Here is a 576,716-nt window from a genome sequence, read left to right as displayed (position 1 = left end):
GACTGATGTGCTACTGAACAAAGTATCAGTGGAGTTTAAGATCTTTCCATGCCTACAGCTTTAAGGCTGCCTCAGAGCAGAACAACTTACATGTCTATACACATTCTAATCCCCTTTTACCAGAGAGGAAGGCTACCATTAGAATTCCACCCTTTCTCTGAAAAGTTGTGTGTGTGTGTGTGTGTGTGTGTGTGTGTTTTTACAACGTTTCTGTGCGCTGGAGAGTTAATTATCTAACCAGGGGGACTGTCCAGGACAGTGTTTGATTTAAAAGGCTCGAGGCTTTAGGTGCTCAATTAAGTAGCTATCGGTCTCAGACTGGACTATAATGGGCTCTTTTCTCTTTAACTCAAGCAACGGGGAGATATACCCCAGGTCAGGCTAATTAAAGCCAGGGGAGTCTTTAATTGTGATGACAGAATCGGTTTCAGTTTCCTTTCTTTGGGTCCTCAGTCCAAGAAGGTCGTTAATATTTCAGCATTTGGGCAATGCAATCAATCACAAACATCAAGAGGTTCCTTATATAGGGAAAATGGAAAAGATGGTAAGAAATCCCACCAAACCAACTGCCTTTAAAGGTGCTTTGCTCCTATTTGAACAACACCCTGTAGTTTTATTCCTGTTTGCCCGCTCAGCTCCAGCTCTCCTTGCTGGCATTAAGAGATGGAGGGCAAATCGTATTTTTAGTTTACTATCAATGCTTAGCATCTTTCAGTAACTTCAATGACCAATAGGTGGGCTTATTTTCAACTCCATTATTACTTCAAGCAAAATACGCGCAATATGAAACGCTACCTGGCTGTGTTTTTCTAAACTGCTTTTGGGCAAGGAGAGGTACGTTTCTAAGAGTGTGGCTGAAAGGTATACATTTGTACCTGCAAGTAAATATCAGCAACCTATCTGAGGAAAAAAAAGCACATCCACAGCTACTGATCCAGAAGCAATTGGTTTTCCAGCAGGTTCCTATATTTAATCTAAATTCTGCACTAGCTATATTAAATGTAACAAAGAAATGCAACCCAGAAATTACGCCTGGAGCCAAGTCCATTAAAGGTACTTCGGAATAACTAGAGACCAGGCACCTTAAAAGCACCAGAAGCTATTGATACTTAAGAGGGGGGCTGTGCATAATCGCAACTGCTGCATTAGAGAGGGGAGGGAGGAAAAAAAAAAATCAGCCAAATTACGCTTGGTTAATTCAGAGTAACAGATCTGCCCCCAAGTGAATTGGAGGCCTTGAATTAATTCTGTTATGACAAATCAAGATAAACGTTCCCCCTAAATTGCATGCGATTTAATTAATTTTTGAGATCCTGGGTTTTTTTTTTTTTTTTCCTAGCTAATAGTTCACATGCTCCTGTGCTGTCATTGTGCTTGAGTGGGCAGACTTCAAAGTGATATTAAATAACCAACTATTAGATTTACCTAGCACGTCCTATTGGAAAAGTGCCATTTAATTACCTAGCCTGTTCAATTAAAGGGACAGCATTCTCTGAATATAGCAGCTTGCTGTTGATTACCAGGGAAATGAACTCGCTGTCTGGCGGCGCCTCCATTCCTAACACCACCCCCTCCCCAAACACACCCTCCACCACCAACTACCAATTCTCCCCACCCTAGCCCCAGGCCACCGCCCCCGACCGCTCCGGGCTCACTGCGGCTGCGGGCGCCACGTGAACCGCCCGAGCCCAGCCCGGGGAAAGAAAGCGCGACCCGCTCGCCGGGCTCCCGCCCTGCGCTCGCCCCCTCGCGGGCCCGAGACCGCCCGCCGGCTGGGCGCTCTGGGTGCGGCCTCGGGCGGCGCCGGCCCGGGTGCGGGCCGCTGACCGAGCAAGGGCCCGCCGACGACCGCCACCCGGGCTTCCGGCTTGTTTCCTCGCCCTCCCAGGACCTGGAGCCCCACCCGGCGGTCTCCGAACTTCCTCCTCTTGCTGCACTTTCCGCGCCCGTCTTGGGGCCCGAGGTTGGGGGTGGAGGAAAGAGGGTTCGAGGAAGAGAAACGGAGTTTCCGAAGCTACTTGGGGCGCTTGGGTGGAGCTGAGGGGTCGGGAGCCGGGGATGGGGGAGGGGGCAGTCCCAAGGTTCCCCCACTTTTGTAAGATGGGGGGCCAGGCAGGCGTTGGTCCCTTTAAGATTCACCCTCCCCCTCCGCTCTACAACCCCCCCTTCATTCTTTCCCTCCCTCTCTTAGAGGCCAATTTTGTTAATTAAATGTTTTGTTTGCGACGCAGCTCTCATTCATTGCGGACACGTCATTCGGAGCAGATCTAAGCCAGAGACCAGATCTCATTAGATAAAGCCCATCAGAACTAAGAAAATGGAGGAGCCACTAATTAAAGCTTTTAATTGTGCGGATTCGCTGCAGCAAGGCAGCCGCTTTATCTGAAATCTTGGAGGGTGAGGAGGCAGAAGCCCAGCTCTGCCCACCGACACTTGGCCGCGGAGGGGGAGGGGACTGGTGAAAGCGCCCCCTCCTCTTGCAGCCCCCTCCTCCGCGCTCAGGCCGGCCTTTCCCGCAGGCCTTTCCCAGCTCTCCCGCAGCTTTTCAGCAAGACCTTGGTTGTTTTCAAAAAACCACAACCTCAAAGTCAAGACAGTTTAAAAGCCCCTCAGTAAATCGCTACGTGGTCTCAGTCGGACCAAGGGGTCCCCTGCACCTGGCGGCGGGCGAGCAGATTACTCCACTCTTCTGCAGCGGTCCCTGCGGCATTGAAAGCTCCTCCAACAAGTGGACTTGAGGGACACTGGGGAGCGGGTAGCTGAGAAGAACAGGAACGTCGGCATCTCCCCACCTTCCCACCCTCTGGGCATCTTGATGGGCTGAGGGGGAACACTGAAGGAAGACTTCAGTAATCTCTTAAATTGGAGGGGAAGTGGGGCTCACAGCTGCTGGTGAACCCTGAGCAAACTATGAGGCCATCAATTTGGTACTGAGCTAGAACTCATCTCTCCTAGAAAGATCTAAGGTTCTCGGGGTAGCATGTAGTTCAAGGGCGAGCCTGGCTCCAGTTTCCAGATTCAGAGGGAAAAAAGGAAGTGAGAACATAGATCCGATTAATTAAGGCTCAGGGCTGGGCACAACATCCTCCATTGCTCCATTAGGGCACAGGAAAACACCAAAAGGCCATTTACATTTGGCCCCAAGAATAGAGAAAAGAATGGACACAATTCCCAGGAAGCCACTTGCCTAAACTTGTCCTGGGGGAATACAAGTGGACCCATCTTCTTTTTAATTAGTTGTAATCAGAAGCGAGGGGTTTTTTGGGTTTTGTTTTGTTTTGTTTTTTTTTTTTTTTTTTTTTTTTGAAGGCACTTGGAGAAGAGATGATTCTGTACCATTCACGGAATCTTAACAGCACTGTCAATTTTTCCACTTCAAGCCACACTCCTTTCTTACCACAGTTTTGCTTTCTATTTAATTACAATACTGTCAAAGCTCATGGCATTACTTGGAAGGAGGACCAGAAAGCATTACACCCATGTTCCCGCTGATTTTCCAACATTTACCTCTAAAAGAACACTTAGTGAAATTAATGCTGCCATCTTAATTTAAAAATAAAAGCCCTCTCCCTTCCTGTATTTCTTTTACTTGACTGATCGAGGATGCCAGCAGAGTGGACACAGGTTGCATTATCAAAATAACTAAATGTCATTTTACTCCATCATCTTACAACTAATGATATCACTGGGGTAAACGTATCCACACTCAGCTCTGAACTGCACTGGGATCTTCTGCAATGTTAGGCACAGAATAAGGCGAATCACTATGGAGCTAAACTTTGAACAAAGTATCTCATCCACTGATTTACCCACGCTGAAGAAAGAAGAAAATTTTCTACTAATCACTTCAAAGACAAAGGTTTAGGACAAATTTACAAAGGATGAAATTCTTCTTAAAAGTGTGCGGTTTTCTAGTATCAACTGTGTGCGTGTGGGTTTTTTTTTTTTTTTAATTACTGGATGTTGAAACAGAACACCTCCTAGAAGCATTCATGTGCATCAGTCTATCAAACCATTTACTCAAATTAAATGTGTAATCCTTCAAATGCCTCCTTTCAAATTAATGAGTTTAAGTAGCTTGAGTTCACCTGAAAAGATCCTATAGGCACCTGACCTCCTGAATTCTTTCCATTAATTGCACTGCAACTTGTTGGAAAAGACTGCTTACATGGACATATGAATGTTCCTATACATTGCTTTAAAATGCAAGATTAGTATAATTCTATAGCCTCTTTTTCTAAATCTCTTTTGGGGATCAAGGGCAGTGATACAAACGACAACAAAAAACCCAAAACCTGAACATACTTCAACTGAAAAAAACTGCAAACTCTACATCGCAAACCACACACTAACTGAATTATTGCAAGCCTCCGAGTAACAGTATGAAGAGAAACATTATCACTAGGTTTTATTTCTTGGGGCTTTTTTTCTCTATGAGAAGAATTACAAGTCTTTAAACTGATGGATAATTAGTATTTTTCTCAAGGAGCACAAAGAATGAATCACAGCTTTCCACTCAAAAAAGTTTAAAAATGCTCATGTAAATATCGTAATAAGCCATCACTACAGACAAATCATTTCTCACTAACTACACTTGTATTTTTAAGTCAACCTTTGTCTCCGAGTTCCTCTGTGAGTTCCCACCTTGTTTTAAGAACGCACCTTAACTCCCACTTGAGATGTTTGCTCTTAGCCTGTAGTCCAGTAGAGGCTGGCCACTTAAACTCTGGGACCGGAGGGTGCTCAACCTTTGCGCATCTAATGACCCAGTCCCACCAGATGGTCTTTACTTAGTATGGCATTTGCCATTAATTTGCCATCAGATATTGGAAGACTAACAACATGCTTCCTGAATCCTTTAAATTCCGCCAACTAAAAGATTTTTGAGGTGAAGGCTGCAATGTATTGCCATAGGTGCCTGCTCCTTTCCTCACAACCCTGTTAACCTTTGGCCTTGCCATTGCTCTGCTCGCCCATCTCCAGGAAAGGCAGCGAAGTCTTACCTAATGTAGTCATTTCTGCAAAGGATCATGCCGCTTTTGGTGTAACAGGACGTGCCGATGTCGCCCAGCTGCGCCTGGCAGCAGGAGCACTTGAGGCACCGGCTGTGCCAGTAGCTGTCCATGGCATAGAGCAGAAAGCGGTCCGCAATCTTGCCCCCGCAGCCTGCGCACCGCTTCCAGGAGAGGGAGCCGGCCGTCACCGGGGGCGGCTGCGAGCTGCTGCCCGGATTCACCATGGTCTGCAGAGGGCGGGAAGGGGACAGGGAGAGAAAGACAAAACAGGGGCGATGCAAAAGTTAGTAATCGCCGGAGAGAGAGCAAGCCCATTCCCCTCCTCCCCCCGGAGCTGCTGGAAGGAAACAGCAGGGCAAGGGCGGGAAGGAGGCTGAGGGGGAGAGGGAAGGAGGGAGGTTCGCCGGCAGCAGCCGCCTGTTTACTTTTCTCAAGCTTTGTTCTGAGGCCACGAGCTCCTCTCAACTTTCCTGCGCTTGCCGCCGCTGACAATTTCAGCTCCGGTACTGTCAAAACTCCGAGAGCAGGCTCCGCGGCGCGCTCCACCCCTCGCGGCGCCTCCTCCCAGCCCCCGCCTCCGCCCACTGCCCCCCTCCTCCGCCGCCCGCCTGCAGCAAATGAGGGTCAAACCCACCCACCGCCTGGCCCGGCCCCTCCCCAGCCCTCGCCGGGCCCCGGGACAGACTCGAGGGGAGTGGGGAGGCGACGGCCCCGCCGGAGCCTCGTTCCCTCCCGGGCTCTGCCCTGGGAAGTGCAGCAGCAGTTCACAAGTTGGAAATAGTTCGGTTTTCCGAAAGGGAAGGAGGGAGGGACCGGCAGACAGAAGATGGAGAGCGTGGTGGTGGGAGGGAAGGCAAGGTGACGGCAGGGGGGGTGCAGTATGTAAAGTTGCGAAACTGGTTTTTCGTATTTTAAGCAGCACCTTTCACATGCCATTGTGGTGACCGCCATCTCCCATTATTGTTCCAAATCTCATTTCATTTTGAAGATCAATGAGTGTTTTCTCTGGGTTTTCAGGACACAGGCAAGAATAATAGATCATTGAACTTTAGGATGCCTGTTAACTTCCTATACAAACACTCTCCACTTTGGTCTCACTAATCTGCCCTTGATCAGCAATTTAAATGCTAAAGCTTTGTTCCTCCAAAGCGGGGGGGGGGGGGGGGGGGGCGTTACAGATAACGTGCGAGAAGGCAGCATTAAGGGATGCACAAGTTAAATTCGAGCCCGTTCTGCTGTCACCAAAAACTGCTTTAAAAAAGAATTCCCCACTCTAATGAATGCCACAAGAGATGCAACTGGGATATAATATAGGAATCAATTTATAAAGCTTAGCCTAAACCGATTATAATTTGTTGCCTTCAATTCCGAGTCCAATAAAGTCCTAGTGTTCCTCTAGTCACTTATTCTATAAAAAGATCAAGTTATTTACTGCCAATTAAGCAGCCTGTTTTGTCTTTGTCCTCTGTAAGCTGAGAGTGTGGGCTCCCCCTGAGGCTCCCGGCTATCTGCTCAAGACATTCAGCTGATACCTCAGAAGAAGGCGAACTTTGCCTGTCCCCGGCCCAACTTGGCTGCTGTAAAAAAAACGAGGAAGAAACGAACGAAACAGGGACTCGGGTTCCTTAAATAGGCCGATTTTAAACACATTTCCTCCGAAAGAGTCCCGGAACGTGTGTCCAGTGACCGCACAATAAACCAGAATAAGAACTGCACCAATTAAGCTGTAACAAAACCCTGAGACTTTGGAAACAGGACCACTCTAAAACCCATTAGCATTGCATTTATCCGAATGCATCATACCTTTATGTAAATTGATTTATCTGATGCATTTACTCGAGGAATTGCTTTTTGTTACAATTTCAGCCCTAACCCAAATGAATCTGCATTTCCTGCCCTAGGTCTTTAAACTGTTCCCCCAACGTTTTAATCGCTCCGAATTCCTTTTTAAAAGGAGACAGGGAGGAGATTCCAAGCTCTTCCCCGCCCCCATCTTTAGTGAGAGGTAAATATATATGTATTTTTTTTTTTGAAAAGGAAACATTACACTGAGAAAAGCATCCAGTAACCCCATTAGCTAAAGCTCTTAAGGACAAGCAATACCTTAATGCTGATTAAATCTAAAAGAGATGAATCAAGAGGACTGACCAGAAACTGACTCCCCTGATAACTAAGGACGGGCCCTCATCAAGTTTCATTTAGAGTTGGAGAAAAAAAAAAAAAAGAAAGCTTTTAAGTTAAATAGGCTTATACTCTAGTAATTACACAGCCAAGCAATTTAGGTCCTGGGATAGTCAGTGAAATAGAAAGCAGAACTGGCAGCTAGAGGCAAAATCTGCCCCCCTTTAACAACGTCTCTGGTGTTTTTTAATGGAGACCAAGGGAGGGACAAACGTAACGCTGGCAATTTGTAGCACAAAAATGGATGTTAATTCATGTCTTGATTTTAATTAGGTGATTCACCGTACTTCTCCTGGATTGTAACAAAAGGCTTATAAACCAAGAGGAATTTTTTTAAAAGAACCAGCAATACCGAATCCTGCTCACTTAGACCCTTCCTGCCACTGTTTCAAAAATAGTGTTTACTAGAAGGGGGGTATCGTGACTATCCCCACCCCCACCCCCCCAAACACACTACTTCTCATACTTAAAACCTCATCTAAGCACCCCTTGCCTTTCCCTTATGAACTAGAGATATCCCCACCCCCTCTACGGTCCCCACCAGCCCCGTTTCCAAGAAAAGCCCTTTTGTAAGCAGGAACCGCTACAAAGCTGGCGGCCCGGGGCTGCCCTCCGCGCTAGCTCGCAGGCCGGCCTCGGTAGTTTCAGACTCGCGCTTTATCTAAGGCGACGTATTGTTTACTTGCAATTTGGGACGGTAACGGGAAGGAAGCCAAAGAAAACAGCCCTAGCCCGAATCGGCCCCCTCCCTCTCTCTCCCACCTCCCGGCCCGCGGCTCCCCAGCCGCCCCCTTACCTGCTTTTCCCCTATATTGCAATATTGCAAGAGGCGGCGGCGGTGAAATGCGAGCGAAGCCGCTCGGCTTCCAGGGAAGGGGCGCCTGGGCTGGCGGAGCTGGAGGGAGGGAGGGAGTTCTCGCAGAAGCAGGAAAGGGGAGGAGGGGGCTAAGGGCGGCTTTTTTTTTTTCTAAATCGCGTTGCTCTGGGGCGGGTTGGGGGGCCCCCGCGTAAGTGGCAGGCGGCCGGGAGCAGAAGTGTCAGTCTCAGTCTTCGTCCTTCTCCTCCGCCTCCGGCTGCGCGCGAGCAGCTGCAGGAGCCCTCGGCCCGCGCGACGCGGCTTCAGGCGCGGTGCAGCGGCAGCAACTGCTGCAATCGCTGCTGCAAGTTTGGCAATGTGGCTTCACTTTGTATATTCCCCCGCCCCCGCCCGCGCTCCTCGCGCTCCTCCCGCTCCTCCTCCTCCGACGCCGCCTTCCTCCCTCCCGCGCGCTCGCTAGCTCGCTCGCTCGCTCGGGGCTGGCAGCGGCGGCTCGACTGAGCTCCCTGCACCTCCGCCCGGGAGCAGCCGCAGACACAGAAGCCCCGGGAGCGGCGGCGGACGGTGCGGAGGCCGGCAGACAGGCGCGCCCAGGAGTCGGGAGCTGCGGCCGGCCGGGCCCGGCGCGCTGGAGCCTACGTCGCTGCCGGGGCTGTTGCCTGGGCTGCTGCTGCCCGGCGCGGAGGCGGAGGCGGAGGCGGCGGCGGCGGCGGCGGCGGCGGCGCTGGCCTCTAGCCGGCTCGCTCGCTCCCTCCGCGGCTCTTACACATGTGTTACTGACAGAGCAAAATCCCAACTACTCCCCGGCTCTGCCTCCGACGTCAGCGACCCTCAGCCACTGGGCGGCCGGATTGTTCAGGCGGAATAATAAAACCTGCCAATCCGGGGAAGGACAAAGGGATGACTGAAACTAGACTCGGGGGGCGGGGGAGAGAGCGAGGCGGCGGAGCGGGCCGACAGAGGAGAAGGGAAGGGCCCGAATCAGGGGGGGAGAAGTGACCCAGGCGCCTGGCGCCGGGGACCCGCTTGGGCTGACCTTCGCGACCCGGGATCCGGAGCCGAGACCCGGTGGGGCGGGGGGGCCTCACCTACCTTCTCTGCGCACGGGGACCCTGAGGACCCGCGCCCGCTCGCTCCTCGGGGACTGCCATCCCCTCAATCTGAGAGGAGACCCTTAGGAAACTTATCATCTTTCTCAGAAATGGGTCTCTTCCTGTTTGGGAAGATAAGTCCTGCATCTTAGGGCAGTGAACTTCTATCCCCTCACGCGCACAGAAGAGGATTTTTGTTGTTGTTTCTTTAATTCACGATATTGGAGATTTATGAACCGTAGTGGAAGCTTAGTTAACAAGGTAGAAACATAAAGGAAATAATAGTTGCTAGCTAAATACTGCCTCCTTAGCCTCCCTCATCCCCCATTTACCCGAGTATGAAAGTGCCTAGCAGGCATTTCTTGGATCCTTGTCAATTGCTGGTGATGTAGGGAGCACAGTCCTTATTTTCAAAGTTGACGAAAACTTCAGGGAGAAAACCTTGCCCGACTACCCTCCTCACTGTGGAGGATGAGAGGCGGAAATTCTCACAGCCCCCAAAAGCAATGGAAGTAATTGCGAGATTTGCAATCTCACAGCCTCTAGAGAGTAAGAAATGTCACTTCTAGTATAAATCAAGTTTTGAGGAATGCTTTTGGGGTGCTGGCCTGAGAGTTTTTCCAAGGCCGAAGCACAGCCTAGATGCTTGCATACCTAGGCATTCGACTTTATCTACTCTGCCAAATAAGTTTAATAAATCTCCAAACTGAGGCTAATATTAGGCCTGATTATTGTTAGTAAGTTCCAGAGAGATTTTTCTGGTGGAAATTATCATGAAAGTGCAAAGCCCTTCTGCTAAGTATCATTAAGTAAAACCAGCCTTGTGGGGCAAGTTTTCATATTACTGCTAGATTGAGGAAAGGAACCTGAAGGAGAATCTGGCTAGACAATGCAGATGTTGAACATCTATAGTGTCTATTTGGGGGATTTCTGTCTTTCAAACCATCAAAATTAATAAGGCTACATAAGAAAGAATAATTATTGACCATACAATCAGGTAGAGGGCATTTTAAATACCAATTCAAATAGTCATTTTTTAATTCTAGCGTCTTAAAACTAAATGAATTCATTTTATTGATTTGTATTTAAAATTGCACTGTTAAAATCAATTCACCTTGTGCACATATAAAAAACTTTTTTAAAAAAAGTCATTAAAACTATAATAGTAATTAACATGTCCTACACAGAAAACAGCTGCAGGTGGGCATGATTAAAGAGGACCAACTTAGAAAAGATGTAATGCTGCTTGAAGGTTAGTCAAGAAAACTCAGTTAAACCAGATAAGGAGAGGAACCCCATAAACAAATAATACATTTGAATCCCCTTGTTCATTTTCACTTTTTGAATAATTTATAATAAAGCGAGATGACACAAGATCTTAGTGGACTACAGTTAAGTTATGATTTGTCATGTGCAAGTAAATTTCCTTCTCTGAGCCTTAATTTTCTCATCCACGAATGAGAGAATTAAGCCAAATGGTCTTTATTTTTTCTTTTTTAAAGTGATTTTCTTAGATAGGACACATATGCATAGATGTATAATGAATTGTGGTACTTTTCAGTGTTTTTCCTGAAGAATATGCACTAAAACAAAATCTTAATTCCTGAAGGGAATGTTAGAAATTTAACCAGACACATGTTCAGCTATCACTGAGTGATTATCCAAAGGATCCCGGTAGTATTTGTGGAAGGAAGGAGAGTGAGATGGATAAAACTTTGAATAACAGAGCTCTAGGCTACAAGGCCTACGTTTTAGAAGGTGGTTTTAGTGCTTCAGCTCTAATTCTGTGCGGAGTGAGGTCTTTAAACATGTCCTGGTAGATTGGAGTGGATGGGAGTGTATTACCAGAGAGCTTTATTTGCTGATGTGTGTTTATAGAAATACAAAAGCGATAATGGCTAACAGTCTCTTCTGAGAGGTAGGGAGTAAATACAGTCACTGTAATCAAAATTCAGGTGTACTTTAACCACAGCGCCACCTATGGGTAGTCTCTATTTCTGCATTCTTTGCGTTTAGCAGTCCTTTCTCATCCTTATCTGTGGTCTGAAAGTGCCTGGTTGAGTGGGTAGCAATGTCAATCTTTTATTTCCACTGATGCGAAACACAAAAACCGTGTAAACACACACAAATTCATTATGGGTAAAGAAATTCTGTATTCGAGTATTCTTCAAACAAATATTTAAAACAGTGCATGAAGTAATATTCCTGGTATAAAGTAAAATTGCCTAACTCAAAATAATGTTATATTGTGCCCCACAGTTGAAGAAACCTCTGCTGATATCACACATTCATCATTCATCCTACTCATCTGCAATGAGATATAAGAGTAGGGGGCTTTGGAAAAGAAAGATAAACGTAAATTGTTTCTTTCTTGAATCCTAATTAAATGTGGGAACCATACTGCTCCTAGATCAAGCCGTCATTTTCTCCACTTGCCCCAGGATTATTTGTTCATAGCTTCCTTTCTCGTTTATGTCCTCCAATCATAATCATTCTTTTCTCCAAGTGACAGTTCTCTAAGAATCTCCCATGGACAGCCAGAGGTTCTACACAGACCTATGCAGCCTTTAATGTCTGGAGAAAGTCTAGACTATTTGATGCTAATATGACCTCTAAGACAACATGCCCCAGCTCTTTCTCAGGAAAAAATATTCTGTCCTTTTAAAATCAATGCAAAACCGTTTTTGAAGAATGTCTTTTTAGGAAGGAAATTTTTTAAAAATCTGCTCAACTTTATTGCTGTCATCACAGAGATCCCTTGATACTGAAAGTTTCCTCCAATGTGAATACAAAAAGCTTGAGTCTAGGACAGCAATTCCAGAGTGTAAAAGGTGTGGAGAGAAAAGGGAACAGTAGTTACCAACAGACAAAACCCAAGGAAGAGCAGGTTAGGTCCTGGGCCAGTTTTCTGTGGTAGCGTTGTCAGCTGAGCAGTGGGGTGTATGGTACAGTAAGTAGAGTCAGGGACCTGCTGCTTCATTTAAGAATAGGAGTTTACAGGCTCAGTGGCCCATGCCTGTAATCCCTGCACTTTGGGGTCCGAGGCAGGTGAATCCCTTGAGTTCAAGACCATCCTGGGCACCATGGCAAAACTCCACCTCTACTAAAAATACAAAAATTTAGCTGGGTGTGGTGACAGGTACCTGTAGTCCCAGCTGCTGGGGATGCTGAGGTGGGAGGATCACCTGAGCCCTGGAAGTTGAGGCTGCAGTGAGCCATGACTGTGCCACAGCACTCTAACCTGGGCAATGGGAGTAAGGCTCTGTTGCAAGATAATGATAAGAAGAAGAGTTTACGTAGAATTCAACATTTTGAAAAGCCTATATTTCACAGAGCCATATCTTGGCTTTAAAATGTTGATAATATTTAATAATACTTTGAATTTACTGACTGCCTTTTTCATCTTTCTCAAAATTATTTATAAATATCTCACTAAATGTTTCATGTGATAAGTGTTTCTAATAGTTGCCTTATTAGAATACTGTTGTTTGTTTTTTGTTAAAGCAATCCAGATAACTACGTTTGGTAAGTATCCTACCAAATTATGTTAATCAGTACTTAGGAAGTTCTACCCTAACTACTCTTTTTAAGGTAATAAACAAGCATAGTAAAGAAGTTGATTTTGGCCGGGCGCGGTGGCTCAAGCCTGTAATCCCAGCACTTTGGGAGGCCGAGACGGGCGGATCACGAGGTCAGGAGTTCGAGACCATCCTGGCTAACACGGGGAAACCCTGTCTCTACTAAAAAATACAAAAAGCTAGCCCGGCGAGGTGGCTGGTGCCTGTAGTCCCAGCTACTCCGGAGGCTGAGGCAGGAGAATGGCGTAAACCCGGAGGCGGAGCTTGCAGTGAGCTGAGATCCGGCCACTGCACTCCAGCCCGGGTGACAGAGCGAGACTCCGTCTCAAAAAAAAAAAAAAGAAGCTGATTTTATGGCAAGAAAATAACAGATCACTGAGGAAAAGGAAACAGCATTGACATTGTTGTGATTGGAAATATAATTTAAGATGTATATTTTGATTTTAATTATTCTATTTGATTAAGGTATTTGAAACTCCTAGAGTTGATGGAAAGGTGAAAACGATAATAAGAAAGAAGAAAACACCTCTGTGACCCAGCATTTTGCCTGATGTAGCAAGGCTACTTTAAAATGATGTCATGAAATTACTCATTGTCTTCATAAAAGTTTATTAGCGTAGCAACAGAATATTACAAGTCCCCCAAATTTGCCTCAGAACTATCAGCAATTTTTTTTTCTTTGAGATAAGGTCTTGGATGGGTCACCCAGGCTAAAGGCTCACTGCAGCTTCAAACTTTGAGCTCAAGCTATCCTCCTACCTCCTCACCCCCCCCACCCCTACCCCGGTAGCTGGAGCTACAGGTGCATGCCACCACGCCCAGCTAATTTTTTTTGTAGAGACAGGGGTCTCACTGGTTGCCCAGGCCAGTCTTGAACTCCTGGCCGCTAGGGATCCTCCCGCCTCAGCCTCTCACAGTGCTGGAATGACAGGTGTGAGCCATCATGCTCAGCCCAGCAAATCTTGATATATGAATCTGTTTCATGGCAATGATACTATAGAAAAAATTGTTTGGCTTACTCATACTACCTATTTCTAAGCCTAAATTCTGTCAACAATATTCAAGCATAGTGATATTCTGCATCTATCATTACAGATAAATTATCAGACTATATGTGTGAGTGTATTATATGTTCATTAAGGTCTTTTAAACGGTCTAGTGGGTCAATAGGCACTGCTTATTAAAGTCAAGTTAAGTCTTTGCATGGATAGATTTAATTTAGTAATAGTTACAAAAGAGGGTGTATAGATGACTGGGCCACTTGTATATATGTGAGGTGGTTATTACTAAGAATATATATTAAAATTATAAATCCAGTGGAAGACAGCAATTCTGTTTAAAATTAATTACTGTTTCTCTCCAAGATGATGGAAATGAGCACTTAGTGATAGAGAAACTAAGGCATTAAGATGTAATTCATTCTCCCTTATGTTCCCACTAACTCTTCTTGGTCAAAGAAAGGCTACTAATTCAGAAATTTCAAGGGCCCGAAACCATAACTTCCTTTGTTAGTGTCAGTTCTAATTCTAGTATTGATGTAATTAAGCTTTTTCTCTGTATGGATTTGTATTAAGATATATTTTAAAGTACAACATTGGTTTCTATTTGTTCACCAAAAAAAAGTTGATGAAAATATGAAAATATTTATTCATCCAACTGTAATGAATGACTGTTGGAATTAGGGAAGTACAATCCATAGCTGTCTTTGGACTTGGAAAGCACACATTTCTTCTCTGTACAGCACCATAAATTTTTTAGAATAAAAAGAACAACCAGATATGGATTTTTTTAAATAATAAAATTGAATAACTCAATTGACTAAAATGTGTTCCCTCCACACAGAGGTACGCATTATAACGTCATCATTTATATTTCTCAACATAAATCAAATTTCATAATAAAATTGTTTTTGATGAATCACCACTTCTTTTCTAGCTTCAAAACATTCTGACAGAGAAAGCAAATTTGTCAATTTCTCTGTGATAAGAAATCACTGAAAATATATTTAAGACCTTTAGTCTAAGATAATAATTTTTTTGGAAGTTTCGTTTAAAAGGAAAACATTCAAGAGAAGGCATTTTCAAATTTGGAGAAATAACTGAAGAATAAAATAGACTTTCTTCTCAGCATTTTTTTTCAATGCCATCTGCTATACTCTCTGACAATAAGGCCAGGAGAAGTCATTACAGAACAATACTCTGGAAACAATTTGCCTCAAAAAAGAATGAAAACTTAAACAACACTACCTTCATACATGTTTGTTCTAATTACAGCATTAAAACACCCAAGCATTGTCCCCAGATGCCTGTCTCTGTCCTCTTTTTATTGCTTTTCTCCACTGAGATAACATTTAACATTTCATTGAAATTCCTACTTACTGCTTGTGTCCAGTAGTAAATCCTAGCACATTATTAGAATATCTGCCTGTTATCAGCTCAGTCAGGGAATGAATTATTGACTATAACTCATTGCTGGGAAGACTACGCATGACACTCCAGTGAAGTTTTGATAATTTCTAGAAGTCATGGTAATTTATGGAAGGGGGTTTTGATTGATCTCCCACCACCTATTTTGCACCTATCAGTAAATAGGACACATATTGATGGCCTACTTGAACTCCATTAACAATATGGGGGAATCCACAATTTAAGCATTTCTCTTTTTTCTAGTATGATTTCTATTAAGACAGTCACTCAGTTTCTATTAATTTTCATCTGTGTGGTTTACTCCTGAGAGGGAGGAATCACAGATCTCAACTATTGAATGCATAACATCACTATTCTAATAATGATTTAGACATAGTCTTCATTTGTAGTTATACCAGCGTCTGCCTTTTGGAAAGAAAGTCTTAAGATCATTGGAACAGATGGAGGTGGAGCAGAACAAATACTGAAAGATTTTAAAAAGTCTCTTCAAGTGTTGTAATACAGCTGATAGAATAAAAGAAATTTTTTTGAATTAATGAATAGTAGGCAAGTTCGTTATTATTTGGGAAAAAGTTTATAATATATTTGATATAAAAGGTACAGATATCATTTAATGTGATATAACTGTCACTTTAAAGTTCATTTGCCAGAACATTAAATAACAATCACCACCAATCACAACTCTCTTTTAGTTTTAGGTTTATTTTCCTCCTGTCTCATTTTTGCTGGGTTTCTCCAAATTCAATTATTTCTCAGGGTAAACTCTACTAGACAAATGTTCCTTTTATTTCCTTACTGAGTTTTCATCATTGTGATTTCATTATTGTTTTATTTACTACAACAATTGCTTTCTAGAAAAACAACCAGTATTTTCAACTCTTAATATATACTATGTAATATAGCAAGCAATATAAATAATAATTTAAAATGTAATGGTTATTTCCTAGATGACATTTAAAACATATCTAGATTTCTAGAAATGTTTTCTTATACCCAATAGTATTTAGTAATCCGATGAAAATAATGGTGTCTCTTTTGCCAGAGCAGTCAAGATTGGAGGCGGGTAACTTGACTGAACACTTGGCTTAAAGAAAATAATTCGTTTTTCATTTTATCTTAATTTAGTAGCTTCTAGCAGTCATCTAAACAATCTTAAAATTAAAAGATAATGTTAATGGGAGAGACTGTTGTCATAGGATAATGGTTTCCTGCTGCTAGATTAATGCAGTGGCAATAATACTGGAGCATTTATTGAAAATAAAGGGAAAGACAAAGCCAGGAGATTTATTTTTAAAGCAGGTGTCATGAATCCTATGACACTGTTGTGTTATAATAACTATGTTTTAATTTTACCAAATGGCTGATGGAGAATGACCCCTTTCCCTGATGGGTGTGGGATGGCAATGACCCTGGCTATATCCCCATTACTGGAGAGCGATACTTTGTGTCTAGAGGAGACTGTTGTGTGATTCTTCCAATCAGAAGACAGCTTCTAAAGGCTGTGTAATTTAAAGAAAAAAATACCAAAAACGCACAAATAAATTTGTCCTTGACCGAACAAACGAAAGGCAAGAGTCTACTTAGCAGTGTCATCAGTTGTTCTAGAAACACTAATAAACCCCCACATTGGCACCCAAATACATTGCTCTCCAGCAAGCCCCAGGAATGGCCTATATGACAAAAGCTCTGTCCATGGATGTTAGCCACTGTAGCCAACTGTCCTGGATTTACTTTCTTTGAATACATAATGATAATCTGGGGCTAAGTAATAGACTTCTCCAAATGGCATTCTCACAGGAATGCTGTGGTAGTCAAAATTCTAAGATATACCCCCAAGATTCCCCTCCTCGGGTGTGTGTGCCCTTCATAACACCTTCTCCTTGAGTGTGGGTGGGCCTGCCTTAATCAGGTGAGCCCTTGTGCTAGAGGGTCTAGAGATAGAAGGCATGGGCCAGGCACGGTGGCTCACGCCTGTAATCCCAGCACTTTGGGAGGCCAAGGAGGGCGGATCACGAAGTCAGGAGATCGAGACCATCCTGGCTAACACGGTGAAACCCCATCTCTACTAAAAACACAAAAAAGCCGGGCAAGGTGGCGGGCGCCTGTAGTCCCAGCTACTTGGGAGGCTGAGGCAAGAGAATGGCCTGAACCCTGAAGGCGGAGCTTGCAGTGAGCCGAGATGGCGCCACTGCACTCCAGACTGGGCGATACAGCGAGACTCCATCTCAAAAAATAAAGTAAAAAATAAAATGAAAAATAAGAGATAGAAGGCAAGAAGGAGATTCAGAGCTGCAGAAGATGCTCTCCTGTTGTCCTGCAAGGGGCAGACTGCCATATGTGAGAGGCTCTATGGGGAGGCCACACAGCAAGCAAGGACCCGCATGCAGCCTCTAGGAACTGAGAGCAGTCCCTGTCCAAAAGCTGGCAAGGAATTGGAGACCTCAGTCCTACTGCCGTAAGGACATGCATCCTGCCAACAACCGGTGATCCTGGAATGAGAACAAGCCTCAGATGAGATGGCAATCCAAGCTGACTCCTAGATTTCAGCCTGGTGAGACCCTGAACAGAGAACCCATCTGCACCATACATGAACAGCAGCCTACAGAGGCTCTGAGATAACAAATGGGTGTTGTTTTAAACCACTACATTTATGATCATTTGTTATGCAGCAGTAGAAAGCTAAGAAATGCTGTGAGAAAAAGCCAAATGAGATATTTTGTTGACACCAATTTCTCTCTACTATGAATTCTTCCATTTGCTCACTTTTGTCCAATCTCCCTCTCTAGCAGAGCCTAGGACAAAAAGCTGGAGTGTCCTCACTATCATCAGGGTATGTAACAGTTAGGATCTCGGTTATAAGCAAGAAATACCAATAGCTAACTCATACATGAGGGAATATATTAAAAGATATCAGGGGTTCTTAGAATTAACACGAGGCCTGAGGATCAGTCTGAGAAAAAGCAAGAACCAGAGGTGCAATAAAAAGTTATGAAGTAGGAATTTCAACAGTGGTCTCCTAGCAGAAATGGGGTGGTTAGTATGGTGTTGCCTAGACAAATGACCTTCAACTGTTACTGTTCTTCCCTGGGCCACCTAGTCAAGTTGCAGAATCCCTAAAAAGAGCCTCCTATTGGACGCTCTGTCATGTACCTGACCCTCAAGAAGAAGAGCAACCCTCTTAGAGCGTCTACAGTTGGAACAAAGCCTGGAAGTCTCCTCCCTCCCAGAATCTATAGAGGGAAAGAGGTCGTTCTCTACAGGAAAATAGATAGTGGACTTTTTTTTTAAAGTTATGAATATCAGCCAAATTGTATGTGGTCAGAGGGTGAATGCTAGAGTCAGGTATGAGGAGGAGCAGAGAGCCCATCAGACAATCACATCCAAAGCAGGTCATCAAAAAAATAGGAGTTTTAGGCCACATCAGACTCCATAATAAGTATGAGAAACAGATATCTGCAGCACATGGGGCCATCTGAGCAAATTCTAGACCCAAGAATCCAACTGGCTCCCTACATGCCCCATACCTGGGTGGTTTAGACCTATATAGACCAGCCAGAATAAGACTCATTAATTTCTTACTTGTCACCTTATCATAAGCACCATATTTCCTATCTCTTAAGATTATAAGTGTCCATAACTATTTGCAGGGGCAAAGGAGGTGGGGGAATATGTTACACATTTCAGAGTTGTTATACACATGTTCAGGAGGGCAGTGGGAAAACCAGTCTGGCAGGTTCAGGGTATTGTAGGATTTGTGTTAGTTGACATGCACAAATGGACTCCTGGTTTTCTTTGTTATTTTTACCTCAATTAAAATTGTGCTATCCTCAGTTCATTCATCCATTCAAAAAACATTTATTGAACACCCACTATGTGCCAACCAATGTTCAAGGTGGTAGAGATACAGCAGCGAAGAAAACAAAGTCCCTTCCCTTATGGCATTTATAAATTCTTGTATGTTAGAAGGTGGAACATGCTAGGAAGAAAAGGAAGCGGGGTAAGAATGATAGGGAGTGGTGGGGCCAAGTGGAAAGGCTCTTGATGGTGGAGCACAATTTTGTGTAGGTGAGTCAGGAGAGGCTTCAATGACAAGACAATATTTGCCCAGAGACATAAGGAAGTAAAGGAGCCATGCTCCTAAGGGAAAGAGAATTCCAGATAGAAGCACCAACGTTGCAAATGCCCTAAGGAAGATGTGTTTGGTATGTTTCAGAAGCAGGTAGGAGACCAGATTGCCCAGGGTGTAGTAGATGAGATCAGAGTTTAGATTGGGACAGATGTGGGGCTTGGGCTTTTACCTGGATGTTATTGGAGGATTTTGAGCAGAAAAGAGATATGGTCTGATTTACACTTCATCCTGGCTGCTGGGTGAGAACAAACAACAAAGCAGTCAGGAAGAAGCAGAAAGACCACCATTAGGAGGTTCTTGCAGAAATTGAGCAAGAGATGATGGTGACTGGAACCACAGTGATAGCAGAAGGGAAAGTAAGAAATGATCAGATTCTGGATATATTTTGAATATCTGGGGCAGATAGAACCATGGTTTCTATTTCACAATTTACAATTGAGTTCATGCGCCTTTGACAATCTTTGGTGTGTCCGTGTTTCATGGCAGCTATACCTTCCCTTCTGTTTCTGAGAAGCTGGGCAGGCACCTCCCCCCATCTCTCACCCCACAGAATTCCTCTTCTCACATTCTGAGTTTATGTCAGAAATAGCCACAATATTGTTTTTCACTCAGATATTTCTATTTTAACTCAGAAGGGAGAAATAACAAATATTGAACCTTCCAAGGAATACCAGACACTAAGCTAGGTTTTTTCCATAGAGCAATTCATTTAATCACAATAACTACCTAATACAATAGGCATCATTGCCATTGCCTCCATTTTAACACTGAGGAAACTCAAATCACAAACGTTAATGATTGTCCAAGAATAGTGTCAAAGCTGAGGTGCAAAACTTGGAATTTGGCAAAGCTTACTAGATTGAAGAAACCTTCCACGGTCCACTCCTACATGCTAATAAATTAGTCTGTGCAACTTTAGCTTCTAAACCTGTGGTTCTCAACTGGGGATGGTTTTTGCCCCCCAATGGACATTTGGCAATGTATGGAGACACTTTTGGTTGTCACACTGGTGAAACAGGGAGTTGCTGCTATCATCAGTGGGTAGAGGCCGGGGATGCTGCTAAACATCCTGCAAGGCACAAGAAAGCCCCCCACGACAAAGAATTATTCTGCCCCAATTTTTTTGTTTTTTGAGATGGAGTCTCACTCTGTTCAGGCTAGAGTGCAGTGATGATCTCGCCTCACTGCAGCCTTCAATTCCCAGGTTCAAGCAATTCTCCTGCCTCGGCCTCCTGAGTAGCTGGAATTACAGGTGCCTGCCACCACGCCCAGCTAATTACTTTATATTTTTAGTTGAGACAAGATTTCACCATGTGGGCCAGGCTGGTCTCGAACTCCTAACCTCAGGTGATCCACCCGCCTCAGCCTCCCAAAGTGCTGGGATTCAGGTGGGAGCCACTGCACCCAACCTTCTCTGCCCAAACGTTAAAAGTGCCAAGATTGAGACCACTGCTCTAAAACCATTGTTCCATCATTGGACTGTCATAGTAGAAGTAACATAAGCTATGAGACACTTATTAATAATCTTTCATTAAGATCTAAAACCAAGGAAGTTTCTATAGCCAGAACAATTTCAGTGCGTTAGTTGGGGTTAAATTTATAGTCAAGGGAAGTTGTACTCAGTATGCCCCATGGCACAATGCTGTGTGCTTATATAAGCTCAAGAATACAAAAGCAAAACTCTGAAATGGAAGTTAGTAAATATCCAACTAAATGTCTACAAATGGTAGTGGATTAACTTGACAATTGCAATATATTTTGCTTCTTATATAGGCACTGTCAAATTATATTATTGTGGAATATGTTTGATATGATTTGGGCAGATACTCCATAAGTAAGATTTTTCTAGGCTCCACAGAATTGTGATAATAGCTCTACAATCATTGTTTTAAAAAGTGAAATCAGGAACAGGGCAAGGCTGTACCTGAATGAAGTGAGATGCCAAATTGTGCCAAGATTTGACAGAAATGCATTCAGGCAACAAAAACAGCAAATGCAAAGGCTCTCGGGTGGAAATCAGTATGGCGTGCTTAGTGTTAGCTCATGCTGCTAGAATGGAGTGAGAGGGACACAGTGTAACAGAAGATACTGAAGAGAGAAACAGAGCCTTTAGATTTTAATCTGAGCATATTGGGAAGCCATTGGAGGGTGTTAAGTGGGGTTGTGCCATAATCTGATTTAATTTTTTAAAAAGTTAACTGGCCCTTGGGGAAGAATTGATTAGATGAATATGTGGCAGAAATTACTACAAGCTTACCACAGGATTCGTCTTTCCTTAGAAATAGAACCCCAATTTAAACTGTGTATATTGGCACCCGGAATAAAGGACTGCATTTCCTAAACTTCCCTTGCAGCTCAATAGATCATGTGACTACATTTCAGCCAATAAAGTCTATGTAAGAGAAAGTGTGGATAGGACTTCTAGGAATGTGTTTAAAGAGAGCTCATTCAATTCTCCTCTTCTGTCACTTCCTTCTTTGGGCCTGAAATGTGGACCTAATCACTAAAGCTTCACCATGAGATGGCCTTGAGGATGGAAGTTTGTACTAGGATGAAACCTTGTACTAAGATGATGGAGCAGACAGATGAAAGATGGAAGCACTGGTGAAAGGCAAGTCCCCGGCAATACTATGAAGTTGTCAAACCAACACTGCAATAGTTGCTTCCAAACATATGAGGGAGAAATAAACATATCTTGCTTAAAACTTTTTAAATTTTTTGCAGAGAGTTGAAATTAATTCTGACACAGGAAGCAAAAGTGGAAGTGAAAAGCTAATAAAGAGATGACTACAGTATTCCACATGAGAGATGAAGTTGATGTGGACCAGGACAAATGGTGGAAGTGGTGGGAGGTGTAAGATACCAAATGTACTTTGAAGGTAATGTTAAGAGCACATGTCAGTGCCCTTTGTGGAGAACTAAAGGGAAAGAACAAAATCAAGGATGACTTCATTTTCTGGGATAAGCAGATGAATGAGAGCTGTCCTTTTCTGAATGGGAGGCCCGAGAAAGGATTATGGGCTAAATCAAGATTCTGTTTTGGTCCTAAGCATAATAAGATTGAGATCCCCATTTAACATCCATGTAGTGAAGTTGAGAAGCCAATTAGATATGTAGGTCTGGAACTCATGGGAGAGGTCTGTGCTATAGAAATAAATCTGGAAATTGTTAATATATAAAAGGTATAACAACCATGAATAAGACTATAAAAGGCCAATGATTGAGCCCTGGGCTACCCAACTTTAAAGGTCATGAAGAGGAGGAAGAGCAAGTCCAGTATTTGAAAAAGAGGAGGTAACAAAGTTGGAGGAAAACCAGAGGACACATGAAGAAAATGTTGTAAGAACACTGGTCAAATCTGCAAATGCTGCTAAGAGGCTAAGGTGACGATTGAAAATAGGTCATTGATTTGGGAGAGGAGCTTTATTTGGAAGGGAAGTACCCATTGGACTTCCTTTCCCCTTTATGTCTCATTGGCTAGAACAAGATCATATGCTCAGCCCTACGCCAATCCTGATTGAATCCCTGGGCCAGCTAAGGAGAAAAACACCTTTTCTTGAATGAACTGATCTCTGCCTTGAAAAAATCAGGTATTGATTAGCAGAGAAGTGGGGGCAGGGATGATGGTTAGATAATAAACAGCCTAACCACAGTTACAAAAGTATTGTCTGCCACAATACTTTTTATTGTGACATAAAAATTCCAGACCTCATCACACTTAGGGCTGGTACTACATTGGGCACATGTAGTAAAGTGATCTGGTGCTCTTTTCTCTGTTGCCATTGATCTGGTGATGAACTGCTTGTCAGGCATTTGTATACTATTAATTGCAAAATAATCACTCCCATCTTCAAGAAATTCAACACACCGAATACTTCTAAAACTATAATAAAGATGCTGTCAAGTGAAAAAAAAAAAAAAAGAAAGAAAGGAATCAACGGCATGGATTTTTTTTTTCCCTCTAAAATTCTAGAGCCACCTGCTTGTCAGCTTGGAAGAGTAAAAATATGTTTACTTTTTGGTCACATGCATGAAAGCTACAAAGTTATTACTGACCAAGTGTTTAAAAAATGATGCTAGAGATTATTTTTTAAAAGGCATCCAAGAGAATTCTCCATGTTTACCTTAAAATTTGGATCTCTTAGTGTCTACTTCTCCGTTCTCTGGTAAAATCACCCTTACTTGCCTTGACAAGTTCCTTAAAGTTAGCATTACATTGTCATTTGTCTCAAAGACTAAGACAGGTTATGGGAACTAGTCTCTCTTACTTCCTCTAACTCTGCTGCCAGATATGGAAACTGTGCGGATGAAATGAGTGGGTGGCGCTGGGAAGCAGGGAGTACTGCCTTATTCACAGCAAATGTGATCCTGTGAGACTGGGCCTCGCCTCATCCTCATAATAATAATAAGCTACACATGTATTACCTGCACCTTAGGAATGCTACGTTGCCTCTTGTATGAAAATCTGAAGACACCAAAAGCTGCTGGAGCAAAATGAATAAGAAAATAATGACAGACGGCCCACTTTGTCTGAGCAAAGCCCTTCACACAGTGTACAGCACCGAGTAGGCCCTCAATCAATGATAGTTCAATGAACATAAGATACTGCAAAACACAGAGGGGTCATGTCCTCTGGGCTTTTAAAATCCAGTCTAAGAAGAAAGAGTTAAAGGATAAAGAAACAGCTAAAGGCAAGAAGAGAATTTTGGCATGCTGTTTGTATCAGCTGCAAAGTAAGGAGACAAAGGAGACTACCAGACGGCAGTGAGAAAAGTGGAAAATCTATCAGATTCCAAGGTGAGAAGAGACATTAAGGTTTCTCTGACCCAACCCCTTCATTTCACAATGAAGTCAGGGAAGTGCAGAGGTCCAGGACTCAGTAGCAATCACCTAGCAAGCTAGGGGCAGAGCCTACCCTGGGCCCCAGGTTGCACTCTTCCCACCTCATCAATTGCTGGCTACAACTCCTTCCAATTTCAGGACATGATTCCCTTTATTGACGGGTGATTGGTCAAGAGAACAGGTATGAGAGCCACAAAAGACTGAACCTCCTGCTCAACTTTGTCTTCTGACTTCATACTTAACATTGACCCTTCACTTTTGACTGGAGGTCACCGAGATAGGTTACTTGGAACAGCAATCTCAAGTGTGACAGGCGTTGTTGTTTATCTTTCCAGCAAATCATTCACAACCATCCCCTTTCTCCTTTCTAGTGGAAGCTTGGTTTTGTTCAGTTACCAAGGTGCCAAGTGGTTTACCAGAACCTAAAACGCTTCACAGACTACAGAGGTGAATCATGATTGGTCGAAGACTGGAGCACTCCTTGCCAGTGATTGGTTTAGGAGTAGGCATGTGACTTCCTTTTGACCAGTAAGATGTGAAAGGTCAGCTGCCGGTATTTCCAGGAAAGGTGTCCTTGCTCGTTATCGAAACAAACCAGAAAAGTGGGGAAAGAAATGATCCCACCTCTTATGCCTTTTGATGGTGTTATGTGAGGACCACATGCCTGGACCTCCTGTTATCTGGTGACCATGAAGGGAGTCACCAAGGCCTTGAGACAAAGGGAGTAAAAAGATAGTAAGAACCTGTGTCTTTAATAATGTTGGTGGGGGCCTGAATTAATCCAACTGGAAACTTGGGATTTCTAACTTCTCGTTACTGAGGAAATAAACACCCCTATTATTCTAGCCACTTTTATTTTTTATTTTAATTTATTTTTGAAGACTAAGTCTCACTCTGTCGCCCAGGCTGGAGTGCAGGGGCGCAATCTCGGCTCGCTGCAACTTCCGCCTCCCAAGTTCAAGGGATTCTCCTGCCTCAGAGTCCCGATTAGCTAGGATTACAGGCACGTGTCACCACGTCTGCTTAATTTTTGTATTTTTAGTAGAGATGGTGGTTTCACCATGTTGGCCAGGCTGGTCTCGAGCTCCTAATCTAAGGTGATCCGTCCACCTCGGCTTCCGAAAGTGCTGGGATTACAGTCTAGACACTTTTAACTGAGTTTTCTGATCATTGCAGCCAAAAGCATCCTAATTATTATAAAGAACCAATCTTCAGAATTTCTGATAATACTGAAGAGGTTTATTTTGTTTTCTGAAAACAACAACGACAGCAAAGAGGGCTGTCCTCAGGATGATGTTTCTGCAATTAGGCTCTCCCAGTAGCAAGGCCTCCCTGGCGACATGATTCCACCACATGCTATCTCTTAACACTCTTGTTTCCAGAATGCCTATTATTTTTAATGTGGGATTTTGGCCTTGGCCAAGTCTTGTTTATACCATTAGGATTTAACATGCCTCATGCCTCTATTGGGTTTCTCTTGTTCCTTACCGCCTGTTTCAGAAGGCTACGGAGACCTTGAAAGAAACATAGACATTGAGAGAGGAAACAAATTCTCCGTATCAGTCTTATGGGTACTAATATCTATTTCCCGCCAGATGGATAAGATTTCAGAGTCTGCTAAATTCATGATGTGTACATTTGAAATGTATAAAACGTTCCCTTTGTTTCATCTGTTTGAATGGGGGCAGTAATGATATTCCTTCACTGTATATAGTTATTAAGAGTCCTTTGCTTATGTTAAGGGGGCTTATGGAAGGTTTCAGCCAAACACAAAACCACTTATTAGGACAAACAGAGCTTTTAAAAGAATACTATACTCTCATGAATAAACTAGTTTCTGATTGGCTAGAGTTGCAATTTAGCTTTTATCAGTAATTAAGGGCAAGCCATGGAGCAAACTCGTTAGTTGACACCAATTACAATTGGTAGACGAACTAATGAGTCCAAGAAAAAAGTTATTTATTTCTAAACTTTTGAAGCATAATTGTTGTGTAAATCGGATAGCGAGCAAATCTTTTCCATACGTTTAGGTTGGTAATTGAGAAATAAAATGGTTACCAAATGTACTCTTTGTCCAGTTTTGTTCTGCAGCCGGTCTCTCTCGGGACTCTTTAAAGTGTAAGGAAAAGGTGATGTCAACAGCAACGTACTCTGGGCAAACGGAGCCAGGATTAATTAATAGAGATGAAAGGGAAACACTAGACCTTTCTAAACCATCGCCTTACAGTCCCCACAGTTAGATGCTTGCTGTTCTGCAGATGACCAAACACAGTGCCGAGGATGAGGGCCAGGGCCCAGAGACTGCCTTGTATTTAAAAACAAAACAAAACAAGAGAATGGAGAATGAGCCTTGTCTCCATCTCATTTCCAGCATGTAGTCTTAAAAATGAGGAACTCTCAAGAGCTTTTCCCTTTGAAGTTTAATATGTGGGACTTTACATCAGTATAACATTTTAAAGTGTTAAACAAATTAGTCTCTGGTTACAAAAGTTTTGAGACATTTGCAAGTTGCTGTTTAACTAAATTTAATATGTGCCAGCAAAGTTGATCGTGCAGTTGTTCATTTAGAAGAATGCACATTTGGAATGATTAATAAATAAACCAGCCTCCCATTGCTTCAACCTCTGTGTTTATTTGAAGGCAATCTACTTTAAAAAGACATTAATATTCTTAGAATTATTATTAGAATAATTGCTTTTACTCTGCTCGGAACACACATTTTTTCTCATTTCCCTTCAGCACAGACAGCTTTTCACTCAGATATAAACGTCCCATTATTATTCCCCACCCCCCAAAAATGAAGAATAGGAATTATATACTTTTCACTAAGGAATAATTAATTTGTCTCAAGTATTAGAACAGAGAATTGTAGAGTGACTTTGAATGGTAGTCTCTGAGGAGTAGCATTGTTTGTTCTCTCCAGTCTTTAATGAGCTTTAGTAAATGGCCAGGAAAAATTACCTTCTTTCTGTAATATGAGAGAGGTGAAGAATGAAGGAAGCTATAGAATCCCTAGGAGAAAAAGGAACACACACACACGCGCGCGCGCGTATGCACACACATATACACCTCCTTCACAATAGCACTCTGGTTGGTTAGGAGAATACAGTTCTCCTTTAGACTTATTTGAGGACAAGAGATCTGGTTACTAAGTGCATTAAAACAGAAGCATGTCCCTAATTTGTATTGATTATTGTTATCGTTACCACTGTTGAATCCGCTGGGGAAACCATCCATTCTACAATTCCATGGGGCTGGATATTTGTTACACCCGCCATGTTAAATTTCTTTCCTTTTTAATGACTGAAAGAGAATTAGAACTAGAGCTTTAACATAAATTAGCTGAAAAGAAGCCACCCCTCCCCCACAGGTCATTGAACTCCATAAAAAGATCCCCCACATTGTAAAGGTCCTACCCTAAAGGAGACTCACTACAGCCAAAAGACATTTACAAAGAGCCAGATCATTTTTCCCAGGTTGCCATAGACTCCTGGGCTTGTACTTAAGAAATGGAAACATTTTTAGTTCGAAAATTCCTCAAATAAAGGGGAAATTTTACACTCATTTAAAGATGGCCTGAAAAGTGGACTACGCAGGAGACCCTGAAGTTCATCCCCTCAAGCTCGTGCTGGGATCTAAGGGGACCATGAGACAGCACCTCTCTTCTTGCCTGAGTGCCGATCCAACTAAGATATAACCCGAAGGGATAAGACAGAAGGGACCCAAGGATCACCCCCAGACTGAAGAAGCAAGTATATGCAAAAATGACTTTTATCTGGGGCCCAGTAAGCTTTTTTTTTGGTTGGGGGAAACAGGGTCTTGCTCTGTCACCCAGGCTGGAGTGCAGTGGCACAATCTTGGTTCACTGAAACCTCCTCCTCCCAAGTTCGAGTGATTCTCCTGCCTCAGTCTCCTGAGTAGCTGGGATTACAGGCCCGCACCACCACACCTGGCTCATTGTATTTTTAGTAGAGATGGGGTTCTGCCATGTTGCCTAGACTGGTCTAAAACTCCAGAGCTCAGGCAATCCGCCCTCCTCGGCCTTCCAAAGTGCTGGGATAATAGGTGTGAGCCACCATGCCCAGCCCCAAGTAATCTTTATAGTAGCAAATGGCACAATTGGACTGACTTCCCAATGTGGTCTCAGCATCACAGGCCTCTCCAGAGCAGCTGAATGCACAGCAGCAGGCAGGACACAGCTTGGCCGCCCCACTGCCAGGTGACTTGCTCTTGAGAGGAAAGGGAGGGGAATGCCGGGACTCTCTCCTTTCTCTTTTTAGGCATCTAACATCCCCAAGCCCGGCATGAAGGAACGTCCACACCAGTCCAGCTCTGTGCTTGCCTCTGTTCCCTGGATTGTGTGCGTCTTCCTTTCCTGGTCCCTAGTTACCGACCTCAAGCTTTATTCTAGCAGGATCCTAAGCTGATCCTTTGACAAGTCTTATAAACTGGTTCCCACTAAAATTGTAATGACTGATAGAAGCTTAATATATTAGGTACTGTCAAGAAGTTGGGGTAGAGAGACCCATGGGTTTTGGAATTAAACAAACCTCTGTGAATTTCAGCTTCACTTCTTACTAGTTTTGCACCCTTTGTAAATGTCCTGAATCTCTCTGAGTCACAGAATTCTCATCTATAAAAGGGTTAAAGCCACTGTTGGTGAACTTTGCAGGTCAACGTGCTGGCCCAATGCCTCACATTCCATAAACGTGCATGTCTTTCCATTCATACTCAGATGTAGGGAGATGATAATCACAACCATAGTTTCTAACTGTATCAAACTCAGAGTTTACAAAATGCTTTAATGGAAATATTATGTAAGAACTATGAGAACTGCATGAATCCTATAATACCTCTCCTAAGGCAGGAATTATCTTTGTTTTGCAGATGAGGAAACTAAAACTCAGAGAATAGAAGTTACTTGTTCAAGGTCATTTAATTAGGAATTGATAGAGTTCATATGTGAATATGAGTTATCTGCCTCCAAATTCTACTTTCTTTCTACTCATCGAACTAGTTCTTAATAGTAGGTTTTTGTAGCACTGAAAAATTGGAGACAGTATCCCCTAAATCAGAGGAGGCAAACTGGCAACCCAAGAATTTAATCCAGGCACTAAATGTGTTTTGTTCAGCAGACAGGGTTTCTTAAAAGTTTAAATTTTTTGCTAACATTTAAAAATCGGGATAACATTTGTGAATATTTAGATTTATAGATTCTTTAAAAAACCAAGAGGTCTGAAACTTGCATGTCCATTAGGCCCCATCACCTACTGGTGCTGTGACCTTGAGGAAAGTACCTCTTTGTACTTCCTCGTGTGTAACATGAGGATAGCAAGAGTCCCCCTCTCAGAGGGTGGCTGAGAATTAAATGAGATAAAACATTCAACATGTTTAGAATAGTCCCTGGCTCACAGGTAGATCTCAATCAACTTTAGATGTTACTTTTATTCTTTTTAGGACTATTTGGCAGCAAAGTGGAGCCTGGGGATTTTCCTGGAGACCTGCAAACTGTACTGATACTTGAAGCAATGCAAGATGGAAGTGTTGTTTCAGTCTCACATACAAAGCCAAAGTTGGTTCTTACGCAGAAAGTGCAGCTTAACCCGGCATTAATGCTTGAGCTGTTCCAGCTGAGGTTCTGAAAAAAAGATTTGTCATGTCTCACATTTATGATATTTAAAGCAAACAAGAAAAAAAAAAAAAAAAAAAGCCTAACTCTTGAGCTGGCATGTTACATGACTTTGCTAGGAAGGAACAAAAGAAGAAAGACAAGGAGGAAAAGTGGAGGGGGAAGGAAGAACTTTTCTTAGTTTTGCTTAAACAAAAGAAAGAAGGGAGCAAGACAGGAAAGGAAAGAAAAGTAAGGGAAGGGAAGAAGAAAAAAAGAAAAGAAAGGCAAAGAAAATTGTTCTGAATATCAGGGAAGGTGACTCTTACTTGTGCTGCTAGAATACTTTAGACACGCTATGCCCTCTGGTAGCAACTTGCATTATGCTTTGTTTTGTTTTCAAAAACTTCAAAGTTTCTCCCGTCTTCATCCCCAATTAGAACAAATGTCAGTAACATGCTTGAAGAAAATTTGTTTAGAGATGTGTGTACGGTTGAAAATTGCACATTACACATGCCCCATGCATGATTTTCCACTAAATTTTAACGATGAGCGGAGGTACATGGTTCCAGATAGATGAGTGAATCTGAATGTATATATCTGGTGCTTTGCACGCTGACATAAACACAGCTGCTTTTATACATTTGAGAACATTTGTGTTTATTTGAATGTGTGATGGGGAGGTCATCAAAATGAACACACTCGTTGTGTTTATTTGAATCTCACATCGCTCATAAGAATACATGCTGTGTTTGAACATGCAGTCAAACACCAGCGTCTCTAAAAGGCAAATCAAACCCCAAAAGGCATTTCAATGCAAAACCCCATTAATGCTGCATTAGAGGTGAAATTCCTTTCACAGGAAAGCCAGGGAATTTAGAGTTAAAGATTTTCAACAGCAAGTTTGTTTCTACCAGCTCCAGAGAAGTACACTGGAGAGAAGTACACGGTTCCTTTCCATTCCTTTATCACAGAACATAGAGTTTGTATTTAGTAAGATGAAAAGAAAGATAGAAAGAAACCAAACCCAAACACTAAAGTACCAAAAATGTTTGCAGGGCACTAAGAAATGACACACGATTGCAATATCAGTAACATAGACAGGACATAAGCTTTGCATTTGGAGGATGCTCCTGGTGGTGTCAGTGAAATGAACAGGACTTAGGTGATGGGTATGGTGATGGTGATGGGGATGATTTGTACACATGTTTGAGTATTCTACAAGGACAAGGGTGTTCTGAGCCATTTTAAGAAAGGGAATGGGGCAGGTAGGTACAAATGTGGTCCATGAGTAGAGGTATTTGTATGTAAGTATGCTTGCTTCAGTCCTTAAACAGAGGCTATCGCCAAACTTAATAGTCTGTGACTTGCAATTTTTTGCACACTTCAAGAACAATGATAGCATTATAATACAATCCTGATGCTTTTTTTTGTTTTTTTTAGTTGGGATCTCACTCTGTCACCCAGGCTGGAGTGCAGCGGCGTGATCGCAGCTCACTGCAACCTTGAATTCCTGGGGTCACGCAATCCTTCTGCCTCAGCCTCCCAAGTATTTGGAACTACAGGTGAACAGTACCATGCCTGGTTAATTTAAAAAAATTTTTTTTAGTGACAGAGTCTTGCTACGTTGCCTATGTTGGCCTCCAACTCCTGGCTTCAAGTGATCCTCCCACCTCAGCCTACCAAAGTGCTGGAATTACAGGTGTGAGCCACCAGGCCCAGCCCAACCCTAATACTTTGAAGCAATGCAACCTGCTACATATGACTGAGAATGGTTGACAACGTGTTGGTTCTCAGCTGTTGCTCTAGTTAAAATTAAAGCCCCTCTCTGTTATGCTAGGTTAGCTTTTTAAATTCTTCATCCTTATTGTGCTGTAATTTAGAAAGAGCAGATAGCCAGGAACTGAGGCATCTGCCATTAAAACCACCAGGATTAAATTCACAAAACTTGTTACCTATGGTTTTCTTTGGAAAAAAACATAAAAAGCAAATAAATAAACAGAAAGGAGGAAAGGGGAACACATAACAGCAAGATGAGGTTCCTCTGGAAATTAAATAGCTGATGCAGATGATTAAACAATAACAAGAAAAAGCATGTGTTTCTCTTTGGCTTATAAGAACTGACAAGATTACAGCCGATGGTGGTTTGGCTGGAGAGTAGGAGTTTTATTGTATGGTATTAATTAAAGCCAGAGGGAATGGGATACCAGGAGCAGGAGGTGAGCCCATTTCCACAGAGTCACAGAACACTAGGGTTTGGCCACCAGGCAAGACTTCAAATACGTGAAAAACTTTCAAAATAAAAGACATAAAAAATCTTTAAAGGCCCGTGTTATCATAACAAAACATGCTTGGAATAACATAATGTCTCCACTGGTTCCCCATTAGAACAATTACAAAATTCAAAATTGCTTAATTGGTTAAATTAAATAAGATCAGATTGATTGAGACCGGAAGCAACATCTACCCTTCTCTTCCATTTCCATTGACGCTAACTATGTCTTTGTTTCTCTACCAGGATGCATTTTCATTTACCTAAAATATTATTACTGCATGGCAGTTTGTTACTCCATTAGTTTTAACACTTTTTAAAAATGTTTTAGAAATGACAAGTGAAAAGAGGAGACAGAAGTTGCATTTTAAATCAAGCAATTTTCTGAGTTTTATGTGGAAAACAAGACTATCTCAAAACTCCCCTTTGATGAGTCCCCAAATATACAAAGGGATCAAACTCCCTATAGAAAAAAGAGTTTTTCCCCTGACTTTGGACTGATATCTTGTTACACTAATGGCTCTTGACAGCTGTCATAAGACCCTTCCTTTACAATCTTCAGAACAAGGGAAGCTAGAGTCTGCCATTGAAACTTCAATGTTTCCCAATTAGAAACAAGCAAGCTTGCCTCTTAGAAAGAGACATGGACTAAGGTGAGGGAAAGTAGAGTAGATTTAAGTGAAATAGGAAGTTTCAAAATCCTATGTTTGGCTGAGCGTGGTGGTAAACACATGTCATCCCAGCACTTTGGGAGGCCGAGGTGGGAGAAGCGCTTGAATCCAGGAGTTTAAGACCAACCTGAGCAACAGAGTGAGACCTTGTCTTTACAGAAAGTAAAAAAAATTAGCTGGGTGTGGTGGTGAGCACCTGTAGTCTCAGCTACTTGAGAGGCTGAGGCAAGAGGATTGCTTGAGCTCAGGAGGTTGAGGCTGCACTGAGCTGAGATTGAGCCACTGCACTCCAGCCTGAGCAACAGAATGAGACGCTGTCTCCTTAAAACAAACAAAACCAAAAATAACCCCATATATTTAATATGATCTCATTTTCATTTTTAAAAGTAAAATATTTGCACATATATGTATATATGTGTATGTTGAGCATTTTAAATTTGAAAATCCAAAACCTGAAATGCTCCAAAATCCAAAACTTTTTGAGTGCCAGCATGATGCTCAAAGGAAATGCCCATGAGAGTATTTTGGACTTTGGATTTTCAAATTTGGGATACTGAACCATCATCATTATAGGTAGCTATAATGAAAATATTCCAAAATCCAAAAAAATTGGAAATCTGAAACACTTCTGGTTCCAAGCATTTCAGATAAGGGATATTCAACCTGTATATATAAAAAAGCTTAGAAAGCTTATAGACCAAGATATTAATGATGGTCCTTCTTTTTCATTAACTATATTTAGTGCTTTTCTCTAATAAAATATGTGTTATATTTATAATATGGAAACTTTTAAAAAATATTTTTCAAAAATGGAGATTTTGAAAATTAGTGACAGCTTCTGCATCTGTAAAATAGGAATAATAATAGACCTATCTTATAGGGTTGTGTTGAGGACTAAAGGGGTTAATATACATTAAACACTTAAAATAGTTCCTGGCCCGTGGTAAGCATACATAGCTTTTGGCTATTATTATTAACATAAGAGGACAATTATCTTATCTGTTTCACTTAAATTAATGAAATTTATTTAAAAATAAAAATAAAAACATGTTTTTAAATTATTGCTACATACTGCAGCTGCTTGAGAGCTCTGAGGATGAGGCCTATCTGTTAAAGAAAAAGAAACTAAATTATTTTAAAAGTGTTAAAGACACATAACACCAACCGAGATAGTCCCCTAGAATTAATATGAAAGATTGAAAGTGCTTTAAATGGAATAACTTTCTTACTAAACAAAGCAATATATTTTAATAACTGTGTCCATGGAACACCCCAAATCACCTTAAATATAGTGTCCCACCTTTAGGACACATTGATAAACTGTTTGTGCCTCACGTGCAAACTGGACTATGGGACAACATGTGGATTCAAGGACGGGGTATCAGGTTGGTTAGTCAAATATAGGATACAGGATCTCATTCTTCTGGTTTCAAGGGGCTGAAAATTCAGTCATTTCGGTGAAATCTTGCTCTCTTCAGCGCTGTGGCAAGGTGTGGCATATGTGTGAGGCAGCTACGCTTTGCCTTTTCCTCAACTTCTTCCTCTCCTTAAATGTCCTCCCTACTTCCCACTGGGCTTCCCGCAGGACAAGGTGAGCCAGATCCCTGCTAGGCACTGCGAGCAAACTTGCTCTGTCTCTCTGGTTCCTTGTTCTTGTCTGCTGTACAGTGGATCAGCCTTTTCTAGCATCCTAACAGTGAACTCCAAAACAGGTGCGTGGGTGCAGAGAAAGAAAAGAGACCAAACATTCGAGCCTGCTGCCATCTAAGGGTACCCAGAGAGAGACACATCAGAGGGGGTCCACCTTCCATGCGGTCCAGCCCAGCATTCCAGATTTCTCTGCATTGGGATTGAAGGCCAAAACTCTGGCTAATTTAAGTATAATGTCCATTCATTTCTTGTTCCCCCTCATTTTCCCTCCCTCCTCAGAGTAACAGTGGCTCATCAGAAAGGATTTCAGGATTCCTGGGTCCCTGAACGTAATATCACACAATATCATCCCACGGTGACCCCAGCATTAAATCATGACCTACTGGCTCTCTCAGGAGACTTTCCAGAGCCAATGTGCCCCTGACTGTGGGACCATCAGGCTCAGTGGCAGGTTGTGGGAGGTGACTCTTGAGCACAGGTAGTAAGCCATGATTAGATAGGGTGGGTTGGTTCCAGAGTGTGAGCTTGTCATGCAAGTTTGGAGGAAAACTTCCCGAGGAGGCACTTATGGTGGAGTTTTTGCTTTGTTGCGCATTCTGTGACTCAGATGGGAGGACAATCAAAACTAGGACAGGCAACAGTCTGACAGAAGTATCCCAGGCACATGCCTGGCCAGCACCTGTCAGCATTAGAATAGCCCCTCTGGAAGTCTTTTTCAGTGATGTGAAGCCAATGCCATTTTTTTTTATTTTTTTTATTTTTTTTATTATACTTTAAGTTCTAGGGTACATGTGCATAACGTTTATATCATGTATAACTCCCCAATGCAATCCCTCCCTCCTCCCCCCTCCCCATGATAGGCCCCAGTGTGTGATGTTCCCCTTCCCGAGTCCAAGTGATCTCATTGTTCAGTTCCCACCTATGAGTGAGAACATGCGGTGTTTGGTTTCTCTTCTTGTGATAGTTTGCTAAGAATGATGGTTTCCAGCTGCATCCATGTCCCTACAAAGGACGCAAACTCATCCTTTTTGATGGCTGCATAGTATTCCATGGTGTATATGTGCCACATTTTCTGAATCCAGTCTGTCACAGATGGACATTTGGGTTGATTCCAAGTCTTTGCTATTGTGAATAGTGCCGCAATAAACATACGTGTGCATGTGTCTTTGTAGTAGAGTAATTTATAATCCTTTGGGTATATACCCAGTAGTGGGATGGCTGGGTCATATGGTACATCTAGTTCTAGATCCTTGAGGAATCGCCATACTGTTTTCCATAATGGTTGAACTAGTTTACAATCCCACCAACAGTGTAAAAGTGTTCCTATTTCTCCACATCCTCTCCAACATCTATTGTTTCCTGACTTCTTAATGATTGCCATTCTAACTGGTGTGAGATGGTATCTCATTGTGGTTTTGATTTGCATTTCTCTGATGGCGAGTGATGACGAGCATTTTTTCATGTGTCTGTTGGCTGTATGGATGTCTTCTTTTGAGAAATGTCTGTTCATATCCTTTCCCCACTTTTTGATGGGGTTGTTTGTTTTTTTCTTGTATATTTGTTTGAGTTCTTTGTAGATTCTGGATATTAGCCCTTTGTCAGATGAGTAGGTTGCAAAATTTTTCTCCCATTCTGTAGGTTGCCTGTTCACTCTGATGGTAGTTTCTTTTGCTGTGCAAAAGCTCTTTAGTTTAATGAGATCCCATTTGTCAATTTTGGCTTTTGCTGCCGTTGCTTTTGGTGTTTTAGACATGAAGTCCTTGCCCATGCCTATGTCCTGAATGGTACTACCTAGATTTTCTTCTAGGGTTTTTATGGTATTAGGTCTAACATTTAAGTCTCTAATCCATCTTGAATTAATTTTCGTATAAGGGGTAAGGAAAGGATCCAGTTTCAGCTTTCTACTTGTGGCTAGCCAATTTTCCCAGCACCATTTATTAAATAGGGAATCCTTTCCCCATTTCTTGTTTTTGTCAGGTTTGTCAAAGATCAGATGGCTGTAGATGTGTGGTATTATTTCTGAGGACTCTGTTCTGTTCCACTGGTCTATTTCTCTGTTGTGGTACCAGTACCATGCTGTTTTGGTTACTGTAGCCTTGTAGTATAGTTTGAAGTCAGGTAGCGTGACGCCTCCAGCTTTGTCCTTTTGACTTAGGATTGTCTTGGCAATGCGGGCTCTTTTTTGGTTCCATATGAACTTTAAAGCAGTTTTTTCCAATTCTGTGAAGAAACTCATTGGTAGCTTGATGGGGATGGCATTGAATCTATAAATAACCTTGGGCAGTATGGCCATTTTCACGATATTGATTCTTCCTATCCATGAGCATGGTATGTTCTTCCATTTGTTTGTGTCCTCTTTGATTTCACTGAGCAGTGGTTTGTAGTTCTCCTTGAAGAGGTCCTTTACATCCCTTGTAAGCTGGATTCCTAGGTATTTTATTCTCTTTGAAGCAATTGTGAATGGAAGTTCATTCCTGACTTGGCTCTCTGCTTGTCTGTTACTGGTGTATAAGAATGCTTGTGATTTTTGCACATTAATTTTGTATCCTGAGACTTTGCTGAAGTTGCTTATCAGCTTAAGGAGATTTTGGGCTGAGACGATGGGTTTTTCTAAATATACAATCATGTCATCTGCAAACAGGGACAATTTGACTTCTTCTTTTCCTAACTGGATACCCTTGATTTCTTTCTCTTGCCTGATTGCCCTAGCCAGAACTTCCAACACTATGTTGAATAGGAGTGGTGAGAGAGGGCATCCCTGTCTTGTGCCAGTTTTCAAAGGGAATTTTTCCAGTTTTTGCCCATTCAGTATGATATTAGCTGTGGGTTTGTCGTAAATAGCTCTTATTATTTTGAGGTACGTTCCATCAATACCGAATTTATTGAGCGTTTTTAGCATAAAGGGCTGTTGAATTTTGTCAAAAGCCTTTTCTGCATCTATTGAGATAATCATGTGGTTCTTGTCTTTGGTTCTGTTTATATGCTGGATTACATTTATTGATTTGCGAATGTTGAACCAGCCTTGCATCCCAGGGATGAAGCCCACTTGATCATGGTGGATAAGCTTTTTGATGTGCTGCTGAATCCGGTTTGCCAGTATTTTATTGAGAATTTTTGCATCGATGTTCATCAGGGATATTGGTCTAAAATTCTCTTTTTTTGTTGTGTCTCTGCCAGGCTTTGGTATCAGGATGATGTTGGCCTCATAAAATGAGTTAGGGAGGATTCCCTCTTTTTCTATTGATTGGAATAGTTTCAGAAGGAATGGTACCAGCTCCTCCTTGTACCTCTGGTAGAATTCAGCTGTGAATCCATCTGGTCCTGGACTTTTTTTCGTGGGTAGGCTATTAATTGTTGCCTCAATTTCAGAGCCTGTTATTGGTCTATTCAGGGATTCAACTTCTTCCTGGTTCAGTCTTGGGAGAGTGTAAGTGTCCAGGAAATTATCCATTTCTTCTAGATTTTCTAGTCGATTTGCGTAGAGGCATTTATAGTATTCTCTGATGGTTGTTTGTATTTCTGTGGGGTCGGTGGTGATATCCCCTTTATCATTTTTTATTGCGTCTATTTGATTCCTCTCTCTTTTCTTCTTTATTAGTCTTGCTAGCGGTCTGTCAATTTTGTTGATCTTTTCAAAAAACCAACTCCTGGATTCATTGATTTTTTGGAGGGTTTTTTGTGACTCTATCTCCTTCAGTTCTGCTCTGATCTTAGTTATTTCTTGCCTTCTGCTAGCTTTTGAATGTGTTTGCTCTTGCCTCTCTAGTTCTTTTAATTGTGATGTTAAAGTGTCAATTTTAGATCTTTCCTGCTTTCTCTTGTGGGCATTTAGTGCTATAAATTTCCCTCTACACACTGCTTTAAATGTGTCCCAGAGATTCTGGTATGTTGTATCTTTGTTCTCATTGGTTTCAAAGAACATCTTTATTTCTGCTTTCATTTCGTTATGTACCCAGTAGTCATTCAGGAGCAGGTTATTCAGTTTCCATGTAGTTGAGCGGTTTTGATTGAGTTTCTTAGTCCTGAGTTCTAGTTTGATTGCACTGTGGTCTGAGAGACAGTTTGTTATAATTTCTGTTCTTGTACATTTGCTGAGGAGTGCTTTACTTCCAATTATGTGGTCAATTTTGGAATAAGTGCGATGTGGTGCTGAGAAGAATGTATATTCTGTTGATTTGGGGTGGAGAGTTCTATAGATGTCTATTAGGTCCGCTTGGTGCAGAGATGAGTTCAATTCCTGGATATCCTTGTTAACTTTCTGTCTCGTTGATCTGTCTAATGTTGACAGTGGAGTGTTGAAATCTCCCATTATTATTGTATGGGAGTCTAAGTCTCTTTGTAGCTCTCTAAGGACTTGCTTTATGAATCTGGGTGCTCCTGTATTGGGTGCATATATATTTAGGAGAGTTAGCTCTTCCTGTTGAATTGATCCCTTTACCATTATGTAATGGCCTTCTTGTCTCTTTTGATCTTTGATGGTTTAAAGTCTGTTTTATCAGAGACTAGGATTGCAACCCCTGCTTTTTTTTGTTCTCCATTTGCTTGGTAGATCTTTCTCCATCCCTTTATTTTGAGCCTATGTATGTCTCTGCATGTGAGATGGGTCTCCTGAATACAGCAGACTGATGGGTCTTGACTCTTTATCCAGTTTGCCAGTCTGTGTCTTTTAATTGGAGCATTTAGTCCATTTACATTTAGGTTAATATTGTTATGTGTGAACTTGATCCTGTCATTATGATATTAACTGGTTATTTTGCTCATTAGTTGATGCAGTTTCTTCCTAGCCTCGATGGTCTTTACATTTTGGCATGTTTTTGCAATGGCTGGTACCGGTTGTTCCTTTCCATGTTTAGGGCTTCCTTCAGGGTCTCTTGTAAGGCAGGCCTGGTGGTGACAAAATCTCTAAGCATTTGCTTATCTGTAAAGGATTTTATTTCTCCTTCACTGATGAAACTTAGTTTGGCTGGATATGAAATTCTGGGTTGAAAATTCTTTTCTTTAAGAACGTTGAATATTGGCCCCCACTCTCTTCTGGCTTGTAGAGTTTCTGCCGAGAGATCTGCTGTTAGTCTGATGGGCTTCCCTTTGTGGGTAACCCGACCTTTCTCTCTGGCTGCCCTTAAGATTTTTTCCTTCATTTCAACTTTGGTGAATCTGGCAATTATGTGTCTTGGAGTTGCTCTTCTGGAGGAGTATCTTTGTGGCGTTCTTTGTATTTCCTGAATTTGAATGTTGGCCTGCCCTACTAGGTTGGGGAAGTTCTCCTGGATGATATCCTGAAGAGTGTTTTCCAACTTGGTTCCATTTTCCCCCTCACTTTCAGGCACCCCAATCAGACGTAGATTTGGTCTTTTTACATAATCCCATACTTCTTGCAGACTTTGTTCATTTCTTTTTCTTCTTTTTTCTTTTGGTTTCTCTTCTTGCTTCATTTCATTCATTTGATCCTCAATCGCTGATACTCTTTCTTCCAGTTGATCGAGTCGGTTACTGAAGCTTGTGCATTTGTCACGTATTTCTCGTGTCATGGTTTTCATCTCTGTCATTTCGTTTATGATCTTCTCTGCATTAATTAGTCTAGCTGTCAATTCTTCCACTTTTTTTTCAAGATTTTTAGTTTCTTTGCGCTGGGTACGTAATTCCTCCTTTAGCTCTGAGAAGTTTGATGGACTGAAGCCTTCTTCTCTCATCTCGTCAAAGTCATTCTCTGACCAGCTTTGATCCGTTGCTGGCGATGGGCTGCGCTCCTTTGCAGGGGGAGATGCGCTCTTATTTTTTGAATTTCCAGCTTTTCTGCCCTGCTTTTTCCCCATCTTTGTGGTTTTATCTGTCTCTGGTCTTTGATGATGGTGACGTACTGATGGGGTTTTGGTATAGGTGTCCTTCCTGTTTGATAGTTTTCCGTCTGACAGTCAGAAGGACTGTCTGTTGGTCTGTTGGAGATTGCTTGAGGTCCACTCCAGACCCTGTTTGCCTGGGTATCAGCAGCAGAGGTTGCCAAAGATAGAATATTGCTGAGCAGCGATTGTACCTGTCTGATTCTTCCTTTGGAAGTTTCCTCTCAGGGATGACTCCACCCTGTGAGGTGTGGGGTGTCAGACTGCCCCTAGTGGGGGATGTCTCCCAGCTAGGCTACTCAGGGGTCAGGGACCCACCTGAGCAGGCAGTCTGTCCGTTCTCGGATCTCAACCTCCGCGTTGGGAGATCCACGGCTCTCCCCAAAGCTGTCAGACAGAGTCGTTCGCCTCTGCACCGCCCCCGCTGCTTTCCCTATTGGACCTCAGCTGTGGGCTGTCCCCAGAGGTGGAGTCTACAGAGACAGGCAGGTTTCCTTGAGCTGCTGTGAGCTCCACCCAGTTCGAGCTTCCCAGCGGCTTTGTTTACCTACTTAAGCCTCAGCAATGGCGGGCGCCCCTCCCCCAGCCTCGCTGCTGCCTTGCGGATAGATCGCCGCAGACGGCTGTGTTAGCAGTGAGGGAGGCTCCGTGGGCGTGGGACCCTCCCGGCCAGGTGTGGGATATATTCTCCTGGTGTGCCTGTTTCCTTAAAGCGCAGTATTGGGGTGGGAGTTACGCGATTTTCCAGGTGTTATGTGTCTCAGTTCCCCTGGCTAGGAAAACGGATTTCCTTCCCCCTTGCGCTTCCAGGTGAGGCGATGCCTCGCCCTGCTTCAGCTCACGCTGGTCAGGCTGCAGCAGCTGACCAGCACCGATTGTCCGGCACTCCCTAGAGAGATGACCCCAGTACCTCAGTTGAAAATGCAGAAATCACCGGTCTTCTGTGTTACTCGCGCTGGGAGTTGGAGACTGGAGCTGTTCCTATTCGGCCATCTTGCTCCGCCCCCCCAATGCCATTTTTTGTTTTTGCTTTTTTTTTTTTTTTGAGACAGAGTTTTGCTATTGTCACCAGGCTGGAGTGCAGTGGTGCCATCTCGGCTCACTGCAACCTCTGCCTCCTGGATTCCAGCGATTCTCCTGCCTCAGCCTCCCAAGTGAGATTACAGTCTCCCAAGCTGAGATTACAGGCATGCACCACCACACCCAGCTAATTTTTGTATTTTAGTAGAGATGGAGTTTCACCATGCTGGTCAAAGTGCTCTCGAACTCCTGACCTCAGGTGATGCACCCACCTCAGCATCCCAAAGTGCTGAAATTTCACACGTGAGCCACCACTCCTGGCTAACCAATGCAGTTTTTTTTCTTAAGTTTTCAAATTGTTTTTTCTATTCAAAATGACAATAGCTTTATTGAGTTCCACAAAAATGATATATAGGTTTTCTATATATCATTCATACATATCAGTCTAAGTTATTTTCTTAGAATGTCAGTAAAAATATTGGCACTGCTTTTATCAGACACATAGGGGTGTATTTTAGAATGATGTGTCTCTGTGGGTTTAAGACATTTTCATGACTTCCAGTTGTTCTGGTGATGAAGACTAGCATCCATGCTGTGCCTTCCTTTTCATCTTCATCCCTCCTGTGCGTTTCCCCCTGTGTTGCTGCCAGAACTGAAACCAGGGCTAGTGCATTCCCCTCAGGATAACAACCAGCAAGGCCCCTTTCATCTCCTGGTGTGCACTGGTCCAGGTCTCCTTCATGGGCCTCCTCATTCAAGCTTGAAGATCCCCACTCTGTTTGGCAAGGCAGGCAGGAGAGTCCTACAGCCCAAAGCAGCCCAACTGAGGACAGCTTTCTAGAAGAATCCATAGCTAGGGCAAAACTGCATTCAGATAGCTCTTCTATCACACTCGTTACCAGTGATTCTGGAAAGCTCCTTCCCTGAGTTTTCCCTTCAAATGTCTTTGCCATACCTGAGTTGAAGCTCATCATTAGAAAGGCAGGAAGGCAGAAGATGCTCAAAAGGTGGCTTTTTGCCACTCCAGGGACTTAGATGGCTGCTCACAGCCAGCCTTGTCCTTCCACCTCTCCTTAACCTCCAGGCCAACAAAAGGATAAAGACAGGATCTGCCGACTTCCACTTGGTCCATACTTTCTTTTTTTTTTTTTTTTTTTTTGAGACGGAGTCTTGCTCTGTCTCCAGGCTGGAGTGCAGTGGCGCAATCTCGGGTCACTGCAACCTCTGCCTTGGTCCATACTTTCACAACAAACCTATCTCTTGGGCAAACTGAGAACCTCAAACCCCCACTACCCAGAAATGGAACCCAATCAGTGTCCCCAGTTTACCACAGGGTTGCCTTTTAAAAATCACTCTTCGGGCCACCTGCCCAGCATCTGTCTCCCCTCAACCTTCTATGATCTGACTGGTAGACTCAGGCGTCCTGAGAAACTGCATCTCTGAAAGTTTGAAAATCTAATTTGTGCTACTGTTGTTAAATGATAGTAACTCATAACCACTGAATTGGAACTCATTAGCAGGGCAGCATTAAGGAGTTGCTGCCGCATTTGAAATCCATTTCTTGGGGGAGTCTGACTGCCGTCAGGGACTTTCGCATGGGGTGATTGAAGTCTCTCCCTTTAGAAAACGAAGTATTCTATACAACACCTGAAGGCCCCGGCCTGCTTTCTTTTAGGAATTTAACAGAGGCTTATATAAGGTCCAATAACTCAATTAATTAAGAGTAAAATGAAGATGGTGACTTCATATTTCTTTGGTCAGTGAAAATTTTAACATTCTCATAACCCTTTTTATTCTCTCTTCTCTTTGTGAATGCTAATAGAAAAATCCTTTTTAAATGGTATTTTGTTAGCAGGGGCTATGCCGACAACTCCACAGTATCTTCCCACAGATCACTGCTCACATCATTCAGATGCTGAAAATTTTAAATGAAATCAATACTGGCCTATTCATGTCAACAGCACTATCCCTGGCAATGTAAAAATATAGAGAGAAACTGCAACCCAGGCTACTTACCCAGCGCTCTTTTCATTACAGGTCATCAATTAAATTATTTCTACAATATTGTATCCTTCCACAGAATGTTACGCAATATTCGTGCACATTACTTCAGCTACACAGAATCCCTGTGAAATAAATGAGGGCGGGCAAGGAAACTGAAGAGACCTAGTAAAATAAGAAGGCATTTATAGTAAGTCCAGTAACTTGGCTGCCAAAATTGCCCCCACGATGATGCTTTTATTATCACTTGAGAAACAGCAACGTCTTCATTCTGGTGATTCCAAATTATTCCATGCTATAGGAAGGAATACCCTCAGAGAGATTTATTGTAACAGTGAGTGGGAACTGTAACTAGGAACTTGAAAGTCAGCCTCGTTTGCAATGGACCAAGCTGGTGGGCTTTCAGAGAAGCTGGACGTGTCTCTATTTCCCTGGATTCAGTTGCAGCTGCCAGATTGAGAACCGGGAGCCCATTACCAGTCAAATCCTCCGGTCTTCATTGATGATACCCCAGGAGATTCTGCAGCTCCAATTGCCCCTGGCACTGAGCAAGGGAAGCCAGTGGACTGTGCTAAGGCTTGGCCCCGGGATTAGTGATCCAGCCAAGATGCATCTCGGCAGGAGGATAAACTGATTGAATCAATAATTTCAATCACTGCCTATTCCTGATAGAAACCAGGGAGGGCAGAGGAGGATGGGGGAAGGGAAAACCCACCAGCCTGGAGCAGAGAGGCCAGGGCTAAGCCCAGCCTGAAAAGAAAACAATGAAAACATCCCCATAAGGAGAAGAGGACTGGAAAGAAGAAAAATGGACCAGGTTCACTGAGTAAGTGCCTAGGAATTGTCCTTACCTAAAAGAGCCAACCTGCAAGCAATCTGCCATCTGAAAGTCACCCCCTTCTATGGGGCACAGAATTTTGAGGCTTTTGGTGTGAGGATGATGATTACTATGGGCTTGGAAATGGCCCACAACCCTGCTGCTTCCAGGGCCTTGCCTCAGACTTACAGTCCACTGGCTGTGAGCCGCAAGGCCCAGGCTGGAAGCTCAGCTCTGACACTTCCTCAGCTATGTGGCCATCTCTATATGGCTATGTCAAGCCACAAGATCCGCCTAGGCCTATTTCCTCCTGTTAACTATATGATCTTTTTAGGCCTATTTTCTGCTCTTAAAAAGGAAGCCCAAATCACTTAACACTTCGAATCCAATCCTCCTGGGACTAACATTGGAGAATTCTGCAGGCCTGAGTTTTAGCTTGCCTGCTGCCATCACTGCCTCTCCAGCTGGTCTGGTCCTGTCTGCAGTGGAACCCAGGCACAGATGGTGAGAGTAGCGGGAGCTGCCTCCCTTAGTAAGACTAGCTGCCTTTTATTGAGTGCTTACCATGGAAGATCTCAGCCAAGTTTAATCCTCCCTGGAACCTCCTGAGGCATTATTATTTATGTCCCCATTTTATAGATGAGGAAAGTGAGAGACAGAGGAGTTAAGTGACTGTCCCAAGTCACCAAGCTAGTTCCTAGCAGATCCAGAATCAAAACCTGAGTCTGTGAGATCCCAGAGTCAGAGCTTTTAATGGCCAGAGTATACTGCCTCGCTCCCTCTTTGCTCCTTAATGCAACAACTTGGGAATTAAGCACCTTCTTTTGCAGGGTGACCTTCAGCCACCAGCTGGAAATCCAGGAGGGGCCTCAGCCAAGTTTACTCTCAGCACAGTAAGGAAGCAGAGGGCTCCCAGGGATGTTCTTCCTCACCACCCCTCTTCTCTGTCTTCCATTCCCTATGTCCTGCCCTGGAGTCTCAGTTTCATCCGCCTTATCCATGTCCCGGCCATCTTTGCTGACAAAATCCTCTCCCCACTCACCGCAACACCTAGACCCCAGGTCAGAGGATGCTAGCTCCAGGCCCCCATCCTTCTGGGCCTGGTTCTCTGCTATGAAACTGCCAACAAGTTATGCCACGGGGTGTGACATAACACCAAGTATAGAGCTTTTGACAGTGTATCCCATGCCCCCATTTGTTTAGAACACTTTAGAAACCAATGCTTTTAATTCAAAATTGCAGGTCAGAATTTTTGGCCTCAGGAAAGGTCATTTGAAGGAGACTTGGGAGAGGAGCAAGTCTGCTACATCTGCCACCAATCCAATCAATGACAGAGGGCATCTTAGTCTCTTTGAGTTGCTGAAACAAAATACCGTACACTAGTGTCTTATAAACAACAGGAATTTATTTCTCACCATTCTGGAGACTGGGAAGTCCAAGATCAGTGCACCTACAGATTCAGTTCTGGTGAGGGCCCGGCTCTAGATGTGTCCTCATGCAGTAGAAGCAGCAAGGGAACTCTCTAGAGCCTCTTTTATAAAGGCACTGATCCCATTCACAAGGCTCTGTCCTCGTGACCTAATCATCCCCCAAAGGCCCCAACTCCTAATACCATCACGTTGAGATTTATGTTTCAGTGTTTGAATTTTGGGGAGACCCAAACACTCACATAATAGCAGAAGGCTATTCCAGTCACTCACGAAACTCGCATGTCCCACCCCAGGGACTTCTCAGGACATGCTGCAGCAATTGAAACACACCGAGAAAAGAAAGTTTCAGTCAGGAAGACTGTTGGTGGCTTGAGCAGTGGGAAATACAGGATAGGAACAGATGACATAGGAAGTGGCCTGGCTCTGTTTCTAAACGCCAGAGTGGGAGTGACCCCCAGCCTTCCTGAGAGAGATCTACCTGGAGTGTGTAGCACATAATTAATGGAGCCCACAATTCCAACACACTTTTTTCAATTCAATTCACCAAAAAATGTTTAAGAGCTTGAATGCGTAAGGTCCTGGTCTTGCATCTGGAGACACGAACATGAATAAGGCATGGTCTCTGACCCTAAAAACCTTAGATTCTAGTGGGAGAGACAGACACACACAGCAGTAACCATGATACAAAGCAAGTGGTGATTAGTGCTAAATAGAGATATACACAGAGGACTGGGGGGGCTCAGAGGTCGGCTGACTATACTGTCCACAGAAGGAATTTACAGAGGAAGAGACCTGAACTGGGCTTTGAAAATAAAAAATGTGGAAGCCTTGTAATATGGTTTGGCTGTGTCCCTACCCAAATCTCATTGTGAATTATTGCTCCCATAATTCCCACATGTCGTGGGATGGACCCAGTGGGAGATAATTGAATCATGGGGGCAGGTCTTTCCCATGTTGTTCTCATGAGAGTGAATAAGTCTTACAAGATCTTATGATTTTATTTTATTTTATTTTATTTTATTTTATTTTATTTTATTTTTGAGACAGAGTCTCATTCTCTAGCCCAGAGTGGAGTACAATGGCACAATCTTGGCTCACTGCAATCTCCACTTCCTGAGTTCTAATGATTCTTGTGCCTCAGCCTCTCGAGTAACTGGGACTACAGGCATCCATCGCCATGCCCAGATAATTTTTGCATTTTTAGTAGAGATGGGGTTTTGCCATATTGGCCAGGCTGGTCTCAAACTCCTGACCTCAAACAATCCACCCACCTCAGCCTCCGAAAGTGCTGGGATTACAGCCACCACGCTCAGCCAAGATCTGATGGTTTTATAAAGAGGAGTTGCCCTGCACATGCTCTGTCCTGCCTGCTGCCATGTAAGACATCCCGTTGCTCTTCCTTCATCTTCCACCATCATTGTGAGGCCACCCCAGTCATGTGGAACTATGAGTCCATTAAAACTCTTTCCTTTATAAATTACCCATTCTCGGGTATGTCTTTATTAGCAGCATGAGAACAGATGAATATTGCCACTCTCTGAGTACTTAATACGTAACCAGCTTTTGATGTGTATCACACCAGAAAACCAACATAGCACTGTGAAGAGGGAATTTGCCCCACTTTGCAAATGGAGATAGCTGAGGACCAGCCCAGGCAAGAGCCAAACCCAAGCCTATCTGCCTTCAGAACCCAAGAGACCCACACAGCCCACGAGAACAGAGGTAGCCAAGGGCCCATGATGGGAAAGTACAGGGTGGGTTTAGAGAAGAGAAGGGGTGTAAATGTTCTGTGGCTGAAGTTCTCAGAGTGGGGCATGGGATGGGGTGGGGAGATGGAAACATGGAGAGAATGAGACAGTGTCAGGTGGGGCTATGAGCAGGGACTCTGCAGCCCGCTGGGCACACACTTCACTTCTACCCCTTAACAACTGTGGAACAGTGAGTGCGCTGTGTCGTCTTCCTATGCCTCAGTTTGCTCATCTATAAAAGGGGAGTAATAAATAGCAACCCCCTCAGCCCCTCCTAGCATTGCTGTGAGAATAAATGAACTAAATAGATAGTAATAAATATATATTCTCATAGGATGGTGCTAGGAGCATGGTAAGCGCTTTATGTGTTTATTATCTAAAGAGGCTTACAGCATGCATTTTAGAGCTGGATGGCCTTGTTCAAACCTTGGCTCTGTCCCTTAGTGGCTGCGTGACCTTGGTCAGCTTACATCAAGGTCTGAGCCTCAGTTTCCTCATCTATAAAACAGAAATAGTAGTGCCCATCTCACAGAGTTGTTGTAAGGCCTCAACGAGACACTGTTGGCAAAAATGGGAAGTCTGGTTCCACATGGGAAGTGATTTTCTTTTTTTGTATTTTTTTTTTTTTTTTTTTTTTTTAGTAGAGACGGGGTTTCACCGTGTTAGCCAGGAGGGTCTCGATCTCCTGACCTCGTGATCCGCCCGCCTCGGCCTCCCAAAGTGCTGGGATTACAGGCTTGAGCCACTGCGCCCGTGATTTTCTAAATCATATTCTCACTGCTACCGTGTCGGCTTGCTAGTTATGGGCTAAAAACTTTCTTCACAATCGGTTGTGCAAGTGTCCTTATGGGAAATCCAGCAAAAAGTTCAGCAAAAGAACTGTAAATTCTTAATTGTAGGGGATTAATAAGGTTGTATTATGATAAATTTACCTCACACATAATTTATTAAGTCAAAACTACATTTTCTAATTAAAAACCTAAGAAATCATGCATGCTGAGGCTTATAACACACAAATTTTAGTCTGAAACCACTAACTCAGGAAACCGTAAAAGACAGGGCAGTGTATATAAATCATGCCTTGGGAAGAGGCGAGTTTTAGGAGGCAGGTAGGTCTGTTTGGGGATTTATAGCAGGCCCCTCAATGTAGCATCTCAACCCTTTGACATCTGTACTATTCAGCCAACCCCAATATACAGACAACAGATCCGAGGCAGAAGGAAAACAAATGTGCAAGTGGCCCGCCAGTGTTGACGCCCAGGTTCAGTTTTCAGTTTGGTGCCAGTCTCCCGCCCGCCCACAACCCCTTGAGCAAAGCCTTCCACACAGATCTAATTATGTGCCTTCATTTGAACCCACAGATCTAGCATTAATTTGTATTGGATCTATGAGTCCTTTTTAAGTGGTAAAAAAGTCAAAACAGTGGTGAACCTCTAGAAGATTCTCAAGGTAACGCAGAGCCTATTTTGATCAGAAGACCGTGTTGCATAGAGGTTAGACAGACAGTCGGACGGACCCAGAGTGGAGGCTAACTCTACTGCTTACTGGCTGGCTGGCACAAAATCCCTCTGCTCTCTGAACCAGCGTGCAAAATTAATTTATTCTGCAAAATGAAAGAAATAGTCATAGCTCCTACCTCTTAGGTTTATTGTGAGAATTACATAACTGGTGGAAAAGCATCTGCCTGGTACATGGTAAGCATTTAGTATTTATTATTAGTAGTACTTATTTTAGGGAAAAGGGTCAGGAGGAAGGGGGGATAAGAGAAGGGGAAACCCCAAAGCCCTCATCGCCCTTTGCCTTGTCCCGAATCGCAGAGGTATTGTCTTTTCTGAATAAGGGGTGCCTTTTTGAGTTAGAAGACAAAGACAGTAAGAATTGTAAAATTCAACAAGTTATCCAGTAGTGTTGGTCTTTGGCATAAAAGCTGAGCTTTCACTTAATGTTGTGCCTGACATTTCTCTTCAAAGGAAAGTGAACTGGAAAGGTTTGCTTCAAAGTTATTTTTGGAAAGAAAAACAAAGCAGAGGGTTAACTGCTTTGAAAGCTTTAGTGGTAAGACATCTACGAATTGAATTTCTAGTTGTTTTAGTTGTAAATCACATTTAGAAACGTATTTATGTGTGTGTGTACGTTGTGTATATATGAACACACATTTTTCTATCTCTCTATATCTGGTTTGATGTCACAGAGTTTAAAGTTCTTTGCTCACACTAATGCCAATATGTGAACAAGAAGGGAAATCTCTCACTGTAATTGCCCTGAGGTCAGGGTCACGAACCCCCCCGGTGAGACCTTGTGGCATCCCCCTTGATTTCAGCCCTGGGAACAGCCGTCTCTGGTGGTAGTGGGGTAAATAACTCTCCATTTGTTTGACAAGACTTCCAGCTGGGGTGTCATCAAGTGTCACTTGCTGGGGCATTGCTGTCTCTCTGCACCCCCACCCCCACCACGGTCCCTGCCTTGTCCCCAGATGAAGGAACTGAAACCAGCCAGGCTCACAGTGGTTCTTAATTCACTCATTCATTCATTCCTGTCCTCGGAGAGGGGGTCCTGCCTGCCGGCTCCTGCTTCCGTGTCCAGTTGTTCTGGGAAAGGTGTCTAGATGTGTCCTCCCCTTCAGCTCTGGGTCCTGAACAGTGAGGAGCAGAGTGTCCAGTTTGTCTTGGGAAGATACTGTTCCTCTGCGTTGCCAGCAGCACGCATTCTAACAATTAAAATTTCTGTTTAAAGATAAACAGATATTTGTTACCTTTAGGGCATTCTGCAAGGGATTGCGTGACAGTGATTATGTGAATGGACTCCAGTCATGGCCCCAGTTTTGGAGTCTGCCACCAGGAGTTAATGAAATCAGATTACTTTGTAAGTCTGAAGACTCAGAGAGCCAAAACTTATGAGCAGAAGAAAAGAATTGGGAGTTGAATTTGGTTTCCTACAGTAGTGTCCTTGCTAAATAAATGCTAGCCTCGTCCATTTTTCTTCATGAAGAGCAGGGAAGTGTTTTCAATAAGAGGGTGAGAAGTGAGTCATTGTCATTAGAGTCATCCGTGAGGTCTGTGCGTGCTGAATGCTTTGATTTAAAATTCAGGCATAAGTACCACACAGGTGTCTCTTGCAGAGTTGACACACAGTGTCCTGTCCACCCTCCCCACCTCACAAGCCCACCCCCCATTCATAAATGTGTGCCCCTTCTGGCCTTGAACATTCGCTGGGGTTTGGATAGGAATCTGGCTACTCTTTGGCATTGCCATAATTATGTTGGTCAAGGCCTGTGTTCTTGACAAAGAAAACATTCCTCTAACTCAACCTGAGTAATCCTTAATGAGTCCTTGTATCTTGTGATAAATTTCATAATTATTCAGCCCCTACCACTAACACCGAAATTCATCAGTCAAAGCAAATTAGCCGAGATTCATTAGAATAAGACATCTAGTAGGCACATGTACTTTATTAGCCTCTTACACCAATAGTTTTAATTAGGTACATATTTCACAGCTCTCGAGCTACTCCAGTGAAGGGCTGCCTTTATCTCTTTTATTTACAGTAACAAGCTATCAAACACACACCACCATAATTAAACTTGGATATAAAAAAAACTTGTTTTAATAATGGCAGCCTATTCTGGCCTTAGATTTCTGAAACCTGCACTAGACAGATATTGTTATTAATTAAATAAATACTATTCAATTACACTGAAAAGATGGGGTGACATGAGAGGGGCGAAGAGCAAGGTTTAAAAGTGAGATTCTCTTCTTTCTTTCTTGTGGATGGTTTCCTCTGTCTCACCTTCAGGAGGGGAACAAACATCTCTTCATCAGATATTTTAGTGATGAGAAAAGTGATTAAAATCCAGAACATTTTTAAATTATTAATAAGGAATTTAAATGATGTTATAAAAAAGGAAATACAAGAGAAAATGTTACACATTCATGGAATTTTGGCTCATGCATAATAAACAGTAGAAAACACTTTACTTACAATACTAGACAAATTAAAGAGGCAAGAAGCCCCATGCTTTAGCCGTAGGTAGTAGCGTCAATAAATGACAAATGGCGCCATCTGCTGGTACTCCGATTAAACACTTAATTCAGAGCACAATTGTCACAGCAATGAGTTCTTAGGTTGTCAAAACAAAAAAGTGATAAAATTCTGTGCCTCTTGATATTTTTATATGGTTAGACAAGGTATAACTCTGTAAGAAAGACAAAGTTAGAGCTTAACATCCAGCTGCTTCAGGCAAGACACTGCGGGGAGATCTCTAGCCTTCCTGGTCTCTTGAGCTCTTTATGAGCTCTCCTTGAGATATATGCAGAAAGATCACAGCCAGATCCTTAAAAGACAACATGCATGCAAAAAAATAAAAATACTAAAAAACTTTAAAAACCCTGCAAAGCACATGCTCATTTGAGGGGCTGCCTTTGAACCCTGAATTCCTGGGTTGCTGTACCACAGAGCACACGGGACTCTAGGAAGCTACCTTGTGCTGTCTCTCGCAGATTCTATGACATCATAACCATCATTCCCCAGTCCTTCTCTGGAATGGCTGTTCTTCACTTCCCCTCCCACCTTTCTCTTAGTTGTTTGTGTCTCTGGTGCATGAAGAAGAGATTCCTCACTCTTCAGACCTCTCAGGGGCTGGTGTGAAACCAATGAAATAACATGATTTTAATATAAATGATCATATTGATTGACTGAACCCATTTACACAACTCATTGAACAAAAATATATGTTCTATAACCTTTGAATAACATCTTTTAAAATTCAGATCCTCAAAAAGAAAAAAAAAAACTTCATCCATTATCCCACCTTCTGCAAAGAGTCTCTTTAAGCCTGACCAACTAAGTCAGTCCTTCTGAGGCCACCAGCGCTCACGAATTGAAAATACACATTTTCAGACACCACAGTCACTGGACCTTTCTTCCTGGCCGCATTTTGGCATAAAATGTGAAATTAGATCATTTTTAAGATTCCTTTATTGTTGTTATAATATTTATCATAAGTAACAGATGACAGAAAAAAAAAATTTACATTTTATAGGATAGTATTTAGAGGTTATTGGAATAAAAATATTAACAAAATCTGAGTAAACTTGTATTGCTTCTGCCCTTTCTGTGAGGTAGGACTGAGCTAGGCTTTTCCAATGGAACCTCCATGAGCACACAAGGAAGGTAACTCCGGCTTTAGGCTGCATGTTATGTGGATGATAATGTGGGTTACTCACACTGTGTGTGTGCATGTGTGTGTGTGTGTGTGTGTGTGTGTATGTGTGTGAATTACTCCAAGTCCCAAGTCCACCTGTTCAGGCTTATATCTCCTATGAAAATAGAAAAGAGCATAGGAAAAACTTCCTGCTAAGGAGAATCTCCTGCCCTTGAAATCCTCCTTATTATGGTCAAATCGTCCCTTTCAGCTCCACAATTTACCTGCCAGGGTGCTGCCTTCCTGAATGGCCCTCTACCTTGAATAGGGGTCCATACCTACAGGCCACTGGTGGCCCACTGGTTGGCAGCACTGGCTCCATCCCCAGCCCTCAGGTCTCTGCTTTACTCAGCCCATCCTCTCAGAGTCACAGATCATTCACCCACCCCAGGACTCCAATCCTTAATCAGCAAAATTCCTTACACCCCTGTTCTGTCTCCCCTATGCCTCCTTGCTGCTTACTGACCCCTCATGCTGCCCTTAGTTTTAACTTTTATAGGAGTAGGAGGCTGACTTAAGATCTAGCCCCTGCCCAGACACTTCAAGGTGGCCCTCCCTCTTCTCAAACTCAAAAGAATGAACAGAAATGTGGTCATTGGACATCCCTGATATGAAAGGAATGGAAACGAAAGAGGCTGGGATGCATTGAATGCCTGTGATGTGTCAAGCTCTGGATTAGAGCTTTATTAATATCTTAGTGAATGAAGACTCACAACAATCTTACATAAATGGGATACAATCTGAATTTTATAGATTTGGAGACTGAGACTCAGAGAGGTGGAGAGACTTGCTGAACATCTCTCCAGTACTACAGGGCAGAGGTGGAGTCTGACTTCATGGCACTGCACTACCTCCCCAAGGCAAGGATGAGCAAAAACTGCTTCTCGCCTGGCACCTACTTAGCGACCTCTGAGGTGCCCTGTCCAGCCTCACTTGAATGGCCTCACCATTGCTTTTGACAGGGTTGAACACTGCTTCCTTGTAACATTCCCTGCCTCCTCTGAACTCTCTGCCTGTTCCTTCTTATCTCTTAGGCGGACTCTTCTTTCATCAAAAAACAGTTTCGTTGAACACCAGTGTCATAGGTTCCCATCTGTCTCTGCTCTTCTACTCTGCAGACTTGCTCGGAGTTGTCTAATTCATCCCCATGGCTCTAAAGGCCAGATAACACCTCTCAGACCCTCATCTCCAGCTCTGATCTTTCATCTGATCTTCTGACTCATTTACGCAAATTTCTGCTAAACATCTCGATTTGGGCATCCCACAGGCACCTCAAACTCAACATGTTCAGAATAGTTCATCTTTCAATCAAACTACGCCTCCCTACATATTGCTTATCTTAGTCAATGGCATCACCAACCCCAGACCTCCAGGCCAGAAAGATGGGATCATTTTGCTACTTCTTGAGTGCCCAGCCCAATCAGCCACACAGTTCTGAATCTCCTATTTCCTAAATATGTATTAGACCCCATCCCCTTCTCCCTGCCCCTGCTGGCACTGTCCCACTTGATATCACAGCCATCCCTGTGTCTGTCTATTGTAATAGCTTCCTAACCGGATCTCTGCTTCCAGATTTGCCTTCTCAAATCTTCTCTTCCCAGAATCATTAATGTATCTTTTAAAAATGCAAATCTTTATATATCAGTCTGTGTTTTTCAGGACTCTTGATTGCTAGTGTCAGAAACTAATTTCAAACTGACATATGCAAAAGAGAAAATGTATTAGTTCTTGTAACTTGGAAAGTAGACCCAGGTGTTCAGATGAAGACAGGAGTCCATCTATCTTTAACTTTCATTCTGCTGTCCTATGGGTTTAGTGTTGGTTTATTCTCAGGAAGGCTCGCCTTGTAGTGACGAGATGGTGACTAACAGCTCCAGGTGTAAATTCTAGCTGCTTAGCAACCTCAGCAGAGAGAACGCTGTTCTCAAGCGTTCCAATATCGTACCAAAGTGATTCTAATATGGTCCATCTTGACTTACGTGTTAGCCTCTGAGTCAATCACTGTGGCCCAGAGGACGCAATATTGATGGTTCAGGTGTATAGTACATGTCCACCACCCCTGTACTTCACTGATCCACAATATCACAATATCCAAAAGGTGGGAGCAACGCAGATGTTCATCAGTGGATGAATGGATAAGCAAAATATGGTGTATATATTATTCAGCCTTAAAAAGGAAGAAAAATCGGATCCATGCTACAACATGAATGACTCTTGGAACATTATGCTAAGTGAAATAAGCCAGGACAAGTATTACATGATTCCCCTTTTATATGGTCCATAGAATAGTCAAATTCACTGAGAAAGAATGTAGAAGAGTGGTTACCAGGCGCTGGGGGAGAGGGGAGTGGAAAGTTATCATTTGAGATCTACAGAGTTTCATTTTGTGATCTACAGAGTTTCATTTTGTGATGATGGAAACGTTCTGGAAACAGATAGTTGCAATGTTTCCACGACAATGTGAATGTATTTAATGCCACTGAATTTACACTTAAAAAAAGGTTAAAACAGTAAATTTTATGAATGCATTTTATTATAATTTTAAAAACCTTTCAACAGCTCCCCATCAATTTCTGGATCAAGTCTGAGCTCCCAAGCATGCTGCAAGAAGTCTTTTTGATCCGACCCCACCCACTTTTCCAGCTTCTACTGCCCTTCGTACCTCACCCTGAAAGCATACTGTCCAGCAGATCTTTCTGTAATGGTGGAAATGGGCTGCATCTGTTCCTATTTGGCAGCCACTAGCTCTGTGTGGCCACTGGTCACCCGAATGCGGCCAGTATAACTAAGGAACTGAATTTTAAATCTTAGTTAATGTAAATGTCAATAGCCACGAGTGATTAGTGGTTACTCTATTAGACAGCAGAGTTCTAAAACATAGAGTTATATCAGGTTACTTTATAGTCATGTGCCTTTGCTAATTCTCTTCTTTTGTCTTTGATATCCTCCCCTCCGCTTTTCATTCCCAAACTCTCAACTATTCAAGAAAACCTCAGGAAGATGAGGCTGGGAAGGACTCCTGGACACTTGGTGTTGTGATAACCTCTGTCATTCTGGTTTTCTTTCAAGCATTCATTTATTCATTCCTACAGCTCCTTGCTAGGCACTGGAGATGCAAAGATAAATCTCATTGTTGCTATAGAGCTCACACCCAATTCCTCTTCCAACAATGCTAATCACTCCTATGCTACCCATTAGCAGGGTCCTAACTTCCTCTTCTTATAAGGACACTAGTAATATTGGTTTAGGGCCCAGCCTAATGACCTCATATTCTCTTCATTACCTTGTTAAAGACCTTTCTATATACAATTACATTCTGAAGTATTAGAGGTTAGGACTTCAACATCGGGTTTTTTTGTTTTGTTTTGTTTTTTTTGAGACAGTGTCTCTGTCGCCCAGACTAGAGTGCAATGGCACGATGTCTCTGCTCACTGCAACCTCTGCCTCCTTGGTTCAAGCAATTCTCCTGCCTCAACCTCTCCAGTAGCTGGGATTATAGGTGCATGGCACCACACCTGGCTAAGTTTTGTATTTTAGTGAAGACGTGGTTTCACCATGTTGGCCAGGCCGGTCGGGACCTCCTGACCTCAGGTGATCCACCCACCTCGGCCTCCCAAAATGTTGGGATTACAGACATGAGCCACCATGCCTGGCCAACATAGTAATTTTGAGGGAGACACAATTTAGCCCACAGCAGCACTCTGCTTTGAGGACTAATACAATTCTTCCTTGCCCAAAGTCCATAGCGACCTTACATGCACAAATTTAACCTCACGTCAGGGAATACGAGCACACTATTCTAACTAAATCTTTCTCAAAAAAAAATCTCTTCTGCTCTTCCTACAGCAAAAGACTCATTCAATTTAAATAACTAAGTAGAACATCGCATTATCTGCCAAGAGATTTCAAATGTCTTCAGGGCTTACTGAAAGGATAATGGGTGGAACTTGCCTTATATTTGTATAAAAGAACCAATTTTAGAGGAAGTCAGAGAATCAAACAGCTAGCAAACAACATCCTACTATCCATGGCTGCATCTTTACAAACATTTTAATGATAATAATATAACACACACATTAAAAAAAACCCTTCTCTAAAGCTAGCCAGAAGATTCTGGTATATTTTCTTTCTTTCTTTCTTTCTTTTTTTTTTTTGAGATGGAGTCTCGCTCTTGTTGCCCAGGCTGGAGTGCAGTGGTGCGGTCTCCGCACACTTCAACCTCCACCTCCCGGGTTCAAGTGATTCTCCTGCCTCAGCCTCCCAAGTAGCTGGGATTACAGGTGCCCACCACCATGCCCAGCTAATTTTTTGTTTATTTTTAGTAGAGACGGGGTTTCACCATGTTGGCCAGGCTGGTCTCAAACTCCTGACCTCAGGTGATCCACCCACCTCGGCCTCCCAAAGTGCCGGGGTTACAGGCGTGAGCCACCGCGCCCGGCCTTTCTTTTTAAAAAAATCAATGTCATTCCTTGGAGTCATTCCTTACTCATATATACACACTTGCAAGAAAACACATGCCCTATGCACACTGTGTTAGGACTAGGTTCTTCTGGGAGTAGCAGAAAACTCAAGACGATGAAGCTTACACAAGGTAGAATTTTTTTTCTGTCTCACGTAAAATACAGTCACAACATCCAGGGTTTCAATGGAGCTCCACAGGGTCAGGGACCAAGTCCTTATCTTAGTGCACCATCTGTGGCTTCCATTCCTAAGGTCATCTTCTTTTCCACCATGACTACTCCAGTTCTAGCTTCAATCCTACATTTCAGCAAACACGTAAGAAGAAAAGAAAGAAGTTGTACATATGACCCTTGCTCACATCCCATTGGCTAGAATTTAATCACATGGTCACCCTAGCTGCAAGGGACTTTGGGAAATGTATTCTTATTTATGACAGCCACATATTCTGCTAAAAACTAGAAAGTGGTCATAAAAGAAAGGAGCATCAAAATAAACTGAAGTAGTATTGGATTATAACCCAAAGTGTAAAACAAACATCTATGAGTCCAGCTGATATAAATAAATGATTGCCTAAGTAAATAGAGAATAGACAAATCTCCTATGCGGAAAAATTCCAAACACTGTAATTTATTTACATACTCTACCCTTAAAGAGAGGGAGCATAATTCCCCGCTTTTTTTTTTTTTTTTTTGATACGGAGTCTCTCTCTGTCGCCCAGGCTGGAGTGCAGTGGTGTGATCTCCGCTCACTGCAAGCTCCGGGTTTACTTACGCCATTCTCCTGCCTCAGCCTCCCGAGCAGCTGGGACTATAGGCACCAGCCACCATACACTATGCCCAGCTAATTTTTGTATTTTTAGTAGAAATGAGGTTTCACCGTGTTAGCCAGGATGGTCTCGATCTCCTGACCTCATGATCCGCCCGCCTCGGCCTCCCAAAGTGCTGGGATTATAGGCGTGAGCCACTGCACCAGGCCAATTCTCCACTTTTAAGTGTGGGCTACATGTAGTGACTTTCTTCCAAAACTACAGTTTGGAAAAGGAGGAAAAAAAAAATGAAACTTTACAGTGGAGAAACCTTACAAATACTACCTGAAGCCAGGTAATCAAGGTTAATATCAACAGTGATAAATCATGTTGATAGTATGTACCCTTGATATAATATGGTTATAATGGCATTTACCTCTGTGGTCCTCTTCCCCAAAACACATTACTTCAGTCTAATCATGAGAAAAACATCAGACAAATCCCAGTTGAGGGTCATTTTACAAAATACCTGACCAGTCGGTATTCCTCACAACTGTCAAGGTCATCAAAAACACGGAAAGTCTGAGAAACCATCGCAGCCAAGAGTACTCTAAGGAGACCTGACTAATAAATGTTATGTGGCATCTTGGATGCGATCCTGGAACAACAACAAAGGACATTAGGGAAAAATTGTAGAAAACAGAATAAAGCATGGACTTTAGTTAATAAGAATGTATCAATACTAGATACTGATTTATTAATATTATTATTATTATTTTGAGACAGAGTTTCACTCTTGCTGCCCAGACTGGAGTGCAATGGCGCCATCTCGGCTCACTGCAACTTTTGCCTCCCGGGTTCAAGCGATTCTCCTGCCTCAGCCTCCCAAGTAGCTGGGGTTACAGGCATGTGCCACCAAGCCCAGCTGATTTTGTACTTTTTTTGCTGGTTTTTTTTTTTGGGGGGGGGTATTTTTTTTAGTAGAGACGGGGTTTCACCGGATTAGCCAGAATGGTCTCTATCTCCTGACCTCGTGATCTGCCCGTCTCGGCCTCCCAAAGTGCTGGGATTACAGGCTTGAGCCACCACGCCCGGCCTAATTTTGTATTTTTAATAGAGACAGGGTTTTGCCATGTTGGTCAGGCTGGTCTCGAACTCCTGACCTCAGGTGATCCACCTGCCTCAGCCTCCCAAAGTGCTGGGATGACAGGCGTGAGCCACTGTACCTGGCCCTGGATACTGGTTTATTAATAGTGACAAATGTGCTGTACTAATATTAGGTATTCATATGGGAAGTTTGGCAACGGATATATGGGAAACTTTTGTACTATCCTTTCAATAATTCTGTAAATCTAAAACCATCCCAAGACTAAGTTTATTATTAAAAATAAAGGGAGACTTGAAATTGGAGGATAACCCCACCCCATCTAGAAGCCATTTCTTTCTCCTTGCACCTTCAAATCCAAGAGATGTTCATGCTAGAGAGGACTTTCAAGGCCATTTGACTTCTCTCTCAAGATGATTAAAAGAAAGCCTAAAGGTCCCATAGAAAGAATTTGCGTCCTGCCACCCAGCCAGCTGATGGGTAGAACCAGAAGCTAGATGGCTTGACAACGGGCCAAGTGCTCTCTCCACCCCTCCACACTGCCTCCCAGTTCTCCAAATTCCATAGAAGAAAGAAGTGGGCTGGGGGGATGTCTGTTAACTGCCTGGTGAAGGAGAAACCTCTGCATAGTGGAAAGTGCCCTACCATTAACTGTGCTTTGAACAATAATGAGTCACCCCATCTCTCTGAGCAATAATTTCTTCACCTTGAAAATGGAGATAGTGCTAACTGCCCTGCTTATCTTCACAGGACTGCTGTGAGACACGAACCCTATGTAAACGTCTGCCATTCCTATGTTGTAACAGATCAGCAGGGGCCTTTTGACATACTGAAGTTTTGTGATACAGTCCATCAGAGTGGACTCAAACACCACGTGTAGGCAGTATTATCTGTCTTTCAAAAATGGAATACAGAATCTGGTCATGGCACTTTTACAGTTCCTAAATCATTGCTGGAGGCTCGTTATTAGTAGGGTGCTCCAGCATTTCTCGGACACTGTCCTGCTCCCTGAACAATTGTTCAGGAGGTCCTTCAGCCTCGTGTATCATATCAGGAAAAATACAGAAGCCTGTTCAGTCCACCATTGTCGCTTGGCTTCTTGTGCAATACAGTGTTTCAATTGAGTGGCAGTGCTGCATCATCTGTCATGTGAAAGTGATTCCCTGGGGAAAACTGCCTCACACGTCCAAATCTCTGCACAGGCCTGGCAGTCTTCACCAAGAAAGGACGGTGCCATTTCCTCAGTGCTGGCTGCGGCCAAGAATATCCCACTTCTCTCCTCCCACCATGCAGCTTCCAACGCCCAGCTCTTCCCACTGGCATCCTCGGGTACTCACTAGGCACAGAGGTACTGAGCTGGTGTTGGTTCCTCTGTCTACTACCTCTGGGATCCAAAGCCACCTTCTCCCCTCCTTCCCAGGGCTCTACCTTTGCAGTTCGGTTGCTTTGCTTTTTTTTCCTCATAAAGCTTACACATCCAAAGTACTCTGCCCCCTTTTCTAGATGTTGAAGCTACTTGCTTTCCCTATGATAGGCTGAGTTCCATACCTCTAGGGCATCTTATACCCACCCTTTGGAGAGAAACTACCTTCAGTGATTCAAAGACATTTTAGCCATCTAAGAGAGACTCCCCTACCCTTTGAGGGAGGTGGTGCTACTCTCAGTGATTTCCAGTAATTGAGGGTGTGACCCCTCAATGAAGAAAAGCAAGGAGAAGCTGACTGTAATATCTGGCAAGACATTTTGCTATAAACAAAAAATAAAATTGAGTGCCTACAATGTCCCAAGTGTTGTGTTTGGCACAGGTAATCAATCAGAAATCGATGAAATTTCTAGAAATTGTTCACAGAGATTGATAAGACACTGTCCCTGTCCTCAGAGAAGTTCGGAAACAGCTTAGGAGAGAAAGCAGACAGATGAGCACCATGCTGTTCACAAATATTATAAGAGGCAACTAGAGGACACGATGCCAACACAAAGGAGAAGCTCCAACCTGTCTTGTAGAAAACAGTCACCCGCAACTAGTCTAGGTCTTCAAGGATCTTCTTGTGGCCAGCCTGGCCATGGATAACCATATGAGTATCAGGTAGAGGCTCAGAAGGTGTGGACATCTCAATACTAACATCATGGAGAATAAACTGAATATGAAATCAGATAAGAAACACAAAGAAGGCAAGACTCTTACATTAGTCTGGATTCTCTTGGTTGTAAGTGACGGAAATTTGATTCAAACTGGTTTAGGCCACACTGGGATTTAGAAAGATACTGGACCATAATGAGGAATAAGAGCAGGGACCCAGAAGCAACTTGAAAGTGAAGCTTAAACACCACCATGACCCTCTGTCATTCCTCTCAGAGGGAGGCTTCGTTCTCTTCCACAGACTGCCTTCGTGTGGTGGGGAACACAGATCAGAAAGCCCCTGAATCCAGCAGGCAGGGGCTGCTGCCATCAGAGGGAGAGAGAAAATCTTCTCTTGGTTCCAATTCAGAAAACCCCAGGGAAAGATTCTGATTGGTCTATTTTCGATGGGTGTCCATCCATAGACAAATAAACCACAGGCAGGGTTTGGGGAGGAGATAGGGTTGCACTGCTTGGAAAAAGCCATGGCAACCCTTGTTGGTGTCAGTCCCAGAGATGGGGGAACTCTGAACCAAGAGCCACCCCAACAGATATCTACTAATTCAGTGCCCAGAACACTTGGGACTGAAAGGTATCATTAATAGGAAATTGCACCCAGTTTTTTTTTATCATTTCACAATTAAAACCTTAAACTGGCCCTAAAATACTGGCATAAATAGGCTAAATCTGTGTAACTACAAGCATATAGTAATACTTCCCTAATTATTTTCAATGCACCAGGAAGTTGAGTAGAGTAAATAGATATGAACTGCTTATATATGTCCAATATTTTGTTGAGCATTAAGGGGATGGGGTGGGAACAGGAGTTGGAAAAAGTAAGTTTCAATACCTGCCTCAAGGAGCTTACCCACTACTGAAGTTACTTGGGATCAGAAGTAGATCAGGGAGATCATCTAGTCCACAGATATTTCCCTGAAAGTTCCTGGGAGGTCAAAAAAGAGCTGGGGGAGGGGAGTTGGAGTGGTGGGGAGAATAGATCATAATAGGTTGAGCTGATGAGTTCTGAGCTCCTGGTTCTTCTTCCAGAATGTCTCACGCTACATCTGTTCTGTATAGTGGAATATCACAAAAAAAATAGTGTTTGTAAAAAAGGTTTTTACTCCTTTAAATGTTTGAGCACTACAGATATAGTCCAGCTTCCTTGTGTTGCTCCTGGAGATTTCAACACCCAGATCTGCCTTTTATATGCATTTAATCACCACATTTTGCTAAGGCCTGGCTGGCTAAGGCAGGCGTGGGTCTAGAGCCCTCTCCTCCTGACACCAGGTCACTACCGTTCTACCACCAACCCTCACTTCACTTACATGAACAGCCAGATAAAACCGTCATCAAGAGGTCTCATGCAGAGATTCAGAGAAGAAAGATCATTCTCTTGAGTCATTCACTATTCAACAGGGTAGTGAGTAGTATTGTATTAGGGTTCTCTAGAGGGACAGAACTAATAGGATAGGTGTGTACATGAAGGGGAGTTTATTAAGGAGAAGTGACTCACAAAATCACAAGGTAAAGTCCCACAATAGGGCTTCTGCAAGCTGAGGAGCAAGAAAGTCAGCAGTGGCTCAGTCCCAATTCCAAAACCTTAAAAGCAGGGAAGCCGACAGTATAGCCTTCAGTCTGTGGCCGAAGGCCCAAGAGCCATTGTTGTAAGTCCAAGACTCCAAAAGCCACAATCTTGGGAGCCTGATGCTCAAGGGCAGGAAGCATCCAGCACGGGAGAAGGATGAAGGCCAGAAGACTCAGGAAATCGTCATCTCCCACCTTCTGCCTGCTTTATCCTAGCCTCGCTGGCAGTTGATTTGATGGTTCCCATCTACGCTGAGGGTGGGTCTGCCTCTCCCAGTCCACTGTCTCAAATGGTCATCTCATTTGGCAACACCCTCACAGACACACCCAGGAACGATACTTTGCATCCTTCAACCCAATCAAGTTGATGCTTAATATTACCCATCACAGTTATACTTTGTGGAAGGTGGGAGAAGGGGAGGAGAGGAGAATAGAAGGGAGAAGAAAGCTGGCACACCTGAGGCCTGCACCATACAAGGAGTCAAGTGTTTGGCCTGTGTAGAAGAGCACAAAGAGAGACAGGAGCAAACGAGGAAGAATATAAAGGGGAAAGGAGTAGAGGAAAGAAGGATGGGAGAGGCAGGGGCCACACCAGCCAAGAAGTTCCAAGAATCACATTTAAAACAGCTATTTCTTCCTTTGTTTTTGTGTCACAGGTTTGAAATCCTGAAGTCGCTTACTCACATTTTCTCAGGAATTCATACTCAGACCCTTTAAAATTTGCTGTAACTGCAAATGCTTATACTCTAATAGCAAATGCTTATTGACAGTCACTGTGTGGCAGGCACTGCGCTCAGGGCCAGACAGAATATGGGCAGCTTGGGTTGACTCAACTTTTGGTGTCACTACAAACCGATATCCTATTGACCAACAGTCGTTTGCGGAGAGTAAGAGAAACTGATTTTCTGTTAATATAATTCATATTCATCGATCTTGATGTTCAAAATAAGAGACTTATTTCATGTACTGAAACATTTTAACTTAATTAAAATTGCCTTCCATTCCACTTATTTCACTCTCACAACTGAATAGTGTTCTTTTCAAAGCATAAAGATAACAGAACTACAACTCTAATATAGAGTTGTAAAATCTTGTTCGAATTTTGCTTAAAAATCTAATTTCTCTGACTTTCATGTTGACAGAATGTTTCCCATGTTTTTGTTCTTGTTTTCTGTTATGATTCTTTAAAGCAGACAACCGTTTGGGAAGGCTGGTATCAGGATTCTAATTTAGATAATAGCATAATTCTCCAGAATACAGACATACATACGTTCAGCATCATTTGGTTTTAGATTTTCAGCTTGCTGTGACTTCCAGCTTCAGGCTGGGTGGTGGCAGGACCTGCATGTGTCCCATGCAACTCAGCCACACTGGCCAATCAGGATGGTTTTTTTCTCTATTCCAAGGCGACTGTCTATTCTGGCAGGACAGAGCCAATTCCATTTCGCCAGGATGACGTGTAGACACCTGAGTAACTGGCACCATGTTTATCATTTATTTCTGGGCTATTTGGTCTCCCTTCAGCACAGACCCATAGACCCTCAGACAGCTGCCATGATGGCCAGCTCTTAATCTGGCTTTAACTGTGCCAACTGTTCGCATGCATTTAATCCTCACAACAATGCTAAGAAAATAAGTATTATTATACCCATTTTACAGATTAATAAATTGAAGTTGCGAGTGATTAAGTAACTAACTGGAAAACAGTAGAGTCAGGGTTTGAACCAGAATATGTCATTTCAAAGCACATGCTCTTACAGTATATACCACTCTATACTGACTCATCTTGGTAAGTTAAGTACATCTTTCACTTATATTCCTATTTTAGAGTTTCTGCCAAAATTGCTGTTTTTAACTTGAGACCTACAAAGTCAACAGCTTTGACTTTGGGTCACTAGCTCTGTCAGTTCTACCAAGAGAGCAGTGTATGGTATAGTAACAGCAAGAGCCCAGGACTAGGATGTCTAGTCTATGGGTCACAAGACCTGACACATAGTAGGTGCTTTGTGTAGAATTACGAAGCACAAGTCACTTGTGTACATTTAAGTATGACTTTCTTCTGAGTGTTTAAGAGACCACTTTAATTAAAGATCCTGCAGTGCATACCAGCATCACACGGGTTGTCAAACACTGCAGTGTAGCATCAAAAACTACCACCATTTACTGAAAACCCATTAAACTTCCTACATAGTACAGCAAGAAGAGTGTAGGAGACTTTTGCTCAAAGTAGCCTCTGCCTCTAACTGCTATTTTGTTCAACTTGTCTTCCCTTCTAACTTTGTCCCAGAAAAATCTCTAGGGAAATGAAATTAAGCTGTTTCCCAGATTTACTTTTCAAAATTAGTCCTGGGCTGGCCTTCAACACTGCAAACACATTCTGTGTAGTCACAAGGGAGGACTGCATTGAATTCTTGGACCAACTATGAAGCTTTGGGGGCCAGACAAGCTGAACAGGCTCAAGAAAAACACAGAGTGGGTGTTTTGTGCTAATTACCGCCCACCACGCTGGTCTGTCCGGGGCGGAAGCCTCTTTCCTGTGCCCTTTTGTTTGTCCTTGCCCTTTCCTGCTATTAGAAGTAATATGTTTGCTGCCTGTGCTTGGGTTTTGGGCTGGGTAACTGTTACCCACAGTAACTAAATCAGGCCATAGTTTTGCACAAGTACCCAGGGACCATCATCAGAATTAGGGCAGTTTCCCAATCTAAGTGGTCCTCCCTCACGGAGGTGGGAGGTGGTGTGGTTTTTCTTGACACATGGGCTGCCTGCTGTGGTGAGTCACCCTGTCTGAGGGCCCATCTGTAAAAGCTAGACATTGTCAAGGACTTGGCTTCATCATTTTCTTGGGACGAAGAAATTCAATTTTAAATCTGCATATTCATCATTCTGGAGAAATAAACACAGTGTGAAACTAACTAAAATATTTAATAGTCAACATTTAATAATTCCCCAATCATATGTGGAACGAGATTTCATTCTCAGGAATTGTAACACTCATACATATGTAATTATACAGGCAGTATTCAAGAAAGCTATCTTTCTTTCCCATAATAGATTTTCTTTCATTCTATGTGAGTTTTCAACAGATTGGCCCCAAGAGGAAAATACCGCCTACTCTGTCCTTTCCTTACAGTGCTGAGGTCATGGTGTTTTAAGCATTACTGGAATTTCCTTTGTATCCAAGTCTTTCTTATCTTCTCATCCTTAAAGTCATCTTTCCACTGACATTCTCTCTCAAAGCAAACAAAGCAACAACAACAATTTTTTAGCATAAAATATCTACACAAATTTGGATTTTGTTCAGGTAAGAAATACTCCAGAGGCAAGTCCTCATCTGACACCAGTCCTCTGCTTTTTCTTAGCCATACAAAGATGCTCAGGCACTGGGCAAATGTAATCTCCTTGTACCCATGGTGAGGAGGTGTTGAGGGATCACATTTTAGGAGTCTAATATCAGTGACAGTTTTTGCCAGTAAAATTGAGGATTTCAACACATCTTCTTTTATAAATGTTTAACACAGAGGAGATTTAGAGGGACTGCTTGTGGTCAACCTTTGTAGAGTCTATGCATGAATGCCATTTATTTTTCATCACACAAGAAATTAACAAAATCTAAACCAATCCCTCTTGCAAAGACATTATTCAGTGGTAACAAGTCCCAATATGAAGAATTCGGGTTTCCTTCTGTCTAATCATATGGCCATTTTCCCAACTGTTTCACACATGCTAATGGAGTGTGACAAGTAAAACACATTTGGCTCAGTGTAGGGTCCAACATGAGATGGCTTCACAACAACAAAGCTTCTAATCATTTTCCCCCTAATCTACCACTGCTTTGGGGAGTTGGTGTCTTCCCTGTCATGAGTGATTTCAGTGCACTGATCAGGGTAGACTGATTTCAGTGCACTGATCAGGGTAGACTTTTGTGGTTAAGTCCGGTAACGCTAAAACAAAACGCCTTATAGATATTAGATATATGGTGGCATTAAGGAATTCTCTTGCAGGCAATATTTTTTGGTCAACCTATGAAAAGAAAAATGGAGCGCAAGCTTAAAATCAAAGGAAGATGCAGTAGAAGTCTTCACAGTTACTTCCATGGAAAACAGACAATGTGAATGACGTGGGGCCAATCGCCCTTCCCCTGTTCTATTCATGTTAAAATAGAACAAAGAGAAATTGCCAACAAAGAAAGCAATGATTTAGGAGGAGGGAACTGAATCTCATCCACTCTCCCAATATTTAACTTTAGCGCAAACTGCCTTAGAAAAAGTAGAATTCCAAGAATCTCTGAGCAAAATTGTCTGGGAAATATTGAATGGTGTTTTCTTTTGGCAAGAAGGGTTTGTAATGCAATCCCTGTGCCTTTCTAGCAGTACAGCCATGACAATTGTATTATGGAGAATATTCTCTTCTTCAGTTCATGACAATGGTTATTCCACGGGCAGATTCTTAAGGAATCCCTCATAGGTGCACACTGTGAGGCCTACCTGTATACATGAGAAAGATACCAACCATCCCTGCACTCCCCATCTAAAATAAATAAAATACCCCAATGCCTTGCTGAATCTGAATTGTGCTAATCTAAAATTTCAGAATGCCACTCTCAGAAAAACATGGACTCCAAGAAGCTTCATTTACCTTTTTAGAAACCGAAAGCCAAGGACAACAAAATTCTCATCAAAACCACAAACGAACAGTGGAAATAATTACTCCAAGTGCTGGGTGCTAACCTGAAATTGTTATGTGTTACACTATCAAACTGATAAATTAACATGAACAAACAAGCCATACTGCACACCCCGAGTCCTCAGCCTTCAGATGCTCTTCTGTTTTATACAGTTAAAGACTGAAACTATTTCAATATTTTATCTGATTTTTTCTTTTTTTTTGGTACTAATTTAGAAAGTTGGTACTTTAATGTAATTGAACTCACTGAAGCTAAAAATGTCCAGACCTTCTTAATAAGGTACCTTTCGATATTAAACTTTGGGATCTGTTTTCCTCCCAAGCAGGCACTTAATTCCCATTAGCACTAATGGCAAGTGTGCACAAACATTGAGTAGGAAATATATATCTCTTTGTCTCTTTGTACTGAGCTCCAAGAAGGGAAAAAAAGAAAGCAAGAAAAAAAAAAAAAAACTTTGAGATTGGATAAAAGAAGTAGAGTTGTAGATTCATTTACAAAGATGAAATTAATGCTTAGCACCCCCGAGCACACACCTTTAATAAGCAAGATGAGGAGAAAATTTCTAAATCATTTCAAGTAATACCCAAGCCATGCTTTTCTGAGAAGCCTATTTCCCCTCCATCCCCAGCATATACATTAAACCCATTTTGCCCTTGTTATGTACATAATGATTCTAGACAACATAAGAAGATTTCATGATTTTTTCTTATCATTTTTACTTATCTACCAGTGAGCCAAATTATGTGGCTTAAACCATTGCTAAACAAGATGCATCAAAAATTGTCTGTAATCATTACAAATAATAGCACAGAATGTTCACAAGAAGCTGTTTTCTTATCATATTTTCATTAAAACATCTTTTCACCTGCTTTGCTTTTCCCACGTCTGGAACCTGCGTTGTAATCAGTCTTATTAACTGGGAACATAAATATGATTTATTATGGTCTGATAATGGAAATTACGTGGACCCAGAGAAGGGCTATATTGTCCTTTGATAAAATGGCTCTTTTCTCTCAAATGGAGAACTCTATCATGAGAACATGCACAATGTAGTGAGTGATTATTTCCTCAGGGTGAGTGATGGAAAAGCCCGACAGAAAATCTTCTTGTTGACCATGACAGCCTCAGAGGGTCCCCAAACCTCCCTGAGTTTGACAACCTGCAGACACTTTTGATGAACTGTATTCTTCTGTCAGAGACAGCCTGTCTGGGAGGAGAAAAGAGACCTTTATCGTCTGATCGGCTATTATTGTCTTGATCTTTTATAAGCAATCTCTAATGCACATGAATATAATATCCTTTCACACAAGTGCCAAGCATAATAGAAATGTAGTTAAAGGACCCTCTCCCTGGTTATGTAAATGTCCTTACACCATAATTAAGAGAGATGGTTTGTGACTGATAGAGGAAGGAAAGAGTAATCAAGCTGTTTTAGCATTCTCTCCCTATTTTAAAGACTTCAACCCAGGATAAACAGCATTTATGGTAGATATAAGGAACCAGGTTATTTTGAAGACTTCAGCTAAAAGGAAAAAATAGTTTTGAATATGATATTAGTGTTATATTTTTATTAAGCATGCAAATGGAAGCTGGTTTTTAGCCAAGAGAGATTACTATGCTGATACAACTTAGAAGAAAATGAGTATGTTTCTCAAAATCCCTGTCTGTGGCTTACAGCAAAAACAAAGACCTATTAATAAGGAATAGACTTGCACAAATAGGTCCTCGAGTCCAAATAAAGTTCTCCAATAAATTTCCCTCTTATCCATTTCCAGGAGCCTAAATATAGCAAAAATATATATATTTTTTCAATTAACAAATATATTTGCAGGCAAAATGCCTGCAATTATTGGGCAATTAAATTCAGTTCTTACATGGCCCCTGGGAACCATCTCCAATTCTGAACTGTGAAGGATAGTTCTAGATGGTATTTGTATGGATTTGGTGGCAAAACTTTTCTGCCCTTCCAGATAAAGCCCAACAAGCTCATGGAGGACAATAGCTTGATGTTCAATCTCGGTTGCTGGCAGAAAGAAGAAAAAGACATCATCACCCCTCCTAAAATTTTTAATCCCCTCCAGCAAAATACAATACTTAATTTTTCATTAGCCTTCTGACATCTGGACTCGGAATATCCCCACAACAATCACTAATGGGTTTTGCATTACCAATTAGTGGAGAAAACCCTCCAGTGCTGGTGCCAAAGGGTTAATCATTAGTTTCACACCACTGGGTGGTCAGAGTTGGAAGAGCAGCCCCTGAACCCAAAGGGGCGGAGAGCAAGGGCCCCATGATGGGGAGGGCTCTCATTATTAAGAAACGCACAGCTCACAGGCACTGACCTCCATACCCACTCCTGGCATCTTGCCTTGAGGTGGATTTGAATATTACACACGGGCACGTGCACATGCGCGCTCACACGTTTATGTCCATGTCTGGGCCTAGAACAAATCGCCAACTTAGCCAGACTTTATTGAGCCTGTCCCATCAAAGGTAGATCAGACCAGAGGAATTCCCTTTCTCTCGGCACCTCTGTCTACTTGCTTCTCTAAGCAATGACTTTCCCATGGGAATGAAAAAATTTGCCATTTCAGAGGGAGTTGGGTTTTGAGAAGTGTTTGATCTCCCTTAAGAGATACTTCTCTGAAGTTCTGCCAACCCTCGATTATCTGTACAAATGAGGCTTAGAGAAAGTATGGGTAGATTTGATTCACAGATAATCTTCAAGCTCCAGTTTGGTCTATATTTTAGTTTCTTTCTGAATAAGTTGTACTGGTGCAATTAACAAGCAAAACTGATTGGATGTTTCCTTCCTCCTTTTATGGTCAATTTTGTGGATGTCAGCAGAGTAAGCAAATTGTCAAAAAACCTGGCAAACAAAAGAGAGGAAAGGGAAGAAATAAAATACCCAGATAATCTGCAAACTGGATAATCTGCTTCTGAGTAATTGAAAAGAATCTAATTTCAAAGATAATGCAAAAAAGGGGCCTGGTGAGTAATTCCATCTTGAAAATGCACAACCCCTTCCCCCAACCCCAAAACAGCTAGTAGAAAAACAAATCAACAACAACAACAAAACAAAAAACCCACCAGAAAAATTCCAACCTACTGTGCACATCCACGTTTTCCCTGATCTGATCTATATGTGTTCTAAGTTACATTTTATTCTAAGGAGGATCAGAGCACGGAAGAGGAGAAGAAAGCGTCATAAACATTTCTTATTTGTGATCTGCCTAGCCTCTTCGTTAAGTGCAAATAGCAACAGGGTTGCTTTCAAAACTGTGCTGGCCTAAAACTTCAGCAATCAATCCACCTCATTTCTGATTTTTTTTTTTTTTTTAAGGAAAACCAATATCCAAGAAAAGGACAACAATGACTCAGTACTTCATTTTCTCTTTTTCCTTTTTTTCGGTCCCAAATGTGTGATTCCTTATTTAAAAAAAAAATGCTCAAGTACATTTGAGACCGAAATGAGAAACTGTTATGCTTGATTCTCCACGGTGCTTCCATTCAAGGTCAGTACTCAGAGCTTTTCAGTTAAGGGAAGAAACACTCTTAATGAGCCTATGCATGCACAGATTTTGGCCAGAGTCATTGACTGACTGCACTTATTTAGTTTTCCTTTAGAAATGAACATCTAAAAAAGTAACTGGCGGTTTAAATGTCACCGAAATTTTCTCCAACTTCCCAACTGGAATTGTGAAAACAGTCTCGAATTCCTCTAATCTCTCCCTCTTTCACCTTCAAATGCCACACTTCTGAGGTGAACCATTTCCTAAGAAATAGCAGAACTAGGTTGGGTTCAGAGGTCAGGGGCACAAGGTGGGGAGAGGAAGACTCTTTCTTCGAGTTGGAGGGATTTGCTTTTTTCCCCACACCAAGGCAAGAAGGACCGGAATCTTGAGGCTGGGAATGTTCTGCCTCTTGCAAAGGAATTCAAAGGGGCCATTGTGTTTGATACTTTGCTTCCCAAATGGCCTCTGACAGCAACATCAGAAGCAACAGATACTTCAGTTTTACATCTGGAAAGAGGCATTTTTTTTTCACCCAGGGGAGAAAAAAAAAACCCACACACACTCCTGAAAACATTGAAGCCTAATTACTCTACATCCCATAGTCTTAAAGATTAGGATCTCTCTGATAGTTAGTGATAACCCCTTGAGGAACAGGAGCAGGTCCATTAGAAACTCAGATAACATTTCTATACTTTACCCTAATAAAACTGATAGCCAAAATAAGTATATTGGCTGGATGCTTTCATTCCCCTGGCCATGGAATTATAATGATCATTATGCAAGACACAACAATACCATTAATTAAGCTATCAAATGGAAAATACATTCTTCATGAAAATGTAGAAGGGATTTAGGATGTCCAAGGTTAAATGACCAAGGAATTGGTTTAGGTTAACTATCATCTTCCTTGCTTTTCTAGAAAATATATAAATCAAGTCCTCATATTCATGGTAGGAACTTTAAAGTTCTGAATGGTCTGAATCTTAGCATTATGAATACATTCTAAGAGGATAGAACGTATTCTATGCAGCACAGTAATTATATTCATGGAAGTTGGAACTGCTATACAATATCCCCTGGGAGAAGTTTACCCCATTTCTACTGCTACTGGGACAGAAGTCACTGAAAATGTCTCAGGTTTTCTCATTCTGCTATTTTGATAGAAATTAAGCTTTGTAAGTAAAGAAGAATCAGAATCAACTCTATATAAATACACTCTTTCCTTATACCCTATTCCGCAATATACTACCTATCTGATTTCATGCCCAGATGATTTAAGACTCCCAAATACAAGTGAAAATTTTAAAGTTGGGGATATGCTTGTAAAACCACCTAAATGTAGGCCTAAGTTTCCTACTGAAAGAATATTTTTAAAAAGATATGGAGAATGATTGTACAGTACTCTTATACAAAAAAGAACAATGGAGGCATACCCATGAAAGGCTCGTGAAATAGTCCTTGAAAGTGCTTGAAGTGACGGACAAGTGCATCCTATGGGAATCTGCTGAGTCTCGTATAGATAGAAACAACATTCGTGAACTTTTCGTCTCCAACTTGCCCTTGCATATCTTTGGCTGGTCCCCCTCCTCATCTACCTTCCCTCTGGGCATCTTTTATTAAAAAATTTATTTCTTTACTCATGTCATCTGCTATCCTTTCCTCTAGATTTTGACCATCCGTTACTTGGACACAACGTTAAAAAAGAACTCCAACTAAAGAAAAATGTTGATTCCCCTTATAGAAACAGCCACTCTCAGCTACCTTGCCACTCCACCAATTAAGATTTTCAACATCTGGAGCAAGACTAAGAGATGTATATCCATTCTTGACCTGTTCCAGATGCAGAAATGATGGTAGTTGCTGAGAAACCATAAAACAAATTCCAAACAAAATGAAAGCATAACATTCTGAGCAAAGCTCAGAACCAACAATTAGATACTTGAACCCTAACTCTGAGACCCCAGGGGCACCCAAGCAACCATATTTCTGAAAAGACTGCAGTCTAGTTCTTGAATTTTTAACTCTACGCCTTTAGCTACTGAAAAACTAGGCCAAATTTGGTGCAATTTCATTTCCTAGAGATTTTGCAGTCACTCATTCATTTGAACACTTCTTTGGGGCTTTGTCAACATCCTGCATTTTCATTCATTCCATCATAAAAGCTTCTTTTTAGCTATAATGAAGACTTATGCCAATTAACATTGTATTTTGTCATCCTCTTAGAGGCTTAGCCTTTGCAGAGAGGATTGACAATGACTTCACTCTGAGTGGTGAGTGGTCGCTCTCAGCCATAATCACAGGCTCAACAGTGCATCATTCCCAACACTGCTTTTTCTTTTTTATAAGTGTTAAAATATTAAATGTTTAAGCAAAATGTTCCGTAATGCAGCATTGTCTCATGCTAATCATCAGGTTTAAAGTTAAGAAGATAGAAACTTATTTGACAAAGAAAAAAACGAAAGGATGAAAGGGGGAAACCATGAGCAGGGATATTTCTTTCCTGGGATTGTTATTCAGATACAGTCAGACAACTCCTGCTATTCTGCCAATGGAGGAGGCATTAGCCAGATAAAGCCAACCCTTTAGTTTCAACTTCTTCTATAATTTTAACGTTACTGGGATTATTGACAGATGTCAAGCAGCTGGGGTCATGTCCCAACACAGAAATCAACGTCTTCTGATAGACATATAGACATACTCATGGATTACATACAGACATACTCATGGAATTCTCACGAATTACATAGGCAGTAGAGAAGAAAATAAAAATCACAAATAGGGTACTCCACACTGGAGAGTCCAACAGTGATGGCAACATAAAACCCAATTCTAAGCACATAAATACAAAACAGAATTCTACTGGCCCTGTAACTGAGAAGTTCAAGGCATGGTCTAGCTTCAGGCATCAGTCACTCAGGTGCTCAAACAATGTGGTCAGAAATCTATGTCTTTCCCACCATCTCTTTTCTCTGTTTTACTCTGTGTTGGTTTTCGTTTCAGGCAAGATTTTTCTATTGGGTGGTAAAGAAAGACACAGCAGCTCCAAGCTTACACTTTTACCAAGAACATTTTACCAGGGATCCTACAAAAAAAAATCATGTCTATTTCCCAGAAATTATATGAAATCCCCAAAAGGATCTTAAGAGTGCTTCTTGGAACTCTTGCTGATCGGGCAGCCTGACCATTTGTTTGACAGCCCTACCTGAGTCACAAAGAATTTAGGAAGGGTGAATCCAAAAAGAAGGAAAAGAACCTTTTATCAAAAGGAAGGATAATGGAGGCTGGAAGGTCAAAGGCAGATGTCCTCCAGGCAGTGCCATTCCAGTCACTTTGAACCTAAATCATTTGCAGGGACCTTTGGAACTCATTAGCATCCCCTGGCTCAATGGCAAGATGGTACCTCACCTTTGCTCCCAGTTGCCACAATGTTTTTTCATGTCTAAGTAGAGAACAGACCTCAGTGCCTTATGTACCCTACTACATGGATGAATAAGATCTTCTCAGTAGCTTGCGATGGTTCCTTGACTGCCATTACTATGATGTAAATAAGTAGTTACTGACTTAAGAACTCACTATTTACTCAATAACTCTTGATGGGAACTGTGATCCCCTTACACACTATTACAGAAGTACATAATTATAGACCTTTCAAAATGGTTATTTCTTTCAGGCATTTGCCTGTAATAGCTCCTTCAAAGCTGTTAAGCTTTTATCATGTGAAGACCCAAGTAGAAAATATTTGCTTCACTCCTCATTGACTTAGTAGAGAAAAAATTCATCTTTAAGATGGTGTTAGCTTCCTGGTAAGAACACGTGGTCAGCCTTGTCTGGTTTGGGCTATTTGAGAAGGAAATCAAATTGCTATTAGATCATGCTCACCTCATTTAGTAATTAAATATTGACACTAAATGATCATTGGTGTCACTATTTCTTCAGTCTCCTCTGAAGGAAATCTTGTCACAGCCGTTTGTCCTGACTCTATTACTATCTAGCAAGAGTTCTATAAAAGTAAAATGCCAGGTAGGTCTGCTGGCTTCAACATATCTCATTGCTGAAGCATGGGGCACAATTCTTACTTTAATGAGAAAAAATTTTTATGCATAGTAAATGCATTGGTCTCACAGAGGAAACCACAGAGCTAGAATTAGGAGATTGAGACATGCCTGGCTCTTCCTTGAGCTCAAGAAAATCATGTAATATATGATGTAATGAAATGTATACATTTTAGTCTGTTTGGACTGCTATAACAAAATACCTTAGATTGGGTAATTTATAAACAACAGAAATTTATTGCTCACAGTTCCAGAGGCTGGGAAGTCCAAGATCAAGATGCCAACAGATCTGGTGTCTGGTGATAGCCCGTTACTCACAGATGGCCCCTTCTTTGTGTCCTTACCTGGCAGAAGGTGAAAAGGGCTTTCCCAAGCCTCTTTTGTAAGTGCACTAATCCTATTGATGGGGGCAGAGCCCTTATAATCTAATCACATCATGAGTACCCCACCTCTTAATACTATCATATTGGGGTTTAAGTGCCAACATATGAATTATAGGGGGACCCAAACATTCAGACTATAGCAGTATGTATCTGACACACTCATTACATGTGATGTGTATCACATTACAAAAATTATGGTTGTACCTTGTTTGAAAGGGTCTCAAGATATATAGAGAAATGTATTTAATTTGCTCAGTTCAAGTCAAGAAACTAGCGAGTATTTACAACCCTGTTAAAGGGACTAAGTTAAGTGAGGAAGATGCCAATATAAAAATAAAGTTTGCTTTCTTGCTTGCTCACCCACATCAAGAGTCTATTTTTACTGCCCCATTTCCTACCATTCCCACTGTCTCCCTCTCTAGGCTTCACTATTTACAACTTTCTCCCCAAGTCTCAGGTAAGCACGACTCTTTTTCAGCTTTCTGCTGTTACATGTGCTGTTTCTTCTTATTAGGATTCCCCCTCTTTTCTTCTGCCTAGACCTTACTGAAACATCACCTCTTCAATAAAGCACCCACTGATTCATGTGGGCAGAGCTAGCCACATACTATCTCTGTTTCTGAGGCACTGTATAAGCATCTGTATTGTACCGTCAGCATTTCTGCACATGTTTTCTCCCCCATTATACTCTGAGCTCCCTAAAGGTCAAGATTATGTCTGATTCATGGCTATTTCCTCAGGGCCCTTGCAGAGTACTTGGCACAAACAAGTCCCTAGTAAGATATCGAGTAATGGTAATTTATTTGACCTCATTCCTTCTGCACAGAAAAGCTACTTTGCTCTCCTTGCATTTCTACTGTCAGGCCTCATAGTTGACTAGAAGAGAGACACAGGTACATGAGCCAGGATTGGAGAAACTGAAGTCAATGCTGTAATGGAAATTCAAACAAGCAGTGAGTGGGAGGGGACTTATGGGTATGGAGAATAGAAGGAGGAAGAGAGGAAGAAAAGGAGAGAGAGACAGAGCAAAACAGCTGGAGGTGAGAGCATCTCAGGAGGAGGAGGCAGTATGAGCAGTGGCTCTGGTTGGGGAGGGGAAGGTGAATGGAACATGAAGAAAAGAGAAACAGAGGTGCTTGGTATGGGAGGAGCAGGGGACAGTATGGGAGAATTGCAGGGTAACAAACCAGGATATCATGTTAGAAGGGTCAGGCAGATTTACAATGCCAGGCTGAGGAATTTGCATTTTTGGACTCTGCAACGGTGGAGATCTGTGGAGGAGAGAGAGTGACAACGGAGGCATTTGATCCCATATGGGCGTTGGTAATCCAATGGGGAAATCATGAAGATTGGAGTTCTAATGCTCAGAACCAAAACACTCAGACTGTACTTTTCAAGAATGCAAACTCTCAGCCAACTTTAGTGAAACAAAGGCCTTCCTGCACACATCACATGAGAGAACAAATTGCAGGTGATCGACCCTGATATTTCTTAGCCTTTAGATTATCAAGCATGCCAGCAACTTTCAGATTTCTCTGCCTGGGACTCACATCCCCCAGGTATTCTCATGGCTGCCTGTCTTTTATCATTTTTACAGAGGTCCCTGCTCAAATATCATTTTTACAGAGAGGCCCTTCCTAACCACTGTGTCGAAAAAAAGCACCCCCATTATTTTATCCTTTTGTTCTGTTTCACTTTTCTTCAAAGCACTTATGACTAATTGACATCATATTATAGATCTATGTATTTACTTTCTTAATATTCATACCCTCCAACATGAGGATCATCAAGCTTTTTCTATGAATGCCATAAAGACCCAGATAGTAAATATTTTAGGATTTGCAGACCATAAGGTCAGTTGTAACTACTAAACTCTGCCATTGTGGCACCTAAGCAGCTGTAAACAATGCATAAATAAATGGACAGAGTTGTGCCGCAATAAATCCTTGTTGACAAAAATAAGCTGTGGGCCAGATATGGCATGGGCCATAATTTGCCAACCCCTGCTCCCATAGAAAGCTCCATGAGGTCAGCGATACTGTCTTGCTCGCTCGTAGGTCTCTAAGGGTTGACTCAAAGTAGGCACTCAATTAGGAATTTTTAAAGAATAAATGAAGTCCTATGGGAAGCATACAGGTGTAGGAATACTACACCCATGTGAATATATATATTCCGTTTGTGATAGCTAACCTTATGTATCAACTTGACTGGCCATGGTGCCCAGATATGTGTAAAACATTATTATGGATGTTTTTGGAGGAGATTATCATTTAAACTGGTAGACTTTGAGTAAAGCAGATTGTCCTCCATGCTGTAGGTGTTCCTTATTCAATCACTTGAGGGCCTGAATAGAACAGAAGATTGGCACACACGCTGCCCCCAACCCATCCCCCAGCTAGAAGATTGGCATACACACTGCCCCCAACCCATCCCCCAGCTTGCTGCCAATAGATGGCCTCTGGACCTGAACTGCAGCACTGGCTCCTCTCCCAGTTTCTGTCTGCCAGCCCTCCCTGAAGATTTTGGATTTGCCAGCCTCCCTAATCTTGTTAGTCAATTCCCTAAAATTAATCAGTCAATAAATAGACAAATAAATAAATCTCCTGTTGGTGCTGTTTCTCTGGAGAACGTTGACTAATAAACACGTACATACACCACAGATTTATTCCATTAGCAAAGTAGGGAAACAGTTGGCTCTGTAGAATCGGAAGCCTTACTCTTGGGCATGTGCAAAGCCCCATCACAGCAGCTTTCAAAGATGCCCTGTGGCCTTCAGGGAAACACTCAAATGTTTCTTAGCACTAAAGTGACTTCCAAGCCTGGCTTCCACCCACCCTGACCTCCACATCCAGTCAGCGTCGGTGTGCGATGTGCACAAGAGCCGTGCAGTACTTCTCGCTGTTCGCTGCTTCCCGGAGGGCAAGATTTTGCAAGTTTCCATACCTTTGCACACACTGTAGCCTCTGCCTAGAGTGACATACCAACTCCTGGTCACCTGGCTAATTCCTAGTCATTCTTCAAAACTTCCCCTGAGAACTCCCAGAAGACAGGGTTAGATAGGTGCCCCTGTTACCAATCATTACCTAGTTACAAGTGGCCCTGCATGATAGATGTTGGTTTGCTTCTGTCTCCCCCAGAAAGCTCCTACCTCCTTGAGGGCAGGGACTCCCTGTTTATCTCCCTATTTACCTCCTCCCACCTTCTCAGCTCCCATGTCTGTACCTAACATGCGAAGAAGACATTAGTGGGCAGTTAGATTAATAAACAAAATACTTCAAGAAATTAAACCATGTGAAAATGGTGTCACTTATTTGCAATCTATGAGAATAGAGCTTAGAATCACCCAAGCAAGATGCAAAGCCAAATCCCAGGGGTACTAAGAATCTGCTCTGGGGGCCTCCGACTAGACAGAACCCCTCCTGACCTGAAGAAATACTGTCCAGAGTGAGCACCAAAGGTGAGAAAGCACTGCCCATGCCCTCTCCACTACGAACCAGGTTTTTTCCCAACTTCTCAAAACACTACCAGGGTGGGAGTAAGGTGGGAAGTGGAGAGGTCAAAAAACAGCCGGAACCTGGGCAACCACATTCAGTTCTCCCATGTCAAAAATGTTCAGCTCTACGTGTGGGAAGAATCTGGGAGCCCGTATCGCTGATTTTTCAATAGAAATTAATAGGAAAATGGGGTTTACTTTACAGGAATAAACAGACAACTGAGCTGAAACATCTGGTCGACAAAGGCAGGCTCTCCTGGATGAGGGGAACTCACTGGCAGCAGTGTTTTCAGTGGATGGCTCCTAGCCAGATTGTCCTCAGTGGATAGCACCTAACCAGACCACAAGGCTCTAGGCTTCCTGTTTCTGTCACTGACTTGCTCTGGAACTTTTATGCCTCATGCTTTTATTTCTCAGTGCCTCAGTTTCTGCATCTGTAAAACAGGAAGAATAATGTTTGCCACCTGCCACACAGGAGGGTAATGCCGATGAATGAGATGGCATCTGTAAAGCGCTTCGTGTTCCCGTTCCTTCCTCTCTATGGATCTGAAGTTGTATTATTATTACTTTTGAAAATGTTAGCTATCATCCAAATGGGTTATTTCAATCAAAAGTCTTTCTTCAGAAAGACTTCATAAAGAAAAAGTGAAAGTATGCACATTCTCCTTGGAACCATCATAATTAGTCCCAGTAACAGTTGGGCCATTTTTTTTTCAGTTCATTTATAGTCAGATTCTGCAAAATTGAAAACATCCAACATCTGGGCTGAAAAACTTATACAAAGACAGAAAGCCCGCTAAATGGGCACGTGTGGGCTTCAGTGGCAGAGGAGCCAGATGCACTTTTTGCCTCAACTACTCTTTTCAACCTTAAGAAAGACTAAAATAATTAAATTTTCACACCTACAAAAACCTTTGGTTTTCATCCCTAATTTTTTAAAAGTATCTTTTTGGATAGTTGTATTTTTGAGATTCTCCCAAATAATCAGAAATTTCTACAAAAGGAAGTCTTACAATCACGTACAAAAGCATTCTGGGATTCCGTTGTAATCGTGTAAAATTTTACAGGGACAAATAATAGTTAACATGTATTGTCCCTAAACTATGGGCAAGCTGTCTTTTAATTACCTTACAGGTATTATTTCACTTAATCTTTGCATTCAATTCATGAAACTGGTACTACTATTTTTTCCATTTTATAGGTAAGGAATCCAAGGAATAGATCAATTAAGTAACTTGCCCAAAGCACCATTAAGACAGAAAAAAGAAAAATGTTTTGGTTGATGTTTAAAGAAAAATTTCACTTAATTCAACCTTAATACAGCAAGAATCCAAAACAATCTTTGGTATAATAAGGTTATCCCAACCAGATTAAGCCACACCCTCTCCTGGGAAGAGCCGCAGAGCCTTTAATACAGCTTCCTGAGATCAGAGTGTTTGGGCTTCAGGAAACAAGCCCAACTAGAGAGTATGTCCCAGCTCCTGCCATCTTCTTTAATGCTCTGGGGGAAGAAAAAGCCCCACACATTCACAGTAACTTATTTCACCTATTTGCTGAAGAAAAGCTGTCTTCAAGTCCTGTTGTTTTCAGCATGCCAACCAATAGCATCTAGAAGCTTCCTCAGGGAAAGAGGGGAATTGGCTAGATTGCCAAACATCCTTAGAAAATCTGCTGGGGACCTCCACAGAAGGGTTTTGTGAACGAGGATAAAGAGGGCACATTAGCTTAGCGTTGCCTTGTTTCATAAAAAAAGGGAACACACACAACAAAACTTGATTACAGAATCTCATTTTACAAACTCTAGGTAAGATGTACCACCCTGGGGCAATGGCATAGTCCCCACAGGTTGCTCTGCCGTGTGCTTTCTGAATGAAGACCTGATTCGACTCCAAAGACTGGGTTAGATAAAACCGGAAGGGTTTATGCGCACAGCATTTAACTTTAAACATTTCTCATGGAAATTTACAATGCACATAATTTACATATTCAATACCAGTGACAATTTACTTCTCCCATCTGAACAGGGCTTTCAACTATGCCACTTGAACTAAATTAATAAACAGTAATTACAGAATGTTGTGTGAGCTAGCTGTTGATGTTGAGCAGATTCTAATCAACACCTTCTTTTAAGGGCCAATTAGAGCCGAATGTATGCAATATAAACATCTTCGAGTATTTAGACATGAACCACAGAACAAGGTAAAAAAAAAAAATTAAAATATGAACAATTAGACTGGGGATGAGCCAGTCAAAGCTGGAGCCATAGACCCTTTTCAGCCAGTCTCTAAAGTCAAGTTAATTCCTTTAAATCATGAGATTTTTTGTGAAATGGGGAGGGGCTCCAAGGACTTGTTAGACCAAACCCCATCCCTTTAGAGATTTCTCCAACGTCTTGTATTATTTTCCATATGCTTTAAGTTTCATGACATTTCTTTTTCAATTGCCTCAAACACTTTTCTCCTTAATTCATGTGCATCTCAGCAAAAACTTAATTCCATATTTCTGACTCATTTATGTATAAATCATCTACATGTTATTTGGTGTCTAAGAAACCTTTCCCTAGGCCCTATCTTTGGCCATCCAGGTGCTACACAAAGCTGTGAGTGCATCCCAGGCCCTAATATGAGGGTTTGCATCCCAAATAAGCAGAGGACACAAATGACTGAGGAACCAGATTAGAAGCTATAGGAAGGAGAAATCAAACAGCCTCTCAATCATTGGTTGTCCTCAGAACCTTGCCTCAGTTTCTTACCATGGCAGCATTCTGGCAGGCTTCATGACCTGGGAAAGGGAGTGAAGAGGAGGCATTCCAGTAATAGTAAAAGTTCTGGGAAGTGGACAGAACTGCACTAGTCACCAATATGCACTCAGTGAATGGTTTTGTCCAATGCCTGAGAGAAGTTGGTAACCACGTTTCTTTCAAAATACACATCTCAAGAGGATGGCATGGGACTGAGTTTCCTGTAATATCCACTTTGTAAGGGACAGCTGATGGCCTCCTCGGGATGACCATGAGAAGTCTAGGATGAGCCTGGTGCAAGTGGGGGGTTGTGAAGACACATTTATAGTCTGTGACCCGTAACCCTCCCTTCCTCTTTCTACCTTAGATTCCAAGGATGTGTATCTGGACAGTTCCTTGCCTCCCTCAGGCTAACTGGCTCCCCTTCTTACAACACACCTGGACTATCTTTACCTTCTCTTTTCCACTCAGACCTTCTCTCCCTCCTGGAATTAGCCTCATCTCTGACTGTTCAAATCCTACTCAATCTCAAGGCTAGCTTCAAGCTTATTCCCTTCCCTTATTCCTTCTCATTCTTCTCTTTCTTGCTCTCGCTTTCAATGTCTATCTCTCTTTCTCACCTCTATGTTTCTGTAATCTATATTGTCCAAGACTTATCCATAAATTGCTTTGAAATAACTCTCAAAAAAGTTGATTTTGATCAATTACCACCTCCATTGATATTTACCTCTACAGGTATGCTCATGTCCCCCTTATCTAGTTTACAGACAGCCTGGGGACAGAGATTTTGCAGTTACATGGCTTCACCATTGTACCTAGCAGAGAGTTGTTTATGTGAACAAGTGATAAATGAATATATTTTAGATGAATATGAATAATGCTTCTTTTAAAGTCAACAAAATGAAAGCCTCTCTTTGGCTTCAAATATTTTCTCAATAAAATTTGGAAGTATAATGATAGACTCTGTGCCAGAAATCAAAATTTCAAGATAGTTATTAATTACCAGTCACATATTAAAGTGGGAGAATTATGGAGCCAAGGCACTGGGAGGGACCACTGGAAATAATTTTATTCCACAGTTCTGCCTCTAGAGAGGTCTACACCAAATAGACTCTTGAAAAATAGTCACTTATTTTTGCTCTGTCCATGATCATGATAGCCATGTTATTACGTGACAATGACAGTGATCATTTATTGAGTACTCACTACAGGAAGGCAAGGGCCCTCACTGTTCTCACTCAAGCATGGCTGGAAGCCAACTCTCTGAGGGGAAAAGCCAGGTGTCCAGTGGACAAGAGCCACCAGGAAAGATGTTCTGGGCCCTCCCATCTCTCATCTTTGATCTGTTTGATGAGTTCCTTTCTTGCCTTCCTTCTGTTCATACTCCACATGGTTCCCTGGGCAAACTCATCTGTTTCCTGTAGCATCATCCAACATTTCAGGAGTAAGAAAGAAGGGAGTTCTAGAGCAGAAGCCTTTGTGCCTCTCCTGAACTTTGATTCTGTATTTCTAACCACCTGTCAGTTATTAGAGGTCCTATAGCTGCCTCAAACAGTATGTGCCCCCAAGTGACCCTCTGTGCCCTTTTCCTGTTAAAGAAAAAGGGCACAGTGGTTCACTTCTCTTCCTTTTCTTTCTAAGTGGTATCAGTACTCACTCTCTTGCCTGTACCAAAGCTGAACTTTGTCTTTGACAACACGCTGTGGAGGAAAGAGCAGGGGATTTGGAGTCTAACAAGACTGGATTTGAAATTTGTTTCAACCACCGACTATCAGTTCTGTGATTGTGAATAATTTTTTTTAGCTTCTCTCAGTATGTTTTCTCACCTAAAAATATAAATATGCTAACAGAGCTATCACATACTAGGCCTTCAGGAAATGTTTATATCCTTTCTTTCCTTCTCTCTTCTTTTCTCTCCCTCCCCACTTCCCTCCCTGTCACCAGCAGCAGTCACCACTGCTGCGTCCTCCTCACCCTCCTCTTCCTCCTGCTCCTCTTCCTCTGCTCTCTGTCTCTATCCCTTTCCCTCTCGCTCTCCCTCCCCTTCCCATAACAAATCAGTCATCAAGTCTTATCAATCATGCTTTCCAAAGAACTGCCTTTTCCTCTCCATTCCTACTCTCCTCATCATCTCTCCTGCAGTAGCTCCCAGCCCAGTTTTACTGCCTCTGTTTCCTCCTCTAGTCTATCCTGTTCTCTACTACCAGTTATCTGAAGACATAACTCCCTTGTATAAACTCTACAATTGTTCCCAGTTGATCACAAGAGAAAAACCAAACTCTGGCAATATATTCAAGGACCTTCACAGTCTATCTTCGAATTACTTTTCCAGTCTCATCTCCAACTAGTTCCTGAAGCTCCCCATGGTTTTCACCTGGGTTCTTGCCATTCCCTGGCTATGCTACATTCTTCAGTACCATTAGTTTGTCATGCATGCTATTTCCTCTACCCAGAATTTCTTCTATCTTACCCAACACTCACACACCTAGCAAACCTCTACAGAACTTCCCTGACATTGTCAAAAGGTGAGTTCCTCTTGAAAACCTTCCCTGGCTTCCTCTGAACTTTTAAGGGCGCTAATTAATTATGGTGTCTTGGCCTCCTTCCACTCCCATTTTCCCCTGGGTCTTGGTTTTGCCTTTTATATTCTTATATCCCCACGGGTGACATCTTCCCTGAATCCAAATTTCTTCCATCCTGGCATTCTCCATCTAATTACAAGCCCATGCCATAGCAATTCCCTCCTGTGACTGCAGAGTATTAACTTTCTAGTCTGGGCTCTGACAATAGAAAATCCAAATTTCTAGTCTCAGCTTTACTGTGTACTAATTATATGATCTTGAAGAACATGCTCAAACTTCCTGAGCCTTTAAACTACTAGATACTAACCTTCCTCACATGGTTCTTGTAAAGGCTAAGGCACTGGCATTAGGATAGACATATAGGTCAATGGACTAGAATTGAGAGTCCAGAAATAAAACCTTACCTTTTTTTATGGTCAATTGATTTTCTATAAGAATACTAAGACAATTCAACAAAGCATGCTGGGACAACTAAATATCAACCTGCTTTGAAAAGAAAGAACTTAGATCCCTACTTCACATTATATACAAAAATTAACTTAAAGTGAGTCATAGGCCTAAATGTAAGAGCTAAACTATAAACTTTTAAAAGAAGACATAGGCATAAACAGTGACAACCTTGGATTGGACAATGATTTCTTAGACATGACATAAAAAGCACTAGTGACAAAACAAGAAATAGTTAAATTGGACTTCATCAAAATTAAAGAATTTTGTGCTTCAAAGGACCCCATCAAAGTGAAAAACAAAATCGAAGTAATATTTGCAAATTATGTATCTAATAAGGGATTTGTATTCAGCATATACAAAGAACACTTACAATTCAACAATTTAAAAAAACAATTAAGAAATAGGCAAAGGCTTAGAATAGACAATTGTTCCCCCCTCCCCCAAAAAAACCCACAGATGGCTAATAGCACATGAAAGGATGTTCAACATTATTAGTATTAGGAAAATGCAAGTCAAAACCACAAGGAAATACCACTTCACACCCAGTAAGGGAAAGGATCCCCTATTCAATAAATGGTCCTGGCAGCAAAAGAAATAATCAGCAGAGTAAACAGAAAACCCACAGAGTGGGAGAAAATATTCATAACCTATGCAACTGACAAAGGATTAATATCCAAAATCTACAAGGAATTCAAACAAATCAGCAAGAAAAAAAAACAAATAATTCTATCAAAAAGTGAGCAAAGGACATGAATAAATAATTGTCAAAAGAAGATATACAAATGGCCAACAAACATAGGCAAAATTGTTCAACATCACTAATTATTAGGGCAATGCAAATTATAATCACAATGAGATACCACTTTTTCTTGCAAGAATGGCCATAATTAAAAAGTCAAAAATTAGCCGGGCATGGTGGCAGGTACCTGTACTCCCAGCTATAAGGGAGGCTGAGGTAAGAGAATCTCTTGAACTTGGGAGATAGAAGTTGCAGTGAGCCAAGAACGTGCCAGTGCACTCCAGCCTGGGCAACAAAAGCGAAACTCCATCTCAAAAAAAAAAAAAAAAAAAAAACAGAAAACAACCTGTGTCGGCATAAATATGCTGAAAAGGGAATACTTTTACACTGCTGGTGGGAATGTAAACTAGCAGAACCACTATGGAAAACAGTATGGAGGTCTTTAAGGAACTAAAAGTAGAACTACCATTCAGTCCAGCAATCCCACTACTGGATATCTACACACAGGAACACAAGTCATTATATGAAAAAGACACATGCACAGGCGTGTGTATAGCAACACAATTAGCAATTGCAAAGATATGGAACCAACCTAGGTGCCCATTAACCAACGAGTGGATAAAGAAAATGTGGTATATATCTACCACGGAATACTACTCAGCCATAAAAAGTAAGGAAATAATGCCTTTTGCAGCAACGTGGGTGGAGCTGGAGGCTATTATTCTAAGTAACTCAGGAATGGAAAATCAAATATCATATGTTCTCACTTCTAAGTTGAAGCTAAGCTATGAGGATGAAAAGGCACAAGAATGACGTAATGGAGTTTGGGGTCTCAGGAGGGAAGGCTGGGCAGTGGGTGAGGGATAAAAGACTACTTATTGGGTATAGTATACACCTATTCTGGTGATGAGTGCACTAAAATCTCAGCACCACTAAAGAACTTATTCATGTAACCAAAAACCACTAAAATGCCCATCAGTGGACAAAGAACCAAAACATGGTATATCCATACAATGGAATATTATAAGTACCAATACATGTTACAACATGGATGAATCTTGAAAACAAGCTAAGTAAAATAAATCAGACACAGACATGAATGATTCCATTTACATGAAATGTTTCAAATAGGCAAATCCATAAAGACAGAAAGTAGACTGGTGACTGTCAAGTATAGGAAGATAGGAGAAATAGGGAGTGACTGCTGATAGATAGGTGATGAAAATGTTCTGGAATTAAATAGTGGTGATGGTTGCCCACCTCTGTGAGTACACTAAAAACACTGAATTATACATATTAAAGGGGTGAATTTTTTTTTTTTATTATACTTTAAGTTCTAGGGTACATGTGCATGACGTTTATATCATGTATAACTCCCCAATGCAATCCCTCCCTCCTCCCCCCTCCCCATGATAGGCCCCAGTGTGTGATGTTCCCCTTCCCGAGTCCAAGTGATCTCATTGTTCAGTTCCCACCTATAAGTGAGAACATGCGGTGTTTGGTTTTCTCTTCTTGTGATAGTTTGCTAAGAATGATGGTTTCCAGCTGCATCCATGTCCCTACAAAGGACGCAAACTCATCCTTTTTGATGGCTGCATAGTATTCCATGGTGTATATGTGCCACATTTTCTTAATCCAGTCTGTCACAGATGGACATTTGGGTTGATGCCAAGTCTTTGCTATTGTGAATAGTGCCGCAATAAACATACGTGTGCATGTGTCTTTGTAGTAGAGTAATTTATAATCCTTTGAGTATATACCCAGTAGTGGGATGGCTGGGTCATATGGTACATCTAGAGACTTAAATGTTAGACCTAATACCATAAAAACCCTAGAAGAAAATCTAGGTAGTACCATTCAGGACATAGGCATGGGCAAGGACTTCATGTCTAAAACACCAAAAGCAACGGCAGCAAAAGCAAAAATTGACACATGAGATCTAATTAAACTAAAGAGCTTTTGCACAGCTAAAGAAACTACCATCAGAGTGAACAGGCAACCTACAGAATGGGAGGAAATTTTTGCAACCTACTCATCTGACAAAGGGCTAATATCCAGAATCTACAAAGAACTCAAACAAATATACAAGAAAAAAACAAACAACCCCATCAAAAAGTGGGGAAAGGATATGAACAGACATTTCTCAAAAGAAGACATCCATACCACCAACAGACACATGAAAAAATGCTCATCATCACTGGCCATCAGAGAAATGCAAATCAAAACCACAATGAGATACCATCTCACACCAGTTAGAATGGCAATCATTAAGAAGTCAGGAAACAACAGGTGTTGGAGAGGATGTGGAGAAATAGGAACACTTTTACACTGTTGGTGGGATTGTAAACTAGTTCAACCATTATGGAAAACAGTATGGCGATTCCTCAAGGATCTAAAGGGGTGAATTTTATGGTATGTGAATTATATTTCAATGAAGCTGTCATAAAAATAATTAAAACTAATTTAAAATGTTAAAAGATTGAGATAAGTACACAATAAATGCCAGTTACTCTTATAATGTGTATGTCTGTTGTTGCTGTATTGATCTTATCCTGTCGTAATTCCAGATTGGTTTAGTTTTCTGTTTCCCACACTAGAACATGAGCTTCCTGAAGATAGAGACCATGCTTTTCTTAGAACCTATGCCATGTTTATTTCCCTTTCCCCAGTCCTTAGAGAGATATTTGGCACAGAAAATACTGCACAAAACACAACTGTACATAAATTAAAATGAGTGAGTGAGTGGGCAAGTGGGGTTTTCATTTTCACAGACATATTTAGCACCTCTGTATTACACATTTGCAGGACTTGGGCTTAGACATCTGCAGGAAAATATAGACTAGTCTACAGGGATGCTTACTGTTCCAGGGACCTTCCAAAACTGTTTGCAGCCCTGAGTTTGGAAGGAAAGAGAGAAGGGAGAAAACAGGAATGGATGAATCCTAGTGGTTATCCTTGAGGTCTCACTTGGTTTAACTTTCACAGAGTTTCTGTCTGTTCTCCTGGGTTAAAAGTTCTTCAGAAATTAACAAATTCAAACGTTGGAACATAGAAGAGTTTAGTGCTAATCAAAAGCCAGGATCTTTAATTATTTTTATTCTAAATCACAACTTTCTTACAAGAAACTGCCAACAGCTACTCCTGAGCTCTACTGAGATAGCATAAATTGTAATTTTGTTATTCTGTTACCATTTTATATAGGACTCTACTCTCCCTTCTTGCCTCTATAAAGAGATTGGTAATCAGTCATAGCCCATTTCCCACTAATCCTGGGTATTGCCTAAAAATCTTTCTCAATACAGTGTTCCAAGAAGCCACCACCAACCTGTTTGACTTATCTGTGTGGCAAAACAAAGCCCAAAAATATAGTGACTTAAACCAACCATTTTATTTTTTTATTTTTTATTTTTTAATGTACTTTAAGTTCTAGGGTACATGTGCACAACGTGCAGGTTTGTTACATATGTATAACATGTGCCATACCAACCATTTTATTATCTCTTACAATCCAAGGGGTTGACTGGAATCAGCTAGATGGTTTTTCTACACCGTGTAATGACACCTGGGCTGCAGATATCTGGGGGGTTCAGTTAGGCTAGAGTGTCCAAGATGGTTCACTCACATGGCTAATAGTTGATGCTGGCTTTTGGCTGGGAGCTTAGTCTGAGCTGTCCACTGGAGAGCCTCAGTTCTTCTCCACCTGGTCTCCCTATATCACTTGGGCGTATCACAGCATGATGGCTAGACTTCAAGGGAAAGAAAGTGGAAGCTGCCAGTCCCAGACTTCACTTCCACCACATTCTTCTGATGAAAGTCAGTCACAAATGCAGTCCACATTCAAGAGGAAGAGAAATAATCTCCATCTCTTGATGTGAAGAGCAGTTTGTGCATACTGAGGAGAGGAATTGTTAAGAGACAACTTTTGAGAGCTACCACAATCTGCTCTCTGACTAGAGAAATTCACATTCTTCTCAAGGGCAAAATATACGCTCTCTCTCCTACCCAAAATCCCCTAAAAGCCTCATCCTTTTAGCACTAGCTCAAAGTCTAAATTCTTATGAGCTAAATCTCAGGCATAATTATAAATGGTACTCTTAATGTGTGGCCCCATTTGTGCAGCTACTCAGGTACGGTTTTTCAAGTGCAAGGACTGAACTAAAACGATAACTTCTGTACTCCCCACACATGCAATGCACAACAGTGAGAAACAGAATAATTGCAATAGACATTTCCATTCATAAATGGAAGAGGGGTATAAAAGACATATAAAAGCACTGGTCCATTGCAATTTTGAAATCCTCCAATTCCAAAGTCAGGGAGTGTTCCTGGAGTAACGCTCAGTTTTGCCCCCTGAGAGCAGAATGGCTTTTGTTACAGCAATGGCTCTTGGACCTGCCCTCTGAGCTCTTGACTTCACCCTCTGTGAATCATTCTTTTTCATTAGAAATGCTTTATGATTACAACTAAGTAGCTTTTTCAACCTTCTTAACCATAGGAAGTTAGGTCCTCAGAGATGTCTTTTCATTTTGTCTGTTCCTTTTAATCCAAGCTGAAATAATTCATTTAATTTTGTAGGCTTACTATATATAAAAGTATACTGCAATCCATTAAAAACATTTCACACTCATAAATCTTTCAAAAATAAGCCCCTTTCTACCTTTGGCTGAAAATAAGGGTGCTATGAAAACAAATGCTATTATACTCTTAGAAACCATGTTTTTCTAGCAGAGGGAGTATAGGAAACAGTCCTCCAAGAGTCTTAAAATCCTACTGTCTATCTCGGAGGATTGATAAGACTGAAACTTAAATCTTATTGAGGTTTCCACAACAGGTGTTACAGCCAAAACCTTGATCTGATCTAGACCGCCAAGGCCATGTTTTCCTAGCAGTGACATGGAATTAATCTCTGCCCCCAGGTTTTTATTTACTTTGAGAATATTTTGTAGGCTGGGGAGGCCAAGAATGAGAACTGTTTTACTTTGTAACTCAGCAAAACCTGGATTAAGAATGTTGCTTCTTGATCTTCTTGAAAACTGAACAGTCCCTTCTTTCATTCATCTCTTTTTTTATCTCTCTACTTTATCAGGCACAATTAAAAGCTATCACATGCCCTTTCAACATTCTGCCTGATAATCTCAGGAAAATCCACAAGTTCATTAGACATATATTTTATATTATTGCATTGCCAATTACAACAATTTCAAAATTAGAATCACCTTTTCTCCAGCCGCCAACACAATTTTCCTACAGTCATTTTAGTCTCTGTGAACAATCTCCTCAAAAAACCTTCCAAATTTCACACATTGCCTGGTCCCAAAACCAGTGCCACAGGTTTAGGTTTTTATTACAGCAGTGCCCCACTTCTAGGTAAAAGTTACTGTTTTAGTAGTCCATTATTATTAAAAACTTAGTAGCTTAAGGAGGCATCATACTACTGGACTCCAAACTATACTGCAAGGCTACGATAACCAAAACATCATGGTACTGGTACAAAAACAGACACATAGACCAATGGAACAGAATAGAGAACTCAGAAACAAGACCGTACATGTACAACCATCTGATCCTCGACAAACCGGACACAAAACAAGCAATGGAGAAAGGATTCCCTATTTAATAAATGATGCTGGAAGAACTGGCTAGCTATATGCAGAAAATTGGAACTGGACTCCTTCCTTACAACTTATACAAAACTTAACTCAAGACAGATTAAAGACTTAAATGTAAAACCCAAAACTATAAAAACCCTAGAAGAAAATCTAGGCAATACCATTCAGGACATAGGCACGGGAAAAGATTTTATTACAAAATTGCCAAAAGCAATTGCAACAAAGCTAAAATAGACTAATGAGATCTAATTAAACTAAAGAGCTTCTGCACAGCAAAAGAAACTATCATCAGAGCAAACAGGCAACCTACAGAGTAGGAGAAAATTCTTGCAATCTATCTATCTGAAAAAGGTCTAATATCCAGAATCTACAGAGAACTTAAACAAATTTACAAAACAAACAAACAAACAACCCCATTAAAAAGTGGGCAAAGGACATGAACGACACTTCTCAAAAGAAGACATTCGTGCAGCCAAGAAACATACAAAAAAAAACTTAACATCACTGATCATTAGAGAAATGCAAATCAAAACCACAATGAGATACCATCTCACATCAGTCAGAATGTCAATTATTACAAAGTCAAGAAACAATTGATGCTGGTAAGGTTACTCTGTTGGTGGGGATGTAAATTAATTCAACCATTGTGGAAGACAGTATGGTGATTCCTCTAAGATCTAGAACCAGAAATAGTACTTAACCCAGCAATCCCATTACTGGATATATACCCAAAGGAATATAAATCATTCTACTACAAAGATGCATGCACACATATGATTATTGCAGCACTATTCACAATAGCAAAGATATGGAATCAACCCAAATGTCCATCAATGATAGATTAGATAAAGAAACTGTAGTATATACATAGCATAGAATACTATGCAGCCATAAAAAGAATTAGATCATGTCCTTTGCAGGGACATGGATGGAGCTGGAAGCCATTATCCTCAGCAAACTAACACAGCAACAGAAAACCAAACATAGCATGTTCTCACTTTAGTGGGAGCTAAACTATGAGAACGCATGGACATAGGGAGGACAACAATACACACTGGGGCCTGTTGGAAGGGAGAGGGAGGGAGAGCATCTGGATAAATAGGTAACGCATGCTGGGCTTAATACCTAGGTGATGCGCTGACAGGTGCAACAAACCACCATGGCACACATTTACCTGTGTAACAAACCTGCATATCCTGCACATGAACTCTGGAACTTATATATAAAAATTAAACTTAGTAGCTTAAAATAACAACCATGTTTATTGTTTCTCACAACTCTGTGGGTCAGGAATTGGATGGAGTGCAGCAGAGATGGCTCATCTTTTCTCCTCAAGTCTTCTGCTGGGACTACATCATCCAAAATGGCTTCTTCACTTACATGTCTGATGGTGCTTCAGGTGAGATGGCTCAAAGCGCTAGGTAGTGGCTGGAATGACTTGCCTGCGGTCCTGTGTCTGGATCCTCAGTTCTCATTGGTGGCTGGAACTTCAGTCCTAAGTTCCCTCCCTCTCCACATGGCCTCTCCACATGGTCGCTGTAGCACAGAAAATAGATTTCTTCTGTGGCAGCTCAGGGCTCCCAAGAGCAGAAAGCAGACTTCCAGGGCTTCTTAAGGTTTAGGCCAGAACTGGCACAACTCACTTCTTCCACCTTCTACTGGTTAAAGCAAATCAGAGGAACAGCCCAGCTTCAAGGGGAGGTGGTTACACAATGGTATCAATACCAGGAGAGCTGATTCACTGGGGGACATTGATATAGCAGACTGCAATACAGTCTACTGGAACTGGTAAGGAAGATGGATTCTATTTGCTATTCTTGACCTTTTGCTACACCTATTTGCTCAATTCTGAAGCATATACAGCTTGCAAACAGATGTGCCACATCACACAGTAACATTGCCACATGTTGGCTCTGAGGCATCAAACACTCATGCGTGTCCTCTTCATCCCCTTCCTTTACCACTAACCCCCACATTGCCCTTGACAGACTTATGTAAACTATTTGTGTTTGGTTTGGTTCCTTCATTCATGTTGTCCATAGAGCATTTGGAGAAAACTGCTTCAGATTGTCTCAGCCAAACATTTGCTATTTATAGCTATTCCCATTTCTGGAAGGCCAACTGCTTGCACCAAAAATGTAGAACATAGACAGTAGATAACCCCTACCCACAGACGGGAGCACTTGTATCTCATCTGCTCTGGGGTAAATGGCAACTGAAAGCTCAATTCCAGTATAAGATGTAAGGAATACAGAAAACTTATCTACCAGAAGTAGTCTTGCACAGAATTAATTGAGGGGCTGCAGGAGTCTGTGAGCCTTCAAAATAAAATCACAAGCCAAATTTTAGATGTTTGTGCATTTTGCAGGGGAAAGATTCATTAGCTTTCTTCAGATTATTAAAGGGATTCTATGGACCCAGAAAAAAACTAAGAACGCCGTTCTCACATAGAATTATGTGATATACTTTTCCCATTACTCAAAGGCCAACTTGCAACTTTTATTGTTTTAAGTCACATCTTCCTTCCTCAGTATGAAGAAGTGTAGGCTTGATCGATCATAAATATCAAAGGAAATAGAAATGAAGCTCTATTATTCTCCACTGAAGGATCCTTTTTGGCTTCTTTTGTTTCTGTCCTCCATGTGCCCTTTTTTATTTTTCTTTCCATATCCTCCTATTCCAGCTCACCTCCTGTGTATTGTATTTTTTTAATGTTCCAGCCATATCCCTGGATATGACTTTACCTATTTCTAACATTGAATGACCTGTAATAGATTAGACTTCATAGCTGGAAGAAAGTAGATTACCCAACACCATGGAGTGACTTAATCTGAGATGAGAACTAGTAGATGATAATAAAACACTGTGCCTATTTCCAACTGCCCTTTGTCTCATTTGGAGATATACTTTTCCTTTAACAACCACAGAAGTAGAGTTGACATATGTTGTAGTATATTATTTTGATTAAATTCCAGTGAATTCCAGCAACATCATGTGTGGAACTGTAAAAAAAATTCCCTATAATTTTCAATTTTCTGTTTCTTGTGTATATCCCATGAGACAGAGAGAAGAGAAAGAATTGATTGTCCCACTGTCATGGAAAAGTGGAATTTCTTTATATAGATACATCCATTGACAGGTATCATCTGTTCTTGCCAATTTAATTCATTAAGCATCAAATGAACCAGGCACCCATTTAGGTTCAGTGGTGGATATAAAAGGAGTAAAACTGATTGTCTGCCCTCAAGTTGCTTATGGTTTAATGGGAGAAAATAATAAAAACAGTTGCAAAGAGAAGGAAGCAGTGGAGAATTAGATCAGAGGTCTAACATTCTCAGAGAGAAGAGAGAAACAAAGAATTAATTCTTATCTTCCACATTTGCCTTCACTTCCTACTAGCACTCTCTGCTCTTGACATTTCTCCCTTGTTGCTTTTCCTTCCTTCCTTCCTTCTTTCCTTCCTTCCTTCTTTCTTTCTTTTTTTCTTTCTCCTTTTCTTTCTTTTTTTTTTTTTTTTGGAGTCTTGCTCTGTTGCCAAGGCTGGAGTGCAGTGGCGTGATCTTGGTGCACTGCAACCTCCACCTTCTGGGTTCAAGTGATTCTCCTGCCTCAGCCTCCTGAGTAGCTGAGACTACAGTTGTGCACCACCACACCCGGCTAATCTTTGTATTTTCAGTACTGACGGGGTTTCACCGTGTTGGCCAGGCTGGTCTCGAACTCCTGGCCTCAGGTGATCTGCCCCTCTCAGCCTCCCAAAGTGCTGGGATTACAGGCGTGAGCCACTGTGCCTGGACCCCTTGTTGCTTTTCTTAAATAAAGAAACAAAAACAAAAAAAAAATGAAAGCAGAACTTCGCAGTCCAGCTTTTTGTCCTTCCCTCTTTCCTTCCAAGCATTTGTCTTCCTTTTTCTGCTCCTTAGCCAAGCAATATAGACTCTGGCATGTTGGCTTCCCTGACTCTGGTTTCTTCCACTCCAGCTCATTTTCCTTCTCTGCCACACCATCTCATAGGCACCTTTCACCCAACAAATATGGGTGGCGCAGCTCACATGTCCAAGCTCTGTGCTGGGCCCTGGAGATGCAAAGGCAAATGCAATCTTTGTGTAGAGAAAACTTGTTTACAAAACTCTCCATCTCCTAGGGATCTATCTTTCCTCCATATTATGTTCCTTTTTTATTTCTTCCACTCTCTCTCCTCAGAATATTTTTATTTCCATCTTGACTGCTGTTAGAGGTCTCCTATGAGAAGGAAATTATCTATAATGGAACAGGAACATTAAAAGCCTCAGTTTCCTTGGTAATTATTGAACTCATAAGGGGTTCACATCAGGTTTTGAATTTTAAGAACTAAGTTAGAAGAAACTTTGTTTTTCTAACCAGATTATTTTAACACTTGCCCTTTCTAGTTCTTCTTCAGATATTGGTTTTTAAACTTCAGACCGTGAGAATTTTCTGTAAGCTCCAGTCAATGCCAGATTATGAAGAAATGCCTTTCCAAATTCCTAAACCTGAACTAAATATGTCAAAGGTAGGAAGCCTGGAAGCAGCTGGTACCTGCATCTCTGTATGAGCAAGTTTGAATGCATTTAGGCAACAGGGTATTGCCGAAATGACTCGGCTAGTCTGAGTGATCTGCTGGTGTGCCACTCAAGTTAAGGGGAACATTAGTAATAATTATCAATTTTTGATCATTTGTTTATTCATTAATTCTCAAAAGTATAAACACCTATGATACAGTACGCGGTAAACTGAGAGTTGGGATTACACCAAGACAGACATAGTTTCTGCTCTGATGGAGTTTTCAGTCTGGCTGGGATTGTGAACATGTACAGTAATTCTAATACAGTGTCCTGCATGTTATGACAACACCCACTATGTGCCAGGCCTGTGTTAGCTATGCCATATTCTTATCTCATTTAACGTATGCAGTATCCATATCAGGTAAGCACTATTAATCTCTCCACTTTATGTATGAGGAAACTCAGACTCAAAGATGTCAAGTAAGTTGCCCCAAAGTACAGATTCTGAACTCAGGTCCATTTGACTCCATCGCTAGAGTTCTTCCCCACTACACTACAGCGTTTCTCACAAAACTGAAATGTGGTGCCATGCTTGACATTGTAAACTGACTGTTAGGACTGAGAAACAGTAACACGAAAGAGCAATGGCAGTGTCTCAAGCTACTCATCTGCAGGAAGCTTGCTTATGACAATTAGGAATAAAATAACAACATGCATTAAAAAGGTCATTCTCTATGACCCAAACTATTTTCTAATTCCAGGGGTACAAAAATCTCTGCAAAATGATAGAAGAATTTTTTTAATCTCACTCATTTCCACAAAGATCATATTCATATTTCAAGTGCTTTGTCTTGAAAGGCTAGAAAGGGGAAAAAGTAAAGACTAGCTCCCCTTCTTTAAAAAAAAAAAAAATATATATATATATATTATACACACACACACACACACACAGAGAGAGAGAGAGAAGAAGCGATGATACATAAAAGCACAGTTAAAAGGTCTGTCTCCAACCGAGGTCAGCAGGCTGCCCAGATTCAGACAATTCCAAATGCAACCCAAAGTTTGTAAATGCCCCATACCTCACTCCCTGGGGCCTGATGGGGCATATTCCTAACAGCTGTTATTACCATTTAGCAGGTCAGAGGAAAGATGCTATTCTTTGGCTTTACCTGGAAAGGTTTTCTTTTATCAGCAGAAAAGGATAAAAACTTAATTCTTGCAAAGGAAGAGGTTTCAATAAAGTGAATCTAAAAAATAATCCACTCTGGCAAAACGTGCCTCATTAAAGAATTTTCTGCTACATATTGATTTGCAGTTTGTACATGATATCTTAAGATAACTAGTGCATGGTCTGTGAATTGGAATGTTCAGATATTCGTTCCAGCTTTGGAATAACCAACATGGTGACTTTTTGCAAGTCATTTTACCTCCCTGGGCCTTGACTTCCTTTTCTAAAAAATGATAGTATTTGGACTTTATAGCTCTCCTTCCAGCTCTAATAATCTGTGACTGTATTCCATTGACCCTAACAGGATAGCTACTTATCTGGATCAGCATCCCATGGGAAACCAGACTCCCCAAGCATTTATTGCAAGCCCTATTTATGTCTCTAAGGAGGTGGGCCACCCAGCCCTAATGGCCTTTCCTATGCCAGGAGTAGTTTGAAATAGGGAAAAACTAAAGAGAAAATTAGAGTTAAAAACGGTTTGTGTAACTTCCTGATCTGGGAAAACAATGAGGTTCAACCAACTGAATCTAAAGGGAAGGAAACTGATATGGTTTGGCTCTATGTCCCCACCCAAATCTCATCTCGAACTGTAATCCCCACAAGTCAAGGGAGCGACCTGGTGTGAGGTGATTGGGTCATGGAGGTGGTTTTCCCCATGCTTTTGTGGTGATAATGAGTGAGTTCTCATGAGATCTGATGGTTTAAAAGTGTTTGGCAGTTCCCCGCCTCATTCTCTCTCTCTCTTCTGCTGCCGTGTAAGATATGCCTTGCTTGCCCTTCACCTTCTGCCATGACTGTAAGATTCCTGAGGCCTCCCCAGCCATGTGGAACTGTAAGTCAATTAAATCTGTTTTTCTTATAAATTACCCAGTCTCAGGTAGTTCTGTATAGCACTATGAAAATGGACTAATACAGAAACTGAATATAATGATCCTTGTAATGGGGATAGTATTCTTAAAATATTAATTATTTGTGTATTTATTACCTCTTCTTCTAAATTATGTCTCACAGCAGCCACTCCACATCTTGAGCCCAAAGAAAGTAGAGTGAGTAAATGCTACTTTGGGCATCGGGAGTAAGTTATGATGTGTGTGTGACTGGGGACAGCAGGAGAGGTCCTCCCACCAGACTGAAGGAGGAAAATGCAAGTGTGCTCTTCTACCCCCCAGCAGTTTGTCAGAAGTGTAAAACGGCTGGAGGAGGGGAAATAATAGATACGCATGCCTCCATCTCTCTCTCAGCCAAAGTTCATTGCTGCATAACAAGTTAGCAGCTTGTTATTTAAACCACAAATTTAGCAGCTTAAAATAATGGACATTTATTATCTTACAGTTTCCATGGATCAGGATTAGCTGGATCCTCCACTTAGGGTCACACAAGACTACAATCAAGATGGCAGCTGGGCTGCATTCTCATCTGGAGGCATGACTGGAGAAGAATCCATCTCCAAGCTCACTCAGGTTATTGGTAGTTTTCATTTCCTTGTGGTTGTAAAACTTGGGATCCTGGCTTCATACTGGCTGGTGGCTACCTTCAGGTCCTAGAGGCCACCCACAGTTCCTAGGGGCCACCTACAGTTCCTCACCACATTGGGTTTCCCTACACGGCCACTCTACCAAGTCAGCAAGCAAAGTCTCTTGCAAGTCAACTAGCAAGATGAATTTTTTTATATAAGGTAACATAATCACCAGAGTGATGCCGTATCCATTTTTTACATTTTATTGGTTAGAAGCAATCACAGGTCCCACCCCCACAACTCAAGAGGAGGGGATTATACAAGGGTATGTGCACCAGGATGTGAGGATCATAAGGAATCACCTTAGAGCCTGTCTGCCACAAAACCAAAAGCAAAGAGGCCCTTGTCCTTCTCTGAGTCTCTGAGAAGAGATTTCCTTGCAGGATACTGTCCCCACCCCCACATGCAACAAGTGGTGGCCATATCAGAGAAAAGTCATGACTAGGCTGAAAGCAGACCTGAGTTGGTTTGCTGGGGTCTCCCTCCTTGTATGGAAAATATCCAGAAATTCCTGGATGCTCTTTAGAAGAAACGAGAAAGTAACTGACTTGCTGAACAGTCAACTCACCAGAGTGGTCACTATGGGGGAGCAAAATGACCCTGTGGCCAAGGGCAGCCGAGGCCAGAAAGCAAGTGGTAATCACAGCCAGGCCTCAGAAGGATACATAGCACCAGCTGCCTCAAAAGAGAATCCCACCAAGCCCTTCCCAAGCTGAGGAAAGAAGAGCTCTCAAGTTTCCAGCAGCAGCTGCCACATAGGCAAGCACTAACAGTACAGGGAAAGGACACAACCCAGCAGGACCAGTGAGGACTCTGAGAGCAGCCAGAGGCCTGCACAAAGACCTCTGGGGCCACCTCTGGGGCTACAGAGTAAATTCACCCATTGACTCTCTTGAGGGTGAGGATTCTGAAAGCCTGAGCAGTTACCTGAAAGGAACTATTTTAAAACAAAAGGAGACTGACATATTGTTAATTGACTCATTTAAAGTTCACATTTGTTTCCCTGCTACCCCAGGGCTGGAGAATCTTGAAGAAAATTCAATCAGTTATAGAGAAATAAAGGAAGTACATTTTCTTTGCGCAATTGGATTGTGTGAGTGAATTTGTAATCTTGCTACACCTGCTATGTAACAGACATTATACACATATGTTTCCATAGAGTTCTCCCACCATCCTATGAGGTAAGTGTTATTATATTCCCATTTTACAAATGATGTTGAAACTCTGAGAGGTTAAGTAATTTGTGCAAGGTCACCCAGCTGGTAAGTGGAAAAGTTTTTATAGAACCCAGAGTTGTCTAATTCTAATACTTAGGCTCTTATTTACTATGCCTCTGTATTAGTTAGGTAAGCTAAATTCTGTAATTAGCATTCCTCAAATCTCAACAGCTTTACACAAAAAAAAGGGTTATTGCTTATTTCTTTTTTTTTTTTTTTTTATACTTTAAGTTCTAGGGTACATGTGCATGACGTTTATATCATGTATAACTCCCCAATGCAATCCCTCCCTCCTCCCCCCTCCCCATGATAGGCCCCAGTGTGTGATGTTCCCCTTCCCGAGTCCAAGTGATCTCATTGTTCAGTTCCCACCTAGGAGTGAGAACATGCGGTGTTTGGTTTTCTCTTCTTGTGATAGTTTGCTAAGAATGATGGTTTCCAGCTGCATCCATGTCCCTACAAAGGACGCAAACTCATCCTTTTTGATGGCTGCATAGTATTCCATGGTGTATATGTGCCACATTTTCTTAATCCAGTCTGTCACAGATGGACATTTGGGTTGATTCCAAGTCTTTGCTATTGTGAATAGTGCCGCAATAAACATACGTGTGCATGTGTCTTTGTAGTAGAGTAATTTATAATCCTTTGGGTATATACCCAGTAGTGGGATGGCTGGGTCATATGGTACATCTAGTTCTAGATCCTTGAGGAATCGCCATACTGTTTTCCATAATGGTTGAACTAGTTTACAATCCCACCAACAGTGTAAAAGTGTTCCTATTTCTCCACATCCTCTCCAACACCTGTTGTTTCCTGACTTCTTAATGATTGCCATTCTAACTGGTGTGAGATGGTATCTCATTGTGGTTTTGATTTGCATTTCTCTGATGGCGAGTGATGATGAGCATTTTTTCATGTGTCTGTTGGCTGTATGGATGTCTTCTTTTGAGAAATGTCTGTTCATATCCTTTCCCCACTTTTTGATGGGGTTGTTTGTTTTTTTCTTGTATATTTGTTTGAGTTCTTTGTAGATTCTGGATATTAGCCCTTTGTCAGATGAGTAGGTTGCAAAAATTTTTTCCCATTCTGTAGGTTGCCTGTTCACTCTGATGGTAGTTTCTTTAGCTGTGCAAAAGCTCTTTAGTTTAATTAGATCCCATGTGTCAATTTTTGCTTTTGCTGCTGTTGCTTTTGGTGTTTTAGACATGAAGTCCTTGCCCATGCCTATGTCCTGAATGGTACTACCTAGATTTTCTTCTAGGGTTTTTATGGTATTAGGTCTAACATTTAAGTCTCTAATCCATCTTGAATTAATTTTCGTATAAGGGGTAAGGAAAGGATCCAGTTTCAGCTTTCTACTTATGGCTAGCCAATTTTCCCAGCACCATTTATTAAATAGGGAATCCTTTCCCCATTTCTTGTTTCTCTCAGGTTTGTCAAAGATCAGATGGCTGTAGATGTGTGGTATTATTTCTGAGGACTCTGTTCTGTTCCATTGGTCTATATCTCTGTTGTGGTACCAGTACCATGCTGTTTTGGTTACTGTAGCCTTGTAGTATAGTTTGAAGTCAGGTAGCGTGACGCCTCCAGCTTTGTCCTTTTGACTTAGGATTGTCTTGGCAGTGCAGGTCTCACTCTACAAACTCGTTGCTCATTTAGAGATCTGCACTCTTTCTCTCCTCTGGGTCCACTATCCTCCAAATCTACAGAGTCCTCTCCACTCAACCAGTGAATACAAGAGGAGAGACCATGGAGGGTTGCATAAGGTGATTTTATGGGCCAGACCTGGAAATGGTACACATTGCTTCTGGCAACATCTATTGGCCAGAACTCAATGACACGATGCCACCTAGCCACAAAAAAGGCTTGGAGGTGTAGTCTAGGTTAGTGCCCAAAAGACAAAGGGATAGGACTTGGTGGACACATAGTATTCTTTGCCACCATTCCATACTCATAACCTAAAAGACATACATCTATGTCATCTTTTTCACCTTTCTTACTCCAGAGGAATCAGATTTTCCTTCCATTAAATACGAAGATCAAAATTGAAAACACTGGTCTGATAATTCAGGGATAAAGATAACAGATACACCCAGAAAACTTTTTAGATTTGGCTTCACGGTACGCTACATCTTGCTATGAGTTGTCTATCATTCATTTTAGTTTCATACCTGGGTGTCAGCAGCTAAAGTCCATGGCTAGCATGTGCCCTGGGCTGTCTATAGGAAGAAAGTAAGCCATGACTGACTCTAATGGCTTAGGTGAAATCATAGTGTGACCTGCCTTCATGATATGTCTATGGCTTGGATGTTGGAGTTTCTGTGGGAAGGGAAATCCAATACATGATTGTTTTGCTATAATCTTAGAGAGAACCTAATTGCCTGGGCTTAAGCCATTCAGAAAACTGAGAATAATCATCATCATCATCATCATCATCATCTCATAACTTAGAAGTTACCATGTCATACTGAGATTTGTTTCCCCAGGGCTGGCAGGCACTAAACAAGTGTTTATTGACTTGATCTGACCAATATGTTTCTTTTAATGTAATTATAGGAAAATGGGCTTAGAAAATATATTTTTGACTGGAATAAGGACAAAACGTTGTTGTTGTTGCTGTTGTTGTTGTTGTTATTTTTAACCATAGATGTCTTGGAATAATGTTATCTTGATAAATGCAAAAATGGAATAGAATAAACAACTATCCACTTAGTGATGGTTGGTATGTGTTCCTGACTTAGGATGAGGTTAACTGATATTACAGCTGTGCTTTCTGGTGTCCTTCAGGGTTTGATGGAGGAACTGCAGAAACCATGGTTCATGGGAGGTAGAGCAGGAGCACAGGAGGGCACAGGTCCCCTATTGTGAATTCAACCAGAGTAGCTTTGTCTCGATCTCTTGTACCATGTAAAATTTGAAGAAAGGATGATAAAGACATTGGTAAGCCACTGGAGTAAACCAATGGATTTCTTTGGGTATCATATGTGATGTAGTTAATCCTACATCATTCTCTCTGTGCCTAAGAAAGGAACAACTGGTGAGGTGATAGTGGGCAACTCAGAGTCTATCTTCCTCAAAGGCAATTTGGAGAGTGGAAAAAGCATGGGCTTTGGAGGCAGACAAGCCTGAGGTCACAGCATGGATCTTATTAGGTCTGTACAGCAATACACTGCCCTTGCAGGATACCTGTGAACAATAGGAAAGGCCACAGGCTTAAAAGAAGGGCAATATATTGTAGTGATTAAGAGTATGGGCTTGGGAGTTGGACTGCCTGATTCAAGACTGCCATTTACTAGCTTAGTAACCTTGGGCAAGTTAATTAATTTCACTAATCTTCAGTCTCCACATCTGTAAATGGGTTTATTAATAGTATTCGTGTCATAAGCTTGTTATAAGACTTAAATGAATCTATGTCTGCAAAGCACTTAGCCCTGCTGGACACATAGTAAGTGTACAGTGATGACAATTGTTACAAATAATTATTAGTTCTAAGCACAGACCCAGACACACAGAAGACATTTAATAAATTATAGCTATAATAACTTTCACCCAAGATCTCCTCTCAGAAAAAGAAAATACTAAAGTGAAGAAGGAACAGGAAGGAGCCATGGGTTAGTAATACAGAATGAAAGAGTGAGTTTCTTAAAGCATTGAAAATGAGTAGAAAAACTGCATCCGTAGTGAAGAAAAAGATTAGGGAATGTTTATGGGCTTGGGAACCATGGTAGTGACCAGATAGACAAACATTGGGTCAATTTCATGCTCAGAGATAAGGCATTACTGTGAAAGAGGAAAAGCCTGGCATGACTCAGCAGGTCTCATTCCAAAAGCAAGGCACTATCTTCAGACAGGCTCCAATAAAATGCACATGGAACACAGAAGCCAGCTAACACAGATCATTTTCTCAATTTTCCAAACCCATACCTTATGTCCTGTGGGGTGGCCATCCTGCTCAGGGCCAGATTCAGGCAGGCAGTGGGACAAAGAAAGCCAAGAGAGATGTTTAGAGCGAAGAATGGGGGTAACTCTCCAACTCCCACATATCATTAGTGGCAAATGTGTGGTGCCCAGTTGTGCAAGGCTTTGCATTAAATAGCAGACAAAGGGAATTGTCTATATGTAGCTCCTGCCCTTATGCACCTCAGGATCCAATATTCATCAGAGACTCCTTTTCCTAGGCGGCCCACCAGGCAATAAGATCAGATGGCAACTTTGCAAACTCATGTTTTATCTTCTTAATATAAAAGCTGATTCCCTCAAATTATCCATCAGAGGCAAAAGAAGAAGAAAATCATCACCCAACAGTAACTCTTAAAATCCAAACTGATTAATTTCTCAAATGAATAATTTAGATATGAGACATGAAATCATTTGGAAAAGAGCTTCTACTTTAAGTGATTTCATTCTACCCCTTTCACCACCAATGGACGCCACCATTTCACAAAACTTAATGCTTGTCTCATTTGCAAAATGACTTCCAATGTAACCAATCAAAGGGAGAAAGCAGCGCCTAACAGCAGGGCAGGATTCCCTTCCAATTCTGAAGAGGAAAGGGCAGGACAAGGGTGAGCTGTAGCCAGGTCAATCCCTTCAACCTAAGCAAATAGCTCCTTCTGGGTGAATGGCCAGGAATTGAGATATTAATCTGGAAATGTTATCTGGATACTAGATGGATGACCGATCCCCAAAATACTTGAATACAATGGAATAAATCTCCCAACAAAGACATGGTGTTATGTTTAATCTGTCTTTAATGACCAAGGCCATCACATTACACATAAATTGTCATTATATGGTAGTTGTGTGGAAGCGCATGTCAAAAACAGGCGTGTTAGATATATGTATAGCACAGAGGTTCAAATCCTACTCCATAGGTTTAAATCCTGGTTCCATCATTTACCGTGTGACCTTGACTCATCTTTGTGACTCAGTTCACTAATCTATAAAATGGGTATAATATTGCTCATCTCATAGAGTTTGACAAAGACTCTCTCCTTTGATTGAAACTTTAGTCAGGCTCCTCTCAGTCCTCAGCTTGACTGGGCCTGAACTGGGGCTTCCCTCTCTGTCTTTGTAGAATCCATTTTGAACAAGAATCCTACTAACAAAAATCCTTGGCCAGGCCCAGTGGCTCATTCCTGTAATCCCAGCACTTTGGGAAGCTGAGGTGGGCAGATCACCTGAGGTCAGGAGTTTGAGACCAGCCCAGCCAACATGGTGAACTGTCCCTACTAAAATTATGAAAATTAGCCAGGCATGGTGGCGGGCGCCTGTAATCCCGCTACTCGGGAAACTGAGTCAGGAGAATCGCTTGAACCCGGGAGGCAGAGGTTGTAGTGAGCCCAGATCGAGCCATTGCACTCCAGCCTAGGTAACAAGAGCAAAACCCTGTCAAAAAAACTGCCCCATCACCCTGGTCTGCCTCCAACAATGATCCCATCAAGTTGGTTTACCCAGAAATCCCCTTATTCTCAACGTTCACTCTTAGTAATTTTCTATCCACTGACCCCCACCCTACTCCATGCTTATAAACCACTTGTCCTTGTCCGGGGAAGAGTTAGGTCTACTCTCTCCCCTCTTCTGCAAGCCCCCGTTGCAGTGATCCCAATACCTATGGCCACGATCCCCGTGAATAATGTCTGCCTCACCATCTTTAACATGTGCCAGAATAATTTGCATTTCACAGGTTGAAGTGAGGATTAAATGATTAACATAATCCAGGTATAGAACTTAACACCATATCCGACACACAGTCAGCTTCCTGTCGGTTATTACTATTCCCTCCAGACAAGGCAGTATAGACTGCGGAGAAGCCCCATTATTTTCTCACACCTCACACCTTTATGGTTCTCTCTGGACCCTTGAGATATAAAAGATATTCTCTTGTTTTTGTTTTTGTTTTTGAGACAGAGTCTTGTTCTGTCACCCAGGCTGGAGTGCAGTGGCGAATCTCAGCTCACTGCAACTTCTGTCTCCCAGGCTCACGCAATTCTTCTGCCTCAGCCTCCCGAGTAGCTGGGATTACAGGTGCACGCCACCAAGCCTGGCTAATTTTTTTTTTGCATTTTTAGTAGAGACAGGGTTTCACCATGTTGGCCAGGCTGGTCTCAAACTCCTGACTTCAAGTGATCTGCCTGCCTTGGCCTCCTAAAGTGAAGAACACTTTTTATATGAGCTGCTGTGAGTTACTTCTCTAAGACTCAGAATCTAGAATCCAGCTGACTTGGTCTCAAGTTCCAGTTATGCCCATTATGAGCTGTATGGCCTTGGGCAAGATGCACAACCTTATTAAGTCTCAGTTTTCTCATCTGTAAAGTAGGGATAATAGTAATAACTATTCAGAAAGAACTTGTGAGGATTAAATGAACTTACACACTTCAGACACTCAGCATAGTCAACACCATTATTAATATTAATACCATTAGAGTAGCAAATCTCTCCGGCTTCAGGATCCTTTTCTCTAAAATAAAAAGAGTTAAATTATCTCTAAGATCCCTCTCAGGACTAATATTTTAAAGATTTCTGAATCTATTGCCACTTTACAGATGCAAAAACTGAGTCACATTTCACAAATAACAAACGTCATGGTTTCCCAGACCATTACCCCTCATAAGTAGACCCTAAATACTTTATTCTATTTTAATTTACAGGCCTACCAAAAGCCCGGGCCTTTTGAATATTCAGCTGGAATGTTAATTATGGGAAATTCCAGAATCCGTGGCTTAGAGACAAGTTCTCATTTACTCTGTTCCCTGGCACTGGGATCCCTCCTGCCTTGCCTTCAGAACACCAACTTACTTTCCAAAGCCCAGCAACCAAAGCCAGATGGCAGTGCCACTCGGTGCCTGCTACCCCAGGCTTCCATCCCTGCCAGCCCTCAGAGCTCCATCCACTGGCCTGGGTCTCCAGTTCCTACCCCTCCTCTACTTGCCCAGGTCTCAAAGGTGGCCTTAAAGAAAGTCTTCCTTTATACCACTTCCAGAAACACATTCTAAACCTTATTCTGGGCCTGAGTCACTATAAACCAGGAAGAACCACAGGTTTACTTGTTCCTTATCAGATTTAAACACCATCCACTTGGAAAGAAATCATTTCTTTAGTTACGGAGGTTTTGCTCTTCCTTTGCTTGTTTTACTGGTGGTGGTGGCATTTTGCACACCGCAAAGGGCTGTTACACCAGCTGACTCAATTATAAGCTTGTTGGACTCCTCATCCCATAACAGAGGCGCACAGGAAGGTTCCAGGAGATCGCAAAGCCTGGGGTTCCTGGAGGGAGCTTTGCACTGGCTGACCTGGGTCCCCATTTTGCCTGCTCTGCTGTCTGACTTCATGGTAGGTTAGCCTGATGCACAGAAAGGCCAGGCTTATTCCCTGGTGGGTGGCTCTAAACATCTGCTCTGTGGTAAGAGGTTTTAGGAGGACTGGGGTGGTGGGTATTCATAGAAGACTGAGGGTGTTTGGTGAAAAGAATCTAAAATCCTCAGTGTAGTCAGAAGATAAGGGGGAAAAAATCTTGGTTATTTCAATTCCCTGACTCACCATATTCTTCCAGGCAATGATCTTCATATCCCAAGGCTAATCTTGAGGGGTGGGATTATCTTCAAGGGCAGAAACACTGATTAGCCACGGTGGGTGGATGGATGGTGTGACAGGCATCAGGCGGATCATCCTCAGTTCCTCTATGTGAAGGGAGGCTGAGGAGACAGATGGGGGCATGTCTCTTGCCCCTGAATGAACTGAGTGATTTACGTTTTAAGAAACCCCATGGCCTTGTAGTGTCTTGAACAGTGCATGACTCTTAGCTTTTGACTTTCACAAATGCTTTCGGTTTACCCTCATTTTACAGAAAAAGAAGAGAAAGTAGACTTTCAAGGATCAAGGAATTTTCTTTAGGTTACGTGGCCGGTTAAGCATAAGAAAGGACAGCACTGCTGGCTTCTGACCCCTACCCATCTTCTCCCCATGAGGTCACTCTGCATGCTTTCTGCAGGGTCAGGGCTCCGGGCATTGGCCTGAGATGCTCAGATGGACCTGGCTTTCCTCCCTTCCCACAGGGAACCAGCCTGTGAGGACTGCTAGGACAGTCCTCATCTGTGTCTGCTAGGACACCAGCCAGAGTCTTGGAAACCTTCATTTTTCTCTTCCAAGTACGCAACTCCCAGAGAGTCAAGCAATCTGCCTACTGTAGCAGAAAGCCATGTCCATTTTTATCTGGAGCTATTTAATACGTATTAGCAACATGCCAAGCACTGTTCCATGATCCCCAAGAGCCTTCTTCCCCACTTTGAATTGATTTATGCTAAAACAATTACACACCCTGGAGCTTCATTCCTGAAGTCGGCTGGAGGGGACCCCCATGGGACCCCATGATAGTAAAAGTGTTACAGGAGCATCCCCTTGGCATTTCTAAGGCAAGGTACCCCAGATGTACTCTAGGGTAGACCAGCTTTATGTCCGGTTTGCATGACCTGCCTCTGCTTTGGCCGAGGTTTCAGTGTACTGTGATAAAAGGTGTTACTGGAACACTAGAAGCTCTCTAAACTCAGGATTAACCAGCTCTCTGGAGGACACACAGCTGAGGCCCTTGGCACATGCAACTGTCTAAGAGAAGAGGTCTCTCTACTTAGCCTGTGTGTTTGTGCTCTGACGGTCTCAATTATGCTCTGATCAAGAGGTAGTTGTGATGGTTCTCAGATTCCTTATTCCAAAATCCTTGTTATCATAATTACATAATTTTGATCAATATTATGTAACCTGATGAAATATGAGTTCAGGAAAAAAAAAGAGTGTTTGCATGAAAACTAAGTGGAATGATTTGAAAAGAATTTGTAAAGGCTATTGCTAAAAAAAAAAACAAAAACAACAACAACAACAACAAATATTGCCTAATGGTGTGTGAGAAAGACAACTGCACAGGATTGGGGCAAAACAGTAAAAGCCCAAAATGGTTCTGCGTTCAGATTGCTTTATAGATTTATTTATGTTTGCCTCCTGCATTAGAAGAACCTAAGCCAGAAATCGTAAAATCATAGCTATTGAGTTACAGGTGTGGTTTATTCAAAATGAGGTGCAGGAGCTTCCTTCAGTGGGTGCTTACACAAAGGAAAAGTCTTAGCCCTATGTAATAATAAAAATAATAGAGATAGTGAATTAGAGTTCATTTATTTAAGATAAATTAAAAACATTTAAGGTGGAAATCCATACTTTTCCATGGTTCACCTCTTCAACTAATTTTTTTTCCACATAACCAACCCTAGACTGAAGAGGGTACTTCTACTGTAGTAAGAGGTAAATATACCAATGTACCCAGACAGTGAGTTAGACAGAAGAATGTGCTGCCACCAACATGAAGGCTTTTGCTCCTTAATTGTTCATTGGGTCTTGTTCTTTCATTTGTTCATTTATTGAGTTCATCAATATCCTTGAGCCTCCTGAGAAAGGCTTTGTGCCAAGGACTAGCAGTGTGGCAAGGAGCAAGTTGATGGCAGCACCACAGTGCTCACTTTCCTGGTGCTGCCACTCTCCCATCCACCTACCAGCCAGCCAGATACCACTCCTATCCGACTTCCCTGCCCCCATGCTGTGACAACCCCATGATTTTGCTTCTACTGTGTCCTTTGTCTGGAATCCTCTACCCACTCCCAGCCTGACCAAAGCCTTCCATCCCATACGCCACCTCCTCCTTGGAGTCTGCCATGATCTCTCCAGGCAGAAATGATCTCTTCCCACCATATTCTCCCATGGAACTTTGTTTGTTTCTCTTTTATAAAATTTGTCATGTACTAACATTTATTACAAGTTTCTTGCCTTAGATTTAACCCCTTTCCTAAATTGGAAGGCCACCTAGGTCAATGACCAAGACTTGTTCATTCTGGCATCTCCACGCTGCCTGGTCCAGGGTCTTGTTCATAAATTCCAAATGTTGCTTTGAGTATTAAAACACTGTATATAAAGATTAACTAACATAGGATATACCAAAAAAAAAACTTGTTGATAATGTGTCGTTTATCTCTAAAAAACATTTTTGATTGACTATGCAAACTTCAAAGCTTCCTTTATTCACCAGCTAGTTTGCAAGTAATACAATGTGATCTGCTAAAAGGAGGATTCTTTTGGAAGTTTTATTTGTTTGCGAACCTTGCATTCTATGGAGATTTTCTTTCCTGCTGGAAAACATCTGGATGTAAAATGAAAGAAATTAAGTTTTTCCTCATATTTCTGGAAATATTATTCTGCCAGGGATTTTGTTTATTCTCACATGCCCAGAATGGAGAGCAAAGGGACGATGAAGAACATGATACCTCTTTGGAAATTTCAGAATGCTAAAAGTTTCATTCTCCCAACTTGCATTTTAAGAGTTGTGAATCTGCCTCATCATAACGTAAGCAACTGTAAATGAGGATGACTTAAGCAGTTACCCAAGATGGCCATGATTCCCCTTTCCCAGAACCCAGAATTGCATGTTTCTGAAAAATAATCATTTCCAAAGAAAATAAATACTACTCAATAATGCTCTTTATGTTGCTAATGAGACTTGGTTGGTCACCATACTGATCCAGACTATGTCTGCACAGCTTTGGTTAATGTCTATTACTGGGTGCACAACTGAAGTAGATTATGCATGGGAGGAAGTAAATTCATCCACCTTTTAAAGGACTTGGAGGGAAGCAGAATCCCACAGTGGAAAGATGGTGGGACAGGAGGTCAGCCATCCCAGGCTAGCATCCGGTTCTGCTCCTCATAAGCTGTGTGGCTTAAACTGGCAGAGCCTTATTCTCCTCCCCTGCTAACTGGGGAAAAGAATATGTGGTGAGAAATAAGTGAGATATTGAAAGTAAAATGTCTGTGTCTAGATAACTATGGATGAAATAGTGAATTCCTTACTTTGATTTGCTCTCGTTGCTTATAAAGCATTTGCGCACTCAGCTCATTTGAGTCTCTTAAACTCCCTGTGAGAGAATTAAAATAAGTACAGGTTGAACTTTCTGAAAAGGCTAATGTTTGACTACTTAGACCTGCTAGAACAGACTATGGATCCACCTGACATTATCCCCATTTTATGGATAAGGAAACTGCGGAACCCAGTAATTCTGACTCTCAGGCCAGTATGTCTATCACCAAAAGGTTGTTCAAAATGAAAAAGATGAACATACCAAAAAAACATAAGCCCAGTCTTCTATAAGTAGACATCTAGCAGAAGAAACACAAATGGATAATAAATGTAAAAAATAGGCAAACTCACCAGAAATCAAAGTATATAAATTAAAACAAAAGCCAGTTACTATTTTTCCCTTATCAAACTATCAAGTTTTAAATGTTACTACTGTGGGAAAAGGTGAGGGAAATGTATATGCTGATTCATACTTGCGAGAAGTGTAAAGCAGTACAATTTCTCTGACATGAACTTAAATATGTATAAAAATCCTAGAACAATTCAGGAGTCAGTGTGCAGGAATTTATCTAAAATCACATTCAAAGATTTGAAAAATGAAAGATGCATATTACAGTATTATTTATAATACAAAATCGTAAATGACCTAAATGTCCAAAAGAGAATTAAATACATTTATCAACACTTATATATTATGAACTCTGCACCCATTAAAAATTGTGCTTTAGAAGATTATTTAATGAATGAAAATATTACATGCTATATTAAGAACAGGTTTAAATGAGGTATATATATATATATATATCCTATGGTTTTAATTTTATAATTAGTTATACATACACACACACACCGTGCATTTAAAAATCAACCACAATTTTAATATTATTCTCACTGGGATGAGAAATTGTAGTTTTTTTCTTTTTTATGTTCTTTTGTATTTTCTGGATTTTCTTTAATAAACATGTATTTATCATCAGACAAAAATGTGTAAAATATTAATATTTTTACATTGAAGGCCTAATTCAAGCAAAAGAAACCATATTCTTAAACAACAAAAAAGTACTCATAATCCTCATACATCATCTTAGATGAAACACTTATGTACTAACATACTCAAAAATCAAGCTCACCCTTACACCAAAAACAGAGGTACCAACCCTGGTTTTGTCCACATTCAGGACACAATTAAACCTGACCTGCAATCAGCAATGGGATATGGCAGATGAAGAAAGCTCAGGATGTGGAATTTAACTCACCCACCGATCAACAATCAGTGTGATCATGGCACTGAACACAGGCACCTGAGTTCCACGAGGAACCCTAGTGCTAGTGAAAATGAGAAGACCAGGTGGTTGGGAAGCTTCAAGTACAGGATTTATAAATGACCATCCATTGAGCTTATTTGTGTAACAAAAAGGGCAAAAGCTCTCTATTCCACAGTCTGGTTGTTTCAGATTGCTTCTATTGTGGACATTTATTTTTTATTTTCCCTTCTTTTTGTCAGTTACCCATTCTATAACAACATGGCACAATCTCTTCAGTTCAAGTAGGACTCACATACCCACAAGCTGTGCTCCCCGAAATACACAGAAGGACCTTTGCATTGCCTTACGCCTAGTTGATAGACTTCTCCACCCCTCTAGCCATGGTGACAGGTGCAGAAATGGGCTTACAACTCAATCAGAATAATCAGCCTTTCCTGGTATTTTACCAGAGTCCATGAGACATACAATGATTTGGGGCTGCCAGCAGTCATCTTACCTATTCATGAAGAGAAACTACTTGAAGATTAAGCTGCGCAGAGGCATAGAGATGAGAGATAGAGCTAGAAAGAGAGAGAAACCTTATTTGAAGCACTAGATCCAACTGTTCCTGAAGCTGGCTGTCTCTCATGAACTTCCCAGGTACTTAAGCAAATTAATATCTTTTTTTAAAATAAAGTTATGAACTAATCCTCTATCACCTGCAACTGCAATATTCCACATTAATATTAATACAGCTTTTTTCTCCTCTCCTCTGTCTTTTCAGTATTATGATGGTTGCAATTAGACAGGATTTGGTCCCTTAATGCTTGCAAGTAGTCCCTATCCCTGAAAGAACTAGCAGGTATAGTAAAGAGGTTTTATAATTCATTTCTCCTTTAGCCACTAGCATAGTATTACCCAGAAGACTAAACAGGCATACATGGGAGTAGAGGAAAGGGCTTGGGTTTAAGCTTATAGGTCAAAACTAATCTTTGTTCTTCCATGAGCTCCATCCTAGTTTATGACGTGAGTAAACCAGACAGCAATTAAAGCCATACCCTAGCTATTAATGAAATATCTATTCCTTGGGAAAATATTAACAGTTACCATAAAACAGTGTGGAGGGGACCCTAGTACCCCTACTATCCCCTTTCTCCTCCTTATTCCCGAACATACAGCTAAACTACATTTGACAATCTCTCCTGCAATCAGATGGACTGTTATGACTAGATCCAGCCAATACAACGTGAACAGAAATGCACTGTATTGATTTATTCTACAATTGTTTCTGAGCAGGTAAAATAGAGCCCAAGGTGAAAACTAGGTCTTTCATTTAAAAAAAAAAATGGTAAAGAGCCAATTTTCAGGACACAAGAGATAGAGCTGGCATTATTTTGACTCAAAGCTGATGGAAAGGAGTTTCTTCTGCCACTTCTGCCATGGTCAACAATGTTCCTCGACCCTGGTGGTGGAAGCACAGGTACAAGTCAGCAGATGCTGCTGGAGGGGCCTCAGGAGAGGGAGAAAAGGGTTGCAAATGTCAGGAGCCAGACGTGGTCTGACAAACGTGAGCAGGAGCTATGCCTACAATCTTTGCTGGTTAGTAGCCACCGACTCTATCATTAGTTAGTTCTACTGATGAACCAAGCACGCACTCATTCACATAGTACCAAGCACTGCAAAGGTGCTGGCACCACAGAGAGGAGGAAGACAGTCTCTTCCCCTGTAATAAAGTTACACACACGCTCCTCTAATACCCAGGGTAGGGCCTGAAACTTCCAGAAAGTGCTCACAAAAGAAAAGTTATTTGGGCTGACTCCTCAGTAGAAGTCCACATCAGACAAAGGAGTGGAGAGCACTCCAGGGAAAGGGAACAAGGGCAGAAATCTGGAGTGCAAAAGAGCATGGCACGTGCAGGAAATGGCCAGAAGGTCTGTGTGACTGGAACCTAAGTTAACTCCATAGAGCGATGGGGAGGAAGGGCTGTATGATATGTGAGAAATGGCACGCTATCCATTATATGAGCAGATATTGTAGGAAATCAGGCCAGAAGGATTAGAAGAGAAGAGAACTAAAAAAGCGTTCACATGGATAGGACCAGCAGATACTCACTCATTCAACAAAGGTTTCTCAAGCTCCTATTCTATGCCAAGGACTGTTTTAGATGTCTAGAATACATCAGTGGGCAAATCAAAGATACCTGCCCTTAAGGAGCCTACATGCTAATGCAGAGACGCAAGCAGCAATAAACATAATAAACAAGCTAACTATATAATAAGGCAGATGATAAACTAAAAAACAGTAAAGGAGGTAAGGGGGTCAGGAGTTGGGGGAGGAGGTGTTGCAGTTCTAACTGGGGTAGCCAAGGCAGGCCGCAATGACAAGTGAGATTTGAACAAAGACTGAAAGGAGGTAAGGGAGTCAGACAAGCAGATACCTCAGAGAAGAGCATCTCAGACAGAAAAAAAAAAGAAAAGTCCTAAGGTTGGAGGACCAACAAGGAGGCCAGGGAGTCTGAAGGGAAGGGAGCAAGGAGAGAGAATCAGGAGGTGAGGTGAGAGAGAGCCGATGGGGCAGTTGGATTGTGAAGGGCCATATAGGCCACTGTAAGGAATTTGGCTTTTACTCTGAGTGCAAGGGAGCCGAGGTGACAGCAACGCGGCAGTAGACAATAAGACATTGCAAATATCAGAAGGAAGGGAGAGGTGCTTGTGATGGTTAATACTGCGTGTCAATGTGATTGGATTGAAGCATACAAAGTATGATCCTGGGTGTGCCTGTGAGGATGTTGCCAAAGGAGATTCACATTTGAGTCAGGGGGCTGGAGAAGGCAGATCCACCCTTAATCTGGTGGGCACAATCTAATAAGCTGCCAGCAAATATAAAGCAGGCAGAAAAACGTGAAAAAGAGAGATGGGCCTAGCCTCCCAGCCTACATCTTTCTCCTGTGCTGGATGCTTCCTGCCCTAAAACATCGGACCCCAAGTTCTTTAGTTTTGGGACTCAGACTGGCTCTCCTTGCTCCTCAGCTTGCAGAAAATGTATTGTGGGACCTTGTGATCGTGTAAGTTAATAGTTAATAAACTCCTATATATATATACACATATGTATATATGTATATATGTGTATATATGTGTGTGTGAGTGTATATATATATACACACATATATATGCTATTAGTTCTGTCCCTCTAGAGAACCCTGACTAATACAGTGCTGTAGCAATATCCTTGAGTAGAAGAGGGAGGCATGGCATATTGCACAGGCAGACGAACTGGCTTTAGAAGGGAGCACAGACAGATCATCTGTAGAAACAGGCTGCAAGGTGGAGTCTGTGGGTACAGATGGTGGTAGGTAGGGGAAAGTAGGGCAGGAGTCTGTGGACTTTCTCTTCTGCTTGCTTCAGTTTTCTCAGTGAAGTAGGAAGCAGGGTCATTAACTGAGAGTGGGTATGGGGGGAGGAAATTAGTTAACTGGGAGAATGAAAGGACCAGGAACTAACCGAATGATTGCCTGGCAGCATTAAGGACCTACTTAACAGTTCACAGCCATGAATTTAAAGTGAGACCAGTCAGTGTGGCTGTGTTTTTCTCTGGTCATATTCAGCTGCACGGATGCAGGAGGAAGCGAGTTGGATTTAACCAAGATTGTGGTTTCACTAAATAAGTTTAAGGAAATGAGAAAGGGGCAAGGAGGGTCAACAAGATATAGCAGGATGTGATTATGAGGATTGAGCCTGAGATTTAAGCTCAGGAAGAATGGGGACACCAAAGGGGTGAGCGACAGGGAAAAAGTGGAAATACCAATCGAGTATGATCTTCGTGGCCAAGAGCATCATTCAGCACAGGTGCTAAAGAGAATGAGCTGGAGGCTGGGTGCAGTGACTCATGCTTGTAATCCCAGCACTTTGGGAGGCCGAGGCAGGCGGATCACAAGGTCAGGAGATTGAGACCAACCTGGCCAACATGGTGAAACCCTGTCTCTACTAAAATATAAAAAAATTAGCCAGGCATGGTGGTGCACACCCATAGTCCCAGCTACTCAGGAGGCTGAAGCAGGGGAATCACTAGAACCTGGGAGGAGGAGGTTTCAGTGAGCCAAGATCGTGCCACTGCACTTCAGCCTGGCGACAGAGCAAGACTCCATCCCAAAAAAAAAAAAAAAAAAAAAAAAGAATGAGCTGGAAAGATAGGAGCTGGGGACCAAGAGTGGGGCAGTAACTTGAGAGTATAGAATAGCTGCCAGAGTTGGTAATGAAAGGGCACAGGAGTAAGTGACTGAGGTGGGGTCAGAGAGTGGAGAAACCCATCTGGGCAAGCCATGCTAGAGGTAAAGATTCATGGGTCCCAGGTGTTTGAAACCTTGTTGTGCTTGTGAGTTGCAGAGAGAGAGTACAGAGGGAGGAGAGAGAAGGGCTGAGTTCAGAGCCCTGGGAGGACAACGTTGGAGAGAGGGGAGGCCCAGCAGGGAGGAGGTGAATAGGCAAAAATGCACATCACTGTCCTGGTAGTCAACAGAGAAACAGTCTGAAGAAGGAAATGCATGGCGGGCAGAGTCAGAGTCCTCAGAAAGGTCAAATCAGGTAAGGACCAAACATTGTCTATCCGATTTGGCAATTAACACTTCATTAGTGGATTCAGGAGCAGCTGGTGGAGTGAGGCGTGAAGGAGAGGTGAAGAAATGGAGCCAGCAAGTGTGGACCTCATTCTCTCTGAAGCAGCTCAGAAGCAAGTCCAGACAGTAGTGAAACTTTATCTGATAGTTAATCCCCTATGGCTATAAGCTGAGCCTACTGACAGAACCTTTCCTGGAAATGCAAAACGAAAAGAGAAAATACAAAAATGACTTCATTGCTTTAAATCATGCAGATCAGTATGCACACATCTGTAAAACACTGTTGTCAAGACAACTGACAAACCCTGGAAAACCAATCCCTCACTTCATTCATCCATCACTTTGTTCTGTGCCTGTGGTGCCTGCCTTTTTCTCTGTTGCCATAGATAACCTTAATTTAGATGAGAACCTGCTCATTTAAGACACAGTGAAACCATGATCATTTTTGGATTGGATTATTGCCCATTTGAGAAAGTGGTTACTGAAAGGGACCTGTGATCGTACACGAAATGCAAGGATGACAATGACCCTACATGTCAGATAGCCAAGTCACAGTGCTAACTGGGACACAGAGGACCTGAAGAACTCAGCCATTCGTTAAAGCAAACATCCTATAAAGCCCTACTACTCGCTTATTAGAGAAAATGAGAGTGAAAGTATGAACCACCTACTTTACAGGATTGTTGGAGAATATAATGTGAAGAGCTACAAAGTATCCTAAGGGAAATCAAGGCCTTACACATGATATTTTAGTTATTCTAGCTGTTATGAAACCTTCCTGGGTATTGGCTGGGTTTAAACTATAAATAGAGGAAACATCATATTTCACTTAAGTTACTGACAAGCCATATAGTAATAGGGTGACTTCAAGATATCCGGTGGAATTACCCTCTGAGTTTATGTTATAATAAACACAATCATTAATGTTAGGCGTAAGTCTTGGATAGACAAGGACCCCTAAAAACTGAAGTAGTTAAAAACTAACACAGGGATAGAAAACCAAACACTGCACGCTCTCACTCATAAGTGGGAGCTGAGTAATGAGAACACATGGACACAGGGAGGGGAACATCACACACCAGGGCCTGTGAGGGGGTTGGGGAGGGAGAGCATCAGGGTAAATAGCTAATGCATGCTGGGCTTAATACCTAGGTGATGGGTTGATAGATGCAGTGAACCATCCTGGCACACATTTACCTGTGTAACAAACCTGCATGCCCTGCACATGTATCCTGAAACTTTAAATTAAATTAAAAAAAAAAAGAAAAGGAAGAAACTACCTCAGTATCCCAGGTCAGCTCTGCAATGTCTTTAAATGTGCTCTAGCAGCAATTCTTTTTGTTGTTGTTGTTTCTTTTCTTTTTCTTTTCCTTTTTTTTTTTTTTTTTAAGGGAACAAAGTCATTTTCTGACAATTCTGGGGACCAGAAGTTCAAGATGCCTCTTTTAATCAAGGAAGTTTTGCCTGTCCCTGCCCCCAATTAAGAAAATATCTCCCTGACCACTGATTCCTTTTTGCCCTTTTTTTTCCAAGCAACACAGAATCTTGGGCTCCTGGAGACTGGTGAACTCCTCTGGAGACATCTGAAGCCATAGCCTGGCGGCTGTGCCAGGTTAAACCTTGGGAAACCTTCCCCTCAGCCAGGCTTGGTCCCTGGGCATCCTGTGGCAAGACTGTACCTCAGCCCTAATGTCTACCCTCTTCCCATCTCTTTCTCCTCTCCCTCCACCATCCCTGTCATCTGCCCTATCCTGGAGCACCTCTAACTTTCACTGGTCCCCTCATTGCTCAGGATTCATATTGTTAAAAAGAGCTGCCATCGTAATGAGTGTCCTTCAAGAACATTGTTAACTCACATGTATATACTGCATTATAATTAATAACAAGCACTCCCATAAATTGTTTCATTTGAACCTCAGAGCAAATCCATGAGAGGGAAAGGATTAGTAGTAATACCTCTATTCTACAGTTGCGGGGACTGAGGCTTAGTGAGGCCAAAGTCACACATTATTTTATATTAGTTTCCTCTGACTGTTGTAACAAATTACCACCAACTTGGTGGCTTAAAACAACACAAACTTATTCTTGTATAGTAACGGATCACCTTTTTCCCCTGTATCGTCATCACATGGCCTTCTTCCTCTTCTGTAGCCAAATCTCTCTCTGCCACAATCGTGATTTCAGAACCTACCTGATCAGTCAAGATAATCTCCCCCATCTCAAGTTCCCTGACTTAAACACATCTGCAAAGCATCTTTTACCATATAAGTTTCCAGAGATTAGAAATTAATGTCTCTGGGGACCATTATTCAGGCTACCACATGCGTCAAATTTGTAGCAAGAGTTCTACATTCCCTGGTGAAGCATTTCAACTCATTTTCTTTCTCTTTAGAATTTGCAGTGATCACTAAGTTGCTACTTTTTCAGTTAAGTTCCTGGTCAAGGGCTGAGCAAGTGGCCCCTCCAAGCATGCTTCTGCAGTCAGATCACCAAATCATGCAGACAAGGTGAGCCTCATGGTGACTGGCATCAACCTGAAGTGGCCCTACAGGCTGCACAGTGCTTTCACAGTTCTGCATCTTAGCCTTCAGTCTCCTCTGCCCAGGCACATCTTTCTCTTTTGTCTTTTCTCCCATTGAGTCCCGTGCCCTCTTCTACCACCAGTCCTCCTCAACTGGACCCTATGGGCTGCTTCTCCATTTCACCAAGGTAGACACATTCAGTATCATCTGCAGTTGTCGCTAACATTCTGCTTAATCCCTGGAAGACCTAGTTCTTAATGGCATTTTCACCCTTTCACTGCAAATTGCAAAGACCTTCCCCAGGCCCCAAGATGGCTCCTCAGAGAAGACGCTCTGCTTCATAACAACAAAATAAAGCAAGACCCAACTCTTCTTTGGGAAGCTAATTTAAAATCCACTTGTTCCTCTTTAGCCCCTATCAGTTTTTCTTTCACATAACCACCAAGATTAAAATATAAAGGATATTTTGCTAAGAATCCAACTCTCTCAGGCAGGGGCAAGACCATGCCTGCTGGCCGAAAGGGGCTGCTCCAGGAGCTCTGTGAGAGCTGGCAGAGGTGGCCTCAGACTGCTGAGCTGTTCCCACAAGGGCCTCCAGCAGGCAACCTACTCAGCACCCTCCATATCCTTCCAGGGCCACCCATCACCTAATACTGGGCCCATCCATGGGGAGGGGACATTGTTGTCTCTATTGGATAGATGAGAAGATAGTAGAAACAGTCCAATATCACAGCCCTGTAAGTGCCAGAACCACGGCCAGAAGCTAAATCCATTGACTTCAGTGAGTAAAATCTGGAGGCAAATTCCATGAATATGTGTCTTCTCCAACCACAATTCCAGAGATCTACTTTTGGGACTTGATGCATTCCCAAACAGAGACATGAGTTAACCAGAATAGGTGAGCAAGAAATAAAACTAGACATGAAGAAGATATTCACAGTCTGCCTCCTCTTATCTCAAGTGTTCATTTTATACAATTACACTTGTTACCTGATAAATTTAGGTTATACACATTTAAAAAATCCTCCTCTTCCCCTTAATCCTGAACCTGCACCTCCCAACCCTTCAAAAATTTGTCTTAGGTTGAAAATATGGATTTTTTTTTCATTTGTGTTCCAGTCAGGTCTTGGGCCACAAGTTAGATTGGAACCTGGTAATAGAAGGTTTCCCAGCTGTGTGTACATGTTGCTTCCATTTTTTTTTCCCTTTTTACCTTTGGACATGTGCTTCAGAAAGCCTGTCTGGGTCTTTGTGCTCACCTGGGTTCATATTTGTGGACCGTTTCCACAGCTTTGCCAATTCTCTGTGAACACCAGAGTTTTATGCATAACAGCAATGGGTCATTAGTCCAATTAAGTCTGCAGCCATTTCAATGACTTCTGTAGGAGGAGATGGAACACAATATGTAATTTCAGCTTTTCTTGTGATGGTTTTCAATCCTTCCATGAACTAAATCATTTTATCAGTTTTTTATTTTTTTTACATGTCCCATTAAACTACAGAACTGGAACATACTTGTGAATGGTTTCTTTCTGCTTTAACTCAAGGAGTTCCTGACATAACAAAAACTGGTAATTAACTGGCTCAGAGACTTTTACAATAGCCTCTTGAAATAAGTTCCAGCATGCAGCCTCGCCATCCCACTCCACACTGCTGATAGCGCCGCAACGCACCCTCTATTAAACCAGCTATCACTCCAGCAATCGGCTCCCTCACTCTCTGCCACGCTGTTGTTCTGCCTGGAAATGCCCACCTCTCTCCAGTTTCCCTCCTTAGTGAAGTCATCCCTTGATGTGGGACTCCTCCCTCTCTGTTCTCAGCCAGGCCCTTTCTTCGCTCCCTGAGAATTCAACCTCAATGGCATCAGCATCACAGGGCCAGGGCTTCTGAGGTTCATTTTAAATGTAGATGATGCAAGGATTCAGTCCAGAAGAACGTCCAGAGGAATGTCACCCTGGCTCTCAGCCACACGCTATGAACCCTGATCTGCTACCCCACTTCCTCTTTCTACTACCAGCCTCAGCAAGGAAAGCCCTAGTTTCTTTCTGGAAATAATCCAGTCAGTTCAACAGATTACCACAAAAGCCCCTTCCTGGTCTTCCTGCTCCCAAACTTGCCCACCCCACCTACAGCTCCTTTTCCACAAAGCAGCCGTAGTGCTCTTTCAAAATGCAGCATTTCTCCCTGAGGTTTTCATTGCCCTTGGAATAAACCTAATTCCTCACCAGGGCCAGGATCATCTCTGAACACTCTCCTCACATTCACTGTGTTTGTGCCTCCCTTCTGCTCCTCAAAGCCAAGCCTGCGTCGCTCTGGGGCCTTTGCATCAGCTGCGCCCTGGGCCCGCAGTGCCAATTTGCATATGTCTGGTTCCCTCTTGCCTCAGGTCTCCACTCAGCAGTCATCTCCTCTGGGAGCCCTTCCTTCACCACCACCACACACACACACACACCACAAACCATTGTATCTCTGTATTCTATTACTTACTTTTATTTTTAATAACAATCTGACTCTACAGTTATTGCTACAATCCTTTGCCTATCTGTACCTGTGTTTCACCCATAGAATGTAAGCCCCTTGAGAACAGAGACTATTTGTTTTGCTTGTGCCACATCTACATCTGCATTTGGCACACAATAGATGCTCAGGAAATATTTCTCAAATGGAAGGTTTTGTAACAGGAGCTGTATGAAGGGCAGAAACTCCACCAATGACAAAGACCCTGCCCTGCGGGCTCCACAGCCTAGAGGGGTAAGCAGATAAGAAAATATAATCTGAACTCAAGTACACTTTAAAAGTGCAACGGGGGTGCACTGTGGTTGGTGATGAGCTGCACAGGGCTTCGGGGCAGCAGAGCTCTGCCCTTACGTTAAACCACCAAGGTGTGCGTAGATCAAGGATAGGTGATCTTTGGCAGAAGTTTGGTACTGAAACAAAGTGACTATGCCCTGAAGTTAAACACCAAACACCAAACTGAAATGAAGGCAGTTCCTGGTTAAATACACCAACCCTGTTACTAACTCACCCTGCTGTGCAAATTTATTAAAGCAGTCTCCAAATAAACAAGTCCTAAAACTAATCAGGAAGTGGAAAAACATAAAAATAATCCCCAGCCCACAACACACAACCATGAAAACAAGAAATAAAGAAAAATGTTCTATATAAAACCCGCGGGGCCAAACTCTGTCCTCAATTAGTGGTGCCGGCTGCCAGCTGAAGTCAATGGAGGTTTTCAGTCCAATAATAGAGGCAGGATTCGGGGCCCACGACGCATTGCATTTACTTTTAGGTAATAAATCAGGAATGTCAAGTGGGTGTGCGTGGGCTTCGATGTCTTGAAACTTAAACCTAACAGCACTGTCCTCTCTGTTGAGATCCACTGGAGCTCAGAGCAGCCAAGGAGGTTCTACAGTGTGTGTGAAGAGACACCCTGCGTGAGCTGTGCTAGGCATCACTAGGAGGAGGGAACTCGTCCAGTCAGCCCTATGCCCTGCCCAGGACTGGCTGCATAATTTGTGGGCCCCAGTGCAAAATGAAAATAACCCCTTGTTCAAAAATAATTAAGAAGTTCAAGATGTTAACAACAGAACATTAAACCAAGTCCAAGGCCCTTCTGAGCACAGAGTCCTATACAGTTGCATAGGTTGTACACCTATGGAGCCAGCCCTGAGTAGAACAAATTCTGGAACACAAGCTTGGGCTCAGATTTAGAGCTCTCCATCAGTGTCACAGTTGACAATTTTTAAGCACTTTCTATGTACCAGGAACTGTTCTAAGTGCTTTACCCATATTAACTCACTGATGCCTCACAGCAAGCCCATGCAAAAAGAAGTCCAAGTATCCCCATTATATATTGAAGAAATTGAGCTGCCCAAGGTTGTACAGCTTGTAAGTGGCTGAGCCAAGATTCAAACCCACATGATCTAGCTGTTAGCCACCTTCTTCTGCTTGTTAGCAGTAGTCATGTTGACTATGTTAGTCACTCGACACGTCATTCTGTTTCTCTCATTCTAACAAGCCTCTTACTCATATCTCATGAGATTCATTTCCATCACAACCAAGTACTGTCTGAACAAAATTGTCCACTTTGTGGCTTGCTACTTGTGTGACTTTGAATCAGTTCTTTGGCCACTCTAAGTTCATATTTCCTCATCTGAATAAAAGAGATTAAAATAGTACTGATCTCATGATTGAGTTTGTTGACGGGAAGTGCCAGGTGCATAGGCAGTACTCAATAAAATGTTAGCTCCTGCTATTGCTATTATTGCTTGTGAACCTTAAATAGATCTTAAGCTGACTGTAATAAAATAATAGTTACTATGTATTGCAACTTATCATATACCAGGAAATTTACATAGATCATGTCATGTATTACTACAAACCTAATGAAGGACACCAAGATAACTAAATAGGGAAAGAATAGTCTTTTTTAACAAATGATGCCAGGACAATGACATATCCATATACATACAAAATAATAAAGGTAGGCCCCTTCCTCACACCATATACAAAAATTCAAAATGGATTACAGACCTAAATGTAAGAGCCAAACTATAAAACTCTTAGAGAAAAATGTAGGACTTTAATCCTTTATAATCTTTATAATCTTGGGTTAAGCAATGGTTTCTTATACAGGGCACAAAAAGTACAAGCTACAAAAGAAAAAAATGGAAAAATTGAACTTCACCAAAATTTTAAAATTTTGTGCAACAGAGAACACCATTAAGAAAGTGAAAAGAACCTATAAAATAGGAGGAAATATTTGCAAATCGTATATTTGATAAGGAAATTGTATCCAGAATATAAAAAATTCTTATAACTCAACAATAAAAAACAACCCAATTAAAAATCAGCAAAGAATTTCAATAGACATTTCTCCAAAGAAAATATACAAATGACCAATAAGCAAGCAAAAGATCTTCAATATCATTAGTTGTTAGAGAAATGCAAATAAAAATCATTATGTGATACCACTTCACACCAAGATGACTAAAATCAAAATGACAGAAAATAACAAATTTTGTCAAGGATGTGAAGAAATTAAAACTTTTATTTATTGTTGGTGGGACTGTAAATGGTGTAACTCTTTTGGAAAATAATTAGATAGGTCCTCAAAAAGTTAAACATAGACTTACCTTAAGTTCTAGCAATTCCATTTTTAGGCATATACCCAAGAGGTATGAAGACAGATACTCAATACAAAAGCTTGTATACAAATGTTCATGGCAGCATTATCCATAATTGTCAAAAAAAACTAAATGTCCATACACTGATTAACAGATAAATAAAATATGGTATACTTATACAATGAAATATTACTCAGCAATAAAAGGGAATGAAATACTGATACATGCAAAAGATTGGATGAATCTTAAAAACATTGTGTTAAGTAAAAGAAGCCAGTCACAGAAAACCACATACTGTATGGTTTCTTTTACATGAAATGTCTAGCATAGACAAATCCAGAGAAACTGAAATAAGTGGCTGGGAGGGATAGGGGAAAGGAGGAATGGAGAGTGACTATTAATGGGTATGGGTTTCTTATGGGGGTGATGAAAATATTCTGGAATTAGATAGTGGTGACGGTTGCATGACTGTGAATATACTAAAAAAATCACTGACTGAAATCACTTTAAAAGGGTGAAATGTTATGGTATGTAAATTACATCCCAAAGAAGCTGTTATGAACAACAAAACCCCAAAATCCTGATAAGGTAGATCTCATTTGCCCTGTTTGGTAGACAATGAACTGAGATTCAAAGTGAATAAGGAACTTTCTTAGGGTCAAAGAGCAAGGCAATAGGAGTTACTATTGAAACCTACATGCATCTCATTTCCACATCTACGCCCTTCATTAAACTGCTTCCAAAACTCTGATAACAACAACAACAAAAAATCCTTCTCAAAATAAGAAAGAGGCTCCAGCCACATTTGGTTTAGATCTGAGGTCACTTAATTCAAGCCTCATTTTCTCAAGTCCTTTACCACCAGCTTGGTCCTAGGCCCCAGGCAGATGGGTGTGTGGTGAGACACATGGGAAACCTATGAAAGGTCATAAACCTATGTCAGTCTGGCCACTGACCCACACTGTGGCCTACTGGCCCTGATGGAGAAGTCTATCCCAACAATCAATAGTAATGGCAGTGGCTCAATTCAATTGCTCACGAATCCCCATCCATCATTAGGACAGCAGAATGGCAATGCTGGCCTTGCTAGGACCTAGTCTTTCACATTCACAGCCTTCACGCAAGTATGTGGCCCTTTCACCCTTAATGATTCCCTATGTCGGAGCACTGACATGTCTCCTAAAGCAATACTCAATATTTACTCCTATTATTATACATTGCATTTACTATGGTCTGTATATCATAATTATCCACTGACCTGTCTTCTTCTACTCCCTCTTCAGTGAGATTCTTAAAGAAAGGACTGTGTTTCATTCATTTAAAAATTTTCCACACCATAGAAACTTCCCATCGCATATTAACAGAAGTTCTAGTACCATTTCCTATGTGCATACTGTATACTTGGCTGAGTGTCAGGATCTAGCCTAAAGTTTTATGACAGTGATCATATTTGATTCTCCCAACAACTCTGTGAGGTAGAGACTGTCACAACCCCAATTTTACAGCTAGTAAATGGCAGCTCAATAAATCTCCTTGAATTTCTCTGAACTGTATTCTCGGTCAGTATAAATGCCGTTCTTTCCGGGTCACTCCGTAAAGACGTGGGATATGTTTTCATTGATTCAGATCTTGCTGTATATACACACCCTTAGCAAACATAGATGCTGGGCAGGGTGGTACTGACTGGGACATGACAGGCAAACAGCCCTCTCTTGGATCTGATCATAAACACCACACCAGGGGTCAGCTGCCTAAATTCCAATCTTTCCATTCAGAAGGCAAGTTCATACAATTGCATACTTGAGAATTACCTCCATGAGAATTTGTTACTACACTAACGCAAAGTGAGAAATGGTACTGAGTTTTTAAAGTCGGAGTAATTTTGTTGAATGCCTTTATTCCCATTTTGGAGAGACTGGAATGTTTTCCCACCACGTGGGGCTATTTTACTGACTGAGAGCTATGGCACCCACAGTCTGATGGTTTGTAACAATTTTCTGGGGTTTAGGAAATCACCTTCAGTGACTAAGACAAGCTATTAAAAAGTGGGACTATTCCTCTATTCACAATTGGCTGGTTGAAGAATTTGAGGTGTTTTACTCATATCCCAAGCATTCATAATGTCAGTGTTTAAAACCAGCTATTCCAGTTCAAAACCCTCAGCCAGAACTTGAAAGGGGATCTCAATTTCTCTCTTTGTGATGTCAGTCATTGCAGGATTCTCACACCTTTATCAACTCTCCACAGCACTCTTAAAGGTCCTTTTTAATGGGCTTTCTGCTTCAACTTCACACTCAGGGACAGAATTTAAGACATGGGTTCTCACTAGTGTGTACCTGTGAACACTGAATAAGGCATGAAATATCCCTGTGGCCACCTTCTGCTGTCTTGGCCTAACACTCCATCTTAGCTCACTGTTCGTGCCACGTGCAACGAGGTTACCCACACTTTGCTGTGGTTGCCTGTTCTCCCTTTACTTTATCACTGGAAAGTGGGGTTTTCTTGTTGTGGTGACGGTATTTTTGGTGGAGGCGATCAGTTTTTGTGTCAGTTTTGGCTTGGGACATATATTTGTTTTGCTTTCTTTCATATGACAGAGGGAGGGCTATGAAATGGAGCTTCTGCTTCCTCTACTGATTCTCCCTTTTCTTGGACCCTGTCTCTCTTCCACTGCCTGGTGCTCCATCTTTCCTAACCAGCATCCTCATATTACCAGCTGGTTCTCCTACGCCTACACACACGGCCCAAGTAGACACATGGGGAGAAGGAGCAAGAGAATATTTGAGCCAGTCAAGACCAGAGCAGGCTGGGTTAGTTTGGAGAAGCTGCAGTGTTGAGGGTAACACAGATGCCAGCCAGAGGTTCCCCAGCTCTTTGTGGGTATGAAGAAAATTGACCAGAACGTACCTCCCACCCATTCTGTGGCCTTTGGAAACCTAAAGCTCTCCTCCAGATTGCTGCTACTTCCAAGGGGCCTCTTCTGAAGGTTTTTAGCTCCAATTTCTGAACCAACTACCTTTGTCGCACACCTATCAATTCCAGTGTGGAATCTGGTACTTTTTTCATTTTCTGCAATCAAATGAAAAAATCCTTCACCCAACTCTTGCTCAGTTTTATAAACTTTACTGAACCACCCCAGGCAGGTTTCTGCTCTCTCCCTCCACTTCCTCTCTTCACTTCTGGATTCCATTCATCCACTTATCGTGCCCAGCAGCTGCCTTTGCCCCAGGGGCCTGGGTACCAGTCCAGGCTCCTCTCCCCAAGCACCCATCAGGCATCTCTTGGAGCCAAAGACTCTTTTCCCTTAAAGAAACTCTGTTGTCAATTATTATAAAATTTTCACTATCTTGTTACCCTGGAAAACCCTGGGACTGTTCAGAACACGGGAAGAGGGGGCGTTCTGCTGAGATGTCACTGGGAGCAAACATGAAGTTAGGTAAGAGGGAGGGAGAACAAGCAGGGACTGAACAGGTAGATTAAGACACGGGCTGCACAGATGGCCAAATAAGGAAGGGAAGAGGAAGAGAGAGAGTTCAAGGAGAGGAAACACCAGTCTTTGGGGGTTCAGGAAAATCCCTCTGAAAAAGACATCAAGGCAAGGGCAGCAAGAAAATCTTTCACCAGAGCTAAGCCAGCAGAACTATTTCTCAGCACTGTGGAAACACAACCACTCGCTATCAGTGTGGCTGGGAATCTAGGCCTCCTAGGATGCTGGCATCTTATCTGACACTCTGCTCACGCAGGCCCCACTGACGAAATTAGGCGAAGCTCAACCTACAAACTTTGAGATCCTTGAGTCTTGCAAGAAGCATTGATGGTTTTTAGTTTCCCTCAGCATCATCCCCTCCCTGCAACCTCATGAGCTGATCTCAGCAACATTGTGTTCACTCAATGCAGGTGGGGAGTGTTGGGTTCTAGTTCTGATTGAATAATTAGCTAGCTGTGTGGCCACAGGCAGTTTTTTTGCTTTCAGTTTGAGTCTCTGTTTCTTTACCTATCAAATGTAGACAATAACACCGGCCTCTCAGGGCTCTTTTGAGCACTAGAGATAATCTATAACAAGTACAGGGTCTGACACATAGTAGGGGCTCAGTAAAGGGCAGCTGGTTCTGCATACAAATGGATATGAATCATTCAAGTTGAATTATCATTGCAAACAATAACAAACATATTACGTCCCATTAATTTTATTGTAAGTTTTATTTCACTGTGATCAGTGACATGTTGATAAATATATACTAACAATTATAGTTAAATCACAACCAGATCCCTGATTTGTATCATTTGCTGATTTCCATGATGTCAATACTATCACCCTGGCCAATTTCAAACTACCAATGTGATGCCCCTGGGCACAGAGTTGGGAAGAGAATGGTGCAATCAAGAGTCATGTGACAGGCCCAGGACGCCTCTGACAGTAGTCTCAAATCTGCTCAGATGTATTCAGATGTCACATATTGGTACTTACAAATTAAGTCATGCACTTACAACTAAAAAAAAAAAAAAAGGAAATATTGTACAGCATTCTCACTAAATCAAGAATAGCCTCCTCACAGGAAACAGAGATTGCTCCTTTAGTTCCCCATATGCCACTAATTCCACGTTCTGCCACTCCTTGGTCACCATTTGAGTGTTCATAATTTTTAAATTAACAAACCCCTGAGGGGTGTGTGTGTGTGTGTGTGTGCACGCGCGCGCGCACAGGAACTGAGCTTTTCCCACCTCTTCTCTGACTATCCACGTAAGTGTAGATTATATTTGAAAATCAGCCTTGACTAAACTCTTATAATAGCTTGTAATATCAGTTTAATGATAGATAAAATAAAGGAAAATTACTTTCTCCTTCATTTAAACACTAAGCCCTTTTAATTGTTTTATTAAAAAACTTCATTTCCGCCCGTAATTATCAATATATTTCCATCACCCCAGGAAATAAAAAAGCTCCTTTCAGGGGCAATTTTAACACCTGTAAATCCCCCAGATGGTAGAATGAGTCTATAAGAGCTAGAGAGGAAAAGCGCTTGTTTTATAGTCTGGCAGTTTCTCAGTTTGCTCTTTATTTTTTAAAATCCTTTCATTGCATTTTTGATTAGTGTTGGATAAATAATATTTGGATTAAAAATCCTACTGTATGATTTTACTCGGCATTCTTGCTACCAGTTTCCCAGATTCCACATTGAATAATATATCTCTGTTTCTATATAACACTTTAGATGGTCACATACAGAACTGGAGGGACACAGAAGATCATCTCACTCCAACTTTTACTTTGCCAATGAGAAAATCAAGGTCCAGAAAAATGCCATGGTTTGCCCACGTGAGGGCCTGGCCTTTTACAATTCTCCAGGCAGCCACAGCCACCCTTGCTCTCCATGCTTCCACCTCACCCCACTACATACTCACAGTGGGATGTACAGTCACAAAATTCAGCAGAAGCTAAAACATCAGCTATGCCCCACCGAAAAACAAAAAAGAAAACCATTTATTTATTCAATAAATACTTATTGGGACGGGTATGGTGGCTCATGCCTGTAATACCAGCATTTTGGGAGGCTGAGGCAGGTGGATCACTGAGGTCAGGAGTTCAAGATCAGCCTGGCCAACATGGCAAAACCTCGTCTCTACTAGAAATACAAAAATTAGCCAGGCATGGTGGCGTATGCCTGTAGTCCCAGCTACTTGGGAGGCCGAGGTGGAAGAATCACTTGAACCCGGGAGGTCGAGGCTGCAGTGAGCCGAGATCTCACCACTACATTCCATCCTGGCCTCTCCTGCATGGTGGTCTCAGGGCAGTTGAACTAGTTGCATGACATTGACTTCTCCTAGAAAAAGTGTCTTGAGAGAATCTGTGGGAAGCTTTATGGCCTTCTCTGACCTAATCTTGGAGGTCACGTGGTATCACTTCCACTTCATTCTATTGAGTCTACACAAGTCATAAGGTCAACCCAGATTCAAAGGAGGGATATTAGGTTCCTCTCAAATAGCAAAGTGCAAAGTCACACTTTAGAAGACGTGTAGGATGGGGATATTACTGCAAAATACAATCTGTAACTGGGGACTGGGGACAAAAATCTCTGATTGCCTTCCCTTGGTATAGTGTCTAAAATATCCAATATCAGCTTTAAGGCCAAAAGTGACTGTCATCACTGAGAGATTCTTTGCCCTGATCTAAAGTTGTTTGTTCACACAGTGCAATCCTATAATACCTACTTCCTGCCATCCCACTCAAAGACTTAGTGGATGTGGCTCTGGCAGGGCCAGCAAGGTAGTGACTTGGGCATCAATCTATAAAGGGTGCTAAATTAACACTTAGACCTCAAATAAAATTACTGGAAGTAAAATAATATGGAGAAAATTGAATACATCAGAAGTCCTCTAAGGCAACATGCAATGTATCATTGGAATGAATGGCTTGATAGACTCTCAGAGGTGGGAAGTGAGACTCAAAAGGAGGCATGCTTAAGTAAGAGCAGAGGGTCACTGAAGTACATTCTCAGGAGAGTAGATCCAGGCAACTCAGCACTTTTGCCATCCTGGATAGATGTTGCAAGTCTGGGACCAGAGATTACTTGTTTGTAAGAGTAGAAAGCAGACAGAGAGCTACCACCATCCCATCATCTCTGCGCATCCCTCAAGTCAACCTCAACTTCTCTAAAGAAATGTTAAACAAATAATTAAAGAGTGGCCTTTCACTATCTGGTCCTGGGCTCTAGACCCATTATTCTAGGCATCAAATCTCCCACCCAAGTAACCTTGGTTCAAGGTTGAGTGACAGACACAATGCTGGAGCAATGGGCTTGAGACTCAGGCTTCGATCTCTGATGTTTACACTGCACTCTAGAAGCTTTTGTCTCAATTATGATCAATTTTTTGATTTGTAAAACAGGAACAATGATAATACTTACCTCCATAGTATTCTTGTCTGAACAGGTGTATGAACAGTTGCCTTATAGCAATCAGTGAATGCTGGAAAATACATTATTATTGTGTTATTGTTGTTGGTGCCATGGTGGGGGTGGTGTTTTTATCCTTCTTCCTAAACATTTGCTTGGCCACAGTACAATTTCAAAAGGGCATAAGTTTGGTTGGTGTCACCTTCCCCATTACAGACTTCTCCTTGTTTATACAGAGTTTGGTGAATGGCTCTCAAATTAAATAAAATACAAAAGATAATCTACCATCTTGGAACACACAGTACTTGATATTGCAGAGCAAGGAGCTTGCATTCTCCTGGAGCTATTCTTTTTACCTTGGCAGCAGATTAATTTTCAAATAAATGTAAGTTCCAATAGGGACAGTGCCAAGACCCAGTTGTGACAAAGCGACCAGCCAAACTAATGGAGTTATTAGGGATGATCTCTTAAGAAGAGAACTAAATGTTGACTGAATGTGAAAACTATGTAATGCTCAGCCTTCGCTTCAACAGCATGGTATTTTTTAGGATTTGGGGCCAGCCACCTAATTTCCAAATGCCTGGATGTATTCAGAAGTCAAACAATCCAGGTTTCTCTGAGAAAGATGAGGTAGACCACCAGACTCCCCTAACGATGATTCAGAGGAGGTGCCTCTGCTTCCCTACCTCTCTTGCTTCTTCTCCCTTTTGCAGATGTAAACATGCCACAAAACAGGGCGAGACATTTGTGAACCAGCTTTGCAGCTGCTTCATTACTCCACTAATATCAATACTAATTTTTGCAGGCTTCCTTTCTCAGCACATCAGGCTAGAGGTGCAACTTGTACACATCCTGGTGTTTGGCAAGGGTATTTGTGAGCCTGCTCTAAAGGGCACCTCCTCTGCCACATCCCCTGTGGTACCGTGCAAAAATCTGGTTCAAGCCCAAGACAGCAGGGAGAGAGCAGGGGAGGCAAAGTCAAGTCTCACAGGCCAGATCACAAAAGCTGAAAAACAAGTACCTGGGTATTATGTGCCTGCCTCTCTGGTGTTTTCACCGCCAATTTCCCACTTGGCCACATGTGCACGTTTAATTAATGTTCTGCTCATCACCTCCTGCAAGTCATTAATAATGATGCTCTGTAGACGCCGGCCCATCTCAGAGCTTGCCAGAAGCACGCCGCTGGCCACCAGCTCCCAGTCACTCCACGGCCGCCCACCGGCTGCTCACGTGGCCTTCCAGCCGGCTTTCAATACAGGAGACAGCTCAGAACCAGCCCCGTTGAATTCATCTTTCAAGTGAGATTTCTGGATGCATCCATTTCATTTCCTTCACCCACTAATGTTGTGGATGCTTTTTTTTTTTTTAATTCTATTAAAAAATGCAATTAAATTTGTCTCATGGAATTTGCTCTTTAAAAATCCAGACAGCTGCTTGCTCATGGTGGCATTATGCTCTTGATTCTTACACATTTTTTTCCTCATCTCCATTCCATTACTTTACTGAGGATTAAAGACAGGCTTACCAGATGGCAAATGCCAGGATCTCTTCCCACCCCCACCTCCCGTTTGGAAGACTAGTATCATATCGGCCATGATACACAGCCCAGGTTCCTCTATGCAGCTTTTGGAAGACACGAGCAATTGTTTCATTTAAATTCATTAGCCAATGCCTAAAGCACAATTAAAGGGCAGGAGGTTAGAAAGGAGAAAACCTGAGTACTGCTGGGAATGCCACGTCCGGGTCTTTCTCTGTGTGCCTCAGTTTCTTCATCTCTTCAGTCTCACTCGCTTCCTCCACCATTTCTCAGCCATAAAGCATTCATTAGGCTGTGAAGCAAATGAGGTAATGTCTGTGGTGAGATGGTTTGTGCGTTTCCAAAGAAAGACACCATATAAAAAGCATTCTGATTGCTAACAGTCAGGGATGCTGAGGATTGGGCCTGGCTGGCTTTATAAACTATTTAACTGCCTGCTTCTTGCAGAAACTATTTTTATCAGTTAATTACACATTTTTCTTATTAAATAACAATGTGAAAGCATTTCTTGCTCATTTTCCTGTCATGAGTAATTTAATCTGCCTCCCTTTATTGAAAGTCCAGTTTTCTTCCCCTCGTCTTATCCACCCTGATATGCTAGTAAAAGCCCCACAATTGTTCAGCCCCTTTGATTAACATTAACCCATTCTACTTCCTTCTTTTTCTTATCCGGAGTCCCTGAAAGAGTTTCTTTCTCTCCCCAAACAGTGTGCCTGGTGCCTAAGGAAGCACTGGACGTTAAAGAATGGACCTTGCCCTCACAGATGGCTTCCTTTCTCCTTTCCCTTCTTGTGCCCTCTCACTACAGGCAAATTCCCAGAGGCAGAAAAGATTGAAACCCAGCCTCCAGCCATGTCCTGCATGGGAAGGAGGCCAGAGAGTCAGCAAAGGAAGCACTGGTCATGCTCGATTTCAAAACAGGCACACATGTGATGTGACCGGGATTAGACAGGAGCGAGAGGGAACATGCCAACGCCACTGGCACTCACTGTCTTGTGGTACTCTTTTCTAAGATTGGTTATTATTAACCAAAATTACTTTTTTCTTTTTTTTTTTAAGATGGAGTCTCGCTCTGTTGCCCGGGCTGGAGTGCAGTGGTACCATCTCAGCTCACTGCAAGCTCTGCCCCCGGGTTCATGCCATTCTCCTGCCTCAGCCTCCCAAGTAGCTGGGACTACAGGTGCCTGCCACCATGCCCGGCTAATTTATTTTTTTTTTTTTTGAATCTTTAATAGAGACGGGGTTTCACAGTGTTTGCCAGGATGGTCTCGATCTCCTGACCTCATGATCCACCCGCCTCGGCCTCCCAAAGTTCTGGGATTACAGGCATGAACCACCGTGCCCGGCCTAACTAAAATTACTAATTATAATAAGCAATAATACCATTATTCCATGCTTAAGCCCTTGACATGGAAAGGGGACACTAGGCAGGCCCTCATACTATTGCTCAATGCACAGAAAGAGACGGGGCTTCAAGAAAAGAAATCACAATTTTTGAGGCAAAATAGCCAACCATGACAATGACAGAAATGGTAACAGGAGAAGTAACTACATGTTTTTTTCATGTGTTCCTTGTCTGAGGTAGAATACTATACAAGTGATGGGATGGCCCTTCTGAAGTTGGGCAGCAGAAAGGCTGTGGCTTCTCTTCCGGATGCCTTCTCTCACCTGCTGGCTCACACTAAGGAAAGCAGCTGCCACAGGATAAGTTGTCCCATGATGAGGCCCAGGTGGCAAGAACCTAAGGAACAGTCAATGAAACACCGAGGCCCTTTGTCCTAGAGCCCATGAGGAACAGAATCCCACCAATAACCGCACAAGTGGGCATGGAAGCTGATCCTTCCTCCAGCTGAGGATACAGAAAAGGACGCAGCCCCAGCCCCAAATTCATTGCCACCACAAAACCAATTTTGAGACAGAAGCACTCAGCTAATCCAATCTCTATTTCCACATCCCACAGAGACTGTGAGATAGTAAATGCCTGTTTTTCTTAAGCTGCTAAATTTGTTACTCAGTAGTAGATAACTATTACACCATCCCTCCCACAGTCAAGATAATCCAGAAATAACGTGGCATACTACAGTCATGAGGAAAAGTGCACCACTGCCCTACCTCACCCGCATGAACTCGGTAATCAACCAAAACCCTCTTTCTTTTTGGATGTGGTCTTACAACCCTTCCCAACACAAGTCTCCAAGCAGGCACCCCCAAACAGTTGTTCAGAGATGGGAGAAAACTCTTGCTGTCCCTAGAACAATGCAAAGAGAAGAAAACTCCAAGTTAGAAGACCTGATTTTTACTTACAAGCCAACAGGCTTTGGGCAGGTCATTTATACTCTCTGAACTTCGTTTTCCTCATTGATAAAGTGGAGATAATCTGTTTGGATGTTCTGAGGTATAAGGAACAGAACACTCAACAAGTCTGAAGAGAATGTTGTCTTTCCTAGTCTGTCACCTTCTATGTGTTGGCATCTCCTCTTATGGCCACAGGACAGTTGTAGCAGCTCCAAACCTTATTCCCTCCCAACCTAATGCTCCTGGGCACAAAAAGGAAGCATTCCTGTCTTCTGGTCTATGAGTAAGAAAAAATTTCCCCAAAGGGTCCCCCAGCAGAATTCCCCAGGTGTCATCTTGGCCAGAACCAGCTTACACGCCTACCCCTAAAATCATCACTGGCTGAGTGGATCGAGATTACCCTGATTGTCTGAGACCACCCACATTTCACACCTGAGGCTGGGAGAGGCCTGAGCTCCCCTGGAGCCTATGGCCATCCAGAGAAGAGCTGGCAAAATTTGAAGTTCTGTGCATGTAAAATGAAGAGGGCCAAGTTGCTGTTGGGTAAGTGTGTTAGTTTGCACAGGCTAGGCCATGCTGGAGTATAACATACGTGACGGTTTAACCCAATAGAAACTTATCTCTTGCCCACACTACATGCCCAGCACAAGTCAGTGAAGGGCTCTTTCTTTTTGCACAGAGTGACTCAGGATCAGATTCACAGAGGATCCATCCTATCAGCACAAAGCCTCAGGTTTACTCCAGCAGCAGAGGAAGAAGCTGGAGAGGTCACTTTCACTCATATTTCTTTGGACAGAACCAGTGAGTGGCCCTACCCAACTGAAAGTGTAGTCTCCCATGTACTGGAAAGAGGAAAATGAAGCAGGAATTGTTCTGACCCTAGTAGGCAAACAACAATGTCTGCAATAAAGTCTTATCTCCTCACAAGGTTTTTGTGACATTCAAATGAGATAATGTATTAATTCATTTTTCAAACACTCATTAAGCACATAGATCTACCAAGCACTGGACTGGGATAGAAACAAGGATCAACAAGACACAGTTGCCACCCTCTTAGCAGACATAAGCACTCAGAAGATACCAACCTTATCAGAATATCATTCAAATTTTGTTTGCCCTTTTCTTCCCCTTCCAGGCCCTGAGTGCTCACCTCACAAATGTTATCTCCCTATTGTTGGCTTAAAAGCTTTTGCAATGGTTTCAAGAGGGGTCATTGCCAGAAAAGACAGAGGACTAATCGAGAGTGGCACAGCATCCAGGGACTGTAGTAGAAGATGGCAAGACACTTACAGATGTCATCTTTTACTTAATCTCTCTTATCTCACAGAGTGTTAAAAACAATGAGTTTTGTGCAGCACACCAACATGGCATAAGTATACATATGTAACAAACCTGCACGTTATGCACATGTACCCTAGAACTTAAAGTATTATTTTAAAAAAATGAGTTTTTACATGGTTTCTTTCCAAAATCCTTTTTGCGTGGTGCACAAGAGAGAAGAGATTCCTGCCTGAGTCAGTTCTAAGGGTCCACTCCCCTCCCTCCCCAAGCCAGTCTCCTTTAGCCAACATTGTCAGCAACTCAGTGTTTGATGGCTTCACCCCTCTCATGAGTATGAGCTTCCTAAAGAAGAGGTCATGATGCTGTTAGGATTGACTAGGGTGCACTTACAGATAGACCCTGAAATTGCAGTGGCTTAATATAAAGTGCTCACCAGGATCACCTGGTCAGTTCAGGGTTGAAGGGAGGGTTTTTCTCCATACAGTCTTCAGAGACCCAGGCTGATGGTGGTTTTCCATTTTCAATCACAGTTTCTAAGGTGCCCTAGGCATTGAGTGCCCCACCAACCAGAGAGAAAAGATCATGGGCAGTGCATGTGGGAGGTTTTCAGTGGGCTGGGCCTGAAAATAGTACCTAGCACTTCTGCCCACAAACCACTGGAAAGAACTCAGTCATGTGACCACACCTAACTGCTAGCGGGGCTAGGATATATCATTTAATCGTGTGCCCAGGAAGAAAGAGAACAGATTTTGGTGGACAGCTAGCAGTCTCCCCCACACTCACCCACACAACTTCCTATTTTTCAACTTGGCAAAAGCTGAGACCAGGGAGTATTTCTATACAGCAATGTACTCTTTGGCCTGCCAAGAGGCCACATTTTTTATGGGAGAAGATGTACAAATATCTTGGTGCTATTAATGGGCAAAGACCTGACCCACCACCCATTTTTCCTGTGGTATCACTACACCTAGATTCTTGGTTAAGTCTTCCAATACTAGACATAAAACCTTAAGGATGTGAAGTGATCCAGACATTTCCAACCTAGGAGAAATCAAGGGATGCTTCCCATGTAAAATTCATCTTTTTCCAAACAGTAACCAAAAAGATAAAGGCTTATGTGACAAAAAATTCAACAGCCATGAGACTTAAGGAGGGGGCTTCCTAGACACATTCCATTCATTCACCCACTGAACACATGTTTACTGAACATCCATTGTGTGCCAGGCACTGTATTAGGCACAAGAGATACACTGATGAACCAGAATGATGTGTCTCGTGGACCTCAGAGACTAGACCAAAGGAAGAAAGTATGCAAGAATATAAAGGAAACACGTATCATGATAATTATAAGAGAAAAATCGGTCAAGGCAGAGCCTAACAGCAGGAATACGGAAGGGTGATGTGTAAATGAAGACCCTAAGGATAAGCTGGTAGCAAAGGGAGTGGGGGAGGAGGTAGGCACTGCAAGTAGAGGACACGGCGTGTGCAGGGGCTGGAAAAGGGAGAGTTGGGCGTGACCGAGGAACACAGAGTTGCCAGTGTGGCTGAAGATGAGGAGGGAAGCATGAGTGGGAGATGAAACTGAAGAAGCCGGCCAGAACCAGATCATGAAGAGTTTTATAGGTCATGATGGGAGGCATTTGAATTTGCATCTGAATGAAACAAGAAGCCATCAAGGCCTTTAAGATGTGAAGGGACAGGATTCCAACTGTATTAGTTAGCTAGGGTGGCCATAACAAAGTACCACAGCATGATTGACTTAAATAGCAGAAATTTACTGTCTCATCATTTCGGAGGCTAGAAGTCCAAGAGCCAGGTGTCGGCAGGGTCATTTCTTACTATAGCCTCCGAGGGAAGATCAGTTGCAGGCCCCTCTCCTAGCTTTCAGGGGTTGGCTGGCAATCTTTGGCACTACTTGTAAATGGTGCTTAACTGTGCCTTCACATCGTCTTTTCTCTGTACAAGGCCTCTTTCTCTTGAAGCAACATTCTTTTTATAAGGACAACAGTCATATTGGGTAGGAGCCCACTCTAGTTCCGCATGACTTCATCTTAACTAACTATATCTGCAACGACCCTATTTCCAAATATGGTCACATTCTAAGATACTGTGGTTACAACCTCATATAATTTTGGGGTGGGGACACAAGTCAACCTATAAAATCCACATTTTAAGATTAGTCTCTGCTAAGTATGAATGGGAAGAAGGGGTGATTGGAGTGGAGGTGCGGAGGCAAGATCTGAAAGACTAGGGTCACAGCTGCCAAGGTGAGAGTTGATGTGGGCCTTGGCTAGGTGTCCCAGGAGATATTTTGTTGATAAAACTAGCATGACTGCTGATAGACTGTATTTCACCGGCCAGGGAAAGGGGTGAAGAAAAATGACACTTCAGTTTCTGGCTTGAGCAAGGAGGGAGATGTTGATGCAATTGAGGAGATGAAGAGGAATTGGGGGATAGAGACATGTTTTGGGGTAGACTCCCATGGTTTTATTTGAGTAATGTTAAGTCTGAGATATGTATGAATCATCCAAGTAGATATACCAAGTAAACAGTTGCATATAAGGCTCTGGAGCTCCAAGGAGAGTTCTGCTCTAGAGATTTAAATGTGGAATCATGAGTACAGAGAGGAATTAAGTCACCAAGAACAACTGAGGTGCAGAGTCATTCTTGCTCCTTCTCAGGGTTGGTCATTCTTTTCAGAGGGCTGAGATCCTGACTGTCAAACAAGCCAACCCCTGACTGCTCCATCTCAGGCTTCATACAGATCTGTGGGTCCTTGGTTTCTAGAGAACATGAAGACAGTGCTCCAAATTCTCTCCCAGGTTTAGACAAACTGTTCATCATCTATGTCCAACAACACCCACACAGCCCAAGGTATACAGCTACCTACATCGTATAAACATTGGTGAACACACAGACACATGCCCCGTCCCTTCAACAGAAATGACCTAAACTTTGTGAGGTTCACATGTCCCTAGAGATGATCTCATTTGCCTGCTTCAAAAGCGCTTTGGTCTGCACAGCCTGTAGCAGCAAATTTACACTTCAAAAAGCAGACAGCTTTTTCCACATCTTATTCACTTAATGGGTGAGAATGTAAAATTAGTTCCGTTGCTGATGAGGACCTTGAGCCAAATGAAAAGTGTTCATTTGTCAGCACAGACTTACAGCCTGAGACATGATTATATAGCTAATCCAATAATGGGTTTTGATGCTGAGCATTTATTTATATACAGTATGTCTTGTTATCTGTTGATAATCAGGACCTACAATTTACTCTTTCTTGTGCGAGTAGTGTGAAATAGCAACATCCTCCAGACATATTGCGTTTAAGTACCAACATGCAAACACATACAAAAAGCGCCACCATCAGCAAAATATTTTATTTGCTTTCTTTAAAAGAGAGAGAGAGAACCAATGCATGTATTCAGGCTTTTATATTTTTAAATATAATAGTTTTAAATAACATGTGAGGTCTCTTTCAAGGCTATATAAGGGTTAAAAAAAAAAACCACTGAAAACAAAATTTCCTTTATCATTTTGATCCACCCTAATCAAGCAATTTCTTCCTCTTGCCCTCTAAAAATTCTATCTGCAGGTCAAATCCTACACATATTTTTACATATAATGATAAAAAACCCAAAAGATACCTGGTGAAAATCTTCACAGTGCCACCAACTGACTGTCTGACTACCTGAATCTTTCAGACACTCTGCTTGTTGCAAAGATGCACATTATCACCATGTGAGCATGGGAACTGTTAATATTTATCTCAGGCAAAATCTTTCTTTAAAAAATAGTAACTTAAAATTAAATACAAAACCACCACATTTCTCTAAACTCTTGCAGAGAATACATACTGCTGCATTATATTGTTTCTTACCCCGTGGACGAGCGTAAATGTCTGTCACTAAAATATAGGGACACTCTCATCCTAATATAAATATAAAATGCATAAAATCCAACATTTAAAACAACCAGGCATTTTTATAGGTATGATGTATTGTCACCTATTCCAGCTATAATAAAGCCTACGGGAAGGGAAAGGCACGTCAAGATTAAGCATTCTGTTCATTGCAAACGTGTAGCACACCTGCAAAATCTGTGAAAAATCCCACATTTTGGAAAAGTCACTGCAAGTTCCTTTCCATGCTACCATCTCTTGGACAGGCCTAGAAAAATCCAGAACAAATGCAGAAAAGCATCAGAGAGCTGTTATCTCCAGTTGCCACTTTTCCCTGCTTAGTGATCCCTAGCCCAAAGGAAGCTGAGGGGACTGGTCACTCTATGATATATGAGAATGAAGTGGGGCAAGCACACTTTTTTAAACTGAAATTTATTCCACAATAAATACTTCAATGTTGGTGGGACATGACGTTTTATTGGATTACACTCGTTTGCTAGAGAAATCACACTGGGAATAGCAAAGCTTGCGGTTTTGTGGGTAATGCATTTGTAGACGTGAGGGCTTTACACTGGAAGCGTGTTGAAGAAGGATAACAAGCCAAATTAGGAAATAGCTAAATACATGCAAATCTATATTAGGGCAATACATGGCCGCGTTAAGTCCAAGAGCTTTTTGCGGCAGTTGCTCTACCTAGGCCGGATAATTCATTAGGTTTTGACTCTGGTGAAGATTAAATGAATATAGCATACATTACATTCTTACTTTCGTCGCAGAAACAAATCGTCCTTGTACCAGCCAGTGTAATCTTCAGAGTTTTCGTTATATAAAACACCTCAAGAAAAATGCACCTCAGTAAGATTTACACTTTATTACTCTAATGATTCTACAAACACTACCACAATGTGATGAAAGACAGAGTAGTCCTGGACTGATTGAGAGCTAATAAAAATCAGTACTGAAAACTGAAAAGAGCACCCTTATCATCTTTCTTTCATTTAGAGCTGATTACTAGGGGATTATAATGCAATCACAGCAATGTGTGAGAGGTAGCTATGGGAACCAGTTTTAACTGTTTATCTAGCCAAAGATCTTAATTTAAGTTTGAACACTCTGATTCATTTATATGTAAGACACCAAGGAGACAAAATGCAGAAGAAACAGATGCGCACTTGTTCTTTCCATTTAACTTCGTAAGCTACCAGCCAATTTGTCTTTCAGGGACAAAATTAATTTCTGATGACAATGTGAGCAAGTAATAAACTAGAAGTTCCTGTCCTGGGAAACTTGTTAATGCCATGTAATGTTCTGGAGTTATTTAGGAGGGGAAGAAAGAGATTTGCTCCTGGAGTTACGGGGACGTCTGTAACAGACTTGCCTTTGTCCCAGCTCTTAGTCACCCCTGCAGAGGTTTATGACACCTTTTCTAGAAGTTGAATTGGGAAAGTTCAAAAGAAACCATGTTGCTTACCATTTCTTTCCTATGGAGTATTTTTAAACTTCTCATTTTCCTTCATATTCTCCGCATGATTCAGAATTGCTCAGAGCACAAACCTCTGGCCCATTGCTTCCTGGCCTTGGCATACAGGCAAGGTGAGTAATGATGAGATGATCAATGAATCATAAGGCTTCCTTCATGGGTCCCACGTTGCTATAGCACACAGCCTTTTGCAGACAAGTGCACTCAACCTGAGGGGCTCGAGGCCATGGCAAACACTTCACAGAGGAGCCCAGGATGTGTGCCAGGACATCTCAGGGATGGCACTCAGTGTGCTAATCCGCTGCCAGCCAGAGAGAAGGGTGCCAGTCAGCTAGATGAAAGGCATGCACATACTTACTTGGATGGGAATTGAGACTGGCCACCTCCTTGAAAGTATCTATGATGCTACCTATTTCCTCATATCAGCGAGAATAACTATAATAATAATAATAAAAGCTAGCACTTACTGAACATTTACTATATAACAGAGAATAAGATGGACACTCTACATACATTAGTTCATTTAGTTAGCTCAAAACCCTATGAAGAAGTCATTTTTATGGCCATTTTTTGGGCAAGGAAACTGAATCACACAAAACCTAACTTGTCCAATGTCATGGTTAGCAAATGCAAAAGTCAGCATCTAAACTCCATCTGTCAGACTACAAAACTGATGTTTTCTAGCACTCTGAAAGGGAAACCTTGACAGCGTTCTTTATCTTGGTCATTAATGTTTTCCCATCTTATTACAGTAGTCACCTCTTATCTGCAGGGGGTGCACTCCAAGACCCCCAGTGGATACCTGACACTGAGGTTAGTACTGAACCCCATGCAGACTATGTTCCTGCCTATACATACACACCTATGATAAAGTTTGATTTCTAAATTAGGCACAGTGAAAAATTAACAGCACTAACTAATAAAATAGAACAATTATAACAATATGCTGTAATAAATTATGTGACTGTTCGCTCGCTCTTTCTCTCTCTCTCTCCGCCTCTCTCTCTCTTCCCTCCTTCTCTCTCTCAAAATATCTTATTGTACTGTACTCACCTATTTTCAGACTCAGTTGACCACGGGTAACTGAAACTGTGAAAAGAGAAACCACAGATAAGGGCACTAACGTACATACCCAGTTTTTTCTATCTCTGGATTGTATTCGTCTGTTAACCCATAGGCTCTGTGCTCTGCTCCTCACTCACTCCCACCCCCGACTTCCCCAGCTTGTATTTTTCTGCTCTCCGGGGGAACTCCCCACGGCATAATGGCTGTCCATTAGTGTGTTTTTAAAACCTCGCTTTCTCCTATCCTCTGACAGTTTTCATATGCTCCACATGAAGGATCCTTTTCCAGAAATACTTTTGAAGAAAGTCTAAAGTAAGCTGAAAAGTATTACATTTTTCATCTCAACGGGGAAATGGATTTACGAAAAGGAGAGAAGAGCCTGCAGGTCTTTCAGATTTTAAAAAGAATTCAACACACTGCTGCACTGGCACTGGGAACACATCTATCACAGAAACCAAGAGAGCATCTGCATTTACACGCGGAAACGATTCCCTCGTCCTTGATCACGATAATGACTTAGAGTTCCGCTGAGCCTTTCATCCAGAGGGACGCCATGGCCCCTGCAAAAGCCAGCCCAGTGAGAGGCTCCCTCCACCACCAAGGCGCTGCTTCCTCCAAGGTGAAAGGAGGAAACGGCTCTATTAGGGGAAAATTGAAAAGGACAAGCAAGCACTGTAAATTCTGTTTCCAAAGGCAACTAAAATAACAGCCGGACTGTTCTTATTTAGTTGCCCCATCTAGAACTTGGGCATAGCAATGTGGTCCCGAAGAAACCGTCTACAGAGCATCAATAGCAAGACGTACATAAAAGAAGGGAGTTGCTTTCCGGACCTAAAGAAAGCCATGATCTGTGAACACCAGGACATTTTACTAATTGCCCTATTTCCGGTTTTTAAACCTAGGTCAGGCAACTGGGGAACATTCCCTAAACAATTTCCACATGCTTCCCCTTGACCTCAGGAGTCCAGTGGGGTGAGTGTAATGACAGACACAGGCTAGTTTGCTGTTTGGGGCAGCACAGAGCTGCTTCCCTAGCTGAGTGTAAACAATTGTATGAAACATAACCAGCGTCACCGGCTATTGTTCTGCAGGTCCTGGAACCCAGAGTGAAAGTCAGACTCACCCTCAGCAAGGCACAACTTAGAAATTGCCGTTCCAGCTAGGCGGCGGGTGGGCCCTGTGCTAGCCACACATCCTTAGCTAATCCTCGGGTGGCAACCTGCCTCTGTCAGGAGGTGCCGCTTGTCCTCTGCCTGGAATTTCTCTCTCCTATTTCCATCCTTATCCACCACCAATACTCCACTCAAGTGTCATCTTCTCCAGGTAGCCCTTCTAGAACTCCTTAAAGTTGGGCTAATTGTGCCCCCTCTGTGTTTCCATAGCATCACGCACATACCTCAGGAACGCCATCACCCACATTGTATGATAAATAGGCATCATTTTTTGAAGACACATGTGCCACTCACCATGCTAAGCACTTTACACATAACTATCTCTTTTCACCAAAGGTACTATTATCCCCATTTTACAGGTGAGGGAGTTGAAGGTCAACAAGATTGAAGTCCTGCAACTAGTAAATGGTAGAATTGGGATTTGAAATTAGGACCTTCTGCCCCCACAACCCACACTTGCCTCCAATGATTTCAGCACCCTGAGGCTAGAATCCTATTGCGTCCATTTCAGTAGCCCCAGCACTAGCACATACTAGGCACTTACAGGCCCTCGGTGTACACTGATTGCACTGACACCACTGGGGGAAGTCTGTGGGGAGCTAACTGACCCATATTAGGATAGAGAGCTGGCCTCAGTACCCTGGCATGCTACCAAACTATTCTGATTTGTCTGGGTAAAAATGGAGCTGTTTTTTGTTTGTTTTTGTTTTTTAAAAAAAAGAAAGAAAGAAAGTTGAAGCATTTAGGCAGGGTCCTTGGTGTCATGCTGACACTTCAGAAAATGTGTTGTCTTCCTGAATTCAGGTGTTCGTTTCACTGAATTCCGTCAAACCGGTTCTGCATATTGACACAGGAGGTGTAACCTATAGCGATTCAATTGTTATGCATCACTGCATAATCACTTCTGTCATCCATCCCTGTCCTTCTCAGCAAGGCTGCTGCTGCCACTGTGGGAGCAGCTGCATATTTCCCCAGAGAGTGAGTGTGCTGGAGCACCCTGCATGGCGTGCAGGGATTGTGGCGGCAGAGCCCACCTCTGTGGGATAGCAAGAAGCTCTGCTGTCTGATAGGTGGGCAGCCCTGTTCATCCTTCTCCTTTCTTTTCCACATCCAGGAACTCAAGTCCATCCCTTCTTTTGTCTTCATAAGGGCCTCCCTTCCATCCTTTCTCATTGTCCCTACTACTGCCTTGGCATAGGACGTAAGCAAATTGCTATTGGCCTCCTGACTCCAGTTGGCCCAGGTTACTCTGCATGCTGCTGCCATGTCATCCCTACCCTGACTCACTGAATACCTCATCCTGCCTGATCTTCAAAAGCTAGTTTTGATCGCTCTCAGCATAAAGTCTACAGTCTCTTGGTGCCCAAGCCCTCCACCAGCTACCATTCCAAGCTTATTTTCTACTATTCTCCAACTTAACCCTGCTGAACTTTTAGCTGTTGTCCTCACTGGTCCCTAAACCAGCTCTGCTCTGCACTGACCCCACATCCATACACACCCTGCCCTTTGCTCAGGCCAGCCCAATGCTTGCTCTTCTCTGGAATCACCAATGATGGTTGTCTTCTTTGAACTCTCATAGCTCCTGTCCACTTTACAGTCAGTGATCTGGTATATCATCTTAGGTAAATGTATGTTGTTGTTTAACTTTGTAGATATTTGTATACAATATTCCTAGGGAAATCATAGGTTCCTTGTGGGTGGAGACCTCTTTCTCGCCTATCTCTGTCCCATGAGGACCTAGAACAGGCAGTGTTTTAGTGATTGCTCAATGCCATTTAGATAGACTGTGCACGCTCCATTCCAGGCATCCCAGAGTCCCTGGAATTCCCCAAATGTACCATTTTATCTCTTATTTCCAGGTATTTGCATGAGATGTTCCTTTTACCTGGAACTCTTCAACTTTCACACTCCCCACTCCTCCAGCTCTGGTTTTCCTGGAAAGCTACTTGGCCTCAGCTTAGATATCACTGCTTTCAGAGAGTCCTCCCTTACCTCCATAAGACCAGATGAGGGTTGGATCCTCCAGCAGCTATGTTAACTCCAATCAGTGACGGTTATACTATGTGTTCGTTAAGACTCTTTGGATTATGTGTGATGGAGAAGCAACTCAAGCTAAGAAAAGTAGGTAATCTATTGGCTCAGGTATCTGCAATGGCCAGAGTAAAGCTAGACTCAAAGTATGTGACCAGTTTACATTCTCTCTTGGTTTCTCCTCATTCTCTTTCACTTTTTCTCTACCTACTGGCTCTGCCTCTGATCCTCTATGCACCAGAAACTAGAAGGGGGACGAGAGTGCTAGAGGAGAGTCTGACTTTGAGGATACTGGGTTTACATCATCACAACAGCCTCTGAGGAAACGGAGCTGCCTTCTCCCCGCAGCCACACAGTAAACCCCAGGGAACTACTCTCACTGAGCTTGCTTCAGTTTGCAGGTTTATTCCTGGGCTAATCACTGTGGCCGCAGACATGGCGATGAAGTCTGTCACCTGCCCGCCACCACAGTGTCATGGGGAGTAGGGGTGAACTACTATGATTGCCACCCTTCCCAAAACCACTTGGAATTGAAAAAGACAACTTCCCCATAGGGAAGAGAATCTTATTACAAAAAAAAGGGGGGATATTAGATAAACAAAAACAATATATACTCACTACACAACATCTTTCTGCCTCTTGCATCTGCTGAAAGCTACCTGTGGATATAACTGAGCCTTGATCATCATCTGTCCTTGGTACCTGGTACATGGGAATGTCCAACCAATATTTGTTAAATACATGAATGAATGGATTCTCTGAGTGCCAATCAAATACCCTGAGTTCTAGACAAGGAAACACAATATCCTGTTTTAGAAAGCCTAAGAGTTCATTCAGTGTCCACGGGCCACTGCTGTTTGGCTTTCCCAGCTAACGCAGTACTGGCTACCAGTGGGTTTTTGGAGAACCCACGTTGACTGCTCAACAAATTCATAAAGTGTCCAAAGAAGGACCCTAAATTTACCTTAGATCTGGCAAGATGTGAGCCTAAGGTCACTCACCTACCTCCTTAGGCCTGGGTCCACCCAGTGCTGTGATTACAAAAATACACAAAGCAGCACTCTATCAAGGCAGAGGACAACAGGAGAGATGCTTCAGAAAATCAACAAGATGCCTGTGTTTCTCACCAGATGGAAGCAAAAAAATGTGGTAAGTGAGTTGCTTTATTTGACCATTCTGTTAGTATATGCTAACAACATAAGAATATTCCACTCTGAGATTATAATAAAATTTGGCTTCTATGCCCCTACTCAATGGCAAGCTCTTAGAGCACAAGGACCCTATCTTTAACTACTTTGTAATTCCCACAGTGATTGGCACAACAAAGATGCACAGAGAGGCTGGAGCTAAAGTACCTCAATCTATCTGGAGTTTTCATAAATCTAATTCTGCAAACCCAAATCTGATATGATACTGACTTTCAGAGACAGTGACATCACCTTGATTGACTCGTTGCTTCCAGAAGAACTTTATTTATAATGATGGAGTTCTTGTATTTCTTCTTAGGTCCTCTCATTAACATAAACAAAAATGCTTTTAAAACCTATTTTAAAATGTGGGTCTTACCGATTTTCTTGTCATCTGCCAAATGCCTGTAGTCTTTCTAATGAATTAGGCACCACAACATACAATAAATGTGGTGCTCATACCCACTGGTGCATCTTTACATAATTTTGACCAAATGCACACACACACACACACACACACACACACACATATACATACATACACACAGACACACATCTTTAAAGAATAAGTTCCTTTAGAATCCCTATGGAGTATGATATGAGAAAGCTATATTCCTTGGTCTCAGGATGCCCAGGCATTACAAAAAATTTTGGAACAAACTTTAAGAAGGCTTATTTCAAACCTTAAATTTGTTGAAATTTTTGGTTTATTACCGTATTAGTCTAGTTTTTTTTTTTTTTTTTTTTGAGATGGAGTCTCACTCTGTAGCCCAGGCCCAAGTGCAATAGCACAATCTCGGATCACTGCAAGCTCCGCCTCCCGGGTTCATGCCATTCTCCTGCCTCAGCCTCCCCAGTAGCTGGGACTACGGGCACCTGCCACCGCGCCCAGCTAATTTTTTGTTTTTGCATTTTTGTAGAGATGGGGTTTCACTGTGTTAGCTAGGATGGTCTCGATCTCCTGACCTTGTGATCCGTCTGCCTCAGACTCCCAAAGTGCTGGGATTATAGGCGTGAGCCACCACGCCCGGCCCGTATTAGTCTGTTTTTACACTGCTGATAAAGACATACCCAAGACTGGGCAATTTACAAAAGAAAGAGGTTTAATGGGCTTACAGTTCCACATGGCTGGGGAGGCCTCATAATCATGGCAGAAGGCAAGGAGGAACAAGTCACATTTTATGGGGATGGTGGCAGGCAAAAAGAGAGAGAGCTTGTGCATGGAAACTCCTGTTTTTAAAACCATCAGATCTTGTGAGACTTATTCACTATCACGAGAACAGCACAGGAAAGGCCCAACCCCATGATTCAGTTATCGCCCACCGGGCCCCTTCCACAATGTATGGGAATTATAGAAGCTACAAGATGAAATTTGAGTGGAGACACACAACCAAATCCTATCAATTAATAAGTACATCTTGGTGTAAAACAATTGGTGATATTGTCATCTAATTTACTCTCCAAAGACTTCTGTTAATTTTATAACAGAAAATGGTAACTTTTTAATAATACTAAAGAAGTAATTAACTAATAATCTTCTATCCGGTCTTTGCACCATCATTCTCTCTTCATCCTTCACAACTTGGATTCACAAACGCTTCTTAAACACATTGTAGCCTTCTTAAAGAGAACTCTAATTGTGTATTTATTCTCCAAATCTCCTGGCAAGTCTATAATTCAACTATCTTAGCTGGTATTCCAGAACTTCCCTAAGCTCCCAGCTCTTATGCTAATTACCACATGGACACTCTGCACTCAGCTTTCCGAATCACCCACCAAACACTGAATACAGCAGGCTTTGCTTCTTGGCCATAATATACTCTTTGCCTCAATTTTTTGGCCTCTCTTATTCTCAGTCAAAATTCTACTTTTTCTTCAAAGGACAAAGTATGTCCTACAGACATAAGAAGGCTTCGCTGAGCCCCTAATCCTGCAGAGTTCCTAACCTGTGCATTCATGGGACTCTGAAGGTCTGGTCTCTGACCTGGCACTTAGGTACTGACATCTACCTTATCTCTGTTTTCCCCTAATTTTCCCTGCATATATTTGCAACTCCATTGGGTAATTAACATAAGGAGCACAGAAATTAGTTTGTTATACTTCCCTATGTTATTCAGCCCAACATTGTAATAGTTTCTCAACAAATGTTTAATTAAAAAAAAAAAAACCTGGCTGTTTTCTGATATATCCAAATAACATTAGAAGAAAAAAGTCTTCTATTTTAAACCACTTAACTATTCCTTCTTTAATACAGGATAAGTATGAGCTAAAAAGACAGTTAACTAAAGAGTGAGTAGAGTTCTAATTAAGAAAGTTCTCTCTTGAGAATTCACTTCTTCATAGAGTATAGGGTTAGGAGTTTATTTAGGAAAGGAGAGGACAGACTATAAGGCGGCAGTCTCCTGCATGGGTCTTTCCCACTGTTTACTTCGAGGTAATGCATACACCCAGGAGAGCAGATACATCCATGTTCAGAGACAAATGCAAAATTATAGAACAAGGAGCTCTGGTTCATGATGATGTTCTGAGCACCGATCTCTGCCTTCCCTTCCTCCAAAGATCCTATAGAAATTATAGAAAAGATGTCTTTTAAAATAATGAAACCAAAACTGTTCGAGAAAAGTAGAATGCAACGTAGCCTAGAAATGGAGGAATTCCTGGACAACACAAAGCACGTGACACTAGAATGACAGTGAAATGAGAACTGAGGAAGCTGCAAGGAAGTCCTGGACAAGTTCCAAGCTCAACAAATGCAAAGCTGGAGGGGTAGGAAGACGTAGCAGGGTGGAGAGTGAGAAACCATGGAGCAATTAATTAAAAGAACTGCATTTGGAACAGTTGAACCAATGAGGCAAATATTCCCCACACCCCTTGCCCGTGCCTGCAGATCAGTTAACAATTTAGTGGCTTTTGCCTTCCAGTTAAAGCCAGAAGAATTTCTCCCTAGAAAAGGGGAGTATTCTGCCTAGACGGGGGTCCTGTATTGGGCCTGGGCACTGAGGTAGAAACAGAGTAGAGCTGGAGAGAATTCTGGACTTCTGCAACAGCTGCCAAGGAGAAAACTGTAAAATGTAAGGCACTCAGCCTTAAATATTAGATAACCAGTTATCCTGGGTGACTCAGACTGCTCCAGTTTATGTTATAATCTCCACACAATTAACATTTTTCCTTTCACTCTCAAATATGTCCTAGCTTGAGTTATAAGTTATGTAGTCACTTTATCCATGAGTGAAAAACAATGAAGACACATTTTTCAAACCCAAGCCCAGACACTGTATAAAAGAATTCGATCCTTCCCAGACTTGTCTGTCTGTTCAAATCATCATCCATACATTGGGCTCTCATGTCATTTGTCCAACAAAGACTTGGATGCCATAGTAAACACAAATGCAAATGTGGGTTCTTACATGTTTGTCATATTAGGTACTTCAGAATCTGCAATTTTTTAAAAGATTGTCACTAAAATGAAAACCAAATCTTAAATTCTCTTAAATTTTAGGACTCATTAACTCCTAAGAATACATAGTAGAGACACATTCCAAGAATTACTAAATATTTAAGGAAATGATGAAAGCAAAGAAGGGAGAACAATTTACCTTATAGGGAACAGAGATTATTCAAAAAATAAAATAACATTGTTTAAAAGTTCAATTAATTTCATAAAAGATTCAAGAGGACAACATACTCAATAACCAAAAACAAGGTGCTGTTTTTCTTAAATTGTTCAGAGAACAAAAAGGAATTATTGGAAATAGAAAAACATAATATCTAAATAAGAAATTTAATGGACAATCTGAATAACTGAATACACTATGGACGACAAATGGAGATTTGGAAAACTCCAAGAAATCTGTCAAAATATGGCACAAACTGACAAGATAGCAAATGTGATAAAAGGTAGAGATTATGGGGTCAGTAACTGGCTAATCAGAATTCTAGAAACATAGGACAAAAGCTATAGAAGCAAAGAAATAACCAAAGACATAATACAAAAGAAGTTTTTGTTCTAGTGAAAGACACAAGTCTTCAGATTTAAAAGCCAGACCACATGATGAGCAGTGTAAATTTAAAAAAAAGAAAAAGAAAAAAGGAAAAGAAAGATCCATTTCAAAATATATCCTGATGAAATTTCAGAAAGCCAAGGATAAAGAGAAAATCTTACACTACCATAGAGAAAAAATAGACTATTCACAATAAAGGGTAGATTGACAGATTTCTTATCAACAATACTTGATGCTAAAAAGTAAGTAGAGTAGTGCATTCGAAGTCCTAAGAAAAATTATTTCAAAATTAGAATTCTGTATTCAACTGTAGGAGGGAAAGGTAATATTTTTCTTCACCCATCACAAGGATCATGGCAGACACTCCTATAACAAAAGACAGGTTAGCAGGAAGAAAACATAACAAATTTATGTTATGTTTATTCAACAAAGTTTTATGTGGTATAGGGGCCTCCAGATTTTCCCTGAATCTTCCCAAAAATTCAGGGAAAACAGTAGTTTTTTTATGCTGAGTCTGATTAACGAAGTGGCTAGTTGTGCAGAAACATGATCAGGCAAAAAGGATATGATCAAATGGTAACAAACTCAGGGAGGAATCCCACAAGGCCTGTCTGTTCAGATTCTTCTTGACCTGCCTGTGTAGCATTTCTTACCTCCAGGTATGGAGTAGGATATGTGTCACATGAAGGCCTTAGGACCTACTTTCAGAAGAGGTACTTTGGAGAGTGATCTTTCTAGGTTTTATGGCTTGCTTTGGGAAAAAGGAATTCTAGTTTCTATGACCTATCTCTGGGCAGAATGGGAGAGGGGGAAAAGAGAGTGGGGAGATGAGGAAGGTCTTGCTTCTGAAGTTCCCCTTTCTCTTTCAGTTCAAAGCACTCAGCATGCCAAGGCACCACATTTTGGGATATTGTGTTCTGAGCCCTGAAACAACTAAATGGTGTGCGTGCATGTGTGTGTGTGAAATGGGATAAAATAAAGATACTTGCAAAACTGCAAAGGCTAAAAAATTTGCCACCATGAATTGTATGGGAAAAATTACTCAGAAAAGCAAACAAAGAAGTCAAAGATAGACAACAAGAGCTATTTTTTTAAAAGAGTCCAGTTTAGCCAGCAGAAATGAATACAGCTAAAACAGCATTTTAAAAGGATCCTTTGACCTTAACACTCGGAATTCTCACTTGAGGGAAATACGATGGTGACCCAGGATTCGTTTCTTATTCTTTTTTTTTTTTTTTTTTTTTGAGACAGAGTCTCGCTCTGTCGCCCAGGCTGGAGTGCAGTGGCCGGATCTCAGCTCACTGCAAGCTTCGCCTCCCAGGTTTATGCCATTCTCCTGCCTCAGCCTCCCGAGTAGCTGGGACTACAGGCGCCCGCCGCTTCGCCCGGCTATTTTTTTGTATTTTTTAGTAGAGACGGGGTTCACCATGTTAGCCAGATGGTCTTGATCTCCTGACCTCGTGATCCGCCCGTCTCGGCCTCCCAAAGTGCTGGGATTACAGGCTTGAGCCACCGCGCCCGGCCTCGTTTCTTATTCTTTAGACCCAAACACAAACTCATGGCTTGTGTGGTGAATAATATTTTCATAATCACAGGACTGTTTTTTAATTTTTTAAGTCAAGCTATGAACTCAGTACAGAAAACATATAATCGCCAACAATGTAAATGCAAATTTTAACAATGTGAAACTGACATAATTCATCAAAATTGGGAGAAAAAGAGAAGAATTACAAGAAAGTGTAAGTAAATTAATCTAACTTCATGTTGCATAGCAAGGAGTCAATAGATCCAAAGTTGATAAATTAGTAGGTAGAAGTACACTATTTGAAGTTATAACAGTAACTATGACAAGAGTTAAAGAGTTAATCACTTTTAACAGTTATTACCTATGAATGGCATGTTATTTTATAGCACTCCGTATTTTACCATTCTTTGCATGCATTTGTATTATTTTTCTAATTTAAAATGAATGCTTTTAAAGCTTTGGATTATGTGCCTTCACAGTCTCCGAAGACCAAAGAAATGATTTATTCTGAAATATCTGTTTTTGACAAGAATTGGGCCATCCACCCAATTAGAATTAATCACTGTAGTTCTAAGGAAAGCTATTCGTTGACTGGTCAGGCTGTTCTAACTAGGCCATGTGGCAGAATGAAAGCTCTTAGAAGGCCCAGTTGAAAGTAGAAAGGCTACTTTATGTGGCCAGCTTCCACCTAGCATCTTTCCATATTAATTGGTGATAGGGACAGCCACCAGCCACAGGATGATTCTTATGGCAAGACTCACCCCTTTCAAGTGTGTTGCGTTTTTATGCAGGCATTATCTCCCTGGGGTAGGTGTGGACAGAATTATTATTATTTCCACATTATAGATGATCAAATGGGCACACCAAGGAATTAAGTGGAAAAGTTCCAGGACTTAAACTCAGTTACCCTAACTCCCTTATCACACTCAGATAAAGGACAGGATTTTTACATTGCTGAAGGCAAGGAAATGAAAAGGCTGCAGCTTCTATTTACTCAATGACCATAAGGTTAATGAGAAAGCCATCAACCTTCACCATGCACATATCCCCAAACCATTATAAACTCGATTAATCAAAATTTGGAAGAAACCAATAAAATATCCCTTTTTCTTAGCCTGATAGCTTGATCTGAACTATGAGTTCAAAAACAAAAACACTCTTCTGTAATCTGAAGAGATCTTAAACAATTATCTTTTGCACTCCTTTCTGTACTATGAACAGTTATAAAAGCATGCTTTTAGAAATAACCAGCTCACAATCATTTAGTGACCAATTATGTAGTTGGTGCATTATCCAGACCTTTCACAATCTGTTCTTTTACATAATGATTTTAATGTTTCCTTTTGTTTTCTACTCTTTTACTATTCCCAGTTTCCTCAGTCATCATTATTGTATGTCCTGTTAAGAGTTTTAACCAAAAAAAAAATAAGTTCACTAAGTTTATGGTATTTGCTGGGACTTTCATCTCTCCATGTTATGCATTCCTCCCACCAACAGAAGAAAGAATCAATGTTGGAAACAACCTGTTTCATAACAGATTTGAATAGCATTGACTTAACTTGAAAATAAATCTTGATCCTTATCAAGGGAATTATTTTTCTTTTGGGAGTATGAGAAAGTTTTCTTTAATATTTTTCTATCAGTTTTATAAAAATGGGGGTGGGAATTGGAAATATATTATGTATATTCTCCAAAGCAGAAACAGTATCCCTGAACAATAAAAAAAAAAAAAAAAAGTCAGTGGTTACCAAGTAGACAAGGTATGTCCCTATGCACACTCTCCCAAAGTCCTCCTCAGCCATACATCAGATAAAATCTTCCTGGGAAAAAAATAAACAAATCAGTTGTGGCTTGGTGGGTCATTTTCAACCCCAAGCCTCTTCCATTTCTTCCTCCCTTTCACTCTGGGGAGAAAAAAAAAAAAATTCTCGGCTTCACAACTGAAGACTTGAGGGCTAGCTGTAAAATGAAGTTTGTCTTCCTTTCCAGTTCTGTGACACTTTGTAAAAATGCACAGATTGTGGAGGGTTTAAAGCTAAGGAAAGAGCAAGAGCAGTTGAGATGACTGATAGTAAATTGATGTGGTTACTGAGTAGAAGGAAGGGTAAGCTTTCCTTAGCTTGAGTCTTAAACTGGGGTATCTCTTCCTAAGGCTAATGAGGAGCTACAAGAAGGTACATTCTTTCACCAAAACCTCTCCTCTCACATCCCAGCCCTCCTCCCTGTCACTGTGCCTGGAATCTGCTGGAAGTTTCAATCCTTGGGAAAAAGATCTGTGCTTTACCAGTCTTCCTCCTAAGTACAGACTACCCTGAAGCACTAACAAATGAAGCTATTGTCTGTATCCTCTGGGATGAGTTTTTCAAGTTGTCTTCCCCAGAATAAATTGTAAAAGGAAATGGGCTGGGCAGGCAGAGGGAAGTTTTTGATGAGTAGTAAAATTGGAAGGATAAGCCCAGAGCTTACAGCCCTGCGCAGGGAAGGGAAAAGGAAGGAAACTGATATTTACTAATGATTATATTTTCCAGGCGCTGTCTTAGGTGCCTTACCTACAGCCTCATAGCAGGCCCTTGAAGTAGAGATTACTATTTTCATTTGCTAGATAAGAAAATAAAGGCTGAAAGAGGTTGTATAACTTGCCTATTTCAGTTGTCTCTTACTGTATAAAAACTACCGCAGAATTTAGTGGCTTAAAACAATAATTGATTATTTCTTAGAACTTTGTGGATTGACTAGGGCTCAGCTAGACAGTTCTTCCCGATGGTCTCACTTGAGTCCCTTAGATGTCACTCACGTGACTGGTGCAAGTGACAGCCACTAGGCTGGGTGCAGCTGGGATGCTGAAGTCCAGGACTTAACTCTCTTTTTGTGTAGTTGTAAGGCCCCTCCCTCTGCAGCACAAAAGCCAGACTTCTTACATGGTGACATTTTTTTCAGCATCCTGCCTGAAAAAAATATTTTAAGTAACTGTTCCAGCCCTGGCGTGGTGGCTTATGCCTGTAATCCCAACACTTTTGGAGACTGAGGCAGATGGATTACCTGAGTACAGGAGCTTGAGACCAGCCTGGGCAACATGGAGAAACTCCGTCTCTATGAAAAGGAAGAGAAGGAAGCAGAAGCTCCCAGTCATCGTAAAGCCTAGTCCTGGAACTGGCATGACAGCACGTCCACCATATTCTATTGGTCAAAGCCAGTCACAAAACCAGCCTAAATGCAATGGTACCTCCCAAAAGCCGAGAGTAACTAGAAACTTGCAACCATCTCTAAATCTACCCTATTGCTTAAGATCACACAAGGGCAACAGACTCAGAATTTTTGACAGGACTTAATGCTTCCAGATCTGTGGGTGTGGGACAAGGATAATGCTGCAATGAGGACTCAAGGCTATAAGGGAGTTATGGGTGTGGGGAAGGACACAAGGCAAGGGCAGGGACAATAAACAGCTAGAGGAGGAAGCTAGTGAATGAAGTCCCAGGAAGGCTCCATACTGCCCTGAATAGGTGAATTAAGTGTTATTCATCTGGGCCAAGGCTTCAGTGCAGGCTCAGATCTCCAGAGGAGATCATAGAGTCGATGGAACATTGCATAAACATTTTGAGTAAATAAAAATGCCGATCTCCACTTGAGGAGCCATTTGGCAGGTGAGGTAGAAAGCTATGCAAGTGTGCCTCCTCCAGTCTGTGAACCCCAAATCACTAAACACAGGCTACAGTCACATTTATTCAACTTATACCTTCAAGGCAATGCCCTTTTCCCCACCTTCACCTCGTTCATTTGTTTATTTGTTCCCACAACAAATTACTATTGAATATCTACTAAATCAAACACTGTGCTGAGGGCTGGACATACAGCAGTGAACAGTCTGCAGAGAGTTTAAAGCTGAAGAAAGAGCAAGAGCAGTTGAGATGACTGATAGTAAACTGACGTGGTTGCTGGGCAGAAGGAAAGATAAGCTATCCCTTGGCTTGAGAATGGAGTCTTCAACTGGGCTGTGTCTTCCTATCCTAAGTCTAACGATGGGGATACAAGAAGGCACATGCTTTCCCCAAAACCTCTCCTCTCACATCCCAGCCCTCCTCTCCTTTACCTCCATGGAACTTACATGTTTTAGTGAGAGTAATAGGTAATACACAAAACCAGCAAGTAAATAACAAGTATCTTCCGTAGTGATTCCAGTGGAGTTTGAGAGTGTGTGGTGGGGGGAATGGATGGGGGATCAATTTTATTTAAAATAGAATAGTCAGAGGAGGCCTCATGGAGAAGGTGGCATTTGAACAAAGACTGCAGGAGGTAAGGGAAAAGAGCTTTCCAGGCAGAGGGAAGAGCAGGAGCAAATACCTGGAGCTGAAGGGCACAAACATTCACCCTTGGATTCATTAATTTAGCAATATTTATAAGCACCTACTACTCACCAGCATCATACTCAGCACTGAGTATATAAAGATACATATAGGTTTCTACCCTCAAGCAGCTGACTGTTGAGAAAGGGAGCCAGGCAAACAAAAATTCCCCCATGGCATTAAAAAACGTGATAATGGGTGAAAGCAATGTCTCAGCAGACAAGCTGCTCAGCTTAGCTGAAAATTGTTCTCGGTCCATCTGTTGATAGATCAGAGAGACAAGGGTGGTGTTTTGTACTTGAAATATAATCTGCCCATATCCTCAAATATTACAGAATCATAATTTTTATTAAATGCAAATTTTATTATTGCACTTTAAACCAAAAGTGCTGGGTAAACTGCAAAATATAATCACCATATGACTATCACTTTGAATTAGTATTGCAGATACTTCTAACTACTTAATTATTTATTTTTAAAATATATTCCAATATTTTAATTATGTTCAGTTAAGTGTACTTGAATATTTGCGGCACTCTGCATTATTTATATTAGAGAAAAAGCAGCCTAAATCAACTTGCTCTGGCATTCCATAATTTGTGCTTGCACATCTCTAAAATAGATTTATATATAGCTATCAAATGGTTATTCTGGATATGCTATGATTTAAAATTTTTATCTGAATTTTATTTTAATGTACCACAAACATAAAATTTATTGGTTTCTTTATACTAGTACGTGTCTTATCTGATTATTCATATTCAATATTTGCAGAATACTAACTAGAGCTGCACACTCTTCAATTAGACACAAATATGTAAATTTCATGACACTCATCCTAACCCCCACTCCACCCTACCCCTGCCTCATTCCTGGAAATAGTCTAAATTTGGATGAATCAAATTCTCTGGCAGCCCAGGGGTAAAGAGTAAGGAAAACTTTGTCAGTTTTGAACAACACCATTATGACAGGGAGAAGGGAGATATCAGAGACCCCAAGGGCAGTTACTGTCCTGCACCAAGGAGCAGAGCATAAGACTGCTTGAAAGGAAGAATCTGGATGGAGAAGCTTACACAGATGTGGTCTCTACTATAACTAGTCTGAAAAATAATGCAGGCTGCTCTGTTCTTTGGTATCTGTCCAATGTCTTTCCTAGTTTCTAAATTCATTTAGAACTCATTTCTATCTACAGGATAAAAAATATTAAAGTTACAGTATTTCAATAACCCTCTTTATGTCATACAAATCCAGTAGACAGACGCCCACTAAAGAGATTACAGCTTGAATACTTAATCCCAATTTGGATGTCTTTAAACAAGGCAAACCTGGCCTTAAATGCAGTGCACGCAATTTAGCTAAGTATAAAATATTAATGCACAAACATGGCTTTAAATATAGCCAGAGGATCTGGCAGGAGGAAGCCACCCAACAGCCCCCTCTACACATCACTCTCTCAAATCAAAGGCTGAGTGAATAATGAACATACCCATTTCCAGGCCGAAAGTACAGGTGGATCGTGACGGACCGTCTCAAATCCTGGGAAGGGAGGGCTACTAAGAATGACAGCCATTTCAGAAAATAGGCCTGGGTTAGCAGTTTCATTCAGACAGGGTTTGGCCTCCTAATCTCTCCTGCTTTCCCTGGACTCTCTTTGAAAAAGGATGACTATATTCTTCTTTTTTTCTTTTTTTTTTTTGAAACAGAGTCTCACTCTGTCCCCCAGGCTGGAGTGCAGTGGCGCAATATTAGCCCACTGCAACCTCCACCTCCCAGATTCAAGCGATTCTCCTGCCTCAGCCTCCTGAATACCTGTGATTACAGGCACACGCCACCACAACCAGCTATTTTTTTGTATTTTTAGTAGAGAAGGGGTTTTGCAATGTTGGCCAGGCTGGTCTCAAACTCCTGGCCTCGAGTGATCTGCCCACCTGGGCCTCCCAAAGTGTTGGGATTACAGGCGTGAGCCACTGCACCTGGCCAGGACCAGTATATTCTTGATGCTCAGGGATGTGGTTTGTACCCAGGGCAACACAGAACAGCATTACAAGCATGGGCTCAGGTGTCAGATTACCTAGGTTCAAATCTCTCCCTGCAACACTTGTTAGCTGGGGCTACTTGGGTACATTGCTTAATCTCTCTGTGCCTCCATTTCCTCATGTGTTCATCTGCCACATTATAGTAGTAAATCAGACCCATGATAAAAAGTCATTATGATAATGAAAATGCACATGGTACAATGCCTGGCCCATGGGAGTAAGATTTAGCTATTGTTATAGAGGTTACTACTAGAAAACCAGAGAGCAGGGCTTCTTGCCCTGCACTGTATAGCGGTAGTTTGCAGGTGGGAAAGGTTATCATCCATTTCCCATTCCACCCCTTCATCTGCCCTCATCTCCTTCATTTACCTTGTGCTTTGCTTTCCTCTTTAATCACTGTACAAAATATTTGAGTCCAGTAAATATCTGTTGGGTGAGTGAACTCCCGGGCTACTAACCCCCAGCAACACTTCCTGCTATGAAACAGACACCATATCCATGAGAGGCAACATGAGTGAAATGCTCATAGCTACCCCTAACACCAGCCTTGCACATTGTGGGTGAACAAAATCACACTGGACAAGATACTTAAAGAAGAAATAGAAGAAAAAAGAAAGGAGACAGGGAGGAAGGAATGAGAAAAAGGGAGAGAGCAGGAACATAGGGTCCTGTGAAGCTAGAAACTATATTTGCAGCATTGTGATAAAAAGGCGGGACTTTAAAATAACATACTATCCTTTTCTTCACTCACAATGAAGATTTATTTGCATTTTATACTGAATATGGCAATACAATTATAAATTTCATATTGTAAAATGTCTTGTTATAGGAACCTCACAGTAATAAACACTTCTATTCTTCTCATCCATAAGTGGAAGTAAAACCCACACAAGAACTAGAAATGCCAGTTAAATAACTCCCAAGCATTGTCTTTCCTTTTCTCAAAACTTCAATAATTTCATCAAAAATTAGTTCTATTAAAATATCACAGTTTTATCTTCACAAGAATAAAACTCATTCTTCCCACCTTGAGTTCCTCAGCTAACTCCAACAGTGGTCAGTACAAACTTGGAAACTTGAAGGCGTGCCTGGTTCTTCCCTCTCCCCTCAATGAGGGAATTAAACAGTCTGTCATGAAACAGGAAGCCAGAACAGCTAAGCTCTGGTCCCATCTCTATTCTTCCCTGAGCTCCTTAACAGGTTTCCTTAATTATAAAATAGAAATAATTTCTACTTCATCAGTTGTTACAAAAATTAGGTAAGGGAAGAACGTATTAGTGAAGCAACTTGTATATAATAAGTCTTCACAAATGTTAATACCATTATCATTATTCGTATTTTTATTAAGCAGGGAAGTGATTTTTGGACAAGTCATTTAATTTCACTTAGTCTTGTCTTCTTGATCCATAAAATCAGAGTTCTGACAAAATTCTCTCCAATATCATCTCTGGCTACAAAATGATACATTTGTAAAGAGCTTTATATTTTTATAAAGTACTTCTGTGTACATTCATTCATTTTCACTGGTTTTGGGGATAGGTATTGTTTCCATTAAAAGTTAGGATATGCAGACTAAAAGTAGCTAAGGAAATGATTCAAAATAATTTATGTCAACTGGTAAAAAAGTGAGGACTCAAATCCTGGTTTTCTGATACCAAAACCATGTTCCTTCCTGTGCACAGCCCTGATCATCTTCCCAAAGCTTCAGGCAACTATCTCAACTTTCAGGTTCCTAGTGTCACTGTCATTGATCCGACCCTCATTCAGCCATCCATTCATTTGCTCATTCAACAGATATGTATTGATTAGGAGACCGAAGCAGGTGGATCACTTGAGGTCAGGAGTTTGAGACCAGTCTGACCAACATGGTGAAATCCCATCTCTAGTAAAAATACAAAAATTAGTAAGGCATGGCGGCTCATGCCTGTAGTTCCAGCTACTCTAGAGACTGAGGCAGGAGAATCACTTGAACCTGGGAAGTAGAGGTTGTAGTAAGCCGAGATCACACCACTGCACTCTGGCCTTGGTGACACAGCAAGACTTCCTCTCAAAAAAAAAAAAAAAAAAAAAAAAAAAGGATATGTATTGAGTGCCAGGCAGATATATCTACTGAGAATACAATGGTGAGCCAAAAAGATTTATTTATTCCCTCATAGAGTTTACAGTCCAGTAGAGGAGGCAGATGTTAATTAGATAATCATGGAAATAAATATTAGATTTAAAGCATGGTAATAAGATATATGTAGGAATATGAACACACATAACAGAAATCGGGCTAAATTGGAGAAGTCAGTGAATGTTCCCTGAGGAAATGACTATTAGGAAAGTTTCAAAGGATGAGGTGGAGGGAGAGTCTGCCACACAGAATGAAGAGTGTGTGCAAAGACCCTGAGGTGGGCAGAAGCGTGGCACATTTAGAAGACTCAGAGAAGGTCATTACAATTGAAACTACAAGAGCAAGGAGTAATGTGATTCAACGTCAAGCTACTTTGTTTTTATCATAAGAACAATGAAAAGCAGAAGGGTGACATGAACAGATGTTAATTTTGCAAAGGTCATTCCAACTGCAGTGTCTGAAAGATGGATGGGGGTAGGGCAAGGGTGGATGCCCATGTTCTGGTTAGGAAACGTTTGCAGTTTGCGGGTGAGAGAAGACTAACAAAGCTAGGTTGGGAGTAATGATGGAGAGATGTTGGTGCAACCTGGAGGTATATGAGAGGATAAACCAATAGGATATAGTAGTGGATTCGATGTGGGATTATTTTGACAGGCTCCCAACTGTTCTTCCACTGTCTACTCTTTCCAGTCTATGAGCCATTCCATGTGTCACTGCAAAACAATTGCTCCTTCAATACTGATTTTCCTCCAGATAATATTCATTGCCTATTTTTCCTTTTTTTTTTTTTTTAAACAGTGTCACTCTATTACCCAGGCTGGAGTGCAGTGGCACCATCTCGGCTCACTGCAACCTCTGCCACCAAGGCTCAAGTGATCCTCCCATCTCAGCTTCCCAAGTAGCTGGAACCACAGGAACCACAGGCATGTGCCACAACACCTGGCTCATTTTTTTTTTTTTTTTTTTTTTTCAGATATGGGTTTTCACTATGTTGCCCAGGCTGGTCTTGGACCCCTGAGCTCTAGTAATCCCCCCACCTCAGCCTCCAAAGTGCTGGGATTACTATTTTTCTATATATGGTTTTCTCTTACTGCTTAGATTCCCTCCTGTCTATTCTCCACATATACAAAGTATATCCATCTTTCATCTGAAGTCTTTCCTCATTCATTAAACAATCATCAAATGTTTACTGAGCACCTATTATACTCCACAAATTGTTTTAGGTGATAGGGATACAGGAGTGAGTAAAAAAATTCCCTGACCTCATGGAACTTATATTCTAGATCTCTCTGATCCCTCATTTCTTCTAAACACACACCAAACATACAGATTATATCTCACAAGTTCGTGGTGTTTTTATATTTTTTCTATTTTTCCTACATCCTTAGGTAAAACTGAACCTCCTTGAAAGCAAAGACCAATGTTTTTGTTGCCTTCCAAATTTCCTACACCATCATCTGTAACATACAAATGACCTAAATGAAGCAAAAGATCATTGATAGTAATATAGAAGATTAGGACATGCTTTCACATTCATTATATCATTAGGATGATCTCCAAAGTATAAAGCACTATTGGAAATACGTTGTTGCCATTATTAATGTTGTTGTTGTTGTTACTATTATTGGTATTGTGAACCAATAACAGAAACAACAACATCACTTAGGCACTAAAGTCTATTCCCAGTCCTGTTTCTGGTGAGTTGTCGTTAATAATCATTCTTATAATGGATAATTACATGTAAGATAATATTACTTTAAAAATCCAGTATCCATCATTGAAGAACAATGGACATCCACTGATAGTATTCAAAAATAACAGAGGTTGAAGGTATATAATTCTTTGTTTACTGCTCCATGCAGCAACATACAGCGAGGCTAAGTTCCAAAAGAAAACCTCTCAATAGATGACCCCATCTTACCTTTTATGGCAGCCCTTCTGTTTGTGAAACTGTCATTTTCACTAGTTGGGAGATTGTCCAAAGATCTCCAAGCACACTGTGATTTGAGGCCACAGACTCAGAAGGCTTTGTGATATCCTATCTGCAATTGTTAATACACCCTCAGTCCCCCAACCTCCAGAGAACAAGGATTAAAAGTGCCGTCTTTTAGACGGATTACACTTCGTGGAAATCCACAGAATAACAGATTTGGAAAGAAAATGAAACTACAATTTGTGGACAAAGACATACAGTTTTCCTTTAAAAATTAGCTGAAAGTCAGTATATCAACAAAGTCCTTGTGCTGTCTTCATCACAGCCAATATCGCCCAATGACCTGGCTTGAAGGTTTTCCATGAATTTTTAAGTGAGAGCTTTAACAAACAGTTCTAAGAATATCAGACACCCACAGTTACCACACTTCACATAAAATAACTAAGTAATATAGGCCTTAGGTGGCATATTATTTCATATTTTTCTAGAAAAATGTTAAGAAGTGATTATCAAGGACTTAAAGATCAACACAAAGAGCCACATTAAAAATTATAAGGACACCCAGAAGCCTGTGAAAATTAACTTTAGAGGCACATGTTTTAATAAAATTTATTGTTATATGTGGTTACAAAATCATTGTTTAATATGTATAGCTTAGTCATTTGAACTCATCTCCAATTTGGCATTTAAATTACTCTCCAATTAGGTAATCATCCTGGTCACATTTGGGAGGTGCCTGTTCTTGCCCTGTTCTCTGGGAATTTCTGTTACTCCCCCAGGTTACAGATGATTAATCCAGAGGTGGACAGTTGACCCCAGCTGGGTCAACCAAATTCTCTAGTGGGTATTTAGAGTGGGAACCAAGGGAGCATTTATCAGACTCTGTAGGTGCCAAGACATACAACATATAGTCTCTTCCTGTTATCTGAGAAGCAGAGAAACCCACATGGAGAGAGAGGAGAGGAAAGAAAGGAGAGAAAAAATAAAAAGGAGGAGGAGGAAAAAGCAGATGAATAAACAAGAGCAGAAATGAGAAATTAGATCCCTGCTTTTTAGGGAGTTTTCAGGTCGATGCTCATCCTACATCCTGGCCAAATTCCTAACCTCGGGCTCCATGAGATGTCCTGGAATTCTTATAATCGACTTCCTCCTTTTTGCATAATCAAGTTTGTTCTGTTGCTTGCAACCCAAGAGCCTTGTCCAAAATACTTTTTAGAAATGTTGCTTGGTCTCAAAGGCCATTCATTCATTTATTTCAAAATCATTTGCCAAATCAGGCACTAAAAACACAAATGTGACTTAGTCACAATCTTTAACTCCAAAAACCTCATGTTTAACGGGGCAGACAGAAATACATTTGAAAAACACATACAATGTAGGTAAATACCCCAGGTAGGTAGCAGATGCAATGATGAAGGAATGCATAGTGAACAGAGGAGTTACAAAGCCAGGGTGGTGAGCCTCACCTGGGGAAATCAAGGAAGGCTGCTGAAAGGAGATCTCGGAAGATGGCTAACGCAGCCGAGGGGAAGCTTATCCCACGGAAGGACAAGCACACACAGACATGAGTGTGATGGAACAATCTGGCGTGCTTAGGGAGCTATAAAGATTCCATGTGCTGGAGCACCTGGTTCAGCAAGGGCACAAGGAGATGAGACAGGAGTAGGGAGGGGTGGAAGGGCAGTGTGGCATTCAATGTGATGTTAGACTCAGGGCACTCATCCCCATGGAGAAAAAGCTTAGAGCCTTTGTTGCCCCCTCCTTAGCCCTCTCATTTCCATGAGGATGTGGAGGTGGCATGCACCTCCCTTTTCAGACAAGAAAAATGAGCCACTTGACAGACTTGTGGAACTTGTTCCTGCCATCATCTGGGAACTCTGGACGGAGAGCTCCAAAGCACAGTGAACGATGTTGATTCTTGCTCAGTCACAGAAAGATTCAAATGAGGATATAACCTGCGAAAGTAGCCCCAAAGCTCTGGAGTCTGGGGAGGAAACAGGATAGAAATTACAAATTGGGTTTCTTGGATATAGGCACAAAATTATTTTAAAAATTACATCAGGATATAGATCTCAATAGAAGTGCCTTTTTGGACATTTTAATAAATGCTTTTCAGATATATCTGTGGGTCTGAGACTAATGGGAACGGGAATGAAGAGAACCCCAAAGTATCACAGGCTGAAACAGGAAGAAAGAAATAAAGGAGACATCCAGAGACAGTAGAAATGTAGACAAAATAGTGAAAACAAAGTTCAGGGGAAGAAAGTGGTGAATTTTGAAGGAAACACTACATTAGGATGAAATGAGATAGAATCAGATACCCAAACCAAGATGTAGAAATAAAACTAAGTTCCCTAGTTGAATTCTCCACTCAAAGTTGTAGGGAAAAAAAGTACTTTCAGGAGGGAAACAGAGCAGGTGGGACTAAGAGTTTCCATTCTTAACCATTCTACAACAGTGATTGACAATTACTTCCCCCGAATTAAATTATTTCATCTTAGTGAACCAGATGGTCTAAGCTAGTCTTTTATTTGGAGGATTTAGTGAAGTTCAAACAAACTTTGCCACCACACAAAAGTTTAATAAAGTCAGAAGGAACAACTAGTACTTTCTCTTAGGCTGTCTTAGGAGCTCTAATCCAACAGCTCTGGCAGGCTGGCCTTGGTGCCTGGCCTGCTGTCTTTTTATGTTGGTCCTTGATTGCAAAATAACTCCAGCTGTTGAAGGACTTATTAACTGTGTTCCATTAGAAGTGTGCAAGAGAAGCAAAGGGTTCTGGGCCTGCTCAGTAACTGGATCGACTAAGTCCAATAGTAGGTGTTCTGCACCCAGGAACGCTCAATCTGATTCCTGAAACCCATCGGCCAATGCAGTTTCCTCCTTCCAAAGTTGTTCTCGAACTTTATTGTTCATGTTAATAACCTGGAGATGGTGCCTGGATGGGGCCTGAGACTCTGCATTTCTAACAAGAGCTACTATGATCTTGGTGCTGTGGACAAGGCTTTGCATAGTGAAGTCTTAGGGGGTTCCCAAGGACAAGCATCTGAGCACTCATTTAAGAGACTTCAAACATGCATCTGGTTAGGAGAGGTGAGACCAAAGCAGACATAGCCATAAGATGCAGGAACTTCTGTAAAGCTTTCATATCAGCTGCTGCAACAGTATCCCCAAAACAGTGACTTTCACAACATGCCAGCTGGAGGTTGAGATAATCACAGGACTTCAGACATGGACTTTATTGCCAGGGCAGATAATCATACCAAAAAGGGGAAGACAGCCAGAAGGCATTCAAATCTCTGGGCAAATATGACTTGCAATTTATTATCATGTGAAAAGCCTAAGTGGCAGAAGCATTGTGATTCATTTTTCAGGATATTTGATAGCATCGGAGCTGAGCTATCTCCTGCCAGTCCCCCCTCCCGATGCAGTCCCATTCTCTGCAGACCTGGAGGGCCTTCCTCATCTTCGTCTATGGAGGGGGTCATGTGTTGTTACCCAAGTTAGACAGAAAGATTGCAAACGAAGCGTGACAGGGAATGCACTCTTTGCACCACAAATAAAACATTTGGAACAACGGACAGTTATCCCAGAGGGGGTGCTGCATCTGGGATTCCTCTATTCCTGTTTAGGGAAGGAAAAGTCACAGTAATGATGACATAGAAACAGATTCCAGGGGAGAGGCTGGGATCGTGAGGCCTGGGTCTTCTTGCCTTCACGTTGATTGCCCCTATCCCTTCAGCGTCCTGGAGAGCCCTCCTTTACCAAGAAAGGTGTCCTGGCTCATATCATTAAGAGGCCTTGGCTGTCTTTAGGCAATTGCTCAGAATTTTTTTTTTTTTTTTACCTTATTACCAATCTGCCTTTCTTAGCAAAGGTCATGAAATGGGCAGGGGACGTCTCATCTTCCTTATAATCCACTGTTAGAAACATTTCAATTAAGCTTCAGATCAGGCCCCAGAACTGAGGCTGTTTTAACGAGGGGAAGTAATGACCTTCTGTTGCAGGTGGTTTCTGGCACACCATCAGTTTTAATTCTTCTTGATCTTTCTGCACCCTTTGATAGCCAGGATCAAGGGTTCTCTTTATATGCTTCAAGCACATTGGAGGACTTTTAGGGACTGTACTGACAAGGTTTTCATCCCTGCAGTCTCAGCCGAGCTGGTTGTCACCTGCAAGTTCTCCACGCTTGTTCAATTTACCAAAGATTAAAAGACAGCTGAAAAGACAGGGCCCATGTGCTAAACTGTGAGTATCTGCATGTGTTCCTAAAGCAAGAGAACATCAGGAGGATTCCGCCGAGATAGTGCGATAACCCCTTTGATGCGTGCTCCCCAGGAGGAAGGAAGCCCCACGGGAGGACGCAAGAGCAGCAGTGTAGGCTTGGTGGGTTTAATGGGGCGCACACGGGGGTGTGCATGCGTGTGCATCTGGAAGCAAGACTTCTGAAAGTTGCACTGGTTTCATATTGGAAGGTCCTGGCTCTTGTGGAATTTCATTTTCTTAACCGAGACATGGATATTTTAAGGAAAGTAATCCTTTTGAAGAAGATTTATCTCTTTTCTCATCCTGGATGAAGGGCAGGAAAGACAGATAAAATACCTTCTTTTCCTTTCAGTATGGAAGAATTTCATTCATTTTACTTTTCTTTAACAATTCTTGAATCCTACTGTGTGCCAGGCTCATTATTAGGTTGTCACTGGAGGGATAGCAATGAATAAGACAAATGATCTCTGCCCCCAGAAGTTTATAGTCTATTTTGAAGGACTTCTATTTTTAAAAAATTATGCAAATGATTGTTTAGGGTAAAACTTGAATGCACTGTGCAGTTTCCTGTGTGAACGTGTGCTGGGAAAACCAGCCAGGTTGGCACAGTCTTGTTTTGGTGCCTGCTCCTGTGGGAAGGGTGTAGTTGTCAGCAGGCACCACGGGCATAAGGGAGGGCTTGGAAGCAACTAAAGGCATCCTCAAGAAAAGGGTGTCAGCAGATGTTTGGGGGTATGGATATCAGCAACAAACAGCCTTATGAGCTGCCAACATTTTCTCCAAGAAAACCCAGTTAAGTACCCACATGCTTCTGTTGCCCGCAAGGTAGCCTAGCTTACTGACTGTAAGCTCAGACTTTGGACCCACTCTTAGCTTGATCACTCTCTAACTGTGCAATTTTGGGTAAGTTATTTGGCCTCTGTGTGTCTCCATTTCCTCAACTGTAAAGTAGGACTAATAGGAATACTGACCTCATGAGGTTTATCTGTGGATTAAATGAATTAACAAGCATAAGGTGCTTACAACTGTGCATGTGAGTGTTTGCTATCATCATGAAGGTCAAATATATTCTGTTCCTGTTGGGAGCCAGGATTGTTCTTTACCCTTCACGCTGTTTCTCACACCTCCCCTTACCAGCAGTGCTCAGCTTTGTCCGGCCTGCACCTGAGTAGAGTTTAGAATAGAGCCTTTCCCTGGCCAGAGGCATGTCCTGCCACAGATCTGCTTCCTGCTTTCCAGCATGTGCCCATCTTCTGCAGTGACGACTGTCCTCCCGCCAGGACACTGGAAATGGATCATTTGAAAGAAATGGCTCCCGGTGCCTTTTCATTCCTTAAGCTGTTCTCACTTGCAACCAGACGGTTTATCAGGAAGGGTATCAGCAAATACTGTGTGCTTTACTGCTATTAGACGGCACTGGCATTGAATTGAAAAAGCCCTAAAAATGGCCATCAATCATTTGATATACGTAGGCAGTGATCTATATTGATATGGCTCTAGCTACCATCTGAAATGGTTTGTCTTTCATTTTACCCTTTATATGAGGGTTATTACAGTGCACACCACTTACAACAGACATGGTTATTATGGACAATTGGTTATAGTGGACAAAAACTGATTTCCCAAACCAAACATATTAAATCCAATACATTTTTCATAGCTTATAACCGACAGAAACCTTGGTTTCAGCTGACATTTTCCAGAGGCTTTAATGACATTACTATAGGACTCCAAAGAGGGAAAGGAGGGATGGCAGGTATCGAAATGAGGCCAGGGAACACCAGAGGTTTCATTTCCCACAAAATAATTATCCAAAGGTGGGAAACTGTTTTGGAGTTAACCCCCAAAGTGTTCCTGCTCAGGTGGCAAGATGTCTGTTAGCAGTTTCTCTGCACACACACACCCTCCTAGCCATGGGCCCCACGATGCATGTGGCAGTGGTAAATCAATGGAATGGGAATCCACACAGACCTCCCTTCCAGAAGACAAGTGGGCTACAATTGGTCATGTCTTATCCATGAAGGTCACTGAACCAATAAGCCTTTTTTTTTCTTAATACACTCAGGCCAACAGATCTCTTAAAGGAGTATTTAAAAAGTTGAACAAGGGAATGAGGACAGATTAAATGACCTTGGGAATCCATGCCTTATTCTCTGCCTCTTCCTAAACTTAACGTCACAGGAAATGCATGGAAACCACCATCAGATTGTTTAACACAATCGAGCATGCAGTTAGCTCTCTTTTCTAGGACTCTGCATGCCCCTCAGAGATTTGGGCTCAAGGATCTGCACAGTTTACCAGTTTGTTGTGAGAGTTCAAGGTGAATTCCATTCTGCAATGTATCTGCTCAGCCTTTGCCTGAAGCTCACTCCTATTCTCCCTCTTTTACTCCCCACACCCACCACCACCTTTGCATGGACAAGGGAGAAAATAGGGCATAGTCTTGGTCTTAGTCCATTTTGTGTAGCTATAACAGAATACCAGAGACTGGGTAATGAATAAAGAAAGGTTTATTTGGCTCACAATTCTGGAGGCTGGGAAGTCCAAGAAGCATGGAACTGGTACCTGCTCAGTTTCTGATAAGGGCCTCATGCTGCATCCTACATGGCGGAGAAGCAGAAGAGGAAGCAGGTGCATGTGAAAGGGGGAAGTAGGAGATGCAGCCTCACTTTGTAATAACACACTCTCTCAGGAACTAATCCAATCCCCAGAAAACCAACCTGGTATCATGAGAAAGACATTAATCTATCTTAACCTAATCACTTCTTTAAGGTCCTACTTCCCAACACCATTATATGGTCAATTAAATTTCAACCTGAGTTTTGGTAGAAACAAGCCACATCCAAACTATAAGTATTTGTAGGTAGAACAGATGAAAATGACAAGGCCCTTTGGTCACTCAAAATGTGGACATCTCAAATAACTTGAGCTTCAACATCAGTCCAATGTGTATTTGAATCTTTCCTCTACCCCTTAAACCATGTCACCTTGAGCAAGTTTCTCAACCTTGTTGAACCTCAGTTTCACTTCTAAAAAATTGCATGATGATGTGAGACTCCTCTGAGGTACCACAGACAATGGCACCTAGAAAGCTCTGGCTAAGCATTGGCCACATAGGAATTTGCTGCCCCTCCCCTGTGCCCCCACTGCACTCCCAGAGTGTTTCTCTAGTTGAGCCGTCATTACTCTCTGTCAGAACTTATTTCATGTCTGTCTACCCACCCACTCTCACCAGGAGTTCCTTAAGGACAAGATGTATCTAAATTCATCTCAGTGTCCCTATTGCCAGGGGCACAGTGGTTGCTTATTAAAGGTTTGTCGAATGAATGTATGAGTGTTCATTTCCTTTCCCATTTACATTCCTTGCTTTGCTGGTGGTTAAGATCTCAGTTTTAGGGAATCTATCTTGAGGATTTTATATGCAGGGCTTTCTACGTAGTGTTTCCCAATAAAAAACGAAATTACTACTCTCTGTTTTGAATTATTTCTTCCATTCATCCTATTCTCCTTCCCCAGGTCCACTTGGAAAAGGCTGGTCATCTGTATCCTCTGGAGTTTCAGCCCTCATCAAGTTTGAACTCCCCATTTACTCACCTCCAGGCCCTTCTTGTCAGCAGTGAGAAAAGGACCTCTGTAAGCAAGGTGAAATGTCTCCTCAAGGGCAGGCACCAGCAGGCAGAGTGCCAGACCTGAACCCAACAGTGAGACCTTAGCCCATTGACTCACACTCACCAACTTCAGTTTCCTTATCTGTAAAATGCCCAGATCTCCCTGCTGAATCTACAGATCTAGTGATAGAGTCCATGGGAAACTGCACTGAAAACTATAAAATACTCCACAAAGGTTTGAAGAGAAAATTACACTTGCCCTTTAAGAATGCTATTTGAATCCTTCACTGCTCAAGTGACTCTTAGAGCAAATGATTTATCAAGATCATGCTTCTGTGATTGAACACTGAGCAGCAGAGTGCCAGTCCCTCATTACCAGAACCTGGCACTCTTATGAGCCCCATTGGCTAGCACCACACATCCAAATCACCGTAGACATCACAAGCTGCGTCCTGGAGAAGACATGCTCAGACATGCTCAGCTGTACATCCAGGTCCACCCCTTCTGCATCAAAAAATTCCACAAAATGACTTGCCTAAATAATTCACTCCCACCCTCCATGCCTGAAAGAGGTTTCCACTGTGGGGAAAGAAAATGACTTCACCATTGCTAGAAAGGTGCCCCACGAGCACCTCCTCCACAGAGACTTCTTCCTCTTCCCCTCTTTCTCCCTCCACCCGCTTCTCCAGACCTCCCCACCCACCCTCCGCAGCTCTGTTAAGTCAGCAGAGGCAAGAAGTCATGAGTTGAAAATGATCTTGTCACTTCCAGAGCCATACTTGTAGCAATTTAAATATTTTCCGGGGTTGGTCACTATTAAACATGTTTTGATTTGTGTGAGTTTTGCAAACCCATTCCAAAGAAACTTAAGCACTGCGTTCTTAGACATTTTCCTGGTTTCTCCTGCTTCTACATCATTTCCCACAGGAAGCAGTAGACTAAAATTAAAAGTGAAGAGGGACTCAGGAGCAAGAGTCCGGGTTCTAGTCCCAGCTCTGCCCCACACTGGCTGGGTAAACTTGGGCAAGCTACATACCTCCCTGTGTCTTGGTTTCTTCATCTGGAAAATGGGAATAGTAACAATAGTAGGAGTAGTACCCTCCTCATCAAGTTGTGACTATTAAAATATTTAATCCATTAAAGCACTTAGAACAGTGCCTGACACACAGTAAATGCTTAATAAAGTTAGGATTTGCTTTTAGGGAAAAATAATCATTCCTCCCTTATTGGGTCCTGGTGAAAGCTAAATGAGCTACATACATATAAAGTACTCAGCATAGTTCTTGGCAAAAAGTAGGTGTCTGACAAATGTAAGCTCTTTCTCCTGCCTGAAATGCCCTACCCTCAATGCTGTCTATCAGATTGCTCCAAGTCCCAACTTGAACCCCATCCTCCCCTTCCATGAAGCTTTCCCAGATCACTGCAGCTGAAAGAGAGCTTTCTCTCTCCTGACTTCTCAAAAGCCTTATAGTATTGGTTGCTCACACGTGGAATTTATTATCCTCTTTCATGTAATAGAATAATTTGTGCACATAGCAACTTTCCAATTTAACTGGAAACTCATAGAGGACAATCGGGATTAAAATTACATGACCCTTACTCATCATAAACCCTGGATAGATATTTGTAAATTTATTAATAAATAAAAGTTCTGATGAATTGTAATTCAATAATTTAATGAAAAAAAAATCTTTAAGGGTGGAACTTTTAAAAATTCATTTCTTTCAAGCCTCTGTCTGCTTTCAAGTAGTTCTTTTGGCGGGGGGAGCTGGGTTGCTAACAGCTGGTCTGTGAACCTAGCTTTGTGTATGTGCATCTTCTCAGCCAGGCCCACTGAAGCCTTTCTTGGCCATGCTATGCAGCAGAAACAAACCAGCAAATCTCAAGTCCATTCAGCTCCCAGATGGCAATGACGGTCCAAGTTTTGGAGAAGAATGGGTTTGAGTGAAGTTATTGGCTGAAATCAAGTTTAGGGATTTTTCTGTGGATTTCACTTAGTCCAGTTATCTCTCTTCTTCTCTTTCTGTCTCCCTCACACCATCCCCCTGCAGTCACTGTGAAGTGAGAAATTGTAGTCTACCAAATGTATCCTTTGAACCTCATTGCCTTGAGCATTTTCCATTACAAACTGCTGGCCTTTCTGGGATCCCATTTTTTTCAGATGAGATCTTCCCAGAAAGAGGCCCAGAAGATGGGGTTCTGATCTAGCTTTTTTCCAGGCACTTGTGGGAATCAGCCCTCTAGGTAATTTTCTGCTCAGCGGTAACCTTACATTCAATGTTTTCGTGTTTTTAATGCGCATCCTGTATATAGTAGCCCTACACGTGAATACTGCAAAATGTTTGATGCAAGAACAAATGATTGTCCTCCTAAAATCACAACTCTTCTCAAATTACAAAGGCTATGTTCTGGTTGAATCATCAGTTTCCCCACTGCTCCGAGGCTAAGCTCAGCCCCCAGAGGGCCCTCATCTCACAGGTCCCCCATTTGCAGGGGATGGATTTGCTCACACAGCTCCAGCCCTCTCATCCAGAGGCCTCAAGGCCCAAAGGGCCACCCAGTATGCACCAAAGCCACCCCTGCCCACGTCCATCTTCAACCACCTCCAAATGCTTCTCTGTTGTCCTGAGGTAGAGGTGTCTGCTGAGATGGACACAGATGGAGCGAAACTGAGGCAGAGAGAGGGCTGGGCTGGCTGATGCATATAAGTACTTTATACGCATCTAGCTCATTTAGCTTTCACCAGGACCCAATACGTGAGTGGCAGAGTCTAATAACAGAATTCCTCTTTGCTGTAAGTATTGGACTGTATTTCCTCCCAAACAACTTTCAGCTGCTCCACCTTCTGCCCCAGCTCTGGTCCAGGAATTCCAGCCCCAGAATTTAGCACATAAATTCTCTGGGGCCTCAGCATAGACCCCCCATTATGCTGGAAAAGCAGAGTGATAATTACTTAGTGGAATAGATCAGACTCACATTAAAAATTTTGTCCATTGACAAGCATGTGAATGATCTACCTTCATGGAGTTGTACTTACTCACTTATTAATCCATTATTTCAGTGTTCCATAATTTAAAACCTTTCTTGCTTTGTAAGTAGTAAGACTTTCCAGTTAAAGACAATCATTGTAGTCCCAACACCCACTATGTTCCTAATTAGCTCTGTAATTAAATTACCAATTAAAGGGAACTGAAAAAACTCTTCATTGGATAAAGTAAAATGTCCTTAATTATGATGTTGTATTCTCCATGAACAGAAGTAGAAATATATATACACACACACTCACATACGAGAAATTAAATATATATGTACCCATCTATAAATGTCATCTGTCATAAACTTTTCCCTACCCGCGCTTCACACTCAAGCTTCACGTCAAAGTTGTGACTCTCCTTAGTTTTTTTTTTTAAGAGGGTGGGTGGGAGGGAGGAGGGACAAAGCAAGACAACTTTATTGGTTTAAACTTGCCTCATGAAAATAATGATATTGATCAAATTTATAGGGCTTGATTCAAAAGGGAATTGTTCAAGCTACTTCCAAATGAGAGCAATATAACTTTTTAAAAGCACATAAGATGCACTGTTGTCATCTAAAGAGCTAACTTTTGCTACCTATGAACCCTATTTCTCTTACACAAAAGCAGTTAGGATAGTCTACAAGATAGAACAGTGATTTAGAGGAATCCCAGGGTATTGTGCCTTATGGGTCTGAGGGTTGGACTCTGTAAAGCTTCACGTGGCTTTCATGTTTTTCTAATGCATAATACAAGAGAGGGAATAAAAACAGCTACGATCAGGACAGAAAGAACTTCCCTTTTGTTTCTGTAGTTACATTTTACAAAATTTACCATTTTTCCCTGAGGGTACAGAATCACTAGTGTGTTAATTAAGTTCACAACAGCACACAGCAAGTCAGGAAATAACACAACAACAAAAAAGCCAAAACTTCTTGCAGCAAAACTGAGTCTCTGAGGTTACCCATGGCATATGAGGAAGTCATACCCTGCCCTCCTGTACAAGCATTCCAAATACTTAATGTGCTGAGTAAATCATTTCTTAACTATTGGGAGGTTTTAATTCATTTCCCCAAATCTCCTCTGCCTTCCCCCTCCCCAGTCTCCTCCCAAGCTACTCTATAAATCTGTGCCTTTCAGTGCATTCGGTTTTAAGTCTTTAAGCTAGATTTTGTGTTGTATACTTCAATCAGGGAGAAAGGAATTTAACACAAACATTCCAAAGGAAATTCTAGTAGGGTGATGAAATTTAGTGTGGAAATTTTTATCTCAAAGGAGACATGGATTGGGGAAAGTTCTTATTAAGCAGCAATTTTCCATGGACAAAAACTGAACTCTCATCACTGCTACTAGAAGCATAATCAGAGTCACATTTGTAAATGGCCTTTGTATACCTGTTTATAGTTTTTAATGAAACCTAGAAACAGAATCCTGAGGTCTATTATCGGGCACTTGCTACCTTAACGCTGGTACATAACGGATGACAAGGTGCAAATGGATTGCCCTTCTTTTCTATTCAAAGAAAAAAAAATACTTAGCAGGTATGTCTTGGCTTTTTCCTGGTAAAACTAAAAAACAAAACACAAAACAAAAAATCTCAAAAGAGAATATAGAACAGTACACCCATAGTTTGTAGCTGAAGCTCCGACCCACAATTTCTAGTGGCCAGCACTTTCCTCCTCTCAGTTCTTCCATTTTATAAATGGGGAAATTTAGACCATCAGCAACTTCCACAGTCACAGAAAATGTTGGGCTGTCAGGCCAAACCCAAAAATCAGAGCGAAACTAAGGTTTAAATGCCCAAACCTGATCATCTTGACTCTGAGAAACTTGTTAAAGCCATTCAGGCAACCGTTTGCTCAAATTTCTTTAGAAAGTCAGCCTCTCATCACATAGGAGGGATGATACGTCTTCCCATAGCATGTGATGTTCTGTTTTTGGCTGAGGAAGCTGTACCCTGCATCACACGGCTCTGCAGCAGGACCTCTCTCTACTAAACACGCTCGCTTCCCACACGAGCTGCCATATGTCTTACCCTTCAGAAGAAGTTGGGTGTGAATCCATTTTTATTTTAGCAAGGACTCTGATTCTGTTCGTCATTAATCTTCCCCCTTTGTCTCATCCCTCATCTCTTGCCAAATGACTTTTCAAGTACTCACTGAACTTATTTTAAAGGACAAAGCATTTCTATACTCCCTCTGTTAAGAGATACCATGAGAAATGAAGAAAATGGCTGGAGGACCTTTGTTTATTTAATGATGGATTAATAGACATTTTTGTAAATGCCTTTTAATAAAGGAAACCCATCAAAGAAACCTAGTGAAAGTTACCCTCGTGATCTCTAAGTAGACACGGGGGCAGTGATTCTCGAACTTTCACAGCCTTACAGAATCCCAGGGAATTTGTTGAAAATGCACACTCCTGGGCCCCATTGCTATCTGACCCAGTAATTCCTGGGGCCCAGAAACCTATATATTTGAAAGCTCAGCAAGCAATTCTGATGCAGGTGGTCCCAGGACCACACCTTGAAAAACACTGACCCAGTGAATGTTTATCCACATGGCAGAGATAATTTGCAGCCCTGGTTTGGGGAGAGCCTGGCTTCAGGATATTGGAATGTTAAGAGGTCAGGAACGAAGGGCTTGGGTTGAGACATGGGGGCCTGAGATGTCAAAGGTCACCTGCCCACTTCTTTTCCGAGTCTAACGCATAACTTAGGTTGTCTTGTTTTCATGAGTTCCAAACTCACCCATTAGGAAATAAAGAATGGCCTGTTCAAATTCTTCCTGTGAATCTTTCCCAGGTTCCTTAGGAGCAAAAGGCCTGTGTTCCCTCCCAGGAGTTGGCTGTGCTCTTTGTATAGCTGTGTGTTTTCTTCTTCCACTCAACCATCAGTACTCAGCCAATACAAAGCAGTTTCCTTGTTCTGAATCACATTTTCAATGTGGACCATAACTAATCTGGACTTTGAAAATCAAAATGGGGAGCACAACATGTGACCTGAGTGTGATTTTTTTTTTCCATAACTGGAGCTCTTCATATTTAGTTTTGCTTAATGGTCTAAGACATGGATCCACACGGATTACCCTTTCAGCCCCATTCAATTCACACAGAGTAGAATTCACATAACCAGGCATTAATTTTTCTCATATAAATAATTAATTCTACATTTAAAAACATGTTAAGATGTTTTATTTCTTAATCAGCTAATTTGACTGGGAAACAAAGATGCCTTTTATTCACATTTTCTTTGAGTCGTGTTACTGTAGTAAAAGTTCCCCACAAGATTTGGCCTTTGCTCACAAGTTTTGCGGCTGCCAATTAGTTTCCAGAGTCGCTATTTTACAAAAATGCTTCTCACTTTCAAAAAATGTAATTGAATGTCTGTTCATCACAGAGTTTCTTGTGTTCAAGCCCAGGGTGTTAAACATTTTTCGGGTTGACTTGGGTCAGCTTTGAAAAATTTCAGACAGTGAAACTTGAGAAGGGACCGTATGCTATAGTGTGTTCCTCACATCCTGTTAAGTATTAAGTGGATATTCAAAATGGAGTTGTTATACCTCTTGACTGACTTAAAGTGAGCCATATAGTTTACAAGACTATTAATTAAATGAGAAGATTGCATGGGATGCACATGTATTTTCATAATCATTCACATTGGCCCGGAGTTGCCCTTTAATTTTCAGACTAATTAAAGTAACACATTCAGCTGCAAAGGGTGGATGGCTGCGCTTCTGCATAGATGCTAACACTGATGAAAGTGAAATGGGGAATTTTTCTTTTTTAAAGGAAAAGGAGTAGGAGAAGAAAGAATCTGCCTGAGTGGACCTGACTCCATTCCATTCATGGCTCCCTATTTGTTCCACTCCTGGATCAAGTTTTTAATTTAACAAGACTGCATTTTGGGGGGAGTTTTCAACCCCATCTGTTTGGGGCCAGAGTGTGCCCCACCTGGTGGTGCAATTGATTTCTGAATTAACTGGGTTTTATTTCAGTACAATAGAGCGATTGTTTAGTTGCTTTTAAGCACTAGGATTCTTGGAATCTGATGGGCAAAAAAATAAATCACACTGCAACGTGCGGTTCTCTGGGCTGCTAATTGCATCTGACCCATTATCCTCCACAGTCCTGGTTGAAACTTTGACACGGCTGACTTGGAGTTTGAAATGTAAATGGAAGGGCTGCTTTTGCAGGTCATCATACTGCAGAAAGTCCATTCCTGGAACACTTTCCAAGGCCTGGAAAAGAGAAGAAACAGATATTAGCAATTACAGCAGGATTGTGCAGCTGCTGGCATTTGGGACTGGCAGACACAGCCACAGGCCCCTCTCCCTCCCGCACCACCCAGTGTGAGGAGCAGAGATGGAGGGGGGTCAGGCTGTCCCATGAAGCGGCGGCAGAGGTGTCAGAAGAGCATGAGTTCATTGCATCCAGGGAAAGAGCGACTGAGGGGAAGCTCCCCTCCTCCTCCTACACCCCACCCTTAAAAAGCATCCTCTACTGGCATATAGTTAGCAACTCTTTTTCCTGCCTCTATAGCTTTATCCTTGCCACCCATAAAGCCTCTTTGAAAAAAGTCCAAGGTTTATAAAGATCTTCTCTTTCTTTACAAAGAAAAGTTCCTCCACTCCTAGGAGGCGCATCCAAAAGAAATAGCTTGTGCTGCTCCCCAGCCTGGGTCTGACACAAGGATACAAGTGATGCCTTCAGCTCTGCTCCCCTGTAACCACGGCTCTCTCTCTGAAGGGGTCGGTCCTATGTTTATTTAACAGTGACTTTAAAAACTTAGCCCAGACAGTGCTTTTAAGGGATGGAGCTGGGCCCTGAGAGGAAAGGAGAGGGCTGGAGAGCACTGCTAGGGGAAAGGGTGATTCCAATTCAGGAGGGGTTTTGGGGGCTCAGAGGCAAATCACAGCTGGGAAAGGGAACTGGATCCAATTCCTCAATCTGGAGAGAAAACAGGTCGTAGAAAGAGACAGGAAGGGGGACGCCCAGGGAGCAGGGCTGCCAACAGCACAGAGCCACCTGTGCAGGGACAGGCCTCCATTGCTGGAGTCTGCAGTCACACTGGGAGCTGCACCCAAGGCAGTGGGCTAGACAGGGGCTTCATTCAGGGTGACCAGGCAGTTCAAACCCCAGCTTTGCTACTCACCAGCTGTATGACCTTGGCCAAGTTACATTATCCTTCCGCCTCAGTTTACAAAATGCTCAAATGGGACAGTGATAAATAGTAACTACAAAATAGCACTGTTTTGGGAATTTGATGCTAAATTGGTACATAGTAAATGGTACATCATAAGTGTTTGGTGAACTCCAGGTAATGTGACCTTTAGAACCAAGGTCTGGCCTCATCTTTTTGTTTGCTGAAGAAAGTTCAAGGTCTCCCAAAGAAGATCAAAAGTCCACACATCCATCAGCAATATACATGTGTAGGGAGGCTTGGCTCCTGGCAGACTGAGCTCCCGGCTTTCCAGAGATCGCCAGCCAGTGGAGAAGACAGAGGCAGCTACACCCATAAGAGAGCAAAGGCACTGGCATCCAGTGCCCCTTAAAGCCCCAAGGACCTTCTTTAGTCCAACCTTGCAGAGCATCCCATACTGCCCCTATGGGAATCCTGTCCTGCTTTGTGGCAAGGAGACAATGCCTTGATATGCTCCAGACCAGGCTGGGGTGGGCTTGCTGACTTGGAGCATTCCATTCTCAAGATCGGGAGTCCAACCTAATCTTGCCATTTGTTCGTGTGATGGTTAACTGAATGTGTCAACTTGATTGGCCTAAGGGATGCCCAGATGGCTGGTAAAACATTTCTGAGTGTATCTGTGTGTTTCTGGAAGAGCATAGCATTTAAATTGGTAGGCTGAGTAAAGATGTGCTCCCAGGTTGAGGGTAGTGGCTCATGCCTATAATCCCAGCACTTTGGGAGGCCAAGAGGAGAAGATCAGTTGAGGCCAGAAGTTTAAGACCAGCCTGAGCAATATGCCAAGACCCCATTTCTACAAAAATAAAATAAATTTGTTTGGGCATAGGGCACACATCTGTAGTCCCAACTACTTGGGAAGCTGTGGTGGGAGGATTGCTTGAGCCCAGGGGTTCAGGACTGCAGTGAGCTGTGATTGCACCACTGCACTCCAGCCTGGGCAACAGAGTCAGACTCTGTCTCAAAAAAAAAAAAAAAAAAAAAGCTCCCTCACTCACTCTCTCACCACCTTACCAAAACAGGTGGGCATATCATTCAATCTGTTGGGGGATCAGATCGAACAAAAAGGCAGAATGGTGAATTCCCTTGTTCTGCTTGAGCTGTGACATCCACATTCTACTGAGCTTGGACATTGGAACTCCTGGGGTTTAGGCCTTCAGATTTGAACTTACATCATTGGCTCCTCTGGTTTTCAGGCTTTTGAGTTTGGAATGGAACTGCACCACCAGCTTTCTTGTGCCTCCAGCTACCAGACAGCAGATTGCAGGACTTCTCAGCCTCATAACAAATCTCGTTCTGTAGAGCTATATATATATATATCCTATTGGTTCTGTTTCTCTGGAGAACCCTGACTAATACAGCTGGACTTGATCCTGGTTTCTTATCTCTTGCAGCTGGAAAAGGGAATTGGATCCAATTCCTCAATCTGGAGAGAAAACAGATCCTAGAGAGAGAGAGGAAAGGGGATGCCCAAGGAGCAGGGCTGCCGACAGCACAGAGCCACCTGTGCAGGGACAGGCCTCCATTGCTGGAGTCTGCAGTCACATTGGGAGCTGCACCCAAGACGGTGGGCTAGACAGGGGCTTCATTCAGGGTGGGTAATAAGAAGATGATACTGTTGTGAGAGTTTAAGTGTAGCTCCTGGGTATATTTTAACTGTGTATGGCCCTGACTTTGGCAGTATTGTTTTCTGTTTTGTTTTGTTTTGAGACGGAGTCTCGCTCTGTAGCCCAGGCTGGAGTGCAGTAGCGCGATCTCAGCTCACTGCAAGCTCCGCCTCCCGAGTTTACGCCATTCTCTGGCCTCCGTCTCCCAAGTAGCTGGGACTACAGGCGCCTGCCACCGCCCCCGGATAATTTTAACGTATTTTTAGTAGAGACGGGGTTTCACGGTGTTAGCCAGGATAGTCTCGATTTCCTGACCTCGTGATCTGCCCGCCTCGGCCTCCCAAAGTGCTGGGATTACAGGCGTGAGCCACCGCGCCAGCCGGCAGTGTTGGAACAGAGTCATCCCAGACATGCTACTTGGCTCAGAAATGAGGAAAGGTACTGTATTTGGGGACAGGTCTATACTGCACCTGGATTCCTATATTTGCTAGTAAATAGCAGCACATGGAGTTATTAATTAGCACTTATGAGTTCATTAGCATTTCATAAGTTACGTCAACAGAAGCTGATGAACTAAGCTAGGTTGTTTGGGAAGGGGACATGAAGGAGAAAACTTCTCCCTCCACTTGGATTTATATCAATGCTACTTCCCTAGAATCGACCGTCACCAAGGAGTCAGCAAAAATAAACACAAATACACAGGGCAATTCCCTGTATACAAGGGTGGCCTCTCCCGGGTTTCTGGTTCCCATTACTAATCCACCTCATATTGAATGGATTTGAGACTTGGTTTAAAGAAAACATACAGTAGCAGTATAACCAGCTGGGGGGCCATATGTGATTCTTTTTCATAAAATTTTCAAGTTGAAAGGAAACCTGGAGATCATTGCATCATCCCCCCATGCTTCGGTAAGGAAACCCAGGTCCTAAACTTAATAACAACTGGGTCTAGAAACTTCACATCTTTATCTCAGTTTCAATGACTCAAAAATGGGTGAAACTGATACATCAAATTTGGGGCTAGAAAGTCCATTTGGATCCAATGTTATCACTTCCTTGAAACAGTCTTTCTCTCCACCAAGAAAGCTTGCTTCTTTTACTCTCTCTATTGTCTTTTGGGAACCAAGCATCACTCACTTCCCTTTCAGTCAATCTTTCAGCCCAGCTCAACAAGAATCAATGGTAGTTGATATCTATTCTTCAGTCTCTTCTGGGCAGAGCAACCAAGTGAAACACTGTGGGAACCTCTAGGCTTCTAATGGAAACAGGATGAAAACTATACTGAGCTTAAAGAATTCAACTTACTAGGGACTGAAAGGAGCTTTAGAGATGGGAGAAGGAAGGGGAGGAGCAATTGATTGAAGGAGGGGACAGAGACATGGTTAGGAAACTAGAAACTCTTAGAGGACTATCAATCCTGTTCTTCCATCCATTTGGAAATATGACCATTTTATGCAGATCTAAAACATTTAAATTAAATTTAACAGTTGCTTTAATAGGTTAAAAAAAAAAAACACTTTTAAAAGCTTTCCCCCACATTCAATCTATACCAGGTGTTTTACTCACAAAAAGCTACTCACAAAAGGCTGGCCCCATAATTTTGGTTGTAGCGTTCACCTCTTGTTGTTGTCTTATACAGTCTTTGCTACATTAAGCTTTTATCGAGTTTCTAAAGGGCGCTCCGTATCATCAATTATGATGTCTGGTTTCAAACTTGATTTTCAGTAGCAGAGCCTCACTCTGAGTCTCTGTGTGCAGTATGTAGGTTGACACCTTGGGCTATGCTGGAACAACATCCGGCGTTATGTCTGTGTGGACTAGATGGGAAATGAGGGAAGACCAAGTACTAACCCAGGATACAAATGGTTCCGTTTTTAGAGATTTTTATGGATCTCTAATTTAGAACAGTTGCCCAAGTAGGACATCCTGCTGACATTATAATTTTTCAAAAATACCACATTTCTGCAAACAAACATGGTTTCTATCCCAGTAGACTGGCTGTAGTTCCCAAATAAATTGTCGATTATTCTAATCCACCAATATGTGTTCTGTATGGTTATTAGCAAAGAAAACAACCAAGAAACCAAAGGCGGCCTCTACCTCACATTTAAGTTCATCTACAGGGAATACTGGATTCACCCTGCGATTCAATGTTGACCTTTAACTTGGTCAGGAGCTTGTTGCGGAAATAGCTACCAAGTCTCCTTGTCTCCTAGTACATAATGATCTTTCCTGACTGTTTTTCCTTCCATGCCCCTCAGGTCATCACTAGATAACATATTGTCTGATCATCAGGGTTCATTGCCTGCTTTAAGCTCCCCTGGGATGCTGAAACCTCAGGTTTTGTGGCTAGGGTGATGTGACGATCTTGTGTGGAGTCTCTGTCTTCAGAACTATCATCAGTGAATGTTAATGACTTAGCAAAGTAGCTCATGCCAACATGAGGTCTTTCAGAGCACTATCAAAGTGCAGGAGCTTCTGGATGGTGATGCCAAAAAACCAGTGTTCTTTGGGAGCTCTGGGCCCATAATCAATCACCAAGTTGCCCTGCTGTGCCTTTGAGCACTGCCATTTTAAATAACTTGGGGGAAAATGGGCAATTTTCAGCGATATAAAAAAGCTGAAAAGGCATCACCAACTCTGATGCTGAAGACCCTACCGATAGGTAGTGACCTTAAGGATGTCTTTTCAGCAGCCAGATTTACTTAGTATCTGTCAGAACTGAGATTTGCTGTTAGTGTAAACACGTCATCCCCACATGCTTCAGGTAGGGCTTTTGTAAGATGCCACAGACAATGTCTAAAAGACACTCAAGCAGAGGCAACTGCAAGCAGGAGGCTGAAGAAAATAAACTGAAGGACACTTAAGAACCACACTCCCCACTGAACATCTGTCAATGGCTCCACATCATCCACACAGTGAAGTTTATGCTCATTAGCATGGGCTATAAGAGCCTTCGTTATCTGACCCTTCAGTATCTCTGACCTTGTCCTCTATGCTACAGAAATATTCACCCATGCCATTTTTCATCCTGTATCTTTGCTCTGCCTAGAACATTCTTCTGCCATATCTTGAGCTCTTTTTCTATTCCACAAGGCTAAGCTCAGGCATCAACTCCTCCTAGAAACTTGCCTTTACCATCCTTCTCCAACTACATAAGGCATCACTCCTCTATGCTCAGCTCTACCACTGCATTCACCATAATGTTTACAGTAGTTAATTATCTTTTGCTCCACTTGACTGCAAGGCCCTTAAGGGCAAGGGCTATTTCTTATTTCTCTTTGTCATTTTCATATTCCCTGTACCAAGCAGAAAGCCTGTCACACAGTAAATGCTTAATAAATGTTCCACTGGATGAATAATAGTCTTCAAACAACATGAAAAGGCTGTGGAAAAATGGTAAATACCATCCAACACATCTAACGTGGTATATCAGAAATGGGAGGACTAATTTTGAAACAAATCATTGTATAGACTGGAAGGTAAGGAACCTGAGTCACTAAGAGTAGTAATATCTAACCCCACCAGCTCCAGCTCTGCAGACATAGCCCCTACTACTGTGGCTAGGGCAAACTACATCTGCTGGTCTTAATATTGCAATAGATATCATTGTCTCTCTCTTCTAATAACAATTTTAGATTCTCTTCACCCTCAGCTAGCATCTCTTTTGTCTTTGTACCTTAACTGGTGGAGTGACCCAGACCCTCATCCTTGAGGGTTCTGAGCCCCCTCAGCCTCTTCTCAGGCCATGGTTGCAGCATCTGTCCATTTACCATCAAAAATGGGCAAGAGACCATCTAAAGAGAGCATCCAAATGCCTCACCTGGGTGGTAAAAATAGGTCTTCCTGCTTCCGTTGTGTAAGAGCAGAACTCCTCTTCTTGATCAGGATCAAATAGTGCTGCTAAGAGGGTGGTTCCTCAGCACATGGAATCCGAAGTGCCCCACTAGTAACCATAGCTTAGAGTTCAATGGGACCCTGCTGTGTCCCCTGGTGGAAGCTTTCTCCCTTTGGAAGCCAAGACATCTAAGCCTGCAGAACCGAGAATTGTAGGAAAGGAAAGTACAAATTCCCCCAGTGGGTTACCAGGAGTGATGGTAAGCAGAGCCACAGTAACTTTCACTCCTTCATTCCTGAACCCATGCGTTCTGCCTGTTGGCGAACAGCTCCAAGTAATGGTCATTGATTTAAAGTGTACACTGCATCCTGGAGAATAGTGCCTGATCCTCACAGATACTATCTTCAAGCTGGTATCTCCACTGTGCCTTCAACAGGCCATTCACGCCAGCAGACCAGATTCTTCTATGTGGTGCTATGTGAGATAGGGTCATTGAATCCATTGGCTGTATTTCTTCTGGTGCTCCTCCTTTGCCATAAAGTGGGTCCTGTGGTATGATACAATGTTATGTGGGATCCCTATTGATAGATCAAATACTCTAAGCTCTCAGATGGTGGTGTAGGCTAAGGCTCTGCAGCAGGGAAAGGCAATCCCATTCTGAAATATCACTTATTCAAGTTAAAATGAATCGGTGCTCTTTCTAGTCATGTAGCTAACTTGCCACCAAGTGGCTTCTTTTTGACCTCAAAAGATAGTATCATGTTGGTAATTGTTCTCTGCTGCTGACAATCAAACACCGAGCAGCAGCAAGAGCTATATTAATTTGGTGAGTAGGAGCCATGCTGTGGACCTATATATCACCTCCAACCCTACCACTCTGGCTACTCCACTTATACACCCATTGTGCCAGCACTACTGTGACCCATGGCAGAGGCTGGCTTACGTCAACTGGCCTAGTCATTCTATCTATGTGTTGAGTGCTTTCTGGTGGGTGTTAGTTAACATGTGATACAAAGCTCTTCACACTTCACGCCCACTCCTGTAGGTGTACCCCTTCCCCAAATTCCCTTATCTTTTTCCTTCCAGGTCTCTGACCATTTGACTAAGCCATTTTCCACTGCCCATGAACTTAAACATATTCTCTTTCCACACAAAGTGAATGAGCAGGTACACCACATAAAGCTATGCCCATTGGGATGATTTCTACTAATTAGTGATGTCAAAGTCACCCTGAGTAGTGCTAAAGTGCAGAGGCAGTTCATTTTCAGCTTGTACTCACATACCAAGCCAACCTTCTCATGAACCAAGCTCAACCTTTCACATGTTCCATCAACTGGCCATAAGGGACCTCCCATTGTGGCCACAGGTGTGCACTGGGACAGAATTAATGTGATGGTGGTGGATGACAACTTGGCAGTCTGAGCCACTGGATCATGCAACCTACTGCTGACATCTGGCCCTGCTCGTGTCCAGTTCCAAATGTACCCTTTTCATCTTATAAGAATTACTTCTGGTCACCCACCAACCTTACAACTTATTGGGTCTGACAGTAAGAAGTTCATGATGGGCAGTTCTGGCTTCATTACCATTGGATGACTAACAGGCAGAGTCCCAAAGCATACCAGGAGCTGCTTTTCAAAATGTGTGTAACCTCTGCTCTGAATGCTCTCACTGAACATAGTCATTTGGTGAGTTTTCTGGCATTATATACTATTTCCATCCTGCCAGGCCCATTTCTCTGAGCTTTTTTGTCCTTTCTCCCACCAACTGTCACAGTAATTCATTTCTACTTCCTTTTATGTGAGCGCTTACTTTCTCCAAGTTTCTGAGAGTCATCCTAGTACATTAGCAGGATCCCAGGATCTTTGCCAGATGCTAAATCCTGTAGCCCAAGAGAGTGATCCCATATTGATAAATTTTCCCTTATATAACTTTACATTCCACCTACCTTGATCCAGTACCCTCAGAACCCAGTCCTTTAAATAATGTTTGATATTCTGCCAGTGCCTATTAGCTACATTCTGCAGTTGCTCCAAGGTATAGTACCTTTCCTTTGCTAGCAGGCCCAGCACTTCCCCAGTCAGGCAATGCTGTAATTTAATCCTATTTATTAGTCTGGCTGCCAAGAGAGGGACCGTGGGGGCAGATCTTAAAGTGGGAAAGACACATTTGTCTTCCAAGGCAGAAGCCTCTGCATCTTCTTCAAGCAAGAGAGGAATAATGTTAGCCTTTAGCAGACAGGAGTGGGCCACTTCTGTAGGCCCAGAGAGCTTAAGGGAATCTGGAGACTCAAGATATTTAAGTGCATCAAGTCAGATGTCACCATCTAATATCTCAAGGGCCTGCTCTTTGCCAGTCAGAACCTGGCCTGGCATAGCACACATGCCTAGGTTGAGCATTCAACCTTCCCAGGAATTCTCCCAGTCTTATAATTGAGTCCTAGCACTGATGTCAACTTTTTCTGCCTTCTAACTACATGATATGAGGCTTCTTGATATCCAATAGTGAGGCCCTTTGGTTTACATATTAATTGCTTATGAATTGCCTTCTTATCCAAAGCATTAATTGCCTCCAGTAATATCCAACCATCATCATTGTTCTTATCACTACTATTTCCCCATATTTCTCCGATGCCTAGTACATTCAATGCCTAGTACATTCAATACATTGACCTACTAGTGCAACCCCTTTCACCAGCATACCATTCCAGGTCATCACTGCGACCCTATGCCGGGATCTACTCTGCTCCACCTACTCCCACTCCCAGAGATGAGGTCCTCACTATCAGTAGCCAGCAGGTGATCCAGCTCCAGAATCCCATCTTAGCGTTGCCTTTCTCGGACCACTCCTGGTACCAACTGTTTAGGTTGGGTTCCTTGAGAAGCAGACTTTGAATCAGGGGTTTGTATAGGAAGTTTATCAGTGCCTGCCCTTGGAAATCACCATTCATAGAAGTGAAAGCACAGGGAAGGAAACAGGAGTCGGTCAAGGGAGAAGCTCAGCTGTGATATAGTCACAAAGAAGGCATCAACTAACCTCACAGAGAGCTTAGAAGCTGATTTGCACTTAGGAGTTTTCTGAAGTTGTGGTGAGGTAGAAAGACTTTTGTAGCCCTACAATATAAGGTTTTGGACGCGGGCTAACCCAGGAAAAGGGCTGTTACCTTGAGTGAAGAGGCTCACTTACATAGAGGGCAATGAGCAGAGAGGGTGAGAGCTGGGGGCTGTCAGCCAATGGCACTCTCAGCAGCTGGAGGAGTAAGGCTTCAATCCTGAAGGGGGATCTGGGTGGTAGCAAATAGTGACTTCCATAGAACCCAGCTTTAGTTCTTATTAACTTTATGACCTTGGGCAAGTCAGTCATATTCTCTGGGCCTTAGTTTCCTGATCTGTAAAATGGAAATGACAAAAACGTCTACCTCATAGGGTTGTCAAGGAGATTAAATGAAATAATAATGCAATGTACCTTAATACAGAGCTTGGAACATAATAGGGAGCACTGTAGCTTCTAGATAGAAGAAGTTTGGGGCTTATATGAGAAGTTACTAAATTATGAGATGCAACAAAAGGGGGTTGCTAAACGGGGCCTTGGGAGGTTAGAAGAGGTAAAGATCAAGGAAGTAAATAAAAGCAATTTCCAAGAGGAGACAGTCAATTGATATATGGACTTTAGAAAGGTGTAACAGAAGAAGACAGCTTCTAGGTGAGATATTAACAAGAGCAAAGGTCCAACAAACATGACATTTGCAGAGCAATGATGGAGTCGGCCTGGCCACTGCAGTGTTTCTTGCCCAGAAGTAGACTAGGAGGTGGGTGGATTATGGAAAGCTTAGAAATCCAAGCAGAAACAGCAGCTCTGGACTTCCCAACAGACCATAGTTAGTTGGAATTGAAAGTGGCTTGAGGGGCATTCCGGAGAAATGGAATGTCTTGGCAGGAGAGGGAAAGGAAGGAAGATGGAGGGAGACAGTGAAGAGAGAGCAATGAGGAGCAGAGAGACATGTGGAGGAGAGAGATGGCTGGAAACAAATTGGGGATTAAAAGCCAATCCAGAGAGTGCAAAAGAAAATCAGAAGTGAAGAAACTGAAGAGAAAATGTGAGTAAACAAAGTTTTAAGAAAGAATGGTCTTCCAACTTCAGAAGTTCCAATTCAAAGAGTCAGACTGTTCAGCCGTGTTACTTCCTTAAGAGACAATACAAATACACTTATTAAGAAGCCAACGCTTTGCTATATTATAAATAGTTCTGAATTAATGTCCCTTCCCAAAATGCCTACTTTTCCAACAGGTGCAATATTACACCATCTGCCCAACAAAAGAATCTAAATGTCACTAACTTCAGGAGAAAATGTAATTGACGGCCTAGGACCCAAAGTACAAGTTATTATAATATTTAATAACTTGTACTTATATAGCATGTAGGGGCATAAAAGGTGTTATAAATGTTAACCCTCTAATTCACACAATTTAAACGCCTTAGAAAGAAAGTGTGACACTCCCTTTTTAACAGATCCATTCATTCAACAAACATTTATTGGGTTCCTACATGCTAGGCATTGTAATGATGTAGAAATTTGGCTACATGGAGTTTGATTCAGGCTGTTGGGTGCTTGCCTGCTCCCCCAGACACAATGAGAACCTTCCACGAGCAGGAACCATGACTTTTTCTCTCTGAAGTCTTAGAGCCCAGAACTGCACCTGGAAAGAAGCTTTGTTCCATAAATATTTATAGATTTTTTAATTAAATACCCAGCATTAGCTATAAGTCTCTGCTACCATTATTAAAAAACATAAACCCCAAAACTCTTGACTTCTGAGGCATTGCTGGCCACTGGACCTTACCTACTATGGAACCCCATAATCTGCTCTTTGAGACAGTAAAACATTCACTCATCCTCTGAACACTGTGAATTGTGTGCAATTTCCACAGCCCTTTGCATTTACTGGGGACAAGGTAGAGGCTGAGACGGGCCCCACACTAAGAGCTGCTCTTTTCTTTAAGACTTTTGGCTTCTGTGGAGATTTTTATATTGGAAGGAAAAATAGAACTCTGGATCCAGAAATCACTCCAAGTCAATATCCTCTTGGTAGTCTGGGTTGGGTGTGGGAAAGTTCCATTTGGCAGCTCTGAGGTCCCAACTACTATCAAATGGCTAGCACAAAAGAGAAACAAACTGGACATTGAGCATCTCTCTGACTCAGGTCTTGGAGTCTCACTGTGTTGGTGAGACTATGCTCTAGTGAGATGCTTCACAGGTAACTGGTAATTTAACCAACTCGTACAGGGTCCAAAACAAAGCCACTGTGTGCCATAGCAAAGTCCTGGTGAACTGGGGAAAGAGATAGTTACGAGTGTGTGCCCAAATTGTTCACCTTCTACCCCGCCCACATCCCAATGTGGATGCCATTAAAAAATCTCAATTGCTAATATCTGGAAGGTATCCTGTGCTCTCAGAACTAACGCCAGGGTGTCATCTGTCTCTAATCATGAAAGCAGACTCTCTCCAAGCCTGAAGACTGAAGTGGCACCAAAAGTCTCAGGTGCTCCAGCCCAAGCCTGGAGTTATTACCCTTGGGAGAGCCACAGCAAATGATCCATTTTCACAAATGTCAAAAATCAGGCTCCAGACACTCACGAGGCCAGAGTACACCCTAAATTAGCTGCTGCCACTTAAATCATACAAGTTACACTTTCTCTTTACCTTTTGCTCCCTAATGTTGCTCAGTGAATGACTGTATGAACTGCTGCTCTCCAAAGAGCTTCAAACGAACTCCATGTAAACAGTGCATCTGAAGAGGCCCGCAAAACTTGAAAGAAGAGGACTTGGCTTCCCTCATTCTTTGAAAAATATATCCTGTATCCCTTGGCTGAATTATACAGAAAAAGAAATCTGAGTTTCTTTCTTCTGCTCTTCCGGGGAGGAGGGTGGCACAGTCTGTCTACGGCTGAGCCCACAGTTGTACATGAAAGTTAATATTTCCAGGGCCCTGCGTGGGATACCTTTCCCAGAATTCATGTTCTCCATGGGAAACTGAAATAGCGCGTGAGAGTTACCCTAAGTAGATTTAAATAATTAAATTCAAAAATTCTCAAACCACTTGCTGTTTCAAATTTATTTCTTTAATAACAGCTCAGACTCAGCAACAGACTGGATTAAGGTTTCATTTATTGGAAATTTAAGGTATATCCAGCTCTGGGTGTTGTTTTTAAGTATTTAAGGGGAAATTTGTGCTGGGTGAAAATGAAGAGACTGCAGCATTATAAATTCATTTCCTCTATTAGAAGCAGGGCCGCGCCTGCACGCTGCAGCTGTTCCAGGAGGCAGTCCCCACAGGCTGGAGGGCGAGCCGGGAGCAGACGACCCTTTGTTTCCCCAGTAGGGGAGATTTGGCCAGTCCCACACCCTCGGCAAGAACTATTTCCTCAGTGGCGCCAGGCAGTTGGGCAGGATCATCTGGGGTGGTTTTCATGTGGCAAAGTAAAGCATCCTTTGGGATTCCAGGGCAACTTCTAAGGGATCCATTTGCATCTGTGACCTCAAACCATTCCTTGCACCAGGCCCCAAAGATGTGAGGCTGCCATGGCCCGAGCCTAGTTTGCTGACCTCTGAAATAACCCATCCTGATACATTCAGCAAAGCCTCAGAAAACAGGTGTTACATTGCAGGTAACAGCCCCACGGTACTTAGTATTCATGCTAACAATTTTACAAACAAGTGAGTTTCTTATACATTCATCGCCACCCCCAGGCATTCATATTCTTTTTAAGTACAGAAACCTTAATTAGATTTTGACCACAGACCCGGATTTGACTTACCCTGACAGGGTTTCCATTAGTGTAATCTGTGGGGGAATTCGCTGTTTTAACATCTGTGTGCCTGAGGCCTATCTCACATTCACTGCAAAACTCTGAAAAGCCTCCCTTGTATGGCTGTATGTTTCCTCATGCTCCCAATTTCACAGAAGTCATTTCAGCACCAAACGGTAATTAGCAAAGGGATGGGCCTCAGCTGACATGAATGCAATTTATTGTTTTCCACGAGGCCCTGAACCAAGCAAACAAAGAACACAGTCTAGCTGTCTGGCATTTTATTAACTTGTATTGTGCGGTGCACCTTACTGAAGGGAGATCTTCAAGAGAAATTCAGCAGTTTGTGTGTGGCAACATGCAGACTTTGGAAGAATATTAATTTCAGTTCAATTAGGCAAGTTTTGTGGTACCTCAGCCTGTAATAGAGGACAGCCACTTTTATAATTATCTTCCATATTAACTTTATCATCACCAGACTTTTGCATAAATTCAACCTTTCATCTTTAAAATGCCAACACTTCTTCAATTTTGGCAACGGTACAGCACTGCTAATTATTTGCTCATTATGTGTGGTTAACTGATGAATCATTAATAAATGAATGAATGGCTAATATATTTTTATGGTAATTGGAGATATAACTGATTGCAGACTTCCTTAGCTTCTCGAACCGGCACTGAATGGGCAGTGGCTGCCTAACTGTTTACAGATGATATTTATGCCCCCACCCAGCATTTCCCACAGTTGTGGTTTATCCTTGGCATATTCTCATCAGTCCAGGGTGGCGACTTGAACCAGTCTGGGCAGAGGGGAGTGGGCGGCAGCATAACCCAGCTTCCTTTATTGTGTTTCTGTCACCTCGTTTTTTCAGCTCAGCTGACACGTAACCACGTAGGAGCCACATGACCATTTGCTAGCAATTCAAAGAGTGCTCGTGGACTCTATTTCCCTAGCCATTGGCAGGGCCACAGCTATGACACTGCTGTGGTTACCCCTAGTCACAAACATATAAAGACTCAGATGCTGACACACAAAGACTTGGGCCATCCAACTGCCACTTGTCTTGCCTGGCACACCCAAAGGAGCAGTGGCCAGTGGCCACCCAGCCTGGTGTCTCTGTGGTTGAGGAGTTAAAGGGGACGCTTTGCAAAGTTTGATTGGGAGCCCGGAGTTCAATTTGCACCACTGACTAAAGTCCAGAAAATAAAATCAACCAGAGATCCTTTAACTCCATTCACTGACTCACCATTCCACGGCTGGTTAACGTGTTTGGAGATTAACCACTGAATTACAAAAATTATATTTATCATGCTGCAAATCAGTCAGCACCTATAGGTTAAAGACAAAGAGTACGTATTTGTTGACAATTCTTGTGAAAATGAAAGATAGAATACTTGCCAAATAAGGCTTATTTAGCTTCACACAAACAGACGGAAGATCAAGTTAAAAATGCAAAGGAGATTACCAATTCTTAATTATAATTATTTAACCAGGTGGGTAGTTTCTCCTAATGAACATTTCCATGAAAACAGAATAACTAATGACAGTCTTAAAGAAGCCTTTGTCTTTCCATGTACTAATGATCACATTTATAAATATGCAGCAAGGCCCCCATGTACATTGCTAATGATAAGTAATTAAGCACCAGGCGTGGGAAGCCAGTGAAAAGGGTCATGTTAATGCAAGAGAGGAAATTAAAAATGCAATAAAATAAGTTGCCTAGAAAAGATTAAATAAACTTCTGGCTTCTCCTTCTTCCAGAAGTAAAAGAACAGTTTCCCCATTCTCGTAGTGAAGCCATGGCAGGCCATTCAATAGCTGGTTATCAAGTCAGACAGTACCAAGTGATCCACTTGCTTTCTACCTCCATCCCCATTTTATCCTGCAGGATTGCAGGCAGAGGGTGTGGCTCAAAGTAAAAGGCATTTTGGGTCACCAAAGGAGAAGATGAGCCCCTTGGAAAAAGGAAACAGTTGGCCATCACAGACGGATACCTTCCACTGGTTAATTAAATAGGACTTTGGTTGCTGTTGCTGAAGTACCACTGGTTTATAAAACCATGCTGACCAATCTGGGTTTTTTTCTCAGCTTCTGGAAAAAAAAAAAAGAGAGGACAAGATCAGTGCCTTTTCCAGTAGAGCAGAATAACCTCTGTCTTCTCATGCTGTTGGCTTCCCCAGCAGACAGCAAACTCCTGGAGGGTGAGACCAGGACTCTGTGTTATTAGGCATTGTATCCCTCACACCTACTCCTGCACAGAGGCACTGAATGCTTAATAAACACTGGTTGAATAAGTGAATGAATGAATGTTCAAAATAGACCATCCCTAAGCCAAGGAGCAGTTTGTCCAAGAGCCCTGTGACATCGCTTCCCATCCAAGCAGCGCTCCCACCCAAACACTGGCCCACTCAAAGGATGTAAGGCCTGTGTCTCATTCACTTACCAAGAAAGGCACTGATTCCCTCTTCAACATATCATCATCAAAAGGAACAGAAATGTGGAGCTTTAAGAAAAAAAAAAAAAAGGTCTTTGCAAAAAAATCATACAGTTGGTTGGCAGACTCCTGTTTAGGAATTGACTAGGAATCCCAGCATCTCCTTTGAGCATTAAAGACACACAAAATGAGTAAGTGGCCTTCTTGGCAAAAGAAAAAGGACTTATATTTGGATCTGCAAAGCTCTTAAATAAGGGCAATTTTGATTCTTTTTTTTTTTTTTGAAGTATCTTAGTGAAGCTCTCAAACCACTGAAGATTTCTTTCTTTCAAACGTTTCAAACTCGCTGATCTCAAGTCTCTCCAGACCCCCACATTCCCTGACTCTTCTATGTGCTTAATCCCTGAGTGGGGGGAATCCAATTTTCTGCGGCTGCAGTCTAGGGTTAACGAGAAGGCAACCTTGATCTGAAGAAAATAGCAACCCACGAAAATCTAAACCTTGGTTAGCTATTTGGGGTAGCTTTTGTCGTTTAAATTTTCTCCCCTTTTTTCTTAAACAAGTTTAAGAAACAAATCATAAGGCAGAAAATCTAGGGTTTGGCTGTCTCTGCCCTGTTTTAAGGCTCCTTCTGAATTCAAATGAATTATTTCCTTTTACATAAAATCTTCAACAAGGCTACACTTCTTTTGTTATCAGAGTGTTGTCATCGGCAAGCCTGCTCTACTCTCATAAAGGCAATTTAGTACCTGACATTCGAGCAACGTGTGCGCGGGCCTGGATTTGCCTTACAAATAAGGGCTGCCAAGGGAACCTCCGGGGAGGCCGGCGGCCCTGCTCGGGGACACCTAAAGGTGCATCTTTCATCAACTTCTCCGACAAGCCTTTGCTTCCCAGGGCGTGCCGTTCTGTGCACAGCCGCCTTCCCCTCCCGAGAAAGTTCAGGCCCGCGACAGGGCCACTCTGCAAGCTTATCCTGACCCCCAGTGGTCGACCCTGTCATTGGGCCCGCACCGGGTCCCTCTCTCGCTGCCTGGCAGAGGTGATCTCTGCCCTGAGGTTCCCTGGATCCCAGGGACCCAAAGCACCATTCGCTTTAATTGACAATTAAAACAAACTTCGGTTCTCACAAGAATCAATCGAGTGAAATTTCACAACTGCAAGTTTCACAATTCAATTCCCTTGAAGCAAAACCAACAGTTTCCCTGAGGTTTCACTCCACACCTCTCCATTTGTTGTTTAACTTCCCCCTCAAGTTTCTCTTCCCACACACAATTATATTTTCGAGTCAGTCATGGAAACAGTTTAATTATGTTTCTGGGGGTCCCCGCATCCTCCCTGCCCCAGTGCTGAGTCAGCGCTTCCGCGAGCCCCAGGATGAGAACTCCAGCGAGCGCATGTTTATTAACAGAGCAGCGTGGCGCTCCCAGCGACCAAGGGGGCCCCGAGGTGGCTATTTATGGCTTCTGCCCACCGGCCTGCCTGTTCAAGCTGTTTCATATTGTCAGCCACCGGAATCAAACAACCTGAAATAAGGCCTCGGCGGCCATGAATAGAATGCAGTCAGCAAACACGTCCGACCCCGGCGGTAGAGTCGCCGGATTTAGCAAGTAAAACTACAAGATGCCCAGTTAAGATTGAATTCAGACAAACCACAAATACGTTTTTAGTATAAGTATGTCCCAAATATTGCAAGGGATATGTTTGTACTAAAACATACTTGTGGTCTATCTGAAATTCACATTTAACTTGGGGCCTTCTATTTTATCTGGCAATCCTGCCTAGTAGAGAAAGGAGAGGTTCTGTTTTATGGTTTTACAGCTCAGCTTCTGAGCAGATCCCTGGATAGCTCAGGGGGCCTGGGCCTCTCCTAAGAGTTAGGTGAGAATTATTTTTAAACGGTAGGAAAATAGTCCGAATGTGGATTCTCGGAGCCTCTTTGGAGGCTCAGACCTCCCTGGACCTTGCCCCCCTTCTCAGTCCTACTCTCTTCTCTCCCTTCCTGTCTCTCCACTGTGGAGGCAGGACCCTGTCCTCTCGGGCCTCGTTCCCACGGTCAACCTTCACAATCTGCCTCAAGGTGTCCCAGCTCGCAGATGTTGAAGCAAATGTCAAAACCAAGGTAACTCTTTTTAAGGGGTAATAGATTAAACTACAGCTGGGTCTTCAAGGGATAGAGGTAGCCATATTCTGAACTGCTATTTGTATTTACTGAAATGTAAAAATAAATAAATAAATAAATAAAAACAAGTTTGAATTACTATCTTCCTTTAAAAAAAAAAAAAAGGTTACGGCCTTGGGAATACTGCACATATCTGTTACCGACAATTCTGAAAACCACCTCTGCAAGCTTGTCAGTTAAACCAAATGTTAAATGGAAAATATTTGGCGGGATTTAAAATTAGACCCGCACACATTACTTACAGATGTTTCCATGCAAAACACTTGAAACTGAACCACACCAAGTCATAAACCCCACAATGGTGTATTTTTTATACCCCAAGTTAATTTTTATTATATAAGTAGCCATATGAAGAAGGTATTGCATACAGCTTAAATTAAATACGGAGGAATGAAATCAGCAGTATCCCTTTACAGCATATGGCCCAGCAAATCAAATTACAAAGCTTTCCACATCTCATTAACTGCAATGAGTACAGTGAGTTTTCTAATAAGTCACATCTTTTTCATGTGAGTGGTGAGCAGTGACTTATTGTAAGAATTCACAGGATGACCCTTGTGCTGAAATTAAGAACTAATCTAAAATGGGCAGGGTCATCTGGTCAAGACTGATCATAACATTTCCTCATTATTGTTTTAGTTGGCATTGAAGCATATGTTTTCCTGGTGCCCCAGCTGAAAAATGCCTTTGATAATTTCACTGACAGCAAATAACCCACACACTGCCATTTAATGAGTTTGGGCAGGATTAGCTGACAATAAAGAATATAGTATAAATGTTTTTATTAGAACAGATTTATTTTTTAGCTGGGAAAAAAAAAGAAGTCACATGGAAATGCTGAGCTGATTTCTACCCTTGTGATAGCGATCGCCCTGTTAGTGATGCAGGTGAAGAGGCAGAAGCTGCACGAAGCCCGGGGCTGGCCAAGACAGTGCCTTCAGGCTACAAATGGTGAAAGGCAAGTTCCAGCTGGAACCTATACTCAGATGTCTGGTTCCTCCTTTGCACAACAAGAAAAAAAATACTTCTACAATTGCTCATCATGTGGCCTTTGGTTGAGATGAATTACCAATTTACAACCTCTTGTGTTTGGAGAGAAGCAAACTGTGCTCTTTTGAGGCAAGAATCAGGAACCTAAAATCATTTAAGCCTTCTTGTTTATAAGGCCAGAGTGAGGCCAAAAATCCATTTTCCTCTATGCTCTAAGCCCTTTCAATGACGAGTTTCTCACCATCTGCACTAATAAATATGGACTGGTGTGTGTATAACCATACACTGAGGAGAAGGGAAGAGTGAAAGGATTTTAAATGGTTGCAAATTGCTCTCCTGCTGAGATAACAGCAGTTTGCATGTGAGCCTCAGTTGTCACACATCAAGAATGGGCATTTGGCTTCTTTTCACACAGCTGCGAGAGAGAAGGGGTAAGTTTCAGAATGACTCGAGAGAAAAGCGGTCTGTTGTTCTTAGGGAGACAGGCTTTCTAGTGGCATCTTGCCCAGGAGCTCTTGCTTCGCAGCTCCAACCATGGGGACTGGAGACAGGATAAACAGGCCAGTCCCCAGAGTGGGGAGCAAGGGGATCACTGAAGCCCTGAAAGAGGATCATAAGCCTCAAGGCTCAGCAGAGATCAAAGGGATCAAGAATGGAAACAAAGCCAGAGGGTTGAGGTAGCCCGGTATGTAAGAAAGTGATCCCTGTGGTTAAGGTCAGTTTTTTGGGAAGACTTGGAGGCTTAAGACTCGACCTTAGGCACAAGTGGTCACAGGGAAAGCTCTGTCTTGGGAAGATACAAACAGCAGTCTAAGAAGGTGGTAGGTTAGCAGAGGCGGACAGTGAGTGTGCCATAGGAAGAGTAAGGCCGCCGAGGCAAAAGCCAGTCACCCAGGGACCGTGGAGCCTGACTAGACTCAGAGGTCTCCTCCTAGCCAGAGAGAAGTGACTCCCTGTTCCTCGCAAAATGTAATGGGGAACTGTGGAAGCGTCAAAGAGACTGTACGGTGAAATAGGGAAGTGTCTCAACAGTAGAAGAGCAGCCACAGTGAGAGTGGAGTGTCCACACCATCAGAAAGTGCACTTTAGGAAATGCTGAGGAGCGTGACAAGACCCCTTGGTTAGAACACTTCCAAATACATCCTCCAGCAGAAGGACCTCCAACCTGCCCCAAGGTGGGGCTGTGGAACCCAGTCACCTACCTCTCCTCTCAAGTGATCAATATGGGAGGGGAAAGGACCCTGGGAAGCAAGGGGGAGTAGGAAGTATCAAGTCAAGGGAGGAGAAGGAAAGTGGGAACTGAAATGGAGCAAAGCGTCAGCCGTTGAGCCCAGGCAAGGCAGTGGGATGAGCTGGGAAGACGGGCTGGAAAAGTCACCTGAGGAGGTGAGACTCTTAAGAATTACCTGTGGCTGAGCCCATGGGAGGAGAAGACACTGTTAAGGGTGTCAAGCCTTTAGGACCACCCAGGGGAAAATGTGGGGAAGCGGGGAAGGCAGGGGAAGGGAGGGTTTGCCATTAAATACATGACCAATCCCTGGTGAGAAGGAATTGCTAGTTATCACTCAAAGCAACTGTTCAGGATTGTGAACTCGTACAGAGTTCACCCTTAGTGTTGTCTTAGGTCCTCAAAGCAAAACCTATAGTAAAGCCTTTATCACCTAATTTCACCCTTCAGTTGTAATTGAAGCTTCCAAGCCTAACACAGGCCTTGGTTACTTAAACTGGAACCAAACAAGGAAAATCCCCGAGTATTGCTAGGTAACAATAACAAGTAATATTTGCACAACTTTACAGTTTACAAAGTGTTGTCATCATTTTTCTCATTTGCTCTTCATTACCAGGCTGTGAAGAAGGCAACTTACCCATAGCTAGGAAGTAAAAATGGCCAGATCGCAGACTGAAGTCTTCAGATTCCAAGCCCAGTGGAACTTTTGTTACAGCAAATATCTCTTATATACTGGTCAAATAACACTCTAAAATGCTCGGGCAGTCTGAGGAAATATCCATATTATACTCTTCGGGGAATGTATTCAGAGATTAAGGCAAAGTTCTCCAGAAGAGACCATCCTTCCCTTATACCTTAGAACATCTCCAGATCTACAGTGTGTGTGGCAGGCATTCTGCCTCCATTCCTCCCTGACTGGTGCAGATGGAACGGCATTGCCAAGATTACATTCTTCAGAAACATGCCTTCTAGGACCTTCTTGGTAGCTGCTCATTGACTATGCTTGGAATAAGAGCCACAGTTGTTTTTATTTTGGCAAAGGAAGAAAATGAGGAAAGAAATCACATATCGACTTGAGCGACATCAACACAACTTTCGAAGCAGTATCAGTCAGGGGAGCATCTAGCCCAAAGGAACTGGAGCTACCAAGTGTACCTTCTCCTTCCCCTCAACCCTTCTCTCGCTCTCTTCCGTTTCTTCCTGTTTTTCCTCTCTCCATAACCAGATGATGCCCATGATATAGTCTCACTGTCTAAGAGGAAATAGGAAACTCTCTTTTATTTCTGCATTCTTCACCGCCAACTCTAGCAGGTGAATGGGGCCAAACTAAAGAGTGGTCTTGTTGAAGATATAAAGGCTTCAGGTGAATGTGAAAGTCTGGGCTGGACCCAGTGGCTCATGCTTGTAATTCTAGCACTTTGGGAGGCAGTGGCAGAAAGATCACTTGAGGCCAGGAGTTTGAGACCAGCCTGGGCAAAATAGCAAGACGCTATCTCAAAAAAAAAAAAAAAAAAAAAAAATTTTTTTTAATTAGCCAGGTGTGGTGGCAGGTGCCTGTAGTCTCAGCTATTAGGGAGGCCGAGGCAGAAGGATTGCTTGAGCCCAGGAGTTCAGTGTTGCAGTGAGCTATGATTGGGTCACCACACTCTAGCCTGGGTGACAAAGCAAGACCTTGTCTCTAAGAAGAAGAGGAAGAAGAAAAGGAAGAGGAAGGAGGAGGAGGAGAAGGAGAAAAAGAAGTAGGAGGAGGAGGAAGAGGAAGAATTATCCTGCTCCCATGTGGGAGGCTTTCAAGGCCTCATCCTCTACCACCTGAACTTGTAATTAAACACTTCCCTTCCATTTACCCAAAGCAACTGAAACCAGCACAGAAACCTCATGTCAATTACTTGCACAAGTGTCCCTTGGGTATGTTGATGAACAAGACAAAGGTTTAAACCTAGGGAAACATTCTTTCTGTCCTTATCTCCTCTACTTTCCCAAACCTCCCCAATACTACCACTGGCCCTACAGCATTTCTCACAGCCCTCCTTCATTCCAGCCAAGTCTAGCATTGTGCGGCCCCACAATTCTCCTTTATGTTACTTCCAAGCTTCCACCCAAGATACCCCCAAATGCTGGGAGCATCTCCTTCTTGTTTCCTGTGCTGCTTTCCTCTCTTCCTTGGAAGTTCCTCTCACTGACTCTAGGAAGGTTTCCTCTAGTACTGAATTCCCAAATATGCAGCTTGTTAAAGCCTCTAACATGTACATTGAGTATTGGAAAATTCAGCAATCATTTACAAGTTAAGATTCCTATGTCTCAGGGGCTGAAAGGGACTTTTGAATCAGAATTGGTCCATTTTCAAATATTCCTCTAGCTTATGACAACTTTCTAAGCTTCAGTTTTTTTCATCTGTAAAATGAGGGTACAGGGTCTTCATTCTAAGGTTCTAGAAGTCCAAGGCTTGGTCAAGGTTACACAGCTAGAGGTATGACAATGCAGGCTAGAAGTGAAGCCTGCTGCCTTCTGAAGGCCACACTCTCCACTCCATCAAGCTCTGTGTGCACATACAAGCACAAGCCAACTCATCTGCCTGAACTCCTCTGTTAAATATGTACCAAAACTAACAATGGAACTACCATGTGATCCAGCAATCTCACTTCTGGGTATATCTAAAGGAATTAAAATCAGTATGTTGGAGAGATGTCTGCACTGCCATGTTAATTGCAGTACTATTCACAATAACCAAAAGACGTAATTAACCTAAGTGTCTATCAATGAATGATGGATTTTTTTTAATGTGGTATATATACACAATGGAATACTATACAGTCTTTAAAAAAAAGAATGAAATTCTGTCATTTGTGACAAAGTGGATAAATCTAGAGAATATTAAATTAAGAAGTAAAATAAGCCAGGCACAGAGAGGAAAATACTGCATTATTTCATTTACATGTGGAATCTGAACTCCTAAAAGTAGAGAGTAGACTGGTGGTTACCAGAGGCTGGGGAGGCGGGAGTGGGTAATGGAGAGATGTTGGCCAAAGAGTACAAAGTTTTAGTTAGACAAGAGAAACAAGTTCTGATGTTCCATTGCACAACAAGGTGGCTATAGTTCATAAGAATGTATTGTATATTTCTAAATTTCTAAAAGTTTGAATTTTAAATGTTCTTACCACAAAGAAATGATAAGTATGTGAGGTGATAAATACATTTGCATACTTTTATTATTTTATAATTATATATATATATTTAAAACATATCAATTTCAGACTAAGGAGCAATTCTTTATTTTTATGCCCTTAAATACATAATGGAGTTTTGCCTACTGAATTATGTCTCAAATGTAAACACCTTATGTTATCCAACTCTATATCCATCTACCACCAACCACCAACCAGTCCCTTGATCTTTGCACATCAAAGATGCCTACTAATAAATGCTTTTGAATGAACAAAGGCACTAACTGAATGAAAGACCTCCCGTTTTTCATTATCTCCATGAGTACTGCTCACCAATTGATTGAAACTGGACTCCCAAACTCCCAGGCAAAGCTAACCCTCCCAGATGTGTTCTGCTGGCTCCACCGTTAAATACCTGTGTCGCTCAGCATTTCTATAACCCTGGTGTGCCTCCATTTCTTCATCTGTAAAATGGGAATAAAATAGTACCTACCTCATGGGGTACCTATCAGGATTAAATGAATGAATCCATTTAAAGCACTGAGAATAGTGCCTAGCAATATACGTTAGGGTTCTCCAAAGGGACAGAACTAATAGGATACATCTATATATGAAAGGGAGCTTATTGAGGAGCATTAACTCACATGGTCACAAGGCAAAGTCCCATGATAGGCCGTCTGTAAGCAGAGAAAGAAAGAAGCCAGTAATGGCTCAGTCTGAGACCAAAAGCCTCAAAAGTAGGGAAGCCAACAGTGCAGCTTTCAGTCTGTGGTCGAAGGCCCCAGAGCCCTCGACAAACCACTGGTGTACGTCCAAGAGTCCAAAGGCTGAAGAACCTGGAGTCTGATGTCCAAGGGCAGGAGGAACAGACAGACGCATCCAGCACAAGAGAAAAAGGAATGCCATAAGCCTCAGCAAGCCAGCTCACCCTTCTTCCACCTGCTTTGTTCCAGCCGGGCTGGCAGCCGATTGCATGGTGCCCACCCACATTGAAGGTAGGTATTCCTCTTCCAGTCCACTGACTCAACTGTCAATCTCCTCTGGCAACACCCTCACAGACACACCCAGAAACAAGACTTTACCAGCTATCTAGGCATCCCTCAATCCAGTCAAGTTGACACCTAATATTAACCATCACACAATACATAGCAAAATGCTCAGCAAATATTAGCTGTTGTTATTCTATACTTTCATCTAGCATAATCCTCATCACACATCACTGTGATACCTGCTTAATTTGTTAACTTTACAGAATGAGTGGAAGTTCTATGAGGTCAGGGACCATATCTGCCTTCGTCTTACTCCCAGCATGGTGGTCTGGCAGGTGGTAGGAAATCAGTAAATTTCTTAATGCATCCATGCAAGAATGCAAAAACGCAAAGCTAATTCCCTGGGCTATGTGGATTAGTTGCTGATACTTTGTAACTAACAGAAAATTTTCTAACCGTTGAATACTGTAGGTAATTGTTCTGACTTGCACTCCTCTGTTATTTAAGAATAGAGAAAATGAGAGGCACCATTGCAAAGTGGTTAAGAGCACAGACAGTAAAGCCAGAGTGCATGGATTTGAAACCTAGTTCTACCACTTACCAAAATGTGACCTTATGTGACTTCAATAGAAATAAGAATAGTACCTACCTCAGGTGTGTCTTATGGAGATTAAATGAGTTAACATATGAAATGTGCTTAGTGCCTAACATTATATAGCGTTAGCTACTATCATTATCATCGCCATCATGAATCGTGAATAAGGATATGATACAAAGACCTGAGAGTGAAAACAGATGTGTGGTTGTGGGAAAATATTTTGTCACCAAGACAGAGATATCATGGATGGCTAAAAGGCAGTGTTCAATATAACTACGTTGTTGTGTCATGACAATTTAGCTGTCATCAATATACTCTTGGAATGTTTTAGGTTCATGCAGTTTAGGCCACACTTGAGGGCAGGGAGTTATGGGAGGAAGGTTTGTAGAAGAGTGTCTACTTTGGACAGTGTAAACGCTGCTGTGCCCACCAGCTCCCACCACAAGCCCTGCACTCCAATGAGGTGGGCACACATCTATGGCCCAGCACCACCCCTGAGTCCTGCTGTGGCCGGAAGACCACGCTTCTCTCCTTGCCATCTCCTCCTGACACAGATTTTCTCATCACATTTTAGTTCCAGGACCCCCCAGAAACCTAAGGCACCATTCTGTTCTTTGATGCTGTGTCTTCAAAGTCATGGGCAGTGCAGAAGCCCAGCTGCCAGGACACCAGCTGTCCCCTCCCTGGGTCTCGCTGTGGCTGAACTGCAGGTCCCCTAGGATGTCCAGAAAGGTACCAAACTGGGCTTCCCCCAAGTTGCTGAGCCACCTGCAGCCGGAAGCGGGGGAGCAGCTTCACCCTCTGTGTGTGGCGGGCGGCAGGACCCAGCTCTGAGAAGATGTAGAACACGCTGTAGCTTCAGGAAAAGGAATCTTAAGTCCCAGAGCAATTAAAGAACAGGAATCGAATTGAAGCAAGAAATGAGGAAAGTTTTGCATCTCCTGTTTCTTACTCTATTTCACCACAATGGTTTTTCCCCTCCACAGCCCAAAGCTGTGAAGCGATTTGAAGCCACTACATTTAGCCACAGATGATTGATTTTAAAATTATTCATGAGTAGCCATCTCACCACTATCTACCTACCTCAAGATTAGATGCTGCCACTATCTCACAATTCTCTTATAAGGGGTTGAAATCAAAATCTCCTCATGAATGGAATTTATCTCACCAGCTGTGAATATGCACTGTGATTTGTTATCATGGAGTTCTTTATCCTATTTGCTTAAGCTACCTTAAGTTTATAACATGCATTAATTTTTATATTGAAAATTCTATGTTATATGCAGAAAAAAAGAATTACAACAGCACCTGCTATGGTTCTATTGAATTAGTACTTTATATATTGCATGTATTACATAGCGTGACCTTTTGATGTTTAATACCCAACCCTACCCCTGCCCCACCTTACACACACGTACCAGCTAAAATGGTTCTCTGAAGGTACCTCATGAGTCAAATTTGCTCAAGATTCATGGCTCTTACCTGAAACACTGGGGTGCCTATTTAAATGATTTTAAGAAGATGTCAATATTATGAATACTATTTCCTTGAAGTAGCCACACTGTAGCATCAGGATTGCAACATGAATGCTGACACTTGTGCCTGGCAGCCAACAGAAGTTAGGGAACTTGACACCAGGAAGTGTCCCACAAAGGACCCAGGACATGGTCCACTGGGATCCTCACTCAGCAGAGGAACATGGAAAGTGCCACTCCCTCATTTGTCTCATCATATGCTCATTGCCTGACCCTGGGTGGGTAGAGTCCTTCCATGTAACATACCATTTTTAATTTTAAGGGCTGATATCCATCTTTAAATTATCTAAGTAATGACACAAAGACTGAAATCAAAATTCGTTGTGGCCTTCCCATGAATGGCCTCACGCCATTTGGTGAGAGGTAAAGAAAGGGTGGAAAGCTGAGTGCTAGGATGTGCTGGGTTTGCAAGGCCGCTTCCCTGGCATACAAGACAGGCTGAAACCTCTTGAAGCCAGTCAGAGTCCAAGGTAAACTGCTTCACAAACACTCAACCAATAATAAAATGTTTTGAAAAGCACTTAAGCTTAATAGGTTGAGGTGTTAACTCAGTGGAAGCTTCTGTTACTATGGAGAGAGACTGCGAGAGCAGAGCAATGCCACAGGGCGGGAAAAGGAACGCCATTAGGAGGAGTCATGCCACACACAGCAGACATACAATAAGGCCTCCTGTATGCGATGGGCAGTCACATGGGGCCCAGGATGATGGTGCTGGGCCAGGGGAGTACTGGTTGGTATGGGCAGGGTCTTCAGATCCCTCAATGCACTTGGTTTGAATCTTCCTCTTGATCCACCACTTTCCCCAGGCCTACTTGTCACTTAATCTGCAAAACATTATTGTTACTTCCATCTTATTGGGGTAAAATAGCTGAAAGGAGTGAGGTAATTCACTCAAACTCCTCTGGTCAGAAGACTTGGGATCAGCCCAAGGCATTTGATTTTGATGGCACATTCAATCTACCATGACTTCTCTGCTGCTCTGGATGCATCTGCCTTGTTTGGACCTTCTAAGACCAACTCCTCCACTTATTCTTCCACCCACTCTTGGCCATCAGTTCAGAAGCCAAGGGCCATCCCCAGACATTCCAGAGCGAATAGACTGGAGTGTGCTCTACACCTCTGGTATTACAGGTTTTCATGTTACATTCCTGCAGACTCTCTGACACATGACAGGCCACAGAGGTATCATCAGGTCCAGGAATTTGTACTCCAAGAATAATGATTTTCGTTCTCCATGACTACTAACTCAGTGATCTAGATTAGTCTTATTATAATGTTGTTTCCTATCAAGTGAAACATTGCCTTTAAAAGGATTTCAGTCTCCAAACTTCCTTCACACAATGAATGCTCATGCCCTAGCACCCAGAGTCATCTGGCAGTCATTCTAGTTCCTTGGGGCTGTGCACCAAGGAAGAAAACTGGTTCATCCTAACACCATTCAACGCATGCATTACTGATGGTCTTCTGTGGTGTAAGCCATAGAAGGGGCTGAGTTGCCAGTAAATGCCTTTCTGACCGGTACAGTTGAGTCATCTGATCAGCATTCAGAACCATTGCTGTTGGCTCGACAACAATGTAACACCTTGAAATTTATTCTTTATCAGAGGTATCCAGTCTCCTAACCTGAGATTTATGAGATTCATTGAAAGAGATAATATATTTTTTAAATGAAAGAGCAAAACAACATAATTACGTATCTACAGAATAAACTGACCTCTGCCAACCCAGGTGGAGATGAAGAGTACAGGGTTTGATTCTTCTAATTACACACAGCTTTTGGATGGGGTGGATGAAAGGACACTTTATTATTCTCCCTCTAGTCATAATGCTCTGTTGAAGCTAATCAAACTCTAATTCATTAGAAACTGGGACAAGAAACAGAAAATATAAATAAATAATGGCTTCCACTGGCCCTTAAAGCCCGAATGAAACTTCTGATTAAATCTGGCACCCGGGCCCTGCTAGAATGTGCACTCCATAAGAGTGGAAGCCTTGCTTGGCTTGCTCATCAATGGACCTCCAGCACCTAGACAAATGCCCAGCACCTTGTGCTCCCCTCATAAGTACTTGTTGAGGGAAGCAATGAATAAATGAATGAATGAACAAACAAACAAGGCAGATGCATCCAGAGCAGCAGAGGAGTCATGGTGGATTGAACGTGCCATCAAAATCAAATGCCTTGGGCTGATCCCAGGTCTTCTGACCAGAGGAGTTTGAGTGAATTACCTCTCTTCTTTCAGCTGTTTTCCCCCAATAAGACGGAAGTAACAATAATGTTTTGCAGATTAAGTGACAAAATTTATGTAAAAGTATTTCACAAAGTACCAGTTACCCATAGGAGAATCCCGTAAGTGACCCTATATCCCACGGCTTCACTGATCCCCGCTAAGTCCTGTTTGCCTCTTAATCCTACAGCTTCTACCTCCTAATATCTCCCTTCATTGTTTCCTCTCCATTCTCACCACCAGTATGTTCACTGTGGTTCTCAGCACTCATCACCAGATAGTTCCAGTCCCTTCCTGGTGGGTTCCCTGCCTTAAGCCTAGCTCTGCTACCTCTGCTACAGTAGCCTTGCCACCAATGGGCTTCACGAAGGGTGAGTGATCCCTGTAGTCACAAAGCACAGGGATCCATGCTCAAAAGGGCCCACGCTTGAGGGCAAATGCTCTCTGGTTGCCATCTTGAAATTCTGAATGATTTACCGTTTTGGAAGTGAGGTCCATGGCACATGAACCATGGGCCGGGGGTTTAGGGTCTTGGCTCTCATGTGCAGCATCTCTTACCACCTTCCTGCCTCCCAGGACAGGTTCTCGGCTACCCATTTTCCTGCCCCTGGCACCCTGGGCCCTGCCCAGCCTCCCCCACAACCTGTCCCAGTGACACCGTCCACTCCACTTCAGTGGAGGGTTGGGTGCAGGGTGGAGAGGGGCAGGGTTGGTGAGCATGCTTCACAGTATCTTGCAAGGGGGTGTGGCAGTGGCCATCCTCACCCCAGGCTGTCAGTGCTACCATGCATTTAGCAGGTGACTTGGTAAAGGAAGCCTCAGGCTCAACCTTAACCAAGATACCCAGTGCATCTTGACAGGGAAGTTGCAATACCCTCAGGGGTTACCTGCTCACGAAGGGTGGGAGCACCAGGCCTCTGGGAAGGAGATACACCTGGCTGCAACTTCCTGCCCCTAGCTAAAGCATGGCACATCAGTCCCAGAGAGGAAGAGCCAGCTGTCGGTGGACCACATGTGTCCCAAGTCTCAGGGAGGGCTCCAGCTCCCACGGAAGTCTGTACTTGTCCCACAAGTGTCCTGCCATGAGGACCGGAGGGACATGACATTAAAGAGAATAAAAAATGCCATGACAGATTGAGAGACTGCAGAATGAAGGGAAATGCTCTGTATTTTAAAGCCTTTAACAGCACCTTTTTTTTTTTTCTGGTTTTTGAATAAATGGCCCCACATTTTCATTTTGCACAGGGACCCCAGGATCCACTCCTGGCTGTCAACATGGCCCTTCTAAATTCTGACCCTGACACACTGCTTACCTGTGACACTCCTTCAGTGCTTTCCCCTTTCCTGTAACTCAGAGCAGAAAGTTTGAGCCTCCTGGCTAGGCCCCCTTGTCTGGCACGTGCTGATTTCCTCAGCCCCATCCCTTCTGTTCACCCACACTCACCCTCCGCCTCGGCCATCCTGAAGCATTAGCAGCTTTTTGAACATGTCTTGCTGCTTTATGTCACTGCTCATCACGTATTATTCCCTCTGTTACCATTGTCTACCGCCACTTTTATCAAGCCTCACTTCCTTCCATGGCCTTCCCTGACTACCCTAGCCCCCATCAGGCTCCCTCCCAGGAGAACTGTGTCATGGCCCTGATCCCTGTGTCCTAGAATCACAGATGTTCCTACCTGGCTTCACTGTCATATGTATGCAACATGATCCTGATGACAGGGACCATATGACCTTCTAGTACTAGCTCCAGCAGAGAGTCTGACACTTTCGGGGAACACTGAATTCAACACTAAGCTGCACATGCTGGTTCTCTCTGCACATTCCCTTCATTGCCTGCTTAGTGAGATGATCTGAATCAAACAAATCAGTCCCACTGGCCACTTTCTCCTGAGAGAGGAGCCTTCTCAATCACCGAGATGGCCAAGGCACCATTTTAAACCTATTTTATAGGCCTACCACTTTCTGATCATGTCATCTGCAATGATCCCGTGGGTTTCAGTTCTTGCTTATCACCAAACCTCAGCCACAGAAATTAGAGATCGAAAGCAGTGGACTCCTTTTTCTTAAGAGAAAAAAAATCATTTTTCCCCTTCGACACATTCATAAAGCTCTAACAATGCAATCCTAGTACAGGGACCTTCCCTCCATCACTTTCCTATGGAGATCAATGCCCCATACAATGGGTTTCATGACCTTAGACCCGGAATCTAAAGACAGGCTATTCAATCATCTGGTCCTGATCCCTCATCTTACCACTGTGGACACTGAATGCAGGGGGCCAGGGACTGTCTCCATTCCAACCCAAGCCCATGCTCATGCCACTGTTCCATGCGTTCCATGCGGCCTCTGTGAACTGGGAGTTATCTCCAGGCTCCTGATTCACCCTTTCACTCACTTCTCTGAGAGGATACAAGGTCATCCTTGCTTGTAGGTTTCCTTTCTTCAAGATCTCTAGACTGTAATATTATCCCATCAATTGTCCAGTAACTCAAAACCTACCAGCCATACTAAACTAACCCATGATTCTGGCATTCTCTGTTGCCACTTCTCACTGGTGCTTTATTTTCCTCCTGAATGTTCATCAGGGAGTTCGTGAAAAATTGGGAAGGGACGGGAATGAGGTTATTGAGCTGTCAGTGATCAGACAATACAACTTACCTCACAGCAACAGTTTACTTCACTAAATTGTGGAGGAGCTGATGAGGAAGGAATGATCCTGGTTGATGCACAGTATTGACACAGTAGCCACACAAACCACATTCAATATCTCTGTAAGCCAGCTGCTGGCTTGTTTTGGGGGCAGTGTAATTGCTGCTGCCATCATTTCATGAACAGTCCCCTCTTCATCCCACCACCATTCATGGATTAGTTACTAAACTAGCAGGACTGTTTCAGACAGAGAGCAATCAGCAAATCAGAAGCTTTCCAACTAGACTGGAATGGGTGGCTTTATTAGACACATTCCCAGTCACCTTGCTAACAGCCCTCAGGTTTCAGAAACGTCATTAAATATTCCATTCAAGAAACACAGGAAACCCTAAATGTGATCTACCTCATCCCCGTCCCCACCGCCTTCCCCACACCATCTCCACCCTTCAGGCGCATTCTAAACTTACAGAAATGTGGCCAGGAGAGAGTTAGACTATTTTGCGTGATGCAATACAGCCTGTTCAACTTTTGCATAGCAATTCAGCAAACACAGTTTTAAGCATTCAATTCTACTTCTACAGCTTCTTAAAATTCCCTGCAATATAATTATACTGATGGGAATGCAGAAAGATAATTGCTTTTAGAGGAAAGTTTCTCCTTTGTTCCATGTTCATCTGGCTTCCAGAAATGGAACAAGAGCCCTTGAACAGCAGAAATACGCATCCATGTGTCTCTAGTTATCATTTATTTACAAAGATAGACCTTGACAAATGTAATTTGTTCAATAAAATTAAAAGGATGCACGATAATTCACTTAGACAAAGAGACTTGAAAGGGGACGTCATCGGCAGCAGCGCCGTCCATCATTCCAAATGATCAGCTGACTTTGAAGAAGTGGCAGGTGTTCCCCTTTTGGAATGCAGCATTGAAATAGTATTTAGAAGGGGGAAAGAAAGAAAGAGAGCTAGGAATTGGAGCAATTTTTTATTCAGGCAATAATTATACAAATTAGATCTATGAAAGCCAGAGAATGACTGTGCCTTGAACCCTGTCTGTGTGCATAGAACAATGGGGAAATTAATAATTAAATCTATTACATATGCTCATAATTCAATACAAAAGATACCTCAGTAGTTCAAACACTCCTGTATTTTCATTTGAATAAGGCTTTCACACATTCTCATTATATATGTATTATATTTTAAATTTAACAGCTTATTTTGTTGCCTTTATGTTTGAATTAATAAGGGCACACTTTAATGCACTAATGGGGAATTGCATTAGCTGGCTTTGCAGACATAACTTTGAAAATCTCCCTGGTTTCCCAAGGGTGAAATCAATTTGCCCCATAACGTATTGTCTCACAGACACATCTGGAATCTTGGAAGAATAGCTCCCCTCTACAAGCTTCTGATTTGGGCCTCTGTATTCAAAAGAGGATCCCCTAGTAGATACCCTTGCTAAACTGAACAGACCCATCAGGATCATCTTCTGGATTTTGCAATCTTTTAGCCAGCTGACACGCTTCTCATGCCTAGCCCATGTTATTTTTCCAGAGAACAAAAATAATTTTTCTGCGAAAAAGTAAAGGTTTATTTTTAAACCAATAATTCATTTCCTCTCTTTTTAAAATGTTTCTTTCTCACTCCCTCTCTCCCTCTGGCTTTCTTTATATTCCTATTTTTAACTCTTCATACTACCTCTGGCTCCACGGAGAGTGAAGAAGACAAGGAAATTAGAAAAAAGAGAGAGAGAAAAAGAAAAGTATATCCTATGGTGGGCAATGATGGAAAGGCCCCCACAATTGTTGAGGTACCAATTAATAGCATCAGAAATACTGGCGTTCAGGACAGGGGGATCGGCAGTTGAACTACAGCACTGAAATCACAGAGAGCACAGTGAGTTCACAAAGTGAGGGTCTCAGTTTTCTAAAACACAGAGTGACTGCACTGGAGAGTCAAATGCTAAAGTTACAATCAATGGAAAACACCCATCCCTCTGCAACCCAGAGAAGAGACAAAGAAGTCAGTATCTGTGAGAAAGAAAGAGAGGAAGCCTAACCAACTGCTCACATCTCAGTGCAAAGCGGCTGCCAGCATACCCGGACAGCCCGGCACATGCGGAGGCACTTGCCGCTGCTGCCACTGCGCTATGACAAGGAGTTTTGTGCCTTCGGAGGAGCGCCAAATCCAATGATGCTAATTGCATTGCAGATTTCTAGCATCATTAGCAATTCTTAAAATTACATTTGCCCTGCTTAAGTTCCCTATTTCCAGCCTGGTATACGAAGGGGGTAAGTCTCTAAAGGGGATATGGGTTACAGAGAAATTCGATTGGACATGCTGGCTTCAGGTGTGCAGGTGGAGGCTGGCTGGGGGGAATCACAGCCCAGGAAAAATGCTTGTTTGTCTTATTTTAAATGCTGATTGCCGGGAGAATAAACAAAACCCGCAGCTAAATGGGCCTTAAAGGAACACTGGGAATTTTGGAAAGAAGAAAAGCCTTACCAAATAACAGTTGGAACTAGCCCTGTGGGTCCTATGGTGACAAGCACCATCCAACCACCCCGAGCAATGGGGTAACTTGCATTTGAAATAGTTGGTGCAGAAATAACCACTCTCCTTTTGTTTGTTTGTATTTAAAACAAATGAATAAAATCCAGATGAATGGGTGTTTTTGCTTTGTTTGTTTGTTTCCTTAAAGAGAACATATTTGCTCATTAGGAAAGCTAGACAGCCAGCTCCAGAAACAAAAGCCCCAAGTCTGTGTCTCTCCCCAGCTTTGGCAAACATTTTGCCACAACATTTCCCAGCCCAAGTATCTCAACCCTGCTGGGAAGGGAAAGGCCATCCCAAGAGCAGAGCAGAGGTCAGGATCCGCCTCTCCTGAGGCTGCTGGCTCCTGAAATTGGGGCAGGGCTCTGTGCAGTTGGGACTTCCACGGCAGAGTCATTGAGACACCACCAACACCAGCCTCTCCCATAGTGGAGGGGTGGCCTCTACTCTGAATCTGGCAACAGAAAGGGGACCAGCTCCTGGGTATTTTTTCCAACAATTTATCCCATGTAATTAAATTGCTAAGCCTATATATTTATAGACACATACATACACATATACATACACACACTTACAAATATGTATTATATATACAGCTCTATGTATAAACACTTACATAGAGGGAGTGTATAGCTTTTAATTGGGCCGTCTTCTCAAAATAATTAAGCCAGTTTTAATGAAATACTGTTTAAGGCTGCTGGCAAGCAAAGAAGCCATCTTTAGCAAAGCATTAATAAACTGAGTCATTCGCACGAGGGAATGGCTAGCTGTATCAGTCACATTCACGGTGCTAATAAAAGAGCTCAGTTCTCTGTGGCAGGCCAAGGATTGTGGGGCCGGGAGGGAGCACAGGGCCCAGTCATCTCGGGCTCACTGTCACAGACAGTCCTTACGGCTGCAGCGGAGTTCACAGCACAAGCTGGAAGAAGGGTATGCTTGCCCTCAAAGGATCCCAGCAGGAATCTAAGTTCATTGCTCTGTCCATGGAAGAGTTAGGTGACCAATCACAGGGGCTGGTAAGGTCTCCAGAGCTCCTTAGCATCTGTGGGTGATGCTGGACCAGCACTGGAAACAGGGTGCAAGGGTGGCCAGAGTTTCTCCTTTTGGTGTCCCAGTTCCTCGTCTATAGTGACCTCCAACCCCATGATGTCAATGAGATAAACATGTTGGGAGGGTTTTTCAGAGGTGTTAATGGGGTTAACGTTTAACTCTTAAAATGAGGATAGTCATTCTCTAAACCAGGAAATTAGATAGGACATCCCTTATCAATACCTCCTGCTGCTTTTTAGCTGCTGCTTTTTAGCAGCAGGAGGTACTCATAGGTAAAGGAATCTCTGGTTTGATTTTTAATAAAAGGGATGGTTTACCCATTCTCACAATGAGAATCTTTATAAACTGTGCTGACTTTCACCAAAAGCGATGAGATGGACTTGCTGCCACATATAGGTCCATGCCAATGAGATGGTGCAGCAGTATCTGGTGCTGGAAAGAAAGGGGCCTGTATAAGAGTCCCACTGTACCAATGAGGAAGCTGACCCGCCCCAGTGTTACACCGTTTATCCCCAGTGGCACAGCCACATCCTGAATCCTTCTTCAAGAGTCCTGGGAGAAAAAAATAAGCCCCGTTACCCTCTCTTCCTTTCTGTCTTGGAGAGAAGAGGCCTATAAAACATTAACGGTGCAGGGAAAGTTCTTCCTAATTCCAAACAAGGTGGGAAAAACAGGAACCTTTTGATTTCTGTAACATCAATTTGGTGAAAGGCAAGCACGGAAGTTTAGATTGAACCATGATAACAGTTACCATTTACTGAGCCTTTTCACTTGCGGGGAGGACACTGTAGATGCATAACAGTTCATAATCCTCACCACAACTCTGTAAGCTAGGGAGTTGTATTCCCACTTGACAGAACAGGAAACTGAGGCTCAAAAAGTTAACCAACTTACCCATAGTCCTAGCGCTCACCAACAGCAACGGCAGGATTCAGACACCCCAAGGCAGTGAACGGGGGGCCCTGGTTCTGGTCCTCCCTCTCCCGTTCTCCTCTACCCAGGCTTGATGCTGGGTCCATTCTCCCTTTGGCCTCACCATTAAAGCTAATGTTGACATTTCCATCAACTTCCCAGTCTCATACTCCCAGGAGTAGCAACATGTATCAAGCCCTGGTGCGGACATAGTCCTTACAAAAGGCAACTTCTGGGGAAGAAAAAGCAACTCCTTGTTCTCAGCTCACTGTCAGAACTGATGCCTGGGCGGACAGGAAGCGTGCCTGAAGTGTGCTTTCAGCACGAAGGAGGAAGGAGAGGCACGCGCAGGGCTTGATTCCCGATTCTCCAGAATCCGGAAGTGGAAGAAGCCTGGGAGTGACCAGAGACCCCAGATCCTGCCTAAACCAGCGTCCTCGGGTCAAGCCCCTGCGGAGTCCTGGACAAAGGAGCCGCGACTTGGCGGGGGGGGGACCGGGAGAAGGGAACGGAGACCCCAGCGGAGCCAAGGAGCCTGGATGGGCAGAGGAAATGGGCGACGGGTAAATGGAGATGCAGCCGGGAATGGGAGAGGACGACCATCCACTGGGAAGCGGAAACCCCCTTGCGGTTTGAGGGCGCTAAGGAGGGGAAGCGCCCCGCGCCCGCCCCCACGCCCGCCTCCAGGGGTGAAGGACGGCAGGGCCTCCCGAGGCCGCTGCGCTGGGACCGCCTAGCTGAGCAGCCCCTGCCCGGCCCCTGCTCGCTCCTCGGGCTAGCACGAGGCCCCACCGTTCGAGCGCACTGTGCATCGCGCCTGCAGCCTTTCGAAAATAGAAAAATACGGAGTATATGTAGTACCCCACACCCTTGTAATGATGCCGCTCCAAGCAAATGAGTCCTTAATAACCCGGGGTGCTGGGGGCAGCGACCGATGGGGAGCTAACAGCCTGGCCTTGTGGTGTTGAACGCGCGGCACTGGAGACTCCCGACACTCCATGCGGCGCAAGTCCCAGCTCCTGGCAGACCAGCACCCGGCCTTCCCCGGCTAGGAGCCGGGCTTCTGACGGGAGGGCCCGGTGGCGAGAGGGCGCCAGCAGGACGCCTGACGTTGCGTGAAAAAAACAGAAAATTCCACAGCACCGCGGCGAGTGCTCCCCGGCTGCGACCGCGCCTTGGGCCGCGAGGATGTTCCTGTGGTGCCACCTAGTGTCCGAGGTGCACACAACGCTCTGGCGAGGGCTGCAAGGTCGGCCTGCGACCAGCCCTGGGACTTCAGACTCAGGCTGGGACCTTGGGATGGGTCATCCAGGGGTCCCCGGCTGTGGACCAGTGATGCCTTTCCACCAAACAAAAAGCCCCCCAGACGTTTCTCTCTTCCTGCTGCAACCAAAGCTAAAAAGAAAATTTGCCAGAATGAATGGAATAACTGACGGTCCCTTTCAATTAGACGTCCATGAGGTGATGTCTGGTTTTTCCTAAGTACAATGGCAAGTCGATTATTAGTTCATCCAGAAAAAATATAGATGCTATCATCGTATCAACATGAGTCCCCACATAGAACTGAGCCTCAGACCTGCTGGAGGTGCTTTGTCTGGGAAACACTGAACTAGAATTTTGGGTGGGACAAAGTAGAAGCTTTACTTTTCATTTAACAGTAGCCTGAAGACCTCCTGCAGAATAATGGAAAGGATAAAGACCTGGAAGCCCGGACACTAAGGTTCTGGTATTAGCTCTGCCCCCCAGCTGTCTGTGTGCCCTTGACCAGAGGCAAAGAGTTTTACTACCTCTCACAATACTGTGGAGTCTGGATTGGTATCTCCATGTAATCAGTTAGGAAACAGGCTCCAGAAGTTTACCCAAGGCTGGGCAGCAGATCAGTGGCCGGACCAAGCTTCAGCTGCACGTCTTTCCAACTCTGAAGAGCAAGCTCCCTTCACAAGCCATCAAATCCCTTCCTGCTTCACCCTCTTCATCTACCACTTGAAGGGGCTGTACCGAGTGGTCACAGTTCCTTCCAGATACAGCAAACCGTGATTCTAAGGTTTCACTGATCCCTTAAAACCCAGTTTTAGTGCTCACAAACCCCGTGGTGATAACAAAAGAGCCTTTAAAAAGGATTTATCCACCTATAAAAACCATTAGATTTTATTTGGGGCTATGGGCAAAGAACACCAAAACAAATGTGTTGGAACATCAAACCTCCTTTAAAATTTAGAGCAGCAGGGACAGAGGAGAAAATCTGCACAGGGCAAGGAGGGACAACTTACGGATTCCATGGTTGGAATCAGACTGCAGGGCACTGCTTATCTGCCATTGGCTTCCTGGGGGATAATTGCCTCCTGACAATTGTTTAGACTTGATAAATGCATGAAATGGGGCTGCAAACAGTTTATCTGGCTACCAGTTCAGATCCGGACAGAACCAGATGAAGAAGTCACGCACATTTGCAATAACCTCAAAGATAAAACCTTCCTATCAGAGGCAGCTTATCTCCTCCTCAGGGTCATGCTGCCCAGTAACTGCCACCTCCAAAAGAAGGAAGGGGAGAGCACTTCTAGCAGGGGGCTCCCAGTGGGCCTTGCTTGCCTTGAACTCCCCTTCCTGCTCCCAGGACAAGCCACCTGTCTGGCAGCAAGGGGGTGGCACTGCACCCCGGTCTGGCAGACTTGGGAAAGATGTTGGCAAGGAAAGTGGAAGAAATGGGCAACTAGACCGCAAAGCCAAGGTCACCTAACTCTGAGATGAATGCTTTCCTCATGGGCTCTTCCTTTACTTCATCAGGGATAAGCTAAAGGAACTTCAGGCCTCCCCAGCAAAGATAACAGCATGAATTGCAGCTCACAGGAGCTGGGACCCTGCTGGGCTACATACTCACCCCGTGACCAAAGGCAAGTGGGACCTCTGGGCCTCAGTTTCCTCACCTCTCAGGGGTTTGACCTAAATAATCCCTAAGATCCTACTGAGCTATTTTAAGGACTGGAATCAAACCAGCCAGACCTCTTTATGGTTTAAAAGAGGTCAGAGGTTTCATTGAAGAACCATCTCCCTCCCTTATATTTTTCCTCTTCCCCCCTCCCCCACACCTCTCATTTGCTGGCCACAAACCTCCATCCTCCAACTCCTTTCCAGCGTCAGTAGCTGGCTCCACCAGCCTGGCTAAGGAGCGAGGAGACCATCACCTCAGAAAGCAGCCCCGCTGGGAGGTCCATGGCAGTTCGCCGAGCTGTGGACAGGCCCTTTATTTTCCATCTGTCGAGAAAGGAAGCTGCCTGTTGCTTATTTCCTCCTCCCACTCTTCTCCCTTCCCACCAGAAGACTCTTCCACCTTCAAAATATTCTGATGGGGGATCACAGGAGTTTTCCTCAAACAAGATCACTGGGGGTCAACTACTGACCAACCCCCAGCCTCAGCCCCACACATTCCCTCACCCTCCAGCTTGAGCGAGTTTACTAACTCCAGTTAGTAAAGCAGTTGGCTCAACAGGACAACCAAAAGTGACCTTCTATGTCCTAAAGCCCTCGCCTGACACCACCCCCTTTTTTTTTTTTTTAATTCTTCGGGGGCCTTTTGGGGACCCACAATTGAGCTGTATTCTGCAGAAGGAACTTCCAAAGGAAAGGAATAAGGCATTGTTTTACAAGAGCCTTTTTCCCCTCAAGAAACTCAATGTAAACTAGGAACCTTGCACTTTCTTTTCCCTTTGGGCAGGTGAGCAGAAGGGAAGAGTTACCACCCAGGGTGAGGTCATTCCTCCGTGGTGGTAGAATGTCTGGTTCTTTCAGTTTCCCCATGGTGCTGGCCTCACAATAGGTGTTCATGAGGTGCAGGCTAATTGGGTGAGTGGATGCAGTGTTCTGATGGATTTATTCAGTGTACGAGATTGCAAAGCCATATGCCAGCAAAGGCTTAACCACCCCACCCTACCCTTCAGACCAGCTCCATAGCTTTCCATGTTCCTGTCTGCACAGCCTCAGGCCAAAGCAAAGGCAGGGATCTGAGCTGTGCCCCCTGTGAACGCCCACCTCCTGACCCCTGTGCTAGTGCCTGGTCCCTGCGTGCCTTGGCTTTCTGTCTTCTCTCCGGACTATGATTCATGGCAGATATTAAAAAGGAAACAGCATCCTTCAATTCTTTCTACCATTTCTCTTATCTTTAAAGGGTTCTTATTAAGCAGTATCTTCAAACTTATTTATGTGATGTCATGCTAGGAAGCAGTGTTGTCAATGTGCCACTGTCCTTGAGCACTGAATTCAGTAAAAATAAAAGCCAAATAAATGTTATATTGTCTCCATGCAGAATCTTCTCTAGTCATGACTAGCTATCCAGAGAGTAGGGAATCCCTAAAGATAATCAGATAATGGTGACTTTTGCTTACTGAGGCAAGCTCCCCTTTCCTGACTGCTTCTGCAGTGATTGATCCAAAGGCCAGCTTCTTGCTGGGGCACAATCGCAATCCGCTCTAAGAAGCCAGCCCAGAAGCAGGGACACAAAATCATGGGGAGCCGACCATGGCCAAAGCATCATGCTATTACCCTTCACTTCACATTTTTTAGCTCTTTTTTGAATGTTATGAAAGATACACAGTGTATGTATTTTATGTTTTCATATTCAAGTGTTTTCATATTAAAAATGAAAGGGCAGGAGGAAATGAGGAAGGGGAAGAAAGTAGCACTCAAATGCCAAGTATCATGCTGGGAACTTGGAGTTCTCAAGCCCTCCAGTCTTGGTCACTGGGGAGGGGAATGGGCACCGCCCACTTAGTTCATATTTGAATAACTGCTCATACTTGAAAATGTCTTCAACTGCAACCATATGAAGTGGGGAGCCCCCCTCAGAATCCCCACGTCTTCCCTGAGAGCTCTTGGACCATGCTCCTTCATCCTCCATGACTTTGATCTTGTAGTTCTGTTTACCTTCAGTGCCTTCTCACTCTTTAGACCCTCATCCCAACCCCTTCCAACTTCCAACTTTTCAAGACTCATTTAGACATCATCCCCAAGAAAGCTTCTGATTCCCTACTGTCCAGTCCCATCTGGGTGGGCACCCATAGAGATGTCCTGTACAGCACTTGTCCCCACATGTTAGAATACTCTGCATATCTGTCTGCTTCATCAAGGTACTCTGAGCTCTTTGAATGAGAGTCTTGTTCAGCTTTGCATCTCCAGTATCTACTGGTTCAGTTCTAGGCTACCACTTGCCCAAACAACACCTCTGTGTTCTAAGAGAAAGAAGAATGCAGCCCCATCCCTCCCACTCACCCCATACACACACTGTCAACCTCCAAGCAAGGCCATGTGATTCCCTTGTTCAAGTCAGAAAAAGGTATTCCCTCCTCATAGTGGGCGCAGCTCTACAGCAAGGAGCAAGGCTTGGTGGGTAGGACATAAGTTGGATGTCAGCACCTACTGGACCTGGCCTCCAGGTAACCTGCACAACTGTATTGGTTGGCTCTGGTTGGATCAATCACTCCATCCAGAGAGCAGTGACCCACTTCTCCTGGCCTCTGGCTCAGCTTCCAAGACACCAGGCTGCTTTTCTGAACTACTACCAGCTATTCCCTCTAACCATAGGTGCTCATGAGGTAGATAAGTCCCTGTGTCTCTAACGGCACAGTGCCCTGAACACAGACCCCAGGAGAGAGAAGCTGAGGAGGTCCTGTTTCTTCCAGGCCCATTGCCAGCCTCTGTCTGGGTGTGGGCACATGGGCTCATTTACATGGCTGGTTTGGAGCCTTTGGCAGATGGAAGTGTGCGGATAGTTTTATATGTGCTGCTCATCATTAAACCTCCCCTTCAGGGTTTCTTGCCGCCTTTGGTTTGTGTCTCAATCTGGAGCAAATTTAAGCAATGGTTTAGGTCTCTGCATTTCCTTGGTTTAATTAATAATTAATAATAAAAATGTAATCAAGGCGTAAGCTTTTGTGGAAGGTTATAAAACACTTTTATTTGCCCTGGAGATCAGAATGACCACTTTCTAAATCTGTGAAATGATGGGTTTTTTCCCAAATGAGGAAATTTTACTCTCAACTGTAAATTTCAGCTGTTTGCCATATGTAACCGCAGAGAATCTGTTTATTGACTTAGTATATTAGGAGTAGTTAGGCAGGAAGAAAAATAAACCCAAACTCCAGACAGGAGAAAGTGTGGGGAAGGAATGAAGAGCTGAAGTTAGAGTCTAGCAAACCTCTAGCCTCAGAGAATAACGAGAAGAGACAAATGGTAGAACCCATCTCCCAAAGGAGACGATCATGATAGTAACCAGATTGGGAGACAAAGAAACTGGCTGGACAGTCATCACAAGCCATTCAAGATCTTTGGAGACATAAGCAGAGAATGCAAAAGGAAGAGTGGAGCCCTGAGAGGATATCAGACACTATGTGAACTCTGCAGCAGGGTGTGGAGTCCTGCTTGGTGAAAACTGTAAACACGGGATGGGTTTTCACCTGCCTGAAATAGCAGAAAAAAGTTCTTGGCAAATAGCAGAGAGAGGGTCTAGAGCAGGGGTAGCTCAAACGTCCATCAGTAGACAAAGCCAAACCACCAGGAAAGCCACCTAAAAATACAGGGTCCTCGGCCTCCACTTTAAATGCCTTTTAAAGCTCTGCAGGTGACTTTGATGTCAGTTAGCTTTGGGAACCGTGGTCCAGACGACCTTTTAAAGTCCTTCAGCATTAATTCTCTGAGATTTGTAAAAATTAACTCAAGAGAGGAAACACAAAGTTGCTGCAAAGAGCTGGATTCAGGGGATAATGTCTAATAATCAGTTTTCTCCATAATAATTATTGTAAAAACAACATGTTATTAACTTTGTGGTTACTCCCTTACTCTGACAACAACTCTGAAAGAAGGGTATTATTATCCCTCTTTTATAGCAGGAAATGGACTTTCGGAGAGGTGAATCAGTTAGCCCAAAGCCACGCTGCTAGTGAATGGCAGGGATAGGTTTTGAGGTCTCCTGACTGCAAACACCGTACTCAACCTTCATGGCCTGCATGGACCAGTCCTCTTTAAAGTTAGCTAAGTGGGCTGGGCGGGATGGCTCACACCTGTAATCCCAGCACTTTGGGAGATCGAGGTGGGTGGATCACGAGGTCAAGAGTTCGAGACCAGCCTGGCCAACATGGTGAAACCCCGTCTCTACCAAAAATACAAAAATTAGCCAGGCATGGTGGCGGGCACCTGTAATCCCGGTTACTTGGGAGGCTGAGGCAGGAGAATCGCTTGAACCTGGGAGGCGGAGGTTGCAGTGAGCCGAGATTGTGCCACTGCACTCTAGCTTGGGCAACAAGAGCGAAACACCATCTCAAAAAATAAAATAATAATAATAAAATAAAGTTAGCTAAGTGTAACAACGGGGTTTGCCAGATGGTAAAAGTTATGAAGGAGAAGCCCCTGGAAGGCCCAGTGGTGGACCCCACCCAGCACTAGTTCAGGCTTAAGTGGTCACTCAAGGATGAACAAAAAGAAACCGACTTCTCAGGGCCTAACGTGGAAAAATAACTCCAAGGAAAATCACTCAGATCCTGGCTTGGTAGTCCTGGCTTTAAATAAGAAGTCCTCATCTTTCAAGCAAGACCCCTCACCTCCAAGCCCAGCCTCAGCCCCAGTCTCACCTGTGAAAGCCCACTGGTTGGGGTGGCTAGCCCACTGCTGGATGCCAGGAACTTCCAAGAGAAAGTGTTTAGCGGGATCCCTAAAAGACCAAGGTGTTGGCAGCAAGACACAAAACACTTTTAGAAACCCACTAACTTAGACCAGTACATTTAGTTATAAGAAAAGTTCCTGGGCTTCTAATCCATAGTCTGAATGCATTGACTTTGGAGCAGAGGGGGTCAGCATGGAAGAAGAGATTAGTGAGAGCAGCCCCACTGCCAGCACCTGCAACAGGAGGTGCCGTCCAGGGTCAAGGATGGGTGCAATTGGATGGATGAGCCTCACGCTGGCTGTGAGAACCCACTTCACTACGTGCTTGACTCAATCCCCTAAATCCCTCCATCAACTACTTGTTATTACAGACTGAGTACCCCAAATTCAAGTATCCCAAATCCAAACTGCTCCAAAGCCCAAAACTTTTTGAGTGCCATCAAAATGCTCAAAGGAAATGCTCACTGGAGCATTTCAGAGTCAGATTTTATAATGCAAACATTCCAGAATCCCCAACAATTTTCTAAATCTGAAATATTCCTGGTCCCAAGCATTTTGGATAAGGGCTACTCAACCTGTATTTTTAAATGTATATTCTTCCTTGTTATAAAGAGGATTAAAGATGCTTTCTATAAAGAACTATTTAATAAATCACAGGTGGGTCAGCAATTTTTTTAAAAAACACAAGACTATAAATAAAAAATGGAATAAAGGATGAGGCTACATCAAAAATTTCTAGCACATATGCTTATTTTGGATCAGGCAGAGATTTGGCTTTGTTTTCTAGCTGCCATGGCAAAGCAAAAAGATGGGGGGAGGAGAGACATCTGATTTGTTAGACAATTCAGTGATCATAACAAACCAGAACCATGAAATAAGCCAGTCACAAAAAGACAAATACTGTCTGATTCCTCTTAGAGGAGGTAACCAGAGGAGTCAAATTCAGAGAGAGAGAAAGTAGAATGCTGGCTGCCAGGAAGTGTAGAGAAGGGGAATGGGGAGTTATTGTATAACGGGTACAAGGTTTCCATTTGGGAAGACGAAAAGGGTTCAGGAGATAGATGGTGGTAAGGGTGGCACAGCAGTAGAGGCACTGACTGCCACGGAACTCGCACATAAAAACAGTTAAGATGGTAAATTTTCCGTCGTGTGCATTTTACCACAATTCTAAAAAGTTATGACTTAAAAATGAAAAGAAGAAGAAGAAGAAAAAAAAAAGCCAGCCCCCAAGGAGCTGAACTACTCCTTCTGATATGAAGATGAGGAAAAAGTGTCTCCTTAGAGCTCCACCGAAAGGAGACTTTTAAGGTTGCAGATGACAGCTTTAACAACATGCTTACAGAAGACACATTTCTCGGCCTTCAGCGGAGGTTGATGGCTTCACTCTAAAATGCAGTTCAGAGAAAGCACTACAGTGGGGCAGAGGGATATCATGGCATCCAGGTAACCACACGGGATGCTTCATGGAGGCAGGAGAGGACATCTGCTCCCGTGCCTATGGGAGAGCAGCCTGCCTGGTCTTCCGCAGAGGCTCCAGCAGGAGGGAACTTGTGCTAGCACCACTGCTGCCCAGTTTGAAAGCGAGACGTGCAAATAGGGCCACTTGGCCACCCACCAGAGTTAACACTGATGTGATACTCATGTCCCCAAGTTCTCCAGCCTTCAAGGCTCGACTCCTCCCTTAACATGCAAATAGCTACAACCTTAGCTCCTATCCCAGGAGGCTGCAGGAAAGCCAGTCTTTAGTGAGCTTCTCCTACCCCAGGTGTTTCTAAGAATCACCCAGGAATGCATCCACATTCCAAAGATCAGGCCTGTTTGCCACATCAGGTTGCCCTGGATGGACAAGTTTTCTACTGCCTCTAAGTCACCCCTGGCTTCTCCAGTCGCTGGCTCCCCCACTGCATAGACCCAGACCCCTCCTTTAGTCTCCCAGAACATAAGACCAGACTAATATTGATCGAAATTTTCTGAAAGCTCAAAGATAGCAAAAGGGAATTACAAAATAGAAACAGAAAACTTAAACCTTAGAGCTAGGAAGTCCTAGCCATCTTTGTCCTTAACTCCTAATTTGTCCCACATTTCAGGGACCAGTCTGCTTTTCCCCAAATGCTTTGACCATGTTCCTTCTACCTAGAATCTGGCTTCCCTGATACCTTTTGGGGTCCAAAAAAGAGAGAAATCTCCCAGAGGGTCCTCCAAGTCCAATGAAATAATTATCTCTGAGATGCAACTCTGCGTATAGACAAGACAACCCGTCATATTATTTTATAGAGTTACTTGGCTCCTCTTTGTCTCAGATACCTCCATTCCAAATAGAGTTTGCTTGAACACAACCAAATACACATTAAAGTGCTGTTTTTTTTTGTTTTTTGTTTTTGTTTTTGTTTTTTTTTGAGATGGAGTCTGGCTCTGTCGCCAGGCTGGAGTACAATGGAATGATCTCGGCTCACCGCAACCTCTGACTCCCTGGTTCAAGCAACTCTCCTGCCTCAGCCCCTCGAGTAGCTGGGATTACAGGCACATGCCACCACGCCCAGCTAATTTTTGTATTTTTAGTAGAGACAGGGTTTCACCATGTTGGCCAGGATGGTCTCGATCTCCTGACCTCATGATCTGCCCTTCCTCGGCCTCCCAAAGTGCTGGGATTACAGGCGTGAGCCACCGCGCTTCTTTCAAAACAAAACGCCATTTCCCTCAATGTTGAATCATAAAGTTGCAGTGAGTTTGTCCCCATCCCTAGTCATCATGTTTCCAAAATTGTGGAATGCCATCTCAGTTCAAGCATCACTCCTATAACTCACTTCTACGGTGGTGGAGCAGTAGGGGGCCAGCCTCATCGGTTCTGCCAGGCATACTCCTTCTGGCAGTGGGCAGGATGGTTTTAAATGCTTGTGGCTTGGTAATTTGTGGACTCATTTGCAAGGCAAATGCAAGCTATCTAAAATTAAGGTTCAGTGAAATGGGGCACTAGCTAAGGATTTCTTTTGTTTCATTTTAAAACCACACTCTTGCTCTATGAGATTGTTATCACAGATCTAGCAAGAGGCCTGATCAGTTTCATTCACTGTATAAAATCTATTCCACCCTTCCCACTGAAGCTTGGATGAAAGAGTCATAAGGGAAGGGCCTTTTGAGGTCGGTGGTGGCTAGTTGCAGCTGAATATCAGTGACATAAGGAAAAGGGCCAGGCTGGGAAGTTGGCCTGGCCTAGGAGCTGTTCTCTGTATTCGTGTTGTTGGTCACAGTCCCCAAGCGGGAGGCTTTGCGCTCTGATTCCTCTTGGTGAAGTGTAGGGTAGAGTCGTCAACTTCAAAGCCCAGTGCAATTTCCTCAGCTCTTTGTCAGATTCAACCCAAGTCTGATCCAATCCTGGGGGCTGGAGGTGGGGAGGGGCGGTGCAGTATTTGACTTAGTTTACTCTTGGCAAAATAGGTCTTCCTGAGTCTCAGGGAGGAAAATGAGCAGCTTAGACAGATGTAAACAGGCTCTGAGGCCCTCTGGACATCAAATAACACTAACAAAACAACGTTTAGATGAGTTAAGTGTAAATCAATCAGAAACATATGGACTACATTTCCCTGAAAATACACAGGGGTTTACAAATTACAGGCACAGGGGCTTGGCAAAATGCAATTCAGGTTTTGCCAAACCTAAAATGTTTGGAGAAGATTAAAAGAAAGTAGTCTGACCCCAAATGCCTTCAACCCTGCCCATCTCTGACACTGATAATGTCCCACATGACCATAAACATTTAAGGGCATGGATTTTAAGAGATTTATGTGCTGAATAAAACTTAACTACACAATGAGCTGAGATTCTTTTCCAGAAGAATGTTCATAGAAAGCTGAAACTGCCAAGTGACTGTATTAACAAAAGGGAGAAAACATCTACCTTCTGAATTGGGCCAAAGAGATATACCTACATGTTTTCACTTGCAACAGAGTGGGATATTCTAAGCTTAGATGCCCATAATTGCAGATTCATGGAGCACAGGCTCTGCTTTTCCCTGGTGTGGGTAGTCTTTGCATAGCGAGTGGCAGGCGGCACCCTGCACCCATTTGCCGTGTATGGGGACAACACGGGGACATATTCACTAGTGTCGCTGTTGTGTAGTGACCCTCCCACATGTGGCATTTCTATGTAAAAGAAAAGTTGTCCCAGTGGAACTAAAGCACCCAACATCCAACTGTTTGGGTTTTGAGATTCAAAAGTGAAGTCTGTCAAAGATACAAAAGATTTGGTGTATCCACCCCACTCACCACCCAAGATGAGATGTAGTCTCCAAAGGAGAGCAGAAGGAAAGAGAGGACTCCTCAGTGGGGTCCCTGAGAAAGAGCTGCATTACTGCTGCCCCCTGGAGGATGGAGGGGAATAAGAGAACAACAACAAAAGAGGTTCTGAGATGGAAGAGCAAAGACACCACTGTCTGTTTCCTGGGTGCCCAGCATGGACAGGAGCAGCAGAGTAGAAAATGATTCCTGGTGTGCCCAGATCAAGAGGCCTCTGACAGCCCCATAGAATTCCCACAGCCCAGGAGTAGTTGTGTAGGGTATGGGATGGAGGCGTAGCAGAATTCCCTACAGGCCCTCAAAAGGGGACACAGAAGTAGTTAAGAAAGAGTCAAATCTGTACAGACCTTGCAGTGGGAGGTGAGAGAGGGCAGCCACAAACCTGTGGGTATCAGTGACCAAGAGTGGGATGGGGTGATACAGACCTGGGAGGCTGGTGTGGACGGACAACCTGGGTCAGAGGTTGTCACACACACACACACGCACGCTGCTGTGATAGTAATAAGCCACCCACAATGGAGACACAACCCCCAGCGAGAGAAAGACTATCCAGCAGTAACTGACATTGTCAATCAGCAAGCCAAATGGGGACTTGAAATGGAAATTACACTGATTCACTAAAACAAAACATAATGTTTCTGGCACACTTCAGCTGTTGAGATTCTTGCCTTCTTCTCATGTGGATGAGGTCACAAAGTTGGTCAGGGTGGTGTGACTGTTAGATTGTTTTGGATATTCCCTGAACTCTAACAAGCAGACAAAGCTTCACCCCACTTCATTTCATCCTAAGAAAACTTGATCTGAGTCATCAGGGATGAGCTGAGGCTGTGAGAGGAGGTGGGAGCGGGTGCAGACTTCAGTTGAAGGAGCAAAGGGGTCATCAGTGGAAGTGGCAAGAGGGCAACCCACCAGCGGCAGGTGAGGGAGACAAGCGTGTTGAACCTTCAGGGGTCAGGCGGCCGTCAAAGGCAGAGCAGCGTTCTATTGCTCCTCCAACAGAAACTGTTTTCTAGGATATGCTCACGCAGGCCAGCCAGCTCACCACATCCTCTTGCTCTGGAGGAACTAAGGGGAGGGCTGGGAGGCATAGAGGAGCTCCAAGATGGTTGGTTGGCTAGAACCAGGGCTCTGCATGGAGAGGGAGCTGCTGAAGCCAGAGGAGGGGCCTAGAGACAGTAATTTTGAGGAAGGGAGGAAACTGGAATTGTTCATACTTGTGCCATTGGCTTTGTGGGGTAACCTACAAGTGGGAAGTTAACCAGAAGAAAGGAGTCATTGTCATTAGAGGAAATTCTAGGTCTTCTCCTGTGTGGCACACAGGATGGTTCAAGGGTCAGCCCACAATATTTCTGTTTTCCCCTGCATCTCACCTCCTGGTTAGAATGTGGTTCTAGACAAATGGGGCCTGTAGCAACTGAATATGAATTTGCATCCATGTTTACAAAAACAATCAGAGATTTTGCACGGGCCTCTTGAGCATAAAACATGCAGTGAAGCTGCAATAACCACTGCTACCACCCACCTCCCTACTACCAGATTTGTTTTCTATGGCTGCTATAACAAATTACCAGAAATTTAGTGCCTCACAGCAAAACGAATGTAAAACCTTACAGTTCTTGAGATCAGAAGTCCAAATGGGTCTCACTAGGCTGGTCTCACTTCCATCTTCAAAGCCAGCACTGAAGAGTCCAGTGTTTTTCACACGGCATTACTTGACACTGATGTATCTTCCTCTTCCATCTTTTAAGAACCTTTGTGATTACACTAGATAATCTGAGCCCACCTGGATAATCCAGGAAAATCTTCCTATTTTAAAGTCAGCTGATTAGCAAACTTAATTCCATCTGCAACCTTAATTTCCCCTTGCCATGTAACATAGCATACGTGAAGGTTCTGGGAATTAGGATGTGGACATCTTTGGGAGATTGTTCCAAGCACTGGCTGTTATGCATGCATGCATGTACACACACACACACACACACACACACACACACACACCCCTGACAGACTCCCAAAGAGGAAAGTTGAACAATGAGCTCACTCATTTCTAGAGGCTCCTGCACCTGCCACATACGGTCCTGCTTCTAAATAAGGCTGGCCTTTACTTTTTCAGACGTCAGAGGTCTACTACTTGCTTTCAATCTTACATTGAGTTAAAAATGCTTTAGTCGGCAGGGCGCAGTGGCCCATGCCTGTAATCCCAGCACTTTGGGAGGCCAAGGCAGGTGGATCACCTGAGGTCAGGAGTTTGAGACCAGCCTGGTCAACATGGCAAAACCCCGTCTCTACTAAAAAATACAAAAAAATTAGCCGGGCTTGGTGGCACATATCTGTAATCCCAGTTACTCGGAAGACTGAGGCAGGAGAATCGCTTGAACCCAGTTGGTGGAGGTTGCAATGAGCTGAGCTTGCGCCACTGCACTCCAGCCTGGGTGACAGAGCGAGACTCCACCTCAAAAAATGGGCTGGGTGTGATGGCTCACACCTGTAATCCCAGCACTTTGGGAGGCCGAGGCGGGCAGACCACGAGATCAAGAAATCGAGACCATCCTGGCCAATATGGTGAAACCGCATCTCTACTAAAACTACAAAAATTAGCCAGGCGTGGTGGCACACTCCTGTACTCCCAGCTACTTGGGAGGCTGAGGCAGAAGAATCATTTGAACCCGGGAGGCAGAAGTTGCAGTAAGGTGAGATCATTCCACTGCACTCCAGCCTGGCGACAGAGCGAGACTCTGTTTCAAAAAAAAAACAAAAAACAAACAAAAAAACCAGCCGTTTTCTACCTGCACGCTCCTGGAGCTGTGCTCGTGAGGGCCTGGCCTCTGCAGAACATGCAGTTGTTTTTCAGAGCGACTTCCTAGCAGTGGAAGTGTTAACTGCACGATTAAAGATGATGAGAAGAAAGAAATATTTTATATTTTTAAAACCCCAAAGTTATCGATTTTTATTATAAAAAACATATGTGCTTCCTCCTCTGTAGTAGAAGTGTTCCTGAGTATATGTAAATCAAATTCTTTATAGATTGAGTCATATTTTAGATGCACCAGGGGAGCTGGCTATTTAAAGGGATCCTGCTGTGAATCTTTCTGTCAAGCCAAGAGGCTGTTTGCGATGCTAATTTTCACCCCTTAATTTGTCTGTTTTGTAGGTTCAGATTTTTATAAAATCTCCAAAATTCACATACCAAAGCAAGGCACACCTGTATCCTATATTTCAAGGGTATCTTTTTCATAAGAGCTCAAAGAGCTGTCAGGTGGATTATCTCATTTATCTTCCCAACATTCTTCCAAAGGAGTTTGGGGCAGTCATTATTTCCTCAAAGTAGCTGTAACTGTCTCCCAAACAGCATCGCAGGGGGCCCCATGAAAGGAAAAGACATGCTCAGCTGAGAACTATTTATTTTCCAATTAACAATAGGCTCCGTCCTGGGAGGGGTATTTGGGGAGTTTTTCTTTAGAGCCCAGAATGTTCTTTTTTGCTATTCTTTTTCACTACTGTCCAGATAGAGAAACCGAGGAACTGAGAAATTAAGTGCTTTCAATGTAAATGTTTAGTGAGTGTCCCTATACAAGACATGGTGTTGGAGTTGGATGGGGTCAATGTCAAGAGCCAGAACAAGCCCTTGCCTGGAGTTTGCCACCTAAGGGGAAGAAGGGCAGGTGGACAATACCAAGAACACAACATTAGGGAATGCTGATGCCTTTAGCTCACCCACAGTGTTCTTCTCCCAAGGATTTTAGAGCTATGACCTCATTCAATTCTTACAACACATGAAGTTGGCTTTGGTTTTACTTTCGGTAGAACAAGGAAACTTAGAGATTAGTGATTTTCTAAAAAGCATATGACAGGGGAGAGAGCCAGGACTTAAATTCAAGTCTGTCTTATTCAAAAAGCATGTGCTTCCCATGTCACTATTATTGAACATAGGCACAAGCAATGGGCTTTGTGAGTGTAGTGACAGGAACAGTAAATTCTGACTTTCAGGATCAAAGAACCTGTCCCAGAGAAATGCTGTTTGAGCTTGGTCTTGAATGGTGAGAAAGATTTCCATAGAGAACTGGGAGAAGAACAGGGAGAATCGTATGAAAGTATGCATAAGTGACCTGGTTGGTCCAGGCTACCAGAGAGCTGTGGTGGTAAACAAGGCTGAAAGGGAAGTTAGAGACATAGCATAGACGGTCTTGAACGCTACCTTAAAGGAGCCGCACCCCTTCCCACAGTGGGTGGGAAGCAACTGAGATTTTCTGAGGGAAGAAGCAACATGAATTTTCTCTCTGGAAGACAGAAACTTGCTTTCTGGCATCAGTGTGAAGAATGAGTTTGAGTCAGGAGATCAGATTTTAATACTTAAAGTTAGATAGCATTTTCTCCTCCAACAGAAAGTAACCTGGTGGACATTGAGGGAATGCCAGGTGAGAAAAGGTGCAGTCAGAATTGGAAGCTATGTTGCTTGGCATCAGGATGAATTCTCTTTCCTTTAAACAAGGTGGCTGGACCCTTGAAAGGAGGGCAGGTCCTAGCCAAGCCCACCCCTAGTGCTTCTTCCCGTCCTCTGCATCCAGCAGTGCCAGTCATAGAGGAGTGGGCCATGATCTGTATTTCTCTTTGCACGCTGAGATCTTCACAGGTGCTAAGGATAGGGGTGTGTAGCCAAACCTAATGCTTGCCTTTCAAGCTGACTCCATCCTTCAAAGTATCTGTTGTAGGTCATCCTTGTTGTCTGTCCTAAACCATGCAACGACAAGCTGAGCTCAGTGAGCACCTGTTAGACCCATAACCTCTGGGGGTATGAGAGCCAAACATTATTCATATTGAACCTTATCTCTTCTTCTAAGATACCAGTTTATTAGACTCATCCAGATGTAGTTTCAAGGTCTTTGAGCCACAAAACCAATGAAAGGTAAGATGGTGAAACTGGTGGGGCCTCGGGCAATAAGAAAGCCTGTCTCCTTTATCCACCCCACTCATCCACCAAAGTTTATGAATCTTTAAAGATCCATCCTTCAAAGCAACTATGTAAGGCCATGAAGGAGTAGACTTGGAATAAGGAATGTATTTTCCTTCAGTTTCTATTTTTTGGACAGTGGTGTAATTCTTGCATTTGTTAAAGACCTTGGGGCTCCTAGAAGAAAGGAGATTTAAGTATAAAAGTCATTATAATAGCATTACTATTAGCAGTAGCGGGTTTGGCATGAAGCCTGGGCCACCCGGACTCCAGAGGCCTAAGTTACTAAATGGGAGGCTCAGCGTGACTCAGATGGATCTGATCTGTTAGCCAGGGAGGTGCTAGGAAATCTCCCTAAACACAAAAGGAATGTTGTGGTGAAGGACTGAAGGAGGAGGAGGGAGACAGGAAGAGGCAAGAACAGAGGGCAAAACCAAATTCAGGGATATCTGGAGAGCTCAGAGCAGGTGCCACTTATAAAGCAAGATTTCTGGAGTCAGGAGGCTCTCCTACCCACCTGCCACCCCCTCCTACCTAAGCATGCCTGGACTCCCATGAGGCAGAGGTTTTACTCCTTTGGCTTCAGGCCTTGTATCCACTATAAAACTTCTGCTCTGCCCTCCCACCCTGAAAAGGTTAGACTAGCTGGTCCTGGATATCTCTGAACCCCTCTTTGCAGAAAGGCCCTCGGGCATGTGGAGGGAGACAGCTGTGAACAGTACGCCACAGAGGGAAGTGAGGGGATGGCTGGGAGGGCTGCATGGACACTGGGAGACAACCAGCCTTTGCATGGATGCCCATGTTGGATCTGGGCCAAGCCTGCTCCATACAGCACTTAGGAGGAAGCATTAACTGCTTGGCACCTTTCACCTCCCCAGAACAGCTTGGTCAACCTCCTGCCATGGTGGCTTTTGTGCAAAGGCAAGGTTTGCACATGGAGACCCTGCTAAAACCAGAGAGCCCTGGGAGAATTCACAAGACACTCTGGCTGAACCGCTGGGAACTGATGACTGGAACTTGGCCTGTACTCACTCCCCAGCACATTGAAAAGTGGACTCAAGGTGATTTTCCCAACACTGAATCTGGGCATCCTGTTAGTCTTCAGACATCACCACCACCACGACTAACTAACTACCATTTATTGACCTGGGAATGAATTTAAGGACTGGGAGGAAGCATTTCAAGAAAACAAAATGGCCTAAATTTGCCTCTCCAAACTCCCAGTCCTCATGGTTAGAGGCCGCACCGAGTTGCAGCCATAGCTGTAGCTCACATGGGTGACTGCCATAGCCCTAGGTCACACTTTTCCTGCTGCCAAGCCCTGTGGGACTGAGGCAGAAAAGACATATGGCAAGACTTTTTTTTTTTTAGACGGAGTCTCACTCTGTCACCCATGTTGGAGTGCAGTGGCGTGATCGCAGCTCACTACAGCCTCCATCTCACGAGTTCAAGCAATTCTCCTGCCTCAGCCTCCCGAGTAGCTGGGATTACAGGTGCACACCACCACACCTGGCTAATTTTTGTATTTTTAGGAGAGACAGGGTTTCACCATGTTGGCCAGGCTGGTCTCGAACTCCTGATCTCAGGTGATTCCCCCTCCCTGGGCCTCCCAAAGTGCTGGGATTACAGGTGTGAGCCACTGCACCCAGCTTATGGCGAGACTTTCAAAACAACCTCCCACCACTGCCTGTCATAGCTGTCAGAGCCTATGCGACATGATGGTTAAGAGCAGAAAATTTGCAGTTAGACCTGGGTTTGAATCCTCTCCACCACTTTCTAGCTGTGTGACTGCAAGAAAGCATCTGAACTTCTAATTCATTCTCAACTGTAAAATGGGGCCGCTAGTAGTACTTTCCTCAGAGGATTAAGAGGATGAAATGAGGCCAGGGATGGGGGCTCACACGTGTAATCTCAGCACTTTGGGAGGCTGAGACATGAACCCATGAGTTTGAGGCTGCAGTGAGCCATGGTTGCACCCCTGCACTCCAGCATGGGTGACAGAGTGAGATCCTCTCTCTCTTAAAAAAAGGGGGGCATGGGCCGGGCGCGGTGGCTCAAGCCTGTAATCCCAGCACTTTGGGAGGCCGAGACGGGTGGATCACGAGGTCAGGAGATCGAGACCATCCTGGCTAACACGGTGAAACCCCTTCTCTACTAAAAATACAAAAACTAGCTGGGCGAGGTGGCGGGCGCCTGTAGTCCCAGCTACTCGGGAGGCTGAGGCAGGAGAATGGCGTAAACCCGGGAGGCGGAGCTTGCAGTGAGCTGAGATCCGGCCACTGCACTCCAGTCCGGGAGACAGAACGAGACTCCGCCTCAAAAAAAAAAAAAAAAAGGGGGGGGCATGGATGAAATGAGTGCTAACAAATGCATAGCACTTGGTGCAGTGCCAGCACATAAGTACACTATACATGGGCAACAATCTTCCTCTTTCAAAAAGAATGTGTGGAGGAAACGCATTGCACCTGAAGGCTCAGTCCACTGCCCTGCTGATCTCTCAGTGTGTGTGGAAGGAGGCCTATCGGCATTGCTACGCACGAAGATCAGTTCTGATTTCCCTGGAAGTCCCTTGAGCTATCGACTAACCCTTGGTCTGGGCTCTTGCTTCAAAAAGAAAAAAAAAAATGCAGGTAGAATTTGTGAGAAACAGGTGGGCACTTCTGTTTAAGCCGCATGACTGGAAGAGTTCACATGTGACCACAGACTATGATCTCGGCTGGGAAGCACTGCCAATGATGACAGCAACAGGGATTTCCAAGTAGCCACAAGTATTCCCACACTACGTCAACCCATAGGTCCACAGACATTGCCAAGCCAGGGCAAGGAGCCCTCTTGCCATTAAATCCATCACAGTAAACTATTAAGTATGACCAAGGAACACTGGGACCAGAAAGTCCAGATGAAATGCACTTAGTCTGGGTAGCCATTTTGGATTCTCGGCTCTGTCCCTGAATTTCCTGAGCACACTAGTAGCCACGCTGAGGCTTAGCCCCCACGTTCACCTCACACAGAAAGAAAGCAGAAACTCATTAAAAGAGGTGGCACTGGTTGCCTTACTCCAGAAGAGCACATTGGGACTTTTTCTTCTCATTGACCTGCTCTGTTGTCCCCTAAAACGACGTTTCAGGGAGGAATTTACCAAGAATGAAATATATATATGATATAATTTATAATGCAGTCCAATGTAGAAAACAGATGGTGTTGGAGCCAGACTGACCTGGGTTCACATCCTAGCTCATAAGTTTTGTTATGAGAGGCCTTAGGTTACTTAACTAGCTAGGTTAAGCTCAGCTAGAGTTTCAGTCGTCTCATCTGTAAACTGGTGCTCTAGTCCAGTGGTTCTTAACTTTAGTCTTGGTCAGAACCACCTGAAAGCTTATTAATAAACATAGTGCTAGGTCCTACTCAGAAGGCTGGGGCCTAAGAATCTGCCTTTCAACAAGCTCCTAGGGGATGCTGACACTATTGGTCCAGAGATGGGATTATAGCCTAAGAACCACTGCAATTGTTTAATCTGTATTACAGCCCTTGCTCACTTTGAGAGACAGGCACATAGCAGGAAGGGCATCAGGGTTTGATGGACTAGGAATCTTGAGGGCTGGGGAGCCCATCTTCCACCTACTAGCTGTGTCAGTTTCAATTGCAAAATGAGGATAATGGTATCTACCCTTCCATGTGAGAATCTAATGAGAGGATAAATGTGAAATGAAAGCACCTTGTAAATTAAAAAGTTCTAAACAGTTGTAAAGGATTGAATATGAGGATTATTGAAAGGTTAAAGCTCATGGTGCAGAGCCTGTAGTGCAGTGCCTGGAAAACAATGGGGGCTCAATAAATATTAAATGTTAAAAAAAAAAAAATACCCCACCAAAGTAAAATTTGCCTTACTCCATGCCAGAGATTTCAGTCTTTGTCATATATTAAAATAAGAAAAGGTAATAAACTTGTAACACATGCAGTTCATATTCCAATCGTGGGTGGCAAGGGCCTCCTTCCTGGCTTCTGATCCAATTCATTATTCGAATCTCCACTACTTAACGTGGAACCACTGTGGATCTTGATAAGAGGAAAAGGCTGGGCTCTGTTTCCACTTTGCTCTTGGCAGTCCTCAGGCCTCCAGTATAACTTTCTTAGAAAATGAATAGGGCTGGCTCCCAGAGAGCCTAATCTAATCTCATCTTGTCCACTCAGAAGATCCATATCAAACATTACAGACTGTCTGACTGCAGGACTACAGCAGGAAGGGGCATCTAATTCCATCTGGATTTGGATCAGTGATTAAACGATCAAATGAGAGCCATTAGCACGGTAGAAATAGAAAAGCAAAATATAACTGGCCTACTTCTTAAACATTGTTCTCATCTAAGGTATTATTCAAAGAGCCCCCACACGAAACAAAGAGCAAGCCTGCGAGAGAGGAGTTTAAAGTCCACAGCCTCCTTTAAAAACAGACATGAATGGATCAACATGCTGCATTTTCACTGTTTATGGGCATGACAGTCTGATCAGATAACCATGCTATGCCTAGACACCTAATTAGTAATCCTCTGGCGAATTTTAAATTACTTTTAAAGGAAAAAAAAATATGTCTCTGGTAACTCTTGGTTGAATAAAATGTCACTCATTTCTGATCAGCCATTTTCAGAAAGGCTCTGCCCACTTCAAATGGAATTACGGGTGAGTTCAGTTACCCAGAAAAGGTATATTTCAGCTAATCAATTTTGAGAGATCTAACAGTTTCAAACACCTAAGACTGAAACCTCTACATTGTTTTTGTTTTACAGCACAACCTGGTTGCCTTATCAAGAGGGCACCCAGAATCATCAAAATGGATACAAATGAAATGTTATTGCCACAAGCACTTTAAATACATCTCTCAAGATGCTACATGAAATACCCAGATTTAGGTCAAATTGGTTCAATCTGTGAAAGCAAAACAAAGTTCAGAAGCCAGATCAGTTAGGGACTGTAGGTCTACTCTTTGCCAGATTTTAATATTTAATTAGATACAGGTTAAAGCTTTGATACTTTAAGGCGGCACATGCTTTAAAAATCACAAATTAGCAAGTTTGACGGTTCTTTGATGTTAAGTTTCTACTAAGAGACTGAGTGATTTTAAATTGGAAAGAAAGGAGAGCGGAGGGAGAGGAAGAAAGAAAAGAATGAACTGATTCTACAATCCCAGAATAATCACTCTTGGATCTGCTGCTCAGGGAGAGAAATTTCTAAACATTCTTACAGTTCAAAATACTTAGGTCGCCTGTTTCATGGAGGGCGTATTTAGCAAGAAAACCTAGACAGGGGTAGTTATTGCACTTACAGCTCATCCTTTTCCAGCATCACTGATAAGACAGGCTGAAGGCTCTAGAAATCTAGTTGCCCACACCCTTGATCTAAAATAAAATTAATCCATATATGTTTTATCTATTTCCCTGTAAATGCTGTCAGTGCTAATGATGTGAAACATTTCCAGGCAAGACTTTCATTTTTACACTTCAGGTTTACAGAAGTAGAGGTAGAGACTTAGAGTTGGTATGTTTCATTAGAAGCCTTCATGATCAAACCAGAGGACATCAGAAAAGTTTCTAGGGGGTTCTTTCTAAACTCTAACCCAGGCCACAAAATCTGGAAGAGCAAAAGAGGCAAGGAAGCCAAACATCTGATAGGGAGATAGTGAATTCCTTCTTTGTGATCCTAGATTCTTTGGGAAAATGCTAGTCTGTTTTATAAGCTTTGACATAAGAAGTAATCATCATTGCCTAATTGAGGCAAAAGCAAGGGGTGCTGAAAATTTGCACAGATGCATTGTTATGAACCCAAGTTAATGCCTTCATTCCCCATTTATCGATTATATCCCACCTGTCACCAAATGTTGGCGTTTTTGGCCCTGAGATCTGTCTGCTTCTCCCCAACCTTGTCTCTACTTTTCTTGACAACTGCAGTCAGGTCCTCAGAGGTTTTCATGTTCTCAATTTTTAGCTTGAGAGCTTATTGTTTACACTGCTGCTGTCCTTTCTGTTCAAAGAGTGCAAATCATTTTACTCCTGGGATCCTGAGTTTTATGTGTGTACTACTTAGCAGTCCTTACTGTTCAAATATACTAAGATATGAACTCCGTCACTTCTGGAATAAGCAAGTCCTATCTTCTTTAGAACAGTCAGCATTTCCCCCCTTTAATCTGTACAAATGAGTGATTTGTATGTGGAAAGAACAGCAAGAATCAGAACCAGGAATATCTATGCTACAGGTACATAAGTGAGGCGGTATTAAGATAATCAGTAAAAAGTACAGTCATTCAAAAATATTTATAAAAATATCATTTATGAAATGACAAAACTAGTATTCTGCAGGGTGAGAACGGCACATCAGCTTGGTAACACTATTCCAGCACAGCATGTAAATACCAGCAGTTATTAGCCTACCCTGCCCAGTACTTTGCATACATCATGCCCAACCTTTGCAACAATCCTGTTATCTCCATTTACTGGTATCACATTGCTAAATGCAGATCCCTTTGACTCTCAAGCCATGTTCTTTGTTCTGTCACTGCAAGTACACACCAAATTCTTTTAAGAAAATTCATCACGGAACTGGTGTTTTATCAACCCAATATCATATAATATAAATAGAATCAATCAAGCATTGCTCAAAACAATGAGCCAGTGGCTAAGAATTGAAAATCAACGTAATTGAGACTTTCTTTTTTAAGGGCAAAAAAAAAAAAAAAAAAAAATCAGAAATGTGTGTTCTAAAAAAACATTATGGACATGTCCAAACTGTGCCATAAATGTTAGATTAAGTTACTTTCAAATTTCTTTTTTATTCTAATAGCCCTTTCTCTATTTTTCTTTTTTCTTCTAATTAAGTATGTACTTTGTAAGTTTTCTATCTGAAATGTTATTACCAGCGATGAAATACAACGCAAAAGCAGCAGAGGTCAGTCCAGATAAAATATTGTCACAAGCCATAAAATCATTAAAAACCAATGATGATTCATGCTTTTCTGATGGCAACTCTACCTGAGAGTTAAGTTGACACTGAACACTGAGTCAGCTTGGAAAATGTCCATCAGTGTCAACGCTACAAAAGAAAATATTAAAACAGGACACCAAACCATTTTTCCCCTTCCCACTAAGTGTTTATTTTATAGCTTTTGCATCAGGTAGTCAACTGAAACACTTCAACATCAGAAAGCTGGCAGAATGTTAAGGAAAAGGAGTGATTATCTCTCCAACAGATGTGACAAAATGGTTTCAAGTTGGAAACAGAATTGCATAAATGAATCAACTGAATGGAGTGGGGGAGGGCAGGAGCGAGAAGTAGTAAGCATCTTCCAACAGGACTATGAGGAAAAAAAAGGCACTGTTGAGCTGTGTATTTATAAAATAAAAGTCAAAATACGCAATCCATGTTTCCAAAATTACATTCAACACTGCTTCAGAGATGCTCACATACCTCTCAATAGGAAGCTACAAAAACTGTCTAAAAAATGAGAGAGACAGCATCAATGTCCCCACACAGGCTTAACAGTAATGTATTTTCAAGAGTTCATCACCATCAGGGTCCATTTTATAAATAGTACTGCAAAGGCCACAAAGCTGCATGAAATTACAGGATAAATCTGACTAAATGATCATTCATTTCAATCTCTAAAATTCTTGCTCCAAGTAATCAGAAAGTAAGCTCCACTCCAGAGGAGCTGAATTGGCAGTGGATTTGAAACAGGGTTGCTTTTCTCCTCAGAAGGCTGCCTAAAGAGCAGTTTAGTTGGCATCATACAGCAACTCTGCATAGGGTAAACGGATGCAAAACCATAACAGCAACTTCTCTGCTTCCTCTGAAAGTAAACAATGCTAATTTATGAAGAGGTCAACTCAAATCATAAAGGAGAAGCACCTGGGCCTCTTAAAGGCAAACTACATAAAAGGTTACAGGGCGCTTCTCATAATAAGGATTCTAGGACCATAGGTGTGTTTGGGAATGACCAATGGGAAAATCCAGTGAGATGATTTACACAGATGTTCTCTATGCAGATTTGAATTTAAATTAAAATGCCAGCTATGCATTTGGGAACCAGCCTTTAGTTAAATTCTCTAGTGCTCTCAGAATTATTTGATTTTATTAAAAAAGAGAGAATCATTGTCTACAAACTATTTTCTAACAATGCAAATACAGTAAGCAAATCATCTGCAATATCAAAATATTGTTTGTAAATCACTGATGGCACCAACGATTTTAGGAATTTCCAATAGGACACATATTGAGAAAAAGCAACAGATTATAGGTGTTAACCAAATTTTAAGATCAGAAAATAAAATTATAAAAATCAGTAAGTTTCAATAGTTTAAATCCAATCATCAGGAATTCAGAAGCACCCAATATGTTTGAAGTTGCACAAATGCACATGGATGACAGGAAAGTAATCCCCATGCAATATCTTAAGTGTTGCTATCAGATATATTTAAGTGCTACTTTACAGATTAAAGCTGGGTAAAATCAAAATATATTTTACTTCCCATTAGATTTTAAAACAATCACAATAATTTATCAACAGTTGCCATTTCACAGCAATTAGAAAACAGGAGTTGATACAAGTTGAACAGAAAGGTATCTTTTCCTCTTTTAGGAAATAAACATATATATATATATATATATATATATTTCACATACACACATAACATTATCTTTAAAATTCCAAGTGGTTAATTTACTTTTGTATTATAAAAAAATTATCTCCCTATGGTCAAAATACTGAAAAAGCGCAAAGGCTGAAAAAAGAAAACCACATTTGCCACTTTAAAAAAATACATTATTGTCTCAGTGGTTCTATTTATTTAACTGATTATAAAGTATTATGACTCCTAGTACTGTACTGGACCTGATGGAATTAAATCCACCCCTTTCTCAGTCTCCAGAAAGGATACTCCTAACGCACCCTAAAATATGGTAAAACAAATGCCCCTATTCTGAACTGTTAAACTGGGAAAGAAAACATGCCCACCTGGAAACAATATTAAGTCATAAAAGTTTATGAATCTGTGCGAGAGACTACACGAATCAGAAAGCAATTCTTTGGATATGTTAGGAGCTTTTAGAAGTATATAAACTCTTTTAGGCCTCTAGAGTACAGATACAAAGATGATTTCTCCATAAATAATTATTTAGCCAGTGCCATGGTTGGTAGCCCATGGTCTGCATCTGGGATGTCATCTGTTTTTGTAAATAAAGTTTTATTGGAACATAACCGTGCTCATTTGTTTACATAATATCTATTGCTGCTTTTGTGGTACAATGGCAGGGTTGACTAGCTGTGACAGAGACCATATGGCCTGCAAAGCCTAAAATATTTACTCTCTGGTCCTTCCACAGAAAGTTTACTGACCTCCTGATCTAGTTCACAAAGTACTGCTCTAGTTACCTAAAAGAGTTAATGCACCTCAAGAAGTTTTGGGCATGTGGTGCAAGAGTAACTTGCATACTGGGGTTTGTTCATTAGCAGGTAATGTCAAACCCCACCCTGAAGTGGTGCTTTACTTTTGGGCAAGGAAATAATTTGTATACATTTTCAGGAAATACCTATAAAAATCAATTTGAAAAAAGAAAGGAAAGAAAAAAGCCAAATAATAATAATAAAAATAAAAAGCCTGGCTATGTTCTTTTAATACTTTCATATTATATTATTGTGAGGAAAGGGTGCTAAAATTATTCTTCCTGTCATTCTTTTAGTTTTTCTTTAGTTTGTTTATAAATGTTTTCTCATAAGAAGTGTTCCCTCATGCCCTCCCATAACCTTTAAGGCAATCTACCTAAAATGCTTACAGTCTGTGAAGCCTTGTTCAGAAATATTTAGTTAAACCATAGGTATAAAATAGCTACCATTTCTTAATATTAATGTAAAATAAAAACAGAAACATCTTTCAAATTTGAAGAGCAAAGTTTCCCTGACCCTAGTCAGCTAACAAAGCCTATTTCTAACAGGGAATTTCCTAAACTCAAGCAGCTGCTCACGAAGCTTTGAGTTCACAGGTGTTTCGTATTTCAATCGTTGCTGAAACATGGAAGATAAAACACTGAGAGGATATTTATCAAACACAAATTTATATCAAGATTAACTTTTTCAACCAGCTTACAAGCAGATTTTTCCCTTTCTTTGTTAAAAAAGGAATGCTATGAAACTATATGTTAAAGATGTTTCTACAATAATACCTTACATTTATATAGCGCTTTACAATTTTCAAAGTGCTTTCACATGCCATCTCATTTAATCCTCACAACAGCCCTGTGAGGTAGGTACAGCAGGTATTATTATCCTCATTTCAAGATGAGGAAATTGAGGCAAAGAGAGGTTAAGTGACTTGCCCAAGATCACACAGCTGGTAAGTGGTAGAGCTAGGACCTGAAATCAAGTTTTTTGACTCCTTGTCCAGTACTCTTTTCACTGCAATTACTGCCTCAAGTTATGAATAATGAATTGTGTATCAAAATTGAAAGCTTATTGAAGTTCATTTCAGTGATGTCTTAACAGTAAAGTTAAATGAGAAATACAAGAACAGTAGGTCTGATGGTTTTACTTGACATAAAATTGGTGCAAAACCACTTTTATCTAATTACTTGTAACCTTTTGGTCCAAATACATAAAATATGCAATATTTACAGCATTTTCCTTTTTTTGTAAATGCAATGCTTTAAAACACATTATAAAGCACCTTAGTAAAAATAGTCTACAGGTAAAAGTACAGAAGAAGTAGGAAAATCCTACCCATACCACAGCTCACCAATGGAGTCATAATACGGAGTCACCGATATCTCAGTTTACAGCTTTACAAATAACCCATGGAGAAACAAATACTAAACTTACTTTTTTGATATTAATGTGTGAAAATCTTAACTAAAACTTCAGACAATCTCAGTATTCTTTGAAGTATCTTCCCAATATTAGACATTGAGGAGACAGGAATGAGAAATACTGCTTTGACGCTTTATCTTTTTACCATATTAGTCATGATTTAAATTGATTTTTAACACTAATCAGCATTTAAAAAATTAAAACCACCTACATAAATATGGGCAAATCCAACTACAGCAGAAACATTTCTTAGCAAATATGATTAAACATTCCAATAAATTTCATGAGACATGACTCACAAAAACAAAGTACACACTGCCGAACAGTTACTAACACAATTCAGTAGAGGTGTATAACCCAAACCCTCAGTGAAGGCAGAAGAGGCAAATGGACTCATCTTCATTCATGGTTAGTTGAAAAAATGCTTTATCAAAAACAAGAGTATCAGAACCTTTTCTGAAATTGTATTTAGCCTTTTGATTAGACCTGCCATGAGTTCATTTTAGGTGATGTATATTTTCTCCCAGGCAGGAGGTTATAACTTTCACCAAAGTTGAGCCAGGAAAAATAAAAATGCCTGAAATTTAAACTTAGAACACTGACATACCAGCCAGTATCTACTTCCTTGACGTTACTGTGTGTTTCCTAATTTGGCTCGATATAAACTGTCATATACACCTACTGTCAGCAATCCAGACTGTGGAGCTGAGAACAAAGGTGAAGATAGGGTCAAATTTTAGTTCAAGAATCCAATAGTCACACCTTATACTCAGTTTGACTTAGGGTAAATCTTTTCATAGAAAAAGTTTTGTGCGAGGATGTAGAGGTCTCCATCTTTTTCTCGAACAGCATGGGCTCTGATGAATTGGAACTGCTCTAGTGCAAATTCATAGAACTCATTCTCCATTTTCCAAATATCAGATTGCTGTAGTTTTGCAATGGTTTGTTTAGTGGGGAGTTTCTTCTCTGTGGTTTTCCTAAGATGAGATTTCTTTCCTACTTACAAAGGGGAAAAAAAAGGAAAGGTAAATAATTCTTGGAGAACACACAAAAGGTCAATGCCTCTTTATTTGAAGAGGTGGTTAATATGACATTATTAAAGAATAGGTAACATAATTGTCTTATATAATTCAGGTAAAAATGGAGCCTTGATCATACTAGAGCCATGATTCAGTCCTTTAGAATGTAAATCCTCAACCTAGTAAAGACTTAATGAAATGTCAAATAGTAAATGTAAGGATTGGCACACAGTAAAGTGTAGGCTGTCACCTCACACACTATATTCTCAAGTGCTTGGTGCTCTGAGACTAGTTCATTTCTGATAAAATATCTATTGCCAAACTGTATTCTATTTTCTCATAATCTATATTCTCTAAAATTATGTTAGAAGCTAGGGCATACGCATCCTCAAGGAAAGAGTTCCTATAACTGCATCTTATCAAGCAACAGCAAAAAACAAAACAAAACAAAACAAAAACACAATTAACTTATCACTTTCAGATACGTAATACAGCTGAGGCTGCTGAAACATGGCTTAGGCATACTTTAGTTCCACTATCCCACCTCTACTTCAAAATGGTAGTAGGCAGGACTAATACACAGGCCTAATGTTTGATATCTGGCAAGAAACATATTTAATACTATACATTTCTAAGGCTGGTTCTGTAGTTTGTATCATTCCACTATTTCTACAGTGCCTTCTAATTTTCACCTAATTCACAGTTATTCAATAGAAAATAGTGAGCAGAAACAGACAAGATACCTGCCTTTCTGGAGTTATCTGTCGTTGTTTCACTGAAGAAACTTCAAGTCATATATTTACGAGTTGCAAACAAACAAACAAAAGAAACCAAAGAAAGTTTTAAAAAGAAACCCTTCCTTTATATACCTGTGCGATAGAGTTCAGTGGCACCCCTGAAAAACCGGGGCAATGCTGCCTCCAATAACATGATAAAATCTTCAAGTTCTTCAGTAACTCCCACCAGAAAATATTCATTAACTAGGTTATACTTGGCTTGATCCATAGCCCACCTGCTTCCCACATTCCTGAAACCAAAGAAAAGGAATTAAAACCTGGTTGTGAAATCTGCTGAGTGTTTTTGGTGACTTTGACACCACATATTACAGAGAAAACAGATAAACACATGTATATCCAAAGTCTCAATGCCCTTTTATTACCATCCTGTGGGAGGCACACCTGTTTCTAATTTCCTTTGCTTCCATCTCCAGTTTCTGCTCAACTATGCAGTGCTAATTCAGAGTTTACCAGAGGACTCTTAACATGAGCAACTTAGTTTAAGGGCACTTTAAAAATGTATATGGATATAAGAAAATATACCCCTCCTATATGATTTAGTGTGTGTTTTAACTTCTTTAAGCTACTCTAAATTCTGTTAAGAGCTCTCTAGTAAAGTGTAAACAATTTGTGTTTACTGCTTATTGTGTGAGTTTTGAATTTTTGTGAGCTGTTTTCTGAAATTTCTGAGGAACGGAAAATAGATAATGGCTCTGCTAAGAATCTTTTATTTTTATTTTCATTTACATTGTCAGCTAATGCTATTAACAGAGATTTGATCCAAAATAAACTCTACTTTTGGGTTCTTTTTAGCACAAATATTCCTTAATCCAAATTCTAGCTCTGTGTTTAAGTAGTAGTATGATCTTGAGCTGGTGGCTTCACCTTTCTCAATTTTGTTTTCTCAAACTATTTAAAAAAAAAAAAGAGGTGGAGGGGAGCCATGATTAACTGGTTTCTAAGCACCCTCCCAGTTCTGTGAATCTATGAAACATACTAAAGAAATACAATTAACATCTCCTCAAAAATGCCCAATAGAGCAATAGTTTTTATTGTTCTAAAGCAGGGATTGGCAAACTTTTTATGTAAAAGGCCAGAGGATAAATATTTTAGGTTTTGCAGACTACACAGTGATATGGTTTCGATATTTGTTCCCTCTAACTCTCATTCTGAAATGTGATTCCCAGTGTTGGAGGTTGGACTTGGTGGGAGGTTAACTGGATCATGGGAGCAGGTCCCTTGTGAATGGTTTAGCACCATCCCCTTGGTGATAACTGAGTACTTGGCTCAGTTAGTTCATTAGAGATCTAGTTATTTAAAAGACTGGGGGCCAGGTGTGGTGGCTCACACCTGTAATCTCAGCACTTTGGGAGGCCAAGGCAGGCAGGTCACCTCAGGTTAGGAGTTCAAGACCAGCCTGACCAACGTGGAGAAACCCCATCTCTACTAAAAATACAAAATCAGCCAGGCATGGTGGTGCATGCCTGTAATCCCAGCTACTTGGGAAGCTGAGGCAGGGGAATTGCTTGAACCCGGGAGGCGGAGGTTGTGGTGAGCTGAGATCATGCCACTGCACTCCAGCCTGGGTGACAAGAGCAAAACTTCATCTAAAAAAAAAAAAAAAAAGACTGGGACCTCCCCCTTCATTCTCTTGTTCCCACTCCTGCCATGTGATGTGCCTACTCCCACTTCACTTTCTGCCATGATTGTAAGCTTCCTGAGGCCTGCACCAGAAGCCAAACAGATGTTGGTGCCATGCTTGCACAGCCTGCAGAACCATGAGCCAAGTAAACCTCTTTTCATTATAAATTACCATCTCAGGTATTCCTTCACAGTAATGTAAGAATGGCCTAATAGAGAAAATTGTTCCTAAGGAGTGGGGTATTGCTGTAAAGATACCTGAAAATGGGAAAGTGGCTTTGGAACTGGGTAATGGGCAGAGGTTGGAAGAATCTGAAGGGCTCTGAAGAAGACAGGAAGAAGAGGGAAACTTTGATATTTCTTAAGCTGAGACTGGTTTAATGATTGTGACAAAAATGCTGACAGAAATATGGACAGAAGTCCAGGCTGATGAGGTCTCAGAGGGAAATGAAGAAGCTACTGAGAACTGGAGTAAAGGTCACCTCTATTATGCCTTAGCAAAGAACTTGGCTGTGTGGTGTCCAAGTTCTAGAGATCTGTGGAAGTTTGAACTTAAAGACTGATGACTGGTCAGGTGCGGTGGCTCACACCTGTAATCCCAGCACTTTGGGAGGCTGAGGCAGGTGGATTACCTAAGGTCTGCAGTTTGAGACCAGCGTGGCCAACATAATGAAACCCCATCTCTACTAAAAATACAAAAATTAGCCGGGCATGGTGGCACACTCCTGTAATCCCAGCTACTCGGGAGGTTGAGGCAGGAGAACTGCTTGAGCCCAGGAAGCAGAGGTTGCAGTGAACCGAGATTGTGCCACTGCACTCCAGCCTGGCTGACACAGTGAGACTCTGTCCCCCCTCCCAAAAAAAAAAAAAAAAAAAGGTGATGACTTAGGACATCTGGCGCAATACACTTCTAAGCAGCAAAGCATTTACGATGTGGCCTGGCTGCGTCTAAGAGGCTACAATCAAATGCAAGAGCAAAGGAATGACTTAAAGTTGGAACTTATATTTTAAAGGGAGGCAGAGCATAAACATTTGGAAAATTCACAGCCTGGCCATGTGGTAGAGAAGGAAAGCCCCCTTTTTGTGTTGTTTTTTGTTTTAAAGACAGGGTCTTGCTCTGTTGCCCAGGCTGGATCTTGGCTTATTGCAGGCTTAACCTCCTGAACTCAAGTGTTCTTCCTACCTTAGCCTCCCAAGTAGCTGGGATCATGGGCATATGCCACCACACCTGGCTAACTTTATGTTTTGTAGAGATGAGATTGCCCAGGCTAGTCTCAAATTCCTGGGCTCAAGCGAGCCTCCCACTTTGGTCTTCCAAAGTGCTGGAATTACAGGCATGAGCAACCACGCCCACTGGAAAGCCTATTTTCCAGGGAATAGGGCAGGGAATAGGGAAGGAATTTAATAACACTGTGGAGCAATCACTTATTAAGGAAGTTAGCATGACTAAAAGGGAGTCAAGTGCTAATATCCAAGACAATGGGAAAAAGGCCTCAAAGGCATTTCAGAGATCTTCCAGGCTGCCCCTCCCATCATAGGCCCAGAAGCCTTGCGGGGAAGAAGGATTTAAGGCGACAGGCCCAGGGTTCTGCTGCCCTGAGAAGCCTTGGGACATTGCTCCCCACATCCCAGCCACTCCAGTTCCAGCCTTGGCTCAAAGGAGTTCAGGTATAGCTTGGCACACCACTCCAGGGGAGCATAAGCTGTAAGCATTGGTGGTTTCCAGGTAGTCTTAAGTTTGCAGATGCTCAGAATGCAAGTATGAAGGAGCTTGCATTCCATCTAGATTGCAGCTTCCATCTAGATTTCAGAAGTGGGTTGGGTTGGAGCCCTCACCCCCCACAGACCCAAACAGGGAACTGCCTAGTGGAGCTGTGGGAAGGGGATTATGCCCTCCAGACCCCAGAATGGTTGGCTCACCATCAGCTCTCACACTCTCCCTGGGAAAACTGCAGGTACACTCAATTCCAACCCATGAGAGCAGCCATGTAGGCTGTACCCTGCAAAGCCATGGGGGCAGGGCTGCTCAAGGCCTTAGGAGCCCACCCCTTGCACCAGGATGCAGGAAATGAAGTCAAGGATTATGTTGGAGCTTTAAGATTTAATGACTGCCCTGGCCGGGCGCGGTGGCTCAAGCCCGTAATCCCAGCAGTTTGGAAGGCCGCAACTGGCGGATCACGAGGTCAGGAGATTGAGACCATCCTGGCTAACACTGTGAAACCCCGTCTCTACTAAAAAATACAAAAAAAAAAAAACTAGCCGGGCGAGGTGGCGGGCGCCTGTAGTCCCAGCTACTCGGGAGGCTGAGGCAGGAGAATGGCGTAAACCCGGGAGGCGGAGCTTGCAGTGAGCTGAGATCCGGCCACTGCACTCCAGCCCGGGCGACAGAGCGAGACTCCGTCTCAAAAAAAAAAAAAAAAAAAAGATTTAATGACTGCCCTGCTGGGTTTCAGACTTGTGTGGGGCCTACTGCACCTTTCTTTTGGCCAATTTCTCCCTTTTGGAATGGAAATGTTTATCCAATGCCTATACCACCATTGCATCGGAAATAACTTGTTTTTTTTTTTTTTTTAATCTCACAGGCTCACAGGTAGAAGGAACTCATCTCCAGATGAGATTTTGGACTTGGGACTTTTGAGTTAATGCTGGAATAAGACTTTGGGACTACTGTGAAGGGATGAATATATTTTGAAATATGAGAAAGACATGAGATTTGGTGAGCCAGGGGCAGAATAATATGGTTTGGATGTTTGTTCCCTCCAAATCTCATGTTGAAATGTGATTCCCAATGCTGGAGGTAGGGCCTGGTGGGAGGTGACTGAATCATGGGAGCAGATCTGTCATGAATGGTTTAGTGCCATCCCCTTGGCGATAACTGAGTTCTCGCTCAGTTCACACAAGATCTGGTTGTTTGAAAGTCTGGGAACCATACCCCCGCCCCTAGTGCCCACTTTCTTGCTCCCACCATGTGATACGCCTGTTCCTGCTTCACCTTCTGCTATGATTGTAAGCTTCCTGAGGCCCTTGTTGGTGCCATGCTTGTACATCCTGCAGAACAGTGAGCCAATTAAACCTCTTTTCTTTATAAATTACCAGTCTCAGGTAGTCCTTTATAGTAATGCAAGAACAGCTAATACACATGGTTTAGGTTACAACTACTCAACTCTGCTGTTGCAGTGTGAAAACTGCCACAAGCAGTAAGTAAAAAATGTATGTGGCTGTGTTTCAATAAAACTTTATTTATAAAACAGGTGACACAGCTGGGCATGGTGACTCATGCCTGTAATCCCAGCACTTTGGGAGGCCGAGGCAGGTGGATCCCTTGAGGTCAGGAGTTCGAGACTAGCCTGGCCAACATGGTGAAACCCCATCTCTACTAAAAAAACAAAAATTAGCCAGGTGTAGTGCAGGCACCTGTAGTCCCAGCTACTCGGGAGGCTGAGACCGGAGAACTGTGAACCCAGGAGACAGAGGTTGCAGTGAGCCAAGACTGTGCCTCTGCATTCCAGCTTGGGCGATAGAGCGAAATTCTGTCTCAAAAAAAAAAAAAAAAAAAAAATAATAATAATAATAATAAAACAGGTGATAGGCCAAAATTGGGTCTGCAGGTTACAACCTGTAGTTTGCCAATCCCTGTTCTAAAGAAATAGTTAAAAATTGAGAAGGCATTCTTTATAGGCTTCCAATTCTTATACTAGTATGAGGCTTTGATGTAATTTATTGAGTAGGACCTTAAACTCCACAGCAATCTAATAATATATCTCAAATAATGAAGAAATTCCTTGTATTTCTCATTATGGTTTAAGGAAGAAACTTTGAATATGTTCCTTTTTCCTCCTACTTCTCCTATTAAAATGATTGAATAGAACAAATAAACATGTAAAATTATTTTTAAAAACTGAAAACTCAACACATTCTGAGGAAATACATTTTTTATTAAAGAATCTTCATTTTCCACTTGATATTTACTAGCAAACTAAACCACACCCATAACCTTGGCTTCTCTTAAAGTCAAAATCAGTTTAACAGTAAAACTAGGTGAATTTTAACCCACTAAGCCTTTACTTAATTTAACACAAATAGCTAAAACAGTAAGTTTTGGACAAAATAAGATATATGACCACCTCCCAGTCTCTAAGAGCTCTACTGGAATACAGCAAAACATAACACCAAAAATAAGAAATATTAAAAACTAGCATCTGAGAAAATAATGCAAGGATATTAGGATATTACTCTACATGAGGAATCTTTTAAATGCATTTAAAAGTAACTGCAAAACTAGATATTACTCAATTACATGTTACTTTTAGTCTAGTCTTTCACTGATTTCCCTATATGTAGCCCTTGTGAAATGAAACACAGATATAGAGATAATAAGAATGGTAATCAATTTGAGCCAACTTTATCTCCCTACCAGCATTCGGAGCTATGGCCACAGAAGAACGGGATTTGAAGCCAGAGCTTCTCTGGAGCACAGTCTGAGCCACCTTCTGCTACACATTCATCAAAGGTCTAGAACAAAGACAAAGCAGTATGGGTAAGCCATAAATCCAAGTCTCACCTATCAAATATCTAATGTGGTAAATTGTTAAATAATTGGGTGAGAGTAGGTGGGATGAGACACTCTTATTTTCTTTGGAGTCATGTAAATTAATCACGGTTGGGCATGGTGGCTCATGCCTGTAATCCCAGCACTTTGGGAGGCCGAGGCGGGCAGATCACAAGGTCACGAGATCGAGACCATCCCCATCTCTACTAAAATACAAAAATTAACTGGGCGTGGTGGCTTGTGCCTGTAGTCCCAGCTACTCGGGAGGCTGAGGCAGGAGAATCACTTGAACCCAGGAAGTGGAAGTTGCAGTGAGCCGAGTTCGAGCCACTGCACTCCAGCCTGGTGACAGAGCAATACTCCATCTCAAAAACAAAAACAAAACAAACAAACAAACAAATCACATACTGCCTTGTAACAGGCAGCTCTTAGGATCTGGTTTAGAATCTTAGGATAGGTTGATCTGTCTATCTGTCTGTCTATAGCTTTATCTACATAACTTGTTTCATGTGCTTTTTAAATGTGTTATGTGTTATGTTCTGTCTTTCCAACTACAGTGAAAACTTCCTGAAGCAGCATTCGTTGATCATGCAGTAGCATTTGTATCCTCCAGAGCATATAGAATAGTGCTATATAAACCACTTGCATAATTAATATTTGTAAATGACTACTGAAAAGACTGCGCTTTGGGGATTTACATGGGTATTAAAGGCATAGCTCTAGCGGAGATGAGGACAGAGGAAATAAAATATTTTCATGAGGCATTTGATATTATTTCTGAATTTTGCTAGATGGTCTTAGATTTGCCATCCTAGGCCATTTTCTAAAAAGTGGTTTTATTATCATTTGTGCCAAATTTTGTAGCTCATAAAAAGAAATAAGAAATAAAACCTTACGTATCTATATATCTACCATATCCCAAACTACAGCTATTCAAATTTGAGTATTTGGTGGTACTTTCTCAAAATGAATTGAAAGAACAGCTGACGGTGTTGATACCCTACATGTTCTCAGCTGGAAGCTATTCTGACCCTCAGGTGATATTTGGCAATGTTTGAAGACAATTTTGGTTCTCACAGCCCAGGTATGGGGGATGCTACCAGGTAGAAGTAACAGATGCTGGTAAACATCCTACAATGTATAAGAAGCCCCCCACAACAAAGAATTATCTGGCCCAAAACAACAATAATGTTGAGGTTGAGAAATAGGCCAATGATAAAAATTAAGCTTTCAAGCAAAAAATAAAATTTTGGAAAACTTGTATCTGCCACCATAAGCTTGACAGTCTCCCAATACTTAAAGACTTTTCTGATGAGATTAGTGGTGATATTAATGAATATGAGTTTTTAACGCTGTATAACAAAATACGTTAACATCTGAAAGGTCCATATAACTCAGTGAACCAGTATGTTCCAAATGACCAATGTATGATGTTTCAAAATTATGCTTGGTTGAAAGATCCATTCTAAGTGTAAAACGTATCAACAGATTTTAATGTAGCAAAGTGTAAAAAGTTCACTGCTATGGTTTCAGATTCTACACTGCAACTAACTTTTGAAACTACCACTTGTCAAGTTTTAGTGTTTACTAAAGAATAGCCACAATTTTTTGAAAAGGTATTAAAATCCTCCCTTTTCCAATTATATATCTGTGTGAAGCTGGAGTTCCTCAATTCAACCAAAAGAACATTTTGAACAAACTGAATTCAGGAGCAAATATGAAAATCAGCTGTCTAGTTTCTCAGGGTTCAAAACAAAACAAAACAAACAGAAAATTTAAAAAATAAAAATAAAAAAAGAAAATTGGCTGTCTACAGTAAGCCAGATGCTAAAAAGATATGCAAAAATGTAAACCGATGCCACTCTTTTCATTTTTTTGTTGGAGGAGAAATAGTTATGTGCATTAAAATATAATTTATGTTAACATATGATGGCTTTACTATTTAGTGTTTTAATATTTTAAAATTTTTTCAGTAAATGGCAAATTTACTGATATTGGTAAACATCAATAGATATAACTCAAAACAAAACAAAAGCTATAAACAAAAGCTCTTTTACGGAATCCTTAATAATTTTTAAGAGTATAAAAAGAGTTCTTATATCAAAAAGTTTGAGAACCACTGATTTGAATGATATAGTTATTCACTGTTCATCTTTGGATTACTTAATATCCCTATTTTCCAGGTGCTGGGCAAAGGTTAAATTAAGTAAAACTGTAATTCTAAAACGTGCAAATTTGAAATCTCCCAAATCAAAAGCCTTCCATTCTTTACAAGATCAAGTGAAAGCTATCCTAGGTGCACATATATCTAAAATGTGTTTGAAGTGTAACCACAGAGCAGTTCAGATTACTAGAGTACGTCAGTTTAAAACATAACAGTTGCCATAAGTGCTGAACTGAATACTGTTTAATACACCTCAAAATATCACTTGAGGTGCAAATAATCTACAATTTTATAGAAGTAAAGTTATCTACACTTTCTTGGGAATAAGCGCCATTGCAAGGTATTTCCAACATAATCATGGCCGCCCTTTAACCCCCAATCTTTCTACAACCTGTCCAGCTTTAGAAATGTTATATGTATGCAGTCTTATCAACTTTACTGATGAGTTTAATGAAAACTCCTGCTAGTTAAAGATATTAAGGAGTTATTTGCAATAAACACCACTTAACTCATTAGGATATCAGCATTAGGTTAACCAACATGTGTATCATGAGAAACAAGCCAAATTACTAAAAATGTCTAATCACCAATATGTTTCAAGACTGAAAAGGTACATTCTATCACCAAACAAAGTAATTTCTTATTATTATAAATTCAATTATTTACAGATAGCCCTGTCCTCATAAGAAGACAATGCAATAGTATTTTGCTGATGTTATCAACACTACATCTAAATAAACAGGCATATTAATGTTTATTTTATAATGACATTAAAAACAAAACAAAACAAAACAAAACAAAACAAACCCCAGGCCTTATTATAATCAGGGTGAAAAACAGGTAAAGTTCCAGGACGGCCTATCTACCTAAAACTTTCAAACATGAAAGGGAGACGATGTTAAAATGTCTGCCTGGATTTTTTCATGAATACTGAATATGCAACTTTGGAACATGTTTCACAGAAAAATGTCGAGTGACATGTTGCATTTCTTCTCTCCTTTTCAAAGGATATAAGAGAGGTTAAGACTATGCGCTCTGGAATTAGAGTGCTTGGTTTTAAATTCCAGCTCTACCATTTACTAGTTGAATGACACCATGCAAAATACTTAGCTTTTCTGTGCCCCCCAGTTTCCTTTTCTGTAAAATGAGGACAATAACAGCAACTACCCTATAGAATTGTTGAGCAAGCTACCTGAAAAAATACATATAAAATAACTTAAAACACTGCTTGGTATGGTATACAGTAAGTGTGAGCTATTATTAGTTAATACTATTACTGTTAATAATTACTGTTAATAATTATTAGTTATTATTACCCAATCACCCAAACTACACAGGCTAGGAACCACAAAACCATGCTATCCAGGGCTGACAATGACAAATGATGGATATAGGGGGCTACATGACTGCAATCTTTTCCTTTCCAACACTAACGCTATTAATACTTTAGTCAAAGGAGGGAGACAGATACTAACATTTACTGAGTCAAGAGTTAGTGTACATAGGGCTAATACAAAAAATAAAAAGAAAGTGCACAAGTGAATTTAGAAATAAATAGCAATAAATTCTAAAGTAGTAAGTTGTAAGAGTTATACTAATAGATTTTATAAAACTTTTCAGAATCTCCATAATAAATATATCTAGAACATTAAATAATGCTAAGAGATAGCATTATTTAAGAAAACAGATTTGGTTAGTTATTTCTGTTTGGATCAGTACCTTCTGCCTAAAACTTTGAGACTAAAGAAACAGCAATTTCTAGAAATCATTAAAAAGGAAAACAAAACAAAAAACCACTGTCCCATCATGTGACACAGAGGATACAACTAATTTAGAAAAAATATTGTTGGATGTTAATTATCATAACATACTAAATATCTGGCATCGCTACTGTGTAATAGTTTAGGTTTAAAATGTGCAGAATTCACACACTCAACCATTTGTTAAGCACTTACAGGTAACCTAGGTATGATGCTAAATTCTGAGGAAACAAAGATGAATTAAATATATGCTTCAGGAAATTCACCACATTTTGGAGAAGACAGTATGTAAACTGGTAATCCAAATATCACAAAATAAATGCTTAAAAGAGATTTGAATGAAGTGCTCTGGGAGCCCCGAAAGAGATATGACTAACTGCCTAGAGGCATCAGAAAAGACTTTATGGAAGTGGTCATGTTTGAGCTACATCTTAAAGGTGGATAAAGAGTTTTCCAGAGTAAAGGAAACGCATTCTCAATATAGGGAATAATACATGTGTAAAAAAGTATGAAGCATTAATAACTTAAGCAATAAGTTCAGAGGATGGTGACATTTCATGTGGCCGAAGCACCTAAAGGAAAATCAGACAGGAGAGCTTGTTCTGAGATCGTGTCTAGTTGTGTCTCCTATGTCTTATCTGTGAGGAATGAGGTCCCAGTAAAGGTTTTCCACCAGAGAAGTGACAAATACAGTTTGATTTCTTAGAAATATAACTCTGGTTATAATACTCTAGAAAATGCAATGAAATGGAAAACAACCGAAATCTGAGCCTGTTATGAACTTTGTTGAGCCATTATTCTCTTCTTGCCAGAAAAAAACAGCTGCTTAGCAAAATACTGTCCTTAAGCTGATGATCACAAATATAAACAGCCATCAATACTAAGAGAATCAAAAAATATACAAAAATATATCATATTAGTGAATAATTACAATAATCGCACAGAAAATTGTTAACAGAACCATAAAGAAAACATGGTTCTGCCCTGGAAAAGAAATATTTTTTAAAATCACAAAAAAATGTATATTACAATATATCAGCTATGTAACTTCATTTTGCTTCTTCATATTTTGGGTTCTCTTCAAAGTTTCCACAATAAACAAGTAATAAATTTATAATTAGCAACAAATTTTAAAAGCACACTGCTCACTGCATTTCATAAACAATTATCTTTATAAAAATCTTAAAACTAAAATATTACCTTTTTGTCTCCTTGTTTTCGTCTCCGTAACCCTGGTCTATAATCATCTCCAAATCTCAGAAAGTAATAATAAGAAACTAGCCTCTCAATAGGATCCCTTATGACATTAATATAAATTGGTTTCTTCTTCACACCAAATCTGAAATAAAACAAAATTTCAAAGGTGAAATCAACATTTTCAATCTGTTTAGGAGTGCCCTGAAATTATATGTTTAAGTCTGAACTACTGGTCCTATAAGGAAAAAAGAACATGAATTAATTTAAATAATTTGTATATGTGGCGCTTGGGAACTATTTCATGATTATTCATGTCAGAATAAAGTAAACAAGAAATATGAATTTAAAAGTTATGTCTGAAGATAAAGGAAAGGAGATAAAAATGAATGAAAAATAATTTTAAACTTTACCAGCAAGAATTATATAAAATATTTTACTTCTATGCCTTCATTATACTTTAAGCCCAAGTAGAAAATCCCTTCTCAAATTCGTACCCACATATTACTAGGAGAATCTAATATTTATAATTTTTAAAAATGAACTTATTTTAAAAATTGCTTTATTACATTCCTGAATAGATCATCTGGTGCTACAGAAAGTTTCAAATCTGCATTAACTATGTAACAATGATTTCTCACTTCTGGCTCATCAAACTAGCCAGATTTGATAGTGTTTTCTGAACACCATCAATAGATACAGCATCAGTGAACACAAGCTGACCATTATCAATCTACCTTCTGTTGTTGATTTTAAAGACAAGATAGAATAAAGACACTAGTTTTTCAGCATTATTTTCTTAGGGAATGATAAAGAGTGGATGGAACACTGAAGACTTTTACTTTAGCAACCCTTGCAGATCCTAGAACTGTACAACTGGCTCCCTGTTTTATTATACTCCCTTGTCCCAGTCTTAAAATTTTACAGCTACTATGTTGATTCTTACTTTTCCATAATAGTTCATTTCAAAAATTTCAAAGTCGTTTTGATTGTTTTGTAAGCTTTCTCATAGATGTGACCTGTCTTCATCATTCTTTCTCTTTACCACTTCCCTTTTACTCAGCCTCTTGCCTAGATTACTGCAATAATATAGTAGTTTCTCTCCTTTTCAATCTATCTTCCATACCAATTCTCAAAGGATGTTCCTAAACATCGTTTGTTAAATCACTCTTCCTACGAATCTGAAATAACTCTACTGATTTATTGATACGAAACCCAAACTCCTTTGCTGGTTGTCTTAGGATTCTTTTACCTTATGTTTTAGGTACCACCTTATTGACCTAACTTTTTCTTTAACTCTCCTCAAACAAGAAACTATTTATCTGTTATAGTTAGGGTGGCCTTTTTTATCTCCTCCCGTATCAATACTTATTCTATTTCTCTTTAAATATCTTTGCTTATTCTGTCTTCCTTGAGTGTCACTCTCATTTTTCTTTTCTTTTTCTACATTAATTCATTCAAAAATACTTTTTGTATGCACCTAATATTGCCAGATATAATACTATTGTAGGTACCAGGAATACAACAATGAACAAAAAGACTAAATTTCTTGTCCTTCTAGAGCTGACATTCTACTTGGGACAGACAGGCAATAAACAAATAAAAAAGCATATATTACAGATGATAAAAAGTGCAAAGGAGAAAAATAATTCAGTGAAAGGGAATAAAGAGTGCTAGGGAGGTGAGGGAGAATACAATTCAAAATAGTGTTTTTCGGGAAGACATCACTAGTCTTATGTAATGAGGAAGGTACCATGCAAACATCTGGGAGAAAGTATTCTGGAAATATGGGATTTCCAAGTAAGAGGTCCTTGAGGCAGCTAAGTCCAGGTGTTTTGAGGAACAGCAAGGAGATCAAGCTGCCTGTAGAATCAAAAAGGGAATACCACAGAAGATAAGAGAGGTGGGGGTGAGGTGGGGTGAGGTGGAGTGAGTGCAGATTGTGTGGGTCTTCCATACTGTTACAAGCATTACTTCATACAGGGTCAGGAGGGAGGTCACTGAAAGATTTAAGCAGAGAAGCACCATGACACGACTCATATTAAAAGGTCATTGGCTGCTGTTTTAGAATAAACAGAGGGGCTATAACAAAATCTTGTGACCTCTCTTCCTGATGGCTCTTGCATACAGTTCTATTTGCTTTCATTTGACACCTCCTGCACCTAAGAGCTATCAAGCAACTTAACTCTTAGCTTATCCTACTAGTGTTTCTCCTGTAAGTCTTTCTCCCAAACAGCATTATAAGTCACTTGAGGGTAGGCATAGTACCAATAGTACAGTAAAAATTTCTTTCACAATTTTTTTAAAAGAAGAAAACAGTACTGTTGCAAATACATAGCACTGTCACATTTGGTATTAGAGTAGAAGTTCCACCAGGGTGGGGACTATTTCTCTCTTGTTCATGGCTTTATTACTAGTGCTCAGCACTGTGCCCAACACACAGGTGCTGAATATTAATAGAATTAGGCTGAGGAGACCGTTGTGAATCAGCCACTAACAAAAGCGCCTTTCTGTGAGACAGTACACTGAGCAGTAAGAAAGTAAGGAGGCAACAGCAATACATTGCTGCTCCCTTAGCTCATAGAGCTGAGAGGTTTTTAATAGGAAACTACAAGGAGAGATTACAGGGCAATGGGTTAGTGATTCCATTCTTAAGACTGAGATTCCTGGGAATCCTCTCTATCCTCTCCATTATTAGCCATTGTTCCATCCTGAGCCATTCCTTTGGGAATAATCTCCTCACGGAAGAACATCTCCTACTAATGTTTCCTCCTTTCACCTAGTCCCTGACATGTAGAGCAGACAGCAATTACCAGGCAGCAGTAAAAGGGAATATGGCATTTTACGAAACTCTTTTTGCTGTCCAGGAAAATGACTATGTGGAACGGCTTTGGGTGGCATTTATTAGGAAGTATGATTTTAATGAGATATAATCTGTGAACTCATTTTGAAAACGGATATGAACTATCACATGTAACTTAGGGAACAGTTACATAGACACAAAGGGCTGGAAACAAGGGATTATAACAGATAATGGGCATGATTAAAAATAGCAACTGGACCACTCAGCTCAGCCAGTTAGAAAACAAGAGCTGCTCTGGGGACAGGGCATAGCTAAACAAAAAGCAGCAGAAACCTCAGCAGAGGTAAATGCCCCTGTCTCACAGCTGTGAAGAGAGCAGTGGATCTCCCAGCATGGAGGTTGAGATCTAAGAACGGACAGACTGCCTGCTCAAGTGGGTCCCTGACCCCTGAGTAGCCTAACTGGGAGACATCCCTCACTAGGTGCAGACCGACACCTCACACCTCACATGGCGGGGTACACCCCGAGACGAAGCTTCCAGAGCAAGAATCAGACAGGTACACTCTCTGTTCAGCAATATTCTATCTTCTGCAGCCTCCGCTGCTGATACCCAGGCAAACAGGGTCTGGAGTAGACTTCAAGCAAACTCCAACAGACCTACAGCTGAGGGTCCTGACTGTTAGGAGGAAAACTAACAAACAGAAAGGACACCCACACCAAAACCCCCTCAGTACGTCACCATCATCAAAAACCAAAGGCAGATAAAACCACAAAGATGGGGAAAAAGCAGTGCAGAAAAGTTGGAAATTCAAAAAATCTGAGTGCATCTTCCCCTCCAAAGGAACACAGCTCATCGCCAGCAACGGAACAAAGCTGGATGGAGAATGACTTTGACGACTTGAGAGAAGGCGTCAGTAGATCAAACTTCTCAGAGCTAAAGGAGGAACTACATAACCAGCACAAATAAACTAAAAACCTTGAAAAAAGAATGGATGAACGGATAACTAGAATAATCAATGCAGAGAAGACCTTAAAAGAACTGACAGAGATGAAAACCATAACACGAGAACTACGTGACAAATGCACAAGCTTCAGAAACCGACTCGATCAACTGGAAGAAACAGTATCAGTGATTGAAAATCAAATGAATGAAATGAAGTGAGAAGAGAAGTGTAGAGAAAAAAGAGTAAAAAGAAATGAACAAAGCCTCCAAGAAATATGGGATTATGTGAAAAGACCAAATCTACGTCTGACTGGGGTGCCTGAAAGTGACGGAGAAAATGGAACCAAGTTGGAAAACACTCTGCAGGATATCATCCAGGAGAACTTCCCCAACCTAGTAAGGCAGGCCAACATTCAACTTCAGGAAATACAGAGAACACCACAAAGACACTCCTCGAGAAGAGCAACTCCAAGACACATAATTGTCAGATTCACCAAAGTTGAAATGAAGGAAAAAATGTATGGAAAAAATGAAGGAAAAAATGTATGGAAAAATGAAGGAAAAAATGTTGAAATGAAGGAAAAAATGCAGCCAAAGAGAAAGGTCGAGTTACACACAAAGGGAAGCCCATCAGACTAACACAGCAGATCTCTCGGAAGAAACTCTCCAAGCCAGAAGAGAGTGGGGGCCAATATTCAACATACTTAAAGAAAAGAATTTTCAACCCAGAATTTCATATCCAGATAAACTAAGTTTCATAAGTGAAAGAGAAATAAAATCCTTTACAGACAAGCAAATGCTTAGAGATTTTGTCACCACCAGACCTGCCCTACAAGAGATCCTGAAGGAAGCACTAAACATGAAAAGGAGTAACTGGTACCAATCATCGCAAAAACACGTCAAAATGTAAAGTCCATTGACGCTAGGAAGAAACTGCATCAACTAGCGAGCAAAATAACCAGCTAATACCATAATGACAGGACCAAGTTCACACATAACAATATTAACCTTAAATGTAAATGGACTAAATTGTCCAATTAAAAGACACAGACTGGCAAACTGGATAAAAAGTCAAGACCCATCAGTTTGCTGTATTCAGGAGACCCATCTCACATGCAGAGACACACACAGGCTCAAAATAAAGGGATGGAGGAAGATCTACCAAGCAAATGGAAAACAAAGAAAAGCAGGGGTTGCAATCCCAGTCTCTGATAAAACAGACTTTAAACCATCAAAGATCAAAAGAGACAAAGAAGGCCATTACATAATAGTAAAGGGATCCATTCAATGGGAAGAGCTAAGTATCCTAAATATACAGGAACCCAATACAGGAGCACCCAGATTCATAAAGCAAGTCCTTAGAGGCTTACAAAGAGACTTAGACTCCCATATAATAATAATAGGAGACTTTAACACCCCACTGTCAACATTAGACAGATTAACGAGACAGAAAGTTAACAAGGATATCCAGGAATTGAACTCAACTCTGCACAAAGCAGACCTAATAGACATCTATAGAACTCTCCACCCCAAATCAACAGAATATACATTCTTCTCAGCAGTACATTGCATTTATTCCAAAAGTGACCACATAATTGGAAGTAAAGCACTCCTCGGCAAATGTACAAGAACAGAAATTATAATTAACTGTCTCTCAGACCACAGTGCAATCAAACTAGAACTCAGGACTAAGAAACTCAATCAAAACCGCTCAACTACATGGAAACTGAACAACCTGCTCCTGAATGACTACTGGGTACATAACAAAATGAAAAGGCAGAAATAAAGATGTTCTTTGAAACCAATGAGAACAAAGATACAACATACCAGAATCTCTGGGACACATTTAAAGCAGTGTGTAGAGGGAAATTTATAGCACTAAATGCCCACAAGAGAAAGCAGGAAAGATCTAAAATTGACACTCTAACATCACAATTAAAAGAACTAGAGAAGCAAGAGCAAACACATTTAAAAGCTAGCAGAAGGCAAGAAATAACTAAGATCAGAGCAGAAATGAAGGAGATAGAGACACAAAAAACCCTCCAAAAAATCAATGAATCCAGGAGCTGTTTTTTTAAAAGATCAACAAAATTGATAGGCCGCTAGCAAGACAAAGAAGAAAAGAGAGAAGAATCAAATAGACCCAATAAAAAATGATAAATGGGATATCACCACCAACCCCACAGAAATACAAACTACCATCAGAGAACACTATAAACACCTCTACGCAAATAAACTAGAAAACCTAGAAGAAATGGATAATTTCCTGGACATTTACACTCTCCCAAGACTAAACCAGGAAGAAGTTGAATCCCTGAATAGATCAATAGCAGGCTCTGAAATTGAGGCAATACTTAATAGCCTACCGGCCAAAAAAAGTCCAGGACCAGACAGATTCACAGCTGAATTCTACCAGAGGTACCAGGAGGAGTTGGTACCATTCCTTCTGAAACTATTCCAATCAATAGAAAAAGAGGGAATCCTCCCTAACTCATTTTACGAGGCCAATATCATTGTGATACCAAAGCCTGACAGAGATACAACAAAAAAAAGAGAATTTTAGACCAATATCCCTGATGAACATCGATGCAAAAATCCTCAATAAAATACTGGCAAACCGGATTCAGCAGCACATCAAAAAGCTTATCCACCATGATCAAGTGAGCTTCATCCCTGGGATGCAAGGCTGGTTCAACATACACAAATCAATAAACGTTATCCAGCATATAAACAGAACCAAAGATAAAAACCACATGGTTATCTCAATAGATGCAGAAAAGGCCTTTGACAAAATTCAACAGCCCTTCATGCTAAAAACGCTCAATAAATTCGGTATTGATGGAACGTATCTCAAAATAATCAGAGCTATTTATGACAAACCCACAGCCAATATCATACTGAATGGGCAAAAACTGGAAAAATTCCCTTTGAAAACTGGCACAAGACAGGGATGCCCTCTCTCACCACTCCTATTCAACATCGTGTTGGAAGTTCTGGCCAGGGCAGTCAGGCAAGAGAAAGAAATAAAGGGTATTCAGTTAGGAAAAGAAGTCAAATTGTCCCTGTTTTCAGATGACATGATTGTATATTTAGAAAACCCCATCGTCTCAGCCCAAAATCTCCTTAAGCTGATAAGCAACTTCAGCAAAGTCTCAGGATACAAAATCGATGTGCAAAAATCACAAGCATTCTTATGCACCAGTAACAGACAAACAGAGAGACAAATCATGAATGAACTCCCATTCACAATAGCTTAAAGGGAATAAAATACCTAGGAATCCAACTTACAAGGGATGTAAAGGACCTCTTCAAGAAGAACTACAAACCACGGCTCAGTGAAATAAAAGAGGACACTAACAAATGGAAGAACATACCATGCTCATGGATAGGAAGAATCAATATCGTGAAAATGGCCATACTGCCCAAGGTAATTTATAGATTCAATGCCATCCCCCCCAATGACTTTCTTCACAGAATTGGAAAAAACTGCTTTAAGTTCATATGGAACCAAAAAAGACCCCGCATTGCCAAGACAATCCTAAGCCAAAAGGACAAAGCCGGAGGCGTCATGCTACCTGACTTCAAACTATACTACAAGGCTACAGTAACGAAACAGCATGGGACTGGTACCACAACAGAGATATAGACCAATGGAACAGAACAGAGCCCTCAGAAATAATACCACACATCTACAGCCATCTGATCTTTGACAAACCTGACAAAAACAAGAAATGGGGAAAGGATTCCCTATTTAATAAATTGTGCTGGGAAAATTGGCTAGCCATAAGTAGAAAGCTGAAACTGGACCCTTTCCTTACTCTTTATACAAAAATTAATTCAAGATGGATTAGAGGCTTAAATGTTAGACCTAAAACCATTAAAAACCCTAGAAGAAAACCTAGGCAATACCATTCAGGACATAGGCATGGGCAAGGACTTCATGTCTAAAACACCAAAAGCAATGGCAACAAAAGCCAAAATTGACAAATGGGATCTAATTAAACTAACAAGCTTCTGCAAAGCAAAAGAAACTACCATCAGAGTGAACAGGCAACCTACAGAATGGGAGAAAATTTTTGCAATCTACTCATCTGACAAAGGGCTAATATCCAGAACCTATAAAGAACTCAATCAAATTTACAAGAAAAAAAAACAAACAACCCCATCAAAAAGTGGGCAAAGGATACGAACAGACACTTCTCAAAAGAAGACATCCATACAGCCAACAGACACATGAAAAAATGCTCATCATCACTCGCCATCAGAGAAATGCAAATCAAAACCACAATGAGATACCATCTCACGCCAGTTAGAATGGCAATCATTAAAAAATCAGGAAAAAACAGGTGCTGGAGAGGATGTGGAGAAATAGGAACACTTTCACACTGTTGGTGGGACTGTAAACTAGTTCAACCATTGTGGAAGACAGTGTGGCGACTCCTCAAGGATCTAGAACTAGAAATATCATTTGACCCAGCCATTCCATTACTGGGGATGATTATACATGATTGTATATCATGATTATAAATATGATTTAAATTATATTTATATATTTTTATATATAAAATTATATATATATAATTATATAAAACATGATTATAAATCATGCTGCTATAAAGACACATGCACACATAATGTTTATTGTGGCACTATTCACAATAGCAAAGACTTGGAATCAACCCAAACGCCCATCAGTGACAGACTGAATTAAGAAAATGTGGCACATATACACCATGGAATACTATGCAGCCATAAAAAAGGATGAGTTCGTGTCCTTTGTAGGGACATGGATGCAGCTGGAAACCATCATTCTCAGCAAACTGTCGCAAGAACAGAAAACCAAATACTGCATGTTCTCACTCATAGGTGGGAATTGAACAATGAGATCACTTGGACACAGGAAGGGAAACATCACACACTGGGTCCTATTGTGGGGAGGGGGTGGGGGGAAGGATAGCATTAGGAGATGTGCCTAATGTAAATGACGAGTTAATGGGTGCAGCACACCAACAGGGCACATGTATACATATGTAACAAACCTGAACATTGTGCACATGTACCCTAGAACTTAAAGTATAATAAAATAAATAAATAAATAAATAAGAAACTGACTTTCAAGAATAATAATAAAAAAAAAAAAAATCGAAGTATACCCATACATGAAGTACTATTTAGCAAGGAACTAACTACTGATATTGTGCATCAAATTAGATGAATGTCAAAAGCATCATGTTAAGTGAAAGAAGACACTCAAAAGACTTGATGACTGATAAGATACAGGTGGTGATAAAAAAAAGTTGTCCAAGATTACTTGAAAGTTTCTTGCTTGGTTGTCATGACAGATTAAAATGTGTAAACCTTCCAAAAGAGAATAATGGAGGCCAAGAAAGAGTCTTATACAATGCCTAACTAAGAACTGGAAATAAGGACCAGCAGAGATTCAGACAAGAAGAAGAAAACACCAGTTAAGACAATATGGTAAATGAAAGAAGACAGAATTTTAAAAAGAATCATAATAGGAATCATAACACTGCTCTGAGGCACAGAACTAAGTGCTTCATCTACATTATCACATTTAATCCTCACCACCACCCCATGAAGTAATTATTTTAATTATTCTCAAATAAAAATCAGGACACTGAAGCTCAAAGATCTGAAACAATGTGGCTGAGATCATATAGTTAGCAAGGAGTCTAAGTGGATTTAATGGCAGATCTATCTGATTTCAGAGACAGACTTCAGAGTTCGCTTCTTAGCAGTCTACAGGATCAATGCTGTAGAAAGAGCTAGTAGTACAAGGTTAATAAAAACGCAATCCCACATATTGTCTGGAATGATTAAAATAATTTTCTATAGTATCTACAATATTGTGACATATTTGTTAAAAGTTGTAGAAAATGGGGCAAATGTCATCTGGTTTAGCAGAGAAGTATTAGGTAGAAAGGACAATCTCACATGATTCTATATATTAACTAATTCTATTTAGGCCTAAAATGTCACTTGATTACTGTTTAGAATTTCAGACCTAATGAAGCATTTAGTTGTTTCTTGTTGCGACATAGCTGCTTCTTTACTGATTCACTTCATTTGTTCTGAAAATAATACTAGAGGCAATATGGAGAAACCAAAATTATAGCAGTGAAAACTCATTCTCATTTCTGGGGACAACCACAAAGGTACATACCTGATATATGCCTGAATAAAACTGTTATATCAAAAATAACTTTCAAATACCTCTCAAGACAGATGCTGACTTGTGACAATGAGGTAGCTAGATCATAAAAAATCTTAGCAGAGTCTGACAGAAAGTACAGCATTAAAAGTGTTCTTTTAGCTATTTATTCATTATAAATGAAAATGTTTATTACCGAAGAAGTGTTTTTGAAAGAGACTTCTAACATTTTAATTTTCTAAAGTTTGAAGAAAATCAAAATGCGATAATAGATGCTATTAAAAAATGAATAGTATACATTTAAAATGAATATGTAATATTTTTACTGTTTATAATAGAACATAATGAACTGATAGTTACAGAAAAAAAGATTTCAGTGAACTCATTAAGTTCAAGAACTGCAACTTATTCAACTTTATATTTCCTGCATACTATGACATTTTGAAAATGTTCAACCTATATACAATTTTAAACTGGAAATTTTTCAAATTTATAATAATTTATATCTACATTATCTTAAAATTGTATCATCCACCAACTAAAAAGAAAACAAAACATAACCTAACATTAAAGGGAAAAAATGGAAAGGAAGAACTAGAAAATATACTTTTAAAAAATCAAAGAATAAGATTCAGACAAAAAGGAGCAAGATGGGATAGGAATGCAAAAATGTAAAAAAGATATTTTTGTTATTCTAAAGTTCAGTAAAAAACAAATATATGTAATAAAAACATGGCTTGAGTAGACAAGCTTGCGAATATAATGTGTATTTTGGTCAGGCTAAACTAGAAAGGAGCTTTCATGTTTTACTTCTCTATCTTATTTTCTAGGTTTCTTGGGGCTTACACTTGTTTTACTGTCTCTGCTAAGGTAAGTTTTAAAAAACTATGTGTTAAATAAGTATTTTGCCAAATTCACCACTTTCTCCTGAAAGCAAGTATTTTAGTGGACTCCACAAAGTACTATGCCAGTCAAGAATATTGTTTTGAAGAATAAAGCACAACTGACCCTTGAACAACACGAGTCTGAACTGCGCAGGTCCACGCATACATAGATTTTTTTCAACCAGACACAGATACAGTATTTGAGAGATGTGAAACCTGTGTACAAGAAGGGCTGACTTTCAAATCTGTGGGTTTCACAGGGCCAATGGAGGGACTTGAGTATGTGATTTTTATATACTCAGGCAGTCCGAGAACCAATCCCCTGGACATACCCCAGGGACAACTGTAATTTAAAAATTGGTAAGGCGATGTTTCTTTCCTCTTTCTTCCCCATTTATGGAGCATATGGCTATTAAGCTAAAAGATATTTGAGGATACTAGTTACATCTACAACAGTTCTTGACTACACAGATACATCAAAATACATTTCACCTAGGCTGATTTTGTTTAGGTATTTGTTTAAAATCTTGGAAAAATCTATGAAAAATTTTCACAATACTTGACGCTTCAAATAACATAAGACTCACTACGAAAGTATTCCAACCCTTAAAAATTCATGTCAGCATTTAATAAATGAGATTAATCTCTTCAAAAAGCCTTATTTTTTCAACTACAAGAACCTCAGCATATATCAGAGTTTTGTTCTAAGTACAAGACTTTGCCAAAAGCAAAAGCACTCAATATATAATTTTAATAATGAAAACCTAGACTATTAGAAACCAAGCTGTGTGTGGAAAGAATAAATCATTTAGGTGAAAGGGTAACAAACATTTAATTCAAGGATAATGCAGCCCTGAGGGAAAATATGCACATGAACGAAGCTTATGAAATTGGTTCAATGCCTATGCAAAGAAAAAAATAATTAGTTTATTTTAAAGCTGCCTATAAAACATTTTCAATATTGCAGTATGAATTATTTATAGAAAAACATACATCTAACTTTAAAGTTACAATTTTATTGAAAGATCTTGAGTACTATGAGAGGAACTAGAAATAGGAATATATCATTTTATGTATGTAATATTTGGGTGATTCTTTTTTAATTACATGATTTCCCAAAAAGTTAAGATTATCAGTTTGAATCAGTAATATTTTATTCTACTTTTTCTTTTCAAAATTAAGAAGTAAAACTGAGAGTGGGATATCACTTTTATTTTAAATTTTATAAAAAATGCCTTTTAAAGTTGACCAATACATCAAGGTGTGTTACTCCGAAATCATAATAGCTAACTTAAAAACTGAATGAACATGTCTAAGCTTAAATAATAAAAATTTTTTTTTTTAGTGTTTTTGAACTTAATGCAGAATCTTAGGGAAAGCATTTGGATTTGAGGTTTACTATAATGGTACTATGTGTGCTACCAAAAAAGTTCAAATGTATCCATAAGACTCTTATGTTTGGAATATTACGTTTAATTAATTTTCTGATTAATAATGTGGTACAGACGCTACAGAAAGCCACATAGTGCTTGAATACTGGTAGTAGGCTTATCGTTTTCTGAACCTTTCTTGAGAGAACTATTAATATGACAGAGGCCGGGCACAGTGGCTCACGCCTATAATCCCAGCACTTTGGGAGACTGAGACAGAAGGATCACATACAATAATAAACTTTAAAGAGTAATACTTAATATATAATTAATATAAGGATTGCCAATTTATGAACACTAGAGGGCAGTAAAACACTAAGAAGATATATTTAAATTACAGATCTAAAACTGGCAAAGGCAAGTCAGTACATTCTTTTATTAGAAAATCGTAACAATTTAATGAATTTACTCCTTTTTACGTTACTAAAGTACAAAGCATTCTTTAGTGTGTCATTTTAGTGTAACTTACTTTGCAAAATCCAAGTAAGAAATGTGTCCATGATAAAATCCTGGTTTCATCTCTTTCCAGGAAGTTATATTCTTTACAAAGCGCACCTAAAAAGGGAGAACACACTCATTATGCACAATTTAAAGAATATGAAATTTGATGATAGCAAAATATTTCCAAGTTAGGAATTTAAAAACCTAAAACCATTCTTACAGAGCTTGAAACACAGGTTAGGACTAATAAGGAAAGTATAGTGTAATCAGTAACTACTAAAATTCATCATAGAGACAGCTACTATCATTACACTCAGAAAAGAGTGAAAGATGGAATTTTTCCAGTTTTTGCCCATTCAGTATGATATTAGCTGTGGGTTTGTCATAAATAGCTCTTATTATTTTGAGGTAAGTTCCATCAATACCGAATTTATTGAGCGTTTTTAGCATAAAGGGCTGTTGAATTTTGTCAAAAGCCTTTTCTGCATCTATTGAGATAATCATGTGGTTCTTGTCTTTGGTTCTGTTTATATGCTGGATTACGTTTATTGATTTGCGAATGTTGAACCAGCCTTGCATCCCAGGGATGAAGCCCACTTGATCATAGTGGATAAGCTTTTTGATGTGCTGCTGAATCCGGTTTGCCAGTATTTTATCGAGAATTTTTGCATCGATGTTCATCAGGGATATTGGTCTAAAATTCTCTTTTTTTGTTGTGTCTCTGCCAGGCTTTGCTATCAGGATGATGTTGGCCTCGTAAAATGAGTTAGGGAGGATTCCCTCTTTTTCTATTGATTGGAATAGTTTCAGAAGGAATGGTACCAGCTCCTCCTTGTACCTCTGGTAGAATTCAGCTGTGAATCCATCTGGTCCTGAACTTTTTTTGGTGGGTAGGCTATTAATTGTTGCCTCGATTTCAGAGCCTGCTATTGGTCTATTCAGGGATTCAACTTCTTCCTGGTTTAGTCTTGGGAGAGTGTAAGTGTCCAGGAAATTATCCATTTCTTCTAGATTTTCTAGTTGATTTGCGTAGAGGCATTTATAGTATTCTCTGATGGTTGAAATTCCCTTTGAAAACTGGCACAAGACAGGGATGCCCTCTCTCACCACTCCTATTCAACATAGTGTTGGAAGTTCTGGCTAGGGCAATCAGGCAAGAGAAAGAAATCAAGGGTATCCAGTTAGGAAAAGAAGAAGTCAAATTGTCCCTGTTTGCAGATGACATGATGGTATACTTAGAAAACCCCATCGTCTCAGCCCAAAATCTCCTTAAGCTGATAAGCAACTTCAGCAAAGTCTCAGGATACAAAATCAATGTGCAAAAATCACAAGCATTCTTATACACCAGTAACAGACAAGCAGAGAGCCAAATCAGGAATGAACTTCCATTCACAATTGCTTCAAAGAGAATAAAATACCTAGGAATCCAGCTTACAAGGGATGTCAAGGACCTCTTCAAGGAGAACTACAAACCACTGCTCAGTGAAATCAAAGAGGACACAAACAAATGGAAGAACATACCATGCTCATGGATAGGAAGAATCAATATCGTGAAAATGGCCATACTGCCCAAGGTTATTTATAGATTCAATGCCATCCCCATCAAGCTACCAATGAGTTTCTTCACAGAATTGGAAAAAACTGCTTTAAAGTTCATATGGAACCAAAAAAGAGCCCGCATTGCCAAGACAATCCTAAGTCAAAAGGACAAAGCTGGAGGCGTCACGCTACCTGACTTCAAACTATACTACAAGGCTACAGTAACCAAAACAGCATGGTACTGGTACCACAACAGAGATATAGACCAATGGAACAGAACAGAGTCCTCAGAAATAATACCACACATCTACAGCCATCTGATCTTTGACAAACCTGAGAGAAACAAGAAATGGGGAAAGGATTCCCTATTTAATAAATGGTGCTGGGAAAATTGGCTAGCCATAAGTAGAAAGCTGAAACTGGATCCTTTCCTTACCCCTTATACAAAGATTAATTCAAGATGGATTAGAGACTTAAATGTTAGACCTAATACCATAAAAACCCTAGAAGAAAATCTAGGTAGTACCATTCAGGACATAGGCATGGGCAAGGACTTCATGTCTAAAACACCAAAAGCAACGGCAGCAAAAGCAAAAATTGACACATGGGATCTAATTAAACTAAAGAGCTTTTGCACAGCAAAAGAAACTACCATCAGAGTGAACAGGCAACCTACAGAATGGGAGAAAATTTTTGCAACCTACTCATCTGACAAAGGGCTAATATCCAGAATCTACAAAGAACTCAAACAAATATACAAGAAAAAAACAAACAACCCCATCAAAAAGTGGGGAAAGGATATGAACAGACATTTCTCAAAAGAAGACATTCATACAGCCAACAGACACATGAAAAAATGCTCATCATCACTCGCCATCAGAGAAATGCAAATCAAAACCACAATGAGATACCATCTCACACCAGTTAGAATGGCAATCATTAAGAAGTCAGGAAACAACAGGTGTTGGAGAGGATGTGGAGAAATAGGAACACTTTTACACTGTTGGTGGGATTGTAAACTAGTTCAACCATTATGGAAAACAGTATGGCGATTCCTCAAGGATCTAGAACTAGATGTACCATATGACCCAGCCATCCCACTACTGGGTATATACCCAAAGGATTATAAATTATTCTACTACAAAGACATATGCACACGTATGTTTATTGCGGCACTATTCACAATAGCAAAGACTTGGAATCAACCCAAATGTCCATCTGTGACAGACTGGATTAAGAAAATGTGGCACATATACACCATGGAATACTATGCAGCCATCAAAAAGGATGAGTTTGCGTCCTTTGTAGGGACACGGATGCAGCTGGAAACCATCATTCTTAGCAAACTATCACAAGAAGAGAAAACCAAACACCGCATGTTCTCACTCCTAGGTGGGAACTGAACAATGAGATCACTTGGACTCGGGAAGGGGAACATCACACACTGGGGCCTATCATGGGGAGGGGGGAGGAGGGAGGGATTGCATTGGGGAGTTATACATGATATAAATGATGAATTGATGGGTGCTGACGAGTTGATGGGTGCAGCACACCAACATGGCATAAGTATACATATGTAACAAACCTGCACGTTATGCACATGTACCCTAGAACTTAAAGTATAATAAATAAATAAATAAATAACTTAAAAAAAAAAAAAGAAAAGAGTGAAAGATGATTCTGAAAACAAAATCGCACAACGAAATCCTTTACAATGCTGTCTGAAAACAAACTCGCACAATGAAATCCTTTACAATGCCGTAGAGTAAGTACATTTACATAGGGTCGGAGGAAGGTCACTGTGGGGGTATTTGCATCTACATCCCGCCAACACACACGCTAAAGCAGGCAATATAGGGACATTCTAGCATATCAAACGTTTTCTTTTCAGACGCTTGCTGTTCATAAAAGTTTATTTTTATTAATGACTCAACAAATAAAAAGTAATCTTTAAACCAAAATGATTTTTAAAAAGCTGATGGTTATCAGAAGATATTTAAGAGTTAACAGCAGACATCACAAGCTTGTTGATAAAAAGATTAATAAAATTAAGAGATGTAATACAGGTCAAAATATTTAAAATTTCTAAATATTTAACTTACTGGAATTAAAGTATACAAAAATTAATATGAAAAATTCTATAAGTATGTTTTAAAATGTCTAATAACTGGTTAATATAGAATTTGATAAACCTAAGTATCACTAGCTGCAAAGCAGTGATATACAATTTCTCAATGGAAAATGGTATACATTTTTGATAAGCAAATCTCTGCACGATAAACAGCAAGTGGCTAAGAATCTCTTCTAGAACCTAGATAGAGTGCAGAAAGTTGGGGCAGTGAGGTCCACCAACCTATACTGCACCAAAAGCATCTGCAAGCTATGACTTCAGCTTCTCAAACACAGAACTATCAATTGCATAATTCTGGCAATTTATCAGTCTTTCACTTACATCATAGAATAGGGATAGTCACATGGAGATATTCTGGAACACTTCATACTACACTCAATAATATCAATGAATGATGATAGCTGCCTCCTATTAAAGGCCTACTGGTAGATGAGGGAGGGGAAACAGTGCAGATATAGCTATATGTCAGAGAATGTAAACTAGAGAAAAATGAGTTCCGGGAGAATTTATCTTTTAGGGGAAGCATTAATAACTCACATACTAAGAGAAATTATGAAGCTTTTAGAATGGAAATGGTATATATGCCTTACTTGGCCGCTCCATACACACATACATCCTTAAACTAAAATCTCAAAAATGAACTGCAGATAAAAATTAGGTTGCATTAGAAAGTATACAATGTCATTTTAGCAGATATTTTCAATTTTTTTCCCCACTGAAACTGAAAGAGCCAAATAAATGTGATTTGAGGTTTTCATGTTCTTTCCAATTCTTCAACTAAGGCACCAAACAGAATGAAAATACCAAATTGCAAATGAAACAGAAACAAAATATAAAATTAAATAATCCAGAGCCTACATCTTTAATATACTTTACATGCTGAATATGAAAAGTCTTTATAGCTGCCACTCAATGGTACATTATTTCCTATAAACCTTTGGTTCTATGAAAATCAGTTCTAGTATTTCAACTAAAAATGAGAGGAAAAAAGATGGCAAAGAGAATAAGGAATTGAAGATGGTGGCTAAAGGGAGCTTAAGACATATTTAGCAACTCACCTCTGTTTTCCAGAAGCTGAGATTTAATGTGGACATGGTGATGTAGGAGGGAAATGAAAGATGCTACATTGAGGTCTGAAAAAATAGTGTTATATAAACTAAATAGCAGGGAAGATCATAGTACGAGCTTGGAGTATACTGTGGTGAAAGACTTAGGCAGAAATAAGCGTCAGGTACAAATTCAAGTATTCTTTTTCCTCCAACGAAGCTTCCTAAGAATGGTCAATATTAAACTAAACCCTCTCCTGAGGATGAGTGATATCTCACCCAATGTGTGTCCTTAAACACAAAGTGAAAAAAGCCCAGGAAGCTGGGTAATGTCTACACTACCACAAGGCTTCTCATTTCTTCTAGGTTTTCCAATTTACTGGCATATAGTTGCTCATAGTAGCCTCTAATGATCCTTTGAATTTCTGTGGTATAAGTTGTAAGGTCTCCCTTTTTATCTTGGGCTAAAGTTTATTGATTTTGTTTATCTCTTCAAAAAACCTTTTTTTTTTTGAGACGGAGTCTTGCTCTGTCGCCAGGCTGGAATGTAGTGACGCGATCTCAGCTCACTGCAACCTCCGCCTCCCGGTTTCAAGCAATTCTCCTGCCTCAGCCTCCCAAGTAGCTGGGACTACAGCACCCAGATAATTTTTGTATTTTAGTGGAGATGGGGTTTCACCAGGTCGGCCAGGATGGTCTCAATCTCTTGACCTCGTGATCTGCCTGCCTCGGCCTCCCAAAGTGCTGGGATTACTGATCTTTTTGTATTTTTTTGTTTCAATTTCATTTATTTCTGTTCAGATCATCATTATTTCTTCTATTCATTTTGGATTTGGTTTGCTCTTGCTCTTCTAGCTCTTTAAGATGCACCACTAGGTTGTTTATTTGACGTTTTTCTGCTTTTCTGATATAGGCACTGATTGCTATAAACTTTCCTGTTAGCACAGATTTTGCTGTATCCCATTCATTTTGGAAGGTTGTATTTCCATTTTCATTTCTTTTAAGAAATTGTTAAATTTCATTCTTAATTTCTTTATTGACCCATTCGTCACTCAAGAGCATGTTGTTTAATTTCCATGTGTCTTGCTATTGGTTTCTAGTTTTATTCCACTGTGATCAGAGAAGATATTTGATATTATTTCAATTTTTTTTTGAACTCTTTAAGACTTGTTTTGTGACCTAACATGTGATCTATCTTTGAGAATGATCCACGTGCTGAGGAGAAGAATGTGTATTCTGCAGTCATTGCATGAAATGTTCTGTAAATATCTAGTAGGTCCATTTGGTGTATGTTGCAGATTAAGCATGATGTTTCTTTGTGATTTTTCTGTCTGGGTGTTCTGTCCAGTGCTGAAATAGGGGTCTTTAAGTCTCCAGCTATTATTGTATTGGGGTCTATCTCTCTCTTTAGCTCTAGTAATATCTGCTGGATGCTCCAGTGTTGGATAGACATATGTTTAAAAATTTTACATTCTCTGCTGAATTGACTCCTTTATCAATATTTAGGACCCCCGAGCACTTTAGCCCATGGTGGCTGGGCTTGCTGGAACTGAGATACTAACTGCTGAGATGGAAGATTAACCTCCGGCTAGAGCCGTCTAAATGTTCCTTCTGTGGGCACCAGCTGAGCTCTGCCCCATGTAACCTTCTGTTGTAACAGGGCAGCACCATATTCAAATGCAAAGTCCCACAATCACTGTGCTCTCCCCATCCCCAGGGTGCAGATTCTCTTTCTGCGCCATGTGGCAGCTACCAGGAGGAATGGGGGAGGGGTGGTGTAGGAGATACAAGACTGTGTTTCCTATCCTCTTTAGCACTTCTTTCCTTAATATGTTAAAACTAGGTACTATGATTGCTCACCTGATTTTTGCTTCTTACGGGGGTGCTTTTTTGTGTGGACAGTTTTTCAATTTGATGTTCCTGCTGGGGGACAATTGCTGAAGGCCTCTATTTGGTCATATTGCTCTGACTTCCTCCCCCATATTATGATTCTGCTGTAACCAACTTGGACAATGAAAATCTCAACTTTTATTCACTACTAAGGCAATCCCTCAGATCCAGTCATTCAAAACTACTCCACCTCTCCAGCATCTCAAAGCTCTGTTGATATAACTCTCACAATTGTTTATTTCCTTGTGAATTCATTCATTAACTTTATTATCATATCAACTTCCAATTCACCCTGATCACTACTCTCTTTACTGGAAAACCATTTTAACAATAACCCTTGACATTTGCTCCCTTGTCTTTTTATTATTTTGGGTAACCACTGGGGTTGCTGAGTATTCCTGGTTGAAACCAAGAGACTACGTCTAAATATCTATGTAGGATTTTGAATTTTACTTCCTAAATTCACGCTATCTGAGGTAAATTCAGGTGATTATTATTGCTTTAAAATTTTCTAGACTGCATTGTTTTTTCTCTCTCTCTGTTTTTTTTTCTTTCTTGAGACAGAATCTCATTCTGTCACCCATGCTGGAGAGTGTAGTGGCATGATCATAACTCACTGTAACCTCTAACTCCTGGGCTCAAGTGGTCCTCTCACCTCAGTCTCCCAGTAGCTAGCACTGCAGGAATGCACTACCACGTCCAGCCAAGATTTAACTTCTTTTTTTTCTTTTTTTGGTAGAGTAGTTAGCAGGGCTGTTCTTGAACTCCTGGGCTCAAGCGATCCTCCCACCTCAGCCTCCCAGAATCCCAAAGTGCTCACAGGCGTGAGCCACTGTGCCTGGCCTCTACTATTGTTAAAGTCCTCGAAACACACAGAATCTCTTTCTAAGCTCATATTAAAAGCATACTAAAGGCTACATATGTAATATATCTGGCATATGTATTTTTCTTTCATCTCATCAGCATTTAACTAAGGCAATATGTTAAAGTTTCATTAACATAGCTGTGGCTGATTTAAAATTTGCAGTGAATCAAAAGATGCTGAACTGAGGTTTACCTTCTCTTTATGAAGAAAAAAGTGTGAAGCAAATAAATGATGTCAATATGGCTAACATGATTCACATTAATCTAGAAAACAGTCTGAGCATTTGAAAACGTTGGCCAGGTGTGGTGGCTCACGCCTATAATCCTAGCAGTTTGGAAAGCTAAGGCAGGCAGATTTCCTGAGCTCAGGGGTTTGAGACCAGCCAAGGCAACATGGTAAAACCCCGTCTCTACTAAAATACAACAAGTTAGCCAGGCGTGGTGGCTCATGCCTGTAATTTTAGCTACACGGGAGATTGAGACAGGAGAATCACTTGGACCTGGGAGGTGGAGGTTGCAGTGAGCCAAGATCGCACCACTGCACTCCAGCCTGGTCTAGTCTGGGTGACAGAGCAAGACTGTGTCTCCAAAAAAAAAAAAAAGTACCATTTACATACTGCTGAAATTCCATATTATCTTTATCTCCTCTTCAAAACTGTTCTCCAAGGAAATAATTTAAGTAACTCCCTTTGAAAAACAGTACTTTCAAAAGTTATACTTTTAAAGTATTAATTCGGCCACTTCTCCTTTTACATGTTTAACATTTATCCTTAGTTCTCCATAACTTTCCTGGTTTCTACTCTTCCATGTTCATCTTTTCTCTCACCAGTCTAGTCCCAGTTCTGCTCTATCATGATCTGCCTTCTCACCTCCCTGTACCACTTGCTTTGTCTTTCAGTTTGTTTTCTTCTGGTATTTCTCTTGGGCATGCTGCCGAAGACCTTGAGGCAAGGTTCGAAAATACAGAGGAGTAAGAAGAGGACACTGAGATTAGGTAAGCAAACTTCTACTCAGTTCATTTTACGGATTCTTACTGACTATACTTGGCACAAATGAAAGGTAAAGTGATAGGCAAAAAAGGAGCAAAATTTAATAGTATCAATTGAAGTTAAGGAGACTGAAGACACTGAAAACTCTGGCTTGGGAGAAGAAATAAGGCCACTATAGTAACTTAAATCATAGAAAATTTTCATATGCTGATTGAAATATGCTACCAAGAAGAATGTTTCAGACGCAGTAGTCAGATATAGTACATGAAAAGCAGCTAGCCTGAAGCAGAGAGTAAACTGTGATTTTTGTTGGATCTGATGACTTAAGTCAGGCTAGCAAGAAATAAGAAGAGACCTTAAGGAAAAACACAAACAATATAGGTAATGGTGTTGGGGTTTTTTGTTAGTTGAATCAGACCTGAACTGATGTTACAGGAAAAAGCTAAGAAGCACCCATCTCACTAACAGTAGTGTCTTGGCCTATATTCTTAACAGATCAACCTCAATATTGATTATCTGTGATCACAAAGCATTTGTCTTCACCATCTAAAAGAGCAGGGATGCCATTCTGAACATTCTGGCCAAATTCCAACTCTGTAATTACTATCTGTTGAATGAATGCTACTATTAACTTGAGTAATTACTATATACTGAACTCCCACTGATGCATTTACTTAAACATTTCTTGTATGGCTGTGGGTACTTTTATGAGACTAAGCCAGGAAGAAAGTTTTCTACACTAACAGGAAAACAAAGTAGTGGTTGGATAAAAATATATGAAAAGTTTGCAGTAATTGAACATATCTTCACCGAAGTTCAGAGCTGTGCTGCTCAACCTGTTTTAGGAGTATACGGCAGGGGGCTGGTTCCCAATCCAGCTGAGAGATAAGAATAGATCATATTGCTGTCAATCAGAGGGGCTCACTCTGGCAGTAATTATTATCATCTACCGCTATCAAAATCTATGTTGGTCCATTTGTTCATTCATTCATCATTTATTTAACAAAAAATGTACAGTTTCTACTATGTCTCAGGCACTATGCTAAACATAAGGGATATAGTGGTGAACAAGACAGACAAAGTTCCTGTCCTTAAAGATCTTGTAATAGCGGAAAAAACAGGCAGCAAACAAACCAATATGTAAGATAAGTCAGTAAGCTGATTAGTACCAGAGAAGACACAACAAGAGTGATATGGTACACAGTAACTTAGAAGAGGTAATTAATATGTAGTATGGAAAGGCATGGTTTTTCTAAGAGGACGTCATTAAACCTTAAGTGGATAACATGAAGCCAACTCTGGAAGAAGTCAGGAGAAGTGCATTCTAAGAGGAAAGGATAAGTGCAGAGTCCTTAAAACGGGAAAGGCTTGGCGCATTCAATGAAACACAAGGCCAGTGTGGCTAGTGGGTAAGAAGTTGGTGCACACAAGGGCTAGATTAAAAAGGGCCTCTGGGTCTAAGTAAGAAATGTGGATTTTGTAGGGGAGGTAGGAATAATAAGTTAAAGATAAATACCCTACCATCCTGGGAAGACTAAAATATTCATCTTCCCATATCCCTACCGAGAATCATCATCTGGATCTTTGGTACTCAAACCGCAGTTTAAAGACCAGCAGCATTAATTTTGGCATCAAGTGGGAGTTGTTTAGAAATTGAAAACTGGGCTCCATTTTGATCCTTCTGAATCTGAATCTGCATTTTAACCAGTGATTAGCATACATATTATAGGTGGAGAAAATTCATCTAAAGTGCTGCTCTGAAAAGTATCTGCAACTCCTGGTGAACCGTGGGCTCTAATGCAGATAACCTAAAGTTGGCTTGAGAGTGAATTAAAAGAAAAAAATTTACATTGTTCTTCAGAGAATACAAATTCTAGATATTTCCAATGTTTTAACAAAAGGGGTTAAATATAATCATAGACCTAAACATATGAGAGCAAAAAAGAATTTTTTTGAAAAATCATAAAAGATGTTGCTAATCACATATTTGGTATGGCTACTTTAAAGACATGATGTTCTCTAATGTAAAGATACTTGCATGACAGCAAAGCAAACTCCATTTTTCAACTAGAAGAGTTGATTGATTACCCATCTCTTGCCAATTCCTATCTATTAACTAAGTAAAGCCCATCTCAAAAATATCTTTAATGACTGAGTCCATGCCTTATTCTAATTGCTTAGTTTCTCATACCTTATATTCTCAAATGTTTATCTTTTAATATCCTTCTTTTAACTTTTCAACTTTTTATTTTTTATTTATTTATTTATTTATTTTTTTGAGACGGAGTCTTGCTCTGTCGCCTGGGCTGGAGTGCAGTGGCCGGATCTCAGCTCACTGCAAGCTCCGCCTCCCGGGTTTACGCCATTCTCCTGCCTCAGCCTCCCGAGTAGCTGGGACTACAGGCGCCAGCCACCTCGTCCGGCTAATTTTCAATTTTTTATTAAAAAAATTTCTAGGCCGGGCGCGGTGGCTCAGGCCTGTAATCCCAGCACTTTGGGAGGCCGAGACGGGCGGATCACGAGGTCAGGAGATCGAGACCATCCTGACTAACAATGTGAAACCCCGTCTCTACTAAAAAATACAAAAAAAAAAAAAAAACTAGCCAGGCGAGGTGGCGGGTGTCTGTAGTCCCAGCTAGTCGGGAGGATGAGGCAGGAGAATGGCGTAAACCCGGGAGGCGGAGCTTGCAGTGAGCTGAGATCCAGCCACTGCACTCCAGCCCGGGCGACAGAGCGAGACTCCATCTCAAAAAAAAAAAAAAAAAAAAAAAAATGTCTAAACTACAGAAAAGATGAAAAAATAGTACAGTGAACATCCCTATACTCTTCACCCAGATTCACTAATTATTAACATTTTGTCACTTTTGTTTATCTTTTTTCTCTATGTATGCCCATACATACTCAAATTTTTCTGACCTATTTGAAAGCAAATAGTTGCCATTCATATTTAACCCCTAATTACCTCAGCATGTACTATTGTCTGTGAACAAAGATGTTATCATTTTTGATCAAGGATCTGATCAGACCATACATTACATTTGGTTTCCATGTCTCTCTAGTCTACAGAAGCCTCCCTCCAACTTTCTTGGTTGTTATGATATTGACACTTTAGAATTCAGTTGTTCTGTAGAATATCCTACAACATTAATTTGTTTTTCAGGATTAGGTACAAATCAACCATTTTGGTAGGGAACATTTTGGTTAAATATTTCAGTGAGATCACCACAAAGTGATGTTTTATTTTAACTGTTTTCATAGCCCCTGTGTTTATGTTTTATGCTTCCAAGTAAATTTTAAATAAGCACCTTCAAGGATGTGGCCATGCTTTCTATTTCTTTGGTATTTCCCCAAAGAATGTAGTACAACCTTTGTGTATATTACATACACAATAAATAAATGAAAAACTCAAAAGCAGAGTTGACAGCTATTTCTAAGAATAGGAGAATACATATAACTATTATACATTGAGTGGTTTTACACCAGACTAAAAATATTTGGGCTTTGCCTCTAAAATTTTTGAGAGAAGTAATTAAGCAGGTAAACAGTTTAGAACAATACCTAATACAGTATGTACAAAAAATGTCTAGGAAACCTGAGGCTAAAGGTAGATATCAAGCAGACTGAACTAAGATTGTAAGGTGAGGGAATAAAGAGGATGATCAGGTAACATATCTCAAAATATTTTTATGAGTAAAAAAGAAATATCTCATCTTTTAAGTTATACTTGATTAGAAACTATTTCTTAGAGAAGAAAGAAGAGCAAAATAGTTCATTTAATTCTTACTTAAGCAGCTGACAGGCCAGGCGCCTGTAATCCCAGCACTTTGGGAGGATGAGGTGGGTGGATCATCTGAGGTCAGGAGTTTGTGACCAGCCTGACTAACACGGTGAGACTCCGTCTCTACTAAAAATGCAAAACTTAGCTGGGTGTGGTGGCATATGCCTGTAATCACAGCTACTCAGGAGGCTGAGGAAGGAGAATAGCTTGAACGTGGGAGGCAGAGTTTGCAGTGAGCTGAGATCGCACCACTGCACTCCAGCCTGGTCAACAAGAGCAAAACTCTGTCTCCAAAAATAAAAATAAAAATAAAAAATAAAAAATAAAAAGGTAGCTGAGAACAGTACACACAGACAACAAAACATGATATTAAAATAAAAGTGTTATATCAGATGGGGTTCAGGGTATATTTAAAAATTATTTCAAAACATACAGTGCAATTTTTAGAGTTTACATTTAGATGAAGCTTACTAGATTAAAAGTGAAGTAAACATGAAAACATGTCACATGAAAGAAAGGGAAGCAGTAAATATGACTTGTTTGAAGAACTGTGTCTACATAGAACAAGAGATCACAAAACTGGAGATAGGGTATATAAAGAACATTTGTTAAGTAAGTAAGTCTTAATTAAGATCAGGTTTTGAACTATCAGCTGGTATTTTGAAGTATGTCAGCTAATGATTAAGACTATTCTTTTACTCTGCCCCATACAAACATTTTTTAAATGTTGGTCATTCTGTAATTGAATTGCTTTTAAGATAGCATTTATGTTTCTCTCCTGCTTTTTATCCTATATATAGCTAACAAGTTACTAAAAGAAAAACAGAAGCTTTATCTAATCCAAATGCAACTGGGAAAATACACTACATGATGCCTATAAACGTCGTATGTGGTGAGCTCCTCCAGATTTACATTTCATGAAAATAATGGTTGATGTCATTGCCAGACATCTAGTAGTTACTAGGAAACTTTGCAATGCTGAACAAACAAATTAACATTATTTTTCTAAAACGTACTACTGAATAAATCTGAATTATCTAAGCATGAATATACATTCCTTTTAAACCAAAGCATATTTTGAAAAGCGATAATGCAAAAAGATTTAAAACCCACTACACACTGTATAAAAACAGAATATTTAGGATACTTGCCCTTGAGATATACAATATTACATAATGAATAGTTTTTATGACACACATAGCTAAAAACAGCTCATGTTTCTTCTCATTTATAGAAGAGTTATTTGGTTTGGCCGACAGATGTGGAATTTTGATTCTATGAAAAACAGTACTCTAGGATCCTGCAAAGAGCCAAAAATTACATGGGCAGATGACATACCATATACCACTAGCCTTTATAAACAGCTCTCTAGCAAGAAAGCCAACCTTAGTTTCATGTGTCAATGTAATTCTCTTGTTTAAGTGTAAGGATTATAGTTATGCTAAATAGTGAGATAACAGTCAATTCTGTAACAAGTTCACTGCTTTCAAACACATAAATACCGTTATAACTACAGGACCATCACGAACACCTTTCTAATAAGCCTACTCCAATTTGGCATTTGATCCTAAGTAGTATTTTCAAACATTATCCTTCCTTCTCATGGGGTGGAATTCCCATGCCCTTCCATATTTATAGAGAGAACTTTATAATTGCAATCAAAACTCCAAGTGTGGGAGAAACGTATGCTACTACTATTAAAGAGATGAGCAAATTTTATTTCATAAGATAATTTCCTCTACTTTTCTTAAAGCCATTTCACAAAATTATCTATTCATTTGTTTATCTAAAACTTCTTGAGAATTTAAAAGGTAAGATTATGTTGAAGAAGCCACAATCCCTGTTCTTGAGGATTTTATAGCTTTTATGTATACATAAATATACATAAACTATATATACATTTATAAGCTATATATATAAACTCTCTCTGTATCTATCTCTATCTATATCTAGTAAAGATGGACTGGTCACAAAATTGAGTATAAGTATCTATCAAATATTTCTCTGTCATAAGTTGAGACAATAATTTTTATTGCAGGGTATCATGCCAAAATTATATTTTTAAAAGGATACTACACTGAGGAACATCAATTTTCTCCTCAAAAATTCAAGCTATTCATTAATCATTTACTTCACAAATATTTGAGTACATACTATATGCAAGGAAATGTGTCAAATACTGTCGAGTAAAATTATACAAAAGTTAGCTGGCCCTCTCCCCTAAAAGGCTTGTGATTCATTGAGATCAGAACTCACATCCCTTTAAAATAGTTTATCCCCTTGAGCTAGAAAATTTGAGTGAGGAAGTTTTAGAAAACATTTAGGCATTCCTTAAGTGGTAATTACCTGATCTTGCAATGACATCACTGGATTATTTTTGGTAGTGTTGATATGAAGAACATGGTATTTATTCTTTGCACACAGGTCATAGGCGATATTGGTAAATGAAGTGCTTGCAGTTTTGGGAACTCTGTTATAAATGATCACCATGTCCTCTTCCTCATCTAAAGTGGCATCTTGCCGAGGGCCATCCATTGTATGTCGCTGCTCAATTTCTCGGACTTCATGTCTTGCAATAGCCCTTTCTGCAAAGAAAAACAGATACAAACTAAGTTTTTAAGGACACTATAAGGCAGTTATGAACACTGAACTTTGGACCATGATTAGAAAAGATACAAAAAAGAAAACAAAAAACAAAAGCAAAGAACCAAGGCATGTGGAAAACATGGGTAAATTGCTTGGGTTTCTAAGAGGATCTAGTTGATTCTAAAACAGCTGTACAGCCTAGAACATAATCTTACTATTCAAGAACTGGGTAAGAGCTGTTGAAGAAATGTTTTGAGGACCAAAGCTGCAGAATTCCTTATGAAGGAAAATACATATGCATATCAAGAACAAAGGAATAAAGAATCAACAAGTGTAGAATAGCACAGACCACAGAATACTTTAGTGTAGTTCAGAAGTCACTTTATATTCTAATAGAATTCCTACAGCCTAAATTAATTCTCACACAAAGATTGCATGGAATACTAAACTTCATAGTAAAAAAATGAACTTAGAATTACTTATAAGTTAAGAAAAGGTTTTGAAATTTATTACTCAATTTAGTTATTCTCTGGTTTATAAAAATGTAGCAGTGCAGTGATTATAAATGCTTATATGACTTAACAAGAGTAGAAACAATACTACCACAAATCCTTTTTCTTTTCGGTGTTGCATTAGAAACTATGTTTATCACATGGCTATGCTTTTTCCTTAAATTTCATGGTTCCTCTAAAATCACCTATCTACTATGTGGTTTCCAAAGCAATTACATTTTGCTTTCTAGTATTCTCTATTTAATGCAAACATCAGTTTCAAATATATATATCTCTCTCTATATATATTCTAATATATATTCAAATATATATATTTTTTCATATACATATATATGAATAAGGATGCAAGAAAAGGAGAGGAAAGAAGGAAATGAGGAGCATGAAATCTCTAGCAAGACTGCAAATACTCTGCACAGGAGTAGTTACACACAGAGCATGTACTCTCTTAACCCCCAAGTCTTTGTGCAAGCTATCTTACCTATCTTGAACAGTCTTCCATTTCCCCACCCAACCTTTACATTTCAACTCAGTCGCTACCCAGGGAAGTATCTGATAGCTCTGACTAGGTCAAATCATCTGTTTCCACCCTGCTTTTTTTTCTTCGGAGATGGAGTCTCGCTTTGTCACCCAGGCTGGAGCGCTGTGGCGTGACCTCGGCTCACTGCAACCTCTGCCTCCTGGGTTCAAGCAATTCTCTGCCTCAGCCTACTGAGTAGCTGGGATTACAGGTGCCTGCCACCACACCCAGCTAATTTTTGTATTTTTAGTAGAGACACGGTTTCACCATCTTGGCCAGGCTGGTCTCGAACTCCTGATCTCGTGATCCACCCACCTCAGCCTCCCAAAGTGCTGGGATTACAGGCATAAGCCACCACGCCTGGCCATCTTTTAAAAAATATACATGCACCTATCTTATACTACACGTCTCATTATATTTATCATAATTGCGGTTTTACATTGCATGTGTGGTTATTAGTGTCCCCTATGATGCTGACAACTTAATAAAGTAAGATGAAAAGCAATGTGGTATAATTACAGCAACAAGTGCAGACTTCAAATATTGTCAGAGCATGCATCTTTGATTTTGGTTGAAAAGACATGGACACCATGTTATATAGAGTACACTCTGAGCTGAGGATTTGCATTCAAAAAACCTGAATTAAAAATTCCAGGTCTGCTGCTTACTAGCAGTGGGCTTTCCAAAACAGAAGTACATATATGAGAGATATATGTATGTGTTATATATTTATATGCAAACATACATACTCTTTTATTCTGGGGGAAGGTGTGAACAGAAAATGGGGAGAGAAAGAGATAATGAGCTTAATATTGAATACATTGTTGGATAGCCTGGGTCATCCAGGAGATATAAGATAATTGGGCATACAGGTGTACAGTTGAGAATAAAGGTTCAAATAGCAGACAGACAGTTGCATAGACAATATATAGTATGTAGCACAGACAGAGACCCTAGGATAGAATCTTAGATAATACCAATATTTAAAAGGCAAATAGAAAAAGATAATCCATAAAAGAAACTAAGAATAAGAAAACTTTAAGGAAGCACATACCATACTATTTTTCAAATCAACAGTACTTTATAAAGCTACAAATCAAGGTAACACACTATAAGCATCCATACAAGATTTGGAAGTTGTCTTAGATTAAATTCAACTAATTTTTACTGAGAACCTATGAAACATTATTATTATTATTATTTGAGACCGAGTCTCACTCTGTTGCCCAGGCTGGAGTGCAGTGGTGTGACCACGGCTTACTGCAGCCTTGACCTCCCCAGGCTTAGGTTATCCTCCCACATTAGCATCCCAAGTAGCTGGGACTGCAGGTGCACATGATCACATTTGGCTAATTTTTGTATTTTTTGTAGAGATGGGGTTTCATCATGTTGCCCAGGCTGGTCTTGAACTCCCAGTCTCAAGTGATCCTCCCTCCTCAGCCTCCCAAAGTGTTGGGATTATAGGTGTGAGCCACTGTACCTGGCATGAACATTATTATATTCAACAATTTTAAAGGAACCGTATGTTCTCAACAACTGCCGCAGCTGTTTAGAAGTTCAAGCAGTTCAAAACTATTATGGTAATGTTATGTCCAAACACCCTCCCCTTTTCTACTAAGGGAAATACAACAGGACTGTTGGCATTCAAGTCTGACAGAAGTGTGAGAGGTTTCTTCCAGCAACACAGACATACGTGAAATTACCTTTAAAAGATTCACCTACTCACACAAGTAGGAGTTTGCACTAAAGAAAAAAAAAGATTCACTTACAATCAACAATGCTGAATTTACTCACACTAGTTTTTTCTTCAAATCAAATACTTGGAAAAAAAGATTGTTTTGTGTTATTTCATAAGCAGGTATTCATTTTATCTGTAAAAAAACATGAGACAAACTGCGAAACTGTTTTATAATTACCCCATCAACTTTGCTACACCTCTGGCAGGGTCATGAAACAAACATGCTTTTAAAAAGTAATTATTATTCTTGGTTCATTATGTCTATTAAATTATATAAACTGTATATTTCACACAATTTTAGAAATGTCTTAAATTATGAAAAGGTAGAAATATTGGAATCACTACTTTCCTCATTCAAATAGCATTTATATACATTTTCTATTTTTCAAGTGTTTTTATTTTGCTTAAATATATAGAACAATTATTAATAGAATGTTAGGCCTAACACTACATAAAAAGATAAAAATTGTATGGAAAATTAAGAACAATTTTGTTAGTAATATTAAACCATATCTCAGTTGAATAGCAGTAACTATTATTGATGATAAATTACTATCTTTCTTCTCCTGTGACAGTACTTACAATCAGTAAGGGTGTTTTCAATATGGTCCTTTTCTTTATTTACTAAGTCAGTATTAGACAGTTATAATTCTTTTTTTAGCAAAGATGCTCTGCATCTAGTTAGTACAGCCTCTTCTGAGGCTTTCTTAAATCGCCAAAGAAAGTTTATTAGTTACGTCACATTTGTAGTGCACTTAGAATGTAGGCAGCATAATCAAAATACTTAGGATACATTTTGACAGAATGTTTTCTTCATGTTTGAGTAATAAATTGCAGTTCACCCTTGAACAACATGGATTTAGAACTGCACAGGTCCAATACGTGGATTTTTTTTTCAATAAAATTTACACTGAGTGTGCCTGCTTCTCCTGCCTCCTACCTCCCTTTATCTCTTCTGCCTCTGGCACCCATGAGACAGCAAGACTAGGCCCACCTCTTCCTCCTCAGCCTGCTCAATGTGAAGATGACGAAGATGAAGATGTTTATGATAATCTATTTCCACTTAACAAATAGAAAACATATTTTCTCAGAGCCTGGCATGGTGGAATGCACCAGTAGTCCCAGCTACTGCTAGTCAGAAATTGAGGTAGAAGGATTACTTGAGCCCAGGAGTTTGAGATAAGCCTGGCAACATAGCTAGGCCCCCATCTCTTAAAAACTTTTTTTAATAAAAAAAAAATACATATTTTATATTTCCTGTATGTTAAATAACATTTTCTTTTCTCTAGTTTACTTTTTTGTAAGAATACAGTATATAGCACCAGGCGCGGTGGCTCACGCCTTAATCCCAGCACTTTGGGAGGCTGAGGTGGGCAGATCACGAGGTCAGGATATTGAGACCACCCTGGCGAATATGGTGAAACCCTGTCTCTACTAAAAATACAAAAAAAAAAAAAAATTAGCCAGGCATGGTGGCAGATACCTGTAGTCCCAGCTACTCAGGAGGCTGAGGCAGGAGACTGGTGTGAACCCAGGAGGCAGAGCTTGCAGTGAGCGGAGATCATGCCACTGCACTCCAGCCTGGGTTACAGAGCGAGACTGTCTCCAAAAAAAAAAAAGAAAATAGTATACAGCATTACAAGAATACAGCATGTAATATGCCAGTATACCAATAACATAAACATCAACTATTTATGTTATCAGTAAGGCTTCTGGCCAACAGTAAGCCATTGATAGTTAAGTTTAAAGGTATTGGGAAGTCCTTTGAAAATCGGCACAAGACAAGGATGCCCTCTCTCACCACTCCTATTCAACATAGTATTGGAAGTTCTGTCCAGGACAGTCAGACAAGAGAAATAAATAAAGGGTATTCAAATAGGAAAACAGGAAGTCAAATTGTCTCTCTTTGCAGATGACATGATTGTATATTTAGAAAACCCCACCGTCACAGCCCAAAATCTGCTTAAGCTGATAAGCAACTTCAGCAAAGTCTCAGGATACAAAATCAATGTGCAAAAATCACAAGCATTCCTATGCACCAATAATAGAGAGCCAAATCATGAGTAAACTCCCATTCACAACTGCTACAAAGAGAATAAAATACCTAGGAATACAACTTACAAGGGATGTGAAGGACCTCTTCAAGAAGAACTATAAACCTTGTTCAAAGAAATAAGAGAGGACACAAATAAATGGAAAAACATTCCATGCTCATAGATAGCAATGCTATCCCCATCAAGCTACCACTGACTTTCTTCACAGAATCGGAAAAAACTACCTTAAATTTCATATGGAACAAAAAAAGAGCTCGCATAGCCAAGACAATCCTAAGCCAAAAGAACAAAGCTGGAGGCATCATGCTACTGATTTCAAACTATACTACAAGGCTACAGTAACCAAAACAGCATGGGACTGGTATCAAAACAGATATACAGACCAATGGAACAGAACAGAGGCCTCAGAAATAATACCACACATCTACAACCATCTGATCTTTGACAAACCTGACAAAAACAAGTAATGGGGAAAGGATTCCCTATTTAATAAGTGGTGTTGGGAAAACTGGCTAGCCATATGCAGAGAACTGAAACTGGACCCCTTCCTTACACTTTATACAAAAATTAACTCAAGATGGATTAAAGACTTAAACGTAAGACGTAAAACCATAAAAACCCTAGAAGAAAACCTAGGCAACACCATTCAGGACATAGGCATGGGAAAAGACTTCATGACTAAAACACCAAAAGCAATGGCAACAGAAGCCAAAATTGACAAATGGGATCTAATTAAACTAAAGAGCTTCTGCCCAGCAAAAGAAACTATCATCAACGTGAAAAGGCAACCTACAGAATGGGAGAAAATTTTTGCAATCTACCCATCTGACAAAGGACTAATATCCACAATCTACAAAGAACTTAAACAAATTTACAGGAAAAAAACAACCCCATCAAAAAGTGGGTGAAGGATATGAACAGACACTTCTCAAAAGAAGACACTTATACAGCCAACAAACATATAAAAAAAAGCTCATCATCACTGGTCATTAGAGAAATGCAAATCAAAACCACAATGAGATACCATCTTATGCCATTTAGAATGGCAATCATTAAAAAGTCAGGAAACAACAGATGCTGGAGAGGATGTGGAGAAACAGGAACACTTTTACACTGTTGGTGGGAATGTAAATTAGTTCAACCATTGTGGAAGACAGTGTGGCGATTCCTCAAGGATCTAGAACCAGAAATACATTTGACCCAGCAATCCCATTACTGGGTATACACCCAAAGGATTATAAATCATTCTACTATAAAGATACATGCACACGTATGTTTATTGTGGCACTGTTTACAATAGCAAAGATGTGGAACCAACCCAAATCCCCATCAATGACAGACTGGATAAAGAAAATGTGGCACCTATACACCATGGAATACTATGCAGCCACAAAAAAGGATGAGTCCATGTCCTTCACAGGGACATGGATAAAGCTGGAAACCATCATTCTCAGCAAACTGACATAAGAACAGAAAACCAAACACCGTATGTTCTCACTCATAAGTGGGAGTTGAACAATGAGAACACATGGACACAGGGAGGGGAACATCACACACTGGGGCCTGTTGGGGGATGGGGGCTAGGGGAGGGATAGCATTAAGAGAAATACCTAATGTAGATGATGGGTTGATGGGTGCAGCAAACCACCATGGCACGTGTATACCTATGTAACAAACCTGCATGTTCCGCACATGTATCCCAGGACTTAAAGTATAATATTAATTTAAAAATTCTTAAGATAAAAATTTTTTAAAAAGTTGTTGGGAAGACAAAAGTTGTATGCAGATTTGATGGCACAGGGGTGGGGAGTGGTGCCCTAGCTCCCACATTGTTCAAGACCCAAATGTATAGAAAATCTGCTATGCAAGCTATCTCAGGCTCACCACAAAATGTATAGCCTACAGATTACACGGGGTGCAATCTAAGAGTCATGGAAATTGCAGGCAAGCCAGGCATCAATGGCACTATTATTTCCAACTGAGGATGGACACTCAACTCCATGGCAATTCTAGTTTCTCCAGGCTCCTGATAAAGGCAGCACATATCTGAGCTTGATGCTTTTCCATGCAAGTGTCAGATTAGCAAAACTCAATTCTTTTAAAAGATAATAGTAATATTTACCTATTTCCATATTGACAGGCCCTTAAAGACTTTATTTATTAAAAGAATAAAATGATTAGTTAAGTATAAATCATTACATTAAACTAAAATCTTTACCGCATTAAAATCATAAGGATGTATTCTGTATCAGACTGTAGGATATGTGAAGAAAAGAGAACTGAAAACGTGCAGTAGTTCTATATTATGGGTAACATTTTAGGACGAGAGGGATACAAGAAACAGCAAAGAGAAAGAGCAATAAATTGTATTGCCCTCAAATACTGAAACTTCTGATGTTAAAATAAAAAAGAAATACATCAATAACAAGTAGGTAAGTAATAAATACAAAGCAAAAAAAAATTTTTTTGAGATGGAGTCTCACACTCTTGCCCAGGCTGGAGTGCAGTGGTGTGATCTCCGCTCACTGCAAGTTCTGCCTCCCAGGTTCATGCCATTCTCCTGCCTCAGCCTCCCGAGTAGCTGGGACTACAGGCGCCCGCCACCAGGCCTGGCTAGTTTTTTGTATTTTTAGTAGAGACAGGGTTTCACCGTGTTAGCCAGGATGGACTCGATCTCCTGACCTTGTGATCCACCACCTCGGCCTCCCAAACTGCTGGGATTACAGGCGTGAGCCACTGTGCCCAGCCAAAGCAAAAAATATTGACAAAAAAGACTAAAATTTAATATCTTTAACTATAATAAGAAAACATAGAAATGAGCAATAATATCAACACTTCAGTAGACGATAAGCTAAGGTGATTTATAAGAGATTGAACTATATATGCATAACAGAGCAGAGCAATGCTATACATTAGTGGCTCATAATGATTTGGGGGTCATGGACTCCTTTGAGAATATGATGAGAAAACTATGCTCTCTCACAAGGTTGGCTTGTGCATTTCAGGCCTTCCTCTTAGAGCCCAACCACAGGCAAGAGGGTCTATGACCCTAGATTAACTACCCTTAAAAACAAAACAGCTCCTAGGACGATGAGGCCTGATGATAACCTACCAAAAGACATTGTTAAGTATGCAGAAAAAATAGGTTACTCATAAATAAAGATCAAAGGCAAGTAGAAATCAAAGGGAAAACCAGCAATGTCTACCCAAGAACTGTCATATCAACTTGGCTAGTCAGATCCTCTTGGCAAGTATGCCTATTGTAGAGCTAGATAAGTTAGGCTCTAAGAGCTCAGTGCCATTAAATGTCTGAATTAAAGTGTATCCTTTGCATTTTCTAGGAACGAATCTTGAGCTGTGTGCATCTCCAACAACTGCTCTGACGTGTAACTTATTCCCCATAAAATGAATACACAATGAGGAATCGGGAGCAATACAGATGCAACAAAAGAAAGCTGTTGTGAGGCTATTTAACTAATTCTTGCTTCACCATCACTTACTGTGAGTTGACTGCCCAGCCAAACACCATCTGATCCTCATGGAAGTAATATTTTGTAATCATTGCAAATTAAGTAAACTGTCTGACTGTATACATTATTTTCTTAAGAGTATTGTTAGCCTGGCCAGGTGCGGTAGCTCATGTCTGTAATCCCAGCACTTTGGGAAGCCAAGGCAGGAAGATGACTTGAGCTGAGGAGTTCAAGACCAGCCTGAGCAACACGGCAACACCTTGTCTCTACTAAAAAATTTTAAAAATTAGCTGGGTGTGGTGGTGCATGCCTGTAGTCCCAGCTACTCGGGAAGCTGAAGTGGGTAGATTGCCTGAGCCCAGGAGTTTGAGGCTGCAGTGAGCCATGTTCATGCCACTGTGCTCCAGCCTGGATGACAGAGCAAGCCCCTGTCTCAAAAAGAGTATTATTAGCTTGAATCGTCTCCCTGAGCACAATCACTATGAGGGACTAACAAAATAAATTTCTATATGCAAGGCAGAGAGAGAGATTCTGAACACCGACAAATGCTTTCTTGTGTGGTTTCCAGACAGTCAACAAGGGATGCATGTGGTACCATTAAAACTGACAAGTTATGAATCATCCTACAAAAAAGAGCTAACAGCGACTTCCACTTTAAGGGAAGATGGAGTAGACTTATGTTTCACTATTGCCCCTTCTGAGTACACCTAAAAACCTGGCACACAATACATAAAACAAATATAAGACTCTAAAAGAGAAGGCAGTAGACTACTAGAACCCCGGGACCTGAGGACAATACAGTGCTGAGTTGCCCTAAGTTTTACTTATGCCTCACATATTCCAGACTTGGAGCTATAGAAGCTGGCAACCTCGAAACAGGTACCGACAAAAGAATCCCTATAAAAACCTATTCTCTGTAGCCAAAGGACCAGGAAAGGAACAGCACAGCAAGATAGAAAGCTTAGATAATAACCACTCTACAGTAGCCAATTTCATAGGAAAAACTGGCCCCACCACCAACTCTACAGGACAAGTAGGGAGTCTAGACTTCCACCCTCACAATGCCCAATATCCCTGATGGAGTGATGTCAGAGAAGGCCAAGTACAGGATCAGGACTTTCATCTCAGGCAGTAGGTAACAAGGCACCTCTGCAGTGTCAGTGGAGTCCAAGCAAGGAAACAGAAGATTTAAATTAGACCCAGAGTCTTATAATACAAAAATGCTCTGGTTTCAATCAAATACTATTTATCATACCAAGAACCAGCAGTATCTCAAACTCAATGAATACAATCAAGAAATGACCAACACCAAAATGATAGGAATGTTAAAATTTATCAAAGACTTAAAGCAGCCATGATAAAAAGTGTTTAATGAGCAATTGTGAACATGCTTGAACCAAACAAAAAAAATAGAAAGCTCCAGCAAATATAATCTCAGCAGAGAAAATGAAGATACAAAAAAGAACCAGGCCAGGAGCAGTGGCTCACGCCTGTAATCCCAGCACTTTGGGAGGCCGAGGTCAGTGGATCATGAGGTCAGGAGTTCAAGACCAGCCTGGCCAAGATAGTGAAATCCTGTCTCTACTAAAAATACAAAAATTAGCCAGGCGTGGTGGTGCATGCCTGTAGTCCCAGCTACTCAGGAGGCTGAGGCAGGAGAATCACTTGAACCTGGGAAGCAGAGGTTGCAGTGAGCGGAGGTCACGGCATTGCACTTGAGCCTGGACACAGAGCGAAACTTTGTCTCAAAAAAAAGAAAGAACCAAATGGAAATAGGGGAACTAAAATAAAAAGCTCAGTGAATGGGTTCAATAGCTGAATGGAAGACATGAAGAAAAGTTTAGTGAACTAAAAGAAAAAACAAAAGAAATTATTGAACCTAATAGGGGTGGGAAAACAGACCAAGAAAAGGAAAGACAAAAACAAACAGAGCTCAAGAAACTGTGGTCTGGAACAAAAGGTCTAACATTGGTGTCAGTCTTAAAAGGATAGGAGAAAGAAAGCAGGGTTGAAAAGTGCTCAAAGAAATTATGGCTGACAACTTTACACACTTAGCAAGAAACATAAACATTTAGATCGAGAAGCTGAACAAACTCCAAATAAGGTAAACCCAAAGATATCCATGTCAAGACCTATCATAATCAAACTTCTGAAAACACAAGACAAAAAAAAAAAAAAAAAAAATCTTGAATGCACCTATATGAAGCCTACAAGAAAAAACTGGATTAACAGCAGATTTCTTATCACAAACCATGGAGCCAATAGGAAGTGGCACAATGTTTTTCAAGTGCTGAAATAAAATAATCATATACCTAGAGAAAATAATTTTCAGGAATGAAAGGGAAAGTAACTCACATGAAAGAAAATTAGCATTTATTGCCAGTAGACCTACCCTAAAAGATTGGCTAAAAAAAACTCTATAAACAAAAAGGAAAAGATAAAAGAAGATATCTTAAAACATCAAAAAGAACAAACAAAAAATGGAGAGCAAAAATATGTGTAAATACAATAAACTTTCCCTTTCCTCTTGAGTTTTCAAAAAGCAAGTTTGACAGATAAAGGAAAAATTATTATGGCACTCTGTGATGTGGCTCTAAATGAAGGCAGAGCAAATATTTAAGACAATTACATTGTAAGTGAGGGAGAAGAAAAAGACAAGTGGAGGTAATGTTTCTATACTTCACTTGAATTGGTAAAACGACAGCAGTGAACTGACAAGTGACATTTATACAATGAAATACACAAAACAAGCATAAAAAACTATATAAAGACATTAAACTCAAATCAAAATGCAATTCTAAAAAATATAAGTAACCCACAGGAATGCCGAAAAAGAAAACAGAAGTGAAAAAAAAAAAAAGAAGACAAATAAATAGAAGTGTCAAGGGAAATTTTAAAAATACATTGACATGAATGAAAATGAAAATAAGCAAATCAAAATTTGTGGGACATAGTTAAGGCAGGACTGAGAGGGAAATTTATAGCACTGTATGCAGACTTTAGAAAAGAACAGACTCTAATCAATAATCAAAGAAGATATACAAATGACTAACAAACATGAACAGATGTTCAACATCATTAGTCACTGGGACATGCAAATCAAAACCACAACAAAGTACCACTTCATAAACACTAGGATGGCTATAATTAAAAACAGATAAACCAAAAACTTAAAAAAAAAAAAAAAGAAAAGAATATAAAAATAACAAATGTTAGTGAGGAAGTAGACAAATTGTAACCCTCATACATTGCTGGAGGGGATGTAACATGGTGAAGTCAAGATGAAAAACAGTTTGGAAGTTTCTCAAAAAAGTTAAACAGAATTACCAAATGCCTCAGCAATTCTACTCCAAGGTATATACCAGCCCAGAGAACTGAAAACAGGTACTCAAATACTTATAAATGTTTAAAGCACTAACTCACTACAGCCAGAAGGTAGAAACAATCCAAATTCCATCAACAGATAAATGAACAAATAAATTGTGGTAGTATATACAGAACAATAGAATATTATTCAACTATAAAAAGGAATGAAGTACTCATATATGTTAGTAATACAATATAGATGAACATAAAAAATATGTTAAGTCACATATAATTGGATTAATATGAAATATCCAGAATAGGTAAAAATGAAACAGTATATATTAATATATTGGTGGTTGCCAGGGAATAGGGGAGGGAGAAATGGAAAGCATCTGATTAACGGTTACGGTGTTTTCTTTGGAGTAATGTTTTGGAACTAGATAGAGATGGTGCTTGTACAATATTGTGAATGTTCCAAATGCCAGTGAATTGTTCCCTTTAAAATGGCTAATTTATGTTTATTTCACTTCAAAAAAACCTACCAAAAATAAGTACTCACAAAATATTGAGATCTTATAATACAGGTTCATTTTAATAACATTAAAAACAGAAATTATAAAACATTTAACAGTTTATAAAATAGTCATTTATTCTCAATTTAACAAATATTTATTGGGTATCTTCATGTACAATAATTTTTTGTAGGCCCTTGTTAGACACATCTTTTAACATTATGCTTCCACATTAAATATATGTTAATTCTTAACATTCTGAAAATACATTACAAAATAAATATCAAATTTTCTTTCACAACTTCATCTGTGATAAAGTTATCACTAAAAATATACTGGAGTTAATGCTCCTGAGACGATCTATTAGATAAAAACATCAAAGTAATTGTTAAATATCCCATCAATCCAAAAGCCACCGATTCTTTTCTTTTTGTGTTGCTGCTAAGGTTACTAGGTTAAAGGAATATGAGTTATATTTTACCAAATGTACTTGCCAAGTTTGGCTATACTTTTCTATAGTTATTACATTAATTTAAAAATGTGAAATCCTTACAAGTTATAATCTTCTTTTATTATCAATCTGAGAAATACACTAATCATCTACATGAAAAAATTGTATTGGTAATAGCTAACACTGAATTCTCACTATGCTTTAAGTGTTTTATGTATATCATCTGTTATGCTCTGTGTTGTGTTTTATATACATCATGTCATGATTCTGAAAGCAAACCTAAGAGTCAGAATTATTATCCCCATTTAAGTAAGAAAACTGAGTCTCTTTAAGTGATCACCAGCCGTTTACTGATGTCAGGATACCATTCCAGGTAAATGTGACTCTAGAGCTCGTGTTCCACATTATACTGATTGTCTGAGATTTTGTCTATTTCTATTATAGAAAGAGGTAGAGCCTTAAATACAGCATTACAATATTATAGAAATACCTTTTTTTTTTTTTGCAAATGCCTTTTAAAATTTTTTGATGTATTTTATTTTGGGATTGCAAAAGCATTTTGCATCTGTTTCCTGCAACATTCCCGTGAAATAGACATGGTAAATAAGTGAAACAGAGGGACAGAAGATGATTGTCTTCTAGGTGTTAAAAAGCAAAACATGCTGTATTATATTTGCAACTTCCTGTGAATATATAATTATCTCAAAATTTAAAAAGTTATAAAAAACCACAATCAAAGCCAAAAACAACATAATTATTGATATCATTCCCCAAATTAGTAATTGTATAATATTCTAGGTATCATTCTTGAAGAGGGAAAAAAAATCACAACATACAAAGGTTTTCTTTATTTATGGATTACTATATGGATTGTAAGGTCTGAAGTAGGTCTAAAATAGGGCCTAAGTTTTTCCTTAAATATACCAACATAAGTATGGAGATGAGACCTGTTATTCAAATTATAAGTGGAATCCTCTCCCAATTCACAGTTTAGAAAAACACCAATCTGCCTTGATTGTACTGACCAGAGTCAGATTTACCTGCATCCATCTTTTGGGAATGAAACTGCCATAGCATTTTTGGGAAAAAATTATTTTACCAGACGCCCATAGCCTGTTCACCCTAGCCTCTTACTTCTGTCTGCCAATAATGCCTGCACCAAGTATCTATTTTTAAAATACAAAATATCATAGTTAAAATTCATAGGTGAGCTGACTTCAAGGCTTCATTCTTTACTCATCTCAGTCACTTGAAATAAATACACTGATACAAAATGGGGAGTCCAACTATATATGCTTTTCCTTTTTCTTGAGCTTTATTAAGATATTAATCTCACATTATCCCTCATCTCTTTATAAATTTCTCAAGTGAACTGTTCCTATTTTCAGTATCTATCTTGTACGAAATTGAACAAATGCCATTGTAACAAAGCCATAAGTAAGAACAAAATACTTCTGGATCCAAGAATTGGAAAAAACCTTCTGGAAAATACACTGAATAAGTTCAGCCTTGAAAGGACAGAGCTGGCTTTCAAGATGTGAGGATGGCTAATTGGAGAAGGCATAAAAGCCTGAGTAGTAGCACAAGCTGATAAACAACAAATATACTAGCATAATGATTATAATATTAACAGTAATGTGAAGCAGCTGCAAAAAAAAAGGGCAATTTAAAGCTGTGCCAATAGGCATATAGTTATCAGTGTAACAACTGCTTCTACTTTGAACCTTTACCGTGGGCCAGGAATAATGCTCCATGTTTGTTTGTTTGTTGTTTGTTTATCTGAGACGGAGTCTCGCTCTGTTGCCCAGGCTGGAGTGCAGTGGCACGATCTCGGCTCACTGCAAGCTCCGCCTCCTAGGTTCACGCCATTCTCCTGTCTCAACCTCCCAAGTAGCTGGGACTACAGGCGCCTGCCACCACACCTGGCTAATTTTTTGTATTTTGAGTAGAGATGGAGTTTCACTGTGTAGCCAGGATGGTTTGATCTCCTGACCTCATGATTCCCCTCCCAAAGTGCTGGGATTACAGGCATGAGCCACCGCGCCTGGCCAATGGTTCATGTTTAAAAGTACATTACTTCACCTAAATTTTACAATAATCCTATATGGTAATATTACGGAATTTACACTCAGAGGTATTAATTACAGAGTTGTCAGGAACAAAGTCAGAATTCACACACTCATCTGTCTGATACCAAAGCTTATATTCCTAACCAAAACACAGTAATTACTGTTTCAAGTCACAGGAAGGAACAGTTGCTAAGAAATTTGTATTCAGTCACACAGGGCTATTATGTGTCATTTCAGGCACACATTAAAAACTAGAGTGCTCCAGAATGGGAATGAGTTGGATGGATCATGCCACATAAAAAACTTATTTAAAAAAACTGTGCACTTAGCTAAGAGAAAATCCATAAAAACGACTAACAGTCTCTTCAAACACTTGAAAAGTTATTGTGAAAAAGAGGCAGAATCCTTTTTGTAGTATTACTCCAGAAAAAAAGATGTGACTGTGGATCAAGAGAGAATGGGCTTTCAAATAATTAGTAGTGCAAAGTAAAGACACAGGCAGTTTAGGGGGTGGTAAGTTATTAGTCTCTGGAGATACTTATATAGAGGTTGCATGAGGAACTGTCAAAGAATGATGGAAAAAGGATTCCTGCACTGATGAGAGCTGAAATCAGGGGACCTATGGATTGCATAACCCTGAGATAAGTTCCATAAAGCTATGCTATCAATTTCTCCTCTACAGTACAGATGTGTTTTTGGAGGACTCCCTCCACCCACTCACCCCCAGGCTCAAACAAAATCGAAAGAAGCAGAAACAGAGACAGAAGCAGGCCAGTAACAACTGGGTGGGAAGAAGGGAGTAGGATGCTTACTTATTCTCTCACAATCCTATTTTATTCAGTTTCACCCAGATGTATTTGTTTACTCTAAGACAAAAAATATAGCTTTTTTTTTTTCTCTTTTTCTTTTTTTGAGACAGAGTCTCGCTCTGTAGCCCAGGCTGGAGTGCAGTGGTGCGATCTCGGCTCACTGCAAGCTCCACCTCCCGGGTTCACGCCATTCTCCTGCCTCAGCCTCCTGAGTAGCTGGGACTATAAGCGCCTGCCACCACGCCAGGCTAATTTTTTGTATTTTTAGTAGAGACAGGGTTTCACCGCGTTAGCCACGATGGTATCGATCTCCTGAACTTGTGATCCACCCACCTCGGCCTCCCAAAGTGCTGGGATTACAGGCATGAGCCACTGCGCACGGCAAAATATAGTTTTTATGATTACTGTGTAACTGAGCATAGCCATACTGATCTATGTATCTTTGAGTAGTGAGAATGATATGATCATTTATAACCAAGCTTTTTCCGCTGAATTCATCAAATAATTTCATAAAGATTTACTGGAACTCTATTAATTTATAAGTACTGCACCAGGTTCTGGACATACACCTACTCTTAGAGAGTTTGGTGGTACAGTGTTATAAAAAAAAGTTTATACAAGATGCAACCGAGGTCCCAAAAACGGGATGGTTAGGAAAGGATCCAGAGAGGGTGACTGAGATAAGAAAGTACCTTCTGGGCCAGGCGCATAATCTCATGCCTGTAATCTCAGCACTTTGGGAGGTCGAGATGGGTGGATCATCTGAGGTCAGGAATTTGAGACCAACCTGGCCAACGTGGTAAAACTCCATTTCTACCAAAAATACAAAAATGAGCCGGGTGTGGTGGTGGGCGCCTGTAATCCTGGTTACTCAGGAGGCTAAGGCATAAGAATTGCTTGAACCCGGGAGGCGGAGGTTGCAGTGAGCCGAGATTGTGCCACTGCACTCCAGCCTGGGCAACAGAGTGAGACTTTGCCTTAAAAAAAAAAAAAAAGTGCCTTCTGGGTGACAAAGAAACTTTCTAGGCAAAGGGAAAAAGCATCAGCAAAGTCCTTGGAGGGCAACACTGAATAGTGCACATAGACCCTCAACGTGGTTCTTAATAAGCTTAGAAAATAGGAGAAAGATAAAGGGCAAGGTAAAACATAAGGCAGAAAAGTGGGCAGAAGCCAGATCACAGTGTCTTAATCACCATTCTAGGAATATGAATCATATCCTATAAGCCAGCATTCTGAAACTCATTGGTCTCAGAACCTCTTATACACTTAAGAATTGTTAAGGACACCAAAGAGCTTTAGTTTATGTGGGTTACATCTAGCAATAGCACATTAGTAATTAAAAGTGAGAAACATTAACTCGCTTTAAAATAACAATATGACATGTCAGCATAAATGACATGATTTTGTGAAAAAATTCTCCAAAACCAAAAAAATTCAGTGTAACATTGTATTTTTGCAAATCTTTTAAAATGTCTGGCTTAATAGAAGACAACTGGACTTTCATATCTGCTTCTCCAAAATATTATCATATATTATTTGGGTTGGAGTCAATGAAGAAAATCAGACTTACACAGATACAGTTGGAAAAGGAGTACTTCAGCAGCCTTTTCAAATAATTGGTAATATTCTTTTTCAATTCTACACTAAAACCTAGTGTTAATTTCTTAAAAGTTAACTGCAATGTGATAGAAAACCATATTAATGAATATATACTATTCATGTTCATATCAGTGAATATATTGTTATATTGATACACTTTGCACTGTCATTTGAAAAATACTGGTATATGGAGTTACACAGATCCTCCAAATATTAATACATTAGAATTGTATAACAAAAATTATACAATTTTAAAAATCACATTCATTATAATACCATCAATCTCAGAGAAGTCTAAGTATTGGGAAACTGTTATGGTCATAGTGGCAGATACAAGTTTTTTTGAATTTCATAATTGGCAACTAATACTGTCAACTATTTTCCTTACAGCGACAAGTTCACTTTGTTCATTGTTGAGAAAATATCTCCCAACTACACAGGTCTGAATAAACATAGTTTGTGTGTTGATCATTCTTTCAAGTAAAAAGTGTTCTATGAAAAACACTGCCTTATTGAGCTTGCAACTTGTCTTAATCTATTTTCTGTTGCTATGACAGAGACCGGGTAGTTTATAAAGAAGTTTCTTTAGTTCCTGGTTCTTTAGGCTGGTAAGTTTAAGACTGGGCAGCCATATCTGTTGTCTTCTGGTAAGGGCTTCATGCTGCATCAAAAAACGATGGAGGAATGGAAGAGAAACTGACACGTGCAGAAAATAGAAGGGCAAACACAACAGGCAACTTTGCTTCATAACAACCTGATCTCATTGTAACTAACGTAGTCCTCACAGAGGGAGAACTCACTAACTCCCTCAAGACTGCACTGATTCTTTCCTGAGAGCAGATTCCTCATGATCCAAATGCCTCTTTTTTTTTTTTTTTTTGAGGCGGAGTCTCGCTCTGTCGCCCAGGCTGGAGTGCAGTGGCCAGATCTCAGCTCACTGCAAGCTCCGCCTCCCGGGTTTACGCCATTCTCCTGCCTCAGCCTCCTGAGTGGCTGGAACTACAGGCGCCCGCCACCTCGCCCGGCTAGTTTTTGTATTTTTAGTAGAGATGGGGTTTCACCGTGTTAGCCAGGATGGTCTCGATCTCCTGACCTCGTGATCCGCCCGTCTCGGCCTCCCAAAGTGCTGGATTACAGGCTTAAGCCACCGCGCCCGGCCCCAAATGCCTCTTAAACCACCACCTCTCAATACCGTTTAAACCACCACCTCTCAATACCATTACATTGGGGACCAAGCCTCAACATGAGTTTTGGTAGAGACAAACCATATTCAAACCACAGCACAAGTCAATCACACAAGTGCTTTACCTCAAGACAACCTCTGTACTGTGGTATGCAGAAGTGCTTGATGTACTTTCCGTATTGTGACAGAATATTAAGGACATACACAAAATAGTCAAGATTTAATAAAATTATTGCTTTCTGATGGACATTCTTATGTGAAAATGGCTTTTGAGGGTTTGGGCTGTTAAAGAAAGGTAGCAAAAAAACACAATGCCTACTAGTACAGTTTGGTACCACCACTGCATTTTACCATGAGGACAAATATCAACTAGTGAAAAAGGCAACTAACATCTTATAATTATTATGAAAATAGTTGTGAAATATTTTGTGAAAGCCCTAAAGGAGTCTTAAGGATCCCTATAGTACACAGACTGCACTTTCAGAACAACTTCTATAAGCAATAAAGAGCCTTTTTTTTTTTAAAGAGTTTTAAGTAGCCTATGTGGGACTTCTACAATGCAAGATTTCCCCAAGGCATCATTTTATAGAGTGATAACGCTTACAGCTGAGTATCAGTGGCCTGAAGACATAGTGAGGATTAAGACCTGAAGGAAAGCAACTGCAATAAGGAAGAAGCATGGGGACTGTAAGGAGACAGGTTAATGGGATAGAGGCTTAGGTGACAAGAGTAGATGAGGGATTGGAAGTGGCTAAGGTGCTGTCTCTAGGCTTCTTTACTGAGGAGGAAGATGGTGCCATTCAGTGAATTTGAGAATTGGGGAAGGAAGAACAAATGGGGATAAAGAAAGAAATTCATGATAGTTTGTACTCTACACTGAAGTTCTAATTGAGAAACCAAGTATGTAGCTGGTCAATGGAAGAGTCGATTTTCATAATGGCTTTATTTCAAGCTTGTGTAAGAACAATATCCAAGCCTAACAGGTCTAGAGAATAGGATGAGGAAGGCACAATGGCAGAAAAGTTCTGGATTAGAGTGTAATATGGCATCTGTTCCCTCCCAGCCCCATGAATATCCAGATATTTATGTGTTTGAGTTTTTAGAGAAAGGGAATGCAGGGAAATGATTAAGGAGCTGTTTTGAAGAAGGGCTTTGTAATATAAAGGGGACACTGTATTAATTAGGGAAACATCAGCTGTTGTAAAGAAATCTCGATTGTTTACTACACAAGAAGTTTAGTTCTTGCTCAAGTACCAATGTGAGTGTTCCTGGTTGGCATATGGCCTTTTATGCAGTAATTCAAGGAATTATGCTCCTTTCCTCTTCTGACTTTGCCATTCTCCCCAGTACCTTGAAGTCTTTTGATACAGCTGGCTGATAGAGTATAGAAAGCACAACCATTTCTTAATTATCTTGGCAAACACTAGTCATATGGCTCTACCTAGATGCAGGGGTTGTGGTGATAAATTTAATCCTTGGTGGGCAGTTGCTTCCTAGCAATAAAAACACATTAGGGGAAGAAATGCATGAATAGCTGGTATATAGTTTGCCATTTCTTCACACAGGCACATAAAGCAGGTTCATAAGTGATAAAGTATGACATTAGTGAGGACATAGGAGAACTTTCTCCATTTCTACATGAAATGTGACATCAATCTTAGCACCATGAAGGCTCCCGTACTTTTTGGCATCTCCTCTTGGGGAAGCAGCAGAGATGATGATGCTTGATTAGAGACAGCTGTTCTATGGACAAGCCAGTAACCAAGCCGATGCTTATGGGTAGAGGAGAGTCTGTTTTTTAAAAAACAAACAAACAAACAAAAAAACCCACGAGATATCTCTAGAAGATTTTCAGAAATATTAGAAAGGAATTTCAATGGAGAATGAAGCCCTGTGCAAACATCTAGGGTAATGGCCAAAACAGGCTATTTGGCCTATTATAATAATGAAAAATAGGCTATTAATGTAACTCTGATTCCATATGTATTTACAGGGTTAGTGTGAGGGACAGACTTGGATTATCAGTTTCAGACACAGTGAGTTTCAGGTGCCCATGGAACATCCAGGTAGTAATACGTAGGTTACAGAAGATACACATCTCAGGAGAAAGTTATGAACTAAAGATAGAAATTAGGAGTCACAACACAAAGGCAGAGTAAAGGAGATCATGAAGGTATAGAGTTAAAAAAAAGAATTTTATTTTTCACTTTATTTTTAATTTTTATTTTTAAACATCAACAGAGAATTTTGAATTCATCAGCTTTTGGTTCTAAAAATCTGTGTTACCAACACTACCTAGAACATATGTGCAATACAACCAAAAACAAATCTGCACTATCACTGCAAGATCATGTACTAATCTATTAACAAACATTTTAAGTGCTTTTGACCACGTTGTCCACTTGTAAATACTCAAAGTATACTGCAGCAGATAAATACTAGCTTCATGTCTTACTGACATGCCTTTAAAATGTTTTTTGAAGGACTCATGAGTTTTGCAACTCACAAAGCAAACAGCTGGACCTTACTACTAAGAATGCATTAACTAAAATCTCTGCTAGCATTTTTTTCCAAAATAAAACTAAACATAATATTGTAGAAGATGTGAAGACGGTTGAAAGTAAATTATTCAGGAAGACATTAAACATTTTTTAATGCACATACTGATGGAAAAATAAAATAGGAATAAATTATATATAAGCTTTGTAATTCAGCTAAAATATTAATTTTGATATTAAACTGGTAGGAATATTCAGAGATTTCCTTAAATTCTCAGCAGAAGTCCATACTGCCATTAAAATAGATGTGCTTTGATTGTTGAAATAAATATCATACCAAGAATATTAAAACATTTTCAAAATCAAGAAAGAAATGCCAGAACTGTCTACAAAGCTAAATTATTTTCACACTTCAACAACTGCACCTGGTCCTCCACTCACTAGTAAGTAAAAAGAGTAAGAAGTAACTAGGATTCAACTCCAGCTGGGTTTGGATATCATTAACGAAAACCTAACGCAGCAGCTGTTGAAAATTAGAATTAGCAATGCTGAAAACGTGCTATTATTTCACTGGAGTTTGATATGCATCATCTTCTAGAGCAATGGTTCTCAAATTGAGCATGCATCAGAATTACTTGGAGCATTTGTTAAAATACAAATTCCTGCCTTCCCACATTCCCTAGCTACTAATTCCAAGGACTAAGAATTTGTCAATCAAGTTCCCAATGCCGATATGATGGTCCAGGAACACTTTGAGAATCAGTGTTCTAGAGGGCATTTCTGTTGGCTTATTAAGAAGACAGATACAGAATATTATCTTTTCCACGTAACTAATTAATTTGTACCCCATTAATTGGAATTTTAGATATAGCTTAGATCTGTGAAAAACAACTTAATGGTATAAACTAGTTGTGAGGATATTCTGGTCATCACATCAATTACCCTTTAACTCATGGCACTGATTCTACTGGACTAATTGGATTTCCCATCTTCCTCACTGCTCCCCACCAACCACTAAGTCTCCTAAGGCTAGTCAGTTCCTCCTTAAAGGATGCTGTAACCATCATTATGAAAAGCACCGGTGAAATGTTTACATTGTTCTTGAGCATAAACTGTTATAAAACCCTTTGAAAATGTAACATTAATTAATTCTGAAGCATGGTCATTACCCCACACCCTTTTAAACTGAAACTGTTTTTGGGGTACAACCAAGAATTCAAGAACCATGTTAAAGACATTCATCTAGGAACATTCTCTTATATGAAGAAATTCTGATTAAACTACAATTTCCAGTCCTGGCTCACTAGTTAAAAACTGAAGCTCAAGTAGATTGTACACTACCCATTGTGAAGACTAAAACAGTGAGTTAAAAAAAATTTGAGACTGAGTCTCACTCTGTCACTCAGCTTGCAGTGCAGTGGCATGATTAGGGTTCACTGCAGCCTCGACCTCCCAGGCTCAAGTGATCCTCTCACCTCAGCCTCCAGAGTAGCTGGGACTACAGGCGCGTGTTACCATGACTGGCTAATTTTTGTATTTTTTGTAGATACAGGGTTTCAGCATGTTGCCCAAGCTGGTCTCAAACTCCTAGGCTCAAGCGATCAGCCCACCTCAGCCTCCCAAGATGCTGGGATTAACGGTGTAAACCATTGCACCTGGCCTAATACTTTTTATATTTTACAGCTCTGTATCTTCTGAGAAACGGTTATAGCTTTTCAGTTGAATTTGTATTTTTAATGAATCTTTAAAAATTAGTCACAGGTATTAATATTCTAAAGATGTTCTTTTCTAAACATCGATTTCCAAAAATTATCTTCCTTTGCATTTGTCTTGTGTAACAAAAAAGAACCATTATTCAGGATCCTGTAAACTACAATTCTTTACTAGTGACACTTCAACATGCCCACAATGCAATGATAATTGATATTCTCAATAATGACCAGTAAAATGCTGGACAGTTGTATCAATCGACAAAAACTAATGCTGGACCATAATTTGAGTTTTAATTGTGTTTTACTGAATTTTAATTACATGAAACAAGTGTAAGAAAAAAAATTCTCAAGTAGAATATTCTTCATCTTGCAGACTACCAAACATTTACTATACAATAGACATTTTAATATCTACTTTAAAATAATTTGTTGATCTTTACATAGCCTATATATTAGCTTTTTAAATCCATTAATATTTTGGATGCCAGAAATAAAATTACAATCATTATGAAAAGGTATGGGTTGATAAAATTAATGGTGATAAGGCAAAGTAACTCAAAACTGTTCTATTAGTTACTCTGCCTCATCCTCATTAATCTATTTGAATTAGGCAACATAAATTTAAGTACCTTCTAACTGAACACTGGAACCAATCAAACCATGAAAACTGAAAAAAAAATCATGTAGAATTAATGTGACTTTTTTGGGGAGGAGAGCCTAACTTGTTTAAAAGCTACTTCTTTCTCTGAAAGAAAGGTGATGACCATTATTACCCAGTATACAGCAGACACACAAATTTGCTTAAAAAAAATATACATACTAAATTAAACCATATGGGAGACAGAGTTCTTCACTCCGCAATCTAAGAAACGTTAAAAGGAAGTGAAGGATAATGTTAAAAGTGAAGGTTTGAGGTGATTTGATCTCTACCAACCTAATGTTACACATAGCACAGTCAAAGCTAAAGCTCCATACATGTCAAGACTGTTTAGTATAATATTCTAGGTATATCATACCTGACTAATTCGCAGAGGTTTTTTCCTCTAATGGCACCAAGACTCTGAAGGAGAGAGTGAAAGTGGCAGAAAAGTCAGAGATTAAAGTGGTCAGATAACTAGTGCAGGACCATGATTTCTGAGACTAGAGTAATCTAAGAATCATATAGAAAGTTAGATTACCTTAAAATAGATTACAGTGTATAACAAATTCCATGGGACTGGGGAATCTGTATTTTTAAAAAGCTCCCAAGGTGATACAAGAGCAGGTGGTCTAAAATCGGTAACAGAAGATATTAGAAAGCAACACAGGAGGCAACATTTGTTGACTCTGGTTTGTGACCTTGTGGGTACCATTCTCCATTTTACCCTTTTGTAGCTAAAATTTTATAGGAGTCTCTGTAGCATAATCTCTCATATTTGGAGACCATTTTATTTCTAATGTAGTCCCAGTTTATTTCCCAATTTTGGCTTTTTTTTGGTGGCCTAAGAAAATCTAGAAATAATAAGCCTAAATAAAACAAAGTTTAAAAAATAAAGAAAATAGAAATTTTAGGAATAAGATTACTTGATGGGATCTATCAGATTACTCAAATTGTTAAATCTTAATTTATAATTACTAACATTTATATTTGCACATTAAAAGATAATGTACTAATTATCTAGACCCACACACACCATAGAAAAGGCAGAGACTGTTAGACTACATAATAAAGCAAGATTCAACCATATCCTGACCACAAGAAAACCACTTTAAATGAGAGAAACATTAAATAACTTAAAAGGAAAAGGATGAAAAAAATATATCATGTTATCACAAATCAAAAAAAGCTGGTATAGCCATATTAATGACAAATGGATCTCAGAGTAAAGAATATTGGCAAAAATAAAAAGGATCATTTCATAATGATTAAGGGATCAATTTATCAAAAAGACATAACAATCCTAAACACTTTTGTACCTTTATAAGAGAGTTTTAAAAACATATGAATTAAAAACTCACAGGAAAAACAGAAAAATCTGCAAGTATAATCAAAGATTTCACCATCATGCTCACAATAATTGATAGTAAACAGAAAATCACTAAGATACAGCAAATTTGAACAATATCAACTAATTAGCCAATTGGCATTTAGAGAACACTCCATCCAGAATGCAGATACACATTCTTTTCAAGTGTACACGGAACATGTGATAAGAGAGACCATATTCTCACTCATAAAATGAGGTTCAAAATATTTGAAAGTACTCAAATCATACAAAATATGTTCTCTGACTAAAACAGAATTAAATTTAAAATAACAGAAAAGATATTTGAAATGTCCACAAATACCTGGACTAAATAACACACTTCAAGTAACCCAGAGGACAAAGAAAAAAACAAAAAAGGAAAGTAGAAAAGTATTTTGAACCTAATAAAACAAAACCATCAAAATTGTGACATGTAACTGAAGCAGTGCTTTAAGGGAAACACATAGCACTACACGATCATATTAGAAAAGAAGGCAATTCTAACATCAGTGACCTAAACCACAGCTAGTTCTTTGTGCTCCCCCCAAAAAAATTCAGTAAAACTGATAAACTTCTAGCCAGACTAACAAGGAAAAAAGAGAAGATACAAATTATCAATATCAGAAATGACAAAGGAGAAAACACTACAGACAATAAAGAATATTATAAGCAACTGTAGCCAATAAACGTGATCAATTGCTAAATTCTTTGAAACACAAAAATTAACAAAGCTCACGTATAGCTAAACAGAATAACCTTTTAAATCTATCAAATGTATAGATAAAAAACCTTGGCACAAAAAACAAAAACAAACCTTTCTCACAGATAAACAAAAGGCTCAAATGGCTTAGAAAATTCTACCAAACAAACAAACAAAAAATACCAATACCCAAAATACCAACACAAGAAAACATCAACACAAACTCTTGAAGAAAACTGAAAAGGAGAAAATGCTTTCCAATTGAGTCTCTGAAGCCAGCCTTTGATATCAAAATCAGACATGAAATCCCTTATAAACATAGAGACAAAAATTAACAAAATTTAGTGAAATGAAAGGACAATTATCATAGCTATGTAGTTTATCCCAAGGATACAGGTTGATTTAACGTGCAAAAGTTAACGTAACTTACCTTATTAAACGAGCTCAAGACCATGTATTCATCTTAATACATGCACATAAACAAAATCCAACATCAATTCACGATAAAAATCTCAGCAAACTGGGAATAGAAGGGAACTTCCGCAAACTAATAAAAGGATCTCCTTTTATTTCAGTTCAGCTGGTATCATACTTCACTGAAAGACAGACTGGATACTTTCACCCTAAAACTGTGAAGGAGGCAAGAATGTCCACCCTCATCAGTTTTATACAACACTGTCTTGGAGGCTCTAGCCTGTGCAATAAGGCAAGAAAAAGAAAGGCACACAGATTAGAGAGCAAGAAGTAAAACTGTCTTGTCACAGACAGCATGACTAACTGTGTAGAAATTCTCAAAGAATCTATCAAAAAAGCTATGAGAATTAATGAGTTTAGCAAGGTTGCAGGATATAAAAACCAATATACCTAAATCAACTGTATATTACTAATAACAGACAATCAGAAATTCACATTCAAAAATACCATGTAAAATAGCACAAAAATATAAACAAACTTTGCAATAAGATGCACAAGACCATACAGTAAAAATTATAAAACACTGCTGAGGCCCGGCGCAGTGGCTCACACCTATAATCCCAGCACTTTGGGAGGCCAAGGCAAGAGGATCACAAGGTCAGGAGATCGAGACCATCCTGGCTAACACTGTGAAACCCCGTCTCTACTAAAAACACAAAAAATTAGCTGGGCATGGTGGCGGGCGCCTGTAGTCCTAGCTACTCGGGAGGCTGAGATAGGAGAATGGCATGAACCTGGGAGGCGGAGCTTGCAGTAAGCCGACATCATGCCACTGCACTCCAGCCTGGGCAACAGAGCGAGACTCTGTCTCAGAAAACAAAAAAACAAAAAACAAAAAAAACACTGCTGAGAAAAATTAAGATTATAAGATCTAAATAGATATGCCACATTTATGATTAAAAGACTACTGTTAAGATGTTAGTTCTCCCAGAATTTATATACAGATGCCATGCAATCCCAATCAAAACCACAGGACACTTTTTGGTATGACTTGACCAACTAATTCTAAAACTTGTATGGAAATGTAAATAATTTGGAATAGGCAAAACAAATTGAAAAATAAAACAATTGAAGGATTTACACTACCTTATCTCAAGACTTGTTATCCAGTTACAGTAATCAAGACAGTATAGTACTGGCATAAAGACAGACACCCAGATCAATGGAACAGAATAGTGAATCCAGAAATATAACTATACAAATATGATCAATTGATTTCAGAAAAAGTTGGTAAGATAGTTCAATGAAGAAAATATCATATCTTCAACAAATAGTATGGGAACAACTGGATAGCCATTTTAAGGGAATCTTCATTCTTTCTTCATTCTTCACATCATATATAAAAATGAATTTAAAGTGAATCACAGACCTAAATATAAGAGCTAAAATTATAAAACTTCTAGAAGAAACAATCCTAGTAATTTTAGGTTTGGCAAAGATTTCTTAAATATGACACAGTAAACAAGAACTACAAAAACAAATATTAATATAGTGGACTTCACTGAAATTAAAAGATACAGAAATGAAAAGGAAAGCCATATAAAGGAAAAAATATTTGTGAAATGTATAGCCAACAAAAGATTTGTATCGTATCAATAAAAATGTGTATCTTACAACCTAGTAAGAAAATAGCCAGTCCATTTTTCTAAATGAACTAAAGATTTGGACACTTCCCCCAGAAAGAGATATGCAGATAAGAAGATGAAAGATGTTTGTATTAGAGAAAATAAAAGTAAAACTACAATGAGATACCACAACAATTTGCAAGAATGGCTAAAACTGAAGACTGGTCATACTGAGACTTGTAAAGAATGTGAAGTAACTGGAATTCTCGTGAACTGCTGGTGGGAATATAAACTGAGACAACCATTATGGAAAACAGTTGGACAATTTCTTAAAAAGTTAAACATATAGGCCGGGTACGGTGGCTTGCGCCTGTAATCCCAGCACTTTGGGAGGCCAAGGCGGGTGGATCACCTGAGGTCAGGAGTTCGAGACCAGCCTGGACAACATGGTGAAAGCCCATCTCTACTAAAAATACAAAAATCAGCTGGGCGTGGTGGTAGGTGCCTGTAATCCCAGCTACTTGGGAGGCTGAGTCAGGAGAATTGCTTGAATCCAGGAGGCAGAGGTTGCAGTGAGCCAAGATCGCACCATTGCACCCCAGCCTGGGTGACAAGAGTGAAACTCTGTCTCCAAAAATAAAAAAAAGTTAAACAAACATCTAATCACATAACCCAGCCATTCCACTCCTATTTATTTAAGAGAAAGAAAAGCATATATCCATACAAAGTCTTACACCAAAATGTTCATCGGCTTTTATTTTCAATATGCCCAAATGGGAAACAACCCACATGTCCATCCACAAAGAAATGACTAAACAAATGGTAAGATATCCATACAATGGATTGCTGCCCAATAAGAATATCTACTATCAAAGAACTATTGATATGTATACCATGGATCTCAAAATCACCATGCTGAGTTAAAGCCCAGATCCTACCTCCCATGAAAAGGATACATACTAAGTTATACACAGTAATGAACAATTTAGTTGCTAGTTTCATAAAGTTCTCATTTTAGTTGGCTGTTTATTCCCAAACTAGTTTATGGCAGTTTTTTCTGATACTGTAACTGCAAAAATCAAAGACATATGAGTGTGAAATGAAAGAGGACTATTTCTTCCATGAAAATCAAATTGGATACTCCAGAAAGACCTAGAAAACACTGCTCTTAGATCAGATATTGACAAAGAAATTGCAAAAGACTTGAGGGAAAAATCTGGAGATCTAAGTTGTTTTGCAAAGGTGTTAAATTTTTTGGTTACATTTTAAAGGAAGTCCAAAATGGAAAACATAGACTAAGTATTATAGGTTTGCTTTATAAAACAAAGATAATGTGGAACTCTCATAAGTAGACCCATATTCAAGGAAAAAAAAAAAACTCTTTTATATTTTTGACATGTGTACGAATGAGTGTACACTTACATATTTTGACTTAAAATAGTTAAGGTATAATTTCTACATGTATCAACTAATAAAACAGGGACTTAATCCCAATGACTAAAGAGAGTTCCTAAGGTGTTTTGAGTTCAGTTTTTTCCTGCCACAAAAGCAAATACACTCCCCAAAAAAGAAATGGATTACCAAAACCAGAAAGAAAGGGTTAAAAAAATCTCACCATTCGAATACAATCACTGTTACATCTTTGGCAACATCTCTTTACTGTTTTTTTCTTATGCTTTTATTAAACATCAGTTGATAACACATAAACTCGTTTGAATCTTATCTTTTCCTCTTAACATTACATACAAACAAGCTAGTTCCCCCATATTATTGAAAACATTGTTCTTTCAAATACTTGCATCTGGCACAGACTTTTAAAGTTACTGAATCCGTGTATACACATACCGATGTCTACCTACAATGAGGTACAGTCATTCATTTCTCATTCTTCCTGAATTGACAAGTAGAAATTAAAGATAATATGGATTAAGAAGAGTTTAAAATTGGATTCTCAATACAGATGTCAAAGGCAATGACTACTTCTTTACTTAAAAAAGAAAAAAAGTGCTGGCTGAATATTTGTTCCCTTTATTCTCATCTATTACCTGTTTATTCAAATCTATAAGAGCAGCTTCTTCAAAAAACTACCGACCACAAAATTGCTATTAACTCAACAACCTGTGGCAGTTATCAAAACACTTCCCACTTCAAAGGTGAACAGTAAAAGCAATTACCTATGTGGAGTTTTAAAAAGGGGGTTTAAAAACATCCCTCACTTACGTGTGAAGGCAAAAATATACACTGACATTTCATGCCTGGTGTCTGGTTGCTGTCTTCCTATGTTTGCTTTCTAGGGAATCAATAAAATAAAAATAATAAGGATAGAAATGGTAATGGTAGGCCGGGTGAGATGGCTCACGCCTGTAATCCCAGCAATTTGGGAGGCCAAGGCAGGTGGATTGCCTGAGGTCAGGAGTTCGAGAACAGCCTGGTCAACATGGCGAAACCCCGTCTCCACTAAAAATACCAAAATCAGCTGGGCGTGGTGGTAGGCACCTGTAATCCCAGCTACTTGGGAAGCTGAGGCAGGAGAATCGCTTGAACCTGCGAGGCGGAGTTTGCAGTGAGCTGAGATCGCACCATTGCACTCCAGCCTGGGCAACAGAGCTAGACTCTGTCTCAAAAATAAATAAAAACGACATGCATAGCTCCTTACATCTAGAACCTGCTGGTCTTTCAGGCCTAACTGGGGTTCATTCTGTTGATCTGATGCATTCTTCCCCTTGACTTTGTACTTCAGCCCAGTACAACAGAACTGGAGGTTTCCTTTTCCGTCATAGTTTGTCCATTGTCAACAGATAACAGATGCCATCATTAAAAACTTGGTAAAAAGTTTAACTGGATTATATCCAGTTGATTTAGTCCATTCCTTAGTGCAACTACGTTTAATGTCACCATCTTTATTAGAATGTTCTAGCTCTGGCTTTGGCTTCTGTTGGTTCCCAGGCAGCTTCAGGGTCAGTTCTGTCAGGAGATACTTCTTAAGTACTTTGCCCAAATGATGCAATGTATAGGTTCTGAAGGTGTGTTACAAATTGTACAGTCAGGAGAGGTTCTCTGTGTTGGCTTAGGATGACATTCATAACACTTGGTCACACCCTTTTTGATAGCAGTTACTTGTCCAAGATATCCAGCAGTTCCACTTCCAATAAGAGGAACATCAGCTGCCAGGCACATTCAATTAACATGGTTTCGGGCAGCTCTGTTATCTAAAGCATTCATAACCAATATAAACTGTCAAAAAAATTCCATATTGTTAGTCAGGGTTCATGATGCTGTCATGGTAGGCAACGATATTACCTTTCAGGTAAAACTGCAGTGCACTTTCCCTGGCAACCTGTGTCTTTGATCTTCCAACATGTTTCTTTTGAAACAAAAACTATCTGTTGAGGTTGGTGACATCAATAGTAACTAGATCAATCAGTTCAATTGGTAGAAGCCGGTGAGCATGAGGTTCTTGAGGAGCTCACAGCACTGAGACTCTCAGAGTTCATTTAGCAGAAAAGGGGGATGGAGCTGAGCTCATATGGGATAAGGATGACCCATATGCAATGGATTTTGTCACCTCTGCTGCAAACCTCAGGATGCATATTTTCAGTATGAATATGAAGAGCAGATTTGATATCAAATCAATGGCAGGGAATATTATTCCTGCTGTTGCTACTACTAATGCAGTGATTGCTGGGTTGATAGTATTGGAAAAATTGAAGATCTTATCAGGAAAAATAGACCAGTGCAGAACAACAGTTTTGAATAAACATCTTATCAGGAAAAACAGACCAGTGCAGAACAACAGTTTTGAATAAACAACCAAACTCAAGAAAGAAGCTTCTTGTGCTTTGTGCACTGGATCCTCCCAACCCCAATTGTTACATATGTGCCAGCAAGCCAGAGGTGACTGTACAGCTGAATGTCCATAAAGTGACTGTTCTCATCCTACAAGACAAGGTAGTGAAAGAAAAATTCACTATGGTAGCACCAGATGTCCAAAGGAAAGATGGGAAAGGAACAATCCTAACATTTTCCAAAGAGGGAGAGACAGAAGCTAATAATCACAAGAAGTTGTCAGAATTTGGAATGAGAAATTGCAGCTGGCTTCAAGCAGATTACCTCCTCCAGGACTATATTTTATTGATCAACATTCTTCATAGTGAAGACCTAAAAAAGGATGTTGAATTTGAAGTTGTTGGTGATGCCCCAGAAAAAGTGGGGCCAAAACAAGCTGAAGATGCTGTCAAAAGCATAACCGATGGCAGTAATGATGGAACTCAGCCTTCCACCTCCACAGCTCAAGAGCAAGATGATTGTCCTCATAGTTGATTTGGATGAAGAAGATTCTTCAAAGAATGCTGACGTCAGTGAAGAAGAGAGAATCCGCAAGAGGAAATTAGACCGGAAAGAATCTCAGTACAAAGAGGTCACGTACAGAACAGAAGGAAGAGCTTGATGATGTCATCGCATTAGATTGAACAGAAATGCCTCTAAACAGAGCCCTCTTAATACTCATTTATCTGGGCAGAACCAGATTATCTGTTACGTCCTTTGTTCCAAAGGGAAAAAACTGACACCAGTGACTTGAAAATGATTCTGCTCCCTTTGAAAGCGTTCATTTTGCTAGAACTGTTAGACACACTGCAGTATGCTATACTGAAAGTAGGAGTATAGTTTTAAAAAACCTTTGAACAAAGTATGTGCATAATCAGTCATGAGAAAAAAACAACACAATGCATGTTGTCTTTTTAATGTAAATACCCTTAGGTATCATTAACAGTTTCAAAATATGTGGTTTAGTAAAGTTGATACCTGGTTATAAATATTATGCCTTTATTTTTGGCTAGAAGAATGAATTTTAGCCTAGATCTAACCATTTTCATACTCTTAACTGACTGAAACAGATTCAAAGAAGTATCAAGTGCTATGCATTGAAACTTGTTTTTAAATGTTAAATGGCACTATGTACACTAATGTAAAACAATGTTAATTTACTCACATTTTCAGTTTGTACTGCCTGGTATGTCTGCGTATGAAGCCAATTTTTGTGTATTGTTATAGTTTCAGGTTATTTATAGTAGATGTTTTGTAAAACTCAGTGACCATGCTTATGAACCAAATAAATGGCATCTGCATTCTTGTTACATAATAGAGAAATAAACAAATAGTAATGGTATCAACTAGAAAGCTAACAACTAGTAGAGCTGTAATGTCCAAAAATGTCAGTACTGTCTGTTACTGCTATTTATTTAACGGTCTTTATTTTCCTATTTTCTAATTCTACATAACAAAAATAATGCCACATTTCAAAATTGTGTAACTAAATAGTGCTAGTATTTACTACCACAGAACCTTTCTCCCCCTCAGTGTTTTGGCTGCTGAACTGAATATAGATTATCAAAGATTTGTTGTGAGCCTAACATTTCAATGGTTCTATAAATCTTAGAGCATTTTACCTTACTTGCTCTGAGACTTCAAATACAAAAGCACTTTTTCTAAATTTTCTAAAATAAACATTACTATTATAATCCAAAGAAAATTTATTCTCACAAAATATGGTACAAATATAGTCACCCAACTAAATATTAAATATTTATTTCTATACATGTATTTCATGGCTTCCTGTATATATTTATTGATAAATACTACAGCTGATATATGGAAAGACTTGATATATTTAGTAAAGTCATATTTCAGAAGCATTATTAATGCAGATAAGACATATACATCCACATTTTTCAACAAGAAAGATGTTATTTCAGTTCCAAACGACCACACTTAAGGTAGGGCGCAGACATACATAGAATATAAGACAGGACTGTAACAATCAAGTCTTCAGTTACTTTTCACTTCTGACTACATGACTATAGTAAACAAGATACCTCTATCAGTTGATTCTTGGGGATAAAAAATCCAATTATTGTCTTGCTTTACAATAAATTTAGAATAAAATGTTTTGTTGATTGTTAAATCAGCTAAAGCATAAGGTACTTTAAACTGATTATTTGGTCTCACAAAATGATTCAATCTAAAGGCTTAATTTAGCATCACCTACAAAATGACCCTGTATTCTACATTGTTAATCTTAAAAGTTTAATAGTTCTTAAACTTACATAATTTATTATTTTTTTACCCAGAATCATCAATGTAGGACTAATTCTGATGAAATAAATCTAGATTATTTCTCCTTTCCATCAGCCCATCTCCCAACCAAATAGTACTTAGAATTATCACAAAGAGTCTCTCTAATCACATTTATTTAACTTTGTAGTATATTTTGAATTAGAAGGCACAATTAATAAAACTGTTCTCTATATAGAAAGATTTGTTATAAGGGTCCCCTATACCAGATGTGTCTGTTATTTCTCTGAGAAAATCTAATCTTGGAAGGGCCGAGGGAAAGGAATAATAATAGCATGGCTCCTCTTCAGCTTCACTTTAAACGGCCACCATGATTAGAGAGGGCAAGGTTTCAGACATGCGTTTAGGAAGCATGTAGTTATTTAACTTTTTCATGTGGTGTAAAGCTTATAAACAAGAAGTCAGAAAAGTAAATTCCTATGAATCATATACTTTTTACAAAGTGTTTCAGTTAACATATTCCCAGATATACAGAATTACAAAATATTGCCAATTATAATCTATCCAATGATGACTGTGGAAATGTATAATTTCCAATGATATTGTATCATCTTGATATTCTGGAAACACTAAATAATGTAGGATCTTTTCATCAGGAAGTCAATTTGTTCTGAAAGAAAAGGGCCTTTATGTTTAGTTATGTCTGGCAGGCATTGCAAAAGAGTACTTCCTCTCTCTAATTACCACAGTGAAGGTATATCCATCCAAAAAATATCAAGAGGAGGTCAACATAGAAAGGAGATGAGTTTTTCATTTTTAAAATAATGGCTTCCTTAAAAAGCAATATCAACTAAAAATGGATTAAGGACTGAAACAAAGGACCTAGAACTGTAAAATTCCTAGAACATAGGGGCAAATTTTTATTACATGGGTCTTGGCAACGGTTTGTTGGCTACGACATCAAAAGCACAGGCAAAAGAAGAAAAAACAAACATGGAGCATGACCGTATCAAACTAAAAAGTTTCTGCAGAGCAAAGGAAACAATGAAATGGCAGCCTACAAAATGGGAGAATATATTTGCTAACCACATATCTGATAAGGGATTAACAGTTGTAACATATAAGAAACTCCTATAACTCAATATCAAAAAACTTCAAATATCTCAAATTTTAAAATGGACAAAGGACTTGAATTGATACTTCTCCAAAGAAGACACACAAACGACTAACAGGTATAGGAAGATGGTGGACATCACTAACCATCAGGGAAATGCATATCCAAACAATAATAAGGTAAATGCTTTTTAAAAAAAGTTAAACACAGAACTAACATATGATCTACAAATCCCACTTCTGAGATATGGTAGTTTTGTGTTGAATTTTTATTTTTATTTTTTTTATTTTTTTTATTTTTTTTTCTTTATCAAATAATCATGTAATTCCACACCCTGCTATATGTATTATAATGTTGAATTTTTTAAAAGAACTGAAGCCAGAATCTTGAAGAGACAGTGGCACTCCCATATGTACACTGAAGCATTGTACACAACAGCCAATATGTAGAAACTTAACTGTCCATCAACAGATGAATGGATAAAATGGATTTACTGTGTGATATACACACAGTAAATTATTATTCAGCCTATTAAAAGAATGAAATCCCATCGTATGCAACAACACAGATGAACCTTGAGAAATCATGCTAAGTGAAATGAGCCAGTCACAGAAGGACAAATACTGCATGCCTCCACTGATGAAGTGTCTAAAGTAGTCAACCTCTAGATGCAGAAAGTAGAATGATGGTTGCCAGGAACCGAGGTGGGGAAGCAGTTGCCGTTAATGTGTATAAAGTGTCAGTTATGCAAGATAAAGTTCTAGAGGTCTGCTGTACAACACTGTGCTTAATGTTGTGTTAACAACAATGGCCTATACACTTAAAATTTTGTTAAGGGCGGGGGAAGGTTCATAATATTTTACATTTAATTTTTAAAATTCAATTTACTACTTCTTTTTTAAATTTATATATACTTTTTGAGAAATTGTACTACTCTCCACCTTTTACAGTTTTTTGAGGTGTCACAGAACATGCCTACTGGCTTTTTTCCCCATGAGATACACAGATACTCTGTGCTACGAAGTCTTCCTTTTTAAGGTTAATATTCTGGACTTTTGACTTAACTCTTGCCTATGTGCCTAATGACAGAAATCATGTTCTACTACTGCTAACATTCTAAGAGTAGAAGGCTTGGATCTACCAGGGTATTCTTGAGGTACTGAAAGGGCCACAGAACATAATTCTTCTCACTTCCTTCTAGTACCTGCCTCACCTGGATAAGTTATGCCTAGTCTGCAAAGCACCTTGGCTGAGAAAATGCCCTATGCCCCATGCACCACAAGCCCCCTGCAAAACCCAGTCAGAAGAGTCTTCAGACTGGTGAATACAGACATCATTTAGAGATACAGATACTTCCAAGATGGGCAGAATAGGCATATTAGAAGGAAAATGGATACTTCTAAAAATCTCACAGGAATGGAATGGGAATACAGGTCTTATATCAAGCAGAAATCCTCAAATTGAGACCTTGAAAGGCAAAAGTCTCTCTGTTCAGGGATGGGGGAGAGGGAGAGAGGGATGGAAATTCAGTCCTCAATTCTTGCTCAATTATATCAGAATAAGGAGGTATTATTTCTAATTTTCCCCAAACATGAGACTCTTATTTCTTAAAATCTCTAAACTGACCTCTATGGGGGAAAAATGCCTTTCAAGCATTTGCCTATGAACTTTCCATTATTTTTCACTCCAAAGAAATCTGCTTGCTTTCCATTAATGGATCTATTAAAAGGAAACTACTTTTGTTCCTTCTTAACCTTCTTTTCTAATATAGTAAGAAGAACAAAATTCAATCCCCAGATTTTTTTTAAAGCCTACAATGGGATTTTAAAATGCCACTAATTAGACTACACAAATATAGACACTACTTGCACTGAATACTGTCACTCCATACACTGTCAAGAACTGTAAGAAACTTCCTTTATCAGCTACCATCTCTTGAGCGACTCCTATGCTTTGGCACCTAGTCTAGAAAGTTTATATATGGTATCTTCTACCTACCTGTTTAATTAGTTACCACTGGTCAAACTTTAAAGATGAAGCAACTGAAGCTCTGTGAGGATAAAACCATAGCCAGTGCCACAGAGCCAGTAAGTGGTAAAATCAGTGTCACCCAGTTCTCTCTGATATTCACTGAATAGATTATTAAACTGATACAAGGAAAAATGGATGACAGCTGTCCTGGATATTTAAAGACAGATAATAAAAATCCAGAAATTCATTAAGAAAGTAATAATAATGAATAAGGTTATTATACTTCAACCTCTTCTGCATTCAGAGATGGATGTGTTAGATGCTCATTCCTATTCTTTTGCAGTGAGGCTGGAACGCACCAGGACAGAACTCAATAGCTGAGGATCCCAATGAAACCGAGAGGAAGAAAATATAAGCAGAGGCACACCAGGAAGCAAACTAACAGTCCAACAATAGCAATGATACCTATGGTCCACACTCCACCCTTACCAGTTCTTAGTGAACAATTGGTTATTGGTAATATTGCTGAGGTAGCATAGGCTGGTGGTTTAGATGATCTCTTTCCAGAATTGCCAAGATACTTTAACAGAAATACAAGCCCTGTATTTCTGTCATCCAACTGGCCAGAAATCCACCACAGGAAGAGGCTGTGGAAAGTCATGAATTGCCATTTTGAAAACGAACCCGTACATTTACCAAAGGAGAGGTGCTTTATTACTAACCCACGTATCATTATTACCTTCCATATCAGTATGGGGTTCAGCCAAAGTTGTCATCTGGCTCATGATTGTTTTCACTAATTTTTATTTTCCATATACATGGAAAATTTAAAAATAGTTTTCAATTGTATACAATAGAAATTATATTAAAATTATAGATTGCTTTTTTTTTTAAAAAAAAGGCAATATACTCAAGGCTTCAAATGTGAAAAGGTATTTTTAAAAAGGTATGTAGGCTGGGCGCGGTGGCTCAAGCCTGTAATCCCAGCACTTTGGGAGGCCGAGACGGGCGGATCACGAGGTCAGGAGATCGAGACCATCCTGGCTAACACGGTGAAACCCCGTCTCTACTAAAAAATACAAAAAACTAGCCGGGTGAGGTGGTGGCGCCTGTAATCCCAGCTACCCGGGAGGCTGAGGCAGGAGAATGGCGTAAACCCGGGAGGCAGAGCTTGCAGTGAGCTGAGATCCGGCCACAGCACTCCAGCCTGGGTGACAGAGCGAGACTCCGTCTCAAAAAAAAAAAAAAAAAAGGTATGTAAAAAATTTATCTGTCAGAATCCATTCTTTTTTTAGTTTCTCTCTTGTTCTGTATCTATCTGCCCAATTCCCAATCTTCACAACACATAATCACTATTATTAGTTTTTGGTTCAGAGATCACTTCACGTATATATAAGTTAAAGCAAATATCTCACTTTTACACAAATATCAGGACAATATGTACTTTGCTTTGTCTTGCCTTAATGTAACTTAAATAGATCTTCAAGATCTTTCTACATCAAAACATAAATACCTTCCTTAAAGGAGTACAGTAATTCACAATATGGATGCAAATTCTAATTTTGCAGGACTTTCCAGAATAACTTCTGTTACGTACAACATGCTTGGCTGTAGAGTTTTATAATCCTTAATTTTATTGAATTTGAATTTCCATTTGACATTTAATTTCGAAAATGTTTTATGACAGTACCCTAAATGTACTTGTTGGAATAATATTCAACAGTCTAATTATTTACATGTATATTCAGTTTCTAGGATGGCATCCCCAAACTCAAAATAAAATGTATGGACACAGTTAAATATGTCATGTACTTAAAATATTTATTTCAGTGGTAGTGATAGACTTTGCCCATCTGTGCATCCATCCATTTATTTCACTACTTTCCTCAGTAGTTATAAGATTATGAGATAACTGCTGATTGTTAAGAACACAGCATACTGTCACAGAACAGACCAAATCCACCTTGATCAAACAGATGGTTGTGACCTAACTAAATAAAATTTGACAAGTTTTAAAAACTGTAATATTAAGAAAGAGTCTACAGTCATTTATGACTAAAAAACTGTTGGTTAAAGTATATTAATTATTAACAATATAAAGATTTTCACTGTCACATGCCATGCAATTTTATTTCTAGGCACCTACTAGAAAAACATTTGCTTGTGTATATAAGAAAATATGAAGAAAAATGTTGACAGATGAACTGCTCACAACTGCAAACAATCTAAAATCTGTAAGAGATATATTATAGATATATGCTACATAGCAGTTAAAAGAATGAACTAGGTCTGGAAGTATCAAGATGGCTAGATATCAGAATTATTGAGTGAAAAAATGCAAGTTGTAGAACACATTCACTATAACCATCTCTGCAAATAAAAAATTTTAAAATGTATGGTTACACAAATATGAGTAAAAATACCAAAAAAGTACTAGGAACATACATACCCTATTTATAATACGTTACTTTATATAAGACAGAGGATCAGAATTGGAGATAGCAGTAAAAAAAAAAAAAAAAAAGTCAACTTTATTTGAAAGATTCTATTTTTAAAGACATATTGATATAATTTTAGAAGGATAGGTAAATATGCAAAAATATTAATGTTTGATAATTCTGACAGAATAACCTTTGGACTTTTCTGTAATCTTTTAATTTCTAAAAATTAACAAAAATATTAAAAGGCCATTTATTGTACAGATTTATTGGACCATATAATTTTATAACTACAACCATGTAGAATAAATGAAATGAAAACATTTTAACTTGTGCTTTTCAACAGCAAGATACACTGAGTAATTATAATAGTTATCCAACTTATAAACTCACCAAACTTCAACGGCTGTTTCACATCACAGGGAGATGTTTTATGCAGAATTCACAATATTATAGAATTACATATTAAACACTCACATACCACTTTCACCACCAGAAGAAACGTATATTTCAATGACAATAAAGCAAAAGTTGGGAGCAGATTAAAAAAATGTCAGCACCCATGAATGTGATAAATTAGCAAAACAAATGAATTGATTTATAGTATTCACCTCATTAGAACAGGAAAAAGAACTCTAGCACTTTATTACCTAAGGTTTAATTTAACAAATATTATTGGGAAATAAAGTGATATATACAAGTGAATGTTCCAGATATTTGAAGCTTATCCTTTTAAGCATCAAAACCTTTCACTTATCCATTTTGATGACAATCTCTCAGAAAGGACATACTTCCCTCAGTTTTAAAATACATGTATTGAACATACCAATGTTTTCCTTGAAAATGTGTGGGTCAGCATTCATTCATTCATTCAGCAAATTAAAACTGTCTTCAAAGAACATGCAATCTTGACATTGTCATCTTGATATCAGTTTGGTTAAGGTAATTTTACAATTAGTACATCAACTGAATTAAAAATAAAATTCTTCAAAATTGGAAATATCTAAACAACTTTTCACGTCATTCCAGCATTATCTTTTATTTTTTCCCTACACAAATATTCTAGCCAAACTGTTACATCCCTATAACCTAGTCCATGTTTTCTCACCTTTGAGTCTTTGCTCAGCATTCATTTCACTTGGAATATCCTCCCTCAATTGCTGTCAAAAAATCTTCAAAGCCCATCTTCAAAATCATCCGTCAAAGCCCATCTCAGATTTCAGTGTGAATAGTATTTCTTATCTTCCCAATTAAATTAACAGTGCTTAAAAGTATTGGTCTCCCAATGTGGCGATTCCGCAAGGATCTAGACCCAGAAATACCATTTGACCCAGCAATCCCATTACTGGGTACATAACCGATGCATTATAAATCATGTTGCTATAAAGACACATGTACATGTATGTTTACTGCAGCACTGTTCACAACAGCAAAGACTTGGAACCAACCCAAATGCCCATCAATGATAGACTGGATAAAGAAAGTGTGGCACATATATACATGGTGTGGCCATAAAACAGGATGAATTCAGGTCCTTTGCAGGGACATGGATGAAGCTGGAAACCATCATTCTCAGCAAACTAACATAGGAACAGAAAACCAATGTTCTCACTCATAAGTGGAAGTTGAATAATGAGAACACATGGACACAGGGAGGGAAACATCACATACAGTGGCCTGTCAGGGGGTGGAAGACTAGGGGAGGGATAGCATTAGGAGAAACACCTGTTGTAGATGACGGGTTGATGGATGCAGCAAACCACCGTGGTATATGTATACCTATGTAACAAACCTGCACGTTCTGCACATGTATCCCAGAACTTACAGTAATCATTCAAAAAAAAAAAAAAAAAAGAAGTCTTTCCTCTTCCCTGAACAAGCTGTTGTAATTGTTAAACAACGGTACTGGGAGGTAAATATTTACACAACAAATACTAATTTATTTCAAACTAATGGGTCACACTTAGAATCCTTTCTTATAAAAGAAAAATAATATCTAACTTGCAAGGTTATTGTGGAATGTATTATGTGCAGAAGATGTCTATATCAATGCTGGATACATAGTAGATGCATAAGAAATTGATAAATATTATGATCTACACTCTACGTGAAAAATCAAGTCAAGAGGCTGCATACTAAATTATTATGATAATACATTCTCTCATGGGCATGTACAAACATCAGAAAATCTTCTAGGCCATGAACTCAACTATGTGATATCTCCAAGAGAAAAAAGTAACTTAGAACAGGACTCATTTATTCTTCCTGAGTACATGAAAAGTCTGAATCCTAAAGAAGAATAAGTTTTTCAAAGAAAGATATATTTAAAAGAATAATTAGAAGTACTGCTTATAATACCAATAGGTTAAAAGTTGTTCATAGTTTAATTAGTTCCTACTGCTGCTGTAACAAATGACCACAAAATGACTAGCTCGTGGGAAAACAAATTTATTATCTTAAGAGTTCTAAAGGTCAGAAGTCCTAAAATCAAGGTGTCAGCTAGGTTATGTTCCTTCTGGAGGGTCTAGGAGAAAATCTATTCCCTAGAATCCTTTTCTAGCTCCTGGGGGCCACCTCCATTCCTTGGCTCATGGCCTGAGCCTCCATCCTCCAGCTGCACAGCATCTTAAAATCTGTCTCTCACTGACTAAGACTCCTGATTCTGTCATTACATTTCTTTTTTAGGACTCTGATTCTCTTGCTTCCCTCTTATAAGGACACTTGAAATTACATTGAGACTACCTAGATAATCCAGGATAATCTCCCCATCTCAAGATCCTTAATTTAATCACACCTACAAAGTCCTTTTTGCCATATAAAGTGCCATATTCACAGGTTCTGGGGATTAAGATGTGGACATATTTAAGGAACCATTATTTAGCTTAAAACAATGGGCATATCTGGCTCTTTAATTTTATAGAGATTACTAACCTTATTACTCTTTGATTCAAAACTATTTTTTACTGTCTTTTAAAAGGGAAAGCTTCATACACATACTTAACACTGTAACAGTTTCTCAAGTGAGAAAATTTGAAGGGCTTTCATTTTTTCTTTAAAAAAGTGTGATCAACATTTTTAACCTTCCAAATTCTTCCATTTCCATTATCTAAATAAAATCTTCTGTTTATTATAATGTTCAGTAGTATTGCAACAACACTCTAGATCAGCAAGTTTTAAACAACCATATATTACATATTTAGTCACAGAATTTAAGAACTAGGAAAGAACTCAAAGAAGTGCTACTTCAACTGCTGGTCTGAGACCAAATAAGGAGCTTGTACCAAAGTGTAAATTAAATTTACTATTTCCTTAATCAATAGTCTTGCTACCAAAATAAGAATGCCAACCAAACTAAATAGTACACTAGTGCTTTAGCTGATTTACATTTTGGCACAAGTTAGCTGCACATGTACTTGAGGACTGGCAATAAACTGTTGGTATATGGGCAGCCAGTCTGTGGAACACACTCTGAGTAGAATGAGTCTTACGAATAATCTAGTTTAGTGGTTCTCAACGATGACTCCCAACATGAGAATCACCCAGAAAACTTTAGAAAACATGTATATCTGAGTTTTGTCTCTAGAGACTCTGATTTAGTTGGTCTGGAATAGGGCTGAGGCAGCAGTATTTCCACAGATATAGGCCTATCCCATTTTGGAGATAAGAACACTGAGACTTAGCCAGGTGCCGTAGCACATGCCTGAAATCCCAGCACTTTGGGAGGCTGAGGCGGGTAGATCGCTTAAGGCCAGGAGCTCAAGACCAACCTGGACAACATGGCAAAACCCTGTCACCACAAAAAAAATACAAAAATTAGCTGGGTTGGGGGGCACAAGTCTATGGTCCCAGCTACTCAGGAAGCTGAGGTGAGAGGACTGCTTAACCCCAGGAGATCAAGGCTTCAGTGAGCCAAGATCAGGCCACTGTACTCCAGCCTGGGTGACAGAGAAAGACTCCATCTCAAAACGAAACACAATACAATATTGAGTCTTAAAGAACCAAACAACTTAGTCTCAGTTTATAGAACCTGAGAATAAAACAAATGACTCTCAATATAGTTTTGCTTTACATTATACCCCATACATAAGATTAGCTAAAATTCTTACAGTCCCACTCTGTAGTCAGGACACTGGAAGAACCGAAATATTTGTCTGTGAAATTTTTTCTTTCTTATTATTAGAATAAGAGACAAAGTAGAAAGAAAGCTACTTGGCTAAACCTAGATTAATTGAAGGATTAATCATATCTCAATATACAAATAAATTTGTTACTTAGAAAAAATCCAGAAAGAAATATTACTAAATACTCAAATTTCTTCAAAATACTGAATTAACTTGATTATTTTTATGTCAAGTGGAAAGGCACGTGTGTGTGTGTGTCTGTGTGTGTGTGTGTGCATGCGCATGTGTGTGTGTGTGTGTATGAATGAATGAGACAGGGTCTCACTTTATTACCCAGGTTTGAGTGCAGAGGCATGATCATATCTCACGGTAACCTTGAACTCTTGGGCTCAAGGGATCCTCCTGCTTCAGCCTCCCAAGTATCTAGGACTACAGGCACACACCACCATATCCGACCAATTTTTACATTTTTTGTAGAGATAGGGTCTCCTACGTTGCCCAGGCTGGCCTTGAACTCCTGGCCCAAGATATCCTCCAGTGGAGAGGTAATTTTATTTTTACAATTTGAAAAGATTCTGTGCACATAAAAGCCAAATGAACTTTTATATATTTTTCTCCTAATTTAATGCACATGGTAAAACAGTCAACCAGCACATCCTGGTCAGTAACAAGAATGTGTTGGTTAACTAAGGACCCCAGGGCTAATTTTTTTAGCAAGTCCTACAAACTGGCAAAAACATAGATGAGAGCAAGTTGAAATTAATATTTGTAAGTGCTAGCATGTTTTGCTTCTTCTGTATCTGAAACGAAAACTGTATACAAATTTGTTTTCATTTTTACTGAAATATCTTTCTTCCGGGCAAGCAACCAAAATAAGTAGTGAGCATACTATAGAGTCATACTCAATTCTACTCCTAAGACCAACACACTTAAACTTCGACTTTATCCATTTGTAAGTGTCCTTGAATATGTTTATTCACCTTCTGAAGCTTTGGCTTCCTCATCTGTATACATTTTTCTAGTCATTTTCCCTACCATTATCTTCCTGACCTGCTCTAGCTGAATTAGGTACCTGTTCTTTTTGTTTGTTTATGAAAAGTATTTATTCCTGTAGATTTCACGTAAGTCAAAACTCAGTATTGAGTATTAATTTTCCCATAGGAAGAAGAAAGAAACTGTATGACATGGTGTGAGAGCGCATAAATCTACAATCGCTGCAACATTTTTGTTTTACTGTTGCCTTTTCTCAGCTTTATCACTAATAGTTTGTATAATTTTGTCTCTCATTCAACATCAATTTGCTTGGTTTTCTTCACTACAGTTTACCATAAGTAACTTTTCGCCCAAAGTTACAGATTTCTGGGACCATGTTTTTCAGAATTACTATTGACGCCCTACTGAATGACATTAAGAAAAGATATAAGGACTTAAAATCAAACAAATGTTTAGAATAACAGTACAATAGTAATAGAAACCATCTGCAGAAATTCTAATGCAAAAAAACAATAATTCACATGACACTATTAAAAGAAGGTGGTTATTTTTATTTGACTGTTAAAACATTGCAGCTATGTGGCAGAAGTGCCCATACATGGTTTATGACTCACATAATATTTTCTTTAGTCTGCTCATCTACTAAATTATATTAGGTATAATTCCTAACACTAAACCATCCCTGCATTCCAGGGATAAATGCTACTTGGTCCAGATTTATTATTTTAAAGCACTGCTGAATTTGATTTGCTAATATTTATATAACTATTTATTAAAATATTAAGATAAAAAGATAACACTTGGGAAAGTTTGTTCCTCACGTCTAAACTAAGTACATCTGGTTATTTCAACCAGGAATAGAACACTACGGCAAATTTTGTTTCACTACCTTTGTATAAAGTAGGCTCTGATTTCAGTAGAGATTAAAAACAAAACAAAAATCAGAAACTATACTTTTTAGAAGAAACTTATTTTTAGTACAAATATAATAACAGAACAGTGGCAGTAAGTTTCAAAAATATCAGCTTTTCTGGTTTTACACTAGTCATTTCCTATAATTCTTTTCAACTATCCAGTACCTGCTCTTTAGAAATTCCTTTAGGAATATGTTGCTATTCTCCCAAAATTTAGAGTTTGCAAAAACATGTATGTATACATGTATCCAACATATGGTATATACCCACTGTTAAAATATCCAAAATTAAGGTTTTAATCTGACTTTCTAATTTTCTACAGTTTATTCACAGCATCGTAAACAGCGTCATAAATGAAACAATGTTATCAGTCTCATATGGAAAGACCCTGAGAAAAGCTCTTTAAAAAAACAGAATGTCCTCAATTGGCTATGCCAGCCACAAGAAAGAAAATGGTGCTATTTGTTGGGATACTCTTCAATGGGTACCCAATTTATTTTTTTAAGACAGTAAAACTATTTTCTTCTCCCAGTAAAGTCTTTGAAAACTAAGTAAAAAACAAAAATTATTTGAAGGGTAATTGGAAGACCAGCAGGCTTCTCCCCTGGCTCTGAGCTGGCCTTGAGTCACCTTTGTGAGGATTTGAGTTTCTTGGCACACAGTTTAGAAATTGTGGCCCAGATGTACCTCAGATGAGAGTCTCAATTTGGAGTTCTCCTGACATGAAAATCACTTGTCTAGTAGTGTATGTGAAATTGTCTACTTAAAGTAGTTACCCTCTGTTGTTAGGCTAGAATTTGGTTTAACCTTTAAAATAAATCTTATGACAGACCTGGGAGACAGGGAAAGGAGGCAACAATACCAGAAGATATTCAGATACAATCTAAGGCAGCATTCCTTAACATTTTAAGAATCTATGTCCCAGCCAGGCGTGGTGGTTCATGCCTGTAATCCCAGCACTTTGGGAGGCCGAGGCGGGCAGATCACTTGAGGTCAGGAGCTCAAGACCAGCCTGGCCAATATGATGAAACCTCATCTCTATTAAAAAATACAAAAATCAGCCAGGTGTGGTGGCCCATTCCTGTTGTCTCAGCTACTTGGGAGGCTGAGGCACAAGAATCTCTTGAACTAGGAGGCAGAGGTTGGCAGTAAGCCAAGATCGCGCCACTGCATTCCAGTCTGGGTGATAGAGTGAGACCCTGTCTCAAAGAAAGAAAAAACATCTATGTCCCATTCTGATAAATATAAAAGTCTTTTATTGCCACCCTTATCAGTTGAGAATCTGTAACTACTCACCCCCACCAGTTATCAAACCTTACTCATGTGGACTGTATTACAAAACACCATCTTTTTAATTTTCATTTTCCCAGTATAAAATTATGTGATAATGTTAAATATGCTTTTTCAAACTATATCACCACCTATTTTGATCTGCTGCTAGTTGAGGAAGAATAATTTGAGCTCTACATGCTATGAGTTCTCATTCAGACTTCTAAAATCAGGCATTCCTCCTTTCTATGATTTTAAAACATGTTGTCCACTGTATGCTTCCTTCCCACTAATTGTTGGCAAAATGACTTTAATTATAGTGCATATCTTATGAAACTCAAAGACAGTGAATAAGGGCATGAAATCACAGTAGTTTCATTATGCAATTATCCTTATTTGATAAAAAGAAAGGAGATACCAAATAGGGTATGGAAGCCTCTCACAAGAAAAAGTAACAGTTGGACAAAGAAGGGAATAACACAGGAAGTTGCACAGTGCTTAAAAAGTGACACTGCTATTCTAATGGTATTTCAAAACCAAAAATCTGTACTACTCTCAACTACTGTTATCTTACTCATATTTACAGGTAGTTAAAAATATGAAGAAATTGTTTCTATACATATATCAGTCTGCTTCAGACTATTACCAACATGTATTACATTGTTATGGAGGGTTCATTATGATTAACATAAATTAGAAAAACAAGTTGACTTTAAATTTCACTATTAAAATCATTATCTTAATGAATGGGTCCCCTTAATATTCAGGATATTTTAATCGAGTTTTTTTTCTTCCTATCAATAGTGCTTATAATCAAGTTTTCTGATATTTATATTTAACATCTTCTTTTTTTAAGCTGGTAATTGAAGACCCTAGTTTTATGTTGCCATTCATCCACAGGCTATAGTATAGACTTCACACATCTAAAGTTGGAAAATAGCAGCAAAAACTCTACCTGTGAAATGCCACTGAAGTTAGAGCATAGAATTTAAACCTTGTAACTAATAAGATGAAAGGAAACATCAAAAAGAACTGCTATAAAGAAACTTTGCCAATATATCCTCTGTTTTTTATATAATTAGATATTTCCTATTTAACAAAAACTATAAACAAAGTATAAATGTTGAGTAATTTTACAAAATGCTCAGAATATTTTAATAATGTAAAATCTTACCTCCCAAAATATTTTAAAGGTATTAAGATTACTTACAAACATTTATTTAACTTCTGTAAATCACTACAGTGCTGTGTGTGACATAATTCACCTAATGCCTGCACTCAGGCAAAAGAAAAGATGTTTTAAAAGTATGATCCTACCATATTTTTACCAAGGTTGCATGCTAAAGCATGCTCTTAGAACGATTACAAATATTTCTCATTAGAACCCATGAACGTATCTCAGTGAAGGCAGGGGACAATAAACATTGGTGACTTCAGTGGGAACTGTATAACTACCAAAAATTGAATGAACATATCTAGTTGTAACAGAGCTGTGGGGATGTCTTAGTTGTATCTGTACACTTGCTGTGAATACCAGTATCTTTTAAAAAAATAATTTGCAAAAATACCCAACTATTTTTCATCAAAAATACAAGTGCAATCTATTGGCTCACTTTAGCAAAGGAGAATAAGAACATATCTTTTTTTTAACACAGTATCTTTTAAATCACAGAAACAGCATTATCTCTGCAAGTCCACCCTGCTTTAACTGCAAGAAACTGAAGCCACACTAGCAATTTAACAATAAACGTTATGACTGCCAATATTTCAAAATTAATTTTTAATTCATGTTACATTCTGCAAATCTTAATTCCTGTAAGAATCACATACAATAAAGAAGAAAAAGGTTTCCCAGAGACTCATGAAGGTTTATATCAAATTTTCAGCAAGAGTTGGGGGTTGTGGGAAGAAAAGCAAATTATGTGGAATTCTTAGTGAACTCAGACATCCTTTCCGAAAAGAACACATCTTAAATTATTGATGGAAAGTATATGTACAGGCAAATTCCTTCCAGACAAAAACAGATTTTAAAATGCGAATTTTCTATATGAAAAATATACAAATTTGGGGTTAAAATACAAGAGATACTCTACACAGATGTCTCTGTGCATTTGTCAAGCTATTGTGTCTTAATTCCAAATTTGCCTTTTTATACTCTGCTTTGTGATCCCAGGTCTGAGGATCTGAAAACTACATTTCCCATTTGCCATCTGGCTTCCTGCTAGGTTCTGCCAATCAGGAACACTAGAGGGAGACTAGAAAGCATGACAAATGTGTTGCCTGTTTACCTGATATTCCTGTCGGTGTCCTATAAGCAAAAACGCTTTGCCCTTGGCAACAACTGTTGGGTTCCAGGTTCAAGTTTCATTCTAATTATTTACAGGTAGCAACAGCCACCAGGTAGCACCATCTCCTCAGGTCTCTGAGTCCCAGTCTGCAGGTCCCCTGTTCCTCTTTACTTCTCCAGTTCCAGATAATAACAGTGTTAGCTGCTGTCAGCAGTTATTATCACTCAGTTACCTCAGAGCTCTCATTTTTGCTCATTCAATCCTCTGACACCTATGTAACCAATTCTCTATGTTATAGTCCCTCATTGAAATGTATAGTGAATTTCTGTTTTACTGAAAGAACCATGGCTGTTCTACTGTAGTAGTTGACCTTAGATAATTAAATGCAAATCATCTTTTAATAATTAAAACTTCATACATTAAGCATGATTGGTATATTATACAGGCATTTAATAAATAATTTCTCACAATTCAAAATATAATACAATTGAAACACAGATGTATAAATGTTTCTTACTTAAAACAGGTAAAATAAAACTTAGGAAATATCAGGTTGAAAGGGACCTTAGAAATCAAATACTGCCGGGCGCGGTGGCTCAAGTCTGTAATCCCAGCATTTTGGGAAGCCGAGACGGGCGGATCACGAGGTCAGGAGGTCGAGACCATCCTGGCTAACCCGGTGAAACCCCCGTCTCTACTAAAAAGCACAAAAAACTAGCCGGGCGAGGTGGCGGGCGCCTGTAGTCCCAGCTACTCCGGAGGCTGAGGCAGGAGAATGGCGTAAACCCGGGAGGCGGAGCTTGCAGTGAGCTGAGATCCGGCCACTGCACTCCAGCCTGGGTGACAGAGTGAGACTCCGTCTCAAAAAAAAAAAAGCCAAACACTATATATCTTCTACCTTAAAAAAATCCCTATTTCAATGGCAATTATCACCATTTATTGAGGGCTTAACATAACATGAAGTAGGGTACTTTACTTTTTCTCAATCCTCATAGCAATCCCATGAGATACATTTAATTATCCCCATTTCATAGTTAAGGAAATTTAAAAAGTTATGGTTCTTGCTCAAGGTCACAATTGTCCCTAAGTGACACAGCACTCAAACCTAATCTGCCTGATTCTTTTTTTTTTTTTTTTTTTTTTGAGACGGAGTCTCACTGTCGCCCAGGCTGGAGTACAATGTCACAATCTCAGCTCACTGCAACCTCCGCCTCCCGGGTTCAAGAGATTCTCCTGCCTCAGCCTCCTGATTAGCTGGGATTACAGGCGTGTGCCACCACACCAGCTAATTTTTGTATTTTTAGTAGAGACGGGATTTCACCATGTTTATCAGACTGGTCTTGAACTCCTGACCTCATGATCCACCCGCCTCCGCCTCCCAAAGTGCTGGGATTATAGGCGTGAGCCACTGCACCCAGCCAGATCTCCCTGATTCTTAAAAATGACTACTTATCTTTCCATTTCACCATGCTTTCTCCTTCCATTAATCCGGATAGCAATCTCTGCATTAACTGCCACCAAAAGTCTTTAAGACACTGCTCTTTAAATTGTTAATAACTATTTCTATGCTCTTATATTAAGCTGAAATGTGTCTCCCCGTATCTTCTACATCCATTAGTCCTATTTTTGCCCTTTGGAGAAACACAGAACTTAAATAATGCCTCCTAAAGAAAACTCTGCTCTTTGTCCTGTTTGCCCTTTCTCCGATGGCTCTTCATTAGTTGTTTTCTACTATGGATATGTCCCAGTGGCATGACCTCAAAAGATATATTTAAATCAAAATCTGAAAATGCAGTAATGTTCTAAGCATAAGAACAAAAGTCATTGCTTTAAAAAAAAAATAGTAACACAAACGATATCTTAGAATAATCTTCAATTTTACATTTAGAATTGTGTTTACCAAATTTTCTGAGACATGAATGTTAAGACACATTCATTTATCCCGTTCAATATATCCTTATCATACACCTAATATGAGCTAGGCACTATGCTACCTGTTGAAGAGAGAGTGATAAATAAGACATAGTTCTTGTCCTCAAGGAACTCAAAGTCTGGTATATCAAGATACTAGCATATGCCTCAGTGTTAATCTGTTCATAGAGATACACAATGATATATTATATTTTTGTGCCAGTGATAGCATGTTATACATACTATTCTAAACCCTACTTCTTTTTTTTTTTAAGATATCTTGAAGAACATTACATATCAGTTTGTGTAAGTGGTTTTCTTTAATAGCAGCATGGTAATTCTCAGAATGTATGAACTAGAACTTATTTTACCACTCATCTATGAATAGACATTTAGGATGCTTATGATCTTTTCTATTACAAAAAAAAAAAACTGCTGCAATGAATATCCTTGTAAATATATCATTTTGCATAAGTACTTATTTATCTTAAGGATAACTAGAGTTTGTAGATTTTTAAAAGGGCATGTACATTTAAAATTTTGTATATTTTTTCCAAATTATTCTCCATAAAAGTTATACCAACTTATCAGTTCTGCTATTACACTAACTTTGAAATTTGAATTTGTTACAACACAATTGACATATTGGGAACAATTTGGACATAACACAAATTTTGTATTTGTTTATGCTTGATTTTGTCCTCAAGAAACTAGATAAATGTAGAAAACTGTACCCAGCTAAACAGAGCACCATAGGCATATACAAATCATACGTACCTCCTACATTCACCTCAGCTTACAGAGGTATGAGCTCATATGTGTCACAAGCCACAACCATTCACATTTGCTGTTACAAGTTTCCAACCCATTTTGGATAACCTTTCTCCATCACTTTCCAATATGGAAGATTTTGAGTTGCGTATGCCTGACTTTGAGATCCTTGAGGACAAGAACTATCTCTTCCTTATTATGGCACAACTGACTATTCTCTTGTCACAGTATATGAATATTTCTGTTTTCCCATAACTATGAAAACACTGTTTTGGCAGCTTTTTAAATCTTATTAATATGATAGGAAGAAAGGTACCTTATTAACTCACAAGGTGCAATCCTTCTAGGGCCCACTTCCACAAGCAAAGTTTAGGTCTTTTTCAAGGTAAAGTACTATGTTTATTGTATATAGCCATTCATGTACTTAGCCATTTAACATGTATTTTCAAAATTGTGCCACAATTTTTATTAGGGTCATAAATTTTGTGTCAGTGATGAAGTTTTTGAGTGTTGGGCTCCTAATCTCATTTTTCTCACAAGCTCTGTGTTTTTTACGGTGTAATTTTGCCTAACACAGCCAAGGAACATATATGTTGAATTATGGCAGAACTGACTGTATTCACTTATAACAATATATGAATATGTCTGTTTCCCATAACTGTGAAAATGGTGTGTTGGCAGCTTTTAAAATCTTATTAATATGACAGGTAAGAAAGCTACCTTATTAAGGGTCACCTTGCATTTTACTTGAATTTTTTAATGTAATGAAAAATTATCTTTAAAAAATGAAAGGATCTACATTTTTTCCACTTAATAATACCAGCTGACTGTTTTTTTCAAATTAAAATAATCTCTGTCAACACAGACCTGCTGACTTCACCCATTCTGCTAATTTTCCTTTCTAATCTGTCAAAAGAATTTTGGGAATTCTGGGTCAAAACAGTATACCTGATACCTCCATACATATAAATTATCTCAAAGTACAACACCGCGTTACTTTCAGAGTCTTCTGTGATCTTGCAAACTACATAAGAAGTAGGAAATAATTTTCTAATTTGGCATAAAATAAATGAGAACAAAACTTTTGGTTGAAATGTATAGTCAGAGTTGATGGATCTCTGAAGTGGTATGAAATAACACTGTCAGCTGGGCATGGTGGCTCACGCCTATCATCTCAGCACTTTGAGAGGCCAAGGCAGAAGGATCACTTGAGGCCAGGGGTTTAAGACCAGTCTACGCAACAAAGCGAGACCCTGTCTCTGTAAAAAATTAAACAATTAACTGAGTACAGTGGTGTGCACCTTGTAGTTCCAGCTACTCAGGAGACTGAGGTGGGAGGATCCCTTGAGCCAGGAAACTCGAGGTTGTAGTGAATAGTGATTGTGCCATTGTACTGCACCCTGAATGACAGAGTGAAATCTTGTCTCAAAATAAATAAATAACACTACCACCACCACCAATAATATTGTCAACTACCAACTATCAAATGAGCCTTATTTAATTTTTGTTTGGAAACTATGAATTTGACAAGCAAACGGAGTAGCTGGCTTAAAAGGCTATACTTTATTATCTCAAGAAGGGATTTATGGAAGAACATGGAATGCTTGTAGGGCCTACAAATATTGACTAGAGGGGGGAACTAACCAATACTATATGGATTCTGAACAAGGTCTAAACTGCATATTTCTTACAAATTCAAAATGTATTCTGGGAGTGGGAAACACACCTGAAGGATAAGTGGAGTAGGCCTGCTGGCAATTTTTTTATATGTAATGGAAGAACATGATTTAAGGCAAATCAGTGAAATCTTAAGGTAGACACCCTGCCCTAAATTCCTTAAGTTACCTCTTGACTAACTTCCCAGCCAACATCTGGGATAGGGATAAAGGTCATCTTAAATGGGAAAAGAGGAATAGCTGGGGTACTAAAGAACTTGATAACCAAAGGTAGAGAAGAAAACTGATATATCTATAGAATGAGGCTCAGAACTGTTTATGGTCATGGTTCGTTTAGTTGAGGGCTGAAGATCTGTCCTGAATTGCGTCCCTGACCCCCAAATCATACGTTGAAGTCTTAACCCCCAGTACCTCCGAATGTAACTGTATTTAAAGACAAGGTCTTTCAAGAGGTAATTACGGGCCGGGTATGGTGGCTCATGCCTGTAATCCCAGCACTTTGGGAGGCCAAGGTGGGAGGATCATGAGGTCAGGAGTTTGAGACCAGTCTGGCCAACACAGTGAAACCCTGTCTCTACTAAAAATACAAAAAATTAGCTGGGTGTGGTGGCGGGTGCCTGTAATGCCAGCTGCTTGGGAGGCTGAGGCAGGAGAATCACTTGAAGCCAGGAGGCGGAGGTTGCAGTGAGTTGAGATTGTGCCACTGCACTCCAGCCCAGGTGAGTGCGAGACTCCATCTCAAAAAAAAAAAAAGAGGTAATTATGTCCTCACAGGAGAGGAGATTAAAACACAGACATGCACAGAGACAATGTGAAGACACAGGGACAAGATGATCTACAAACCAAGGGAAGGGACCTCAAATAAATCAACCCTGTCAACACCTTGATCTCCTTGATCTCAAACTCCTAGCCTCCAAAACTGTCAGATGTTTAAGCCATGCAATCTGTCATACTTTGTTATGGCAGCCCTCACAAACTAATACACACCTAATTAGAAAGGGCTATAAAATAATTAATTCAATTAAGAACGGTATCTAAAATCCTTTGGAAACTCAGGAAATACAGTGCTCCTTTTGAGATAAAAGTACAGTAGAGCATTCATGTGGGAAAGTGGTTTTCCCATTCACTTCAGCACTGCATGTACTAGAATAGGAAGCATAAAAGTGAATGACCAGATAGTAGCTGATCAGACATGAGAGATGCATTTGCATCAGTGTAATAGAGGCAAACATACACTGTGAGAACTAAAAACCTTGGAATTACTAACACTTTATGGCACTCCAGGAACTATCATTTTAATCTCCTTTCTTCTATCCCTCAACTTTAGAGCCAACAAGATTTGAAATGGCCAGAGTTCCTTGTGATAAAGCGGTTTGTTTTTATTTAGTAAATGTTAATACTCTCAAAATATAATTCAGCAAAAAATTTACTGTCACATAATAAAAAGGCCAAAATAACATCTCCAGCTCTACTCCCAAAGTCACATCACACAAAATAATGAGAGATACTCTCCATGCAAATAGAAACAAAAAATTTTAAGGTTATTCAAACTGATTTATACAATAATCTCCCTGCCCGCTTGGCTTCCATTATTGGTACAGATTTGAGCAAACTGATAGATTTCTATGGGAGTCAGAAAAAGTTTTTATTGTTGACAGCACAAACACACTCTGTAGAGCAGATGCTGTCATCAAATTGTAGTATTATTCAGTTACTCTGCTTTGAAATTAAGTGGAGTACTTGTTTAAAAATGTTTTCTCATTAGAATGTACAATGATCATTTAAAATTCTATCTGCTATAATAGGATATTTCTATCACATTGCAATCTGGACTGTGCCATAAACACTATTGTACTTGAACAGATGGAAATCATAAAGTGATATTTAGCTACAGATTTCCTGTCATACAGTTTTGCAAACTGAAAGAGGAAAAATCAACATTTGCAAGCATCTAAAAACAAAATACTATCTAGTAAGCTAAAGTGATGCTAATGTGACATAAGAATATAAATGCATTCTATTTAATGTACTGTGGCTTTTGGGGAAAAAAGTAAATATTGAAAAGATATTTCACAAATTTATTCAAGTTTATGATTGGGGCAGGGCCCAGAGAAGGAGTGATGTGAAAGACATCTACAACATACAAACTCTGACATTGCATGTAATAGTTTTAATGCATCAAGTGCTATATGTCCTAGTAAACTCAGTATTTCATGGTTAAGAAATATCCAAGGATATTAAGGAATACCGATTGAACTTTAAAAACTTAATTCCTTCTTACAGAAATGTGATACCTGCAACCTGCTTCATAAAATTACTAAGGAAATTAATAAATGTATGCAAAGTACTATATCGTGATAAGTGATTTTAATTCCATGGAGAGCTTTTTAACTCATTAATAGATGAAAGTCTAATCTATTAGCCACATAATACCACATTGCTGATTGATAAATCTAAAATTCTAGGTTCTAAACTGACAGTTTTGAAATTCAATACAGTCATCAAAACTAACATTATAGTGAAATATATTCCAGACACATGTGGTCAAGAATGCCAATCTAAAGAAACATCATAATTAGTAATTTACATGCCTAAGATTTCATGCATTTTATAAACATACAATGTATCAGGCAAGGTCCAATTAGAAATTAGAAATCACACAGGAGTTTGAACAGGGAAAATTCAAAATAAAGAATTATTATTATAACTAAACAGAGTACTGGAATAACCAGAGATTGGCTACTAAGAAGTAAAGAGAACTCTAGAACATAAAATAGCAAGTATAAGGCGCAACCACCACTCTTAGAACTAAAACGGAATTGCCAAGAAAGAATAACCACTATGTCCCCAGACTGAGATCAAGATTTTGTTGGAAAGGTCACAGCTATGGCTCACTGGATGACCCAGAAGATGCCGTAGTGCTGTATCAGCAGAACTTGCTGGAAATCTGTCCTTTAGAGCATTCATGGGTGGTATCTCATTGGAAGCCTCCACTATAAAACCACCCAGAAGATGCTGGCTGCTAGGTGCTGCTGGTTTCCATGCACTGCAGGAGCCAAATGCTATTGCTACAAGCAGCAAAAGCAGCAGAGTTACTCTGTTACAAAACTGCCTGGTGAGTGGGTAGGGTATAGGGTTCTGCAAGCTACAGGCCACTGAGTGCAGATGACCCATTTTGCACTTTAGGAGCCAGGGAAGCTGCAAGCACTCAAAAACTAGTAAAGAAGTTCCCTTTCTCCTTTAATGGCATTGTGGCAGTACCTTTAACTGACAAAAGTTAATACTCCGCCAGCTGGCAAAGGAAAAATATTTAAAGGATTCATCTCCATTTTTCCAGGGCAGTCAATGAAGGGTAAATATGTTTTTTCTGTGTGTGTGTGTGGCTTTTATTTATCTTTGAAGGGTAAATAAAGAGGTGAGAGCTACATTGACGAGTAGGACACTCAGCTAGAATTCCAAACTGCTATGTTTTACCTTGGGAAATGGAAAATAAAGATGTAAGCCAATGAGTCAAGGATGAGAAAACCTTAGGTAAAGTCAATTCCTTAAACCTCAGTTTTCCTGATTTTAAAAAAGGGGAACAACCATTCATATTGAAGATATCTTTGTGGGGGACAGATGGATAAAACACAGAATGTGAATATTCTGATTTGGGGCCTGTTTTCCCTCGAAAATATAGCCTAAGCCAGAAGAAAGGACACATGTATCAAAAATAAAAATAAAAAGCATCAAATATGTAAATAATTGGTTATTTTTCAGCCAATTGTTTTTAACAAGTTTACTCTTGTTGACACAAAAGACAAATGACTGTGCCCACTGTCTTCTGTTACCATGCCTATCAAGCATGATTAGTTAATACTTAGAAGATTTCTCCTTGCTATGTAGATATAACATATGGTTATAATGGCTAAACTATGGCATATGATAAATACGAAGAAAATAGTAATTTTAAAAAGAGAGAGAGAGGCCGGGTGCAGTGGCTCATGCCTGTAATCCCAGCAGTTTGGGAGGCCGAGGCAGGTGGATCACCTGAGGTCAGCAATTCAAGACCAGCCTGGTCAACATGGTGAAACACCCTCGCTCCTAAAAATACAAAAATTAGCTGGACATGGTGGTGTATCCCTGTAGTCCCAGCTACTTGGGAGGTTGAGACAGGAGAATCACTTGAACCTAGGAGGCAGAGGTTGCAGTGAGCCGAGATGGCACCACTGCACTACAGCCTGGGTGACAGAGTGAGATTCTGTCTCAAATAAAAAAGGAGAGAGAGGTTGCTACACTAGACACAAATTTTGTTCTTCATTCCCTGCATTCTTTTTTTTTTTTTTTTTTTTTTTTTGAGACGGAGTCTTGCTCTTTCGCCCGGGCTGGAGTGCAGTGGCTGGATCTCAGCTCACTGCAAGCTCCGCCTCCCGGGTTTTTACGCCATTCTCCTGCCTCAGCCTCCGGAGTAGCTGGGACTACAGGCGCCCGCCACCTCGCCCGGCTAGTTTTTTGTATTTTTAATAGAGACGGGGTTTCACCGTGTTAGCCAGGATGGTCTCGTTCTCCTGACCTCGTGATCCGCCCGTCTCGGCCTCCCAAAGTGCTGGGATTACAGGCTTGAGCCACCGCGCCCGGCTTTATTCCCTGCATTCTTAATTGTACAGCCTCAGCCTAGAAACTTCATTCACTCCCATGCTAATACCTAAATCTTCATTTCCAAGCTAATCTTGGAAATTAGCTTGCAATGTCCAAGCTTAAGTTCCTTTTAAAATGTCATAAAAATTGACCCCAAAAAGGAAGTGAAAAGCTGAAAAAAAATACCAATAACCATTAAAGAAACTAAGCTGACAGTCAAAAACTTCCACCATCCTATAGCAACTCACACTCTGTTCCAACAGGTATCAGGTCCAGAGGATATGGCCAAATAGAGCCAAAAGGTAGAATGGGGGCAGGGGTGAATGGGCCATAGGCACTTGGTTGCTACATTCAATTTAGTGTGTTTTATGTATAGCTGCTGCAACTTGGAAGTCCTGGGAAATATTATTATAAACCAACTTTACTTCCATATTATATTGATGCTATTCCCTTATTTACCAATTACATATAACCCAAATTATTTTCTGAAATAAACAATGTAATAGAATAGATTGTGCTATGTTTCTATATAATTTTATTTGAGAAAGAATTCTATTGAAAGGAGGGAAGGCAGGAGAGAGAGAGAAAGGAATGGAGGGAGAGAAGAAAGAAAGAGAGCAAAAAACGGTAAAGAATTAATTAATTCACTGACTGATTGATTAACGTGGAAAACAACTACATCAGACTATCTTCTCCAAAACTGATGTCTCCCATCCAGGTTTCTAATGGGAGGTAAAGAGGTAATGAGTTCAAGGTTAAATATCCTGATGATAAACCAAGACTCATGGAAGCTATGTCACTCTGCTTTTAACTGGGTCTATCCAGAGTGGATTAGCACCTTTGGCTTTAAATTCTGAGTTATATAAAGATATAATAACCAAAATCAAACAGGAAACAGACAACAACACACAAACCCCTTCATTCTCATTAAGAAAAAGAGTTAAGGCTGAGCACAGTGGCTCACGCCTGTAATCCCAGCATTTTGGGAGGCTGAGGTGGGCAGATCATGAGGTCAGGAGATTAGGATCATCCTGGCTAGGATCATCCTGGCCAACATGGTGAAACATCGTCTCTACTAAAAACATAAAAATTTTCAGGGCATGGTGGCACATGCCTGTAATTCCAGTTACTCAGCAGGCTGAGGCAAGAGAATCACTTGAACCCAGGAGTTGGAGGTTGCAGTGAGCCGAGATGGTGCCACTGCACTCTAGCCTGGTGACAGAGATAGACTCCATCTCAAAAAATAAAAACAAAAAAAAAAGAAAAAGAGCTAAATTGCTTTTCATTGGGTTTAATTTTCAATTATATAGTAGAAATTCAAAATAATATCACTCTAAACCAGAAATTTAAAGTAAGATGGGTCACCTTATGGCATTTTCTTCCACATGCCCTTCAAGGAAACACTCAACATAAAAAATAACAGGGCCGGGTGCAGTGGCTCATACCTGTAATCCCAGCAGTTTGGGAGGCTGAGGCAGGCAGATCATGAGGTCAAGAGATCGAGATCATCCTGGCCAACATGGTGAAACCCTGTCTCTATTAAAAATACAAACATTAGCTGGGCTTAGTGGGGCGTGCCTGTAGTCCCAGCTACTCGGGAGGCTGAAGCAGAATCACTTGAACCCGGGAGTAGGAGACTGCAGTGAGCTGAGATCATGCCACTGCACTCCAGCTTGGTGACTGAGCGAGACTCCATCTCAAAAAACAAAAACAAAAACACCCCACAAAGTTACTGCTAAGTAAAGGCATATTATTGTCAACCTTAACAAACTGAGAAAGGTTCTCTAAAAGAAAGATATTTATTTGGAAAGAGCAATGTAATGAGAATACCTGTGTCACAGTAAATGATGTGTGTATTTAGGGAAGTTAGGAAGACAATAGTTTTTAAATGAAAAGTGAGAAGGATAAGATAAATGTTTTAAAATGATTATCCTTGGCTACAAAGATCAATAACAAGAGTGACACCAGTCAGAGGTTGGACAGTCAGTTGCTGGACAGATGTCTTGGGTAGAAGTATTTATCGAGTAAAGTTGTGATGGCCTTTGTACATGGTTGTGGTTTTTGTGGAGTCTTTTATGACAGTTTTTATCAGGCGTGTAAGCATGAAAACCCTCTCTTCACAGCCTCCTCCAGCTCTATTTGTCAGGATTTTTTTTTTTAACATTAGTGATTCCAATTTGATTTTGACAACTTTTACACTACATAGCTGTTCTAAAATTTCATTTTGCACAATGAATACTGATATGGTCTGGCTGTGTGCCCACCCAAATCACATCTCGAATTGCAGCTCCCATAATTCTTCCCATGTGTCATGGGAGGGACCCAGTAGGAGGTAACTGAATCATGGGGGCAGGTCTTTCCCATGCTGTTCTTGTACTATTAAATAAGTCCCACAAGATCTAATGGTTTTACAAAGGGGAGTTCCCCTGCACAAGCTGTCTTGTGCCAAGTAATACATGTCTTGCTTCACCTTTGCCTTCCACCATGATTGTGAGGCCTCCCCAGTCATGTGGAACTGTGGGTCCATTAAACCTCTTTCCTTTATAAATTACCAGTCTTGGGTACGTCTTTATTAGCAGCATGAGAACAGACTAATATAGTAAATTGTTACTGAGGTAGTGGGGTGCTGCTGTAAAGATACCCCAAAATGAGGAAGCTACTTTGAAACTGGGTAATAGGCAGAGGTTGAAACAGTTTGGAGGGCTCAGAAGACAGAAAGATGTGGGAAAGTTTGGAGAAAGATGTGGGAAAGTTTGGAACTTCCTGGAGACTTGTTGAATGGCTCTGATCAAATGCTGCTCATCTTAGATGAAGATGAGGAACTTCTGGGAACTAAAAAAAAGGTGACTCTTACTACGTTTTGGCATAAGAAACTGGCAGCATTTTGCCCCTGCCTTGGAGACCTGTGGAACTTTGAACTTGAGAGAAATAATTTAGGGTATATGGTGGAAGAAACTTCTAAGCAGCAAAGCATTCAAGAGGTGACTTGGGTGCTGTTAAATGCATTCAGCTTTATGTACTCACAAAGATATGGTTTGGAATCAGAACTTATGTTTAAAAAAGAAGCAGAGCATAAAAGTTCAGAAAATTAGCAGCCTGACAATGCAACAGAAAAGAAAAACCCATTTCCTGAGAAGAAACTCAAGCCAGCTGCAGAATTTTGCATAAGTAACAAGGAGCCAAATGTTAATCACCAAGACAATGAGGAAAATGTCTCCAGGGCATGACATGTCTTCATGGCAGCCCCTCCCACCACAGGCCCAGAGGCCTAGGAGGAAAAAATGGTTTCCCGGGCCAGACTCAGAGCCTTGCTGTTTTGTGTAGTCTCAGGACTTGGTGCCCTGCTTCCTCGCCATGGCTAAAAGGGGCCAAGGTACAGCTCACGCAGTGGCTTCAAAGGGTGCAAGCCCCAAGCCTTGGTGGCTTACAAATGATGTTGGGCCTGTGGGTGCACAGAAGTCAGAAATTGAGGTTTGGGAACCTCCACCTAGATTTCAGAGGTTGTATGGAAATGCCTGGATGTCCAGGCAGAGGTGTGCTGCAGTTGTGGGGCCCTCATGGAGAACCTCTGCTAGGGCAGTGTGGAAGGCAAATGCTCTGTGGGAGCCCCCATACGGAGTCCCCACTGGGGAACTGCCTACTGGAGCTGTGAGAAGAGGGGTACTGTACTCTAGACCCCAGAATAGTAGACAGCTTACACCGTGCACCTGGAAAAGCTGCAGACACTCAAAGCTAGCCCATGAACACAGTCACAAAGGAGGCTGTACTCTGCAAAGCCACAGGGGCAGAGCTGTCCAAGAACATGGGGAAGCCCACCTCCTGCATCAGCATGACCTAGATGTGAGCCATGGAGTCAAAAAAGATCATTTTGGAGCTTTAAGATTTGACTGCCCCACTGAATTTCGGACTTGCAGGGGGCCTGTAGCCCCTTTGTTTTGGCCTATTTTTCCCATTTGGAATGACTGTATTTTCCCAATGCCTATACTGCCGCTGTATCTAGGAAGTAACTAACTTGCTTTTGATTTTACAGGCTCATAGGCAGAGGGGACCTGCCTTGTCTCAGATGAGACATTGGACTGTAGACTTACGAGTTAATGCTGAATGAGTTAAGACTTTGGGGGACTGTTGGGAAGGCATGTTTCATTTCGGAATGTGAGGACATGAGATTAGGGAGGGGCCAGGGGTAGAATGATATGGTTTGGCTGTGTCCTCACTCAAATCTCATCTTGAATTGTAGCTGCCATAAGTCCTATGTGTTGTGAAAGGGAAACAGTGGGAGGCAACTGAATCTTGGGGGCAGATCCTTCCTGTGCTATTCTCATGATAGTGTGTAAGTCTCATGAGATCTGATTGTTTTATTCATGATAGTGAATAAGTCTCATGACAGCCTGTCCCCTGCACAAGCTCTCTTGCTTGCTACCACGTTAAGATGTGTCTTGCTTCCCCTTCGCCTTCTGCCATAATTGTCAAGCCTCCCCAGTCATGTGTAACTGTGGGTCCATTAAAACTCTTTCCTTTATAAATTACCAGTCTCGGGTATGTCTTTATTAGCAGCGTGAAAACAGACTAATACAAATATTGACAGTGATAGGAAAATCTATGATTTGGATAAAAGTGCTAGTAAAAAGGTGAAATGCTGATGGGGAAGTAACCCTCAAATGAAGAAAAAAAAGTAGAACACTTTAAGCATTACTGGAAATTTCTATCCTCTGAAAGTACTGGAAGACAATATTGCGGAAAGGGGAATCAATTAATTATGAATCAATCCACTGCATGCACACTGAAGGAGAAGTGATAATTACGTTACTATGCAAATACAAAAAATAAATTGAACAAGATTTCAAGTTAACCTTCCTTAGCCACTAAACAATATAAATAAAACCTTATGTCCTAGCTACGCTACTTGCATCTCCAAAATCATGCATAAAGTTACAATATCAGTTCCTCAAGGTACATATCTTAGACCTAAATGTGTCTTTGCTTTGGACTGTTGTGTTGCCAAATAAGAAAAACTCTTGTGTACCCTAACAGAGGTGCTCAATATGAAATTAAGATTTAAATTATGCTGATTTTGTTAGGTAAGACAGATGGCTGTCCTATAAAATAACAATATACAATGCCCTAATTCTATTATTGATGAGTTAATTAAAGAATGAAAAGAAAAGTGAACCCATTTATAGAATCAATCTTTCCAGTGGCATTAAGAATACTGTCGAACAGCTGGGCACAGTGGCTCATGCCTGTAATCTCAGCACTTTGGGAGGCCAAGGCAGGAGGATCACTTGAGCCCAGGAATTCCAGACCAGCTTGGAAAACATAGTGAGAACCTGTCACTACAAAAAAATTTAAAAATTAGCTGGGTGTGGTGGCATGCACCTGTGGTCCCAGCTGTTGGGAGGTGGAGACAGAATTGCTTGAGCCCAAGAGTTCAAGGCTGCAGTGAGCTACGATCATGCCACTGCACTCCACCCTGGGCAAAATTTTTAAAAAATAATAATAAAAAGAATGCTGGAGGAAAAAATTTTGGTAAAAAGTAAAAGGAATTATAACTAAACAAAAACATAATGGAACCGATGGCTTTTTGGTTTGACAGGAAGGAAATTCAGAATCTCAATTTTTATGTTCAGAATTATTTGCTACTCATGAATAGGAATATATTTCTATAAGAAATGTGAAGAGGCCAGGCACGGTGGCTCATGTCTCACCCAGCACTTTGGGAGGCTGAAGTGGGCGATCACCTGAGGCCAGGAGTTCAAGACCGGCTTGGCCAACATGATGAAACCCCATCTCTGCTAAAAATACAAAAGTTAGCTGGGCATGGCAGCACACACCTGTAGTCCCAGCTACTCAGGAAGCTGAGGCAGGAGAATCGCTTGAACCCGGGAGGTGGAGGCTGCAGTGAGCTGAGATCGTGTCACTGCACTCCAGCCTGGGCAACAGAGGGAGATTCTGTCTCAAAAAAAAAAAAAAAAAAAAAAAAAAGTAAAAGCATGAAAATCTATTTGTGTCTTTACATGCTTTTATTGTGTTTTAAATAAATAAGAAATATTACTTTAAAAGCTTTGGTACTTCAAAACATTTCAAATTTACAGCCATATGAATATGGCTATAAAGAGCAGAACATCTAGTATTAGTCTACATATAAAAATATCTAATATGAAAAATAAAAATGTTTAATTTGTTCCTCCAAATTTCTCTACTGGCTTCTTCACCAGAATGGTACTCTATACAAAAAAACAAGGAGGGGATAATATGTTTTTCCTACATTACTGTCAATTTATTTTTGTAGTAAGAAGTTACCAGTATGGATATAAATGATATAATATGTTCTGTAAACTAATCTCTCTGCGTTCACCAGTGTCACTGATTTTACTGTTACCTTCTAATTTCATTTTATAATATGTAAATAGTAATTAAGAAGAAAATCAAGAATCATGTAAAAGCTAAAAAAATTAAAATGTGCTTCTCTACCATAAACGGTAGGGATGGGGCAGTGGTTGGTGCAGCTGGGAGACAGAAATATTAACTCCTATGTGACAAATAGTATTACAGTCCTAGTATTAGCTGCCCTTCACTTACTGAGCCTGTTCCTATAGAAGGCTTACAGTTCTTGCTTTCATTTGATCTGCTTTACCAATGAAATGTGAAAGTGCTATGTGCCAGTTTCAAGCAGAAGTTTTATTTGTGTGGGTTTTTTTTTTTTTTTTTTTTGAGAAGGAGTCTTGCTTCGTCGCCCAGGCTGGAGTGCAGTGGTGCAATCTCGGCTCACTGCAAGCTCCGCCTCCCGGGTTCACGTCATTCTCCTGCCTCAGCCTCCCGAGCAGCTGGGACTATAGGTGCCCGCCACCACGCCTGGCTAATTATTTTGTATTTTTAGTAGAGACGGGGTTTCACTGTGTTAGCCAGGATGGTCACAATCTCCTGACCTCGTGATCCACTCGCCTCGGCCTCCCAAAGTGCTGAGATTACAGGCGTGAGCCACTACCCCCGGCCTCAAGCAGAAGTTTTAAGAGCCATGATACAGGTCCTGCTATCACACCTTCCCTCTCTCCTTTAGCCTAGGTATCAGAATAAGAGGGCACAGAGCAGAACGCAGCAGATTCACAAAGTACACATGAGAACAAATACGCCACTAAAATTTTGGAGTTGTTTGCTATTACAGTTTACCAAAAGCTGACTAATAAACCATGATATGTGGGGAGTGAGAGAGATATGCAGTATTGTAAACAATACAGACATTAAAAACAGTCAAATGGTATATACCCATGGCAACTACTCAACATGAAGTCTAGTTCTGTGTTTGTAAGTACTGGCTAACTGTATGTCAGGGGACTACCATAAATAACAAGATCAGCTGCTCCCATTTTCTTGGAAGTCTCTTCAATGTCTGAGACTGCATATAATTTGAGCCTGTTCACCTTTCCTACTTCTTTCCAAAGATTACTGGAAAGAAGGTTAATTATCACACTTACTGTTTTATACACAGTTTAAAGAGATGGGGAAAGGTAAACACATAATACACATTGTATATAACAGAGGTAAGAGTGACAAGCTAGGAATTCACAACATTGTCCACAGTAATTTTCTGATTTCAAACTCCTTCTGGGCCAGTATGGGGTGGCTCATGCCTGCAATCTGGGAGGCTGAGGTGGGCGATTGCTCAAGCTCAGGAGTTTGAGACCAGCTTGGACAACATGGTAAAACCTCATCTCTACAAAAACTACAAAAATCAGCAGGGTGTGGTGGCATGCGCCTGTGGTCCCAGCTACTCGGGAGGCTGAGGCAAGGGGATCACTTGAGTCCAAGAGGTCGAGGCTGCAGTGAGCCATGATTGCATCACTGCACTCTAGCCTCGGTGACAGAGTGAGACCCTGTCTCAAATAAATAAATAAAATAAAATAAAACAAAACAACACAACACAACTCCTTCTGAATTTTGTAGCTTGGTAGCTAGAGAATTAGCAAGTAGATTTTAATATTTTAAAATACTGTTTATGAGGAATTTTTACTGTAATGGGGCTCGTGAAACCTTCTTAAGCTGTAGCCAAACATAAACAGTTGTACGCACTCCAAGTCTTTTCAATTTTATCCTGCATTGTTTCCTAATAAATTGTCAAAACATTAATTTATGAGCTGGACTAAAAGGTTACTTGCTACTGAATTTAGAAAGTTCACTTAAGAACTGCCTTGGGGCCGGGCGCGGTGGCTCAAGCCTGTAATCCCAGCACTTTGGGAGGCCGAGACGGGCGGATCACGAGGTCAGGAGATCGAGACCATCCTGGCTAATACGGTGAAACCCTGTCTCTACTTAAAAATACAAAAAAAAAACTAGCCGGGCGACGAGGCGGGCGCCTGTAGTCCCAGCTACTTGGGAGGCTGAGGCAGGAGAATGGCGTAAACCCAGGAGGCGGAGCTTGCAGTGAGCTGAGATCGGGCCACTGCACTCCAGCCTGGGTGGCAGAGCGAGACTCCATCTCAAAAAAAAAAAAAGAACTGCCTTGGAGTTTCTGGATAACTGATACTGAAGCAAATGCAATTAAGTAAAACATTCACGTCATTTTTGCTCAGTAATTATGTTTCAAAATATTACAGTGTGTAAATGTTTTGTCAACATATGACACAAGAAATCAGTCTTCATTTCTGCTTAAGTGCTAGATATAATTATCAAATTCTAAATGAGTCATTAACTAATGGTATATGTTATACATTATTTTGCCCTAAGAACATGAGTTGTGAAAAGAAATGAGACAAATTTCTGTATAAGACCTACTACTGGACTTGTCTTCTTATTTTTAAGTCACTCTACATATTGATTATATCTCAATATAACTTCTGGTAAATTGACTTTGCTTCTCTGAGATTTAACACAGGAAACATTCTACTTAAATAATTTGTCAGGAAGACTAGACCAAAAGCAGTGTCTAAGAATGCCCAATTTAAGTAATTTTCTATGAAAATATTTCTTTCCTCGCAATTCCGAAATCTGAGTACCTTTCTTAGTTACATGCTACAATTAAAAATTAATTTTGGCCGGGCGCGGTGGCTCAAGCCTGTAATCCCAGCACTTTGGGAGGCCGAGGCGGGCGGATCACGAGGTCAGGAGATCGAGACCCTCCTGGCTAACACGGTGAAACCCCGTCTCTACTAAAAATACAAAAAACTAGCCAGGCGCGGCTGCAGGCGCCTGTAGTCCCAGCTACTCGGAGGCTGAGGCGGGAGAATGGCGGGAACCCGGGAGGCGGAGCTTGCAGTGAGCCGAGATCGCGCCACTGCACTCCAGCCTGGGCGACGCAGCGAGACTCCGTCTCAAAAAAAAAAAAAAAATTAATTTTATACCTACTATATACCCACAAAAATTACAAATAAAATTTTTTTAAAAATAATTTTTACTTTCAGATTAATTTGCAACTAAGAAGATAGATTTTTACCATTTTATTTTACTGAAAACTAAGATTACATAGTTGAGACTGTTAAAAGATTTAAAAATAGATGCACAGGAATATACAGAAAATTATAAACACAGCACTTCAAGGGGAATCTGATGCCATTATTTTTAAATGAAAGAGAGACAAGGACACAGGCATTGAAATGGTATTCTGCATTAGCACTGTGCATAAATGATAAACTATGTCACACTGCAAATGCTGTAAAGTCAAGTATCATGAAGTAGCCTTAGAATGAAAAAAAATAAAGATGTGAATTACTGGAGAAATGTCAGAGGGGTGCAAAGTATTTTGAGATAAAAAAAAAATGAGTAGAAAGTAACAGGTATGAAGTGAAACAGGAGGTGGTTTCTCCTATCACATTTTAACCAGCCTTGCTATGCTGGGAGTGTATTAATTACCAATAAAACGCTCTCACAGTGCTTGAGCATGTGTCCTTCTGTGCATCCTCTATAATAATTTACGGGCCAAGCCTCTAGGTATTCCTACCATTGTAGAAATGGTGGCAGGAGCTACAAATTAAATATTTGGTAGATATTTTTACTCGTGTGTTAGGAAGCCAAGCATCACAAAATATAAATAGAAAATGCACATACACATATACATGTATCTCTTAGGATGTTATATGAATATGTGTGTGTGAAAGTACGTGTATGAAACTATATTCTAGAATATAACTTTAAAAAAAACTAGAATAAGTAATATCATAAACTGATAAATCTGAGTTTCTAAATGATTTTCATTTGCTTCTGGTGTGACTGCAGGGCTTAAGAAAAGAAATTAAGAGGTTATTTAGGTATAACCTATACAGAACTTGCTGACCAAGAAACCTTTATGCTATTGTCAGAAAAGAATTTTACCCTTCTTCCTACTGCAATGGACAGCATTGTTCACTTAGTCTAAAATATCTTCTATTTTATAAGACTGCTATTTCACTTACTCCATACTGTAGAGAAAAAAAGTACTAGCAGTCACATAATGAAATAACTAGAAGAATTCTACAACAGAATGTTAACAATGACTTGTCCTTATCGCTCTAACTCAGCAGCTGCTACTGAACAAAAATTATTGCTAATAAAGGGATTAAGCTATTATCTTATGTTAGCAAATATTTAGAAATCAATTTTAGATTAATCATAATAGCAGCCAGGCGCGGTGGCTCAAGCCTGTAATCCCAGCACTTTGGGAGGCCGAGACGGGTGGATCACGAGGTCAGGAGATCGAGACCATCCTGGCTAACACCGTGAAACCTCGTCTCTACTAAAAAATACAAAAAACTAGCCGGGCGAGGTGGCGGGCCCCTGTAGTCCCAGCTACTCGGGAGGCTTAGGCAGGAGAATGGCGTAAACCCGGGAGGCGGAGCTTGCAGTGAGCTGAGATCCGATGGCCATTGCACTCCAGCCCGGGCGATAGAGCGAGACTCCATCTCAAAAAAAAAAAAAAAAAAATCATAATAGCATGTTAATATCATGAGAAGAATTGACTAAAATGATTCACTTTGGTTAGAATACTCATAGCATGATTTACCTTTACATGGCAATCTTAAGCTTTAATAATTTCATGTATAATGGATCAACATAAAGAAATGATTCAATTTATTTCATTCAGAATTTTCATCTTAACCATTCTAATTAACTAAAATCTATAACCATTTGGCTATTCATCATTTGTGCACAGAATTACTACGTGTTGCCTTTAATAAAAATACAAATCCCATGATAATAGGCTTCATCAATCAGTAGGCAGCATTGCCTATATATGCAAACCAAGTCCTGTTGACTATTAAGTGCTCTGTGTGCATTATTTACCTCAATGCCCTTTATTTAAGGGTATCTTGCATGTCTGGGTTGTGCTGTAATAATAAACCAGCTCAGCAACTCCCATGGCTCACAGTATTACTAAATGTCTTCTTTTGAACCTTTTGGCCACAAAAAATAAGCTGAGTGGGTCATGTCAGTGCTAAATTTTTTCATTAATTCACTACTATCCTTAGGCAATACTAGTGCATTTTAAGGTAACGGAAAACATTACAAGGAAAATAGTAAGCATTTCCCCAAATTGCAATGGAATGCTAAACAGCCTATTACAAAACTTACCAGCGTATTTGAAGATTTTCACAAAAAAAATTTAAAGATTTGTTTTCATAATAGATTAGACAAGAATTTCTCTTATTCTACCTAATATTTAGAAAGTTATGAAGACCATAATTTCATACAAAAATATGGCTCTAGAAATAAATCTTTCTTTTCACTCAAAAATGTAATGAGGATATTTTCTTTACAAGGAAGAAGTAGAGACAATAGTAATGTAATCTTCCATTTCTCACAAAATGCTAACAGAAATCCACTGTTTTCTTCCATCACACTGATTCTTAAAAAAAACTCTAAAAAGTTATTTTATCATAGGCAAATCCTTCAAAATACACCAAACTTTGGTAATATGATTGAGGAGAACAAGGACTGGTATGTGAGGTCTTTCACTATGTAATTATAATTTAGGAACATCTCAGTTCACCTAGTAAAAGAGAGTCTCTAAAACATGCCACAAAGGCCATCTGAATACTTATGTATCCAACAAGTGATGATATATAAAGGAAGAGCATTCAAAATATACACATTCATTTAATCATTAATTATTGAATCCACAGTTGCTACAGAGATCATGTTTACAGTGTTATTATTTTTCCAACAATGTAAATCACTGATGTTTATTTATACACTAAATGTCTAATATCATTTAATTTTGTCTTTTATTGTAGTTAATTTTTTCACTGGCTATACCTTAATATTTACTTTATAATATAATGATTTAAGAGTCAATTAGTTAAAATAACACTAATAGATTAAATATTTTCTTTGCTTAAAAAGGTATCAGGATTGATATATTTGAAAATTTAGGAAAATTGGAGGATAAGGTACACCAACCTTGAGCTAACAAAATACTGAAAGCTCAAGAAAAATAGCAAAACGAACATGTACAGAAGAGGATTCTGCCTCTGCGTGGGTGAAAGGATATTCATACTATGATAAGCAACCCTTCTCAATTTCAGATTCATAGCAAAAGATATCAACTTTAAAAGATACTGATACAAAGAAAAAAAAAAATCTTACCAGAGGGACATGATAACTATCTTTAAACATGTTAAACTGCCATCCTGTGGAAGGCTGATTAGATTAGGCATAAACTTTTAACTGCAGAGGTCAAAACTGGGACCATGGAATGGAAAATAACAGGCACTTTTTGTTCAACTAATTATTCAAACTATTATTTCCAAGAATGACCTAATTAAAAATGAAATAGCTTGTCCTTTACTAATGTAACCATTTGTAGAAATTTTAAGTAGGCAACTGATGCTGGCCTATCAAAAACGATATGGCCTGGATTTCTATAATGGTTGAAAATATGCACTATATGGCTCCTAAGTCTCCTTATAACTCTTAATATTCTCCAAAAAACTTGAAGCTCTATAGCACCTTTAGTGTTAGTGTTCACCATGAGTGCACTGTGAATATTTCTAGAAAGGACATTTTGTCTTTTATATTCTCATATCCAACTATGGATGGAATTAGTTCAGGGAATATACTCAAACTGGCACAAAAAATTTTACTTTGTCATTCTTCAGATGACAATGACTCTAATACAGAGTAAATATTTCTCTGCTAATAAACAAAACTTGCTGTATGATGCATTCCTCTAACAGCCCCTTAACAATTTATATATATATATATATTATATATATATATATATATGTCAAAAGAGTAAGAAAAAAAGACTTTTGTGTAAAAAAAACAAATTACATAGTGACTGAGATACAAAGGCTTATATATATATTTGTACATCTGTTTTGAGACGGAGTCTCCCTCCGTCATCTAGGCTGGAGCACAGTAGCGTGATCTCGGCTCACCGCAACCTCCACCTCCCACGTTCAAGCAATTCTCTTGCCTCAGCTTCCCAAGTAGCTGAGATTGCAGGCACCTGCCACCATGCCCAGCTAATTTTTCTATTTGTAGTAGAGGTGGGGTTTCACCATGGTGGCCAGGCTGGTCTCGAACTTCTGACCTCTGGTGATCTGCCCATCTCAGCTTCCCAAAGTGGTGGGATTACAGGTGTCAGTTACCACGCCCACCCAGTGTTCAGTAAATATTTTTTTGAATCAATAAATGAACAACAAAAGAGATTCAGAAGCTATGTTTGGTGGCACAAACATTTTCCTTAGCCACATATTGAGAATCCTATTGTTAAAATATGTAACAAGTTAGCGGGGGACTAAAAAACAAACAATTACATACAGTTGTCCGTCCCTCAGTATCCGTAGACCACTGCTTTTAAGAACTCTAGCAAATACAAACTTCAGAGGAGATGCTCAAGTCCCTTATTAAATGGCATAATATCTGCATATAACCTACACACATCCTCCTATATATTTACATCATCTCTAGGTTGCTTATTATACCTACTACAATGAAAATGTTATGTAAATGGTTGTTATACTGTATTGTTCAGGAAATAATTAAAAGAAAAAAAAATCTGTACATCTTCAGTACAGAAGCAACCATCCTTTCTTTCTCTGAATATTTTTTATTGTGACTGGTTGAATCCGGGTATGGAATCAATGGCTACAGAGAGCTGACTGTATTTGACAGGGTCTATAAAGGTAAGAGCATCAAACAAAATTCAAGAGACAAGCATAAAAGAAATTATAAAAATTGACTTTTTATTCTAACACAAACCCAGAATACGCAACTCTAAGTGCATCTGATTAAACAGGTTAATGGTAATGTAAGCACTGAACTTTACAATGCTATTCATAAAAACAAAAACTAAATGGTTTTTGTTCATGAATACTGTATACATTCAAAAATTATTTTTTAGCTTTAGTTAACTGCACGTAAAATCGCATTTAGTATGAATACTAATGTTAACAATGTGTAAACATTATTCTATTTTTTTCTCCTGAATCTTAGCCTCAACTAATTTCATACCTAACACAAAACAGATAAAACGCATCTTAAAGAGCTTCTGATTTAATCTTATGTTCTACTTCAATCACAGCCAGTCAAGGGTTTCTTCAAAACTTCTAAGGCACCAATACTTTGCTTTCCCTATTCAAAGGTCCTTCTTCACCTGATTCATCACTTATTACAGATGCATTCTTCTAGTCTGGGCTGGGATCTGTGGAGTCATCAGGGTGTGAGCCACATGCACTCCCTGCTTATACAAGTAGATAGGGCCCAAATCCAACCTCTGCACCTACTGCTTCAAAAGAAGAGGAGTTCGTTTATGTGTTGTACATTTATACATCCTAAGTTTCTATGACAGATTTTCATTAAATAGTTCCACTGCTAAAAAGTTGCAAGAGCCATTGTTCCGTATCTACATTCTAGACTGATCAATGCTTCCCAAATGGCTTTAGATGACTCCCAAAATGTCCAATCAGGAGTCAAGGATTTTCAGGGTTGTAGGTGACCAAAAAGGGGAACTACACAAGGTAGTCAGCAGGGCGGGGGGAGTTTTTTATTTTTTATTTTTTTTGGTTCAAAGGGCAAGGAAAAAAAATAAGAGTTTTGTGTAAAAAAAACAAACTACATAGTGACTGAGATACACAGGTTTAACTTTTTTTTTTTTTTTTTTTTCTGAGACAAAGTCTCCAGGGTCTCACTCTTGTCACCTAGGCTAGAGTACAGTGGTGCAATCACGGCATAGCTCACTGCAGCCTCAACCTCCCAAGCTTGGGTGATCCTCCCACCTCAGCCTCCCAAGTAACTGGGGCTACAGGCATACACCACCACGCCCCACTAATTTTTTTGTAATTTTTGTAAAGACAGGGTGTCACCATATTACCCAGGCTGGTCTGGAACTCCTGGACTCAAGCAATCTGCAAGCCTTGGCCTCCCAAAGTGATGGGATTACAGGCGTGAGCCATGGTGCCTTGCCAGGTTTAACATTTAAGAGTCTAAACAGTAGCTACATACAAAGTTATCTCACCTACCAAAAAATTTAGAAGCAGACATTATTTTTAAAAGTACAATAGTCCGGCCAGACACGGTGGCTCACGCCTGTAATCCCAGCACTTTGGGAAGCCGAGGCAGGCAGATGACGAGGTCAGGCGATAAGAGACCATCCTGGCTAACACAGTGAAACCCCATCTCTACTAAAAATACAAAAAATTAGCCAGGTGCGGTGGTGGGCACCTGTAGTCTCAACTACTCAGGAGGCTGAGACAGGAGAATGGCGTGAATCCGGGAGGCGGATCTTGCAGTGAGCCGAGATCGCGCCACTGCCCTCCAGCCTGGGAGACAGCAAGACTCCGTCTCAAAAAACAAACAAACAAACCAAAAAAACAATACTCCTGGTGGGGGGGGTGGTGGCTCTTGCCTATAATCCCAGCACTTTGGGAGGCCAACGTGGACAGATCACATGAGGTCGGGAGTTTGAGACCAGTCTGACCAACATGGAGAAACCTTGTCTCTACTAAATATACAAATTAGCCAGGTGTGGTGGCACAAGCCTGTAATTCCAGCTACTCGGAAGGCTGAGGCAGGAGAATCGCTTGAACTCGGGAGGTGGGGATTGAGGTGAGCCAAGATCACACCACTGCACTCCAGCCTGGGCAAAAAGAGTGAAACTCCGTCTCAAAAAAAACTACAATAGTAATACTACAATAATAACTTTTCATAAATAGTCTTTTTAAAAGTAATACTTTACTTTTAAAGTTCTTTAATTCTGAGCTCTAAAGTTCTAGAAGGCTCTATCTTTTAATTTTCAGAGGAAAACTCTCTTGGACTTTTAAAAACCATTTAAATATTTGAAGCTATATTAAATTTAGATTACAAATTTTCTCCTTTGTAGACAGCCCATACAAAAAATGACAAGGCAAGAAAAATTTGGAAAACAATCACTACAACAGCCTTTTTTTTTTTTCCCAAAAGGAAATAAAGATTTGAAACAAAATTTAAGCCGAAGATTAACATGGTATTTTGGGGAGATAGGAACTTGGTTCAAAAAGATAAGTAATGGATTATGAGGATTAGCCTGTGTACAGTAAATCTAAAGGTATTCACATACAGCACCTCTTTTCTCCTGATTATCCCCATAGAACATTTTGGCATTTTGGAAAAATAAAGATTTTAAAATACTTTTGTTCTGATTTTTCAGCTATTTTTCCTATTTCTCAAAGTGATATACAAGATTATCAGGGTTATATCCACTTGTATAAGAACAAAAGCTTTCTTCCATTATACTTAAGATGACCAATACAAAGCAACAAACCCTGGAAGCCAATATACTGCAGGCATTAATTCTGATTCAGAGAGACTGGTATCTTAAACATCTCTAGAACAGTAGGCATATGTGGGTACTCCTCAACAGAAACTGAGGGGAGAACTGGTAAAATTGTTTCAGTAATTATAACCTAGAAAACAGGGTGGTAGTTTCCCAAGTGCAAAATTGTGTATGTTCCCACTGTGCTACATAGCTGAAGCTTACAACAGAGCTGAGATCCGGCCACTGCACTCCAGTCCGGGAGACAGAGCGAGACTCCGCCTCAAAAAAAAAAAAAAAGGTAAAATGATTGTCATGCCCTATAAAGAAAACAATAGTAGAAAACATGCATAGAGTGAAACTGGGCAAAGTCTTATAAGCTTTCAAATGCACAACTCTAGATGTCCCTAAAAATCGATTAGGGCAAACTACCAACTACATTCTACTCTTTGAAACTTTTTTTTGGAACGGGAAGTCTTTTGTGTTAAAATTCTTCACATGCAGTCTCATGCCAAATGCCACGTAGTCCAAGTTATATTCTCTATTTGAAGTGAGCATAATTTGGAAATTTTTTATCTTGGAGCTTCTGGACTTTAGACTAAAAATCAAAAGCTGAGAGATATGCTGTACATACTTTTTGGTAAGAAATACTAGAAACAGGCATTTAATTGCTGTCTCAGTTTCCATTACCTTAAAATAAGGGGATGATGATCTTCAATGTTCCTTAGTCTTAAGATTGTGTTTTGTAAGTTAGTATACCATTAGTTTACATTTGTGTAATCCAATAGAGCTTTAAGAAATGATTACCTATACATCTGATAAGGCATCAAGCATAAATTTTAAGTCCACTTCTTATGTACTTAAAGGTAAGAATACTCATTATTTGCTTTATAAGAACTGTTCTATTTTTGGGATTTTCATTTAGTTTTTTTTTTAATGAGTCAAGATTTGTTAAGAGTTGGTTACTACATAACATGCCAACCCTGTTAACTGAAAACACAGAGGCCGAGACGGGCGGATCACGAGGTCAGGAGATCGAGACCATCCTGGCTAACACGGTGAAACCTCGTCTCTACTAAAAGAATACAAAAAACTAGCCGGGCGAGGTAGCGGGCGCCTGTAGTCCCAGCTACTCGGGAGGCTGAGGCAGGAGAATAGCGTAAACCCGGGAGGCGGAGCTTGCAGTGAGCTGAGATCCGGCCATTGCACTCCAGCCTGGGTGGCAGAGCGAGACTCCGTCTCGAAAAAAAAAAAGAAACAAAAGAATTAATATTTACAGTCAACCAATAGACAAGGTGTACTTGCTGGCATAACTATTTTCTCCCTTTCTTTGGCATAACTATTTTCAACTTAATCATTTGGAATATTACTGCCATCTACAAAGAGGCATTCCAAGGACATATTTTATTGTCAGAAACTTTATTATTAGAAGTACAAATAACATGGAAATAGAAAGTTGGGTTAAAGACATGAATTCCATACCTACTCTAGGATTACAGGAACAAAGAAAGGAAAAATCACTGTATACTAGAAAAGTTGTGAAAAGACTCTTGGAGAATGTTTGACTTTACTAGGCCTAAAACCTAGTATGATTAACAAAAGTAAGTTGGGGGAAAAAGCATAATTTGAAAAGAATGATATATTCTTTTTGGATATGGAAAATGTCAGATATAGAAATTGAGTCAAATGGGAGAGAGAACAGACATTGGTTTCAAAAGTCTACAGAAAAGAGCTGAAACTGAAGATGTGTAACTAGATTATTAATAGATCAACAAAAAGAAAGGCATATAACAAATGACATGGTAAAACCACTAAGAAGAAAATAAAAGGCCAGGTGCGGTGGCTCATGCCTGTAATCCCAGCACTTTGGGAGGCCGAGGAGGGTGAATCACCTGAGGTTGGGAGTTCGAGACCAGCCTGACCAACATGGAGAAACCCTGTCTTGACTAAAAACACAAAATTAGCCAGCGTGGTGGTGCATGCCTGTAATCCCAGCTACTTGGTAGGCTGAGGCAGGAGAATTGCTTGAACCTGGAAGGCGGAGATTGCGGTGAGCCGAGATCGCGCCATTGCACTCTAGCCTGGGCAACAAAAGCGAAACTCCATCTCAAAGAAAAAAAAAAGAAAGAAAAAGAAAAAAGAAAAGAAAAATTATGGTTTTCCAAAAAGCACAGATTACATCAGCCTCTAAGACATTCCTAGAAACCTTTTAAAATACCTTGATCTTTCATGCTGTGGTATACATTTTCTAAAACACAGTGCTCTTTCCCTTTGAGGGTTAACTAGATTAAGTATAAGCACTAGTAAATAAACTTTGAGATCTGTAGATCTATGCTTCTCAAACTTAAATGTGTATATGAATCACTTGAGCTTATTAAAATGTAGATTATGAGTCAGTAAGCGATGGCATGGGGGAGGAGGAGCATTCTGCATGGGTAATAAGCTCCCACGTGATGGTCAAAGATTGCTAGTCCATGAACCACAGTTTGAGTAGCAAAGTTTTAGATGAATTTCTGTAAATCAGCTTTAATATTAAATTAGATTTTGGGAAACTGGAAAAATACTACATTGAGTGAATTTCACTGAAAAGTTCAATAGAAAATGCTTTAAACACAGCAAAAGTAAAGATGAATTCTGATCTAAAGGTACTTTAGAAAGCCATATTAAATGTGAACATGTGTGCATGGAAACAGAAGCCTAAAAAAATTCAAGATCTTGAAACCTAATAAAATCTACCTTATTAAAAGCCATGAATAATTCCACTAAGAGAACAGGAATGACTGTTGTGCTTCTGTAGTAAAACCGCTGTGAACAGTAAGAAAACTAGAGACATTATGTCACTTGAGACAATAAAAATTCATTCAGTGTATTACTTTATTTACTGCCTGTAAACTTTCTAGTGAAATGGACTTACTGACTTAGACAAGCATATTTCAGACAAGCATATTACTTTAAAAAATAATTCTCAGCAGTAGCCCTATAGAAAATTCACTGACCTATAAAAAACATGCTCCTGAGTGCTATATGTTCCTGTGGATGTTGAATGTATTTGGTCATGCATTAACTGTGCTGGTCAATCCTGAGGACATTGTAGTACTTACATCAAATTTTTCTAAGCATTTAAAAGCTGGTTATATATAAGAACAAAGATATATTGGAAACCCTTAGCAAGATAAAAACAAAGATTAGACTTAAAAAATTAGGTATGGACCAACACAAGGATATCCTTGACCTCTAAGTAGGTCTTACCTTCTGTAGCAATCTGGTACAGCAAGTGAAAAGTTAGTAAGAATCATATATTGCTTCATTCAGATGGTGGACAATTATGATCGAAGGTGTAATACAGTAGGCCTCCTTCATCTGCAGTTTCACGACCCATGGTTTTAATTATTCACAGTCAACCACAGTCTGAAAATATTAAGTGAAAAATTCCAGAAATAAACAATTCAAAAGTTTTAAATTGCACACTATTGTGAGTAGTGTGATGAAATCTTAAACCACCCTGTCCCACTCAGGACATTATTGTTCCTCTGCCAGTGCCTTCATGCTGTCTATGCTACCCTTCCCTCCCCACCCACACAGTCACTTTTATCAGATTAAGTGACACTACACATAGAGTTCAGTACCACCTGTGGTTTCAGGCATCTACCGGGGGGTCTTAGAACATATTCCTCATGGATAAGGAGGGACTACTGTATTTTCTTAGTTTAATCTCAAATACCTCAAGCAGTATTTGCATTTGGGACACAGCCTTACTCCTCCATATGTTTATAAGATAAAGATCACAGAACTTAGCCTATTACTGTATTTCTTTAAACAAATTCTCTTTCATCCTTAGCTTTTAAGAACACAGTTTACACAGGTGAATATATCATAAAAGATATACTTTTTGATAATGGCTTCAGTGTACCACTTACTAGTTTTTTATGCATTTGAACTCTTGATCTGTATTTCAAAGTTGCTGAAATTTTTGCTCAGCTCTTAATCCTCAAAGTCACTGTTATCAGATGGGTTTCCAGAAATCCTGCTCTGGGTCTGGTAGTGATTAAACTACCATACTTAAAGGAGAACTTATATGTAGATATTATATGCAGAAAATTCAGTTCTCTGCAGTTCTCTTCTCACCCCCGACCCCCATGATTAGGCCTCCATTATCAGCCTCTCTAGGCTCCTTAGCCATGCAAAACTACTTTTTGCTTGATCTCCATCTGGCACTGAGAATTAGAAAATTCCCTCAAGGAAAAGACCAGAATAAATATGGAGATCACTTCAGGAGCTTCTCTTACCTCAAGAATGACAGACCCTCAAGTCGAACCTACACCGGTTACTCTCCAAGGCATTCAAATTGCTGTTGTGTGTATATATACGGTCTAACGTTTATAAGGTTTCAGTAGGATAATTCATTTGATACAAAGTACTCAACACAGAACCAGGCTTACTAAATTTCAGTTACTAGGGTTTTCATTTCCAAAAGTTTTGTCTGGTTCCTTTTCAAATCTGCTATGCTGCTTTTTGTGATTTCCTTGGAGATATCTTCATATGTATTGTAATTCATAAGCATAGTTATTTTAAATATGTATCTAATATTTTTAATATGCCAAGTCTATGGAATTCCAATTCTGCTGTCTCTTCTTGCTGGTTCTCCTTCAGTTGTCTGTTTCTTTGTATGCTTTATCTTTGACTACTTGCTGGAAAATGTAATTGTAGGGGTTCACTGAGGTCTAGGATAATATGTCTCATCTGTAGAGGCTTACATTTGCTTTGAGGGACAGTATGAGATTGGACCATCTCCAGTCAAGATGGGCTACATGTACCTGAAACACAAACACTTATGAAAGGCAGTCTATGGCCATATTTCTGTTACTTGTTGTTATTTTTATTTTTTGAGATGGAGTTTCACTGTTGCGCAGGCTGGAGTGCAATGGCACAATCTCAACTCACCACAACCTCTGCCTCCCGGGTTCAAGCGATTCTCTTGCCTCAGCCTCCCGAGTAGTTGGGATTACTGGGACGCGCCACCAAGCCCAGTTAATTTTGTATTTTTAGTAGAGACGGGATTTTTCCATGTTGGTCAGGCTGGTCTCGAAATCCCAACCTCAAGTGATCCGCCCACCTCAGCCTCCCAAAGTGCTGGGATTACAGGCATGAGCCACTGTACCCAGCCTTTGGTACTTCTTTTAAAAATCTCTTTCCATTTTGTTTTCCTTTTCTGCTCAGCATTAAACCATCCTTCTCTACTGTCCCTACCTAGTTACAGGCTATCATTAAAAAAATGGGTATCTTTTTGGAGCTTAAGAGTTTAAAGCATTTAAATATTACATATTTTATCCAATATGTTGATCTAGGTAATTTAATACCTCATTTTAAGAAACCAGCCACCACTTGGTGCTTTCTCATCATCTTAATTATCACCTTTTCAGAGAGACCTTATCAGAGCACTGAATCTAAAATCACTCCACCAATCATTCTTTATCTCTCTACCCTCTATTGTTTCCTGCATAGCACTTACTAGTCAATGAAATTGTCTTGTTTACTTATTATTATTTATTTTGCTATCCCTAAAGAGAACATAAAGCTCCAAAGAAAGCAGAAACTTGTCTCTTTTGTTTGGTATGTAACCCCAGAATTTATCTACCAGTTACTGACATAGTATAACTTTCAATAAATATTGAAAGAATGCATTAAATCAATAAAGAAGATCACAAACCAGAGATCTCCTCCCCCACCCCACAAAATTTCATTTCTTATGCACAGAAAAAAGAAAAAAATTTTCATTTCCTCTCTTTAAACAAAAGTACTATTTCTAACACCTCAATCCCAAGTGGCGACATCTAATCCCCTTTCTCTCCTACTCTTGATGTCACCTCTACGTTGCCCAGGAATTGCTATGTAGTAAGAGAAATAAAACATAATGTTGGTGTTTTTAAGAGCTTTCTAATAGCACAGAGTGAAAATTATTCCTGATCATATCCTGATAAATAGATTAATATTCATCAGAGCTCTTAAATACCAAGGTAATTAAACCTCCAATATGGGTAACTATTTTTACATAGATATGTTAATGCTTAGGGTCAATAGCTTACATTAGATTTAAATTTTGACGTTTATGTGCACACTTTTGAAAACAAATAGGTCAATCATAAAATCAAGTGTAGATTTTTGCTTTCATTTCCCAATTGAGAAACAAGAAATTCAACACTTAAATAGACATGCAGGTTTAGACTCCTTCATCTCAAAGAGCAATGACAAAACAGTAGAGTTGGGAAAGGAAGAAAAAAATCCTGTAACTTTATCAAGTTCCAACTTTTTATTCTTGACACATACAGTACCTCTTATGCAAGCATTAATGAACTTTATTCTAAAGCAGTGTAATGCTACAAAAAGAGTTTTGTCATAAGAAAAGGATGATTCGAAATTTGAAATATTCACATTCCTATTCTAAGTATCCTTAGTTAACAGATTTCCAGAAAACTTCATTATTTAACAGAAAGTATGTACTTTCTGTTAAATGAAGATACTTGGTCGACGTACTACCAATCAGAGTGTTAAGCAAATACATTTTTTAGTTCATTAAATTCCTTAAGAAACAATATAGCTTTCATTCTGTAATAAAAAGACCCTAAAACATTTTTACTTGTCCCACAATTGGACTTAACCACTGAGACCCTACTATAAAGCCTCTTTCACAGTTAAAGATTAAATTGTACTTTATACTATCCTGAAAGTCACTATTAATTTGTTTTAAAGAAACTGAATCCTCAAAAAGAGGACAGTAACCTCTTTGTGCAACAAATTTCAATCTCATATTACAGCTCTTATCACAAGTACTTTTGTATTCTACAATTGGTCTACACTCAGAGGTGTTTTAACTACGGGGCCTAGTAAACTGTAACAAAGCCAAGGAATTTTGTTGCCCATAATGAAGTTAAGAGAAACTTCATCTAATTTCTCTACATAGCATACACATACACCCACTAAAAAGCATTGAAAATAAAATGTATAAAACTGCATTATCTGTGGAACATTATCTTGTACCTATACAAACACAAATTTATCAAATTGCATCAGGAGGAAATGCAATCACACTGAATGAATTATATAATGATGAAATGATTATATTAAGCTTTCCCTCGGTGTGATTTAGCAAATGTGAATTTACATAAATGTACAATGATGCTTCATAGGTAATATAATTCACATGGAAGCAGGAATAAGGTGTTTCTTTAACATACTTCTTAGAACACTACATTTATAAACTGTTAAGTATCTGGAGGAAAATAAAATTTTTCCTCTCTAAAATACTGGGGATTTTAGTTTAAGTTAAAAGTTTTAAAAAAGGGCACACTTTTCCCGCCCCTCCTCACTGCCTTTCTCACCTAAAGCTAGGCCCCCTTTGCAACACTGCTTATCAGCTCAGAGACAGCAGTAGTAAATCTGTGTTCCCATATTACCCAACCTTTTGGAAGCCTGAAGATAAATCTTTTTTGTCTTGTCACTATATAGAATTTCTGGCTTTTTGTTAAGACACTATTTAAGCAAGTCCCCCACGTTACTGCCTTGAAAGAGATACACTTTTGAACTGAGGCCTCTCCCAAGTGGTACAGCACACTTTAATAAACTTCTTTTTCTTTTGTTAATCTGACTTTTGTTTTCAAGAGAATATCTCAACTAACAATCCAAAAAAGGAAACAAAATAAATTATGTTTTCTCCCCTACATATCTATATAGCATTTTTATATGGTACTGGTAATGATACAAGGACATGATCTATATAGAATCTAGCTGAGTCATATAGTAAATATGTATCTTACTGATAAGAATGCACTTCTTTGGGAGGCCGAGACGGGTGGATCACGAGGTCAGGGGATCGAGACCATCCTGGTCTACACGGTGAAACCCCATCTCTACTAAAAAAATACAAAAAAAACTAGCTGGGCGAGATGGCGGGCGCCTGTAGTCCCAGCTACTCGGGAGGCTGAGGCAGGAGAATGGCGGGAACCCGGGAGGCGGAGCTTGCAGCGAGCCAAGATCGCGCCATTGCACTCCAGCCTGGGCTACAGAGCGAGACTCCGTCTCAAAAAAAAAAAAAAAAAAAAAAAAAGAATGCACTTATAAAGCCTCTAAGGAGAGGGTAACTAGTCAGCTTTTAAATTATCTATAAATAAAGAAAACAAAACCTTAAAATAGTATGCTTCAGCAGACATGTAAGTGGGAACAAACCCCACCACCACCACCAAAGTCAACACTGCTGTATTTTTCAAAAGGAAACAATTTTGATCAAAGCACTAGATAAACATATGTAATCAATATAGAGGTACCCCCCTGCCAAATCCTATTATCAGTTTTTAGATTTCTAAGTATGGTTGCGTACATTACAAACTGCACCTTTTATCACAGGGGATTTAAAAGCTTTTGAAATGAAAGTCAGTTGTTGAGGGTTTGGGACACGCTACCCCAAAATATAGTAACTGGCATACTGAATACTTTAAGATGAAGGAATTTGAGAAACAGCAGGTACAGGAAAGACTTGGTGACCTTCCCCTGATGCCAGTCATAAGACTCTTCTGTGAGAGGTACCCTCCCTACACTGGGAGGAAAGGAACATAGACACAGACCCCAAGAAGAAAGTGAACAAATAGGCCTTGCTAAGTTTCCCCCGGTTTATTACACTTAGCTCATACTTTTTATCTTATTTCAATTCTTCTACAATCCCCTTCATCAAAACTAGAATAAAAACAGTCAGGTTCAGCTACTTCAGGTCTTCATTTCCTTATGAAGGCTCCTGTGTCAAACAAAAAAATAAGCCGGGAGCGGTGGCTCATGCCTGTAATCCCAGCACTTTGGGAGGCTGAGGCGGGCGAATCATGAGGTCAGGAGATCGCGATCATCCTGGCTAACACGGTGAAACCCCATCTCTACTAAAAATACAAAAATTAGCCAGGCGTAGTTGCGGGCACCTGTAGTCCCATCTACTCGGGAGGCTGAGGCAGGAGAATGGCGTGAACCCGGGAGGCGGATCTTGCAGTGAGCTGAGATTGCGCCACTGCACTCCAGCCTGGGCGACAGAGAGAGACTTCGTCTCAAAAACAAAAAACAAACAAACAAACAAAAAAAAAACTTACATTAAATAAATTTGTATGGTTTTGTCTTGTGCATCTGTCTTGTAAAGGGCCCCAGCCAATGAATCTAAGACTGGTAAAAGAAAAAGATATTTTTCTTCCCCCATACAGTATATAAACAAAAAACTTGCCAGGCACCGTGGCTCATGCCTGTAATCCCAGCAACTTGGGAGGCCAAGGTGGGCGGATCACCTGAGGTCAGGAGTTGGAGACCAGCCTCAACAACATGGAGAAACCCCGTCTCTACTTAAAATACAAAATTAGCCAGGCATGGTGGTGCATGCCTGTATTCCCAGCTACTCAGGAGGCTGAGGCAGGAGAATCTCTTGGACCCGGGAGGTGGAGGTTGAGGTGCGCCGAGATTGTGCCATTGCACTCCATGCCTCTGGGTAGCAAAAGCGAAACTCCATCTCAAAAAAAAAAAAAAAGAAACAGAAAATTAAAGTTTTACAAAACTCCAAGTAACCCAAATTTTCAGTGCATGAGTTATGCTAGATGAGAATGTTAAAACCTATTCTTTTTAAGGCTTAAATCAGCAGGACCAGTTTCGAGAAAGACAATTTTTTCACAGAACAAGGGTGGGGGAGTGGGAGAATGGGGGATGGGGGGAGTGGGGAAATGGGGGATGGGGGGAGTGGGGAAATGGGGGGTGGGGGGAGTGGTTTCAGGATGAAACTGTTCTACCTCAGATTAGATTTTCTTAAGGAGTGCAACCTAGATCCCTTAGATGCACAGTTCACAATAGGGTTAATGCTCCTATGAGAATCTAATGCTGCCCCTGATCTGACAGGAGGCAGAGCTCAGGTGGTAATGCCACTCACCTCCTGCTGTGCAGCCCAGTTCCTAACAGACCACAAACCAGTACCGGTCCGTGGCCCTGGGGTTGGGGACCCCTGGCTTAAAGTATATTTAATTGTTCTGATTACTAAAATGTGTCTTCTTTCTTAGAAAGATTATTTTGTACATACTTTATCCTCTTCTATTGATACGTTAATGTGAGTAGTAAAGGGCCAAACTATGCTAAGCTTACATTTTCTCATTTAATCCACACAGCAACTCTGTGAGGCACAAGTCTTATCTCCATTTTGCAGATGAGAAAACAGAGCCTTGGAAAGTTTAAGCTTCTTACCAAAGGAAATGGCACACTTGAGATATAAGCTTAGTATGTTTAACTCAAATATAAGCTCTTTATGTTGTTAAATTAAGTATAGCCTGAAGCTGCCTCCTCACATATTTTAGGTTCAGCCTAAAGGTATCTGGATATAGTGAACTATAACCTAAGTAGATGTGTAAATACATTATAACCTACTACTGTACCAATTACAAGGCTTCAGCCAATCACAGGAGGCTAACTATTCAATCCCTGTTCATATAAGGCAAACACCAACCTGTAACCAACAGAGCAGTTCCTATATCTCACTTCCGTTTTCTGTACGCATTTTCCTTTCTCTGTCCTTAAATATTATCTGACCATGTGGGAACCCTAGAGTCACTATGAACCTATCATGTTTCGGGGGGCTACCGGATTTGCAAATCATTCCTTGCTCAATTAAACTCTGTTAAATTCATCTAAAGTCTTTTTTTTTTTTTTTTTTTGGAATAGATGCCATCAAAGTGGGGCATGAAGTGGAGCATCTAGAAAGCCCCAAGAGCAGCCAGTGACCAAGAGAAGTACCCACTGGGCCCATTCTGTCCATTCCTCTCTCACAACAACCAGAGACTGTGGGTAAGTTCTCTCAGTGGAGCTTCAGAATCCAAGATTTTGTGGTTTTGAGCTATACAGTATACAGGTTTGAGCAAATTTTTTATCTGAACTTGGTTCAGAAGTCACAATAGAAACTGGACAGGGTCTGACTGGGCACTCAGGCCTGTAATCCCAGCACTTGGGGAGGCCCAGGCAGGCCGATCCCCTGAGGTCGGAAGTTTAAGACCAGCCTGACCTACATGGAGAAACTCCATCTCTACTAAAACACACACACACACACAAAATTAGCCAGGCATGGTGGCATATGCCTGTAATCCCAGCTACTTGGGAGGCTGAGGCAGGAGAATCGCTCAAACCTGGGAGGTGGAGGTTGCGATGAGCCGAGATCGTGCCATTGCACTCCAGGCTTGGCAACAAAAGCAAAACTCCGTCTCAAAAAAAAAAAAAAAAAAGAAAGAAAAGAAAGAAACTGGACAGGGTCAAATAATTATCTGGATTGAATCTGGCTAGAGGCCTTAAATATCTGACTGGGTCAAACAAAAACTGGCAATACTACAGGGAGTGTAAACTGTAGCTTTTGAAAATTCACAGGGATTTATTTATTCTATCTTTGATTCTCTTTCTTGCAAGGTTAGGTAGGAAAAATCATTGGCAAGCTGATCAAGGAAATCTGAGAGGCAAAACCAAGATTCGATGTAAAAATGTGATGCTTAATTTCTGAAGAACTGAGTACTCTACCTTCCAGCTAAATCTACATTTACACATAGAAGCTTTAGGCTCCAGAAGCAGCAAATGCTCACAAAAAAAAGGCAAAATCATACAAACAACAATCTTAAATTACTGTGGAATGTTTCAAATAAACAACATTGGATTTTAAGAACTGCATTTAAAAATAAGTTCTCCTAAATAGGAACGCTTTTACACTGTTGGTGGGAATGTAAATTAGTTCAACCATTATGGAAGACAGTGTGGCAATTCCTCAAGGATCTAGAACCAGAAATATCATTTGACCCAGCAATCCCATTACTGGGTATATACCCAAAGGATTATATTTCATCCTACTATAAAGACACATGCATACATATGTTTACTGTGGCACTGTTCACAATAGCAAAGACTTGGAACCAACCCAAATGCCCATCAATGACAGACTAGATAAAGAAACTGTGGCACATACACCATGGAATACTATGCAGCCATAAAAAGGATGAGTCCATGGCCTTTGCAGGGACATGGATGAAGCAGGAAATCATCATTCTCAACAAACTAACACAAAAACAGAAAACCAAACCACGTGTTCTCACTAATAAGGAGGAGCTGAACAATGAGAACACATGGACATGGTGAGGGGAACATCACACACTGAGGCCTGTTGGAGGCTAGTGGGCTAGGGGAGGGATAGCATTAGGAGAAACACCTAATGTAGATGACAGGTTGATGGGTGCAGAAAACCACCATGGCACGTATATACCTATGTAACAAACCTGCATGTTCTGCACATATATCTCAGAACTTAAAGTATATTAATAAATAAATAAGTTCTCCTGAATTTGGCTGACCCAAGGATGCCTACTGATGTGCAGATGCTTCCAAAAAAACTGCAATATTTTTATTGCTTCTTTTGAAAGCCTCTTTATAAAAGGCAAATAAAAAGCTTAAGCAACTAGTTGAATCCAAAAAATTGAATCTGCAAACCTTTTGGTTAAATTACTACACTGCCCTGAATGTGAAAATAAAGGTGGATAAAGTGTTTGTTAATAGAAGGTAAGCCCTCAGGTAGCTTGCAGATTCTTTATAAGAGCTATCCATGTGGAGTCCAGGCAGAGAGAATACTTTTTTGCCCTATGAGTTAATGGGGCTAGCCCCAAGCTCAGTCATTTTAGTTAAAAAACCACAGCTAAGTTATAAAGACTGTCTACTGAACTAAATTTGTCTCTAAAATACACCTTTCTGTCTTTTAGCTGGCTATTTTGAAACATGTTTATAAAGGAAATCTACATCTATAAAGGAAATCTCCATTTTTAAGGGTGTCTGCCTCTAAGCCAGAAAGAAAGGGAGGAATGAGTAGTGAAACTCTTATCATTGATCAGTGGCTTAAATTTACATAACAAGTCTTCCCTTTGCTACATCTTTCCTTGTTTGAGCAAATGATGGCTCCACCATCTCCACCAGTCATCAGAACGTTTAGAAAAGGCTATTTTTAAAAAAATCTTACTTTCCATCTTCTTGATGTAACTGAAAAAGAAAACCCTTTCATTTTCCCACAGATCTTCATCCCCACTGCAAGTGGAGCTGAGGTGAAAGAGACTAGCAACCTTTATTTGGATGAGCCTGGACAGTGAATCTCTCTCATCCTGGACATATGAATTGTAATTGAAAAAATGAATGGTGATCCAGTGGTCACAGACAAAAAAGGTAAAAAGGAAGATTTTCCAAAACAGCCCCAATTTCTTACAATCAGGATTATTTTATCTGGTGTCAATTCCTACCTTCTAGTTGAATAGAAATGGCTGGTTTCTTTGGATGGTTGCTGTAGATTAAAGTTTTAAGTGCCATATTACAAGCATGTCCCTGCTACAGGGCCATTTGACTTGTAAACAGCAAGACAATGATGTTCCTAGAACAAAGTGAATAAGATAGACTAACAGGAGATAAGATCAGAAAGGTAATGGCAGGGCCAGATAATTGCAGTGTGGACCACAGAAGACTTAGGTCAAGGAAGAGGCAAGATAATCTGCAGCCAGATCTCCAAAATGATCTGGAACATGAGATAGGAGCTACCTGACTCTGTGGCTTTCAGAAGAAAGCATTATTATCAGCTCCTTAGGCTGATTCTGCAGTATGGTTTTGAAAGACTTTCCTGGAAACTCAACCTGCTCCTTTAGCCCTCCTAACAATTCTCTATGCTTTAATATCTTGCTGAAACTAGCTACAGTAGATTCTCTTGTCTGCAAATAAGAACCCTGGGTAGGGCCGGACGTGGTGGCTCACGCCTGTAATCCCAGCACTTTGGGAGCCCGAGGCGCATGAATCACGAGGTCGGGAGTTCAAGACCAGCCTGGCCAACATGGTAAAACCCTGTCTCTACTAAAATATAAAAATTAGCCGGGCATGGCGGCAGGCGCCTGTAATTCCAGCTACTCAGAGGGCTGAGGCAGGAGAATCACTTGAACCTGGGAGGTGGAGGTTGCAGTGAGTTAAGATCATGCCACTTAATGGAGGAAGGCGTGTAACAGTAGCCCTGAAATCAGGGAGGGGAAAAAAGCAGTCCCAGGCAGAACAGGGAGTATCTGCCCAGGTCTATGGTGAGTGAGAAAATGCAAAGGTCATGGCAGTTAGGTGGTGTATTATTTTTCTATGACTGTCATAAGGAATTACCATAATTTGGTGGCTTAAAGGAACACAAATTTATTATGTTACTGTTCTGAAGGTAAAAAAACTAAAATTAGTCCCACTAGGCAGAAATCAAGGTGTCAGCAGGGTTGTTTCATTCTGGAGTCTTTAGGGGGAGAATCCATTTTCTTGCCTTAACCAGCTTGTAGATGTTGCCCTCATTCCTTTGTTCATGCTTCCCACTCCTCCATCTTCAACGCCAGCAATGGCCAATAAAGTCTTTCTCAAATAGCACTTTTGGTTCCCTCTTCCACAATTTAAGGATCCTAGTGATTAACACTGAGCAATGTAAATAATCCAAAATAATCTTATTTTAAAGATACCTAATTAACAATCTTAATGTCATTTGTTATTTTAATTCCCCTTTGGCACATACATTAACATATCCACAAATTCCAAGGATTAGGACACAGACATCTTGCAGGCAGGGGAACTATTCTGTCTACTACAAGTGAGCGAATCAGAAGACTGGCTGGGTAATAGGGTTTTTGGATAGAACAATTTTCAAGCAGTAAGACACCAACCTAACTTAACGCAGCCCTGAAGCTGACAAAGTATAACTAAGGTAACTGTAACAAACACAGTCCAGAAAAGACCTTTTCTGTTATAAATTTACAACGATAAATATTTATAAAGAAGTTACTTGAAAATAAAACCCACTGATAAACCTTAAATCACATACTTAAGGAAATCACTTTTAATAAACTAAGAAGGAAAGTAAAACAATACTTAGCAAATACAGCAGATAAAATAATCCTGATTGAGGCCGGGCGTGGTGGCTCAAGCCTGTAATCCCAGCACTTTGGGAGGGCCGAGGCGGGCGGATCACAAGGTCCGGAGTTCGAGACCAGCCTGGCCAATACGGTGAAACTCCGTCTCTACTAAAAATACAAAAATTAGCCGGAAGTGGTGGCGGACGACTGTAGTCCCAGCTGCTCGGGAGGCTGAGGCAGGGGAATCGCTTGAACCCCGGAGGCGGAGGTTGTAGCGAGCCGAGATCGGGCCACTGCACTCCAGCCTGGGCGACACAGTGAGACTCGGTCTCAAAAAATAATAATAATAATAATCCTGATTGTAACAAATTGGGGCTGTTCTGGAAAATGTGGGAGAACTATTTTATTTTTCAAAAAAAAAAAAAAAAAAAAGAGCCAAGCTCATTAGTGCATTACTAACAGGTAATAATGATCACATTAACACGTCAAGCAAAGTTCATACAATTTAGGTGATTTTATAAAAGAAGAATGATTCGTTTTTTTTTTTCAAAAAACAAAAAGACAGGTGTCAATTCCTACCTTCTAGTTGAATAGAAATTGTTGGTTTCTTTGGCTGATTGCTGTAGATTAAAATTTTAAGCACCATGAATTAAAAGTACAGTAAGGGGGAACAAGCATGTAGTAAAATATCATAAAAGGCTTAGAAGCTTTGGTCTTCGAAAATTTTTTCCTTTTTTTTTGAGACGGAGTCTCGCTCTGTCGCCCAGGCTGGAGCGCAGTGGCCGGATCTCAGCTCACTGCAAGCTCCGCCTCCCGGGTTTACGCCATTCTCCTGCCTAAGCCTCCCGAGTAGCTGGGACTACAGGCACCCGCCACCTCGCCCGGCTAGTTTTTTGTATTTTTTACAAATACAAAAAACTAGAGAGACGGGGTTTCACCGTGTTAGCCAGGATGGTCTCGATCTCCTGACCTCGTGATCCGCCCGTCTCGGCCTCCCAAAGTGCTGGGATTACAGGCTTGAGCCACGGCGCCCAGCCGAAAATTTTTTCTTACAGATAAAATCTCTAAACTAAGGAGAGTAAGATTGCCATTTATGCTCCTGCCAGGTATTTTTCAAGCAAACAACATAGGCTGTTGTTATTTTTTGAGGAAATTTAACCTCAAATGCATTCCAAAAATCAATTTTAAATGTATACCAAGATTGAAATCGGGATTATTCTGTTAGAAATGTATATACTCTTTTTTTTTTTTTTTTTTTTTTTTTTTTGAGATGGAGTCTGGCTGTCTCCCAGGCTGGAGTGCAGTGGCGCAATCACAGCTCACCGCAAGCTCTGCCTTCCGGGTTCACGCCATTCTCCTGCCTCAGCCTCCCGAGTAGCTGGGACTACAGGTGCCCGCCACCATGCCCGGCTACTTTTTTGTATTTTTAGTAGAGACGGGGTTTCACCGTGTTAGCTAGGATGGGTCTTGATCTCCTGACCTCATGATCTGCCCGCCTCAGCTTCCCAAAGTGCTGGGATTACAGGCGTGAGTTAACCGCACCCAGGCAAAGCAGAATAACTGGATATAAACATTTAGGGTACTATGGGAGTCTGATATATCTTTTTAATTTCCTATAAATGCTCACAGGATACTTCTTAATGAATAATTCTTCTATTCAATTAGACTCAACTCCTACCTGTAAAAAATGGCATAACTTTTTCTCTTTTTTTTTGAGACAGAGATTTCTTCTTGTCACCCAGGTTGGAGTGCAGTGGCATGATCTGGACTCACTGCAATCTCTGCCTCTTGGGATCAAGTGATTCTCCCGCCTCAGCCTCCCTAGTAGCTGGGATTACAGGTGCACGCCACCACACCCAGCTAATTTTTTATTTTAGTAGAGATGGCGTTTCACTGTGTTGGCCAAACTGGTCTCAAACTCCTGACCTCAGGTGATCTGCCCACCTCTGGCCTCCCAAAGTGCTGGGATTACAGGCACGAACCACCGCATCCAATATTACATTTCTTTTAAACATTTAACTCACAAGAAGCTACTTAAATCCCATAAGAAAACACGATTAAGCTCAGCATATCTTAAACAATATCTAACTTTCCTTCCTTTTATTGAATTCTTATATATCCAGACCCTAATTAGTCAGCTGACCTCCATTTTCTCTAACTTTGATGCAGGGATTGCTTCTTCAGAAAAGCTTCCTCCTGGAAAGTGTTGAGGAAACCAAATGAATTCCAAGCTAATTATCTTGTAAACTGGGCAGGTTAGATTACTATGTAGCTAGTAATTCTGAATCGGACATCAGAATCCTATGAAAACATCCATTTCTAGGGCTGACTGGAAATTACCTTCAGGCTGTCTCTTAATAACTGTTTTTTACCTCAAATATATATATTAATTTGTGACTCTGGAAAAATTAACTGACTCTCCTGGGCTTCAATTTTCTCATCTATACTACCTACTCTTTACAAGGTTAGAAATACTACATGCTAATGCCTCATGCAATGTGTGATAAATATCAGGCATCTAATAAACGGTTATTATTCAGTTGAAATTTCTTTTTTTTTGAGACAGAGCCTTGCTCTGTCGCCCAGGCTAGAGTACAATGGCGCAATCTCAGCTCACTGCAACCTTTGCCTCCTGGATTCGAGCAATTGTCCTGCCTCAGTATCCCAAGTAGCTGGGATTAGAGGTGCCCGCTACCGTGCCCAGCTAATTTTTGTATTTTTAGTAGAGTCTGGGTTTCACCATCTTGGCCAGGCTGGTCTCGAACTCCTGACCTTGTGATCCACCCGCCTTGGCCTCCCAAAGGGTGGGGATTACAGGTGTGAGCCACCGTGCCATGCCTGGCCAAATTTTTTTTTTTTTTAAGAAGAACACTGTCCCCTCTCCAGAGCTCCTTCTTGAAGCATTCTTCTATTACTAGGCAATATACCATATTGTTGTGCTAAGATGTACTCTTCCAATCAGATTTTAACATCAATTCACAATAATAGTTATTCAAAATTAAGTACTATTTTAATATGGTTTGGCTTTGTGTCCCCACTCAAATCTCATCTCAAATTGTAATCCCCATGTGCTGAGGGAGGGGCCTGTAATCGTGTGTTGAGGGAGGGAGGTGACTGGATCATAAGGGTGGTTTCTCCCATGCTGTTCTCATGATAGCGAGTGAGTTCTCGCAAAATCTGATAGTTAAAAAGTGGCAGTTTCCCCTGCGCTCTCTCTCCTAACACCATGTAAGACATGCCTTGTTTCCCCTTCACCTTCTGGCATGATTTTAATTTTCCTGAGATCTCCCCCACCATGTGGAGAGAGAACTGTGAGATAATTAATCCTCTTTCCTTTATTAATTACCCAGTCTCAGGTATTCTTTACAGCAGTGTAAAAACAGACTAATACAGAAAATTGTTACCAGGAGTAGGGCACTGCTATAAAGATCATGTGAAAGTGAAATAATTTTCGTTTCCTGAAAATGTGGAAGTGATGTTGGAACTGGGTAACAGACAGAGACGGGGACAGTTTGGAGGGCTCAGGAAAAGATAGGAAGAGGGAAAGTTTGGAACCTCCTAGAGACTTGTTGAATGGCTTTGACCAAAAGGCTGATAGTGATTTGGAAAATGGAGTCCAGGCTGAGGTGGTCTCAGATGGAGACAAATAATTTATTGAATATTGGAGCAAAGATCCCTCTTGCTATGCTTTAGCAAAGAGACTGGCGGCATTTTCCTCTGCCGTAGAGATCTGTAGAACTTTGAACTTCAGAGAGATGATTTAGGTTATCTGGCAGAATAAATTTCTAAGCAGCAAAGCATGCAAGAGGTAACATGGCTTTTTCTGAAAGCGTTCAGTCATATGTGTTCACAAAGAAACTGAAATTGGGGCCGGGCGCGGTGGCTCAAGCCTGTAATCCCAGCACTTTGGGAGGCCGAGACGGGCGGATCACGAGGTCAGGAGATCGAGACCATCCTGGCTAACACGGTGAAACCCCGTCTCTACTAAAAAAAAAAAAAACTAGCCGGGCGAGGTGGCGGGCGCCTGTAGTCCCAGCTACTCCGGAGGCTGAGGCAGGAGAATGGCGTAAACCCAGGAGGCGGAGCTTGCAGTGAGCTGAGATCTGGCCACTGCACTCCAGCCTGGGCGACAGAGCGAGACTCCGTCTCAACAAAAAAAAAAAAAAAAAAAGAAACTGAAATTGGAACTTATGTTTAAAAGGGAAGCAGAGTATAAAGGTTTGGAAAATCTGTAGCCTGACCATGTGGTAGAAAAGAAAAAGTCATTTTCTGGGGAGGAATTCGAGCCAGCTGCAGAAATGTGCGTAAGTAACAAGGAGCCAAATTTAATAGCCAAGATAATGGGGAAAATGTCTCTAGAGCCCGTCAGAGATCTTCATGGCAGCCCCTCCCATCATAGGCCCAGAGGCCTAAGAAGGATCAATGGTATCATCAGCTGGGCCTCTGCTGCTCTGCGCAGCCCCAGGAGAGCACCCTGCATTCCAGCTGCTCCAGCTCCAGCTGTGGCTAAAAGGGGCCAAGGTACAGCTTAGGCCATTGCTTCAGAGGGTGCATGTCCCCAAGCACTGGCAGCTTCCATGTGGTGCTGGGCCTGTGGGTGCACAGAAGACAACAGCTGAGGTTTGGGAACCTCTGCCTAGATTTCAGAGCTTGTATGGAAACACTTGGATAGTCAAGCAGAAGTGTGCTGCAGGGGCAGAGCCCTCATGGAGAACCTCTGCTAGGACAGTGTGGAAAGGAAATGTGGGGTTGGAGCCTCCACAGAGAGTCCCCACTGGGGCACTGCCTAGCTGAGCTATGAGAAGAGGGCCACCATCCTCCAGACCACAGAAATGTAGGTCCACCAACAGCTTGCACTGGGTACCTGGAAACACTGCAGGCACTCAGTGCCAGCCCAGGAAAGCAGTCACAAGCGTTAAACCCTGCAGAGTCACAAGGGCAGAATGCCCAAGGCCGTGGGAGCCTATTCCTTGCATCAGTGTGCCCTGAAGGTGAAACATGGAGTCAAAGGGATTTTGGAGCTTTAAGATTTAATGACTGCCCAGCAGGGTTTCTGACTTGCATGGGGCCTATGGCCTCTTTGTTTTGGCCAATTTCTCCAAGTTGCAATGGGAACATTTTACCCAATGCCTGTACCCCCACTGTATCTTGGAAGTAACTAGCTTGTTTGTCATTTTATAAGATCATAGGTGGAAGGGGCTTGTCTCAGATGAGACTTTGGACTTGGACTTTTGGGTTAATGTTAGAATGAGTTAAGACTTAGGGGGACTGTTGGGAAGGTATGATTGTGTTTTGAAATGTGAGAAGGACAGGAGATTTGGGAGGGGCCTGGGGTGGAATGATATGGTTTGGCTTTGTATCCCAACCCAAATCTCATCTCAAATTGTAATTCCCATGTGTCGAGGGAGGGACCTGTAATCCCCACAGGTTGAGGGAGCGAGGGAGGTGACTGGATCATGGGAGTGGGTTCCCCCATGCTGTTCTCATGATAGTGAGTTCTCACATGATCTGATGGTTAAAAAGTGGTAGTTCCCCACCCCTCTCCTGCTGCCTTGTAAGACCATGCCTTGCTTCCCCTTTGCCTTCCACCATGATTCTAACTTTCCTGAGGCCTCCCTAACCATGCAGAACTGTGAGTCAGTTAAACCTCTTTCCTTTATACATTATCCAGTGTCAGGTATTTTTATAGCAGTGTGAAAACAGACTAATACATATTTTATATACTCATATATTACACACTTTTTAGCCAGAAAGAACTAACTATAGTGAATTTTCCACTATTTCTTTTTTACAAAAATGACAATTTTCTGTTAATACTGAGCAATTTTTAAAATCATACTTTCCATTTTGTCCATGATATCCTAATAGTATTGCAAACTGACCAAAAATAAGAACTACCTTCCTAGAGCTAAAATTAACATTCAATCATAAAAAGCCTTGTATTTACTTGGTATAAATCACAATAAGCCCTGGACTTACTTGGCATAATTAAGGTAAAATGTTCAATAATACTTAGCACTTTTCGGTCACCACTGGCAACAGGAAAGTCAAATTAAACATCATCCCTATATTAATTTATTTTTTATGTAATTATTTGCAATTTTTAAATTAACAAGATATGCACACCGAAGAAATTTTAGTTAGGAAAAAAAAAATCAATGAATTGGATCATCCTAGAACCACTGCTAGCATCTTCTTGACATTGTTTCCTTTCACAAACATTTTTTAAAATGAGGTTATAGTTGGTATATATACAGTTTTGCAATATATATTATTTATTTAATATTACTATTTTCACTGAATATTGTATACATTGTCTTTGAAGGCACAATGTCAGATACATTTCATGACAGTTATATTTTAATTTTGTATTCATTAATTTATCATATGTCTCTCTCACTACAATGCAAGTTTCCTCAAAGCAGGGGCCATGATTCTCATTTATCACTGTATACTCAATGCTTAGCACATTGCCCGACATAGAGTGAGCAGGCATTCAATACACAATTTTTGAATGAATGAATGAACTTATTTAGCAATTCTCTTGTTAGAGATAATTCTTCCTTAATGCAACAAATACATTTTTTCTCACCATACCTTATCTAAATAATTTAATTTGTCTTTTATATTGAGCAAGATTTTCCAAAGAAGAAATAGTATATCCAGTGAAGACAGGGTAATCTTAAGCAGAAGTAAAAACAAGTAAGAATATATTTCATGCCCTTTAGGGTGGCTACTAAAAAAAGAAAGAAAATAACAAGTGTTAGTTAGCAAGGATGTGAATTAACTGGAATCCTTGTGCATTACTGGTGGAAATGTAAAACTATGCAGCTGCCATGGAAAATGGTATGATGATTCCTCAAAAAGAGAAAGATAGAATTACCATATGACTGAGCAATTCCACTTCTGGGTCTACAGTCAGAAGAAGTAAAGGCAGGCACTCAAACAGATATTTGTACACCCAGGTTCATGGTAGCACTAGTCACAAAAAGCCAAAGGGTAGAAGCAATCCAAGCATCCATGAAGGGATGAATGGATTAACAAAATGTGTATACATTCAATGTAATAGTACTCAGCCTTAAAAATGAAATTCCACACATGCTATATAACATGAATAAACACTGAAGACATTATGTTAAGTGAAAAAGGACACAACAATATGAATACAAAATCCAGTGCTAATATGACTGTGTTTACATGAGGTACCTGGAATAGTCAAATTCACAGAGAGAGAGAGAACAGTGGTTACCCAGGGGCTGGAGGAAGGAGAAAATGGAAAGTTATTGTTTAACGGGTATAGAGTTTGAGTTTGACATGATGATAAAGTTCTGTAAATATATAGTGATAATGGTTGTACAACTCTATGAACGTAATGTTAATGAATAAAATACACTAAAAAATTGTTTCAAATGACAAGTTTTATGTATATTTTATTACAATGAAAAATAATTGAAAAGCAAATAAGAATAAAGATTCGCAGCTGGGGACAGTGGTTCACGCCTATAATCCTAGCATTTTAGGGGGCCGAGGCAGGTGGGTTGCTTAAACTCAAGAGTTCGAGACCAGCCTGGGCAACATGGCAAAACCCCATCTCTACAAAAAAATTAACCAGGTGTGGTGGCACGTGCCTGTAATCCCAGCTACTTGGGGTGCTGAGGTGGGAGGATCGCTTGGGTCCAGGTAGGGCGCAGTGAGCCAAGATCACGCCACTGCACTCCAGCCTGGGTGACAAAGTGAGGGCCTGTCTCACCAAAAAAAAAAAAAAAAAAAAGATTCACAAGTAAAAATCCTTAGGAATCAGGAATCAGTATTTTTCAAATAAAATATTTCTCCTTTTAGACAAAAGGGACTGAGATACAGTCCTGCATCTATTTTACCACTATCAATATATTACATTCTTAATTTTTAAAATTCCATTTCTATTATTATATATATGTAATTATTCAGTTGGAATGTAATTATGAACTACATATTCTCAATGCTCAGATCTTCTGCAACATGCCACAAACTTATACAACCACAAACTTACTACATGCTTAACCACAGTATCATCTGATAATTTAGATGCTGGTCTATTCAAATACAGACAGTCTACTTTGTGGCCATATATGGATACGAGGATTCAAGAAAAAAGACTACTAAGGATTTCAAAATTGGTATTCCAGACTTATTAAATAGAAAACTGCCTCTTTAAAAATTTCTCATGAGTATTCCCTTTTTGAGTAAAACTTGCCTAGCACAGATACATCTGAATTTGTCTCTGAGACATTGCCCAATATTTAAGTGATTAAAACATGCATGATACATGATAAATTCTTAAAATTCACTTAAAACTTACAAATATTTAGGGTTCGCTAAGATTTTTATCAGATTTTATATGTGTTCAGTTATGCGTCTCCTAATGACAGACAGATGTTCTGAAAACCGCCTTTATTCAGTGATTTCATCATTGTGCGAACATCAGAGTGCACTTACACAAACCTATTAATAGATGCTACAGCCTACTGCTTATAGGCTACAAACCTATACAGCATGTTACTGTACTAAATTTAGGCAATTGTAACACAAGGGTATTTGTGTATCTAGGCATAGAAAAGATCATGTGTTGCACTACAAGTTATGACAGGTATGATGTCATTAGGAGATAGGAATTTTTTAGCTCTACTATAATTTTATGGGACCACCACTGTATATGCAGTCGTTTGCTGATTAAAACATCCTTATGTGGTACATGACTGTATTGAAACCACAAAATCAATGACCCAAAGTTTCCTTCAGTTACTTTTTAACTTCTCATGTTCTCTGTATCTTTATATTTCTGCATCTCTGAAAAACAAAGTAAGCATTACCTTCAGCTAATGTACTCATTTCTCTCAAGTAATTAGCCATAAAAGCATTACCAAATAGTAGAACAGAAAGAAGACCTGATAAATTTGACACTGCCTCGCTTTCTCTTGGGCTTGAGGTTAAAAGGCCTTTCCTATTTGAAAAGCTGCTTAGGTATTAAGTGAGTATCTTCATTTTAAGTACAAGACTTGATATTTTATTAGATGGTCTTCCATATGCTCAGATGACCAGGAATCATAATTCTGTCTCAGTAAATGTCACAACAGTCACATTACTTTAGGCTATGACATTACAAATATGTAGTATGCCTTAAGGCTGCCAAGACAATATAATACAAAATATCTCAAGTTAATCAAAGACATGTCAGCCTTACAATATACAACTACTGGTGCAAATCTTCTCACTCCCTTGTGTGTGCCTCTGAAAGTCAAATTCTTTTATTTGGGAGGTCTTTGTTGGCAAATGACAATTTGCCACTTGCCAATCACTCTCAATTTGTGTGGCTTTGACTACTAGTGTATATATTGTCTGATGATATAAACAAAGAAAAAGATTAAGCTTTAGTATGGGGTTAATATCCATCATGTAGGTAATTATTAGCCTGACAAGAATTGCACTAATATTCTTCCTTTTAAGAAATTTAACGTAATAAAAGTAAAGTTAATATGAAACACAAAATCATTTATACCAAACCAGATTATGATGCCATGGTTTTTCTTTTCTTTTCTTTTTCTTTTTTTCTCTTTTTTTTGAGACAAGGTTTCTCTCTGTTGCCCAGGCTGGAACACAGTGGTGTGATCATAGCTCATGTATCCTTGAAAACCCAGGCTCAAACATCCTCCCACTTCAGCCTCTCAAGTAGCTAGGACTACAACGTACATTTTTTATTTCTGGTAGAGACAGAGTCTCGCTATGCTGCCCAGGCTGGACTGGAACTTCTGGCCTCAAGGGGTCCTCTGGCCTTGACCTCCCGTACTGCTGGTATTACAAGTATGAGCCACCACACCCAGCCCACTGCCATGGTTTTCAAGAGAATAAGTAAAAAAAATGGGCAGCAGAAGACACTGGGCATGTTTTCTTTTTTAAAAAAATATACAATTTTATGAAGAAAAGATGGATTTACAAAGTGTTTCATGCTATAGAAATAACAGACTCAAAGAAATTCCTTTTCATTTCATTTAATTTGAGTATGTTATTCACTGAATTTGTCAAAAGTAGTGTTAAATTAAGCTCATATATTTTTTTTTTCTTAAAAATGTTTTAGGCCGGGCGCGGTGGCTCAAGCCTGTAATCCCAGCACTTTGGGAGGCCGAGGCGGGCGGATCACGAGGTCAGGAGATCAAGACCATCCTGGCTAACATGGTGAAACCCCGCCTCTACTAAAAAAAAAAAAAAATACAAAAAACTAGCCGGGCGAGGTGGCAGGCGCCTGTAGTCTCAGCTACTCGGGAGGCTGAGGCAGGAGAATGGCTTAAACCCGGGAGGCGGAGCTTGCAGTGAGCTGAGATCTGGCCACTGCACTCCAGCCTGGGCGACAGAGTGAGACTCCGTCTCAAAAAAAAAAAGTTTTAGCTTTATCTTGCCAGTTCTTAATTGAGAAAAAAATCAATTCTAATTATACCTAACCAAAGCCATGGTTTCTGAAAGCTTTAGTCTTTCTAACTTATATCCCATTAGGAAGCATTCAGCATTGTCCTAATACAAACTTTCCAACAGAACAGTTCATCCTCCTTACTCCTGGGAATAAGCAGCCAGTAGATCACTTCAATGGCAGATAAAAAGATGAAATAGCAAGTTACTTTGCCATGGTAACAACTTTAAAAATTCTAAACAGATCACTTTCTCCTATTTAAATATAAATGTGGTCTAAAGCAGCTGCTACAATGACTGACAAGTTCTCAATCAAAATCTATTACCATGAGGGTTTCCAACTCAGAATGTGTAACATCTGCCACTGAATAGAAACAGAAACTTTAAATCTATTATTCCAAACTATGTTTCTGCTATAGATACGTAAATTGCAGCAATTCAGTCTAATCATAATAATGCATTTAATAAACATGCACTTTGGTTTTATTCTAGTTAATTAGGACAAAAAATGCCAAAGATACATTTGCCATGGCACTTTAAATTTGGATTTGTAAAGCTGAACCTCATGAGAACTATTTAAATCCTCCAAAGTATTTGGCCAAAATTTACAGCCTGTAGAAATAGCCAGTAGAAAGGTGGTGATTTTTAGTTATTAGCCCCTATACTTCACCCTTAAAATAGGTTCTCACAGTTGTATAACCAGATAACAAAATTTATAAACTTTTCCAATTGATAATGATTTTAAATATATATAAAGATTTACTAAATGCCATCAGTTACATTTAAAATACCATAGCATTTGGTACAAGGTATAAGGCAAACAATGCCTTAAGCTGTAAAAATTACCTCAGATTTAAATTGAACACATATTTAGAATTTATCCAACAGTTTAATGCCATCTTGATATCAACAAAATTTTATTAACTACACTAACTATGTGAGTCAAAAGTCCTGCCCTTCCCTTTAAGCAGTCTCATTTACTAGCTTATCTACAGATTCAGAATTTCTATTGACATATATTACTATCTACATAGCTATATGTCATCATTTCAGCTTTCTCCCCTCAGCCTTTGCTCTTTCTAAGGAAGAGCTACAGAATAATTTTATCTCAATCAGAGAAAAGAAAGATTAAGGTGCCTTTTTTATGCAGCCAATTAGCATTTTGAGCACTATAAATTACAACAGTACTTCTTCCTTTGCCTACCACCAAAATCGGAAAAGCTTAAAAAAAAAAAGAAAAGGAAAAAGAAAAGAAAAACACTCATCTCTTTTCCACAGAAAATGACTTAGATCACATGGAAAGCAACATGATTTTAAACTATACATATAAAACTTTTCTCTCTACCAAAGTCCTTGAGTACTTTGGAAGAGAATAAATTAAATGTAAGGTTCATATAGATACACAAAGGTATGCCAACCGAACAGATCTTAAAAACTACAGATTACCAAATAATAACTTTCAGGAGCTCACCAGAATCCAGCCAGTTCTGTGGTTACAAAGGGAAGAATAAAATTCTGTACTCAAAGGAGTCCCAAGAAGTTGACTTCCGTCAATTTGAATCTCTAGATAATCAAACTCCCTAGATAATCAATTTAAAAGATTCTAAAGAGACCAAAAGAGATCAGAAAGATCCTGAGTTTTGAATCTACTTAAGAAGAAAAAGAATAACTTGAGAGTTTCAGACCTAAAGACATGCCAAAATGCGATGACTACTAAAGGAAAACATTGTTTAAACACCAGTGGGTCTTAATGTGTGGGTTTTCGACACCAAGCAATTCTCCAATTCTCTGCAGTCACCAACTGAGTGCCCTACAATTTAACCCAATTCTGCTCAGAGTTAGTGCAGAACCCACAGCTTAAGAGTTCAGTCCCACAAGGCTGCTCCCACTTCAGATGCCAATTCCAAGTAGGGGTCCTCAGGTTATCCACAAACTTCTGTCTGGCTTGGTTATAAATCAGAGGTTCCCATGACATCCTCCATTAGGTTTGATAATTTACTATGACAACTCACAAAACTCAGGAAAGCACTTTAGTTACATTTACCAGTTTATTATAATGAATGCAACTCAGAAAACAGCCAAATGGAAGAGATGTGTAAGGCAAGGTAGAGACGGTACACAGAACTTCCATGGCCTCTCTGGATTCGCCACACTCCCAGCATTTCAATGCAACCTAGAAGCTCTCCAAATCCCATAGTTTAATAAGTTTTAGCATTCATCATGTAGGTATAATCGATTATTAATTCAATCTCCAGTCCCTCTCCCCTTTCCAGAAGATGGCAGTGGGGCTGAATTTCCAAGGTTCTAGTTATAGTGTGGACTTTCTGGTGACCAGCCCCCACTCTGAAGCTAAGCAGGAGCCCAAGTGTCACCCCATTAGAACAAAAGACTCTACTATCACCCCCAAAATTTAAAGGGATTTAGGAGTTCTGAGACAGGAACCAGGGTCAATGACCAAATATTAAAATAGAATATAGGACAGTACTCCTACAACTCAGGAAATTATAAGAGCTTTCATGTTCTCTGTGTAAGGAACTGGGGGTAGGACCAAAAATATATTTCTTAATGTGTCACAACTATAGACTTAAACTCTTAAATTGCTCTGCAAATGCTAAATTGTCACAAGACTCCTCTGGATAAGGGAGAGCTAGATGACTGATTTCTAAAACCTTAAGACTTATGAATTCTACATATCATATTTTATCACATTAGATGGAAAACTGGGTTCAAGGAGAACCAGTGTGGTTTTCAAATCAATTTCACTAAAATATAAATTACCTACAATAAAATATACTCATTTCAAAAGTACACTATAAGGTTTTGGAAAAAAATTAAGATAGAAGATACTTCCTTCATCCCAAAAGCTCCTCAGCTCCCTTTGGGTCAACTTCCCACGCTTAGCCCAAGGCAACCAACAATGTACTGGCATTGCAGTCTAGTTTTGCCTTTTCTAGAATTTCATATTTATCCCTTACTAATAATAATTCTGTGAGGTAATTTGAGGCACAACAAAGGTAAGCAATTTGCACAACTTCACAGGACTCCAAGATTAGAATTTAGGGTTTGATATCCGATCTGTCTAATGCCAAGTCCTACTATTAGGTGATACTACAAGATTTGGATCTTGTTCATTTTTGCATCCCTAGCATTTTTCGTTTTTGCATACTTGACTGTTAAATAAAATGAATTTAAGGAAACTGATCTAAACTTGATCCAAAAAAAAAAGATTCATTTTGAATGATAAATCCATAGGTCTTGGTAATTAGATTTAAAAAAAAAAAAGACCATAAATTTACACAAATTTAAAAAAATTTTGAGAACAAAGAAGATCCTTAGATTTTATCTGCCTAGTCTCAAAGTGTTTCCCAAGAAATTTATTAACTGCAAAGGGAAAGATAGCTTTACAATGGAGAAACCCAGCAGAAACCCCCTTAACAAGTGGTCAAGGTTGGTATCACCAGTAAAAAAGACATACATCATGAACCAATCCCATGATAAAAGACATATTGTTTCTATGATATTGTTGTCAAATATGCATAACTCTGTCCCAATCATGAGAGTACACTGTGCAAACTCAAAGTGCAGTGATAAAAGACAAAAAGTCTGCAGAACTATCACAGACTGCAGAATAAAGACAACTAAATCTAATGCGCAATCCTGGATTATAAGATGATCAGAAAAAAAGCATTAGAGGAAAAACACGTGGAATTCAAATAAGGCCTGCAGTTAACAATATGTATGTCAACCTGCTAGTTTTAATAACTGTCCCATGGTTATGCAAAATGTTAACATTAGATGAAACTGTGTAAGGAACACAGTAGTCCCAGCACCCCATCCCCAGGGGATGCGCCCCAAGACCCCCAGTGGATGCCTGAAACTGCAAAAAATATTGAACACTATGTATGTACTAAATTTTATCCTATACATACCTATGATTAAGGTTAATTTACAAATTAGGCACAATAAGAGATTAACAGCAACAATAATAAAACAGCCAGGTGTGGTGGTTCATCGCTGTAATTCCAACTACTTGGGGGGGCTGGGGCAGGAGGATGGCTTGAGCCCTGGAGTTCAAGGCTACAGCGAGCTATGATTACATCACTGCACTCCAGCCTAGGCAACAGAATGAGACCTCCATCTCTTAAAAAAAATAGTAATTATTAAACAGATTATAATAACATTGTAATACAAGTCATGTGAATGCTCTCTCTCTCCCCCTCTCAAAGTATTTTATTATACTGTACTCATCAATTTTCAGACCAAGGTTGTCCTTGGCTAACTGAAACTAGAGAAAGTGAAACCTAGGATGAAGGGGGTATAATGTAAACGCAAAAAGTTTTTTAAAAGGGGTCCTTAAAAATTTTTCTGAAACACTAACAACTCATAACCTTGCAATTGCAATAATGAATGCACTTAAACCAATCTTATGATGAAACTCTATGGTTAATTGTTGTAAAATTTAAATCATGCCAACATTTACTGAACATCTTCTCTATGTAAATCAGTATAGAATGTGGTGACATAGTGATTCATTTAATAAACAAACTATGACAAATACAAAAAGTTGAAGGTTAAGCTCTTGAAAGAGCTAGTTCAAAACACAAAGCCAGTAATTCTGAAAAGTGATAGTTTTCATATCTTCTGAGATCAGAGTACTTTTGCATTTTTTTCTTTCAAGAATGAAGACCTCAACCTCCGTCAGAATATTAATAAGCATTAACATTATAACCTCTTGTTGCACAAAATTCCTACAAATTCTTGACCAAAAACATGATGCAATGAAATAAAATTTTCAAGTCCTAACCAAACATGCAGTATATATGATAGATATACATTACAATGGACCCTGTTTTGTTCAGAACAAAACTTTCTGCTGTGAAATACTCATTTCCCTACTCTAAGATTGGAATTGTAAAGAAGCTATCATTTTTATTCAAATTCCACATCTGTTAGATATAAGACTAGACATCTAACCATCCAACTGAGTTCATAATAAAACCCCACCCTAGGTCCAATTTATATATTGGTTAGGGTTTTTTGGCTTAAAACAAATTTAAGAAATTAAAAATAAGAGTAAGAGGGAGGTGGTCCGTTTTATTGTAAAGACTAGAAGGATGCTGGCTGGGGTAGCTCAGAGAACTGAAGAAAGAACTAAACCACCAAGGTTTTTTGTTGTTTTTTTTTTTAATGTAATGGCCGGAATCAGAGGAGTTCTATAGGCCTTAACAGCAAAAATTTATAGACTTTTCCTCTTGGATGACACTATTTCCATATCTAGCCAATTTAATTTCTTTGAGCAGAAACTTTACCTGAATTTTCCATCATTGTATCTCTAGCAACCAAACATATAACAGGCCTTCAATAAATACTTGCTGATTGAATGAGCTAATAAAATTAGTCAATAAAGTAATTCCTAAGTGAGAAAATCAAATTGGTCTAGCTTATTTCAGGTATCTATCCCTAGATAATCAACTGATCTGGCATCAGTAGAAGACATTTTGGGGTCTTTTCCGTAAAAGAGAAACTTGTCAATCGTGCTAACTGGCATCTATTACATATACAAATATTAAAATATTTGACCTGTAAGTTATTCTGTCATATCAAATAAAGGAGTTTTCATGTACATTTTAAGTCCTCTAGATTTGCATTTCTGTACCATCCTTAATTTATTTCTGTAATTTTTTTCTCATAAATAAATGCCATGTGTGAACCAAAATAATTTTAAATGTGGACATTTACTCATGCCATCATCAGAAAAATTAAATAAAAATTACAGGCCAGTCACAGTGGCTCATGCTTGTAATCCCAGCACTTTGGGAGGCCAAGGAGGGTGGATCACTTGAGGTTAGGTGTTCGAGACCAGCCTGGCCAACATGGTGAAACCTCGTCTCAAAACAAAAACTAGCCAGGCATGGTGGTGCACGCCTGTAATCCCAGCAACTCAGGAGGCTGAGGCACAACAATTGCTTGAACCTGGGAGGCAGAGGTTGTAGTGATCTGAGATCACGCCACTGCACTCCAGCCTGGGCAACTGAGCAAGACTCTGTCTCAAAAAAAAAAAATTATAAATTAAAATTATGCTTAAAATCTTTTAATTTATATTTCATTAAGCAGATTTTGATTCAGTTTTTTAATTCACAACTGACCTATACATCTTGTGGATTCTTCCCAGCACTGTTAGATAGCTTACAGAGGAAACTATTTTAATCATGGTTATTTGCATTTATACATTATTACTTGTAAAATGTGCATTGTTAGGATGAATAACCAAAACAAAAAATACAATCATTCTGTTATAAAATGTTAAAGTTGTCTCTTTAACTAAATATTCTTTTTTTTTTTTTTGAGACGGAGTTTCACTCTTGTCGCCCAGGCTGGAGTGCAATGGCACGATCTTGGCTCACTGCAATCTCCACCTCCCAGGTTCAAGCGATTCTCCTGCCTCAGCCTCCCAAGTAGCTGGGATTACAGGCATGTGCCACCATGCCTGGCTAATTTTGTATATTTAGTAGAGACAAGGTTTCTCCATGTTGGTCAGGCTACTCTTGAACTCCTGACCTCAGGTGATCTACCCGCCTCAACCTCCCAAAGTGCTGGGATTACAGGCGTGAGCCACCGCACCCGGCTCCAACTAAATACTCTTAATAATACTCTTAATTAAAAATATTTTATATAACTCAGTCATGTCAGTAAACAAGTTACAGCTAAAAGTAAAAAGCCAACTCCAAATTGTTTTGATAAATTTGTAAAATTAACTCTTCTACTTCATATGATCATAATTCTAAATTCCAGTAACATCTATACAAGTAACTATCTGTTTACGTGTTTTAACGTGTAACATTATAAAAGTCTAGCTCTTAGAAAACCATTAGATCATTCCAACCTTCACGCTGAAAGGAATTACACTATATTAGCTGAGAAGGAATGACTCGCGCTGCAATTCCACATGAGTGCGTGCGCACACACACACACACACACACACACGCACATACTTGTGTATAAAGCTACTTCTGTAAGTCAGAAGTGGAGAAAAAAGCTCAATAAACAAGTTAAAAATGTGTGCTTCAGAAAGAAAAGGCATAGAAAGAAAATGTATCCTAAAATCCAAATTGAGGTTTCAGAAGAACCCTAACCAGGGACTTGTAACAGTTTAGAACTAAGAAGTAAAATTTTAAACCTGAAAGGCAATTTTAAACCTGAAAGATTAATGTAACTTTAAGAACAGCCTTTTAAGTGAAAACCTCTGTAGGTAAAGTATTAAAGTATTAAGTACGACTTTATACTTAGTATATACTTTGACATGCATATATGTCAAGAAATCATATACTTGTAGCAACCTTACATGGAATTGGTACAAAGAATAACTTGATGAAAATATTTTTATTCAATTTGTTCAGCAAAGAAAAAAATCCGTTTTCTACACTACTCAGCTGAATGGTACTAATGATTCATCTTATGTCTCCACACAAATAAGAGAGAATAAAATTAGTTTACAACATTCATTTTTAACAGAGTTAAATTCCCAAAAAGATGATTTATTGGCATATTAAATCTAGCAGCATGAAGCTTCTTTTTTTTTTTAAACAAATGATTAAAGTAAAGACGTTTAAACAGTCTACAATAATAGAGAAAGTTAGAGGAACTACTTATAAGGACTGGAGGCTGGGTGTGCTGGCTCAAGCCTATAATCCACTACTTAAGAAGGCAGAGGTAGGAGGAATGCTTGAGGCCAGGAGTCCCGAGACCAGCCTGGGCAATATAGTGAGACCTCATTTCTACAAAAAATTTAAATAAAAAAAACAGCTGGGCCTGGTGGTGTATACCTGTAGTCCCAGCTACTCAGGAGGCTGAGGAGGGAGGATCACTTGAGCCTGGAGGGTTCAAGTGTGCCACTGCACTCTAGCCTGGGTGACAGAGACCTAGCTCAAAAAAAAAGGACTGGAGAAATAAGTAATCCAAAGATGACCTAAGCCAAAATCACACAAAACTCATTACCTTTTTGCCAAGACTTCAAAAACTCTGTTACCAAATACATATATATGCTTTGGATATCATGCAAAGCCTACATCTAAATAAATCCCACATCAAAAGAAATATAGTGCAAATCAGCAAAACAAATAATCATCAGAATGTACAGCCAACCCACAGAATGGGAGAAAATAATAGCAAACTATGCATCTGACAAAGTACTAGTATCCACAATCTCCAAGGAACTCAAACAAATCAGTAAGAAAAAAACAAATAATCCCATCAATAAGTAGGCAAACGACATTTTTCAAAAGAAGATATACAAATGGCCAAAAAACATATGAAACAGTGCTCAACATCACTAACCATCAGGGAAATACACATTAACACCACAATGAGATATCACCTTATTCCTGAAATAATGGCCATCAAGAAGTCATAAAACAATACATGTTGGCATGGATGTGGTGAAAACGGAAACTTAACACACTGCTGGTGGGGATGTTAATTAGTGCAGCCTCTATGGAAAACAGTATGGAGATTCCTTAAAGAACTAAAAGTACGTCTACCATTCAATCCAGCAATCCCACTACTGGATATCTACCTAAAGGAAAATAAGTCGTTACATGAAAAAGGCGCATGCACATAAATGTTTGTTGCAGCACAATTCATAACTGCAAAGGTATGGAACCAACCTAAGTGCCCAATGACCAATGAGTGGATAAACAAAATGTGGTATATATACACCATGGAATACTACTCAGCCATAAAATGGAACAGAATAATGTCTTCTGCAGCAACTTGGATAGAACTGGAAGCCATTATTCTAAGTGAAGTAACTCAGGAATGGAAAACCAAATACCCTATGTTCTCACTTACAAGTAGGAGCTACACTATGAGTATGCAAAACCAATCAGGGTGATGTAATGGACTTTGGAGACTCAGTAGGGGGAGAAGGAGAGGGGAGTGTGGAATAAAAGACTACATATTGGGTACAATGTACACTACTTTGGTGAGAGGTAAACTAAAATCTCAGAATTCACCACGATATAATTCATCCACGTAACCAAAAACCACCTGCACCCCAAAAGCTCTTGAAATTTTTAAAAATAAGAAATATAGTACAAATGGTTACATAATAAAGAGCTAGTTAATATGCCACGTTTAAAAACTAAAGATCTTAATACTCCTTCAAAGACTAAATAAGCTGGGCACAGTGGCTCAGGCCTGTAATCCCAGCACTTTGGGAGGCCAAGGTGGGCGGATCACCTGAGGTCAGGAGTTTGAGACCAGCCTGACCAACATGGAAAAACTCAATCTCTATTAAAAATGCAAAATTGGCCAGGCGTGGTGGCGCATGCCTGTAATCCCAGCTACTCAGGAGGATGAGGCAGGAGAATCGCTTAAACCTGGGAGGCAGAGGTTGCGGTGAGCTGAGATCACACCATTGCACTCCAGCCTGGGCAACAAGAGCGAAATTCCATCTCAAAAAAAAAAAAGAAATGCACTCTATTATTTTTTTAAATGACCCAAACTAAAGTTTAGTAAGAGAGATTTGTATCATGGGTCAAAATGTTAAAAAACAAACTAGCTGCAACAGTATTCTTAACAAAATAATTAACAAAAAGCATTATTAAAAAGGTGATAAATTGGGCATGATAGCGTGTGCCTGTTATCTACCAGCTACTCAAGAGGCTTCAGTGGTAGGATCATTTGAGCCCAAGCGTTCAAGATCAACCTGGGCAAAATAGTAAGACCTCTACCTCAAACAAAAAAACAAAACAAAAAACAGCAACCAAAACAGGATGATGATTACAAATCGTATCTACTAACAAACTGTATTCAACAAGTTCATATTAAAGATTTATTTCCCATCAGGTTTCTAATCCAACTAAGAAATAATATCATATGAATGCTTTACAAGTTTCAGAAAGTAACAAAGTAAAACTTAGAACATTCCATAAAATTAGAGACTCCAATTTAAGAGCAATGCCCCTTAACCCTAACTGTTGTAAATATTGTTCAGAATTCTGGTGGCTATCACTGGAGTAGGAAAAGTACCAAAGAGGAGATAGGAGGAAAGGTAGAAACACAGAAGAGAGGAAAGAGAAGCATACTGTAGTATTTACAGGGTATATCAAATAGGAGTCCAATTAAGAAAACAGAAACCTCTCCATATATTTCAGAGAAGACATAGCTACTAATACAGGAAATTTTCCAGCACACATTTGGACCATGGAAGGAGGAGCTCTCTGATAACAGCTAAAGTCACAAAGGACAAGAAGCCACTACGAGAGAAACAGCCTTTACCAGAGATGGCAATCAAAAAATACCCTGGCTTCTCCCTTCTACCTGTCCTCCAATCTTCCACTAGTATCTGTCAATGGCCAAACTCATGCTGAAGCCTGTGGCTCAGTCCTTAAAACAGAAAAAGAGGAAATGAAAATTGAGAATTAGAAAACCAAACAGGCAAATGATAACACAAAGTATGTTCCCAAAATCTCTTCTGGTATTAGTAGATACTACAAAGACCTTAGATCCTATTGCTTATTCATATCATTCCTTGTATAAACTATTTTTCTGATAGGGTAGAAATACTCCTGTATTTCTAACTTTAATGCTATTTTTAAAAAATCCATTATGATATCTAAAAATGTGAGGACTATATCTAAGTAGCTCAAGCCCTTCACGATTCCAAGGGTCATTTATCCTAGTGGTTAGCTCTTAATCACTGGCTAGAGATTTTAATCACCTAAAAAAATACCAGCCTCCCACCTCTACCCCAAGACCAATTAAATCAGAACCTCCAAAAGTGGGCCACACACTGGCAGTTTTCCCCAGAGTGATTCTAATATGCAGCCAGGGTTGAGAACAACTGGTTTATCCAAAATACTGCTGGAATTAAAAGGATTAAAAACTAAAATTTGCTCAATAACACCCTAAGGTCTCAGCCAGAAGAGGGCAGCAAGCAACTATTCTGGAAGGTCATGAAAGAAAAAATAAGGGGCCCTAGTACCTTAGTCCCTTAGGGGCCGTGCAGAGAGAGAGAGGGGAAAAGCCCACCAAGATTCAAGTACTCTGGGATAAATGCCATGCCTCAAGTGGGAACTAATGAATGAACAGTAAAGAACCAAGCAGAGATAAGCCCCCAGACAGGGTAAGCTGAAGAAACAAGAGAGCCAGTAGATGGTCAGAAAAGTACCAGACACAAAATGCCACTCAATTGTGCTCATTTTCCAGTTACCCTGATTTCCTTAGCTAATTACTGTCTTACTGTATTACTGAAAGATGCATAAAATCCTTTTTGAAACAGGGCTAAAATTAAGGGGATCAATTAAAGTATGAACCAGACACACTTAATCTTGGCTAACAGATCATTCAGTCATTTACACACATTATCAGTAATACTACAAATGTATAATGTTTAAAGGAGATCTAGTATGAGTAAACGAGTGCAAATCTACCATGACTACTAGAAAAATAGCTCTAAGCACACAGGACATCATCAGTCTTCACATATGAAGACAGTATATCTACTATTACTAACATTATTGCTGCTAACCACAAAACAATAAAAACAAATAAACTGAACTCTGTAACCTTTAAGAACTCAGACTGGCACTGAATCACCTGTCACTTATGATAAATAAATACACATGTGTGTCTGTGTGTAGAAAGAAAACAATTACTAAAGAATATGCTTAAAGATATTTAGCTTTAAGATTTAATAAACATAATTTTTCTGTACCTTCTGACGGAAAAATATGAAAAAAAATTCAAACTTTCTCAGGACTTTTTGTTTTAAGCTACTAATAGAGAATTAGCTCCCTGCTTTTAGTTTATCCAAAAATAAATACAGCAATACCACCTCTTTCTATACTACCACCTTCTTCTAGGGGTTGAGGACTGGAGAAGAATCACTGCCTTGGAAAAGAAGAAATCAATTATCAATTGAAGAAATCAATTATTTTCACTTATGGAACTTACTGACTTCGTATCTTTTAGAGGATGCTTGGGAAAAAAAAACTATGTTCCAATTCAAAAACTTACCTGCAACCATCTATAATCTATATTTACTTTGAAAAAAAAATCTCTTATTGTACAGTCTCTCTTTTCAGTGATCATTAGGAATCTCATAGCTATGATAGCTCATTTCTTTTCATGGCTAGATAATATTGCATTGTATGGAGGTACCACAGTTTGTTTATCCATTAACCTACTGAAGGACATGTTGCTTGCTTCCAAGTTTGGGCAATTACAAACAAAGTTGCTACAAACATGTATGGGCATTTTGAAGGTTATTATTTTGCATTCCCACCAGCAATGAATGAGAATTCCCATTACTCCACATATGCACCAGCATGTGGTATTGTCAGTGTTTGGAATTTTCATCATTCTAATAGGTATATAGTATCTCACTGTGGTTTAAATTTGCATGTTCTCTAATGATATGTGGTAAACATCTTTTGAAATGCTTGTTTGCCATCTGTATATCTTCTTCAAGGAGGTTCAGATGTTTCTGTCCATTTAATTGTGCTGTTCATTTATTACTGTTATAAGGGTTCTTCGACTATTTTTGGATGCCAGTTCTTTTTCAGGTATGTATTTTCCAAAGATTTTCTCCCAGCCTGTGGCTTATCTCTTTATTCCCTAAACAGTATCTTTCACAAAACATACATATTTTATTTTAATGAAGTCCAACTTATACAACATCTTTCTTTCACGGAGTATGCTTTTGGTGTTTTATCTAAAAAGTTATCACCAAACCTAAGGTCACCAGATTTTCTACTTTATTGTCTTCTAGGAGTTTTATATTTTTGTGCTTAACATTAAGGGCTACAATTCACTCTGAGGTAGTTCTTGTGAAAGGTATAAAGTCTGTGTCTAGATTCTTTTTCTTTTGGTGGGGGGAGGGGAATGAGATATCCTGTTATTCCAGTGCCACTTGTGGAAAAAATTACCATTTTTCCTTGAGTTGTCTCTGCTCCTTTGTCAAGGATCAATTGACTACATTCGTGTAGGTTTATCTATGCACTATTTTGCTTCAATGATCTATTTATTCTTTCAACAATACCACGATGTCTTGATTACTGTGGCTTCATAAGTCTTTAAGTACAGTAGTGTCAGTCTGACTTTGTTCTCCTACAATAGAGTGTTGCCTAGTCTAGGTCTCTGACCAATATAAACTTTGGAATAACTTTGCTGATAGTCACAAAATAACCTGCTAGGATTCTGAATGAAATTACACTGAATCTATAGATCATGTTGGGAAGAACTTGACATCTTAACAATATTGAGTCTGTCTAAGCACGAACATGGAATATCTGTTTAACTAGAGCTTCGATTTTTTTGATTTTTGTCATTTTCCTCATATAGATCTTGTACATATGTTACAAGATTTATACCTAAGGATTTAAATTTTTTTTGTGCTAATATAAATGGTATTGCAACATTGCTATAGTCTTTTAATTATATTTTTTTTGGAGACAAAGTCTTGCTCTGTCGCCCAGGCTGGAGAGCAGTGTCGTGATCTCAGCTCTCTGCAACCTCTGCCTCCCAGGTTCAAGCAATTCTCTTGCCTCAGCCTCCCGAGTAGCTGGGACTACAGGCATGTGCCACCATGCCCAGCTAATTTTTGCATTTTTAGTAGAGACGAGGTTTCACCATGTTAGCCAGGCTGGTCTGAAACTCCTGACCTCAGGCAATCCACCCACCTCAGCCTCCCAAAATACTGGGATTACAGGCGTGAGCCACTGTGCCCGACCTGCTAAAATCACTTATTAGTTCCAGAGCACTTGTGATTTATTGGGACTTTCTACATATACAACATGTTATTTCTGAATTAAGTTTTATTTCTTCCTTCTCTATATGGATACCTTTTTTCTTTTTCTGTCTTATTGCATTAACTAGGACTTCCAGGATGATGTTGAAGAGTAGTGACAGGGGACAACTTTGCCTTTTCCCAATCATAACAGAAAAGGATCTATGTTCTCGTTATTAAATATGATGTTAGCTATAAGTTTTTTGTAGATTTTATCAAGTTGAGGAATTTTCCCTCATGCCTAGTTTCCTGAGAGATTTTGATCAAGAATGGATGATGGATTTTATCAAATGCTTTTTCTGCGTCTACTGATATGATCATGTTTTTTCTTATTTAGAATGTGGATGTGATCGATTACATGAACTGATTTCCACATGTTGAACCAGTCTTGCACACTTGGAATAAATCCCACTTAGCTATAGTATGTAATTCTTTTTATACATTTTTGGATTTGATTTGCTAATATTTGGTTGAGGATTTTTACATTTATATTAACAAAAGATTTTGGTCTGTAGTTTAGTTTTCCTTTCTTGTCTTTGGTATTAAGTACTCTTTGGTATTAGAGTAATGCTGAGTTAAGAAGTATTCCCTCTGTTTCTATTTTCTGGAAGAGACTGTAGAGAACTGGTATAATTTCTTCCTTAAATGTGTAGTAGAATCAAGAAGATTTTAAAAAATAAAACATTTAGCTTTTAAAGTAGAAATACAGATAATAATATGCATAATGTTAATTACAAATACTATAGTTGACCCTTGAACAACACGGGTTTGAACTCCACAGGTCCACTTATACAAGAATTTTCTTCCACTTTTGCCACTCCTGAGACAGCAAAACCAACTCCTCCTCTTCCTCCTCAACCTATTCAATGTGAGCACAGCAAGGATGAAGACCTTTACAATGATTCACTCCCATTTCGTAAACAGGAAATACATTTTCTTTTCCTTGTGATTTTCTTAATAACCTTTTCTCTAGCTACTTTACTGTAACAATACAGTATAGAATACACATAACATACATACAAAACATGTGTTAACTGGCTGTTAATGTTATCAGTGAGCCTTTCAGTCAACAGTAGGCTATCAGTAGTTAAGTTTTTCAGATAGTCAAAAGTTATATGTAGATTTCCAACTGTGCAGCACGGGCACTGATGCCCCTAATCCTCTCGTTGTTGAAGGGTCAACTGTAGCTACCTATATATAAAACCTTTAGCCGGGCGCGATGGCTCATGCCTGTAATCCCAGCACCTTGCGAGGCCGGGGCGAGTGGATCACCGAGGTCAGGAGTTCGAAAACAGCCTGGCCAACATGGTGAAACCCCGACTTTACTAAAAATACAATAATCAGCTGGACGTAGTGGCGCATGCCTGTAATCCCAGCTACTCAGGAGGCTGAGGCATGGGAATCGTTGAACCCGGGAGGCAGAGTTTGCAGTGAGCGGAGATCACGCCATTGCACTCCACCCTGGGTGACTAGAGTGAAACTCTGTCTCAAAAAAAAAAAAAAAAAAAAAACCTTTAATATCTTCCAGGTAATGATTTCAATACTTTAAAAATTATACCTGTATACTATCCACAACAAAACATTATGTTTTTAATACCCTTATTAGTACATTATTAGTTTTGTTTTGTTTTAAGTGAGCTCAAATGAAGTAACTTGTCATGTAGCTACGAATAAATAGAAGATCTGGTCTGTCAATCCAAGTATATTTAACTGCAGCAGTTCTATTTCCTCTAGATTTTATTATTAAAACAAGCAAAAACTGGGGATTAGGAAGTAAAAAGAGAATTAAAATAAAAGAGCAGAAACCTTAGCAATTCAGTCTTAGGAGACAGCTGACATATCACGTTGCAATTGTGTTTATTCTACGCATTTTGAGAAGCACAGCAAAGTGGTTAAGCATAAGACTGCTGGAGTTTAAATCTGGTTTCTATCACTTGCTAAACATATGATGGGCCATTTGTCCTATGAGAGTCATGTTTCTTCCTCTGTAAAATGGGATGATTAACATTACTTACCCATGTAAGAATTAAGTTGTCAAATTAAATAATTCACGTAAAGAATTTAAATTCAGAAATTGTTTTCAATAATTCATTCTTGCTCTTTAAAATGACAAAATTTATTCAAGAAACTTAAGACTATAAATGTCTAGAAACTTGTTCATTACCTAAAAATTCACTTGACATCTTGGAGCCCACAGCTCACTTGCTAATTGTGATTAATATAACCCTCTTCATAATACAAGGTACAAAATGTGACAAGTCTTTTCACAGCATTACCATCTGGAATTTCAAACCACTAAATTGTGAATGATTTCAATGTTATATAATGTATTTTTACTGTCCAAAGATTCAGGGGTGAGGAAAGAAGGTCTGTTTTGCAATTACTGAATATATGCTACTAACTCTTTAAATTCAACTAGGAAGGATTTGTGTAGCAAAAAAATGTTACTTACTCAAAGTGTAAAGAGAAAACCATGTATAAGTATAAACCTCTCTAAATGCAGGGTAAGTTACAACAGAGATGCATCAAGCACCGTAGGGTAACATATTTTTCCTGGTGGAAAAGTATTCTTGGTGGCAACCTATAAAGAAGTCAATCCTCCCCTAACTAAGCTACAGGTTTTCTAATAACATAAAATCAAGGTAGCACAGCCAAAAAAAAAGTCAGATCACAGAAAGTGATTTAGGGCAGGCAGCACAAATAATCTAAAGAAGAAAAAAAAGTACCTCGTACCATCAGTTCTTTCTGGGCAGGTTCACACTGCTGAAAATCAGGTTTTCATGGGAGCAATACTGTTATTTTTCTACAGCCATAGTGGCCAAGTGGAAACGTTTGTTTTAAGCTATCTTTCCAGCTAAAAGGATCTAGGCCATGCTCTGTTTTAAAGAACTCTGAGGATTTAACTGATTCCTTTTCAGGCATTGAATCAAACACAGAATTGTTCCTTCAGAAAAATCCTGGCTTTGCCTGCAGGTTCTCTATTAGTCTACTTTCCTCTGAATGTGGGACAATCTTGGAATCAAAAGGAAATCTTTTTTTAATCTGGAATTTTCAGAAAAGAAGTCAATATTATCACTTGCTTACTTATTCCTTAAAGCAACGGATCCACTCCTAGTAAATAACCCAAAACAATTGTTGCTGAAGTCCTTTCCTTGCCAAATTCTTAACAAATATGTTCAAAGAAATTACACGTGTGTATATATTCACTTATGTATATATACACACATATATGTATGCAGAGACAGCTATTTAGCTATTTTATTTACAGAATATGCAGATCAACCATTTCTCCTTTTTTATTTTTTATTTTTTTGAAATGAGGTCTCACTCTGCAACCCAAGCTAGAGTACAGTGGCAGGATCACAGCTCAGTTCAACCTCCGCCCCTCCAGGACTCCAGTGAGCCTCCCACCTCAGCTTCCCGAGTTGCTGGGACCACAGGTGTGCACCACCCATGCGCGTATACTTTTTGCATTTTTGGTAGAGGGGGGTTTTGCTATGTTGCCTAGGCTGGTCCCAAACTCCTGGACTCAGGCAATCTGCCCACCTTGGTCTCCCAAAGGGCTGGGACTACAGGCGTAAGGCACTGTGCTGGCCATTTTTTTGCTATTGTTTTATTTCAATCATGAGGAAACCAAAAGAAGCCAAAAAGTGTCCAATTTCTTTATATACTATAGGTTTTACTTTTGGATGAAGATTATTTATTTAGCTCCCCATCCTTCACTCCCATTAAAAATTGCACCTCAGCGTCATGACCTGAGATTTCACTTGGTATACTGTAAAAGCCATCCCCAACCGTTTTGGCACCAGGGACGGGTTTTGTGGAAGACAATGTTTCCACAGGGGGTGGGTGGGAATGGTTTCGGGATAAAAACTGTTCCACCTGGGATTAGGTTTTCTTAAGGAGAGCCACCTAGATCCCTCCTCGCAAGCGCAGTTCACAGTGGAGTTCACATTCCCATGCGAATCTAATGCCGCTGCCAGGTACTAATGCTGGCCTGTACCTCACCTCCTGCCGTGCGGCTCAGTCAGTGGCCCCAGGGTTGGTGATCCCTACACGACATCACTCAATGTTCCCTATATTGAGGTCTCATTCAAAAATTTTTATTTTAGAAATAAGCACTAAGAAAAGTTTCATCTCCTCTAAGAAATTATTTTTGTCTTTAGACATAGAAATGCAGAACAAAATTCATAGCTCAAATTTATCAAGCTGTACACTTAAGATTTGTACATTTTACTCTAGATAAGTAAGAAATTTCACCTCATGATTATGGCTCACTGCGGCCTCGACCGCCCCAATTCAAGTGATTCTCCCACCTCAGCCCCTTGAGTAGCTGGGACTACAGGCATGAGCCAACACACCTGGCTAATTTTTTTTACTTTTTGTAGAGATGATGTCTCACTATGTTGCATAGGCGGGTCTCGAACTCCTGAGCTCAAGTGGATTTCAGACTCTTGAGATAGCATATGTACTCTAATGTTCCTATCATCTGGCCTTTCTATTCTGATGTATATTTTGTCCTAATGCTAAAAAACTTGACTCTTTTCTCATTGAATATATATTTTATACTGATCCTATTTTTCCCTACTGAGATTCAGAAGAAACCTGAAAATGCCCTGTAACATACATGAGAAGAAAGTGGAACAAAACAGACTGGGGCTTTGACTTAGCCAATTCTAACCAATGAATCATTATCAACAATTTCCCAGAGGAAAGGAATTAGTAGTTCAAAATTAGTAGTTAAAATTACTACAATTAGTAGTTAAAAAACTACAATTAGTAGTTAAAATTCACACTGGTTACTGATCCTATACAGGATATTTATAACTAGTTGAACAATGTATAATTGAACAATTTGGAAAGCCTATTACAATGTGTTCATATTGAGCATGGACAAGTTACTCTCAAATCAATGTCTTTATCATAAAATCTTAATTCAAGAACCGAAACCAAATATTACAGGCATAGATTTTATTGTACTTCACGTCAACACACTTCACAGACACTGCCTTTTTTTTTTTTTTTTTTGGAGACAGAGTCTTGCTCTGTCACCCAGGCTGGAGTGCAGTGGCACAATCTCAGCTCACTGCAACCTCTGCCTCCCGGGTTCAAGTGATTCTCCTGCCTCAGCCACCCAAGTAGCTGGGACTACAGGCGCGTGCCACCACGCCCAGCTAATTTTTGTATTTTTAGTAGAGACGGGATTTCACCATGTTGGCCAGGCTGGTCTCAAACTCCTGACCTCGTGATCTGCCCTCTTCAGCCTCCCAAAGTGCTGGGATTAGAGGCATGAGCAACCAAGCCCTGCCTTTAAAAAAAAAAAAAAAATTGAAGGTTTGTGGAAACCCTGCACTGAGCAAGTTCATCAGCACCATTTTTCCAACAATACATGCTCACTTTGTATTTTCTATGTTACATTTCGGTAATTCTCAAGATATTTCAAACTTTATCAGTATTATTATATGCTATGGTGACTCAGTGATGTTTGTTATTGCTACTGCAATTGTTTTGGGGTGTCACAAACCATACCCACATAAAACAGTGAACTTAATACAAGTTGTGTGTTTTCTGACTGCTCCGCAGACCAGCCATTCCCCATTTATCCCCCTCTCCTCAGGCTTCCCTATTCCTGGGGATACAACAATATTGAAATTAGGCCTAATAACAACCCTTACAATGGCCTCTAACTGCTCAAGTGAAAGGAAGAGTCCCATGTCATTCATTTTATTTTTTAATTTTTTTATTTTTTGAGACAGGAGTCTCACTCTGTCACCCAGGCTGGAGTGCAGTGGTGCAACCTCGGCTCACTGCAACCTCCATCTCCCAGGTTCAAGCGATTCTCTTGCCTCAGCCACCCGAGTAGCTGGATTACAGGCACCCACCACCATGCCCAGCTAATTTTTGTATTTTTAGTAGAGACAGGGTTTCACCATGTTGGTCAGGCTGGTCACAAACTCCTGACCTCAAGTTATCCTCTGCCCGCCTTGGCCTCCCAAAGTGCTGGGATTACAGGCGTGAGCCATCATGCCCCCATCACTCACTTTAAATCAAAGGCATGCTGAAAACCAAGACAGGCTGAAAGCTAGGCCTCTTGTGCAAAAGAGTCAAGTTGAGAATGCAAAGGAAAAGTTCTTGAAGGAAATTAAAAGTGCCACTCCAGTGAACACACCATGATAAGAAAACAAAACTGCCTTATTGCTGAAATGAAGAAAGTTTAAGTGACCTGGAGAGAAGATCAAACTGGCCACATTCCCTTAAGTCAAAGCCTAATCCAGAGCAAATGCTTAACTCTCTTCAATTCCATGAAGGCTGAGAGGTGAGGAAGATGCAGAAGTAGAGTATGAAGCTAGTACAGGTTTAAAGAATGACGCCATCTTCATAATATATGACATGCTATATATATATATATACACACACATATATAAAACGTTATATATATAATTATATATTATATATGACGTTATATATGTAATATATAACATAAAATATGTTGCTTCATATTTTATGAAGGTGAAGCAACAAGTGCAGATGCAGAAGCTGTAGGAAGTTATCCCAATGTAGCTAGGATACCCGATGAAGGTGGCTACAACAAACTATACATTTTCCATGTAGATGAAACAGGATTGTGAAGCAACAAGTGCAGGTGAAGCAAGGTGAAGCAACAAGTGCAGATGCAGAAGCGGTAGGAAGTTATCCCAATCTAGCTAGGATACCTGATGAAGGTGGCTACAACAAACTATGCATTTTCCATGTAGATGAAACAGCATTGTACTGGAAGAAGACAGCAACTAGGACTTTCATAGCTATAGGGAAGTCAATGTCTGCCTTCAAAGAACAAGCTCTTATTAGGAACTAAAGACAGCTGGTGACTTTAAGTTGCAGTCAATGCTCATTTACCACACGAAAATTCCTAGGGCCCTTAAGAATTATACTAAATCGACTCTGCCTGTAATCTATAAATGGAACAACAAAGACTAGCTGACAGCACCTCAGTTTACAACCTGGTTTACTGAATATTTTAAGCCCACTGTTGAGACCTATTGCTCAGGAAAAAAGATTCCTCTCAAAATGTTACTGCTCATTGACAATGCACCTAATTACCCAAGAACTCTGATGGAGGAGAATACAAGGAGATTAAAGTTGTTTTCATGCCTGCTAACACAACATTTATTCTGCAACCCATGGATCAGGGAGTAATTTTGACTTTCAAGTTTTATTATTTGGCTGGGCATGCTGGCTCATGCCTGTTATCCCAGCAGTTTGGGAGGCCAGGGCAGGCAGATCACTTGAGACCAGGAGTTCAAGACCAGCCTGGTCAACATGGTGAAATCTCATCTCTACTAAAAATATAAAAATTTGCCGTGCATGGTAGTACGCGCCTGTAATCCCAGCTACTCAGGAGGCTGAGGCAGGAGAATCACTTGAGCCCGGGAGGCAAAGGTTGCAGTGAGCCGAGATCGCACCACTGCACTCCAGCCTGGGCAACAGAGTGAGACTCTGTCTCAAAAAAAAGTATTTATTATTTAAGAAAAACATCTTGTAAGGCAATAGCTGCCACGGACAGTGATTCCTCTGATGGATCTCGGCAAAGTAAATTGAGAACCTTCTGGAAAGGATTCATCATTCTAGATGCCATTCAGAACATTCATGATTCATGGAAGGATTTCAAAATATCAATATTAAGTCTGGAAGAATTCTGACTCTCATGAGTGACTTTGTGGGGTTCAAGACTCCGGTGGAGGAAGTCACTACACGTGGTGGGATTAGTAACAGAACTAGAGTTAGAAGCAGAGACTAAAAATGTGACTGAATTCCTACAATTTCATGACAAAACTTGAACAAATGAGGAATTGCTTCTTAGCGACGAGCAAAGAAAGTGGGTTCTTGAGATGAAATCTATGCCTGGTGAAGATGCTGTGAACACTGTTGAAATGACAACAAAGGGCATAGAATATCCCATAAACATAGTTGATAAAGCAGCATCAGGGTTTGAGATTGACTCCAATTTTGAAGGAATTTCTACTGTGGGTAAAATGCTATCAAATAGCACTCCGTGCTACGGAGAAATCTAAACCTCATTGTTGTCTTATTTTAACAAATTGCCACAGTCACCTCCACCTCCAGCCACCACTCTGATTAGTCAGCAGCCATTTAAATCAACATAAGGTCCTCCTATCAACAAAAAATTTACAACTCACTAAAGGCTCAGATGATTGTTAACATTTTTTTTTTTTAGCAATAAAGTATATTTTAATTTAGATATGTACATTGTTTCTTTAGACATAATGCTACTGCACACTTTAATAGACTATAGCATAGTGTAAACATAACTTTTATATGCACTGAGAAGTCAAAATATTCATATCACTTGCTTTATTGCACTATATGTCTTATTTCAGTGCTCTGGAATTGAACCCATAATATCTCAGAGATATGCCTGTTTTTATAACAAATATCTGAATCCAGGGGGTCACCAGAATGTTAAGAACGCAGAAACAGGCAGTCTCCAATTGAGTCTACCTGTAGTTGCCCAGCTTTAAGACACTGAGACTATGTATGAGGGGAATGAGGGAGAGTGCTGCTAGAGAACTGATATGTAAATGTTTTTCATATGCATTCACAATTTGCCATAAAAGGAAAGAATAAATCTGAAGCATGTACTGCTAATAAACTCTGGCTGAAACAAATGTTGAAACATGCAAACTACTAAGATGTTTTACTTATGTATTTCCTTGCCTTAAATGCTTGCTTTCCTACTACTTGGTTAATCCAACTGAACGCTCTATCAGAAGTTCAGCTCCACACCAGTTTCCCTGGAAAGGACTGTAGAAACTTGACAGATCCATTCTATTGCAATCATGTAGCAGAAAAGAGGGAGAGGCTTTTCCTGGAACTATCTGCTAAGCAGATAGAATAAAGAGGTCATTTCTTTTACCCACTTTTTATGTTGAAAACTTCAAACCTACTAAAAGGCTGTAAAAAAATACAATGAAGTACATTCTTCATTCTTCATCTAAATTATTCAGTCTCTGACCAATTGTTAACATTTTGCCACATTTGCTTTCTCTCTTTACACATACTTGCACAGACACAATTCTTCTTTGGTTAACAATTTGAATGTTACTTGCAGCATCATGACATTTCATTCCTAAATATGTCAACATGTACCTTATTAAGAACAAGAGTATTTTCCTATATAATCACAATAAATTATCATTCAGAAAATTTAATATTCATATTACACCATTCATATCCATTCTACAATTTCTCCAGTCACCCTAATAATGTCCTTTAGATCTGTTTTGTCCCCGAGTCCAAGACCCAATGCAGGATCCATCACACAACACATTAATTTCCATGTCTCTCCTTTAACTTTATCTGTCTGTCTATCTAGTCTTTCATGATACCAACTACCAACATTTTTGAAGGGTCCAAGACATGCAGATTTCCTATTTAGAATTGTCTTATTATTTCTTCAATAAGTTCTGGCAAAAAAAACAAAAGGCATTAAGTACCACAAAGGTGAAGTTGTACTCTTCTCAGCGCACCACATCAAGGAATAATACATAATGCCAGTCTGTCCCACAATGTTGATGTTAAGTTTGATCGTTAAGTTAAACTGGTCAGATTTCTCCAAATCCTGTGCCAACAATCTTTCACCAAATGGTTTCAGCATCTTAATCAAATGTTTCTATAGTGCTTTTCCTATTTATGGATTTTCTATAATTCCTTCTACATTTATTAGTTGTTTAAAACAAAGAACAAATGGCCAACTAGGGTCCTAAAAGCCTTGTGTTCTGAAGGCCATGGGAGGTTAAATGAAGTAGATTTTGCATCTCCTGAAAAGCACAACTGCATCTCACTATCTTTTTATATGGTATTCTATTTAAAATGTTATGATAAAAGGAGTCTAATGATTGGGGGTAAAACTGAAAACATTAGCTTAGAACAACAGTGTCCAATGTAAATTTCTGGAAAGATGAAAATGTTCTGCACCGTCGACAGGAACCACTAGCCACATGTGGCTATCTGAGCACTTGAAACGTGGTATGTAGAACCAAAGAACAGAATTTTAAATTTACTTTAAACAACCACATACAGCTAGTAGCTACTGTATTGGACAGGTAAGTTTAGAGAATCGTTTTTTCTCTTTTCTGAGAGGGAGTCTCGCTCTGTTGCCCAGGATGGAGTGCAGTGACTCTATCTCGGCTCACTGCAACCTCTGCCTCTTAGGCTCAAGTGATTCTCCTGCTTTAGCCTCCATTTCTGTAGAGATGTATGGCCAAAAAAAGACAAAAAAAATTAAAGTGAAAACTCTTGGGTGGGCATGGTGACTCACGCCTGTAATCTCAGCACTGTGGGAGGCCGAGGCAGGTGGATCACTTGAGGTCAGGAGTTTGAGACCAGCCTGGCCAACATGGCGAAACCCTGTCTCTACTAAAAAATACAAAAATTAGACGGACGTGGTGGCATGCGCCTGTAATCCCACCTATTCGGGAGGCTGAGGTGAGAGAATCACTTGAACCCAGGAGGCAGAGGGTGTAGTGAGCAGAGATCACGGCACTGCACTCTGGCCTGAGCGACAGAGCAAGACTCCATCTCAAAATAAATAAATAAAATAAAACAAAATAAAATTTTTAAGGAAAGTTTCCTACCTAAATGCAAATACATGTAACCGAAACTTAATCAGCTTTTTAAAATAACAATATGGTAAAAGTAGTAGTAACTATTGCTTTGAGAACTTTCTGTAGGCCAAATTTTACAACAGGTACTTTACGCAGACTCTCATTTAAGCCTTGCTATGACTCTCTAAATAAACCTTTTTAATAAATTTTTCATAATGAAATTACCCATGTAATTAATTATAGCACAGCTCTCTTGAACAAAGTACATTTAGAAAAACAACGGCCACTTAAAATGTTAATGTAATCTACATTTTTATATGCTAAAAAAATTTTTTTTTTTTTTTTGAGACGGAATCTCGCTCTGTCACCCAGGCTGGAGTGCGGTGGCGCGATCTCCACTCACTGCAAGCTCCGCCTTCCGGGTTCACGCCATTCTCCCGCCTCAGCCTCCCGTGTAGCTGGGACTACAGGCACCCGCCACCACGCCTGGCTAATTTTTGTATTTTTAGTAGAGACAGGGTTTCACCGTGTTAGTCAGGATGGTCTCGATCTTCTGACCTCGTGATCCGCCCATCTCGGCCTCCCAAAGTGCTGGGATTACAGGCGTGAGCCACCGCACCCGGCCTAAAAATTTTAATAACAGAGCCTAAAACCATAAGTTAGAGGGAACCAACAGCTAATGGAAACTTCTAATTGTTAGACTATTTTTTGAATGTAGCAACACCTTTACTATTCTAATTAAAAATAAATGACACATTAATTTCTCATGTCACTGGACAGTTTAAGAATAGACCATATTGTGACTAGAGGAAGTGATCAATTTTTCAGGTGAAAAACAAACCACAATTCTGGTCATTAAGCAAACAGAAGCCTGGTTAAATAAATCTCTACTTTGAAAATTTCATGGCCGGGTGCGGTGGCTCACGCCTATAATCCCAGCACTTTGGGAGGCCGAGGCGGGCGGATCACAAGGTCGGAAGATCGAGACCACGGTGAAACCCCGTCTCTACTAAAAATACAAAAAATTAGCCGGGCGAGGTGGCGGGCGCCTGTAGTCCCAGCTACTCGGGAGGCTGAGGCAGGAGAATGGTGGGAACCTGGGAGGCGGAGCTTGCAGTGAGCTGAGATCCGGCCACTGCACTCCAGCGTGGGCTACAGAGTGAGACTCCGTCTCAAAAAAAGAAAAAAAAAAAAAAAGGAAAATTTCATTACTGACAACTACTACACATGAATGAACGCTTTGCTTTAAACAGCAAACTTGGCAGGCACAGTGGTACAGGCATGTAGTCCCAGCTAGGCTGGGGGTGAAGTGGGAAGTTTGCTTGAGCTCAGAAATTCCAGGCTGCTGTACACTATGATTATGCCCATGAACAGCCACTGCAGTCCTGCTTCAGCAACATAGCAAGACCTAGTCTCTATACAAATAACATAACTAATGAAAAAAGCCCCAGCAAACTCATATGCAGTCTCCTTAAAAAAATATACTTCTTATACTGTAGCATTCTAACTCTAAAAGATATATAGTGAGATGTTTCTCCCCCTGCAATCCCAAAAGATTTGAGAAGTCTTTTTTTTTTTCTTTTTTTTTCTTTTTTTTTTTTTGTTTCTAGAGATTTGAGAAGTCTTCATGGAAAGCTTCATATATGGTAAGCACAACGAGAGATCCATCAAATCCAAACTTCACTCCCTGGTAGAGTATACTTTGCAAGAACCTCAACAGTTTAAATTTGGAAGTTCAATTTTAAAAATAGGTTAATATCAGTATCATGAAGTACTCAAAACCTACATTCTTTCTCTCTTCTGAATGTTCATATATATTGCTTCTTCTTGGGATATGCTTTTCTGCCTATCTCATCTTCTCCAAACCCTTTGTACATACTGTTTGCTCTCCCAGGAACATCCTTCTAACATTTAGCCTAACTTGTGTCTCCTGCCCTCAAATGGCACATGTTTAGTGAACTAACTCTGAATAACTGAATACACAATCTTTCTTATCTATACACCTGGCTAGCATTCAGAATCTGACCTATGATAGGCACACTGTTAAGTATTTGCTGAAATTAAAACAACATGGAGGATAAATGTTTTGAACAAAGAAAAAAAAAGGAGACGGGACAAAGGAACAGGGTATGTCTATTTGGCATAAAGGAATTTAAGTATTTAAAAATAAAATCCAATTAACCAGAACACCCTTCATCAAAACTAAAGCAAGTTAACTTTCATGTTACTATACTAAACAAGGGCAAGTAATATGCAAACAACAGATATTTTTCTGGAATTAAAAACAAAGTGCGCAGAGGTCACATTCCTGACACACTAAGAATTTCTGAACATATTTCATTTACATTGAGAATAAACAATGGCCTCATTGGTCTAATATAATATAATGCCTATTAGGAGACAATTCTCCATCGGTCTTTCACATTTCTGCCTGTCCCGCAAGCTGCAAACATACTCTTTGCTCCAGACTATCTTTTCAAGGGTGGTCATTTAACAAAAACCTTGGAAGATAAAGAGAGTATGTCTCCCTCTGGATCAAAAATGTGGGCTCCCTCAACTTAAGGTTCCTGTCTGCATCTCATGCATGTGCAGATATCATCCAGCCCACTTTATGTCACTCTATGGTAGCTGGAGCTCAGGAAACTGGTGCAAAACATGCTGATACTCACGTTTTTTTACCTTCAGTTATCCATGAAACTGTAGTAGGCTAATTTATTAGCCTGCAATAAAATCTCAGATCCTTCACAATTCTTGACAAGGAGAATTTGGACATCCATAAAAATAATAATATGAAAAAATAAGAGGTCTCACAAGTCTAAGTTTTTTACTAATAGTTTTTCAGAACATACATGGTAACTAAATCAAATGTCTTTTGTTAGTGAACAGTGGAAAGGATAGCTTTATGGTACACATCGGTAATGCTATATGCATTAATTAGGTTATTAAGCTACATATTTTCTAGACACCTATTTCCAAAACACAAGAATATTTTACATATTTTTCTTGCCAGGGGGCCTTTGCTTACTGATTAAAGATGCTCTTAATCTGACAGTCTCTTCAGCCAAGCGATTTCAAAGAGGGGTCAGTATATATATTTTGTAAAAAGAATCCTAAGAGATTCTGCTATGTGACCACCTATATCTTACCCAGCTAAGACCATTACTTTAGGCAAGCCAGCCTCATAACCAGTAACAGAATCATGTCCTGTTATGGTGGTGATCTACATACACCCTCTTATAAACACTGGAAGTAGTGTTGTTTGGTAAAAAGAGTTCTAATCCTAGTACTAACAGCATTAATTGAATAAGTAACTGGAGTCACATTCATCTAATTCAAAAGCGTTTCATTTCCCTTATCTGAACAGCAAGAAGACTGCACCGGACAATCACTAAGATCCTTTCAACTCTAAAATTCTTTACTTTACATGCTGCCAGTTACTCAAATTGTTGCAGTTCAATGGAAAACATTATTAGCCTACCAAACTAAACAATAATAACAAAAATACGTCAGTCTGGCATTCTTTGAAGATATAAACAATGTTACCTTTGGATTAAAAAAAAATTTTTAAACCAACTTCTAAATTTAGGGTGCCAAAATAGGCAACCATATTATTAGTAAAACCCAATGTTTACTTCGCTCAAACCTAAACTGTCAAATATTTAAGACTTAGTGTGACGAAGACCTCTTTGGACACACAGCTTTCACCATTTGCTCCAGAGACTTTGTGTTTTAAAGAGCCTTGGATACCAATAAGTTATTTTATTTTATTTATTTATTTATTTTTTGTAGAGACCAGGTTTCGCCATCCTGCCCAGGGTGGTCTCAAACTCCTGGGCTCAATCCATTCACCTGCCTCACCCTTCCAAAGTGCTGAGATTACAGGCATGAGCCACTGCACCTGGCCAAGAAATTATTTTGTTATCCAAAATAAATGCAGTCTTTTTCAGGCCATCAGTTCATATTCCTGTAGTACTAGATTTATATTTGAAGTTCTTCCGATGCTTGGCATATTCATAATCATGGTTCTTCCCTGTTAAGGTAATTGCCTAGTCTGTAAGTACGAGTTCAAGATTGTTGCAAATTTCTTCTTACATAGAATCTAGAGATCACTGCAAAGCAATTAATTAAAGAGGCTTATGATGGCAGCATATTTTAAAAGAGATGTGGAATCAAATCTAATTTATTAGCTCCATGAGTCTTATAACCTATTTAGTCTCTCTAAATCCCAATTTCTTCAGAGAATAGTATCTGCCACACAAAACTGTTGTCAATATTAGATGTTTTTGTAAAGAGCCTAACAAAGTTGGATATGCAGTAAGCATTCAATAAATGACAGACATTACTAAATGACCAGAAACTCATTTGATGATCTTTTCTCCATCTTCCCAATAATATCCCCTACTATATCATAACAATATTCTATATTTCTACCATATCACATCTCTTATGTTGAGCACTCCGTTTTCACACCTTACATCATGCCATCCTGTATGCCGTGAATTTTCCTCATCAAATTCCTATCCATTCTTAAAATCCTTAATAAAATCCCATGTTCCTTCCGGAGAACTTCAAATACCTGCTCCTTTCAGAGTCAGTCTGACCCCCGGTACTTGCTGGTGGTGATCAAAGGGAAACATACTATTAACCCTCAAGAAAATTTAGAGGGATATAAGAGATAATACACACTAGTTTCATAGAAAGTACAATATAGCAACTTGCAAATTAGAAATAGGCCAAAGGAATGAATCCCATGTTTGAAGCTAAACGTACAATGGAAGTAGGGTAAAAACAGTGAAGTATCTAGTATACATAGGAGTTGCTTCATGACAATTTGAGTTAATGAACATAAGCAAAACGTCTAGGAAGTTAAAAATATTATTTTTCATGGTTCTATGCAGATTTAGGAACTGGGATAGTTTAGTAGAGAAAAAGGCACACCACAGCATTTTCTTCAAGCAAACAATGCTTTTACCATTAAAAATAAAATTTCCTAAATAGCAAGACACCATTTAGAAAAGCACATCAATTTTGGCAGGGCACGGTGGCTCACGCCTGTAATTCCAGCACTATGGGAGGCCAAGGTGGTGGATCACTTGAGGTCAGGAGTTCGAGACCAGCCGGGCCAACATGGTGAAACCCCATCTCTACTAAAAAGACAAAAATGAGCCGGGCTTGGTGGTGCACACCTGTAATTCCAGCTACTTGGGAGGATGAGGCATGAGAACACCTAAAACCCAGGAGAGGGAGGTTGCAGTAAGTCAAGATCATGCCACTGCACTACAGTCTGGACAACAGAGTGAGATTGTCTCAAAAAAAAAAGAAAAGAAAAACATGTCAATTTTTTAAAAGCACTAGGCCAAAAAACATTTATGTCATTCTAGCATTTAACATTTTCTAAGTTATCTACTCAAATTTATCACCTACTCTGCCTCAAAAGTTACACCCTCAGAAGTTCCCTGTCTTCAAAATTCTGTTTATGCTTCCTATTAATTGTCCTGGACATCTTCCACTATCGAATAACTTTTTTCTTAATTTTATGGTATTAGAATAAGATCAACCTATATATTATTATCTCTTTTTGCAATTTATCACCCCCAGCTGCCACAAAGGAAATAAATAACATTAAATGTCTCAAGGTGACTTTTAAAAGAATTTTTTTTTTTTTGAGATGGAGTTTCGCTCGTTACTCAGGGAGTGCAATGGCGCAGTGCAAACCTCCACTTACTGGGCTCAAGCGATTCTTCTGCCTCAGCCTCCCAAGTAGCTGGGATTACAGGCACCTGCCACCACGTCCAACTAGTTTTTGTATTTTTAGTAGAGACGGGTTTTCACTATGTTGGCCAGGCTGGTCTCAAACTCCTGACCTCAGGTAATCCGCCTGCCTCGGCCTCCCAAAGTGCTGGGATTATAAGTGTGAGCTACCCCGACTGGCCAGAAATTTTTTTTTTTTTTTTTCCCCTGAGATAGGGTCTAGTTCTGCCCAGGCTGAAGTGCAGTGGTGTAATCACTGCTCACTGTACTCTCAGCCTCCCAGGGCTCAGATCCTTTCACTTCGGCTTCACGAGTAGCTGGAACCACAGGTGTCTGCCACCACACCTGGCTAATTTTTTTACTTTTTGTAGAGACAAGGTTTTGCCATGTTGCCCAGGCTGGTCTCAAATTTCTAGGCTCAAATGATCCACCAGCCTCAGCCTCAGTATCCAAAGTGCTGGGATTAAAGGCATGGGGCATTGCATCCAGACTAAAAAGAATGTTAATTCAAAATTTTTATTTATTTTGGGATTAAGTTCTCTTAGTGTCAGTATCTGAAGGGTCCCAGTTGCCTACATGCTGGTTAAGATATAACAATAAATTTCTTCTTGCTTCAACTGGAATCCAAAGTTTTTTCTCCGTAAGATGCAAAGCTCAGTATCAGACATTTAAATAATATTAATAAATACCCAATGATTTATTTGTAATACTAAGACTTTACACTTAGTACAAAGTTCTAAATATCTTACTCTTAATTTTTAGGATCCTTTTAGTTAGGAGAATCTAATCTAAAACCAAGACTTTTTAAAAAAGTTATTAACATTCTTTCAATAAGCCTTTAAATTTTACATTTCAACATTTAATTTTAGATCTTAAAGGTCATAATATTTTAAAGCTGAAAGAAACCACTAATATATCATGTTTGTTATGAAACGTAAAACTTAAAGCAAGTCCCAAGGAGACAGCTTCAGAAAATTTGATGATTGTAGATAAGCGGGAAAAAAAAAAAAATCAAGGATGACTCCTAGTTTTTAAGCCTAAGAGATATAAAAATATAAAGGAATCATTGACTAAAGTAGAGTTCAGACACAAAGCTAATTTGGGGGAAGAGTTGAGATGGTGATGGTGGTGGTGGTGTTTTAAATAAACAGTATAAAACTAACTTTATCTTATCAATGAAGAAAAGCTTATTTCTTAAGGAGACTGGAATAGGGGCAAGGAGTTATTCATTGTCTCAACTTCAAATAGGAAATCTCTGTCTCTACCCCATTACCTGGATCCTTTTTCATTTGCCAAAAACAGCTAAACACTGCTGTAGAAAAAGTACCCCCAAAAAAGTTGATTTTCCTCAGAAATAATACAAAATATTTTCATTTCTGAAATAATTTTATTCAGATTTAGAACTCCAAAAATGTTTATATTCTCTGTTCTACCCTCTCAAAAATGTTTATGCTCTTGTTCCACCCTCTTCAGCATTCCTTTAGCACTTTTAATCTAAACCAACTAGAAGAGAAGAACAAAGATAATCTAAGATAGCCTATTTTAACTGCACTGTAAACTAACGTCTAAATGAATTCTATTCATTATCTAAAATTTAAAGAGACTGATCTCTTATTTGACAAAGTATTTACTAAAGATGAAAGAGTTGGCTGGTTTGAGTGATGCTGGCAGTAGTTAAGTGTACCTGCCAACAATCTAGTCATCCAATGGATCCTTGTTGACAAGCCATAATCACATTCCAACACACATTAGTAGATTTTAACAAAGTAGATTAATCCTTTGTGTCTCCTTATAGCCTACATTTGCAAGCATTTTCAATTTTTTATTAAGAAAGTCTTTAAACAATTAGCACTGAATAGTCAAACACAGAAGGATGAAAACAATCCAGATGCAGAACTGGTTTTATCAACTATTTATAACCTCTAAGTACAGTATTAAGCTTCTGCCCATAAACATTTCTCTCCTAAATTTCACTCATTTTGATTTATTACTTAAAAGATTAACTTGGTTTCTGAAAATGTTTCTGAAAAAGATAAACTCCACCTGGCAGTTACCTGTGAGCAGAAGGGAGGAAAACAGGTTCAGTAGCAGGTACCAGGGGCTTTGATATAGCTGTAGTTTTTTTGTTTGTTTTTGTTTTTTTGAGATGGAGTCTTGCTCTGTTGCCCAGGATGGAGTGCAGTGGTGCAATCTCGGCTCACTGCAACCTCCGCCTACCGGGTTCAAGCCACTCTCCTGCCTTAGCCTCCTGAGTAGCTGGGATTACAGGCACACACCACAATGCCCGGCTAACTTTTTTGTATTTTTAGTAGAGATGGGGTTTCAACATGTTGGCCAGGCTGGTCTTCAACTCCTGACCTCAACTGATCCACCCGCCTCAGCCTCCCAAAGTGCTGGGATTACAGGTGTGAACTACCGCATTTTTTTTATAAAAAATTGGCTGTAATTTTTTTTATAAATGTAGAAGTATATTAATATGCAATAAAGCCAAGTGGTAAGTACACAGGTTTATGGTTAAGTAAATAATCGGGGAGAAAATGGTATAATTGCTTTGTCTCTCAACCTGCCAGCCCCTCCCCAAGAATAAAAACTCCATGGCTAAGAAAATATTTTGGTCAAAGGAGATGAAAAAATGGAGGAATATTATATAATTTATAGGAAGACAAATCCAGATACTTTAGAAAAGAATGAAAAGGAAAGTGTCACAGCACTAGGGACAGAGTAGGAGGGTCTCCAGAAAACAGACAAGGACCAAATACAAACCAATGACATAATTTTGCCAAGAATTGGCCTGGATCAGTAACTATTCAGGAAGATGCTTCTAAAATTATCCTTAATATAATTTTGTTCCAGTTCTACAGCATATTACAGATGCTTGGGCTACATGTTATTTACATGGCTCGTGACAGTTTTTCTACTTCCCAATGTGTTTTCTCCTTTTTTGAGACACGGTTTTGTTCTGTCACCCATACTGGAGTGCAGTGGCACCATCTCGCCTGACTGCATCTCCCAGGCTCAAGCGATCCTCCTACCTCAGCCACTCAAGTAGCTGGGACCACAAGCACATGCCACCACACATGGTAAATTTTTGTATATTTTATAGAGATGGGGTCTTGTTATGTTGCCCAGGTTGGTCTTGAAGTCCTTGCCAAAGCAATTCTACTGTCTCAGCCTCCCAAAGGGTTAGCTAGGATTATAGATGTGAGCCACTGTGCCCAGTCGCCAGTGTGTTTTCAATAGTCATTTCCAAAGTCATATGTGAATTTTAGTTTAATTAATTTTCCCATATCCAAATATGCTGAAGTAAGACAGCCATCAGCCTCTCTTCAGGTGACATAAATTATTCTGAGTAGAACAAGTATCAGTTTAAATCTAACTGGACTTCCTACCATAGCCTAGTGAATGCAACAGTATATGTGAAGTCACCTAAAGAAACTCTTAAATATGCAGCTTTAGTAAATAGTAACTAAATATTCAAATGATGAATCTATTTTAATAACGTTTGTACGTGCAACTTCGATCATCTGTTTCAGGTTTTCGTTTTCCTTTTTCAGTAGGGACTTGCTCTCTTGCCCAGGCTGGAGTATAGTGGTGAGACCATAGCTCACTGCAGACCCTACCTCCTGGACTCAAATTATCTTCTCACCTCAGCCTCCTGAGTAACTGGATCTATAGGCACACACCACCATGCCTGGCTAATTTTTTTATTTTTTGTAGAGACGGGGGATCTCACTTTGTTGTCCAGGCTGGTCTTGAACTTTTGAACTCCTGACCTCACACAGTCCTCCCATCTTGGCTTCCCAAAATGCTGGCATTATAGGCATGAGCCACTGTACTAAGCCTATTTCAGTTTTGAGAGTAAGAGAAAAAAAGCTAGAAGGCACACTGTGGATTTACAAAAACAGCTTACAAAAAAATATTGCTAACAGTAAATAGTTTAACTGGAATCTTATCCATCCCCTTGACATATACATTATTAAGCTAACTAAGAAAACATTATTTCTCCACCTGCTTTGCAACTTTAGGCAGTTAAATACTGAGTTTTTTGGTCTTTTGGCCAAATGTGGTAAACACCTCTCAAAATATGTGTAGTATTATTAACACTGCTCATTTTAAGAAGACCATGGTAAACTCAAGAATATAATTTTACACATTCATGATATATTAATCTTATGACTATATGACAATTTTTAGGAGTTAATTTTAACAAGTGTTATTGTGCATGAGTCTCTAGAAGAGAGGCTCTTAACCTCAGTGTACATAGGAACTGAGGCGCAGGCAACACCCCAAGGCAATCAATCAATCTTTCAAGGGTGGGACCCATGCACCAGCATTTTTAAAATCTTCCAACATGATTCCAACATGTAGCCAAGAGCGAAAACCACTACTCTAAGACCCTAAGAGTGTAAACTTGATTCAGTATTCCACAAGGTGAAAACGTAAGTATATCCATGACATGGAGTAAAAAAGGTTAAGTCAGGAGATTGAGACCATCCTGGCTAACACGGTGAAACTCCGTCTCTACTAAAAAATACAAAAAACTAGCCGGGAGGTGGCGGGTGCCTGTAGTGTCAGCTACTCGGGAGGCTGAGGCAGGAGAATGGCGTGAACCTGGGAGGCGGAGCTTGCAGTGAGCTGAGATCCGGCCACTGCACTCCAGCCTGGGCGACAGAGCGAGACTCTGTCTCAAAAAAAAAAAAAAAAAAGGTTGGGTAGTATCTACTTTTTTTGTGCGACAACAAACAGTAATTTTTTGCTAAGTAATCCTGACACACTGCAGCTCAAATTAATTTTCCCACTACAAAAACAAATCCACAGCAAATTGAATAAGACAACAGAAATAAGCCAAAAGGACAACGGAGGAATGGAAATACCTTTTTACAATTGATTATTGTACACAGCTACAACTAAGCTCTACTCTGAAATAAGTGTGATATGAAACACTTCTTTTTCTTCAGGACTTACATTTAACTCCTGTCCTTAAATACAATAAAAGTCCAAGTAAACCTCAATAAGTCCTTCTACACATTTTACATGGCAAGAAATTTAAACTGAATTTATTTGCATAACCACTTCACAACTGTATTTCTAAAACAACAACACTTGAGCTTCACATATGTTCAAGTACTAATTAGTATTCAGAATGAAAGACCATATAGAAAACCAAATCTAGTCTATCCCTTAAAGTTTCTTCTACCAGCTGAATTACTTATTTTTCAAAGTAACTTTTACTGTGTCTTAATAGCAGTTTAAATTTACACTGTTCTGACATGTCCTAGACTCTCTAAGAATCGAGTAATCCATCCAACACCACTGCTAGTTGGATACTAATCAGTTACCCACATTATTATTTGAAACTCCTTATTTCTGAGACTGTGTGAAAAGCTTAATTATAAGCAGTTACTTAACTGTGCCAAGGTGAATGACACAACAGAAGAAATATCTGAATATCTGCCAACATTCACTGACTTCTTCCTTTTTTCTTTTCACTCATCCACCCCATCCCTGCCAAAAAAGAGAAGTTATAACATCTGAACATCTATCCCAGTTTTCCGTAATTGAGTTATCAGAAAGTTATGTAGAGAGTCCTAGTCAAAAAAATAAATAAATAAATAAAGCTGTCAAAAGAGAGCAAAAATTCAAAACTCAACTTGGAAAAATGAAAAAGCTGAAGAAAAAATGTGCGGGAGGAATTATTCACAGCAACTTAATTGCAAGTACTGACATTTTAATTATTGGGCAAGAAGGTTCTCATTAAAAAATTAAGCAACAGTACTTTAATCGAGTCTAGAAAATTCCAACATTCCTGTATAGAAAAGATCCTGTATACTTTACTTCCAAAACTTCAAGTTGTGTACCTGAGCAAGAAAATAAGTTCACCCAATTTCTAATTAATTTAAAACAGAACTTCTGGGGGGAAAAAAGATGTCTCTAAATACAGTCCATCTCCAAACACAAAATAGAAAACCATGTTCAATCAATGAAGCTTTCCTTAAATAAGAAGAAATCAACATATAACCTTATTGTTTCCTTCCAGAGGATTTCAGAATATGAATGTTACAGTAACAGATCAGTGCTGGGTATGCATGCTAAACACATGCTCTAGTTAAATATCAGACAATGATTATTGTCTGAGTACACATGTAATAAAGGTCAATGACAAAAATATAACGCATTTTTAAAGTTTTATTATATAATTAAGATCTACAAGCACAAGTGTGATTTTCACAGATTTTACCTCATCTAAATCACTGAAATAAGAGTAGGACAGGTGGAAGAGAAGGTACCAATGGATGCCAATGCAGAAGATAAAGGTACCTCAAGAAATCAATATAGCTACCAGAAAAAAAAAAAAAAAAAGAGTGATTGGCTCAGATTTGAAAGGGATTCTATATGTATAAAAGATAGAAGGAAAGGCAATCTGGTAAGAATACATATTTTAAGAAAACTGTTAAAGACTGCAGCTAGGAATTAAAAATTAAACCTTTTCTCCCAAATAAGATGCTGAAAAAATGTAGGAGAGGAAGGCATTTCCAGCATGGGAAGGAAGCTGAGTAAAATCAAGGCCTCTTTCAAATAAAAGATTGTACTGTTTTATAATTTACTCACTCTTAAGTCACAGTGAAACTTTGACATCATCTTAAAGTTATCACAAATAGGAAAGAATGCATACGACTTATGATAGAATAGTATTTGTTCTTCAAAAAGCTAACTATACAATGTCCTTCATATTTAAATATAAAATATTAATTACCTTATATTCCCACACTTAATTCCATATCCACCTAAGTAAATTTTGACATATTTAGATTCTCAATAGGGACTATACTTAATTAATACCTCTGGAAGGAAGGAGCGAGGAAGGTGCAGGCTCAGTATTTTGATCCTTTAAAATACAAACATACAATTTTGATAAAGTCTATTTAAATTCTGGAATATCAGTTTGCAAATAGTGTTTAACCTGAATTTTCTTTATGAAATTCATTCACTCCATTTTTTTTTTTTTTTTTGGAGACAGAGTCTTGCTCTGTCGCTCAGGCTGGAGTTCAGTGGCACAATCCTAACTTACTGCAACCTCCACCTACTGGGTTCAAGCAATTGTCCTGCCTTAGCCTCCCATGTATCTGGGACTACCGGCATGCACCACCATGTCTGGCTTTTTTTTTTTTTTTTTAGTAGAGACAGAGTTTCACCATGTTGGCCAGGCTGGTCTCAAGCTCCTGACCTCAGGTGATCCACCCACCTCGGCCTCCCAAAGTGCTGGGATTATAGGCATGAGCCACCATGCCCTAATTCACTCCATCCTAGAATGCCACTTCCGTGGAATAAACGTATGCTGTAAAATGAAATTCATCTGAACAGTTTACAATTAATCTTTTCTATTGCTATAGAAGAGAATATAAAAGAACGGTTAAATGCAAAATGAGTAAGAAACTTGAAACTCAGGTTTGAGCTTCTCACCTAACTATGTGACCTTGAGCTTATATTATTTAACCTAACCGAATTTACTCACCTGTAAACAGGGATAATATTGACACCTATCTTAGGAGGTTGTAAGGGTTAAATGACATGATTTATTTGAAATGATTAGAACTCCTGAAACTTGGTAAAGCATTCATTGCATATCAATGATTAATTTTAATGTCAGATATTAATCAACTAATAGTGTACACAGTAGCTAATTTTTCTCAAAGGAAAACTCAAAGACTGTTATGTAAAAATTAAGCACAAAAAGTGTACTTTGGAAATCTAGCCTAGCCAATGCAATGCAATATGACATGTTATAGAAAGAAACAAAAATAACATTTTTAGCAAATGAGAGTTACACGCCTAAAAATTCAATGATCAATACCTCTGAAAAGAGAAAAATTTTAAAAATAATTTAAAAATGTAAAAAACATTCAATGAAAGCAACTAAAAACTCAAAATTTAAAATCTATTAGCAAAGCAGCTTCTGAAAATTAACACCGTTCTTACTCTTCAGAAGGCAGGGAAGGAGGCAAAGAAAGAGAGAGACAGAGAGAGAGAAAGAAATGTAGTAGAAGGCCATTGCAATAATAACAGCAAAACTATACATATGACAAAAAAAAGTACAGGTAAAAACTGGTAAAATCTAAATAAGGTCTGTAGTTTAATTAATAGTATCATACCACCATCAATTTCCTGTGTTTGATAATTGTATTATGGTTTCATAAGCTGTCATGATAGGGAAAACTGGGTGAAGGACACACAGGAACTGTGTACTATCTGTGCAACTTTCATGTGAACCAAAAATTATTTCACAATAAAAGGACTTTAAAAATGCAGAAAATATACCTCACAAGAAACCTCTGTAAATGAGACAAAGAAAATTATGAGGCCGTGTGTGGTGGCTCACACCCATAATTCCAGCACTTTGGGAGGCCGAGGCAGGCAGATCACTTGAGGCCAGGAGTTTAAGACCAGCCTGGTCAACATGGCAAAACCCCATTTCTACTAACATATAAAAAATAAGCTGGGAGTGGTGGTGCACACCTGAAATCCCAGCTACTCAAGAGGCTGAGACATGAGAATCACTTACACCCTGGAGACAGTGGTTGCAGTGAGGCGAGATTGTGCCACTGCACTCTAGCCTGGGCAACAGAGCTAGCCTCTGTCTCAAAAAAAAAAGGGGGGGGAGAAAAAGAAAACTACAAAACCTCCAAAACATAAAAAAAGATCTGAGTCAACAAAGAGAAACAAATTTCCAGAGAAGTCCAAACATCATAACACTATCATTCTAATTATACTACTGATTTTAAGCAGTTCTATTTATAATCCTACTTCCTTTTTTCAATGACTTGACAAAACAATTCTGAGTTTCATATGCAACAAGAAATAGGCAAGTAAAGCAAGATTAGCCCTACCAGATACTAAAGAATTTAATGCTATAAAAATTTAAAACAGTATAATCCTAATGCGAGAACTATTAGACAAAGTAGCATAATTAGATGGTCTAGACACATATCCTATTCCCTGCATGCCTACACAGCTAAATTCCAGATAAAGAACGAAACAGTCAAAAAGGTACAGAAAATAAAATATTTGACAATTTTTAAAATATCATTAAGGATTTTGGGTCTGACGTGGATAGAACTTGGAAGTCATCACTCCCATCCTCACAACCAGAAAGCTGAACAAACTGAAAATCAGTAACTCTTCAATTTTTTATTTTTATTTTTTGAGATGGAGTCTGGCTTTGTCGCCCAGGCTGGAGTGCAGTGGCAGGATCTCAGCTCACTGCAAGCTCCGCCTCCCAGGTTCACGCCATTCTCCTGGCTCTGCCTCCCAAATAGTTGGGACTACAGGTGCCCGCCACCATGCCCGGCTAATTTTTTTGTATTTTTAGTAGAGACAGGGTTTCACCGTGTTAGCCAGGATGGTCTTGATCTCCTGACCTCATGATCCGCCAGCCTCAACCTCCCAAAGTGCTGGGATTACTGGCGTGAGCCACCATGCCTGGCCGAAAATCAGTTAACTCTTCTTAGACCCAATAGAGAACTGAAGTTCAGGACAAACTGCTGCTCCCAAAACTGGAGAGAGATATGAATACAGAAAATCACAGCTACGGGTATCACAAACCCCAGCAAGAGAAACACACAGCTGAAGCCAGTATCCATAGGAACATTTACACTGTCATGTAAATTGCTGGAGGTTCAATGTGGACTAGTTTGAGAATTAAAAACTCAGGGATGGGCAGTCTGGCTAGGGGAGAAAGAGTGTGAGGGGAAACTTTCCTGAGTTTTACCTCCAGGTGCCCCATCAGAGATTCACAAGTGAAGATCAAAGAAAAATTCCCTCTAGCTTCCAATAGGAGAGAAAAAAATAACCATTCTGAAATTGCTCAGAGATCTCTGTTCCCAATAACAAAGACCTGCCCTCAAAAGAAGCTACAGTAGCCTCCCCTCATCCGAGGTTTCACATTCCACAGTTTGTTATCCACCTCCTAACCAACTTGTGGGAAGAGAAACATGAAACTCCAGCCCCCTCCAGCCTTCCTACTTTCTCACTTAAGCATTGGGAGGCAGAAGTTGCAGGAGCTAAAAAGCACTCATGAAGGTCACAGTCCAAAGACACAAGCTCACTAAGAGCTAATCATAAGATTATAGAACACTTTTACACACACACACACACACACACACATATCAATAGGGCTCCTGTGTAATAACAGGGGCTTATAGCTTAAATAACTACAAGCCTCGGATCCTACTTATGACGGAGTTATTAGGGAAACCCAAAGACAACAAAGGAGACAAAAAGAGATACATGAGAGAAAATTTTAATCTCTGACACCAAAGCTACAGCAAACAGTAAACACAGCCTAACTCCTAGCCAGATAGGCCTCTAGGCCACACTAAAGGCCTATTTATCTTAGTTCTTTTTACCCCTTATGTCACATCTAGCTTATCAAACAAACAAAAAATTACAAGGCATACTAAAGGCAAAAAACAGAGTCTGAAAAGACAACACAGGCATCAAAACCAGACTCATATATGGCAAAGATTTTGGAATTATCACTGAAAGAATTTAGTAACAATGATTAATGTGCTAAGGGCTTTAATGGAAAAAACTACACGACATTCAAAAACTGATGGCCACTGTAGGCATAGACATGGAAACTCTAAGACAAACTGAAATGGAAATAACAAAAATCAGTAACAGAAATAAGAATGCCTTTGATGTATACAATAGCAGACTAGACACAGCAGAGAAAACCATCAGTGAACTTGAAGGTATGTTGATAGAAACTTCCCAAACTGAAAGGCAAAAAGAATTTTTTTAAAAAAAGTAACAGAATATTTAAGAACTGTGTGACAATTACAAAAGGTGTTAACTATGGATAATGAGAATATCCAGAGAAAAGAAAGAGAATAAATATGTGAACAATGGTAGTTAATTCTCCAAAACTGACAGACACCAAACTAGAGATACATGAAGCTCAAAGAACTCAAGAGGGATAAATACCAAAAAATCCACACCTGAGAAAATTAAAATAAGTATTATCTAAAGAATCCATATGAAAAAACTTTGCAAAGAACAATGGTTTCATTAGTATGTGAAAAAAGGGTTCTTTTCACTTTCTCTAAATACTCTATACTTTTACAATTCAAAAAATTTAATCTTAATCTACTACAAAAATGATCTTGCAGAGTTTTAAAAGGTTCTGAAACCAATTTCATAAAGAATTTCAAAATATTTTTAGCAACTATGTTTTCTAACGTATAACTTCCTCACAGTAACTACTTTGAAAAATACTTTTTTTGCCCCATTACTTTATGAGCACATTATAATTATGTTACCTTCTTCAGAACTGTATTAAGAAGCTTCTGAGAAAGGTTTACCACAATAACCTAACCTGGATTGCTGTACTTTGCTCCTCCCCTTGAAAAGAGATCCCACTTCTTATTTTTGACAGTGCATGTGCTTTTAGTGACTATCCTGCTTGCTTCCTATTACTAATGCTGTTCTAATACAGATAGAGGAAAAGACAGGTACCACTATTTATTAAATCAGTAATTTTAATTTTATAAATAACAAATCAATGTATTTGATCATGACCATAGCCTAAAATGAAAGTTACATGATTTATGTATCACTTTATTTATTCAGAAATATTTTTATCCCCCGGCAAGACTTAGGCTGCTGTTGCTTTGCCTATAAAATAAGAGAGTATATCACATGAATTACATGAAATGGTACATGGTATATCATGAACAACCAGGGGGATTATAACATTAAATTTATTCCTTCTGTCTGACTGCATGTTTGTACCCTTTAACCTATTTCTCTTCATTCTCCCCACCACTCACCTTTCCCAGTCTCTGTTACCAATCTTTTTATCCTCTACTCTCATGTGATCAAATTTTTTAGCTCTCACATATCTCTAACATGTGAGAACATGTGATATCACCCCAAATTTGTCTTTAATACGTGCTTTGGTAACTTCACTTTAGCCCTTAATGTTATCTAACAATATTTATTTTAAATCATATTTGAAAACTGTAACTTATAATAGCCAACTTAATCCATATTTCTCTTAGCTATCTAGCTGTGCACAGTGGCTCATGCTTGTAATCCCAACACTTTGGGAGGTTAAGATAGGAGGATCAAGGTCGGGAGTTCAAGACCAGCTTAGGCAAGAAAGCAAGACCATGTCTCTATAAAAAGAAAGAAAAGTTATAAACTACTTCATCAGATTTTCTTAAATTAAAAACTGCCAAGAAATATCACTTCAATTCACTGTGTTATTTTTAATCCTCTCAGAAACAAATTATACTTGATAGAAAAAATAAAAAGATGCCGGGCGCGGTGGCTCAAGCCTGTAATCCCAGCACTTTGGGAGGCGGATCACGAGGTCAGGAGATCGAGACCATCCTGGCTAACACGGTGAAACCCCGTCTCTACTAAAAAATACAAAAAACTAGCCGGGCGGGGTGGCGGGCGCCTGTAGTCCCAGCTGCTTGGGAGGCTGAGGCAGGAGAATGGCGTGAACCTGGGAGGCGGAGCTTGCAGTGAGCTGAGATCAGGCCATTGCACTCCAGCCCGGGCGACAGAGCGAGACTCCGTCTCAAAAAAAAAAGAAAAAAGAAAAAGATTACTGGTATTAAGTATTTTTTTTCTAAATAAGCAACAACATGATGTTAAGTTCTGTCAAAATGTGCTCAACAATCATTATTATATAAGGTTCCACATTGATGGATTCTGCACTGAAAAACTACTTGAACTTACAATCAAAGCCTTTAGTATCATAGTAAGAAAAGCTTTATCATAAATCATGTATGGTACAAAATCCTAACTCAATTCTTATCATTATATACCTGATCTTCCCAAACTATCCTTGTTATTATTTAAAACTTTCACTTTTATTCTGTGACCAAAATGGAAGTATGAAATCTGCTTTCCTGGCTCCTTAAATAAAAGGCTGCAAAAATACTATCACTCCAAATTACCTCCAAATCTGAAGGGTTACATATAGAGATCTTTTTGGTACTTTTAATACCTCACTGCCCACCAAAACAAAAAAAAAGGGCTACAAAATTAAAATAAGTCATTTAATATCTATATAAATACTTTGACTTCTTTTCCTACCTCATTTGCCTTTTTTACCCATTCTGCATTACACAAACACATTTGTGTATCTCTTCAACTCTTTTTCAGGACAAGGTAGAATTAAATTGAATAATGTATAATACAATTCAAATTAAAAATTACATTGCAAACTTTTGACTACATTCAACGTCATGTACATAGGCAAAACTCTCAAAACCTACTATATTTCATGTCACATACTACAACATCATTTTTGTGAGATTGTAACTAAAATAACCTACTGTTCTTATTTAAGTAATTTTTAAAAATACTTCTCATTTCAAAGAACATTCTTTGTAAAGGTAGAAATGTTATTTTCCCCTACTAACTGGTCATTTTCAAAAAGTACTCACTCAGCATACTATAAATGCCTAAAATTTAATCACTTGTTTTAAAGACTCCCTTCTTCACCTCTCTGCCTCATCTCTTAATTTCTCCTGTAAGTGCCAACATTACTACAAGCACCTAGATGAAGAGCACATAAAACAAATACTCAACTTTTCGTGCTTCGAAGATTTGTTCATTTATGTAAGAACAATGCAAAATCTTGCATACTTGGATAGGCAGGAAAGTCAAAGTTTTCAAATTAAACTGGTAACTCAGGGTGGGAGGAATAGGAGAGGATGTGTCATAAGACATTGGTTAAATTTTTTTAAAAAGCCAACTTTTCCAATGCAATTATAAATTTAGGATAAAATCTACTTAGAAAATGGTAAGGTCTTTTAATAATCTTATTCTACAAGATAACTCCCAAAAGCCCAGACTAACATATGCTTAAGTTGTTGGAAACAAAATAAAAATTAAAACAGATTCCACCTATGGGGTACTATGCTTTATGTGGGGATAGGGAAGGTTAGGTGAAATGTAAAAGGTTCGTGTTATTTCTCCATTCTGTTTTTCTCAATTCTAGATTGGTAAAGTCATTCAGAAATGAATTTTTTAAAGTTTTAAAGGTATAGCTAAAATGCAAGCTGAGCTTCCAACAAATCCAGGATTTCTTTCAAAATGTTTTCACTGCTAATTAGGAAAATTTTTAAAGATATCCATAAACACAAAATATTATAATATGCAAATGAAATCACTGCTCTACTCTTCAAATTGTACACAACAGCTACATGTTAAATTCTTCAGTAAGGTTGACCTGTACTTAAGAATAATGCTGTAATTCCTGAAAAAAAGTAGCAGCAATATATATGACAAAAGAGGTGATCACAACAGTTTACCTCTCATAGTCTACCATTACAGTCTACCAAAATTTCTGATTGTAGAATGGCAAATAACTCTTTACCTGAGTTAATACTGTTTGAAGCTGTGTAAGATTCAAGAATTTCATCTTTTCTAAAGTCATCCTCAAAATCTTGGCAATATGGCCGGCCACGGTGACTCACGCCTGTAATCCCAGCACTCTGGGAGGCCAAGGCGGGAAGATCATGAGGTCAGGAGATCAAGCCCATCCTAGCTAACACCGTGAAATCCCGTCTCTACTAAAAATATAAAAAATTAGCTGGGCCGGTGGCGCCTGTAGTCCCAGCTATTTGGGAGGCTGAGGCAGGAGAATGGCATGAACCCGGGAGGCAGAGCTTGCAGTGAGCCGAGATGCACCACTGCACTCCAGCCTGGGCAACAGAGCAAGACTCCGTCTCAAAAAAAAAAAAAATTGGCAATAAATATTAATGTACAGCCTACGCTATTCTGTATTTGAGTTAACAGGATAAGAAAAGCTGAACTTTCCTCATTTAAATAAAGGATACAGAACATATTCCTCTATTTGAGATACAATAATGAATCACCATGGGAAAACTGACAATATAATAAAGCAACTATCACATAAAACTTTTTCTAAAATGGAAAAATAGGCTTAGGTTCTTTCTTCTTTCATTAATTTGACTATCATTAATCCTCTAAAAATTTAGAGGCCAAAGAGTTATTTTATACACGTATATGCACATAAACACAAACATATACACATGCAAAAATTCCCATGACAATTTAAATTTAATTTGCATTCTATAAATCTGTCTTTAATTGTCAATTTCACAGGGATTAGTAGGAAAGAGTAAAGAGAGTCCAGTAACATCAAAAAGTCACAGCTTTTCTAGAATTTATATGAAAACAAATAGATTTCTACTTTAAAGAGACAAATAACAATATGAATTGCCAGTGATTAAAGAATAAAAAGCTAACCTGAATGTCAAATCTATAACTCATGTAACATCATGTGATTTATCTGGACTTATCAGACAAGTGTCATCCTACGAGATGAGGCACTGGGAAAAACTACAGCACCAAAAAACGTAGACTGTAGACCATACTAAACCTTAAAGACAACAATGGCAAAGAAAAAGTAGTTAGATATTATTGTCATTAATAACAATTTATAACTACAGTGTTTGTACAAACATTCATTATCTCATTTGAAGATCATTTATCTTCACTCTGTTTTTTTATCTTATCTCTGTTTTTTATCTTATCTCTGTTGCCCAGGCTGGAGTGCAGTGGCGCATCTCGGCTCACTGCAGCCTCCACCTCCCGGGTTCATGCCATTCTCCTGCCTCAGCCTCCCAAATAGCTGGGACTACAGGCGCCACCACGCCCAGCTAATTTTTTATATTTTTAGTAGAGACGGGGTTTCACGGTGTTAGCTAGGATGGTCTTACCTTATTTATCTTATTTAATTGCTAAATAACATTTAGCAATTCTCTGAAGAAAGCAAAACAAGTTATCATTTACATTAAATGAAACTATACACATAAAACACTTATAAATATACAGTAAGTACTCCATAACTGTTAGTTACTGTCTGTTACAAATGAAGGTTCAGAGGTCATGATGGCTTACTAATTAAACACAAAGTTCCAACCTAGGGCAAAAGAAAAAGGGCACACAATGGCATCTTATCTATAAGACAGACCTGAACAAGCACATATCAAGTCAGAGTATCACTGACAAATCCCCGGTGAGGTGTAAAAGTCACACATATCCCTTATTTTAATGGCTGAGAAATCCATTTCAAGACACTAAAATATCATCAAACAACTTTGCTTTTTTGTTTTAACCTTCAAAGTAGGAAGGAAAGATAAGAAATTTATGTCTTAGAAGACAATGGTGAATGTTTTCTTCTATTTTATTTAAACAAATGCAGAAAAACTATTAAAATACATTAAAATAACGTTAAGCCAGTCTTTCTAATCAGCCCTTCTATAGAGGAAACAACTGAGTTTTTCTGCCAGAGGTGTATAACATTCTGGGAACATCCAACACTTTATAAGAGGTGGGTATGTTTTGTTGAAAAGCAATAAAACTGTGTTGAAATAAAAACACTGGCAATTGGAGGCACTTTCTTAACACCCAAATGCAGAATATAAATCAAGAATCTTAAATGCAGACCAAATCTAAATACAGATCAAGAATCTTAGTGTCAAACCTCACTGCTGAGCCAGTTTCAGTTTGTCATGGACAAAACTTCAACAAGGAAATCAAATGCAAGGTTGAAGAAGGACTTTATTGATTTCAATCCAGTAATTCAATTTTACTCAAAGCTCTAATATTCCTGCCTATATTTAAAATAGTATATTTTTTATCACTGAAAATTTAAGATTATGTCCTTTTACATCACACCTTAGAAACTGAAAGAAACAGATAGCCCTAGTTAAACATCAAACTCTTAGAATAAAAATAGGGTAGAATTTGCAACTCTATTGAACACAATATAAAAATTCAGGTTTGCAGCAAGATTTTAGTTAGAATGTTTATGCTGTGCGTTTAGTTTCTTCTAAATATTTTATTTTTTAAGTTACTATTAACTAAAAGACATACTGTAATAAAGCATTATTTTAAAAGCATGATAGTAACAGAGCACTCCATACAGAATTCATTGTCTGAAGACAAGCTATGGAGACTCAGACTACCAACTTATGTAGCAGAAAAAAATAAAACTAGTTTGATTAGCCCATTTCCTATACTGTTTTGCTTCAAAGCATACAGGGACTACATACCAGAAGTTTGTTATCAATGAACCAATAACATCTCTAAATTACGTTCATTAAGCCCAACTCAAACGTAGTTTATAATTAGAAATAAATTTGCCGAGAGTTAGTCTGCACTTGCATAGCCACTTAACCTCAAATCCTTAACCACACCAAGCAAAAGTCTAAGGTGTTTTCCAACACAACTCTCCTTTCCCAACTGACATCATCTGATCAGTCTCTAAAGTCATTTCTGAGTGCTTGCCTGTACAAATCACTTATTTCTAGCTATGTCACAAATTTAAAAATAAATAATGGAAAAACATAAGGTAATACTAATGGATTATTCCTAACTTATACTGGAATTTAGGAAAGTGGACATTACTTTCCCTCTAAATTCAGTTTTTTTTTTTTTTTGAGACGGAGTCTGGCTCTGTCGCCCAGGCTGGAGTGCAATGGCCGGATCTCAGCTCACTGCAAGCTCCGCCTCCCGGGTTACGCCATTCTCTCGCCTCAGCCTCCCGAGTAGCTGGGACTACAGGCGCCCGCCATCTCGCCCGGCTAATTTTTGTATATTTTAGTAGAGACGGGGTTTCACCGTGTTAGCCAGGATGGTCTCGATCTCCTGACTCGTGATCCGCCCGTCTCGGCCTCCAAAGTGCTGGGATTACAGGCTTGAGCCACCGCGCCCGGCCTAAATTCAGTTTTAAGTTGCTATATAAGTAGCAAATCAATTCACCATTTTCAAATCACTACCTTCCCACAGGAGAATCCAACAGTTACAATTTAAAAGACTTCTTCTTGACACTTTAGAGTACTCACAGGTTCAGTACAACCTAACTACCTTTAGCAAGAATTATATCATGCCACGTTGAACATCTGAGGACTATAATAATAATATTCACCTTAGGGTAAACTATATGCATTTTCTATACATGTAACATATTGAATATAACTACTATTAGCACTACCATCCCTCTGATTCTCTTCCCCACTACTTAGCTTGGAATAAAGGTATTCTATAAGGAATATAGGAAAGAAGCCTCTGAACAGAACTATTAATCCAGCCACACCCGGCAAGAATGTGACCAATTAGCTTAAGAGCCATACTAATAGGAAAAGCAAAAACCTCTTCTGGAGCCATACGGTTCATCAACCAGTCTGAAAGAGTCTTCCTCTTAGACTCAGCTGTATCTAAAGGGATACAAAAGGTCTGGTTTCTTAAAGTCAGAATAAAACTGATAACATTTCAAAGAATTAACTAACATACACTTGAAACTTCTATGAGGAAGAAGGAAGGTGGCACTATCACGGATAAGTCTTGCTTAACTTTCAGTTAACAACTTGCTAAGGCCTGTGCTCAATACCATACTAGAGATTATGAAGAAATCAAGAAGCATAATAAAACCATGATTCTTTCCCTGAATTTATAATATTAGTTTTAATTACCAAGTATAATTCAAATGATCCAAGTTCACTACTTTCCCCTCAATCAACTCGGGGACACCCAATCAAAGATTCACCCAGTTTCTACCACTAGCCAAGATGGAGTAAAAGAGACTGGGTTTACCCTCTTAACTGAAACAACAAAACAAAAATAAAATACATAACAACAATTTTCAGACTTTGGACATTAAACAGGAAATCAGCATAGTATGAGGATTCCTGAGAAAAAGGAAATGAAGTGAGTCCTATGACTGCCTGAGAGAGTTTCCAGGCTACAGCACAGGGAGGGAGAACTCAGTCTAATTCAGGGATCCAACATTCTTCTTGAATTAAGGAGCGAGAATCAAGGTTTTAGGAAAGACAAAGCGGTTGAAGTTTGCTGGGCAGTGTACTGAAGAGGACAGAGCCAAAAACAGAATTTTCAGCAGAGTACCTCTCAGTGCATATGTGTTAAGAAACTGAGGCCAAAAAAGAGCCATTCAAAATGGACAGGAGGAACAATTTTGGGTATTCACTCAACCAGTGTTCCCTTCGGCCAAAGTGGCAAAACCTTGTAATACACAGGGCACTGGGTGGAATACGCTGAAGGGCACTAAAAGGGACTGCCGGTAATGGAGCAAAATTAGTCCTAGACTAAAGGCTTTGTGGTGCCATCAAACAAACTTAAAAGCAAGCCTCAAAAAGACAAAACTGTTTCTAGATAACTTAAGTATGTCCCAAAACAAAGCTTGCAAGTATTTATAGGAATATGAAAATATCTAGTACCTAGCAAGGTAAAATTAATAATGTCTGCCATCCAGTTAAAAATTAACAGACACATAAAGAAAATATGGCCCATAATGTAGAGAAAAGCAAATCAATAGAAAGCAACCCAGAAATGACCCAGATGATAGAATTAGTAGACAAAGACATCAGAAAGAATTATTATAACAATATTCCACTTGTTCAAAAAAAAAAGGAAAAGCATGTGATATGGTTTGGCTGTGTCCCCACCCAAATCTCATCTTGAATTCACATGTGTTGTAGGAGGGACCTGGTAGGAGGTAACTGAATCATGGGGGCAAGTCTTTCCCATTCTGTTCTCATGACAGTGAATAAGTCTCGTGAGATCTGATGGTTTTAAAAAGAGGCGTTCCCCAAACAAGCGTTCTCATTTTTTGCCTGCCACCATGCACCCCTCCTTGCCTTCCACCATGATTGTGAGGTTGCCCCAGCCATGTAGAACTATTAAACCTCTCTCTTTTAGTTTATTGCTGTCTTGGGCATGTCTTTATCAGCAGCGTGAAAAAGGACTAATACAGTGAACTGGTATCATAGAGTGGGGCATTGCCGAAAACATACCCCAAACTGTGGAAGCTACTTTGGAACTGGGTAACAGGCAGAGGTTTGAACAGTTTTGAGGGCTCAGAAGAAGACAGGAAAATGTGGGAAAGTTTGGGAACTTCCTAGAGACTTGTTGAATTGCTGATAGTGATATGAATAATAAGGTCTAGTCTAAGGTGGTCTCAGATGGAGACAAGGAACTTGTTGGGAACTGGAGCAAAGGTGACTCTTGTTATGTTTTAGAAAGGAGACTGGTGGCCTTTTGTACCTGCCCTAGGGATTTCTGGAACTTTGAACTTGAGAGAGATGATTTAGGATTTCTAGTGAAAGAAATTTCTAAGCAGCAAAGCATTCAAGAGATGGCTTGGGTGCCATTAAAGGCATTCAGTTTTAAAAGGGAAACAGAGCACCAAAGTTAGGAAAATTTGCAGACTGACAGTATGACAGAAAAGAAAATTCCATTTTCTCAGGAGAAATCCAAGCCCACTGAAGAAATTGCATAAGTAACAAGGAGCTGAATGTTAATCCCCAAGACAAGGGGGAAAATGTCCCGAAGGCATGTCAGAGGTCTTCACAGCAGCAACCCCCATCACAGGCCCAGAGGTTTAGAAGGAAAAAATGGTTTCGTGGGCCGGGCCCAGGGTCCCCATGTTATGTGCAACCTTGGGACTTGGCACCCTTTGTCCCAGCCGCTCCTGCCATGGCTGAAAAGGGCCAACATAGAGCTCGGGCCATGACTTCAGAAGGTGCAATCCCCAAGCCTCGGCAGCTTCCACATGGTGTTGAGCCTGCGAGTGCACAGAAGTCAAGAACTGAGGTTTGAGAACCTCTGCCTAGATTTCAGAAGATATATGGAAACACCTGGATACCCAGGCAGAAGTTTGTTGTGGGGCGAGGCCCTCATGGAGAACCTCTGCTAGGGCAGTGTGGAAGGGAAATGTGGGGTTGCAGTCCCCATACAGAGTCCCTACTGGGGCACCACCTAGTTGGGCTGTGAGAAGAGGGCCACTGTCCTCTAGACCTCAGAATGGTAGATCCACTGAGAGCTTGCACAGTGCACCTGGAAAAGCCACAGGCACTCAATGCCACCCTGTGAAAGTAGCCAAGAATGGGGGGCTATATCATGCAAAGCCACAGGGGTGGAGCTGCCCAAGGCCATGGGAGCCCAACTCTTGCATCAGCATGACCTGGATGTGAGACATGGAGTCAAAGGATATCATTTTGAAGCTTTAAGATTTGACTGCCCTCCTGGATTTTGGACTTGCATGGGGCCTGTAACCCCATTGTTTTGGCCAATTTCTCCCACTTGGAATGGGTGTATTTACCCAATGTATCTAGGAAGTAACTAATTTGCTTTTGATTTTACAGGTTCATAGGCAGAAGGGACTTGCCTTGTCTCAGATGAGACTTTGGACTGTGGGCTTTTGAGTTAATGTTGAAATGAGTTAAGACTTCGGGGGACTGTTGGGAAGAAATGATTGGTGTTGAAATGTGAGAATATGAGATTTGGGAGGGGCCAGGGGTGGAATGATATGGTTTGGCTGTGTTCCCACACAAATCCCATCTTGAATTCCCCTGTGTTGTGGGAGGGACCTGGTGGGAGATAATTGAATCATGGGGGCAAGTCTTTCCCATGCTGTTCCCATGATAGCAAATAAGTCTCACAATATCTGACAGTTTTAAAAAGAGGCGTTCTCACTGGGCGGGGTGGCTCACATCTGTAATCCTAGCACTGTGGGAGGCCAATGTGGCTGGATCACAAGGTCAGGAGATCAAGACCAGCCTGGCTAACATGGTGAAACCCCATGTCTACTAAAAATACAAAAAAGTAGCCAGGCATGGTGATGGGCGCCTGTAGTCGCAGCTACTCAGGAGGCTGAAGCAGGAGAATGGTGTGAACCCGGGCGGCGGAGCTTGAAGTGAGTCGAGATCGCGCCACCGTACTCCAGCCTGGGCGGCAGAGCAAGACTCCATCTCAAAAAAAAAAAAAAAAGCCATTCCCCTGCACAAGCTTTCTCATTTTTTGCCTGCCACAAAGATGTGACTTGCTCCTCCTTGCCTTCCACCATGACTGTGAGGCTTCCCCAGCCATGTGAACTGTAAGTCCAATTAAGTCTCTTTCTTTTGTAAGCTATTCAGTCTTAGGCGTGAAAACGAGCTAATACAGGATGTTAAGGACAGAAATGAAATATAATTTTTTAAAGACCTATATTGAACTTTTAGAAGGGCAGAGGGAAGGGTGAGGGGCCATGCCTGAGATAAAAAATAAACTGGGTAACATTAAAAGTGGATTACATACTGCAGAAGGATTGGTGAATAAAAGACCTAGCAGTAAAAACTATCTAAAACAACATACACAAAAAAGACTGAGAAAGATGAATAGAACATCACTGAACTGTGGAACAATTTCATGTGGCCTAATATAAGTGTATTTCGAAGTCCTGAAAGAGAGGAGAAGTAGCACAGAAAAATTAATATGTGAAGAAATAATGGCCAAAAATGTTTAAATAAATGTTTAAAATGTTTAAAAATGTTTAAATAAAAACTATAAACTCACAGATCCAAGAAGCTCAACAAACCCCAGGCACAAGAAACATAATACAAGAGCCATTATATCAAATAATTAAAAACCTAGTGAAAATCTTAAAAGTAGGCAAAGGGGGAAAAATAAAAGACATGCTACATATAGTAGAACAACGAATGATGGCAACCTTCTCATCAGAAACAACGCAAGCCAGAAGACAATGAAGCAACATCTTTAAAGTACTGAAACAACAAAAATGTCAGCTTAGAATTCTATACCCAACAAAAATATCCTTCAAACACTATAGCAAATAAAAACTTTTTCAGACACACAAAGTGAAAAGAATTCATCACCAGTATATTTTTAAGTGTAAGTAATGTTAAAAGAAACTCTTCAGGGTGAAAATAAATGGTACCACATGAAATCTGCATATACACATACACACACACAATGAAGAACACTGGGAATGGTAAACATGTGAGTAAATTTTTTAAAAACTTTTAAGCATTTTATATCTTTTTAAAAGATAACTAAGCTAAAGCAAAATAATAATGTATTGTAGGACTCATATATAGAAGTAAAATGTATAATGACGATAGCAAGAACCCAGAAAAAAGTGGTAATATATTAAGGTTCTTATACTACACATGAAATCATGATACCATAAACCCTTAACCACTAAAAAAAAACAAACAAACAGCAAAGAGCACTGCTAGTAAGTCATCAAATTAAAAAATGGAATTTAAAAATACCCCTTTAATCCTAAAATCAGAAAAAAAGGAATCACAAAACAGTTAAGACAAACAGAAAACAAATAGCAACTCAAATTTAAACCCAACCACATCAATAATCACATTAAGTGTTTTAAATATTTCATTTACAAAAGAGATTGTGAAAGTGGATGCAAGATTAGATGCTATCTACCAAAAATCCACTTTAAATATAAACACACAAGTAGGTTAATACTAACAGGATGGGAAAAGATATACCACCTGACCCTACTCAAAAAAAAAACTGAAGTGTCTGTATTAGCATTAGACAAAGTAAGTGTCATAGTCCATTGTGTGGTACTACAACAAAATACTTGAGACTGGGTAATTTATAGCAAACAGAAATGTATTTCTTCACAGTTTTGAAAACTGAGAAGTCCAAAATCAAGGCACCAGCATCTGGTGAGGGACTTCTTGCGGCATCCTCACACGGTTGGGGGTAGAAATGGCAAAAGGGGGACAAATGCTGTCTTCTTACGTAGAAAAAAGAGAATCCACTCCCACAAGTTTTTTTATAACAGTATTAATACAGTTATGAGGAGAGAGCCCTCATCACCTAAACACCTTCCACTCCCCGCCCCAATACTGTTGCATTGGGGATTAAGTTTCCAACACAAAATTTTGGGGGAGACATTAACACCACAGCAGTAGGTTTCAGAGCAAAGAATATTACCAAGGATAAAGATAGTATCTTCTATTAAAAAAGGGTTGGTCAATCAAGAAGACATGACAGCCTAAATGTTCATATAGTTAATCACAGCACTTCAAAATACATGAAGCAAAAAGTGACAGAATTACAAGAAAAACAGACAAATCCACAATTATATCAAAGATTTCAAAACCTCTCTCCATAACTGATGAAGAGGCAGGAAAAAAATCAAGAATACAAAACAACGTAACAATACTACCAACCAATTGACATTTACAGCACACTTCAGTCAATAACAACAGAATACATATTTTTCACATTCACCTGGAACATTTACCAAGATAGTTTATTTTTTTCTTAATTTTTAATTGACAAAACTATATATATTTATCTGTACAACATGTTTTAAAACATGTATATATCATGGATGGCTAAATCAAGCTAATTCACCCAACATGTATTACCTCACATACTTTTTTTTTGGTATGGTGAAAACACTTAAAATCCACTCTGTTAGCAATTTTCAAGAATAAACTGTTACAGGAGAATGAGGAAAAGCTTCTGGAACCATGTCTTTAGGTAAGTGAGGCAAAAGAATCAGGTGTACAAATAACCCAACAGGAGCATTGACAGTTAATCTATTATTAACAGGCAGAAAGGCAGAATACAAAAGTACAGGTACTGGTAGGTGGGTACATCTTAAAAATAACTAGGCTATAGTGAACCAAGATTATGAAGTTCATCTATAAGTACATCCTTCAAAAGTGGTCTTTCTGGAGAGCAGTGTTTGAACATTCATTATTATTTCAATTTCACTAAGTGCCATAAAGCTATTAGAAGGCTTACCAGAGTGGTGGACAGACATCCCGGAATTATCTTAATTGAGATCACCTGTTTCAGGTGACCACTCCATGGCACAAGATATCCTATTCAAGACTAATAAGTGAGGCACCAATTACCAATTCTAGAATAACTGTATTCCTATTAACCCAAAGTCCTCAAAACAGTAGCTACTGTGAGGTTTTCCAAATGATTTCAGAAGTAAGGAAATCTACCATTCTCTGGAACATGTTACAAGTATCGCTGCATCGTTTCAGGAACTTGTAAAAACTACCAAATTCCAAAAAGCAGTCTCAACCTTTACCCTGGAATTAGTTGTTTAGTCTAGTAGAGTTTTAAGAACATAATGACTAACATAATTATCACCTATGGATAAGTACACAATCCATTCTCAATTATTTTCCCCATGTAAAAGATTATTCCTAATGTGCTCATAAATTCATATAGGGATATAAGAATACAGTCAACAAATTACTTACAATGCTAAAACCCTATAGAAAATAAAGTTACCAAGCACATAGTTCTATCACTTATTTGAGAAAACGTTTCGCTGAACTGTCGACCAGTCAATATTAGCAACAAGTGCACTCTCGAAATTCGGGAAGAACTGCTTTTTACCAGCCACAAATTCTGACATTTTATGGTAATGAGTCACAGTTAAATAGTTTTCATTTGGATTCCCTGTCCTTTTCCACTTCTCACTAGAAAATTAAGTCTACATTTTAATACAATGAAGTATTAACTTCATTAGAAGTTGAAAAACTTCTTTTTCACAAGTAATGCGCTTATCTCCTAAATTTAACTCACAATCTGCATGTTATGTTATTAAAACAAAAAAAGTCCACTAAATATGAAACAACTACTATAAATCTGTGATCCTTGCTATTAAAGGAATCATATACTCCTTTGCAAATCTGATGAAAGTTATGTACATAATTTCAGGGAATTCACCTTGAAGCCTATTTATGGGTCCCTGAGGTTTAAAGAATCTCTGATTAATGCAAAATAGCATCCAAAATTGATCCAAGAACATATGAAAACTTAGTATGTGATTAAAAGAAGGAATGTTAACATACAGTTGGAAAAAATGAATTATTTACTGAGAAAATCATGATAAATCTCTGTAAACATATAAATGGTTTAAAGAGCCAAATGTAATAAAACTATAAAATACTATAATAAAATACAGAGGCCGGGCGCGGTGGCTCAAGCCTGTAATCCCAGCACTTTGGGAGGCCGAGACGGGCGGATCACGAGGTCAGGAGATCGAGACCATCCTGGCTAACACGGTGAAACCCTGTCTCTACTAAAAAAATGCAAAAAACTAGCCAGGCGAGGTGGTGGGCACCTGTAGTCCCAGCTACTCAGGAGGCTGAGGCAGGAGAATGGCGTGAACCTGGGAGGCGGAGCTTGCAGTGAGTTGAGATCTGGCCACTGCACTCCAGCCTGGGCGACAGAGTGAGACTCCGTCTCAAAAAAAATAATAATAAAATAAAATAAAATAAAATACAGAAAATGTACACAATCTTGGCTCAGGGTAAGTCTTCCTAAGCAACATATGAAAATGACTTACCTAAATTGATAGATTTAACTGTGTGTATTTTAAAACTTCTATATGAGCAAAACACACCATAAAGCAAACGGCAAACTTGGACAAAAACAAATGCAAGACGCCGGGTGCAGTGGTTCAAGCCTGTAATCCCAGCACTTTGGAAGGCGGGGGGGGGGGGGGGGGGGGCAGATCACTTGAGGTCAGGAGTTCAAGACCAGCCTGGCCAACATGGTGAAACCCTGTCTCTACTAAAAATACAAAAATTAGCTGGGTGTGGTGGCACGTAACTGTAATCCCAGCTACCTGGGAGGCTGAGACAGGAGTGAGCTGAAATCGCACCACTGCACTCCAGACTGGGTGACAGAGCAAGGCTCATCTCAAAAAAGTAAAAAAAGGCAAAACATATGACAGATAAAGGATTACTAATTCTAACATTTAAAAAAATAAGTAAACCACCCAATAGAGAAACAGACAAATGAAAATTAACAAATAAATGGGCAATAAACATATGTAAAGATGTTCAACCTAACTAGAAATCAGAAGGTAAACTAATTCAGTATATCATTTCACAGCCTCACACTGGCAAAAATTAAAAGCTGATTATCTTCTAGTGCAATGAACATGTCCTGGCAGTGTAGATTACTGTATCCTCTGAAAAACAAAAAAAAATGTTGAAAAGTAGATTTTTAAATCTATTAAATTATGAAATATGTATATCCTTTGTCCCAGCAATCTCACATACAGAATTCATCCTAGCACAAAATGACATCAACACGAGTTAAACACATATATATAAAGATGTTTCCTGTAACTGTTTATAATACCAAGAAAAAGTCAAAAAATTATATATTGTATATATATGTGTGTGTATATATATAGATACACACACACAAACACACACGACAGATGGGGGACAAACTGAATGTCCATTACCAGAATAATGGCTTAATAATTTATGATACATGCATACTTTGGAATATTATACAGCTATTACTAATAGAATGAGTAAGTTACATCTATATGTACTGACCTGGAAAGATGTCTATGACATTCAAGGCAAAAAAAGCAAGCTGCATTGTAATATGTGCACCACAATGTCATATTTGTTTTTTAAAAGATAAAAATAAAAAACTATATTACTGAATTTTTTTTCAGGAATTTCTAATTAGTGAATTTCCCAGGTAGTCAATGAGTATACCTCAGCTTTGAATACATCTATTGCTCTATTAGAGGTCTCACCATCAAAATACTATACTATCAAATCAAGGAATATTAAAGCCACTATCAGACAATACTATCCTTTGGAATCTTCTACAATGAAAATGATAGTAACTACTTTTAAGGACAAAATGTTTAATAGGTTTTTTTTAATGCCAAAATAAAAATGCTTTTTTAACATTGTGATTTTGCACGTATGGAAAACAGCTAGATTTTTTTTTCCTATAGTAAAAATAAGCTATCTATTTCAGTTGCTTCATTGGATAACATAATTATGTTCATTACATGAATATAAACAAGGGGCAGACATTACACTAAACCAATTCCTTTGTGTCAGAAATTCAATTTTCTCTGAATGATACTCATTCTTAGCAATAAATGCAATTACACATTGATATTACAATTTTAAAACTCTATTCAAATAGCTAAATCTCGGCGTAATGTCAATATAAAGTCTTAAGCAACCGGACATAATTAAAGGAGCAATTGATTTGGAATCAGACATAACTGGGTTGCAATCCTGGCTCTGCCACTTAAATGTGATGTGGTCTTGGGCAAGTTATATAACCTCTAAGCCTGTTTCTGCATCTGCAAAAATGGCTTTCTGTTGTTTTTTGGTTTTTTTTGAGACTGAGGCTCACTCTTTGTCCAGGCTGGAGTGCACTGGTACGATCTAGGCTCACTGCAATCCCTGCCTCCCAGGTTCAAGCGGTTCTCATGCCTTAGCCTCCTGAGTAGCTGGGATTACAGGCGCCCACCACCACACCCGACTAATTTTTGTATTTTTAGTAGAGATAGGGTTTCACCATGTTGGCGAGGCTGGTCTCGAATTCCTGACCTCAAATGATCCGCCGGCCTCGGCCTCCCAAAGTGCTGGAATTACAGGCGTGAGCCACTGGGCCTGGCCAAAAATGGCTTTAAATGGTGTTCTTACTTTAAATACGAGTATCTAAGATGAAAAGTGCCTAGTACAGAATCTGGTTGCCAAAATATGGTTTCCTCTGCTAGGCATGGTAACACCCACCTGTAGTCCCAGGTACACTCACCTGTAGTCCCAGGAGGATTTTGATGCATATTTACTATTTTTTATGAAATTTTCTTTCTTGTATCACAAGAAAGCACTTTATATTTTAATTGTGGCATTACACATCTTCAGATAACTTTCTTTTAAAAATTATTCAGATTGTGTCTATGGAAGCAATTTTCAAGTATATGGGGAAAAAAATGTTAGGCAAGGAGGAAAACCAAAAACGTAAGTCACTCTAACCCACTGTAATGTGTCTAAGAAATCAACTCCAGAGAATTCCAAAGACAAGTATTTTCTTTTTTCTGTAGCGCTGTATCATTAATGACGCCAGAATATGACCCTGAATGTCGCTAAATGGATCCAAAAGAAAAGAAAAACCGCACTGGATAACCTTCAATATTTAAAGTGGACATTTTTTTCCATCATACAAGATACATATTAATACAAGAATTGGTAAATAAACTGAGTATCTCTTCGAATTTTACTCTAGAGTTAAGGACTGGGAGTATCTCTAGTTTTTCTCCAACTTTAGTTGCACTTCATTCAGATTTACTTGACGGTTTTTCTTTCAAGGCTCTTTAAAATGTCAAGGCTTTTGCAAAGGCTTGTACCAAAATAGCTGCTGTACGTATATTACAATTATTTTCTGTTACATTTTTCCTAAAAATTAATCATCCACTCAAAATAATATCTATTTCTTAGTCTAAATTACACTGCTGGGGTTTTTTTTGTTTTGTTTTGGTTTTGCTGGCTTCTCAAAGGTATTCAAAATGATTTTGAGGTGAAAGTATGCAAAGAACACTTCACATTACTTTTCCATATTCAAATTACATCCTCTTGAGTTGATTTTTAAGTGCCATGTACATTTTTAAATCAAAATTTATCACTTTCATTCTTTGAACTCTCGCTCTCCATGCTGAGCTCTTCCAAATGCCAAAGTTCCCTATTAATCCGAAAGTACCTATTCTCTGTGCTTTTTTTCTGGACTTTCACAACTTCGCACCAACTTTTTGTACTTCAGAACCCTTCACCCATGAAAGCACCTGTTAACCCTTTAAGGTATTTAACCATATGGTTAACTTTCCGCATAATCCTACTTTTCCTTTAACAAACTTCACTACATAATTCCCCTTCAGCGTTCCCTCCTCTTCGAAATTCACATCAACACTGCCGCGAAGCAACATACATAGGCATGCCTATTCTCAAGCCCCAATTCATCAGTTTAGCGCCACTAAAGAAGAATTTAAATCTCCGGACCCTCATTTCCGTACTCCGATAAAGCTTTTCACTCGCGTTCCTGCACTACCCGGCCAGCCTCCCTCAACTGGCAATTATAAGGTCCCTTGCTGCCCCTAGCACAAGAGTGCAACTCGCTAGTGTATTTATTTTACTCTCCATCATCCCAGCATCTCCTTCCATTTCTGCGCACCTATCCCTTCATGAACCCCCAAAAGAATTCGTATCCAGATGCCCATAGCTCAAATTAGAATACCCCTCGTCTGACATTGCCAGGGCTTTCTGTACGACTTCCAAGAGAACACGCGATGCTGAGCGCTTCTGTCTCCACCAGCAACACCCGTTCCCCATTGAGTTCGGTCTTCTCTCTCACTCTCTCTCCGTGGAATGCCTACTTCGGGGCATCCTTTGGCTCGGGAAGCTCAACCTTGCAACCTCTGCCCCGTGACCTCGCGAGCCCAGCATGCCACTCAAGCTTAATTCAGCCCATTCTTGGAGCTCGTGCTCTCGCTGCCCCTAGTTCCCGGTTCTCTTTGAAACCTCTTTCAGCCCCCGAGCCAGACCCCAGGTTAGACGAACGCCCACTTGTTCTGGCGGCAGTGCCTCCTCGGCCCCTTCCACAGCACTCAGCCTGGGGCAGTTCAGTTCCTCACCTAGCTTCGAGCGGGACTCCTCCAGTTTCTGGATCTGGTTTTCTAAGAAGAGCATCGCCACCGCGAAGGCCACCACCGCCAGCAGCTGCAACTTGGGCGGCATCATAATCCTGAGGAGCCCCATGAAACCCGCTGCTCGGGATCAAGACATACCGCGGGGGGCGGGGAGCGGGACCAGGAGGCGAGAGAGACGCCGGGAGGAGCCCGCCGAGCCGGGAGCGAGGCAAAGAGAGCGCGACAGCGAGAGAACCACCGCAGCGACCCCCCTTCTCGCCTCTCCAGTCCCCCTCCCCCAGGCGCTAGCACCAACGCCGCCGGTGTCCGCTTCTCCTCAGCCGACTCAACGGCCGCCCCCTCCAAAAGCCCGCGCAGCAAACAGCGCGAAGCGGCTGCCAGGCTCTCGCCTCCCTCTACTGCCTCAGTCCCCGACCCCCACGCCCGCCTGCCTGCCCGCCTTCCTCTCTTCCTTCCCTCCCTCCTTTGCTCGCGGCCGCGCGCCCCTCCACTAGCGCTGCGGCTGCGCCGCCCTCAGCCCCGCCCCCGCCCTTCCCCCTCCGCCACCACGCGCACGCATCCGCGTACGCTGCTCGGCAACCAGAAGCTCCGCCCCTCCTCCCGTTTGGGTCCGCTTATTGGACCGAAGAGCCCCTGCGCTTCGCTCTTGGTTCGGTTTACGGTTGGGTCCCTCTGCCACAGAGCTCAATCAGGACGACGTTCAATTGGGTAAACTTGGAGGAGAAGGCAGGGCGAAAACCGGCAAAGGCGTGGCTTCTTGGCTGCTTGACGAAGTGTCGTGAATGAAAGAAAGGAGACCGTAGAAGCAAAGAAGTGGGGAGTTTAGGAAAGTGCCTGATTTGGGTAATCGAAAGCACCCAGTGACTGTCTTTGTATTTGATGACTTTTAAGCTCTCATATGCCGTTATTTAATACCTGTCACTTCCAAATAAGAGATGTAAGGGCAACGGCCGTTAGCGTTCTATTTTGGATCAGGCTCTGGAGTGGACGGCCCTAGCTAAGGGGTCCTTCTACGCAGCCGGAAACCTGCGGAAAATGGTAGCGATGGCGGCTGGGCTGAGTGGGTGGCTGGTGCCGACGTTTGGGCTACGGTTGTTGTTGGCGACTGTGCTTCAAGCGGTGAGTGTAGATCACCTTCGCAGCTGCCACAGGGAGAGTAGGAGAGATTGCAGCTGAGGAAGAGGCAACATTCAGTCCTGGTTGAAAAGGGCAGGGAGGACTCCTTAATGACTGCTGCGGCCAGAATGCAACGTGGCTTAATTTCTCGGTTGATCCTTGTCCTTCCCCGCCTTGGGTTTCTGGCAGCAGTTTTCTCCTCACTTCAGATTGTCTTGGGTACTTAGCTTCTCTTATACGGCTCTTGCTAAAAACAATCTGTAAATCACACCAGGTGGGAGGGGGAAATAATAAAGCTTGGCAAGAAGTGAAGGTTGTTTTTAAACGGGCAGAAATGCAAGAGCTCATGACGAGATTTCCAAATCTTAGAGGCAAGTCTTCAAGTCGTTGGTCCAGGCGAACAGTTTCTGTTTACCTTTCTCTCGCGCGCGCTCTCTCATTTTCACCACTTCTGTTAGCCTCTTAACCTCAATTCTCCTTCTGCTATTCACATATGGCTGGCTGCGCTTGAGTGCGATTTGTGCTTTTAAACAATGTTGTTGGAGTAAAAGGAGCTGTCTATACCAAAGAATAATTTATTTTTGAAGTTAATTTTTTAAATGATGTTCGTTGTCTTTAAAATAAGGCAATGTTTTTTATTTCATTTTCCTCTATTGGCAGAATAGAGAAAGGCAGAATACCTTTGAATGGGAGAAGTGTACTTTTAACTTATTTTTTGTCATATCCATGTTTTGCTGTGTGAATAATAAAATTTTAGGCATAGTGCTGAAAGCTTTTAGGTTTTTTATCCTAGCTTAATTCTTCAGGCAGTCTCTAATAAGGAGACCTGGTTTAATTTACTTATCCAAGGTTGAGGGTGTGAGGGACTACCCCAGAGTCCTCTGTGAACACCTCTACTTTCCTTTCTCAAAGAGCTTGAAAGCATCCTGCCTGTTTGCTTTGGCTACTTTATCCAAAAGGTAGATTCTTAACTTCTCTAATTAACATTCCATTGCTCTTGTTATTCAGGCATTTGGTGCTAGGAATTATTGGATCACCTCTCCCTAAACTTTCTACTATTTAAGAGTTTTTGTGTATCTTTAGGTCATTTGAGAATAACATTTCAGGTTGTCTTTTTTTGATCTCCCTCTGTCTTTGTCAGTTGTCTTATAGCTGTGTAACCACACTGAAATCTGGTAGCTTAAAACAGCAATGATTTCTTATAATTCTGGGTCAGTGGAGTAGAACTACTCCACCTATGTTGGTTTTCCCCTGGCCTCATTGATGCTTTTTATTGACCTAGTAGGTCAACTAAACTGAAAGGTCCCAGGGTTACCACTGTTCATAGTTGGTGCCGTCAGCTCCAGGACTTGGTTCTCTTCCATGTGACCTCTCATCTTCCAGTTGGCTAGACCAACTTCTTTTCATGGCACTCTCAGGACAGCACTCCAAAAGGGTAAAAGCTTCAATGCCTCCTAAGGCCTTGCCTTGGAAATCACATATATTCCATCACCTATTTGTCAAAGCAAGTCACAAAACTAGTTCACATTTCAGGGATGGGGAAGTAGATTCCATCTCTACATGGAAGGAATGACAGAGTCACTTTGCTAAGTGTGCATACCAGGAGAGGAATTTATGGAATTAACTAATTCCATATGTAATAATGATAAGAATTAATTAAACAGTGTACCACAGTGACTGTTCACAGAATCCAAGCCAGAAATTTGGTTGTCATATTTGACTCCTCTTCCTTACATATCTCATATCCAGGAAATTACTGAAACTTACTGATTTTAATTCCTAAATATCTCATATCCATCCAGTTGTTAATCATTCAGGCCATAAATGTCTCTCTTCTCAAAAATAACAGCCTCTTGGTTCACCCTTTGAATTATCCCTGGCTGTGTTCAGAATCTAAATGATTGGCTTTGCCTTTGTCGGCTTCCCAATTGCCCAAGCCAAAAATTAGTCATTTTTGGCCAGGTGCAGTGGCTCATACCTGTATTCCTAGCACTTTGGGAGGCTGAGGTGGGCAAATCACCTGAGGTCAGGAGTTCAAGACTAGTCTGGCCAACACGGTGAAACCCCGTCTCTAGTAAAAATATAAAAATAGCTGGGCGTGGTGGCACATGCCTACTCAGGAGGCTGAGACAGGAGAATCCCTTGAACCCAGGAGGCGGAGGTTGTAGTGAGCCGAGATCGCACCATTGCACTCCAGTCTGGGTAACAGCGGGACTCCATCTCAAAAAAGAGTCATTTTAAATCCTCTTTCCTTTCACTCTCTGAATTCAATTAGTCGTTGAAGCCTTAAAAATCTCTAAGCCAATCCACTTAATAATTCTGTTTCCACAGTTAATACTTACGTTCAGGCCACTATCTTTGCCTAGAATTACAACAGCTTCCTTAAGTGGTCTCCCATGTCATCATTTCATTTCCAATCTCTACAGTGCATCAAGTAACCTGCCTAAAACTTAAATCTGTCATGATTGAAACTCTTCAGTGGCTGCTTATTGCTTTTAAGGTGAAGTCTGTCTTCCTCAAAGTTCCTTAAGGAGGCACTTGTTTGTCTGTCCAGGCTTATTCCCCAACATTTACGTCTATTAGGAGAGCAGAAAGGTACAAGTGGAGAATTGGCATCACTTGTTTAGCTTATTTCACATACTGTATTCTCCCTCACCAGAGCTTTGAACGTGGTGTTTTCATTACCTAGAAGCCGCTTCCCGTCTTCTCATCCTCTCCTCCCTTTCTCCTACCCTACAACAAAAAAATACGGCTATCTTCTACTTACTCTCTTTCTGTTCTTAGCAGAGAAATCACTTCCTCCAACAAAGCTTTGCTATACCCCAGGTTTGGATTAAGAGTCTTTCTATGTGCTCCAATGGTGATCAATATTTATTCTCTGAGATACTTTCCATAGTTTTCTTTAAAAATTTCTTGTTCTTTGGCATTCTCCTACCCACCCTCAAAGAGAAGTACCCTGTCTTTCCCGTCGACTGTTTTATCTCTAGTGATATATATACAGAGTAATACAATACTTGATGTATAAGTGAAATGTTTGATGAATTAGAGAACCCACAAGCCAAGTTCTGAAAACCTGGAAGTATGAAATCTTTTTGGAAACTATTATCAGCTTCAGTAAGCTTCATAGAGCTCTATTATCAATGATCCCAACTGGAGGTGTGTAGATGAAAATTGTTGGAAGGAGGAGAGGTTAAAAAATGCACATGCTTGGACTCTGCCTTAGATATGATTCAAAAATTTGTGGTAACTGTGCAACTCTAGCTAGTAAGTAAATGTTAGATTGAAACCGTTTTTTTGTTTGTTTGTTTTGTTTTTTGTTTTTTTTTTTTTGTTTTTTTGAGACGGAGTCTCACTCTGTTGCTAGGCTGGAGTGCAATGGCACCATCTCGGCTCACTGCAACCTCCACCTCCCAGGTTCAAGTGAATCTCCTGCCTCAGCCTCCCAAGTAGCTAGGATTACAGGTGCATGTCACCATGCCCAGCTAATTTTTGTATTTTTAGTAGAGACGGGGTTTCACCATGTTGGCCAGGATGGTCTTGATCTCTTGACCTCATGATCCACCCGCCTCAGCCTCCCAAAGTGCTGGGATTACAGGCGTGAGCCACCATGCCCAGCCAGACTGAAACCTTTTGAGGCAGGAATCAACTTATCCGTGTTTTTGTGAATGTGACCCCCACAGGATGGAACATCCTAACTTACAACACAGTAAGCCATCAAATAAAACTATTGGGTTATCAGCCACAGCCACACCATTCCACTAAATATTCCCAAAGACAGCCATCATATGCACCCTTTCTCTCTCAAACTCTGCCTATTGAATTCATACTCATGATGTATAATTTAGTGGAAAGTACACTACTTTTAATGAAATGTATTTTTTAGTTTTATCTTCTAATAACTAAGGCAAATTAATTTACTCCTGGCCTTTGTTTCTTTATCTCTTTCTCTCTGAACTAAGATGTTTCAATAGAATGCAAAACTTAACTCACATTCCACTTCCAGACTTGCAAAGTTAGATGTAATTTCTCCCTTGCATATTGTATCATCATACTTTGTTTTTGTTTTTGTTGTTTTTTTTTTTTTTTCTTTTTTTTTTGAGACTGAGTCTCACATTGTCACCCGGGATGAAGTGCATTGGTGCAATCTCTGCCTCCCGGGTTCAAGTGACCCTCCTGCCTTGGCCTCCCAAGTAGTTAGGATTATAGGCACGCACCCCCACGCCTGGCTAATTTTTTGTGTATTTAGTGGAGACGGGAGTTCACCATGTTGGCCAGGCTGGTCTCGAACTCCTGACCTCATGATCGCCTGCCTCAGCCTCCCAAAGTGCTGGGATTACCACCTTGAACCACTACCCCTGGCCTTGTATCATCATACTTTATACTGTATTACGCAAATCCACACGGTCTTAGCCAAATCACAGCTCTGTGTGTGTTTCTCAGTATCCCTCCACTCCTCCTGTCCCTGTGCCAAAGTGCTGGGATTACCGGCTTGAGCCACTACCCCTGGCCTTGTATCATCATACTGTATTACACAAATCCACACGGTCTTAGCCAAATCATAGCTCTGTGTGTGTGTCTCAGTATCCCTCCACTCCTCCTGTCCCCGTGCCAATTAGAATGTAGCCAAAGGGAATACAGGAACCATTTTTATTTTATGTTACCTTTATTGTGTCTCATATGTATTTGTTCATTTAAATCCCTCTGAAGTGTAAATGGCCCCAGTTTGTCTGTGTTGTTGCTCAATGCCATCAAAGTCAACAGGATATTTGCAATTTGTGTAGAGCAGTGAGGAAGCCCAACCATCTCAAAAATACAAAAATGACTCAGAAAAGAGAGAGTGCTGGACAATTTACCCTTATTGAACTGTTACAACTTCCCTAAGGTTTGTTCATGTCTCTTCTGTAGTAACTAGTGCTTTTAAGAAAGCAAGAAAAACTTTGAAAATGAAAAGGGATATAGATAATTGTTGAAAAAACACTAAGAAGTTGGAAGCTGCGTGTCACAGTTGTCCCAAGGGGAAAAAAAGATCAGGTGGCATAAGAAGTTGGCAGTAGTGAAATCTTTGGAACCTCCCACTGGAATTAAAAGGGGATGAGGGAACAATTTCTTGACACTTTGAGATTGAGATACTGCTATGGATAAAACTGTCTTTGGGACTGCACTCATATTTTGTTAATTGATACCTCTGAGTTTCTTATACTAGACAAGTTGACTTTTTACCACTGTCTAATTTCAAGTTAATAACTGCATATTTGTCAATATTTCAATGAGCTAACAACTGGATATAAAGTGATTTAATCTGAAAATACATAGAGTATGCTTAAATAAGCAATAGAAAAGTGATATTTTAGTACAGTCTAAGGGAGCTGTTTACTAGCGTTCCCCAGAACTAAGTGATGATATTCACTCCTTCATTCAGATCGTATGTAATATTTTCTCATTCAAAAAGGCACTACACTAACAAGTAGTATAGAATGATAATTGTGTATCATTCTTTCTGAGATACCCCCCACTCCATTTGTTCTCAGGTTAATATCTCGCTGGGTCTTATGGATCACACAGTTATAATTGTTGGTGCTTTTGTTATTAGTGGTACATACAATTATGGTGTATCATGGATTCTGTGAAATATGGTAGTCAGTAGTTAGGAGCACAGAGAGCATGCCAGAATTAGAATCTTGATGCTGTCATTTCTTGTTTCCTGTGTGGTCTTAGACAAATTACCTTAACTATCCTAAACCTGTTTTTTTCTTTATGAAATGGTGATAACAACGCCTGTTTCACAAGATGGTTAAGATTAGATGGAATAATAATGTAAAGTACTTAACAAAATATCTGCTGCTTTATAAGAGCTTGCTGTAATGGCCATGTTTCTGGTATTCATTTTCATAGAGTTCATTCTGTAATCCCATCTGTTTGCTTTTGTCTCAGATTTGAAGTTTGCTCAGAGAGTTATAAAGACCAGTGAAGAGACAATGAATATGTAGGTGTAAGTGTAACAAAATGTATAGCTATATCAGATTTTTAAGGTAATGGTATAGGAAAGTTAATCCGGTTTCTCTGCTGCCAACTCTAATCTAGAAAGAGCTCATTAATACTAGAAAAATAAAACAATGAGTAATGCATGGAGAAGGAGGAAATAGAGCCTTTTTTTTTTTTTTTTTTTTGAGTCTGTGTTTCACATTTTCCACTCAGACTGGAGTGCAGTGGCACGATCTCAACTCACTGCAACCTCCGCCTCCTGGGTTCCAGCGATTCTCCTGCCTCAGCCTCCCAAGTAACTGAGATTACAGGTGTGCACCACCACCCCCGGCTAATTTTTTTGTATTATTAGTAGAGATGGGGTTTCACCATGTTGGTAAGGCTAATCTGAAACTCCTGACCTCAGGTGATCCATCCGCCTTGGCCTGCCAAAGCACCCAACCAAACCACTTAATTTGTCAATTTTGCTTTGAAATAGAGAAAGCTAAATGGTTATCCTAGCCAGGAACCCTGTCCTTAGAATCTTTGTCTTTCTTTCAAGTGTGGCTAATTAATCTAAAATTTAATATTTGCTCTTAATGTGCAAATTTAAATGCCAATCAGTTACTTTTGGCAATAAAAGGATGGCAGGAGTAATATCAAACTCTCATATATTAGCATTTACCTGCCAGGTACTTAAAAATACTTTCTGATGTCCTTAAATTCAAAGCCTTAAGTCTGCAAAACCAGTGATAGAACAGCTAGAAAAAAGTGTTTACTTAAGAAACTCGATACCTTCTATCTCCCCTATACTTAATCTTTTATCCCATGTCTAGTATAGTGATAAAAACATTTATATAGTGTTTTGTAATTTTTAAGTGTGCTTTCACAGTGGAAGGTGAGCCTAATACCAACGTGTTCAGTACCTACTGTGTACTGGGCAGGATGCTAGATGCTTTCTGTGCACTTGCTTCTTTAATCCTCAAAACTCTGTGAGATAAATGATAATACTCCCTGTTTAGAAATAAGGTACTGTGATGGCATTTGAATCTAGATGTGTTAAGACTTTGAGATACATGATGTTTTGCATAGTCATGCTACCTATCAGTAGGTGCTCCGTAAATGCCAGAATAAAACCAAATAGTATGATTGCATGATTATTCATTTGAGGTTCTTATTTTGTTGTTTAACGGTTTTGGTAACAGTTTTTTACACTTGTTAAGGAGTTCACAATTTCCGGAGTTCACAATTTCCAAAGTGATTTCACTCTTACTGCCTCTTTCAGTAACTATGGCTGCAAAACAGAATTACCCTAAAATTTAGTGGCGTAAAACAGTTTGTTATTTTGCTTTCAAATTCTGTGAGTTAGCAATTCTGACAGGGCACAGCAGGGATGGCTTCTCTGTTCTATGGTGTCTCAGACCTCAGTTGAAACATTAGGGCCTGAAATCTGAAGGTGGTTTACTCACATGTCTAGTAGCTGATACTGGTTGTCAGCTGGAGTTTTCAGTTGCTCTCTACATGGGCCCTTCCATGTTGTCTCTCTAGTATAGACTTCTATACAGCAGATTGGCTAAGTTTCAAAGCTGATGTTCCTAGAAAAAGAATGCTAGCCAGGCAGAGGCTGTTTGCTCTTTTACGACCTACCCTCAGAATCACATAACTTCCTTTAAACTCTGTTGTTCAAAACAGCCATGGCCCCTGCCCAGATTCAAGGGGAGGGAACATAGACCCCACTTCTCAGTGGAGGACTAACATTGTAAGAACATGTGAAATGATGTGTACACGTTGATGCAGCCTTTGATACGTATTGATTGTCTTGTCTTTGGAAAACACATTCTGCTCATCGTTATATTTGATTTTCAAATTAACCTGTGAAATAGATGAGGCAGATCACTTTACTGATGGAGAAATTACTCAAAGTACTAGTGTGGTAGCAAGTGTCTTATAGTTAAACTAGAGAGATCAACCACACAAATTAACCAATAAAGTCTCAGATCCCTCCCACTAGGCTGGGATGTTTCATCTGTTTTGAAAAATATATACATATGATACTATTACAGATATAGGATTAAAGATGTATAAAATATCAAATCAGCATTTTGAGTGGATATGCCAACAAGTACTTAAATTTTCTTTTCATTGGGAAATGCCACTGGATATTAATCTACCTCGTGAGTTTAGAAAAGGATTGACACACTGCAGCTGGTGGGCCAAATTCAGTCAACCCTGTTTTTGTAGAACAAATAAACATAAATAGCAAAATAAAACAAAGTTTCGTTGGAACACAGACACAGTCATTCATTCATTCATTCATGGTGTTATCTATGACTAGTTCTTGCACTGCCATAGCTGAGTTGACTAGATGTACAGAAACCATATAGCCACAAAAGCCTAACATAATTATCTGGCCCTTTGCATAAAGTTTGCAGAACCTTGGTCTAAAAGATCAATCAGTTGCAGTCAATCTGAAATTTCCCCTACCTGAAGCTGTGGCTTTGTCCAATTTAGGTATTCAACAGATATATGAAAACTGTCAGAAGTGAGGGAAAGACAGAGAAACAGCTTAAGGCTTGCCCTCAGACGAGTTCATAGTATTGTTGAGGAGTCAGATTTACATAGTACAGTGTCATGAACAGTACTGTTTTACAACTGTGCACAACTTTCTCGAAGAAAGTTGTGGCTAATGATTGAGATCTTATTTATTTATTTTTTGTCAGCGAAAGCTTCCTAAAAGACCCATACTGATTAGATTCTTGAAAATAAGTAGGATATTACAAGGTGAAGAAGTGGAAACAGAACCTTAAATATAGGGGAGACTATAAGCAAAAGTGTGTTTGAGTAGGGCTTTTATACTTCAGGGTATTACAGGAATTCCTTATAGCTGCAGGAATTGAGGAAGTAATGAGAAGTAGCCTTGGCAGTGAGCATTTAAGCCACTGAGGCAGGAAAAGACTTGAGAGCTCTTCAAAAGAATTATGAAAATATATTAATTGGTTGTGAGAATGGTGAAGAATATGGAATGTAGATCAGTAGGATGACTGATCTGGGCAACTAGCTTGTCAGAGAAATGGTGCCATTTTACTGAGATACTGAATACCTTAGAAAGAATAATAGGTTTAAGAAAAAACTAAGTTTCACTGTTGCAGATTTTGAACTTGCAATGCTTATTCAACACCTAAATGTGATGTTGAGTGGACTGTTGGCTTTGGAAGCCTGACATTCAAGAAAAAATATTTGAGAGTTTTCAATAAATGCTTACCTGAAGCCATGGATAAATATGCAGTAATAAATAGAAGGCATGTAAAACTAAGAGAGAGCCAAAAACAGAACTGTGGGAAACAATAGCATTTAAGAGATGCAGAGAAGAGAAAAGAAAAGGAAGACAAGCTTTTGGATGGGGTAGTTGAAGCAGAACAATTTTGAATACCTTTGCATTTGGTAATTTTGGGCAAATTTTGTGGAATAGTAGGAGCAGAAACCAGGCTATATTAATGAGTTTGGGGAGTTAGGAAAAAATAATAGAAACCAAGCTGTAGTAACAATTCAGAAATGACAGAACGTAGGAAGAGCAATTAGGACCATAGGGCTTAAATATACCTAAAGGTTGAGGTATTGATGAAATGAAGTATCTGTGAAGACAGAGAAGATAGAATCCAAAGAGCAAGTAGAGGGATTGTCCTTAGACAAATGGAGGTATACCACATTCACTGATACGTAAAAAAGAATGGATGAGGGAAGAGAATACTGCTGAAAGCTTGCTTTTGTCAGCCATTCTGATTGATTAAATCATCTCTGATTAAACGTAATGATTTATATAAAGTAACCATAGTAATCTGTTTTATGTAGGAAGTATTGCCCCTTACTTTATGAGTGAGGAAATCAAAGCTTGGAGATGATAGTTTGCCCAGGGTCACACATCTTGTAAGTGGTGGCACTATTACCTAAAATCAAAAGCTTGAATTCTGGCATGCTCTTGCCTACACCATCCCCTTTCCCGTCCTTCTTCTGCTGAATGTGACTGTAGATAAACCCTACAGTTAATCTTACTCCATAGACCCATATGAACAGATGTTGAGTTCTTAAAATGAAACTAAAATTATTTTTTCTTACAAGAAAATTCCTTTTTAAAACAATAAATCTTTAAGAAAATATTATGTAATAAACATCATGAACAATGATATATCTTGTCTTGTTAATCCGTGTTTTAGCTAAGCTGAAAGATGATAGATGTTTAAGAAAAAAAGCTTGTAGGGGAGGTGGGAGAAACCAGACTATTGTGTAAGGTTGCAGAGTTTAAAAAAGAATTTATTGCTGGTTGTGGTGGCTCATGCCTGTAATCCCAACACTTTGGGAGGCTGAGGAGGTGGGTGGATCACGAGGTCAAGAGATCAAGACCACCCTGGCCAACATGGTGAAACCCCGTCTCTACTAAAAATACAAAAATTAGCTAGGCGTGGTGACGTGCGCCTGTAATCCCCGCTACTCAGGAGGCTGAGACAAGAGAATCGCTTGAACCCAGGAGTCAGAGGTTGCAGTGAGCCGAGATTGCACCACTGCCCTCCAGCCTGGTGACAGCAAGACTCCCATTTCAAAAAAAAATTAGATTAAATTAAAATTTAAAAGAATTTATCTCCAAAAGAAACATTTCAGTAACTTGTCTTCAATGTTAGTTTTTGACAACCCCATGTTCTCTTTTTGGGAAACTTTGTAATATAAATATGGAATTGTGTTTTATTTCCCCATTTTTTATTTTCAGGTTTCTGCTTTTGGGGCAGAGTTTTCATCAGAGGCATGCAGAGAGTTAGGCTTTTCTAGCAACTTGCTCTGCAGCTCTTGTGATCTTCTTGGACAGTTCAACCTGCTTCAGCTGGATCCTGATTGCAGAGCATGCTGTCAGGAGGAAGCACAATTTGAAACCAAAAAGGTACTGTTTTCTAGTATATTCCTTCCGTTGGATGGTTTAGTTGAGATAAGGTAAAATGTAAGTTGCTTAATCAATTTAAGTGTAAAGAAGCCTCTGGCTTTTACACTTTTTAGTAAAACTCAACTGATTTCTTGTCTGGCCTATTAGATCAATCAAAGCAAATATGAAGGAAAAGTGTGGTTGCGTACCAGGATCCCATTCCACCATGATTGTCAAGCAAAGGGGAAGTAGAATCCCTATAACATGCTTGGATCTTATAGTTCTCCAGTCTTCCTAACTTCTGGCCAAATTAAGCAAAAAAATAATAGGTGCCTTTATTCATTTGTAGTAAGAACCCAGTGTTGGATGAAACTTGAAATGAAAGTAAAGCACATAATACCTGGCACTTAATTGTCTACAATAAATTATAACGTTAAATCTGGTTAAAAAGTGTATGGACTGTTACTTTACACACCTATTGCTAGTAATTGGAGACACCTACCCTCACCTTTAACATCTGAAAACAGAAGGATAGGTAGTCCAGTCTCTCCAGGTAAACCTACTGTGTTTAAAACCTGCTGTTCAAACAAATTAATAGTGAACTTGCTCATCTTTTAAATATTTTCATCAAAACCCTTCGATCCATTTAAATTATAAAGTAGACTGTAAAGATCATTTGTGATATCCAATTAAAATTAAATTGGTAAGATGCCTGTGTTTGTGGTGAGAAAAAAATGTTAGCATGTTTCTGTTGTTTCCTTCTAAATACTGTCTTTGACTTGTACATGCTGAATTCTATTTGAAGTACTACGGTTTGTAAAGCATTCAGACATAATGATATGTTATTATTATTGGTAGTAAAGGTTTATTTTTAACAGTAAGTACATTTTCGGAATTCTAAAAGAAAAACAAGCAGGCAAGCTTTGAAATGTTAGTATGCAGCCAAAATTTAACCCTTATTTTCTCCATATCTGAACCTGAAATTCCAAGTATCTCAAAAATGGCTTGCAAAGCCTTACATGTTTTTCACTTTACTGATTCACATACACCAGTAAAACATTTTAATGTTTAGAAGATTTCTTTATGTGTAAGTTAGTCTTTTTATTGCACGTAAATAAAATCTAAAGTTTTTTAAACTTGATTTTAAATAGATTTAAGACATACAACTTAACAGTTTAGTAGACCTTTTGCTGCCCCTCTGTTCTTTTTGCTAAGGTATTCACATGGGACAAGTTGCTGAATAAATCTGTATGAGTCATCCTTTCCTTATCTTTAAGCTATTCTGTGGGTTGTACTATTACTCAACCAACATTCTTTTTCACTGAAACACCACACTCAGAAGGACTAAAGAACAAGGGGCGTTTTATAATAAACAGTGTTTACCATATGCACCCCCTTGTGATTAGGGTAAATTGAGAGGTCTGCTCTTTGATAACAGATCTGCTGAAACTGTAAACCAAATGCTTGTAAAAGCTGTTTTTACTTACTGCCTTTTCTTAGTAGTTCTTCACAATACCCCAGTTTTTTGGTATAAGTTTATTAGAACCAAACTTGCACCATGCACTTCTAAAATTAATTATATTCCTACTCAGTTTTCATTATTAATGGAGTTATATGTTGTATCTTGACACATTTCAGCAGTTGCGGCTCAGCAATAACAGTAGATCTACCGGTTAATATATGCCCAACTAATTACAAGCTGGAGTGATTATCGTATCTAAGTACAAGTAAGCCTGTCTTAATGCATCTTTTACACTGAATCCAGTGTTTTTTACTTTGCTCCTAGCTCCTAATCTCTAAGATGTAGTTTTTATTAGCATTGACTAGCACTCTTGCACAAAACTGGTGAATTTTTTTTATTTTTTTCAGTAAGACTAGTGAAACCAAAACAGCAAAAAACACTTAAAAAATACTACTGGAAGTATAAAAGTATGGCATGTTGGGGCAATCCTCCCATTTAGATGCAAACCACATGCAAGTATAGAAATAGTGCTAGATTTAATCTATGCAGTATTGTTCTCTGGATTTTTGGTACACGATCGTGGATGATACAACATACATACTTTCCTGTGACACTCAACTCTGGCTTAAGGCTTAATTTAAAATCACCGTTTAATTTAGTTGTCAATAAAAGTAAAAGTCTAATATGTAGACCAGTGCCTTACATTAAAAATACTTAAGTCTGGGCAACGCGGTGAAATCCCGTCTCTACAAAAAATACAAAAACTAGCCAGGTGTGGTGGTGTATGCCTATAGTCCCAGCTACTCAGGAGGCTTAGGTGGAAGGATAGCTTGAGCCTGGGAGGCGGAGGTTACAGTGAGCTGAGGTCATGCCACTGCACTCCAGCCTGAGCAGGACAGGGAGACCGTGTCTCATAAAAAATGTATATATTTAAACATAGCTCTGTGCGTGTGGAAATCATTGTGAGTATAAATTCTTTAAAAAGTCAGGTTGGGTGCAGTGGCTCATTCCTGTAATCTCAGCACTTTGGGAGGCCGAGGCTGGCGGATCACGAGGTCAGGAGATTGAGACCATCCTGGCTAACACCGTGAAACCCCATCTCTACTAAAAATAGAAAAAATTAGCTGGGTGTGGTGGCACGCACCTGTAGTCCCAGCTACTCAGGAGAATCACTTGAACCCGGGAAGCAGAGGTTACCATGAGCCAAGATGGCACCACTGCACTCCAACCTGGGCAACAGAGCAAGATTCTGTCTCAAAAAAAAAAGAAGAAGAGAAAGTTGTAGTTTATATAGAATGCTTTAGCTATTTGTATATAATTTTAAAATGTTACTAGGACATTCATTTTTGGTTCTTAATTAGTTGGATGCTTTATATAGGTCTGTCCAAGGATGAGACTCATTTTTACCAATGGTCACTTTTTTAACAAAGTGAATTTATCCTTTGGTAGCCAGAAGCATAAAATTTTTGTTATAAAGTATTCCCAATAAAAGCAGAAAATGACTTTGAAACCCCTTGTCATTCTGCTGATTGATATTCCACTATTTTTATTTGGTCTCCCTCCCCTTGAGTTTTGATCATAAAAGACCTACTCAGCATCTCAAATACAAGCTAGAATGAGATTTTTGGTAAGTTATTTTACTACTGTTTTAAATAGCTTTGCTTACAACCCAGGTATAGTTTACACACATTGGTAAGGATGTTGACTTATTGTAAAAATCATAACTAATTTGTAACTTGAAGAAAATGTAAACTAATGAAACAAAAAATACTTAAATTTTAGTAGTTTTTATACAGTTAGTATTTAGTAAGGAATATAAGTGACTATAGCTTTATATATTGAATCTTAAGATAGAAGGGTAAAGATACCCAGTCTAGTTGAGTATAACTCTTCCCGTTGATCTTGTATTTGAACTTCCTTGTCCAACATTTTAGCTGGTTTAGGGAAAGTAGTTAATCTTTTGACTCTTGGACTCCACAGTTGAGCAGCAACCTGGGAGGAAGGAGCAGCTAAAAATCGGAGACTGACAGGCTCTTGCAGCCTCTTTTTTGCTTTTGCTTATTCTTTGTCTCGCTACTGGCTTTTAAAAAATATTTTTGACAAGGATTGCTATTTGTCCTAGTTGGATCACTAACCAGTTATTAGCTAGTGTTGTGGAATAACGCAAGAACCTATGAGCTGCACAGTAGCTGTGTAGAATGGTATATTGGAAAGCAGACAGATGAAGCAGTTCTCAGGTAAAGAGCAGAGGTAGATACTAGGTAAGCAGTCCCCTAGATATTTTATATCCTTATTCCTCAATTACTAGAGTAAACCACCTCTACATTAGATGATTTAGAAGATTTAGCTCAGCTTTCCCATCTTCTTAGACTTCTCCCCAACCTTACATACCACCACTATCACTCCCAGGTTATGTTAGCTACACTTTTGTATTCCCAAAGCACTTAGGGGTACTTTGATTTACACTATATCATATCTGTTGTTTTGCTTTTCTTTCTCTCCCAAAAAGTAACTCTCCTTGATTTTACTCCCCACCACCAATACGGAGTTTCGCTCTTGTTGACCAGGTTGGAGTGCAATGGTGCAATCTCGGCTCACTGCAGCTTCCACCTCCTGGGTTCAAGCAGTTCTGCCTCAGCCTCCTGAGTAGCTGGGATTACAGGAACCAGCCACCACGCCCAGATCATTTTTTGTATTTTTAGTAGAGACGGGGTTTCATCATGTTGGCCAGGCTGGTCTCAAACTCCTGACCTCAGGTGATCCACCCAACTCGGCCTACCAAAGTGCTAGAATTACAGGCTTGAGCCACCACACCCAGCCTGCTGTTTGATTTTTTTAAATGTTTATGAATCTCCAGCCTTTAGCACACAGTATTTCATAAGTTCTTGCCCTTGAATAAGGCTGTTTTTACTAAGAACAAGTTGGAAAAGGTGATTTTTTAAAAGCTATATTGAAAATGTACTTAACTTTGTAGCTACTTGATAAATATATTTTTCATATATTTCACTTATATCCGGAAATCTATTTTTATAAAACTGAAAGAATAAGGAAACTTGTCTCCATGTTGGCAGTTATCCACTGGTAACACTCTTTGGTTATAATTATCTAACTACAAATATAGATCTCCCATTTCTACATTTTACTTACAAGGGTGCCATAAGCATCCCAAATCTATCTAAAAAGAGATCATGTTAATTATTTAGCACAACTTTTTAGTGATTCCAATTTGACCACTCACCTTAATAGATAATTTTTCAAAGTGTACATGACCATGAGATTAAAATTGTTTCCTGGGATTTTCTTGGGATACATATAAATATTTTTCTGTTAGGATTTTTGAACTACTCACTATTTTCTAAGATGTGTGGTATTTTAGTGGGTTAAATAAGTGGGTTATTTTTCTCATCTTTTTATAATCTTGCAAATTCTATGAACTTGAACTTGCTTATGGCTGCTAGGTGCTTTTTTTAATTATTTCCTTACTCAAGGTTCTTCATAACAATGATTTCAGCTGCTTTCAGACATTATTTTAGAACTTTTTTCTCCCTAACTGTATCTGCCCTTCCCCTCCCCCCTTTTTTCTTTGAGACAAAGTTTCGCTCTTGTTGCCCAGGCTGGAATGCAGTGGCAATATCTCAGCTCACTGCAACCTCCGGATTCGAGCAATTCTCCTGTGGGTTCAAGCAGTTCTGCCTCAGCCTCCCGAGCAGCTGGAATTCCAGTTGCCTGCCACCACACCCAGCTAGTTTTTTCTTTTTAGTAGAGACGGGGTTTCACCAAGTTGGACAGGCTGGTCTCAAACTCCTGACCTCAGGTGATCCACTCCCCTCGGCCTCCCAAAGTGCTGGGATTACAGGCGTGAGCCCCCGCGCCCAGCCTATATCCCCCTATTTCTTTAGTTAGTACCTTTTCTTTTTTAGATCTTGGTTTCCCAAGGTCCTTGTAGTTTCTTTCTTCTTCCTTCAAAATATTTTGATTTAATTGGTTTTAGCATTTTTAGTCTTTTGCGTTTATACTTGCCTTATTTCTGAACTACTATTCTTAAGGTCAAGCTGGTACCAAACCGGAGCACCTCTGGAGATAAGAATTCACTTAGTTGAATTACTTATCTTTGTGAAATAATAAACAAATTATTTCTACCTAATTTATTTTTCAGTCTTGATTAAAATACAAAGAAGTTTAGACTAGTGGTTAAGATATACTATAGAATCAGACTGCCTAGATTCAGATATTCTCTACTACTCAGTGAGTGTTCTTGGACAAATTACCTGATTACTGTGTGTCTGTTTTTATAACTATAAATTGGGGATAATTATAGTTCCTGTCTCATAGGGTGATTACGAGGATTAAATAAGTTAATATGCATACATTGCTTAAAATTGTGCCTAGTGTGTAACAAGTAGTAGGTAAATACTTGTTGCAGGTGGTGATGACAGCAGCAGCAGTAATAGTAGTAATAGTGATCGGTTTGCTGATGATAAAAGCAAGAAAGAATAGAAAATTTGGAGAACTCAGAATAGCATGATAATAATTGCTATTGACAACGTAGGGTAAAAGAAAATAGATATGCAATATAAACAATCAGATTTGCCAGTGATAAAAATTTGGAGCAATGTTTTCTATTATTCCACTTTCAAGTTCCTGGATTAGTTGAATCAAGAGGAAATATCTTCTTGCAGAATTAGTATGAAAATTTTTACTATTTATAACTACTTGTGTGAAACAAAATACAGAAATAAACTATGTCAAACATAATCCTAGTTTCAAATTTTTAAGTCCTTTCAATTGACACATTTTAAAGAGGAAAATACTACAAATTTTCCACTTTATAAATGTGTGCCATTTTGATCACATTAAAATGTATGAAAGATTGCATTTGGAGGAAAAAAGGTTGTGCTAATAAAAAAATTTCTCAAGACCATTGTTAAAGTGGAGCTTAATTTTCTCTAGTTTTTTGTTTGTTTGTTTGTTTGTTGTTGTTGTTGTTTTAGAAATAGGGTCTCCCTTTGTTGCCCAGGCTGGAATGTAGTAGTGTAGTCATAGCTCATAGCAGCCTCCAACTCCAGGGCTCAGGTGATGCTCCCACCTCAGCCTCCCAGGTAGCTGGGATTATTGACATGCGTCATCACCTCCAGCTAATTCTGTATTTTTGTAGAGACAAGGTCTCACCATGTTGCCCAAGCTGGTCTTGAACTGCTGGCCTCAAGCTCTCCTCCCCCATGGGCCTCCCAAATCACTGGGATTACAAGCATAAGCCAACACACCCAGTTGTCAAGGTGGAGCTCAATTTTCTGTGACAAACCTAGTCAGAAAATTGAAGGAGACTCATATTTTAAAGTCAGTTTAGAAAAAAAATATTATTTATTGGTTTTCACTATTCAGATGACAGATCAGGAGGAAACAATGATATTTTTTAAATTAGAAGTAACATTATAGCAGAAAATAAATTGAGCTATATGTTTGTAATATAAAAATAATTACTTTATTAGAAAAAGCAAATCAAGCTATCAAACTAATCGCAATTATTTCAAATTTTTCTACTAACATTCTTCTCTTACTTATTTATATGTGTAACCTATCACTTGGTAACAGATTTCAAAGGTTTAAGAAAAATTGGGAAGAGAAAAGCTTAAAAGTAATATTAAAAAAAAAAAAAAGACTTCCAGGTTGAGAAGAGATTTATCTGAGTTTTAAAACATCTTGGTCCCCTTCACAAAATACCAGTAGAAGCATACGCTGCAAATCAGCAAATCATGCCATTACTTTTTCTGGCAAATAATTCAACAGGTCAGGGATTTGATAAAAGCCTTCTGTTTTCTTTTAAAGATCTACTTTTCAGATAATAGGAAAATAATAAAAATCCTTATCTTCAATATTAATCTTATACTAGAATTGAATAAGTGGATCTAAGCAGTGTATAACATAAATTTATGAATATAATTGGATGCCCTCCACTTCCCATTCCATTACCTAGTTGGAACTGGAGTAATTTTAAGTCACCTGCTTTATATAGTAGCATTATCATTTTTTATGTGTATTACACTCTGCCTTGATATTTGCATGCACTCCAACAGGCCAGAGACAGTACAGAAGTAATATTAATTAACATGTATGCCTCATTAGAAGTTTATCTTTCTTTTTATAAGAATTATTGAGAGAGTTTAATTTTCTATTTATTTATTTATGAGACGGAGTCTTGATCTGTCGCCAGGCTGTGTAGTACAGTAGTGCAATCTTGGCTCCCTGCAACCTCTGCCTCCCGGCTTCAAGCGATTCCCCTGCCTCAGCCTCCTAAGTAGCTGGGACTACCGTCCCCGGCTACTTTTTTTTTTTTTTTTTTTAGGCGGAGTCTCGCTCTGTTGCCCAGGCTGGAGTGCAGTGGCCGGATCTCAGCTCACTGCAAGCTCCGCCTCCCGGGTTCACGCCATTCTCCTGCCTCAGCCTCCCGAGTAGCTGGGACTACAGGCGCCCGCCACCTCGCCCGGCTAGTTTTTTTTTTTTTTTTTGTATTTTTAGTAGAGACGGGGTTTCACCGTGTTAGCCAGGATGGTCTCGATCTCCTGACCTCGTGATCCGCCCGTCTCGGCCTCCCAAAGTGCTGGGATTACAGGCTTGAGCCACCGCGCCCGGCCTTTTTTTTTTTAATTTTAGTAGAGACTAAATACACCTCACCATGTTGGCCAGGATGGTCTCAATCTCCTGACTTCGTGATCCACCCACCTCGGGCTCCCAAAGTGCCGGGATTATGGGTGGCGTGAGCCACCATACCCCAGCCGAGAGTTTAATTTTCATCTCAGCTTCTTTACTTACTGACTTTGTGATTGGGCTAGCAATAACCCCAGGATCTTCAGTTTTGTTATAATAATTACATTGCCTTACCTTAGTGTTTGTTTTACACTGGTTATATGCTAAGTGTTTTACCTGCATTATCTATTTAATCCTCACAACAACCCTATAATGTAAATACTATTATCCCTATTTAATAGAAGAGGAAACTAGGGTATAATCTGCCTACGGTTAGCTGGCAATTAGATACCAAAACCTGATTTTATCTCAAGTCTATTTGATTCTAGAGCCCCAAGTTTTTAAACCTCTATGCTATTTTACCTTTTATTTTGAAAATGTTAATAGTAAGACCTGCTTCACAGAGTTACTGTAAGAAGTTGAATGAGTTCCGTATAAAACACTGGGCTAGCTTTCCGAAGGCCCCTTTTGCCATTTATACTTAACAATATTAATAGAATTTCATTACTAGTTTTTATTTAAAGGTACCAAATCCTTATTTCTCAGTTTACCACAGACTTTAATGGCTCCTGTCACTTGGTGTTTTTCAAGAATATGTCCCCAAATTGGGCTTTATTTAAGGCCCAGCGAGATAACATTTTATATAAATCACATAATTTTTCTTAATTCAGATAAAAACGCATCAAAACGTTTAGTTGTTTTCAATTTTCATGGCTATTGTGTAGCTAGTTGCAGAGTAATTCATAAGTCAGCTTAAACAGCATTATTCAAGACAGTGGCAACTTTTAAGCTTCAGGCTGTCAGAAAGAGAATGCTACTGATGTGTAAAACATAGAAGGATGAAATGGAGGTTAAGCTAACTGTGCGTGAAATTGTAGTTGCTAAAGAAATTTCACAGTTGCTTAAAATAGCTTCATTTTTGTTGTGCGTCTGTAAGCATCAGTACATGGACTGATATCTTCAAAGCAAACAAAAATCTAAATGTCTTTAACATATTATTCTAAGTATAATATAAAAGCATTATTCCCAAAGAAGCTTTTTTTAAACATATGAATAATGTTTGGCAACAGTTCACATTCAATGTAAGGATCACTAAGTCTCCTGAGTAGCAGTAATACTAAATAATAACATAGGCCAGTGGCGGTGGCTCATGCCTGTAATCCCAGCACTTTGGGAGGCCCGGGAGGAGCGGATTATCTGAGGTCAGGAGCTTGAGACCAGCCTGGCCAACATGGTGAAACCCTGTCTCTACCAAAAATACAAAAAAATTAGCTGGCCATGGTGGCAGGCTCCTGTAATCTCAGCTACTCCAGAGGCTGAGGCAGGAGAATCGCTTGAACCTGGGAGGCGGAGGTTGCAGTGAACCAAGATCACGCCACTGCACTCCAGCCTGAGCAACAGAGTGAGACTCCATCTCAAGAAAAAAAACTAAATAATAACATAAATGTTTGCTTAATTAAAATAATTAAGTAAAATAATTAAAAAATAAAACCACTAACATTCATTAAGTTGTTATCTGAAAGTACTGTTCCAACCACTTTAAATGAATTAATTTATAGAACTTCACAACAACTCGGTAAATTCCATTATTATCTTTATTTCATAGTTGAGTCTTAGGCATAGAGATCTTACCTAAGGTCATACAGTGAATTAAGTGGCTATCAACGTATGTTTCATGTATTTGTATAACAGAAGTTTGAAAGTTTATTTTATGAAGTTATTTAATTGAACCCAAAATATTATTTAAAATTGTTTATATCTGCTTTTAATATGAAATATAAATGCAGTCAGTTGTTTTACGTAATTACAAATTAGGATCAGATTCTATCTAAACATATTACAATTTTCTGCCACATTTGCAGATTATAATGCTCAAAACGAAAATAAACCCTTAAAGTAATTCAGACTGCCTTACAACTACATTTCCTAGACATAAGCACCTCAGAATCAAAATAAACTTTCCATTTATACACTAAATATTTCTTCCTGGGATAAGATCAAAGAAAAATAAGACTCCTTGTCTTCAAGGAGTAGAAAAAATAGGCATGGAAGCCGGGTGTGGTGGCTCATGCCTGTAATCCCAGCACTTTGGGAGGCTAAGGTGTAACATTTGTCTTGCTTCAGTCAATGTTTATATGGTTTTACCTTTTCAGATTAATGTGATTAGTCTGTTGAGCAAAAAGCCTACTGTTTTACCATTTTGCAATTTTTGCCCTATTAATATAGTATAAGGCAGTGTTCCTCATCCCTGCCTGCCCATTACAATCATTAAAGTACTATTAGTAGTAATTAAAAATACTGATGCATGGATCTCGCCCCCAGATATCCTAATTTAGTTTATCTAGGGTAGGTTTTAGGGATGCGTAATTTTCAAAATATTTCTAGGTGATTCTATTGTACTATCAGGGTTGAGAACTCTCCTCTAAGGTAGTTTGAATTTGAAAGCTTGAGAAAATTTGGAGTGACCATTTTCATTACAATGAATGATATCCCTGAATAGTCCCTGAACTGAAAATTCTATTAAGTAGACATGAAAATGGCTTCACGTACACAACTTGAACTTAACCAATACTGTGGAAGTATTAAGTTTATAATAACAGATGTTATGTGAGCATCTAAAAAATCCAGGCTTTTCGATTTTTTTGGTGACTTTTTGTAGCAACTCTGGAAGGAAGGTAAATAACCCTTTTGTTCAAATAGTAAACTGAAGCTCAATGAATGACTTACCCAAAGGGGGCATACTGCTTGTAAGTGGCCGAGCCAGAACTGTACCACATACATGTTTGATTTCACAACTTGAACTCTTTCACTATACCATGCCGTGTGAAAATTTGATACTTAGTTTGACTCAGCTTAAATAATTAGTTTATCAAGGTTTTCTTAAGGTCATGTTTCTTTAGAGCTGTGGTTATTGTTACCAACAAAAGTACTTGAAGTGCTTCGTACTGGAAAGTGGTAGAGTATTTCTGACTTGGACAGGTTTATAAACTTGTGGTGGTGGTGGTGGTGGTAGTGGTATGATGATGGCACAAGAGTTAACAAATACTGCCCTTTTTTAAGAAATTCAGAAAATTTATGTAATTCACAAGTGTCACCTTTGTTCAGTGTTATAAATGAACTTATTTTGGACTCTAGCTATCTGGTGAGAAACAGCATAGACCAACTTTCTGAACATTATTGTAGCAACTAGTTGGACCTTAATTATAACAAAGATAGCTACAGAAATAGTGTGGCCTTTTTCTACATGTGAAACCTCACTTTAAGCCCTTACTAATCTCAGTACAGGCTGAGTAGCTCTTACCTGGAATTCTTGGGACTAGAAGTGTTTTGGATTTCAGATTTTTTTCAGATTTGGGATGCTCAACATGTAGTACCTGTAATACTTAAAATATTTAAACTGGGAAAACATCAGCTAACCACACAGCTGGAATTTTTCCGAAGACTAATGAATAAAAATCACCTTTTTAAATGGGAAATTAGCATATTTTAAAATCCTGTTGCAACTAAGGCACATTAGTGATAGAGCTGAGGTAGTTAGATATTTCTACTTCCCCTACCCAGAGAACCATATCAGAAGTTTAGGAAAATCTGGCAGTCATAAGTTACATGGAAATAGAGACTCCAAAGGGAAAAGATGCAGTTTGTGTATCGTTCCCATATTTTCCTAATGATTTCTTATATTTCCCTAGTCCTAATACAATAATGGCCTAGAGTTAGATTGTCTATACAAGTAAGACTCTAATTCATATTTTTAAACAGGCCTACCAACTTGCTATTAGAAGTTATATGACTTGCTTCTTTTGATTTTTCTCTTGTAATGGTATTTTTCCCTCAATGTTTGAAGATTAAAATTTTTTTATGCTAGTCACTTTAAAAAGTAAAAATACTGAGGTTGGAACTTGGTTAAATCAAGGAATTTATCTGTCCTTTCGGCATGCACTAGAGAATTTCTACTATTTATAAGTAGCATCTATTTCATTGTGTGTGAATTTGTATGTAGTGCCAAAGATACTTAGGATTATACAGCATTTTAAATTTACTACAATCTGTAGTTAAATTATTTATTCACCATGCAAAACAATATTTTCCTATGAACACCACAAATCATATATATGTGTGTGTGTGCATGTATATGTGTATATATATGTGTATATATGTGTGTGTGTGTATATATATATGCCAGCTAACAACACAGATTAATGCTTTTAGAATTTGACTTTTAATAATGTTCTGCAACTTTGAGTTCCATCCATTTTCTTTTCTTACCCTGGAATGGAACTGCTCTACAAACTTTGTCAAAGGAACTTGAAATATTTTTGAAGTTTTGTCATGAAAAAAGAGACATTTAATTTTGTTAAATGAATAGTTCTCTCCCTTTAGCACACCTGTGTTGAGAAGCTTTGTGTCTGATTCTGGGGGAAATTAAGACATTTCCTGTCTACTGTCAAGTTATAGGCTATTTGATGCACATTATGATGAGAACAAAATTCTATGAAAGTTTATTAGGAAAATCACTACCTGACACTAGGAAATCAACAAAAGTTTTTTTGAAAAAGGTCACATCTGAGCTGCCTGCTCATTAAAGAGTATGTTTCTAATATTTTTGGTTAATCAGTTGATATTTTGTGGTGCAGAGACAAGCTTCCCATGAGTGGGTTATGGATGTGCTAAGATACTGAGTCCTTGAGCCCTTGAGACAACCAAGTGGGGCCTGGGGTAAGCAGGGCTCCCAGGCTAGTCTTGCCCAGTTAAAAGCTGCTTCATCCTTTTACTCCAGTGCTCCGTACAATCATTATCATTTCCCACAGTATCATGTATAAAGAAACAGTGGTGTAGAGAAATACTATTAGGTAAGGTAGTAGAATCTCCACCAAGAATTTCTAAAGGATTATAAGCAAAAGATAGCTGTAATAACCAAATCTAAATATGGCCTTATATGCTTTTAATTATAGTAAAATGTATATAAAATTCACTATTTTAACCATTTTTAAGTGTATAGTGCTATGGTATTAAGTACATTCACATTGTTGTACATCCGTGTTATCCATCTTTCCCCGGAGTCTTCCCAAACTGAAATTTTATACCCATGAAACAATGGCTCCCTATTCCTTGCCCCCACTGACAACTACCATTCTACTTTCTATATCTGAATTTTTGACTACTCTGGTTACCTCATTTAAACATTTGTCCTTTTATGACTGCCTTATTTCACTTAGCAAGATGTCATGTTGTAATAAGATTCGTTTATGTTGTAATATGTGTCAGAATTTTTTTTTTTTTTTCCTTGGGAGAAGTCTCGCTCTTGTCCCTCAGGTTTGAGTGCAATGGCTTTATCTCAGCTCACTGCAACCTCCGCCTCCTGGGTTCAAACGATTCTCCTGCCTCTGCCTCCCAAGTAGCTGGGTTTAAGGCACCTGCCACCATGCCCGGCTAATTTTTGTATTTTTTAGTAGAGATGGGGTTTCACCATGTTGGCCAGGCTGGTCTCAAACTCCTGACCTCAGATGATCCGCCCGCCTCGGCCTCCCAGATTGCTGGGATTATAGGCATGAGCCACTGTACCCGGTCAGATTTTCCTTTCTTTTAAAAGCTGAATAATGCTTTGTTTTATGTATGTACCATATTTTGTTTTTCCATTCACCTGTTAATGAACACATGAGTGGGAAAACACCTTTTGGCTATTGTGAATAATGTTGCTATGAACATGGATGTATAAATATCTGTTTGATGCCTTGCTTTCGCTTCTTTTGAGTATATACCCAGAAGTAGAATTGCAGATCATATGGCAATTCCATTTTTAAGTTTTTGAAAAACTGCAATTCCATTTTCTATAGCCACTGGACCACTTCTCATTCCCAATAGCAGTGTACAAGGGTTCCAATTTCTCCACATCCTCATCTCTTTTTTTTTTTTTTTAAATAATACCTATCCCAGTGGTGTGAAGTGGGATCTCATTGTGGTTTTGATATGCATTTCCCTAATCTCCAGTAATGTTGACCATCGCTTCATTAGCTTATTGGTAATATGGCCTTATATTTTTCAATATTTTTTTTTCTGGAGTTCTAACCAAGATTAGCCAAATCTTTTTCAAAAGAAACTTATTGCATAGAAATAAGGGTGGTTTTTTTTTTTTTTTAGACAGAGTCTTGCTATGTTGCCAGGCTGGAGTGCAGTGGCGTGATCTCGGCTCACTGCAACCTCTGCCTCCCGGGTTCAAGCGATTCTTCTGCCGCAGCCCCATGAGTAGCTGGGACTACAGGCGCCTGCCACCACACCCAGCTAATTTTTGTATTTTTAGTAGAGACAGGGTTTCACCATGTTGGCCAGGATGTTCTCAATCTCTTGACCTCGTGATCTGCCCGGCTCACCCTCCCTAAGAGCTGCAATTACAGGCATGAGCCACCATGCCAGCCAAATTAACCTATTCTTAAAGTTTTATTGCTGCAGTGAACCTTAGAGATCATCAGAATTCTTAATCTGAAATCCACCATTGGTTTCAGAGTCCATGAACAGCCTGCATTAATGCAAAATTCTGTCAGATTCTCAGAAGGGTCAGTGACTCACCAAAAACATAAGAATTGATTTAGCCCAAAGTCATCAAACTGTTAAGAATCATTATCTTTTTAGGTCACATTAAGGTGGTTTTTAAATCACTACTTTGTGCCTTTCTGTATTTTCCAAACTATTTTAAATAAACATGCATAGGGCATGTTTTTTTTTTAATTAAATAAATTAAATTTAAAAATCAAATTCAATTAAATTTTAGAACCTGAAAAAGTAAAGTCCATCTTTCTTGAACCTCCATAAAAAACAAATCTAAAAGCCAAGAAGAAATGGATATGATATGTTCTTAAAATTGCCAGCCTTCTCTTATGGTCACAGCATTTCCAAGTATATTCCTGCCCTATAAAAAGAATAGTCAGGCTCCGCAACTACAAAAAAAGTGATGTTTACCATTGAATCCATTTCAGCTGAATTCATTGCAATAAAATATTTGCATTTGAGTTTTTTATAATGAGCTTTTACTATAAAGTGAATGTGCAGGTTCTGTAGAAAAGAGATATTTACCATTGAATCCATTTCAGCTAAATTTCATTAAAGGAAAATATTTGCATTTGAGTTCTTTATAATGAGATTTTACTGCTTATAATATCTCTACATAGTACTTTCTATAACAGTTGTTTTAATTTTAAAACTTTGATCACTTTAAAGCAACCAGAAAGAATTTTTATTAAGTAACTATCTTGGATGATATATACCTATATTCAGTTTATCACCCTAAAAAAAAAGTAGGAAATATTTAGTATTTTGTAGAGCTTCCTAGGATATCTTACCTATTTAAAGTTTATTGTTAAATTTCCGTATCTACTTCAGTCTTTTTGAGTAGGTTTAAGAGTAATTGAAGTAGGCTGGAAATTCCTCTATCATTTATTATACTTGGGCCTCCATCTTCTCTTCTGTTAGACCGGAACTGCTAGCTAACCAGCTTTGACATTTCTTTGATCTATATATCTGCTAACTGTATAACTGTATAACTATGTATCTATATATCTGCTAACTGTAGTGTTTATACTGTGAAAATTTATATTTATTTTATAAGTACATTTTTAATTTATACCAATTTTTAAAATTCCTGTTTTTCCTTTTGTAGCTGTATGCAGGAGCCATTCTTGAAGTTTGTGGATGAAAATTGGGAAGGTTCCCTCAAGTCCAAGGTATATAAAATTTACTCCAGTAAGCTGTTCAGCCATTTAAAATCAACATTTTATGTGAATTGTTTTCATTATATATTCCCAGGAATAAGAATTTTTAGGATTATTAGTCAGGCGAGGTGGTGGGCACCTGTAGTCCCAACTACTCGGGAGGCTGAGGCAGGAGAATGGCGTAAACCCAGGAGGCGGAGTTTGCAGTGAGCTGAGATCCGGCCACTGCACTCCAGCCTGGGCAACAGAGCGAGACTCCGTCTCAAAAAAAAAAAAGAATTTTTAGGATTATACTTTCTCAACAATATATGCATTTTTTTCACATTTGTTTTCATGGAGGTGGTTTGTTAAAGTAATTGGTGAATGCTATGTTACTTTAAGTGAACACAATATATGAAATTTAGAGGCCAGCCATGGTGGCTCACGCCTGTAATCCTAGCACTTTGGGAGGCCAAGGCAGGTGGATCACAAGGTCAGGAGTTTGAGACCAGCCTGGCCAAGATGATGAAACCCTGTCTCTACTACAAATACAAAAATTAGCTGGGCGCAGTGGCGGATGCCTACAATCCTAGCTATTCAGGAGGCAGAGGCAGAAGAATCACTTGAACCCGGGAGGCAGAGGTTGCAGTGAGCCAAGATCACGCCACTGCACTCCAGCCTGGGCAACAGAGCAAGACTTTGTCTCTAAAAAAGAGAAAAATTTAGATTTAAAATACAACACATGAAGGAGTTATTTTCTTAAAAGAAGAGCCTTTCCTTTGCCAGGTGTGAATTTTGCAAGAGCCTTTCCTTTACCAGATGTAAGTGTAATTTCTTTAAGTAGCACACCATTGTAGTGTATTTTAAATGTCAATTGATTTATGTGGAACAATTGCATTAAGAGTAGACCTGTACAAAATAACAAATCACCAAGGAAAGAAGTAATTGCCAAAGAATTTGAAATACAAAAGAGAGAAAGTCATATATATATCTCTTTACAGGGAATTTTAAGGATAAACATGTTAAAGGATAATTGTGAAGGTATATTCTTTGGGTTGACATCAGACAATAATGAGGAGCTTTGCATTACCAAGAAAGGCTTGAACTAAGGCTTTTGTCTTCTGTCCTTGCATGTCACTTTGAAAATCAGTTTTATGAAACTGAACTTGTCTGAAGGTAATAATGCTTTCTCTCTTTTTTTAAAATACATACATAAGTATTTAATTTACATACCTCATTCTACCTCGATTTTTGCTGACATTCCCCTGATTTCTTGCCTTATTTAGTTAATAGCAAGAGAATTTTTTGGATTTAATATTTTATAAAATTGTCTGCATTAGCACATGCTTTTTATTGCTGACCTAGAATTGTTTATAATAAAATATTGATCATTTGGCACAGATACGTAATATAGAAGTTTGACGTGGGACACTTAATGAGGCCCAAAGCAGATACATATCTAATCAAAAACAGTCTTTGTTAGAGTAACACATTCTAATATAGCAAAGAAGATACTACTTTTGCTTGAGGAAAAAATTTCTTACTCTGGTTTTTTTTTTTTTTTTTTTTTTTGCCTCAAACGCTTAAACTCAGAATTGTACCACAGTTGTTTTGGCTTTTTTGTATCCATTCTCTGAATGATAGTGTGAGCATTCTTATTTCTAGAAAGGTTTAGCAATTGATTTTTAGCTGCATTGATTATACTTGTTTTATTAAAAACAACATTTTATAACTTAGATTTTTGTGAGAATCACGAGTAACTTCGATACTATGATTAGCCTTCCTAGTTATGATATCAGATTTTATTATCTACGGTAATACGTATTTCTTATGTAAATTATCAAACCTTAGGGTACATATATCATACTGTCTTTTCCTTTTGAAAACAATTGAATTTTAATGCTGTATATAAATATTTAATTATCTACTTGCTTAAAATAAAAATGATTAATTCCATAATGTGTAACTGTATTTAATATTGTTATATATAATATCAGTATTTTCTGAGCCCGTGAAAAGTTGTTATAATTGTGATAAAACCATTATTAAATTCCCACCCTCAGAATTTCCATCTTAAAGATATTCTGAAATGTATTTCAGAATATCTTTAAGATATTCTGTATCTCCATGCCAATTTTTGCTATAAAGCAGTAATTACAAATACCAAACTAACTTTCATGTCGTCACTGCCTCATATTTTCTCTCTCTCTCTTTTTTTTTTTTTTTCTCTGAAACAGAGTTTCACTGTTGCCCACGCTGGAGCGTAGTGGTGCAATTTCAGCTCACTGCAACCTCCATCTCCTGGGTTCAAGTGATTCTCCTGCCTCAGCCTCCTGAGTAGCTGGGACTACAGGTGCATGCCACCACACATGCCTAATTTTTTTTATATTTAGTAGAGACAGGGTTTTGCCACATTGGCCAGGCTGGTCTCAAATTCCTGACCTCAGGTGATCCGCCTGCCTTGGCCTCCCAATGCTGGGATTACAAGCATGAGCCACCGCACCCAGCCACTGCTTCATATTTTTTATCTTCAGCATCAAGTAGCTTCTGGGATTATCATGATAATCTTCATTATTCTCTAGCTTATAATACATTGTCAATTTTTTTTTTTTTTTTTTTTTTGAGACGGAGTCTCGCAGTCGCCCAGGCTGGAGTGCAGTGGCCGGATCTCAGCTCACTGCAAGCTCCGCCTCCCGGGTTTACGCCATTCTCCTGCCTCAGCCTCCCAAGTAGCTGGGACTACAGGCGCCTGCCAACTCGCCCGGCTAATTTTTTCTATTTTTTAGTAGAGACGGGGTTTCGCCGTGTTAGCCAGGATGGTCTCGATCTCCTGACCTCGCGATCCACCCGTCTCGGCCTCCCAAAGTGCTGGGATTACAGGCTTGAGCCACCGCGCCCGGCCACATTGTCAATTTTTAAGATCACTTAATTTAAATTAGCCATTTCATGAAACAAGAGTAAATTAATGTTAAATTATTTCAGAAAGAGGAAGAATTTAAATTTTGGTATGTTTTACCCACATTAAACCACTCAGAGTTGTGTAAAAAAAATCCCAGATCATATTTCGTAGTCAATTCCAAATATGCCTTCTAAAATACCTTTTTTTCCTTATTCTAGTTGCTTAAGTATAGAAGCCTGTCTATAATAATTTCTCATAGTTGATTCTAGTATTCTGTCACTTCACTTGTGGTGACATCCTAAGTAATCATGTTTTTTTTTTCTCTCGCTTGAGTCTTCTGTGTTAAGAATGTGGCTGTCTCTCAGAAAGTAATGTGGTTTATCCCTAATTTTGTAGAGCTTGGCAAACTTTCTGTAAAGAACTAGATAGTAAAAATTTTCAGCTTTATAGGCAACATGAGCTCTGTCGTAACTATCGAACTCTGCTGTTGTAGCACAGAAGCAGCCATAGACAGTACTTAAATGAATGTGCTGTGTTCCAGTAAAACTTTATTAACAAAAGCAAGCAGGACAGATTTGGCCCATGGGCCTCAGTTTGGCAACCTCTGTATTAGAATCATAAACCTTCAGACACAAAAAGGAGTTTTGAAATAATGTAGTACAAGTTGAGCATCCTCATAATTAAAAATCTGAAATCTAGAATGCTCCAAAATATGAAACTTTAAAAATGCTGCATAAAATTACCTTCAGGCTGTATGTATAAGGTATATATGAAACATAAATGAATTTCAGGTTTATATTTGGGTCCCATCCCCAAGATATGTCATTCTACATATGCAAATATTTCCACATCCAAAAAAATAAAACACTTAATGTTCCCATGCATTTCAGTTAAGGATACTCAACCTGCTTCTCATGCTTCAGGTTGCATTGCTACATTGGAGTTTTGCTGGAAAGAATACTGATCCATTAGCATTATCTTCATTGATTTTCTTGTTTATAAAATGGGTTACAGTTGAGGTATAATAGGTTAATATCTACCTTATAGGGCTGTTCTGAGGATTAATGAGATAACATGTAAATCACTTAGTATGTGTCTGGCATCAGCAAATACAGAGTAAATCATTCCATAATTCTATAAATGTGTATTGATGCTTACTGTATGTCAATCACTATTCCAGTAATGAAGATGTTAAGTGGTAAGTATTGTTATTGTATCTTATATTTGCTGCTTGGTTAATAATAAGTTTCAATTATGAACCATCAAACATTCATATACTCATACATTGGTCATCTTTAAAAAAACATTCAAGTCAATGTATATTATAACTGCAAGCTTTCTCATATGCAAAATTCTGTATATTGACCTCTAGCCATTTTTCAAAGTACCGTAATGGTGCTTCTCTTTCTACCGTTTTACCTCCTGACTACTAAATCTTACTTGGCCCTAGCATTTGAAACTCTCTTCACTTGTGTGACTTCATGATCGCCTAGCTTTCTCCTACTTCCAACATATCTTTCTCTTCTGTTCTGGCATCTCTTTTACTGCCTGCACTTCAAACGTTATTGTTAGTGAGGGTCTATTATCTTCAGATTTTCTTCTCTTCTGACTCTACCGAATGGTGTCCCACTCGCTCAGTTTCAATTACAGTACTTATCTGATGACCCCCAATCTATATCTTTACATAAAGTTTTATTTGTTAGAAGTTGTATTTCTTGTATTTTTTACTTCCATGGGACATTTCCATTTAGATTATTTCATAGGCACCTTAAACCAATATACATATATGAATCACCTGGGGATCTTCTTAAAATACAGAGTATAATTCTATAAATCTGGGATGGGTCCTGAGATTCTGTATTTCTTACAATCCTACAGACTGTGTTCCACATTTTTAATAGAAAGGCTTTAAACCCAGCATGTCCAAAAACTGTATTAATCCTCTTCTCCATTAAAAGTATACCATCTTCCCTATTTCTATAAATGGCAATATGATCAGGCAAAAGCATAAGCATGAAACACAGGAATCATGATTGATCTTTTACACTTTATATCCAGTTAGTCACCATGTTGTGTCTCTTCTCCCTCAGTAATAACCTTCATAGTCCCTTTCTCTTTTCTGTATTTTCAATCAGGGCCATAACATCTTTATCCAAAAAGATTAGTTACTTATTATCTAGTCTGCCTCTTTTTCCCTTTTCTTACTTCATTACCTCTTTAACACAACAGCCAAAAGAGACCCTTTTCATAAGACAAATCTAATTGTATCTCTCTCTTGCTTAAAATCATTTATAGTTCTCTGTCACATACAAAATGACATACAAGACTCTCCTGACACGGTTTCTCATTTCTAGATTCACAGCTCTAGTTTATGCAAAACTATTTGCAATTTTCTGAGCTCTGACTTCTGTGTGTTTGTACACACTGAAAATTCTTGCTAACTTGTGCTCCTTCCCAATTCTTGTGGCAAATTCCAGTTCATTCAAAATTTGGCTCCAGCATTGTTTTTGGGTGGTTTAAACAGTGTTTTACTTTTCTTTTTATGTTCCAGAACACCTCCCACATAAGATTATATTTGGCATACTGGTCTTTTGCCTCTCTCAAGCTAGAGCTCAAAGTTTGTGTTCTGTTTTTGTTTTGTGTTTTGTTTTTTGTTTTTTAATCATTGATACACCCAAAATCTATGTAACATTGCACCAGGTATTAAGAGGAATTCAAGTATTTATGGAATGAATGCACTGATTTATTAAAGTTTTCTAATTCAAGGGATGCCCCCACTTTTGAGAATCTGGTGAAAAGCCTGTATTTCCATTTGTTATATGCCCTTGATGAATTTACAGGATTCAAACATTCATAAAAAGTTCTCATCTTTTCCTAAAAGTCATAATTTTTTTAGTTTGTCTTGTCTTCATTTTGTACCTCCAGTCTCCCTAAATTCTCTTAAGTTGTCCTTTTCTGTTTTCAAGTGCTTCTAAATTGTCCTAATGGGATGACACAATTTTGTACTCCAAATGTATATAATAGTACATTTTCTTTTTTTTTTTTTTCTTTTTTTGAGACAGTCTCGCTTTGTCTCCCAGGCTGGAGTGCAGTGGCATGATCTCGACTCACTTCAACCTCCACCTCCCAGGTTCCAGCGATTCTCTTGCCTCAGCCTCCCAAGTAGCTGGGATTACAGGCATGCGTCATCATGCCCAGCTAACTTTTGGTTTTTTTGGTATTTTAATAAAGATGGAGTTTCATCATGTTGGCTACGCTGGTCTGGAACTCCTGACCTCAGGTGATTTGCCCGCCTTGGCCTCCCAGAGTGCTGGGATTACAGGTGTGAGCCACCACACCCAGCCAGTTTTCTTGTTTTAGAAATACTTTTTTGATTACTCAGTAGCTTTTGTTGAACGCAGTTGAGAGTTAGGTTTTCTGTTGTTGCCATTCTCTTTATATTGACGTTTCTGGATATGGTATGACATTGTTATTTAGAGTATGTTCTGATTCTAATGTACTTACTCTAATCAACAGGATATTTCATCTCAAAATATAATCCTGTTTCAACATGATTATATTTCTGTCTAATCAGCAGGATTGTATTTTGTCCGAGTATATTTTGTCTCTTTTTTCATTTATATTTTCACGTGTTTGTGATTTTGAAAATAACATAATTCAAACATTTTTCTTTAACCTCAGAACATATACTTCCTTATTATCCCCCCATTTCCACATATACTCTCTTTATAGAACAAGGAGGAGGACAGATGTGGGTTTGGGTTTTGGGGTTTGTTTTTTTTTAATACTCCTTAATACTTTATTTTTTAAATGATCCCTTTTAATACTCCTTAAAGTTAGCTCTAAAAAGCCTCTGAATTATGAGAGTCCCTTGACATTCTGAGCAGTATATATAGCAAAACTTAGCTCTTCTAGGGGGCAGCGTGAATGGGTTGCTAACAATCCTAAGGGAAAAGCTGAAACATTTAATCTGTTTTTAAATTACTTCTGTTTATTTGATCACTTTGAGTGTTATTTACAAAATTGCCTTTATTAGTGACAAATAATTAAATTGACATAGAAACATTTTCTGGAAATTAGAGTGATTGGATTTTCTTTAGAAATCTCCAAATTGGTGGCTGGGCGAGGTGACTCAACGCCTGTAATCCCACCACTTTGGGAGGCCAAGGCAGGCGGATCACGAGGTTAGGCATTCGAGACCAGCCTGACCAGCATGGTGAAGCCCCATCTCTACTAAAGAACAACAAAAAAAAAATTAGTGGGGAATCATTCTTTGATTTTATGGTGTGACCCACATGGTATGACACCATTTCTGTATTTTTTTTTTAAGCTTTCATTGAACACATTTGAGAATTTGAAATATTTTTGCTTTCTGCCCATAATGGCAGAGAAGAAAATTGACAGAAACGCCTCTAATGATTAAATGAATCAGAAAATGAATGCAAAGAGATAAAATAACACTTTAGACCTGGAGTGACCAAGTAGCCAAACATGGCTGTTTTAAATTTTTTTTTTTTTTTTTTTTTTTTTGAGATGGAGTTTCACTCCTGTTGTTCAGGCTGGAGTGCAGTGGTTTGGGTGTGATCTTTACTCACCACAACCTCCACCTCCCAGGTTCAAGCAATTTTCCTACCTCAGCCTTCCAAGTAGCTGGGATTACAGGCATGCACCACCACACCCAGCTAATTTTTTGTAGTTTTAGTAGAGACGGGTTTCTCCATGGGGTCAGGCTGGTCTTGAACTCCTGACCTCAGGTTATCTGCCCACCTCGGTCTCCCAAAGTGCTGGGATTATAGGCATGAGCCACTGTCCCGGCCTAATATTTTTAAATTATATAAAATTAAACATCCAGTTCCTTAGACGCACTAGCTACATTTCAGATGCTCAGTAACCACCATACCACAAAGAAAAGATGAAGAATATTCCCATTATCTCAGAAAGTCCTATTCTAGACTCTAATGATAATAAAATTGTTCCATATGAACAGAAGCTAAGATTCTGAAACCTCATTTGACAATATTCTGAATGAATTTTCTCAAAAATCAAGAGTGAGTGAATAAACAATATATTACCAAGATCAGAAAGGAAAATAGTTTTGTTTGTTTTGTTTTGTTTCTTTGAGACAGCGTCTCCCTCTGTTGTCCAGGCTGGAGTGCGATGACGGGATCTCGGCTCACTGCAACCTCTGCCTCTCAGTTTCAAACACTCCTCCTACCTCAGGCTCCCAAGTAGCTGGAACTACAGGCGTGCACCACCATGCCTGGCTAATTTTTATTTTTTTATTTTTTTATTTTATTTTTTTTAGACAGAGTCTCACTGTAGCACAGGCTGGAGTGCAGTGGTGCGATTTTGGCTCACTGCAAGCTCCGCCTGCCAGGTTCACGCCATTCTTCTGCCTCAGCCTCCGGAGTAGCCGGGACTACGGGCGCCTGCCACCAGGCCAGCTAATTTTTTGTATTTTTAGTAGAGACTGGGTTTCACCGTGTTAGCCAGGATGGTCTGGATCTCCTGACCTGGTGATCCGCCTGCCTCGGCCTCTCACAGTGCTGGGATTACAGGCGTGAGCCACCGCGCCTGGCCCATGCCTAGCTAATTTTTGTACTGACACGGGGTTTCACCATGTTGACCAGGCTGGTCTCTAGCTCTTGATCTTGGGTGATCTGCCTGCCTCCGTGGCTTACGGCTGTAATCCCAGCACTTTGGAAGGCCGAGGCGGGTGGATCACCTGAGGTTGGGAATTCGAGACCAGCCTGACCAACATGGAGAATCCTCGTCTTTACTAAAAATACAAAAAAAAATTAGCTGGGCGTTGTGGTGCATGCCTGTAATCCCAACTACTCGGGAGGCTGAGGCCAGAGAATTGCCTGAACGCGGAGGCGGAGGTTACGGTGAGCCAAGATCCTCCAATTGCATTCCAGCCTGGGCAACAAGAGCAAAACTATACCTCAAAAAAACAAACCAAAAAAAAAAGCCAGAGTAAAAATAAGTTAGAGCCTATTAGAAATGTATTTGGAATCTGAAATCAATATTTACAGTGTGGCTATGCTCTAATTTCATGCATGATAGTCAATGAGCAGTTAGTTGCCTTGAAAGCACATTGCTCATGTTGGTTATATTTACCTTCAAAATCAGGAAAATACGGAATAAATATTTGAATTTATGCGGTTAATTCTTATTAAAATTTCGAATAGATTTGTTTTTCACTATCCCTTTATTCTTCTGTAAAATTATTCATAAAATCATTTAAAAATACAAAAATAAACAGAGTTCACTGAACTCAGATGGTAAATGGTGGTGGTGATTATTTTTTCTTGTATACTGAAAGTTATTAATAAAATATTCCAGCTGCCCTCCTCCAGAATCTTTTAAAAGAAAAAAAAAGTCTCTTTAAGGTTGCCATAAGCTCCATTATTTCTTTTCTGGACTTTATTTGCTATTTGCATATTTAATGACTCACGCAGCTATAGAGCACATGACATGTGATTACAATATGATCAAGTCAAGAATACAACAAATAATATTATGTATTCAAATACCAATCTTTTTATACAATTTTAAAATTCACCATCGTTATTTTGCTTATAATTTGTAAAACATCTAGAGGGTTTTTTCTCATTCATAACTGAGCCATGATGTATGTTTACATTGAGAAATTAAATACAGTGATAGGTTTAGTAATAAAATGGAGGCCAAAATCATTGAACTTGAGGAATTGTAGTTTTTCCCGACTGGCTGAAGATCCACCAGCACAGTTGCCTTTCATAGCATACATTTTTATCATACTTTTTCAGTTTACTTTCTTCACTAAAACGTTTGAAGTTGACTTTGGGGCTATTTTGACTATTAAGAAATATCAAATTTTAGGAGTAATTTGAAGTAGTAAGAGATAAAATTCTTTTGAATCCTTTAGAATTATGTCAAAAGAAGGGCTGTTTTATGTTCAAGTGAACATAAATTCTCAGTTCTTATTTTGTTTCTTGTTTACTTATGACTCTAACATACTAAGATCTCCTTTCTCTGAACTTAGAGTACTTCTTGTCAGTTGTTAAATTAATGACATTGTTTTTATGATCACCTCTTTTTATTTGTTGCAGATCTGTTTAAGCAGACTGTAGATGTATTGACATTAAAGAACTCAAGTTTCCTCATACTCTCCTGTAACTTATCGAATGCCATGTGTATATAATGAGTACTCAAATATTTGTTAAAAGTTTTATTTACTGTCTGTAAAATGTGATTTGCTGCTACAAGGTATTTAACAGATCCTCTCTTTCAAAATTAGGAAGCTATGGATCTGTGTTTAGCAGAGAGAAAAGGAAAGAACTGATGAAAATAGTAATTTGTGACTCATCTTAGTATTCCTTTTAAATTTGTTCACTTATTGCAGTCTGTTAAATCATTTTAATAAGTGAACTGTTAAGTATGCTAAGCTCTGTTATGGATCCAAAACAACATATATAAGAATAGTCCTTTTACCAGGTTTCTTATGTGGTAGAGAAGGCATGTAGACACAGTTACTGCGTGTTACACAGTATTTTGCACAGACGTGCAAATAGCATTTGGCAGAGGAACAGAACAGCATAAAAGGCAATAAAAATCATAAGATCATTTTTGTTTGGGGATTCAGGAGTTTGCAGAATATCTGGGAAAATCCTAAAGGATAAAGTTAATAGAAATGATATTTTAATAAGCCAGAATAGCATAATTGGTTTTATTTTGAAATAAATTTTGTAGGGGAGGATTAGGTGAGATATTTGAGTCAAATATGTGAAGACTCTCATAATGAAGCAAATTGATAGCGCTATTGCTATCTAATTCTAAAGTAAAAACTCAGAAGCATGTGTGTCACTATAAAATCTAAGATGAGAATTATGCAAATGATCAATAACTGGTATTAAGAATGATCAAGTATCTAAATGAAACAATTGCTTTTACTTTAGAAAAATGTATTACAGGCCGGGCGCAGTGGCTCACGCCTATAATCCCAGCACTTTGGGAGGCCAAGGCAGGCGGATCACAAGGTCAGGAGATCGAGACCATCCTGGCTAACACAGTGAAACCCTGTCTCTACTAAAAACACAAAAAATTAGCCGGGCGTGGTGGCCCGTGTCTGTAGTCCCAGCTACTCAGGAGGCTCAGGCAGGAGAATCGCTTGAACCCGGGAAGCAGAGGTTGCAGTGAGCCAAGATCACGCCACTGCACTCCAGCCTGGGCAAGACCGAGGCTGACCCCTCGCTCAGCCGAGTGAGACCCCGTCTCAAAAAAAAAAAAAAAAGAAACAAAGGAAAATGTATTACACACGTTTTAATTTGAATTAGTTAGGCATGATCATTATTGAAAATTGGTAAAATATAGATTGATAGCATCCAAAACAGGAAAACATTCATTTAAAACTTTCCCAAATAAATGCCCCATGTATAGGCCTTTATTAAAATAATAACAGTAAATGCTTTTTGAACCACTTTATATATTTTAAGATTTGTTTGGGGCTTTTTCATTTGCACATGAAAATATTCACCTTTTTAAAACAACAGTAGGAAACAAATTGAAGAAAAAGAAAGGGAAAATCCTTGCTTTTTACACATAAAAGTTTTCTTTGTCACTAAATATAGATCATAATTTTTTTAATGATTATGTGGTTCATATTAATTTGTTTGACCAATATTGTTTTACACATTTAAATTATTTCCAAATTTTCAGATTTGGTTAGCAAGACTTTTTATAAGTTATCTCTTCAGAATAAAGAAAGTCCTAGAAGTGTACTTGCAGGTTTACCAACTGTGTACATTTTAAGACTCGTGGTTGATTTTGCTGAGTATCCTTCAGGAAGGATGTGCCCATTTATATTCCTCCCATAGCTCATTCCCAGCAAAATCCCACTCCCTGTTTCCTCTCTACCCTTTAGTATTCTTTTTAATCTTTGTAATTCTGAATTCTGAGTACCTCATTGTTTGGGCATTTCTTCGATTATACGTGAAGTTGAACATTTATTTCAAATGTTTATTGACCATTTGTATATTTGTACATATTGCTATACATAGTATTTTTTCTTAATTATTTGTAAGAGCCCTTTTATATATTTGAGATAATTTTCTTCAGTTTGTCATTTTTTAATTTGCTTATGGTGGTGTTTTGCTGTCCTGATGTTTCCATTTTTACATAGGTGTATCTATAAAACATTTCCTTTTGGGTCATACTTAGGAGTAGAATTTTATATTCCATATTTTTCTCTGTGCTGTAGGCTTTGGTAGTATTTTTAACCTCTCCTTTTTAGCAGTTATCATGACTGATTATTAGTTCTGTGATTATTTTTTTCTAAACAGTTTGGCAGTTTTCTCAGAAGTATTTATCGAATAACTCATGCACACCGCCAGGCAAACATATATCTCTTTTTCCCTCTCCCTCTCTCTGATTTGATAGCTTTAGCACATTAAAAAATTCTCACAGACATTTTTATCTCTTTTAATTTCCTGTTCTATTCTTTTCTCTGTTATGGTATCTGTATCACATAGTGTATTAATAAACAGTGAAACAAATTCTCTTTCCATATCTTACTTTTTAAAAACTGCCCTGACTATTCTTACACATTTACTCTTAAAATTGAGCTATCATTTTTGTCAAGCCTTAAAATCCTATTGGAATTTGGGATTTCTATTAATTTGAAACAATTAATGTCTTAAAATATTGGAGAATATGGTATCTCTCTCCATTTATCCATAGATGTTTAAATTTTCTTAGTTTTTTTCATATAGGATATAATGCTTGATTTGTTAAGTTTATTTCCACTTTTATATTAATCTTTTTAGCTAGCTTGGATTTGGAAGTGAACTATTGAATCTTTTTCTTTTTTTATAAGCTTTCGTTAGGAGTGATAAACCCAAATTGTTCAGAGGACTACAAATCAAGGTAAGGTGATTGTAATGGAAATCTCTTTTTTCCAGCCTTAATTTCTTTATTTTATAATTAAAGTAGATATTTGAATAAATGATTTTCCCCATAAACATGTACAGATATTATGTATCAATTTAAATTTTTAATTTCACTGAAAAATAATTTTTTTTAATAAACTTTATTTTTTAGAGCAGTTTTAGGTTTATGAAAATTTGAACGCAAAGGAAAGAGTATTCCCATACACTCCCTGGCCCCCACCCCCACCTTCAGTTTTCCCATTATAACATCTTGCATTGGTATAGTACATTTGTTACAATTAATGAATCAATATTGATATATTAATTAAGTTTAATAGTTCACATTAGCATTCATTCTTTGCGTTATGTAATTATAGTTTTGCCAAATGCATATTACATATCTACCATTACAGTATCATACAGAATAGTTTCACCACCCTAAGAAATCTCCAATGCTTCACACTTTCAGGTCATTTCTCTCCCTCTTCCCCACCCTCTGGCAACCACTGATTTTCTTTCTCTTTTTTTTTTTTTTTTTTTTTTTTTTTTTTTTTTTTTTGAGATGAAGTCTTGCTCTGTCGCCCAGGCTGGAGTGCAGTGGCACCGTCTTGGTTCACTGCAACCTCCGCCTCCTGGGTTCAAGCAATTCTCACGTCTCAGCCTCCTGAGTAGCTTTATTACTGGAGCGTGTCTCCATGCCCAGCTAATTTTTTTGTATTTTTAGGAGAGATGGGGTTTTGCCATGTTGGCCAGGCTGGTCTCAAACTTCTGACCTCAAGTGAATCACCCGCCTCAGCCTCCCAAAGTGCTGGGTAATATTACAGGTGTGAGCCACTGCGTTAGGCCACCACTGATTTTTTTATTATCTCTATAATTTTGCCTTTTCCAGATTGTTACATATTTGGAGCCATACAATATGTAGCCTTTTCAGATTGGCTTCTTATTACTGAATATTACTCTGTTATACCAGTTTTGCCATTCACCTGTGGAATGACATCTTGGTTGCTTCCAATTCTGGGCAATTTTGAGTAAAGCTAATATAAATATTTTTGTGTAATTTCTGTGTACACAGAAGTTTTCAGCTCATTGAGGTAAATAACTATGAGTGCAATTGCTGGATCATACAGTTAAGATTGTTTAACTTTGTGAGAAACTGCAAAACTGTCTTCCAAAGTGATGACATCAGGTTGCATTTGCCCTAGCAGTGATTAAGAGGTCCACATCCTCACCAGCTTTAGGTTTTGTCACTGTTCTGGATTTTAGTTGTTCTAATAAGTATGTGGTGGTATTTTATTATTGTTTTAATTTGCAGTGCCCTAATGATACATGATTTGCATATCTTTTCATGTGTTTATTGCCATCTGTGTGTCTTTGGTGAGATGTCTGTTCAGATCTTTTGCTCTCTTTTTTTAAATTGTGATAAAAAATATTAAATGTACAGTCTTAACCATTTTTAAGTATACTACAGTCCAGTATTAAGTATTTTCACATTGTTGTGTAAGAGGTCTCTATAACTTTTTCATCTTGTGAAACTGAAACTCTACACCCATTAAACACTTAATTTTATCTTTCTGTGCCCACCAACCCCCCCCCGCCCTCCTGCCAGCCGTTGACAACTACCTGTTTTCTGTTTCTATAGTTTTGACTATTTCAGATACTATGAGTGGAGTATTTGTCCTTTTATGACTGATTTATGTGGATCAAGGTTCATCCATGTTGTACTATGTGACAGGATTTCCTTCCTTTTTAAGAATGTATAGTATTCCACTACACACATGCGCACACACACATACATACACACTTTTTTTTTTTGGACAAGGTCTTATTCTGTCACCTAGGCTGGAGGACAGTGATGTGATAACAGCTCACTGCATCCTCACCCTCTGAGGCTCAAGCGATCCTACCACCTCAGCCTCCCAAGATGCTGGGACCACAGGTACACACCAACATGACCAGCTAAATTTTTTTTTATTTTTTATAGTGATGGGGTCTTGCTATGTTGCCTAAGCTGGTCTTGTATTCCTGGGCTTAGGCGATCCTCCTGCCTCAGCCTCCCAAAGAACGGGGATTTACAGGCGTGAGCCACTGTGCCCAGCTCACATTTTCTTTATCCATGCATCCATCAGTGGACATTTGAGTTGCTTCTATCCCTTGGCTATTGTAAATAATGCTTTTATGACATTTGGGTGTGCAAATACCTCTTCAAGGCCCTTTTCTTAGTTCTTTTGAGTCTATATTCCAAGAAGCGGAATTGCAGGATCATATGGTAATTCTGTTTTTAATTTTTTGAGGAACCTCTATGCTGTTTTCTATAATGACTTCACCATTTTACAGTCCCACCAACAGGGCACAAGTGTTCCAATATCTCTGTGTCCTTGTCAACACTTGTTATTTTCTGCTTTTTGATAGTAGCCATCCTAATAGGTATGACGTACTATCTCGTGGCTTTGATTTGCATTTTTCTTAAAATAAATGGTGTTGAACATTTTGTTGACCATTCGTTTATCTTCTTTGGAACATTGTTTATTCAAGTCCTTTGCCCATTTTATAATTGGGTTTTGGTAGTTGTTGTTAAGTTGTGGAGGTTCCGTCTATTCTGGATATTAAACCTTTATCAGATATATATGATTTGCAAATATTTTCTCCCCTTCTCTGGGTTGTCTTTTCATTCTGTTCATTGTTTCATTTGATGCACTGCAGTTTTTAAGTTTGAGTGGTCCTGTTTGTCTGTCTGTGTTTTTTTGCCTACTTTTTACTTGAGGTTTTTTGTTTTTTGTTTTTTGGTAAGCTGAACTTTAAGAGTTCTTTGTATATTTTGAATACAAGTTTTTTATCAGATAGGTGTTTTGCAACTGATAGTGACATATAATTCATTATACACATTGCTGGATTTGACTGCTAATATTTTGTTGAGGATTTTTACAACTATATCTAATTTCTTATTTCCTTTTGGGATTATAGTAAGTTTTTTGTTTGTTTGTTTTTTGAGACGGAGTCTCGCTCTGTCACCCAGGCTGGAATGCAGTGGCATGATCTCTGCTCACTGCAAGCTCCACCTCCTGGGTTCACACCATTCTCCTGCCTCAGCCTCCCAAGCAGCTGGGACTACAGATGCCCGCCACCACGCCCAGCTACTTTTTTGTATTTTTAGTAGAGACGGGGTTTCACTGTGTTAGCCAGGATGGTCTCGATCTCCTGACCTTATGATCCGCCCGGCTTGGCCTCCCAAAGGGCTGGGATTACAGGCGTGAGCCACCGCGCCCGGCATAAGTTTTTTAATATTGGGATCTCAAATCCAAGCAAAAAAGAAAAAAAATCTTTAACTTAAGAAGTAATGACCAGCCGGGTGCAGTGGCTCACACCTATGTAATCCCAGCACTTTGGGAGGCCAAGGTGGGCAGATAACCTGAGGTCAGGAGTTTGAGGCCAAGCTGGCCAACGTGGTGAAACCCCATCTCTACTAAAAATACAAAAATTAGCTGGTTGTGGTGGCAGGGGCCTGTAATCCCAGCTACTCGGGAGGCAGAGGCAGGAGAATTGCTTGAACCCAGGAGGCAGAGGTGGCAGTGAGCTGAGATGGCGCCATTGCACTCCAGCGTGGGCAAAGAGCGAAACTCTGTCTCAGAAAAAAAAAAAACCTGACCAAAATATTTAAGTAGTAATGTTATATTGATTCATTAGCCTGGATGGCCTGTTTTTCTAAACTCCACAAGTGGGTTGGGAATATACCAAGTGTTATAATCACATCAGAGCTAGTCTCCATCTTTGGAGTTCACAACCCCAGAATACCCTAGATAAACTGAAGCATATTTCTGGAAAGAAGTTCTAAGAACTCTGTCATCACTGCTGAACTACATAACTACATTTTTAGTTATCCCATGCTACTTAATTTAAAATTGAATTATTTGATCTCTTAATGAATGGCTGTTGTCACATTTACCCAGAATTAGAATTTCTCAGAGCTCTCTGGAGAAATATCGGACCCAACTAATGGATTTGAAGTTTCGGGAACCCAGCCTAATTCTAAACTGATTACGACTAAAATCATTAGATTTGTTACGCCAAGGAAAATGTATGATCCAGTGTGTGATTGCTTCTGTGTCTGAAAATTTATATGCACAGCCTACTTTAAAACATTGCTCTTATACCATCATTTTCTCAATTATTTTGAACTTGTCTGCCTCCATCCAGTTTTAAATTCATTTGAGAGTATCATGGGGGCATTACATATTTGTTAGTTTCAATAATAAGCTCAAATCCCAAATAAACTGTCTTGCTACTAATATACATTTTTCTCTTTAAAAGTAAAATAATTTCACGTGCCTGTAGTCCTAGGGAGGCTGAGGTGGGAGGATCGCTTGAAATCAGGAGGTCTCTGGAGGTTGCAGTGAGCTGAGATTGTGCCACACTGCAGCCTGGGCGACAGAGCAAGACCCTTTCTCATGAATGAATGAATTAATTAATGATTTTTTAAATTCTCCTTTTTTTCCGAAATCCTGTAAAACTCTTCTCCTTAAAGATTTCCTTTAAGACTTGTTTATTGTCATGTCTAAAAGCTTTTTTTTAATTACTTAATTTAAACTGAATTGAATTGCTTTGTCTTAGTTGAGGCTGCGAAGGCTCTTTCTGAACAGAAAGTAATTATGATGTCCCTCTTTTTTTAGTATGTCCGTGGTTCAGACCCTGTATTAAAGCTTTTGGATGACAATGGGAACATTGCTGAAGAACTAAGCATTCTCAAATGGAACACAGACAGTGTAGAAGAATTCCTGAGTGAAAAGTTGGAACGCATATAAATCTTGCTTAAATTTTGTCCTATCCTTTTGTTACCTTATCAAATGAAATATTACAGCACCTACAAAATACTTTAGTTTTGCTTGCTTCCATTGATCAGTCTTTTACTTGAGGCATTAAACATCTAATTAAATCGTGAAATGGCAGTATAGTCCATGATATCTAAGGAGTTGGCAAGCTTAACAAAACCCATTTTTTATAAATTTCCATCCTCCTGCATTTGTTGATACCACTAACAAAATGCTTTGTAACAGACTTGTGGTTAATTATGCAAATGATAGTTTGTGATAATTGGTCCAGTTTTACGAACAACAGATTTTTAAATTAGAGAGGTTAACAAGACAGATGATTACTATGCCTCATGTGCTATGTGCTCTTTGAAAGAAATGACAGCAGACTACAAAGCAAATAAGATATACTGAGCCTCAACAGATTGCCTGCTCCTCAGAGTCTCTCCTATTTTTGTATTATGCAGCTTTCTTTTTAATACAAATGTTATTTATAGTTTATAATGAATGCACTGCATAAAAACTTTGTAACTTCATTATTGTAAAACATATTCAAGATCCTACAGTAAGGGTGAAACATTCACAAAGATTTGCGTTAATGAAGACTACACAGAAAACCTTCCTAAGGATTTGTGTGGATCAGATACATACTTGGCAAATTTTTGAGTTTTACATTCTTACAGAAAAGTCCATTTAAAAGTGATCATTTGTAAGACCAAAATATAAATAAAAAGTTTTAAAAATCTATCTGAATTTGGAATTCTTCTGGTTTGTTCTTTCATGTGTAAAAATTATGTTTTTCAATGCATTTTTTTATATAAGCCCTTTTTTAAGCCAAAATATAAAAATGGCTGTAATATTTAAAACTTAAAACATCTTATTGTTGGTAATAGTGCTTTATATTTGTCTGATTTTATTTTTCAAAGTTTTTTCATTTATGAACACATTTTCATTGGTATGTTATTTAAGGAATATCTCTTAATGATATAGAATTTTTATATTATTATTTTTCTTTGCTTAACCTTCTGTCTGGTTCAAAGTGACTTCTTCATAAGATGTATCAAATTGGTCTGATATTCTATTCTGTCGGCTTTACCTCAGGATAAATTCTTAATAATCTAGAAACTTCCCTAACTGTTGATTTTGAATTAAATTTTTTTTAATGAAAGATAGTTGGAAATCTATAAAGGCAGCTCTCTCAGAGAATGTTTGTAAAGTATGTATGTATTGAGACGGAGTTTTGTTCTTGTTGCCCAGGCTGGAGTGCAATGGCATGATCTCAGCTGGCCGCAACCTCCGCCTCCCGGGTTCAAGTGATTCTTCTGCCTTAGCTTTGCGAGTAGCTGGGATTACAGGCATGCACCACCACGCCCAGCTAATTTTGTATTTTTAGTAGAGACGGGGTTTCTCTATGTTGATCAGGCTGGTCTTGAACTCCTGACCTCAGGTGATCCTCCCACCTGGGCTCCCAAAGTGCTGGGATTACAGGCATGAGCCACCGAGCCTGGCCTATAAAGTATTTATTTTTAATAGAGATCTTTACTAGCGGTTTGTGTTATATAATTCTGAAAATTAAGAAATATATTTTTAAAGCCAAGAAATCCTGGCAGACTGTGGTCCACTTTTGATCACCTATAGCAATGGAGAGGACCATCGTTTTGATAGTACAAGGCCCTGCTTAAATGTGCCACCAATCCCCACTGGTTATTACTAGTTCAGAACAAGAGGAAGAATAAGCCAGTTACAGACAGTGGAAAAAACAGCAAGAGAGGAGTTGCCACCACATACAAAACAATAGTGGGACTGAAGAATGAAACTTCAAAACTTCTGTGATTAGCATAGAGAACTAATTGGACTGGTTTCTAGGCAGGAAGAGCTAGTTGAATGAATATCTGGCATTGAGTTTTTTTTTTTTTTTAAGTGAAGAGAGGCCTAAAAAGTCTATTGTATTCAAGTTATTATGAGAGATTAAAGAGGCTGAAGAGCCCCACAGTATCTTAGTGCTTCCAAGTTCTCAAGCTGATGAATAAGAGTCTCTACCAAAACCCCACTGTTTTAATTGGGAAGTTCAAGTTAATCAGCCAATTCCAATTGTTTGTCACCAATCAAAGAACATCTTTTTAAAGAAACAAAACTGCTGACTACCAATAAAAGGGTATAAATACTGATCCAAAAAGTACGGTTTTGTAGCCAAAATCAGACATTTGATTAAGCTTATTCATATTCACAAACACGATGTGTAATAGTCATTTGATATTTATGACTGCTCCCCCTGCCAAAATTGTGTTACTTATAACCTAACACAGTTAAATTATCTCTAAATTTCTGAATTTGGCAAAAGCCTCTTACAAGGAACTATGAGCAAGAACTGATGTCTGTTTTAAGAGGAGTTGAGGCTTGAAAGCCATTCTTAAAGTAAAATTAATAAAAAAAATTTTGAAAGCAAATACTGCAAAACTTTAGACGTTAAAATTGGCAGAGTAGCTAGTATATGAAAACATCTACAAATACATGGGAAGTAAGAGTACAGATTCCAGATATGAGCAACTTATTCCAGATATATACTTATATAGAGAGTTCAGATACAAGTATATTTACATATCAGATGTAAGTATCTGAAAATTAAAGTGCCTTTTAATTAAACCCTGTTGTGGCAGAGGACTCTCTTTGGGGAGGATAGGTCCTGCATTTGTGATCAAAAATTCAAAATAGACTTTTGCTGATGAAATGTAAACAACACTTTAACCTTTGAACTGTCCCTTGACTCAGGAATCAGCCTGAAACATGGTTATGTAGAAATACTGAAGGAATAAAACTAAGGATTAAAGTCTCTAAAACAGACTTTTCCTTTTACCCAGTCCTGAAGCATGTATCTCAAATACTGTATTTTATCTATCCGGCTGTATGAAGAAGTTGAAGTTTAGACCTTGAAATTCAGAACTTAAAAAAAAAAAAAAATTGGTAGAAATGGTTTTTATCATATACTTTATCCTCATGTTTCACAGATTCCTTTTTTGAATTCACCTGTTTGCTAAAATGCATTTCTAACCCCATAATACGGCACTTCCATAGTGATTCACAGTATGCACAGAGCATCCAAATATTTGAGTGCCCGACCTACATGTTCCCAGCTGAGGTCGAACAAGGTAACACCATTGTTTCAACTCTCACTACAAATGAGTGTCCTTTTAACAGTATTTAGTGCCACATATTTCACGTTTTTGTGCTTTTTGTTGGTGGTTTTACTGTTTAAAATGACCCCCAAGCTTAGTAATAAAGTGCTATCTGGTATTCTGAGTACAGGAAGAGCTTCCAGAAAAAATATGTGTTCCAGATAGCTTTATTCAGGCAGGAGTTATAGTACTATTGGCCATTCAATTTCAATATATTAATATAAAATATGTCTTTAAACAGAAACAACATAAAAACAATGTTGATTGATGGATGGAAATCAGTGATGAGAGGTTCCCAGGAACCTCTGTATTTTTCCTGGAAGCAGTGATTCAGCATTCACTAATTCATTGGCTCCAAGGACTTGACCATAGGTAACAAGAGTCATCTGTAACTTTGTTTCGTTTTCTTTTTGTTTTTTTCTGAGACAAAGTCTTGCTCTTGTCGCACAGGCTGGAGTGCAATGGCACAATCTCAGCTCACTGCACCTCCGCCTCCTGGGTTCAAGCGATTCCCCTGCCTCAGCCTCCCAAATAGCTGGGATTACAGATGCCTGCCACCATGCCTGGCTAATTTTTGTATTTTTAGTAGAGACAGGGTTTCACCATGTTGGCCAGGCTGGTCTCGAACTCCTGACCTCAGGTGATCTGCCCGCCTTGGCCTCCCATAGTGCTAGGATTACAGGCTTGAGCCACCACACCTTACCATCTTTTTAAACATTTTTATTGAGATACAATTCACATAAAAAGTTCACCCATTTGGAGTGTACAAGTCAATGACTTTTTAAGACAGGTTGAGTATCCCTGATCCGAAATGCTTGGGATCAGAAGTGTTTAGAATTTCAGATTTGGAGATACTTGCATTACCAGTTGAACATTCCTCATCCAAAAATCAAATGCTGTAGTGAGCATTTCCCTTGAGTGTCATGTCAGTGCTCAAAAAGTTTCAGATTTAGGAGCACTTTGGATTTCAAATTTTCAGATTAGGAATGCTCAAACTGTATATTCAGAATTGTGCAACCATCACCACAGTTTAAATTTAGAACATTTTATCCCCCCCCAAAAACCCTATGCCTATTAGTGCTCACCCTCACACCTACTTCCCCAGCACTAGGCAACCACTAATCTGCTTTCTGTCTAGATGTCCCTATCATGCACAGTTCATATAAATGAATTAATCACTTAGGCCTTTTGTCTGGCTCTTTCATTTAGCATGTCTTCAGGACTCATCCACAGTATAACATATACTTCATTCCTTTTTATAGTTGAACATTATTCCTTTGTATGGATATACCACATTTTATTTATTTGGTAGACATTTAGGGATTTTTTTGTTTTTGCTATTATGAATGCAGCTATACTCTTTCATGTACAACTTTTGTGTGCAAATGTTTTCATTTCTCTTACATACCTAGGATTGGAATTACTGAGTTATGCTGTTTAGCTTTTTGAGAAACTACCAAACTTTTCCAAAGTGGCTACACCATTTTGCATTCCCACCAGCAATGTATGAGAGCTCCAACTTCTGCACATTCTAGGGTTTCTTGATCACTCATAAAGAAAATACTTATTATTTTACAATCTTATCATCTGGGACCATTTAGATGTAATAAAGCAATTTGCCTCCCCCAAAAGGTTGTGAGACTGCATTTCTTTGAAAGGTATTTTTAATTATCTCAATTTGCCTCTTCTGCCTTCTCTCGCTTTATTGGATTTTAACTCATTTTCCTGTTCCCGAGCTTCAGTCTTGAAAAAATCCATTATGTCCTCACATCTGGTAGAGGTCGTATTGTAATGGGAGGGGCAACCCACTGAACAACTGAAGCGCAAGTACACAGTTACAGTTACATGAAAAGCAATGAAGAAAAGTTACTAGGAGATAATTACAAAGGGGGCACAAGTGAGTTTAGAGATGTCTAAGGGTGTAACATTTAAACAGGCCTAAAAGATGAACAGAAGCCATCCAGGGAAAAAGTAAACTGAAATGCCTTCCAGTCAGGGAGGAGCCTGTGCAATGACCCTGACTTAGGAGGAAGTCTAACACTTCCACATACCTGAAAGAAGGGCAACATGTCTGGAACCTAGTGAGCCAGGGGAAGAGTGGTAGGAAAACGAGATTGAAAAGGTGAGCAAAGAGGATACGGTTCATCCCATCTTGAGAATTTAGCTGTATACTAAGTTACTTTTAGAATAAAACCAGAATGGAAAAAACCTTAAGCAGGGGAATGACAGAATCTAATAAGATCAACTCTAAAGGTCTTGAACAATCAGCAGATACTCAGTTATGCCTATGCAAACACAAAGTGCTTTATCTAGTGCTTTCATTAATGACCAATTACCTCTTTAGGAGCTTCTAGTATACAATTTGCTTTTCATTTTTGTGGGTACATAGTAGGTGTATATATTTATGGATTACATGAGATACTTTGATACAGGCATGCAATTACACCAGGGTAAATAGGGTATCCATCACTGTTGTGGGAAGTCAGGGACCCTGAACCAAGGGACCAGCTGAAGCCATGGCAGAAGAACATAAATTTTGAAGATTTCATGGACATTTATTAGTTCCCCAAAATTAATACTTTTATAATGTCTTAACGCCTGTCTTTACTGCAGTCTCTGAACATAAATTGTGAAGATTTTATGGACACTTACCACTTCCCCAGTCAATACCCTCGTGATTTCCTATGCCTGTCTTTAATCTCTTAATCCCGTCATCTTTGTTAGCCGAGGAGGATATATGTCGCCTCAAGACCCTGTGATGATTGCGTTAACTGCACAAATTGTAGAGCATGTGTGTTTGAACAATATGAAATCTGGGCATCTTGAAGAAAGAACAGGATAACAGCGATGTTCAGGGAACAAGGGAGGTAACCTTGAACTAACTGCCGGTGAGCCAGATGGAGCAGAACCATAATTCTCTTCTTTCAAATGCAAATAGGAGAAATATTGCTGAATTCTTTTTCTCAGCAAGGAACATCCCTGAGAAAGACAATGTACCCTGAGGGTAGGTCTATAGACGGCCCCCTTAAGGTGGCCGCCTTTTACGGTCGAAGCCGAAGGGATGAAATAAGCCCTGGTCTCCTCTAGCGTTCCCAGGCTTATTAGGATGAGGAAATTCCCACCTAATAAATTTTGGTCAGACAGGTTGTCTGCTCTCAAACCCTGTCTCCTGATAAGATGTTATCAATGACAATGCGTGCTGAAACTTCATTAGCAATTTTAATTTCGCCCCATCCTGTGGTCCTGTGATCTCACCCTGCCTCCACTTGCTTTGTAATTTTTTTTTATTTTTATTTTTTTTTGAGATGGAGTCTCGCTCTGTTGCCCAGGCTGGAGTGCAGTGGCACGATCTTGGCTCACTGCAAGCTCCGCCTCCCAGGTTCCCACCATTTTCCTGCCTCAGCCTCCCGAGTAGCTGGGACTATAGGCACCCACCACCGTGCCCAGCTAATTTTTTTCTATTTTTAGTAGAAACAGGGTTTCACCATGTTAGCCAGGATGGTCTCGATCTCTGGACCTACTGAACCGCCTGCCTCGGCCTCCCAAAGTGCTGGGATTACAGGCGTGAACCACCGTGCCTGGTCCTGTGATATTTTATTACCTTGTGAAGTATGTGATCTCTGTGACCCATACCCTATTCATGCACTCCCTCCCCTTTTGAAAATTGCTAATAAAAACTTGCTGGTTTTACGGCTCAGGGAGCATCATGGAACCTGCCTAGGAAATAGAAAAGAACCCATGATAAATATTGGGGGGCAGGGTTTCACCCAATACATCACGTTAAGCATTTATCCTTTACAACCCAATTACACTCTTAGTTCTTTCTAAATGTACAATAATTATTTTTGGCCAGGCGCCGTGGCTTACGCCTGTAATCCCAGCACTTTGGGAGGCCAAGGCAGGCGGATCACGAGTTCAGGAGATCAAGACCATCCTGGCTAACACGGGGAAACTGCATCTCTACTAAAATACAAAAAATTAGCCGAGCGTGGTGGCAGGCGCCTGTAGTCCCAGCTACTTGGGAGGCTGAGGCAGGAGAATGGCGTGAACCCGATGGGTGGAGATTGCAGTGAGCTGAAATGGTGCCACTGCACTCCAGCCTGGGTGACAGAGCAAGACTCCACCTCAAAAATAATAATAATAATTAATTAATAAATTAATAAATTACTTTTTACAGTAGTCACCCTGCTGTGCTAGCGAATACTAGGTCTTATTCTATTTTTTTCGTACCCATTAACCCTTCCCAATTCTCCAACCACCACTTCCCCACTACCTTTCCAGCTACAATTTGCCTTTTTTATTTTATTTATTTATTTATTTATTCATTTATTTTATTTTATTTTTTTTTTTTTTTTTTTTTTTTTTTTTTTTTGAGATAGAGTCTCACTCTGTCACCCAGGCTGGAGTTACAATGGCTCATCTCAGCTCACTGCAACCTCTGCCTCCCAGGTTCAAGCGATTCTTCTGCCTCAGCCTCTTGAGTAGGTGGGACTACAGGCATGCGCCACCACGCCTGGCTAGTTTTTGTAGTTTTAGTAGAAACAGAGTTTCACCATATCCGTCAGGCTGGTCTGGAACTCAGCCTCGTGCGCCTTGGCCTCCCAAAGTGCTGGGATTACAGGCGTGAGCCACCGCACCCGGCCTACAATTTTCTTTTTAAAAATACTCATCAGCTTACTTTGAGGAAAAAAAAAAAAAAAGACAAACCTAAGCATAAATTTTAAATTTTTTGAGATCCCAGTGTTCATTTTAATATGCTCAAATATGCTTAAAGGATCTTTATTCACTAGTTATGTTAACTAATGGTAAGTACCTATTAGTTCACACCATACTTGGTCATTGATTCTACCACTACCCCCACCCTCATCTTTGAACTAAATACTAATCTCAATTCTAGGCCCATTGAAAGACCATGGAGCTCCTTTCTTGGAATAATTTGATTCTTATCTAAGATCTTCACTCTTTCTGTCCCCATCCCCACTGTAACTAATACAAAGGGTTCTTGGGGCTGGTCTTACCTCTTCCTGCATTCAGACTTGACCTAACTCCCTGATTCCTGTTGCCTGATCTCCCAGATCATGAATCCTCATGTGTCCATGTAGACTACCCTATTTGCCATACTGGATTTTAAAATCTATTCTCCTGGCCTGAATTGTGTTTCTACTTCTAACTTGAATGTCTGGATACTGACCTATAGCTCAAACTGATGTGATTTCTACATTTTCCTGCCTAACCTTCTCCTATGAACAATGACTAACTCGTCGTCTTCTTTTTTTTCTTTTTAAGACAGAGTCTCGCTGTGTTGCCAAGCTGGAGTGCAACGAAGCGATCTCAGCTCACTGCAACTTCCCTGCCCTGGGTTCAAGCAATTCTTCTGCCTCAGCCTCCCAAGTAGCTGGGATTACAGGCGCCTGCCACCACGCCTGGCTAATTTTTTGTATTTTTAGTAGAGTTTTGCCATGTTGGCCAAGCCGGTTTCCAACTCCCGACCTCAGGTGATCCACCCGCCTCGGCCAACCAAAGTGCTGGGATTGTTACAGGTGTGAGCCACCACACCCAGCCTGAATAACTTGTCTTCTTTAAGTCCATATCTCTTTATTTTAGCCCAACAATATAGGATTCAGTTCTTCTCCACGTAGAATGAAATCTTGTCCAGCTCTGTCCCTTGCCTATCCACTCTATCAACCTTTTACCCTGCACAGGCACAGCCCAGAGCCCAGTCAAGCCACTTCTGGTCTAGTTTCTATTGCTGCATTAAGAAACACCCTTAAACCTGATGGTTTAAAACAAGTTTGTGGCAGGGCGCGGTGGCTCATACCTATAATCCTAGCACTTTGGGAGGCTGAGGGGGATGGATCACCTGAGGTCAGGAGTTCGAGACTAGCCTGGCCAACATGGTGAAACCCTGTGTCTACTAAAAATACAAAAATTAGCCAGGCATGGTGGTGCCTGCCTATAATCCCAGCTACTTGGGAGGCTGAGGCAGGAGAATCACTTGAACCCGGGAGGTGGAAGTTGCAGTGAGTCGAGATCACACCATTGCACTCCAGCCTAGGTGACAAGAGTGAAACTCCGTCTCAAATAAATAAATAAATACAAATAAATAAAAGAAGCTGTCCAACCTGTGGCCCAGGATGGCTTTGAATGCAACCCAACATAAATTCATAGTTTCTTAAAACATTATGAGTTTTTTTGCTTTTTTTTTTTTTTTTTTTTTTTGCTCATTAACTATTGTTAGACTATTTTATGTATTAGACATATTTTATGTGTGGCCCAAGACAGTTCTTCCAGTGTGGCCCAGAGAAGCCAAAAGGTTGGACATTGGCTCACACCTGTAATCCCAGCACTTTGGGAGGCCAAGGTGAGAGGATTGCTTGAGCCCAGGAATTCAAAAGCAGACTGGGCAACACAGTGAGACCCCCCCCCTACAAAAAATAAAAAATTAGCTGGTTTTGGTGTTTCATATCTGTAGTCCCAGCTACTCGGGAGGCTGAGGTGGGGAGGATCACTTGAGCCCAGAAGGTTGAGGCTGCAGTGAGCCATAAGCACACAACTGCATTCCAGACTCTGCAACACAATGAGACCCTGTCTCAAAAATTTAAAAAGCAATTATTTATTTGCATTACAAATCTAATTTGGGCAGGGCTCAGTGAGGAGCCCTTATCTGTGATTGGCTGGAGTAGCTCAACTGGGGCTAGCATATGCCTGTCCAAGATGGATTACTCACACAACTGACACTGACACTGACACTGGCTGTAGGTTCCTTTTCATTAAGCAGCTTGGACTTCCTCACAGCATGGTGACTGGGTTCCAAAAGTAAGCATCCTAAGAGGCAGAAAGTGAAAACTGCCAATTTCTTAAGGCCTAGGCCCAGAAATGGCACAGTGTTACTTCTACCATCTTCTATGGGTCAAGCAGTCACAAAGGCCAGACTCAGGAGAAGAGGACATAGACTGAATGGAGGGGTGTCAAAAAAATCTTAGAGCCGTGTTTGAAAACTTCAACACCTACTCATCTACAGCTCAGTGAATTTGGGTGCCATATATATATATATACACGTTTATTTTGCCTTAAGGGGCATTTTTTTCATTTCAGACTTGCTTTTAGGACTGTTTGAGAAATTCTGAGTGACATCCATTGGTCAGGCACATCAGTGATTAACTGAAAACAAGAACTTGCTGCCTATAATTTTTTTTTTTTTTTTTTTTTGGCCTCCTAGATTTCTAATTAGAGCAAAGCAACTTCATCAGCTTCGTAAGGTACTTTCCAGGCCGGGCGCAGTGGCTCATGCCTGTGATCCCAGCACTTTGGGAGGCCGAGGCAGGCAGATCACCTGAAGTCAGGAGTTCGAGACCAGCCTGTCCAACATGGCAAAACCCCATCTCTACTAAAAATACAAAAAATTAGCCGGGGCCCGGCACAGAGTCTCACACATGTAATCCCAGCACTTTGGGAGGCCGAGGCGGGTGGATCATGAGGTCAGGAGATAAAGACTATCCTGGCTAACACAGTGAAACCTTGTCTCTACAAAAATACAAAAAAATTAGCCGGGCGTGGTCGCGGGCGCCTGTAGTCCCAGCTGCTCGGGAGGCTGAGGCAGGAGAATGGTGTGAACCCGGGAGGCGGAGCTTGCAGTGAGCCGAGACCACACCACTGCACTCTGGCCTAGGCGACAGAATGAGACTCCATCTAAAAAAAAAAAATTAGCCAGGGGTGGTGGCAGGCACTTGAAATCCCAGCTACTTGGGAGGCTGAGGCAGGAGAATCATTTGAACCTAGGAGGTAGAGGTTGCAGTGAACCGAGATCGTACCACTGCACTCCATCCTGGGCGACAAGAGCGAAACTCCATCTCAGAAAAAAAAAAAAAACTCCAATGCTATATAAACATCTCTAACTTGTCTTCACACAAGACCCTGTCAACCTTAAAGTAGAACTAGTATAGGATACCTGCCCACTCCCCTCCCTACACAAGTCAATAATTCTGTATATCTGGTCTCCTCATCTGTAGGTGGTGTAAATGAGCATCATATTCATGAGTCCAGTGATTTGTTTTAAATAGTTTGACATTCCCTCTTGTGAAGTGTTACCGTGGCTAGGCCAGCAGTTGGGTACCAACAGTACCCAACTGTTGGTCAAACACTAATGTAGATGTTGCTGTGAAGGTACTTTTTAGACATGATTAACATTTATAAAAGCAGTTTACCACTATAACGTAGGCCTCATCCAATCAGTTGAAGACCTTAAGGATAAAGACTGAGCTTTCCCAAAGTAGAAAGAATTCTGCCTCAAGACTACAACACAGAAACCCTGCTTGAGTTTCCAGCTTGCTGGCCCTCCCTCCAGATTTCAGACTCAAAACTGCTACATCAGCTCCTAACTGCATTTCCAGCCTGCTGGACTATAATACAGACTTCAAACTTCCCAATCCCCACAATTGCATGAACCAATTATTTAAAATAGAAAAAAAAATCTTAAAATGTATTTAGATATGGAAAAAAATAGAGAGATTCTGTTGGCTCTGTTTCTCTAGAGAACATGAATTCGCCTTTTGTATATTCTGTGCATTAATGATTAACTTGAACTTATAAAAATTTGCAAGGAAAAGATCAATGTAAATCTAGACTGTTAGAGGCTCTGTATACAACCTATGTTCAGAGGTTATCAGCGATAGGGTTTGGGACTTTGTCCCCACTTAAATCTCATGTTCAATTGTAATTCCCAGTGTTGGAGATGGGGCATGGTGGGAGATGATTAGATCATGGGGACAAATTCTCATGAATGGTTTAGCACCATCCCCTTGGTGCTGTTCTGATGATACTGAGTGAGTTATCATGAGATCTGGTTGTTTAAAAGTGTGTAGCAGCCGGGCATGGTGGCACAAGCCTGTAATCCCGGCATTTTTGGAGGCAGCAGCAGGTGGATTGCCTGAGTCCAGGGGTTCAAGACCAGCCTGGGCAACATGGCAAAACCTCATCTCTACCAAAAATACAAAAAAATAGCCAGACGTTGTGGTGCAAGACTGTGGTCCCAGCTACTCTGGAGGCTGAGGTGAGAGGATCACTTGAGCCCACATGTCAAGGCTGCAGTGAACCAAGATTGCACCACTTCCATTCCAGCCTGGTCAACAGAGCAAGACCCTGGCTCAAGAAAAAAAAAAAAAATGCACGTAGCATCTCCCGCCTCTCTCCCTTCCTCCTACTCCTGGCCATGTGAAGTGCCTCCTCCTGCTTCACCTTCCACCACAATTACAAGCTTCCTAAAGCCTGCCCAGAAGCCAAGCAGATGCCAGAATCATGCTTCCTGTACAGCCTGCAGAACCATGAGCCAATTAAGCTTCTTTATAAATTACCCAGTCTCAGGTATTTATTTGCAGCAACCCAAGAATGGACTAACACAATCAGTCTGTGATACTGAACAAAATTTTGACAGTCTCCTCCTCATAGCCACCTAGCCAAAGTGCCATTGCCAACATGGTGGTGGTGTCCTCATTTGCAGTAATGTATGGGATTATGTTTACATTTAGCTGTACATAGTATGTACCTGCAAAGCTGATTAAATGAGTCACCCAACACTGTTTACAAGAGGAGACTAACAGATTAAAAAAAAAAAAAAAACTGTATCTTTTGAGTATAAACAATGATGTTGACTGGTTCAAAAGTTTCTGAAAGGCAGAACAAGAGTGGGGAAAATATGTTTTGTAATGGATTTGCAAACAGAAGTGGAAAAGTTATCAAGTAATAAATCAGCATAGCTCTGGAAGAAATACCTCTTGTCAAATTAAGGTAATTTTTTTCAACAGAGTTATTTGTCTGTTGGAACAGGAGGAAGTGATGGCTATCATTTGTCCTCAGTGTAGCCAGATATTTTATCCTGTCTGATATTACTTAGTTACTTGTAAACTGGGGGAAAAAAACATAATCTAACACCTCAGTTCTTAAGTGGGTGTATTTGAGAACGCTAAAGGATTTGTTCTCAGTTGTTTTTTTGTTGTTGTTGTTGTTGTGGTTTTGGTTTTTGGTTTTTTGTTTGTTTTTTTTTTTGAGACTGAGTTTCGCTCTTATTGCCCAGGCTGGAGTGCACTGGCACGTTCTTCGCTCACCGCAACCTCCACCTCCCGGGTTCATTTTCAATAGATCACTACCAAGAGCAAAGCAAGTGGCATCTTCAGGTTTCCATTGTGATATGACTGTGCCTAGAACTATGGTACCTGTAAGTAGCCATGATCAGGAGAAAAGGGTACCAACAGTTGGGGATTCTTTTAATTCCATGTGGTTTCTTCCATTGGCAATTGACTTTTATTTCTTCCCTCCCTGTGCCTTGTCCTGGAATGGGATCTAAATTTGCCTCTGCATCTTACACTTCATGGTGCCAGTCATCTGTAAAGGTTGACCCTCTGTCCTTTCTTTTTAATATTTGGCAGTTTGTTGATTTTTCTCATGACCACTGGGTATATTGGAGCTGTGTGCTCTTGTCCAGGGGAAGCCCTCTAAGATTTCTACAAGTATGAGTTGAAAGATTTATTTGGATTTTGACCTTCTCAATGTACCCTTCTTCCACTGCTGTGAATTATCAGCTGTTGATATTAGAGTCTGTCCTATATTAAGATCATGTCACCCACACTTTCTAAAAAATTTTAAAAGAACTACATTTTTAAGGGATTATTTATCGAGTAACACATCACATGTTTTCTTTATAAGACAAAATTTAATATGTTTAAATTATGGCTTAAATTTAAAAGGGAATTCTCAGGAACTCATCAATGCATATTAAGAAGCTAGGGCTTTACTCAGTAGATCAGTAGGTCTCAAAATTTAGAGTATATTAGTATTCCCTGTAAAGTTACTAAAAGTACAGAATCTGAGGCCCTAATCCCAGAGCTTCTAGTTCAGTAGGTCTGGGTTGCACACAGTAATCTGCATTTGTCCAAGCACCATAGGTAATCGCAATATAGAAAGTCCTTAGATTGGCCGGGCACGGTGGCTCACACCTGTAATCCCAGCACTTTGGGAGGCCGAGACTGGCAGATCGCAAGGTCAGGAGATCGAGACCATCCTGGCTAACAAGAGGAAACCCCATCTCTACTAAAAATACAAAAAAAAATTAGCCAGGTGTGGTGGCGGGCACCTGTAGTCCCAGCTACTAGGGAGGCTGAGGCAGGAGAATGGCGTGAACCCAGGAGGCGGAGCTTGCAGTGAGCCGAGATGGCGCCACTGAACTCCAGCCTGGGTGACAGAGGGAGACTCTGTCTCAAAAAAAAAGAAAAAGAAAGTCCTTAGACCATACTTTGAAAAACACCATTGTAGGAAGAGAGATACTGAAGGCTCCCAAGCAAGTATGTGGCATTGTGGCATGATCAGATATGTATTTTAAATGGGTTTTGCTGCAGATGAATTGGAAGAAGGACCAGTTTGGAGGCTATTTCAGTAGCCCAAGAAAGCAGTGATGGAGATGGGGCAGGATATCAGTAAGGACTGAAAGGAGAAGATAAATATGAAAGTATATTGGGAGTTCTAAATTGCTTACAAGCAAGAACATTCCCTTAAACGAAACAACTGTAACACATATCACTCAAACTTCCAAAGCACTGGTTCCACCCATCGGAATACCAACTAATCCGATGATTCCATTAACGTACATAGTACATTCCATTATTGACCGGACATAGCACATTACAGTCGAGCATACCCAATTCATTTCTTTATGTTACCAGTCAGGTAACATAAACAAGTGCAGAGACACAAGAAAAGACTGTAAGTAGTGACAGATGTACAGGGCATACCCCACCTAAAGAAGACAGCTGCAGCTGGGTGTGGTGGCTCACGCCTTTAATCCTAGCACTTTGGAAGGCTAAGGCAGGTGGACCACTTGAGGTCCGGGGTTTGAGACCAACTGGTCAACATGGTGAAACCCCATCTCTACTAAAACATACAAAAATTAGCCAGGTATGGTGGTGCACATCTGTAATCCCAGCAACTTGGGAGGCTGAAGTGGGAGAATCGCTTGAACCCAGGAGGTGGAGTTTGCAGTGAGCCGAGATCGCACCACTGCACTGCAGCCTGGGTGACAAAGCAAAACTCCATCTCAAAAAAAAAGAAAAAAATAAAAGATAGCTGCTGCTTCTCTCTTGTGGCTGACCTTGGCTGTATACTGGAGTGTGGGTCCAATGTTACCAAATACTCTAGTTTTTCAAAAGAATCTAGAATTTGGCATTTAAAAATGCAAAACATCCTCATTTTTAAATAGTGGCAACAAATTTAAATTCTTTCAATGGAAGCCAAACTTGATGGCCCACAGATCTATTTGCAATCTCTTTTTTTCGATGAGGAGGAAAAGGGAAACATCATGGATGACTTAACTGATTCATGGATGCTCACACTGAGAATTCAGGACAAAGGGCCAGTTAAGGGAGAAATGAAGGCGTCTTTTTTGAATTTGAGCTTATGAAGTCTGAGATTTCCAAGGGGAGACGTTCAGGTGTAAGTTACTGTATGTGTTTGAAGCTCAGAAGAAGGTCTGAGAGAGAAGTTTAGGATAAGCAAGTATGCCAGTAGAATGTAATTCATCACACATACATTTAACCTGTGCAAATTCAATCAAACACAGATGGCAAAATGGAAAGAGAGAAAAACAAATTAAATAGAATAATTTCCCCACTCAGCATGTGCACCAAAGTGAGTTTGCAATGGAAAATGTGAGTCTCTTCCCTCATTTCATCTCAGTTCCTCACGTCGCTAACAGGTAAGCCACTTTGTTGTACTATGTCTAATTCTAAGTACTTTTCTAAGGAATTTTCAAGGGTAAATTTACATGCAATATTTTTGCCTTACACACTAATTTTAGAGCCTCCCTTCCAATTTCTGAGTCCGCTATATTAAAACCATAAGAAAGGATGAGATCATCCTAGAGAAGAATGTTAAGAGCAGTAGTGTAGCACTGGATCCAGGAGAACGTCAATGTCTGAGAAGGAAAGAAGAACCCGTGGAAAAGAAAGGAAACAAATAAAAGGTTATGAAGAAGCCCAAAAGAGTTTCAGGGACACCAGTACATTGGTCTTTCATGTCACATACAGAAGAAAATTCCAGCAGAAGAAGGACTGAAAATATGTTCATTAGATTTTTACAATTGGAAGGTCATTGGTGATCTTAGTAAGAACTCTTTCAAACTGCCTGGATTCGTTTGTCAGTGCTGCCATAACAAAGTACCACAGACTGGGTGGCTTAAACAACAGGAATTTATATTCTCGCAGTTCTGGAGGCTAGACATCAGAGATTAAGGTACCAGCAGTGTTGGTTTCCTCTGAGGCCTCTCTCCTTGACATGCAGGTAACCATCTTCTCTCAGTGTCTTCACATGGCCTTACACAGTTGTCCATGTGTGCATGTATCTGTGTCCTAATCGCTTCCTATGAAGACGCCAGTCATATTGGATTAGGGCCTACCCTGGTGAACTCATTTTAACTTAATTACCTCTTTAAAGATCCTATCTCAGCGGGGCACAGTGGCTTACGCCTGTAATCCCAGCACTTTGGGAGGCCAGCGTGGGCAGATCACAAGGTCAAGAGATCAAGACCATTCTGGCCAACATGGTGAAACCCTGTCTCTACTAAAAATACAAAAATTAGCTGGGCATGGTGGCGCACGCCTGTAGTCCCAGCTACTCTTGAGGCTGAGGCAGGAGAATCGCTTGAACCCCAGGGGCGGACGTTGCAGTGAGCTGAGATTGTGCCACTGCACTCCACCCTGGCAACGCAGTGAGTCTCTGTCTCAAAAAAATAAAATAAAATAAAAAAGACCCTATCTCCCAATATAGTCACATTTTGAGGTGTTGGAAATTAGGACTTCCACATATAATTTTGGGATGGGGTGGAGGGACACACTTCAGAAGAAACCAGATTTCAGGGCAGTGGTGAGCTAAGTGAATTGAAAAGAAATGGGGAAGCGGGAAGTAGAGACAACTGGATAAATTTGAATAAGACAGGGAACAGACAGACTGGCTTTGACAATCAAAGGAAGAGTTTTTTAACCTGGGAAAAACTTGAGATGTTGATAAGCTGAGGGGAAGGTACCAGTGAAGAAGGAGAAATAAAAGTGTGTGGGAGGCCAGGCACGGTGGATCACACCTGTAATCCCAGCACTTTGGGAGGCCGAGGTAAGCGGATCATGAGGTCAGGAGTTCAAGACCAGCCTGGCCAACATGGTGAAACCCCCTCTCAACTAAAAATACAAAAAGTAGCTGGGCATAGTGGCATGCACCTGCAGTCCCAGCTACTTGGGAGGCTGAGGCAGGAGAACTGATTGAACCCGGGAGGTGGAGGTTGCAGTGAGCCGAGATTGCACCATTGTACTCCAGCCTGGGTGACAGGGAGAGACTCCATCTCAAAAAAAAAAAAAAAAAAAAGTGTGTGTGGGAGAGGCAATGGGTCAAATGCTTGGGTGGTTGGCTTCACATGGAAGGAAGAGAGCCTGGGGGACGAGAGATGAGGATGGGCAAGAGTGTGCACAACCAGATAACACAGAAAGGGAAGGACCTCAGCTTTCTCAGCCATGTGGGACACAAGGCCATTCATCAGGATTTGAGAGAGCAGCTAAGGGTTGTGTGATGGGCTTGTAAGGAAGGTTTGGAATCATTGCTGAGGAAGGTAGGAGAGGGAGTAGATGGAGGACAACTCTGGAGTGACACTGATCTTATTTGAAGTCTAACCCTGGATCTTCACTGGTTTACCATGTGACTTTAGCTAAATTGTCTAATTATTCCTTTTCCTGTTATTCACCTATATGAAGTAGGGTTCATAATAACTACTATGAATGCATTATTGGGAACATTCAATAATAAAATGGGTGCATTTTCAGTGACATTATTTGTAGCATTCCGCTTCTTTCATCACCCAATGCTAACAAGCTAGTTCTGTCTTCTTATTTTTCTTTATTCAAGCTTCACCTGGACCATTTTTCAAGGGCTCAGTGGTCTGACTGTAGATTTGATGATGGCACTCCACATCCATTCAAAAGTTAAGCGAGGTGGCGTTACCTTACCCATTTAGTCACAGTGGTTTTCAGAACATTCCAAATAAAGCCTGATTTTTCTCAAAGAAAATAAAATATACATATACCAAAACATTTTCAAATTTAAACAGGCACTGAACAGACATATTGCTGCTGGGAATAATCTAAGGTCTACTCAAAACTGGTGTGTAGGATTGTAAATTGAGACCAGCCTTTGCTTCTTACCCTATAGGGGCAGTGAGTCAGGATTTCCTGAAATTAAGCAATCATGTAAAATGCATTAGCGGCTTCTAGAACACCTCGGGCTTCCTTGTGCCAAGACATTAACATGTTTTCTACTTGGCATCTCGTTTATATTCCCCAGTGACCCCATTAAGATCCTTCTATCAACCTGAGTCAGTATGACAATGTAGCTAAGATTCATCACTGAAAGTTTATGTTTTCTGGAAATGCATTAACTTGGTGATGATTGCTACATATCAGTGGGAGGGTTGGATTCCAACTCTGAATTGTGACTTTATGGTCAAAATTACACTAGTTATTAGTCCTATTTGAACCTCTCATATTGCTTAACATGATTTCAGTCTGGTTTTTGTCCCAACTGTACCACTGAAACTTTGCTACCAGTCATCTCCTAATTGCCAACCCTTTGTTCTTATTCTGTTTTAACTTTCTTTGTATTGTGTTTTGTTTGTTTTGTTTTTATTTAAGACAGAGTCTTGCTTTTGTTGCCAGGCTGGAGTGCAATGATGTGATCTCGGCTCACCGCAACCTCCACCTTCTGGATTGAAGCACTTCTCCTGCCTCAGCCTCCTGAGTAGCTGGGATTACAGGCATGTGCCAACACACTCGGCTAATGTTTTGTATTTTTAATAGAGATGGGGCTTCACTATGTTGGCCAGGCTGGCCTCAACCTCCTGACCTCAGGTGATCCACCCGCCTCAGCCTCCCAAAATGCCAGGATTACAGGCATGAGCCACCTTGCCAGGCCTCTATTTAAACTTTCTGTACCAATTTCACCTCTGTATTGAAAGACCTTTTGTTTCCAAAACAGTATTTTTTTCCCTAGTGACCTTCCATCTTTCTTCATTGGTTACTTCTTACTCCTGAACCTACCCCCGGAATGCTGCAGTTGTCCCAGGGTTAATGTCATTGTCCCCCCTCCTGTCAAGTGTAAGAAATTCAAATGGTAGCAGGGACTAGGCCAGGCAAGTAACATGAAAGTCAGATATAATTAACAGCGTGGGGACTCTGGCAAAGAGAAGATGCATACCCCATATGAAGTCACCTACAACTAAAAGCTTTTTAAATATCATCTTGGCCAAAAAACTTTCATAGACTAAGCTATATGGCTTTTTAATAACAGAGCTGTTCTCAGAAACCAGGTCTTCTTGTCCAAGACTCTGAGGACAGGACCCATTTATAGAGTGTTTTGTGTACCACTTAACCTCTGCAGAATATATCAGTAATCATTCCTGAATTTGAGTTCTGGGTCCTAAGTCACCCAACATGGTATACTTTTTTGTTTTTTGTTTTTTTTGAGAAGGAGTCTCGCTCTGTTGCCCAAGCTGTAATGCAGTGGCACCATCTCGGCTCACTGCAATCTCCGCCTCCGGGGTTCAAGTGATTCTCCCACTTCAGTCTCCCAAGTAGCTAGGACTACAGGCACCCACCATCATGCCCAGCTAATTGTGTATTTTTGTAGAGAGGGGGTTTCACCATGTTGACCAGGCTGGTCTCAAACTCCTGACCTCAGGTGATCTGCCCACCTCGGCCTTCAAAGTGCTGGGATTACAGGTGTGTCACCGTGCCCGGCCTCATGATTTACTTTTAATCTGCAAAACAGGCCACCCCAGAAGTTCACTTACATTTGTTTCTAAATACGACGCAAACATTTTACTGTTAGCAATATCATTTTTATTTTAAAAGTTTTCCAAAGGGACTTCTTCTGTTTTTCTAACTTAGAAGTGTCACCTTCCTGCATCCTGAGGTTCTTTGCCATCTGTGACACCCACCAAGACTTTACTTACACTGTTATATCTGACATTTATGCAGAGTTCATAAGTGATCATCATGGCTTATAAGAAGGGAAGAACTCACCTTCTTCATCTAGAAATCTTCTTTTTTTTTTTTTTTCTTGAGACGGAGTCTTGCTCTGTCACCTAGGCTGGAGTGCAGTGGCACGATTTCGGCTCACTACAAGCTCCGCCTCCTGGGCTCGCCATCCTCCTGCCTTAGCTTCCAGAGTAGCTGGGACTACAAGTGCCCGCCACCACACCTGGCTAATTTTTTGTATTTTTAGTAGAGACAGGGTTTCACCATGTTAGCCAGGATGGTCTCGATCTCCTGATCTCGTGATCCGCCTACCTCGGCCTCCCAAAGTGCTGGGATTACAAGCGTGAGCCACCGCGCCTGGCCGAAATCTTATTTCTTTATGCTCTGCCTATGCAATGCTGAAAGATTATTTTCTTAGATTTAGCAACCAAAAATATGTATTTATTTAACATCCTTTCTCACCAAAGTTCAACGTTCCTATGAGAAAATTTGATTTAATAAAGAATCTGAATGAAAAACCAACATCTGAAGGTGCTTTTTCTTGCACAGAGTACACAATATAAAAAACAATCAGAAAGTATTTGCTTGAGAACATTCTTGAAATGATGCACAACCTCACACAGTACTTCTCATGTTTGTGAAAGCTGTTATGAAGACACCAGAGGAATTTCTCTTGGAGCAAAGACTAATGAGGACTAAGCTCTGATTTTTAAAATCTTGCCCAAATTCCTGTCTAAGGGGTCTGGGGAGTCATGCCCTGCAAACCATAAATCCTCATGAGATAGGTTTTATTTAACCCTATATGTCATAACTTACTTTCCAATCTGACTCTGGTATAACATTATGGGACAAAGAAGAAAATCAAAATACTTTACCCGAAAACATGTCTATTTGCCATATTTTGAAATGGCTCTGCAAAGCCATCCTTTGTGGGGAAAAATTGCATCTGTAAATAATCTCTATTAACATAGCTAGATCTGTTTCTTCCAAGCCCTCCAATCCTGAAGAGATTAACTGAGAGTCTATCACCTTTTAAAAGTTCTGAATAGGAAACATTTGTCATCTATTGTCTCTAAGGGCAGCCACTATGAGATTTCAAAAAACCTTGGTCTCCACAATTTTTTATTTTAACCTGAACATTTCCTTTCTGTTGATCCCAGGTCTTTAGACAAACTCAACCGATTGTCAACCAGAAAATGTTTAAATCTACCTATAGCCTGGAAACCTCCCCACCAACAACCCACCCCCATCCCCCACCCCCAGCACCCCTGCCACCCCGCTTTGAATTGTCCCGCCTTTCTGGACCAAACCAATGTATTTCTCAAATGTATTTGATTGACGTCTTATGCCTTCCTAAAATGTGTAAAACCAAGCTGAACCCTGACTGCCTTGGGCACATGTTCTCAGGACCTCCTGAGGGCTGTGTCACGGGCCATGGTTACTCCTATTTGCCTCAGAATAAACCTCTTTAAATATTTTACAGAGTTTGACTCTCTTCGTTGACACTCTAAACTCTTCTTCTTCTTCTTCTTCTTCTTCGTGATGTGTAATCGCCAGCTCAGCAGAGGCAGTTCAGTTTGGCTCAAGAACCAATGTTCCTCATTTTGCAGGGTTCTAAACATGTGAAACAGTCTTGCCTTAAGTTCACTAAATAAAAGAGGACTTGGCCAGGCGCAGTGGCTCATGCCTTTAATCCCAGCGCTTTGGGAGGCCGAGGCTGGTCAATCATCTGAAGTCAGGAGTTCGAGACCAGCCTGACCAACATGGAGAAACCTGTCTCTACTAAAAATACAAAATTAGCCAGGCGTGGTGGCGCATGCCTGTAATCCCAGCTACTCGGGAGGCTGAGGCAGGAGAATCGCTTGAACTTGGGAGGCAGAAGTTGCGGTGAGCCAAGATCATGCCATTGCACTCCAGCCTGGGCAACAAGCACAAAACTCCATCTCAAAAACAAATTAATTAATTAATTAATTAATAAAAGAGGACTCAGGTTGCAGGAGTACCCGATAAAAACAAACAGAAGGAAACACAAGGCCTGAGTTCAGGCTTTCCCACCACACTCCCACATTCATGTTGGTCTCCATTCCTCCACTTGCCCCTACCTCAAGCTCCCCTCTATACCACAGACAAAAATAATACCATGCGTTCCCATCAAGTGCTCCCTTGAAGCAGTCGCGTCATATCCATCCTCCTCCAGTTCACTGGCCTGCCCTTTCCCTCCAACTAGGCTTTAACACTCAACACAAATATATTCCATTTCCTCCTCTGATGTTCCGTGTATACCCCACTAACCCGTAAGTGCTGCAGGGGCAGAGACCGTATTTCTCTTATTACCATTGTATTCACGGGGCTAAGTCCAGTGTCTGACACAAAGGAGCTGCTTCATAAATACTTGTTTGTTTGTTTGTTTTATTGTTTTGAGACGGCGTCTCGCTCTGTTGCCCGGGCTGGAGTGCAGTGGTGCAATCTCAGCTCACTGCAAGCTCCGCCTCCCAGGTTCACACCATTCTCCTACCTCAGCCTCCTGAGTAGCTGGGACTACAGGCGCCCGCGACCACGCCTGGCTAACTTTTTGTATCTTTAGTAGAGACGGGGTTTCACCGTGTTAGCCAGGATGGTCTCCATCTCCTGACCTTGTGATCTGCCCACCTCGGCCTCCCAAAGTGCTGGGATTACAGACGAGAGCCAATGCGCCCGGCCAATAGTTATTAAATTTTTTTTAAATTTAAAACTTGTTTCTACAATTTTTATTTTTTTAATTCCTAATTGTTTTTCTTTTTCTTTTCTTTTTTTTTTTTGAGACGGAGTCTGGCTGTCTCCCAGGCTGGAGTGCAGTGGTGCGATCTTGGCTCACTGCAAGCTCCGCCTCCCAGGTTCACGCCATTCTCCTGCCTCAGCCTCCCAAGTAGCTGGGACTACAGGCACCCGCCACCATGCCCGGCTAATTTTTTGTATTTTTAGTAGAGATGGGGTTTCACCGTGTTAGCCAGGATGGTCTCGATCTTCTGACCTCTTGATCCGCCCACCTCAGCCTCCCAAAGTGCTGGGATTACAGGCGTGAGCCACCGCGCCCGGCCTATTTTTCTTTTAAATATTAGAGACAGGGTCTCGCTATTTGCCCAGGCTGGTTTTGAACTCCTAGGCTCAAGCAATCCTGCCTTCCCCTCCCACAGTGCTGGAATTACAGGCATGAGCTACCATGGCTGGCCAGTACTTGCTAAATTAAATGAAATCCTCATTCACAGTGCTGGGTCTTTGTCCTTATAATTCTCTCTACCTGGAATGTCCTCCTGAGGCCTTCCTCAAATTCTCTAACCCACACTAATCTACTATTTTAATGGGGATGGCATTTCAAGTTTGTGTTATAGAATTTAGCCTATGATTATATCCCACATTGGCAATATTCTTTCAATATTCAGGTAAAGATGCTGTTGACTCTTAGGATCTCTGCTACTCCTAGCACCTATGGTTGCTCAGTGAATACCAAAACTCCTTATAATTAGACACTCAGATATAATATCTAACACCTTTCCAGCAGAAGCTCCATGCATGTTTTAGAGATCAGGATTGCAGTGTTCAGCTTTCAAATAAATCAGGTTAATTCCAGGAAAGTCTGAGTAACTGCAAGAAATTAGTCAGAAAGAATAGAACAAGCAGCCCTGATCGAAGGAACGTGAGCTCTTCCATATAGCAAAGTCATTTCCTAATAAGGGTGGTAAATTCCCTTGACAGGAACATTCGGGCCTGTCTTTTCTAAAGAGCTCATCCTTCCTCTCCACACAACACACCCTTGCCCTGTTTTTACATGAATTAAATAAGAACTCTTCTACGGGGTTCTTAAATATTTGAGGATGACAGCCTCTGGGATCATTTTGTCCTGCAGAGATTCAAGTGAGTATTTTGGTCTCCTATTGGACTGCTTGCTCTAAGGCAAAGACTTATGGAGGTACTTGTTTTTCCTTTGTTACAAGAAGGACATAAATGCCAGTTAAACTCCAACTTTTGTGGCAGCAACATATGACCCCAAATAACTAGCAATTTTAAGTGGACCATCAGAACCTTGACTATATAATCTGTTAGGATTTCAGGATTTATGTTTTTATGCATAGTAAAAGTCACCTATCCTTCTTTTATATCCATTCTCATACCACTTTAGTGTCTGCTAACTGCCAGGAACAGTGGGCAGTGGATATTTCCTTTAGCACTGGCATTCTTTCAACCTATGACCTAAAACCCTTCATCAGAAATTATTTTAGTGCTCCTTTTTCAGCAGAAGTGGGCAAAAGACAGAAAAATAAACTAACATCTGGAGATTGTTTTCAAAACATCTAAAAGGATAAACACATAAACACATACTTTTCTCAGTCATTGTTGCTTTTATTCCTTCACTCCTTCATTTAACAAACATTTATGGAGTGCTCGAAATATTCTAAGCACTGTGTTTGGCTATAGAGATACAAGTCCAGCATCAGTGTGAAGGATTTTACAGACCCATGAGGGAAAGACAAATAACTGAGGAATTTACCTATTGCCCTCACTCAAGGAGGAATACCCGTTTCCAGAATGATTCACTTTTAGACACTGGGATATCTTACAGCACTAAAGATGGCCCAGTGTCAAATCTTTCAGTAAGGGTTGCAGTGGAAATGTGGTGGTTAACTTCAGTTAATCTGAAAATAAATTTTACTGTTAAAATGTAATATGTCTCCAATTACAGTAAATTCTCATTCATTTGGAATCTACTGATTTAGATTTTAAGCAACTCACTAAGGTATTTATCTTTGCTATTGATTAAAATTTCTAAATATAATTCCTTCCTCTGTAGATTATAAGCATCTTCTTCATTAACATGAGGAATCTAACTCAAAATTTAGGATTGGTTGGGTTAAGACAAATATACAAATAACTAAAATATAATGGAAAGATAAGATAATTGTGAGAAGTGTTCACACTCAGAGAAAGAAGAGATTATATCCATTGGAAAAAAGGAGACAGTATTTAAATTGTGAAAGCCAAAGAGGATTGGTTGGAAGATATTGGAAGGGGGAAATCGAGTGTTCCAAGAGAACAATGTGTACTAATCAAGAGAAGAATGTGACCAACAGCCTGCCAGAAGGAAAGTACAGAATGTGCCTCAGACACTACAAAATAGTTCAGTTTGATTAGAATGTAGATACAGGCGACATCTGTTGTTTTTGTCATTCAACCACCACAATCATTCATCCTTTGAGTAGAAAGATACTCCAAATTGTATTTGGAGAATAACCCCTCCCTGCTGTTAAATCTTAATCAGGTGTGAGAGAGGTTGACAAGCTTCAGCTTCAAGGGTAGGCCCCAACTGGCCAAAGTGATTGGTTCAGTGATGAGCATGTGACCCAATTTAGACCAATGAGAATCAGACCCAGGACTTGTGTTTGAATGTGGCAAAGATCTAGTTAGAACTCAACTGTGAGAGTTCTCTTTCTAATGGACTACGCATGGAGCCAGCACAGAAGAAAGGCATCCAATGATACAGTGAGAGAGAAATTTGTTCCCAATGAAGACATTTCTGAAGCTGAAGTATTCCTTGAGTATTTCATCAATCAACCAATTGTTACTTTAACCAATAAATTCCCTTTGTTTGCTGTGCCAGTTTTGATAGGGATTTCTGTGTCTACTTTAAAATATGTTGCTCAGGCCAGGCGCGGTAGCTCACGCAGGTAATCCCAGCAGTTTGGAAGGCCATGGTGGACGGATCACCTGAGGTCGGGAGTTTGAGACAAGCCTGACCAACATGGAGAAAACCGGTCTCTCTCAAAAATACAAAATTAGGCGAAGTGGCGCATGCCTGTAATCCTAGCTACTCAGGAGGCTGAGGCAGGAGAATCACTTGAACCCAGGAGGCAGAGGTTGTGGTGAGCTGAGATCGCGCCATTACACTCCAGCCTGGGCAACAAGAGCAAAGCTCTGTTTCAAAAAACAAAAAAATGTTGCTCAAAGAGTTGAATCTGAAGATCTCAGAGGATCCTTACTACCAATATATCATTTTGATTGCACGACCTCCCTGGGTGGGACTTCGTTGTAACTTGTGGACAGAATGAGGATGACGCTGGTGCAGATCCCTTCTGACCCTAGGAAGCATCTAGAGTGTGTTGCCATGGAAAGAGTATGGACTTCAAATACATAACAGATGTGCCTGCTCCTTAGTGGCATGGTCTTTGGGCAAAACATTTAATATCTCCTCATATGTATAATGGTGGTGACAATAATTCTTACTTCATTGGGTTGGGGAATATGTAAACTAAATAGTATGTAAAGTTCCTGGCACACAATGGGTATTCAGTAAAAGTTCACTTTTTTTTGAGACAGAGTCTCACTCTGTCACCAGGCTGGAGTGTAATGGCACAATCGCGGCTCACCACAACCTTCAACTCCTTGGTTCAAGTGATTCTCCTGCCTCAGCCTCCTGAGTAGCTGGTATTAGAGGCACGAGCCACCATGCCCAGCTAATTTGTGTATTTTTAGTGGAGACAGGATTTCACAGTGTTGGCCATGATGGTCTTGATCTCCTGACCTCGTTATCCGGCCACGTCGGCCTCCCAAAGTGCTGGGATTACAGGTGTGAGCCACCACGCCTGGCCAATTCACTCTTTTTATTATGGAAGGCAGCCAAAGAGAAGCAAGAGAAAACTGGGTTCAAACTACTCTGACTAGCTGTATGACCCTCAACTAGATAGATGGTTGTTACAAGAGGACAGGGATCATGTCTGTCCTTATTCCTGCTGAAGCCACAGTGTCCCTAATAGGCATTTGGTACATGTGTAAATTATTTAAATTTTCTGAGTCTGAAATGTTTTCATTTAGTTAAAAAAAATATAGTACAAGACTGTTGTAAGGAATACATAATATAACTACATAAAACACTTAACTGAATGCCTGGGCTATAGTAAGTGTTCAGTAAATATTTAATAATAATTGCAGGTAATTTTTATTAAGTACTGACCACATGCCAGTCACTATTCTAAACTCTCTGCGGCCTGGATGACAGAGTGAGGCCCTGTTTCATAAAAATAAATAATAAAAAGCAAACTCTCTGCATATATCGACTCATCTGATTTGCGAAATCCTCTGTTCCCATTTTACAGGTAAATAAACTGAGGCTCTATTTTTATTATCATTGTCCGAAACACTTGATGCCACTTTGGACCCCATGCCTCGTGAATCCAGCTCTTTCTGTTCTTAATGTTTGGGACTCTCGAGGCATCTAATTCAGGTTCCATTAAATGAAGGCTTCTCTTTTTCTTTTTTATATTATTAGGAAAAAGTAAACGTTTTTTTCTTTAAAACACAATGAAATTTCTCTCAGTCCTCCTCTTTCCGCCATGATGTCCAGGGAGTAAGGTTGGGCCGTGCGACGTTCTGTTGCCTGGCAGGAACCCTTTAATTCAAAGATGGCCACCAACTCCCCTTTGCTCTCTCCTGGCTGAGCTGAAGCAGCAACCACGGACCTCCCATCTCGGGTCTCTCGCTTTCTTTCCCTGAGTTGCCTGCTGCCATCTGCTGGCCGTATTAAGTTGAAATACTCATCACGTTGATGTTTCCGAGTTTCTAAATGAGGCTCTAACTGCGCCTCAGTACGGTTTTCTGAGTCACCTTCAGGGGCAACCTGAGGGGGCAATGTTAGCAAACAGGCCAACCTGGCAAGTTTCAAAGCCAAGGGACTCAGGCAAAGGCGAATCTAGCCTAATTTCCATTCAAGAACAAGGGCCTCACCAGTCAAATCAGAAACACTCTCAGGCCATTATCTCCATCCTACAAATGTGCTGTCTTGTCCAGCCTCACGCCCATCTCCCACCAATCCTCTGACATCCTTTATCCATTAAGCTTGCGCAAGACTCGTATTACCATGACAATCATCCACTTAAAAAAATTTTTTGGAAACAATTCTACATAGAAAAGTTGTAAGAACAGTACAAAGAATTCCCCTTGATCCGTCTCCCAGTATCTGTTTAAATTTTTTCGGTTGTCTCAGTAGCTCCTTTGTAGCAAAGAATCAGGCCAGAGTCATACATTGCTCCAGTTGTCATTTTTTGTTTTTAGTATCTTTCAATCTGTAAGTTGCCACCCTATCCTTGATCTTCATAACTTTGACATTTTAAAAAGTTACATGCCAGGCATTTTGTAAAATGTCTCTCAATTTGGGCTTGTCTGATGTTGTCTTATGCCTCAGTTTATGCATTTTTTGACTAAAATAATAACAGATACTGTGTGTTTTCATTGCATCTTATCTGGTAGTACACCCTTATTGGCCTGTTTCTGATGGTGTTAATTTTGGTTACTTTCACTAAGATAGTATTTGTCAAGATTTCTCCACTGTGAAGTTACTTTTTTTTCTTTTGTAATGGTGTCAGTTTCCTATTGCTTCTGCAACCTGCTACCACAAACTTAGTGACTTAAAACAACACAATTTTCATAATCTTACAGTTCTGAAGGTCATAAGTCTGAAAGGAGTCCCACTGGGCTACAATCAAGGTGTCAGCAGGGCTGTGTTCCTTCTGGAGGCTCTAGAAGAGAATCTGTTTCCTTGTTTCCTCCAGCTTCTATTCCTTGGCCCCTTCCTCCATCCTCAAAGCCAGCAGTGCTGCATCTTCAAATCTTTCTCAGCCTCTGACTCCTGTTTTCATCATCTCATCTCCTTCTCTGATTCTCTTGCTGCTCTCTTTCACTCACAAGGACCCTTGTAATTACATCAGACCCACCTGAACAACCTCCCCATCTCCAGATTATTAATTTACTCACCCACAAAGTCTCTTTTGTCATGTTCACAGGTTCTGGGGATTTGGATGGAGACATCTTTGAGGGGCTATGATTCTGCTCCTCTGCAACTTTGAGACTGTGGAAATTCCTGTTATTTATCCCACTTTCATGCATTAAGTTTTAGCATCCTTTGATGCTTCCTGCCTAATTATTGCTATAATTATTACTGATGCCAAATGGTGATTTTCTTTTTTTTTTTTTTTTTTTTTTTTTTTTTTTTTTTGAGACGGAGTCTTGCTCTGCCACCCAGGCTGGAGTGCAGTGGCCGGATCTCAGCTCACTGCAAGCTCCGCCTCCCGGGTTTATGCCATTCTCCTGCCTCAGCCTCCCGAGTAGCTGGGACTACAGGCGCCCGCCTCGTCGCCCGGCTAGTTTTTTGTATTTTTAAGTAGAGACAGGGTTTCACCGTATTAGCCAGGATGGTCTCGATCTCCTGACCTCGTGATCCGCCCGTCTCGGCCTCCCAAAGTGCTGGGATTACAGGCTTGAGCCACCGCGCCCGGCCCAAATGGTGATTTTCTAACTCTATAACTCCTTTTACATTTATTAGTAGGCTTTCTAATGCACAAAGGAAGTTTCTCTTCTCCCCATTTATTGAGTAATTCATTTATTTATACCAATGTGGACTCATGGGTTTCTTATTTGGTTCAATAGATTATGCTTTATTACTACTGGCATTTTTTGATGTTTGAATTGTTGCAGATTTGACCAGTGGGAGCCCCTTCAAGCTGCCTTTTGTGTCCTTTTAATATGTCCTCATCTTGCTTGAACACCTCCTTATTTTTGGCCATGAAAAGACAGATAGTCTAGACTCATCTTGTAATTTCCCTGCCCCAATCCTGGAAGCAGCCATTTCTCCAAGGAGGCCTGGTTCCTGTTGGTGGAGAGAGGGGTTTGCAAATCAACATCTGGGTAGTAGGTGTACTCATAGCTCCCAATTCCTTTCAGTTGACAGAGCTGTATGTATATGTATGTATATGCACACATTTACATGTCTATGACATCTCTATTACATCTCTATTACATTGCATCTCTATTTCTCTATTTGTATATATGGAAAACCAAGAGTTTTCAATACTTCTAATTTCAATTCAACACCCAAGGGTTTGTTCAAGGTTTTCTTCTTTCCATACTTATGCTTCTCTTGTGAGAAATCTGGCTTAGATTAACCTTTGATATATTTACGTATTTGCCCAATCTTCCTGTATGTGGCCTCTTTTTTTTTTTTTTTTTGAGACAGAGTCTCACTCTGTCGCTCAGGCTGGAGTGTGGTGGCACGATCTCAACTCACTGCAACCTCTGCCTCCTGGGTTCTAGCGATTCTCCTGCCTCAGTCTCCCAAGTAGCTGGGGACTACAGGTGCACACCACCATGCCTGGCTAATTGTTGTACTTTTTGGTGGAGACAGGTTTTCACTATGTTGGCCAGGCTGGTCTCAAACTCCTGACTTCAAGTGATCTGCCCGCCTCGGCCTCCCAAAGTGTTGGAATTATAGGCGTGAGCCACTGCGTCTGGCCTCTAGCTGGTCTCTTTGGCCCTGCTGGACTGCCGCTCCTTCTTGTATAGGCTATCACGGCTCAGGCCTGTCTCCTCCACTCCGCCTGCCTTGTTTGGGCCTATCTAATGGCTTTTTGAGGAAGGAAGGGAGGGGGGAAGGGAGAGAGGGAGGGAAAGGGAGAAAGGGAGGCAACAGTTTTTTCCTAAGGGAAGGAAAGCAAAGAGATGATCGTGTACTTTTGTAATTTTTACTTTCTTTTTTTTTTTCTTGAGACGGAGTCTTGCTCTGTCACTCAGGCTGGAGTGCAGTGGCACGATCTGGGTTCCCTGCAACCTCCGCCTCCTGGGTTCAAGCGATTCTCCTGCCTCAGCCTCCTGAGTAGCTGGGACTACAGGTGTCCGTCACCATGTCCAGCCAATTTGTGTATTTTTAGTAGAGATGGGGCTTCACCATTTGGCCAGGCTGGTCTCGAACTCCTGACCTCGTGATCTGCCCGCCTCGTCCTCCCAAAGTGCTGGGATTCCAGGCATGAGCCACCACACCTAGCCTATTTTTACTGTCTTAGAGTTTTAGAGATGGAGTCTTGCTCTGTCACCCAGGCTGGAGTACCATGGTGTCATCATAGCTTATTGCAGCCTCAAAACTCCTGAGCTCAAGTGGTCCTCCCACCTCAGCCTCCCAAAGCAGCTGGGATTACAGGCATGAGCCATTGCACCTGACCAATCACATACATTTTTTTTTCTTTTTTGTTTTGAGACCTAGTCTCCCTCTGTCGCCCAGGCTGGAGTGCAGTGGCAAGATCTTGGCTCACTGCAACTTCTGTCTCTCAGGTTCAAGCAATTCTCCTGCCTCGACCTCCTGAGTAGCTGGGATTACAGGCATGTGCCACCACGCCCGGCTAATTTTTTTTGTATTTTTAGTAGAGACGGGGTTTCACCATATTGGTCAGGCTGGTCTCGAACTCCTGACCTTGTGATCCACCTGCCTCAGCCTCCCAAAGTGCTGGGATTACAGGCATGAGCCACCGTGCCCGGCCATTTTTTTTTTTTTTTTTTTTTTGAGACGGAGTCTCACTTTGTCACCTAGGCTGGAGTGCAGTGGCACAACTGACTACAATCTCTGCCTCCCAGGTTCAAGCAATTCTCCCTACCTCAGCCTCCCAAAGTGCTGGGATTACAGGCACTTTGAGCCACTGTACCCAGCCAAGCATGTACATTGTTTTTTCTTTTTCTTTTTCTTTTCTTTTCTTTTCTCTTTTTTTTTTTTTTTTGAGATGGAGTCTCGCTCTGTCACCCAGGCTGGAGTGCAGTGGCACGATCTTGGCTCACTGCAACCTCCGTCTCCCGTGTTCAAGCAATTCTTCTGCCTCAGCCTCCTGAGTAGCTGGGATTACAGGTGCATGCCACCATGCCCAGCTAATTTTTGTATTTTTAGTGTAGACAAGGTTTCACGATGTTGGCCAGGATGGTCTCGATCTCCTGACCTCGTGATCTGCCCACCTCGGCCTCCAAAAGTGCTGGGATTACAGGCGTGAGCCATCACACTCAGCCCAGTCCCGTACATTTTTAATGGACCTCTTACCACTATCGTAATAAATTCTTTGTTTGATGGTTATTTTCTCCACTAAAAGAAAAACTCCATGAAGGTAACAACCATGCCTGCTTTGCTCATTTATGGATTGAAAGCCAGGGCCTAACATGATGGCTCTTTATGCCTAGCACGTTGTAAGTACTTGAGGTTTTTGGATAAATGATTAAGTTGTGTAAAACAGCAATAGCATAATTACAACTATTGAACAGTTTATAACATGACAGACATAAACAATGACTAGTATCTACATAGTCCAAATCATCTGTGAGCTTTCCAAACTAGAAACCAAATTATGACACCTTCTAAATGTCTCTAAGGCTGAGTGCCTGGGGTAAGGAGATGTTACTTATTGAGCTTTTGTTGTTATTAAACATTTCTTTGGTTTTGGAGTTTCATATTGTTTATAATAGATTTTTTTGAACTAAGAATTTCAGTACAAAGCTATACTTCAGGACAATTTCAAATATTACTGTCCTGTAGCATTTGGTAAATTTGATACTGGCCACTGTCTTAGTCCACTCATGTTGCTATAACAAAACATGCTTTAGACTGAGCAGTTTATAAACAGTAAAATGTGTTGCTCACAGTTCTAGAGGCTGAGAAGTTCACAATCAAGTTTCTAGCAGATTTGCTGTCTGGTGAGGTTTCTCTGCTCCACAGTTGGTGCTTTCTATTAATAGCTGTGTCCTTACATGCAGGAGGGACACACAAGCTCCCTCAGGTCTCTTTCACAAGGCACCAGTCCCACTGGTGAGGACTTGCTCTCATGACCTAATCACCTCCTAGATACCCCACCTCTTAATACTACCACACTGGGGACTAGGTTTCAACATACAAATTTTGGGAGGTCACGAGCATTCAGACCATAACAGTCACATAGGCAAGACAATGGTATGTTCCAGAGTTTCATTGTGAGAAATCACTGTTATACTTAGCAGCGTGGCAACAAAATGGGCATATTCAGTTGCTTCCAGGCCTGTCCCGTCACTCTCCTACAAATTTTTGTTAAATAGCTGTAATCATTTGCCCCCAACTTCTACCAGCAAATGTTAGAGCCAGTCTTTACACTGCATGGGTTTCCCCTTTCCTCTCTCTTTTTTCCTTTTAGACACAAAGTCCTAATGGATTTGTGCTTTCCCCAAGTAAAAGGCATCTGTTTCAGTGACTGATGGAAATAAACAGCTGGACTCTTTCAGGGGACGCATTAGGAAGTAATGGACGTGCCGAAACACAGCTGTCACAAGGGCTGAAAGTAGTTTCTTAGAACAAAGGCTACAACTTTAGGCATAAAGAGCCACACCTTTTTGCTTCTCTCAGGAAACATGCCGCTCAGTTACTTTGGTTCCGTGGAAAATAAGTGTGAGTGGTGCTTAACTCCCTCCCAGAAGTTATAGCATCAGCTAGGAGCAGGAAGGAGGCTGGTGCAAGAACTCAGAGGCTACTTTGGGTGCCAGAACCTCTCAACCTCTCATTAGTCTCTGTGGTGAGGCCCAGAGTGCCCCCTCTGCCCCTAACACCCCAGCTACAGCCATGACTGCCTGGCTTTGTAGACCCAGAAAAGGTAAAAATTTGGAATCCTGAGGTCTACTGACTCCAGGCCCTGGGGAAAGCAATGAATTGACTTCTCCATTTTTAACTGTTGTCAATCTAAATTACAGAGAGAGACTGTCTAAAAGACAAGCTATTTATTTGGGAATAGATCATTGCAATGGGAATATGCGTGCCATAGTAAACCATGTACATATTCAGGGAGGTAAAGGAAGACAAAAGTTTCAGAAGAAAAAAAAGAGAAGGATTACCTAATTGTTTTGAAATAATTATCCTTGGCTACAAAGATCAGTAACAAGGATGATGCCAGTTTGAGGTTGGACAGGCAGTTGTTGGGCAGATTCCCTTGCAGAAATATTTTTCATATAAGGTTGTGATGGCTTTTGTGTAAGGTTGTGTTTTTTCCAGACTCTTTTTTGTTATCAGGCACACAAGCATTGAGAACCCTGTCTACATGGCCTTCCTTGGCTCTATTTATCAAGGTTTTTTTTTTTTTGAGATGGAGTCTTTGTCACCCAAGCTGGAGTGCAGTGGTGCAATCTTGGCTCACTGCAACCTCTGCCTCCTGGATTCAAGCAATTCTTCTGCCTCAGCCACCTGAGTAGCTGGGACTACAGGCACGTGCCACTATACCTGGCTAATTTTTGTATTTTTAGTAGAGACGGGGTTTCACCGTGTTGGCCAGGCTGGTCTCTAACTGCTGACTTCGTGATCTACTTGCCTCAGCCTCCCAAAGTGCTGGGATTACAGGTGCGAACCACTGCACCCAGCCTGTCAAGGTTTTTTTAAAAAAACATTAGTGACTACATTTTTATTGTGATGACTTTCACACTGTCCCATCTGCAACTAGACTTCCTAATCCAATCTTTCTCAACCCTGGCTGCCTTAGGAATGATCTAGAATCATTTATTTAAAATACCAGTGCCCAGAAACTATGAGCAAAGATTCTGATCTCATTGGTTTAAGAGGGGCCCAGGCCTAAGTCCATTTTAAAGAATCCTGGTGATTCCTCTGTGCAGCCAGGGCCCACCCCCCACCTCCCAATTCCCCCTTGAGCCTTGTCCAGGTGTGTGAGAGTACAACCAAGAACACCCTGGAACCTGAGCTTTTCCTTGAGCCACACTGATTCTCAACCTGGGTACACATTAGAATCATCTAGGGATCTTTCCAAATCCCAGTGCCAGGCTGCTTCCCAGATGAATTATGTCTTACTCTCTGGGGGTGGAACCCAAGATCTGTATAAGTTCCTCAGGATATGAAAACAGCTAGCCATGTTTGAGAGCCACTGAGCTAGCATGTTTCCATAGGGCCTTCTGAGACACTCAAACCACCAGTGGTAAAGGACCAGCTTTGTTTCTTTGTGTTTTTTGTTTGTGTGTGTATGTGTGTGTGTGTCTGTGTGTGTGTGGTTGTTGTTTTTAACTTTTAATCCTTTGCTAAGTGACATTTTTGTAAAATACAAAGAAATAACTCACTAGAAAAATAAGATGAAAAAGCAGACATACAAAATACAAACCTAGATTTTGTATTAGATTCAAAGACACAAAATTGCTATTAAAATTTTCTAAACAGTCTCTATTTCTGTACTTATCTTGTCATAGACTGTAATAGTTTGCAAACTGAAGCTGGTCTTTGGGCTACACTCTAAATAACACTGTTCTGAGAAATTCATTTACAAGGGATATAAATAGGTGTTGTGTGGTGGTGTTGGGGGATGGGGATAAAATAGATTTGATAAATACAGCAAGTGATATCCTGTTTAGGACATCAAAGGCCCTAGGCTATTAATTACTCTGAGAAGTTCTGAGATAACAAAAACTGTTTAGCTTCATTTAATTCAGTGTTTCCCAGTCTTATAGGATGGGGACACTCCCCTGACCCCAGCCCAGCAATACCATTAACACATTTATGAAGTATCTTAGTATGTTTGGGCTACTATGACAAAAATACCATAAACTAGATGGCTTATAAACAACAGAAATTTATTTCTTACAGTTCTGGAGGCTGGGAAGTCCAAAATCAAGGCTCTAGCAGATTTGGTGTCTGATGAGGGCCCACTTCTTTACAGATGGCACCTTCTCATTGTATTCTCACATGGTGGAAGGGGCCAACAAGCTCCCTTGGGCCTCTTTTATAAGGGCACTAATCCCATTCATGAAAGCTCCACCCTCATGATCTAAACACCTCCTAAAGATCCCACCTCTTAATAACGTCAGTCATTTTCGCATGGGGGATTATATTTCAACATACAAATTTTGGGGTAATACAAACTTTCAGAATATAACATGAAGTGTAATCTGTTTAATGATTTATTCTCAATCATATGAAGCATGCTGACTCACTAAAAAGAGAGATACATCTTTATCAAACTGTTCCCACATAGCCCTCTATCCAGCTGTGCCTCATTCATCTGTAGCTTGACTCTCAGTGACTGGCATTAGCAGCAACCCAGTGACCAAGCTAGAGTTCTCGCTCTTTGTCATCCTGATATCCTAACAGCCATGTAGCCCGGCCAGCTTTTCCACCAAATGTGTCTGAGTCTGTTCACTCATGTCCACTGGTACTACCTGGTTCAGGCATACCTAAACATCATGGTTTCTCTCTCAGATAGTTGAAACATCCTTTTTACTGGTCTCCCTGTATTTTGTGCCCAGTCTCCCTTTCTCTGCCCTTCACACTGGAACCAGAATGATTTTTCTGAAGTTCAAATCTGATCATGTCACTTCCCTGTCCATTGACTTCAGTGTCTTCACTCTGGCAAATAATCCTTATTAGGATCTGCCTCCGCCTACCCCTCCAGCCGCAACTTTTGTCACTTCCCACTTACTCTACTGAACTGTTACCAGTCCCCTAAATACATGGGAGCTTCCTCCAGCTGTTCCCACCTCCCTCTCTGACCCTGCCCTCTCTGGCTAATTCAGAATTCAGGATCAGCATAGAGATCCCCACCCTGAGAAGCTCTCCTTACCCGCCCAGACTAGTGTTAGGTCCTTCTTCTGTGATCCCTCAGGACCACTCATCATACATACTGTGTTGTGACTGGCTGTTGACCCTATTCGAGGAGTCATCTAGTTGAGCTCCTTCAGGACAGGGTTTGTTTTTTCATTGTTTTTTTTCATAGCACCTGGCCCCCTGCCTAGCACAGACAAGATAATTCAGTACATACTTGTTGGAGCCAGGCACGGTGGTACACACCTAAAGTCCCAGCTACTCAAGAGACTGATGTGGGAGGATTGCTTGAGCCTAGGAGTTCAAGTTCAGCCTGGGCAACATAGTGAGACTGCACCCCCCATCTCAATTTAAAAAATTACATACTTGTTGAATTAAGTTATTAATTAATGAGCAAATGAATTGCATACCATTCTATTCCTGAACCACAGAAACCCTTGAAGAGCTCTGACAAATGCACTTTAGTATCTCAGAAAGTCCCCAGTCCCAGCCCCGTACTTGTATTCCAAACGTCATCATCAATCACTAGTTACTTGAGGGCTCTGCATTATCCTTTTCCCAGAATTCTGTCTCTGCTCAGCTCCTTCAGCCTGACATCTCTGTTGGATCGTCTGCCTGGTTTGTAGTTTAGGTTGTGCTTCTTTGAAGCTGCCTCTCATCATTCTTAGAGCCATAGTTCACATCCCAAGGGATATCTGGGATCTCCATTTCCTGACCTAAGCTCAGCAATTTGGGTTCCCACTTTTCCTGGGAGGAGTTAGGGTATCTATTGCTGAGTCATTGCACCTACCTAACACGTTCTTCCAGGCCAGGTTGACCAGGCCAGTGTAGCGGACTTTCTGAGACTTTCAGAATCATAAATCTGCCAGGCTGGTTACTCTCTGTGCCTACTCTCCCTCCCTTCTCTGTCCTGCTCTGTGCAGCACACTGACTTCCACATACCATGGTTTTCTGAGGGATTTAACTAGCAAGATACCATCAGTGATTAGTAATCAGAGGAGAGACAAATCTGGAATATATTCCTTTGCTTTTTCCTGCTGGGCTAGGGTTTTTGTAGTGCCTGAATTCCTCTATACAGCTCTTGTGGGTTGACTCTCTTCCAGAGCTCCAACCAGGAGCCAGCTTCTAGGAACACCATTCCCTACTCTTGTTCCTTTCAGGTGGGGATCAAGGGTGGCAATGGCTCCTTGCTGATGTGAATCCCTGGATGCTTCATGGTCTCCCTTAACCCTGTCCACACCCTGTAAATAATCCCTTGGTTAAACTCCTTTTAATTCACTCATTAAGTTCACCATCTGTGTCTTACTGGGACCCTGTCTGGTGAGATCCTCATCTAGTATAGTAGCTTCACTTCACAGCACAGAGGTTGAGCAAGTAGAACTGAGGTCTCCTGGACAAGTCCATGATCTTTTCCTCCCTACCATCATCACCTCCCTTGTTCCAGAATCTAGAATAGAAATATTAAGCATATAATAATAATAATTATAAATAGCTATCATTTGAGTTCTTAAAAAATATGTCACAAGTTGTGACAAGTGTCCTACATAAATGATTTCATTTAATTCTTACAGGAAGCCTGTGACACAACGCTGTGAGGCAGGTTTTATTTATTATTCTTATTTTTTAAATGAAAAACTTGAGTCTTACCGAGATTAAGTAATTTGGCAGAAGTCATGCAGCATAGAAATGGTAGAGCAGAGATTGTGGTCTGACTGCTTGACTTCAAAGTAGGCACTTTTATAACTAGTGGGTTATTTGCTCTTGGGATGACCCCATCACACTGACTTTTTCCCCCTCCCCAAGACAAGAGTCTCGCTCTGTCACCCAGACTGGAGTGCAGTGGCGTGATCTCGGCTCACTGCAACCTCCACCTACCAGGTTCAAGTGATTCTCCTGCCTCAGCCTTCCGCGTAGTTGGGACTACAGCTGTGCACCACTATGCCTGGGTAATTTTTGTATTTTTTAGTAGAGACAAGGTTTCACTATGTTGGCCAGGCTGGTCTTGAACTCCTGACCTCGTGATCCGCCCGCCTCTGCCTCCCAAAGTACTGGGATTACAGGCATGAGCCACTGCGCCCGGCCTTACACTGACTTTTTGAGCTCACTATCAGTGTAAACTCCATCAAATGATAGATGTGGTCTGGCTGTAGCCTGCTGGGAAATCAGGAAGACTGGAAAGCCAGCCTAGGAAACAGCACTGGAATAAGGAGTACTTGAACAAAGGAGTTGGCAGAGGTTCAGAGTTTAAAAGGAGATGATGGCATGTTAGAAAAAGAAAGGGCGGAACAGGTTTCAGGTAGAAACGCTGCAGGTAATTTACATCATTCTCCTAAAAGTGACCACCCTCAGTGCCCATAAGGTTAAGTAACAAGAGTTCCCAAAATGAAGTCAGACTTGTTCTTCAATCTTAAACAGTGGGAGAGCATATTTGGCCACTGTATTCACTGGGAGCTATTGCAAGGTATCTAGGGCAGAGTTAAAATAAACATTTGTTTATCCCTGCTATCTCCAGGTGAAGGAAAAGTAAACATGAGCCTTTGACTTAGGAAAGACCAAATATCTCTCTCTTACAATCCTCTGTTCTCATATGGCCCAAAATGGATCACTTTATTTTGTCACTTATTTGCTCCCCAGTAAGAGTCAGAAACCTGAGTTCTGTACTTTTTTTGGCATCCTGATAATATGTCGCTTGAAAAAAATTATTACTTTCTGCTATTTATAAAAATATATTTTGTGGAAATTTAAAAAATACGGAGAGAAAAAATGAGAGAAAGATTAATTTCATCATCTAAAGGAAATCACTGATTGCATGTTGATGAATAATATGGTTTTTAAACTGTGCTCCAGAGAACTTGGGATATGGAAGCATCTGGCCCATAGCGCCCAAGAGAACACAGGGACAGCGTTTCCGGTCCCCCTCTTGGATTACAGCAAAGCTGTTCTCTTTACTTTCCTCTGTGATTTCGGGTTCTGCAGAAGATTTTTAGCTGGTTTAAAAAGGCATGAAAACTGCTTACCTGCGTCTTCCTTTTGAATGGCTTCCTACTAGGTAGCTAGTTGATAATTTGTTAAACCATCCGTCCAAAATTGGACAAGCTCCGTCTTCAGAGAGGTATCTGGGAGAGGACAACAAGAAGTTATCAGTATGAGAAGGTTTTAAATACTCTCCCAATCAACCACCATGGCATTTATTTCACTAGAATTGAATTCAAACCCTCCAGTTCCCAGACTCCTTCAAACTGTCAGCCTGAAATACCGCAGTTTCCTTTTCCATCAAATATTTGAGTAAATTCACGTCCATGAAGAATAACCATTTGAAGAAAGAAACATTATGACATTTAACAAATACCTGTAATTTTTGCCCCTCACAATGAGTTCAGAACTGTGAATAATCCCTTTGTTCCTTCCTAAAATGCTTTCCTAAGAAATACGGATAGTTGGGATTTTTTTTTCTGTTCTAAATTACAGAATGAAGTTCTTGGTGTCAGCGGTATTTCCACACCATAGAATTAGCTGCAGATGAAGAAAATGGACACCCTGTGTGATAACCATGCTCTCAAGCCCACTTTATAATATGTTCCCTGGTGGGTGAAGTTGTTGTCAAGTACGTACCATCATGAGTACTTTTCAGTGGAGAACTATGATTTCAAAAGCACTACATTGAAGAGGTATTGATTTTGGAAAACTATTAAATATATGATGATGGAGCCATCACACCCGTGAGAAGCAGTGAATGTGCTCAACAGAAATTGCATGTCTAGAAGGAAGAGCACAGCTGGAGTCATGGGAGGAGAAAGAGAAAGAGGAAGCCATAGTTCCAATCACGATGCTGTTCCCTTCCCTCTGCCAGACCACAGTGCCTGTTAGGAGGCTCAGGTTGCACATCCTATCAATGCCTACCCTTAAGGCTTAGGCCCCTGCCTTCCAGGCCCATCCCCATTAAGAGCATTTTGTTTGTAGAATAACTTTCAAAATTTTCCTTTTCTTTTTGGAAGTGGCAATTTCCCAATTTATTACTCCAGTTTTAGCAATTTTGCCTCTAGCCATAATTGCGTGGTGACATTTTAGAGGTTTAATTCATTTTGCAATACTAAATAGTTCCCCTTTAATCGTTCATGTCAGACACCTATTCACATTTCTTAAAAATTTATAAGATGATTCTGATCTGTCAGAAAAAAAGCCTCTTTAAAATTCAGATTATTAACTTGATGCTTGTTCTCCATGTTAATGTGTTTTCCATCAGTCACTGCTGTCACAAAACTATTTGCACAAGGTTTAATATGCAGAAAGTCATTTTATAGTTTTACATGTGGGAAATGTTTTTCTATACTCCCCCAATCTTAAAAAGACTGTCTGTCAACCGCTTCTATTTGTTATGCTATCTCTTATCTTTGACCCTTCTTAGTCTCTTTCTTCTTTTAAGAGGCTGCTGACCGCTGCTGTGGGAAATGAGGCAGCAGTATATGCAGTGGTTAAGAGCATGACTTTGTAATCAGACCTGGTCTGTGCCTCAGTGTGACCTCTTCCTAGCTATGTGACCTTGAGCAAGTCAAAATCATCAGAGCTTCAGTTTCTCCAGCTGCTAAATGGAGCAACAGTACTTACCTCTGGGTCAACATCAAGGTGAAGCCCCCAGCATGGCCAATAATAACTGCTTTTGAAGTTCTAGATACACACACATACACATGTGCGTGCGCGCACACACAAGCACAGGGAGAGAGAATATAGGTCTGTTGACATAGTGGCAAAACGGCTGTATGTCCATTATTTTCAGAAAAGAATGAGTTAAGAGCCATTTCCATTACTCACAGGTACAACTGAAATAAAGGCTTAAGAGAAGATGGAGACTGGAGATGGAAGTCTATCTTCATCTATGGAACTGGAAATACACTAGCGTGTAGAAATCATGGATATTGAATAAAAGTTTATCAAGACAAGTAAATAATATGAAATGAGTTACAAGATATCATCAGACATTGTTATGGACTGAGTGTTTGTATCCTTCCCGAATTTATATCTTAAAACCTAATCACTGGCCAGGCGTGGTGGCTCACGCCTGTAATCCCAGCACTTTGGGTGGCTCACACAGGCGTATCATGAGGTCAGGAGATTAAGACCATCCTGGCTAACATGGTGAAACTCTCTCTCTACTAAAAATACAAAAAATTAGCTGGGCATGGTAGCACGCGCCTGTAGTCCCAGCTACTTGGGAGGCTGAGGCTTGAACTCAGGAGGTGGAGGTTGCTGTGAGCCAGGATCACGCCACTGCACTCCACTCCAGCCTGGGTGACAGAGCGAGACTCTGTCTAAAAAAAAAAAAAAAAAAAAGGCCAGGTGCGGTGGCTCATGCCTGTAATCCCAGCACTTTGGGAGGCTGAGGTGGGTGGATCACAAGGCCAGGAATTCAAGACCAACATGACCAACACGGGGAAACCCTGTCTGTACTAAAAAATACAAAAATTAGCTAAGTGTGGTGTCGCGCACCTGTAGTCCCAGCTACTCAGGCAGCTGAGGCAGGAGAATCGCTTGAACCTGGGAGGCAGAGGTTGCAGTGAGCCGAGATCGCACAGTGCACTCCAGCCTGGGCGTCAGAACAAGACTCTGTCTCAAAAAAAAACAAAAACAAACCTAATCACCAGTGTGATAATGTTAGGAGGTAGGGCTTTTGGGATAATTAGATCATGAGGGTGAAACCCTCATGAGTGGGATCAGTGCCTTTCTAAGTAGAGATGCAAGAGCTTGGCTCCCACCTACCTCTGCCATGTGAGGATATGATGAGAAGGTGGCCATCTGCAAACCAGGAAGAGATCCGCTGCTGCCAATGACTTGATCTTAGACTTCCCAACTTCCAGAACTGTGAGAAAAAAAGTTTGTTGTTTAAGCCACCCAGTGTATAGTATTCTGTTATAGTAGTAGCCTGAACTGTCTAAGACAGACATTGTAAAAATTATTTCTCATGCTCTTCCATTTATAAATACTCTTAGTTAATTTCAAATCAGATTTCAGATAGACATGGTAAACATGAAGCTAATAAGCAGTGAGCTGGTAAGGTGGTTTGTGCCTGTAATCCCAACTACTTGGGAGGCTGAGGCAGGAGGATTTCTTGAAGCCAGGAGTTGGAGACCAGCCTGGGCAATAGAGAGACTTGTGTTTTTTTGTTTGTTTGTTTTTAAATTTTTCAGTGGTTCTTTATTCATAAACCTGATGCAAGTTTACAAAATTTACTATTGCATTGCCAGATAAATCTGCAATGAAAAATAAAATCCAAAAAACAAAACATGCCAAATGTGCAGCTATCAATCTGTTTGCCATCAGGATATTAAATAATTAAATAAATGTATTCAAGATTTAGCTTTAGGTTTAAGGAACTTTAATGCTTTAAAGAATTCTGCCTTGTCACTTGTTATCTGAGCAACCAGCAATCAGAACTTTATACAAATGTAACCAAGTGAACGAGAATACCAGAAATTAAATAAATAAATAAATAAGCTGGGTGTGGTGGTGTGCACATGCAATCTTAGCTATTTGGGAGGCTGAGGTGGAAGGACTGCTTGAGCCCAGGGGAGTCTGAGGTTGCAATGAGCTATGATCACACCACTGCACTCCAGCCTGCACCACAGAGTGTGACCCCATCTCTAAAAAAAATTAAAAACTAAAAAGTACTGTTAAAAAATCAGTGACTATTACTCCAAACCTAACACATGCTGATGGTAATGTAACAAATATGAGATAATGCCTGCTGGTGTAGCAGAGAGGGGGTTGGGTAAGGATCCTGGCTCTACACCTATTTGCTCTGGGGTCTTGGGTGAACAACTTGAACTTTCCTCATCTGTAAAATATGGGTAGGTGTAAATATCTCACAAAAGTGGATGTAAAACTACCTGCCCCTAGGCCTGGTCCATGGAGAGTGCTCAAAAGTGTCAGCCCCTCCCTTCCAAAAGCATATAGGTTTTGTGAAGAGAAATATTAAAAGTAATTGCAAAAACTGCAATTACTTTTTTATCAACCTAATAATTAGAAAATTGTAGTTCAGCTGCTAGGATGCTAAATGCAATCGAGGGCAAAGAGGGAGAAATGGGCACTTCCAGAACAGTGAGCGAAGGCTCTGGGAGGAGGCGTCAAATACAGTAAAGTGGTGGCTATGGGAACGGTATCACCAACACCCCCCAACCCAGACACACATACACAAAATCCAATTTTCTGCCTTCAGTGAAGGAGGGGCCTACGTTTGGGCACTAGAACTTCCTAAAGAGCATGATGCCATCCAGAACCCTGTCATTTGCTTCAAGATGGAATGCTTTGGCTTGTGAATCCTAAGCAGCAGATTGACTGGTGCAAAATGCCTCAGTTTCCCCTTCCAAAAAGCCAATGACCTGAATATGCTCAGGACCAAGAAGGAAGGCCCCATCTCATTGCTTTCCACACTGTGAAACGGGAGGAGCCCTGCCTTCTGTTGCTCGGCGTTAGAACTAGCACCTCGTTGGTTGGGCGCAGTGGCTCACACCTGTAATCCCAGCACTTTGGGAGGCCAAGACAGGTGGATCACGAGGTCAGGAGTTCGAGACCAGCCTGGCCAAGATGGTGAAACCCCCGTCTCTACTGAAAATACAAAAATTAGCCCGGCACCTGTAACCCCAGCTACTCGGGGGACCGAGGGAGGAGAATCGCTTGAACCTGGGAGGAGGAGGTTACAGTGAGCTGAGATCGCGCCACTGAACTCTAGCCTGGGCGAAAGAGCAAGATTCCATCTCAAAAAAAAAAAAAAGAACTAGGCCCTAGCACCTCATTCTTGTCTTCAACAGTTGTATTTCAGTTTTTAAAAAGCAAGAGTGAGGGTGCTTCAAACAAAACACACCTCCTCTGCTGTCTCATTTAGCCTGATAACTCCCATTCTCTCCTCTTCTTGCCTGCCTTGGAACCCAAAATAAGTTCAGCTTCCAGCCAGGGAATCTCATTGGCAAATCAATAGCGGCCCCGAGGCACCCCTGGCAGACAGCTGCCCCCTCTCCTGGTGAACTTTGCTTTCCCTGCACTGCACAGCACTGTGAGGCTATGCTTTTTTTCCCCCTTTTTAAATTTTTCTCTTTCTCTCCAACTGCAGCCAAGGAAATGTTCATGGGAGGAGAAACAATCCTGAGAAGCTAATTGAGGACCAAATTGGGCTTTTGAATCTAAGCGGTGTGTGTTAACACTCATGCCCTCTGCAAATGGCTTCTGAAGCCACAAAAGGCTTTCTTTCCTTAGATTACTCTCTGTAACAGCTAGACATTTCTGTCTGTTCCAGGGTGTCAACAAAAGAAAGAACTGTGGTCACATCTTCCCTTTTCTCCAGAGAGCAAGAACTTGAGTTAGAGGGAAAAATACTCACAGATATGCTTCCGAAAGCTCCACACTTGCCAGCCCTGATGTGTTGCAGTAGGAAGATCAGCAGCCTCAGACAGCGCCTCATGGGCCACCGCAGCGAGAAACAACTGCCCCTGCTCCCTACACGAACTGGGCCCAGAGCAGTGGGAGTGGGCAGGGTCATCAAGGAAGCTCATCATATTGGGAGCTCCCAGTCTTCCCAACATCAGGGCTTCCTGGGGGCTTCTGTGCAATAAGCAGGTGGTGAAAGAGTGTAAAATCCTGCCACTTGGAACCGGTGAAGGAAAGCAGGACAGCCATGCTCCAATGAGAAAAGCATTCTCATGGAGAAGAGATTAGGCTTATTCTAAGTTAACTGGAACCTACCACTAGGGTCTAGATTCAGATATCAGTATTCTAAAAGACTGAATTGTTCAAAGAAAAGGATTATTCTAGGAAGTAGAAGCATTATACGAGGGGCTGTACTGACCAACTTTCAAAGCCTCTGCCAATCCTGAGGTTCTATGTCCCGCTTCTCCACCACTTCCATTTTGGTTTGACCACCACACATTATTCTAGGAGCACATTCTGTGTGGCCCACCAGGTGTCTTGGGCTAAACCGGTGAACTCGTCTCTCTCTGTCTCTCTGACACACACACACACACACCACACACACACACAGTCATCGTGATTGATTCAGTAATTACTGGGCATGTATTTTGAAGTAAATCATAATAATTTGCTAGGAATATCGAAACAAGTGTCCTCTTTCATTTTTTTTTTTTTTTTTTTTTGAGACAGTCTCACTCTTGTTGCCCAGGGTGGAGTGCAATGGCGTGATATCGGCTCACTGCAACCTCTGCCTCCTGGGTTCGAGTGATTCTCCTGCCTCCGCCGCCTGAGTAGCTAGGATTACAGGCATGTGCCACCACGCCCGGCTAATTTTGTAATTTTAGTCGAGACAGGGTTTCTCCATGTTGGTCAGGCTAGTCTCCAACTCCTGACCTCAGGTGATCCACCCGCCTCAACCTCCCAAAGTGGTGGGATTACAGGAGTGAGCCACCATGCCCGGCCAGTTCTCTTTCTTTTATGCTAAATAAGAATAAAGAAGAAAAGGGTCTTGATTGCTGTTGGCAGATATTTTTGGAGGACCACTCCAAAAGTCATCTTTAGGAGGAAGGCAGAAATGGGGGAAGAAAGGAAACAAGGTCTTTGGTGATGTGAATTCATGAATCAATCCTTACCTTAGGCTAGATCTACCTTTGGACCTTTCAGTGCAAACATCTATAAAATCTCTTGATTATCTGAATCAGTCTTAGTTGGGATTTTTGTTATTTGCAAATAAAAGCACCTTAACCAATATAAGGGCAATAGTGAGACGTGTACTTCTCAGTCCCTGACCTCAAAGAAAGAGCTTCCAATATAGCTAGGAAGATGAGACATTTTTATAGGATAAGTAGAGGACACAGAAGAAGAATATAGATATCAGACATTGAGAGGTGAAGCCAGCTGGACTTCTGGGTCAGGTGGGGACTTCAAGAACTTTTCTGTCTAGCTAAAGGATTGTAAACGCATCAATCAGCACTCTGTCTAGCTAAAGGTTTATAAATGCACCAATCAGCGCTCTGTGTCTAGCTAATTGGGTGGGGACTTGGAGAACTTCTGTGTCTAGCTAAAGGATTGTAAACACACCAGTCAGCACTCTGTGTCTAGCTGAAGGTTTGTAAACACACCAATTAGCACTCTGTCAAAACGGACCAATCAGCTCTCTGTAAAATGGACCAATCAGTGCTCTGTAAAATGGACCAATCAGCTCTCTATAAAATGGACCAATCAGCAGGATGTGGGTGGGGGCCAATAAGGGAATAAAAGCAAGCCACCCGCGCCAGCAGAAGCAAGCTGAAGGTTTGTTCTTTTGGGGATTATGGTCAGTGTTGCTGCTGCTCACTTATTGGGTCCGCACTGTCTTAATGAGTTGTAACGCTCATTGGGAATGTGTGTAGCTTCACTTCTGAAGTCAGCGGGACCACGAACCCACCAGAAAGAAAAACTTTGTGCACGTTGGGAAACTTTGTGCACGTTGGGACATCAGGAGGAGTAAACTGGACACACCATCTTTAAGAACTGTAACACTCATCGTGATGGTCCACGGCTTCATTCTTGAAGTCAGTGAGACGAACAACCCACCAATTCCGGACCCAAGATGACTGCGTAAAATACAGTACCAAATGAGTGTCACAAAATCATGACAAACCATATGAAAGATAGAAAAGAATGCTATAAGCTACTCAGGAAAAGGCACTGTAACTTGCATCCCTTCTCTCTTACATTCTATTAAGCAGGGTGAGGCCTCCTTAAGAGCATGGTCGCTGGAGTCAGATTGCATACACTTAATCCTCAGCTTGTCTTAAATCCCACTTAAATTGCGTACACTTAAATTCTATTTGCTAGTTTTGTGGTCTGGGCGAGTAACTTTTCTGCACCTTAAATTTCTGATTTGTAAAGTAGGTATAAAAAAAGCAGTAATTAGGGCAGGGCACTGTGGCTCATGCCTGTAATCCTAGCACTTTGGGAGGCCGAGGCCGGTGGATCACGAGGTCAGAAGTTCAAGACCAGCCGGGCCAGGATGGTGAAACCGTGTCACTACTAAAAATACAAAAGTCAGCTGAGGGTGGTGGAGTGCACGTACAATCACAGCTACTGGGGACGGTGAGGCAGAGAATTGCTTGAAACGGGGAGGCGGAGGTTTCAGTGAGCCGAGATGGTGCCATTGCACTGCAGCCTGGGCAATAGAGTGAGAGTCCATCCCCAAAATAAAACAGTAATTACCTTCTTGTGAGAATTGAATGAGTGAGTTAAATAGTGCGTGGTACATAGTCAGCATGCAATAAGTGTTCACTATGACCTTAATTCAATAAACAGTTTTTGAATACCTATGATGTACCAAACACTGTGTTTGAGATGTAATAATAGTGAATAAAACATAATATTTGTCCTTAAGGAGGTTACAGCTTCCAATGAAAGATACAAACTAGTGAACAGGCCATTGAAGCGTGTGGTAAATGAGCACAGGAAGGATGTATTAGTTAAGACTTCGACTTAGAGAAAAAAATAACTGAGCTCTCTTAAACAAAAGAGAGGATTTAAAAAAACAAAAATGTAGCAGTATGTCAGAATAGGACTATTACAGAACCAGGAACTGGAGAGTCATTGGGAGCCCCAGAAGTAGTCTTGCTCTGCTGGTGGGCTGCAATCTTTTCTCTGCAGACTGGCCTCATGCTTCTTTGTCCCCACGGGGGGATATGAACACCCCAGAGCTCCTTCCTGGGTTTACACGTTGAAGCCTGACCAGGAGGGTGGATGGCCTGTCCCTATGCCAAATTCTTGGGGAGGATATTCTAATTTGGCCTCCTTCAATGAAGGATTTAACCCTGGTCTAATTGGCAAGGTCAGAGTAAAAACATGGCTCTGGGGACAGTGACTGTAAATTGGGGAAGTGGGCAAGTGAGGCTCAGTTTTTGAAGAGGGAAGTGTGGCTCATGGGCTGATTAGATACTTCCAAAGATGTCAACTCCAGGAGGGACTCTGACCCAGCCTTGAGTTGGAGGATGCTTCCTACAGGAATTCATGTCTAGGCTGAGACTTTGAAGACTAGTGAGAATTAACAGATGAAGGGATGAGAAGAGTGTATTTCTGTAATTGTGAGAAGCATGAGTAGAGAGAAGGGGGCATGTATGGAGATCTCCAGGGAGGCCAGGGACAAGAGACGAGCCTGGGAAAATGAGCAGAAGTTAGATCACAAAGGGTCTTGTAAGCTTCACCATGTTGGAACTTTGCTGTGAGTTCTGAGGGAATGTATTAAAGATTTTAAAAGAGAACGTGCTTTTCTTTACAACATTGACACCATCAAATGTTTTGTTGGACAAATTATTCTGGGAACAATACAGAGAATATGTTGGGATTGGGGAAAATGGAGGCATTGAGGTAATTTAGGTGAGAGGGGGTGTTGGTGATCTGAACTAAGGTAGTAATAGTAAGAAGAAGAAAAAAGTTGTGTTGATCTTAGGACACCCACATTACACAGTGCCTGATTTGTATTAGGATTTTTGTTGAACAATAGCAACACAGAAATCAGATAAACTGGAGTGCTCCCTCTAGTTCAGATATTTCTTGTTGCTTTGGTGATCAATGGCACTAGAACAGAGGAAGGGCTGGTAAATTCTGGCTGCAGGTCAGCACCGTTGAAAGATGTATTAAAGGCCCTTTGTCCCACTACCATTTGTAACTCTTTGCATCCCCTGATTTGCCAGGAAGCTTCAGCTCTGTAAATCAGGAAGGAGAGAAGAGTTATGGTTGAGGGCCAGGTTGAGAGGAGCAGGTTGAGAAAGAAAGAGGGGAGGAGGAGGAGAAAAAAAAAGGAGAAGGAGAAGAAGTGGGAGGAGGAGTGATGAATGGTATAGATGGTATAGATCTCCTTCCCAACTTGGTCTCTGGTTAGAAGAAAGTACAGGAATTATTTTCTAGTGATTCTCCGTGAGACTTGGGAGGGGGTGAGGCTGATGACAGTTGCTCACAGAAAATGGTGTGGGAGCCAGGCAGAAGAACACGGTGGCTGCTGTGGGCACCTGCAACTGACAGTGTGGCATGGGCCTACATGGAGTTCCCATTTCGGGAATACATGGGGAGAGAAGAAGGGACTTAAGGGGAAGTCCTGAGTTCTGGTTGCAGTATATGTGTTTGCGTATGTGCATGTAGCGATGCAAATAAGGTGGTGTGGGAGATCATGCCCTTGTGATTTGGGTAGAACTCTGAGGAACCCTCATTTTCTAGTTATAAGCTAGAGGCTTGGGTTTTGACCCAGATAATCTGGTGTTCGGCAAACAGAACATTCAGAGCAAGTATTTGAGTTGAAGTATTTTTAATTTTGAGCCCATGTCACTTGAGGAGAGGTATTTTTGCTCACTTTCTGGGTGCACAGGACATACTACCATGCTGATGTGGCCTCAGTGTGGGTCTTCCAGAGGCCTCAGAGCAGCACAACTGAGCCGGACCCTTCATAAAGTTCCCCCACGCACACAATGGGCTTTTTTTTTTTTAGCAATCTAGGAACGTAGAAGTTTCTATTTTATAAATCTGATAGTGTGGTCCATAGTCTTCCTTCTTTTTTGGTATCTAGAAGTCCTCCTTTTATTTTTTATTTATTTATTTATTTTTGAGATGGAATCTTGCTCCGTTGCCCAGGCTGGAGTGCAGTAGCACTGTCTCGAATCACTGAGTTCAAGCAATTCTCCTGCCTCATAATCTTCCTTGTGTGTGTGTGTGTTTTTTTTTTTTAAAGATGGAATCTCGCTCTGTTGCCCAGGCTGGAGTGCAGTGGCATGATCTCTGCTTCCCAGGTTCAAGCAATTCTCCTGCTTCAGCCTCTCGAGTAGCTGAGATTACAGGCATCCACCACCACACCTGGCTGATTTTTGTTTTTTGTTTTTTGAGACAGAGTCTTGCTCTGTCGCCAGGCCAGTGTGCCGTGGCGCAATCTCGGCTAATTGCAACCTCCGCCTCCCAGGTTCAAGCAATTCTCCTGCCTCAGCATCCCGAGTAGCTGAGATTACAGGCGCCCGGCACCACACCCAGCTAATTTTTGTATTTTTAGTAGAGACAGGTTTTCACCATGTTGGCCAGGATGGTCTCGATCTCTCGACCTCATGATCTGCCTGCCTCGGCCTCCCAAAGTGCTGGGATTACAAGCGTGAGCCACGGTACCAGGCCAAGAAATCCTCTTGTAGGGTGAAAAATATTTGTTAGTGTTTTGTTTTTTGTTTTTTGTTTTTTTTTTGGTGAGACGAAGTCTCGCTCTTGTTCCCCAGGCTAGAGTGTGATGCTGTGATCTTGGCTCACTGCAGCCTCCGCCTCCTGGGTTCAAGCAATTCTCCTGCCTCTGCCCCCTGAGTAGCTGAGATTATAGGCGCCTGCCACCATGCTCGGCTAGTTTTTTGTATTTTTAGTAGAGACGGGGTTTCACCACATTGGCCAGGCAGGTCTCCTGATCTCAGGTGATCCATCTGCTTCAGCTTCCCAAAGTGCTGAGATTAGAGGCGTGAGCCACTGCGTCCGGCCAGGTTTTTTTTTTTCCCACATTAAATCAATACTTTTGAAAGTAATTTAGGATTTAGGCCAATACTTTGTAAAGGCTTCTATTTAATTATAAAATGTTCTAAATATACCTTAAAGAAGACATAATGAAATATTTGACCAGATATTTCCATTCATGTTGCAAAAAGATCATTTACGGTCATATATAGTTGATACATTTACTTCTGATGGCAAATGTGCTACTCAAGACCCCTCAACTGTCTGGAAATAGAAATTTATTTTAGAAAAGCAGCTGCCTTGTGCTCTGATTACTTTGCAGTTGACTAATCTTGAGGAAAACTCCTTTGATGAAGAATCAAATCTGGATATTTTATCATAGAAAAAAGAGTTCCTAGGCCGGGCGTGGTGACTCATGCCTGTAATCCCAGCACTTTGGGAGGCTGAGGCAGATGGATCACCTGAGGTCGGGAGTTCAAGACTAGCCTGACCAACATGGGGGAACCCCATCTCTACTAAAAATACAAAAATTAGTTGGGCGTGGTGGCGGGTGCCTGTAATCCCAGCTACTTGGGAGGCTGAGAGGCAGGAGAATCGCTTGAACCCAGGAGGTGGAGGTTGTGGTGAGCCGAGATTATGCCGTTGCACTCCAGCCTGGGCAATAAGAGCGAAACTCCGTCTCAAAAAAAAAAAAAGAGTTCCTTTGTTTCATGAGGAAGTTGGTGTATTGAACTTGGGTTCTGTGATCTTGAGTATAACACTATTTCCCACTAAATGGGAATGTTTTATTTATTTATTTTTTAAAAAAGGTCTTGAGTATCCTGTCTATATCCCTTGGAGCTACCATTTCAGTAAACGCCAAGATTTCCCATGGCTTGTGTCTGTCTCTTCATGCACAAGAACTTTCTCCAGCATTGAGAAAAGCTGCCATGTAGGTGGCAGGAAGTGCTGGGGAACTGATAATACCCAGGAGCAGTCCTCAATTAATACTTACAGGAATTGGTGTATAAATATCCCAGCTCTCCCCAGTTTGAGTGGGATAATTCTGACACGCATATTTTCTACTCTGTCTTGCAGTTTCCCTGTGGTTTGAGCTCCATCGCTGCCCAGGATGGTAGCAGGCTTAATGACCACCTTCTGGTGACTGCCTTCCATTCCCTCTGTCACTTCCTCACTTCCCATCTAGTAGTCCCTGCACCTCTAAAATAAGCTATTCTACTCAGATCTATGTCCTAGGGTCTACTTCTTGCGAAACCAAACTAAGACAGACTCATTTGTTTAAAATGGGATCATTCTGCTATTTCATATTCTGCTACATGCTGATAGATTATCAAAGCATAATTTCCAAACTGCTATAAAGATAATTCTCATACAAATAGATGCATGTGTCAAGGTTTTATTGAATTCATTTATGAGGGAACTGGCAGGATAACAAAGCTGATTCAATGTATATAGTCAGTGAAAAAAGGAATGCTGAAATAAGACTGCTAAATTAGATGTAAAACTGCTTAATGTCCTACAGGGGAATTATATCATAACCTTTGAGTTATGTTATCACTTGGAGGAACAAATATCATTATAACTTACCAGTTTTCTACAGAGATGAACTCTAATTTTATAGACTGGAAAGGGTCTGGGTCCCTGGTTAATTAGTACTAGTAAGTCAAACAGTGTTAGACCCTACTCACATTAGATGGGGCTTAGCATGATCCAAGGTCACCCAGTTGTCTTTCTTTCTTGTTTCTAAGTTTGGAATAATTTTTGGAGCAACAGATACTTTTTTTTTTTTTTTTGGAGACTGAGTCTCACTCTTTCTCCCAGGCTGGAGTGCAGTGGCACGATCCCGGCTCACCGTAACCTCTGCCTCCCAGATTAAAGTGATTCTCCTGCCTCAGTCTCCTGAGTAGCTGGGATTCCAGGTGCGTGCCACCATGCCTGGCTGATTTTGTATATTTAGTAGAGACGGGGTTTCACCATGTTAACGAGGCTGATCTCGAACTCCCGACCTCTGGTGATCTGCTCGCCTTGACCTCCCAAAGTGCTGGGATTACAGATGTGAGCCACCATGCTTGGCCAACAGGAGACTTTTATGGTGGCTTATAAGTAATCTGTGGGCTAATGAATGTGACATTTTTAGTGCAGATCAGTAAGTTGTGAAATGTGTGTGTGTTTGTATTTTGAAACACTCATTTCACTTGTTTGGAACAACAAAATATGTTTTAAAGACATTTTAAAAATTATAAATGCAGCACATTTTGATATTGAATAAAACGTAACGTAAATTATCAAAACAAACTTTATCATGTAGGAGTGTTGTTTTCTGTTTTAGTTTTTATTAAATGTACCTAGTATTTTGATGAAATTATCCAGAAATTCTGGATCTGCAAACTGGTTACAGATGTGTCCATATTTTCCTTACTGGGAAAGAATCTTTAGGAAAACATCTGTTATATTAGATTCATTAATTTTTGGGGGGGGGGTGGGGTCAGGACAGAGTCTCAGTCTTTCACCCAGGCTGGAGTGAAGTGATGCAATCTTGGCTCACTGCAACCTCCACCCCCTGGGTACGAAGTGATTCTCCTGCCTCAGCCTCCCGAGTAGCTGGAATTATAGGCTCCCGCCACCACATCCAGCTAATTGTTGTATTTTTAATAGAGACGGGGTTTCACCATGTTGGCCAGGCTGGTCTCGAACTCCTGACCTCAGGTGATCCACCTGCCTCAGCCTTCCAAAGTGCTAGGATTACAGGCATGAGCCACCATGCTTAGTCGGTTCATTTTATTTTTATTTTTATTTGTTTTTTGAGACAGAGTTTCACTCTTGTTGCCCAGGCTTGGGTGCCATCTCGGCCGGCTCACCACAACCTCCACTTCCCAGGTTCAAACGATTGTCCTGCCTCGGCCTCCCGAGTAGCTGGGCTTACAAGCGCCTGTCACCATGCCCGGCTAATTTTTGCATTTTTAGTAGAGACGAGTTTTGCCATGTTGGCCAGGCTTGTCTCAAACTCCTGACCTCAAGTGATCCACTTGCCTTGGCCTCCCAAAGGGGTGGGATTATAGGTGTGAGCCACCGCACCCGGCCCTCATGTGGATTTCTAAAAAATTGCTGATTATTGGTTGTTTTAAGTAGCCCTATAGTGGCCTTAAAAAGGAAAGAAAGAAAGAAAGAGAGAGAGAGAGAGAGAGAGAAAAGAAAGAAAGGAAGGAAGGAAGGAAGGAAGGAAGGAAAGAGAAAGAGAGGAAGGAAGGAAGAAGAGAGAAAGAAAGAAAAAGAAAGAAAGAAAGAAAGAAAGGAACAAAGGAAGGAAGGAAAGGAGGGAAAGAAAGAGAAAATATAACACAGGACATAGATGACTGTCCTCTGAAAAATGTACTTTTTTTTTTTTTTTCTGAAAAGAATCTCAATGGACGTCTTTAAGACCACAATACCTTTTTCTTCTTTTTTTTTTTTTTTTTGAGACGGAGTCTTGCTCTGTCGCCCGGGCTGGAGTGCAGTGGCCGGATCTCAGCTCACTGCAAGCTCCGCCTCCCGGGTTCACGCCATTCTCCTGCCTCAGCCTCCAGAGTAGCTGGGACTACAGGCGCCCGCCACCTCGCCCGGCTAGTTTTTTGTATTTTTAGTAGAGACGGGGTTTCACCGTGTTAGCCAGGATGGTCTCGATCTCCTGACCTCGTGATCCGCCCGTCTCGGCCTCCCAAAGTGCTGGGATTACAGGCTTGAGCCACCGCGCCCGGCCCACAATACCTTTTTCTTCCCCACTTCAAATTTTTATCTATGGTGTCAAAAGATGAAGATAATCCATTTCTTCCATCCTCTTATATTTAGAGGGCCTGAAGGCCTATTCCATTATCAGCTAATAAGACCTACCTGCTCACTGCCACATCTGGTTAAACACTCAGTTTGAAAAATCAGCAAAGTTAAGCTGCTGTCTGACATGAGGGCATTTGGAGTGGAATTTCTTTGCATATTATGAGGAATTAAGTGGAGGTAGTTTCAGAGACTATCTCAAAGCCTGGGTTCAAATAGGCTTTCTTTCCCTTGATCTCTTTGAAAGCCAGCAGCCCCCAATGCTGGCAGCAGAAGGGAGCATTCTCTCTTTGTAAATTGAATGACCTGATTTTTATCTCTAGTTGGATTCCAGGAGGAAGCATGATGTCATTTCAACCACTGGCCAGAAAACTTCTTGCTTAATGAGCACTTTGAGCTTACTGGCAGCCAAGAAGGCCTTTGTTTACTGTGCTTAGAAACCAGGGTCAAAGATTCTTTTTCTGCCTCTCAGGAACAAAGGGACAGGCTTGCTAACCAGCCCTCATCTGTGAGCAAGTCTCCGGCAAGGCAGACAGTTAAATACAACTGGCTCCCAAAAGGTTACAAAGTCTAAGAGGTCAATAGGACAGAAGAGAGAAGGAGCTGAAATGCCATCAAACATGAGTTTTTGTGTGTGTAAGTCCTCCCTACCTGTACCCATGGCTGTGTGTCAGCCAGGTGTCCCGTGGCAGGTGCATGCCACTCTCCCTGCCTGTGGCTCTCACTGGCTCTGGCCTGGCCCCACTCTCCACCCTAAAGCTTCCTTCAGCTGTTTGAACAGTTGCTATGGGGCTTGGGTAGCCTCCACCCACTGGCAGCTGTTGAGATGTATTATGAGGGTGGAAACAGATTTCTAGAACTGTAGTTACTAACTGCTGAGGGCAATACCAGAAATATAAAGAAGAGAAAAATATGCAATGAGTTTATTTCTATTTGTGGTGCATAGTAAATTAGATATTAAGTAAAAGAGGCTGAGTATTAACAAAAACAGTGAAGCCCGTTCTCCATTTGAAATGGTGTAAGCCCTCTGATAATTTTTCTTCTTAAAAACAGCTTTATTGAGGTGCAATTGCCAAATAATGAATTGCACATGGTTAACGTATATAATTGGAGAAGCTTTGACATATGTATACACTTGTAAAAAGTGTATTTTTTAAAAGCATTTGGGGAGATGCAGAGCGGTGCATTTCTTACAACTGGGGGGGAGATTAATAGCCCGGCAGGATATGCATGTGTGCGTGTGCTGGTGGTGTGGGAAATCTCTCTACCTTCCTCTCAATTTTGCTGTGAACACAAAACTGCTCTAAAAAGAAAGCCTGTTTTAAAAAGGTTTTATAAAAAAAGTGTATCACCGCAATCAGGATTATCAACCCCAAAAGTTGCCTTCTGACACTTTGTAATCATTTATCTCCAGGGCCAGTTCTTCCCACACTCACTTTTCCCCATCCCCAGGGATCCACTGATTGGCTTTCTGTCACTAAAGACTAGTGATGTTTTCTAGAGTTTTATATAAATGAAATAATGCGTTATGTATTCTTTTTTTTTGTCTGACTTCTTTTAGAAGATGTTATTGTACTTACCAATAGTTTATTCTTTTTACTGCTGAATAATGTTCCATTTGTGGAATACAAATGCCATATAATGAATTGCACATGGTTAAAGTATACAATTTGAAAAGCTTTGATATATGTATACACTTCTATACCATAATAATGTGTCAATGTAGGGCTATGGCTATACCAGTTTGTCTATTCACCTGTTAATAGGTGTTGTGTTGTTTGGGTTTTTGATTATTATAACTGAAGTTATTATAAACAGTCATGTACAAGTCTTTGTATGGATGTACGCTTTCAGATCTCTTGAGTAAATACCCAGGAATTAATGGCTGGATCATGTGGAAGGAATATATAATAATAATTATTTTTTTCTGGAGACAGGGTCTCACTCTGTCACCCAGGCTGGAGTGTAGTGGCACAATCTTGACTGACTGCAACGTCCACCTCCCAGGTTCAAGCCATTCTTGTGCCTCAGCCTCCCAAGTAGCTGGGACTACAGGCATGCACCCCCATGCCCAGCTAATTTTTGTATTTTTTGTAGAGGTGGAGTTTCACCATGTTGGCCAGGCTAGTCTCAAACTCCTGGCCTCAAGTGATCCACCTGCCTCTGCCTCCCAAAGTGCTGGGACTATGAGCATGAGCCACTGCACCTGGCCCAGAATATATTAAATTTTTAAAGAAATGGCCAAACTACTTTCTAAAGAGATTGTTCTATTTTATATTCTCACCAGCAATGTATGAGGCTTCCAATTTAACTCCTCATCAACAGTTGATATGGTCACTCTTTTTAATTTTGGACATTCTAATAGACGTGTAGTAGTAGCACATTGGGTTTTAATTTGAATTTTTCTAAGGATTACAGATGATGACCATCTTTTCCTAAGCTTATTTACCATTTGTGTGTGTGTGTATATTTGTTTACCTTTGTGTATTTGTGTGTGTGTGTGTGTGTGTGTGTGTGTGTATGAAGTGCCTGTTCAAATCTTTTGACCATTTTAAAAACTGGGTTGTATTGCGCCACTGCACTCCAACCTGGGTGACAGAGCGAGACACTGTCTCAGTAAAAACAAAACAAAACAAAACTGGGTTGTTTATTTTTACAAGTTCTTTATATAATTTTACAAGTTCTTCTCATATTCTGAATACAAGTCCTCTATCAGATACAGTATAGTGTCATAGTGTCTTTTGAAGACCAGAAATTCTTAATTTTGATGAAGTCCAACTTACTAGTTTTTCTGATAAAGTTTCTAAAAGATGAGAGCACCATTTAGGCAATGTGATGGACTTGACATAATTTTAAGTGCCTTCTCGGATCTGTGATGTTTAAAATCCTTTTTTTTTTCCTTTTTTTGAGATGAAATCTAGCTCTTGTCACCCAGGCTGGAGTGCAATGGCACCATCTCAGCTCACTGCAACCTCTGCCTCCTGGGATTCTCCTGCCTCAGCCTCCCGAGTAGCTGAGATTACAGGTGTGCACCATCACGCCCAGCTAATTTTTGTATTTTTAGTAGAGACGGAGTTTCACCATGTTGGCCAAGCTAGTCACGAACTCCTGACAAGCGATCTGCCCACCTTGGCCTCCCAAAGTGCTGGGATTATAGGCATGAACCACTATGTCTGGCCTAAAATTATTTTAGAAAATAGTTTATTTGCTTTCTTTTCTCTACACCATGATTCCATAACATCTGTGATTTTTAAATATGGCCTAGCAAGTTCTTTTCTGGTCAAATCTCATTACCAGAACAATCAAATAGCTAAAAGATATCCAGGTTCTGGTGCATGTCTACTTATTTCAAGAAAAATTTGATAAAATTACAGTACCACAAGGAAATCTGGACTAAAGTAGAAAAGTATGGTGGTGAGATTTTTGTAAATGCAACTCCAGAGGAGAATAAAGCCACTGAATTGGGTTTCTGGGGTGTATGAAGAAAGTAATTTTGTCTTCAACCACAGAGGATAATAAAGATCAGCAAATTAGGCCCAAATCATCCATGAATCAAGTATAAAATGACTCAAATTCTGCCATTAGGGAATTCTGCCATGGCTCTCTACACAGGCGTTGGCTGCCTCTGAGTTTTAGCAGGAGAAATTCTCCAGCTGCCCCCATAGGAAGCCAGCGCCTTACTACTATATTTTAAATTATATATAAATTAAAGATCATGTCTAGGCTGGGCTCATACCTATACTCCCAGCATTTTGGGAGGCCAAGGCAGGAGGATCACTTGAGCCCAGGAGTTTTAGACCAGCCTGGGCAGCATAGTAAGACCTCAACTCTACAAAAATAGAAAAAAATTAGCCAGTCGTGGTGGTGTGTTCCTGTAGTCCCAGCTACTTGAGAGGCTGAGGTGGGAGGATTGCTTGGGCACGGAAGGATGAGGCTACAGTGAGCCGGGGTTACACCACTGCACTCCAGCCTGTTTGACAAGAAAAAAAAATAAAAAGACTATGTCTATACCCAAATAATGAAAAGATCAACTAACATTGCTATTGCTCATGCTTGCCAGTGGAAAGTGTTTTATCATAGAACCTCATGTAACCCCCCAACAGCCCTGTGAGTGGGTACTATTACTGTCTCATTTTACGGATGAGGAAACTGAAGCACAGAAAGGTTAAGAGAGCAGTAAAGTTGGACAGTTCAGTTGACTTCAGGGTCTGTGCTCTTCCTTCCCATTCTCTATTGCCAATTTTCATGGCACCTACATAATTCAACTCTTTCACTTCTGTGAGTGGTCTTTCAGCTAACTGGGTATTATTTATTTTAGTCTATTTCCTACGTGAATCTATTTACTTAAATAGGGGATAGAAAGAAGTCACACAAGGACCAAATCTGAGCACAGTGGTGTGAGTGATGGTTCTTGACTTGGGCACAAACCTTTCCTGTGTCCCTCGCCCCGGTACCGCAGCTCAATGCCGTGCATACCGAACTGCCCTCAGTATTGCACTCCTCTGTGAGGGCCGGCTTGGAAGCCGGTCTCCCTCATGAGACTGCAAGCTTCTGGGGTAAAGACTATGTCTTAGTGCCAGCGCCTGGTCAGTTCTTGATATGTTTGCTGATTGAGGGAATGAAGAAATCTCCTATTCTAGCCCTGATGAAGTCTTTGATTCTAAATTTAGATGGCTAAGAAAGACTGATTGCTTCATGATAAAAAAAATTACTCAGCATTCAGATAAATGAGGACATTACTAGATCAATTATTCCCATAGGGAAGTGGTCAGACTAACTCCAAAGATAGTTCAGAGATCTTTATTCTGGGAACATGCTGTTATCTTGTTACCGGAATGATTCAGAGCCTCTGTGCGCACACTAAAAACTAGAGACTTTGACAGATACAACCACAAGATTGTGGGCAGTTCTCCTGAGATGCCTATACCACAGTAACAGAAGAAAAGAAACAAGGAGTTTCACACAGGGAAGGCCGTTCAAAAAAAAATCATCATCACGATAACAGCTGTCTCTTACTGCATGGTTGACTGCCACTGTACTGTTCTTTCCCTTTCTTAACTCACTGAATCCTAAAAACAAGCTAAATAAACAATGAATCACCAATAACACGATAATCTGGCATCATATGATTTCTGATGTGGTTCAAAGGGAAGTACACATCACCCATGCAGTATTTCTTTTTCATAATGGTAAACAACACACAACACAAATTTACCATCTCAACCACTCCCAAGTGTACAGTACAATAGCATTAACTATATGTACATTGTTGTGCAACAGATCTGTAGAACTTTTTTATCTTGCAAAACCAACCTGTATATTTACAAACAACTTTCCTCTTTTCCCTCTCCTTAGCCTTTGGCAACCACTATTCTACCTTTTGTTTCTAAGAGCTTGAGTGCTCTAGATACCTAACCATCAGTGTCTATCCTCCAGTTGGCCCACTTCACCCAGCATAATGTCCCAAGGCTCATCCATGCTGCAGCATATAATAAAATTACCTTCCTTTTTAAGACTGAATAATTTTCCATTGTATGTATAGACCAATTTTTTTTTTATTCATTAATCTGTCAGTGATGGGCATTTAGATTGCTCCACTTCTTGGCTATTATGAATAATGCTGCCATGAACATGGATGTGCAAATAACTCTTTGACATCCCATTTTTAATTCTTTTTGATATATACCCAGAAGTAGAATTACCAGATCATATAGTAATTCTATTTTCAACTTTGTGATGAACCTCCATACTGTTTCCATAACAGTTGCAACATTTTGAATTCCCAAAGTGCACAAGTACTCCAATTTCTCTACATCCTTGCCAACACATACTATTTTCTGTTTTTGTAATAGCAACCATTCTAATCAGTGTGAGATATCTCATTGTAATTTTGTTTGCATTTTCCTGATAATTAGTAATACTGAGCATCTCTTCATATGCTTCTTGACCATTTGTGTAACTTTTTGGAAAAATATCTACTCAAGTCCTTTGTCCATCTTAAGATTGAATTATTTGTTTTTGTTGTTGTTGAGTTGAAGGACTGCTTTATATATTCTGGCTCTTAACCCCCTGTCCAATATATGGTTTGAAAATATTTTCTTCCATTCTGTTGGCTGCCTTTTCACTTTGTTGATTGTTTTCTTTGCTGCCAGAAGTTTTAAAGTTTGATGTAGTTCCATTTGTCTATTCTTTCTTTTGTTGCTTATGCTTTTCGTGTCACATCTAAGAAATTGTTATTAAATCCAATGTCATAAATCTTTTTCCTTATATATTTTTTTCTTCTTGGAGTTTTATAGTTTCAGATCTTACATGCAGATCTTTAATACATTTTGAGTTAATTTTTATATATAGTGTAAAGTATATTCATCCATTTTGTGTTACTATAAAGGAATACCTAAGGCTGGGTAATTTATAAATAAAAGAGATTTATTGGCTTATTGTTCTGTTGATCATGCAGGAAGAAGTGTGATGCTGGCATCTGCTTCTGGTTAGGGCCTCAGGAAGCTTATAATCATGGTGGAAGGCAAAGGAGGAACAGGCAGTGTCACATGGCAAAAGCAGGAGTGAGAGATATGCCACATGCTTTTTTTTTTTTTTTTTTGAGATGGAGTCTCACTCTGTCACCCAGGCTGGAGTGCAGTAGCATGATCTCGGTTCACTGCTAGCTCTGCCTCCCGGGTTCACACCATTCTCCTGCCTCATGCTTTTAAACAACCGCATACTTTTAAACAACCACCTATCGTGTGAGGTCAGAGAACTCATTCATGACCAAGGGGGTAGTGCTAAGCTGTTCATGAAGGATCTGCCTTCATTATCCAAACACCTCTCACCAGGCCCTACCTCCAACCCTGGGGATTACATTTCAACATGAGATTTGGAGGGGACAAACATCCAAACCATATCGTAAGGTAAGAGTACAAATTCATCCTTTTGCATATGGATATCCAATTTTCCCGGCATCATTTGCTAAAGAGACTATCCTTTCCTAATTATGTATACTTGGCACCATTGTCAAAGATCATTTGACCATATATGTTAGGGTTTATTTCTGGGTTCTCTATTCTGTTCCATTGTTCATTATGTCTGTTTTTATGTCAGTATCATACTGTTTTGATTTTTTTTTTTTTTGAAACGGCGTCTTGCTTTGTCACCCAGGCTGGAGTGCGGTGGCACAATCTTGGCTCACTGCAAGCTCCGCCTCCTGGATTCACACCATTCTCCTGTCTCAGCCTTCCGAGTAGCTGGGACTACAGGCGCCCGCCACCACACCCGGCCAATTTTTTGTATTTTTAGTAGAGATGGGGTTTCACTGTGTTAGCCAGGATGATCTCGATCTCCTGATCTCGTGATCTGCCCATCTCGGCCTCCCAAAGTGCTGGGATTACAGGTGTGCATCACCATACCCAGCTGTTTTGATTTTTGTAGCTTAATAATATGTTCTGAAATCAGAAAGTGTGAGGCCTCCAGCTTTGTTTTTCTTTATCAATATTGTTTTGGCTGTGGAGTCCTTTGAGATTCCATATGAGTTTGAGAACTTTTTTTTATTTCTGCAAAATAATACCATGGGGATTTTGATAGAGATTACATTGAATCTGTAGCATGCTCTAGGTAGCGTGGACATTTTAATATTGTCAACATTATTGTTTTAGCAATATTAAAATGTCCATGCTACCCAGAACAATCTATGGATTCAATGTATTCTCCTATCCCATGAAGACAGCATGTCTTTCAATTTATTTGTGTTTTTCATTTCTTTCAGTAATGTTTTGTAGTTTTCGGTGTACAAGTCTTTGACCTCCCTGGTTAAGTTCATTCCTAAGCATTTTATTCCTTTTGATGCTATCATAGATGGTATTCTTTCCTTAATTTACTTTTCAGATTGTTCATTGGTAGTGTATAGAAACACAATTTATTTTGGTGTGTTGATTTTGTATCCTACAACTTTACCGAATTAGTTTAATAGTTTTAGCAGTTTTTTCTTGTTGAAATCATTAGGGTTTTCTGCAGATAAAATCATGTCTTTTGTGAACAGAAATAATTTCACTTCTTTCTATTTTTCCAGTTCATGTGCTTCATAATTCTTTTTCTTGCTTGGTTTCTCTGGCTAGGACTTGCACTACTATGTTGACTAGAAGTGACAGGAGTGGGCATCCTTTCCTTAATCCTGATCTTAGTGAGAAAGCTTTCATTTGTTCATCTTTGAATACAATGTTAGTTGTGGGCTTTTTGTATATGGTCATTATTATGTTGAGCTAATTTCCTTCAATTCCTAGTTTTTGAGTGGTTTTTAATCATGAAAGTTATTGAATTTTGTCAAATGCTTTTCCTGCATCAATTGAGATGATCATGTGGTTTTTGCTCTTCATTCTGTTAACATGGTGCATTATATTGATGATTTTCATATGTTGAACCATCTTTACATTCTACAAATCGCATTTGGTCATGATGTGTAATACTTTTAATGTGCTACTGGATTCAGTTTGCAAGTATTTTGTTGATGATTTTTGCATTAATATTCATTGTGCATATTTGTAGTTTTCCTTTCTTTTAGTATCTTTGTCTGATTTTGGTATCAGGTAATATTAGCCTGATAAAATGAATTTGAAAATGTTCCCTTCTCTTCCGAGATCATGCCACCGCACTCCAGGCCAGGTGGAAAAGCGAGACTCTGTCTCAAAAAAATAAAAAAAATAAAAAGACAAAATAAAAAAGAAAATGTTCCCTTCTCTTTAATTTGTTGGAAGAGCTTGGGAAGAATTGACGTTAACTTTCCCTTAAATATTTGTTGCTTCTCCAGTAAAACCACCTATCTGATCCTGGGCTCTTCTTTGTTTAGAGGTTTTTGACTGCTAAGTCAACCTTATTACTATTGACAGATCTGTTCAACTTTTTATTTCTTTATCATTCAATCTTGGTAGATCATAAGTTCCTAGAAGTCATCTATTTTTTTCTAGGTTATTCCGTTTGTTGGCACACAATTGTTCATAGTAGTGTCTTATGATCTGTTTTATTTCTGTGGCATTAGATGTAACATCTCATTTTTCTGATTTTTATTTGAGTCTTCTCTATCTTTTCATAGTTATTAAAAGTTTTGTCAATCTTGTATTTTTTCCAAAAAACCAACTCTTAGTTTTATTGATTTTTTTCTGTTGTTTCCTGTTTCCTGTTTTGTTATATATGTGCTAATCTTTATTTATTTCCTTCCGTTGAGTAACTTTGTGTTTAGTTTGCTCTTTTCTTAGTCCCTTGAGTTATAAAGTTAGGTTGTTGATTTGAGATCTTTCTTTTTTAAATGTAGGCATTTACCACTATAAACTTCCCTCTTGGTACTATTTTTGCTGCATCCCTTAAGTTGTAGCATGTTGTGTTTTCATTTTTGTTTATCTCAAGGTATTTTCTAATTTCCCTTGGGAGGTATTCTTTGATTCATCGGTTGTTCAAGAGTGTGTTGGTTAATTTCCATATATTTATATAATTTCCAGTTTTCCTTCTGCTATTAATTTCTAGTTTCATTTCATTGTGGTTAGAAAAAATAATTGGTTGGAAAAAATATTTGGTATTAAATTTCTTTATACTTGTTTTGTGGCCTAATATGCAATCTATCCTAAAAAATGTTATATGTGTTTCTGAGAAGACTGTGTATTCTGCTGTTGTTGGTTAGAACATTTGGTATATATCTGTCACATCCCATTGGTCTTCGGTGTTGGTCAAGTCATCTGTTTTCTTTCTGAGATGGAGTCTCGCTCTGTCACCCAGGCTGGAGTGCAGTGGCACAGTCTTGGCTCACTGCAAGCTCCGCCTCCCAGGTTCACACCATTCTCCTGCCTCAGCCTCCTGCGTAGCTGGGACTACAGACCCCCACCACCATGCCCGGCTAATTTTTTGTATTTTTAATAGAGATGGTATTTCACCGTGTTAGCCAGGATGGCCTCGATCTCCTGACCTCCTGATCTGCCTTCCTCGGCCTCCCAAAGTGTTGGGATTACAGGTGTGAAGGTCATCTGTTTTCTTACTGATCTTCTGTCTGGTTGATTTAATCCATTATTGAAAGTGGGAAATTGACACATGCACACATATGTTTATTGCGGCACTATTCACAATAGCAAAGATGTGGAATCAACCCAAATGTCCATCAGTGACAGACTGGATTAAGAAAATGTGGCACATATACACCATGGAATACTATGCAGCCGTAAAAAAGGATGAGTTTGTGTCCTTTGTAGGGACATGGATGCAGCTGGAAACCATCATTCTCAGCAAACTATCGCAAGAACAGAAAACCAAATACTGCATGTTCTCACTCATAGGTGGGAATCGAACAATGAGATCACTTGGACACAGGAAGGGGATTATCACACACTGGATCCTATTGTGGGGAAGGGGGTAGAGGGGAGGGATAACATTAGGAGATATACTTAATGTAAATGATGAGTTAATGGGTGCAGCACACCAAAATGGCACATGTATACATATGTAACAAACCTGTACATTGTGCACATGTACCCTAGAACTTAAAGTATAATAATAGTAATAAAAAAGAAAGTGGGAAATTGAAATATACTGATATTGTTTTACTTTCTTTATCTCTCTTCAATTCTGTCAATATTTGCTTTATATATTTGTGTGCTCTGTGGTTAGGTGCATTTTTAATTGTTATATCTTCCTGGTGAAATCACCCTTTATCCTTACATAGTATTTTTTTCTTTATGAAATTATATTGTGCCTGCTAAAAGTATGTCAACGTCTGCTCTCTTTTCATCAACATTTGACCAAAAGGATTATCATCTTTATATTTTCCTATTCTTATGTTTCTGTCTAGTGCTCTTTCATTTCAACTTGAGGGATTCCCTTTAGCAGTTTTTGTAAGGCATATCTAATGGTGATGAACTCCTTCAGCTTTTGTTTATCTGTGAAAATACTTATTTCTTCTTAATTTTTGAAGGACAGTTTCTTGGGAATATCGTATCCTTGGCTGGTAGTTTGTTTATTTTTTCCTTTCAGCACTTTTTTTTTGAGACAAGGTCTTGCTTGCTCTGTTGCTCACTTGCTGGATTGTAGTGGTGTAAACATGGCTCACTGCAGCCTTGACCTCTGGGCTCAAATGATCCTCCTACCTCAGCTTCTTCAGTAGTTGGGACCACAAGCATGTACCAACATAACCAGCAATTTAAAAAAAATTTTTATAGAGATGGGATCTCACCATGTTGTCCAGGTTGGTCTCAGCCTCCTGGGCTCAAGCAATCCTCCTGCCTTGGCCTCCCAAAGTGCTGGGATTATAGGCATGAGTCACCATGCCCAGACTGTTTCAGCACTTTGAATATATTATTTCACTCACTTCTGGCTTGTAATGTTTTTGCTGATAAAGTTGCTGATAATCTTATGAGAGGTACCTGGTATTTGACCAGTTGCTTTTCTCTTGCTGCTTTCAAGAGTCTCTCTTTGACTCTGACTTTTGACAGTTTGATTACAATGTCATTTAGTGTGGGCCTCTTCATATTCTTCTTGTTTGAAATTCTTTGAGTTCCTTGAATTTGCATGTCTATTTCCTTCCTCAGATGTGGGAAGTTTTTGGCAATTATTTCTTCAAATAAGCTCTCTACCTTTTTCTCTCTTTTATTGAGACTCTCATAATATGTATATTAGTCCACTTAATGGCGTTATATAAGCTATTTAGGCTTTCTTCACTTTTTTCCATTCATTTTTCTTTTTGTTCCTCTGACTTGATAGTTTCAAGTGATCTGTGAGTTCACTGATTGTTTTTTCTGCTTGATCGAGTCATTTGTTGACTGAATTTTCAACTCTATTATTGTATTTTTCAGCACCAGATTTTTTGTTTGTTTCTTGTTTATAGTTTCTCTTTGTTGATTTTCTCATTTTGTTCATGTGCAGTTTTCCTGATTTTATTTAGTTGTCTATCTGTGTTTTCTTGAGCATTGAGCTTCTTAAAGATTATTTTGAATTATTTATATATATATTTATATATGAGTATATATATATGTGTCTATATATTGTACCATGTTGCCTGTTTCTTTGTGTGCTGTTTTTTGGAGTGGGGGCTGGCAGGGGTGCAGGGAATTGTGACTCGGGCAATTGAAAACACAGCCACCTCTCCTGATCTTACAGACTGGTTTCATACAAGGGAAGAACCTTACCAATCATCCTGGCTAGCAATTCTGGGGTCTCTGAAACCTTTTGTGGGGTTATATCTTCTCTCAGCTTGTTTGTGTAATTTTACAATTAGAGAAGTTTGTTCACTTGTTTTTTTGTTTTTTTTTTCAGACGGAGTTTTGCTATTGTTGCCCAGGCTGGAGTGCAATGGCACGATCTCAGCTCACTGCAGCCTCCACCTCCCGGGTTCAAGCGATTCTCCTGCCTCAGCCTCCTGAGTAGCTGGGATCACAGGCGCTTGCCACTGTGCCCGGCTAATTTTTTTTTTTTTGTATTTTTAGTAGAGACGGGGTTTCACCATGTTGGCCAAGCTGTTCTTGAACTCCTGACCCCGAAAAACACATGCCTTGGCCTCCCAAAGTGCTGGGATTACAGGTGTGAGCCACTGCTCCCAGCCTGTTTACTTTTTAAAAAGGAGTTTGTAATAGCTTGTTCCCTCTGGAGTTTGTCTGGAATATTGCAGACTGACTGGCATTGTGTCAAGCTGATGATTTCTACTTTGTTCTCTGTGGCCCTCAGGTACCCAACATATGCTTATTTGGTTAATACTCTGGGTCAGGTAGATAGAAATCAGACCGTAGGCCAGCCATCTAGAAAGCCAGAATGTTGGACACATGTTCCAATCTTCTCTCCCAAGGGAGAAGGTGTAAGCTGTATACTTTTTCCCAGTTACAATACACTGTGCCAATGTGGGGAAAAGGCTGACGCAATTGAAATGAAATGTTTCTTCTTAACCATTTAGATGTGGTGTTTTTGGTTTTGAGCTTGCCTGGGATATTGCAACTTACAAACTGTTTCTGAAGTTTTCACAAAGGCTTTGGACAGTATGTTGTTGTTAAATCAATGTCTCCATGGGGGAATAAGGTTTGGGGCTTCCCATTCTACCATCTTCCTGCTGTAACTCCATCACCTGTGCAGTCTTTTTGCCAAGAACACTTCACCTAAATCTAATAATGAGGAAATAATCATATAAATCTGGGGACAATTTGAAGACAACTAGCATAAATCCTTCAAAAATATCAATGTCATGAACCTCCTCCTCCCACCGAAAAAAAAAAAAAAAAAACCAAAAACCAGGGAAAGTGTTAAAAGAGACAAAAGAGATATAATAGGTAATGTGGTCCATGAAGCTTGATTAGATTCTGAGTTTTTAAAAATGCCATAAAGTCATTTTGAAGATAATTGAGTAACTTTGGATACATGCTGCTTATTAGATGGTATTTTTAAATAATGGTAAATGTTTTAGGTGTGATAATGGTATGGCAGATATGTAGAAGAATCTCCTTATTCTTAGGAGATTTATCTTGGAATATTTAGGGCAGAAATGTCACAATGTCATAATGCACACATACATGTACAGGGGATGAACAAATATATGACAAAATGTCAACAGTTGGTGAATCTATATGAAGGTTATAAAGGTATTCTTTAAACTTATTATAAAATTATTTTTCAAAATAAAAAGTTGGGGAGATAAGCCCTGGGAGACATTATTCTTATCATTTCCATTTTACAGATGAGAAAACTGAAGTTCAGCATGGTTAAGTAGCTTACTGTAGGTCACACAATAACAAAGTTGAGAATTCAACCTGAGTAGGTTTGTGCAACTTCCATATTTTATGAGCACTTGAAGGAAGAATTGGTGTTACCACTTTTTACAGAGAAGGAATCTGAGACCTAGAGAAGACATGGAATGCCCAGGGTCATGGGTGTAGGAAATGGAGCCACAGCATCAGTCCAGTGTTACCTTTGGAGTTTGGTGCTCTTCCCATTGTATATTGCTGAGAAAGTGAGAGGGAGAAGGAGCAGGAGACACTGAGATAAGACAGAGGCTAAAAGCCTTAAGTTTTCTCTTTCTGATAAACTTCCCACCCTTTACCCTGACAAGTGTTTTAGTAAGATCTGGGAATGGAGCCAGCGCTGAGATGTGGCAACTATGGGCTCAATTTACAGTCTGATGGATCCTATGCATGCGCTGTTCTCTGCCAGCTCTTTCTTCCACCCTACACTTGCCTCCACACCTCTCAATATTCTCTCTCTCACATGCACTCAGCCTCCACAGACCTTACTCCTACTCATCCTTCAGGCCTCAGATTAGACTACATTGATTTCAGGAAACCTTTCTTAAACCTCACCAATCCCTACCCCATCCACATTCCCATAGGGTAAGAGACCCCATTTCTTTCAGAGTTTCCTGTTATCATAACTCATATTGGGAACCAATTATGAGCATTAACACATATTAACTCATTTGGTCCTCAAAACCTGTAAGATTGATAGTAATATTATATCCCCATGAAGAAGTTAAGACATAGAAAACCTAATTAACTTCCTTAAGATAAAACAAAACTGTATAAATTCAAACACAGGCATCTGGTTCAGAACCTAAACTTTTAACCACTATGTGGTAATTACTCTTCTCAGCGTGTGTTTATTGACTCTCTGTCTTCCCTGTGTAAGTGAAAGCTCTATTGCTTGTTCACTAGTATATTATGGAACTTGGCCGAGGGCCTGGCATCATCAGGGCTGGATAAATACTTGTTGAATAGACAGCAATGTGGGTAGTGCAATGGGAAGAGCAAGGCCATCAGGAGTCAAACATACCAGAGTTTGTTACATGGCCACTTACCAGTTAGGTGATTTTGGGTAGGTCAATTGACTTTGTAGTGCAGCCATTTTTGCAACTGAAAAATGGAAGTTATTGAGGGAATTCATTGCAAAAGTGTGTTATAAACTGCACTTGGTATAAATGTCAGTCATGATGGTTTCTGATCTCTGGAAGGTTTCTGATTCTTTCTACTTCCAAAAGAAAAACAAGATAGAGGCTGCGATCAGAAAAAAGTCATTCCCTGCCTATGCTGACTAGGCCCTCCAGGATAGGCCTGAAATTCTGTTAGGTCATGAGACTCTTTGGCTGCCCAAAGAGGCCTGACTTAAGTGCCTGACTCTGTGCCTGCCTTTGAGAGGTCTGCTTAGGGTGTGAGATTCAGTGTGTCCATGGGTTGCTAATGGGCTGAATCCAGGGATCAAGCCAAGCCTTGGGATAACTCTGCAGCAGAATCAGAGAATGGAAGTGAGAGAACTGTGAAACCACTGTCTTCACTCATCCCTATGGCCACCTCACCCCAGGAGAGATCTCCGGAGAACAAGGTACTGTGGGTTCTCTTCTCTTCACACATCATGTTTTAACTGCCTGTGTGCTGATGCCTCCTGCTCGGACATGGGGGCAAACCTAGGATGAGCATGTAACTGTAAGGAATGATGGGATTAGGTCCACACTGACTCACATGAGGAAAAGTAAGAAAACAAATCCCAGAAACACATGGCTTCAATCTTGTAAAGCCTAGAAGTAAGCCTAGTTCTTAAACATATTTCTTGACTATGTCTACAGGTAATAAGCTACTTATAAGCTTGGCGGGATTAAACAATAGATGTTTTGTGAAAATTAAGAAAAGAAAGTAGCACCTCTCTGAGCCAGAAGGAACATGGTAGGAACTAGTAATGGTTTTACTAAAAATATTGGTTGCCCAGTTAGAGACCATGGGAAGTTGCAGACCCAGGAGGTCTGGCTTTCAGAGAGTTAGACAGGACTTCCTGAAGGACATGGAGAGAGAAATGTAGCTGGATACAACTATCTGCCAGGCCTTGGGTTGATCGAAATATTAAGCTACATAAGCACAGTTCTTGCTCTCAAGGAGCTCTTAATTTATTGGATTTTTATTTAGATTAATTATAAGAAGTAAAAAAACAAAAACAAAAAAAAGAAAAACAGAAGTGTATGGATTACGGAATAGTTAACGGGGGTCTGTTTCTAGTGAAATGCTATTCAACCTTAAAAAAAAAATCAATGGTAAGGAAACACAGGGAAGGCATGACAGAGTCCTTTTCTTTTTGAGATGGAGTCTCGCTCTGTCACCTAGGCTGGAGTGTAGTGGTGCAATCTCGGCTCACTGCAACCTCCACCTCCTGGGTTCAAGTGATTCTCCTGCCTCAGCTTCCTGAGTAGCTGGAATTACGGGAATGCACCACCATGCCTGGGCCTAAAAAGCCTTCATATGACTCATTTAAAAAAGGATGTTTGGCCAGTCGTGGTGGCTCACGCCTGTAATCCCAACACTTTGGGAGGCTGATGTGGGTGGGTCGCTTGAGCTTAGGAGTTCCAGACCAGCCTAGACAGCATGGTGTAACCCTGTCTCTACGAAAACTAGTGGTGCATGGTGGTGCGTGCTTGTAGTCCCAGCTATGTGCGGGGCTGAAGTGAAAGGATTGCTTGAGTCTCGGAGGTTGAGACTGCAGTGAGCCATGAACATGCCACCACACTCCAGCCTGGATGACAGACTGAGATCCTGTCTCAAAAAAAAAAAAAAAAAAAAAAAAACAAGAAAGGAAAAAAGAGAAAAAGGATATATTCGTAAGTTCCATTTCCTTTCATAAAATTTCTCCTCCATTTTTGTTAGACTGTTGAAAATGCATTGAGAATTTTTATGGTCATCCAACTAGAAGAGCTTTAAATAATGATCCAAATTTAAGTCCTAGAAGCCAAAATAATCATGGATAATGAATTAGTCTTTTATTTCCTGGAACTTGTTATGACATTCCTTAGATTTCACCATACTGTTCTTGAATTAGATGCACGATACAATATCCTCTTTCTTCAGTCTTTTCTTTAGCTCATGATCTCTGCAGCCCTGTAATTGTGGGATTCTTCTGAATATTTCTATTAGCCTCTTTCTCTTCATTTTCTCCTTGAGAATTCGTCTACTCCTGTGGTTTACAACTTCTTTCTTCTTGGATAACCTAGAAACTTGTAGTTGCACCTTGGTTGCAACTTGGACTCCAGTGCTGTATTCCAACTATTTAGGGAAAAGGAGTACAAGATAAGGGAGCTAAATTTTGTTTAGAGCATGTTACCTAATTCCCACAATAACCCTGTTCGGTTTGGGCATTAGCACTTTTTAGATGTGGGTCACAGAGAGCCCAAAGTCAGACTTTCATGGAATAATAAGTTGATGATTTGCACCCTGGTCTTCTGGCTCCTATTTCAGGGCTCTATCCACCATGGCTGCCTCTCTTTTGGATCTTATGGTCTGTATTTGGCATTTATTTATTCATTCCATCCACTTACGTAGAAATATTGCATGCCTTACCATATTTCAGGAACTATGCTAGGGATGGGGGTATAAGGAAATGAATAGGACACTGTCCTTTCTTTTAGAAGATAACAGGCTGGCAGAGGAGGTTGAAAAGACAGATGACTACACAAGGTGATAAAGACCCTGATCTTCTATGGAATGCACTGTTTGCCAAGATAGCTGGGGAGGCAGTCAGGGAGAGATATTTCATGAGGTTTTGTAACAGAAGTAGAAATTTGGCTTCCCATTCCAATAGGGCTGTGCCTTTTATTTCACTTTTCAGGTTTATATGTTTTGTCTTCCTCCCTGCCACAAGTACAGGCATAGTAGGCCCTCACATTGCTGAATGACAGCTACAAACAGGACTGAGGCTATAATGCAACAAAATATCCATACTTAATTCTTAGGTAAAAATCTCAATATATCAAACAGATCTCCTACCCGAACACTTATCAGCATGAGATAGTTCTTCCCTACTTTGTAAGGGAAGAAATTATATAGTGGTGAGATTTAGTGACTCGTTTAAGGTTACACAGCATTTAGTGTCAAAATCCTGAGCAGGGTCTGCTCCTTGGACTCCCTATCTTGTACCTTTTAACATCTGAATGTGACTGACTTCCAGAATAGCTGGAGACAGAACCTGAGCAAGAACAGAACAGTGTTTCATCGCTGCTGGTGAGAGGAAGAGTCCACAAAAGTGCATCCAGTATAGAGATGTTAATGGCCTATTAGGATCTTACAATTCTGGCAGTTTCTTACCACCTGGACATTAATGACTACAGTTAATTATTCACCTCGGTCAGACTCTGGGAAAACCTGCCAGGTGCTGTCCTACGCTATGAGAAACCACCTCACTGCCAAAGAGGAAAAGGTTGTTTTTTTGTCTCTGAATTCACAGAGGGGGAAGCGGTTCTTTTTAATAGGTATGGAATCTGAACTTTCGTAAAAGGCACCTTATCTCCTGACTTTCTCATATGTCTTCATCTGTTCTATTGACTCTCTTTGATGGAATATACCAGCCGGCGCTACAAAGTGCTTTTTAATACTTTGGTAAACAGTTGAGAGAGAAAAACCTCATTACAGATAAAGTAAGAAGTGAAGTTGGACAGCCCATTTATCTTACTCAAGATGAAGTAAGGGCTATTGCTCAATTAGGCTAAAATAAAATCTCTCATGTTTCCTTCCTAATGTCTTGTTTGGGGGCAGGGGTATGGGGGCGGGGGAAGTGAGTGGCAGGATGAGTAAGCTTCTGAAATATTGCCCAAGAATGTGACAGGCATCGGGGGAGGGAAATGAGCTTCAGCAGCTGCTCCTACAGCAGTCACTTTGCATTGCTTTCTGCCAGCAGGAGGCGGGGGCCCGAGATAGCTAGGGGTCCATCAGAGAGAGCCAGCTCAAGTCCTTCTTCAGTCCTGTCCACTGCACTTTCATTAGCAGCCTCAGAAAGGAAAGGGGAGGAGGGGCAGATGGCAAAGGATTATCCATGGGGCTTTAGGAAGAGGAATTGAGAAGAGTGAATTTGATACAAATCTAAAATGTATAAAGATTGTACACCTGCTCTTATTCTTTAGTCATTAATCAGAGCGGTTTGTTGCTGTTTTTTAATGGGAATGGAGTGGGGGAGAGGGAGTGCAGGGGTTGGGAAAGGACGGTGGCAGTGAAGGAGAATGAGAAAATGTGTCTTGTTGCCCTGAGGTTGCACCTGGCTGTTCCTCAATGTGCTGTGCTGGTTGATAGAATGTTTTCATTTTCTCTTCCCCTCAGAGACACATGTTTATTCTCTTAAAATGGGGAAAATCCCATTTTTCCTTTCAGACTGTTTAATCTGAAAGAAGATCTTGGCCAGAAGATACCTTGTTTCCAGTTTGAATCAGATCAAGTTTACCCTGAGAAGTCAGAGATATGTTTTACAAAGGCAGATAGAATGAAGGCTAAAGTTCTGACTCATTCATTCGATGTTTTAGGTGTTTTAAGTACAAATACTCCCTCCTGAGCTCAGGTACTAATCTTGTTTTGTATATGATATCCATGGATATTAGCACTTGTAGTCTACTCTTTGTGCTGTGACTTCAGAAAATGTTTATTTAGATAGAAAGTACAAACTATTTACCCTTTCCTTCATGTGAGCCTTAGAGAATCATGTACTAAGGCATTGCCAAGTGGTATTTTGATTCAGCCCCTCTGATTAGGTCATTAAAATAAGAAGATTTCACTTCCTCTCCTTCAAGGGTAACCAAGAGCCCCAGGTTGGAAGGAGAGCAACCTCCCGTCAGCCAACCTGTAGCGCAGTGAAGACCACAGCTATCACCACTACATCAGAACCAAAGTCTGAGAGCACCTGCCTGCCCCAGAAGATTGGGAATCGTGCCCCAAAGCTGCCTCTCTCAAGAAAGAGATCAAATGCTTCAAAGATCACTTAGAATACTTTACCCACCATATATAGTAGAGCAGGATGAAAAATCTGGGTTGATTTATGGAGTGATAAATAGTCCCTTGTTGACAGGATAAATTTGTTTATAATTTTGATTTACCAAGAATGTGCCATGAAGCAAAGCTAAGAGGCAACTGGGAAATTCTTCAAGCAGGTATTAGATTTTGAAGTGAGAATTTAACTTGGATGCTTGTCATGGTGGCTGGAGCTGGGCAAGTCCCAGAGAGTGGAGCCAAGTGGTCAACTCCTAATACCTCTTTTAGCCACTTTTAGATGTTAGGAGATTTTACAGTCCTTTTCTAAGACTTTCAGCAGCCTAAGTTCCTGGGAAGGTGGTTAGCCTGGCAGCCATCATAACTGCAATTATATGTATATATCCTGGATTTACCTGTAATCTGTGAGCTCTTCAAAGACAGAAATCCTCTGTTTTTCTTTTGTTTAATAAGTGCACAAAGTGTAATAACTGTGGCTGAACTGAACTCTATGGACTGCGTGGTGTCATACTGCTGTAGACTAGGGCAGATACAGCATTTTCCATGTTTCCAGCAAGTCTAGAAGGACTTTATAAAATGGCAGGCTGAAAATCAACCTGTAACTAGAAGCATATTTTACCAAAAATACTCCTATCTCTACAGAGGGGTGCGTGGTCTTTGTGGGGGCAGAAAATTTACTCAGGCATTTCTACAGGTTTATGTAAGACTATCCAACTCCAAATGCAGTTTCTGTGTTCACCAATCCACCCGAAACTACCAAGGTGGTTATCTAGACACCTTTCAACCAGGAAAAAGATGCCCAGGCCAGGAATTTTTTTAAGAGGGAAAGAGGAGAGAAGCTAAAGTAAGTTTTCACAGCCTCTTCATTCAAGAAATTGGTGCTAAAGAGAAGGCATAAGTTCTAGTATTTGATAGCCATTCACAGTAGTGTTCACAGTAGGGTAACTATAGTTAATGATAATTTATCGTACATTTCAAAATAGCTAGAAGAGATTTGAAATGTTCCCAACAGAAAGAAATGGTAAATGTTTGAGGTGATGGATATCCTAAATACCCTAATTTAATCATTATACATTGTATGCATCTATCAAAATATCACATGTGCCTCATAAATATGTACAAGTATGTATCAATAAGAAATTTTAACTAAAAATGATTACATAAACTAAACTACAATTATGTAATCACAGAAAACTACCATAAAAGTGGCTATTTAATTAAAAAAAAAAAAGAGAGAAATTTAGAACTTCATTAAGGAAATAAAATGAAAATAGGCCACAATGAACAGGGGACACAAAGCTGAGAGGAATTGAGTACATGACCTTGAAGGGGTCTCCTAAAACTAAGCAGCGGGTCAGAAAGCTGGCAAGCTCTAATGCTTAGACTCACACAAGTCCATGTGTGGAATTAGACTTTGGGCATCCCTGTGGGGACCTCCGGGCAGCGGTCTTCAACCCAAAGGGAATGCCTACCCTTTGGAGAAGAACAAATGACTTTCCATGAGGCTCTTGAATTACTTGTAAGGAAATTAATTTTTATATTCTCAATTTCCAACTGTACTTTTTCCTAAGATTGATCTGCCAAGTCTGTGATTGGTTGGTTCTTCTCACCTCCTTTTAAAAAATTCTTTTTTTTTTTTTTTTGATTAATGAGAGACAAACCTCTCATCCATCCTAAATCCATTAATGTGGATTGCCCAGGGCACTAAGCAAAGGAACAATTCCAGAATGCCTTGCTCCTGAGGTGAGTCACATGGGTGCCAGAAGGAAATATTGAAGGGAACTTTTCATTATTATCAAGAGAGAAACTCTTGGCAAGACTCTGAGGGCTTATCCATCCATTCTTCCATCCATCCATCCATCCCTCCATCCATCCATCCATCCATCCATCCATCCGTCTATCCACCCATTCATCTTTGAATTAGAATTTAAAAGTGAGGTGGTTGTCCCAGGGATGAGCATAAATATGCTTATTTGAATTGAAAAATGAAGTAAGACTTTTTCTGACACAAAGTAAGTCTGATTTAGATTATTGGTTTGACAATGACTAGGTTTGCCAAGTTCTATGGTGGATGCTGCCTATAAATTGATCTTAGTATAAAGTTCCAAGATTTTGACAAAAAATATATATTCAGAGCCTGTATGCATCATAGAACATGTTGGGAATTGAGCTTATAATTAACATTTTTTTTAGTTTAAAATTGTGTAGAGTGCACATAGATTATTTTTCAAAAAAATTTAAGGAAATATGCAAGAAAATTTGACAACTGCATTAGAGATTCTTAGAGGGCTAGTCTAGGCTGGAGCAATTTGAGGAGGTTTCTTGAAGTGCTAGAACTGAGCTGGATTTTAGAGCATGGTAAGATGGTTCAAAGTGAAAAGGCAGAGAAAGGCTGTCTGGTTATTTATTCAGTGTCAACAGGATATGCAAGGACTTCAAAGCTGTACCAAACATCAGTGGAGGGATGGTAATGTGACCAGCTTAGTCTCAAGACAACAACCATTGGAATGGCAGATACAATAATGTTGGTCACCTGTCTTAGACCGAAAAGATTCAGTATCTCACTTGCTGGGGAGTAGAAAGAGGGCAGATCAAACATGCAATAAGACAGGTCAGAAAAAGCTTTAAAAACCCCATAAGGAAATCTAGATTTTAAGCCACATGAACAAAGCAGACTTTAATCAATGTTAATCTCTTTCATCTTCTCTCAGGGTGTGTTGTTCTTCCTCCGAATCCCAATAAAGTCATTTCCATTCTTTTGCTATAGGATTGCCATGTCATGGCATGGCAATCATTTGTTTACACATTGGTCTCCTCCATTATACTGTAAACTTTTCAAGAACATGGATTATGTCTTATTCATCTTTGTAGCCCCAGTGCCTAGCACATTTCCCCTCAAGCAATGGGGTCTTAATAAACTTTTTATTAATGAATGAAAAAATGAACAAAAGAAATCCAAAAGAAAGGTGAAGGAGGGACAAACTAGGAAAAAAGGACTAATACTGCTATGTAGTTTTAGGTACCAAGGACTTTTAGTTATCAAGCTAATTCTCACCTGTGGGATAGGAAACACTGTTGTAGTCCGAAAACTGAGGAGATGATGCCTAAATTTGTTTAAGTAGTGAGTTGTGAAGTCATTTCTGAAACGGGTTTAGTTCTTTCTTTTTTTTTTTTTTGAGACGGAGTCTCACTCTATCGCCCAGGCTGGAGTGCAGTGGCCAGATCTCAGCTCACTGCAAGCTCCACCTCCGGAGTTTACGCCGTTCTCCTGCCTCAGAAGCGGGTTTAGTTCTAAAGTACATAGGAATTTTACTTTGTTGTCTATTGAACTGCAGGTCACAACTCGTTAGTGCCTTATGATTAAGGCATGTCCAGATAGCTGGCAAAGCTTTGTTTCTGTGTATGTCTGTAAGGGTACTTCTGGAAGAGATTGGCATTTGAATCAGTGGACTGAGTAATGACGATCCACCCTCATCCAATCAGCTGAGGGTCCAGATAGAACAAAAAGGTAGAGGAAAGGTGAATTTGCTCTCTCTCACTTTTCTTTTCTGGAACTGAAACATCCTTCTCCTGATTTTGGGCATTAGAACTTCAGGTTCTCTGGCCTTTGGACTCTGGAATTTGCACCAGTTTCTTAGGACCCCTAGGTTCTTAGGCCTTGGGCCTCAAACTATCAGTTACACCATTGGCTTCATTGCTTCTGAAGCCTTCAGAGTTGGCCTGAGCCATGTTACCAGCTTCCCTGGTTCTCCAGTCTGCAGATGGCCTGTCACAGACCTTCTCAGCCTCCATAATCACATACGCCAATTTCTCTAATCAATCCCTCTTATCTATCTATCAATCAATCAATCATCTGTCTATCTCTCCATCCATCCATCTATCCATCCATCCATCAATCCTATTGGTAATACATGAATCATAACCAGCATTATAAAAAGAGAATAGAACAGAGTAAGAGTAACTTTAGTAACTTTTCAGTTGTGTGTGTGTGTGTGTGTGCACGTGTGTGTTTGTACTTTGTCTCAATGTAAAATGCATTTCTTACTATGGATCATAGTGAAAAAGTTTGGAAAATGAAGTACTGTATACTTTTATGCCTGAACTAAATAGTGATAGTGCTAGTGGAAAATAAAGGATTGATGGGAGAGACACTTTGAAGCAAGAGTGGACATGACATGACATTTTTGTCTCTTTCTTTCTTTTCATTTTCTCCCTTTCATTCTCTTTCCCTCCCTCCCTTCCTTCCTTCCTCCCTTCCTTCCTTCCTTCCTTCCTTCCTTCTTCCTTCCTTCCTTCCTTCTTTCCTTCTTTCCTTCCTTCCTTCCCTCGCTCCCTGCCTCCCTCTCTCCCTCTCTTTCTTTCCTTCCTTTCTTGAAGTCTTGCTATGTTGACCAGGTTGAAGTGCAGTTCCTGGCCTCAAAGGATCCTCTTGTCTCAGCCTCCTGAGTAGCCAGGACTACAGGTGTGTGCCATCATGCCTGGACAGGACTTAACATTTGATTGACTATAAGAGTTCAGTTAAAAAGGTCACCAAGACATTGGAAGAATATGGGTACCATTCATGTAAAAATTAAAGTAGGGGGTTGTAGCATCATTAATGCTGCTCACACGTTTCTAGCTCTTTGCCTGTGTGTACATGATAAGCTTATACTTCTTGGACCTTTCATGCGGGTGGAGTCATGTGAAGCGTTCAGGGCAATAAGATGTGGGTAGAACTGATGTGTGTCACTTTGAGGCTGGGGCATATAAAAGCTGGTGTGAGACCCTCTAGAACTTTCATTCCCTCTGCTGTGGCACCTGGTGATGTTTGAAATAGTGGCTGCTCTATCAGTCTGGGATCTAGAGTGAGGAGATTTGGAGCAGAGCTTGTTGGTCAACCTGTGCTGGACATGTTGCATTAGTAAGAAATAAGCTTTTGTTGTCTTAAGCAACTGAGAATTGGAGACTGTTAATTATCACAGAAAAATTTAACCTATTCTAATTGACAGAGGGGTAGTGCTGGTGGAGGGAATACTTCTTTTTTGTATCACTGAGTTGGAAAGGGGAAGCACACAGGTAGCATATGGTTTCTGAGGAAGCTCTAGGCTAAACAATCAGATCTGCAGGATGAAGGGAATATGCATTGAAAGTGTAGAAAGTTCCATTATCAAAAAATTCTAGACCCAGAAGTATCACAAATGTAGAAATTTTACCTCCATCTCCTTCCACACTCCTTAATCCATCTGCTGGGCCAGTTCTTGAGCCAGCTGCTCTCCTTCCTGTGGTAGACAGAATAGTGGCCCCCAAAGACGTCCATTTCTAATCCACCCTATGAATATGTTACTTTACAATTGTAAAAGCAATTTTGCAGCTGTCATTAAGGTTAAGGATTTGAGATGGGACAATTACACTGGATTGTCCAGGACTCAATCTAATCATACAAGTCCTTAGAAACAGAGAACCAGAGATGGCAACAGGAAAAGCATTCAATACACTGTTGCTGGTTTTGAAGAAGTAGGAAGGGGGCCACAAGTCAAGGAATGCAAGCAGTCTTTAAAACCTGGAAAATCAAATAAATTGATTCTCCCTCAAAGCCTCCAGAAAGGAATGCAGCCCTGCCAGCACCTTGATTTTAGCTCAGTGTGACCCAAGTCAGATTTCTGACCTACAGAACTGTAATACAAAACATTTGTATTCTTTAAGTCACCAAGTTTGTGGCAATTTGTTAGCACAGTAATAGAAAACGAGCACACTTTCCTACTCCTATACAGAAACATTCCTTATGCTTTCTTCCTTGTGCTTCTTGCTTCCATCATCCCCGCAGGATGAAATGCTTGCCAGTCCTGCTGATATCAGCTTAAACTCCACCTCTTCAATGGAGTTATCCCTCAATCCCTCCAGTTGAAAGTAAATACTTTTTTCTCTGTCCAGCTATCATGCTTTGCCCATAGCTTTGCACTTTCGATCTGGTGTATAATCATTTATTTGTCACTGATTTCCACTGTGCTGTTAGGTGCATGAAGTCTGATATATAAATCACACATAAATGATATGCAGTAGTTAAAAAGCAACACTTCAAGGAAACAACTAGGTTTTTTTTCTTCTTCTTCTTTTAACCACTGGGTCACTGCAGGTGGCAGAGAACATCTGAAAAAGCAGGCCAGAGATAATAATAGAGATTTTTTTTTTTTTTTTACATTTAGTATTGAATGTGGTCAACATTAAAGTTGTTATCTTTACCTTAAAAGTCTGTACTATGAAATCTTTCATGATGCATACTAATTGCATAATCAGTCCATGCCATGCTTCCCAGCTAAGAGAACACTCATTTTGTTTTCAGGTATCTACCTTTTCCTCATATGATTTGGGAGACTTCACCCCCAGTTCCTAGGATAGAGTCAATAAGTCTAAGCTAATTATAGTAATCCCATTCCTGTTGCTATTAATTGGTTTAGAAATGACCAGAGAAAGTCGAAACAGAATTGTCCTTATAAAATGACACTGCAGGAGGCATCAGATTACCCAACTTCAAACTATACTCTCAAGCTGCAATAAACAAAACAGCATTCTACTGGTGCAAGAACAGACACATAGACCAATGGAACAGAATAGAGAACCCAGAAATAAAGCTGCACACCTACCACTATCTGATCTTCAACCAAATTGGCAAAAATAAGCAATGGGGAAAGAACTCCCTATTCAATAAATGGTGCTGGGGATAGCTGGACCCCAGCAGAAGAATGAAACTGGACCCTTTCCTTTCACCATATACAAACATTAACTTAAGATGGATTAAAGATTTACATATAAGACCTCAATCTATATTTTATAGATTCTATATTCTAGAATTCTAGAAGGAAACCTAGGAAACACCATTCTGGACATCAGCCTTGGGAAAGAATTTCTGACTAAGGTCTCAAAAATAATTGCAACAAAACAAAAAATTGACAAGTGGGACCTAGTTAAACAAAAGAGCTTCTGAACAACAAAAGAAATTATCAACAGAGTAAATAGATAACTTATAGAATGGGAGAAAATATTCATAAACTGTGCAGCCAACAAAGGCCCAATATACAGAATCTATAAGGAATTTAAACAATGTAACAGGCGAAAAACAAATAACCCCATTAAAAAGTGGACAAAAGACATGAACGAACATTTCTGTAAAGAAGACATACAAATATGAAAAAATGTTCAACATCACTAATTGTTAGAGAAATGCAAATCAAAACCACAATGAGATTTCATCTCACACCTATTGGAATGGCTATTACTAAAAAGTCAAAAAAAAAAAAATAGATACCGGTAAGGCTATGGAGAAAAAGGAATGCTTATACACTGTTGATTGGAATGTAAATTAGTTCAACCACTGTGGAAAGCAGTTTGGAGATTTCTTGAAGAACATAAAACAGAACTACCAGTCAACCCAGGAATCCCATTATTGAGTATATATCCAAAAGAAAACAAATCATTCTACCAAAAGACACGCACACTCGTATGTTCATCACAGCGCTATTCACAACAGCAGGGAACCAACCTAGGTGGCCATCAACAGTGGATTGAATAAAGAAAATGTGATATATATACACCATGGAATACTATCTAGCCATAGAAAAGGATGAGATGATGTCCTTTGCAGCAACATGAATGGAGCTGGAGGCAATTGTCCTAAGCAAATTAACACCAGAACAGAAAACCAAACGTCACATGTTCTTACTTATTAGTGGGAGCTAAATATTGAGTACACAAAGATGGCAATAATAGACACTAGAGACTAATATAGGGGGAGGGAGGGAGCAAAGGCTGAAAAACTAACTGTTGGGTATTATGTTCAGTATCTGGGTGACAGGATCATTTGTATCACAAACCTCAGCATCACATGATATACCCATGTAACACACTTGCACATGTGCCCCCATATCTAAATAAAAGTTGAAACTATTTAAAAAAGAAATAAAATAACACTGCAGAGGGCACTGAATCTCCTTAGGCTAAATACAATTTCAACGGAAGGGAGGAGGTTCTCTTTAAGGCCATGATCATATATTAGGTAAAAGCAGAGTTTTTTTTTTTTTTTTAAGTCAGTGAGGGCAACAGGGATCTTAATTTGCTTCTCATGCTTTGCTTAGACAAGATAATGCACTTAGTACTGCTTGGTTGGTCTCAAATGCTTGGCTGCCTTTCAAAGAGATTTTGATTTGGGGAAGGGATAGGACAGGGCATTCCCAGGCAGTCTTATCAGTACCAGACAGTACTCAGACTGCAGCCTCTATTGTGGGAGTGTTCTTTTGTGAAACCTTTAAAAGGCTGGATCTGCTTACAGAACCATTCACTGTGGGGTCCAGGAAGTCACCGTGCAGGGATGGTTGAGCATTCCTAAGTGCACACTGGTCATTAAGCAGAAGCCTTTTACTCTTAACCGTTTCCAATCCAAGACATAGTTAATAGATCCAGGGAGAGTTACAACATCATATGGATGGGATGATCAGAGGAGGTTACTTGGAGGAAGTAGGTCTTTTTATCCATTAATTTGCTCATGAACTCAGGCTTTCTCAACAATGGTTCCTCACCTGAACCATAGCACACAGAAATTGATTTGAATGACGATCTTCTCAATTCTTCCAAGAATGGTACATAGCTAGTGCCATTCATGAAGCATAGTAGAAAAGTTAATTCACATAGTGAATAATTGGGACATTAAGGCTTAATTCTTTCATGGACTATAGTTCATTTATTCAATATATTTACTGAGTGCTTACTTTGTAGCAGGCATTCTTATAGGTACTGGTTATACGGTTGTGAACAAATGAAGTCCCTGCTTCATGGAGCTTACATTTTAGTGAAGAATTCAGATTCAGAATAAACATAATGTCTATGTTATATACCTGGATCTTAAAGAAAAGATGGGATTTGTATAGTAGAAGAAAAGGGGAGGTCATTTAATATGGTCTGGGAAGGCCAGGCCATATGGAAATGGATCTTGGACCCTGCTGCTTCCTGCTCCTTCCTGCAATGAGAAGGGCTGAAAGGGCAGGCTCTTACCAGCTCTGACCACTGAAGTGCATAATTCCTAAGCACATGCCTTTTTGTTTATGGGGTCATGGTCAGATTGCACTTTTTGGGACAAATAGTCCTAAAGTTAGGTGTCACCTCAGATGGGACTAGGGATTTGGTGACAAGCCTGGGGATCTTGACCCACAGGAAGAGTGACACCTACCTACATGGTGTGAGTTAGGGCTCCTGAAGGGGTTCTTTGGCTCATCGATTATTTTCCTAAGGCCTTTTATGGTGCTCCAAATGCTACCCTTACTTACTCTTTTGGTTTAAGGTAGAAGTTCCCAAACTTGTCCAGGCACAGTGCCTCACACCTGTAATCCAAGCAGTTTGGAATGCTGAGGTGGGAGGATTCTTTGAGCCTAAGAGTTTGAGGTTGGCCTGGGGAACATAGGTGAGACCCCTTCTCTCCAAAAATAAAAATAAAAAATTAGCCAGGCATGGTGGTGCATGTCTGTAGTCCAAGCTACTTGGGAGGCTGAGGTGGGAGGATCACTTAAGTCTGGGAGGTGGAGGCTGCAGTGAGCTATGATTGTGCCACTGCACTCCAGCCTGGCAGCAGAGCGAGATCCTATCTCATTAAAAAAAAAAGAAAGAGAGAAAATAAGTTCCCAAACTTTTTTTGTTTTACAGCACATTTAGTGTCTCAATACTTTTTTCATGAAACAAGCCAAAATAAATATCTAACTCTTCTGTTTACTAAGTAAGTCAAAATAACTTAATAGTAGTATTTGTTTAGGGTCTGACAGATGTGTCTGGGCTTCCCTTGAAAAAATTTAAAATGTCTTGCAGTGCCCCTGTGAGTTCCCTATGGAACACTTAGCATATGTTTGTCATTATGAACTTAAGGCATAGAATGTCCCTAAGATATAAAGGTTCTTCACAGGGATAACTCATTATCAACCTTGAATACCAGATGCATCCATAAGGTTTGTTATGGAGTGGTCTTAGCCTAAACAGATGAGACACAGAGTGACTATGTGTTGATGGAAGAAAAAAGTTTAAAGGCCAGGCTCTAAAGTGCTTGTGGTCATCAGATAAACCTGTGAAGGGAAAAGGCTGCAAACCAGAAGGAGAAAGACAAAGGTACTGGGAGCCCTGCATGGGGAGCCCTTAGAGCCATACGAAGTGAGAAAAAAGGGTAGGCGATGAAGCGAATGCGAGTTAGCTACGCCCTGTGGGGTCTGTAGCCCCCGGCATGTACCCATTCAAGTGAGAGCCTCTCCCTGGTGTGAGAGGCCATACCGAAGGACTGGCTCACTCTCTTTAGTTGGACCAGCACATTGATATTCCTGGTGTTCCAAAGATGCCCCCCATTCTTTGCCCTACCTGCTCCACCTCCTAAGTTAGCTTCCGGGATGGGCAGGACAGACCATGTCGGTATCCCACTCACTTTGTTTCTGTACACAGACATTTGCTGGACTCTACCTTGAGCCAGGTGCTCAGGTGCTAAGGATGAACGAAGCGCAGTCTCCGTTGATTTGCTTGGAGTGGAATCTCAACGTATACCTGGATGACCTTCAGACTCCCCCAGTCTCTTTCCCTCTTGGCTGGGGAAGTTTCCGGTTTATCATGCTTTAGGGAAATATGGGTCTTTTGACTAGCTCTGTTCCACATATTGCCTTCATACTTTGACAATTCATTTCATTTCCCTGACTCACAGTGTAGGAAGAAACTGAGTGAGAACTATAAAATACCTAAGACTCTAAAATGACAATGACTGCAAGATGCATCCAATATTTATATATACCCAATAAAGAAAAAAATACTGCCAATTATAGTTGTAAGATCTTGCTGATTGTAAGGTATATCTTGTTTTTAGAAATGTTGAAATGTGAAAGACAGGGTGCATCTTAGAATAGATAAACTATGGTAACATTGGCTAAGCATCTATGATGGTTAGGCATTGGGGTTAGGCACTATTTATGTTATCTCAGTTAACCTCTACCTTCTGTATCCCTAATGATCAATATCTGCATAACTAAGACATATTCCATTTTTTGCTACATCACCAATAGACTGACCTCTTAGTTTAGGTTTCTCCTAAAGCAGAGCCCAAGTTAAGGACTTACAGAGGAAGGTAGGTATTTGTGAGGTGATCCCAGCAAGCAGGTATGAGGAGAGAGGGAGAGTGCACAAGGAAAAGGAAAGAGTCAATCAAGTGTGCATTGTCAAGGTCACTGCTTTAGGCTAAAGGGGCTCAACTCTGCAGGGACCATTGAAGCCTCCAGAATTGTCCACCCATAGGAGGGAAGGTTGGGGCATTTGCCTAATGGCTCCTGTTCTTCTTTGGTTGAGAGTTGTCCCTGGGGGCTTTGACTACTCTCTCTTTCTGGCTGAACATGCGTGTGGGCTGAGTGGGCTCCTGTGCTTTTCGAGAAAGTCTTGTGGTGGAAGAACTGAGGCAGGGTACACTAGAAGTGACGCTATTCATCACAGCTGCAGGTGTGGGTGAGGGGATGAGATGCAGGGCAACAAGGGCATCTGCCGCACTCGTGAGAAAACACGGGTGGGGCTTAAACTTCTCCTTGTGCCTGGGCTAGTTATGGGGATACATTTCTATCACTTGCAACCTTGGGTTCTGATGGACCCAATTGTTTGATGAGTCAGAGGACTTGGGATCCCCAGTTTTTGTCTTGCCTCTGTGTGGTCTTGGGTAGGAATAACCACTTCCCTGGGCCTCAGCTTTCTCCTCTGCTGAATGAGGGAGGTGGACTTCAGGACTTCACGGGTTCTGAGGGGTCCCTTGGTCAATATTCTATCACTTGACCCCAAGTTTCTATTGGCCGTGACTATACTGATGATAAGTTTCAGCATCAGCTACCTTGCTACCCACCCTTTTCTCTTCTTAAATAGCTCCTTGAAGGCTACACAGACAGTAAGGGGTGAGACTAGGAGTTACGTGCAGGTTTGTCTGACTACACCAGATGACCCTGGTTCCACTTTGTAACACAGAACTCAAATCAAATTTTCATCTTTCTCGAATCCATTCATTCATTTAATGAAATTTTACCGAGTGCCTACCCTGTGTCAGCTACCATGCTAGACTCTGGTACATGGCAGCAAAAGAAAAAGTTCCTGTTCTTTTGGAATTTATATTCTAGTGGAGAGGGACATATAATAAGCAATTGGATAATTAAGTACTGAGGAGAAGGTATCAGAATAAGAATGAAGAATAAGGCAGGGTAAGGAGATAGAAAGTGATGGAGTGCTATTTTGTATAGGATGCAGGCTGGTGGCCAGCAAGGTCTTTGCCTATGACCTTCATTTGTATGGCAGGTGTCTGAATGCCAACCTCTGCAGGTTGACAACACTTCCCTAATCCCTCCCACTGCTCCCCTCCATTTCTAGCTGGATCCTTGCGTGGAAGGTTGTATTTTCCAAAGATGGCTGTAACAGTATCTCCTACTCCACATGCTCCTCTTAGAATGTGGCTTTGGTGCTCCTGTCCTCAAGAGGTGGGACCTCTGCTCCCTCACTTTAAATGTGGGTGGGTTTCTGACATTGAAAGAAGTATTATTTTGTGACTTCTGAGGCTAAGTCATAAAAAGTGATGCAACAAGCAGATAATTGAACAGATATTTGCACACCTATATTCATAGCAGTATTATTCACAATAGTCAACAGGTGGAAGCACCCCAAATGTCCATCAACAGATGAATAGATAAAGAAAATATGGCATATACACACAATGGAATACTATTCAGCCTTCAAAAGGATATCCTGTCACGTGCTGCAGCATGGGTGAACCTCAAGGACCTTGTGCTGGATGAAGTGGATCAGTCACAGAAAGACAGATGCTGCATGATTCCGCTTCTATGAAGTATCTAAAGTAGTCAAATACATACAAACAGAAAGTAGAACAGTGGCTGCCAGGGGCTTGGGAGAGAGGAAAATGGGGAGTTGTTGTTTAACGGGCATAGAGTTTCAGTTTTGCAAGATGTAAAATTTCTGGAGATTGGATGCCTAACAATGTCAATGTACATAACACTAGTGAATCATACACTAAAACATGGTTAAGATGGAAGATTTTGTGTTACTTTTTTTTTTTTTTTTTGGGGTGGAGTCTCGCTCTGTCACCCAGCCTAGAGTGCAGAGGCGTGATCTCAGCTCACTGCAACTTCTGCCTCCTGGGTTCAAGCGATTCACCTGCATCAGCCTCCTGAGTAGCTGGGATTACAGGCCTCCACCACCATGCCTGGCTAGTTTTTGTATTTTTAGTAGAGACGGGGTTTCACCATGTTGGCCAGGCTGGCCTTGAACTCCTGACCTCAGGTGATCTGCCCACCTCGGCCTCCTAAAGTGCTGGGATTACAGGCATGAGCCACCATGCCAGATAATGTTACATGTTTTTAACCACATTAAAAAGAAAAAGGTGATACAGCTTCCACTTTGCTTTCTGTAAAACCTGCACTTGAGTCCTGTGCCACCATGAAAGTGGTCCAACTACCCTGAGGCTGCCATGCTAGAAGGAAACCCAACTCACCTGTGCAGAGAAACCGCAGGAAGCAGCCCTGAGATTACAGGAATAAAGAGATGTATGGCCAGTCTCCAGCTTCTCCAGCTACCACCTGACTACAATCTCATGAGAAACCCTGAACCAGAACGACCCAGCCAAATTCTTTCCAAATTCCTGATCCACAGAAACCTTGAGAGACAGTAAAAGTAATTGTTCATTGATGCTAGTAAATTTCGTCATAATTTGTTCCATGGCAATAGTTAACTGGACACCTTGGCTCAGTCTCTCAGGTCAATTCTGACCACAGGGAGAAAGGATTTAAGTAGCTCTAGCCTATCACTTTGCAGTGGCTGACGGTCTGGCCCTGTAGATGCAAAGCTCCTTGAGAGAAGAGCTCTGTGTCATCACTGTAGTAGTTGTGGTCTCATCCTCCAGGAGTGCCTTCTATATTTCATTCTACAAATATTTACTAAGTGCCTAATAGACTTCATTGAGCTCCAGCACAGTCCACAGTCTCTAGAATATATTAAGCATATAAGATATGCTCTTTGCTTTCAAAGAATGTAATTTAATGGAAAAAACAAACATATAAGCAAATAATTCATGCTAATTAATTCTTTTCTTTCGTTGAAACACAATTAACACCAGGGCATAATTTAGTCTGGAGGAGAGTCAGGGCAGGGACCTCTGAGACAGTGACATGTAAGTTGCGACTAGAAGGATGAGAAGGCATTAGTAATATGCTTGATAAATGTGTTTACCTTGGCTTGCTCTGAGCTGCGGGTGTGGTCCAGGTCTGCTCCACAGGTCTCTCATCCTGTTTGAACTAGTGCTACCCGGGCAGACATTTCTCATGGTGCTGGCGGAAGCCCAAGAGGGCAAGCCCAACTGTGCAAACACATCACAGGCCTCTGCCTATCATGCCTACTAACATCCCATAGGACCAAGAAAGGCACGTGGCAGAGCCCACCATCAACGGGGCAGCCGAGGACACTCCTCTCATAGAGGTAAGAGTAAGGGGTATGTCGACCCACTTTTTGGGGACAATCCTCTACAGCGGTCACACGTCCTATATCCTCAGCTATTAAGACCTTTGCCTGGGCTCCTGCTTTTTAATCTATGCTATTGCTTTTGTAGATTGTGCTGACAACCACCAGGCTATTCTCCCAGGCACTTCTAGCTGGGTCATGCCCCCTTGCCTACTCCCTGCAGCCCTCCACAAGGCCCATGCCAATGTCTTGTTTGAGTCTCCATCCTTGTCAGTCTGCTCCATTTCACAACACTTAACTGTCTGTGCCAGCTGTATCCAGCTACGACAAGAAAATCTGATGAAAATGTAAGGTGCTGGCAAAAATCATTTTACGGAAATACATTAAAAAATCATCTAAGCTGATTACAGTATTGAAGAATTGAACTGGAGCAGGATCATAAAACTCACTTATAGGGATGCCATGAAAATTAGCTAGTCAGTGTTCATGGTTTGAACATAAAACGAAAATTGTTATTGATTTACATGTAATGTCTTTGTTGGGTCTTCCAAAAGCCTCCTCAGCTAATATATAACAGAAATGGGGAAACCAAATGTTAAGTTTAGGATCCAACCATCTTGCCTTTAGTTTTGTTTGTTTTTGTTTTGCCAGTGGTGGTAAAGATAGCAACCCTCCTCTCAGCAGAGTGCTGGCTCTGGACCTAGACATTGTGAAGAATTACAGTGTGGATTGCAAAACACCATTGCATTCATAAGTCATGGCTCATTAGATTTTTGGTGAAAAACTTCAAGGGGCATCTGTTTTCTCTCCTCTGTTCTTGCCCCACCCCTCATCACCAGGAGAGACTGTTT

General features: G+C 40.2%; 4 protein-coding genes, 1 long non-coding RNA gene and 1 pseudogene across 8 annotated transcripts in view; 1 reads left to right on the top strand and 5 right to left on the bottom strand.

The window, feature by feature from the left end:
• The window catches only part of LMO4 (LIM domain only 4), a 17,181-nt gene extending 8,378 nt beyond the window's left edge, over positions 1-8,803 (bottom strand). The window contains exons 1-2 of one of the 2 annotated variants that reach the window (XM_033225489.1): positions 7,993-8,803; positions 5,004-5,242 (exon numbers count right to left, since the gene is read on the bottom strand). In XM_033225489.1, coding sequence (XP_033081380.1) covers positions 5,004-5,239 — 236 coding nt within the window. In that variant the 5' untranslated portion in view covers positions 5,240-5,242; positions 7,993-8,803. Of the gene's footprint in view, positions 1-5,003; positions 5,243-5,440; positions 5,597-7,992 lie in introns of those variants that run through there. The other variant, XM_033225490.1, reaches the window with a different exon arrangement.
• Positions 8,804-94,350: 85,547 nt separating this feature from the next.
• Positions 94,351-103,022, bottom strand: LINC02801 (long intergenic non-protein coding RNA 2801; the record flags this gene model as incomplete). Its single annotated transcript, XM_033229310.1, is given in 4 exon segments — positions 94,351-94,431; positions 94,433-94,528; positions 94,531-94,666; positions 103,000-103,022. Coding segments are annotated over 4 exon segments (336 nt in total), but the record flags the coding sequence as incomplete, so codon positions are not given.
• Positions 103,023-188,306: 85,284 nt separating this feature from the next.
• Positions 188,307-193,198, bottom strand: LOC117092208. The gene is made up of 3 exons (XR_004440668.1): positions 193,044-193,198; positions 190,609-192,691; positions 188,307-188,489 (listed from the first exon to the last, which is right to left on the bottom strand). It is a non-coding gene; the product is annotated as an uncharacterized LOC117092208 (long non-coding RNA).
• A 19,887-nt stretch (positions 193,199-213,085) lies between these two features.
• On the bottom strand, positions 213,086-214,415 carry LOC117093515 (annotated as a pseudogene).
• A 21,869-nt stretch (positions 214,416-236,284) lies between these two features.
• Positions 236,285-441,838, bottom strand: HS2ST1 (heparan sulfate 2-O-sulfotransferase 1). 3 transcript variants are annotated; one of them, XM_033225488.1, is made up of 8 exons: positions 441,318-441,440; positions 358,725-358,883; positions 281,204-281,442; positions 266,649-266,734; positions 253,954-254,092; positions 248,695-248,792; positions 242,733-242,890; positions 236,285-241,843 (listed from the first exon to the last, which is right to left on the bottom strand). In XM_033225488.1, exons 3-8 carry the CDS (start codon positions 281,390-281,392, stop codon positions 241,614-241,616), a joined length of 900 nt encoding a protein of 299 aa, XP_033081379.1. In that variant the 5' UTR covers positions 281,393-281,442; positions 358,725-358,883; positions 441,318-441,440; the 3' UTR covers positions 236,285-241,613. The 3 variants fall into 3 exon arrangements, with proteins under 3 accessions (XP_033081379.1, XP_033081377.1, XP_033081378.1); XM_033225486.1 differs by lacking the exon at positions 358,725-358,883 and having other exon boundaries at positions 441,318-441,838; XM_033225487.1 differs by lacking the exon at positions 358,725-358,883 and having other exon boundaries at positions 237,115-241,840; positions 441,318-441,838.
• Positions 441,839-442,112: 274 nt separating this feature from the next.
• SELENOF (selenoprotein F) lies at positions 442,113-487,565 on the top strand. Its single transcript, XM_033225485.1, has 5 exons — positions 442,113-442,451; positions 453,169-453,336; positions 469,173-469,236; positions 481,959-482,008; positions 486,675-487,565. Exons 1-5 carry the CDS (start codon positions 442,368-442,370, stop codon positions 486,804-486,806), a joined length of 498 nt encoding a protein of 165 aa, XP_033081376.1. The 5' UTR covers positions 442,113-442,367; the 3' UTR covers positions 486,807-487,565.
• The last annotated feature ends 89,151 nt before the right edge of the window (positions 487,566-576,716 follow it).

The sequence above is a fragment of the Trachypithecus francoisi genome, unplaced genomic scaffold, assembly GCF_009764315.1.
Source record: "Trachypithecus francoisi isolate TF-2019V2 unplaced genomic scaffold, Tfra_2.0 Lachesis_group12, whole genome shotgun sequence".
Taxonomy (NCBI): domain Eukaryota; kingdom Metazoa; phylum Chordata; class Mammalia; order Primates; family Cercopithecidae; genus Trachypithecus; species Trachypithecus francoisi.
The sequence above is the reverse complement of the archived record's forward strand: the minus strand, read 5'-3'. Positions and strand labels throughout refer to the sequence as shown.

Coding starts and splice junctions, on each gene's coding strand:
- HS2ST1 (XM_033225486.1), bottom strand. CDS start 441,441: ATGGGGCTCCTCAGGATTATGATGCCGCCCAAGTTGCAGCTGCTGGCG. Junction 266,735..281,203: donor TGATGTCATTGCAAGATCAG/GTAATTACCACT, acceptor CTCCCTTTTTAG/GTGCGCTTTGTAAAGAATAT. Junction 242,891..248,694: donor GGCCATAGCTCCGAATGCTG/GTAGGGAGATAA, acceptor CTTTGGTTTCAG/GAATGTGGGAAGCAGGTGGG.